Below are 513,688 nucleotides of genomic sequence, written 5' to 3'. Positions count from 1 at the left end.
AGTCGTGAGCTTGAGGGCCCGGGTCTGCCAAATGGAGAGAGACGGGAAAGCAAGGGCTGGGGGGGCAATGGGGAGGTGCACCAGAGCAGTTGCCCGGAGAGCAGGGCCAAGACCCCTCCCCAAGGGGGCAGGATGGCCCTGGGAGGGCAGCAGGCCAGGAGAGCACACGTGCGCCAAACCACCCTGCCTGCTTGGCCGGAAGCCCTTCGTGGGAGCTAGAGGGAGGCACAGCAGGCTGGACAGGAGGAAGAACTGCTAGAAGATGGGGGCTGTGTAGCTGTGGGAGCACAGTCAGCACATCGGCAACCTTGAAATATCCTGTGCCCTTCCTCCCCGCCCTCCCCGTCACCCCCCACCTCCCCACTGAAGCCCCATGAGGGCTCTGCACTGGGCTGTTTCACCCAGCGGATAGCGGGACAGGCACAGGATGGTGCTGGAAATGCCTTAGAGGGAAGCGGCTTCCAGGAACAGTGGGAATCCAAGTCCCTGGGACCAACACCAGGTGGCGCCACGTGCAATGGGCTCCAGCACTCCATGGCACCCTCCTAAACTGGAGCCTCTAGGCCTGAGTGGCCAGGTGGGTTTCCAGCCACTTTCACCACGCCAGACCCGCCTCACTCCTCCATGGGACCTATGACGGCTGGGGTCTAGGACCCCTACCCAAGGGGACAATGGGAGGGAGGAGTCTTATCCTGGCAGCCTCAGTGCTTCGATTGGCTCTTGGTGCCTGCCAGAGCCGCCCTCCTCTAGCCCACCGAGCGGAGCTGTACCCTGAGGCCTGCGAGTGGCAGGGGTGCTTTGATGACAAAGAGCTAAATGGCTTATCTTGAGGGCCCCTCCCTTGTGCTTCCTCCATGGGGGAAAAAAAAATCCCTGCACTCCCATGTTGGCTCCTCTGGTCCTGGACACCCTCAACTATCACATGGTTTTGTCATTTTGGGGTCCAGATCAGGGTGATGTGCTGCTGCTATGGCATTGGGCAAGGCAGGAGAGACAACCCTGAGCCGCTCCCGCTGCTGATAGGGACATCTCCATAAAAGTCACATGTGAGCACTCATCCTTGCTGACCGTCTTCTGATTCCTTTCTGAGGATGCCACTCAAAGTCAGGCTGAGATCCAGGGCTTCTCTGTCCTTTCTGGGCTTCACTGGGTCCACGGGGTCCTGCTCAGCATCTCTAGTGAGCCCACACCAGCAAGAACATATTTTTGGAAGCCCTACTGCTTACCAGGCACCATGCCAGGCTTCACCTGCATATTTAGCCCCATAGGGATGCTATGAGAGAGGTACAACAGTATACCCATTTTACAGCTGGGGAAACTGAGGCATGGGGAGTTTTTTTTTTAATTTGTTTGGTTTTGTTTATGGTTTCCTTTGCTGTGCAAAAGCTTTTAAGTTTAATCAGATCCCATTTGTTTATTTTTTGTTTTTATTTTCATTACTCTAGGAGGTGGATCAAAAACATCTTGCTGTGCTTTACGTCAGAGGGTGTTCTGATGTTTTCCTCTAAGAGTTTTATAGTATCCAGTCTTACATTTAGGTCTTTAATCCATTTTGAGTTTATTTTTGTGTATGGTGTTAGAGAATGTCCTAATTTCATTCTCTTACATTGTTTGTTTGGTTTTGTTTTTTAACATATCTTGTCCACAGTGGCACAAATAGAAAGGGGCAAAGCTCAGGGGCTGACACTCACAGAGGCTGACCCTGTTGTGCCCTTCTTCCCTCTGCACCTGAAGTTCCCCCTGCCCAGAGCACCCCCAATGTCTCCCACCCTCCAGATGTCAGTTGAGGGGCTCCCTCCCCCACCAGGAGGCTTCCTCTCATTCTTCTGCTGGGATCAGGCAATCTGCCCACCTGTTGTGTGGAAAACACCTGTTCAGACCTCTCCCCCCCCACCCAAGAGCAGGCACCCAGGTGGAGTGTGTCCCCACTGTACCCTAAGTGGTTCCAGCTTCCCTAAAACCTACACCCCCATACCCTGTCCACTCGGCTGTCTTACCTAAGTTCCCCTGGTTATAAACGACTCCTTCCTCCAGGTAACCAGCAAAACCCCCAGAATCCTTTGGTTGAAGGGAACAGCAATGGGAGAAGAAAGGAGAGACTTAAAATCTGGGGTAACTGAAAATGGAGTCTGCTTCCCCACCCTCCAGGCTTCAAACCGTGGTCCACAGGCACGGAGGGGGATGTTCTAGAAAGAACCTTCCTCCCCAGGAGCTAGTTTCAGGGTATCTCAGCAAGGATGCAGATGTTGGTGCTGCAGGGGGGCCTGTCGGCACAGAGCTGAGTGAGCCAGTGTGTGTGGCCAGGGGTGGCATGTGGGGCATCAGTTAAGGATCCATGAAGTCCTTTTCTTGAGCCCCTAAAGAATAATTAATGAGGGAATTCTATGGTGGTCCAGTGGTTAGGATTCCACGCTTTCACTGCCAAGGGCACGGGCTCAGTCACTAAGATCGAAAGCCAGGCCGTGTGGCCAAAAGAGAGAGAGAGAGAGAGAGAGAAAGAGAGAGAGAGAAAGAGAGAGAGAGAGAGAACATTTAATAACCTTGGAGGAGGCCGGCGCATAGGTACCCTGAGCTCAACGATTCAATTTGAGGAGACGTGGCTCAGGCATGCCCAGGCCCTGCTCCGCTAGATGTGTTGACTTATTCTCATAGTTAGGACTGTTAGGGGGGTAATGGAAAGGAGGGCCAAAAGGCGCTTGACGTACAGCGTGTGCTCCATACGTGGTGGCCAGTCAGGTACGGGTGGCGCGAGCTCCCACTCGCCCGGATGCTCCGGGCTCCTTCCTGATGGGCGCGCTGGTCTTCTCAAGCCGTGCTTGGGGAGCACCCACCCGAGGGGACTTAGGCGGAACGTCGAAAGTGGGGCGCGGAGATGGGGTTTGTGCGGTGGAGGGGAGGGGCCCCGTCCAGCACCCAGGACAGCGCCGGTCGGCTCCGCCCTGTGGTTCCTCCTCCCGGCCCGGCTAGGTGGGTCCAGCCCGCCATCCTCCTGCGGGTCGGCCCGGCAGTCCGCCGTGCTGGCCGTTGCCCGGCCAGCCGGTGGACGGAGGGCAGCCCCGAGCAGATGGGCGGGGGACGCCCAGCCAGTTTGCGGCAGCACCGGCCACGCGGCGAGGAGGCGGGCCCGGAGGGAGGAGATGGGCAGCAAAGAGCTGGCACCCAGGACTGCCCCGCCCCGCCCGTCACGTGAGCTCCGCCGGTCCTGTAGGTGGGAGCCCGGAGCTGGAGCCAGTGAAATGAAAATGAGCTCCGGGCGCTCCTGGGTTGCCTCGTTTTCTCTGGGCCTCAGTTTCCCCGTTCCAAACCGAGGACAGGGGAACCAGGTGGTCCCTAACTCGGTGAGGGCCGGAGAACTCTATGGAGCCACCGGGGCCCAGGTTCTGCCTGGCCAGTTTTCAGCCGTTAGAGCCGGAGCAAGCTGAGGTCTCTTTCCGGGCCTCAGTCTCCCCTTCCAGCCCCGCAGAACAACTGGTGGGCCGAGTGCCTCCCCAGAGTAGAAACCCGAGTGGTAGCTCCCTGAGGCCCGGGACTTGGGGGTCCTGCCGCCGCTGGGAAACCTGCCCAAGCCCAGGGCGGGGCTCAGAGGAGGCGCTGATCCCGAATGAGGGAAGAAGGGCGGCGCTGGACAAGAAGGGACAAGGGCCTGGCGCCACCCGCTCGCCTCCTGCCCCAGGGTCAGGGCAGCGAGGGCTCCGATGGCGCCCACACACACCCCTGCAGGTGCTCTGGGAGGAGGGCGCCCCGGGCTCGCAGCAGATGGGACTCGAAGGCCTGGAGCGGGAACCCCGGGGCCTCCGCCGTCTCCCCTTCCGCCCCAACCCCGCGCAGGAACAAAGGCGGAGGTGGGACCCATAGGCGGCCTGGCTCCGCGGGGCGGGACGGGGCGGAGCGGGCGCGCTGCCTCCTTAAAGCCGGGCTGCGGGCGTGGCGCGCGCTCCACTGGCGCCCGCTCCGGCCGCGCACCAGACCTCCTTGCGGGCCTCGGTCTGAGTTCGGTGTCTGGGCGGGCACAAGTCTGCCACGCGAGGGCCCGCAGCGGCGCCGCTTTCCCGCCGAGCATGGGGCTACCTCGGAGGGCAGGGGACCCGGCGGAGCTGCGCAAGGTAGGAGACGGGGCCTGGAGGCTGGGGGCAGAGCGACGGGGGCGGGGGCCTGGACGGCGACCCGCGTAACCGCGGCCTTCGCGCCCGCCTGCAGAGCCTGAAGCCACTGCTGGAGAAGCGCCGCCGCGCGCGCATCAACGAGAGCCTGAGCCAGCTCAAGGGCCTCATCCTGTCGCTGCTGGGCAGGGAGGTGAGTGCCGGGGCGCTCGGGGACAGGCCGGGCGCAGTGGGGCTGGGGGTAGGGGGCTCCCGGGGCGCGGGGCGAGGAGGCCGGGCGGGCGGAGATGCCCTTGCCGGAGAAGCCGACGAGGGGACAACGCGCGGCGCCCAGGGCTGAGCCCGGGTAGGACAGGCTCGGCGGAGATGACCCACCGCGGGCTACGGCAGGCCCGGCACCAGCTCCTGGGAGCGCGGTACTCACGGCAGCCTGCCGGAGCTCTGTCTTGTTTGTCCCTTTCTCTGTCCCTCTCCTTCGTGGCCGGGCGCAGAGCTCCCGCTTCTCGAAGCTGGAGAAAGCGGACATCCTGGAAATGACCGTGTGCTTCCTGCAGGAGCTGCCTGCGTCCTCCTGCCCGACGGCAGCGCCCAGTGAGTGACCCTGACCCGCCCCGGCCCGGCTCCGCGCCCCGCGCCCCTCACTCCACCCCGCGCCTCACGCCGCTCTCCGTCCGCAGCGCCCTCCGACAGCTACCGCGAGGGCTACCGAGCCTGCCTGGCGCGCCTGGCCTGCGTGCAACACACCCGCCGCGTCCTGGAGCCCGCCGTGAGCGCTCGCCTGCTGGAGCACTTGCGCCGGAGGGCGGCCAGCGCCACCCCCGACGGCGGGCGCGCGGGGGACTCCTGCGGCCCGCCCGCGCCCTCCCCACCGCCCGCGCCCTCGCCACCTGCGCCTCCTCGGGACCCAGGCCTCTGGCGGCCCTGGTAGTCCCCTGGCCGGTCCACGGGGCCCTGCTGACAGCGAGGGACCAGGAATGCTGGACAGACTGAGGAAGCTCTTGGTGGCGGCTTTCCTTCCCACCACGAGGGACCAGCCTGGTACCTACAGCCTGGCCAGACCCGGATGTTTGTGAGCTGTGTGGCAGAATGACCTCCATGGGGGCTCAGGAAATAAGAGGGCTGCTCTCAGCCCCAACTTGGGGTGTCTGGGCTAGAGGTGAAGGGGCGGCTGGCTTCAGGGAGAAGAAAAAGCCTCCCACCCCAGTTGGTGGAAGGGTTCCAGAGCTGGGCCAGCCACTGCTGCCTGGGCAGCCCACACACCTGCCCCAGCGCTGGCACCAGCCCAAGGGCTGGGCCAGGAGCTCACCTGAGCCAGGTGCAGCAAGCTGCTCTGACTAGTCACCACTCTCCCAGCCCTGCTTGAACCTGCCTTCTCTCCAGCTCAGCTTGGTAACCTCTGGGCACACAGCAGCAATGGCCTGATGGGCTCTGAAAGCTGGGGAGCCATGACCTCACTCCTGGGCTCCCTGCCTAAAGCTTCCAATTATAGGGACAGGATGCAGCCAGGGCTCTGTGTCCCTGGTGGTGGGGGCTTCCTTAGGTAGTCTCGGGAAGGATTTATTTCCCCAAAGCATTAAGTTAACACCTGTGTACCACACACCAGGCCAGGTGGTCTTGGGGTGTGAAGGGGTGGGACAAGAATGAGGAAGACTGCCACCTTGAAGGGCCCAGGTCCAGCACAGAGCTGGTGCCAGTGTGAGGTGAGCAGGTCCCATGTCCTGGAGCAGCAGAAATTCAAGGGGTGACACGGCAGGTCAAGGAACAGGAATCCGCCTTTCTCATTTTCTCTTTTGAACTGCTCTCTGCTACTGTCAGGACAGATAACTGGAAGCAACTTGTTCTTAAGACTCTTCTTTCTTCCCCATGGAAGCCAGAGAGCCTTCAAAGGTCCAGTGGTGGTGGTGGGGTGCTGTGGATCCCAGCAGTGGGTGCCCAGGAGAAGGCCGGAGCATCTGTGGCCCACTCTCAGTCGTGTTCCCAGCATCTTGTGGGGATTCGCTGAGCATTTGTGGGAGGTTGCGAGTCCTTCCCCCGGTCCCCGGTCCAACAGCCTGTGCACTAGGACCAGGGTACTAGGGGCAAGAAGATAGAGCTGATGGGGGAGGTGTCACTAAATTGAGCTATGCCACATAAACCCATGATGACCATGGCACTGATTCTGGTGGCAGGATGTGGGGAAGCAGTGGGCATTACTGAAGAAGTCAATGTGAAGACAGCACGGTGAGCCCCCAGCAAGGTGGGCTGTCCTACCACCTGTCTGGGCCCAGCTGGCTGGACTGTAAGCTCCTGCGGGGCAAGGCTGGGGCTGAGTGTACCGCTTTGTCCCCAAGGAGCTCGGCTCGTGGTGGGTCCTCAGTAAACATCGTGAGCCAACGAACGGGTGATGGGACGGGCCTACACTCTACTGAACCCCGACAGACTGGCTGTGGCCTCAACTCCTGTCCCCCAAGCCCTGATATCACTTTGGAAAGCTGCTGCACCAGAGCATGAGCTCCCCGGGACAAATGTGGGGAAGGGTGTGGAGAGTAGGGAGGGCAGTTCCTGGGAACGCAAGCCTGCTTTCCTGAGCTGCCAGGAGCGAGTGGAGCGGGGCACGTAGCCCACAAGCCCACGCTCGCCGCGAGAGTTCAAGTTTCCCCCTTGGGTCAAGGACTCCCATCCATCGGCACAAACTGGGCAGACTCCTTGTCCCTTTAAATAAGAACTTTCAGTATGGGTCGAAATTCGGTAAAAACTGACCAGCCAGAGGCCCCTCTCCTTTTGACCACTGCTTGCTTCTGAGCCCCATCTGGGTCCCCAACTCTATGACTCTCGTTGATCTGACCCCAATCAAGCCACAGTACAAGCAGTCAGGGATGGGGCGTGTAGGTAGGCCAGTGACACACAGGGTCAGGCATTCTGGGGATCTGAGCCGGAGGCCAGCCAGCCCTTGGCAAGGAGCTGAGACATGCCTGGGTGGGTGAGGTTCTGGGCCTGAGGCGAGAAGCCAGTTTCCCAGCAGGGACGTGCAAGGGCTGCCTAGAAGGTCTCAGCCGGTCCTCTGAGTTGGGCTTGTGAAATAGGGATGCCCACATCCCTCCCCTACAGGGCCCCTGCTGGCGCCTCCCCCTGGCAGCTCCCCAGGTATTCCCAGAGCCCCGTTTCATGGCCAAAGGTGAGCCGAGGGCAGAGCGGGCTGCTTCTGCGTGGGAGGGAAGCCGCCTCACTCAGGGGCATTTAATGATCCTTATAAAGGCTCACAGAGTGCCCAGTGTACAGCTCTTGCAATGTCCTCTCTGTTCTGGTTCCGTGACTGAGTCTAACTCTGTCTGGTTATCATGCTTGGTTAGAGGCAAGGCTCCCATGTCTCATAAACCAGTGGGTGAAATCGTCCAATGACCTAAGGACAGTCAGGGCACTGAGCCGTCGGGGAGGCTCAGGCTGGGGACAGGCCCCACCTGTCCCCGGCCACCAGTTAATCTGGAGAAGGCAGATCTCGTTTCCACGAGGATAAAGAGCAGGTTGCCAAGGACTCCTCCTCTAACAAACATTTACAAATTACTCTGCTTGGGATGAGTCTTCCACTGGTTTATCTGGAATAGGATCAGAATGAACATAGCCTGAGGGAACGTCTGGAAACATCTGTGGCTTTGAAGAATCCTTGCCACCGTGCTTTGGGGTGACCACTCTGGAGACAGCGGCGGCACGTCCCCATCATGTGCAGGCAGCCACCTCCTACTCGAAACATCAATAAGCAGCCATATTTACTTTTTATTTATTAAAAAAATTTTTTTTGGCCTTGCCGCAAGGCATGTGGGATCTTAGTTCCCCGACCAGGGATCGAACCCATGCCCCCTGCATTGGCAGTGCAGAGTCTTAACCACTGGACTGCCAGGGAAGACTCCATATTTAATTTTTCTTTTCTTTCTTTCTTTTTTTTTTTTTTTTTTTTTTTGCGGTACGCAGGCCTCTCAGTGTTGTGGCCTCTCCCGTCGCGGAGCACAGGCTCCGGATGCGCAGGCTCAGCGGCCATGGCTCACGGGCCCAGCTGCTCCGCGGCATGTGGGATCTTCCTGGACCAGGGCACGAACCCATGTCCCCTGCATCGGCAGGCGGACTCTCAACCACTGCGCCACCAGGGAAGCCCTAATTTTTTTTTAATTAAAAAAATTTTTTAATTAATTAATTTTTGGTTGTGTTGGGTCTTCTTTGTTGCTGCGCGTGGGCTTTCTCTAGTTGCAGTGAGTGGGGGATACTCTTCGTTGCGGTGCGTGGGCTTCTCACTGCAGTGGCTTCTCTTGTGGAGCACAGGCTCTAGGCGTGCTGGCTTCAGTAGTTGTGGCACACGGGCTTAGTTGCTCTGTGGCATGTGGGATCTTCCCGGAATGGGGCTCAAACCCGTGTGCCCTGCATTGGCAGGCAGATTCTTAAACACTGAGCCACCAGGGAAGTCCCCCATATTTACTTTTTAAAAACACACCAGGGTGGGACTTCTCTGGTGGTCCAGTGGTTAAGACTCTGCGGTTCCAATTCAGGGGGCGCCGGTTTGATCCCTGGTTGGGGAACGAAGATCCCACATGCCGTGCGGCACAGCCAAAAAATTAAAAATAAAGTGACGAGATTGTTAAAGCAATAATCGGTTATTTAAAACACACACACACCAGCTTGCTATAGCCGGTCCAGAGAACTAACCCACCCAATGGTGTTATTTCCCTTGGTTTTACTTTTTGCCTGGCCCCTTTCCCATGTGGGTTCATCTCTGGGGTGCTGGGTGCCTGTGCGCGTGTGTGCGTCCCTGTGCAGCCAGGTGGCCACGCTGCAGAGAGCTGCTCGGGCACTTGATGTTGGGGAGAAGGCAGCCACCCTCTGAGGGTTCCCAGTGAGGAACTGGTTTCACTCTGGGTTTTGAGAGGCCCTGGCAAAGCCCCAGCCACTTAAAGCAGCTATAATAAAACTCTGAATGGTTTCAGGAGCGTGAGAAGGGCGCTAGAGGGCACACCCTAGGTGCACACGTGGTGTCTTGTCACCAAAGGGCCATTGGGGAGCAGTAGGGAGCAAGGGCTGGTGGCTGGTCCCAGGACCGCGCTTTGTGAGCGAGGGGTTCCCGGGCCTGGGGGCTAAGGAAGGAGATTTCCAGCTGAACATGTGCCTGCCGCTGGTTCTGTTTGGAGGGAGGGCCCGAGAGTCGCCTCTCTTGGTGCTGGGTGAATTAAAAACCTCGGGGAGCACAGGACAAAGTTCTTAAAGAACAAAGAACCATTCTGGACCTCAGAAATCAGAGACAGATTCAGGTTTTATGGGGACTATATTTTGAGGCCCTCTGTAAGAAAACATGTAAAATTATGAGTGTAGATTTAGGTTGGAAGTGAATATTTATTCAGAAGGAAAAAATAAGTCACTTCAAACTAGTGGTGCCTGCAGGTTGATGTCCCATCCCTTTTGGTTTCTCCTTAAGCAATTTACCAACAGGCTTCCATAAACATGCTTCCCGGTGACAATCCTGGCCTCCCCCTGCTCCTAGAATTTTTTGTTTTTAATCCTGGACCCTCGGCAGTGAAAGCACAGAGTCCTAACCACTGGACTGCAAGGGAACTCCCTCCTAGAACATTCTACTACCTGTCCTTGAGTGTGGGCGATCCAAGCTTAAGCCTCATCAGCCTCATGGTAAATCCACCTCTACCCAGAACGGGCTGTGGGTCTCCTGCAATTACAATATCAAGACAAATCCTTCCATTTGCTTCCTCCACCCGTTTCAGGCTAAATATTACAAGGTATAGACTCACACAAACATTGACATCATTCACAGCAATTTTTTTGCACCACCTGGAAAGATTGTTAAATGCAGATTTCTGAGTCCTACCTCCAAGAGTTCTGATTCCCTGTGTTTGAGTCAACAGCCTCATACCTTTCATCTGTTGGGGGGTCAATCTGCTTGAACGGAAACTCCCTGGTAGTCCAGTGGTTAGGACTCGCCGCTTTCACTGCCGAGCGCATGGGGTTCAATCTCTGGTCGGTGAACTAAGATCCCATGGTGAGGTCAAAATATATATATATATATATATACTTAAGCAAAGAGGACACTCCTGAGTATGGGGGCAGCTGGGGGCTGGGCTGGGCGGGGGTGAGAATGGGAAGTTAGCATTCAGCTGGCTACAGAGTGTCCATTTTGCAGGATAAGAAGAGTTCTGGAGATGGAATGGTGGTCATGGTTGCACAGCACTGTGAATGTGCTTAATACCACTGAACTGCATGCATGAAAATTGTTGAGATGCTAAATTTTATGTGTATTTTACCACCCAACAGTAAACTAAAAGACACCTTATCTGGAATTGGGGCAGCTACTCAACTGGGTCCTCTGGGATCCATCTGGTTTCCCAGGAACCAGACTGGTCAAGTAAATGAAGCTGCAATGCATCCTTTAGGTCTTTTAAGTGTGGCATTAATTCTTGCCACTCTAGGAATCTACATTGTTTTGATTTACTAGCTTGGTTGGGGGCAGTTTGGAAGTTTGCACTTTTTTAAAAACAATGTGTTGGGCTTCCCTGGTGGCGCAGTGGTTGAGAGTCCGCCTGCCGATGCAGGGGACACGGGTTCGTGCCCCGGTCTGGGAGGATCCCGCATGCCGCGGAGCGGCTGGGCCCGTGAGCCATGGCCGCTGGGCCTGTGCGTCCGGAGCCTGTGCTCCGCAAGGGGAGAGGCCACAACAGTGAGAGGCCCGCATAACCAAAAAAAAAAAAACAAAAACAAAAAAAAACAATGTGTTAGTAATTTTTTAAAATTAATTAATTATTTATTTATTTTTGGCTGCGTTGGGTCTTCGCTGCTGTGCGCGGGCTTTCTCTAGTTGTGGCGAGTGGGGGCTACTCTTCCTTGCGGTGCGCGGAGTTCTCATTGTGGTGGCTTCTCTTGTTGTGGAGCATGGGCTCTAGGCGCGCGGGCTTCAGTAGTTGTGGCACGCAGGCTCAGTAGTTGTGGCTCGCGGGCTGTAGAGCGCAGGCTCAGTAGTTGTAGGGGATGGGCTTAGTTGCTCCACGGCATGTGGGATCTTCCCGGACCAGGGATCGAACCTGTGTCCCCTGAATTGGCAGGCGGATTCTCAACCTCTGTGCCACCAGGGAAGTCCCGGGACCTGGCTATTTAATCCGGAACCACTCAGTCTAGGAATTTAGTCCAGCAGGTGGTCAGAGCCAGGCTTTTTGTGTCCTGGATTTGTCTCCCAATCAGAGTTTGAGCTTTCTGAAGAACAGAATGGGGACTTCCCTGGTGGTCCAGTGGTTAAGACTCCATGCTCCCAATGCAGGGAACTAGATCCCGCATGCCGCAACTAAAGTTCCCACACGCTGCAACGAAGATTCCGAGTGCCACAATTAAGACCCAGTGCAGCCGAATAAATAAATAAATAAATATTAGAAAAAGAACAGAACAGAATGTCTCCAACTCTCCCAGTGACGTGCCCACCTATACAAGTAGGGCAGGGCCTCAGTAAATCCTCGTTCCATTGCACTGTCTGGGAAGGGTTGTTTAGAGAGAAAGAATGAGCAGGGAAGGTGAGCACAGAGAGGAAGAGAGGCCCTAACTTATTCGTGTGCTGGGCCTCTTACTTTCATTATCTCATTTAATCTTCCTAAAGGTCTGGAAGGTGAGTATTATTACACCCTTTTAACAGATAAGGAATTCACCTTGCCTAAAGCTCCAAAGCTGGCTGTTGCTCCTGGGTCCCATCATAAGAAATCCATCCATTTCAGGACCCATACTGCGAAGAGGTGGTGGTTAAATAGGCTTGGTGACCCTAGATGCTTGCACACTAGAAAATGAAACTTTTAGGGTAATAATCTTGAAATGATAGACATGATCCGGTCAGCTCCCTCTGTTCCTGGGACTTAGAGACATGTGGTGGGCCGCCTTGCTGGTCTGGTAATGCAGGAGTAACCAGGATGAGCTATTTAGTTCAGTATAAATGGGCGAGCTTGAGTTCCACGGGTTTTGATTTTTAAAAATCTGACTACAGAAGCAATCTATGTATATTGTAAAAAATTGGGAGAAAGTCAAGTCTCATACGGAGTAATGGCTCTCTGAAATTACAGCACATTGGGACTTCCCTGGTGGCGCAGCGGTTAAGAATCCCCCTGCAGGGCTTCCCTGGTGGCGCAGTGGTTGGGGGTCCGCCTGCCGGTGCAGGGGACGCGGGCTCGTGCCCCGGTCCGGGAGGATCCCACATGCCGCAGAGCGGCTGGGCCTGTGGGCTGTGGCCGCTGGGCCTGCACGTCCGGAGCCTGTGCTCCGCAACGGGGGGGTCCACAACAGTGAGAGGCCCGCATACCGCAAAAAAAGAAAAAATAAAAAAAAACAATCCCCCTGCCAACGTAGGGAAACCTGCTCCGGGAAGATCCCACATGCCACAGAGCAACTAAGCCCATGCGCCACAACTACTGAAGCCCGCATGCCTAGAGCCCGTGCTCCACAACAAAGAGAAGCCACCTTAATGAGAAGCCCGTGCACCGCAACGAAGAGTAGTTCCCGCTCGCCGCAACTGGAGAAAGCCCATGCGCAGCAAGGAAAACCCAACTCAGCCCCCAAATAAATAAATAAATTAATTAAGAAAATTACAGCACATAGATGTGACCACCTTTCCCCTCTTTTCTGGGTGGATTTTGTGACACCGACTTGGCCTGGACTCCACTGCTGGGCACAGGGTGTGCAACAGAACAGCGCAGCATCTTTACAGCTCCTCACTGCAGGACACGCACCCCAAGCAAACCCTCAGCACTCTCAGGGAGTCTTTTTGGAACAACCCAGAGGTGGTGTACAGCGGGCGGTGTAGACGGACCCCAGTTTCTGGCTTCTCTCCAGCGGCTGCGTGTTCCTGCAGCAGAGACACTCGCTGAGGCCTGAAGGTTCCTGGCTCCCCGTTTTGTGCACCCACGTGCCTCCCATCTCGGCCATGAATGCTCCTTTACGGGAAACCGCCCCCAATTTCCTCTCAGGGCTGATCTGAGAAGGCGAGTACCGGTCGCGGCCTCCCGAACAGCCGGGCGCGGGTAGGGGCAAGGCCGCATTCAAACACGCGCCACGCGGGGCGAGGCTGACCCTCGAGGTCGCCCAGCCCCGCACCGGCTCCGCCCAGCCGCCGCCGAACCTTCTGGAAGCGGCGCCCCACCAAGGCCCCGCCGCCGCCAGAACCGGACGCCTGGGGAGCCGGCGCCGGCCCGGGGGCGGGACGAGGGCGGGTGCGAAGGGCGGGGCTTCGCAGGAGGCTGCGTTCGATTCGCCGCCGGCGCACAGGCCCCGCCTCTCCGGCGCAATGGCTCCGCCTCTCCCCTCCCCCTCCACGGCACCGCCCGGGCTAATTCATTCAGCGCCGGGCCTGCCAGACACCTGCGCGCTCCCTCAGGCTCCCGCCGCCGCCGCCACCATGTCGGGCCCCGCCGCCGAGACCCCGTCCGCCATCCAGATCTGCCGGTAAGAGGGGCGCGCGGAGGGCGGGCGGCCAGGACTCCGAGTCGCCGCCCGGGCCTGGCCGACGCCCACCGGCCCCGCGCCTTCCCCTCCCCAGTCGCCGCCCCCGCCGGGCCGGTCGCCTCCGGACCCCGCCCGCCCGCCCGCCCTCCCGCCGCGGCCGGGATGCGCCTCGGCTGCCGCAGATCCGGCAGCTTCCCCGCGCGCCGCCGCGCCGGCCTCCGGCGCATCTGCGGGGCGGCGCCGAGGTCACGCAGGCCGTTTGCGCGAGGAAGCGGCGCAGCGCCCTTCCCCGGGCGGGGGTCGGAGCGCAGCCCCACCACGTCCCGCCCCGCCCGTTGCCCGAGCGCCCCGGAGCCCCAGCCCAGGTCCCAGTGAGCCCCCTAATTCCGGGTCGTTATCCGGGCGGTGTTTCAAAGCCAACCGGATCCCTCGACATGTGAGGCGCAGGTAACCCGCTCGCTGGGCGGCGGCCGGAGCCGGTTGAGCCCATCGGTGGGTGCCCGAGTGGGCGGGGGCTGCACATATGCGGTCCCTTCAGTGCCCTGCCACGGTTTTGGGCGGGAGGCCGCTGAAAACAGGAAGAATGGTAAATACCTTTCCCCTCTAACAGTTCACGGCTAAGAACAGAGGATGGTCCATTGAGCCCGGAAGCATCTCACACAAAGGGGGCAAGGGGTTGTTCTTGTCAGGGGACCATCCCTGCCTTCCGCCACCGGCACCGGTATATAGAGGGCCCCGAGGACGCCGGAGATCACGAGCCGGCTCATTTCCGACACATGGGGGAGGGCAGCCTCAAGGTTACTTTCCATTCCCTCGGAAAGGACGGAAGCAGGCATGGTGGCGTTGGAGCCTGAGCTAAGGAAGAGCAAGGAGGCTGGCAAGGCCGAACAGGCGCTGGGGCCTGCCACAGGGCCTGTGCCGCTTGATGCACTGTTGACAGTGACCCCGCCTTCCTGTTTGGGGGCCGGTGCCTCAGATTTGGAGACCGGGCGTCACACTGACCTTGGGTCCAAGCCAGGTTAGTTTCCTGTGGATGGTGACATCTCGGAATAGGCAAAGGCTCGGCAGACAGTGCTGGATCGTGGGGTGCCCTGAACCCACCCCCACTTCTGACTGAGTCAAAGTCCTTTCCTGACCTCAAGGTCAGTTTTGACTTTTCTAGGGAGAAGAAATCTTTGGGGAAGCCTTGCGCCATTGATTTGTTATTGGCTGTGTGGCCATCTTGGCGCCACCCACTTCAGGTTCTGAGGGCAAAAATAATAGAATATCGGGAGATATTGGGAGACAGATGGACCTGGAATCAGGTCCTTGGATCGGTCTCTGCCTCATATTGGCCGGGTGACCTTGAAGTTCGTGATTTGCTAAGGGCTCGTAGCATCTCTCATCTCGCTTGGTTTGCCCAGCACCCCTGGGAGGGAGGATAGCAGGGAGCCCACCACTCTTGCCAGGAAAGAGGAAGCTGAGGTCCCGGGAGACCCATTGCCTCTGTAAGGTCATCCGGCCACGAGAGCCCGGGGCTGGGGGCGGGGAAGCACAGCTCCTGATGGGTCTTCTGCCTCCAGACCCACTTTCTTTCCACTGCGTTCCCCACAAAAGAACATACTGGTTTCAAATCTACTCGTGGAAGGCTGGGCTTTTATTTACTTCATCAGGATGATGAATAGCCCATCTATGCATACTACCTTTTTAAAAACCAGCCTCTAACATAGTTAATAGGCTTTTGGATAGCCTGGACACTTCCACATGTATGCGCACACTTCTTCTTACCCACGGTGCTTGCTTGCCGGGCTGCCGCTCATATATTCACAATGGCATATTGTCTCTGACTGAGGACACGTGGGCAGGATACCTGGCTGAGGTGAGCCTCAGGTGGCCAACACAACTGCCCAAGGGAGTTGGAGGGGTTGTGATGAGGCCCGTGGTCACAGCGACTTGGCCCTGAGAAACCCCAGGACACTGGAGTGGATGTAGCAGGGTGGGGAGCCCTTTAAGGACATCTGAGCTGACACCCCATGTTGAAAGAGGAGCCTCCTGGCCTAGCGCAACCCAGCCCATGAATTTAACAAGCTTCACTGGATGCCTCCAAGGGGTGAAGTGCCCTGAGGGAGGGACAGGGACATGGAAAATTCAGTCCCCAGCTTAGCAGGTTCACAGTCTAGCAGGGAGAGGATGCCACACCCACCACCATCCTAGACGATTAAGAGGGTCCCATGCTCTCGGTTCAGAAGGAGGTGTTGAAGGGCTTGGGCCCTAAAGTCTGGGGAGGGCAGTGGTCAGAGCCAGCTCTCCAGTCCTAGGCCTGGGTGTGAATGTGGCCTCTGCCCCTTGGAAGCTGCCTAACTTTCTGTGACCCGTTTTATCATGGGTTGTTCTGAGTGCTAAAGAAAGTGTATCTAGAGCCTGGCAGAATGGCTGGCACTTGTAAGTAAACGGAAGCTCTTTTTGTCTGAAAAGTGGGACCCAGGCTCAGGAAGCCAAGGGCCTAGGTTCAAATGCCAGCTCTGCCTTCTGCAGATGTGGGCTTTAGGCCTCAGTATTCTTGTCTGTGAATCGGAGATAATAATATTGCCTGTTTCATGGTGGCTGTGAGGATTAAAACCTTTGGCACAGTGCTGGGCAGTTGAAAACAGAGTGGGGAGTTTACCCCTGAGAGCCCAGACTTTGGACAGCCAGACCACTGCGGTGTGCTGTACCCTCCTGTGCCCCCTGCAGTGGAAGCGTGGAGTCCTCACCGCTGGACTGCGGGGAATTCCCATGTCCCTCCTTCTTTTTATCGAGCCCTACAGATGCAGGCTCTGGACAGCATTTAAAGTCTCAGAAGAGCATTTTTCTTTTGGTTTATTCTGAATGATGTTAGTTCACATTTTGTTAGCAAATTGCTTTTTTCCTTGTTGGACTCAGAGTTCTAGAATGTCAGAATCAGAATGACCCTAGGAGCCCCCAGCCCAACTCCATTATTTTACCGATGGGGGAAAATGAGGCTCTCAGAGGGTAAAGACTTGGCCTAGGGTGGCCTCGGACCCTGACAGCCAAGGGAGCGAAGGCAGCTGGTGGGTTGTTCCCTGGCCGGTGTTCCATTGTCGTGCTTTTCCACTGCTCAGCGTGACTCACGTTCACATCTGGTTGTGAGGCTGGATCATGGCATCAGTGCGGGCCCCTAGTAGGAGCCCCTGGGTGCTGGTCGCGGTGAAGTTGAAGGACATGTCCCATACCAGGTTGGTGGAGAGTACAACGTCCACTAGAACTTTCTGCGGTGGTGGAGATGCTCCACGTCTGCGCTGTCCAGTACGCTCGGCACTAGCCGCCAGTGGCCAATGAGTGCCTGAAATGCAGTCAGACATGGAGAAACTGAATTTTTAATTGCATTCATTTAAATTTATTTAAATGTATACGGGCTGGCCTCCTGTGGTTGGTGGCTACTTCATGGGACAGTGCAATAAGTAGAGGAATTTAAAAACCAGGACTCCTGGTAGGCCTCTGAGGGGCAGGGTTTCCTAAGGGAAGCTTGGAAGCTTTCTGGGGACTGTAGGCAGCTCTCCCAACAACAGAGCTAAGGGAGGGGGACCTTGGCAGGTACGTGGCCTAGGGCAGATGCCCTGGAGTCCTTTGTAGGTAGATGTGTGAGGTCCGCAGAGTTTCCTTTCGCTTGCTCTGCTTGTAGGTGTAAATCCACTAGGAAGTGTCTTCAGCTCAGGGATTGCTTTGTTCACTGCTGTACCATGAATGCCCAGCAAAGTGCCTGGCATCTGGTAGATGTGCCAATAAAGATTAGTGGAATGGACTTGAATTTTTGTACAAGCACACTGTCGTTTTATTGCGTCTCACTTTATTGCACTTTGAATATATCGCTGTTTTTTTTTTTTTAACAAATTGAAGGTTTGTGGCAACTTTGTGTTGTCAGGTGATGGTTAGCATGTTTTGGCGATAAAGTTTTTTTAACTAAAAAATTTTTTTATTGACGTATAGTTGCTGTACAGTATTACATAAGTACAGTGATTCCCAATTTTTAAAGGTTATACTCCATTTATAGTTATTAGAAAATATTGGTTATATTCCTCATGTCATAGATATAAAATAAAGTGTTTTTTAAATTATTACACATTTGATAGCGTAAACATAACTTTTATATGCACTGGGAAGCCAGAATAGTCATGTGACTTGCTTTATCTTCAAGGTATGCCCGTTTGGAATTTTTTCTCTTTGGGGCTTTGTCTTTGGGTTTACAGGGAAGTCAGTGAAAACATAGAATCTGAGTTACAGAAACCGCACTTGGAGTTAGTATTCTGGTACATTCCATAATGCTGGCTCCCTTCCTGCGGGGATGCAGGAGCTGTGGGTGAAGATGCAGTCTTTGCAGCCCAGGGAGCCTGTGGTGGGCCAGGCTGTGCTCACCCACCATCCAGCCTCCCTGTCAGTGGGCCAGGTGGCATCGCCCTCGCCTTGGCACCACTGCTTCCCAGCTCCCTGGTTTCAGTCAGGCCAGGAGTTGCTTCCCCCTGTGGGTGGCGCTTCTCTGGGTGGGGCCCAGCCTGGGGTGACTATGCCCTGTGCCTCCCGGTCCACTTTCTTTCACTCTCGGGGGTATCCTGAGGAGGAGGGTAAATTATATGGTCACCCCGCCTGTGGGCTACCTACATCTGAATAACTGAGGAAGCTCATTATAAATACTGATTTGCTGCACGCAAGTTATGCTTCAGTAGAAAAGTCAACAACATGCAGATTTAAAAAAAAAGAAAATTATTTATTTATTTGGTTGCACTGGGTCTTAGTTGTGGATGGCAGGCTCCTTATTTGTGGCTCACGGGCTCCTTAGTTGCGGCAGGCGGGCTCCCCAGTTGTGGCACGCGAACTCTCAGAGGCAGCATGCATGTGGGATCTAGTTCCCTGACAAGGGATTGAACCCGGGTCCCCTGCACTGGGAGTGTGGAGTCCCATCCACTGAGCCACCAGGGAAGTCCCCAAAATGCAGATTTTAAAACATCTATGAGATACTTGCGGAAACGTGAATAGTCCCTTGACAGTTAGGGATACTAAGAAATTTCTGGTGGTTTTTTTGGCCCTGCCACGAGGCCTGCAGGACCCTAGTGATCTCAGAGAAGCAGCAGCAGTGAGTGGTGGCCTGAAGCGAGATCTTAGTTCCCCACCCAGGAATTGAACCTGGGCAGCCTGGATGAAACCCAGGAATCCTAGCCACTAGTTCAGCAGGGGCTAGAGTCTAGAAGCAAAGTTCCCCTGGCTCTTACCCCCACTGAAAAATGCATTTCTCAAGGAGGCAAAAAGTGTAAAAACAGGTACAAAGTTTGTCATTAGAGACACAACACAGCACGTGGGAGAGCTCACAGAGAAACAGTTTAGTTAAGACGGAAGCAGGGCAGAGATGCACAGCCGGGGAGAAAGGGCGTGGGCGTCCCCCCCAGTGAGGAGGAACAGTGAAGAGGTGGCCAAGTCATTTATATGGGGCAGTTCTTCCGGGTCTTTGTTTACCTTTGGCCAATTATCTGGTTTCTTTTTCCACACCTGACCTGCCCTAGGACCCTCCCCAGCCTGTGTGCACAACGTTTTTCCAAGATGGATTCCGGCCCAGAGGCCTATGGGGGGCCTTGGCATCACCTATTCTGGGTGACTTTTGACCCCCAAGGAGCCTTTCTGCACAGGTGCAATGTCTCCCTTGCCCCAGGGATGGGAAATATAATACCTCTTGATCTTTTCCTCAAGCAAGGTTTAGCCCCTCTCTGTTCCTGCCGTGACTGTTATCTTAAAGTGTCCACAGGAGACAAAGTCCAGCTATTTACCCTGTTTCTCTTGTTATTTCTATCTCGAAGGGCAGACTGGAGGCTGGTCATAAATATCTAACCTGGAGCCCACCTATCTCCTGTCTCAGGAAATGCAAACAGGAGGCTAGTTGTAAGTGTCCAACCTGAAGCCCACCTTTTCCTGCCCCAAGAAATGTGAACAGGAGGCCAGTTGTAAATGCCTAGCCTGGAGCCCATCTATCTCCTGCCTCACTAGTTCCCCGACCAGGGTTCTAGGTATCGAACCCGAGCCCCCTGCAGTGGAAGCGAGAAGTCCTAACCACTGGACTGCCAGGGAATTCCCCACCCCACCCCCCACTTTTTTTTAAGGTGAGGTAATTGTATTGTAGTTGTGCTTTTTTAAAAAAACAACCTTTACTGAGGTATAATGTATGTGCCATAAAATGCACCTTTTTTTTTTTTTTTTTTTTTTGCGTTACGCGAGCCTCTCACTGTTGTGGCCTCTCCCGTTGCGGAGCACAGGCCCCGGACGCGCAGGCTCAGCGGCCATGGCTCATGGGCCCAGCTGCTCCGCGACATGTGGGATCCTCCCGGACCGGGGCACGAACCCGCGTCCCCTGCATCAGCAGGCGGACCCTCAACCACTGCGCCACCAGGGAAGCCCAAATGCACCTATTTTTAATGTATGGTTCACTTTTGACAAATGTGTACACCTGTGTAATGATCACAGTTGTGACATAGAACTTTTCCATCACCTCAAAAAGTGCCTTCCTGGGGACTTCCCTGGGGGCACAGTGGTCAAGGATCCGCCTGCCAAAGTGGGAGACACGGGTTCGAGCCCTGGTCCGGGAAGATCCCACATGCCGCGGAGCAACTAAGCCCGTGCACCACAACTCCTGAGCCTGTGCTCTAGAGCCCTAGAGCCACAACTACTGAGCCCGCATGCCACATTACTGCAGCCCGAGCGCCTAGAGCCCGTGCTCCGCAATAAGAGAAGCCACTGTAATGAGAAGGCGATGCACCACAATGAAGAGTAACCCCCGCTCGCTGCAACTAGAGAAAGCCCATGCGCAGCAACCAAGACCCAACACAGCCAAAAATAAATAAATAAGTGATAAATTAATTAATTACATTTCTAAAAAAATAAAGTGCCTTCCTGCCCCTTTGCAGTTGGTTTCCTCCCAGCTCTGGCCCCTGGTAAACAGGTCTGCTTCCTATCACTGGTTTTGCCTTTTCTAGAATTTCTCATCAATGGAGTCATAGACTCAGCATGATGCTTGTGAGTTTCACGTGTGTGTGTGTGTGTGTGTGTGAGGTGTGTGTGTGTGTCGGTGATTCTTGCTGTTGTTGCCTAGTAGTCTTCATTATCTCTTTATTAGACAGTGAACATTTGAGTTCTTTCCAGCTTTGGGCAGTTATGAAAACAGTTCATAGTTGCAGATTTCAAAACATTTAGGATGTAGCTGAGGAAACTTGAATGCTTACTTGATACTTAGTGATATTAAGAGGAGCTCCTGGGCTTCCCTGGTGGCACAGTGGTTAAGAATCTGCCTGCCAATGCAGGGGGCACAGGTTCGAGCCGTGGTCTGGGAATATCCTACATGCCATGGAGCAACTAAACCCATGCACCACAGCTACTGAGCCTGCACTCCAGAGCCCACGAGCCACAACTGCTGAGCCCGCGTGCCACAACTACTGAATCCCGTGCGCCTAGAGCCCGTGCTCCACAACAAGAGAAGCCACCGCAATGAGAAGCCCATGCACCACAACAAAGAGTAGCCCCCGCTCACCACAACTAGAGAAAGCTGTGCACAGCAACGAAGACCCAACGCAGCCAAAAATAAATAAATTTATTTTTTAAAAAAATGTTAGTTTAAAAAAAAAGAAAAAGAGGAGCTCCTTTCTGCTTGCTAGATGGGATGCTGTCCGATTCACGAATTGTTGAATAAAGCCAATTAGAAAAAAGTTATATTAAGGAGTTCGTATTTTAGATGGGATAATTGTTTTGTGATTCTGTTTTTATTTTTATTTTTTGGCCGCACCACCTGGCTTGTGGGATCTTAGTTCCCTGACCAGGGATTGAACCCGGGGCCCCTGGCAGTGAGAGCACTGAGTCCTGACCACTGGACTGCCAGGGAATTCCTGTGGTTCTGTTTTCAAACGGAGTCTTTATCTTTCCGAGGGAATGCTGAGATATTTACGTGTCGTGATCTGAGCGCAGGTTGGAAAAGAATTTCCAGACACAAGGCAGAATGTAAGGAAGACAGAGTTTATTAAAGAGAAGTGTTGCTGCAAGAACAGCTGGCCGACTTCCTGGTAGCCAGGGAAAGTCGACAATGAGTATGGGTTGCTTGTCTGTTTTTATAGCCAGGGAACCTGCGAGTCATCTGCTGACTGGGCAGAGTATGTATACTTTCAGCGTGCCGAGCGGGAGGAAAACTGGGCAAATGTCTTTCCTTATATGGGATGGGAAAGGGACAGGGCATGCTGCTTGGGAGGGCTCTGGGACATGGCAGTGGTCCCATTGTGACAGAGTGATGGGAGTCCTGTAACTCTTTGTTCCGGCAATATTGGCCCTTTGAGTTTATCTTGTTCTTTGTCCTTGGAGCACACTACATTCCCCCCTCTCTTTATTTACAGGCCAATTCTTTGGCCCTATTGGATACCCTGCTCACGTCTACATACCTGCCTAGCTCCTTCTCAGGTGTTCGGGAACTCTTTTTGTAAGGAGAAGGGGGTGACAATCTCTCTGGCTACTTCCTGCTGGACAGGGGCATTGTGGGGCCCTGGGTCCCAATGCCCACTCTCTATCAGGGTATATTTACGGAGGGAGATGAGATCCTGCAGAATGATTAGGCAGCTTGTTCCAGAGTATTCCGTGTGCCAACTGGCTGGTACTCTTGTTGTAGCACCATCTGGAACTGAATCTTTTGAACCTGTCAGGAGATGAATTGAGATAATGTGTTAATAACGCAGGGGCCAAACAACAAAACAAAGGCTATCAGGATTAATGGTCCCAACAAGGGCAATAGCCATGTCCATATCTGGATCCCCATAGAGGAGAGGAGGTTCGAAAGCCAGCTTGGGGCCCTGTCCTGCTCTCTCTTTTAAATCTTCTATTAATTTGATGTTTTTCTTTAGAATCTGAAGGTCTTCTTCAACCTGGCCAGAGGTATTAATATAGAAGCAGCATGTCTCATTTAGCAGGGCACAGACACCCCCACCTCAGCTGTTATAACATTAAGGGCCCTCCTATTTTGTAAAATCCCCTCAGCCAGAGAGCCTAGGGCTGACTGCTGTTCCTCAGTGGCTGCTACTGTAGCCTTCCAAGGTTCCTGGACCATGATGGTGAGATGGACAACGCTCCTCTCTAAGGGGTATGCCTGCAAACCAGGAGAGCCCTCTAAAGATGCTACATATTATTCCAGGCTGATCAAGAACTGGGTTATCATAAGCATGTCCCCACCAAGCAGGGGTTCATTTTTGTCTCTCCAGGACAGGTCTTAAGGCCTCTTCGAGGAAGGACCCAAGGCTGGGAATGCCTCCTGAGGAAGCTAACTCCTTTGTGGTCATAATGGTCGTCTCTGGGACCACAGCAATAATTGTGCAGGAGCCCCTCCAAAGTGTGGGAAGATCCAGATAGACCCCGTTACCACATAGAAATGAAAATCCGGTGCCTCTCAAGGATACCCCTGCTGTGGGTCCCCAGAGCCAGGCCCTGAGCTTTTGGGAGTTTTCCTCTGGAAAGAGACTGGGGTCCCATGGCCTGGGGTTATGTTGGGAAGGCCAAACTCCGAGGAAATAATCATCTACACATAAAGGGGAGAATCCGGGCTCTGAGTGATGATGAGTGTGACGGGCGGATTGGCATAACAAATTTCTGAATATTCGCTGACTTATGTTATATTTTGGAGGAGAATCTTGCCGGGAGGTTAAACTAAGTAAATGTCTGGTGGTCACACCGATCCCCACATATTTAGTTCCCAGGACCGAGCTGTTTATGGGGATATGGTCTTCATTAATATATTTCTTAGTCACATTTTTCCTTGAATTTCCCCAACACAAAGCGAAATTACCTTCATGTACATCATATTTATTTTCCTCGGACCAGGGATCCCACTCCAGGCTAGTCTGATTAAAACTGAGGGTGTAGTTACAAAGAGAGTCATTTACCCGGCCCCAGATGGGTCCCCAACCATCCAGGTTTTGGAAACAGAGCTGTGCCTCGTCTGCCCAAGCTTGGGCTGATGCCCATATCCTGTTTTTCTCTTCATGAGTACAACAAGCGGTCAGGACTGCATGAATGTCTTGCCGGGTCAGGTCAGAGGCTATGGTGAGGGCCTGAAATTCCTTAGTAAAGGTGGTGGGATCCAGACTGAAGGAACCTAACTTGTTTTGAATTTGGGAAATGTCCGACATGGGAGAGGGAACATGGACTCTTAATAGTGCCCATGTCTCCATTTGCTACTTCCCTTAAGGGAAGCATATTAGAATCTGTTTCCTGGCGTTGGGCAGTCCTCGATCTTGTGCGGGGAGGGAAGAGGGGGCTTTCGCCCTGATAAGGGGGTGGTTGTTGGGAGCTGTGGGTTGAGGCGGGGGCAGGGGCTGAAGCAAAGGGAGTTGATGTGGTGGGGGACAGGAAAGGTCGAGTAGAGGGTCGCCTGGGAGATCTGCTGGAGAGGGAGGCAGAGGGGGTCGGGGGATAAGGTGGCAACAGAAGACACATGGCGGCACGAGTCCCTCGGCTCCGGATTCTAAGGGCCATAAAGCTCTGGACATAAGGAACCTCTGAGTCCTTTCCTTGTTTCTGGCAAAAGAGATCAAGTTGGAGGATCGTGTCATAATTTAGTGTGCCGTTAGGAGGCCACTGTTCTCGGTCCCCCAGTTTATACTGGGGCCAAGCCGTATTACAAAGGAAAATGAGCCACTTCTTTTTGAGATTCTCAGGGTCAAAATTTTCCAGTTCCTAAGGATACTGGGTGAGTCTGAGGGGTGAGTCTGAGGGAGGCTCCCGAGATGTGCCAGAACCCGTTCTTAGCCTGTGTGCCGTAGAACGGGGGTTCTGAGAGTCACCGGCTGACAGAGAGGCGTCCCCTTTGTCCCAGTGATCTCTCCGTGCGACTAAGGGACAAAATAGGCTGACCTTCCCAACAGTCGCGTCCGACCGTGAGAGGTGACCCCTGAGCGTTCGACTAAGGCACCTGGTGACTCGGGCAGGGCAAGAAAGAAAACAGAGAGATTCCCGGGACCCACCGGGTGACCCCCCACTTGGCGATGCCCTGAAACGTGAAAGGCACTCCGGGGACGGCTCGGAGGCAACACCTAGGCTCCTGTAAGTCAATCCGGACCGAGAAAAAGGTGAAAGTGTAACAGAGAAGACAGGCTGAGGAATCAGCCTCGTAGTCCTGCCGGGCAGGCGGCGGCCAAGGGGAGGGGGCTCAGTGTTCTGCTTGAACCAATATGTGCCTCACGGTGCACGGAAGATGTCTTGCTGGGGACAGACGCTCTAACAGCCTGGTCCATTCCATGACTCCCTTATCCTTTCACGGGAGTCTTCAAGCGGCAGGTGCCCTAATGGCTTTTAAATGCCTGACCCGTGCCCGCACGATACCAATCGGCCTAGTCCTCAGTCAGGAGGAAGACAGGGGGACCCTCACCCGTTCTGGGTGGCAGTTACTGGGGCGAAGTGAGCGTGGAGCCTTCGGAACACACCAGGGTGTGGCCCTGGCCAGAGTCCTCCGTTGCTTCCACGGCAACTTGCCTGTTCCCAGAGGGTCTCAAGAAATGAGGAGAGGGGCTTCCCTGGTGGCGCAGTGGTTGAGAGTCCACCTGCCGATGCGGGGGACACGGGTTCGTGCCCCGGGCCGGGAAGATCCCACATGCCGTGGAGCGGCTGGGCCCGTGAGCCATGGCCGCTGGGCCTGCGTGTCCGGAGCCTGTGCTCCGCAACGGGAGAGGCCACGACAGTGAGAGGCCCGTGTACTGCAAAAAAAAAAGAAATGAGGAGAGGAGGTGGGGAAAGAGATCCCCCAAGAGATATCCCCGTACGGGCCACCACAATGTCGTGGTCCGAGCGTGGGTTGGAAAAGAATTTCCAGACACAAGGCAGAATGTAAGGAAGACAGAGTTTATTAAAGAGAAGGGTTGCTGCAAGAACAGCTGGCCGACTTCCTGGTAGCCAGGGAGAGTCGACAATGAGTATGGGTTGCTTGTCTGTTTTTTTGTTTTTTTTTTTTACGATACGCGGGCCTCTCACTGTTGTGGCCTCTCCCGTTGCGGAGCACAGGCTCCAGACGCACAGGCTCAGCGGCCATGGCTCATGGGCCCAGCCGCTCCACGGCATGTGGGATCCTCCCGGACCGGGGCACGAACCCGTGTGCCCCGCACTGGCAGGTGGACTCCCAACCACTGCGCCGCCAGGGAAGCCCCGCTTGTCTGTTTTTATAGCCAGGGAACCTGCGAGTCATCTGCTGACTGGGCAGAGTATGTGTACTTTCAGCGTGCTGAGCAGGAGGAAAACTGGGCAAATGTTTTTCTTTATATGGGATGGGAAAGGGACAGGGCATGCTGCTTGGGAGGGCTCTGGGACATGGCAGTGGTCCCATTGTGACAGAGTGATGGGAGTCTTGTAACTCTTTGTTCCGACAATATTGGCCCTTTGAGCTTATCTTGTTCTTTGTCCTTAGAACATACCACCCTGACTCCAGTCGCTAGTTCCCCTCTCAAGGGCCGTGAAAGCTTCCAGTTTCCCTGGCCTCCCTCCAGGGTTGGTCTACACGGGGCCTGCAGGTGTAGTCACCTGGTTCCCATCATTCTGCGCTTTGCCTTTTTTCATCTAACAGTGCTTCTCCTAGACCGTTCCTCCCTCTTGCTTAGGGCTGTGCACTCTTGTGTTGTGTGGATATAAATTAATCTGAGTCCCTTATTGGTGGACATTTAGGACACGGCCAGTCTTTGCATGATAAACAGCTTTGCAGTGAGTAACCTTGAACACACGTGGTTTAATCATGTGTGCAAACATCTGTAGGGTGAATTCCTCTCAGTGGAATGGCTGGCTTAGAGCAGCCTGTGCATCTGGAGTTTGGACGGATAACGGTAACACCAGGTTGCCCTCCGGGAGGTTGTATCCACTCATGCTCCCCATTCATCGATGAGCCCCTAGGGACAGGTGGGCACAGGCAGGGCAGTGGGAAGGCCCGGGTGTGCCTGGCCAGCAGCGCTGGTCTGGGCAGGTGCAGCTTGGAGCCCTGCAGGACAGTGGGAGATCAGGCGAGGAAAGTTCCAGATCCCTGAGGGCTTCAAACGCCTCACTAGGAAGTTGAATCTTTTGTTTTTCTGGCCACCCCGCAGGGCATGCAGGATCTTAGTTCCCTGACCAGGGATCAAACCCACTCCCCCTGCGGTGGAAGCTGGGAGTCACTGGATCACCGGGGGAAGTCCCGGGAGTTGGATGTTGAATCTTTATTCCGTAGGAGGGTCCCTGGAGGGTCTGAGCAGGGGCGAACACTCCTGCTTAAGAAGAGGGACTCTTGGGGCAGTGGGGTGGGCGGTGGGTTAGGGCTGGGAGGCAAGAGGCAGACGAAGAAGCCCCCCCACCCCTGGTCCCCAAGTGACTCCCCGCATACCAGCCCTGCCTCGGTCTCCCCGAAGCTGCCCCGTCCCCCAGGACAAGTCCAGACGCTGTCCCCAGCCAGCCCCAGGCCCTCGTGACAAGCTCCTGGCTCCATCGTCCCGCTCCCCTCTTCACCCCCGTCTCCCCACAGGCTGCTGGCCAGCGTTGGGGGGTTGTCATCTGTTTCTGGACCCACCGAGCTCTCCCAGCGCAGGGGCCTTCCCCTGAGATGCGCCCTCTTCCTGGAACATCCCCTGCCCCCTGTCCCTGGCTCAGCCCTGCTCCCCCTCCGGGACTTGGCCCAGGTGTCACGTCCTCTGCGAAGTTTTCCCAGGCGTCCAGGTGAGGGGCTGCCCCTTCTGGGGGTGACTCCTTGACCCGGGTCTGTGCAGCTTCCTTTCGCGCTCCTGTCATCAGCTTTGTGTCTGCTCCGGAGGGGAGCGGAGTCCGGGTGGTGTCTACTTCGGTTAGCCATGTGCCCAGCCCTGGCCATCTCATCCTGTGCTCTGGGACAGGAGCAGCTGGAGTAGAAGGGGAGGGGCAGTGGGTGACATGGTGACATTCAGACGCCACTGCTGGGAGGGCGGGGGGCAGTGGAGGATGGTGAAGAGGATGAGTGGGGTGTGGTCCCGCTCACCAGAGGCGGTGTCTGTGCCACCAGCTGGACGAGAGGACGTGAGGGGTGGGAAGCTGGAAGGGCTCCCTGGGATGACCTTCCACTTTCCTCTGAAGTTTCTGGGGTCTGAGGAGCGAGGGAGTCGCAGGTTGGCATGGGCAGAGGGGCAGAGAGAGGTGGGAGGGAGAATGGGTCACACAGCGTCTCCCCCAGGACTGGGTCAGCCCGCCACCTGCTCTGCCGCCCGGCCCCCGCCCCCCGAGCCAGCCTGCGTGGGGTTGAAACATTTCGGTTGGGTGAGGCCAGTCAAATATCAGGAGATGTCACGTTAGACTCTGGATTGCCAGCTTCTCTTGAAAACCCAGAGCTTCGGCATCCTGGACTCAGACGCCTGCACGGCCGCAGCCGGCCAGCGTGCGCGCCCAGTACCGCCCTGTTGCGTCCCTGCTCAGACACCCGTGGGCAGCGCCGCGTGGCATCGTGCTTGGTCTGCTGGGCTGTCTTTTCTTCTTTTTTAATAGTGAAGCACTTTTCATACCCATGTCTTTACTAAAGTGGGAAAACAAAAGCTCCACAGAGGGGCCGCGTGTTCTCCTGGCGGCCCTCCTTCCTCCCAGTCCTGCCTGGAGGCGACACGCGTGAGAGGAGCTCTGGGCAAGGTGGGTTGAGGAGGACCCTGCCCAGCAGCTCCTGCGCCCTTTGGAGGGAGGGAGGGCAGGTGTGGGATCACAGCTCAGCACGCGGATGGAGGCCAGGAAGGAACCACGGTGAGGCCGTGGGGAAGGAGTCCTGATTTGGGGCCACAGGAAAGGGGTGAGTGAGCTGGGCTCTGGCCCCCCTGTGTCTGCAGGAACTGCAGGGCCGAGTCAGGGTCAGGTCCTGGGGGAAGGTTTGTGTCTGCGCTGCCTGTCTGGGTGGCCAGCCGGCCTGGAGGGTTAGGACGGTCCTTGGGGCAGGACCCAGGGTGACCAGGACGGGAGGGGGCTGGAGAGTATGCAGTCTGGAGCGTCTGGCATTTACTCCTAAGTGCCCAGGGACCCCGGGGGCATTGGGATGTTGATGGCGTGGGGTCCCCAGGGACCCCCAGTGTGGCAGGGTGGTGCAGGCGCCATCCCCTGTTCTCCTATTTCAGAGGCCACCTCCTTATCAGTCCCTCCCTCGTCAGGGCCCTGCCGGATGCAAGCACTTCCTCCTGCCCCCTGGGGCCCTCTTTCTGCACTTCTCCCCCTGGCCCTGCATCCCTCTGCACCAGCCTGGCGTGGGCAGCCCCACTTTACAGACCGGGAAAGGCAAGCCCACAGAAAGGAACCAGGCTCCGCCAGAGGCAGGCTCTGGTACTCCTGTGTCAAAACGTTTCGGTCCTCACCTGTCTGGAACCCCCATCCAGCCCTTACCCCACCTGGGCATCCACCAGGCACCGGTTCCCGCACGCAGAGATGCACTGTCTGGTCTTTACTAAGTTGAAAACAAATACAAAGGAAAGAGTCTGATACAGCCGTTTTGTTATTTGAATTGGCTACCTCTTCACTCAGGCTGAAAAAAAACCACAACTCTAGTATAAGCTCGGATTTTTTAAACTTAAAAAGTTTTAAAATTTTTAAATTATTTTATTTTTTCAGTTTTATGGATATATGATTGACATATAAAACTGTACAACATGGTGACTTGGCATATGTGTGTGTGGTGAAATGATCACCGCAGTAAGTTCAGTTAACACCCATCATCTCACATCGCTATAATTTCTTTTTCTCGTGATGAGAACTTTTGAGATCTGCTCTCTCAGTAACTTTCAAATATATGACTTTAACTTTGTTAACTTTGTTAACTTTAGTCACCATGCTGTACGTTACATCCCCGTGAGTTATTTTATAACTGGAAGTTTGTACCTTTTGACCCCCTTTTCCTGTTTTAACCCATCCCCCCAGAACCGCTCCGGTCTCTGGCAACCACCAGTCTATTCTCTGTATCTATGAGTTTGAGCTTTTTAGATTCCACGTATAAGTAAAATGATGGAGTTTTTGTCTTCTTCTGTCTGACTTATCTCATGGAGCTTAATTGCCTTCCAGGTCTATCCATGTTGTTGCAAATGGCAGGATTTCCTTCTTTTTTATGGCTGAATTACACACACACACACACACCCATGTCTGCTTCGTCCATTCATCCATCAGTGGACACTTAGGTTGTTTCATGTCTTGGCTACTGTAAATAACGCTACAGGGAACGTGGGGCTGCAGGTATCTCTAAAAGAGAGTGATTTCATTTCCTTCAGATTAATACCCAGAAGTGGGATTGCTGGATCAAATGATAGTTCTAGTCTTAATTGTTTGAGGAAGCTTCAGGCTGTTTGCCACAGCGGCTGCACCAGTTTACACTCCCATCAGCCGCGCACAAGGGTTCCCTTTTCTCCACATCCTTGTCGGCACTTGTTTCTGGTCTTTTCGATAATAGCCATTCTAACAGGTGTGACGTGAGATCTCATTGTGTTGGTTTTTTTTTTTTTAATGTTTTTATTTTTTGGCTGCACCACGCGGTGTATGGAATCTGAGTTGCCTGGCCAGGGATCGAACCCACGCGCCCTGCTTTGGAAGTGAGGAGTCTTAACCACTGGACCACCAGGGAAGTCCCCTCGTTGTGGTTTTGATTTACATTTCCCTGATGGTTAATGATGTTGAGTATCTTTTTATGTGCCTGTTTGGAAAAATGTCCATTCAGATCCTCTGCCCATTTTTTAATTGGGTTGTTTGTTTGTTTTGCTATTGTATGAGTTGTATGAGTTCTTTATGTATTTTGGATATTAATGTTTTCTCCCATCCCACAGGTTATCTTTTCATTTTGCTGATGGCTTCCTTTGCTGTGCAGAAGCTTTTTAGTTTGATGTAGTCTCACTTGTTTCTTTTTGCTTCTGTTGCCTTTGTTTTTGGTGTCAAATCTAAAAAAATTATCGCTAAGGCCTATGTTTTCTCCTAGGAGTTTTATGGTTTCGGGTCTTGTGTTCAAGTTTTTAATCTATTTTGAGTTGATTCAAAAATCTTTTTACATGAAAATTTGAGAAGCCAAGTGACGCTTCTTTCCTGCGCTCTGGGGGTTCCCCTGGTCACTGCTTGGTGACTGTCGTGGCTGCCCCTGAGCCAGTGATGAAGGCGAGAAGCAGGGGGCCTGAATGCCCGCACCCCAGGATGAAGGGGTGACATCTGGGGATGGGCGACAGGTACAGACAGCTGTCAGTCACCCCAGGATGTCGGTGCTCATTTGCTCCAGAAAACGGCAGCTACGGCGCTTTCTTGGAGCCTCCAGCCTTCCTGCGGTCAGTTGGCTGACACTTAGAGAAGAGGGAAGTGCTGGTGAATGTTTATGTCTGACCATGTGCCAGGCACAGCCGTGGAGCTTGTTATCTGCGTTGTCTCGAGTGATTCAGTCTTCCCCACCATCAAATGCGGTGCTGTTGTTCCTCTTTTACAGACAAGGAAGCGGAGAAGTGAGGGTTTGGGCAGCTTTGCTCAGGTCACCCAGCTAGTAAGAGTGGGAGCCAGGAACGATCTCTGAGTCTGCCTGAAAGGAGCCAGACCTGGAGGGCAGTGGAGCTCCGTGGCCCAGAGTGGGGGGTCCGGCCTTGGGGGCCACGCTAGCCAGTGGGTTGGAACAGGCTGGGTGGGCCCAGGGATGCTGGGCACCTAGGAACCGCACACTCGCTCATTGCCTGGTACCCGTCTCTGGGCCTGAGGCTGGTGCAGGCAGATTTCATCAGCCAGACTGGAGTTTGGGCAAGTGCCAGCCTCTCTGGGGTTGCCCAAGGTAGGAGCACTAGGCTGGCTTGTTGGGAGTCCGGGGATTTCACGGGGCTTCCCCACTGCCCACGGCAAGGACAGGGTTTTTCTTCTTGGGGAAATGGGGTGGCATTTCAGTCCTTCCTGACCTTGGGGAGCTCCCAGCTCTCGATCCCAGGGAATCGGGCCCCTCTGGCACCCTCTCAGAGCCCAGGGCCAGGTGGCGAGCGGGCATGCACCTGCTGATGGGTCTGGATGCTGCGACTTGTTTCCGGTTCTCAGAACATCTGTGGCCGCACGAGGCCAGCTCCCCTGGGACTCCTGATGGAGGGGGTGGTCCTGGGAATTTGTCCATTTTCCAAGGGGTCAGAGCCTGTGTCCTTGTGCTCACTCAGCTCTGCTGGTCGTTGACAGTCCTGGAAACCAGGAGGGGCAGGTGCGCTGGGCACCTCGCAGCCGGGTCGCCTTGCTGCCACGCTCACGGCCTTTGAGGAAAGCCCCCGCCACCCGCCCTTCCTGGTACCTGCCAGGCCGGGTACCTGCGGCCCTAGGGCAGGAAGGTGGAAACACGTGGAAACACGACCCTGCAGCCCCTTGTCTGGCTGTCAGATCAGCACCCACCCTGAGCAAACACGCGGGAAGTTCTTTTTCCTTCTCTGGGAGCCACCGGGCCCTTTGGAGGACCTCCTGCCCCTCCCCGGGGTTGCTGCTGTTCACGAGTGACGTCCTTCCCGAGGCTCACCCGGCTGCTTCTCCCCTCCCCCCAGGATCATGCGGCCAGATGACGCCAACGTGGCCGGCAACGTCCACGGAGGGACCATCCTGAAGATGATCGAGGAGGCAGGGGCCATCATCAGCACCCGGCACTGCAACAGCCAGAACGGGGTGAGCGTCCCATGGAAGAGCCCGGGCCCTGGGGGGCCTAGCGTCCCCTCTGGCGGTGCCGCACCCCTGTCTGCTCTCGGGTCAGGAAGGGAGTTAGGGTGGAGGCCAGGCCTGGAGCCTTCCCCGCCCCGGTCCCCGGGCCTCGGGGGTTTTGGGAAGCTCCGGCCCTGGACTGGGGACCCCTTGGGTTGGCAGTTGGTTTGGGGCTCAGTGAGGAGGGGTGGGGACCTCCAGAAACTCAGCTGAGAGCTGCCAGCTGACAGAGCCACCTTTCCAGCCCTCCCTCTGTGTTCAGGGGGAGTCGGCTTCCTGAGCTCCCGGGGGCCCAGGCCCCCCAGAGCCTGCACGGGTGGCAGTTAATCCTGGGTGTCACACCGCCTGGACCCGGACCCCTCCCCTGCTCCACTGACCCTGGGTCCACAGGCAAGTCTGGGCTCTCCCCTTGGTGGCTTCCGGGCTGCACAGGCCAGCGCAGACTCCTGTGATGGTGCCGGCTCTCCTCCCGCCACCCAGACGGGGCCAGGCTGGTGGCTTTAGGCTTCAGGGCAGCTGCGGGGCATTCAGCCCGTCGTCTCCTGCCCAGCCCCCAGCCCTGCGGGACCTGCCGCTCTCTCTGAAGCCCCCTCGGGTGCTGGGGGAAGGAGTCAGTCTTGTGCCCCAACTGCCAGCTCGGCACCAGGCAGGCACAGAAGCGACTCCACGGAAGCCTGAGGCCTTGGGCACCTGGGGGCCTCGGCTAGCCACTTGCTGTGTCATTGTCCTCCAGGCCCGGAGGCCGATTCCACGCCCGCGCAGACTGTGTGCGCGTGCGCGTGGGTGTGCAGCACTGCACGTGTGTATGTGTGTAGAATGAACCGAGCCGGGGTGAGTGTGTGTGGGTGGACGTGGGCCTGGGGGCCTCCGCCTGGGGAGGAGTGGGAGTGGGTTGGGCTGGGGGCCCTCCATGTGAGGAAGGGGCTCTCCCGCCTGCTGAGAGTTCTCCCTTGAAGTTCCGGGGGCAAACCCGGTCACCTTCAGAGAGCGCCCTCTGGTGGCTGTGAGAACAGGCCTGAGCCCGAGGGGCCGGGGCTGAGGTGGGGGCTGGGCCCCTGGTAGACCCTCCGAGAGGGAGACGGTGAGGGTCCCAGCCAGGCCTGGCAAGAGAGGCTGGACGCTGGGAAGGAAGAGCCCCAGGACTGGGGAGGGAGGGAGGCCAAGTGGGTGACAATGCCCTGGTAACCGCCAGGGTTCAGTGACCACCTAGGGTTTTGCAAAGCTCTGTAGCATTTAGCTTGTGTCGTCCTCACGACACCCCTTAGGGGTCGAGGTGGTTATTGTATTATCCCCACTGCACAGATGAGGAAGCTGAGGTCCAGAGAGCTTGGATACTTGCCCGAGGCCACATGGGGAAGCGGGTGGTTGGTCTGGGTCTTGAACCTGTGCTTTGAATCCCTGTTCATCCTCACTCCTTCCCCAGAGTGAGCCTGGGGTGCAGGTCTGACCTGTTGGCTGGGAGATGCCTCTGGGATGGTGGCCCCAAGATAGCGATCTGGAATCGCAGGCTCAGGAAGGGGGCGTGAGCCCCAGGCAGCTCCAGGGGGCTGAGGCTGGCCTCTGAATGGCTCTGCTGGGGCTCTGGGTGGGCCGGGGGCACTGCCATCCACATTCCCTTGGTGGTCTCATCCAGCCTGTGGCTTTAGTACCACGACACAGCCCCGAGGTCCTCTGTCCAGCTGGTGCCTCTTGGCTGGCTCCCTCTGGATGCTTAATCAGCCCTCGACCTGGATGGGCCCCAAAACACACTCGGGGCCCGCTCCCAGGCTGCTTCTCCCACGGCCTCCCTCTGCTCAGTTAATGACCTCTGGAGCCTCCGTTGACCCCCTCTTCCTCCCGCCTGTGGACCCTGGCATCCAGTCCTATCGGCTTCACCTTGTGGATAGTTCCAGGTCCGAACACTGCACACCAGCCCCACCGCCATCTGGGCCGCGCCACTGTCGCTTCCTGCCCAGATTGCCTAAACAGCTTCCTAGCAGGCCTCCCTGCCCCTGGTCTGCTCTCCAACAGCAGCCAGAGAAACCCGTCCTGTGTGAGGTCAGGGCACGGCTCCTACCCCTTGCCCTCGTCACGCCCCTGGGCCACACCAGCATTCCTGCCCCAGGGCCTTTGCACTGGCCCTTTCCCCTGCCTGGACCACTCTTCCCCCAGAGACCCATGTGGCTCCCCCTTCCTTCCCGTAAATTCGATCTCCACGTCCCCGACAACTGGCTCCCTCACTGCTCCCAGCTCTTGTCCACAGCACTGTCCCTCCTGGCACACAGCGTTTTGCTCATTTAGCTCTGGGCTGCTTCCCCCACTAGAATGTAAGCCCCACCAGGGCAAGGACTTTTGCCCGTCACTTCCCTGCTGGATTCCCTTAGCATCTAGGCCAAGGTCTGGAACGCAGTGGGCTCCCGTTAGCTGTGTGTCTGGAGTAGTTGTCTGCGGAGAGCTTCTGTTCAATGCACGCTTACGATGCACCAGTGGCCGCACTGCGTGCTTGACCTTCCTTACCTGGGGAATCTCCTTAACCCCACTTTGCAGGTGGGGAAGCGGAGGCCTAGAAAAGTCATGTGGCTCCCAAAGGTCACAGAGCTGCATCCTCTGAGTGGGCATCAGCCGAGAGGGCCTGGGTGGGTGAGGGGGCAGGTCCAGCTCAAATAACAAGAGCAGTAGGAGTTAACCCTTTCTGGACCTTGATCCCTACGTTTCTTTGAGAGCAGGGCAGCCCACCCCTCCTCTCCACACAGCGTCCGCTTGGATCCTGGCGGCAGTCACTGGTACCATTTATTATCTGTATTTTGCAGAGAGACCAGGTCAAGAGCTAGTACCAGAGCTGGGATTTGAGTCCAGGATGCAGACCTGTTTTCTCTGGCTCTACTTCTGAAGCTGCTGTCCCGGCTCAAAGCCCCGTGGCCCCTCAGGAGCCCAGGCCCGTGGTTTTCCAGGCATCTGTGCCCAATGGGCTAGTGCAACTCAGGCTGCCTTCGGGAGCATGGCAGAGGGTGCTTCTTGGGCTAGATGCTGATCAGGACGCTCACGGCTGCTTCCTGGGTCGGGGCGGCTCCTCCTAGTTTACGCCCCGAAGCAGGGACTTACGGGTGTGTCTGAGCCGCTGGGAGCCACAGACACCTACAGCTCGGAGACGCTCACACTGAATAAACATTTGTCATCCTGTGTTTTGAATTTCTGGGTCACACAGGTCTTTATGGAGTGCCTGGGGTGGCCCGCTAGGTCTCGGGAAATGGCAGCTCTCAGTCAAGTTGGAGCTGCCTGGGTCCCAGCCTGTGCCGTCCACACCCAGCTGGACATGGATTCAGCAGCAGCCTCCAGCTCCCCCGGGGTTGCCCTGCCCTCCCCTCTGCCTGGGGTGTCTGCACCCCACACCTTCTCCTGCCTGACACCTCAGCATCCAGGTCTCAGCCCCTCACCTGCAGCTGCCCCTCCCACATCGGCACCTGCACCCCACTTCCCACACCCCACACCTCACACTGCCCTCTTCGGAGCACCGGCCACGTGCTTATCTGTCATCCATCCCCCAACCAGACCCCAGGCCAGGGGCAGGCACCGAGTGCAGGGCCTGGCTCCATAGATGCCACCACAAGTGAAGGAATGCCTCTGTAGCTTTAAAAAGGCTGGGGTCCATCTAAGGCTCAGATGTTTAAAGGCACAAGAAATGAGCTGCATTTCCATTTAAAATATTAACGTATAGGAGTGTTACCTGTGTGCGGACATATCCACTCCGTAGTTTAGCCACCCTTCAACAAAGACAGCTGCTTTATTTCGTTTTGGGTCTTGCAGGCGGAGCTTGGATAGTTGCAGAAGTGGCCCTGAGGCTGGACCCGCATTCTTGCCCCCCTCCCTTCGCACTTGCCTTTCCAGCTTTCTGCCAGTGGGTGGCGCTGTAGCCACACAAATGTACTTGGGGTGACGCCCAGCAATTCCCTCGCGTTGTTTTAGCTTCAGGGGTGACACGTCTGTGTGGGGCGGGGGTGGGGGGACAGGGCCCCGGCAAGTCAGAGGGGGTCGCCACAAGCTGCGCTTGCCTGCTCAGCTCGTGCTCTGCTGCGTTGAGAGCTGATTCCAGGACATTTATAGGAACAGAAACCATCAGAGGACCCCCATGTGTCTGAGGATCTCGGGGGAAGGGGTGAAGATGGAGGTCCCCAGGCGTCCCTCCAAAGAGGCAGGTTCTGCGGGTTTGGGGCGGGTCAGGGAATTTGCATGTTTGCCAGGTGTCAGGTGAGTTCTCGCGCAGGTGGGAGAGCTGTGCGTTGGTGCCACAGGTGGTGGTCGGTGGCCGGTGGGAAGAGTGCAGACATGCCAGAGCTTGAACTGACTGTCACCTACAAGCTTAATATCTCCAACCCCTGCAGAAGGGGTGCTGTGAGGACCAGCTGGAAAAGTGAAGCCCAGCGCTGGCACAGCGCCGACAGGCCCTCGAGAGTGGGCCCACCTGCTCCCTGCTCCCCACCCAGCCCAGGGGTACCCATGCTGTCCAGTGTCCTAAAAACCCTGATTGGTTTCTGGTAGAAAGTCCAAAAAGTGCCGGGTGCTGTGTTTGGCAGTGAAGATCCACGGTCCTGTGGATAATTAGATAAGATTGTCTCTTGTGTCATTCGGTTAGCATGGATGAAAAGGAAGCTGAGTCCATAATATATGAAGAATTCATACAACTCGACAACAAAAAATAAACAACCCGATTAAAAAATGGGCAGAGGAACTGAATAGACATTTTTCGAAAGAAGACATACAGATGGTCAACAGGCACATGAAAAGATGCTCAGCATCACTAATCATCCGGGAAATGCAGATCAGAACCACAATGAGATATCCCCTCACACCTGCCAGAATGGCTGTTATCAGAAAGACAGCAGATAACCAGTGTTGGTGAAGATGTGGAGAAAAAGGGGTCCTCAGGCACTGTTGTGGGAATGTAAACTGGTGCGGCCACTGTGGAGACCAGCCTGGAGGTTTCTCAAAAACTAAAAATAAAGTTGCCATGTGATCCAGCTATTCCACTTCTGAGTATGTATCCAAAGAAAATGAAAACACTAATACGAAGTGGTATCTGCACCCCTGTGTTCATGGCAGCATTATTTACAGCAGCCAAGACATGGAACAACCTAAGGGTCCATTGATGGATGAGTGGATAAATAAATTATGGTATACACGCGTACACAAACACACAATGGAATGTTACTCAGAGGTTAAAAAAAAAAAAAGATGAAATCTTGCCATTTGTGACAACATCGGTGGTCCTTGAGGGAATGATGCTGTAAGTGAAATAAGTCAGATGGAGAAAAACAAATACCTGATGATTTTGTTCATAGGTAGAATATAAAAGACGAAAAAGAAACGAACAAACCGAAAACACATAGATAGAACAAGGCAGTGGTTAGCAGAGGGGAAGGGGTGGGTGGGGGAGTGGCCCAGGGGCAAAATGGGTAAAGGAATCGACTGTCCGGTGACGGATGGAAACTATACTTTTGGTGGTGAGCACGCTGTAGGGTATACAGTAGAAATATAATGTTACACAGGAAACTTACACAATGATATAAACCAATGTTACCTCAATAAAAACTAAAAGTAAAAAAAAAAAAAACCTGATGTTCAGTGCTGGTGCGGGAGTGCTGGGGCCACGTCAAGCACTCTGCCCTGCCGAGAAGCACTTTGGGAGCACGTACCGAAATGTTTGTCCCTTCCGCCCTGGAAACAATCCCCAAGACTGAAAACGACTTAACTAAAAGGACCCTCATCACAGGGTTATTTATAATAAGAGACAACTGAGGTTGATACAAATGTAACAACAGAAGAATGTTTTATTTGGCCGTTAAGAAACATCTTTGCGATGGAGTATCGTGAAGTGGCAGTCGTAGATAGTGTCAAGAAAAGAAATGAGGAAGCAAGTCCCTCACTTTCATAGAGTGTGAGCTCCCAGGTGGATCCCGCTGGACCCCACGTGCACGTGCTGCCTGGCTGCGTCCATCCAGTTACCAAGGGGTCCTGGGTGGCCGGGGACATATACCCTTTTGTTCCTTTTGAATTTTGAGTCATGAGAATGGGTTGCCTATTTGAAGGATAAATAACATTTAAAAAGAAGAACTGTGATTTCTAAGAGCTTGTCACAACATGGGCAGATTATTTTTCCTCCTGTTGAGTGAAAAAAGCAGATTGTGAAAGTGTATATTTAGTGCTTGAACAACTACGTAAGACTATATATGACAACTATACATGACTGTAAGTGACAACTATCTGTGACTAACACTGCAAAACAAGGAGCCAGACAGCCAAACAAGTGAACCAGTAAAACTCCTGTTCTTGGGGCAAAAAGCCTGGAAAGAAAGATCCCAAAATAGAAACCATGGTTATCTCTGGATTGGAGGAGGGATCTTCCCTCCTCTGCCTCCTTTTCTGTACTTCCCAAATTTTCTATAATAAGTATGTATGCCTTTTTTCACGTTTCATTATACAAGTAATACGTATCTTTTGTAGAAACGTCAGAAAAAAGAAACAGGCCGCTCGGAACCCCAGCACTCAGAATCGCCTGTATCAACCGCTTTGCCGTGTTGCCCTCGGGCAGTGCTTCATCTCCTGGTTTTGCATGTAGGAGTGTGTGGTGGCAATAACTTGCATTACTTTTAACAGTGGGGAAAAAACCAAGGGCCGTTTTGGGGCAGCGTGTCCAGGGTGGGGCCTCGTGGGAGGCTGACCCGCCTCTGGTCTTTGCAGGAGTGCTGCGTGGCCGCCCTGGCCCAGGTGGAGCGCACGGACTTCCTGTCGCCCATGTGCATCGGCGAGGTGGCCCACGTCAGCGCGGAGATCACCTACACCTCCAAGCATTCGGTGGAGGTCCAGGTCCACGTGATGTCCGAAAACATCCTCACAGGTAACTTCCTCTTGCTGAGCCCGCGAGCGGGGTTGGGAACAGCGGTGACGGCAGCAGTACGGCAGCAGCCGCAGCCCACGTCCGTTGAGGGCTGACCGCCCCTGGGTGGTCCGAACACTGTCTGTGGGTGACCTCCCTGCATTTCCACCTCCACCTGTGTGCAGGGACTTCTGCCGTCCTCGCTTCGTTCGCAGACCGGGAAACGGGGCCGCAGACGAGTTAGGCAACGAGCCCAGGGTACGGCCCCCCTGCCTTCCTGGGCAGGAAGGGGCCTGGCGGCCAGCGGGTCTGGGCAGAGGGTGGGAGCGGGCTGGGAGGGCACATGCCGCCCTCCGGCCCCCCTGCCGTCTCCCCAGCCCCCACCTCGCCCTTCCCTGCACGGTGGAGCTGCTGCCCCTGGAAGACGCTGCCCTGGCTTCTGCTGTGCTCCCCTGGGCCCCGCAAGCCAGGCCTAGGCTGGAGCTCCCTGGGCGAACCTTTGACTCTGCTTTGATCTGAATATTCTCTTCCTCAGAGTGGTAACCATGGAAACCCCTTCTCACCCTCCCACTGGGCACTGCAGGGGAGTGTGGCTTCGGTTCACAGTCGCTGCTTTTTATAACGGAGATGCTGATGAGGCAGGCAGGCCCCTCGGGCCCCTCACTGCCCACTGCCTCGTCCCAGGCCACCTGCTGTCCCACCCAGAGGAGACTCCGTGCTCGTTCTAGAGGAAGGAGCTGCCTGGGTCCTTGTGCCTCCTCCTGATGCCCTCTCCTCGGCCGTGGCTGCCTGCAGAGCGCTGTGCTCAGAGATCTTTAAGGGGCTCCAGGCTTCTCCGCGACACGGGCCAGGAGCTCAGTTATTCATTTGGAGCATTGCGGTGACCGCAGCAGGCCCAGCCACTGCACAGTGAACGATTTAGCCGAGCCACGGCCTGGGGTTGGGGGTGGGGAGTGGTCAGTGGGCTTGTGCCCCATGTCCTGCATCTGTGGCCTGAGCCCGGTCTTTGGCAGGCAGCTCCGGCATCGAAGGGGCCTTGGTTGCTGGTCTCGGGCTGTGGCACAGAAAGGGGTCCTCTGGCCCTGACTTCCCACATTGGGGCTGGCAGCCCACTGGGAGGAGGCCCAGTGCGGTGCGGGCCCCTCCCCCCCTCCGCCCTCCACGTGACCCAACCCTGCTCTCCTGGGCTGTGCTGGGGGTTGAGCCTCCCTGCTCCTGACACAAGAGGGGAAATGGCCGTGCTTTCCCGCTGGCTCACGACAGCCACGGACTCGGTCACTGATGAGTGAATGAACGAAGGAGTGGATGAGTCAGGAAGATGGGGGCCTCTGCGCTGCGGGGAAGCGGGCAGAGGGCCTTGTCTACAAGGACGTGCCCCGCCCACTTTCTGCGGGGTCCCCCCTCTGGGGGCAGGAGCGGGCAGGAGGCAGGCAGTGCTTGCCCAGAGCTGTGGTGGCGAGATGACAGCCCCCGCCCTGCAGTCAGGATGCTCTGCACCCGCCAGTGTCCCCAGCCGCCCTTACCCTGAAGGATGGACACGCAGAGCCTGAGCTGCCCCGAGAAAGAGAGAAGTGACTGAGGAGCATGGGCTTCCGGGACAGCGGGGCGGGCATTGTGCACGTGAGAGGGACCGAGCTCAGAGCAGGGGGGCGCCGCCCAGCACTGCCAAGCTTTTCGAGACGGGGGGGTGGGGCCCGAGGCCCCGGGAAGACCCCAGGGCCGATCACAGGATGGGGACGGTGAGACCTGGAGCCCTGGGGCTGTGCCTTCTCTACACGTCTCAGTCACCTTGCCTGCCTTGCCCTGGAGCCCCTGCTGAAGGGCCGGGCGCCCCCTCCCTTACTCTCACATCCGGGTGCCCCTCTCCGGGTCTCAGCACCATGTCTGTGCATCTCTCAAACTCTCTCCATCTTTCCATGTTTGGATCTGTGTGAGTCTCTTTTACTCTGGGACCCCGTGTCTCGAGGCCTTCCTGTCTTGATGCATCTCTGCCCGCGTGTCCACGAGGATGGGAGCCCTACGAGGGCAGGCCATGTGGCCGCCTGGTCCAGGGCAGTCCCAGCGCCCGGGGCAGGGCTGCCCAGCAGGTGCTCTGTGAACACGGGCCGGGTGGGCGGGTGGACTCGGACAGGTGGGGAGACCGGGCTGGGCGGACAAACAGGCGACCAGGCTGAACCCTGAAGCTGTTCGTGTGCCGTCTCCGTGTTTCGAGACCCCAGGGGGCAGGGCCCCCGTTCTGTGCATCCCCCTCGCTCGGGGCCTTGCCGCCTGTCATGAGGCAGCCGGGCGAGCATGCTCCCAGGCAGACAACCCGCAAACCTTTGCTCATTCATCTCCGGCAACTGTCAAAATATTAAGCTAACTGGGGCGTGATTGCTGCGAATCACTCCAGAAAATAGCTGGGAGCTCTCAAGATTTCAGAATAGATGTTTTTAGTGCTGCACTTGTCTTTTGATGGTTTTATTAAATGATAAAGTACAATTAGAGTGTTTTGCCTCATTTGCTCCACGGTGTTCATTTGGGTCTGGAGGAGGGCCACTTGGGGTTTCCATGGAAACCAGCTTGTCAGGCTGGCTCTAGCTGAGTCAAACAGGAAATCTTTATTCCCCAAAGCAGGTTGTCAGATTCACTCTCAGTCAAAGTGCAGTGAAGATATTTTTCCGTGTTATTTGCCTGTGGTCCTGGTGGTGCCGTGGAGCCCGGGCGGAGCGGCGGACATCCTGGCATGAGGAGCGGGCCTGGGCGCCAGGGGCCTCACCCTCTTTCTAATTGACCCGCCAGGGCTTGGCTTGGTCCTTGGGGCTACGTTTAAGGGGAGGAAATTGAAGCCCCAGGTTCGCCTTGGGAAGGCAGGTCAGAAGGAACTGGTGGGAAGTGAGTCACTGAGGGGGACTTTAGGGCGAGCCCCCCGCCCCCGGGCTGCTCCTTGCTTCTGCACTTCCTCTCTCTGTCCTGCAGTTCTCCTGTTCGCCGCTACATTGGGAATCGTCCATGTCGAAGAGGCAACTTTTAAAAGGCATCCTTTTTTTTTTTTTTTTTTTTTTGCGGTACACGGGCCTCTCACTGTTGTGGCCTCTCCCATTGCGGAGCACAGGCTCTGGACGTGCAGGCTCAGCGGCCATGGCTCACGGGCCCAGCCGCTCCGTGGTATGTGGGATCTTCCCGGACCCGGGCACAAACCCGTGTCCCCTGCATCGGCAGGCGGACTCTCAACCACTGTGCTACCAGGGAAGCCCTAAAAGGCATCCTCGCAAACACTTCTCTGAAATTACTGGGACCTGGGAGGTCTGGGTCTGTACTCAGAATGGCGTCGAGTTGCTGTGTGAGCCTAGGCAATCCCCTTGACCTCTCTGGGCTTCAAGCTCCTCCTGTACAAGTGAGGGTTGTGGACCAAGTGATCTCCAGGCTCTTCTGGCCCATGGTTTTCAGCCCAGACAGGCCTCCCGCCCTGACGGCACCACTCTGTCCTGAGGCTGGGCTCAGCGCCCCAAAGAAGGTTCTGTTTCCTGTCCTTCAGCCCAGAGCAGAAGCCAGCAGCCCACCGCCCTCTCTCAGCCCCCATATGGAAGCTTCTTCATTGGAGCGCTGAGTCACGAGCAGCAAAAGTGTCTGGTGTGATGCCTCCCACCTGGAAGGAGGTGGCCCTGGGGAAGGGAGGGGCCGCGGGGGGCTGGAGCTGTGATGAGCCGACCCCACGGCTGTGCTCTGGGCTGTGGCCCCGCTGTCTGGGTGGGCTCTGCCTCCACTGCCCCTCCGCCTCAGGCCCATGAGCTGCTTCCTGTCCAGCCGGAGCTCTTCTTGGTGGCCAGTCTGCCCCTCCCCACAGCCCTTCCCTCCCTCTCACTCCGGAGGCTCCCGGGAGGCCTGCCTGGAGTAGGTGCCCTCCAGGTGCGGGCCTTCCAAGTTAGAAAGTGCTAGAAAGCTGACAGGCCCAGGCCGCCCAGGCTTAGACCGCGTGACCTGCAGTCTTTCCAGCAGCCTCAGGGTGGGGGCAGCATGCTGGCATTGGGGGTCCCCAGGCTGGGGGCCACGCCTCTCCCCGGTCTGTGCCCACACGTGCACCTCGCGGCTGAAGAGGCTGTGGGGGTGGGGGCCAGAGGTGGCATCGGCCCTGCCTGCCCTGTGCCTGGCGCCCTGCCGGCTCCCAGCCATCACTCACGTGTTTGTCTTCTCTGAAGGTACCAAAAAGCTGACCAATAAGGCCACCCTGTGGTACGTGCCCCTGTCGCTGAAGAACGTGGACAAGGTCCTGGAGGTGCCTCCGGTGGTGGTAAGGAGGCCCCTCCCACTTCTCCCGGGTGGGCGGCAGGGGCCCGGGTCCTAGGAGAGCAGCATCGGGCGGGGCTGGGCCGCAGCAGGAGGCGCAATGGGAAGGGGCGTCCCTCCTGGGATCCTTCATGCTGGGAATGCCAGTGGGGGCTGGCCTGGGCCCCGCGGACACCCCTCCCGGAGGAGCCTGGCCCGGGGGAAGGCGGGTGACGGGGCTGTGCCGGGCGTCCAGTCCTGGGGGCACAGGCTGGGACGTCTCTGCTTCAGCCCCGCTCTCTCCCCCTGCCGCGTCTGCTTCCTGCCTTGGTTCCTCTCATTTTGGTTTTGCTGTGGACAGAGGCATCTCTGGGTGAAGAGACTTGGCCATGTTCACTCCGGGGGGCCCCGCTGCAGGCAGGCTCAGGGGGCAGACGTTTGGAGGGGGCACATTGGGCTGATAGAGGGATTTAGCTCCTTCCCTAACGGCACCCCACTCCTCCTCGTGTGGCTCCCCTGGCCCTGGATGTCCCGAGGACAGGCCTGGGCGGCTCCCCCGGAGGCCTGGTGCTCCGCTCTAACCCCTGTGAGGGAGGGCCGTCCTCAGAGGGCCGGGGCCTGGCTTAGCAGGGTCTGCCCTCAGGGAGCATTTTTCTGTGGTCGAGATGTCTGTAGAAGAAACTTTGAAGAATCATAAAACTGGGAACCAGACAGTTAGGAGCTGTATAGAGCAGTAAAAGGTCCCCAGCCTTTTTGGCACCAGGGACCGTTTTCGTGGTAGACAGTTTTTCCATGGAAGGGGGGGTGGATGGATGGCTCAGGCGATAATGCGAGTGATGGGGGCGGCAGATGAAGCTTCGCTCGCTCACCCGCCGCTCACCTCCTGCTGCGCGGCCTGGCTCCTAATGGGGGTTGGGGACCCCTGGAATAGAGCACACGGAGGAACGGTCCCTGTCCCCTGTCCCCTCCCCCCCACCGCAAGCCCTTCCCACCCCGTCTCCCCGCTGCGCAGCTTCCTGAGGGCCTGGGTCACTTGGGGCGATGGGGGGCTTGCTCCGTGTGCTGCTGCAGACGTCAGCCCAGGGGCGTTCCCTGCCCTCTCCCTGTGCCAGCTCACGTCTGACCTGGGACCCTGCCTGGCCTCCGTGGACGCAGTCCAGGCTCCGGCGGAGTGTTTCCTGGGGGGCGACCAGCTGCTGGGCTCCAGCTGCCGTTTAGTCTAGACTTTAAAAAAGCATCTTGGGAGCAGGAGCTCTCTCCATGTGGAGCAGGAAGTGTGCTTAGACCTTGGTCTGCATCGGGTTGGTGGTCCAGGGTTTGGTGCCCTGAGGGCAGGGCGGTAGTGCCAGGAGCACCAGGCCAGCATCGGTGCCGCCTGTCCCTCCACGTGTGAGGAGAGAGGGGCGCTCAGGGCCAGGGTGTGAGCCGGATGGTCCCCACGCTTCCCACCTGTTTGAGTTTCCTGGGGCCTGCTGTGGCAGTCTGGGGAGCTTACACAACAGAGGTCATTCTCTCCCACTTCTGAGGCCAGAAGTCCACAATCAAGGCATGGGCAGCGCTGGGCTCCCACTGGAGGCTCTGGGTGCGGGGGACTCCTTCCTGCCTCTTCCAGCTCCTGGGGGCTGCAGGCATTCCTTGGCTTGTGGCTGCATCACTCCAACGTCTGCTTCTCTTGTCATCTGGCTGTCTTCCCGTGTGTGTGTGTGTGTGTCTTTGTCTGTCTGTCTGTATGTGTGCGTGTGCACGTGTCTTAACTAATTACACCTGCACAGACCCTAGTTCTCAAAAAGGTCACATGCACAGGTCCCACGTGGACGGGAATTGTGACAGGACGCTGTTCAATCCAGAGCATTGGCCTTCAGTCCAGCCCACCTCTGTCTCTCTCTCTCTCTCTCTCTCTCTCTCCAGCTCTCTCTCCGTCTCTGTCTCTCTGTGTCCCCCCACCCCGCCCCCATTCTTCCTGGAGCTGCTCTCCTCTATGCTGCTGGCAAGATGGAAACTGCATCATTTTCAAGCAGCACTAACTGAGGGGTTTTCAAACCCAAGAAGCAGGCGTGAGTCTGAGGCGCAGTGACGGTTCCCTTTAGGGATTACAAGCGTGCTAACCCCTGCTTTCATCTTTTCCCACTAAGCACTTGGTGTTAAATTAGCCACATCGCATGTAAATACTCAGGCACATTATTTAACTGATTTAATTTTCAGATGCTACACAGTCTAGAAATTTCTAGCAGGCCATATCTCTGGTTTCAGCACCACATGGTGGATCTTAAGGGGTTGCTGCTGAAGGAAGATTCCTGGGCCAAACACATTAGCTTTTGTTCCCTTCTGGCTCCTCAGGGGCCCGTGTGCTGAGAGCCGGTGGGTTTTTAGCCGGTGGGGCGGAGTGGAGGTGGGTGGGCAGTGTCAGTCTCCGCTGTCCCTGCAGGGACGGGGCAGCTCTCTGCATCACCCCTCTCATCCCCTGCCCTCCCTCCCACCTCCTGGTGGAGACCCCGGTAGCTTTCCCATTCCCTTTGTTTAGCCGAGTTTGATAAGACATAAATATCCACTCTGCCCGTGGTAGAGGGGAGTGTCGGAAGCGTCCCACCGGGTGCAGAGAGAGCTCCAGATGGGAGAGGCCACACCGCTCCCAGCCGCAGCCGTTGCTAATGTTTATTTGCACTTTCTTCCCCCCACACATGCTAGGCCCACGTATAAGCCTTCAGGTGATTTCAACTGTTTTCGTTTCATCATTTCATTTGAAATGTTTCATTCTGCTCTTTGCATTGGCACGGCCCAGCTGAGTCCTCATGCGACGGTCCTGGAAAGCTCGGGTCTGGCTCCCGTGGGCGTTTATGCTCAGGCGCTGGTAGCTCGACCTTCAGACTTCCTTATGTCCTGCCAGCATCCCCCTGCCGACCCTTCACAGGTAGCGGTCATTTATTAAGAACACATATGTCTCTCTGTCTACGTGTGTATCTTACACACGTCTCACACATGCACATATATTACAGGCTGATCATACGTATATCTCACACGTACATGTACATAGATATCTCACACACAGAACATGCATCTCACACACACACACACACACACACCCACTGTCACACATACATGTGCGTGTGTGGACCGACCACATGTGTGCGTCTCCCCGGGGGAAGCCCACCTCCCCCCTGCAGTGTCACTCAGTGAGGACTTCGTCACTTTGCTCCACCTCTTCCCCCAGGGAACAGCGACCTCAGTGGCCCTGTGATGGAAAAAGAGACCCCTGCGGTGGCTGGGGACAGCTGTGGCCCCCGAGAGGCTGGGGGCCATTGGAGAGTGGACACTGGTTTTTATCGGTGTCTAAACATGAGCTTGAGTTAAAAGGCTCGCACTGACTGTTGCCTTGGATGTTTGAGCTGAGCTGGCTCCTGCTTCAAAACAGCTGAGTTTGATGAGTCCTTGGGGGTGAGAGTTGGGTGCCAGCCCATCATCAGGAGGTTCTCGTGATGTCCCCAGATTTAAAGCCAGCAGGAGGCATTTGTTTGTGAACAGGCTGCGTTTTCTTGGTCCTCGTCGCCCGTGTCAGGACCGGGGCCCTCATCGGTCCCTGTGTGACTGCAGAGGTCTGAGGAGTGTGCTGGACATGAGGATCTATTAGACTGGGGAGGTTGGCTCGTTTGTTAAAAATCTCTTAAAAAGGCATTTCTTGAGGACACGTAAGACATCCTTGAGTTTTACTAGAAAGGCACAGCACAAACTCTACTCTTAGAGGCATTGCTCTGTGTGGTGGGACGTGGGGGAACCATCTGTTTATGGAGGAAGAGGCTAATTGTCCACGGCGACTTGAATACTCACCATGCTTCGTTTCTTTTGAACAAACCGCTCAGCTCCTTTCACAGCCTCCTTTAGAGATGGGGTCGCAAGCCCAAGCTAATGGTAATTAAGCCATGGAATGTGTTCAGACCTGGGCAGTTTTGGAGGAGAGCCACGAGCAGGAAAAGCAGATGTTTAAAAGCGGCTTTTGGAAGAAGGTCTGAAGTTGCAGGGGGCAGAGAGGAGCACACGGGGCCCTGAGCCTGGCGGCTGTTCCGCAGGCTCAGCGGGAGATGCAGGCAGAGTGGATGGATGGGCGGCAGTCAGAGCCCATCAGAAGGGGAGCGGCCGGGCAGGGGTCAGCAGGGAGGGTGGGGCCGGTGAGGGCACCTGTGGACCCCGGGCCTGTCTGATGGATCCCAGGGTAGGGGGTGTTCCCTACACTGGGCCCCAGGACGGTGGGCACCAGAGGGCCCAGCATTCTCCATCGTGCCAACCTTGACTGTCACCTTTATTTTTAGCTTCTTGGGTCAGAACCCCCGTGATCCATTAGGAAAGCTTCAGGGGGGCTGTTTTAGCTTTGGCGGGTGTCAGCTGGCCAGGAGTCAGCAGAGTGAGGCTGCCCAGTGCCAGGGGCACACAGGGACCTCTTCCCTCCTCTCCCTGTTTGTGGGGGAGGGGGTGCAGCCTTCCTGGGGCTCCCTGACTCTGTAGTTCTATGTCCAGGAAAGAATCCCAGGAAGGAATGGGGTAGGTATAACATGGTAAGTGGCTGAGATTGTCAGTATGATTTCTTTTTTATATACATTTATTTATGTATTTATTTTTGGCTGCATTGGGTCTTTGTTGCTGCGCACAGGCTTTCTCTAGTTGCGGCGAGCGGGGGCTACTCTTTGTTGCGGTGCACGGGCTTCTCATTGCGGTGGTTTCTCTTGTTGCGAAGCACGGGCTCTAGGCGCGTGGGCTTTAGTAGTTGCAGTGCGCAGGCTCAGTAGTTGTGGCTCGCGGGCTCTAGAGCGCAGGCTCAGTAGTTGTGGTGCACGGGCTTAGTTGCTCCGTGGCATGTGGGATCTTCCCGGACCAGGGCTCGAACCCGTGTCCCCTGCATTGGCAGGCGGATTCTTAATGACTGCGCCACCAGGGAAGTCCCTGATACTGTTTTAATGGAGAAAAATTGGGAGCAAACTAAAGGCCCAGATATGATGGATCCATCACATAAATTATGGTAGGAGAATACAGTGAGAGGAGGAAATACCATGACTTTGAACTTCACATACAGCATGGCAGAACCTTTTATTTATGCACGGGCATGAAAATAGTTCTAGGGAGGACGTAACGCAAACATTTGACCCAGGCACTCTTGCAGGGGGAAGAATACATGATATTTTCCCCTTCTCTGTGTCTTCATTATTTATGTTAAACATATACTATCAGAGAAAGAATAGATAGTTCCAGTCACAGAAAGGCAGCGCACACAGCAGCCGAGTCTGGGGGCCGGACCTGACCCTCTCCCGTGCCCCCCGCAGTACTCCCGGCAGGGGCAGGAGGAGGAGGGCCGCAAGCGCTACGAGGCCCAGAAGCTGGAGCGCATGGAGACCACATGGCGGAACGGGGACATCATCCAGCCCGTCCTGAACCCAGGTAGGAGCTGGGGTGTGGGCTGGGGCCGAGGCGGCGCGGCCACTTCACGAGCGTCCTCTTCCTGGGCCGGTGCTTCCCCTGGCGCTGTCTCCTGAGACAGGCTCTGGGGTCCCGGGAGCGCTGTCCCCTTGGCCCTGCACCTTGCAAGCCCCTTCCCAGTCGCACAGCCGACCATGGGGATGGAGGGACAACCCCGCAGGCCTCGGTGCGTCTGCTCCCGTAGCGCGCTGACCTGGAGGGCCCCGTGGGGAGAGGCCCCACTGCCCAGGCAGAGGGACACACACCTGGCCACGGAGAATTTGTCCCCCAAGTTCGCCCAAGAGTGTGTTCTGGACAGGATTTCTGGCTCATAAAAAAGACAGAATGGCAGCAGCGTTTCCCACATTGTTGTTCCCTGGCCCGCCGCCCAGACGCGGCCTCAAGTTAGATGGACTCTGAGTGCCCGGCTGGCCGCAGGGGCTGCTGCCTTCCAGTCTTCATCCTTGTGCCTGTAAGTCCGGGCTGTTGGCTTTAACAGGACGCACCTCCACAGCCCAAGTAGGTGAGGGAAGGTTCCCGAGTCCCTGCCAGAACACCGTGCAGGGCTGGGCCTGGGGGCCTCGGGGCCTGGTGACGCCCATCACCCTCCTCTGCACACACAGTGACCACGTCTTACCGTGTGGAGAGTGGGCTGCACACCCTCAACCTCCCCATGTTAGCCGGGCTCCTGTGATGAGTGTCCACGTTCCATGCTGGGTCCCGGAGCGACTCCTCAGGGGCCCTGCACGTGGGTGCTGTGGCTCCTGATCTGTCCTGGACGGCCGTCCGAGCACTGGCCCCATGGCGTCCCTCTGCGGCTCCATGTGCCCTGGGCTCTGCCCCCTTTCCGCTAAGGAGGAGCGCGGTGAGCTCTAGCGCGGGGGCTGGAGAAGCTCTGCCTGCCCGCCCGCCTGCCTTCCTGGCTGCAGCCCACCTTTGGCATCAGGGTGGGTGTAGGGGGCCGGGACTGGTGAACACCTCGCAGGCGTGCAGACTAGGACAGGACTTTCTGGGTTTCGGATTCTGTCGTTTATCGGGGGTGCGCTTGACGCCTCTGGCAGTGTCTGTGCAGCTTGTGTAGGGCTCCCCTCATGCTCATCCTTCCTGAGTTGCACCCTCACCTGCCCACAGTGAAGGCCAGGGCACTGGAGGTTGGTGTCTTTACTGTTCTGCTTTTTTATTTATTTATTTTATTTATTTTTGGCTGCATTGCGTCTTCGCTGATGCACGCGGGCTTTCTCTAGTTGCGGCCAGCGGGGGCTTACTCTTTGTCGTGGTGTGCGGGCTTCTCACTATGGTGGCTTCTCTTGTTGCGGAGCACGGGCTCTAGGCATTGCAGGCTTCAGTAGTTGTGGCACGCGGGCTCAGTAGTTGTGGCTCACGGGCTTTAGAGCGCAGGCTCAGTAGTTGTGGCGCACGGGCTTAGTGGCTCCACGGCAGGTGGGATCTTCCCAGACCAGGGCTCAAACCCGTGTCCCCTGCATTGGCAGGTGGATTCTTTTTTTTTTTTTTTTGTGGTACGTGGTCCTCTCACTGTTGCGGCCTCTCCCATTGCAGAGCACAGGCTCCGGATGTGCAGGCTCAGCGGCCATGGCTCACGGGCCTAGCCGCTCCACGGCATGTAGGATCTTCCCAGACCGGGGCTTGAACCCGTGTCCCCTGCATCGGCAGGTGGACTCTCAACCACTGCGCCACCAGGGAAGCCTGGCAGGTGGATTCTTAACCACTGCGCCACCAGGGAAGTCCACTGTTCTGCATTTTCAACAAACACCAAAAAAAAAAAAAAAAAAGAAAGAAAGGAAGAAAAGAAAACCCATCGGTATAAATAGAATGTTGCTGTTTTGATGAAATCTGATAAAGTTGTATCTTTTAACAATAAAATGTAAAGACTGTAATCCACAGGCCTGCGGGCTCTTGTGATGACTCAAGTGTATCCAGGCCCTGGGACACATGCCACCATCAGGCAGCGACCTCAGGCCCAGCCTCTGCTTTCAGGAGGCAAGTCAGGCAAAGGCATGGAGGACTGCAGAGGGGCCGAGAGGTCTCGGGAAAGGCACAGACTCGGTGCCGGGCGTGTTCCTGGGAGAAAGGCTGGAGGGGGCCCAAAGGCTGCTCTCCTCACTCTGGAAGACAGGTCCCCACCCAGTCCCTGGGCCCTGTGACTGTGACCTTATTCGCAGAAGGGGCCTTTGCAGGTGGAATCAAGTTAAGGACCTCAAGGTGAGGTCGTCCTGTGTTACCCACACACATGGGGAAGGCCCCAAATCCAGCGAGCAGTGTACTCGTAAGAGACAGAAGAGTAGAGACGGTGTCAGCCCAAAAGCACCAAAGAGGGGAGCTCGGAAGAGGCTCTGACTGGCCTCTGGGGGCTGGACCCACCTGTCCTTGGGCGGTTACTGGCCAGCGCCGGTTGGAGGCCGGGGCCAAAGGCTCAGTCTTGAGCTCTGAGAGCCTTGAGGTTCGTCCTGGTTTTACTCCTTTGACTGACTGTCTGGGTAACTGAGATCACTCAGGGTTTTCAGTCAGTTCAAGTTCCTTCACTCATGAGATAATTTTCAGCTTGCCGTCCTCTGATTGTAAATCTGATCCATAATATTTTTCAGGATCTGTTATTCTCTAATGATATTAATGGAAAGTGGCATTCTAAATCTCAAGATTTCATGATAGATTTTTACAAGCTTTTAGTTTTTCCTTTTCTGGCCCTAATAAAAACGCATCTTTCTCAGCAATAGGGACTGGCTTTTAACCACTTCTTAAGGAAGTCGCATATCGATTCTCCGGTCTTTTTGAATACTGCAGTGTGCGCTTGTCACTGGGGTCTTCTCACACTCTCCCCCTTCCTGGGAGGACCCCCGCCCCGCCCTGATGAGGCAGGCTTGGCCCGAGAGTTACCACCGCCTGCGCCTGCAAGGCCCTCTGGACCTGCCGCTCCCTGTTACTTTTGAAACCAGAATCACATTTCAGCCTCTGTGGCTGTTGCCTAGCAATCCCCACGAGGGGCCGACCTCCTCTTTCAGGTGTCTTTTCAGAGAGTCTGGGAGTTCTTTAGAGGCCCAGTTTTTCTTATTGTTTTCTCCATCTGATGAGACAAAATACAATTAGCTTGAATTCTTCAACCCATGGCCATCAGTTGTCCAGCTTTAACTGTGTAGGGACTATTTGGCCACGTGACCCACCGTTCTTTCTGGCAGCTGTTGGGTTTATGACAAAATCAGCCCTGGGACTTCCCTGGTGGTCCAGTGGTAAAGAATCCGCCTTCCAATGCAGGGGACGCAGGTTTGATCCCCGGTCAGGGAACTAAGATCCGACATGCCACGGGGAAACTAAGCCCACGCGCCACAACTACTGAGCTCGCGCGCCTCAACTAGGGCCCGCGTCCCGTAAACTACAGAGCCCACGCGCTCTTGGACCCGCGTGCCGTTAACTAGAGAAGAGAAAACCCGCACGCCACAACTAGAGAGAAGCCCGCGCACCACAACGAAGAGCCCGCATGCCTCAACGAAGGTCCTGCGTGCTGCAACTAAGACCCGACGCAGCCAAAAGTAAATAAAATAAATAAATAAAAAATAAATCTGAAAAAACCAGCCCTGCCTGTTCCCCGGCCTTTGTGTCTGAAGCAGTGTTCACCTCTAAGTCCGGTCCCCGCTACCGGGACAGCCGGGGTCTTGGTGAGTCACACCCGCCCCTCATTCCTGCTAAGGCCCTGGACCCTGCCTCACTGAGGTCAGCCAGTGCCCGGCTACCCCCGCAGGCTGATCAGCCCTGAGCCTTCCCTAAGAGTGCTTGGTGCCCATTAGGGGCTTGCGCTGGGTGGGAGAGCCTTCTCCCCAGGGTCTGGCCAGGCCCCGTCACCCCGCTCCCAGCAGTACTTGACCTGGGGGATGGGGGAGGCAGGAGGAGGAATACAGGGTCTGGAGCCGGACCTCTGGGCTTGGATCCCAGCTCTGCGCCATGGGGACTTAGCCCTTCTGTGCCTCAGGTTCGTCGGCTGCAAGCACGGAAGAGGGAGTTCTGTGCTCGTCTCTGGCTGCCCTGGGGACCTAACTCAGGTTCTGGACCTCATTTTGAAATGGCAGGTTCAGAGATTAGGCACTGCATTAGTCAAGGTCATTGTAGCTGCTTACACTCTAAAATCCTAGCTCCTAACTCAGTAGAGGTTTATTTCCTGTAAACTCCTGATCGGGGGATCTCCTCCAGGAGGTGGGGACTCAGGATTCAGGCCCTTTGGTCTGGTAGCTCTGCACCTTTCATCAGGTAGCTCTCGGGGCACCTCCGGAGGGGAAAGAGCAGGGAGGCTCACCTCTCGGGGGTTTTGACGGCTTGGGCCTGGATGCAGCACTTCCACTCACTCTCCTGTGGCAGCAGAGCAGCCGTGCAGCGGAGGCGGGGAAACGTGGTCCAGCCGCACACGGGGGAGGGTGAGGAGAGGGGCTGCCTAGTCCTGCCTTCTGGTCACACGTGGTACACCTCACCCTCACGGACAGCGACCTGGAATCCTGTCCAGCCCCACCATCTGTTTGTTAAGGCAGCACTGGCAGCGATCACGGAGAACCCCCAGATGTCTGTGCCTCGACCTTGAACTTGGAAGATCCTCTTCACATTTCCCTGGAGCTCCCCTAAGGAGCAGGACGTGAAGAACGGGGGAAAGGCCACTGAGGACAGGAAGTGCCTGATCCAGGGGCTGCGAACCCACAGACACCGTCCCACCCCGCAGAGCCCCATGAGTTACAGGCCACACGGCCCAGGGAAGGAGGACCTGGGTGTTGGGTGTATTTTTTTTTTCCCACCAGAATGTTGGTGTTTTCTCTCGTTGAAAGCTCATCAGTGCCAGTTCCAAGAACACTAAATCATTAGGCACAGCTTAATTGATGTTTTAAACGTGACTGCAGAACAGTGGGGGGCATCTCTTGGACTAGGTTGTTATAGTCATTTCAAGTGGCTTGTCATTTGAATAAGTAGATAGTTGACATGACAAAGATTTTTGTATGCTACTTCCATTGTTTGAAATTAAAAAAAATTCTTTTGTCATTGTGCACACACAAACCTCTTAGCTGGTCAGAGCAGTTCCTGAGAGCAGCCAAACTTGAGGCTTTTCATTTCCATTCATGCTGTAAAATAGCTACTTTGATGTCTTTTATGAGTGGGACCCAAAGCAAAGAAAGCATAGTAGGGCACCCCGTGGCTTTCGGGGCCTTTTTATTCTTTGAAGAGAGAGGCCCAAGGGAGACAGTCCTTGGAGATCAGGGGTGTCGTGGGCTGGCAGCGCTGGCCTGGAGTGTTTCTCTGATGGCTGTGGTGGCAGAGGGACTTCGCTGGCATCCTCTGTGGCCCTTGGGCTGTGCCCCGCACCCCGTCTCCCCAGGCCATCTGAAGCCCCGAGGCCACAGTAGGCGTGGCCCTGGGTGCACCCTGACCGGCCGGGGCTGTTACCCGCACTTCCTGAGCACAAGGAGGGTTTCGGGTGCGTCTTCTCCCCTTGGAGTGAAGTTAGGAACCGGGCAGGGCAGAGCTCTGGACACCTTCTCAGGGCCTCCCTGCTCATCCCGCGCGGCGGGTCCGGCGACGTTACCCAAGGCCCAGCCTGGTCTTGGATGGTCCAGGCCATTCTGGACGCCCCGGGGCCTGGGAGGCAGCTGCGAGAGGAGGCATCTCCTCCCTCCGGTCGTCTGCACTGACTGAAGCCCCCGGGAATGCCAGGGGACCCTGGAGCTCCCCTCCCAGAGCCTTTGGGGTTGTCCGTGTCATCTGTTGGCTGGTTTTAGATAGCATCCTCGCACACCTGCTCCCGCGGGGCCCACATGCAGGTGGGTGGGCTGGATGGCCGAGTCCTCAGACTGGCCTCTTGGGACGGAGTTCTGCACTTGGCTGCTGACCTCCAGCTCCTGACGCCGTGACGTCCCCGGCTTGAGGGGTCACCCGAGGCAGGAGCTGGGACCTCCCGTGGTGGCTGGCGCCCACCTCTGCCAGTCACACTGAGCCAGGGAAGCAGGCCGGTCGCCAGAACCCCCGGAGGTTGGAACTGACTATGGATAATAATGAGAGACCCCTTCTCCCATCCCACCCCGCACCCCAGGCTGGAGCCACTTCATTGCTTCTGACACAGCCGAGGGCCCTTCCGGCTGGGAGCATCCCGAGATGCTTGAGTCCTTCCCGTAGGGACCTCTCAGAGCGGAAGACACTTCACACATGAGCTCAAAACTTGAGTCTAAATCTCTCTAAGCCGTGAGGTTTGAGAACAAATAGAAAATATCTTGAGTTTGGAAGTCAATCCTTAAGGCCCCAGCTCACTGGAACTCCAGTTCTTCCCGCTTCGTGACCCCTTCAGGCAACGCACAGTCTGAGAACCCACGTGGAGGAGCATCAGAGAAAGTCTCGGAGGCAACAGTCAACGCTTAAGAGACCCAGGCCCCGAGCTCTGGGTTGGCGCCCCTCCTGGCTCCTGAGCGGCGTTACTTCCTGCACAGACTTTTCTGTCTACCGCCAAATACAGGAAGGACCTTTCTTCACCTGCAGGGTGTCCCAGCCATTCGGGGGCCCGGCAGGCTGGCTTCCTCGGCAACTTGGTCTTGCTGGGGCAGGAAGGGGCCACCCTTTCTGAGCACCAGCTGTCCGGGCAGGAAACAAATGGGCGTCATCCCTCCCAGAAGGCTTTGGGAAGGTGGAAGCAGGCACAGCAGTGGGGTCTACTCAGAAGACCCTGCGTGGGTGTTGCCCACCCCGTTGGAAGGGTCTGTGTCGAGGGATAGTATCGATTTCTGGAGACGAGGCTTTATTGCATCTTTTTTTTGAAGTGCAGCCTCTTACAGATATTTCAGCAGCAGCAGTGCCGCGTGGGTGAGGGATGCCCCCAGAGACTTGCTCCTCTGGGAAGATGAACGGGGGACACTGGAGGAAAGGCCAGCACACCTTTCGGTGCTGTGTCTCCGGGGCCGGGTCGGGATGGAGGGCTGGCAGGAGTCCCAGGGTGAGGTCTAGGGATGCATGTCTATGGCATCTCTGTCCAGTTCCGTGTCTCCACCTACCGTTGTGTTTAATGAAGTCGAAATTTAAACTTTTGAGAAGTTGCATAATAAATTGCTAAAATATTGTCCGTGCCTGTTTACAAACTTGAGAATGAAAGTCAGATGGGTGACTGTCTCCTAACCGAGGGTCACACCAACCCTGGGGGCTTATAGGCAGGAGGTGTTCAGTGGCTGCTCGGGAGTCAGGGCAGGGCCTCGCTGGGGACACTGGTGTCCCCAGGGAGTAGCGTCGTGACCCACTAGCAGAGTGGCTAATTAATCCTCGAAAGCCTCCCCCCTCACGGGCTGGAGCGTGTTGAGACCACGGTTTTCCTTAGGGAAATCCTACCTAAGGTGATGACAGTGGGAAGCCTTCGGTGACCACGTGAGCATCAGGGCACTGTCGCCACTGTTGGGCCCTTTGGCCGTGGGAATCGATCGGTCCCGTGGCCTAATCTCTCTCCTTTGTGATTCCAGAGCCGAACACAGTCAGCTACAGCCAGTCCAGCTTGATCCACCTGGTGGGGCCTTCCGACTGCACCCTGCACGGCTTTGTGCACGGAGGTAAGGACCAGCGACTCTCGCTGTCCCCTTCCTACTCCTGGTTCCTTGTTGATCCCCCCAGGAGGCCATGCTGCCATCTGACCCAGTTTAGGCTCATGTGTTTAATGAAGTGTAAATTTAAACTTTTAAGAGGTTGCATAATAAATTGCTGAAATACTGTCGGCGCCTGTTTTCAAAATTGGGAATGAAAGTCTGATGGGTGACTGTTCTCAGGGAGGGTCACACGCAGCCCTGGGAGCTCATGGCCACGAGATGTTTAGTGGCTGCCCGTGGGTCAGGGAAGGGCCTATTGGGGGACAGTGAAGTCACCAGGGAGTGACAGTGTGACCTGCTAAGAAAGAGGGCTTAATTCAGTATGTTTTTGCCTCTGGCGTTTGCATGCATTTCTTTCTTTAATCAGATTCCACCTCAGACAATACAGGCCTTGAAGCTCCCAGCTTGGGAACCACGGCTGGAACACAAGAGGACTTAGCTCCAGGCTCACAGAGGGACACTTTTTACTTTAACAGTGTGTAATTATTTTTTTGTGTGATTTAGGGAAAATATAAGTAGCACATCAAACCCATAATTTAATGGAGATTATCATCTCAGATGAGATCAAAGTAAACTTTAAAAAACAAGTCGGTTTAAAGAAAAACATAAGGGGAAATGTTGTTAAGTGGTGTAGACGTTAGCAGAAGTTGTGTGGGTGGTGGAGTCTGGGCACCGCTCCTCTGGGGGTACCGAGCAATTCATCGTCCCCCAGGCATGACTTGCACTTGCACATGCTGTTCGTCTGCAGTCTTCATCTCCAGTGGCCTGGAATGCCAAATTCTCCTTTCTTCTCCACTCTTGAAAACTCCTATTGATCCTTCAAAACCCAGTTCCAGTGGTACCACTCTGTTAGGATTACATTGATATTTCTACCAGGGGATGCCTCAGGAGCAGGGCTCAGTCTTATTCTTTGTGTTGGCTCCAGGGTTTCACACAGAGCCAGAGAGGTGCTTTGCAGAAGCTTGTTCCGTGAACAAGAGGCACAGGTCAGGCTTGGGTTGAAAAGCTTGGGATGAAGGGCCCTGGACCTCTCAGAATCAGAGAATGGGCCCTGGTCTGAGATTTTTTTTTTTTTTTTCGGTACGCGGGCCTCTCACTGTTGTGGCCTCTCCCGTTGCGGAGCACAGGCTCCGGACATGCAGGCTCAGCGGCCATGGCTTACGGGCCCAGCCACTCCGCTGCATGTGGGATCTTCCCAGACCGGGGCATGAACCCGTGTCCCCTGCATCGGCAGGCGGACTCTCAACCACTGCGCCACCAGGGAAGCCCTATTTTATGTGATTTTCACACATGGCCTTCATCCTGAGGACTGGCTCCTGCCACTTAAAAACACACACACACATACAGATCTTGGCAACGCTGAACTGGTGAGAGATGTAGTAGGAAGGGTTGGAAATCACAGATGGAATCCAGGCCTCCTGTCAGGTGCTGGGTCTTCCCTCCTTTCCTGGCTGCAGGGACAGAGCCTCCGATAATTCATCGAGGGGATAGAAAAGACGCAGGGAGTGAGCAGAGGACGCTCGTTTTGCTGTGTGGGAAGGCGGGCTGGCTGCTTCTCCGTGGTTCTGGATTTCAGGGCCTCTGTGCAGAAGTGCTGGCCGGGCTTTTGGCTTCTGCCTTCTGAGTCCTGCGTGAATCGATGTGCAGTCCAGTCCTCTCTTTCTCCTCTTGGTAGTTCTGGGATCTCAGCCCAGAAAAGGCCGTTTCCCCTCTGCTCTCCCCTCCCCCATGGTCGGCTGAAAGGGGTGACCCAGCAGCTATCTGTGAGGGTGTTCAGGTTCTTGCCACAGTCAAGACCTTTTTATAAACTCACCCGCACACCCATTCTTGATAAAAACACTCGGAGTAGGAATTGATTTTACTTCCCGAACATGATAAAAGCCCTAGAGCGAGCATCTTACTCAGAGGGGAGCTCGGAGGACCGTCCCCCGAGGTCACAAGTAAAGGCAAGGGACCCTAGTTAACGTTGTTTGGGAGATTTTAGCCACTGCAGTAAAACAGGAGGAAAAAAATAAAGGCACAGGAAGTGGCAGAAAAGAAGTAAAGCTATCTGGCTTTGCAGATGGCGCAGTAACATACCTGGAGAACCCAAGAGATTCAGTGATAAAAGTAACTCAAAGAATTAAAAATTCAGTAAGGTAGCAGCATGTAAAATGAATAATAATAAAAAAAGGCTCGCCTGAAATAGAAAAACTGCTTTTCATTGTTTTTGTTTGCATGTCTGTTTGTTTTCTAAGGTGTGTTTTGTGTCAGTGAACTTTAACTTGGCTCGTGAAACATGACTTTTTCATAATTTGATGAAAAGGGGGCGTTGGTTCTGTGTCTGCGCCTTGGATCCATCTTCTTGAAGATGGCGTTCCCTCCTCCCGTGTTGGTTCCTGAGATGTCCTCTGCTCTGATTTCTTTCCTGGGGGCATCTCCTCGCCCGGCCCTCTGTCGGCTGTTTCCACGTGGGTTTCCCGGCCCGAGAGGGGGTGTTGCTGCCACAACTGGCCGGATGTGAAAGGAAGCGTGCTCCCCAAAGCCGGGACCGCTGTGCTTTGCCAAGACCCATCTGGCCGCGAGGGCCGGATCAGAGAGGGGAGGCCCCGGAGAAGGGGGCGCCCCAGCTCTGCCCGCGGCGTGCGTGGCTCTTAGCCTTGGGCCCTTGCTGCCTCGCGGCTCCCGGCTCCCTGCGCTCAGCCTGTGCCTTTCTTCCCCTCACGCGCCTCTTGCTCTCCGGCCTCGGCCTCGGTGTCTTTGTTCACCCTGGTCGTCCCACCTGGCGCCGTCCGCCTGCCCAGCCCAAGTCCCGCGCCCTCCTGGGGCTCCCTGAGCCCCGCCCTCCCAGGCAGCGGCGCGCCCTTCGCCCCCCGCCGCGCCTCGGCCTCTCTCGTCCTGCCCCCCGTGCTGGCTGTGGCTTTCTCAGGCGCCCGTCCCCTGGAGGTCCCCATGTCCCTTGCCTGTCTCCCATGGTGCTCTGCAGAGAAGGAGCTCGGTGAACGGCCACTGAGTGAATGAAAGAAGTCTTCTGGAAAGACGGTTTGAGTTGACGCTGCCCGGTGGCTGTGTCCTGAGCCATTGGCAGCTTTTCTCTGTCAGAATCACGGGCCATAAATCCAACTGGGCACGTGGCTCCCACGTCCTCAGACTGAGCTGCCAGGTTGGGCCCACTCATAGGACAGGCTCTGCCCCGTGCTTCACAGTGCCCTGTGGTGCGCACGCTCCTGCAGGGGACGCGTGTCTGTCTGCCTGACCCCCTCTCCCCACCCCCAGCACCGGCGCTTTCTGCTCGGCGCCCTGGGGTGTCTGCACTCCATCCCTCCTGTCCCCCGAGTCCAGTCCCTCTCGTGGTCCTCCCTGGAGCCTGCGCCAACCCGTGCCTCCTGTCAAGGTCACTTCTGACCTGCCGTTGCCAAAGCCGGTGGGCGGGTCTGGCCCTCACAGTTCAGCCGGCTGCCCTCCACCCTGCCACCTCCCTCCCAAGGCCCAGGATCCCCCTTCCCTGCTCTCCTCCGCCCGCTGCCACCCCTTCAGTCCCTGTGCCGTTCCGCCTTCCTTCCTGTCCTGCCCGGCATCAGGAACTCGGGGCCCCATCCTCACCCCTGCACTGCCCCCCCATCCCCGCCGGGACTCCTGTGCCTCACGCCAGCCTAGGCCAGCGGCTCCTGACTCTAGCTGCTTCTTCGGGACGGGCCTCTCCGGCTTGATGTCCGGTACAGAGCTCCACTGCTCCCCCTGTGGGAGTGGCCAGGCCACCCTTCTGCTTGTTGAGCCAGAAGCCCTGCGGTCCTCCGGGACTCGGTCTCTCTTCAAGACTCTGTCTCATCTGTCAGCCAGTCCTTCGGGCTCTACGTTCAAAACGTCAGAACCTGAGTTCTTGCCACCTCCACCATCGGCTCCGGGACATGCACGTCACCGTGCAAATGGCCTCACACCTGGTCCGAGTTCCGCGACCAGGAGCAGCCCATCAGCCTCCCTGGTCCACTCAGATCCAAAGGCAGCTCAAGCCGGGCCTGCTCGGCCCCCTCGCTGGCTCCCGTCTGACTCCAAGTAGAAGCCCAGCCTTCCGCTCAGGCCGCTTCTCCGCTCACAAGGCCTCCAGGACCCATCTCCCCACACGCCTCCCGCCCCACCGTGTCAGCTCCCGGGCTCTGCCCCTCAGGTTCCCGGGACGCGGTGACGGGGGGACACCTCCACCTGCTGGCCGTCCGCCTGCTCTTCCCTCTGCCGGGGTTGTGGTCCCCAAACAGCTGCGCAGATCCCTCTGTCTTCGGGTCTCTGGAGAAGAAGAGAGGGCTTTCCTGACCACCCCCTGTGAAACGGCCCCCACCCCGGCCTGCTCGCTCCCTGGGGCTGGACGGATCCCTTCCCTGCAGTGTAGACGGGCCACGTGCTGAGTGAAGGGACCAGAGAGAGTGAAGATGAGAGAGAGAGGACGGTCCCTGAGTGGGCAGGGGGCCCCAGAACTGACGGGGGCAACAGCAGGTCAGCCCCCCCAGCCCCCCAGAGCACGCGTGACGACGGCCCCTGACTTGGTGAGCGTCTGGCAGCCCCTCCCGTGTGCCAGCCCCGTGTGGGGCTCAGGGACGCAGCCACTGCCCCGCCCGAGACGTCCAGAGACAGAAGGGCTCCTGCAACACGTCCTGCACACGAGCGTCCAGCCGCCAAGGGGACACACACGGCTGCCCCAGGATCCCGAGGCCGGGGGACCTCGCGGGACCTGAAGGAAGAGAGGGAGGCAGAAGCGGCAGCCCCGGGGTGGCAGGGGGCACGCGGGCCGAGAGGAGCCCCTGCCAAGCCAAGGAGGTCTGGGAGGCGAGGCGAGGCGAGGCGTGCGACCCCTGCACAGACGCTCGTGTCTGCTCGGGTTTCGTGGGGCACTTATGGAAAAGCGGTCCTCTACACCTGGAGGGGGAACCGATTTCACGGAAAAACGCACAAGGAGGCACAGATGCTCCTCTCCAGCTCTGTGACCTCGTTTCGTTGGAGCCCCTGCTGCGTGCTGGAGTGGGTGTCAAACCTGTGGCCGGGGAGGAAGCAAGGAGGCCAGGAAGGCGTGTTTCCTCCTTTCGAGGAGCTTCTGGTCTCATGGGGTCAAGAGATGAGGGCGTGAAGGCTGGTGTGGGCCCCCGTTTCTTCGTCGTGAGGCTGAGTTGTGTTAGGCAATGGCCCCCGTTCCTTCCAGTTCTCACTTTCCAAGAATCCTTGTTTCTGAAAATACCGTTCTCTGCCGCGAAGGCTCCAGAGAGCAGCTTCCTGTCCATCTGGATGCAAGGGCGGGAGCTGGGGTCTGGTTACAGCCCTGAAGCCCCAGGCGCTGTGAGCTGCCCGTGAGCTTCCTGCCTCCCCGCTCAAAGGACCTGCTGACACCCATCCCGGAACTGGTTTGCTCCTGCCCGCACTGGTCCCCTGAGCAGCTGGGGACATGTGTGGCTCCCGGCCCCTCTTCTTCCTGAACTGCAAAGCATCTCGCTTGAGAAACCCAGTCAGCTCTACAGCCTGCGCACATCCTTCCCTACGAACGGACCGGTGCTTGGGGTTGTGGTGCCCCGTTAATCAGCTTTTGCTTCCCCTTTGGTTGCGATCATTAGGGGCACACACAGCAGTCGTCCCCTAACGGTGTCTGGAGCGTAATTCTTCAACGTCAGGAGCGTGAATTCTTCCGTGTTAGCCTCACCCCTGCCTGCAGCCTGGACTCCTGGGAGGAAACCAACGCCCTCCAGAGTGGTTGTGGGCCGTCAGAGGCGTGACCTTGCCTCGTGTGGACTCCGGCGAGGCCACCACGTCCCACTGGGAGGGGCTCGTGCGTAACCGCTGCCACCTTTCCCTGCTCTCCATGGCATTTGGGGCAGGAACACGTGTGCCCTACTTCCCCTGTTGCCTGTTCAAAACAGGGAAGGCATTGATTCTCAAACAGCAGTAAGCAAACTTAGTTGTGACCTTCTCCAGTTCCCTGACACAGAAGTAAGACGTGGCCTCGTGGCCGGGCAGCCCTTCCCCCCGGCTCCCTGGGCCTGGGCTGCCCCGGGGCCGGGGGAGCCGCATCCAGCTGTGCCCGAGGCCTCCGCCAGATGCCACCTTTGACATCTGTCATTAGAAACCAGTCGTCTTCACTCACTGTGCATTGATTTCCAAAAACCTTTATTAGCTACCTTAACTAATATTCCTCTGCCCTTGGTCCCGGTTCCCAGAGACCTGCAAGTACATTTGGAGCCTGAAGGAGAAGAAGCCAGGCAGGTCTCGGGAGGCTGTCGCTCAGCCGGCTCTTAGAATAACTCCCTGTAATTTGCAAACGGTGGGCTAGTGAAAATACGGTGGACTTACTATCGTTCTCTTAATATAGGAGGCCGGCACCCACACTCCTTCAGCTGGGATTAAATATAGAAATGGGGGCATCACGAATCGCCCCCCACAGCGCAGTTGGTGGCGCCGGGCTCTGAGCTGCCAGCGGCTGCTTTGGGTTTGCACCAGGCGTGAGACCCAGTCAGCCAGGCAGGCCCGGGAAAAGAAAATTCAGCCTCTATTTTTAAGCCAGTCAACGTGTTGTCAGTACTTTAAAAACAAAAACAAAAGCAAACCTGTAAGCAGTTAAGTGTTAGATTGCAAAATGTCTCTGGTACCCGATGTTTATCTGTATGTTAGTGGCCAAGCAAGTCTTACTTTTTTCCTTCCCATAATTCCTGAAATGAACGCAGTATCCAAGGGCAGCAAATCCTACAGTTTTGTTGTCATCTTTTTTTTTTTTTTTTTTCTGTTTGTGGGCCTCTCACTGTTGTGGCCTCTCCCGTTGCGGAGCACAGGCTCCGGACGCGCAGGCTCAGCAGCCATGGCTCACGGGCCCAGCCGCTCCGCGGCATGTGGGATCTTCCTGGACCGGGGCACGAACCCGTGTCCCCTGCATCAGCAGGTGGACTCTCAACCACTGCGCCACCAGGGAAGCCCTGTTGTCATCTTTTAAATGGCGAATCTCGGGTAGTGAGAGCAGCTCACGACAGACTAATTTGCCAGAGTTCTTTTCCCATCGTCAGCGGCACCTATCATATCTAAATGGGAAGGAATTGATGAGGTTTTTCAGTGGGAACCTGGAAAGAGGCATTTTTGAGAAAACTCGGATACTTGATATTTTTAATTAAAGTGTAGAAAAGTGAAGGGGAGAAGGTGACTCCCAGTGTCAAAGAGGGCTGGCGGCTCCCTCTGGCAGGACAGAGGGCCCAGCTGGGCAAAGTAAGAGGAAGAGCAGTTACCAACCAGGCAGTTGGGTTTCTGGTTGTTTTTGTTTTTAAGCAAAATTTACTTTTCTCAGTGGACACATTGATTGTAATGTGTTGTGTCTACAATCATAGATAAGGGTATCTTGTGATAACAGTCTTTCTTTACAAATGTCATAACGGGATGAGATTATGTGGATTTTATCGTCTGTTTTCTGCAAGGGCCGTTTTCTCTTAGCAACGGAGAACAAGAATGTCTCTCTCAGCCCAGACCCATGCAGCGATGGGTCCAGGGTTGTTCCTCACCGGGAAGAGGGAATAGGGCTTGTAATCAACATTTAATTATACAGGCAGACCTTGTTTTATTGCGCTTCACTTTATTGCGCTTCACAGATTTTTTTTTTTTTTTTAACAAATTGAAGGCTTGTGGCAACTCTGCATTGAGCAACTCTGTCCAGCACCCGTTTTCCAACAGCATTTGCTCCCTTCGTGTCTCCGTGTCACATTTTGGTAATTCTTGGAATATTTCAAATTTTTTCATTATTCTTCTATTTGTTAATGGTGATCCATGATCAGTGACTTTGGTTGCAACAGTTGCTGTTGCAAAAAGATTACAACTCACTGAAAGCCCAGATGATGGTTAGCATTTTTTAGCAATAAATTCTTTTTTATTTAAGGTATGTACATTGCTTTTTTAGACATAATGCTATTGCACACTTAATAGACAACAGCGTAGTATAAACATAACCTTTATATGCACTGGGAAACCAAAACAATTTGTTTGACCAACTCTATTTCTAAATTCCCTGTATTGCAGGGGTCCGGAACCGAGCTTGCAATGTCTCCAAGGTGCCTGTAATCTCGGTTTTACGAGATCAGTTCCTTTCCCTCTAAGTAGCCGCCAGAGTCCACTTTGCACACAGGACCCCAGAGGGCCCGGTTATGCTTCACGCTTCTCCGTCGCGTTTGTGAGAACAGACTCGGGGCCGCCAGGAGCCGCAGGCACAGGTTTCGGCTTCCAGTGCTGACCCCGTGCTACCTGCACGCCAAGCGGGGGGCTGGGAGCCCCGACTGTAGAAGGCCAAACACTTGAGTTCTGCACAAGTCTAAGTTTTTCCCCCAGAAAGGTTTTCCGTGTCGCGAGCCCTAAAATCTACCGTGCTGTCACTTCCCACTGAGCCCACCGTGGTCCCCGGGAGGTAGAGATAACGGAGGTGGGCGGAGATGGTCCAGGTGAGACCCGTCTGGAGCTCCTCTCCTTGTGGACCAGACCTCCTGTCCCTCGGTGCTGGGATTCCTCCTCAGCCTTGCCACCAGCTGCCCGTATATCACTGTCCCAGTACCTGGGATCAACCCCGATTTGGGGTATCATCTGATAGTAGACTCGTGTGGTGGGGTCACGTCTGCCCCCTGACCTGGGCACTGGGAGGCCGGGGCCTCCGTCCAGGAGCCGTCACTGTAACCACTTGTTTCCTATGGGTCTCAGCCAATCGCAGTTCTCTCCCTGGTCTCCCAGCTCAGATTTGTGCGCTGGCTCTTGGGGTCGGCAGGGGGCTGTCTCTTCAGGTGTGAGATGAATAGTGACTTTGTCATCAGACACGTCCCCTAGCAGCCCACCTGGCTTTTCCTGGCCTCACCTGGACTAACTGTGATTGTTACCCAAGTTTGGACCCTGTGACTCGCTATTGGAGCTGCTTCCCGGGGTCGATTCAGCGTTCCTTTGGTCCCTGATTCACTTACTCACTTGCAGCCCTTTCTGAGCGCTGTGTGTCAGGTTCTGAATTGGTCAGGACATGGGGACAATAAGGCATGTCCCCACCCTGTGCCAGCTTTCATGTCACGTGATGTGATGGTCTGGGGGTGCCACACTGGGCTGATGGGGCATCAGACAACAGGAGCTCAGCCAGCTGCTCACGTTCCCCCACCCCACCCCGTGTGCTCTGGGCTCAGAGCCCATCCTGGCTAGCACATGCTTTGGATCCTGCAGTATATTTAGTAACAGTGAAGTCCCTCGTGGAACCTCTACCTGCCTTTAAAAATTTTTTTTATTTTTTTATTTTTGGCTGCGTTGGGTCTTGGTTGCAGTGCGCGGGCTTCTCATTGCAGTGGCTTCTCTTGTTGCGGAGTACGGGCTCTAGGCGCGCGGGCTCAGTAGTTGTGGCTCACAGGCTCTAGAGCACAGGCTCAGCAGTTCTGGCACGCGGGCTCAGTAGTTGTGGCACACGGGCTTAGTTGCTCCGCGGCATGTGGGATCTTCCTGGACCGGCGATCGAACCCGGGTCTTCTGCGTTGCCAGGTGGATTCTTAACCACTGCGCCACCAGGGAAGTCCCTGCATTTTGGATAAATGGGGCAAAACGCTGGTTGAAGGAGCTGATTATTACTTGTTCCATTTAGTCTTCCTTTCTTAGCTTCTGCTTTTCAAGACCTACAAATAAGGGATTAATTGTAGGTACTTTCTGTGTTCTAAACATTAATCCCAATATAAATTCTTTCTTTCTGACCTCCAAGCCACCCCTCCCCAATGACACCGCCCGGTGACTTGGGAGCTCTGGATCCGGGACCCCCACCCTGCACACACGGATGTCGCTGCCACCGCCACCTCTCAGCAGGAACTTGACCTCTCTTCTCCACAGTCCTGTCTTAGTCTCAGTACCGTGGGATCTGGGTCGAGAGGCGGCGTGGCCTCTGGTGGCCTGTGGTCAGGGGCTGGTCCCTGCCTCTGCCCGAGGGCGTGAGCCACGGATACGTGCCTCTCTGTGCCTCTGCTTCCTGCTTTGTAAAACGGAGACAATAAGGGCCCCTCTCCCTCCGAGGCTGCTGTTCAGGGAGGGCCAGCACTCATTCATTCGTTTGTTCATTCATTTGTTCTTACACTCGGTATGTGCTAAGAGCCTACCATGGGGCCGGCCCCGGGGGGAATCAGTGAACAAGGACAGTGTCCTTCCAGCCCGAGGGGCTCTGAGCCACGCGCTGGAGCGTTGCCTGAGCCTGGCCTCCGTAAACGCCCGCTGTTTTTTGTCTAGTTCTCTGCTCCCACCACCATCCTGCACCAGACTCCAGTGTCACCTTTCTTTGTTTTTCTCTCGAAAAAAATCTCTGGCTATCTCTGTCTCACCTGTTCCCAGAAGGACGCTGATGTGGCTGAGTTCGCTGGTGTCTCCATCGAAAAACGGGACAGCCGCACGTAATACGCATTCCGTCATAAATTTCTAACATCCTCTGGTTAAAATGCTCGCAACCCCCCCTCCCCCATGACACACGCATGCAGGTTCTACCAGAATCCCCTCTGTCTCTTCATCCTTTTCTTTTTTGGGTACGCGGGCCTCTCACCACTGTGGCCTCTCCCGCTGCGGAGCACAGGCTCCGGACGCGCAGGCTCAGCGGCCATGGCTCACGGGCCCAGCCGCTCCGCGGCATGTGGGATCTTCCCGGACCGGGGCACGAACCTGTGTCTCCTGCATCGGCAGGCGGACTCTCAACCACTGCACCACCAGGGAAGGCCTCTTCATCCTTTTTGCGTTCAACTGTTTCAAGACTCTGGATCGGCCTTTTCTTAATGTAATAAATTATCGTCTTTGCAGCTGTGTTTCACGGCAAATGCAGCCGACCCCAGACACTGAATGAGCTTTGTTGGTCACTTATCGCACTTGGAGTAAGTCTACGGGAAACACCTTCTGAATTCAAGCCTCCAGCTCACACTGAGTCCTTTCGAGAGTGGGAGCACTTGTCCAGCTGCTCTAACGACGTGAATTTTATGAGGCAGGTCAGCCTAGGAGCACTCAGTCTGGGCTCTGTCACTCCCTCTAGGAAACAAACACACACGCACGTGCACACACACGCAGGCGTAAACACGCACACTGACCCACGGCCTCATCTGCAGGTGGTGTGTGTCGCCCTTGTCCAGCGTGTTTCCTGGTGTTCTGAGACATTTCCCTTGTCTTTCTCTTTCTGTTGATATTTACCCTCTAGACCACAGCTCTCTACCCAAAGCCCCGAATGAAACCAGGGTGGAGGTCAGCGGTGCTCACGAGCCCCTGAGTCTCTGAGCTGTAGCCGCTCAGCTCCTGTTCGCTCCGCACGGTCACCTGCGTGTCCCTGCTGCCACCTCTTCTAATTTGCAGATGCAGAGCCCAAAGCTCGGAGGATGATCTGCCCGCTCAGGGTCCCCAGCCAGGCGGGGGCAGGGGGCGCTCAGGCCCAGGCCGTCCCAGCTCTGAACCACCATGTGGGAGGGACAGTGCCCTCCCCCGCCAGGTGACCTGTATGCTGGCCTGTGTTTTCACCTCTTTGGAGCCCCAGGCCGGTGAGGGACTTGGCTGCTAAGCCAGCACTTGCCCCGCCTTCATCAAGGCCCCTCCCTCACTGTGGGTAGAAAGGCCAGGAAGGACTCGTACTGGGCTTAGGCATGGCTTCCCGGGTCCATTTCCAATATGACTTAACCCCCAGAGCCTCCTCGCAAAGCCAGGTGTTACCCCTTGTCTCAGACCTTGAGCGCCAAGCTGCTTGAAGCCCGGAGCCTCCCTGCCCTGCCAGCCGCCCAGGGTTAAAACCTGGCACCGGTGGTTCTGTTTTCTGCCAGAGAGCCTTTCCCCAGCCTCTCACGTGCACTCTCTTTAGAATTGGACCTTGTGTGACTTTGAGCCTCCGTTGAGCAGAATGACATGACGCAGTATCTTTGAAAACGCTTTGAGCGTGGCAGGTGCCAGCTATCTCTGCCCCATTGTCTCCATGCCTTATCGTCATCGTCAGGATCTTGCATGAGAAAAGTCATGGTAATAGAAGCATAATTTTAAAATCAACAACCCTAATGTTTTTTTAAAAAACTTTTTTATTATGGACATGCTCAAATATACACAAAGGTAGAGAGGAGAGTATACCAACGCCCCAGGTATGCCTCTCCCAGACAGAGGGCCCCTCCCTGCCTCCCACATTCCTTTTAACTAGTGTCTTCTGCTGTAGTGTCTGTACGAGGCCTCCGGTCCATTACAGACGGGGCTTCTGTCCTGTTTTTAGTTTATTGTATTTTGTTTCCCCTTCACAGTAAAGAGAGTTTTAATTAATCACCAATGTTTAAAAATTGGTAGATTCCTCATAAACTCGTAGGTTCCAGGCTTCTCTTGAAATATCGTTAGTCTGGTCGTGCTGCGCCCTTGTTCCTGGGGCTGAGGGACAGTAGGAGGCGCCGAGCAGCAGCTGTCTTGTAGAAGGGTCCCCGCCAGCTCTCCTCACTGTCAGCTGTCCGGCATCACCTGCCTGGCCCTGCAGGCACTGAAGTCCACGAGCCCCACCTGAAACATGACTCCCTGGGAGCCAGGGTTTTATGAGCTTGCCTCTCTCTGCATTTTTAGAAATCATTCTGTATCCTTGGGTGAATGTACGTAACTTATTTTTTTTGGCTGTGTTGGGTCTTCGTTGCTGCGCACGGGCTTTCTCTAGTTGCGGCGAGCGGGGGCTACTCTTCGTTGCAGTGCGCGGGCTTCTCATTGCAGTGGCTTTTCTTGTTGCAGAGCATGGGCTCTAGGCGCGCTGGCTTTTCCATAGTTGTGGCTCATGGGCTCTAGAGGGCAAGCTCAGTAGTTGTGGCTCACGAGCTTAGTTGCTCTGCGGCACATGGGATCTTCCCGGAACAGCGCTCGAACTCGTGTCCCCTGCATTAGCAGGCAGATTCTTTTTTTTTTTTTTAATGTTGAGGCTTCTTTTAATTTATTTATTTTTATTTTTGGCTGTGTTGGGTCTTCGTTTCTGTGCGAGGGCTTTCTCTAGTTGTGGCAAGCGGGGGCCACTCTTCATCACAGTGCGTGGGCCTCTCACTGTCGCGGCCTCTCTTGTTGCGGAGCGCAGGCTCAGTAGTTGTGGCTCACGGGCCCAGCTGCTCCACGGCACTTGGGATCTTCCCAGACCAGGGCTCAAACCTGTGTCCCCTGCATTAGCAGGCAGATTCTCAACCACTGCGCCACCAGGGAAGCCCTGCAGGTGGATTCTTAACCACTGCGTCACCAGGGAAGTCCCCATAAGTTTTAAGATTTCTGATAGTTATCAGGTAGATCAATATCATTTTGCTACTTTTATAGGTCAAAATGGTTGAATATTGGCCATTTCACGTAGTTTGACCTAATAAAAGATACGGTTTAAGGCTTTAAATATAAGATAAGAAGAATATGGTGTTGCCCTTGGTGGGGCAGGAACGGGGGGTGGGGGGTTAGCAGCAGGTATGCCGTCCTGACCCCGTCAATTAAGGGGGCGTCAATTAAGGGGGCGCGAGCAGAAGAAAACGTCTACGGCCTGAGGTTTTAGACACCTTGGCCTGACAGTGCTCTTTCAGTCAGCCCACTTGTCTAGTTTTGTGTGTTTTCTTATATAACAGCTTTATTGAGATGTAATTCACATGCTGTACAGCTCTCCCATTACAAGTCATTGATTTTTAGTCTATTCAGAGTTACACAACCGTCACCACGATCAATTTTAGAACATTTTCATCACCCCAAAGAGAAGCCTCATAACCACATTAGCAGCCATTCCCCACTTCTCCCAAATCCCCTATCCCTAGGCAACCATTCATCTACTTTCTGTATCTATGGATTTGCCTATTTTGGATATTTCATATGAGTGGAATCCTCCAATATGTGGTCTTTTGTGTCTGGCTTCTTGTTGTTAAGGTTCATCCATGTTGTAGCCTGTGTCAGTACTTTGTTTCTTTTTACTGCTAAATAATATTCCATTGTATGGCTATGCCACATTTTCCTTGTGCATTTATTGGTCGGTGCACAGTTGGGTTGCTTCCATTCTGGGGCTATTATGAGTAATGCTCTCATGGGATCAAAAACTCGTGTGCAAGTCTTTGCGTGAACGCATGTCTTTATTTCTCTCCGGTGCACACCTAGGAGTGGAATTGCTGGGTCACGTAGCAGCTCTGCGTTTAGCCTTTCGAGACCCTCCCAACTGTTTCCAAAGCGGCTGCACCATTTCCGTCCCCAGCAGCCATGTAGAGGGTTCCGATTTCTCCACATTCTCACCGGCGCTTGGCATCTGGCTTTCTGATTGCGGCCACCCTGGTGGAGAGTGTGACAAAGCTTTCCCGGCAGGGTAGGATGCCTGTAGAGGTTAGGAGAACAGTCATCACTTTGTCAGTGGCCTAGAACCTCAGCCACAGTCATCTTCCAAAGCTCTCAAGGAAGCCAGGTTTGCGGCCCTGCGGGTGGGAACGGGGGCATCGTTTCCCATAACCTGTTTCCAGGACGGGCAGTAGGCTCCCCTTCCCCACGTCTAACCTGCCGCCTGCCCTCCTCTGCAGGGGTCACCATGAAGCTCATGGACGAGGTGGCCGGGATCGTGGCCGCGCGTCACTGCAAGACCAACATAGTCACGGCTTCCGTGGACGCCATTAACTTTTACGACAAGATCCGAAAAGGTAAGAGAACTCCGCCGACAAAGAGGGGCGCTGCCTTGGCTGCTTGGGTCCCGTGTACAGTTAGCTTTTGGTTCACCCTGCCTGTCCCGGGCCCTGGCCTCTGCCCATCTGCCAGGATGCAGGAGCCAGAGCCTCGAGTCTGCCTTTGGTGATGCATCTGTGAAGTTACGGTTTGCCGGTTTGACTTTTCGGTCTGGTAAATTCTGTAACTCAGATGCGACTGGGGCCTTTATCCTGCTGAAGAGCCGCATAAACTCGTCCTCTTAAACTGCCCCAGGCACGGAGCCCTGCGAAGACCCTACGCGCACAGTTGCTGCGACCAATGCCACCAGATCCCGAGGCGGCACGTAACCTCTCTGGAGGGGGCGCAGGTCACCCGTGCCGTACGCAGTGGCAGGGGCAGAGGAGAGAAGCCTCCGGCCCTGTCCTCGGCCAGCCTGCCTGCACCCTGCAGGGCGGCGCTGGTGTTGGTGGTTTTCCCGACCCTGAGGTCCAGTCCCAGCCCCGCCCAGAAACAAGACGGTTCCCGTGCTTGTTTCACATTAATGCTCATCTGAAGAGGTACAGTGACTGTCCCCTCCTGGCACGTGGTGATTTCTGTCTGTCGTGTCTTCTGAGATGAGGCTGTGCGGCCCCGGAAAGCAGCCCTTCACCGTGGGGTCGGGGGTGTCCGGGCTGCGAGAGCCTGACTGGTTCTGAAGGAACCTCACCAGGAAGGCAGCCGTTGGAAAAGCTGAGTCAGACCCGTCCCCAGGCCGTGGCGGGGACAGAGGAGAAGGAAGGGAGGCTGACTCCTTGCCACCGGCCTTGAGGGGCACTGCTGAGCGGGGCAGTGCTGGGTCCAGAGCCACAGAGGCCTCCTCCGGGCTCCGAGGCCCTGGCCTGGTCCCAGCCTGGCTGTGCACTCTCTCCTGCAGACACGCCTGTCAGTTGAACGCCTGAGTGCTGGGGACAGAGCGTCCTGGGATCGGAAGGGTGAAGGGGTGCCTCCCCTTCCTGGCCTAACTGAGAGCACGTCAGTCTGACCCATGGTGGATTTGGTGTGCTTTTAGGGGAAGGGTGGTCTGCAGCGCTGCTTTCCTCTGCTTTGCAGAATCCCTTCCCAGCTAGTAGGCGATTGCCTCAGACACAGAGCACAGTGTCATTTTAGGATTTGCCCAGAACAAGTGGATCTTGTCTGTCTTGGCTGGTCCTCCCCGGGCCTTGGTGCTGTGTGTGGTGGTGGTGGTGGTGGTGTGGATGCTTGGGAAAGGAAGACTCCTGTCGTGTCACGATCCCTGGCCTCTCCTTTTCTGGAACTGCTCCCCGGGTAAATGACTGTGATCACAGCTCCACTGTTAAACACGACTTCAAAACCCACTGCGCAAAATGCGCTTACGTTCCACAGAGCTCACTTGTTCAGTGTCTTCCGGGTGCCCTTTGAGCACCGCCAGCTAAGAAACAAAGCGGGCCTCCCTCGAGAGCCCGCCAGACTTCTCAAGGTCAGCCCTGTTGGTGAAGGTGCTTTGCAGTTGAGGGAAGCTCCCAAAGAATGAAAGTCGACCTTCCTTCGTTAGAAAAAAGGAGCCCATGAAAGAGCCCTCACCTCCGACACTTCACCCTCAGTCCCTCGTGTGACCAGAATTACCTTTCAAAGAGGTAAAGGAGGGGCTGTGTTGGTTCGTTTTGAGCGGAGACAGTGAACCCCGGCTGGCGGAGAGCGCTTTTTCTAGGGGTACGTTGAAGGGCCTGGGGGACGTCAGGGCTACGTGGGTGCAGAGAGGACTTTGTTTCTAAAATGTGACTCGTTTTCCAAAGCACAGAAAGGGACCTCCATTTTCACTAGTTGTACTTTCTGGCGGAACATTCCACCGTGGATGGAGTGAGAGTGCGGGGCGGGCTGTGGGCTCACCGGCTACCGTCTATGGCACCAAACCCTCCGCAGGCCCCCCATGCGCCTCGTGCCGTCACAGCCTTGGCCTTGGGCCTGTGCGGCCTGGGGCCCCAGAGCTGGGCCTCCTGGCCTGGGGAGCCCCCCAGGGAGCAGAGAGATTGCTTCTGTTTTCTCAGGTCACATCTTGTTTTGTGTATAGAGGAATTTGGGCCAAACTGAAATAACAGTTATGGAGTCCCCTGGGGCCGGTGGACAGTGTCACACCTTATTTGTTGTTTTCCAAGGAGTGTCCCCACTCCTCCGCTCCTTGCCCTGTGCTGTGGCTCCAGCGAGGAGCCCGGCCGGGCACTGCCAGGCTGAGGTCTCTGTTCTGGCCGCCTCACACACCATGTCACATGCCATGTTCGATGCCAAGGGCCAGAGGCCCCTGTTCCCCCCCCCCCTCACGCTGTCCTCTCCTTTCTGGGGAAGCACAGGGCGAGGCCGGCTGCGCCTGGGGTGACCCCGTGGGCTCTGGATGCTTGGCACTGGGCATTGGAAGCGTGTCAGACACCTGGTGAAGGGGTGGGGATGACATTCCCGGTGGCTCTGCTTTGATCTTCTGATGCCAATCTGCTGAGACGGCTGTGAGCCCGCAGGGCTCTCCGGGGCACCGAGCTGGGCTGGTCCCTGGCCTCGTGGTTCTGCTCCAGCGGGAGGGGGCTGAGAGGTGAAGCCGCCTGGCTGCGCCCACTCCTGCTGGTGAGGACGCGGGGCAGTGAGAGTGTGTGTGGGTGTCCCCGGGCGGCACAGCCGTGACCACCACCTGGGGGCTCGAAGCACAGCAGTGTGTTCCCTGCCGGTTCTGAAGGCCAGGCGTCCGCGCCCTCCGGAGGCTCCGGGGAGGAGACCTCCTGCGTCCCTGGGCTGTGGCCCATCCTCCGTCTCCCTCCCGGGGCCGCAACCCGCCTCTCTTCTCTTCCTCTGTGACTTATGAGGATGCTTACGGAGGACCTCGGGCCCACCTGGGTGATCCAGGAGGCTCCCGTGTCAGGCCCTTAATGACACCTGCAGAGACGCTTATTCTGAATAAGGTCACATTCTCGGGTGCTGAATGGACTGATTTTGGGGGGGCCACCGTCAACTCACTACAGACGCTTTCTTTTCTTACAGTTTACTTCTTGTAGACACAAGCTCACTTTCTCTTCTGCACAACTGTAGGTGGGTAAAGTCTCTTCTGTGCCCCGAACCGCCCTTTCCCCGTCCCGTTGCCCACATGGATGTGGGTCCTGCGCTGGTGAGCGCCAGCCCAGAGCAGGAGCAGCTCTGAGGGGTCCAGAGGGAGGTGCCCCACTTCTGAGACAGGCAGTTGCACAGGGGGGCAGCCGTGGGACCTGACTCCAGAGAACAGCCCCCCTAGGGCAGAATTGAGAGGCCGTGTGCTCCCGGCATGGGGACACTGAAGAGGGACCAGTGGCTTTCCTCCAGGTGGCAGAAGAAGGAGCCGAGAAGCAAATGTGTAGTGATGACAGGAAAGCACAGTGGTGTGGACCAAAAGGGGTCACACTTCTTCTTCTGGGGGCATAGAATTAACTTGTCCCTAGGTCGAGGGTAAAACTTAGCACAAGGACTATTTTTTACGTCATGTTATTTTCATGGAAAAGGTGCCAGCAGGTGGTCCTGGGCACACGCAGGTGACTGAGCAGGTGGGCCCCCTGGGATGTGGCCATCGTGTAGCTGCTGTCCATGCCAGCGCCCGGCCTCATCGGGCAGTGCCCACCCGTCCTGTTGGGGAAATCCTTAAAGGTCACCCTGGTCACATCCCACCTCTCAGACACACACCTGGGGGTCCCCTCCTTTCCCCCACCCCACCACTCATGAGCAGCCTCCTCCTGGTCCTCCTGGGAGGGGTGCCCCCCACCCCCAAGGCTACTGTGACACAGTGGGGGAAAGCCCAGGAGTTGCTGTGCGTTGCCAGCCGCACATGCCGTCCGTATGAGTTTCCCATCATCACTGTTGTTTGAATTTTCACAAACCAGTGATTTAAAAACAACAAGCATTGTTTTATAGTTCCCAGGGTCAGGTGTCTCAAAGAGGTCCACAGCCTTCTGGAGGCTCTAGGGGAGGGTCTGTTTCCTTGCTCTTCCAGCTTTTAGCAGTGCCTGCATTCGTTGACTTGGGGCCCCGTCCTCCAGCCTCTGCTTCCGTCACCCCATCTCCTTCCCCTTGCTCTGACCTCCTGCCTCCTTCTTATAAGGACGCTTGAGGTGACAGGGGGCCTGCCCGGATAATCCGGGATCCTCTCCCCATCTCCAGGTCCTTAACTTAATCCCATGTGCAAAGTCCCTTTTGCCACGTGAAGTAAGGTATTCACAGGTCCCCTGGGTTAGGGCGTGGGCATCTTCGGGGGCCATTATTCTGATGACCATAGGTGGTGTCTTAGCAGATGTGGTATGACTTTATGACTTACCCATTTCAGCATATTTCATTAGGAAGACAGCTGGAATGGAGAGGAAGCCAGGCCCTTGGGTTGACCAGCTTCTTCAGGTCTAAGGCAGGAAATGCTTTGCTCTGTCTCCGTTCAGCCTCTGGTGAAACTACTCCCTCAGAAGGACAGTCCTTTGTATGCTTTCAGCCAAACGCCAGCCTGGCTGTGGCCTCACTTGTCACTCGGGTGGGGTATCTGTCAGGAAGCCATGCCTGCAGCTTAGCAGCCTGAAAACATAGCCCCATAAGGTTGGAAGATGACTTTGAATTTCAGCCACGAAGGGTGTGCGCTGAGAGGGGGGCCTACCGCACCCGCACTTACGACAGTGGGGGCAGCCCACAGGGGCGGGGACTGTGTCCTCTCACAGGGTGGCAGGTTTGCTCTTACCAATCAGATTCCTCTAGGACGCCGTCACTGCCGGCCTGGACCACGGCAGGCCCACCTCTCTTACACCCTTGCCCACCGCCCCCAGACCAGCCCATATCCACGGTCTTTAATGCTGGTGACCTGTCGTTCTGATCACGGCCTTGTTGGCTGCCCATGACACACCAGGTTCAGCCCAGCCCCTCTGCCGGCACTGGAAGTCCGCCAGGACTCGCCCCTCTTTCCGCCAGGGGCCAGCGGGTTCGGGGTCCTTGGCAGCTGTGCACAGAATCACACTCAAGCCGGGCAGTTGAGGTGAAGGAGGAGCGCTTTGTCCACGAGCCAGGATTGTGTGGGATCCCAGCATCACAGGCCCTGTGACCCATCAGAAGATGGGTAACGGTGTGAGGCCGCCTGCCTCACTGGTCCGCGGCCAGCAGTGTTCTGAGCACCCTGTGCTGGTGGGGGCGGGAAGGGGGGCCCCAGGTGCCCGCCTTATAATGGGGCTGCCAGCATCACTCAGGGCAAGCTGATGAAGCCCAAAGACCTGAACTTACTTCCACTTGCTCCATTTCTGAACTGTTTTTTAACTGAGATGCTAAAATGCTAAGAAAAGTTAAAAGGGGAAAATAGTTGCCTTTGATATAGTGGTTTTGGAGGCCTTGGGTAGGAAAACCTAAAGCTGACCTAATCCTCTTACGGGAGAGCTAATCTCCCCAGACTATCAGGGTGGGAAGGGAGGAGTCTCTAGAAGATGCTTTGGGTGTGTCATGTCAGAAATGCTGAAGTTAGGTCCCCACGGTGAGCTACAGCCACCCCCCACCTCTGCAGGAGACCCTCCAACACGAGCAGAAAGATAGACAAGATGAAAAGACAGAGGGCTATATACCAGATGCAGGAATAAGATAAAACCCCAGAAAAACAACTAAATGAAGTGGAGATAGGCAACCTTCCAGAAAAAGAATTCAGAATAATGATAGTGAAGATGATCCAGGACCTCAGAAAAAGAATGGAGGCAACGATCGAGAAGATGCAAGAAATGTTTAACAAAGACCTAGAAGAATTAAAGAACAAACAGAGATGAGCAATAAAATAACTGAAATGAAAACTACACTAGAAGGAATCAATAGCAGAATAACTGAGGTGGAAGAATGGATAAGTGACCTGAAAGACAGAATGGTGGAATTCACTGCTGCGGAACAGAATAAAGAAAAAAGAATGAAAAGAAATGAAGACAGTCTAAGAGACCTCTGGGACAACATTAAATGCAACAACATTCGCATTATAGGGGTCTCAGAAGGAGAAGAGAGAGGGAAAGGACCAGAGAAAATATTTGAAGGGATTATAGTTGAAAACTTCCCTAACATAAGAAAGGAAATAGCCACCCAAGTCCAGGGAACACAGCAAGTCCCATACAGGATAAACCCAAGGAGAAACACGCCCAGACACATAGTAATCAAATTGGCAAAAATTAAAGACAAAGAAAAATTACTGAAAGCAGCAAGGGAAAAATGACAAATAACATACAAGGGAACTCCCATAAGGTTAACAGCTGACTTCTCAGCAGAAACTCTACAAGCCATAAGGGAGTGGCATGATATACTTAAAGTGATGAAAGGGAAGAACCTAAAACCAAGATTACTCTACCCAGCAAGGATCTCATTCAGATTTGATGGAGAAATCAAAAGCTTTACAGACAAGCAAAAGCTAAGAGAATTCAGCACCACCAAACCAGCTCTACAACAAATGCTAAAGGAACTTCTCTAAGTGGGAACCACAAGAGAAGAAAAGGACCTACAAAAACAAACCTAGAACAATTAAGAAAATGGTCATAGGAACATACATATCGATAGTTACCTTAAACATGAATGGATTAAATGCTCCAACCAAAAGACACAGGCTTGCTGAATGGATACAAAAACAAGACCCATATATATGCTGTCTACAAGAGACCCACTTCAGACCTAGGGACACATACAGACTGAAAGTGAGGGGATGGAAAAAGATATTCCATGCAAATGGAAATCAAAAGAAAGCTGGAGTAGCTATACTCATAGCAGGTAAAATAGACTTTAAAATAAAGAATGTGACAAGAGACAAGGAAGAACACTACATAACGATCAAGGGATCAATCCAAGAAGAAGATATAACAATTATAAATATATATGCACCCAACATAGGAGCACCTCAATACATAAGGCAACTGCTAACAGCTATAAAGGAGGAAATCGACAGTAAAACAATAATAGTGGGGGACTTTAACACCTCACTTACACCAATGGGCAGATCATCCAAAATGAAAATAAATAAGGAAACACAAGCTTTAAATGGCACAACAGACCAGATAGATTTAATTGATATTTATAGGACATTCCATCCAAATACAGCAGATTACACTTTCTTCTCAAGTGCGCACGGAACATTCTCCAGGATAGATCACATCATGGGTCACAAATCAAGCCTCAGTAAATTTAAGAAAATTGAAATCATATCAAGCATCTTTTCTGACCACAACACTATGAGATTAGAAATGAATTACAGGGGAAAAAACGTAAGAATCACAAACACACGGAGGCTAAACAATACGTTACTGAATAACCAAGAGACCACTGAAGAAATCAAAGAGGAAATCAAAAAATACCTAGAGACAAATGACAATGAAAACACGACGATCCAAAACCTATGGGATGCAGCAAAAGCAGTTCTAACAGGGAAGTTTATAGCTATACAAGCCTACCTCAAGAAACAAGAAAAATCTCAAGTAAACAATCTAGCCTTATACTCAAAGGAACTAGAGAAAGAAAAACAAACAAAACCCAAAGTTAGCAGAAGGAAAGAAATAAAGATCAGAGCAGAAATAAATGAAATAGAAACAAAGAAAACAATAGCAAAGATCAATAAAACTAAAAGCTGTTCTTTGAGAAGATAAACAAAATTCATAAACCATTAGACTCATCAAGAAAAAGAGGGAGAGGACTCAAATCAATAATTTTAGAAATGAAAAAGGAGAAGTTACAACAGACACTGCAGAAATACAAAGCATCCTAAGAGACTACTACAAGCAACTCTATGCAAATAAAATGGACAACCTGGAAGAAATGGACAAATTCTTAGAAAGGTATAACCTTCCAAGACTGAACCAGGAAGAAACAGAAAATATAAACAGACCAATCACAAGTAATGAAATTGAAACTGTGATTAAAAATCTTCCAACAGGGGCTTCCCTGGTGGCACAGTGGTTGGGAGTCCGCCTGCCAATGTGGGGGACACGGGTTCGTGCCCCGGTCCGGGAGGATCCCACGTGCCGCGGAGCGGCTGGGCCTGTGGGCCGTGGCCACTGAGCCTGTGCTCCGTGGCGGGAGAGGCCACAACAGTGAGAGGCCCGCGTACCGCAAAAAAAAAAAAAAAAAATCTTCCAACAAACAAAAGTCCAGGACCGGATGGCTTCACAGGTGAATTCTATCAAACGTTTAGAGAAGAGCTAACACCCATCCTTCTCGAACTCTTGCAAAAAATTGCAGAGGAAGGAACACTCCCAAACTCATTCTATGAGGCCACCATCACCCTGATACCAAAACCAGACAAAGATACTACAAAAAAAGAAAATTACAGACCAATATCACTGATGAATATAGATGCAAAAATCCTCAACAAAATACTAGCAAACAGAATCCAACAACACATTAAAAGGATCATACACCACAATCAAGTGGGATTTATCCCAGGGATGCAAGGATTCTTCAATATACGCAAATCAATCAATGTGATACACCATATTAACAAACTGAAGAATAAAAACCATATGATCGTTTCAATAGATGCAGAAAAAGCTTTTGACAAAATTCAACACCCATTTATGATAAAAACTCTCCAGAAAGTGGGCATAGAGGGAACCTACCTCAACATAATAAAGGCCATATATGACAAACCCACAGCAAACATCATTCTTTTTTTTTTTTTTTTGTGGTACGCGGGCCTCTCACTGTTGTGGCCTCCCCCGTTGCGGAGCACAGGCTCCGGACGCGCAGGCTCAGCGGCCATGGCTCACGGGCCCAGCCGCTCCGCAGCATGTGGGATCTTCCCAGACCAGGGCACGAACCCACGTCCCCTGCATCGGCAGGCAGACTCTCAACCACTGCGCCACCAGGGAAGCCTGCAAACGTCATTCTTAATGGTGAAAAACTGAAAGCACTTCCTCTAAGATCAGGAACGAGACAAGGATGTTCACTCTCACCACTATTATTCAGCATAGTTTTGGAAGTCCTAGCCATGACAGTCAGAGAAGAAAAAGAAATAAAAGGAATACAAATTGGAAAAGAAGAAGTAAAACTGTCACTGTTTGTGGATGACATGATACTATACATAGAGAATCCTAAAAATACCACCAGAAAACTACTAGAGCTAATCAATGCATTTGGTAAAGTAGCAGGATACAAAATTAATGCACAGAAATCACTTGCATTCCTATACACTAATGATGAAAAATCTGAAAGAGAAATTATGGTAAACAAACATTTACCGTTGCAACAAAAAGAATAAAATACCTAGGAATAAACCTACCTAGGGAGACAAAAGACCTGTATGCAGAAAACTATAAGACACTGATGAAAGAAATTAAAGATGATGCCAACAGATGGAGAGATATACCATGTTCTTGGATTGGAAGAATCAACATGGTGAAAATGACTATACTCTCCAAAGCAATCTACAGATTCAGTGCAATCCATATCAAATTACCAATGGCATTTTTTACGGAACTAGAACAAATCATCTTAAAATTTGTATAGAGACGCAAAAGACCCCAAATAGCCAAAGCAGTCTTGAGGGAAAAAAACAGAGCTGGAGGAATCAGACTCCCTGACTTCAGACTATACTACAAAGCTACAGTAATCAAGACAATATGGTACTGGCACAAAAACAGAAATACAGATCAATGGAACAAGATAGAAAGTCCAGAGATAAACCCACACACCTATGGTCAACTACTCTGACAAAGGAGGCAAAGATATACAATGGAGAAAAGACAGTCTCTTCAATAAGTGGTGCTGGGAAAACTGGACAGCTACATGTAAAAGAATGAAATTAGAACACTCCCTAACACCATACACAAAAATAAACTCAAAATGGATTCGAGACCTAAATGTAAGACCGGACACTATAAAACTCTTAGAGGAAAACATAGGAAGAACACTCTTTGACATAAATCACAGCAAGATCTTTTTCGATCCACCTCCTAGAGTAATGGGAATAAAAACAAAAATAAACAAATGGGACCTAATGAAACTTCAAAGCTTTTGCACAGCAAAGGAAACCATAAACAAGACAAAAAGACAACCCTCAGAATGGGAGAAAATACTTGCAAATGAATCAACAGACAAAGGATTAATCTCCAAAATATATAAACAGCTCATGCAGCTCAATATTAAAGAAACAAACAACCCAATCCAAAAATGGGCAGAAGACCTAAATAGACATTTCTCTGAAGAAGACATACAGATGGCCAAGAAGCACATGAAAAGCTGCTGCATCACTAATTATTAGAGAAATGCAAATCAAAACTACAATGAGGTATCACCTCACACCAGTCAGAATGGCCATCATCAAAAAATCTACAAACAATAAATGCTGGAGAGGGTGTGGAGAAAAGGGAACCCTCTTGCACTGTTGGTGGGAATGTAAATTGATACAGCCACTATGGAGAACAGTATGGAGGTTCCTTAAAAAACTAAAAATAGAATTACCATATGATCCAGCAATCCCACTACTGGGCATATACCCAGAGAAAAGACACATGCACCCCAATGTTCATTGCAGCACTATTTACAATAGTCTTGGAAGCAACCGAAATGCCCATTGACAGACGAATGGATAAAGAATATGTGGTACATATATATAATGGAATATTACTCAGCCATAAAAAGGAACGAAATTGAGTCATTTGTTGAGACGTGGATGGATCTAGAGACTGTCATACAGAGTGAAGTAAGAAAGAGAAAAACAAATATCGTATATTAACGCATGTATGTGGAACCTAGAAAAATGGTACAGATGAACTGGTTTGCAGGGCAGAAGTTGAGACACAGATGTAGAGAACAAACGTATGGACACCAAGGGGGGAAAACCACGGTGGGGAGGGGATGGTGGTGTTCTGATTTGGGCGATTGGGATTGACATGTATACACTGATATGTATAAAATTGATGACTAATAAGAACCTTCAGGGGCTTCCCTGGTGGCGCAGTTGTTAGGAATCCGCCTGCCAATGCAGGGGACAAGGGTTCAAGCCCTGGTCTGGGAAGTTCCCACATGCCGCGGAGCAACGAAGCCTGTGCGCCACAACTACTGAGCCTGCACTCTAGAGCCCGCGAGCCACAGCTACGGATGCCCACGTGCCTAGAGCCCATGCTCTGCAACAAGAGAAGCCACCGCAATGAGAAGAGAAGCCACCGCAATGAGAAGCCCACTCACCGCAATGAAGAGTACCCCCCGCTCGCCACAACTAGAAAAAGCACGCATGCAGCAAGGAAGACCTAACGCAGCCAAAAATAAACAAATAAAATTAATTAATTTATTTTTAAAAAATTTTTAAAAAAAGAACCTGCAGTATAAAAAAACAAACAAACAAAAAACAACTAATACTAAACTTTCTTTGGGTTATTTGTATGGAAATATGTTAATATAAATGTTTCAGACATTACATGAAGTTTCTAAAAATCTTATATGTTCTGATATAATGTTTTAAGTCATAATTCTAGTTATTACTTTAAAATTTATATCTCAGAAATAACTAGAACAAAATTTTTTTAATAAATAAATAAATAAAAATTAAAAAAGAAATACCGAAGTTACTTTGCTGATTCCATGTTTTTCTTAAGGACATTCACTGCCCCAGCTCTCCGGAGCTGAAACGCTGAGCTGTTCTTAAAGTTTGCAACACTTGACAACGTGGCCTTGGGAAGAACAGTGTTTTATTATTCTGTTTTCTTTTCCAAATCCCTGTCCTCTTTCTGAAATCTGCCCTGGAAGAGGCCCCGGGTGCTGGGGGAGCCGGTGGGGCACCTGCCAGCCCTCCGGGGTTGTGCCCCTCCAGGCAGCTCGACCGTGATTTAGAAACAGAGACGAGCTCACAGCTCTGCTCACTGCAGGCGCTCCGTCTATTTAAGTTTAACTCTGGCAAACGTTGCTCACTTTCCAGTGCCAGACACTGTGCTCATAAAGTGCTTTTTATGATCACCCCTCACTTGGGGGTGTGAGACAAGAGCTCTTGTTATCCCCGTTTTTCCGATCTGGAAACTGCCGATGACGGGGTTTAGGAAACTGCCCCCGGCCGCAGGGCTGGTCCATGGTGGAGCCTGGCAGGGAGGCCGGACAGTCGGCTCCAGGGCCAGAGCTCTCAGCCCCAAGCCCTGGTGCCTTCCCACCACCGGCCGGGCTTGAACCACATGGCGTCCGCTGCGAGGGCCCGGGGGCGTCAGCCTCGGTGGGCGATGCTGATCAGCGCAGTGCCATCCATCTTAGACGCCCGCACTGGACCGCCAGAGCCGCCACCGTGCCCCCTCCCCAACCCCGCAGTTGTGTGTGAAACTCCTGCCTTCGTCAAGCAGCTTGAAACAGGGCTGAGGGTTCTCGCAGTCAGGGGCATCCAGTCCAAGGAAGGCCCGGCTCTGCTCGCGTCCCCCCCTCATCGGTCTCAGCCCAGGGGCCCCCTTTCCTGCTGCATTCGGACAGCCAGAGGCAGACAGTTCAGTCTCTGCTCCCAGCAGCTCTGTCCTCTGGTTATGTCAGATTTGCCTGCAGGATCCTCTCAATGCCAATGCCACCTCCCACAGCGGTCAGTAGCCACACGTGGCTGTTTCCATTATAATTCAAAGTAAATAAAATGAAAAGGGCTGTTCCTTGGTCAGCAGAGCTGCGTTCCTTCTGGAGGCTCTAGGAGAGAATCGTGTTTTGCCTTTTCCAGCTTCTAGAGGCAACGTGCATTCGCTGGCTTATGGCCCGTCCTCCATCCTCAAAGCAGGCAGCCTCTCCCTGACCCTGCGTCTGTTGCCACGGCTCCTGGCTCTCCCATCCTCTTTTGAGGACCACTGTGAGGACCTGCGGCCCACCTGGCGATCCAGGCTAAGCTCCCACCTCAGAATCCTTAACCGCATCACACCGGTGAGGTCCCTCTGCGTGTGAGGTAACAGTTTCACAGGTCCTGGGATTAGGATATGGACGTCTTTGGGGACCCTCCTTCCACCTGCCACAGTAAATTCCAGCTGACACAGAGAGGCAGGTCGGGCTCCAGCCCACTTCTGCGCTCTGCCTTTTCCCTGCCCTGTGTCTTACCCTGGGAGCCCTGTGGACAGGACGCTGGCAGAAAACTCGGAAGAACAAGGGGCCCCTCAGCTCTTGGGGTTTCAAGGCAGCATGAACAGAAGTGCCCCTCCCTCTGTCCCAAGCCTCCCAGCCGAGGACATGGCACCTCTGAGGTTCGGGGATTAGGGGTGAGCGTGGGGACAGCAGGCTCGTCCGTGCCCCTCGTAGAGCGTTTGCGCTGGAGCTGGGGCCCCCGTGAGCGCCGCTGAGTACCCGCCTCTCAGGCAGGCTCACGTGCTGGGGATGCTGAGCCGTGACCCAGGCCTTCTTCCCCTGTGGGCCGCCACGGATGTGGTCGCACCTCAGTGTCAGATCCGCACAACTGCTAATGTCCTGCGGACCCCGGGAGGAGGGGCAGGGGTTCGTTGCCGTGTTCTTCACCAGCGGAAGAGCTGGAACTCCCTCGCGGAGACAGTCGCCCATTTTATTCATTTAGGCAGCGTCAGAAGCAGCTTCTTGCCCGGTGTAAATGTGCCTGCTGCGGAAGCGGGAAAAGGAAGGGAGGGCTTTGTTTTAAATGTCACTGCTTATTATTACCTTGTTGGAACGATTCTTTTTTTCCTTTTAATATTTCCACTTTTAATTTATTAGGCTGATATTGACAAAGAAACCATAAGTGCTTTATTTATTTGTTTAATTAGTTCATTTTTGGCTGCATTGGGTCTTCATTGCTTCGCACAGGCCTTCTCTAGTTGCAGCCAGTGGGGGCTACTCTTCGTTGCGGTGCGTGGGCTTCTTCTCATTGCGGTGGCTTCTGTTGTGGAGCACAGGCTCTAGGCGTGTTGGCTTCAGTAGTTGTGGCATGCGGGCTCAGTAGTTGTGGCACGCAGGCTCAGTAGTTGTGGCTCGCGGGCTCTAGAGCGCAGGCTCAGTAGTTGTGGTGCACGGGTTTAGTTGCTCTGCGGCATGAAGGATCGTCCCGGACCAGGGCTCGGACCCGTGTCCCCTGCATTGGCAGGTGGATTCTTAACCACTGGGCCACCATGGAAACCCTGGAACGGTTCTTTTCACCCCCTGCAGACACAACAGGGAGTTCTGCGGGCACACTCTCCCTTTGGGTTTGAGACGCCTTTCCCCGGAGGGCTGTTGCAGAGGGCACTCAGAGCCCACCAGAAGTGACTGTCCTGGGCTTCTGTCCAGACAACCTAATATGCGGGAGTGACCTCCCCCGAGAGATGGCCACTCCTGCACCCATTGCAGATGAGGAAACTGAGGCACAGCATGTTCCTGGCTTGCCCCCTGCCCATGTTCAAACTCAGGCCTGTTGGACCCCAGAGCCTGAGGACCCCAAGGCTCCTCCCAGGGCACAGTAGCCTGAGGGAACTGGGGGCCCCAGGGGCTGCTTCGGGCTCAGAGAGGCTGCCTGTCGTGGAGACACTCATGGGGATTGTCTGGTTGTGTCAGGGCTAATCTGTCCCTGCTTCAGAGGCTCAGAGGAGAACTGGCTGGTCCCTTCCTGGCCTCCTTCCCTGGATCCGGAGTGGCCCCAACACCCCACCCCTGTCCAAGGTGGCACGTGGCGCCCAGTGCCACCAGGAGATGCTGTTTCTCCCCTTGAGCAGGTCACCCCACTCTTTTTTTTAATATATATATATGTATTTATTTATTTTTGGCTGCGATGGGTCTTCTTTGCTGCATGCGGGCTTTCTCTTGTTGCGGCGAGCGGGGGCTACTCTTCATTGAAGCGCGTGAGGCTCCTCCTTGCGGTGGCTTCTTGTTGCAGAGCACAGGCTCTAGGCACGCGGGCTTCAGTAGTTGTGGCATGTGGGCTCAGTAGTTGTGGCTCACGGGCTCTAGAGCGCAGGCTCAGTAGCTGTGGCTCACGGGCTTAGTGGCTCCGTGGCATGCGGGATCTTCCCGAACCAGGGCTTGAACCCGTGTCCCCTGCATTGGCAGGCGGATTCTTAACCACTGCACCACCAGGGAAGCCCCAGTCACCCCACTCTTAAATAAACTAGTCATCCCCTGGGCGGATTTGGATGTGTGACCTAGTGGAAAAGTCCCCAGGCAGCATCTCAGCACTTTGGACCACTCAGGGCGGAACGCATCTGACCACTGCCCCATGGAGCGCCCTTGAGCACGTGGCAGGTCGTGCCTGCTCTGGCAGTTTCTGAGACAAAGTGAGCAGCAACCAAGCTAGACTCGGGCTGGGGTCGTCCCCTGCTCAGATGGGCCCCCAGTATCCCCGGCTCTGACCTCTGTGCCTGGGGGAGGGTGGAAGGAGCCCGGCCTTGCTGGGCTGCTCAGGCTGAGGGTGGCCACGATGCTAGTTGAGGTGAAGTGTCTACAGAAGTGTCCCCATCCGGCTGGAGTCTGCAGTGGCCCGCTGTCCACACAGGGCTACGTGTTGGTTCAGGCGTGATGGGGCGCCCGCTCTCGTGGGGTTCCCCGGCTGGGAGGGAGGCAAACATCAGACAGGCCATCAAACGGGTTGGATACCCTGAAGGAGAGGAGCTCTGTTCTAGAAAGAGAGCGACTGGGGGCGCCCAAGCTGCCGCGAGAGGGTAGACTGGGCTGGGCAATGGGGCAGGGGCGGCGTGGGGTCTGTGGGGTGGAGGTGTCTGTTCCCACAAAGCTGGGACCCATTGCTGGCGACCCTCCACCACTGTGGACGGGCCGCTCTACACTCTTGGGTGCTGGGGGAGCCTAGTGAAGCTGCAGTGGGTGGTGGGAGCGGAGGAGGCAGGAGGTGAGGGATTTGGTGGGAGCCTTCCCAGCATCTGGGAGCTGACGAACCGTGGACATGGCTGGAGCTGCCCTGAGGTGCTTCGGACCACCCCATCCCCAGCGAATGGCCACAGACCCCAGAGTGCACTTTCTGAGCCGAGGGTCAGGGAAGGGGAGGCCCTCAGCAGCACGGGGGTCTCTCCTTGTCAGTTTCAAATTGGGTCCCAGCCCCTCAATGACCTAGTCCATCTTCCAACTTTCAAGCACCTTCCCGTGGTGGCCAGCCAGTGGTAAATAAAGCCTGTGGGCTGTGAGAATAAAGATGTCACCATCTCTGAGAGGTGAAGAGGCTGGTGTTTTGGCTATAATTGAAGTTTTCCCGACTTTTAAGAAGTGATCAGGGACTTCCCTGGTGGTCCAGTGGTTCAGAAACCACCTGCCAATGCAGGGGACAGAGGTTCAATCCCTGGTCTGGGAAGATCCCACCTGCTGTGTGGCAGCTAAGCCTGTGCGTCGCAACTGCTGAGTCCGCGTGCCACAACTACTGAAGCCGGCGCGCCTAGAGCCCGTGCTCTGCAACAAGAGAAGCCACCACGATGAGAAGCCCGCGCACCGCAACGAAGAGTAGCCCCTGCTCGCCGCAACTAGAGAAAGCCCGTGCGCAGCAACAAAGACCCAACGCAGCCAAAAAAATTTCAAAATTTAAAAAAGAAGTGATCACTGTGTCTCCTGCCATGAGTGACACTGAAGATGGCATCCTCTTGTGTCTAATGCTCATAATCAACTTCTTCGTTGTTTGAAATCACTTTTGATTAGAAGTTTCTTCGGATTTCTACCTGAAATGAGACGTGATTAGCCACATGGTTGGTGGGGGGGCTTGCACAGGAGACAAAGCAAGGGTGTGTTTCCATTTGTTCTTTGAACAAACGGTCACTGTTGCAATGCCCCGAATTCACTGCCCCCGCATCCCTGCCCCTTGGCCAGGGAGTTCTGGCGGGTTTCCTCTTGAGGGGCAGTCTTGTCCCTCCCTGCCTCTTGGCTCATGGGCCCCAAGTCTTCTCTCTGGTCGTGGGTGAGAGGGTGCTGGCTGGCACTGGGGGTGGCATGATGGGGACAGGCAGGGACGCCTGGAGACCCTCGGGGATGCCCACCTCCCCTTCCTGCTCCCCTGGAAGCGGCCCTTGTGGGCCGTATGGGGGCTGTTCCCAGGGTGGGCCCAGGCGCTTTGCATGCCACGGATAACCACTCCCGCTTCTGGCTGCCCACGTGCTCACCACCCTAACAGCCACCTGCTGCCCCAACTTGTCTGTCTTCCTGGTCTCTAAACATGTTTTGTGGGGGCCTGTCTCCATGGAGCTGGGACATTGGGGTTCCCGGGGTGTTAAAAGGTCCCTGCAGTCAGCACCAGTCAGACTTGGCCAGGGATTTCCTTGAGCCCAGCCCGGAACCAGGCTGCATTTGGGATGGTGGTCCTGACCACCTGTCAGTGGAAAGGATTAGTGCTGCATCAGGGTCCAAAACAGCACTGCTGGCGGTAATGACCGCACTGCATGCCTCCTGCCACCAGGCAGGAGCCTCGGCACCTGGCTCGTTTCATGTCAGCCCCATAGTTACCCCGTGAGGCAACTTGTTTCTGTTTATACGAGAAAAGCTGGGCTCCATGAGATGAAGTCGAGGGACGGGAGGCCGAGGCCAGTGGTAGTTGGGAGCCCGTGACCAGGAGGGTGGGGGCGGAAGGGATGCTCTAGGGTAGATATTCAGGACTCAGGGGCATGGGGAGTGCAGAGAGGTTGGGGCAGAGTGGAGGGAGAGCGGGACCCCCAGCACAGTGTTCCAGGAACGTGTGACTGTCTACAAGGGAAACTGCTGGTGTGGATGGTGGGGAGCACCTGGGGGCTCTGACCGTGGGCGGGGCCGCGGGGGTGTCGTCGGAGGGCAGATCCGCAGCTCAGAGGAGAGCGCTGGTCCAGTGGGCAAGACCGACGCGGAGGGCAGCCTGACGGGACAGACGCAGTCCCTCTGCACAGAGGGTAGGCAGACGTGGGCTGCAGTGCAGACAGTGGCTCCAGGGGGACTCAGGACCATGGTCAGCGTGGCAGCTTGGCCTGACGGTGCATGTGACGCTGCCCTCAGACCAGCACCGGGAACGCTGGAGCCAGGGAGCTGGGGGGTGGGGGGATGGGGCCGGGGAGGGTGGAGGAAGGTTCTTTAGTGGCGCTCAGAGCAACTTGGTGGGGCAGCCGTGTGGCTCCAGTGGGACAAGTAAGGCCAAAGCATGGACAGTGCAGATTTGTCCTTAATCTGCGGAGGGACCTGAGAGCAGGTTGGGGGCTGGCCCCCGAGGGGCAGGACTGACTGGAAGCATCCTTCCAGCAGACGCTGCCTCTCCCGGGGAATAGAGACCCACGCTTGGGTGGCCACCAAGACCCCTTCCGCTCTAAATGTTTCTGTAAGTGAAGGAAATGCCCTCACTAACTAGAAAGGTGAACGCTCAGGGGGCTCCGACGTGCTGTTGTTGTGATGTCCTGGCAGTGAGCGGGATGGTCTGTGCTGTCTAACCGACTGTCTTCCAGCACCCTCGGTACTGCGGATTTCTGCACCCTCCCTGCCCAGCCCGACCCGGCCGCCTGGCCGCCCTGGGTCGAGGCTTCCCTGACCCGCTGTCTGTGCTCCGCAGGCTGTGTCATCACCATCTCTGGGCGTGTGACCTTCACCAGCAATAAGTCCATGGAGATCGAGGTCTTGGTGGATTCCGACCCCGTGGTGGACAACTCCCAGAAGCGCTACCGGGCCGCCAGTGCCTTCTTCACCTATGTGTCCCTGAGCCAGGAGGGCAAGTCTCTGCCTGTGCCCCAGCTCGTGGTGAGTGGCCCCTCCGGCCCGTGCGTCCCTGGGGGCAGCTGCCCCTGCTGCTGGGCCGGCCCGGTCGGTGCTTGCTGGGCTCCCAGGAGAAACCGAGCTACATGAATCCATTCTGGGCAGCTGGGTCCACTCAGCTCCTGAGGGGCCGGCGACCTTAGCTGCGGGGCAGGTCAAACGTGAGGCCCCGTCCCTGCGGACTGTGGGGGAGGGACTGGGCAGACAAGGTGAGAGGCACCCCTTACGAGCTCCTTGCCGTGGGATAAGCACGCTGCCTTGCGGGTCCTGGCACCGTGTACAAGCGCTAGAGTTGGGGTGAGGACCCTCCCAGGGTGGGCTCTCGAGGAGGCCCTGGCCTGCGTGTTCTGCATCATGGGGCCAAGCCAGAGCCCTGCACCTCGGGGCTGGGCGTCTGGGCCTCGTGGCCTTTCCCTGCCCTGGCTCCCCAGCCAGGCTCTGCCCTGGGTGTGCAGAGAGCAGTGGCAGGTGGGCGGCCGCCACCGGGAGCAGGGCTGGGGGCTCTGGCCCACGCACGGATCCTGGCAGGTCTCAGCCCCCAGCAGAGTGTGCTTGGCTGCCGTCCTGGGCTCCACAACCCAAGAGGCTGCTATTGGAGCTGTGGCGGGCGGGGGCGAGGGGGGCACAGGTGAGTCAGTAGCATTTTCTTAATTTGGAAAAGAGAAGCTTGGATTCACTGAACAGGTAAGGGTTTCCCTCCCTCTCGCCCCCGGCCCCCTCCTCAGCTCTCGGCCCCCGCGGGCCCCCAGCGCTCAAGGCCACGATCCCCGGAGACTTCCAGGGCTCCCACCCCCTCACGCCCGCCCCACGCCAGACCCCCATCCACGGTCTGGCCTCGTCCCTGCCCTGCCTTTCTCCAAAGCACTGCGCCCCACCCCCCCGCCCCAGCTTTCGGGAGCTGCTCTTTTGCCGGTTGCCCCTCCCCCACTGGACTGAGCTTCCAGAACTGGAGCACATGTGCTCCTAGCGACTCACTGGGGCTGGAACAGTCTTGGCGCTTAGTGGGTGCGGTTGGGAAAATGCATGAATCCTGCTGTATGCAGGGCCTGAAGCCAATCCCAGGAGGAGAGACAGGCAGCGTGGACACTCGGGGGAGCCGGGGGAGCGCGCTGGGCCGGTGGCCTCCACCTGAAGTGGACGTAAAGTGGTGCCCGGGGAGTGGGCAGGAGCCCCCAGGAAGGCCAGTGGGGCAGGGGGCCGTGCTGGGCGGTCGTGGGAGTAATCCCAACACCTTGGCGCGTGCTAGCTGTCGGGGAACCCGGGAGTCGGGGAGCCCGAGGCAGCCAGCGTCAAGGTGGGGCACGGGGCGGGGCAGGGGGGCGAGGGGACCCAGCTCAGAGGCACTGGGCGACTGTGTTGGATGCAGGAATGAACAAGTGAACAAATGAACGATGCCTCCAGGTTCCCCTTGAGGCTGATGACAGCTTTATGAGCCTCACACATTCCTTACCTATGCCGGTCAGGGCAAGTGCCCCCGCCTGGAGGGCGGCCCTGTGCCCGCCGGTTCTGAGTCCTCTGCCTGCTTCTCTCGGCCACCCTCAGCCCAGCGAGGCTGAGGCACTTGGGGAAGGTCACACAGCCGGTCCGTGGGAGCCTGGGTGTAGAGAAAGCCTCCGTTCAGGCTGCTCCTGGTTTGTCTTGAGCCAGACCCTGTGTCCGTCACTAGGGGGCCTGGAGGAAGCCAGAACCCTGGGCGGTGGTTGAGGTGCGCGTGGTGGCTGAGGTGCAGGTGCTGAGCCGAGAAGCCTGGGGAGGGGCCGGGGGTTAGGGTCCCGAGCGACTGACGCTTGTGTGGAAGCGACTGGCAGGCGACTCAGGCCCCCCGCCAGCCTCCCAGGGCCCCTGCAGCGTCTGCTCCCACGCAGCTCCTGTGCCTCCTGGCAAAGAGCACGTACTGGAAGCCTCTGTAAGGATAAACATACTGCGCTTTGGAGCACTTCCTCATCCAGGCGGGCGCGAGGCCCCTGCTCGCTCGCCTGGCCTGCTGCGGAGTTGCTGACCCCCCAGCCCCGCTCCTCTCTGGGGCCTTGCAGGCCCACAGGGGCAGGGCCTAGGTTTGGTAGGGGAGCCGTCTGGCCTCGTCAAGGCCGCTGCCGTGGCCAGAGGAGCCTCGGCTGCCCGCTGGGCCCTTTCCTGTCCCTCCCCCATCCTCTGCGGGCCACCCCCCACTCGCTCTTTGCTGGCATTGGGTCCCCACCCTGGGGCTCCAGTAAGTCGGGGGGGGGCGTGGGGGGAGGCTGCACAGGGTAGGGTTGGTGAACCTGGCCTTAAAGGATGGGGGGCTCCACCGTGTGGAAGGAAAGAAAGGGGAGCCAGGGTGGGCACCGTCCTCAGGCAGGCTCTGCACCGTCACCTCTACACGTACGACCCCAGGCTGCTGGAGAAGGGTGGAGGGTCCGGCAGCCTCGGCCTCTCCCTCCCGAGACCCCAGCGCTGGAGCCCCCGGCCTCGCATCCCTCCTCCTCCCCACCTTCCACCACTGCCCCCACCAGGAGGGGCCCTGGGCCCGCCTCGTCGGAGCACGAGGACCAGGGTGCCCGTCCCGCCCTCCATCCTGATGGCTTAGCAGGATGGCTTCCACCCCGCCTCGGCCCCTAGGCTGATGCACGCGCGTCCCCACGACCTCTGTCCACAGGCCTGACCTCCTCCTGCCTTAACCTTCGCCACCACGTGTCTCTGGGTCTCAGACCCCTCCCTCTGGGGACCTTGCTGCTCCCTTGGCCCCCAGATGCGGGCTCGCCCTCGTTCTCCCCCAGACCCTTGTTCCATCTCTCTCCATATTGCCACAGGGACCCTGGGGGACACCTGTCGGCACAGCTGCCCACAGCACCTCCCTCCTGGATGCTGAATTCCCGCCCCACACAGGCAAGCCCTGGACCTCTGTCCTCCCCGCCTCCCCAGCCTCCAGGCTCCAGCAGGGTGGCCAGATCCAAGGACACTCTCCGTCTTTATCTCACTGGCCTCTCCCTGGCGTTGGCACATCTCACTGAGGGGGCCTCTGCTGAGTGTCCAGATGGCCACCCCATGGCCCCGAAACACGGGGCCCTGACAGATCCCAGCCTGCACGCTGCCCTCCTTGGGCGGTTGGGACCGGGCCCCGGGCCTCCGTGCTTTACTCTCCCACATGGGCTGCCATGGCTGCCTTTCTCCACAGGGTCTCAGCAGGCACTTCAAACGTAACGTTCCGAACTGAGCCGTTGTCCCCCAGCTGCCTCCCCACAAAACTCCCACTCCTCCTGGTGGATTCCCTCCCGGCGAGCCTGGGAACCGGGCCGGCCCCTCCCTCCCGCTCAGCCCCAAGCTGTACGCCCTTCCCCATTCCTGCTGCCCTCACCCTGACTCTGCGCTGCATCCCGGCAAGTTTTTCAGAACAGAATTGCGTTGGCCTCCTCTCCCACCTGAACTGCTCAGCAGCTCAGCGGCTCCTCGGTGCCCTCGGCACGGGGTCCAGCCAGGCCGGCCACCTCTGTTCCTCAAATCCCAAACTCAGTCCCGCCTCAGGGCCTTTGTACTTGCTGTTCCTCTGCCTGGACACCTTCCCTCAGATGGTCACGACAGCAGCTCCTTCCACCGTTTCTCAGCTATTTCCTCCTTTGATGACCTTCTCTCCCCTCTCTGGATAAAGCCTTACTCCCCACGCCCACCCCATCACCCAGAGACTCTTTGCCGTTGCCTGGAAACCGGCCTGGAGTTGGTGGGAGAGAGAGCAAAAGGAACTGAGAGGGCTGGGGGCCGAGCTGGCCTCTTGTAGCGGGAGAGGAGGGGCAGGGACACACCCGAGGCCCTCCAGCTGCTGGAGGGCAGGCCCGGCCCAGGACCAGCCTTCCGGCCGTCCGAGCCCTTTCCTCTACCGTCAGCCGAGGGAGAGTGGGGCCTGCGGGACACCCCAAATGGCCCTGAAACCAAGGATAGCCAAGGAGTCGGGACCATCTTCATTTTGAAAAGGCTCCCACAGAGTACATGCAGGTGGACAGGGTGTCCCGGCAAGGTCTGCATTCCGGCCGTAGCTGGCTGTAGTGTGTGCCCGCCCAGGAGCCCAGGAGCCCAGGAGCTGCCTCGGGCCTGATTGGAGCTCTCTATGGCTACCCGCTCCGCCCTGCCCGCACCCCAGAGCTCAGGCTGCTGGGGAGACCAGTGCCGCAGCCAGGGTGGAGGGGTAGCAGTCCGGGCTCAGGGAGGAGAGCCTCCGGCCCCGGGCTCCAGTCCACACGGAGAGCCCTTTGTGGAGGAGCCCGTGACCTTCCCAGAGCTGGGACGCTCTCATGGGGCCGGGCTGGTCTGTGAACCCTGGGGGCTGTCTGTGCCCCTTCCAGAAACCTAGGGACCTGGGGGTCGGGGGGTCGGTGCAGGAGGGGCTGCAGGGGGTTAGGGGAAAGTCACCTGCTTGAATGAAGGGGAAGGGAGGGTGACCGAATTCCCAGGTCTGAGGGGCCGGTGGTTGGCAGTGGCCACATCTTCCCGCTGGCCGGCTGCATGTCGATCCAGGCTATTGTTGCTAATTAAAGATGGGCTTTGATTCTTCACTGAGGTGTCCTGGGGCCCACCAATGCGGATAAAAATAGCCTCTGGGGGGTGGGGCAGACTCCCTAGCCTCCAGCCCAGCCTCTGCAGCGCTCACTTGGGAACCACCGACACCACGTTGTCTGCCTCTCAGCCCACGTGTGCCCGCGTCGGGGCTCAGCCCTCCCCACCCCGCTGTCAGCACTTATCCTCCTGTCTATTTTTAGCTCCCATCCCCAGGGCCCGGCTGACACTAAAGGCAGCGTGGCTGCTGGAGTTCTTCTTGATGAATATTTTAGGCCGGGGAGGGCCTACTGCACCGCGCCCGCCCGGCAGCTGCCGGCACTTGCAGGCTGCTTAGAGAGGCAAGCGCGGGACGCGGAACCAGCCAGGCCCAGGCCCTGCCTCCTTCTAAAGGCCTCCCTGTGACCGTGCCCTCTGACCTCGGGGGTGGCGGACAGACCCACACCACCTTCCAGCGCTGGAGAGGTGGTACGGAGGGACGTGGGGGAACGCCCCGAGGTGGCTCCCTGGGACCCGGCCCCAGACTGGCCCCAGCACCTCCCAGCACCTCCCATGGGCGACTTTCCAGCCCAGGTGTGGGAAGCCCTTTCAGTCTCCAGAAGCGTGAGAACCCGATGGACGGACCCCGTGTTGAAGCCAGAGCAAGCCCGTCCTGGGCACAAGGCCGGCCTCCGTTCTCTCTGGTTCATATGCGGGCGCTGCAGCCCCCGAGGCCCCAGGAGACTCGCGTGCGCGAGAGGTCACGCCCTCGACAAGGGAGAAGCCTGGGCTCCATCGCAAGCACGCAGGTGATGTGGGTTTTGAGCGAGCACGTTCACAGCTGCTTCTGTGGGTCACTTGGAACAGAAACGCTTTCCCCGGCGAGCCGAGCGGCACGGCCAGGGCACGTGGAGGCAGAGGGCGGAGCAGGGTCTTTCCGAAGCCGGTTTGCTTGGCTCCCAGAAAACCCAAACCACAGAGCGGCCTGTGGCACGGGGGTCTTGGCCGCTGCTTGTAGACCCTCGCCTCCCAGTCCACATGGACAGCTGGCGTGCAGAGGACAGGGGCCTGGACCCTGGGGCCTCCGTCGTCAGCCACTGAAGTGACAAGTCGGGATGAAAGCGGCGGCAGTGAGGAAATCAGGGAGGCAGCCGGCCTTCCCTCTCGCAGCCGGTGGAGCTCCGCCAAGAACGCGGCAAAACATGTGCTTCTGCGCCTCCTCAGCTGTGAGCGCTCCCCGCTGTACATCACCCCCGGACCTCGGGTCACCCTCGAGGGCCAGTCGCCACCAGGTTTCCTGAGCGCCCACTCCCTAGGGCCAGGTGCCCGCCGAGGCTATTCTCTGTCTCCTGGGAGGGAGCCAGCAGGGTGGATGCCCCCGGTGCCCACAGCAGCGATGGTCCCATGGGAGGCAGCTGAGCGTTCACGAGATGCCGACCCGCCTCCCCGGTGGGTGTCAGGGTGGGTTGTCCGAGCCCACAGACAGGCCACAGTGACAGTGATGGGCAGGGACTCGCCCAGAGTCCAGTGGCCGGCCCTGACGTGGAGTCGACCTGGAGCAGACCCTGAGCCCCTTGGCCATGGCAGCCCCTTCCTGTCTCTGAGCCTCCGTTTCCCCACTGGAGCCACCCCGGGCCGGCAGGTCCTCTGTGGTCTCGGCACCATCTCCGTGATCTAACCAGAGAGCTCCTTGCTACTTTGCACCGAAGGGGAAGCACGGGGCCAAGGCTTCTGGCAGTGGGCAGCTCCTCGATCCTAGGACCCAAGCCTGGAGGTGAAGGGGCCTGGAATGCTCCCAAGGGCCCGGTCCTTGAGATGAAGCATCAGCATCAGAGGCAGCCACCTCCCCCCAACCATGGCCAGGCCTGCTCTTTACAGCCTGATATGGTGAAAGGACCATACATCCCACCCCCAGGGAAGGGAAGAGGGCCCTCACATGAGGCTTGTTTTGGGCTGGGGACCCCAGGTGGCCCTACGGCTTGGGGAGACACCTCTGTCCCGGACATTGGGTGTGCTGGAATGATTTCTACTTGCTCCCTGATGTAAGAAACTCAGACGTACTGGAGCACAGCAGGACTGACTCGTCTGTTCCTGGAAGGGTCCGGGGAGCCACGTCAGTGAGGGAGGCTGTGCCCTTGCTGCCCGTCCACAGGAGCGAGTCGGGGACTAGAATATTCGTGAAGCTTCTTGACCCCATGTCCTCTCTCTCTCTCCCTTGGCTTTGGATGCTTAGCAGGGAGTCTGCCTTGTCATGGGAAAATGCCAGAATCCTGAAGCTGCTCCTGTCCCCTGAATGGGTGGTGTTTGGGAACTTGTAGTGGCCTGTGAGTCCCACCTGCCCCTGGAACCAGGGGTGTGCGTACCACAGGGGGCGTGGATGAGAGGGTGCCGCCCCCGCCAGCCTGGCTCTCACCTCCGTTCTGCCATAAGCCCAGACTCTTCCTCTGACCTTCTTAACCCGTCCAGTCTTCACGTCTCCTGAAGATCCTGTGTCCCTGACGGCTCTGGGCTGGCCTCTTAGTGGAACAGTAGTGCTCTGGAGAACACTCAATTCAAGTTCAACAGTCAGCTCTCCAGAAGAGGGCCCAATGCACCAATGACACACTTCTCCTCGTTAAAATGTTGGTAGGTTCTACCTCTGGAACATCAGCTTCTTGTTGCTTCAGTGCTGTGTCTCCAAATCCAGGAGACCCCAGCTGTTGTGATTTCTATAGAAGGTGAAAGCCCGAGGCAGGCTCTCAGGGGCACTGTTAGGCCTGACCCCGGATGGTGCCGGAAACACGGCTGCAGGAAGAGAGGCCCGTGGGCAGAGGGTGCAGCGGAAAGAGGAGAATCCCAGCTGGAGTCAGGACAGCCTTGATGCACTGCGGCCCCCCTGGAAGGTGACTTCCAAGCTGGGGAGAGGACTGTGAAGGTCACTGGGCCCAGGCAAGGGCCACGGCCACAGGACCTGAGAGGGTCTTTCAGGAGGGTGAGCTCACGCCTGGTGTATCCTGGGGTGGACCACAAGGCTGCCCCACCATGTGAGAACCGTGGCTTCTTGGCAGCCTTGTGCTTTCTCTGTGAGGTGGCGTGGAGTCCCCTGGCAAAGGCCTGCCAGGGACAGGGACACTTCTGAACCCCGTGCTCAAAGATGCAAAGAAGGGGCTTCCCTGGTGGCGCAGTGGTTGAGAGTCCGCCTGCCGATTCAGGGGACACGGGTTCGTGCCCCGGTCCGGGAAGATCCCACATGCCGCGGAGCGGCTAGGCCCGTGAGCCATGGCCGCTGAGCCTGCGCGTCAGGAGCCTGTGCTCCGCAATGGGAGAGGCCACAACAGTGAGAAGCCCGCGTACCACACACAAAAAAAAAGATGCAAGGAAGAAACAGACCCCGGAGCCCCGCAGTGGGAGGAAGAACGTAGAAGGATCTCCCCGCTCATGTGCATACCTAGAATCAGAGAACAGCATGCCGGCCCTGCCAGCAGGAGACGATGTGCTTCATCGGGGGCGGGAGGGGGTTGTCCACCCCAGGTGTGCCGGACGCCCCACCTTGTGCCTCTGTCACCAGCGCAGGCCCCTGCCGAGCCCCTGGGTGGTCTGAGCCTTCTGGAGTTGCTTGGGGACAGAGGTTGCCTGAATGTGTCCTTTGAGCAGACTCTTTGACACACAGTCACACTGATTTGGCCTTCTTGCTGCAGTCTTCGTTGGTTTGCTCGTTCACTCAGCAAATGCTTTCTGGGCCCCGCCGTGTCTCAGGCCCTGTGCTGGCCTCAGACAGACAGCAGGGAAGACGCCGACACGAGTGAGCACACGCAGGGCCAGAGGCTTGCAGTGAGGACGCTGCCCCTGGCCGGGGCCCAGCCCGTGGGAAGGGCTCAGAAAAAGGCGGTGAGGACCTTATGGCTGTCGTCTGGTGGGGACAGCCGTGTCCACACAGCTGGTACAGGGGCCAGTGCTGCGAGCAGGGCCTGTGTCCCCTCTCCCAGTGGAGACTGGTACCCGTCGCTGCCCTTTCCCAGGCAGCGCCCGAGCTCCCTGCCTCTTCCGTAGCCTCCTCTTGGCCCTTCCGCAGGGGAATTTCGTGACCGCACACGAGGGCAGTGATTTCAGGGGCTGAGCTGGTGCTGTGGGGTGAGGGGAGCCCCTGGCAGGGGTGCCTACAACTCCCCATGGTGGTCCCATCATTGGAGGCTCGGGGCTGCGTGTGCCGGCGGCGGCGGTGGTGAGACCCAGCCTGCGGCCGCTGGGAGCTAAACCCCCGGACAGCGGCTTCCCAGGTGCCCAGCCCAGCATCCCTGGGGTCGGGGTCTGCAGGTGGAGCTGCACTTGGGGGACACAGCTGCCTGCGGGGCTGGGGACTCCTGGACACCACCACGCACAGAGCCCCTCGCCACGCCACGCCGAAGGGTCCCAGTAGTTGGAGGATGTCTTAATTGCCTTCAGGATTGTCCCACGATCCCTCTTGTCTCCTGTTATGAGGACCGGAGAGGCTGTGCTGCATGGCTTCCTAATTAAGAAGGTCTGCGTCCCTCAGGCTCACAGGAAGTTGTTATATCACCACTGGGAACCCTCTTCGCACCAGACGTTCGTTAATTACAAAAAGGACAAGCTCTTGATTTTACTGAGGGTGGAACTTAGTCACTCACCCTCCCTGCCAAGTTCCAAATGTGTGTTCTGGAAGCACAGAAAATGCAAAATGGAAAACATTTGGTTTGCACTGACGGGAGCCCGGAAGACAGCGTTGGCAGGAAGCGCGGTGGGGGGAGAGGGGGAGAAGATGCACATCGGAGGCCCGGAGCCAGCGGGCCGGTGGGAGCCAGCGGGGTGCCCGGAGCACAGAGGGGCCGGCCCTGGGACCCTCCCCTCACCCCCACGTCCCTGGGGCTGTGTGACGTTCCAAAGGCCCGGCTGCCTTAAGGTGACCCCCGGGGCCATTCGCCCTCCTCCCAGGGCAGTGGCTCTGGGTCGGCAGACGGGAGCGCACTTGGCCTCTAAGGCCATTCGTGATGACAGTTCACGGGCGTGCATGTGCGCGCGCACACACACGCGGTGTGACGGCCGTGCACGGAGAGCGGCCCGCGCTGGCACTGCAGGAACGCTTTGCCACGTCACCTCCTTGAGAACCCCATTTTACAGGCGGGAGGACCTGGCCCTGGGGAGGTGGGCAGCGTCTCTTGAGGCCACACAGCAGGTCCCCGTGACCCTGTGGTCCTCACCACCCCTCCACTGTCCCTTCCACCAGGCAGGTAAACAGGGGTCACCATGCCTTGAGCGGCCTGTGGGCCCCTTTGCTGTCACCTCTCCTTTTTCATGCCCACAGGAGGCCTCCCAAGGCTGGAGCAAGGGTTGCCGAGAGCCACTTGCGGGGTGGGGGCGTCGTGAGCCCTCCTCCCTGCCAACAGCTTCAGGCACTTGAGGGGAAATGTGGTTTCCCATGGAGGAGCTTTGTCCTTCTCCCCGTCACCGCCAACCCCCATTAAAAACAGCAACAGCCAACAACTTATGTATTTATTTACTTTGCCGGATGGAGGGGGACGGGCTGCGAGGAGGTGAGGAGGCGGCCGCTGGGCCGTGGGCGGGGCTGCGTGCGGGGAGCCATCTGTCTCCTTCTGTCAGCTCCGTGCCCAGCAGGGAAGTGGTGGCCCCTCTTAGTCACTGGGCCAGGAGAGCTGTTTATCAGAGCTCGTGGCCCTGGGGAGGCCGAGTGTCCACCGGCCAGCAGGGCAGGGCGCCCACCTCCACAGAGAACAGAGGCTGCTCTGCTCACCTCTGGCTCTGTTTCCCCCTGGGGTGGCGGCCAGGGCCTGTCTTCATAAACGTGTGCCCTCGCTGGGCACCTTCCAGGGCAGGCCGGTGAGGAGGGCCGTCAGCATTTGGGGCGGCAGCACCGAATCCTCAGAGCCTGGAACGCGCAGCCCAGGCCGCCGTCCCCAGAGGCGAGAAGAGGGATGAGCCCTCGTCTGGCTCCTTCCCCCCAGGCCTGGCAAATGGCTTGGCCACGCTCTCCAGCTGGCCAGCTGCCTGTACATCCATCATCAGGCCGCGTGAGGTCTGTCCGAGGGCAGCTCCTGGCTGATGAGTTAGCTGCAGAATGTTGACCGTCAGAGACTCAGGGCAGCAGCTCTGAGGCCCAGTGCTGGGCGCAGGCCCCTCCCTCCACTGAGCAGAGCCTAGAATGTACCCTGTCTTGTACCTGCACCTTGGCCTCGGCCCCTCCTCAGGTCATGCTTTGAGAGAAGAAGCCAGAGCCTTTGGTGCACCCGTTCTGGACACGTGGTGGCCTGTTGGCTGCCGAGCGGGTGAGTAGCTGCAGTCGTCTGGGGTGACCCGGTAGAGGGCTGGGCTCGTCACAGCTGCACATCAGGGCCTGGTGGGACAAGGGGAGGCAGGCGAGGCGCCCACCCTGTGCGGGCATGACCCGGAAGTGGACACCCCGCCCGCTGCCCCAGAAGCGGCCCTGATGAGGACCCAACATGGTCCTCCCCTGGCTTCTAGATGCTCTGCGTCCCCAAGATGTTCACCCCTCACTCCCAGAGCTTATGACCTAGAGAGGGCTTTCCTCGTGAGTGTGCGGAGAGCATGGGGGTCGTGGCCCCAAATGTGATGGAAGGGCCGGCATTCTTGTTCGTGTTTGTGGAGATCCGGAGGACGCTCGGGCAGCCGCATGTGGCCCACTGGCACTCACAGGACCTGGCAGAAGGGGAAGGCGCAGCGCCGGTCTGCTGTTCGCCTCTAGTGCCCAGGCAGCTCCTCGGGGAGGCGCCTGGCTCCAAGGCTGGGACGGGAACGCATCCCTGCCCCGCCTTGTCCCCTCCCGGATGGAGAAGAGCCACGGGGGCTGGGCCGCTGCAGGCCCAGGGGGCTCCAGGCTCATTCTGGAGGGTCACCAGGGTGACACGGGAGGGCCACTGCGTGCCCTGCTGCCCACCGACAGGCCCGCCCCGAGAGCCCGTCAGCACAGGCTGGTCTGGAGGGCGGCGGCAGCGCAAACCGAGGCTCTGCCCCTTAGCGGCTGTCGCTTGGGCTGCTCGCTCAGCCTCTGCCCCGCGTCCTCATCGGTGGGAGGGGAGCGCGACAGCTCTGGACCCCTCCTGGGTTGTTACACAGACTCTCACGGGCTGGCTGGTGCCCGCACGCCTTCCCAGGAGCCCTCCCCAGGGCCGGCCCTCGAGACCCCCTTGCTCCACTCTCCTTTGCCTTTGGTCCCTGCCATTGTCACGTTCCTAGTGCTTTGTCGGCTACCTCTTTTCCCGTGTGTTGTCAGCCAGCGGGTCAGCTCCCCAAGGCAGGGCCCCGCAGGGGGTGGTCTGTGTGCTTGTGGGGAGTGCACGCATCCAGGCCCGGGCGCCGTGGCAGGGAAAGTGCCTGGTTTAATTCAGTGAGCATCACTCCCGCCCTGGTGCCCCTGCCTCATGTGCCCGGATTTGGGTAGGGCACCACCCCGCTGAGCCTTCCCTTTGACTTTCTGTAAACTAGGATGGCACCTGTACCTCTGGGGTGCTTTTCAGATAAAATTACACGCCGTACAGTTCCCCTGCTTAAAATGTACAATCTGGGCTTCCCTGGTGGCGCAGTCGTTAAGAATCCGCCTGCCAATGCAGGGGACACGGGTTTGAGCCCTGGTCCAGGAAGATCCCTCATGCCACGGAGCAACTAAGCCCGTGCGCCACAACTACTGAGCCTGCGCTCTAGAGCCCACGAGCCACAACTACTGAAGCCCTCACTCCTAGAGCCCATGCTCCGCAACAAGAGAAGCCACCACAATGAGAAGCCCACGTGCCGCAACGAGTGGCCCCCACTCACCACAACTAGAGAAGGCCCGCACGCAACAAAGAAGACCCAACGTGGCCAAAAATAAATACACAAATAAATTATTTAAAAAGAAAAAGCAAGAAAGAAATGCTTGCATTTCTTTAAAAAAAAAAAACCAAAAGACATAGCGCACCGCCAGTCTTCGTCCCTCCCCCAACCCCTGGCCACCACTAATCTGTGTTCTCTGTCGAGTTGCCTCTTCTGGACGTTTGTGTAACTGGGCTCACATGTGAGGTGGGCCTTTGTGCCCAGCTTCTTTCTCCCAGGGCTGTCGGCCAGCTCTGAGGGCGTGCCACAAGCTGACCTCAGGAGAGGGTGGGCAGCACTTCCCATTCGGCCACCCCCAAGATGGGAGTAAGGTTCCTTAGGAAAACGGGTCCCTGGCTAAATCATTGTGGGACAGCCCTGATTAAACACCGTTAAACAGGTTTATTTGACTTCAAGATTTTGACCTGTGTGCATCATTAGCTGGGAGAGGCTAATTAGCATTCAGGTTTCCAGCCCTGTTTGGCCACAGATCATCAAGAAGGCTTCATCCCCCTTTTGGAGCCGGGAGACAGAGACCTGGGATGCAGGAGGCCACAGAGCCCGCACTCCTGCCGCAAGTTGGCAGGCAGTGGTGTCAAAGCAAACGGAACAGTGGTGTGTGTCCTCGAGGGGAAGAACCCAAGTGCGCAGTGTGGGCGGTGCCGAGGGGTCCATGGCCAGGTGCCCGCAGAGGGTGGGCTGCTCCCCGGGCATCTCCCGGGCCCAGCAGCCCTTCCTCAGTCCCAGTGCCAGCTCCCCCCCACCCCAGGCCCTGGCCTCACGTGGGCCATCCTTGCCTGACAGATGGGACGCCAGCTCCTGAGCTCACGCCAGCAGCTCCACGGGGCCGTTTGCCACCCTCCCTGCTCCCTGGAGCCCCAAGAGCACTTGGCTGATGACCCTGGCACTTAGGGACCCAGTTCTCACCCGAATGCCTCATCTGCTGATTTCCAAGACCACTGACGGGCTGGAGAAACAGGAAGCCCATCTCGCGAGGCAGGCCCTGGCTCCGGGGGGCTCTGCAGAGGGCCTGATAGCCGCCCCCTCTTGGTCCTGCTGCCTTACCCAGGCCAAGCTCACACTCTCTTGCTTCTGAGAAATCGTTTTCTTTCTAATAAGCCCTTGCCTTCTTTCCCCTGCCCCCGAGATGGCAACTCCACCAGCTAGAAGGAGGGCCTGCTCCAGAGCCCCAGCAGAGAGGGGCGGGTTTTTAGAGCTGGCAGGAACCTTGGAACGTGGTCCAGACCCCCCACTGCCCTCCTCCAGCTCTCCTCTCAGCCAGCCCCACCGGGCCCCGACTCCCCGGTCCCCATCTCTGGGACCCCATAGGCACTGATGGGGTCGTCTGCGAGGCAGGCAGGAAGCCCGGCTACACCCCTCCTCCCACTAAGGAAGGCCTGTGCCTTCGGGCTGCAGGTGGATGGGAGCCACAGGTCTCCTCAGCCATGCCAAGCAAGTTCCATATAGGGGAGGGGGAGGAAAAAGCCCCCACTGTTCTAGCCTGGTGGCCTTGACCTTGCATTCTTGGCCGCTTTGGCTGTCCCCCATTTGGAAGAGGGATGGAGATGTGGAGGGGCCAGGGTCCTGCTACCCAAAGTGCTCTGTGGGCAGCAGCATCGCATCACCTGGACCCGTGTTGGAAACGGGTCTCAGGACTTCCCTGGTGGTGCAGTGATGAAGAATCCGCCTGCCAGTGCAGGGGACACAGGTTCGAGCCCTGGTCCGGGAAGATCCCACATGCCACAGAGCAACTAAGCCCGTGCGCCACAACTACGGAGCCTGCGCTCTAGAGCCTGCGAGCCACAACTACTGAGGCCACGTGCCACAACTGCTGAAGCCCATGTGCCTAGAGCCCGTGCTCTGCAACAAGAGAAGCCACCGCAATGAGAAGCCCGTGCACCACAAGCAAAAGTAGACCCTGCTCGCCACAACTAAGAGAAAGCCCACATGCAGCAACAAAGACCCAATGCAGCCAAAAATAAATAAATAAATTTATGAAAAAGAAAAAGAAAAAAAAGAAACAGGTCTCAGCCTCTGACCCCCAGACCCACCGGGTCAGAATCCACATTTACAAGATCCTCAAGCGATTCATGCATACGTGAACATTTGAGAGGCCCCCGATCTAGCACATTCTGCCTGGATGTGTGCAGAAACCTTGGGCTGGGCCCAGCAGGATGTGGACTTGTGTTCGTGGGGTGCCTTGGACAGCAGGGGCTGGAGGACTCGGGGGTCTTGCCGGCTTAGGACTGCCTGCTGAAACTGAGAACAGTTTATCTCCCTGTGCTGTTTCAAGTCAAACTGAGTAGCTTCAAATTTTATTTTTAAAAAGTCAGCCAGAGGTGAAAACAGAGCAGGCCTCCAATAAAGTGTCTTGGAGCTTCCCTGGTGGCGCAGTGGTTGAGAGTCCGCCTGCCGATGCAGGGGACACGGGTTTGTGCCCCGGTCCGAGAAGATCCCACATGCCGCGGAGCGGCTGGGCCCGTGAGCCATGGCTGCTGAGCCCGTGCATCCAGAGCCTGTGCCCCGCAACGGGAGAGGCCACAACAGTGAGAGGACCGTGTACCACCAAAAAATAATAATAATAAATAAATAAAGTGTCTTGGAAAAGCCACCATTTCCCACGTCTGCCCCGAGACTCTTCAGACAGGAACCGGAACCACTATGAGGACCACGATCCTAGTGCTTCAGGTACCCGAACGTTCTACTGGCTCTGAGCCGCAAGGTTTGCCAGTTTACACCTGGTGACATTTAGAGAACAATTGCTGAGAAGGCTGAAGGGGAGGAACTATGTGGTGTGACCTGACATTCCATCCTCTGCTGATCGTTCTCTCTCTTTTGCCAATACACCATTTGTCTGTAAAACCCTTGGGCCAAAAATAGCTGCTAGGGCTTGGTGTCACTGTGGATGAAGGGCAACTGCCCCATTTCTTTGGCTTTCAGACACCCTCAGAGTGTCTCAAGGCAGTGTCGTCCCAGAGGAATCGCACAGCCCTTTAAGCCCGAATCCCTGGCCCCAGACGGCGAGAGAGAACTGTGCGGTGGGACAGATGGGGCCTTGGGAAGTGACCCCCTGATGCTGCCGCAGTGGACCTCTCTGGCCAGGGCCACACCACTTAGCGGCCAGGCCAGGCCACTCTCAAGAGTGCGAGGGGGCACTGTTCGCCATCCTGCTGGGTCGGCAGGCACAAGCCAGGACTGTCCTGGGCAAAATCCAGCCCTTGGCCAAGTCCCACTGGTCACTCAGGTACCTAGCTTCTTAGGTTGCTCAGAGGAAGGAAGCAGCAGAGAAGAGGTGAGAAGGACACCCGGTGCCACTTCCTAGGCGTCTGTGCTGGCCAGGGCTCGCTGCCCACAATGTGGTCGCTCACTCCTGGTACAATAAAGCGGCCTTCTCAAGGTCACCCAGCCAGCACGGTGTTTGTCCCCACTTCCCTTCCGGGCAGAGACGGAGAGCCGCTGGCATTCCCTGGGAGTGGCGCAAACGTGGGGTCCCCCTCGTCCTTGCTCTGGCTCGTCTCTGCTTTAGGCCTCCCCTCCCGCATTTCATCATCAACTGCATTTTCAGCTGAAGTTCATTACCAAAGTGGCACTGGGCTCAGGATTCGGCCTGCTGTGGAAGGCGACATGGGGAGAGATGCTCGCTGTGGGCTGTCAGGAAGATGGGGCCTGGACCGGGTTCTCTGTGCCCTTGGGGAGGGGCGGGGCGGGGCGGGGCCCCGGCTACGCTGCAGTCACAGGTTCTCTAACCTGCCTGCTTCTCTGTGTGTGGTCCGCAGCCCGAGACTGAGGACGAGAAGAAGCGCTTTGAGGAAGGCAAAGGGCGGTACCTGCAGATGAAGGCAAAACGACAGGGTCAAGCGGAGCCTCAGCCCTAGACGTCCCCTCCTACCGCTGGGGCCTGGAGCAGACCCCAGCGTCTCATCATTTAGAAGTTACCCCTTGGCCAAAAACCCAGTTCACGTTGACAGCTGGTGTTGTGTGAAGTATTTGTCTCGCAGTGTTAACCTGTGTTAACCTCTCCTGGAAACCTATACACCAAAGCTTTATTTATATCATCCCAGTGTAAATGCTACACAGTATTGTCCCGACGCCCCAAGGCGTTCCCTGGAAACCCTGGGGAATACTGGGGCGCACGCTGTATGGTATGGAAAGAGCCCAGCATCACTAATAAAGCTGCTGTTTGGCTGGACCTTGGTCTGGGTGGTTGCTTGTCTTGGGCGGCTGCTCTCCCCGGGGTGTTGGGGGCTGTGGGCTCCCATGAGCGCCCCTCTTCCTCAGGGCCACCCTCCCGCCCCCCCCCCACCGGGTGCCTGTACCTGCACATACCCCAGAACCTTGGGCACAGCGGCGCCCATTTGTGTTTGCCCGACGGCTTGCTGGACAGAGAGAGAGCACCCCTTCCTTCCCACCCTCCAACCCCCTCCTGGGCCCTGGTTCCGTGTCCTGGCTCCGAGGCCCCAACCAGTGTCCCACTGGCCTTCCTGTCGATGGGGGCTGGGGTGCTTTTGTGAGGCAAGGAGCTGGGCAGAAAGAGCCAGGCTCAGCCAGACCAGACCACAGCTCAGCATGGGGCAGCCCTGCCCTGGGCCTGGCGCCTGCTCCCTGGAGGCAGCTGAGATACCTCGGAGCCCGAGGCAGGGATCCTGCTGGAGGGAGCCTCCCCAGCTGGTACCAGGGCCCCTGTGCCCGATGTGGGAACCCCCAGCCACTCGGGCAGGGGGATTATTGGGAAGGCTCGTGGGGTGGGGGTCCGAGGGGCAGTGTGTGTGTGTGTGTGTGTGTGCTCACGCGCGCGCGTGTGCACGTGTGTCGGCATCCCTGTCTCTGTGCCCGTGTGTGCGTGCATGTGAAGTATGAGGCTGTGTGTGTGCACCTGGTCCAGCAGCCTCAGGGCAGATACGCTGCCAAGGCCACTCCAGCCCCCCAGCCCCAGCCCCACCTGAGAAAGGCCCCTCCACCAAGCACTTGCGGTCACCATCGCCTAGGAGAACGCTCCTGACCCAGGCTGGTCCCCGAAGCCTGGGGATGAGAATGGCCACCAACAACTACGGCCTCACGCAGGGCTCCCTCGGGCCCCAACAGAGAGAACGTGGCTCCAGATGTGCAGAAACGCCCGCCAGGACCTCCAGAATCCGTCTCGGCCCCAGTCCTGGCTGACGGGGAGCAGGGGGAGGGAACAGACCACAGGAGGCCATGGCAGCCCCACCCTGCCCCCCGGCCCCCTGGAGACTGCCTCAGCCTCCCCAGCGCCACCCACACCCTGTGCCAACTTCCTGAAGGCTGTAGGCGGTGCCCTGGGCAGGGAGTGGTGCGGAGGCGAGCCAGCCCAGGCCGGCCAAAGCCTTGGTCTGAGAAACCGGCCCCAAAGTGCCTGGGCCCTGGGGTTCCCCACGGTGGCCATCGGAAGCTCATCTCCCACCTGCCCCCAGAGCCAGCTAAGCCAGGGCCAGGGGCACTAGTACAGGCGGCTGTGGTGAGCTGGGCTCGCTCGTGGAGGTGCACTTGGGGCCACAGGCGTGGGGCAGGCTGCCTTCTGCCAGCTGGGCGGCGGCCTGGCCCGTGCTCTGGATGGCTGGATTGCCTGTTTGCCTTAGAAATGCCACACTTGACTACCAGCTACCCTGTGTCAGCCTCCTACTGCTGATGCCCTATTTACAACCAGGGTCACATGGGCAGGGAGCTGCCCTGTCCACGGAGAGCTCATCAGGGGCCCTGACCACCCAGAAGCCACGCACAGGGAGCGCATGGCCCAGGACTCGCCATTCACCAGCTCTGCTTCATTGTGGAACCTTGCTATACAAACACTTCTACTTTTGTCTGAGACTGATCCTGGGGACTTCCCTGGCGGTCTAGTGGTTAAGACTCCACGCTTCCAATGCAGTGGGTGAGGGTTTGATCCCTGGTCGGGGAACTAAGATCCCACGTGCCGCGCAGCACGGCCAAAAAAAAAAAAAAAAACAAACACCTGATCCCAAGACTCACTCTGGGCCCTCTAAAAGCTGCTTCTAACTCCCCAGCTGTTTCTGGGGTGTGGAGGAGATGGTGTAGGTGGGCACAGAAGCCAGGCTATGGAGTGGTACAGGCAGCACTGGCTGCATTTGGTTGAGTCCAGTCCCGAGCAGATGCCCGCCTTCCTCCGGACACAGGGCTGGGCACTCGTGGATGCTCTCAGTTGCGGGGCAGGACAGTGCCCTGCGGGGCACCCCAGAGTGACTCCGGAGGCCTTTCGTCCGGGGTGTGTGTGGTCACTGGTTTTCTAGAAGAGGCAGGCGGGATCCTCTGACTGGATGGGAGGCCAGGATGCCAGAGGCCACTCTCTCTTGTGACTTGGGTCTCCAGAGAACCCCATCAGGGGGACTAATGGGTTTCCCCAGCTAGCCTAGAGGTGACAGCCTGTGCCCTGCTAGGAGTGCTACGTGGAGGGCAAGCTCCTGAGGGAGGGAAGAGAGAGGGCCAGGGGTGCCAGGTCGCAGGTCCTGGCCTCTCCCAGCTGCGTGGTCGTGGTCTCAGCTTCACAGAGAACACTTCGGAGCCCATTGGGGGAGGGACAACCACCCGGCAGGCAGCCCAGTGGTCCATTCACTCGCTTCCCGCGGTGGAACCCCCGCCCCACCAAGGCCCGAGGGTGAGTCTGAATCCTTAGCTGACCCAACCTCACCTCTTCCTGCCCTGGCTCCCCCCATAAACGACTCCCCAATTTCTAGAGGCCACAAGTCCTCAGGGTCCCCAAGTCCTCCTTACGCCCCGCCCCTATAGTTCACCTGAGATGTGACTTCCTTCAGGAAGGCCTCCCTGAGCCCCCCACCGCCGGCCCTAGGTCCCCACTGTCCATTCCTGCCCCAGGCCCCCTTGGCCTAGGTCTTCCCCAGGAGGCTCGCAGCCAGCGTCGGGAGTATGGACAGACCGGGAGTATGGACAGACCGGGAGTATGGACAGACCCGAGTCGGCAGCGAGAGGCCCAAGCGTGATCCAGGCGTCGCGGGAGGCGCCGCCCTCCCTAGGGGGCTTCGGCGCGGATGCGGAGGGCGCGCCCCCGCGGGTACGAGAGAAACGCGCGGCAGACACACAGACACACGCGGCGGGCCGCGCCTCCGAGGGGAGGGGGTGGGCGGTCCGAGGGGCGGTGTGGAGACGCCCGCGGAGGCCTGCGCCCTGCTCCGCACCCCGCCCCCGGCCGCCCGGGCGCAGCCAGCCGAGCGGCGGGATCGGAGCGCGGCGGCGGCGGCGGCGGCGGCGCGAAGGGAGGGAGAGAGGGAGGGAGAGAGGGAGGGAGGGAGAGAGGGAGGGAGGGAGGGAGGGGTGGCGAGGCCGAGACGAGAAGAGCGGAACGCGCAGGCCACGGGCGGCCGCCGCCAGGATGCCCCGGCCCGCTGGCCGCTCCGCCGCCGGCCACCCACGCGGTCCCCGGCGGCCCGCGCTCGGCCGGGGGGCGCGGGAGCCGCAGCCGGAGCCGGAGGCGGGAGCAGCGACCTGGAGCCCCGGGCGCCCGAATGCAGGGTGAGCGCCGCCGCCCTGGCCCGGGGGCGACCGGGCAGGGGACTTTGGGCGGGGAGGGGCTGTCCGTGGTCGGTCGGTCACGGGGTCTGTCCGATGGCCGCGAGCTCCGCTTAAGGCGCGCACCCCTCCCCCCAACTTGGGGACCTTCAGGGTAACTTCCCTGGGGTCCGCCCCTTCTTCTGAGCCTAGCAGCGCCGCCCCGGGGGGCTTGCTTTCAGGGGGCGGGGATGGCCGGTCTGTGGGTCTTGGGCCCACCCCTGCCCAGCGTAACTCGGGAGGCGTCCGGGACCGCAGTCCCGTCAGCGTTCGGCTCGCGGCCGACGCTCGGACGCGCCCTCGGGGCTGGGCAGAGCTGGGGGCCCCGCTGGGGCAGGACCGCGCGCCTGGCCGGGCGGGGGATCGGAGGACAGAGGAGCGGGGACCACGGGGGTGGGGAGCGGGCGTGGCGGAGATGTGGAGGCTACTCGCCGAGAGCTCCGCCCTGGGCGGCGGCCGAGCGGGGGCCCTGCGGGACTGATGGGTAGCAGCGCCGGCGGAGAGTAGCCTGGGGGCGGCAGCCTGAGCCCGGGAATCCTTTCAAGTTTTGGGTTCTCTTTGTTGCGCAATCGAGCCCGGGGGCCGTGCGGCCTCATTGGCCCGGGGCCGCGACGTCACGCCGGAGCCCCGCCCGCAGACCCTGCGAAGAGAGTCCGGTGGGTCCCAGGCCCGCCACACCTGCAGCCTGCACTGCGGTGTCTTGGGGTGGGGGTGGGGGCAGGGAGCGTCTCCGGGATCCAGGCGGAGGGGGAAGCCCAGTCCTGAAATGCTGCGGAGCCTGAGTGGGCTGCGGGAGAAACTTCCCAATAGGGGGCGGCAACCCTCCTGGAGTGTTGGGGTCTGGACCCTAGTGTCCCCTGCTCCCTGTGATTGAGAATGAACAGAAGGTGTCACCAGCCTGGAGGAAGGGGGTCTCCTTGTTTCCGCAGAGCCGGCCCCCTCTCACTCTGCATTTGGAGACCTTGCTCTCCACCCCACCCCGGTGACACTCCTCCCCCATCGCAGGACCACCACGCTCAGGAGTCCACAAAGCCATCCTCCATACGTCCTCCCTGTGCTGCACTGGGCTCTGAGCCTCAGTGTTCCCATCTGCATTGTGGGGACAGTAGAACCCATCTTGCAGGGGCAGGAGACCCAGAAAGACAACCTCAGCTCAAGGAACAAAAAAATGCCAAGTTTCCGAGCATTTTAATGTTTCAGACATCAGGATTTTGATGTCAGGCGAGTGGAGTTTGGATCCTGGCTTGGGAACCTAAGAGCTTGGTTACCTCTCCTTAACCATCTGTAAAATGGGAACGATGTCAGTCCTTCAGACAAGATCACTGGGGGTGCGAACTGAGGGGAGTGTGCCTGTTCGAAGGAGGATTGCCTCCTCCCTCTACTTGTAGGGCACATTCTCCTGCCCACAGACCTAGGGCCTTGCCCTGCAGTGAGACACTGCTTGGCTAGACTCAGGGAAGAACCGGCACCAGGAAGGGTTGTACCAGTGGCAGCCTGTGGCACCTTCCCTACCACTCTGCACCAGCAATCAACAGGTGGGCAGGGTGGGCTGGGCCGGGCGCAGGGTCACAGGAGTCAGACAGCCTGCTTGGGCTTCTGAGGGAAGGCCTCCCAATCTGACGGCCAAGGCGGCGCGATGCAAGTAGAAATAGATGGCAGGCCACCAGATGCCTGCCGAATCCGGTTTTCTATTTGATAATGTAAGCCTCTGGCCCACAGCAGCATGCAGACTCTGCCCACTCTGGACCCCTGGTAGGCTGCCAGACACCCCACCTGGCTGTGTGTAGCCCTGTGGCCTCATTACCCTCCAAGCTGGGCTGTCCCAGGTTCTGGCTGGGGTGACTGTGCGTCTGCCTGCAGGTCTGAGGCTCATGCACACCTCTGAGCTCAGTGTCTTGAAGAGACAGCATAGCTCAGTGAGCAGGGAGGTCTTTGGTACAGACATCTACGTGGCAAGCATTTATTGAGCACTTACTGTGTGCCTGGCTCCATTGTAAGCGCTTTCCCTGGCATCGCTTCCCGGCTACCCACACACTTCTCGAGGTAGATACCATCATGTCTACGTACAGATGAGAAAACTGAGGCCCAGCTGAGTCACGTGACTGGCTGGGGAGCTAAAGCTGGAGTCTAACAGCCCTTCACCCCACACCGAGTGGCCTCTGTATGCTGAAGTCAAGGAGGCTTGCTGGACACCAGAACGGCTGGTGGAGGGTTCAGCGGGGCCACCTCACCTCCCACTCGGGCTGGGGTGGGGAAGGGGAGGCAGCTTTGCGAGCAGAAGCCTAATGTTTGGGAAGGAAGTTCCCCGGCCCCAGAAGTCCCCCAGCCCCCACTAAAAGGCCCTTAGTGGGCACTGGTGTGGTCCAGATTAGACTCCTCCTGTGGGTCAGGGGTCTGGGCAGGCCCACCGCAGGGGCGCAGAGATGAATGAGACCCATCAGGACTCAAGAGATCCTTCGGTGTCCATGGGGCTCAGGCCGCACCCTGCACGAGACAAGCAGGGGAGCCTGGCAGCGGGCCGGGAGGTGTCACTTCCCCTGTCCTGAGCACCAGGGGCCTGCGATGGCCTGTCCACCCCAAGCTGGAAACAGTCCCTGAAGGATCACGTGGCTGGGTCTGGTTCAGTGGTGCCCATAAGTGTTGGGGGCAGCAAATTTGCAGCCAGTGAGATTACACAGGCTAGAGGGTGAGAAGGCCCAAGTGTAGGCAGAATGCACAGTAGACCTGCACTTAGCACTGCACTTGTCCCCCACTCCACCTGCTCCAGGCTGTGGCCAGAGGGGCCTGCTGTGGGGGGCCTCATATCAGAGGGGCCGGCCAGCGCTCTGCGCAGGGACGCGCCGAGCTGGGAAGGGGGCCTCACCGCCTGGCCCACTGGTAGGATGGGGCGGCTCCCCAACACGTGCCTCCTGCCCCGCGTCCTAGGTCCCTGGTTCCTGCCTATCCACAGGCTGTCCTTGGGGGCAGGTTCTGGTCCCTGGACCAGCTACAGTCCTATGCTGCCCACGGCAACGAGAGCAGTCACCGTGTGTGAGACCGGGCCGGCCCCAGGCGTTAGAGATGTGGTGCCTGTCCACCCCAGCCTCCCCCTGGAGGAAGAAGCCTCATCGTCCCCATCTCAGAGTAGGACGTGGATGCAGGGACTTTGCTTGGGTCACATGGCGAGTACGCTAGAGCTTAGTGTGCCCCCCAGCCCGGGGTACTGCCAGGGCCTGCCAGGTGTGCATGGCCAAGGAAGGCCTGCTGGGGGCTGAGCTGGGTAAAGCAGGCCACCCTTTCCCAAGGTGGGCACAAGAGTGGTCCCCAGAGCATCCCTTCCTCACAGGGGAGGTTCAGGAGGCTTATCCTCCAGGCATGTCCTCATTGGCCAAAGGAAGTGGGACCAACGAAAGTGAGGGCCCCCAACATGCACTGGGGGAGCCTCGCGTGGGCTGCGTGAGGATTTGGGGAGTTTGATGGTGAGAGGGCTGGTTCTGGGACAGGACCAGGTACACACGGCACAGCGCCCACCTGGGCCCGGCCTGGCGGCTTCCCTGAGGATGCAGGCGGCCTGGAAGGAAGCCTAGATGCCGCACCTTGACCAGGAGTAGGTGGAAGTGAGGGGATGTGCACTTATTGAGCACCCCTGTATACACCCCCTGGGAGCCAGGAGGTTCCATAGAGGGGAGAGGAGGGCGAAGCAGCCCCTCCCAAGCCAGGACCAGACAGGCAATGGAGCATGAGGGGACCCCCTCTATCTCGCACTCCCAAGAGCCCCAAGAGCTGCACTGCCGGAGCCCAAGGGAGAGTCACTGAGAGCTCTTTGGCTCCCCCCAAACCCACTGCAGATGCTCACGGTCCCTGGTGTCCCCAGGCCGCCGCGTGTGAGGGCTGCTGCTCTGAGCTGAGGCCTGGTTGGAGGAGGATGTCCCAGCCGCCGGCCAGCTCCCGTCTGCACCATGAGTGATGAGTGGCGGCTGCCTGGCAGCGCAGTGGGCTGGCTGGCCTGCGGAGGCCTCTCCCTGCTGGCCAACACGTGGGGCATCCTCAGCGTGGGGGCCAAGCAGAAGAAGTGGAAGCCCCTGGAGTTCCTGCTGTGCACGCTCGCGGCCACCCATATGCTCAACGTGGCCGTGCCCATCGCCACCTACGCCGTGGTGCAGCTGCGGCGCCAGCGCCCCGACTACGACTGGAACGAGGGCCTCTGCAAGGTCTTCGTCTCCACCTTCTACACGCTCACCCTGGCCACCTGCTTCTCCGTCACCTCCCTCTCCTACCACCGCATGTGGATGGTCCGCTGGCCCGTCAACTACCGGTGAGTTCCTGGGCGTGTGCCCGTGTGCACCTGAACACCTGGTGTCCTTGGAGAGGGGGACGTGGGTGCCTGAGCGTGCAGGTACCCTCGGTGTGGGGACAGGGTCCCTGTGCGGTGTGCCGCCCCCATGCTGTGCTGGGGTTGCAGGGGCGGGCGCGTGTAGGTGTGCGTGGGTGCGTACAGTGTCCGGTGCAGAAGGGCTCGGTGAGAAGGACACGTGACGATGTGCTGACTGCGGGGCTGGGGCAGTTGAGGACCCTCTGCCGGTCCCCAGGGACCTGTGGAGAGACCCTGTGAGTGACGCCAGGTCCCTCTGTCCTGCCCCCACCCCATGCCAGGCTAAGCAACGCCAAGAAGCAGGCGGTGCACACAGTCATGGGCATCTGGATGGTGTCCTTCATCCTGTCGGCGCTGCCTGCCGTCGGCTGGCATGACACGAGCGAGCGCTTCTACACCCACGGCTGCCACTTCATCGTGGCTGAGATTGGCCTGGGCTTCGGCGTCTGCTTCCTGCTGCTGGTGGGCGGCAGCATGGCCATGGGCATGGTCTGCACGGCCATCGCCCTCTTCCAGACGCTGGCAGTGCGGGTGGGGCGCCGGGCTGACCGCCACGCCTTCACCGTGCCCACCATCGTGGTGGAGGACGCGCAGGGCAAGCGCCGCTCCTCCATCGACGGCTCCGAGCCCGCCAGGACCTCGCTGCAGATCACCGGCCTGGTGGCCACCATCGTCGTCATATACGACTGCCTCATGGGCTTCCCTGTGCTGGTGGGTGAGCCTGGCGGGTGGTAGGAGCCTGGCGGGGGGACATGGGCTCTGGGACAGCCCTGGGGCTGGACGTGCTCCAGGCATTAGGTGGTTGAATCCTCACACCCGATCTTTTCAGGAGGCATCCTCATCATCCCCATTTTACAGAGGTGGAAACTGAACTTCAGAGAGGTCAAATGACCCACCTAGAGTCAGGGCATCCATGGTGGGATCTGAACCCATGTCAGGTGGCTGCAGAGACCAGGGTCTTTTGTCACACGGCAGGGGACTTTCCTGACCTGAGACCCATTTGATGCAGAGGGTATGGAAGGTGGGGTGACATGCCCCAGGCTTCCCGGTGGGTCCAGGTCCCAGGATGGACAGAGGGGGGATTTCGTGTAGCAGAGCTGGCTTTGATCCTGAATCGGGAGGCAGGGCAGGCCTTGAATGTGTGCTGGGGAGCTGGACTTGATCTCAGGAGCTGAGGAAGGTCAAGGTGAGGGCTGCTCTGAAGACCCTGCCAGCAAGGGTCCAAGGTCCACCGAGGCTGCCTGGGGTCCTGTCTGTGAGGCTATGCCCCAGGCCTAGACCAAGAATGATGTCTGGACTCAAAGACAAGCCCTCCCACTGATAGGGCTCCAGCCCTGCCCCTGAAGGCTATGGAGCTGGACAGGGAAGGGTCTAGGGGCAAGGACCACATGGAGGCTTCATCCTAGCAGCTGGGCAGGGAGTCATGGCAGGACCCAAGCTCCAGGTGACAGGTGGTGTGGCAGCCTCATAGTCAGGGGTGACCTTCTGGCCCACCCTCAGTGGGCCAGGTACGCCCCAGGTAGAGTCCTCCTGTGTGCAGTGGGGCCTGGTGTCCCCAGTCCCTTGCTGATAGACGGAAGATGCGTGTGTGAAACTGCAGAGCCAGACGGGAACGGCAGTGGAGGAAGGGCCCCCCAGCTTCTCTTCAGGGCTGTTTGTGGAACCCACTCCATGCTGCGGGCCTGGTACGGTGTCTGGAATCTTTACCTCACCCTGTGGGGTGTTCTTGGCCCATTTCACAGATGAGGAAACTAAGCCCCAGAGAGGTTTAGCATCTTTCTGAGGGTCACACAGCTCGCATGGAAGAACCAACATGATGTCTGCATCATGCCCACTTCTGCTCTGAAAGAGGAATAATTATGTCACTCAGTGGGGAATGAACTCTCCTGGGAGCAGAAGAATAAGGCGTCCCTAGGCAGTGACCCAAAGGCCACCTGGTTGGATCCTCTGACCCCCAGAAACTACTTTGATTCTAGACCTCTGGGGTCTGAGGTCTAGACCCTCAGAGTAGGGGCAGGGCCAAGGAAGCCACTAGCCATGGAGCAGCGGGGATGGTAGAAAGGTCCCTGAACTGGGAGACTTGAGACCTGGCTCTGAAAAAGGGGATGGTAATCCACGCCTCCTCCTCCTTGGGCAGTCACGGGTGAAATGAGGGAGGCCATGCCCAGTGCTACCCGGTGCACTGTGAAGGGCTCTGCACACACGGGGCTGTGACTGTGCATCTTGCACCAGCGGCTGTCGGTGGGCAGGGCCTTCTCCCCTCACACTCTGTCTCTTTCCTGCCCCAAACCCCAGAGCTTTGTCCGTCTCCTCCTCCCCCTCTATCTCCGCCTCCCCCTCCTCCGGCAGGTGGGCCATCAGACCTGCCCCACAGGTGGGAGAACTGAGGCCGGGAAGGGAAGCTGGGTGATGGGGGTCCTGCCGGGTGCCAGGCCCAGCCCTGTGCCCACAGGTGGTGAGCTTCAGCAGCCTGTGGGCTGACGCCTCGGCGCCCTGGATGGCACTGTGTGTGCTGTGGTGCTCAGTGACCCAGGCCCTGCTGCTGCCCGTATTCCTCTGGGCCTGCGACCGCTACCGCGCTGACCTCAAGGCTGTCTGGGAGAAGTGCGTGGCCCTCATGGCCGACGATGAGGACTCGGATGACGGTGAGGATGGTCTGAGAATGCCCCCCAGGGAGAGTGGCGCCTGGGTAAGGTCGCTGGGGGTCCCCGGGATAACAGCTGTCAGCGCCCCCATGTTCTACCCCAAAGGTTCTTAAACCCCTAAAGGAAGGACCCAAGCCTGGTGTCCCACGGGGCATTCCCCTGTATGGCTTGGCCGCCCCCAGGGTTCCAGTTAATCAGACATTCTGGTTAACAGAGTGGCTGTGGGCTCCAGCCTGAATGTGTTTCGTGGAGCTTCCAACCTTAGGGGTCCTGGTGAACTGCCCCCGGGGCTCCTGTAGACCAGTCCTGTCTCCCTGCCAGCAGTAATAATGTGACCCTGGGCTGAGCCCTTGCCACCTGCCAGGCAGTGTCAGCTCCTTGTGTCTATTTAGTTCTCACCCCCGTAGAGGAGGAAGCTGGCTCAGGGTCTGTGCCTTCCCCCGTCCCTCAACTAAAAGGTGGCAGAGTCAGGATCTGCATAGAGGACCCCGCCCTTCTCCTTTTCTGTTAACCAGCCCACCAGCCCTGCGTGTGTCTCTGGGGGTCCCTGGGACCCATTCCTGGATGCCCCCAAGTTTCCACGGCCCTAAGCTTCTGCCCCGCCCTGCAGAAACCAGCCTGGAAGGTGGCACCCCCCCAGACCTAGTGTTGGACCGCTCCCTGAACTACAGCTATGGGGGTGACTTTGTGGCCCTGGACAGGACGGCCAAGTATGAGCTCTCTGCCCTGGAGGGGGACCTGCCCCACTTCCACCCTCTGCGGCCCTTGCAGGAGGACAAGATGCAGTACCTGCAGGTAGGGACAGCCAGGGCTGGAGATGCAAATATGCCTCTCGAAGGCCTTTCCTCTCTGAGCCCATCTCACGCCTGCCACAGCTCCTGGGGCTGGCTTTCATCCTCCCAAGACGGGCTGGCCCCAGGTCACAGAGCCTGTGCAGGTGGACCCATGGGCGGCACCCCAGCCCCTGTGCCCAAGTTCGCTGGTGCTCTAGGAGGATGGTCCATTCGGTGCCTGTGTTGTTTCCTTGGGGCTCAGCACCCTACTCAAGGGGACTTCTCCCCAGCTGACCCAAGCTACAGATGACAACACTGAGGTTTGGAGAGATTGTCACTTGCCCCAAATCTCACAGCTCAAAACCAGGGTGCCCTGGACCAGGCCTGGTCCCTGACCTCAGGTGGCCCTGCCCGGTGAGGGGAGGCTAGGTCCCCCTTTTCCAGGAGGGCAGCCCGGGTTAACCCCTTGGTCCTGACAGGTCCCGCCCACGCGACGCTTCTCCCACGACGACACGGACTTGTGGGCCGCCGTTCCGCTGCCCACGTTCCTACCGCGCTGGGGCTCTGGCGAGGACCTGGCCGCCCTGGTGCTGCCCGGCGGGCCCGACCGGCGCCGCGGCGGCCTGCTGGCCGAGGACGCGCCCCCCTTCCGCCCGCGCCGTCGCTCGGCCGAGAGCCTGCTGTCGCTGCGCCCCCCGACCCTGGACGACGGCCCGCGCCTCGCCCCCGGCTCGCCCCCCGGCAGCCCGCGCCGCCGCGCCGGGCCCGGCGCCCGCTGCGCCTCGGCCTCGCTGCTGCCCGACGCCTTTGCGCTGACCGCCTTCGAGCGGGAGCCGCAGGCCCTGCGCCGCCAGCCCGCCTCGCCGGGACCCTTCCCCGTCCGCGCCCTTCCCCGCGACGGCGCCCAGCCCAGCGGGGACGCGGCGCCCCCTGGCGGCGGCGGCGCGCAACGGAGCCCCGGGCCGCGCCCGGCCGCACACGCGCATCCCAGGACCCTGCGGACCGGCCTGAGCGCGTCGTGGGACGAACCCGGGGGCCTGCGCGCGGCGGGCGGCGGCGGCAGCACCAGCAGCTTCTTGAGCTCGCCCTCGGAGTCGTCGGGCTACGTCACACTGCACTCGGACTCGATAGGTTCGGCGTCTTAGGGCCCGCCGGCGCCTCCCCAAGTCTCCAGGCGGGCCGGGCCACCCACGGGGCCAAAGCACCAAAGATGCCATCCTAACCCGGCCCAGGCTCGGGGCAGGCTACGCTGAGACCGCCGGCGGCGCCTGGACTTGCGCTAGCCCTGACTGGGCGGCGGCTGTGTGCCGCCCCGGAAGCGGCCATTGCCTGGAGGGGCAACGCCCACCCTGGACGACCACACTGGGCACGGACCAGCCTCTGGGCAGGGCATCTCTGGGCAGAGTGAGGCTGGGTCTTGGGAAAAGGCGGGCTCCGCACGGGGCAGCTGGCTACCGCCGGACGGAACAAAGCCCAGCCCTGCAGGAGCCACCAGACTGCACCCGGCTTCCCACTCTGCCCCGTAATTGTCACACCTCAGCAGGTGGGGTACAGAGGGTCTGTAAGCACAGGGGTCTTCAGAGCCCAAGCCAAGTTCTCTGAGCAGGGCTCCCTGCTGACTTGTTCTGCCTTGGTTTCCGCATCTGTGACGAGCAGGTGACCATGTTAGGTCTCAGGACTGTCTGGACAAGTCTCCTGGTCTGTGTGCCCCTGGCCGCCACTGAGGGGACAGAGAGTAAGAGTAGTGGAGGACCCTCCATGGGCCCTTGTAGGGCTCAGTTTTCAGGGGCCTGGCGTGGCCCCCAAGCCTGAGGCCTCCCACACTCAGTGCCCCTGGCCCCCTTGAGAACTCTCCGCAGCCGAGCTAAAGCACACCACTTTGGCACCATCACCGTTGGCACACACCCGCCTTGGCCGCTGTTAGCATCCCACCCTCATCACTGGGCCTCCATTGCCTATGCACATGTCAGCCACCTCTGTGACTCCCACCATGAAGGCCGTGGGTACGTGGTGGAGAAAACTGAAGCAAAGGGGGAGCGGGCTTCCTTATCCTGGTGCCCATCCCCCACCCGTGCAGGTCTGGCTAGGAAGGGATCTTGGCTTAGAGGCCTCGCAGCTTCTGGGTTCAAGGCCTGGTCCCTGGTAATAAGAGTCTTCCTCCACCCTGGGGCAGGGGTCTTCTTTTGCTCTCCATGCTGGGCAGACCTCTTGCAGGCCTGGGCTTGGCCCTGGGCCCTGGGGAGGGCCTGCTGGGTCTTGCATGGAGGAAGACCCTCGACTCAGGCTAAGGAGAAGCCCAGGCATAGCTGTGGACTTCGAGCTGGAGGGGCCGGGGTGAATGTAAAGGCTGTCTCATTCCATCCCCTGCCTCCATGCAGTGGCCCCTACATGTGAAGATCTGGAGGGGGTTCCAGGGCCCGCAAGGAGCTGGTCTACCCCTCTTCCCTCCTGCTCTGCAGCCTGGACTTGCAGCACTGCCTCTGCCCCTCAGGTGGCCAAGCCTGTCTCCTCACCCTCCAGACAGAGTCCCAGCTCCAGAGAGGCCTCTGGGAGCCGGGAGAACAGGGGGGACTTCGCAGCTGTCTCACCTTCAGAGGCCCCTTCAGTCTCTGGCTGTGGGGTAACTTGGTGGGGAGGAGCTGGCCACAGGTGAGGAAGGCAGGGGGCTCCGGTCCAGCCTCAGCCGTGGGAGGCCTGCCTCGCCGACGCTGCTGTGCCTTCAAGGACCAACATGTGATATGGGGGCAGAGGTAGCCAGTTAGCCACTGTTCCCCACCCGCCGCCGGCCGATTTGTCACCTTGGGTTTTTATGTCCAATTTGTGTATTTCATATTCAACGGCCGTACTTGCAGGGAGGCGTGGTCCCCTGAGGTCCCTCCAGTCCTGGTTTTTACAAAATTATTAAAGAGGAGGGAGGGGGCTTCCCTGGTGGCGCAGTGGTTGAGAGTCCGCCTGCCGATGCAGGGGACACGGGTTCGTGCCCCGGTCTGGGAAGATCCCACATGCCGTGGAGCGGCCAGGCCCGTGAGCCATGGCTGCTGAGCCTGCACGTCTGGAGCCTGTGCTCCGCAATGGGAGAGGCCACAACAGTGAGAGGCCCGCGTACTGCAAAAAAAAAAAAAAAAAAAAAAAAAAAAGAGGAGGGAGGATCCCCAGCAGAGGCCCCCGGAGCGTGGGGCTCCCTCTCTCACTTTGTCTAGCCTGCAGGCCCGTGTGCTGCTCTGATGAGCAGCTTGACCCTGGGTTCACTGTGGAGGGAGCTCTGTCTTCATACCACCACCCAGCCCAGAGCCAGGGATCCGTTTGTAGTTTTTTTGACAACTGAGCATTTATCTTCCGTACAGAATCTAATAAAAACTTCCTATGATTTGCACCAGGCAATCCGAGGCCGGTTTCATGGAAACACTTAGAACCTAACAGCGCCGCTGGCCAGCTGCCCCTAAACGTCTCTGCCTCTGGGTCCTGAATTCCTCTGCTAGTGCACCCTTCCTTTGGGTTGGACTTGCCCCTTCCTCTAGGCAAATCCAGCGGCCCCACCCAGCGAGTGAGTCAGACCTGGAACAGCATCAGGATGGAGTGGCCTGGTGGGCTCCAAAAGCCCTAATAAAGGGCGGAGATGACCTCTGAGTGCAGATGGCAGCCCCTGCCCGGGTTTGGCTTCAGGGACCGCTAACCCCAGTGAGGCTGATTCTGGAGGGCGAGAAAGGCAGAGCAGTTGGAGCCGTGCCTAGCGGAGGACCCGCCCACCAGCCTGGGTTGGAATTTGGAGGACGTGCCCTGGGTCCGCGATGTAAGATCGCCACCTGGTGGCCTGCAGGAGCCTGGTGCCCTGCAGAAGGATTAGTGTTGGGAAGTTGAGACCCGAGAGGCCGCCCCGGGACCACCACTGCAGGACCCCCGCCCCAGCACCGGAGAGCCCGCTGGGTGCGGTAGGGGAGCCGGGTCGCCCTCTCCCCGCGGTCTGACCAGGACGGGTTTAGCACACGGCAAGGCAGGGACAGCCCCAAATGAGAAACGTTTTATACAAAGTTGATGTTGGTAGTTCAAAAAGATTCACGTAAGTAGGCATCATGGGAGAAATTAGAACCTTCGTGGCCTCTTTATACCCATTTCAGAAGTTCGCACTGTCCTTATTTTGAATTTCAAGCTGGTGGGAGGAGGTGCTAGGATCTCTTCCTGGGCTCAGGGCAGGATCCCTGTCCTCCACCCCCGGGCTTCCCCTCGCGGGCCGGGAGCCCCGGGTTCGAGTCCGGGCACAGCAATGACCTCATTTTCGGACGAGTAAACCGTCGCACAGCACTCCCAGGGTTGTCAAGGGTGGTGGGCTCCCTGGAGGCCCCAGAGGTCCGGAGTCGGGGATTCTGCGGGGCCGGGGTCTTTTCCAAGTGGGGAGAAGTGAACTCTCCCTTGAGAGGAGCCGGGGTGTGCCCTAGCAGGCCCCAAGTTGGTGCGACAGTGCGCGGGGTCCCTACCAGAAGCCGCGCGGAGCCAAGCGTCGGGTGGCCGGGGCGGTAGGTGGAGCATCTTACAGGGCGGGGCCACAGCGCTGAGCGGGTGCGGGGCAGGGTCGCTAAGGAGGGGGCTTCCGAGAGGGCAGACTTAGGAGCGCGCGCCAGCGGGTGGGCCGCGCCGCGTGCGGAGGGGGTGGGGATCCCCGGAAGCCGAGTGGGTCCAGGATGGGGATGGGATGGGGGCCCCTTGCCGGTGGGGCGGGGCCTGGCGCGCTTTGTGCCGGTGGGAACCGGGCGTCCCTGGCCGGCTGAATGGGCAGGGGCGGGACAGCGATTTTCCTCGCTGCGAGGGGTCCGCTCTGTGCCGCTGCCGACGGCGACCTTCCCACCGCGGCGCGGCCGCGGGGCGGGGACGAGCTGCCCGCCAGGGGCCCTGGGAAAGGGGCGCAGCCCGGGACACCCACTCCCAGCCCCACTGGAAGGTGGGAGGAGGAGAAAGCGGGTCTGGCCTAAGTGGGTAGGGCTGGGGTGGGGAGTGGGTTATGCCTAGACGCGCAGAACCCGGTCCAATCGCAGCTTCGTGTATTTCCCCGAGTTCGAAAAGACGCGGCACCCTCTCGGCCACCCCGTCCCGGGACCAGAAGCGATGACCGGAGTCCCGGCCGTCCAAAACAGTCTCTGCGTCCCCAGGCCAGACGAGGGCCTCCGTGAGTCCGAGGAAGCACCTGATCCTCACCAGGGCCGCCACAAGCGCAGCCCCGGCCCCGGGCTCTCGGCGAAGCGGCGAGACGCCGAGTGCGGCGCGGGGATGCTGGTAGACTGACCGGGGAGACCTCCAGAGAAGAGGACCCGGGGTGGCGGGGACCGCGAGCCGCCGGCGGCCGGAGCAGGGGCCCAAACTGGGGGGGCTCCGGGGCCGCGCCGCTCGGGCGCCTCGGGGCCGGGACTGGCGCTGTCCATGGTGCTGCCACCCGCGCGCTCGTGCGCCAGGGGGCAGCGCAGGCCGTCGCCGCCCTCCTCTCCGCGCCGCAGAAGTTGGCTAACGCCCGGCAGACAGCCGCGGAAGCCCGACGGGTACTCGGCTCCGCTGGGGACCGGCCAGAGCCCTGGGGGGAGGTGAGCGGATGAGAGAAATGCGGAAAGGAGGGGAGAGGAGGAGGAAAGGAAAGATGGAGAGAGGAGAGAGCAAGGGAGGGGAGAAGTGCGGAGGGAGGGGAGTCAGCCCGAACCCGCTCCCCCCTTCCCGGGTCCAGACCTTCGCCCACCCGGATTGCAACTCCACAGCCAGCCGGGCTTTTGTTGCCTGCCCACTCACAGCAATATGGGGCCCCCTCCTCACTCAGCTGCCCACTGCCCTGAGCAGTTCTTCTCAGTCCATCCCTCTTTTATCTGGCCTTGTAGAATCCATGGCTCTGACCCCACAAGTTCCCCCGCCTCTTCGCCCGACCCCCCAAGCCATCCCGCTACCTTGCACCGAGTTCTGAAGGCTTTTCATGTATTTGACGCTCAGCTCCAGTATGTCTGCCTTCTCCAACTTGCGTTTCCGGATCTGGGGATCCGTGGAAAGGGCTCTTAGCACCGCAGCCTGGGCTGGAGCGGATGAGGCTGGTATCATCCCTTACCTCCACCGAGGCCCCTTTCTCACCTGGTGCGAGTAGTGTTTCTCTAGCAACGATCTGAGCTGCTCCAGCGACACATTAATGCGGGCCCGTCGCTTCTTCTCCATCAGCGGCTTGGAGATCTGGGGGTGAGCAGCAGTTAGAGGGCAGGGCCTTGGCCCTCTCGCCCTCTGCCTCACCCCTCACCCCCGCAGCCCTCAGGACCCCAGACCTTGCGGAAGTTGCCGGCGGGGCCGCCAGAGCTGCCCTGGGTCTCGGACTCAGTGCCCATGTTGTCGTAGCGGAGACCACTGGAGGCGGCACCGCCTTTATAGGGGCCCCTCGTTTACATGTCAATGAGGCGCTCCTGGACTTGTGGAACCCCCAGGGGGAGGGGATGAGAGAGGGACACACTGGGAAGTTCGCCACCTCCCTCCGCCTCTTCTCTTCCCTTAGTCCAGGCCTCACCTCCAGGACCCCTCCTCCCTCCTGAGGGACCACCTTTACCCTTTCTCAGTCCTTCCTTTTGTTTTGTTTTGCTTTTTTCTGGTCTGCGTTGGGTCTTCGTTGCTGCGCACGGGCTTTCTCTAGTTGTGGCGAGCGGGGGCTACTCTTCGTTGTGGCGCGCGGGCTTCTCATTGCGGTGGCTTCTCTTGTTGGGGAGCAGGGGCTCTAGGCACGCGGGCTTCAGTAGTTGCGGCACACAGGCTCAGTAGTTGTGGCTCGCAGGCCTAGTTGCTCCACGGCATGTGGGATCTTCCCGGACCAGGGACCAAACCCGTATCCCCTGCACTGGCGGGCGGATTCTTAACCACTGCGCCACCAGGGAGGTCCTCTCAGTATCTCCTTTATCCCTCTCATCCTCACCACTGCCTGAGTCTGGAATTCCTTCCCAAGCCCATCCCCTCCCGTCCCAGTCTCCCTAAGTTCTGGGCCTCACCACCAAACCCACTGGGGGAGGTCCACGGGCCCAGCTGGCTGCAAGACCCACTAATGACTATGACTGAGCACCGGCCCTCCTCGGGCCTGATGAAGATGCGGAGGCAGGGAGCACCCACCCGCCAGCGAGGCCTTTCTGCCGGCTTCACGCTCGGGCCGCGCTGGCAATGCCACATTATTCGCCCTAATGTCGGGACAATGCAGCAATTTTCTGCCTGTGGCCACTCAAAGCCAGGTGCAGACCAGGCCCGCGGGGGCCAAGCAGCAACATGTGTCCCATTAAAGCATGCAGCCCGCCCGCGGGGCCACAGCCAGCCTCCTCCTCCTTGGGGCCTCGGGACTGGGAGCGGTCCTGCGTTGGGGTTCAGTCTGGGCTCAGGGGCCCTCTGGCCCTGTTAGGACCCAACCCACACTCTTCAAACTGGGGGGCAAGCTGCAGGCAGCCTCAGGCCAGGGCAGTCAGAAAGGCCTCCCCCACCCCCAGTCCTGAGTTTGCAGGCTGGAAGACTCAGGCTCTGAGGACCTTTCCCTCACAGGGAAGGCCTAGGAGTTTATTCCCCCCACCCCTGCCCATTGGCCTTCTCTGGGTCCCAACAAATGGGAGGTGGTGGTGAAGACCCCTGAGCATCTGGGGAGAGCACCGTTCTGCACGTCTGGAGGTCCAGGATGTCAACCCTTTTCATTATTCAGGCTGTGGCTGAAGACCCAAGGAGCTCAGAGGAGGAGACACCTGCCCCCGGACCCGCCAGGCCCTGTAGCAGGACTCCGGTGCACTCCCTGCTTGGGCTTCAGGAGGCTGGGCTCCAGGAGCTGTGAGGGATGGGAAAACTGACGTCTGCGGGAGTCCCTGGGTTCAAACCTACACAGCTCCCTTTACTGAGTTCCCTTGGCCTCAGCGAACATGCGGCCCCTAGCGCTGCTTGTGGGGGCGCTGTGGAAGTCGCAAGGACCCAAAAGTTCGGCAGTGGAGCCCTGCTGCCGAAGACTGAACAAACTGGCCTTTGCGGGGTCCCAGTGGGAGGGGGAGGGGAAATTGCTGGGTCCTTGGTGGGCCCCAGCTCCATCTTCTTACCCATCCACCCCCGCTCGGCGTATTGATGGGCCCCCTGCCCGGCAGTGGCGTTCCCAGGCGCCAAGTAGCGTGGAGAATCGCTCCCCGCCCTCCTTTCAGGCAGAAGCGTCGGCTACAGCGGCTCCCAAGTGTTCTTTTGCCCCGGCCACTGGGCCCGCCGGCCAGATCCGGGCCGGGCCCGGCCCAGGGCGGGTGGCGGGGCCGCGGCGGGTCTGCGGGCGCTGGCACGCGCCGGGCGGCTTTGAAGCGCAGGGGCCGGCCAGCCCCGAGCGGCTTCCGCGGGTTCGCTCCAGCTTGGGGCGGTGGCGGCGCGGTACAAAGGCGCCGCGGGGCGGGCGGGCGGCGAGGCCGGGCACAAAGGGGGCAGCCGAGTGTTAAGGGCATTGTGCCGGCCCACAAAGCCGCGCCCCCGCCCGACACCTCGGGACCAAACCCCGGGCGCCCTGCGGCGCGCGGGCGTCCAGCTGCTGCACATCTGCAGGGAGGCTGGGCGCGCGCCTCGCTCGGGTGGTCCCCCTCATCCCCGCCCCGCTCTCGAGCCGCGCGGGCAGCCGGGCAATTTGTCCTCTAATTATGACCCCTCCCCATAAACCGCCGCCCGCGCCTTTCACCTCCGGAGTTATTAGCAAACCAATGGCCCTCGGCGCAGATCTCGCGGCCCACAGCAGGGAGCCGGGCCCGCCCTCTCTCCAGAGTTCGGGCCGCAATAAAGGGGCCCGCGAGACGCCCCCGCCTGCACCCTTGCCCCCGCAGCTCCTAGGGCCACCACCCCTCTAGAGTCCGTGCCCCGAGATCCCGGCCGCTCTGGGTGGGGCCGCTCACGTGGGTGGCTTAGTGTTTCTTAAGCAGTGGAAAATTGACCGCAAAATGCGCTAATTCGCAATGTTCTGCTTTGGCTGCGTCAGGCGAGGCCGGCCCGGGCGGCCCGCGAGGAATTCGGGCTGTCAAGCTCCGCCCCTGCCGGCTTAATGGGCCTCCGCCTCCGCTGCCCCCGACCCCCACCCCGGCACTGCCCGCTGCGCCCCCTCCCGCTCTGGCAGGTCCTCAGCTGGCGTCTCCCCACCTAGGCCGATCCCCTCCCCCACTCTCCGGGCTTGCCCGGGTCCTCGCTCGGCTCCCTCACCACAAACAGCCACCTTGGCGCGTTCGTCGCCTCCAGCTGGCCGAGGGTCGCGCGGGACTCAAGGCTGAAAGGGATCTCTGCAAATTCCATCTTACCTTTTACCCACCTTCAGAGACAGTTTCCTCGCCACCCTCGCCACCCTTTACCCCCAATTCGGCTCAGTCTTCTGGGCAGCCAATACCGCCACTAAGTTAAAGGCAGATTTTTGCATTTGGCAAGGTCATTGGAAAAGACCGGAGTCTCCACCGAGATCCTACTCGGAGACCTAGGCTAGGGACACCCAGGTCTGTTCGCAAGTTTTGCGTCTGGGCATCCTACACACCCTAGGCAGGCTGGGCTCCGAGGGCGCGTGCAGAGGCGGGAGAGGCGTTTTCCGACGTAGGGGGAGCGGCTGCGGGTTGACCTCGTCCTCTCTGAGAGCAAGCAGGACCAAGCGCTCTCGGGCTGCCGGCAAGGGCATGGACCAACTTAGAAACCCGGCTTATGCAAGCCGGGATGTAGGCCACCGACTCCCTTTCCATCTTTAGCCTCTGGGGTTCCCAGGGGGCTTGGAAAAGAGCACAAGTCCAGGCAGAGCGCTGGGGGGACACAGGCTGCCCTCTCTCTGCTCATTCAGGAAAAATTCTTTCTATAACTCAGGAGAGCTCTGGGGGCTTCCAGGGCTACTCAAAGCCCGTGGCTTCCTCAGGTTGGGGGATTCGAGGCCCAAAGTGACCTGTGCCTTTACCCTCTCTTCCTCCATTTGGTTTTCTTGACTTTGGCAAAAGAAAGAACATTACAGAACGATGCAGGCCCTGGATGGGAACCCCTGCCTTCCTGCAGCCCTCAGGCATTTAAAGCTACCCGAGCTGTTAGGTGCTGCGGAGGCCACTGCCTGTGCAGTGACTGGAGGGAGAAATGTGCATCCCCCTCCAGGATGCACTTCTAAATGGAATGAAGTGATTGCTCCATGTAATTAACTATCGGGACACAGCAAAAGCTCAGAAATGACTCAGCCAATTGTCTCCAGATGGGGTTGGAGAGGCTGCAATTGTTTAACTCTCTTTGGCCGGGTTAGGACTCCGAATAGCCCGGCAGCCAAGGGCCCTCCAGGGGACAAAGGCTGGGACTCCGGTGAGCGCATCAACACTGAACCGGGCTGGCCCAGCTCAGAGAGAGTGAATTCTGGGAGACCCTCATTGTCCCAGCCTTTTGTGCTTCTCCCCAGCTGGCTCTAATCTTTAAATATTTACCCGGCCCCTTTGTGCACATATGACTTATGCACGTTGGGCTGATGTGCTCATAAATTACGGGAGTCATTTACCAGACCGGGGGGGGGGGCGGTGCTTTCATGCCTGGAGTGGGGAATGGCCAGAGGAGGGGAAGAAAAAACAGCTTTTGGAGGATCAGAGCGAGCTGCAGCCACACTGGACTGGCCCCTCCTGGCCTCCACGTGGGAAGTGGATGGGGCAGAGGCCTGTGAGTGACAAGGAGTCCCAGGAGGTCACCCACCCTCCGGGAGGAGGGAGAGGCAGAGTTCCAGAGCTGTTTCCTACTTGGTGTCAGGCTCGGACAGGAGCCAGCCTTGCATCCTGGGAAGCTGGTGTGGGTGGAGGTGCTTGGTTAACACCCATCCTTGCCCCTTCTCCTGCTTGCTCTGCAGCATTCCCCCTTCCTACATTTCCTTTTTCTCCCGTAAAGCAACCCTGTTTGAGAAAAGGGAGCCTAATTTCACCTCAGCCTGCAGCTTAACTTGGAAAAGTCAACATGGTTCTGACGGCTTTTTAAAACAAGAGGGATCCCCACTTGGGCCCAGGATGGAAAGCCACCTCAGCTTCAGCTGGTGGGTGGATGGCTGGATTGGGGGGTGGGGAGGGGAGGCCCTAGAGAGGGAACTTCCTGCATGAGAAAGGGTTCCCTTTGTGCTTGCCTCACAGCTCCTAGAACAAAACACATTCAAATGCTTATTTAGAGGGGAAAAAATGGAAAGCAAGGCATCCCCAGGCTGACTGGTTTCTCTTTATTTTCTTATATTACTGTAGGTGTGCTGTTCCTCTAGCCTAGGGGATGACAAACTGGAGTGACACGGGAGAGCTGGGTGCAGAGTGGACATGTTTGATCAGATTGCTTTCCTCTCTGGTGGGAAAGCAGGTCTCTGTGTTTCTTTCTGTCTATATCTCTGTGAATTACTGTTTTTCTGTGTGCCTGTGTATCTCTCTGTGTGACTTTGTTGCTCTGGGTCTATACCAGTGGGTACATACATTTGCTTACTTGCCTTTCTCTTCCATCACTCCTCGGTGAACCCCCGGGCCCTGACAGATTCAGCAACTCTAGTGACTTCTAAAAATTCCCCTTCCCGCTGGTCTGGCCCTACCTGGAAGGGGACTGCCCCCCACCTTCTTTCTCCCTTCCCCAAGTTGGGACTGATGGAGATGTATGGTCTAAGAGGAACTGATGGGCAGAGAAGAGAGAGTTGGTCAAGCCTTCCAATCTGCATTACATGTTACTCTGTGTCCCCCAGAACAGGGACTGCTCCTGCCATAAGTCAGCGTGGAGAGCAGATACCAATGGCCAGAAAAGGAGCTTCCTGGGAGCAGCCCTCTGCCGCAGGACCAGCCTCACTCCCAGGAGTGAAGACGCAGTGAGCACCCTCTAGTGGCCCTGAGGTGTCCTGGAGATGCAGGAGAGGTCCTGAGTGGGGGAGACAGTAGAAACAGGGGACAGTGGCAGGACCCTGGCTCTCAGCCCCCAGTAACAGTCCAGGCTTCCTTCCCACATGGCGCTGCAACTGGGTGACGTTGGATTTTAAAACATTAAATCTCCTTTCAGGGCCTCCCTGGTGGCGCAAGTGGTTGAGAGTCCGCCTGCCGATGCAGGGGATACGGGTTCGTGCCCCGGTCTGGGAGGATCCCATGTGCCACGGAGCGGCTGGGCCCGTGGGCCATGGCCGCTGAGCCTGCGCGTCCGGAGCCTGTGCTCCGCAACGGGGGAGGCCACAACAGTGAGAGGCCCGCATACCGCAAAAAAAAAAAAAAAAAAAGAAAAAAAAAATCTCCTTTCAGTTCCCATCTACCGAGTTTAGCAAATGTCTTCTGAGCACATTTTAAACATGATTCTGGGTTTACAGAACATTAGTATGAGACCCGTGAACTCAGGATCCCTATTTTATAGGAAGTTGAGGCTCACAGAGTTGCTCTGCCCGAGCTCACAAAGCTGCTGAGGCAGGCTCTCTACCCTTCCCTGAACCCAGCTTTCCAGACACCAGGCCTCCTGCCTGGTCCTGCAAGGACACAGGAAGGTAGAGTGGCCAGGGACTCAGAGGCAGACTGGGCTGACTGCAGCTCACAGCCCACCTGCCCTTATGGCTCTCTGACCCACTACTCTGGGTTCCAGCCTCCCCCAGGGCCTGTCCCCTATCCCGCTTTAGGCTTGCTTCCTCCTGCCTCTGTGTCTGCAAAACTCGGTCCCCTCCCTCCTGTAGATGTCCTTGCTCTCATTTCCAGCCTCAGGCGGGCTGCCAGTACTGACTCTTCTGGGCAGACTCCTAACGCCCCCACCCATTGGCCTCTCCCTGGGGTCCCTCCCATTCCCTCTCTATCCCTACTTGGCTCCTGACCCACTCCCATCCCACCATAGTTTATTCTAGTCATTTGCTTACTTGCCTTTTCCCTCCATCAGGCCTTTGTGAGCGCCCGGAAGTGGAGGCATTTACCTTTTAAAAAATTAAGGAACAGGACTTCCCCAGTGCTCCAGTGGTTAAGACTAAGCCCTTCCACTGCAAGGGGCACGGGTTGGATAACCGGTCCGGGAAGTTCCAAAATGCCGCGCCGGTAAAGTAAGGAAAAATTCCTAAGTAATATAGATTGATTGTGGGCCATATGGAAAATACAAAAACATATAAAAAAGACAGTAAAAGTCTCCCAGAGTCCCTACCACCTGAAGATTATCGTTGTGAAGTAATTTTGCCTTCTATTCCAAACATTTTCCCAGGCTCACACATATGCTTTTCTTTTTCGCAAGTGAAGTCAGGTACACACTGTAAAGTTTTGCATGCTGCCTTATAAAAAACGTAATGTCTTGAGGATTTCCACCGTCGGCTAACATTCTCCCTCGACACGAACTGAAGTAGGCGGTCACCCCGCTGCGTGCATGCCCCAAGGGTAGTGTCCCCGCAGCCTGGGCGCCCAGCGGGCGCTCGGAGACCCTGCCAAGGGCGGGTGGTCTCTGCGCGCGGACCCCCCGGGGCGCGGTGTGGTGGAGGCGGATCGCCGGCTCGCGCCCTTATGCCCAGCACTGTCAGTTTCGCCGGGGACCGCGCAGGGCCCGTGAGCGGCGGGGGCGGGGGCTGGGTGCTTTAGGTTTCACGTGATTTCTCTGGACGGGGACATTCTGGAGTTTGGGGCCGACTCCTGGCAGACGCCGCCGGCAAGTTCTCGGCCCAGGACCCAGACTCCCCGCGGCCCCGCCCGCCAGCCGCAGCTCTGCTTGGGTCAGGGGGTCCCGGGGGGACGGCGGGGCGGGGCGGGGCGCTCCTGTCAAATTCGGGCCCCCGCCGCGCGGCGCGGCGGTATCGCGAGAGCTCGCGGGCGGCGCGCAGGTCTGGGCGGCTGCCCTTCCCGGCCGGCGTCGGCAGCGCAGTGCGCAGGCGCGGCGGGCGGGTTTCCCCAGGCTACCGTTGGGGCCGCCGCCCGCTGGTCCGCTGCCCTGCGCCATGGCGGGCTGCGCGGCGCGGGCTCCGCCGGGCTCCGAGGCGCGCCTCAGCCTCGCCACCTTCCTGCTGGGCGCCTCGGTGCTCTCGCTGCCGCTGCTCACGCGCGCCGGCCTGCAGGGCCGCACCGGGCTGGCGCTCTACGTGGCCGGACTCAACGCGCTGCTGCTGCTGCTCTACCGGCCGCCGCGCTACCAGGTGCGGGCCGGGCCGGGCCGAGGGCCGGGGCGGGGACCGGGGGCCGGGGGCCGGGCGGGCTGGGCGCGGCGCGTGGGCACCGTCCCACCGGGGTCGAGGTCCGGGTCTGGCGAGAGCGCGGCCCGCGAGAGGAGTTGCCTCCCCCGGCCGCGTCTTTTAGCAGCTGCGAGTTCAGGTGGCAGGAGGGCCCCCTCCCTGCCAGTCCCGGGGGGCGTGGGGCGCGGCCACCCGGCGGAGTGGGTGGGAAGTTGCAGTTGGTGCTGTTCAGCAGCTGCGGCAGATGCACGTGGGGTGGGGAGTGAGCGGGCCCACGAGTTCTTTTATGTAATTTAAGGTGTGGAGAACTACCTGCTGTCAAGTCTGAGGTCAGAGGCCCCCGCAGTTACGTGGAGGGGGCTGGGCGCAGAGTCCCGGCTGCCCCGACCAGATTCGCTGCATGGACTTGGGAGAATCCGGCCAATAAGCTTGGTTTAACGCAGTTTTCCCACAGCCCTGAGTGACAGTAACAATCATAATAGTAATGGTAGCTAAACCTTACTTACGAAGCACTTCGTCTTAAGTGCTTTACATGGGTAATCTTCACAGCAGTCCTCAGAGGTAGGTACTCTTGTCATCCCCATTGTGTAGATGGGGAAACCGAGGTCCAGAGAAATTAAGTAACTTGCCTAAGGCCACAGAGCCATAGAGGGGTGGGCTTGGGATTTGAACCCAGGCAGCCCTGCTTCACCCTGTTAACCTCTGAGCAAATCGGCTCCATGGACTTGCGGGTGGAAGTAGGATGTATGCTCTGTGAACAGCCAGGTGACTGATCCTCTTTTGGGTCCGTTTCAGATAGCCATCCGAGCCTGTTTCCTTGGCTTTGTGTTTGGCTGTGGAGTGCTGCTAAGTTTTAGCCAGTCTTCTTGGAATCACTTTGGCTGGTAAGAAGTGCTTTGGGAATGATAGTTTTGAGGTGAGGGTGGGCGGATCAGAGGGTCAGTAGTGATATTCCCGCATCCCTGGCTGGCTGAAGGCTAGTGAGGGCTCTAAGGGAATGAGGCCTCTAGCTTCCTAGATTCCCGCATCTTGAACCTTGAGAACTTGTGCCCGTTGGTTACTTCTGTCGCAGGTGGAAACAGGTCTCCCTGGCACCCTTCCCATAGGTGCTCTCATCTGCTGCACCTTCAGTAATGTGACCAGCCCTTCCCAGAAGAGGGTACTGGTCCTCAGTGACAGGAAGGGGCAAGGCTCTGGCTCGTCTTCACAGGCCTTTTCCGTCTCTAATTTCTATTAGGTCACATCTAGTGCCTCCCCCACGGCCAGTGTAGGATTTTTCCCTACACTATGATTTCAGTCCCTTGAGCCTTCTAGTCCCTGACCTGGATATGAACCAGTGGCTTCAAGGTAAAAAGCTTTATCTCCTATTATCAATACTCTGAGCCATCTAATCCTTCTTTGCTGGAATTATTTCAGTTTTTCGAATTTTTGTATTCGACATACATCACTACTTTATTTTGATACTTCTCTCTTTCATGTTTTACTGTGTGTAGTGTCATTTTAAAAAAGGCTGAAGGCCCATAGTGCCTTCCTAACCGATGTTTTTTGTTTTTTGTTTTTTTGTTGTTTTTTTTCCCTCCTGTGACATTCACAAACATAGTCCCTTTACAACCCCACTTTCTGCAAACCTCAGGGAATGATGCTACATGTGGGTGCCTGATGTCCCCTCTCAGACAGGTGACAGCAGACCCTCATCATCGAATTCAGGGACAGTTCAGACCAAATCTGTACTTGGACTTAAAGGCTAACTTGATTCCCTTGCCCCAGCTTACCTCTTGTTCTTTTTGTTTTCAACTAGGTATATGTGCTCCCTGTCATTGTTCCACTATTCTGAGTACTTAGTCACAGCAGTCAATAATCCCAAGAGTCTGTCCTTGGATTCCTTTCTCCTGAATCACAGTGTGGAGTACACAGTAGCAGCTCTTTCTTCTTGGATAGAGTTCACACTTGAAAATATCTTCTGGCCAGGTCAGTGTGCCCTACTTTCCCCTCTGCAGGGGAGATGGGTGGCTCCCACGTGGGCCTGAGGACAGTGACGTGAGTTCCCCTCTCAGGGCTAATCTCCCCGAGTGATCTTGCCCAGACCTCTGTCCTCACTAAGCTCTTTATAAAGGACAAGCTCCACTTGTGAATTCCGCTTCTGGATTTTGAACGGAGGATGTGTTGACCGCTTTAAGCCTTGCTTTAAGCCTTGCAGGACGTAATGTGTACCATTTAACGTGAAGTCCCAACCTCTGGTAGCTGTAATACCAGTTTTACAGTCAGAAGATTTGGATCTGTTCATTTTCTGTGACTTGAGAAATTTCTTGTAAAAATTTTATGAGCAAAAACTACTGCATCTGGAACCTACTCTGACACTGAACTTTCCACAGCAAGTTAAATGAAATGTATGTAGTTCCTAAGATTCAGTAAAGGGCCAAGGCGGGGAGATCCTGGATCCTTCTTGGCTTCACTTAGCTAGCTGTCTTTGTCCCCAGAGGAAGGATGGGAGCGTGTGGCGGGGTGTGTGTGTGTGTGTGTGTGTGTGTGGATGAGAGCCTGTCAGCTCTTTGCCATGACACTCTAACTGGGCTGTTGGCGTTTTAACATGAATGGGTGAACAGCACAACTTAGGGGAATGTGTTTTGTTTATAATTGAGTTTTAATGTGATGTCGATTGCCCACTAGCTTGTGTTCTAGTGCTCCTGTCTTTTGAAACATAGGTTAATTTTAAGCATGCAGAGGGGAACTCAGCAGTCCAGGGTCTTCACTCCCCGGTTGTCACCACCCCTCTCCTGCAGAGCTGAAGCAGATCACGTGGCTCAGCGCCACGGGGCTGCTGATGGTGGTCTTTGGAGAGTGTCTGCGGAAAGCGGCCATGTTTACAGCTGGTTCCAATTTCAACCACGTGGTGCAGAATGAAAAGTCAGAAACCCACACCCTGGTGACAAGTGGAGTATACGCTTGGTTCCGGCATCCTTCTTATGTTGGGTGGTTTTACTGGAGTATCGGAACCCAGGTATGGTATCAGATACGATACTGGTCTCCTTTAAAGTTTTTAAAAATATGTTTTAAACCAACATATAATTTAAATGTCATAAAATTCACCATTTCAAAGTGTATAATTCAGTAGATTTCAGTGTATTCACGAAGTTGTTGGTCTTTTAAATTTTTTTTCCATTGTCTTTTTTTTTTTTTTTTTTAAGTGTTGCGTTTAGTTTTCTTTATTTATTGGCCACACCATGCAGCTGGTGGGATCTTAGTTCCCTTAGCAGGGACTGAACCTGGACCCCCTGCAGTGGAAACATGGAGTCTTAACCACTGGACCACCAGGGAATTCCCTGTTGGTCCTTTTTAAATAGGTACACGTGTTCCCTGCCATGTTTCAAGGGATAGTTAAATAAAAGTCAAAAGAACTAATTTAGTCTTCAGCATTTTTTGCTATGTACTTAAAATCTGGGTGTCCTAAGCTTGTAAACTCTCGGCGATTCTAGGTGCCGTTACCCCCTCTGTCGTACCCCTTTTCTGCCTCTTTAACTTAGATCTGGAGCATCCCAGTGGGATGAGGACAGAGATGGGGCTCTGGGGAGGGCCCTCTGCCACTCAAGAGGCAGCTTAGCTGATTTTCATCAGAGGCTGCTGTGGATGAGCCCAGGGTCATGTGTCAGGTTTAACGTGAGCAATGCAGGTTTGCTCTGTCACAGGCTGCAGACCGAGCCTTGTTTCTTGAGCATTGTCTCTTGAATCTGTTTTCTTAGTCCTAGAAGGACTGGGCCAGAGAATGTGGATAGAGCTTAGAAAACTCATCACCTCTTCGGGAGCATCCAATCCGGGCCCCCAGGCATCCCATTGCAGTGCATGGTATGGGGGGGCACTCTGGTGACCCCCAGTGGTATAGTAGGTTACTGCACAGCATTTGTGTGAAAACTTGCAACTCTGAAACTTAAGACTGCCGCATTAACAATCACATTCCCAGGAACAGACTGACTGTAGTGAAATCCTGTAATTTGCCGTAAGTGCTCGTAAACCTCAGTGCTCTAGGACTGGAGAGCTTTTCATACTTCTTTGACTATAGATCTTTCTACACCATGACCCAGCACACACGTGTGTGTAACAACTGCACAAATCTTTCCTGAACAACACTCACCCTGACTGTGTACAAAACACTCTGTTTCCTATCTTGTTAGTGTTTGTAATGCCATTTCGGATGCACGGGATTGATCTCCTGGCTCCATGAAGGGTTGTGGCTTGAGACTGGGAAACCCCACTCTAGGGTCTGCTGGCGGTGGCGGCACAGGCTCTGGGGTCGCTGGTGGGCAGGTGGGGCCGGTCCGGCTCTTAACATCAACTGATTGGCCTCCGTTTCCTTGCGGGTTAAGCGGGGGCGGCAGCGCTACTCAAGAGGCTTGCTCTGGGCGTCGAATGGATTACTGGCTGGTGGTAAAGGGCTTGGCATGTGCTGGGACCACAGTAGGTGCTTAGTAAACAGTGGTGACAAGAAGTGAGGTCACCCATGTGGGGAAGACATACGTCCCGGGCGGGGGCCGGGGTTCCGTCGAGTGGGCAGGGGAGGATCCGTGGGCTCCCTGAGCTACACAGAGGAAGTGGGCTGAGGAGCTGCTTTCCTGGGCTTCCAAAGCCGGGCTGAGGCGGCATGCTTGAGGCCTTCGTGCTTTCTGAGCAGGGGAGTGATCTGATGGAAGAAGTGGTTTTGGGGGCTCAGCTGATAGCAGTGTATCGACGGCACGTACACAGGAAGGTTGCGGGGGCCAGAGGCAGGGGGCCAGGCAGCTGTGGGGTGGGAGGGAGCGTGCTAGGCAGGGGGCAGGCTGGGAGCCACGCGGGAAGGCAGTGGTGCTTGGAATGGGAATTCACGCGTCGGGGTGGAGGGAGGAGTTGCTGGCACCCCTGCCTGGGGGTTGAAATCCAAGAGGTTGCTCTTTCCTTCCAGTTTTCAGGTATCTCTCAGGTAAGAGGAACAACAGAAAAGCATACGAACGAGAGCTACAGTGATGGGTGTTTAGCCCTGTTGGGAAAGTGATGGTGTGGTTTCCGTTAATGGCGCCCTGGCTCGGGGTCTCAAAGACCCTAGTGATATTTCAGGAGTGTCTTGGGCCCTTGGCAGGAAGTCCTCTGTGGTCGTTGGAGAGCAGCACATGCCGCTAAAGTTCAAGGTTTCGGGTCACACTGACCCCAGTCCACTAACCCTGTGTCCCTTCGTCAGGTGGTGCTGTGTAACCCCATCTGCGGCGTGAGCTACGCTCTGACAGTGTGGCGCTTCTTCCGCGACCGGACAGAGGAGGAGGAGATCTCGCTGATTCACTTTTTTGGAGACGAGTACCTGGAGTATAAGAAGCGGGTGCCCACGGGCCTGCCTTTCATAAAGGGGGTCAAGGTGGAGCTATGATAGGCCCGGGCGGCCCAGGCCAGGCAGCGTGGGACGGAACCGCTTCCTGTCGGCCACTCTGCAGAACGGACTTTCTTAAATCATTTTGTATGTCACCGGTTACTCTTCTGGAATATCACTCAAGATCAAACGGTCAGAAGGCCTTAGGACCAAAGGACCCCCACTCCCACCTCCCCGCTGCCCCGGAGCAGCCTGTTCTCGGGCTGCATCAAGGTAGGACAGAGATTAAAGGTGGACAAGAAGCAAATAACAGCAGTACTTGGCAGTGTGCCCCTGACGTGCCTGGGGAGAGCCTAGGCCACACTCCATCCCCCACGAGGCCGGGGGTGTTAAGTTGTAACCAAGACCCCTGGGGAGAGGTGGGCTCACTCTTGATGCTGAGTGAGGCTCCTGCAGCAGGAGGGGTACGTGGGCACCAGTACTTATTAGTGTTAGAAACCCATTCAGAATCCTTACTTGGACCGAAACACACAAACAGCACAGCTTTAACCTCCCCGTTTCTGTCCTTAAGTGCATGAGCATCTCTACAGTTTTAAAGACACTTCCTTATAAGGCACTTTGGCTCTTCATATATCTCATCATGTTTACTCATCTGTTTTCAAAAACAGCAGTATGAACTCAGGGGACTCGCTTGGCGTGTGAGCCCCACATTTCGTTTGGCAGAAAGGCAGCACAGACACGTCCAGGTGACTCAGCTGATGCTTTGTGTTACCAGGGCTCCCCGGGCCAGGGACAGTGTGGGCCCCTGTGGCTTTCCTGGGTCCTGGCTGCTCCCAAAAGGGGGCTGTTACCAGTGACAGGCATGTCAAAGATGTGTCATTTCTCCTTTATCCAAAACAATGCTTCCTGGACACCTGCTCTGTGCAGGGCATTGTTAAACGCTGAGGAATACTGCTCTCCGTTTACTTGGGGTTTATTCTTATTCTATCGTAGCTTATATTTTTGTGTTTTGACTTAAGTCTGTTAACCGTTGATTTCTACGTTCTGTTCTCAAAATTCCACCGCCCCTAATGCCATTTCAAACTGTCTTTTCCAAAGGGGTTTGAGCATAAACAACTATGACATTCAAGCAAGCCAACTCATGAGAAAAATAGGGCAAATAATCCCAGCTGAGATTTAGTCAGTACTTTTGTTTTTCAAGTTCGGGAAGATTGGTTGGCTTTACGAGTCAAACATATAAGCTTTGAGACCCTTGTTGAATTCTGGACCAGAGAGCAACCTGCTCTCAGTGTGACTTCCTTCCATGCAGTCCTGCAGTGGCACCAACAGAGCGTGAATCAGGTGGCATCGGCCCCTGGCTGGAGCGCCGCCATGCCACGCCACGCCACGCCACGCCACGCCACGCCACGCGGTTTTCAAGGAGCCACTAAACCTTTCCGTGCCTAGACCTCCCCATCTGTAGGATGGGGTCAATACCACCTACCTCGCAGGGGTCTTGTGAAGACTTAGAAGAACAATGTCAAACGTTTTTAATACTTTGGTGACAGAGATGACATAAACGCAACGAATATTGCATGAGTTACACAAAAGTGGACACTTGATTCACTGTACCAGATACTGGAAATGTGTGTTCAAAACGTTTTACCAACTCAAAATATTAACTTATTTCTAGATTTCCTGGCCTAATTAGTTTTTTCATCCTTATATATACCAAAGAGGTTTACAGGTTCATCGGTGACAGGTGAGACATTTGCTGGTTCGAGGACCAGACAGATTCCAGCCTCGGCCTCCTGAGGTCTCGCAGGCAGAAAACCCAGGCAGCAGCCAGAGTCTCGTGGCAGATTCTTCTGGCGGGAACACTGCCCGGTGGGATATCAACGTGCACTCCCTGTGTTTGGGGACTTGAATCCGTGCTAAATTTGTTCCGCAGACCACTCCTAGTGAAATAAACTCCACTTAATAGGATTGCAAAACTGAGGAGGTCGTGTAGCTGGGGTTTTGGCGGCCACCCCCAGCTCCTTGAGGGAAAGTCCTTTCTTGCTGCATCTGGCAGGTTGGGACCCAGCTTTCATTACCACTGGGGGTCGTGAAGTCGTCTCTTTAGCAGATGGAGAGGAGCTAGTGAGGACCCTGGCTTTGCGGACAGTACGACCGGAGGTGTTGGCCTCTGACGGTCTGTCCTTCCTCCGCCTGCCTGCCAGGCCTGGAGCTCAGGAGGCAGGCCCTGGTGTCGGCAGGGAGATGCCTGGGCTGGACGGGACATTCTGCTCTGCCTGAAACAGCAGTTCCACAAGCAAGTGGTCACCCTGATTTGTAAGCCAGGGCGGAAGTCTGCAATTACTTGGGATCAAAGATGAACTACGTAGGGGCAAGATTTGGCAAGTGATTGACTTTCATCTGCACTGAGGTCTTCAGGCTATTTTTAACTATAAATTCAGCAGTGACAGCGCACAGGAAAAGAATCAGGTCAATGGGGTATAGGCTTCTTGGGTATTCCCAAAAGCTTATTTTGGGTAAAGGCCACATCACCGGTTCCCTCAAATTAAGAAACCGTCAGGAGATTTCTTTTTCCATTGCAGGTTTCAAAGCGGAGACTCTGAAATGGAAAATAGGCACTGCACAGAACAAAGCTATTTTGAAGCAGTGCAAAATGAAACATTTCACGAGGGTTTGCAGGCTGGGGCCGGGAATGGCAGTTTACGGAAACGAGGTTGTAGGCGAGCCTGGCAGAGGGCAGAAGGCAGCGCACCCCGCCAGCCCTTCGTTGTCGTAAACTGCATAAGCCTACAAAGTGAACTTTATTAATCCCTTCCACTTATTTAGCACTCTGGGTGATTAACGTGATGGGGAAACGTCGCTAAACCAACCGGTTGTGTTGACAGGTGGGGTTCCGTAGGGTCTCGACTGCAGCTCCGTTTGGTCGCAGCCCCTCTGTGACAGGAACAGTGAACCGTTGTCCCTTCGCTGCACTTTCTCACTGCCTTAGATAGCTGTGCTCTCCCTCTGTGTTTTGCTTCTGCAGTGACTTGGTGAGGCCAGGCGACCCCAGCCTGTCTGGCATGGTGGGAGAGGCTTGCTCCCTGTGCCCCACGGTGGAGGCCTGACGCCCTGTCTGGGCTCGGTCCCAAGCGCTTGCCCCTGCGGGACTGTCCCATAGCTTAAGCTAGGAGAGTAACCTAATGGGGTAATTACTCTTCTTTTTTACATGCAGAAATGTTTATTTAAATATTGGATTTTCTTTCACAGAAATTATTTCCAATTCTTAAATAAAACTGTACTTGATTTCACTATGAACAATAGTATATGTGGGATTCAGAAACTTTTTTTTTTTTTTAAATTTATTTGGCTGTGCCGGGTCTTAGTTGCAGCAAGCAGGATCTTTTAGTTGTGGCACGCGGGATCTAGTTCCTTGACCAGGTACCGAACCCGGGCCCCCTGCATTGGGAGTGCAGAGTCTTGACCACTGGACCACCAGGGAAGCCCCCAGAAACTCTTAAGGTCTTTTTGCTTCTGGCTAAGAAATGTCCAAAACCTACAGCGTAAAACCAGATGTGTTTTGCCTCCTCGATTCTGTTCTGAAGTCCTACCTCTAACCAGTTTGTAATGACAAGTTCCTCCAGCCCCCCAGGCTACCGTGGAGGTTTGTGATGCTTTGGGATGGGAACGTCGGTGCTCTTGACAGAGCAGGTGTGGAAGTGTTGGGTATTGATGTGGCGGATGGGTCAGTGTATTGACCTGCAGGCCTACCTGGCACGTAGAAGCCACTCGCTGTTTGAACCACTGAATCAAGCTGACGTTTGCTTAAAGCATGATTCTTTGGGCATCGTTTTGCCTCCAAAACTTTACATTTTAGGTCATGCAGGTTCATTTTCTTTTTTAAGCATTTTGTTTAAGTTCCGCTTGATAAAATGGGTACTGGGTAGGAGTGGAAAACCACTAGAGCGAAGTTGCTGGTGAATCGTGCTTTAATATCAATAGAAGGTGAACACAGCAGAGTGACAGCAGGCGGGGACAGCGGTGGGGAAGTCGTGACGGAGGCCATCTCCTGCCATGCAGGCCACCAGGTGCTACTGCATTGCTTTAGGCGCTCAGCCCTGGCCCTACGGTGAGAAAAGCTGGAACAAAGGGTTTTTCCCCCTCTGCTGAGTCAGCGCTCAGATTAGCAGTGGAACTTTCCAGTGGGGCTGTGCTTCAGGCGGAGCCGGATTCCTCTGTGGTAGGGCAGGTGCTGCAGTGGGCGAGTCTCATCACCCGAAGTTCAGACGGGTGCACACCCCACCCCAGCGGGTGCTCACGGGAGTAGCACACACACACCAGGGAGGGGCCGGGGGAGTGAGGGGCTTCGGGCTGGACGTTCACTCATGTAACATCTTCCACGCGGACGGGGATGCCGTCCCGAGTCACCCTGATGAGGACCAAGATTCGGGGCAACACGAAGTCTAGCTCAAGCCAGAGAACCTGAAATTGGGACCTGGCAGAGAGTGTCTGGGTTTTACTGCTGATACATGATTATTACACATTAAACAGAAAATCATGATGGGAAGCGCCTTTTCTTAAATATTCCAGCCTTGATGTGCATGCTGTAAAACGCCCGACCACCGGGAGCCGTCCCATGCTAAGCTGGGCGCTCTCTCCATGTGGGGACGTCACCCCCGTTTTTCGGTTTGGGTCTGTGAGAATCTTTATTTTTCAGTGGAGGCTCTTCTGCGAGGCTGCTCAGGGTCCGGCTGTTTCTCGGCTCTGAGGTCTTCTCTCTCCTCTCCGAGACACTCACTGGATCATTCCTAAAGAAACACTTAATGTGAGCTCCTCTCTGCTCCCCGCCTCACTGTGTCCCAGCGCTAAAATCCACCCAGGCAGAGGCTTTCAGAATGGCCAGCCTTCCAGGAAGGCACCAGCGGGTGATAGGACCTTAACTACATTATCTCCTAAAGGATTCTTTTTTTTTTTAAATAAATTTATTTATTTTTGGCTGCATTGGGTCTTCGTTGGCTTTCTCCAGTTGTGGAGAGCGGGGGCTGCTCTTCGTTGCGGTGCTCGGGCTTCTCATTGCGGTGGCTTCTCTTGTTGCAGAGCACGGGCTCTTGGCGTGCGGGCTCAGTAGTTGTGGCACATGGGCACGGGCTCGTGGCGTGCGGGCTCAGTAGTTGTGGCACATGGGCTTCAGGAGTTGTGGCTCGCGGGCTCTAGAGCGCAGGCTCAGTCGTTGTGGCGCACGGGCTTAGTTGCTCGGCGGCATGTGGGATCTTCCCGGACCAGGGTTCGAACCCGTGTCCCCTGCATTGGCAGGCGGATTCTTAACCACTCCGCCACCAGGGAAGCCCCTCCTAAATGATTCTTATTCACTTCTGATGGCTTTTAGTGGCCAAAACATCAGCAGTGCAGACCGCTTCAGTGGCTTGTGGTGACCCTGCCCTTTGACTTGACCTTCCCCGGAAGCATAGTGCCTGGCGGGGTAGGGCTGCTTTCTGCTCTGTCACCAACCCCGTGGTGGCTCTAGGTGCAGCAGACCTTTCCCCACCCCCAGGCCCTTTTAGCTCTGACTTTCTACAACTCCAGAGAAATACAAAAAGATCAGCCTGTGACAGTGACACATCTGTTATTGCACATTCTTTTCTCCCTCTGGCAGTTATTTCGGCAAACACTGTGGCTCCAGTGAGTAGCAATGCTCTCCCACAGGAAGAAGTAACCCTCGATCCCTTTTTCTCGAGTCACAGTGGTGTAGGAGCCTGCGCTCTCAAGGTGTGGGTTGGGCAGGCGGCAGCCGCGGCTGTCCCTAGTTATAAGCCTCACGTCATGTCTATCAAGGTCACATCTGTCATCTACGAGGTCATTTGAAGGCACCGCCCAGTTTAAGAACCCCTCTGACCCTGTATTTTACACACTGAGGCCCAGCTGAGGCTGTAGAGCTGGTCAGTGGCGAGTTGGGACCAAAAGAAAACCGGAGGTCAGTCTTTGTCGCCTGTATCTGTCTCTGAGATGAAATCGTTTGCCCGCTCAGGTTGGAAAGACTCACTTTACCTGGCCTGGGCCTCGCCGTTCACGCCATCATCGTGCGTGTTTTGTAGATGGTCTGACGGTTCATCCACAGGGGCCTGAAACCTGCGTCAGAGAAAGCAGTTCCCAGGAATCTGGATGCAGCAGAGCCAGCCCGCTGCGTGTGCTTAGGCTCACGGCACAAACACGAAACTTGAGCAAACACTTAGGGCCTCAAATATTTACCGAGGGCCAGGGCCACGGCAGTGGACGAGAGAGGCTGGGCCCTGCTCTCGTGGGAGGCCCGTTCTGCGGGGGGAGACACGCCAAGGGTGGGAAGGAGGCCCAGCGGGACGGATGATGGGGGGTGACAGGGAGACCTGCTTTCAATAGGGTTGTTTGGGAAGGCCTCCCTGCTGACGTGCAAGCTGAGACCTGGGTGATGAGGTCCATGGAACAAGACGAAGCAAGAACATTCCAGGCAGAGGCAGGGAAGTGGCAGCCAGTCTAGCTTCTGTGCGGGACTGAAAGGCCATTGTGCCTGGGGTGTGGGGAGGGGCCGACGTGGTCAGAGGTGGGCAGAGAGGGTCCCAAAAGGACTTTCAGGCTCCAGCATGATAGGCTTTAGAAAGACCACTGACTGTGGCATGCTGGAGGGACCAGGGTGCGGGGGTTGACAACGGCGGCTTGGATTGAGGGTCACAGTGAAGACAAAGCCGGTGGACCAAGACAGTTGAGTCAACAGGACTTGAGGATGGGCTGGCAATAGGGGTGAGGGAAAGAAAGGAATCCAAGTCTCCTGGGCTTTTAACTTGAGCACCTGGGTGACTGTGATGCCTTCACCGAGATGAAACAGGAGTAGCATGTTCGGTGGGGAGGAAACCAAGTTCGGGGCCATTGTGGGGTTTGAGGTGCCCTGAGACCACCAAGAGGAGACTCTCCCAGGAAGGGGCACTTGGAGATGAGTCTAGAGCTTGGGCACATCTGTGCTGGGGAGGGGGATTGGGGGTCATCTGCAATACCATGGGGTTTTAAAGCCAGGAGACTGGGTGAAGCCCCTTAAGGAGAGGGCGTAGGGTGAGAAGAATGCCTGGGACTGAGCCCTGGGGAAAACTGACATTTGGGCCTTGAGCCAAGGAGGCAGAGCCAAGCCAAAGAGACTAAGAAGGAACAGCTGGGGGACTTCCCTGGTGGCCCAGTGGTTATGGCTTTGCGCTCCCAATGCAGGGGGCCCGGGTTTGATCCCCGGTCAGGGAACTAGATCCCACATGCATCTTGCAACTAAGAGTTCGTATGCCACGACTAAGCAGCCGGCGAGCCGTAACTAAGACCTGGTGCAACCAAATAAATAAATAAAGATAAATTAAAATAAATAAAATTTTAAAAAAGGTTCTCTTTCCCTTTAAAAAAAACAGAAGAAGAAGGAACAGCCGGAGGGGCAGGAGGAAAACCAAACCAGGAGTGTGGGGCATCTCAGAAGCAAAAGAAGAGTGTGATGCAGGTGACAGACAGTCCAGGCTCACGAGTGCTGCTCCGAGGCCAAGGGATGTAGCCAGACAGGTTGCTGATGGTGGGAACAAGAGCAGATTTGGTGGGTGGGGTTGGTGTGAGTTGCCAGCAGCGGGAGGGCAGCTCCAGATACCTGGAAAGTGGTGCCGTGAAGAAGGCTAGAGGCAGCCTCCCTGCTTGCCCCAAACCTCCAGGAGCTGCGCTTCTGCCCGAGCTTTCCGTGTGCTGACACCAAGCATGGATGCCACTGCCCCACAGAGATGTGACTCTGCCGGGGTGTTGCCCCTTGCAGGCAGGCAGGCAGGAGCTCCCTACTTGAAGCCAGCTGCTCACCGAAGCAGAGCACACAGAGGGGAAAGGACGCCAATGGAAGGAGCACGGCTTAGAGCGGGCACACGGCGTGAACAGGCTGGGTAGGCGGCACCAGCATGTCACTTCCACCCGGAGGCCCCCCAGGATAATCCCAATCTCAACTGCTAACACCAGAGGTTAGTTCTGCCTGGTTTTGAGGTTTTATAAGTGGAATCACACAGCATCTGGAGTAAACTGCTTAGTGAAGTCAGCTTAGGATGACACTGTAACTAGTCCTGGCTGGACAGGGATTTGATCAAAATTGTGCAAAAGGCATGATGAGTGCAACCTCTCAGTGTGACATGTTAAAATAGTCACTTTAAAGGTGTCTTGGTTGTTCTGGATTAATACAGCGATTGCACACACACACACACTCTCTCTCTCTCTCTCTCTCTCTCTCTCTCTCTCTCTCTCTCTCTCTCTCTCTCTCTAATTTTCCTTCTTCCCCAAACTCATTAAAACTAGTAAAGGGACCAAAACAATGAGGGGGAGAAAGCCTCTCCAGGTTGACAGCAGGAAAGGATAACAGCAAAATTTTGGAACTGGAGAGCATGTAGACAACGGTCACCAATTCAGCAGACCCGAGCAGCGGAGGCCCGACCAGTTCCCCCCACAGAATCCTCAGGGGACCCAGGAACGGGCAGCCCGGATGCCTCTGCAAGTAGGAGGGTGGGACTGAAATAGGATGATGAAGGTCAAGATCCCTACCTCCGAACCGCTGCCCCCACCCCCAATACTGAAGGGTTAGGGTTAGTCTCTGGGAGGGTGCGACACACCGTGAGAACTACTGAAAGACAGAAAACCAGCTGTGCATACAGATACTCCCTTCCCCAGGAGGGAAACTGGGCAAAGATCTAAAACTGACCTTGGGGCATCAAAAGTAAGATAAAGCAAAACAAAAAACGCTGCCCACCCAGATCCCTTACCCCGAAGCACCGCCCATGTGCTCAGAGCTTCCAGCCTGCTCTCCACCCCCACTCCTAACATGAAGAGGTAATCAAAGATGTCCTGACAGCTGAGAAAAGCCTTTAACAGGGAAGGTAGAAACCTAAATAAACAAAAAGTAACTTGGAGGAAACAGACTTCAGGGAGAAGGAAAAAAACAAAAGCAAAAAAACATCTATCGCCCCCAAAGGGGTAAGATATTCTGTCCATGAAACAACAGAATGCTGTGTAACAAGAGCAGTCAGGGTACCGAAAACGCCTCTTTGGAAATGAAAAACATTTTAAAACATTTAAAAGAGCTCTTGGAAATTTTCTTCAAAAATGAAGAACTAAGTAGAAGAGCCAGAAGATAAGAGAGGAAATCTCCCAGAAAGTATAGCAAAAAGATGAAGAGGTGGAAAACAAGACTGAAAAGAGATGGTAAATCAGAGGGCCGGCCCCGGAAGGCCAATACCCAATAAGAATTCCAGAAAGAGAAAAAGTGGAGAAAATCAACTAACCAGTTCAAGAAGAAATATGCCCAAACAAGGACATGAATTTCCAGATTGAAAGGACCCACTGGTACCCAATGGATGGAACTAAACCCTCACCAATGTGAAATTTCAGAACACTGGGAGCAGAGAAGATTCCACAAGCTTCTGAAGAGAGAATAAGTGGGGACTTCCCCAGTGGTCCAGTGGGTAAGACGCTGTGCTCCCAATGCAGGGGGCCCAGGTTCGATCCCTGGTTGGGGAACTAGATCCCGCATGCATGCTGCAACTAAGAGTTCACATACTGCAACTAAGAAGTCCGCATGCCGCAACTAAAGATCCCGCATGCCGCAGCTAAAGATCCCACGTGCTACAACTAAGACCCAGCACAGCCGAAATAAATAAATGAATAAATATTAAAATAAATAAATAAATAAGGAGAATAAGTGGGTCACATTATAAGGATTAGGAATCAGAATGCCTTCAAACTTCTCAAAGACAACCTTGGAAGCTGGAAGACAATAGAGTGATGCCTTCGAAGGAGAATCATTTCCAATTTAGAATTTCCAACTAGAATTCAATACCCAGCAAAACTATCAGTCAAGTGCAAAGGCAGAATAAAGATATTGCAGCCTTACGCTGTTCAAAACATGTCCCTTCTCTGTACCCTTTCTCAAGGAGCTGCTTGGGGGATGGGCCCCACCAGACCATGAAAGAGGACACGTGTCATATGGGAATCAGGAGATCTCACTCTGGAGTGAGGCAAATGGAGTCCCCTGGAGGGTGGTGGAGGGAGAGGCTAGGTTGACCACGGTGTACCAGCCCTACAGGGCAACCACCGTGGGGCTCAGACTTGAGAGGCAGGCACATTGAGGACCTGCCACCAAAAATCCTCTGCCACTGTTAACACCTCCAGTGCCCAAGTATGGTGCTGAGAGCCTGGTCCAGGTTCCTATCTAAACTTGTCTTAACCATGTACTGGGGAAGTTCTCTTTTCTCTGTGTCCTGCTGTCTGGATCAGCTGAGGACCCTCATTACACCCCCAAGGTGTAAAGAGATGGGCAATTGTGTGCTTAAAAGCAGAAACTCAGAGCAGCCTGCTCATTCTGTGTTTTGGCAGATGTCCAGCACCTGGTCCTCCCAGATGCCCTGATTAAACCTTCATGACCTGGCCCACTGACTTTCCTGAAAGGGGCTCTTCCAGAGGTGTGGCACCTTTCCTACGCACATTCTGAAGCGTCTTGGTTCCCCCGGAATACTCCCTGGTCTCACCTGGGCTCTAGCCGCTCCTTCACCTTGGCAATGGAGCGGATGTAGGGCGTGATCTGCTTGGTGATGGTGGTCAGGTAGGCATTCTCCTGCTTCAGCTGGAGAAGGTCATGGAGCTGGGCTGTGGGGGACCAGGCCAGAGGGTTAGGTCTTGTTGGCTTCAAATTCTTACTCTCCAGCCTTGAACCATCTAAATAACCCAACTATTTCAGTGATTACCTCTAATTAAAGAGTGAGGTAAGACGCCTGAAGGCATCCTACTTACTGAACCCTGATCTCAGATATATCATTTGGGGGCCAGTTAGCAGCTGCGAGGCAAAATCAAGAGCTAGGGGGAAGAGCACGGGGGTTCGTATCTGGTTAGTGGGTAACTGGCTTCCTGCCCCTGAAAGCATGTGGGTCAGCTCCAGGACGGGGGTGCGCCCAGCAGCTGCCCGGGACCTTCATAAATCTCCTGCTCGTTAGCCACGCGCTGGTAGGATTCCTCCCAGATCTGAAAGAGAAAGTAAGTTGGACATCGCACGTGGCTGTGAGGTGGAATTTCCCTTGGCAGCATTTCTGTCCTCTAGCTACTCAGAGCCATGGGGCGCTCCCAGCCAGTTCACGTGGTTCCAGGCAGCAAAGGCCCAGGTTCCAGGGCCTGCCACACCAGGGCCTCCTGGGGCACCAGGCCAAGGTCCTCCTCCCCCTTCCCGTCTTGGGGTAGCCCATGTACATGCTGACAGGTGGGGCTGCAGGGGAGGGAGGTTCCTCAGGAAGGGCTACCTCCTGGAAGACTGCTCTCATGCCCTCCACGGAAGCATACTCCAAGGCGATCTGCGTGTCCATCTGCAGGGACTTGTGCAGGATATCACCCATGATCTCGGCCTTGATGAGCGAGTGGTGCTTGGTGAGGTCCCGGTGCAGCTCCTGTACCTGGTCCTTCAGGTTCTGCATCTCTGCCTGCAGGCGCTGCAGGGAGAGACTGCGTCAGTGCCTGTGTTTCCTGCAGGCTGGGTGCACTGCAGGAGCCTTGGTGGAGGGACGGCTTGCAGGCCAGGTGGCCAGGACTAGATTTGGCCACTGCACCTTGGCGAGAAGGGGTGGGGCCTTTCCCAGCTGGCAGGTCCCTGGCCCCCTCACCCGGTAGGAGTTCTCAAAGTGGCGGCAGTGTTCCGTGAAGGGAGAATCGTCGCCCTCTGCCAGCAGCACCTTGGTGCTGATGGACCGGTGCAGCGTGGGCTTTTGGACCGGTGACCCCAACATCTTTCCCACGGGGGAGGGGCAGCTGGGCCCCATCAGCACCTTGGGGCCCGAGCCCCCTGCTAGCCTGGGGAGAGAACTAGTGTGGATGTAGATGTGGGGGGTCCAGAGAGTCTTCCCTTCCCCCAGGCTCCCAGCGCGTTCTCAGCCCTCTCACCCCAGGCTGCACACCACAACCACGCAGGAGCTCTGAAAAAACCTGATGCAAGGCTGTGTACACCCAAGACCACTGACATCAGCAGGGTATTTTAAAAAATCCTGAGGGTGACGCCAGTATGCAGAAGAGTCCACCAGGATGTCCTCAGACAGTATGTTCACTCACACCCACTGGACCTTGCAAATTTGGCTTGATGTCCAGTATCCCTTGCCTGGGGCCCTGGAGCTCTTAGCAGACATATCCAGCTTAGGCATTTCTCCTAACTCCCCCGGGGGTCTCCAGCTCTCTAGACTGCCCCCCCCCACCGCGGAAGTCACACCCCCTGAGGCTTCTGGAGACCCAGGCCCCACCCTAAGCTACCCCTTCCTTTCAGGGCTTAGACACCCCAGTCCGGGTGCAGCGGCGGCGGTTGGGGGAGCCCCTGAGTCCCTCTGTCCACCCCTGGCCTGGCTCCACTCCAGGTCAGCCACGGGCTTCCGATCCAGGGCGGCCCCGACGGCTGTCTCCAGGCCGGGCGGACTCTCCCTCCCGCGTGGACGTCTTTGGAGCCCAGACGCGGCGCGGGGAGCTCGGCGATCTGGGAAGGGTGGCCCCCACCCCAACGGGGACCTTGTGCCCGTATCCCCTTCCCGGTCCCGGCGCCCCTGCGGCTCACGTGCTGGCACCGCCCCCGGCACCCGCCGCCCGGCGCGGTCCCAGCAGCAGCAGCGGCTCCAGGCAGCGCGCGAACTCGGCGCGGTGGTCGCTGGCGATCTGGGGGGCGGACGAGCTCGTGAGGCAGCTCCATACTCCGCGGGCCTCCGCCCCCGGCCCGGCCCACCCCGCGGCCCCGCCCACCTTGCTGCTCTGCGCGGGCCGTAGGCGATGAGGCCCCGTGACGATGCCCTGCAGCCTGTCCACCAGCTCCTGCGCTCAGGTGGGTGGGGGCGTGGGGGTGACAGGGAGGCGGGAGGACCCGAGGACGCGTCCGTCTTTAGGATTTCACCTGCCATCCGATCCTTCCACACCACCCCTGCCCCCAAATCCACAGGAAAGACTGGGGGGGTCTGGACTCCAGTAGACACTCTGCACTTTGGGGGAGGAGGCTTATGCTCCCTTCTAGGCTTTGCTGTCCTCTTATTTTTAATTTATTTTTTGGCCGCGCTTTGCGTGGCTTGCGGGATCTTAGTTCCCCGACCACCAGGGATTGAACGGGGTGGCGTCCTAACCGTTGGACCGCCAGGGAATTCCCTGCTGTCCTCTTAAAAGGGATTCAGCTAGCCCCTAAATGTTTTGTAGATGATGGTGTGGGAGAGGGGGCCACCCCAAAACCCCCTGGTCCAGCCTCCAGGTAACAGGCTGCCCAGCCCTGAGGTGGGGGGCTCTGGTGTGCAGGGTGGATTCCTGGTGGGGAGCGGGGGAGACACAGAAGCTGTGGGCACTCACATAGCCCAGGTCCAGGAACTCAGCCTTGTTGGCCAAGCTGAGGAAGGAAGAGCAGATGACCAGGTGGACCTGCGAGAGGGACACGGCTCAGTGCCTGGGCTGGGTGCCCGGCCCTGCGCCCCCAGCTCCCCTTACCTGCAGGGTGGGCAGCAGAGTAGCCAAATGGGAGAGTTGCTCCTTGAAGGCCTTGTCCTTCTCTTCATACTGGCTGGGGGAGGAGCAGGCAGCCTCATCTCCAAGGGGAGGGCTGCCCACCCCCACTTGGGGGCGGGCTCAGAACTGGGTGGTTCCATCTCCCCACCAGCTTTGTGCATCCTTCCTTGGCACCCCTTCCCTGAGCCCTGAGCTTTCCTCCTCACCGGTAGACACCTGATGTCTTGCTCTCCAGGGTGGGCCAGCGCCTGCCCAGGCTATGAGGTAGGTGTCTGGAGGTCAAGGGGCAGGGGATGGAGAGCACGCCACCACTCACCTCTGCACAGCCTGCAGCAGCAGCGCTTTCCTCTCTGCCAGTTTGTCCTGGGAGGGAAGGTCTGCTACTGACTGGGCAAGCTCGGCTCTGCCACCTCCCAGCCCTCTCCCAGTCCCCTGGGCCCCAGCCACACAGCTGCTTAGGCTGGCTCTCTCCAGCCCACCAGCCCTGCTGCCCGAGCCACCTCCTTCTTGCATCTCACTGCCTGAGAGCCCTGGTGCCCTCACCTTAAATGTCACCTCCTGGGGGAAGTCTTCCCTGACCCCCTCTCACCACCAGCGCCAGCCTGGGGCAGGCCCGTGCTCCACCTCTAGAACTCTCCTGGCAACCACGATTAAGTAACTTCTGAAAGTAGCTCAAGGCTTGCTGCCCTGCTACACTGGAAACTCCACAAGGGCCCCGGCGGGGGGAGGGGCCTGCCCTGTGTCCCGGGCACCGGTCATGGCTGATAAGGATGCTCAACCTGTGGCTGTCTAGTCCCCCCTACCCCTCACCTGCATGCTGCTGAAGAGGGCGTGGATGGCGGCCTCCTCATCCGCCGCGCTGCGTCGCACCTCGTCCACCATCGCCTGCAGCAGTGCGATGGCCTCCCGGGTGGCGGTCTGCAGGGCCTTCACCGCCTGGGGACAGGGCGGCCTCAGCCTTGTGGGCGTGCGTTCCCAACCCCCGCCCCGGCGCGCTGGGCACCCCGCGCTCACCAGCATCGCCTGCTGCAGCCGCTCGCAGCCTTGCATGTACGCCGACTCGAGGTCCACGCAGTGAGCCCGGCTCTCCCTACGGGGAGCCCGCTGATGAGCCCTGCTCCGGGCCACCCTCCAGCCCCCTCACCTCCCGCGCCCTCTACCCACCCCTGCATGTCCCGGAAGCAGCGGATGCACAGCAGCGACTTCTTGTCGGTGGAGAACATGATGTAGGGCTCGGCGTGCAGTGCTGCGGCGGTGGGCGGCGGTGAGGGCTCTGGCCGGTGCCCGCCCCCATCCCCGCCCAGCACTGGTCCCCATCCGGCACGCCGCACTCACTGCACTTCTGGAGCACGTCGCGGCTGCGCTGGCCCAAGGCCACGATGTCGTGGCGCGCGAACATGCGCGCCCGGTGCGTCTCATCACGGCAGCGCGCGCACAGCGGCTGACCGCACGTGTTGCAGAAGTACGTGGTCTCTGCGTCCTGCGGACAGAGCTCGGGCTCAACCCGCCCGTGAACTGGGCGCCTGATCCCGATCACAGCCCGCGAGGGAACTGCAGCCTCCTCACGTCATGGCTGTGCGTCTTGGCCCCAGCCTGGGGCAGGCGCGCGGTCACATGCAGCCCTTTCATGTAACCCCAACGCGCAGCGCTCTCATGTACCCAGTTTACAGACGAGAATATTGAGGCTCAGAGAGTAGGTAAGTAGGTCAGTAAGGGGCAGTTACCCAGGACGGTCTTGCGGAGGGGGTTACGTGGGGTTGTGGGGAGGGCAGGCACTGCATTTGCAAAACATTTCACCTGTAACAAAAACGTATGTGTACGCCTGTGTGTGTGTGAAGCCCCCCTTTGGCACCCTCAATAGTAGCCACATGGATGCCTAGGCCGGCCATCTGGAGTGGGAACTTGGCTGGGAGTGGAAAAGGAGTGAAGACCTGCAGGTGCCCTTCCCCAGGGCTGAGAGTCCAGGGCACTGACCCCAGCAATGGCTATGAAAGCACAGATCCCCAACTTCCTACGTTGGCACTCAAGGCCATTTCCTCCCCCACGCTCTCCCTACCTCCAGCCCCTCACCTCCTGCTGGTTATCGCTGTACTTCTGCGTGGCACATATTCTAGAACTCGCCCGCCCTCCCAGACCTTTTGCTCCTGCAGGGACATCCTCCTGGGATTCGGAATACCTGGTCCAGCCTCCACAGGCCAGAGAGAGTCTCGCGTGCCCTTCACAGTCCAGCCTGAAGCCTGGCCTCTGCTCCCTGGTCTTTCAGGATCACCCCTCCCCAGCGGCACTTCCCCTTGGGCTGTTGATAGCTGCTCACGGCTACCCAGATAGCAGCGGACCCCAGAGGGCTGGCCTAGGCCTGTGCCCTGGCATGCCCTTCCTGTTCCAGTTCACAACTGTGTTCTGAGTTGGGGACCAGTAAGCTCCCCCCAAATCGAAACAGCCTTAACCCCTGCAACTATCTTGGTGTTGGCCCAAGGCAGTTGTTTTGGACCTCAGTCTCCACACCAGTAAAATGGGGCCCACATTCTGGATACAGGGTGCCTTAGAGAGGCGCTGGAGAATGCCCTGATGGGTGATCCTCTGATGACATGGCGCACACTGCAAGCGTCAGGACAGTGCAACCTGGCACCCTCCGCTACCCACCCCACCCCCAGGCGCCCCTGCCTGCTTGCCGCACTCCTGGTCGCAGTTGGCACAGCGCACCACCTCCATACCATCCCCTGAGCTGTCCACCAGGAACTGCAACAGCCGATCCACCGGAGGCAGCCCGCTGGGGCCCTTCACCACCGTCTGGTGTCTGCGGAGAAGCTCCAGCCAAGATCCAGAGGCCCCTTCCCTAAGGCTCCCTACCCCCTTCCTACTCCAGACATTCCAGGCTGGAACTAAAAATAGGGCGGCGGGAGGTGGGATGCCTGCAGGCCTGATGTCTATAAATATCTCAGCCAGTGCTCTCTGACCCTGTCCCTTTCCAGTCCTAGGGGAATCTTGGGATGGGGTTGGCGACTCAGGGTGTCAAAGGCAGAAGGCTCCCCTCAACCCCCTCTCATGGCATTGGGCAAATTGAAGGCCACCCCGGGTAACTTGAGCCAACATAACCTGCTTGTGTTGACTGAAGACTTCAGGACCCCCAAGTGAGTTACTGGGAGTGTCCAAACGCTGAGCTGAGATCCCCTACTCCAGCAGCATTGAATCCGACAGCACGCGCACTCTAGCCCGCCCTTGCTCCCTGACTTTCTGTGGGAGGCCTTGGGCCATAACCCCAGGACTCAGTTACCCCATCTGTAAAATGGGCTGGAGCCTTCACGTTCTCTGGCAGAGAGGTGCAGGCTGCGGGCAGCTTCTCCCAGCCGTCTCCACAGGGAGTCAGAGCCTTGCCCTCCCAGCACCTAGGTCCCAGCCCAGCGGGGCCAGTCCCCCTTCTTCCGGGGCTCGAGGCACTCACTGGCACAGCGGGCAGGCGAGGCGGCCGTCGGCGGTGCGGCCGCGCAGGCAGCCGGCGCAGAAGTCGTGGAAGCAGTCCAGCAGGCAGGGGTGCTCGTACTGCGCGCGGCACAGCGGGCACACGAGCGGAGGGCCATTCGCCGCGTCCAGGGCGCCCGGGCCCTCCAGGGGCGCAAAGATAGCTCCCGACATCTTCGGGCACAGCGCAGGAGGGCGGCGGGGCGCCCGCGGCCCCTCTGCCCCGGAGCCGCCTCCCTCCTACCTGGCCCGCTGGACCACGCGCGGCGTCCAGCCGTCGTGGAGCGGGGAGCAGCGAGGGCCCGGGGCTGGGGGCTGGAGCGCCGAGCGCGGGGAGAACGGGCAGGAGGCGCGCGGAGGGGCCAGACAGACTCTGTGCGGCCGCCCTCCCCGCCTCTCCATGGCAGCCCTGGAAGGTCAGTCGGTGCCTCCTACCCAACGTCCAGCCTCCCCGGGCCTCCCCCTCCCCCCACCCCAGGAATTCCCCTCCCAGTGTCCTCTGAGTGACCCGCAGCCGACACCCCTTCCGCGCCAGGCGCCCCAGCCTCGCGCGCGGTGCCCCCGTCCACCTTCCCGAGGCTGGCGCCGGCCTCCTCGCGCCGAAAACTTGGATGGATCTCGGCGCTCGCCGCCACTGTGACCCAGGGCTCCGGTTACGGCCACGGCCGCGGCCACTGCTCCCCTCGCCCGGAGGAGGAGAGGCGGCAACGCGCGGCTGGAAAGAACTCTCCCGGGCAAGGGGTCGAGGCTCGGACTGGACCCCGCCCGCGGTGACAGAGCCTGGAGCCCGGAGACGCGGGAGCGCCGCGCGGAGCGGGGCCCGAGGACCGTGGCTGCGGGGTCCTCAGGGGGATACGGCCCCGCTGGCTAGGCCGGCTCTGTGCGGTCGGATTTGGGCCGGGACAGGAGTGGGTCCGCGCGGCCCCATTTCCTCGACGGGCAGTCGAGGGCGCCCGAGAGCAGCAGCCGCCCCTCCCTCCCGCAGACACTCCAGTTCTTGGGAGAGCACGTGAGAGGGCTTGGAAGCCCAGGGCTGCCTTTGGCAGGTTGGGTCTCTCGGCCAAGTTTCTGACCTCTCAGAGCCTCAGAGCTGGGATAGAACAGGGCAGCCGCCCGGTGATGAGGTGAGACTTCAGTGAAGTGAAACGCACATCCTAAGCTTCCAAAATAATTAAGGCCCCACACCCGTCATCAGCGAGTTCCCAAGGTAGGTTTGGGTGGGAGAGTGATAGAGGAAGCCCTGAGCCTTTCCAGCTGGGCCCCCTCTGCCCTTCTTAGCCTGGCAAGTGCTTGTTTCACCCAGTGTCATTTTCTCCAGCGTGTCCGCCTTCTCTGCACATGTCACCCTGAGCTCCGGGAAGGCGGCCCCTGTAGCCGTCCCTCTTGAAATCAGAGTCAGGCCCACAGCCTGACCCATAGAAGGTGCGCAATAAAATCTTACTAATCAGGGACTTCCCTGGTGCCACAGTGGTTAAGAATCTGTCTGCCAATGCAGGGCACATGGGTTCGATCCCTGGTCCAGGAAGATCCCACATGCCACAGAGCAACAAAGCCCGTGGGCCATAACTACTGAGCCTGCACTCTAGAGACCACGAGCCACAACTACTGAGCCCGCGAGCCACAACTACTGAGCCCGCGAACCACAGCAACTGAAGCCCGCGAGCCCTAGAGCCCACGCTCCGCAACAAGAGAAGCGACTGCAGTGAGAAGCCCGTGCACCACAATGAAGAGTAGCCCCCCACTCGTAGCAACTAGAGAAAGCCCGCATGCAGCAACAAAACCCAACGGAGCCAAAAGTAAAATAGATAAATTTTTTAAAAAGTTATAAAAAACAATCTTACTGGGCTTCCCTGGTGGCGCAGTGGTTGAGAGCCTGCCTGCCGATGCAGGGGACACAGGTTCGTGCCCCGGTCCGGGAAGATCCCACATGCCACGGAGCGGCTGGACCCGTGAGCCATGGCCACTGAGCCTGCGCGTCCGGAGCCTGTGCTCCGCAACGAGAGAGGCCACAACAGGGAGAGGACCATGTACCACACACACACACACACACACACACACACACACAAAAATCTTACTAACTAGAAAAAACTAGGAGATAATATTCCAGCTGATTTTTTTTAATTTTATTTATTTATTTATTTTTGGCTGCGTTGGGTCTTCGTTGCTGCATGCGGGCTTTCTCTAGTTGCGGCGAGCAGGGGCTTCTCTTCGTTGCAGTGCATGGGCTCCTCGTTGTGGTGGCTTCTCTTGTTGCGGAGCACGGGCTTTAGGCGCCCGGGCTTCAGTAGTTGTGGCACGCGGGCTCTAGAGTTCAGTAGTTGTGGCGCACGGGCTTAGTTGCTCCGCGGCATGTGGGATCTTCCTGGACCAGGGATCGAACCCGTATCCCCTGCACTGGCAGGCGGATTCTTAACCACTGCGCCGCCAGGGAAGCCTCCTCCAGTTGGGTTTTGAAGGATGAGTAGAAGTTTGCCGGGGGAGGAAAGGAAGTGAATTCTAGGCAGGAACTACCTATTCTTTTAAGGGTCCTCCCTAGCCCTGGTTCCATTTGTGCTTCAAGTCATAAAAACAGTGGTCAGTGTTTATGGGTCAAAATACTATTCAGAGCTCTTTTACTTGTATTATGTCATCTAATCCTGACAATGTTACTATTTGAGTAGTATTTACTGAGCATCTGCCATGCGCCATACACAAGAAGGGCACCTAACCCACCAGGCAAGGTTAACCAAGTAGACAAATAAACAAGTACAATAATGACAGATTGTGTTAAATGTTCTGAAGGAAAGAATCACGATGATGTGATGGAGGGCAGCTGGGAGGGGGTGGAGCTGAGGACACACTAGATAACCGTGGGCAGAGCCCCTGGAGGATGAGAAAAAATCAGACACAAGAAAAGCCAGGAAGAGTTCAAAGCTGAGGCGGGAGTTCTCTGGCGGTCCAGTGGTTAAGACTTCGTCTTCCAATGCAGGGGGTGAGGGTTTGATCCCTGGTCGGGGAGCTAAGATCCCACATGCCTCCAGGCTAAAAAACCAAAATACATAAAACAGAAGCAATATTGTAACAAATTTAATAAAGACTTTAAAAAAAATCTTAAAAAAAAAAAGAAAAGCAGAGCCAACAGCAAGTACAAGGTCCCAGAAGTTGGAATAAATTTAGGGGAAGGAAAGGAAGACCAATGTGGGTGGAGATGAAGGGACACAGGCTAGGGGGATGAGGCTGGGAATGGAGAGCGGGGGTAAGGGTGGAGAAGTGAGAGTGGTTTCACGGGGGTGAGGGTGGTCACCTTGACCCTCTGGTCTAGAGAAGTCAAGAGTTCAGGATGGAGGCTGCACACACAGACCTGGGGAGCTGTATTTAAGGATATGAGTCTGGGGCATGACAAAGGTCAAGTGCAGATGAAGAAGAGAGGAGCTCTGTGCCCTGGGGCTCTTCAAGTCTGCGGAGGAGGAGGGAGAAGCGAGGACACGGAGAAGGAGCAGCCAGTGAGGTGGGAGGAGAACCAGGAGAGCCCGAGATCCTGGGGGCCCAGGCAAGACGGGTCAGAAAGGAGGAGGGAGTGACCTGTGGTGTCAGATGCTACAGAAGCAGGAAGAGGAGGACCAGGACCCGCCCCCAGTGCTTAGCAGGGGGACATCACCAGTGACCTTGATGAGAGCTGTCCTAGTGGCTGGGGAGGCAGGGGACAAAAGCCTCACCAGAGTGGGTTCAACAGGAAATGGGAGGAGAGAAATTGCAGACAGCACACAGAGGAAACTTCCAAGAAAATTGGTTAAAGAGGTTGTCTTAGTTCAGGCTGCTGTAACAAAAATATCACAGGCTGGGCAGCTTAAACAACAGAAATTTCTCACAGTTCTGGAGGCTGGAAGCCTAAGAGCAGGTGCAAACAGCTCTGGCTCCTGGGGAGGGCCTTCTTCCTGGCTTGTTGTCGGCTGCTTTCTCCCTGTGGCTCACGTGGCAAGAGAGATCTCATGTGTCTTCTTTCCCTTAGAAAGGCACCAGTCCCATCATGGAGCCCCACCCTCACGATCGCTAATAAATCTAATTACTTCCCAAAGGACTCACCTCCAAATACCATCACTTTGGAGACTAAGGTTTGAACTATGAATATGGGGGGACACAAACATTCAGTCCATAGTAGAGAGGAGACAAAAGGGGTGGTAAATGACTGGGAATGTTGGGGGTTGAGAGATTGCTCTTTCTTTTTTAAGTTGGGGGATTTTATCTTTATTTTATTTTTTAATTTTTGGCTGCGTTGAGTCAACGTTGCTTGCGCGGGCTTTCTCTAGTTGCGGTGAGCGGGGGCTACTCTTTCTTGCGGTGCGCGGGCTTCTCATTGCGGTGTCTTCTCTTGTTGCGGAGCACGGGCTCTAGGGTTGTGGGCTTCAGTAGTTGCAGCACGCAGGCTCAGTAGTTGTGGCACACGGGCTTAGTTGCTCCACAGAATGTGGGATCTTCCCAGACCAGGGATCGAACCTGTGTCCCCTGCATTAGCAGGCAGATTCTTAACCACTGCGCTACCAAGTAAGTCCCAAGATGGGAGATGTTAAAGAATGGTTGAGTGCTGATGGAAAAAAATCCAGAAGAAGGGATACATTGATGATTTCACGGGGTGGGGGGCAAGGACTGTTGGAGTGACGTCCTCAAGTAGGCGGAAGTATGCCAGATGAATGCCCTGGTGTTGGGTTGACCTCAGATGGGGGCAAGGATGCTTCTTCCACAGTAACAGGAGGAAAGGCAGAGCTGGGTAAAACTGTTGCTGGAAGGGTAGATGTGGAGGCAGGTGTGTCTGAAAACTCTCTTTGGATTGCTTCTATGTTTTCAAAAAAAGAGCAATGGAAGTCATCAGCTGAGAGGGAGGTTTTGGGGCGAGGAGGTGGCATTCTGACCAGAGGTGGGAAAACAGTCACTTAGAAGATTGTTAGGCAGCCCCGAGGCTTGCTCAGAGTTAGGAGAGATGTCACTCGGGAGGAAGCACACTAAGGATTGTTAACTAGGTACCAAGACTTGACTCTAGAGGCTTCCCTGGTGGCGCAGTGGTTGAGAGTCCGCCTGCTGATGCAGGGGATGCGGGTTCGTGCCCCGGTCCGGGAAGATTCCACATGCCGTGGAGGGGCTGGGCCCGTGAGCCATGGCCGCTGAGCCTGCGTGTCCGGAGCCTGTGCTCCGCAACGGGAGAGGTCACAACAGTGAGAAGCCCGCGTACCGCAAAAAAAAAAAAAAAAAAAAAAAAGACGACTCTGCATTCCCAATGCAGAGGGCCTGGGTTCAATCCCTGATTGGGGAAGTAGATCCCACATGCATGCCACAACTAAGAAGTCCACATGCTGCAACTAAGAAGACTGCATGCCGCTTAGTTGCCCGTGTGCCACAACTACTGAGCCTGAGCTCCAGAGCCTGCGAGCCACAACTACTGAAGCCCGTGTGCCTAGAGCCCGTGCTCTGCAACAAGAGAAGCCACTGCAATGAGAAGCCTGTGCACCGCAACGAAGAGTAGCCCCCGCTCGCCGCAACTAGAGAAAGCCCGTGCCCAGCAACAAAGACCCAACGCGGCCAAATATAAATAAATGAAATAAATACATTTATTAAAAAAAAAAAAAAAAGGACAGCAGGGTGGGTTTGGAACTTGGTCATCTGGCAGAGTAGGCCTGAGGGTAAACCTAGACCAGACAGCATGGGGAGTTTCCTCCCCCACCACTGTGAGCCAGGATTGGGCTTCTGCTAGGTGAGTACAGGGCACACAGGGACTGGAGGGTGTGTGCAAGTGAGTGATTGTAACTGGTAAGGACACGACGCGGGGAGAGTGGGTAAAAGTGGTCCAGCCCACGGACTGTAGGTCTGGGCATGAAGACCTTTGCCACTCAACTTTGGACCGTACACCGGCAGCAGCAGCATCTCCTGGGAGCTTTGAGTAATGCAGAATCTCAGGCCACTGAAATCCATTGACTTGGAATCTGCATTTTTACGGGATTCCCAGGTGATTCCTGTCTATATGCAAGTTTGGGGAGCGCCGGCAGAAAAATGTTTGGAATTGGGAAACTAGAAGGCATGAAAGAAAGCTAGGAGGTGATGATCGGAGTGTGGGCGGCTTGAACTTGAGGTGGTGGAGAGTGTACCTGACTGCAGCAAAGAGGGCTAGCGCAGGTAGACATCCCCCCCCATCCCCCCACCCCCGGCACCAGCTTCCAGGCTGGGCGCTTTAAGTAGGAAGAAGCCAAGGGCTCTCGGGCATTAGGACCCCAAATTAGGCCTCACCTCCCCAAGTTAGTGAGTTCGACTCCCATCCCAGTAGCTGGTAATTTATTGAATTTCCTTATATATTTTTTCTTTCCAAGACTTTCAAAAGTAGAGCGAACCCCTTTATTTCTCTTTGGGCTAGTCTAGTATGGCTCCCCGCCCCGATCCTTCGCAATGGGACAGGCCAACCGGCCTCCCTCCCCCTACAATCCTCCGGACGGGTGAGAGGACAGGTTTTGCATTCAGGAAAAAGAAATCGCTCCCGGAGCGTACAGAACAGGGCGAGATGGTGGCGACCGTGGGGCGTGGCAGAGCGATTGGTACGGACTGAGCCCTGCGTACTCTGCGCGCTGCGGGCTCTTTGCGTCTGCGTAGTTCACCCAACTCCTTTTCTGCCTCCGCTGCGGCGATGGCGCCAGTGGTTAGTATGGCTCCGTGTGAGGCCTCGGCTCTGGGGACAGGCACGTGGGCCTCGCCGGCCCGGCCCCTGCCTGGCTCGCGGTGCACGGATCTCTGCAGCGTCCTGCCGGGGCCGGGCTAGCAGGCCGGCCGGAGCAGGCTGGGGCGGCCGCCGGGCCCCGCACGTTGTGGGCGGAGGAGGCCGCGGCCCGAGGCGTGAGAGGCAGACCCGGGGCTCTCGGAGGCCGCGGCTCGGGCTTGGGCCCCTGCCTGCGCGGCCAGCGGGGATCTGGGAGCCTGAGTCTGCGACTGCAGCCTGGGTCGGTCAGCGGCCCTGGGATCCCGGCCGGCGTGAGGCAGCCGAGGCCTGGGCCTGGTTACCTGGGCGGAAAGCGGGGAAGGAGGGGACCCGGCGCCTTCGGTGACCAGTGGAAAGGTCCACGGAAGGTGGCGTGGCCGGCCTGTTTTCAGAGGGAGGCCCGGGTTAGAGGAGCCTTTCGCGTCTGCGGAGGAAGTTAAATCTTCAGGGTGCAGCTCTACAGCTCCTTTTAGGTGTCGGGTGAGGGCCCAGTTCCATTCTGTCTCAGCCAGGCTGGGACTGGGCCCTCGCGCGGCGCCCTCGCGTCACTCTGGCTGCAGATCGTTCTTCTCCCAGGTTACTGGGAGGAAGTTTTCCTACCCTCCTCCTTTGCTGGGATGCCCTTGTGCACATTTTCGGCTCCTCCAGTTTTCTGCCTGGGTGGGCTTGTAAGGCTTCTAGGCATGTGTATGCTTTTGGTTTAAAACCATGGTGGGAGGTATGGAGACTATTGCCGGCAGGTCTTATGTTTGCTGATTGTATATTTCCGGGGCTAGATTTTTGAAGCAGCCCTTTTGATTGTTACTAGGAAGACATGTTGGGGGGGGGAAGTGACTTGTTGAAAGCTAAATGTATGAAAAATTGACCCAGTTAATACAGGTTTTAGGTGAAGTTTTTTGAGACATGAAGAGAGGTAAGATGGGTTCTTGGAAAGGTCTTTTTAGATTCTGAAAGGCTTTTTCAAGTGCAAGTGCGGGTAAGTAGGTTGTCCAAATGCTTTTCTTAACGGTGTTACACTTGTAGACGGAGAAGAATCATATAAGGTTTTTTCTGAGAGTGAAGAGGCTGGAACCTTGTAGTTAAACTAGTGGTTTGAAAGTGCTAGATTAAATCAGTCAAAAGGCCAGAAATTGTCACCAGTAACGTTATAATTAGAACCTAAGTTTTAGCTTTACCCTTGTCCCAGCTGGGGTTAGATGGGCTGCTAGGGTGTGTGGTTCTGGTCGCTGTTCTGAGAAGGTAGATGAGACAGGACGAAGGGAAAACGGCTAAACTGGATCAGGACCCGAGTCTGGAAAGTTAGGACACGAATTTATTGCAGGTTAAAATTGTTTTGGGTTTGCAAGACATGTGCATGCCTGTGTCTTAATCCTGGGAGAAAACGAATGAGTATTTCTTTAACTTTATTTTGGAAATTTTAGGGCAAATAAGAGGAAACGTTCATTTTATTGTAGTTCATAAGCTAACAGACCTTCATGCTCATAGAAACTGGGGAGGCTGGAAAGTGTACATGGGTCAGGAGTGCTAGAATAATTTCCCCTTCAAGAGGGCATGACCCCAGGTTGTAGAGCAGCATCTTGAGTATGATCCGGCCTCCACTCCTGGCGCCTTTGCAGGGGAGCACAGTTTCATGGTTTTTGTATTTGCATATACTTTTACGATTCTAGGAGTTTTGCTTTTGTTGAGTTTTTTTCTTTTTTTGGACTGGTTATGCCTTCATCTCTGTTATCATTTGTATACTTTTCTTAGAAAAAGCTTGTGGTGAAGGGGGGCAAAAAAAAGAAGCAGGTCCTGAAGTTTACTCTTGACTGTACCCATCCTGTAGAAGATGGAATCATGGATGCGGCCAATTTTGTAAGTTACACCCTTGGTGCCACCCTGGGCGGTAGTGAGCCCTTTGAGTTGTCGCTGAGAAGACCTCCTGGAGCATGTTTGCTGGCTGGCCCCGGCTACTCTGCTGTTCTGGCTCTACTCTTTGACCGTGGAGCTTTGTCTAGTTCTGTTTCTAACCCTTGCTTTCCTGTGTAGCAGTTGTGGGGAGTAAAGGAGATGCACTCCAGCACGTCAGTGCCAGAGAACTACCTCATCATCTTCAGTTTCCAAAAATGATTTTACTTAAAATTCACTAGGAAACAGGCAAACCTTTGCACTTGGGTGTGTTTAAGTGTAAGCTGTGGGCCCTGACCCTCAGGGCCAAGGGGGTGCCTGTGACCTGGGCCTGATGCTTGGCTCTGGGGCCTTGGACAGATGGCAGCATCTCCTTGAGTTTTCTATTTTATTAAGCATCAGAGCTTCAGTGTTTATGTGAAAATACCCTGTTTGCTGATTTGTAATTGGAGCTTGGTTTTTTTCAGGCCTTGCTCTGTACTGATTTTTTACCCTCATGTTGGCCCCATTCCCCAATATTCCTCTATTTCACATAAGTCTAGAAAAACTAACCTCATTGCCATATTTTTGACTCTGCAACTTGGTTTTGGCGTTTTACTGTTTTCCTCTCCAATAGCCAAGCTTGGGGGAATTCAGGCATATTGTGCAGAGCCCTAAATTGACATTTTCTCTTTAGTCTCCAGAAGGTCAACTATTGCAAGATAAATATTACAACAAGAATAATTTTCAAATAAAAAAATTAAAAGTTTGGCTTACAGCCACTACTTACAAAGCGTGGAATTCGGGTAACCTGTAGTTCACTGCCCTTTTGTAGATGCCTTTTGTGTCCTGTCCTGCAAGAAGTCCTTCACTTGACTCCTTAGTTCCTTCTCCAGCCAGTGACTTCTTGCTTTTCTCCGTGGCCTCTTGTGCCTGGTAACTTGTGGCTTCTTCCAGTTTGTGTCTGGGATGTTCCCTTCTCCCTCCTCCCTCTGCACTCATCTGTGTATGTGACTGTCTTCCTTCTAGACGCCTCCTGAGGATAGAAAACACGAGTCATTTATGAGTCTGAGATGCAAAGGTCAGGATTTCTGACCTAATCACCGCCCCCCCTTGCCAGTTAACATATTGTGTATTGGAGTTTTTAAATAGAGGACTGTAGGAGTTGGGAGCTGAAGGGACTTCATAGCATTGCAATAGCAAGAAAACCAAAAACGAGTCCTCCTGTTTGGTCAGAGACTCCTGAAACCCATGGAAGTGAATGACCCGCCCAGGCTTCCACGGGGGTTTGCCCAGAGTCCATCTCTGGAATCCTAGGCCACTGTCCTTTCTGCTGTTTGGTGATGGTGCACATGGCCCTTCAGCAGATCTGTAATTGTTTTGGTCACTGTATGTTTTTGTTCCTTCTGCTGGATTGAAGACCTGTTCTCTCTTATCACACATATAAAGATATGTCTTAGGTCCAGAAGTTGCTTGTCACTTTGGTTGCCTGTATCTTGTAAGTTTGGGCCTGGGTTTCCTAACTACTCTTTTCCCGTGACCCGGGAGTCAGCCTTCCATGGCGTAGAGGCACATTAAGCATGTGTGGAGCAGTCACGTATGTTCATGCTAGGATGTTTTCAGTTACATATGTAAACAGTTGAATAGTACCATCTTCTAATTGCTGTTGCTAGATTTCAGATCTTTTGCCAAAGATTTTCTTTTTTTTTTTTTTTTTTTTTGTGGTAGGCGGGCTTCTCACTGCTGTGGCCTCTCCCGTTGCGGAGCACAGACTCCGGATGCGCAGGCTCAGCGGCCATGGCGCACGGACCCAGCCGCTCCGCGGCATGTGGGATCTTCCCAAACCGGGGCACGAACCCGTGTCCCCTGCATCGGCAGGCGGACTCTCAACCACTGCGCCACCAGGGAAGCCCAGATTTTCTTTTTTTTTTTAAGATTGAACATTTAATGAACTATATTTGCTTAGAGTTAGGAGTAAAAAGAAAATGAGATGGGTGAACTGGTCAATTTGATGATTTCTACAGGAGCAGTTTCTTCAGGAAAGAATCAAAGTGAATGGAAAAGCTGGGAATCTCGGAGGAGGTGTTGTAACAATCGAAAGAAGCAAAAGCAAGATCACTGTAACTTCCGAGGTGCCTTTTTCCAAAAGGTATGGGAAAGAGATGAGCGTTTCTTGCCTGCATCCTAGCACTAAGATTCCCACCCCCACCTTGGCCAGGAATGTTACTCCACCTTGAGTAATCTGCTCTGTGGTTACCTCTGTTAACCTCTGGAGCAGTGTCCAGTGTAAGGAGGTGGTGAATGAATGGATGAATGTTACGGTCGTTAAAAGTATTCAACTCTTAGTAGTTTTTTACAATTTTGTTTTTCACAGGCTAAAGTATTTCAAGCAGTAAAGATGCTCGGACTTGCTTAGACTATGTTCTTAAAAGTGAAGATATTGCTTCCTTTGCCTCTAGATGACGTTGAAGAGCTTTCATTTTTAATTTCATGGTTGTTTGTGTCGTCGTCCCCCTCGCGCCTGTAAATGCTGCTGTAATTAGGTGAGGGATCTGAAATCTCAGTTTAGACTGAAGCCACTCTGTTAATTCCTGTGGGCCAGTTTTTTTAAGTTGGAGACATCAGTTCACTTGCCCTGCTATATTTATGTCTTTTGTTTTGAGAATGAGGTTAAAAACATGTTACAGGTCACTAAGGAATTGGACGTGTTTGTACCTAGCTCCTAGCCCAGAGCCTGGCGTATAATTCTTAGGAGCGTTTAATCAAACTGAATCAAACAGTGGGAAGTTTGAAGTGTTAGGACAAGTTGGTTATAGTTAAGCCTTTGCTTTTATTTTTATTTATTTATTTAAAGAATAGGGTTTAATTAATAAATCAATATTTATTGGCCATGCTGTGCCGCTTGCAGGATCTTAGTTCCCTGACCAGGGACTGAACCAGCACCTTTGGCAGTGAAAGCGCCGAGTCCTAACCACTGGACCGCCAGGGAATTCCCCTTTGCTTCCATTTTTAACTAAAACAGTCAAGAGATGACTTAAAAGCTAAGTGAACTACTCGTGTTCTGCCTGACTGCGTTATTTCATTTGTGCAGAAGGCAGTTTGATAGAGTGAGAGGTGGGGCCCCTGGAGGGCCTGCAGGGTGCGCTTAACACCCCCATGGGGCTTCTGCAGAGCTCGCAGGGAAGCGCTTTTAACCTGTCTTCCCTCAGCATTCCATTAGGAAAATACTCAGACCACCTAAACTTTTGAATTAACCACCTCACCTGAATACAATATAGTAGAAATAATAAATGGAAGAAAAAGAGTACTTTTTAGATGAAACTAACAAACTGATTTATTTTTATGTAGGGAAAAGTGGGTAGAATTGAACTGAGATCTTCACACCTTTGTGAAGATTGCTTTGTTGGCGTAAGTAAGACAGTTGAACAGTGTTCATTTCTTGGAGGTGTTGAGTTTGTTGATTTGTTAATATTTGGGTCCTGGCTAAAGTGCCACAGTTTGCCCGTGCATCTCATTTGGTCCTTGTACCAGTCTGAAGAGAGGCTAAGTATCATGAGTCCTGTTTTACAGAGGGCGCGTCTGAGGTCTGGAAAGGTGAATTTGCCCAGTGGTGGGTTTGCTGGGCGTTCTATTCCTCTTTATGGCTTTGGGAAGATGCCAGAATAGATAAACCTCAGGGCCTCATAAGCAGACAGCTGAGAGAAGAAACAGGATTGCAGGCTTTCTTTTGAGCACAAGAGGGAGGCATCGCTGCCTTTAGGTGAACAGAGTTTGCTGACAGCGCTATGCAGGGTTGGCTGCTGAGCTCGCTCAGGCTGAGGCAGCTGCTGGGTGGATGGACTAGAGAGGCCAAGTGCTCCCACTGCAGAGTCGCAGTCAGGGCGGTTGCCAAGGTGGGGGGCATTGGGAGATGAGCGTCACGCAGCAGGAGTGAGCGTGTGTGTGACTCGGCCCTCAGACCCGGTCCCAGTAACCCAGCAACCTCAGTGGCAGGTTTCAGTCAGTGAGGTGAAGTACTTGGAGCTCTTTGGAAATCCAGCGGTTTCTCAGTAAAAGGTACTGAGACTGTGTGCTTAATTGCCAAATTACTACCTTGATCTCTTTCCCTAGTGGTCGCTAAAAACCATTTTATAGGTGAGGGCTATTGCTTCATGGACAGCAGTCCCATCTTAATCTGTTCTCATTTTTATGTCCAGGTTAGATGAAATGTGATTGATGTTTATTCTCGTTAGAGCGTTGGCTGGGTATAATATTTGCCCGTCTTTGCCATTTTTGAACCATGGGAAAACACCTTGAATTCTTACGACTTTGAATGCAGGGGTTTCATAAAAGTTAACAGTGTTTCAGAATGTAAGAAGGCCTTATATCTGGTGCAGTTCTGAAGTGTTCTTTCTCTGCAGGTATTTGAAATATCTCACCAAAAAATATTTGAAGAAGAATAATCTCCGTGATTGGTTACGCGTAGTTGCTAACAGCAAAGAAAGTTACGAATTACGTTACTTCCAGATTAATCAAGATGAAGAAGAGGAGGAAGATGAGGATTGAAACTCAGTTATCTGGAGTATTTTGTATGAATTCTTAAATAAAATTTAGGAAACAAAATGGTGGCTTTCCTTGTATCTCTGCAGTGTGGATTGAACAGAAAATTGGAAATCATAGTAAAAGGGCTTCACTTGGGCTGCCACTCACTTGTAATTAAACTTTTTTTCTGCTTGAAAATTTCAGTTCTTTTGGTAGAAATACCAAAATGTATAAGTCTCCTTCAAGGGAACTGACTACTGTTTGACATTGAACAGGTGGATGAGGGCGTGGAGATGTGAGTTCAGTTAGTTACTATTCTACACAAAAAGGGGTGGGTCAGTTTCATCTGGTACTTTTCTCAAAGATGGAGGAATACAAATGTGGGAACTCCTGATTCACTGAAAGCAGATCCAGTGACTTGTTTCTGAGGTTCTGTTTTTGGGAAAGTGGCAGTGCCGATAAGACGCAGGCTTCTGGGGCACTTGTCTTTTCATTTTCTGATTACAAATTACTCTTGATGGACACAGTTACTATGTATGTTCATCCTTTTTCTTCCTGTAGAAATAAAATGTCCTTTTGCTTCGCATATTCTACTACACCCCGGGAAAGGGTCTGGAGAGCGACTGTAAAAGTCACAGGTGTTCAATTAAGGAAAGGTCTACAAAATACGAATTTGTAAATAATCATTGTTTCTACAAGTCTTTGCACCAGACTGTCACTTTGAACCCCACCAGGGGGAGCTGGAGATGAGGAATAGTGGACCTTCCAAAGGTGGGTGTCGGTGAGGTTCCCTGGGGTCTGGATCAGAATCCCAGAGTTCTGGAGTCTTACCACAGGGGCAGGTGTGGAAGAGAGGGGCCTGGGAGACAGCTCAGGGTGAAGAGAAGTGTTGAGATGCCCAGGGAGTAGTCCCTTTCACACCATTTAGGCCACAGCTGGGCTTAAAAGTCATTCTACAAACACGTTAAAAGCAGGGCCAAACTGAAAGGGCTTCCCACGATATTGGGGGTTCTGCTGTATGTGTAGAGGCTAGAGATCTGTGAAAGGTCATTGATGAGATCATAAAGATGTGATTGTTGCTGACAGAATATCAAGAGTGACTCTGAGAAGAGACCCTGATGCCTTATGGTGCCCTCTAAAATTTAAATTTTACAGGAATGTCTGCATTGTTTTAAGATTATGTTGTATCAAATTCATGTCTTTCAAGAGCTTGCCTAGGGTGCCTTTCCACACCTGAAATTCTTGTGATCTTGCTAGTTGCATAGCTGGAAATTAAATGTTTTGAGTCATACTTTGGCTCCAATTTAGCATTTGGTGTTCCTTGGGTTGAATTTAACATGTTGAGGCTTTGTAATTTCATTTGTGGTAAAGGCTCTAGCATTTTCTATTTCTATGCAAATTTCTTGAGGCAGAATTGTTTGCATGTTTCTCTGCCCTAGAGAAGGCATTGTTTCAAATTTAACTGAGGCATCAGTTGCTCTTTGGTGCTGTCCATTACCATGATTATTAACTTTGTTAGCAAGTTTGTGACTTGGGTTTGCAAATTTTACTTGTTTGTTGCATTGATGTTCCCTTGTAGTAATTCTTAGTTTGGTTGTAAAAAAATTAGCCCTGGGCTGAAATCAGCATATAAATTTCTTTTTTTTTAAACTATTCCCAGAATTTAAAACTTGTAATAAAATTGAAACTTTTTGGTTTTTCTATGCCTTTTGAACTCTTGTATTTTGACTTTTGATCACATTTTATATTAAAGTGGCTAACGCATGGCTACTATTATTGTACAAGGCTTTTTTTTTTTTTTTTAAAGGACTGGCATGTTAATCTGTTTAGCAACAATAAATTGGTTGTTTGTCCTCACTGATGAATTGCTATACCAACAATGACCTTGGACTTCATTAAGTTTGAGAAGAACATGTGTCTTTTATTCCCACTTTCTTCACCCTAGTTATGCCGCGGTGCCTCAGGTTCTGGAGTTGACTTATAACCGAACTCTCCATGTAGAATTTCTTCAGACCCAGAGCCGGAGTATAACTTTGCAAACACATGACTTTCTGATGGATACGTGATGTGAACTTGAATTACATGGCACCCGTTATCCCAGCTATGCCCGAGCCACAGTTTAGACCCATTTCACCTGCCTGATCAAGGCATAGGAAGAGACTGGGTCTTGGAGCGTTTCAAGCTGAGATTTAAGTGCATAAAGGTAGTGAAATAGGAACTTGGTGCAGCCTTGTTCTCAGCTGACTCCCAATCCAGCACGGCTTCACCCTTGGCTGGGTGACCACCATCTCATCTGAGGTTTAATTTTGTTGTTTTCCTTTCAAAAGCGCCCGCTACCCCCTTCTGTGGCTTTTTCAGTGGTGAAGGTGTGCTTTTCTGAGTAGGGTCATCCTCCTAGCATTTTGGGACGAGCCACGTGGTGAAATAGACCAGTGCTGGCTGGTAAGGGGTGCCTAGCACAGAGGTGTTCGGGGGGAAGGTGGGAGAGTTGGATCCCATCAAATATATTTTAAGACAATTGGTCAAAATTACAGAATGTTTTGGGGGTATTTAGGCCTCAGCCTTTTTAGGGGCCTCTTGGTTTCTTGGAAGGTGAGCAGGACCCCAGTAAGGTGATAATGGTCCCCTGGTCCATCACTGACACGCTCAGGGGAGCCTGGAAGCTTGCTCTCCTTCCTCTTGCTGCCTGGCCCTTCTGCTGACTTACCCCCAAACTTCACAAGCCTGTAAGCAGGGCCCTGTGCGGGCCCCTTCCTGGGAGGGGGGCACATCCCTAGGAGGTGGTTCCCTGACGAGACAACTACAGATTTGGCAGTACCAAGGGGACAGGCCTCTGCTTGGTAACCTTGGACAGACCCAATATATTTTTAAAAATAGTTTGATTTTTTAAATGAATTTTTATTGGAGTATAGTTTATTTACAATGTTGTGTTTCTGCTGTACAGCCAAGAGATTCAGTTATACCTATACATGTATCCACTTTTTTAGATTCTTTTCCCATATAGGTCATTACAGAGTATTGAGTAGAGTTCCCTGTGCTATACAGTAGGTTCTTATTAGTTATCTATTTTATATATAGTAGTGTGTCAATCCCAGTCTCCCAATTTATCCCCCCCTTCCCTCTTGGTAATCATAAGTTTGTGTTCTACATCTGTGACTTTATTTCTGTTTTGTAAAGTTCATTTGTACCATTTTTTTAGATTCCACATATAAGAGATATCATATGACATTTGTCTGTCTGACTGACTGACTTCCCTGAGTATGACAATCTCTAGGTCCGTCCTAAAATATTTTGATTTTATTTATTTACTTTTGGCTGTGTTGGGTCTTTGTCGCTGTGTGCAGGCTTTCTCTAGTTGCGTCGAACGGGAGCTACTCTTCGTTGCGGTGCGGGGGCTTCTCATTGTGGTGGCTTCTACTGTTGCAGAGCACAGGCTCTAGGCACGTGGGCTCAGTAGCTGTGGCTCGCGGGCCCTAGAGCGCAGGCTCCGTAGTTGTGGCGCACGGGCCTAGCCGCTCCGCGGCATGTGGGATCTTCCCGGACCGGGGCACAAACCCGTGTCCCCTGCATCGGCAGGCGGACTCTCAACCACTGCGCCACCAGGGAAGCCCTGGCAGGCAGATTCTTAACCATTGCGCCACCAGGGAAGCCCTAAAATATTTTGATTTTGAATTGTCACTGAGGTGTAATTACAAACTTTGTGATCAGCAAATCCGAGAATCTTGTCTCTTGAAACTGTTACCTTAATGACAGGCTTCCTCTTGGAACTGCGGAGTTTATCGAATTTTCACCTTTTGGGGCTTTTTTTTTTTTTTGCGGTACGCGGGCCTCTCACCGCGGCGGCCTCTCCCGTTGCGGAGCACAGGCCTCAGACGCGCAGGCCCAGCGGCCACGGCTCACGGGCCCAGCGCTCTGCGGCACGCGGGATTCTCCCGGGCCGGGGCATGAACCCGCGTCCCCTACATTGGCAGGCGGACTCCCAACCACTGCGCCACCCGGGAAGCCCTGAGGCTTGTTTTTAACAGCAGTCCTTTTTGGTCCATTGTTATTAAAATGCATATTTAATAGTTTAACAGTAATCAACACTCTCCTTTAAATACTACTAGAGATTTCTAGGCAAAAATCCATTTGTTTCTGCCCTTCCAGTTTCTGCTTTGCTTTGCTTTTGGTCATTAAGTAATGTTACCTAGCTGCAGCCATCGCAAGAACAAGGACGGGGAGAGGATTATGAGTGACGAACATCTCGACTCTAATTTGCCAAATTCAGCAGTTGGAACTGTTCTTCGTTGAATGATGTCTGACTTAACCTCACCTTGGGAACTGGATCCAAGGTTAATGGTGCGTGTGTGGTGGGCTCTCTGGTGATGGGAAATGCTGTAGGTCACAGTTTTCTGTGAAGTGGGACAGGGGACCTGTGGAAGTGTCCTGAACTCATTCCACCATGTGGGAGGGGTTGGGGGCAGGGCTGGGGACTGGGGTGGGCAGTTTGGTGGCGCTTAGGGTCTTTTTATGGTTAACATTCAGGAAGACAGGAGGTCTGGAAAGAGGAAGGCAACCTTGCCAGGGAAAATGCAGGCCTGCTAAAGCCTCAGTGGTTGAGGTTCCCTCAGCGACCTGCCCAGGAGGTGAAATACAGCTTCAGGCCAGGAGGAAGCTTTCTTTGTCCGCTTCCCTGCCGCCCTTGCCTTGGCCCTCGCAGGCCACGTGCTCGGGGCAGAATCAACACCTCTCCTAACGTGGTTTAAAAGTGATCCAGGAGATGGGATTCCCAGCGCCCTGCACTTTTTCTGGGAGGCTGGACAGATCTGTTCTCTCCCAGGCATGACTGAAGAGGAGCTTTAGTTTGGGGCTTGCTGGCAATTCACTAGGTCGGAAGGGCGAGGAGAAATGTGCTGCATATTTTTCCAGCTTTCCTCATGCCATCCATCACCTTCAGGTCACAGCTTGGACTCACTGTGGAGTGGGTTGTGGCCACCTCCCCAAGAGGTCTTGCACGAGGGGCCCTTGCCAAGCACCCACAACTCTCCTGGTTCCTCAAAGTCCCCAGGAAGGAAGAGCTCTCCTGGTGATGCCAGTGGTTCAGGTACTGGTGAAACAGATAGGTGAATGCCCACCTGGATGGAGCAGGTGCTCAGCCAATACCAGAGGGGTGGGTGCCAGAGAGGAAACCTCCTCCCGGCTGCTTTGGGCTTCCCAAGTCAGGTAGATCTTGAGGGTCCTTGGCATGACTGGGTCTCCAGTGGCTTTCCCCAAACGTGTCTGGCCCCAGGCAGTGAGGTGAGGGCGCCCTCCCTTTCCTGGCTCTTCTAGGGTTAGAAAGCCCGCCCCTGAAACTTTTGCGTTCTTAGAGTAGCTTTAAGACTTGCTGCAGCCAAGACTGGTGGTGCTTATTTAAAATTCTAGTCTTGCTCCCGAGGGCTTTGGCCTCCATCTTCACCTTTAACAACCGAGGGCTGGCGGCGCGGTTCCTTCCCACTCCGCGCGGGAGTTTTGGGCACAAAGAACGCAGAGCCCTCATCATCCCCGGGGGTCTGGGTGTGTTTAAAGCGGACCCCGCCTGGAGGGGCGTTTTGGAAGTGGGCACGTGTGCGGTGGGAGCGGGGCGCGATGGGGTGAGGGAGGAGCCAGCCTGTACAGATTTTTCTGGAGGAATCAGACCCACTGTCTCCAGAGCGGCCCTTCCCCAAGTGCGGAATGCATTTTTCTTCGAATCCTCTTTGGAAAGGGGATTAGAAGCGTGTTGCGGCCGGTCCGGGGCGACCAAGGTCTCGGCGCGTGTGAGCGGAGTACGGGAGCTCGCTGCCCGCTGCCCCGGGGACCCCGCCTCCGCGCCCTTGGGGACCCTGCCTGCGCGCCCTTGGGGACCCTTCCCGGGCGGGGGAGGCAGCGGCATTGGGCCCTGCCGGGGGTGCGCGGGCCGGCGTTTCCCCGCCTCCCACCGGGCCCGGCCTACCCGCGTTCCAGCTGCCAGCTCGGCCGTCGGGTCCCCGGGCGCGTGGTCGCCTCGACGGCTCCCCCTGCCGGAGCGCCCTGTCCCCACCCCGCACCCAGAGTCTCAGGACTAGTCCCCCCAACTTGTTCTTTGCTGTTAACTAGTCGCGCTGCCGGAACGATGGGATGGGGTTGCCACAGCAACCAGACTGGACGTCACAATCCGGGCATGTGTGCCGCCCCCCTGCCCCCCCTTTGCTGCCTGCCGCCGGCGCTACGGCCGCCACCTCGGCCGGCTGCGGGACTCAGGCTGCGGGGCGCAGTGGGCGGAGAAGCCCGGGCTTTGCGGGAGCGGAGCGAAGGCGGCCGAGAGGAAGGGGGTCGAGACGGGGGGGTGGAGGTTTGGGGGGGTGGGGGGGCAGGCGGCCGCCATCTTCTCGCCGAGGCCGCCTCGCCCGCGCGCGCCCGTCCGGCAGCGCACGGGTTAAGGCTGGCACCGCGCCCGGCGGGAGGGGGGGCGCCCACCTCCCCTCCCCCCCGCGCCGGGCATGCGGGGCCCGCTGGGCACCGAGGAGGAGCTGCCGCGGCTGTTCGCGGACGAGATGGAGAACGAGGACGAGATGTCAGGTGAGCGGGGCGCCGGCTGCGCCCGGGGCGGGCGGCGGGGGGCGAGGCGACCGGCGGGGCCCCGGGGCCGGACCTCGCGGGCGGCGCTGGCGGCGCGCGGGAAGGGGCGCCGGGCTGCGTTCCCGCCTTGCTGGCGCCGCGCGGCCAAGGGCGCGGGGCTGGGCGAGCGGCGGGGCGCGGCGCGCGGGCCGCCAAGGGCGGGTGCGATCGGGGCCACCCTGGCCGCGGCGCGGGCGGAGGACCGCCGGGGGCCTGCGCCGGTCGCCCGAAGCGGGGAGGGGGCGCGGCGCCGCGGGGGTCAGCCCGCGTGCCCTTGAAGGGGGCGGGAATCGCGCTCGGCTGCTGGTGCCGCGCACTCGGCGCTCTCGCCCCGCGCCGCGCACCCCTGGCATCGCGGGGACGGGCGGGGGCCGGCGGGACCAGATACCCGGACCCGGCCGATCTCGGCCCCAGGGTGGGCTGGGTGGGGCCCGGAGCGGGCGGAGGACAGGACGTGCTAGGGGAGAGGGCGAGCGCCCTGGCTGGGGCAGCTTCCCTCCGGGCCCACGAAAGCTCCGGGGTGAGGCGCGCGGGCTCGGACTCCCGCTCCCCTTCCCCGGCCGCCGGGTGCCGTGACTTGCCGCTCCCAAGCACTTTGCCCGGGCCGCCGGCGTCTTCCTGGCGCGCCCTAGCGCCGGCCGGCGCCTCCAGCCCGCGGTCGCCCGGCTAGTGGCGCTCCCAGCCTACCCTGCTTTGGCTCCGGGCCTGACTCGCAGGGCCACCGCCCCTGCCCTTGCCACCCCTCTCCAGAATTCAGCAGAAAGAGGGCTTGTGCGTCAGGGGTAGCCTTGCGCGATCATTCTTTACTTAACTGCTCACCGTTTGTTTGGGACGTTTCCCCTCCTGGCACAGCTGGGCAGGGCCTCACCCTGTCAACCAGCCTTCCTCCTTCCCTTGTGGGGGACTCTGTCACATCGCAGCTTCCCCGCACCGAGTCATGGCCCCTCCTGGGCTCCTGGGGGACTTGTGGGCGGTGCCGGAGCCCTCCCTGGCCCTGGAGTGGGCTGTCTGGCCCCAGGGGGGAGCATGTTCCACGGATTGGCACCTTAACTCCTGCGTGCAGGAGGTGAGAAGGGGAGCACCCAGGGGCGGCAGTTCGTCGCTGCTCTTCCTCTCCTAGTGAGGGGCTTCCCACCAGGTGGCCATGCCCGCGGGGGGGTCTCCTCCCCCCGCCCACTTGTATGCTTGCTTTAACAGGGTGACTGGGGCCTCACCCTGCCTTTCAGACAGGGCAGCCAAGTTTGCAAAGAGCCTGCTGGGGTGAGGGGAGTGGGGGTGAGGTGGCCACACATGGGTGGAGTGGCTCGGACAATAGTTGACTGTTACGTGCTGGGGTCCAGGGAATTAGGCCCATTTCCCGGAAGGGAACACAGAGGCCTAGCACAGGCACTGAAACCCATGGCTGTTTTCTACTCAGGAAGCAGGCTCCTTGGTGAGCTGGTCACTGGCTTCCTCAGTGAGTGGTGCTCGGGGCGTGGCCCTTTGTGGCACTGATGGGGCCAGTGGACAGCTGAACGTGCGTGAGCAGGCTTATTTCTGGGACTTCACCAACCCCCGGATGGGGTCCTCTGGCCCCCTTTCCCACACATTCTGGCTCTCCCTGGTTGTGTCAGGGCTCGGAGGCAGGGGAGGCAAGGAGGCCAGGGAAGGTGCCCCCAGCCTGGCGGGCACCCAGCTCACTCCACTTGGGCCTTGGTCCGAGTCGCCTGCTCACCACCTTTCCTCCCTCGTGCTTGCACCTGTCACTCCAGGGCAGGGCGTGGGGGGGTGGGCTTGGCCCCAGGGCCTCTAGGAAGGCCTCCAAAGTCCCGCAGAGCAGAGACTGCAGCCTGTCCTTCAGCGAGGCCAGGGGCTCCCACCTCCAGAGCATGTCCTGAGCCTTCCCGAGCTGCCAGCTCCTCTCTGTGGCCCTGGTCCAAGCCACTGTCCCCTCCGGCTGGTCACCTCTAGAGCCTCGTAACCAGTTCTCACCGACCACGCTCCGCTCAGCAGCCAGGGTCACCTTTGAAAACACAAAGCAGACCCGGACCCCCACGGCTTGGACTGACTGCAAAGTCCCTTTTCTATTCCACCCTCATCTCCACCCCGACCTCCATGTTCACACTCTGGCCTCCCTGATGCTTCTGGAACCCCCCAGGCTCCATCCTGCCCTGAGTGTTGGCCGTGACCCCTGCCAGGCCCAAGCTTTCCTCGGCTCACAACTGCCTCCTCCCTGCCGGTTAGGTCTCAGCTCCTGGCTCCAGCGTAGCCCCACCCCTGTCATTCTCAGGCCCATTTTAATGATTTATTTTCCTGGCAGTGCTTCCCTGGAATATTATCATCAGCTGACTTGTGTCCGTGGGCTCCCGCCTTGGGTGTGACTCCCATGACCACCCACTGTGCCCGGCACCTGGCACTGTGGGTGCTAGAGAGAGGGTTGTGGTCTCAGTGTCTGAGGGCTGGGGGTCCCTGGGTCACCCTGGCCTTTGGACGTGATGACACCCTCAGCCTAGGCCTCGTGTCTCTCCTGAAGTGCTGGCCGCCTGGCCCCCTACCCTCCACTGCGGCCTCTCTGCAGCCCTCAGCCTGAGCTCGTGGCCGAGGCCCACAGGGATGTAGGGCCAGCAGGTCCCCCAGGTGGCAGTTTGTGGTTGGGGGAGCCGGTGTGCCGGGAGCTGTCACACTAAGTTTTCAGTCTGCTGCAGCGGACTCAGTGCTTGTCAGGCCTACTGTCTTCACTCTGCCCGTCCGCCACCCTGGGGTTTTTGCAGGTAAAACTTTTGAGACTTCCTGCCTTGTCTCTTTGGCTGTATCCTTAATTCCCTCTTCCTGTTCTTATTCTCACTCACTCTTTCCCCATGTCTATCTCTTTGTCTGTCTGTCTCCAAGTCTGTCAGGCTGTCTTCCCCGAGTCCTTGCTTCTCTCTCTCTCTGTCTGGCTGTCTGGCTGTCCCTGTCTTTCCCTCTATTGTCCCCGTCGCCTCCCTCCTGGCCTCTCTTTCCTCCTTTTCCCCGTCAGTGCTCTGGGCCACCAGCCTCCTCCATCCTCACTGTTTCCGGGCCCCGGTCCCTTAGGGTAAAAGCTTCCCCTGTCCTCCGCCCCCACCTGCCTGCCTGCCCGCCCGTGGTGCTCAGGACTGACGTTTTGTTTGATGAGATGCCAGTGAGGTAGTGTCTGGGTTTTGTTAAATGTCATAAATGAATTATTAATCCTCTCTTGGGCAGGAGTACTGCCCCCCCAGCAATGTCAGTAGAGACCTGTGGTGTGGGGGGCACTTCAAGGACTGATGGGAACCTTGGTCTTGGTGACCCCTCCTTGGCCAGCCCTAGGGTGGCCCTGAGAACCTCTGGCCCAGCAGTGGCCAAACGAGAGACACCCCCCCACCTCCTCCCGCCATCCACTCCTTCAGCCCCGGCCATCCTAACCCTCCTGAGGCCCTGGGCCCCGCCTGCCACTGCCAAGCACTTAAACTGTATCTCACAGTTTCTAATTCATCACCCTGTGAGAAAGGCAGTCCTCAGCCTATTTATCTTTATTTATTTATTTATTTATTTATTTATGGCCGCGTCGCTCAGCCTGCGGGATCTTAGTTGCCTGACCAGGGATCGAACCTGCGCCCTCAGCTGTGAAAGCACGGAGTCCTGACCACTGGACTACCAGGGAATTCCCAGTACTCGGCCCATTTTAAAAATGAGGAAGTGGGCTCAGTGGAGAAGGGATTGGGGGCCACCCCGCCAGGAAGGGGTGGTGGTTCGAAGCCTGCGCTCCCCTGTCCCTCCTCCTGGCCACCAGGTGGTCTTGTTTCCTGCTTGGGGGAACGGAAGGAGACCCTCTCCACAGGCTTCAGAGAGGATGGTGGACGTTGAGCTGGGTCCCCATCGCTGACAGATTTGCTCACCTTTCCGGACTGGACTCGGGGGGACGAGCTGTTGATCCGGCTCCTGGCTCCGCCTCCCCAGATCCGTCAGCCACCCCGAATCAGACGACCTACCTCTTCCTGCCACCGTCAGAGGTTTTTCTTTTGCTCTGATCACCTTGTGTTTGCTAAGTTCCCTGTCCCCAGAGGACAGGGGCACGGGGTGGGCAGAGCATGGGGACTTGCGGTGGACTAGCCCTGACCCTCCCACCCTGAGGGACCACAGGTGATCTTTCAGACCGGGGCCGGCCTGAGTCACCTCAGTGTCCCCTGGGCATGCCTGAGCTTGGCACATGGGCTATGCTGTTTAAATGCTTGTGAAGTAAACGTGGGGAAGGTCTGAATTCTGGGAGGGTCCTATACCTGGAGGGAGGGGCAGGCGCGGGGACCACACCTGGTGGGTGGGAGCCACCTGCCGGAGCTCCATCCTGCCTCTACCACCTGCCGGCTGTGAGACTCAGAAGTGGGCAAGCGATGAGATCCTCGGAGCCTGTTTCCTTGTCTGCAGATGGGGGTGATAAGAGTACCGTCTCCCAGGGTTGCTGTGTGAAGTAGATGAATTCATATAAATGAACATATGCTACCTGCTTCGAGCTTGGTGCAGGTGGTAGGTCCTTCCGCCGTTAGAAGGTGTTTCGCTAAGAAGGGTCCACCCCCACTGCCTGGGCTGCAGCCTGCACAGCAGCCTGGGGGTCCCGCAGGGCTAAGCCAGAGCGTGTGCAGGGAGCTGGTGAGGGGCTGGGGGAAAGCAGCAGAAGGTGCAGGTGCCCCTCTTTGCTGTGCCCCCCTTGTCCCCCGTCTCATCTCTGAAGCAGTCTCCCCAGGCCCCGCCCCAGACCTGGGAGACAGATCAGGGCTAATGGGTCCTAATTATAGCCCATCTGGGGTCGATGGAGCCTCGGGCCCTGGAGGGGCAGGGCTGGTGCGCGAGGGCACGGCCGCCTGGCGGGAAGGGTTGGGGGGCAGCCGGGAGCTGGCAGACGAGGAGTCTTGAGGCCGCTCCCCCTCAGGACCCTCCCCCAGGGCGGGCGGGCTCCCGCCTTACTGGTGGCTGGGTACCCTGAGGAGGCACAGGGCTGGGCTCTGGGAGGGGCCGATGGGCACTGGGAAGGATTGCTTGGCTGTGACTCTCCAGGTCTGGTTTTAGAAGAAGCTCAGGGCCGGTTGCAGAAGAGGGAGGAGAGGGCAGGGCTGAGTGGGAATCATGGGGGTGTCGGGGAACAGCATCACAGGAGGTCAGCCCTGGGCGTCCTCAGGGCCACCAGAAGCCGTGCGGGGGAGGAAGACGGGGGTGGGCAGGGTGGGGTCCCCGTGGTCGTGTGCCAGCTCTGGAAGGGGCCTGGAGGAGGGATTTAACCAGACAGATGGCCCTGGGCCGTGAGGTCTTCTGGGAGTCGAGGAGGGGTCTGTCCAAGGGCAGAGGGCCTGAGGACTTCTCCTCCGAGCCCTGTCCTGGGCGTGGGTTAGGGCTAGAGGTGCCCCTACCTCCTTCCCAGGCAGGATGGGGCGCAGCCCACGGGAGATCCCAGGCTTCCTTCTAGAACCTCCCGCGGCCTCCTGTGCATCTATTGTGCTGCTGGCCGGTCCGTCTGTGACCGTGTGCAGGGCTGGCCTTCCCAGTCTGGGGACTGTCCTGCTGAGGGGACAGGGGACGTGGGGAGGTGGCAGGAGGCGGGAGAGAGAGGCCCCCTCCCGATTGCATCAGCTGAGCCCGTTACATAACTGAGCTGGGCACGGCCAGGGTGCGGGGGTGGCTCTCCCAGGCGGTCTCTTTGCAGCTCCAGGGGAGGTGGAGGCCGGTGGGAGAGTGGGCAGGCGTGGACGGGCATCTCATCGCCAGCCTGGCTCCCCGCCAGCCATGCCACTGTCCCCGAGAGCCCTCCACTCCAGGATGACTCTGGGGGTCCCTATGAATGTTTCCAACTGGCCCCGAAATCCTTGCCTCTCCCGTGCCAGGGCTCAGGGGACAGGACGGGCCTGGCTCCTGCTGCCCTAGCCTGGCTCCCCTCAAAGCCTGCCCACGTTCCCCTCGCTGCCCGCCCCGTGGACCGTAGCCCTGGCCAGGGCCACAGCAACTGTGCCCTCCACGTGGTCCTGTCCTCAGCACTGCCCCTGTCTGACTGTCAGGACCGCTGAGCTGGCTTCCCAGGGAAGGCCAGCACTCAGGCCACCCTCGTGTCACCTGCACGGCAGCTCCCTCACCTGCCTGGAGCTGGTCTCTCTCCGTGTCTGTGTTTGCCTGGCAGGATGGGGAGGGGACTGAGACTTGGGCATGCCCTGTCCCCGTGGACTCCTGGGGGGGCCGGACAAGACAGGGCTGGGACTTGCTTCCTGGGGGGCAGGGCCACAGGCCCCCTGGCAGTCCTGGAGGAGGGCCCTGGAGCAGAAGGGCGCTGAGACAGAGGGTGCAGCCCCCGCCTTCCCTGGGTAGGGGGGTGGTACGTGTGGGAACTGGCCCTCCAGGTGTGGGCGGGAGGGGCATTCACTGGGCCACCAGCGTCACTAGCGCCCTCTAGTTGCCCCCAGAGTGTGGTGATGGGCGCCTTCCCCCTCCCCTCTGGGGACTCTAGGGGGCAGGGTCCCAGGCCCTGGGGTGGGGACCCCTCTGGAGAATGAGCGGATGTTGGAGCGCCCAGGGTGTGTCGGCGTGTCCAACAGCCAGGATGGGTTTTTTTTTTTTTTTTAATCTTTTTGCGGTATGTGGGCCTCTCACTGTTGTGGCCTCTCCCGTTGCGGAGCACAGGCTCCGGACGCGCAGGCCCAGCGGCCATGGCTCACGGGCCCAGCCGCTCCGCGGCATATGGGATCCTCCCAGATCGGGGCACGAACCCGTATCCCCTGCATCGGCAGGCGGACTCTCAACCACTGCGCCACCAGGGAGGCCCCAGGATGGGGTTTTTTTTTTTTTTTTTTTTTTTTTTTTGCGGTATGCGGGCCTCTCACTGCCGTGGCCTCTCCCGTTGCGGAGCACAGGCTCCGGACGCGCAGGCTCAGCGGCCGTGGCTCACGGGCCCAGCCGCTCCGTGGCATGCGGGATCCTCCCGGACCGGGGCACGAACCCGTGTCCCCTGCATCGGCAGGCGGACTCTCAACCACTGCACCACCAGGGAAGCCCGCCAGGATGTTTTACTCCATAATTTTTAGACTTCCTGGGCGGGGTTGGGGGCCTATCATTTAAACCTGATTCAGTGAGGACACTCTGCCCATTTCCCATATGAAAGTCCCCTGCGTGGCCCTGGGACTTTCTGCCCTCCTAAGGGTCTCCCAGGGTGGCAGCCCCACAGTGGGGTCCCGCTCGAGGCAGACCCCAGACCGAGCGAGACTCCCTGTTGTGTCCCCCCACCCCGCACATGGGCAGTGAAGGGCGTGGGATGGGGGATAAGCTGCTGGTGTGGAGGCTGGCTGGCTTGTGGACCCCTTTTATGGACTCTTTGGAAGTTGCACCGGTGCCTTCTGGAAGCTTACTTCATCCCGGGCAGACAGATGCATAGCTCTAGTCTGGGTGGTTTGTTCTTGCGGTGTCTTTTTGCTGCCATTTGCCCCCAAGAGGGCCCTCCCGCTCTCCGCACCCCCAGCCCTGGGGCCCACGTCTGGTCCCAGGAACCCAGGGCTCGTGCCCTTTCTCACCCCTGACTTCCTGGGTGGGAGTTAGGCCCCAGCCACGGGCTCCCTTTGGGGGCAGCAAGAAGCATGTAGCCTGCAGCTTCTTCTAACATCCCCACGTGACACACCTGCCTGCTCCCCCCAGCCTTTCCAATGCGTGAAGAAATGAGGATTTAAGAAAGGCGGGCAGCGGGCTTCCCTGGTGGCACAGTGGTTGGGAGTCTGCCTGCCAATGCAGGGGACACGGGTTTGTGCCCCGGTCTGGGAGGATCCCACATGCCGCGGAGCGGCTGGGCCCGTGAGCCATGGCCACTGAGCCTGTGCGTCCGGAGCCTGTGCTCCGCAGCGGGAGAGGCCACAACAGTGAGAGGCCCGCGTACTGCAAAAAAAAAAAAAAAAAAGAAAGAAAGGCGGGTAGCTTCTAGAAAACCCACCTCTCTGTGGACCGTCACATCGTCCCGAGCGCCCAGCGGAGTGTGTTTGGCATCCTGCTGTGTGTGTCCGGGTACATGTGACGGGGAGTGGGCCTGGGCAGGTGCAGATGGGGACCAGGCAGGGGAGGCAGTGTGGTCCTCGAATCCCCATTAAGGGGAGCCCTGGCATCCTCCGTGCTGGTCTCTCCTCCAAGCTCCCGCGCACTTGCTCCAAGGCGCTAAGTGGTTCTAGGGTGATGTGACCTGTACGTCCCTGTCGTCCTGCACTCACAGGCTCTCTCCTGGCCACGCCGTGGCCCTCTGGAGGGCAGAGGTGGGCCTCGACCCCTCCCTGGGCCAGCTGGAGATGGCTTTGTGACTCCGTGGGGCTGCTTTCTCCCTGGGGAGCCATGTCCACAAGGCCTCTTACTTGGTCATTTGTTGTCTTTTTTTATTTTTTAAATCTATTTTATTTTATTTATTTATTTTTGGCTGCGTTGGGTCTTCGTTGCTGCGGCACAGGCTTTTCTCTAGTTGTGGTGAGCGGTGGCTACTCTTCATTGCGGTGCGTGGGCTTCTAATCACGGTGGCTTCTCTTGCTGTGGAGCATGGTCTCTAGGCACACAGGCTCAGTAGTTGTGGCTCACAGGCTCTAGAGCGCAGGCTCAGTAGTTGTGGCGCACGGGCTTAGTTGCTCCGCGGCATGTGGGATCTTCCCGGACCAGGGCTTGAACCTGTGTCCTCTGCCTTGGCAGGGGGGTTCTTAACCACTGTGCCACCAGGGAAGCTCTGGTCATTTGTTTTTGCTTCAGTTTCCCAAGCACTGTCATAGCAGGGTAAGTGGTTATTGTTCCATTTTACAGGTTGAGAGGAGGAGAGGCCCAGAAAGGTGGGGTGATGTGACACAGCCCAAGGGGCTGGGGTTCCACTCGGCGGGTCTGAGGGTGGCTTTGAGGGGTTGGGGCAGGGGAACTAGATGGAGAAGGCGGGGAGGGGTGGGGATGGGCTGGGGAGGGCAGGGTGGCTGTGATCCGGCACAGTTGGGTGGCAGAGGAACTGACTGTCCCAGCAGGCCCTGACTTTCACTCTGTGTCCCTGGGCGTCTCCCTGAAGGAAGCAGCGGAGTAACCCCCTCCCCCTTCTGATTCTTCCAGAAGAAGAAGATGGTGGCCTTGAAGCCTTCGATGACTTTTTCCCTGAGGAGCCCGTGAGCCTTCCCAAGAAGAAGAAGACCAAGAAGCTCAAGGAGAACAGGTCCAAAGGGAAGAGGAGGAAGAAAGAGGTGCGTGGAGCTGGGGCCGCGCGGGCGTCTTGGCTGCTCCTCCTGGGCCTGTGGAGGAAGGCCTGGGCTCCCAGGACCATCTGGCGGAGGGGTGCCTCCAGAGAGCCGAGCCTGAGTGAGAAACACCAAACCCAGTGTCTGGTGTGGGCAGTGTCCCCATGGACACCTGCCCCGAGATGTATCTCAAGTGTCCTGTCCTTTTTTTTTGGCCGCACAGCGTGGCTTGAGGGATCTTAGTTCCCTGACCAGGGATTGAACCCGGGCCACGACAGTGAGAGTACGGAGTCCTAACCATTGGACCACCAGGGAATTCCCAAGTGTACTTTTTTATTTTTGGCTGCGTTGGGTCTTCGTTGCTGCGCGCGAGCTTTCTCTAGCTGTGGCGAGCGAGGGCTACTCTTCATTGAGGTGTGCGGGCTTCTCACTGTGGTCGCTTCTCTTGTTGTGGAGCATGGGCTCTAGGCGCGCGGGCTTCAGTAGTTGTGGCACACGGGCTCAGTAGTTGTGGCTCGTGGGCTCTAGAGCGCAGGCTCAGTAGTTGTGGTGCACGGGCTTAGTGGCTCCGCGGCATGTGGGATCTTCCCGGACCAGGGCTCGAACCCGTGTCCCCTGAATTGGCAGGTGGGTTCTTAACCACTGAGCCACCAGGGAAGTCCCTACTGTCTTCTTTTTTATTTTTTTATTTTTTTTGCAGTACGCGGGCCTCTCACTGTTGTGGCCTCTCCCGTTGCGGAGCACAGGCTCCGGACGCGCAGACTCAGCAGCCATGGCTCACGGGCCCAGCCGCTCCGGGGCATGTGGGATCTTCCCGGACCGGGGCATGAACCTGTGTCCCCTGCATTGGCAGGCGGATTCTTAACCACTGAGCCACCAGGGAAGTCCCTACTGTCTTCTTAAACAGGGTGTTCTGGGGTGTTTATTCTTTTCTCCTTGGTGTCTATCTGGGCCGTGACAACACGGGGTCCCCGGCGCTCCCACCCCTTCACCGAAGGGCCCTTATTCCCGCTCGCATCTGTGTCCGCTGCCTCTGTGCTCTTGGTGGCGCCTTCTGCTACCCTCTCCGTATCTGCTTCCTGGCAGCCGTCTGTCCCTCTGGTTTGCTGCTTCCAACCTGTTGTGAGTTGGAATCCTGGCGAGCAAGATACAGATGGGAGAAGAGTAAGGAGACCCTGGAGAGGGATGGGTCTCCTGTGAGTAACTTGTGGGAGCATTTCTAGAATATGCCCCACGTGGACTCACTTCATCCTCAGCAGCAACCTTGGGAGTCGGGGCAGGGATGATTATCACCACCCGACAGAGGGGGAAACCGGGGCTGCCTGGTAGCCTAACGCCCTTGGCACTTGGAGGGGACGGTCACAGGGCAACATGGGGACTCCTGTCTCCCGCCTCGTGAGAGCTGCCACCTCTCCTCGGCGTCCCTCGATCCTCCCGGTGGCTTTATGGGCACCTTGCTTTACAGATGAGGCTCAGAGATGAACTTGCCAGGGGTCACAGCAACACAGCTGAGATCTGGCCCTGGGGACGTCCAGCTGCCCCCTGCCCCCCAGCCTGGTCCTCCCCTGGCCCGCCTGCTCCGAGGGGAAGTGCTGTCGGTCCTCTGGCCTCCTCGCCTCCCCTGCCCAGAGGAGACCCACCTGGCCCAGCCTCAGAGGGGAGGCGGTCGGGGGGTGTTACCACCCTCGGTGGCCCCGGGACAGAGTAGCAGTGTGTGTGTGGGGCCCTGCGGGGCTGTTCTGACGTGGCCTCAAAGGCCACTGTGGGCCTCTGGCTTGTCCCCTGCAAGGCTTTGTGCAGAGGGGGCCGTGGTATGACTTAACTCTGGAGGGTCCCCGAACAGGCTGCGGGGGCAGGAGGGAGGAGACCCCTGAGGACAAAGGGCCTGTGATGGTGGGCAGGCGATGGGTGGTGGAGTTTCTACCCCACATCTCCCCAGGCCACGGCCCACACCTGTCTGAGCCTTGCTTCTGTGTCTGTAGTAAGGGGAGCATCACCTATCCACACCCCCCTGCTTGTTTGGGGGCAAATCAGATATGGGCCAACAGGGCGTCTTCACACGAGAGGTGCCATGGGAGGGCCAGTGGCCCTCGGGGGCATCCAGGGTGTCAGCCTGCAAGCGTCTGGAGGGCAGGGCCTGTCCTGGGCGGTGCCCAGGGTCCCCATAGTGGTTGGCCCCGGGCTGGCCTGCCTGGAGCTCAGGGACTGGGGCAGGGAGGTGTCAGCCCCCCCCTCCAGCTGGAACCATGCAGGTACGTCCTGCCTGTGTTCTCTGGTGAGCTTGGGGTCAGCATTTCTCACCAGGTCTGCCCCCTGTTCGGCTCTCCTGGCTCCCGGGAAGGGCCTCCTTAGGACAGCTGCCCTGTGCAGGCTCCTGGCCACAGCTGCCCGGAGCCTCTCCCTGCCCGCGTGCGGCCACACCCGGCTGTTCCTCTCCTCTGGAGCGCATAGATGACCCTTTCTCCCCGCAGAGGGACCCTGAGCGTCCTCCGCGCCCAGCGCTGCCCCGTCCGATGCGGCCCTCAGCTTTGGCCTCGCTGCCTGGGCCCCTGGTGTCCTTCCAGGATTGACAGGTCTGTCCCCTCCCGGGACACCCCATCCCTAACCCCACGGCTGGGGTGGGCAGGTTGTGAGCTGCCGCCTCCTGTCCCCGTTATCCAGGAGGGGCAGTGGAGGCAGGAGAGGGGAAGCGGGGGGCCCGTGCCTGGAGGTTCCCCCCACACCCCCGAGGGAGGTGCTGTGGACCGGGTCCCCCTGCTGTGGGGAGGGGGCTCCGAATTCCCTGCTGCAGCTCCCCCCAGCCCCTCCCACACCCTGGCCCGCAGGTCTGTCTTTGTTGGGGGCGGAGGTTAGATGGCTCAGGGCCGGCGGGGCCCTGGGACGCAGGGGCCGACTTCCCGGTGGAAGCTCTGGAATCTTGCTCTGTTGCGGCCACCGCTGTTAGCCCTCAGACCCGATGCTCTGTGGATGCGGGGTGGAGGTAGATTCTAGGGTCCTGGGGCATCCCGCGCAAGCACCTTCTCCCCAGCTCCTCAGGGATTTCTCTCCCTCCCCCGAAGCTTCTTTCTTGGGAGCTGGGCGGGAGGCTCTGGTCTCTCACTGCTGTGGCCTGAGCGTGGCCTCTGTGCTGCATCCATCTCTTGCCGCCTCCTCCTGGGTCTCCCTTGCCCTCCTCCTCGCTCCTCTGCATTTCTTCTCCTCCCACCTCTTCTCCCCCCCCCCCACTTCCTCTCTCCTCCTCTCCTGCATTCCACTCTCCCTCCCCTCACTTCCTCTCCCTCTCTCCTTCCTCTCTCTACTGAGATGCAGTTCCTGGATCTCAAAGGAGATGGAGGCCAGGGTAGACTGGAGGGCCCCCGCAGAGGACCGGGCGGTGCCAGCCAGGACCCCAAGGTGGCCCTCGGGCCACTGCTGCCCCCTCCCCAGCATTGCTGAGAGCCTGGCTTGGCAGCTGCCAGATGTCAGCAGTCTGAGCGTGCTGCAGCCAGAGAGCAGGATCCTGGCCGCCATGTGCACGCTGCCCGCCCGCCCGCCTGCAGACAGACCCCCGTCCTCAGGATGTGGGGAGGGGAATGTCACCCCTTTTCTCCTTTTCATCTCCAACCAGGTGGCCCCAACACAAGGCGCTGGGTGGAGGGAGCAGGGGGCCTCCCCCGGTGGTGGAAGCCATGTAGCAGCAGGTTTTTTGGGGGTGGGGTGGAGGGACAGGCAGCAAGTCGTGAATTCTGATTTACATAAAATAACCGGGGCTTCGGCCGGAACCTGAGCATATGTAGATGAAGCTCCTTGTCAGACCCAGCGCAGGAGGGAGAAATGATTTCAACCTGTGCTGCAGCGGTTACCATGGCAACCAATTATTCAGTGCTAAATTATAACTGTTTATAACACTCGTGAATGGGAAGGCTCATATTTCATTCTTTCTTTTTCCCTCTCAGTCTTGAAGGACCCCAAATTGAGAATGGCCAACTCTCTGAGTCCTTCCTTTTGAGTTTAAATGCCTGCTTTTTAGAGAGATGCGGTGTGTGCTGAGTGCTGGGCGTAGAGCGAAGGGAGAGAGAAATGGGAGGCTTGGATCGAAAGACCTCTGCAGAGCTGGGGGAGGAAGGGTGGGCATAGACTGCCCACTCGGGGTCCCCCGGGCCAGCACGGGTGGCATGCTGTGCCTTCAGTGGGCCCGGGGCTCAGGGCAGAGACCCCTCGTCCCTACCCCTGCAGTTCCTCGCACACCCAGCCCGGGTGTAGGATTTAAGGCAGCTTTGCAGATGGATTCTGTTGGGACTCCAAGTTCCCTTAGATTCTTCTACCATCCAGGGCATCCCCTATAGTCATGCCTGGGGCTGCTGCAGCCCAGAGGACAGCATCAGGGTCACAGCCCCGTCTGGTCCTGATGTTCAGAGCCCACAGTGTGGCTCGGGGCTCAGGTTGGTTCAGGGCTTCATTAGGGCATTTTTGCTCTGTGCCTGTGTCTCCTGCCTGAACGTGGCTTGGCCCGCACTCTCCTCTGTAAGTTTCAAGATACCGAATGGTTCGTCTACCCCTGGTTCTCGGTCGTTCCTCCCCTTCTGGCCACTGGCTGACCTGCATCCCTCTAGGTCCTGCTGACGGGTCACTCCTCTTCGAGTTGTTTTCAGAGCCACTCGCTGCCCTTCCGCTTGCCCCTTTCTCTGCAAGGGAAGATTCTGGAACAACAAAACACAGGAAAAAGGAGGCCCTGGTCTAGATGTGTCCAAACAGCTGGATACAGAGAGACACTGCGGATGCAGACTGATTGTACCATCGGGAAACCCATCTCCAAAGACCTGTCCTGCACCCCGCCCTCCACCGGCCTCTCGGGTGGGCAGCGGGGCTTGGACGAGATCGGGGTGCAGGTGGGGGGAGAAGGCAGGGCAGAGAGGGGATCAGGGAATGGGCGGGGAGCCCGAGAATTGAGGAATCTGAGTCTTCTCTTTGGTCAGGCTTTCCCCAGTGCAGGTAGACAGGGCAGGGAGGGGTCTGCTCCTTCCCTGAAATGAGGGGCTTCCATCATTGTCACTCCCCGGTAGGCCGCTGGGGCGCTGACTGTCCTGCTATAGCTCCGGCTCATTCCTTGACAAGAAACTTTGCCCTCCTGTTCCCCCACTTAGCCCCGGAGTGGCTGCTGGACTCACACTCCTGGCAGTGCACAGCTTGGGGCCTTCTGCCAGACCTGCTCCCCCGCCACCAACCACTGTGCACACACCGACAGGACGCCTGCTGGAGGCGCCTTCCCTGCCTCCCTCCCTTCCTCCCTCCCTCCCTCCTGCTCCCTCTGGGCCCTGCGTTCAGAGCTGTGCTGGCCACTCCCCGCCTCTCCTGCACTTGGGATGTGGTGTGCAGGCTCCCCAGCAGATACTCAGGGCACCTCCCCCTCAGGTGCGGCCACAACAGCCCCTTCTGTTGGCGTCCTGTTGCCCGTCTGCACTGTAACTGTTGCCCAGCTGCAGGCACTGTCCATGCACTTGGCTTTAGTCCAGCCCTGATTTGCAGAAACCGGGGATGAGGCTGTTGTGTCCTTCGGTTTGTGGTCCTGGCTGCATCTTCAGCTTCTGAGCAGAGTTGGGGGCACCATGGGTATTTGGGACTCTCCTACTTCAAAATGCTTAAGGTCTTGTCCCTCTCACATGGTCTCCTTTGTTCCTCTTACCGCCCTGTATGGCATCCCCATTTCACAGATGGGGAGGCTGAGGTCAGGACGCTGCAGTGACTTGCCCAGTTCCTGACTAGCAAGGGTCAGAGCTCCGAGACGGTCTCCGTCCCGCAGCCTCCCCAGGGAGCCCCCGGACCCACCGTGGGTCCTCCTGTCTCTTCCCTGCTCTGGTGCGTGGGGTCCCCAGGGCAGCTGAGGGCCGGCCCCATGGCCCTCCCTCGGCGGGCCCCACAGCCTCTGTCCGCGGTGCTGAAGCTTGTGGCACTTTCCTCCTCCCGTCCTTACCTGTGCGGGGGTGTGGCTGGGATGGAGCCCGTCTCTCAGGTCTCTCGAAGGGTGCTCTTTCCAAGCTGGCCAGACGTTACATCCTCGGGGGAAATGGACATCCCTGTCTGACCCCTGCCTCCCCAGAGGACCGAGGCAGGGCTGGGAGCTGTGGCCATGAGCCCTGGGAACGGGATCGCGTGCAAGGCTGTCCTGCCCTGGGCAGGCTCTGGCGGCAGCCAGGACCGGCGCACTGCCCCCGGAGCCCGGTGTGGCCGACCGAGTCCGTATTCCGGGAAGGCCCAGAGGCCCTGCTGCCTGCCAGCCACCAGCCAGCACACGGACTCAGCAGCTTAGTGGGCATAAAAGGTTCGGGAGCCGGGAGCCGGCGTAGGGAGAGAGGGAGCCGAGCAGCAGAAGAGTCAGGAGGTGCAGGGACCCCACGGGTGGGTCCTTTCCCAGCTGTGTCTCAGGAAGAGCCTCCCTCCTGGGGAAAGACTCTCAGCTCCACAGTGCGGCTGGAAAGGGCAGAGCGGCCGGGGGGGCGGGGTAGCAAGACAGACCCACTGCCCTTGCTGCCCTCCTTCTCTGCATCTGCTCCCACCCCTCCCCCCTCCTTCCTCTCCCTCCTCCCCGCCTTTCTCCTCCCTCTCCACCTCCTCTTTTGCCTCCCTCCCTCATTGCTCCTTCCGGAGCTCACATCCTTCAGTTCTCCAGCTCTTTCTTCATCTCTTCCGTGCCTCTCTTTGCCGCCTCTAAACCGCCAGCATGAAGATACCAAGTGTCATCTTCCTTGGAGCATCCGTGCCTGGCCTCTCCCGCAGACCCAGGCCGGGAGGGGCCTAATCAGCCCGCTTGCCTCTTGAAAAGCCCCGAATACATAGCTTTCTCTGCTTTCTCCGCAGGGGCAGTGCCTTTCTGATGGGGATGCTCTGTCTGTAAACACCCTTATCTCCATATAAATGGGCCATTTTCTGCCTGTATGGACGGAAACTGAATGAAGGAAACCAAGCTTAAGAGCTGCCTAAATTACTTTGTCTCATATTGAGATGAAGCAGCCAGGGTTCGGGTGGTGGGGAAGGTGGGCTTGTGCCTTAGCAGCGTCCGGAGAGCGCACAGGCAGATGAGACTGGGATGTGCGCTCTGTGTTCATCACAGGTTTCACTTGACACACGCGACTCCATAGGATGCAAAGATAAACAGAGAGGACAGGAGCCGGGAGCCGGGGTGGAAGCTGGGGGAGCTTCTCCAGCGTGGACAGCACTTTGGCTTTTGGCTCTGGGCATCACATCCTCTCTACGAGCACCTGGGTCCAAGTGCCATCGCTGACACGCATTACAATCCCAAAGTCCATAGAAACCTGAAACAGGGCCGTCTAAGCGGGCTGCACTGAGCTTGCCTGGTGGGGGCGTGTGTCTTCACCCGAGGCCTCGACTCACCTGCATAGCACCATTTGTCACCAACCAGTCACTGGGGACAAGACCCTTACCCCGTGCTGGCCCAGGGCAGCCCCTCTGGGTGGGGTTTAGTGGTCTGGTGGGTGAGACTCTGCCAGGAGGCCGCTCTCAGGGCAGTGCTGCTGCCCGGGACTCTGCATTTTCTTTGGGCGCTTGTTGTCCTCACCGTCCCCCTTTCTCTTCCAGGGGAGCAATGATGAGCTGTCGGAAAATGAAGAGGATCTGGAAGAGAAGTCGGACAGTGAGGGCAGTGACTACTCCCCAAATAAAAAGAAGAAGAAAAAACTCAAGGACAAGAAGGAGAAAAAAGCCAAGCGAAAAAAGAAAGATGATGATGAGGACGACAACGATGATGGATGCCTCAAGGTAACCCTGAGGCCTGGCTGGGGGACACCTGCTTGGGCAGGCTGAGCCTCCCGCTGTGGGAGAAGGGCCAGAGCATCCTTTCCCACGAAGGGCCGTCGGGGCAGATGGGTCTGTGGGTGTGAGTGCACGCGCATGAAGGTTGGACACGACTTTGTGAGAAATACTGTAGCCACAAGTCTCGGAGACACATTAGGAATAACAGTGAATGACATTTAGGAGTTTGGCGAAGAAGTCGTGCGGCCTCTTGCTGATGTATTGTCCGCCGTCTTGCCCAACTTGAGCGGTCAGCTGTTTCTGACTCAAGTTTGGTGTCAGGAACCTCTTGGTCGGGGCAGTTTGGGAAAATAAAACAAACGGAGCTTTTGCTAAGAAGAAGTGGCTGGACAGCTCCGCTTATGGTGGAAGGGGGCCTTAGTTAGCACGTGTTCCGAAATTCATCCCAGGTGGGCACCCAGGAGAGTGTCCCAGGGAACGAGAGTCAGGGAAGCTATGGCGATGGGCCTGCAGCTCTCCCCTGGGGAGAAGCCTCTTCCCGGTGAATGTGGGGCATGAGGTGGCCCCTGGAATGTCAAGGCCGTTCCTTGCCGGGGCGGGGGGCGAGGGCGAGGGTAGGGCGGCAGACGGTCATCCGGGAACCTCCTGCTGCCTTCAATATATATATATATATATATATATTTTTTTTTTTTTTTTTATTTTTTTTTTTGCGGTACGCGGGCCTCTCACTGCTGTGGCCTCTCCCGTTGCGGAGCACAGGCTCCGGACGCGCAGGCTCAGCGGCCATGGCTCACGGGCCCAGCCGCTCCGCGGCACGTGGGATCTTCCCGGACCGGGGCACGAACCCGTGTCCCCTGCATCGGCAGGCGGACTCTCAACCACTGCGCCACCAGGGAAGTCCTGCCTTCCATCTTTGACGAGGCTCGGTTTGGGCTGGCCGTGGGTTTGAAGATAAGTGCTCCGTAAATGTTAGTGCAGTGGCTGCTGGGTGCGGCAGAGGTGGTGACTGTCTGCGACTGAAGCTGGGAAGTGGCGGCGGTGTCCCGACCCCCGCAGGGAGCTCGTTAGTTGGCAGGTGGGTTATGAGTCACCTGTGACTGATGAGAGCTGAGAAGCTGGCGGGTTTGGAAGGTGAACGTACAGGAGTGGTTCAGGGTCATCCTGCACTAATGTCATCGCTCGCTTGCTGCTCTGCTTCGTGGTGGGAACCTCCAGGGCTGGCTGTGTGTCAGGAGCAGGTTGGCCAAGGGAGGGGATCCCACGTGGGAGCACCTCTGAACTGCCACAGCGAACAGGAGGCCGGGAAGCGGGTCCCTTGGGGCCGAGGGAGGCCGTGTGTTCTGCCCGGGTGGCCTTCCCTTGCTGGAGCAGACGGCCCAACTCTGAGGGGCTTAGGCAGTAAAAGGGGTCTGTTGGATCAGCAGCCCTAAGAGTTGAGAGGCAAGGGGGCTTCCAGCTAGGGGGACCCAGTGGTGTCATCCAGGGCCCAGTTTCTTTGCCTTTGGAGAGTCAGCTTTGGGTTCAGGCCAGGCACCCTCGTGGCTGGGAATGTGTGTAGCAGCAGTGCAGGGCTTCGTGGGTACCCCCTGCCCCATCCAGCAGGAGGGAAAGCTGGCTTGTGTCCTAGCTGTCTGCACAGGAGACCCAGGGGTGTCCCTGCCTGGACTGGTTGAGTCACATGCCTGCCTGGACCGGTTGAGTCACATGCCCACCTGGATCAGTGACTGTGGCCTGGGATGGCGTGTGCTGATGGGTGGAATGGATCAGTGGGTGGGGCTGGCGCAGCTCAGGGCTGCCTGGAGCAAATGGGAAATCGAGGTAAGGGCCCTGTTCCAAGCACCTGTGCTAACTCCTTCCCTCCTATGACGTAGGTGCTGTTATCCCCATTTTACAGATGGGGAAGCTGAGGCATAGAGAGGTGAAGTAGCTTGTCCATCTCTCACTGCTGGTATGTGGCAGGATTGGAGCCTGCCTCTGTCCAGCAGGTTCCAATCTCATAGCCAGCACCACCGCCCACCGCTCCCTTCCCAGCCATCCGGGGTCTGCTTTGTGACCTGACACCTGGGCTGGCTGGCTGTGTGCCCTTGGGAACTCGTGCACCTCCCTGGGCTTCAGTGCCCCATCTGAAGAGTGAAGCAGGAGCCGAGGGACCCTCTCTGGGCTCTGCCCCGAGCTGGGCCACTGCCCTGACCAGGACGCACCTTCCTGGTCCCAGAACCCGCAGTGACCTGTCCTTTCACGAGGTCCAAGTGTGACTGTACTAGGTGATCTCCTGGGGTGGACACAGTGAGTCCTGTTGTTATTCCTGCCCTGGACATGCACACACACATGGCTTCCCCCCAGACCCCCGCATTAGCCCCCCAGGCGTGTGGCCCGCACCCCATCATGAGCTGGCATCTGGGCCATTCCCACTGATCAAGGGGCTGGCAGCCTGAGATGCTGTAGGATGTGTTCAGTGGTGGGTGAGAACTGCTCTTGTTAAGTTGCTGACATAATCCCCCTGCTTTTCCGAGGAACCCTGTGTGGGGCCCTGGTGGGAGTTGCAGGGTAAAAGGACCCCCACCTCTCATTCCACCTCTGGCCCATGTGTCCGTAGGAGCCCAAGTCCTCGGGGCAGCTCATGGCCGAGTGGGGCCTGGACGACGTGGACTACCTGTTCTCGGAGGCCGACTATCACACGCTGACCAACTACAAGGCCTTCAGCCAGTTCCTCAGGTGGGCCTCGGGGCCACCATGGCTGGGCATCCACGGAGACTGCCCTCGAGGCCTGCCTCCCCCGGGGGCACCAAGTGGGGCGGCCAGAGGGACAGGGCCCCGGGCTCCTGGGGTGGGCTTCCAGGCTGACATTGACCCTGGGCAGAGCTGGCAGTGGGGGCAGGATCCTTCCATCGCAACAGGTGGTCCTGCTTTCCCTCGCTGGTCCTACCCCCAGGGATGGCGACCCCAGTCATTCCCAGGGGTCTTAAGCCCCCGTGGCCACACTCAGCTCTAAAACAAATGGGACTGGACCCCCAGGGGCCTGCTGCAGGCCCCTGCCTCTGGCCCCTTGGGTCTTACAGGGTCTGAAAACCCAGTTAGAAGATCACCAGCCACATAAAGAGGGAATCAGGAGCCTTGCGGGTGGACTGCGGTCTCTGTCTTGGTCCTCTTCCCTGCCCTCCTTTCTGCCCAGTTTTCCCAGTTTGCTGCATATCCCAGGTGTGGGACTTGGGAGGAGAAGGGTGGGCCCTGCGGGGGGTCACGTGGGGGTCTCAGCCCCTCCATGGGGCTGTCCTCACCCTCCTGCCTCTCCCCCCACGCAGGCCACTGATCGCCAAGAAGAACCCGAAGATCCCCATGTCCAAAATGATGACCGTCCTGGGCGCCAAGTGGCGAGAGTTCAGCGCCAACAACCCCTTTAAGGGCAGCTCGGCGGCGGCAGCCGCAGCGGCAGTGGCCGCGGCCGTGGAGACGGTCGCCATCGCGCCTCCGCTGGCCATCAGCCCCCAGCAGGCACCCCAGCCTGTGCCCGTCCGCAAGGCCAAGACCAAGGAGGGCAAAGGTAAGGCTGCACCCAGTCCTGCTGGCAGAGGGCCCCCAGGCCCTACTGTCTGGGACAGCCGGGCCGGTCTCTATCAAGGACCCAGTGCCTTGGTTGACCTTGGACCCACCCACCCTTCCTCAGCTGTGTTGTGGCATCTCTCTTGGGGCTGGTGGCGAAGTGGAGGAGGAGGTGGGCTCAGAGCTTTGGGAGTTTTCCCAGGCGTGGAGGAGGGGACAGAGGTGTGGCCCGTGCTGCTGGGAGTTAGGGGGCTCTTGGGTTTGAGGCTGCACCATTCCCAGGGGGAAGGGGCCCCAAGGTGACCCGTGGATCGCTGTCTTCTGAGCACCCGGCCCTCGGAGTAAGGGATGTACATGGGCGTGGGCGTGGACAGGGCCGCCTTCCCAGGGAGGCCAGGAAGGACGTCCAGATACAAAATCAGACTCTGTGGTGGTGTCTGGGTGGGGAAGATAGGGACAGCAGAGGCTCTCTGCAACTTCAAGTTCTAGGGGAGGGACCTTTCTTCCCGGATGGAGGATTTATGGCCCCACTGGGAGTAGGGACATTGATCTCCCCGGGGCTCTGAGTGGTGGTGTCGCCTGCAGCTCACCTTCCTGGGTGCCCTGACCTGGGTTTTTTTTTTTTTTTTTGGCTGTGTTGGGTCTTTGTTGCTGCACGTGGACTTTCTCTCGTTGCGGCGAGCGGGGTCTACTCTACGTTGCAGTGTGCAGGCTTCTCATTGCAGTGGCTTCTCTTGTTGCGGAGCACGGGCTCTAGGCGCATGGGCTTCAGTAGTTGTGGCACGTGGGCTTGGTAGTTGTGGCTCGCGGGCTCTAGAGCGCAGGCTCAGGAGTTGTGGCGCACGGGCTTAGTGGCTCCATGGCATGTGGGATCCTCCTGGACCAGGGATTGAACCCGTGTCCCCTGCATTGGCAGGCAGATTCTTAACCACTGCACCACCAAGGAAGTCCCCTGACCTGGGTTTTGATGGGGGGCAGAGTGGGCGCTGGGGACCCCTTGTATTCTGCCCCAAGGAGCTTTGGTTTCTGGGGTAATGCCTCCCTTTAGCAGGTCCCACAGGGGGCCCCGGTGGGTGAGTGACACGGGCTTTAGAGACTGCTTCCGCTCAACTCCCCTGCTGTCTGCCCAGCCAGCCTTCTTTCTCATTTCCTCTCGGGCTCCAGCTGCTGAGCTATCGATTCCCTGAGCTGCCTATTCAGAGCCTGAAAAATTGAAATAGATTTTCCGTGGCACCACTGAGGTTACAGCTGGGCTCCCAGACCCAGCTCTCTGCGTGATGTGGGTGGAGGAGGGCCTGGGGCGAGGCCACCTGCCTTCAGGCCCCCACTTTCCCTGCTCGGCCTGGTGGGAGAGGCTGCTGGGGGGTCATTACTCCCCAGGTGACTAACTGTCCTATGACCAGTTCCATAAAAACAACCTCACTCCTGCTGGCCACCTGGGAGCCACCATTTCCTGGGGATGATTGGCAGAGGTGAGGGCGGTCTTGAGTGGTGCCGGTGTGGAGTATGGCAGACAGCCCGGAGGCTGGCAGCTGGGGAAAGGGCTTCCTGCACTAGCACATCCCTCCCAGGCCTAGGTATGGTCGGCAGGTGGGTGGGTGTGCCCTTAGTGGCCCTGCGGGCTGGTGGCTCCACTGGGGACAGCTCCTTTCTGGGGAGAGGGATGGGACAGGGCTGTTCCCAAGATGGCAGCACAGCGGCCAGGGCAGGGGCTGGGCCAGGGTTATTCTCTGGCTTCCTCCTCTACTGTGCAACTTTAGCAAGGACGTCATCTTTCTGAGCCTCAGTCTTCTCATCTGAGAAGGGGCAACGGCAGAAACCATCCTTTACTTAAAGCGGGTTCTCGAGGCCGAGTGAAAGCATGGCGGTGAGTGAGTGAGCCATGGCGGGCGCTGGTTATTCCGCCGGTGCTTTTCAGGGCCTGGAGTGAGGAAGAAGATCAAAGGCTCCAAGGATGTGAAGAAAAAAGGCAAAGGCAGAAAGGTGGCCGGGCTCAGGTTCCGCTTCGGAGGGGTTGGCAGCAAGAGGAAGAAAGGTTCCTCGGTGAGTGCGAGTGTGCGTGCTCGTGTGTGTGTGAGTGCGTGCGCACACGCATGTGTGAGTGCACGTGTGCGTGTGTGCGTGCTCGTGTGTGTGTGAGTGCGCGTACATGCGTGTGTGTGTAACATGCAAAGGTTGGGTGACGTGGAAAGCAGGGCTATCAGTTCATTCTCCTGAACCAGGCAGGGGGCAGGTCTTGTACACACCCTCCCCCTGCTCCCGCCCCGGACTCTCCCATTCTACATTCAGGCCTGCTGGGCCTGTTTCCCCACCTGACTGGTGAGGGGCTCAGCCTGGATCCTTCCAAGGCCCCCTGTAGCTTGGACTCTGGGTTGGTAGCTCTCCTGCCTACCTTGCTGAGCTGGGGGCTCAGTCCCGGCTCCTTCCGCCCCAGCTGCCTCTCCATCTGGGCAGCAGGCGGGAGAGTCCTGCGGGGCACCTGGATGCCCAGGTCTGCTGGGAGGGCAGGCCCCAGGAAGGCGGCATGTAGGCAGGATAGGGCTGGGCTGGAGCCCTGCCGCTCCCTTGCCCTCCCAGGGCCAGCTCTGTCACCAGGTTTGGAATGACCCTAAGTCCGTGTCTGAGCCTTTGAGCCCTCTTTCTCCGGGGGTGGAGGCATTCACCCACCTCCTGCCCCTACAGGGCACCTGTTTCCCTCACCTGACCCAGCCCTGCAGAGGGGCAGAGATGGAAGCCATCTCTTTGTCCCTTCTTAGGGGCAAGTGACAGGTCTCAAGTTTAGCTGCTGTGGAGGGGAGCGTGGAGCAGCAGGCATGGTCCAGCCCGGAGCTGGTGGTCCAGCTCAGCTTAGCTTTTGAGCACATACTAATGTGCCAGGCCCTGTGCTCCTCCACGGCGGGCCCTGCTCTGGAGCTGCTCGCAGTCTGGAAGGGTTTGGGCATGTGCGCTGGGAGAGAGCCAATGACAGGCAGATGGGACAGGTCGGACCTGGCACAAGGCTGTGCAACAGGTCTCATTAGGGAGAGATCTGGGAAGGCTCCTTGGGGGAGGTGTCCTTAGGGCTTCCCCTTGAGGGATGTGTCGGAGTTTGGCAGGGTGGAGGGCAGGGCCTGGGAGAGCTCTGGAGGTGGAAAGTGTGGGGAGGGTCTGAGGGCTGGAGAGCAGGGCTTGGGGAGGGTGGAAGGCCATCAGGCTGGACCGGTGGGCTGAGGGTTTTCTAGCTGGGTGGAGGGACGAGATGAACCAGAGACAGACAGCACTGTGCCTCTGGAGCCTCCACTGTGCCCTGCCCCCGCTCCCCCAGGCCTGCGGAGCCTGGAGATGAGCCCCCAGGGCTGGCTCCGGGCTCACAGGGCCCTCCCCTGCCCCCACAGAGCGAGGAGGAGGAGCGGGAGGGCTCGGACTTGGACAGCGCCAGCATCCACAGCGCCTCCGTTCGCTCTGACTGTTCTGCCCTGCTGGGGAGGAAGAGCAAGAGGAGGCGCCAGAAGAAGAGAAGTAAGAGTCCTGACTGCAGGGTTCCCATGGCCACCGCGGCGCATGTGGGCGTGCAGAGCCCCCTCGGGGAGCGGAGAAGGGCACCCTCAGCAGGCAGCTCCCCTGTGCTTCCTCAACCACCCTGGCCTCTGTGGTTAGGAGGCGGGGTCCCGTTGAAGTGAGTCTGCATACGTTAGGGACCCGTGATGGGAGCCACCCCAGGGCATTTGCACTGGCAGAGGGGGGCACAGGAGAAGGAGTTGCTTCTTAACCTCATCCACCCGCTGCCCATGTGCCCCCTCACCCCCATTCCCCTCCCCATCCTCGTTCCCTCCCTCCCTTGTCTGTATCCATCCAGCCCTTCATCTTTCCATGCGTTCACCCGTCTGTCTACTTTCCTTCCTCCTCCCTCCTCCCTTCCTGCTTTCCTTTTATCCATCTTCTATCCATCTCTTCACCCCTCCTGTTGACCCTGTCTGTCCATCCACCACCCAGCATCTATCGAGCGCCTACTATGCGCCAGGGCAGCCTGGCGTGGAGACTGTCTGTCCATCCACCACCCAACATCTGTCGAGCGCCTACTATGCGCCAGGGCAGCCTGGCGTGGAGACTGGCTGTGCCCTGGGAGTGGGAACAAGACCCTCCATGACTGCCTCTGCCTCCTCCGCAGTTGATGACGGTGATGGCTATGAGACGGACCACCAGGACTACTGTGAGGTGTGCCAGCAGGGTGGCGAGATCATCCTGTGCGACACCTGCCCGAGGGCCTACCACCTCGTCTGCCTGGACCCAGAGCTGGAGAAAGCTCCCGAGGGCAAGTGGAGCTGTCCCCACTGTGTAAGCCCTTGGCAGACGCGCCGGGGCGGGGATTTTGCCTGTGCCTGGCTTCCCGACTCCTGCACGATCTTCTGGGGCAGAACATGGGGGAGTGAGAGTGGGAGAGAGGGAGTCGCTCCCTGGTGGAGGTGGGGGGGTCCTGGTCCAGGGTGCCTCCACCTGGACTCCCCCCCTCCAGGAGAAGGAGGGGATCCAGTGGGAGCCGAAGGACGACGACGACGACGAGGAGGAGGGCGGCTGCGAGGAGGAGGAGGACGACCACATGGAGTTCTGCCGCGTGTGCAAGGACGGCGGCGAGCTGCTCTGCTGCGACGCCTGCCCCTCCTCCTACCACCTGCACTGCCTCAACCCGCCGCTTCCCGAGATCCCAAACGGTGAATGGCTCTGCCCGCGCTGTACTGTGAGTGTTACGCCGGCCCGCGCCGATCGCCCCGCCCCCGGCAAGGCCCCGCCCATCATGACCAGGCCCCTCCCCCGGCAAGGCTCTGCACACACAGGTGGCATCCACCGAGGGCCCGCCTCCCCCGGCCCCGGCCGCGCCCACCACGCCCATCGCCCATGCTGCTCCAGGCCTCACCTACGAAGGCCCCGCCTGGCTCTCCGCCTACCAAGGCCTCTACCCGCCCCTTCCCGTCCAGGACACGCCCCAGGAGTACCCCGCCCCCCCTTCCCCGCCGGGGCTCAGTCCCAAGCCCCCTCCCGTCCGCCCCGAGTCCCGCCTACCGCCTCACCCTGGCCTGCTGTGCTTCGCAATCCCCTTCACACTTTGCGATAACAGCCGCTATGAGAAGAGAAAAGCGGTGGTGATAATCCCACCATCGCCCACTATAGCCACCGTTTACTGGGCATCCCTCTAACGCTTACTGACTTTTCCAGTACCAGGCCTTTTGTTATTCCCATTTTTAGATGAGAAAACTGAGGCTCAGGGTGGTAAAGTGACTTGCCCAAGGCCACACAAGGCTGAACTGTCCACTCAGACTCAGCCTGGACCTGGCTCTTGTCCCAGGGCTGGGGGTGGCGAGAGGGTAGGAGGCCTCTGGGGCTGGGGCCTCAGTTTCTGCGGGGAGAGGAGAGCCCCCTCCCCCCCTCCCCCCTCCCCCCATTCACTGTAGGCGTTTGAAGGCCACCATGCTCCGAGTTGTCCCCAGCCCACCCCCAGTGCTGGGTCCCCCACCCTGTGTGTGGATCCTGGGCTGTGCCGTGCCAGCCCTCGGTTACCTGTGTGCATATGGGCTTCCGTTACGCATGTGTATGTGTGTGTGCACGCGTGTGTGTGCAGACCCGTATTGCCTCGTGCACGGCATGGGTGGTCTCCTGAGGGCAGAGTGGTGTCTTGGAGTCACCGTGGTGCTGTCTGACTTGGAGCAGTACAGCTTGTTGGAGGGAGCCTCGGGGTGGGGCCCTGCAGCTAAGCCCTGAACTTGGGGACCCTCCTCTGTCCGCAGTGTCCCCCGCTGAAGGGCAAAGTCCAGCGGATCCTGCATTGGAGGTGGACAGAGCCCCCAGCCCCCTTCATGGTGGGGCTGCCGGGGTCCGATGTAGAGCCTGGCGTTCCACCACCCAAGCCCCTAGAGGGCATCCCGGAGAGAGAGTTCTTTGTCAAGTGGGCTGGGCTCTCCTACTGGCACTGCTCCTGGGTGAAGGAGCTCCAGGTGAGGCACCTGGGCAGGTGCAGCTGTGCTCAGGACCTAAATGCCCTGGCCAGCTCCTTGAGTGAGGGGCATTGTTGGGAGTTGGGAAGGGGGAGGCGGAAGGTGAGGATTGTCCTGCTTGGGACCCAGGCTGGGGGTTGGGGGAGCTGGGTTGGGGGACATGGGGGCGTCACGGCCCATCTCCCTCCTGTAACCTCTGCCCCCTTCACGAGCAGCTGGAGCTCTACCACACGGTGATGTATCGCAACTACCAAAGAAAGAATGACATGGACGAGCCCCCGCCCTTTGACTACGGCTCTGGCGATGAGGATGGTAAGAGCGAGAAGAGGAAGAACAAGGACCCGCTGTACGCCAAGATGGAGGAGCGCTTCTACCGCTACGGCATCAAGCCCGAGTGGATGATGGTCCACCGCATCCTGAACCACAGGTGTGTGCTCGGCGGGTGGGGCCCTGAACCTTGCTGGAGGTGGGTGCCTGCAGGTCTGGGACACGCCGGCCCCTTCAGCCTGTTAAATGGGCTCAGGACCACGTGTGGGTGTGGGAGGGGAAGGGGCCCCGCTGTTGGCGATTTGACTGTCCAGGTGGAGGGGTCTTCATGCTCCTGGGTACATGGATGCACACGTGTTTACACTTGCATGTGCATGCATGTCACCCTCGTGGTAGGAGAGCAGTTCCTAAGTCATATGTCTAAAGGGGCAACTTGACGAACGGCCAGTGGAAGTTGTAGATGGGACCCTTGGGGGGTCGGGACCCTTGTGCTCCTGGGTGTCTGTGGACGTCGGTGCTTGATGCCTGCCGGAAGGTGCTGGGGACCAGGGTGGGCCTGAGCTGTGGGGTGACTACATGCTTGTTGCTCCTTTAAAACACGGCTGACGCCACCAAGTGCCATCTACCGAGAGGTAGGCGTTTTATTTCCGCCTTCGTGTTTATGGATGCCAGCACCGTTAAGTCACTTGCCCAGAGTCACACAGCCAAGAGGCACGGGTGCTGGGATTGGAACCCAGTGCTTTTCTGATTGCAGGACTTGCTTTCTTAGCCACTGTTCCAAACCCCAGTGCCCCTGCAACAGCTCTTCGTTGAGCAGTGTGAAATTGCCCAGGTGACAGTGGTCAGAGGCTGCAGAGGCCAGATGCAGAGACCAAGGCAGGGGGGCCCCGGACTGCAAGAGTTTGGCTTTGGTTTGGTGGGGAGGTGGGAGCTCTTGCTTATTCTTTTTTTGTTTTAAACTAATTAATTAATTATATTCAGTTTTGGCTGCATGGGTTCTTTGTTGTTGCGCGTGGGCTTTCTCTAGTTGCCGTGAGCGGTGACTCCTCTTCGTTGCAGTGTGTGGCCTCCCAGATGTCCCTCTGCCCTGCCAGTTCTCTTGTTGTGGAACACGGGCTCTAGGTGCGCGGGCTTCAGTAGTTGTGGCACATGGGCTCAGTAGTTGTGGCGCACGGGCTTAGTTGCTCCGTGGCATGTGGGATCTTCCCGGACCAGGGCTCGAACCTGTGTCTCCTGCGTTGGCAGGCGGATTCTTAACCACTACGCCACTAGGGAAGTCCCTCTTGCTCATTCTTGAGCTCAGGCGCTTGAGAACTGGTGGTGGCTGACAGGTGGGCTCAGGGTGCGGCCCACGGAGGTTCTGGCTCGGGGGGGACTTGGGATCCAGCAGACACAGGCGTCCCAAAGGCAGGAGTTGGGTAGAGCAGAGTTTAAGAACCTGATCCTGTCACTCGGATTTCAACCCTGGCTCCCATTTTCCGGGCTCTTTGCTTCTGTGTTTTTTTCATGTGAAATGGGATAATGAGAGTACCCACCCCACAGGGCTGCCGCGGGGGTTCAAGGAGTGTGCCAGCGCCTGCTAGCATGGCCGTCAGGAAGATGGGCCAGGGGAATTTGAAAAAGTACGCCCTTGATTATGAAATGCCTCCTCCTCCCATCCCCAGCCCTCACTGTGACCTGAGCCCCCCGGTTGAACTGATCCACAATTTTTTTACCTTTGTTAAATTGCATGTTCTAAACAAAAGTGGCAGGTTTTCTCCCTGCCTTCAAAGCGGGGTAGGTGAATTTCCTCCAAATGTATTACCTGAATGGAGTCTGAGTAATAACCAATCATTTATTGAAAAAAAAAAAAATCCATCGGTTTCCATGGTGACTGGGGATTGGTCTTTCTGTCCGTGGCCCCCAGGCTAGCTGTGGCACCCCGGGCCCTGCAGCACTGCCCTGGCTCGGTTGCCCAAGGTGCTTCGGTGGGGTGGGAGGCCCCAGGCCCCTCCCAGGAGCCATATTCAAGCTGCAGTGCAAGGTGCTTTTCTGCAGCAACCCCTCTGGGCTGCTGGCTGAGCCATCAGGTCCCTGTGTCCCCGGGGGTCTTTGGGAGAGAGCATCCCACCTGCAAGAATTACATTCGTCTCTACTTTGCAGGGATTGGCCCCAGACCGGGATGGGCACCCCTCCAGTCCTTGGGAGGTTTTTTCTTTTTTTTTTTGGCCACTCTGTGCGGCATGTGGGATCTTAGTTCCCCGACCAGGGATGGAACCCATGCCCCCTGCAGTGGAAGCTTGGAGTCTTAACCACTGTACCGCCAGGGAAGTCCCTCTTTGGGAGTTTTTTTTTTTTTTTTTTTTTTGCGGTACGCGGCCTCTCACTGCTGTGGCCTCTCCCGTTGTGGAGCACAGGCTCCGGACGCGCAGGCTCAGAGGCCATGGCTCACGGGCCCAGCCGCTCCGCGGCATGTGGGATCTTCCCGGACCAGGGCACGAACCCGTGTCCCCTGCCTCGGCAGGCAGACTCTCAACCACTGCGCCACCAGGGAAGCCCCCTCTTTGGGAGTTTTTAAGCGAGAAAACGAAGGTCTGTGGTCAGGGGAGAACCATCTGACTCAGAAATTGAGAATTCCGGGGGACTCCTCATGACTGAGTGGGATTCACGGCCACCGAGGATGGAGTGGACGCTGGTTCTGTGCTCCCCCGTTAGCGTGGCCTCCCAGATGTCCCTCCGCTCTGCCACTCAACCCGTGCCCTCCCCCTCCCTCTCACTAGCTGTGTGGCCTTGGCTAAGCTGCCTCACCTCTCTGGAGTCCCTGCCTGGTGCCGCCCTCCTGGCTGGGGCTCCCAGGGGACCACGGGGGTGAGAAGCTTTGCATCCTGTGAGGTGCCCTCCGTGGACTCTTGCCCGGGTGACCCGCCCTCCTCCATCTGTTTACCGTGTTGCAGCTTCGACAAAAAGGGGGATGTGCATTACCTGATCAAGTGGAAAGACCTGCCCTACGACCAGTGCACCTGGGAGATTGACGACATTGACATCCCCTACTACGACAACCTGAAGCAGGCCTACTGGGGCCACAGGTGGGCCATGGTGGGGCCCCTGGGCGGGGCCTCCCGCCCCCCACCGGCCTGAGCTCTGCTCTCATTGTCCCGTGCTCTTTCCCAGGGAATTGATGCTGGGGGAGGATGCCAGGCTGCCCAAGAGGCTGGTCAGGAAGGGCAAGAAGCTGAAGGACGACAAACAGGAGAAGCCCCCGGACTCGCCCGTCGTGGACGTGAGTGGGGAGGGGCCCCGGGGTGGGGTTGCCAGGGCCTCCCCGAGGCTTGGCTGTGGAGGAGGGTATGGTCTCTGGAGGTCTCTGGAGAACTCGTACTGCGGGTCTATGCACGGAGCCGCACCTGCGCAGGAGGGGGCTCTGCGGCTCAGTCAGGGACAAGGGTGACAGGACCCAGCCCTTCCCTGCAGGGGACGGCTCACACCCTGGGGTCTGGGTCCCCCAGCCTCATGCAGAGCAGCAGCTCCTGGGGGACAGAGCGATTTGAAGGATGGGTCACCAGTGCACAGACTGTGGAGCAGGTAGCCTCTACTCAGCGCAGCTCACGAAACTGCATTCCTTTAGTTGAGCTAATTCCAAGCACTTAAATAAAAAAGTGTGTTTCCGGGCTTCCCTGGTGGCACAGTGGTTGAGAGTCCGCCTGCCGATGCAGGGGACACGGGTTCATGCCCCGGTCCGGGAAGATCCCACATGCCGCGGAGCGGCTGGGCCCGTGAGCCATGGCCGCTGAGCCTGCGCGTCCGGAGCCTGTGCTCCGCAACGGAAGAGGCCACAACAGTGAGAGGTCCGCATACTGCAAAAAAAAAGAAAAAAAAGTGTGTTTCCTACTTCAGAACATAACTGCTGATTTGCTAATTACATACCATTCTTATCTGTTCAGGGGGAGGAGATCCACAACTTCCCCCGGAGCTTTGAGCCCATCGGGGAGCGGAAGGTTGACTATTATTCATTTAGCAAACTTCTCTGGGGTGTCTGCTAGCACCTGGCCCTGGGCTGGCTCTGGGGGAACAAGGCCCTGCCCCCTGTTTCACGAAGTGCTCACCTTCCAAGGGCCCGTGGCGGGTACACACAGAAGTGGGGGATCGGCTTGAGACTGTGGGATGCCAGGGAAAGGTGAATGGGTCTGATACATCAGGAGGACTTCAGCGGGGAGGTGGCCCCGAGCCGCAGGATAAAAGAGGTGATGTTTGGGATCAGGCACCCTGGGCATGCATCCAACAAATGTTGCCTAAGTGCTCACTGTGTCCTGGTCACTGTATGGGACTCAGAGGAACAGGTCACCAGTATGGGGACCACAAGCTGGGCTTAAAGTCAGAGAATCCAACACTTGGGACACTGCCCTGATAGGAGAAGTATAGGGTCGACCAGGGAGGACGTGGTGGGAACACCTAAGCCAGGCCAGGAGTCAGGGAGGACTTCCTGGAGGAAGAGGCATTCCAGCTGTGACCTGAAGGATGAATACGTTAGCGGGGATGAGAGGAGTGGGAAGAGTTTTCCAGTCATAAGGAACTGCGTGTGCAAAGGCCTGGGGGGTGGGCCCTGGTGGCCCAGGATCCAGGGTACATCTGAACCTCTGCCTCCTCGCAGCCCACGGTCAAGTTTGACAAGCAGCCGTGGTACATCGACTCCACGGGCGGCACACTGCACCCGTACCAGCTGGAGGGCCTTAACTGGCTGCGCTTTTCCTGGGCCCAGGGCACCGACACCATCCTGGCCGATGAGATGGGTCTGGGCAAGACAGTGCAGACCATCGTCTTCCTCTACTCTCTGTACAAGGAGGTTTGAGGCCCAGGCTGGGCGGCTGGGGAGGGGTAGCCGGTGCTGGCTGTGGGCCGGCAGCCTCAGCGCGTCCGTCTCCCTCCCCAGGGCCACTCCAAGGGGCCCTACCTGGTCAGTGCGCCCCTGTCCACCATCATCAACTGGGAACGTGAGTTTGAGATGTGGGCGCCCGACTTCTACGTGGTCACCTACACGGGGGACAAGGAGAGCCGCTCTGTGATCCGGGAGAATGAGTTTTCGTTTGAGGACAACGCCATTCGGAGTGGGAAGAAGGTGTTCCGGATGAAGGTGAGCATTCCTCACCCCGGGGACCCTGCACAGGGGCCCAGTCTGCCCTGGGGGCCGCAGGGGCCCTGCAGTCCATCTGGGGTCTCTTCTCTTGGGCCCTGGTGGAGGTAGTAGCTGGCACAGAGCTTCTCTTGAGGCAGTTACCTGCTGTATCCATGTCCTGGGGCAAAGAACCAGAAACAGGGTGGCGGTGGGGCTGAAAACGGCAACAGAATTTATCCTCTCACCGTTCTGGAGGCCAGGAGTCCGAGATCCAGCTGTCGGCGGGGTCCTGCTCCCCCTGAAGCTCTGGGGAAGGACCCTTCCGCGCCTCTTCCAGCATCTGGTGGCTGCAGGCGTTCCTTGGCTGTCCTTGGTTTGCAGCTGTATCACCTGGGTTTCTGCCTCTCTTGTCACGTCTCCCCCGTGTGTCTGTGTCTCCTCTTCTTATAAAGACACCCACCCTAATCCAGGATGACCTCATTTTAACTAATTACACCTGCAAAGACCCTAGCTCCAAAAAAGATCATATTCTGAGGTTTTGGGTGGACGTGGATCTTGAGGGGACACAATTCAACCCAGTCCACCAGCTGTGTGACCTCTGGCAAGTCACTTAACCTCTCTGTGCTTCAGAATCTTCTCAGCAAAACGGAGATAACAGACCCAGTCTAGAGTTGTGGAGGGTTGAATGAATAAGAATTAGGCAGGGCCGCTCAGACTTCCCTGTGCCCCCGGGTCAGCAGGGGCCTTGTTGAAGGGCAGGTTCTGGTCCAGCAGCTCTGGGGTGGGGCCTGACAGAGTCCCAGATGATGTGCATGCTTCTGGTTCTCAGGCTGCACTCTGAGAATCGAGGACACAAATCACTCAGTACTTCCTGCGCCTGGCACGCGGGGGCGCTCAGGCGGTCTTGGCGCTCTTACGCGCTACCTGCAGTGCTGGGGGCTGGCGGATCACCTCCAGCCTCCCCAGGGTTCCTCACCTCGGCTTTCTCCCTCCTCTGGGGATAGTCGTGGCCCCAGGAGATGCTCAGTAACTATTTGTGTGGGTTTGTTTTTTTTGGCTGCGCCCCACGGCTTGTGGGAATCTTAGTTCCCCGACCAGAGATGGAACCCCCGGGCTATGGCAGTGAAAGCGCTGAGTCCTAACTACTGAACCGCCAGGGAATTCTCAATAATTATTTGTTGAATGAGGGAATGACTCAGTGATTCCAGAGGGATGGGCCTGTGGGCCTGTCAGTCACAGAAACAACTTCTGAGCTCACCGTGGGGTCCTGCGATTGGCTGGGTGCTTTGCTGACTCAGCTTTTTAATTTATTTTATTTTTTAACATTGTGGGAAAATACACATAACTTAAAGTGTATCATCTTAAACATTTTTACAAGTACGGTTCGTGGACATCAAGTACATTTATACTGTTGTGCAGCCATCACCCCCATCTCCAGAGCGCCTCATCTTGTAAAACTGAAACTCTGTCCCCATGAAACACTAACTTCCACCACCCCCTGGCAGCCTCCTACTTTTGGTCTCTGAATTTGATTATTCTTGGTACTTCATGTAAGTGGAATCATGCAGTATTTGTCCTTTTGTGTCTGGCTCATTTCACTCAGCACGTTGTAGCATGTATCAGGAATTCTTTCCTTTTTAAGACTGGATAACGTTCCATCATGTGAATAGACCACCTTTTGTTTATCCATTCATCTGCTGTGGACACTTGAGTGTTTCTACCTTTTGGTTCTTGTGAATAATGCTATGGACATAGGTGTGCAGAAATATTCATTCAAGTCCCTGCTTTTACTTCTTCTGAGTCTATACCCAGAATTGGAATTGCTGGATTGCATGACAATTCTATGTGTAATTTTGTTTGTTTGTTTGTTTTTGCTTTTATATACATATATATATATTTTTTTTGCGGTACGCGGGCCTCTCACTGCTGTGGCCTCTCCCGTTGCGGAGCACAGGCCCCAGATGCGCAGGCTCAGCGGCCATGGCTCATGGGCCCAGCCACTCCGCGGCATGTGGGATCCTCCCGGACCGGGGCACGAACCCGTGTCCCCTGCATTGGCAGGCGGACTCTCAACCACTGCGCCACCAGGGAAGCCCTGCTTTTATATTATTTTAAAAAAATTTTATTGGAGTATAGTTGATTTACAATGTTGTCTTAGTTTCAGGTGTACAGCAAAGTGAATCAGTTATCCATATACACATATCCACTCTTTTTTAGATTCTTTCCCATATTGGTCATTCCAGAGTATTGAGTAGGGTTCCCTGCGCTATACAGTAGGTCTTTATTAATTATCTATTTTGTATATAGTAGTGTGTATCTGTCAATCCCAATCTCCCAATTCATCCCTCCCCGTTTTTCCCCATAACCATAAGTCTGTTTTCTACACCTGTGACTCTGTTTCTCTCTTGTAAAAAAGGTTCATTTGTACCATTTTTTTAGATTCCACACATAAGCGATATCATACAATATTTGTCTTTGTCTGACTTCACTCAATATGACAATTTCTAGGTCTATCCATGTTGCTGCAAATGGCATTGTTTCATTCTTTTTTATGGCTAATATTCCATGGTATGTATATACCACATCTTCTTCATCCATTCCTCTGTTGATGGAAGCTTACATTGTTTCCATGTCTTGGCTATTGTAAATAGTGCTGCAGTGAACATTGGGGTGCATGTATCTTTTCGAATTATGCTTTTCTTCAGATATATGCCCAGGAATGGGATTGCTGGATCATATGGTAGCTCTATTTTTAGTTTTTTTAAGGAATCTCCATACCATTCTCCATAATATGTGTAATTTTTTGAGGAACAGCCTTGCCCTTTTAATTCTCGTGGCATTCCTCCTATAGACAGACAGCATTGCTCCCTTTTTACAGGTGAGGAGACTGAGGCTTGGGGAGGTTAGTTACCTTGACCAAGGTCTAGCCCAAGAGAGCAGGGCCGGTGCACACCCAGGTGCCGCCTACAGGCTCCCCTCTGCCTCTCTCAGCCCTTGCCTGCCCTCCTGGGGAAGGTGCTCTGGGCCTCAGCTGACCCCTTTGCCCAGTGGCCTGTGTCTTCCTCTCAGTCCCAGGGCTCCCCAGGCTCTCTGGGGGTCCTGCCCACACTCCTCGTCGCCCCTTCGTCTCTGGAGACCTTGATCCGCTGCTCTCCCAGCTCTCCTCCCAAACGCCTCCCTTTCCTTCCAGAAAGAAGTGCAGATCAAATTCCACGTCCTGCTCACCTCCTACGAGCTCATCACCATCGACCAGGCCATCCTGGGCTCCATCGAGTGGGCCTGCCTCGTGGTGGATGAGGCCCACCGGCTCAAGAACAACCAGTCCAAGGTAGGAAGTGCTGACCACTGGCTCCGGTGCTCCCTGGATGGGCCGGCCACCTGGTGCCCCCTGACGGGCCCCCTGTCCCCCGCCCCAAGTTCTTTAGGGTCTTGAACAGCTACAAGATCGATTACAAGCTGCTGCTGACGGGGACCCCCCTTCAGAACAACCTGGAGGAGCTCTTCCACCTGCTCAATTTCCTGACTCCAGAGAGGTTCAAGTGAGTCAGGAGGGCCGGCCGGGGAGGTGGGGTGGGGGGCAGCCAGCGAAGAGGGCTCAGTGCCCGTCCCGGCTCTGGCGCTGCTCGCTGGACCTCGGTTTCCTCATCAGTAACGTGGGAGTGTTAGCTGTGCGCTGGGCCGTGCCGAGCCCCTGGGAAACATCTGCTGCTGTTAACCCTGCCATTTTTCCTCAGCTCTGCCCCTGAAGACCCCGGGGGTCCTCCTGGGCTCCTGTCCCTTCCCCACACCCCTGGCCCATTCCTGTCCCTCCACAAAGATTGAAATGACCACGTGGTGGGCAGCGATGGGAGGCAGAAGGCTGGGGTGGTGGTGGTGGAGACGGGGGTGAAGACAGAGCCCTGGCCGTCTTGTCTTCATCTGACCCCTCAGTTTCCTACTCAGGGGATTCAGGGTGGAGAATGCTGGTTCTGGAATCAGGAGATGTAGATTCGAGGGCAGGCTGGACTGTATAACCTTGGGCACCCATCAGCCTCAGTTTCCTTATCTGTGATATGGCTAAGAGTCCTAGAGACTGCATGTCCAGGACAGCTTGGAGGACAGGAAGGCATCCTGTGTGGCTGAGACAGCTGCAATGGGTGGGGGTGACACAGGCTTAGACAGAGACTGGAGGGACACCTAAGGCAGGGCCAGGGCTCCGTGGCCCACCAGCCAGCCTGCCCTGTGACAGGCCTGTCCTGTGACCCTCTGGCAGGTGGCCGGGGGCTCGGGGGCTGGCTGGCCTGCTCCTCCACCCCAATCCTGGTTCCCTTTGCAGAGGGCTTTGGCCTGCTCCAGGCTCTCATCCCAGCTTTTTCTTGCAGCAACCTGGAGGGCTTCCTGGAGGAGTTTGCTGACATCTCCAAGGAAGACCAGATCAAGAAGCTGCATGACCTGCTGGGGCCGCACATGCTAAGGCGGCTCAAGGCTGATGTATTCAAGAACATGCCGGCCAAGACCGAGCTGATCGTCCGCGTGGAACTGAGCCAGATGCAGAAGTGAGCAGCCTGCCCCGTGTCCCCTGGGCTTGTCTTCTAGATCAGAAGAGCCCGACCTGGCCTTCCTGGGCTGCTGCCCTGGGTGGGTGGGAGGGCCTTTCGGCCCCACCCAGGCCTCAATCACCTTTTGCACACACTTCCTTCTTGGGGCCTCTTAGATCTCAGTGACCAGGGTTGGGGCTGCCTGGGTCCTTGCACTGTCCCCCAGCAACTTGCTGGGCAGCGCCAGGCCTGTGGCTTCACCTCTCGGGGCTCCCCGTGGTCTTTCTGTAACTGGTACGAGGGCAGCAGCCCCCAGGCTCCCCGCAGAGCAGAGTGCCCTCTCGGAGGCTGGCGTGGCAGGTGTATCCAGCTTGCCTTTCCTCCTTCCTCCGGCAGGAAGTACTACAAGTTCATCCTCACGCGAAACTTCGAGGCGCTGAACTCCAAGGGGGGCGGGAACCAGGTGTCACTGCTCAACATCATGATGGACCTGAAGAAGTGCTGCAACCACCCTTACCTCTTCCCCGTGGCCGCTGTGGTAGGTCCCCGTGGCTGCCACTGTGGCCACCATGATAGGTGCCCCTGACCACCATGGTGAGTGCCTGGGGCTGCCGTGGAAGGGCCTGAGGCCGTGGTAGGTGCATGTGGCTGTGTTGTGGTGGGTTTTCTGTGGCCCTCGTGGCAAGCAGCTGTGGCCGCCACGGTGCCCCTGGCTGCTAGGGCAGGTGCTCAGGCCCTCAGCTGCCAATCCTCCCTGAGAATGAGGATTTGGAGGTGATATGGGTCCCCACTCGGCCAGAAGTATCTGCAAACCTACCTCTGTCCACTGCTCAGCCAGGCCCTCTCCTTCTCTGGACCCCTTCTCGTGACCGTAAAGTAATGGGGGGCATTGGGGCACCACAGAATCCCCTCCAGCCTCAGCGTCAGGGGACCCCAGGCCAGGATTCTGAGGGCTGACCTGGCAGTCGGAGAGGCCTGGGTGGGGCCCCCAGGTGATCTGATGTGCAGCCCTGGGTGAGAGCCTGGACCCCCCAGTCAGACCCCCGGCTCCAGTCCTGTGGTCTCAGGACAGTCAGTCAGTGATCCTCTTGGGGCCCCAGGTTTATCCTCTACGAAATGGGGACAATAACAGCAGCCCCCTGAAAGGGTGAGGACCAGACAGGAAGTCCACGTCAGTGCCCTCGGAGAGAGCTCGGCACAGCAGTGCTCACTGCGGTCACGGCTATTCTGGTTCTAATTTAAACGCTCCACGGTTTATACCTTCCCCCTCCCCCATCCCTGCCCCCAAACAAGAAGACCAATGCAGAGTTAGGCGTGGAGGCCGTGCTGTGGGTGACCTAGACTCAGCCAACCCCAGGCTGAACTCACCATGGTGGCCCAGCAGAGGCCTTTGGGCTAAGGTTCTGCACAGCCGCGGGGCCGGGTTGGCCTTGCCTGGATGTGCCCTGCAGTGACTGCAGAGGCCAGGCCCCATTCCTGCTGGGAAGGCCGGCTTGGCTCAAGACTGTCATCCTTCCGTCCACTGATGCCTGTGGTCTTGGTGGAGTGCCAGCAGGGGGAGATGGAGGGCAGGGCCGGCAAGTCTGAGCCCTGCCTGGGGAACGCGGCGCTGGGAGCATCTGTGTGACCTGCCCATACGCCCTACAGAACCTGGCCTGACCCGAGCTTGGGCTCGGTGCTCCACCCACTGTTGGGCCCTTGTCCACTCTCTGGGGCCTCTGGTGCAGAGTCAGAGAGGAGAGGGGAGCCCCCAATGCCCCACCTTCTGCTGTGTCCACAGGAGGCCCCTGTCCTGCCCAATGGCTCCTATGATGGCAGCTCTCTGGTCAAGTCTTCAGGGAAGCTCATGTTGCTGCAGAAGATGCTCAAGAAACTGCGGGACGAAGGGCACCGTGTACTTATCTTCTCCCAGGTGAGCTGCCCCCAGGTGGCTGCTGGCCTCCCTGCCTTCCCTAGCCCAACCCCACACCTGCAGAGGGCGTCCTGCCCCCACTAGCTGAGGGCACAACCTGCCAGCAGCCCTCAGGTCCCAATGCTATCCCCATGTGGGTTGTGTGTCAAAAGTTGCTCCTCTGGGCCCTGGTGTGATGCAGCCAAGGAGAGCTGGTTGGGCGCCAAGTTCAAGGTGCTCGGGGCATGTTGGTGGGGAGGACCACTGTCCATCCCACCAGCTGCTCCTCCTGGAGCTTCTGTCCAGGCTGGGATGACAGCCCTCTCCTCTCACCCGTGAAGCCCAGCTTCTCATGAAGGTGGGGCTCTGTGGTGGGGGCAGCTTGTGGGGGGTGGTGTGTCCCTCTTTCTAGCTTGATCCTGAAATTGCACTTGCAGCATCACTTTTTGGGGAGTCAGAGGCAAAGCTGTCCAGCCCCAGAGGTTTGCTTGTCTGTGCGCGTCCTTCATCCTTTTGCATCTGTCATACGTGCGGCTCTGTGCTAGGCATGGGGGTCCAGCTCTTGTCCTCAAGACCCTCATAGTCTAGTGTGGGAGATGGAGGTTAGAGACAGTTATCCAGCCCCAAGGTCATCTCTGTGCTAGGGGTCAGGGATGGCCCTAGGGGCCTGGTGTGAAAAATGTTCCATGGTGGTGTGACTGAGCCAGAGACTAGGATGTGGCTCCTCTGTGTGCAGCAGTCAACGTGTAACAGCTGCTCCTGCCTGCAAGCCCCTGATCCCACCCTGGGCCTGCAGCAGGCCGAGGAGTCTGGGGAAAGCTGACCAAGCCTGTGACTGTGGGCTGACCTGGAAACTGGATCCAGAATCCCCCAGCCCCCTGCCAACGTAAGACATGATTCTGGGCTGAGGCCCCAAGGGACCAAGTAGAGGGAACTGCACAACTTCTAGAAGTGTGCACAGAGAGAAAGTGACAGAGATGGAGCCCTGCCAGCCAAAGTAAGCCTGAAAACCCCAATTCCAAAGCTCATGAAAGCGTTCAATGAGACATTGAATGTGACATCCCACAAAAGAGTAAGCAGAATCCAAGGGGAAGGAATAATAGAATAGCCTGAAAAGAGTTCAGATAAACACATTTAGGGACCTCAAAGATACCAGAGTAACACTCATAAATCAAGAAGAAATCGATTAAGCACAAGCAGCAAGAAATAAGACTAACTGGATAGGAAAACGATCTGCATGAAATGGAAAACAAAACATTTCAACAGACTGGATAAACTCTCAACACTGTTGAAGAGAATGGTGATGAATGGGAACCTGGCATTGAGGGATTTCCCCAGAATGCAGCAGAGAGAGACAAAGATAAAACTGAGAAATTACACGGAGGATGCCTTGAGAGGCTCTGGTAATTACGTACTAGGAGTTGCAGAAGAAGAAATAGAGAAAATGGCAAAGAAGTCAGACTTAATGAGAATTTGCAGGCAGACATGGAGAAAGATGTGAGGTCTCAGGTCTGAAGTGCACTCTGGAGTACCGAGCAAGATAAATACAGTAAGTCCCCTACATATGAACGAGTTCCATTCTGAGAGCACGCATTCATTAAGTCCAATTTGTTCGTAAGTCCAACAAAGTTAGCTTAGGTATCCAACTAACACAGTCGGCTATATAGTACTGTACTGTAACAGGTTTATAAGACTTTTCACACAAATAACACATAAAAAACAAACAAGGGCTTCCCTGGTGGCGCAGTGGTTGAGAGTCCGCCTGCCGATGCAGGGGACACGGGTTCGTGCCTCGGTCCGGGAAGATCCCACATGCCGCGGAGCGGCTGGGCCCGTGAGCCATGGCCGCTGAGCCTGCGCGTCTGGGGCCTGTGCTCCGCAACGGGGAGAGGCCACAACAGTGAGAGGCCCGCGTACCGCAAAAAATAAAAAAATAAAAAAATAAAAAAAAAAAAACAAAAAATAAAGAAAACGTTTTTAATTACAGTATAGTACCTTGAAAAGTACAATAGTACCAGCTACGTCACCGCCGCTTTTACGCTTGCTTCCAGACATCCTGGGCTTGAAATAAAGATACTGTACTACTGTACTCTATACAGTACTGTACAGTAAAGTACACAAAAGCACAACCGCTTGTAGGGGATGCATGCGTATGACAATGTACGCCAGACACATGCACTAACTTACGTGATTGGACATGCGAATGCACGTTTGCATCTTTGAAGCTTCACAACTTGAAGGTTCGTATGTAGGGGACTTACTGTATAAATAAAGGAAGCCCTAGGCACATCATAGGGAAAATGCCACACTTCAGACCTAGTATCTACAAAGGAATGACAATCAGACTGTCCTCAGATTTCACATCAGCAACAATAGGTGGCAGAAGACAGCTGCAAAACCTTCAATACACTGTGGGAAAATGGTGACTGATAATTTTATATCCAGCCAAACTCTCTCTCAAGATTGATTATGGGAGGAATATGGGAGCTCAGAAGGGACTGCTTTTCTCTTCTCATAGGAAAGGGTAAAATCAGGGAAGACATCACAGAGGTGCTGTTTGAGTTTCCTAGGCGGTAAGGGGGTGGGAAGAGAGTTCAGGTAATTTGGGATGGTTGGAGAGTATGAAGGAAGCATTGGGAAATGAAGCCCAGATGGGGCTGGGCACCAAACCTGCAAGCCTGGAACACCAAGGTGAGGATTTGGGACTTTATCCTGTGAGGAGAGAGTTGGGAGGCGCGTGCTGAGAGCTGTGTCTTAGGCAGATGGCTGTGGGGCTGGTGTGGGGGATGGAGTGGCTGCTCAGGGGTTGAGGCTGGAGGCTGCATTCTTCAGAGAATGGCCCTGCATCAGGTCTGCCTGGGTCCCACCTGTCTCCCCACTCAGCAGGCTGCTCTGTGCTCCCCCACCTGTCATGGGGTCCCTGCTCTGCGGCAGTGCCTCAGGCATACCATGTCCCCTGCAGATGACCAAGATGCTGGACCTCCTGGAGGACTTCCTGGAGTATGAGGGCTACAAATATGAGCGGATTGATGGTGGCATCACCGGGGGCCTCCGGCAAGAGGCGATTGACAGATTCAACGGTACCCCCGCCCCACCCCACCCCGGGCCTTCACTGGGGGCCCCCGTCTGCCTCTCCTTCTACGCTAGGCTCTTAGCCAGACTGCTCAACTTATGGTCAGGGTAGCTGCTTCTCAAACGGCCGAAGAAAGCAAACCAGTCCTTAGGTCCTAATAGCTGGTAAAGGGATTCATTCTGTGGAACTTTCCAGGGGCCTGCTGGGGTGCAGGAAGCCGGTAGATAACACTTGCTCAGAGCTGAGAAACAGACGAGGAGGAAGGCAGAAGGGGAGGAAAATGTCTCTGTCACTAAATGAAGCCGGTGCTGAGGGTCTGGCCAGCACCTGTGGGCCTCTGGTATGGACGCCAGCTAAACCTCCAGTTATAGGCAGGGCCGGATGGGGCCTGTCCCCGGAGCACAGGCTGCGGGGAGGGCCAGAGCTGAGCAGCGCTCCCTTAGAGGAAGGACAGAGGGCAGGGCAGGGCCACACAGGCCCGAACTTCCAGCCTGCTCTCCTGCTTGCCTGGGAAGGAGAGGTGAGGGGGGCAGGCCAGGAGCTGGCTCTGGAGTGGAGGAAACCTCTGGAGGGGGAAGTGGTCCAGCGCCTCTTTAGTGGCAGGTTTGCAGCAAGTGCTGATGAGCTCTCTTTCCCTGGGGCTTGTGGCTGCTTCCCGCCTTCCACCCTCAGAACAGGGCTGGGGTCCCACGGCTCCAAAACCCAAAGCAGCGCTTCCTGTTGCCCACTCACGTCAGAGGTAAATCGAGTACAGTTTCAGCATCTAGATGCGGCCCCAGCGCACGTCTAAGTGGGAAGCATCAGGAGGATCGGGGACCTGTTTGCAGCTCGAGTGAATGCCGTGGTCAGTCCCAGGTCACTCAGTGGAGGTTCCCGATGGGCCTGAGAACCAGCTGTCCTGCCACAGCGGGCACTGACCAGAGCGTCGGCCTGGGCCCTGGAGCTGTGACCCTGAGTGTTCCTTGGCTGCTCTGACAGCATCACGGCCAGGGGAGCTGTGAGGGCGGGAAGGACCGAGTTCTCCAGGGCTCCCTGGGGCCTGGCCCTCAGGGGCTCTGCCCGTATTTGCTGGCTGTTTGCAGTTTCTTCTTTGCCCGCCTGGGCTTTGAAAATCGGTCCCTTCTCATTTTGGCTCCATCCTGTTGGCTCAGGGCTCAGAGCTGGGGCATCCAGGGGCTCAGATGGGCTGCTCTGTCCCCCGGCCCGGGCCCCCAGGCCTCCTCCGGCTTCCCTGAGCACAGCTCAGGCCATTGCTGCCTGTCACAGTTCCAGCCCTCCCTGCCCCGATCTCCCCTCCAGCTCTCCCGTCTGCCATCCACCTGTCCCCACCCCTACCCCTCTGGGTGTGCCCCTCACTCACCCCACTGGGCGCCCACCTCTCTTCCTCAGCGCCTGGGGCCCAGCAGTTCTGCTTCCTCCTCTCGACCCGGGCAGGTGGCCTGGGCATCAACCTGGCCACGGCAGACACAGTCATCATCTACGACTCAGACTGGAACCCGCACAATGACATCCAGGTGTGTGGCCCTGACACCAGAACCCTCTCAGAGGGCCCCTCGCTGACCCTGGCTCTGTGGGCTTTCCCTCCCTCCCCGCACAGACTGTCTCAGGGCTTTACCTCTCCCTGGACCCGCCTCGTGGAGTCCCAGCCCCAAGAGGGACCTGGGAGGTGAGCCCCTCCAGCTCCTTCATTGTACAAGAGGAAACAGCCCAGGGAGGGCAGGGGGTGTGTCCAAGAACACGCAGCGACCTGTGTGACCATGACCGCTGGTCTGTCCCATCAGTCTTAGGGTCAAGGCCGTGGAGTGGGGCAGGATGAGGGGACCCAGAGGGGGCCAGTTTGGGAGGAACAGGAAAATAGAGTTGAGGGGACAAGGCCTGTGGAGGTGGGGAGAGGAAGAGATGGAGGCGGGGGCCATGGGGCTGGTGAGGAAGGATGAGAGGGTTGGGGGGCAGGGGTTGTGGGAGTAGAGACACACTCTGCTGTCCATGGCCACCCGTCTCGGGGCAGGTCCGGGCACGCACACACTTTACACTCTTGGGGCGCACACGCAAACTTATGTCTCATGCACGTGTGTGCACCCGTGCACCGTCACCCACACAGATCTAATCACACCGGATCACGTCACATGGACACCTAATGCGCAAATCCCCAGGTATATCCTTGTATCACACCCTGTCCTCATAGGGTGGCTGTGCATCTCCAACAGGTGGGCTTACAGTCCCACTAGTGGTCACTCCCGGGGAGGTGCGGCCCCCATCTCGGCATGAGCACCATCAGAGCCCTGTGTGGCTTCATTACATCAAGCACACTGACCACACTGCCGCCCACACCCCTGCCTTGCACACCTGCAGTCACACCGAGTTCCATCTGCACAGGCACCCGGGCCCACAGGAGGCCACACAGGATGCGAGCACAGCTGTCCCGGTGCACACACATCTCCACGGGCAGTCAGGCAGCTGGTTCCATGCAAAGCGCGTTCATGAGCCCATGTGCATGCCTCCCCCCACCCTCTGGTACCTGAGCCTGAGCCCCCAGCTCTCGGTTGAGCTATGGGTACTAAGCTGCAGGTTGCCCCCAGGCCTTCAGCCGCGCCCACCGCATCGGGCAGAACAAGAAGGTGATGATCTACCGCTTTGTGACGCGGGCCTCGGTGGAGGAGCGTATCACGCAGGTGGCCAAGCGCAAGATGATGCTCACCCACCTGGTGGTGCGGCCCGGCCTGGGCTCCAAGTCCGGCTCCATGACCAAGCAGGAGCTGGACGACATCCTCAAGTTCGGCACCGAGGAGCTCTTCAAGGACGACGTGGAGGGTGGGTATCCCGGGTGCCGGGGCACGGCAGGGTGGTCCTGCTCGAGACACTCCCTTCCCGGGGCATCTCCAGTGTGCAGCCTTTCCCTCCTCCGCTCCCCGCTCCTGGCCAGGATGGGCAGGGCCAGGGTGGCATCTCTGGCTGCTGCCCCCCAGCTCTGCGGCCCCCCACCTCTGTCCTACAGGCATGATGTCTCAGGGCCAGAGGCCCGCCACGCCCATCCCTGATGTCCAGTCCTCCAAAGGGGGAGCCATGGCCGCCAGCGCAAAGAAAAAGCATGGCAGCACCCCTCCAGGTAGGGGCCGACCCAGCCCAGCCCCCAGACCCCTGTACCCTGGATGGCTGCTCCTGGAGAGGAAGGGGGCCCCCCAAACCCATTTTGTCAGGTTCCCCTGCCTGTGGACTGTAGCCGGGCGGGCAGTGGGCTGTTACCTTCTCTCATCACCGTGCTCCTCTGTTGCAGGCCCTGGAGGGGACTGGGAAGGGCCACTGTCTGGGATCTGTTCTGCTGGGGGTCCCCCCAACTCTGCACCCTGTCTGCCCCCAGGTGACAACAAGGACGTGGAGGACAGCAGTGTGATCCACTATGATGACGCAGCCATCTCCAAGCTGCTGGACCGCAACCAGGACGCCACGGACGACACGGAGCTGCAGAACATGAACGAATACCTGAGCTCCTTCAAGGTGGCGCAGTACGTGGTGCGCGAGGAGGACGGCGTGGTAAGCCCCGCCCCTCCTCGGCCCCGCCCTCATAGACCACGCCCCTCCCTTCCACGGCTCCACCCATCTGCGGCCGCGCCCCTACCGCAGCTTCTCCCTCTACTCTCGGAAACCGATTATCCCGAAGGCCGGCTCCCTGGTCTCTCCTGAGTGGGCCCTCCACCCTCCACGCGGACCCTGGGTGCTAATTATTCTTCCACGTGCCAGTTTTCCTTTTGAAACTGGGGGCCTCCTGAGGACAAGGGTGGGGCTTATTCTGTTCTATACCCCGGTGCCTGGCACAAGGCCAGGGAGTACTTGTGGAGCGAATGAATGAATGAATGAATGAATTACCGCGGCAGGAGCAGGAAGAGGAAGAACATATGGGGCTGGGGGTGATCAGGGAAGGCTTCCTGGAGTAGGCAGGCTTTCCAGTTCCTCCTTGAGCCCCTAGAGGGTGAGATGTGGTAGAGGCAGCGAGGCCCCCTAGGGGCAGAGACGCGCGCCGGCCCCGCCCTCACGGAGCCCACGGCACCTGCGTCCCCAGGAGGAGGTGGAGCGGGAGATAATCAAGCAGGAGGAGAACGTGGACCCCGACTACTGGGAGAAGCTGCTCCGGCACCACTACGAGCAGCAGCAGGAGGACCTGGCCCGCAACCTGGGCAAAGGCAAGCGCATCCGCAAGCAGGTCAACTACAACGACGCCTCCCAGGAGGACCAGGGTGCGTGCCCGGAGGGAGGGGAGGGCATCCCTGTGGCGGGAAGCCCTGGGGGCGGGGGAGGAGGAGCCGTGCGGAGTGGCCTGAGCCGGGAGGCGGTGGGGAGAGCTTCTCAGAGAGAGGGGGCTCCGGGGCAGGTGTGGGGTGTTGGGTGTTTGGGGGAACGCGATGGGTAGTGGTTCAGTGACTTCACGGCTAGTGGTGTGACTTTAAGGCAAGCCTCAGTTTCTCCGTCTGTAAAATAGGGACGAGGATGGTATGAGGCCTTAGAATGTAGGGCAGGGTTGTAGGGATTCTACGGGAGCTCACAGGAGGTACAGGAGGGCTGCTTTCGTTGTCAGTGTTCTCGGGCTGGGGTGTAGGGGTTTGGTGTGGCCCTGGGTGTGGGGGGCTCGGATGGGCTTCTGCCTGCACAGCTCACCCTGCACCCCTCTGCCTGACCCCCCACAGAGTGGCAGGACGAGCTCTCAGACAACCAGTCCGAATACTCCATTGGATCCGAGGACGAGGACGAGGACTTTGAAGAAAGGCCGGAAGGGCAGAGTGAGGCGCAGCGCCGGGCGGGGCCGCGCGGCGTGTCGGGAGCCGGTGGTCGGCGTGGGGCGCCCCGGGGGCCTCAGCACAAGCGTCCATCCCCCGGAGTGGGCCCTGAGGGGCCTGCTGTCCTGGGGCGAGCTGCTGGGTGGGTTGGGTCAGGACCCCGGGCCCGGCTGAGGGGTCGTGGCGGGCTGCTCCCCCAGGTGGACGGCGACAATCCAGGAGGCAGCTGAAGAGCGACAGGGACAAGCCCCTGCCCCCGCTTCTCGCCCGGGTCGGCGGCAACATTGAGGTGGGGCCTGCGTGCACCCCCTGCTCTCCCAGCTCCCCTTCCCCGGATTTCCCTCGTCCCCTTTCAGAGCAAAGAGATCCCCGCGCGGAGGAGGGGCGGGAGGGCTGGGGGGTCCCACTGGGTCAGTGCCAAGTAGAGGTGGGCCTGGGCTGTGCCCCTCTGGGTCCTGCCCCCGTGGGAGGCCCCTGCTCCTCCGTGCTTCTCCCTTCCCTGTGCTTTTCTCCCTCGTCTCTGAATTCCCCGCTCCCTCACCCTGATCTCCGCCGGCCCAGGTGCTGGGCTTCAACGCCCGACAGCGGAAGGCCTTTCTGAACGCCATCATGCGCTGGGGCATGCCCCCCCAGGACGCCTTCAACTCCCACTGGCTGGTGCGGGACCTTCGCGGGAAGAGTGAGAAGGAGTTTAGGTAAAGGGGCTGAGGTGGTGGCCCAGGGCGTGGCCGCCCGCCCTGGAGCGGGCAGGCTCCGGCTGGGCGGGCCAGCAGGATGGGTGGCGTTTCCGCCAGGTGAAGGGCATCTGGAGAGCTCGCTGCTGTCAGATGTTGGCGTGCCTGGGGTCCAGGCCCGGGCAGGGCTCATTTGCAGAGAACGCTGACCAGTTCCCTCTGCCAGAGCGGCTGGTGTTAACGGCAGCGCAAAGGATCTGGGTTATCCGGGGCGGGGCTGTCCCAGGAGGGTCCCCTGCCTGGGGGGCCTCTTCTGTCCTTCCCTGGGGCCTGACCCAGCCAGGCCTGGTTGGGAGGCAGGCGACGGGTGATGATTCCAGCCAGGAGGTCCCCCGGGGGTCCTGCCAGCCCTCTCAGAGGGTCCTGCCGCCCCCCACTCCCTGAGCCCCAGTCCCCCCCACCCCAGAGCCTATGTGTCCCTCTTCATGCGGCACCTGTGTGAGCCGGGGGCTGACGGCGCGGAGACCTTCGCAGACGGCGTGCCCCGCGAGGGCCTCTCCAGGCAGCACGTGCTCACGCGCATTGGGGTCATGTCACTAGTTAGGAAGAAGGTGGGTGAGTAGCCTTTGCTGGGCTTTTCCTGGCAGCCGACCACGGCCCAGGTGTGCCCCTGGGAGGTCAGCGGGCAGAGGGCAAGTGCCTGGCTGTCCAGGGTCTGAGTCAGGCTAGAGGCATGGACCCATGATGCCTCTCTGGGTGGAGAAGTCGGAGGGGGTGGGGACTGGAGGCCGGGTCGGCAGGTGGGCACGGGCTGGGGGTAGGGGCTGGCAGGGGGGTTTGCAGTCAGAAGGGCGTGCGGCTTGGCCAGCCTCGGGTGGAGGCGGCACCCCTGCCTCACCCCAAGCTTGGGATGCCCCGTCCCACGGGCCGCCCTGAGGCCCTCACTTCTGAGCTGCGACCACCTCCCTCCCCTCTTCCCTCCCACCTGCCCCAGGTTCAGGAGTTTGAGCACGTCAATGGGAAGTACAGCACCCCGGATTTGATCCCTGAGGGGCCTGAGGGCAAGAAGCCAGGCGAGGGCATCTCCTCGGATCCCAACACACCAGTGCCCGCCAGCCCTGCCCACCTTCTGCCTGCCCCGCTGGGCCTGCCAGGTCTGGGCTCTGTCGAGCAGGGGCGGGCACCTGGGTCACAGGAGGTGGCGAGACCCCACGTCCTCCCCACATCCCGCAAGGGCTGGCCTCCCTCCCGCCCAAAGCTTCTGGCTGCAGAAGTCTCACTCCCCTGAGAGATTTTCTTTTTAATGACAGCTTTGAGGTGTGGTTCACACACCCCCGTGTTCCATCTTTAGAACGTGTTATCCAGTCGTTCCTGGTAGATTCATAGGATTGTGCAACCGTTGCCCCTAATTCCAGAATGTTTTCATCACCCCAAAGAGAAACACATACTCATTAGCAGTGGCTCCACATTCCTCCTCCTCGTATCTTCCTCAGCAACCACTAATCTACTTTCCGTCTCTCTGGGTTTGCCTATTCTGGACATTTCACGTAAATGAAATTATACACTGTGGCCTTTTGTGCCCGGCTTCTTTCACTAGCATAATATTTTCCAGGTTCATCCATGTTGTAGGGTATCAGCACTTCATTCCTTTCTGTGGCCGAATCCTATTCCATTGTTTGGATCCACCACATTTTTTTTTTTTTTTTTGCGGTACGCGGGCCTCTCACTGTTGTGGCCCCTCCCGCTGCGGAGCGCAGGCTCCGGACGCGCAGGCTCAGCGGCCATGGCTCATGGGTCCAGCCGCTCCGCGGCATGTGGGATCTTCCTGGACCGGGGCACGAACCCGTGTTGCCTGCATTGGCAGGTGGACCCTCAACCACCGCGCCACCAGGGAAGCCCTGGATCCACCACATTTTGTGCATCTACTCATCAGCTGATGGATTTTGGGTTGTTTCTACCTTTTGGCTATTGTGGATAATATTGTGAGTAACATTGCTTTGAACTTTTGTGTTCAACTGAAAACAAGTGTCTTCATTTCTCTTGGGTGTATAGCTAGCAATGTGATCACCGGGTCACATGGTATAACATTTTGAGGAACTGCCAGACTTTTGCACAGTGACCACACCATTTTTCATTCCCACCAGCCACGTGTGAGGTTCCAGTTTCTCTACATCCTCACCAGCACTTATCTGACTTTTTGCTTACAGCCATCCTAGTGGGTGTGAAGGGGCGTTTCGTTGTGGTTTTTTTTTTTTTTTAATAAATTATTTATTTATTTATTTATTTTTGGCTGCCTTGGGTCTTCGTTGCTGCGCGCGGGCTTTCTCTAGTTGTGAAGAGCGGGGACTACTCTTTGTTGCGGTGTGCGGGCTTCCCATTGCGGTGACTTCTCTTGTTGCAGAGCACAGGCTCTAGATGCACGGGCTTCAATAGTTGTGGCACGTGGGCTCAGTAGTTGTGGCACGTGGGCTCAGTAGTTGTGGCGCACGGGCTTAGTGGCTCCGCGGCATGTGGGATCTTCCCGGACCAGGGCTCGAACCTGTGTCCCCTGCATTGGCAGGCACTACCACGGAAGTCCCTCGTTGTGGTTTTGATTTGCATCTCTCTTTTGATTTGCATCTTTGATGGCTGAAGATGTTGAGAATCTTTTCATGTGCTTCCGGGCCATTTGTGCGTCTTCTTTGGAGAAATGGCATTTCAGATCCTTTGTCCTTCTTTAATGGGTTATTTGCCTTTTTGGTGATTCGTATGTTTATCTGGGCAAAGCATCTTCTTCCCTCAGTCAGACCCCTCAGGCCAGGGGCGTCCTGCCTATCCCAGGTGACAGGTGCAGCCCCGAGAGGCTCAGCGCCTCTGAGGACATCCTGCTTCTGGGCACAAGTGCCCTCTAGTTTACTAGACACGCCTAGTTTACTTCCTGGCCCCGTGTGCCTGCGGGCAAGTCCCTTCCCCTGTGAGGTAGTGACCACCTCCCAGGGCTACTCAGAGCACGTGGGTCACTGGCCCTTTGCAGGATCAAGAACTGACTCAACGTGGGGGAGGCACGTGGCCAGTCAACCAGCCTGGAAGCCGGGACCACACCCAGCCGTCCTGGCTGCTAGTCTGCGCCTCCATTTACCTCTCTTCCTGGCTTCCAGATGGGAGGCCCCCCCTGCATGTAGCTCCGTCCTGTCGGCCCCTGGCTTTGGCCTCACTGGGCCCAGGGTCCTCCGAGGCTCCTCACGTTGCAGGCCTGGCCTGGGTGCTCTCGCTCACCTGGTTCACCTGTCCTTCTGGAGGTGCCGGGCCCAGGATCCTCTCTGACGCCCCATTTTCTGCCCTTCTCCCCCTCCCCGCCCCAGCTCACCTGTCTCACCCCGTCTCCCTTGATCTTTCAGACAAAATGGAAGCCCAGCTGGGCTACTTGGAAGAGAAGGAGCTGGGGGTGCAGAAGCCAAAGAAGCCCCCAGAAATCCAGGTATGGAAGATGCAGGTGTCTGGGCCCCTGTGGGATGGGGGTGGGTCTGGGGACCTTCTCAGGCCTTGCCCAGGCAGCTGTCACTCAGGCCCCCTGGTTCCAAGTACGAGCCTCTGTGTCTGGGGAGCAGGTTGCAAGCAAAAGCAGTGGGAGCCGGGAGAGTGCGTTCCGAGCCCAGCACCCCTTCCCTGCCTCCACTCCTGTTGAGGCTCCAGGCCCCGCAGCTCCCGAGTCTGTCCTCCCTAGGCCCTGCCAACTGCCCTGGACAGAGCGGAGGGTGAGGACAAGCACGAGAACTCGGATGGCAAGGAGAGGGCCCGCGAGGAGCGACTGGAGGAGATGGAGAAGGCCCAGCCCTCCCCAGAGCAGCTGCCGAAAGGTGCGGGCTTCCACCTTGAGGCAGTGTCAGGCCTGGGTCAGAGAAGAGCAGCCAGGCCGCTCTCTACCCCGTCTCTCCCTGGCCAGGTGGTGGGCTGTGCATTGCTCTGTCCTAGCACCATAGGTCCCAGGGTGAGGGGAGAGCCAGGGGCTCAGTTCTCTACATGTGGGCTTTAACTTTTCCTGCTGTACAGTTTGGGGGTTATTGGGCTACATCTTTTTCATTTTTTAAATAATTTTATTTATTTATTTTTGGCTACGTTGGGTCTTTGTTGCTGCGTGCGGGCTTTCTCCAGTTGCAACGAGCGGGGGCTGCTCTTCGTTGCGGTGCACGGGCTTCTCATTGCAGTGGCTTCTCTTGTTGTGGAGCATGGGCTCTAGGGTGCACGGTCTTCAATAGTTGTGGCTCGCGGGCTCTAGGGCACAGGCTCAGTAGTTGTGGCCCATGGGCTTTGTTGCTCGGCAGCATGTGGGATCTTCCCGGACCAGGGCTTGAACCCATGTCCCCTGCATTGGCAGGCGGATTCTTAACCACTGTGCCTCCAGGGAAGCCCGGGCTACATCTTTTTATTAATTATTTCTGAATCAGTGGCCTCGTGGTCTGAACACATGAGTCTGTATAATATTGTTTTTATATGATACTGTTGAAACCTGCTTTCTGGCTTAATGTGGTCAGATCTTGTAAATGCTTATGTGTGCTTGAAAAGAATGTTTGTCCTTTCATTGCTGGGTGTAAGGTTCTAAATATATGCATTAGATCATTATGCTGTTCAGATTTTTTAATATCCTTACTTATTTTTGGTTTGCTTTGATCAGTCACATCTGAGAGACTTGTGTTAAAATCTCTCACTGTGAGTGTGGGTTAGTCTCTGTCCTCGTAAGGCCAGGTTTTGTTTCGTATAGTTTGGGATTGGGTTGTTAGGTGCATATTGGTTCAGGTTTTTTATAATTTTCTGGTGAAGTGTTTCTGTTTATTATGTAATAACCTTCTTATCCCTCCTGATACTTTTTGCTTTAAGGTTCATTTAGGCTGATTTGGATTGAGCTTATTTTTGTTTAGTATACACTTGGTGTATTTTTTTTTTCTTTTCTTTTTGGCCATACTGTGCAGCATGCGGGATCTTAGTTCCCTGACCAGAGATTGAACCTGGGCCCCCTGCAGTGGAAGCGCAGAGTCCTAACCACTGGACCGCCAGGGAATTCCCATACTTGGTGTATTTTTTTCTATCCTTTTACTTAAAAGTATAAATAAAAACTTTATTGTGATATAATTCACATTCCATACAGTTCACCCATTTAAAGTATGTCATTCAGTAGTTTTTATATATTCACAGCATTGTAGAATCATCAGCACAATTAACTGTAGAACATTTTCATCATTCCAGAAAGAAACCCTATGCCCATTAGCCCATTTTCTCCTCCCCACAGCCTGTGGCAATCACTAATTTATTTTCTGTCTCTTTGGATTTGCCTGCTCTGGACATTTCATATAAATGGAATCATAAAATATATGCCTTTTTATGTGTGACTTCTTTCACTAAGCATAGTGTTTTCAAGGTTCATCAGTTTTGTACCATGTATTGGAACTTCATTCCTTTTTGCTGAATAACATTCTACTCTGTGGATAGACCATATTTTATTTTCCCATTCATCAGTTGATGGACTAACCCAACATCAGTTGGGTTATTTTGCCTTTTGGCTATTATGAATAATGCTGCTGTGAACATTTGTATATAGGTATTTGTGTGGACATAGATTTCAGTTCTCTTGGGTATATACATAGGAGTGGAATTGTTGGATCGTATGGTAACTCTAATATTTTGAGGAACTGCCAGATTGTTTGCTACAGTGGCTGCACCACTTTACATTCCCACCAGCAGTGTATAGTTTTCCAATTTCTCCACATCCTGGCCAACACTTGTTATTATCTCTCTTTTTGATTATAACCATCCTAGTGGGTGAAAAGTCATAGCTCAAGTGGTTTTGATTTGTATTTCCCTTCTGTGTAAAGATGTTGAGTATCTTTTCAAGTGTTATTAGCCTTTTGTACATTTTTGCTGGAGAAATGTCTTTTCAGATCCTTTTGTCCATTTTTTAATTGGGTTATTTGTCTTTTTATTATTGAGTTATGAGTTCTTTATAATACATGTTCCACATCAGATATGGTGGTTTGCAAGTATTTTCTTCCATTTCTTAATTTTTAATCTATCTGTATAATTAAGTTTTAGGTATATCTTTTGTAAACAGTATATGGTGGGATTTGTTGTTTTAAATCTAATCATAGAATCTCTACCTTTTAGCTGGCAAATTTAATCTTGTTACATTTATTGTAATAGCTAGGTATTTGGAGGAATTTCTACTCTTATTTTGTGCTTTATATCACCGTTGCCTTTTCTTCTTTTTTCTCCTGACATCTCTTGGATTGATCACATTTTCTTTCTATTTTCCCCCTTTCCCCTAGACTTCTTTGGAAGGTTTACAGTCAGTTCTATTTTGTACTCTTAAATTTTTAGCATGTCACCTCCTGAATACTATAAGGACTGTAGGCAACTTTAGCTCTGATGCACTCCCTTTTCATCTGCCATGTGCTGTTGCTTATTTCTAAAAGTTTTGTGTTTGCTTGTTTGTTCATTGTTGCTTTGTTCAGTGTCCTCCTTCCCAAAATACACCTTTCAATGGTGCTTTTAGCAAACTTCTGTGGATGGCAAATTCTCTCATTATGTGTTATTTTTCCTTTACATCTTACTGTATTTTTCTTGAATAATAGCAGAATTCGAGGTGGGATAGGGGTTTTCCCTCAGCACTTGAAGATGTTGTTTCTTTTGTATTCTGGCTTCCATTGTGCTGAGAAGGCTGCTCTCAGGGTAATTGCTGCTCCTTTGTAGGAAACCTGCCTTTTCTATCTTTCCTAACACGGAAAGACCATTTGTAAGATACTCTGTTTGTCTTTGGTCATGTGCAATTTCACAACAATGAAATTTTTGTTTATCCTGCTTATGACTGACTGTGATTCTGTGATTCTTTTTTTTTTTTTTTTTTTTTTTTTTACTGACTGTGATTCTTACAGCTGAGTGTTGTGTCTTCTATTGGTTATCGGCAGATTCTCAGTCACTCCCTCGCTGAATGTTATCTTTCCTCCCATTATGTTTATTTTCTCCTGGCATTCCTCTTACTCATCAATTCATTCCTTCACCCAACAAATACATAGTGAAGGCCTGCTGTGTGTTGGGGGCTGTCTTAGGCTCTGGGGACACAGACAGTGAACCAAAGCCAAAGCCTTCACATGGACTTTGTATTCTACTGGGGACCCAGGTGATCAGCAGTAAGCACAATTAGGTCTTGTTCAATAACAGACTCCAAATGCAATGAAGAAAAGAAAGCAGGTACAAGGTTTGTGAAAGGGGGAGGCAGACGTGTCTTTCACATCTTTTACTTTTTTGTTTCCTGTTTCTCTGCAAGGCTTTTTGAGTCATCCTCAGATCTAGCTTCAGTTCCTACTTTCTGTTATACAGCTATTCATTTGTATTATTTTCTATGGTTGCAAAACAAATGATTACAAATTTAGCAGCATGAAGCAATACCCGTGTATTGGCTCACAGTTGCATGGGTCAGAAGTCTGGGGTGGTGTGGCGGGTTCCCTGCCAAGGGACTTGCAAGACTGAAGTCAAGGCATTGGCTGAGCCGAGTTCTCATCTGAAGGCTTGGGGGAAAATCTGCTTCCAAGCTCATTCTTGCTGTTGGCCGACTTCAGCTCCTTGGGGTTGGAGGACTGAGGCCTCCTTTGCTGGCTCTCAGCTCAGGGGACATTCTTAGCACCTAGAAGCTGCCCACGTTGCTTGCCACGGGGCTCACTCCATCTTCAAGCCAGCAATGGTGCACCAGTCCCCTTCAGGCTTCAGATCTCTGACATCCTTTTCTGTGACCATTCAGAGAAAACTCTGCTTTTAAAGGGCTGGTGTGATGAGGTCAGGCCCACCTGGATAATCTCCCTCTTTTAAGATCACCTGTGCCTCATCGCGTGACCTTCTCAGGGGAGTAGAATCCATCACATTCACAGTCCTGACGACTATGTACAAGGCTTGCTCTCCAGGGCCAGGAATCTGCAAGGAGATGTCTAAAATGTTAGTGATTATGTATTTCATTTCTAGAAGTTTTATCTGGCTTTTTCTACTTCCTTTTTATTTTTTTTTTTTGATTTGTCTTTTCTTACGGATTCTCTTCCTTTTTTTTCTCTCTGTCTGGCTGTGGGTATTGTTTTCTGAGTTTCATTTGGGTGCATCTTCGTCAGAGATTGTTTTATCCATGAGAACCCATGTCATTCCTGGGTAGTAGGAAATGTCTCCCTTTCTATTTCCATGAAGCCCAGGGCCTAGTGGTCTCACTAGTGACTTGGCTGGTCTGGGACCAGTCTTTATGGCACAATTCAGATTCCACAGCCTGCATGCCTTTGTGTTGGGTTTGGACCCTCACTGGGGGCTTCCTGCCCCCTAGATTCCATGTGGGAGCCAGGCTTCCTCAGCTTGGCCATGAGCTGGCGGATGGAACTTTCCCTCTTTTGCAGAGAGCACAGCAGTTGGAGGGTGTTGGTTCATTGGTTTAATTCCAGTTCTCTGCATCTCTGGGGCTTGTGGCCTCATCCTTCCTGTCTGGTGTTGAGACACAGCTGGAGCCCCCCCAGGCCTCTTCCTGGTGTCCAGTCACCCTCTTCCCAGGCCCTCAGCATATGCTTCTCGAGCTTTGAGTTTCCATGCATTTATGGCACCTGGCAATTTCCTTTTCTTCTTGTGTGTGCACCCGTGTTTTTTTTTTTTTTTTTTTCTTCTGTATGCGGGCCTCTCACTGTTGCGGCCTCTCCCGTCGCGGAGCACAGGCTCCAGACGCGCAGGCTCAGCGGCCATGGCTCACAGGCCCAGCTGCTCTGCGGCATGTGGGATCCTCCCGAACCGGGGCACGAACCCGTGTCCCCTGCATCAGCAGGCGGACTCAACCACTGTGCCACCAGGGAAGCCCCCGTGTGTTTTTTTAATGTGATAGATATTGCCTGACATTTCTGGGTGTCTGTAAGAGGGGTTTTGTGTTAACGAAGGCCTGACATGTTGCCAGAACTTTGAGTCCTCTGGTTATCATTGTGGTAGGGAGGGTTCGGAGACGGTGCCTTGAGAAGTTTGGGGGGAGGGTGCTGCTGGGATGGGTGGGTGGGGTGAGGTCCCGCCCCCACCCTGCCTCCCCAGAGAACCCTCCCTGATGGCACCTGTTGGACTTCTGAGTAAGATGATGGAGAGGATTCCGTGCATGGCTAAAGCACTGTTGGGAAGCCACCAGCCTGGAGTCTCCTCTGCCCTTCCGGATCCCTCCCCACTCTGTGAACACACTTTGTCTTGCAGAAGAAGTGCTTGCTGAGAAGAAGGAGATTCTGGACAAGCTGGAGCTGAGCTTGATTCACAGCAGAGGCGATGGCAGTGATTTCAGGCCAGGTTTGGGGCTCTTGCATGTGCTCTGTCCTGTGTCCCTTGGTCTCTTGAGGGAACCATCTGGAGCCTCTTGGGTCTCTTGCAGCCTCCTGGGTACTGTCCCCTTGGCCCCAGGCCCTGATTAGAGCTGCTGGGTGGGAGCCTGGACTCGCCAGCCCCTCAGGGGACAGACCCTCCACCTCCTTTCTCCTGACCCCTCCTGTGGCCCCGGCCACCACCAGGAGGAAGGAGAGCTGGTCATAGAGTTTGGCCTAGCGCATTTGGGGTTCAGCTGGCAGCCTGTGTCCTTCTAAGTGCTGGAATGTTCTGGAACAGTCGTCCCCAGATCACAGTCCCAAGGCGGCACTGCCCTCCTTCAACATAAGCTGCATTTTCACAGTCCCCCGCATCCCCCCTGTCCCCAGGTGGTCCTGCCTTGGTGGAGGGACACTCAGGCTTGGAGCAGCCCTCCCTGCTCAGGATGGAGAGAGGGGGCTGCTGGCTTGTCTGTTTCAAATCCCTTTGGGCAGTGAGCCCCTTGCGGGTGGGGAGATGTGATTCCCGCTTGCCTTTGGGTCCCCAGTGCTTGGGGGAAAGAGGCCCCTGGGCAGTGCCTTTGGGACGGATAGATGAAGGTGGGTCTGTCCTCCCACAGATGACACCAAAGCCGAGGAGAAGGAGCCCATTGAAACACAGCAAAATGGTGACAAAGAGGAAGATGAGGAGGGGAAGAGGGAGGACAAGATCGGGAAGTTCAAGTTCATGTTCAACATTGCAGACGGGGGCTTCACAGGTACTGGGGTGGGGCCGTGGGCAGAGAGCTGTGCCTGTTTGTGTCGCAGGCTTCCTGATGGTGGGTCCCAGGAGTCTGGGCAGATGGTTATACTATACTAACGTGTGAATGGTTGACAAAAATCTGCAGCATAACCTTTCCTAGTAACACTGGAACACTGAACCTCTCGGGGTGGGGAGATGGCAGGTAGTGAGGGAGAGGCTTTCCTAGGCCCACCTCTGTGGGGGCTGGGGGGCACCTCATTCTGCTTCCCTTGGCTGGCTTCCCAGAGCTGCACACACTGTGGCAAAACGAGGAACGTGCTGCTGTGTCCTCGGGGAAAATCTACGACATCTGGCACCGGCGCCACGACTACTGGCTGCTGGCAGGCATCGTGACGTATCCTTGGCCAAGCCGGGCTGGGCAGGACTGTGGTCTGTTCACCTGTGGACCTCAGGGAGGGGTGTGGGGCTTGTGGGGTGAGGAGTCAGGGGCTGGTGCTCCTAACCAGGTGCCAGGGACCCTTTCCTGGTGACGATGACAGTGACCGTGATTGTAACGGTAGCTTGTCCCTTTTTTTTTTTTTTTTTTGCGGTACGCGGGCCTCTCAGTGCCGTGGCCTCTCCCGTTGCGGAGCACAGGCTCCGGACGCGCAGGCTCAGCGGCCATGGCTCACGGGCCCAGCCACTCTGCGGCATGTGGGATCCTCCTGGACCGGGGCACGAACCTGTGTCCCCTGCATCGGCAGGCAGACTCTCAACCACTGCGCCACCCGGGAAGCCCAGCTTGTCCCTTTATACTCAATATTCCATCCTCACAGCAGCCTTCCCAAAGGGTCACTACTACGATTCCCGTTACACAGAGGAGGAAACGGGTGCTCAGAGAGGCCAAGTGACTTGCTCAGGGACACACAGCCCTTCCATCTGACTCCACAACCAATGCTCCTAATTCCTACCTGATACAGACCTCACCTCCTCCCCCTGATGACACCTGAAGGGTGCTTCACCATTTAGGAAGGCTTTCATTCATTCATTCATTCTTCAATTCCATGTTTACTGATCACCTGTCTTGTGCCAGGCACGGAGGATGCAGCCATGAACACAACAGCCCCAAATCTCTGTCTACCCGGAGCTCACATCCTACTGGGGGGAGATGGCGAACGGCATAAGTTAGCAAGGTGTGGGGTTCAAGGAACATGATAAAGGGAGGATGGGCAAAGGGAGCTTTGTGGGTGGGGTTTGCCTGTAATGTGGGAAGGTCAGAGAAGGCGACATTGAGTACAGACCTCCCAGAGACAAGGAGAGGACCACACAGCTACCTGGGGGGAGCCACCCAGCAAAGCCGGCCTTCATGACGGCCTGGAGTGGTAACGAGAGGTGGAAAAGTTGTAGATCAGGGGTCGGCAGACCTTTCCTGGGAGGGGCCGGGGAGTGGATATTTCAGGCTTTGCAGAGGACTCCTCCAGTCTGCCATGGTAGCAGAAGTAGCCACAATACGTTAACCAACAAGTGTGGCCGTGTTCCAATAAAACTTTATTTACAAAAACAGGTTGTGGGCCGGATTTGGCCTGTGGACCCAGTCGTGGAGGTTAAGATGCTTGCAGCCAGCCTGCCTGGGTTTGAATCCTGACTCTACCCCTCACTGACTGTGGGACTTTGGGCAAGAAAACTGTGTTGTGTTTCTTTGTTCCCTCTGAAGGCTCCAGCGGAGGCCCCTTCCTTGCCTGTCCCCAGCTCCTGGTGGCGGCTGTCAGTCCTTGGCGTCCCTTGGCTTACAGCTGCACCATTCCAGTCTCTGCCTCTGTTGTCACCCACATGGCCTTCTTACCTGGGTGTCTCTCTCTGTCCAAATTTTCTCCTCTTACAAGGACATCAGTCACTGGATTAGCACCCACTCTCTCCCAGGATGACCCCTTCTTTTTTTTTTTTTTTTTTTTTTTTTTTTTGCGGTACGCGGGCCTCTCACTGTTGTGTGGCCTCTCCCGTTGCGGAGCACAGGCTCCGGACACACAGGCTCAGCAGCCATGGCTCGCGGGCCCAGCCGCTCTGCGGCATGTGGGATCCTTCCAGACCGGGGCACGAACCTGTGTCCCCTGCATCGGCAGGCAGACTCTCAACCACTGCGCCACCAGGGAAGCCCGGATGACCCCTTCTTAATCTGATTACACCTGGAAATAACCTATTTCCAAATAGGGTTACAGCCACAGGTGCTGGGGGTTAGGACTCGGATGTTTCCATCCTCTGGGTTTTGGGGATGAAGGAGTTTATCTGATGAAGTCTCGGTGCCATGTCTGGCCTCCTTGGGGCCCCTGTCGGTGTCCACTGATTGTCAAGTCACCCTCGTCCACGTGTTCATCTTGCAGCCAAGTTTAATGACTGTTTGGAGAGCACAAAGCCAGGGCGCCAAACCCCAGGCTGGTCTCCCGCCCCCCCACCCCATGGCCAGGTTTGCCCTTAACGGTGCCCCACCCAGGCACGGCTATGCCCGTTGGCAGGACATCCAGAACGACCCGAGATACATGATCCTCAACGAGCCCTTCAAGTCCGAGATCCATAAGGGCAACTACCTGGAGATGAAGAACAAGTTCCTGGCCCGCAGGTTCAAGGTCAGTCCTTGGCAGGGCCAGAGGCTGGGGGCGGGGTGCTGCGAGAGGGCAGGTTACATGAAGGTCTGGGGCAAAGAAATGAGCAAGCAGCAGCCCCCCCACCTCCCCCCGGTATATCTGGATGTGGGCCAGACTGTCCAGGAAAGGGAGTCATTTAGTCCGTCAACGAACAGGTGCTGGGTCCTTGCTCTGGGCCAGGCCTCACTGGGCGAGTGTCCCTGCCCTGGGTGGTGGGTGCAGAGAACTCAGCTTGGCACGGGCTCTAAGGGGTGGCCCAGAGGGTGGACCGCCGGGTGAGGGTGTGTGTCCTTCCCTGCTTTCCGCCAGAGCCTTGGCCTGCGGCGGTGGGTGCTGGTGCAGGGGGGCCAGGCCAGCGCTCAGTCCCTCCCCTCCCCCCGCCCCCTCAGCTGCTGGAGCAGGCGCTGGTCATCGAGGAGCAACTCCGGAGGGCCGCGTACCTCAACATGACCCAGGACCCCAACCACCCCGCCATGGCCCTCAATGCCCGCCTGGCCGAGGTGGAGTGCCTTGCCGAGAGTCACCAGCACCTGTCCAAGGAGTCCCTCGCCGGGAACAAGCCTGCCAATGCCGTCCTGCACAAGGGTGAGGGAGCCTGCTCCCTGGGGGGGGGCCCACCTGCCTTGCTCCTGCCCAGCGGCTCCTGCCCCCCAGGTGGGGGCATGGGGCTGGGGACAGGACATCAGAGGGGACAGGCTGTCATCCAGCCTCTGCTCTTACCTGTGGGGAAAGCGAGGCCTTTGCTTTTCTAGCCTTTTGCGGAAGCTCAGCGCCGTGCAGGCCCTGGATGGGGGGTAGGTGACATAGAAGACTCTTAAGTTGTACAAGCTCGTTTATCGAGCCTTGACAATATGTTTTTTTTTTATTTAATATTTTTTTAGTGAGAGGAGAGGACCTCTAGAGGAGAGGACCTTTTTAAAATTAAAAACATTTTTTTTTTATTGGAGTGTAGTTGGTTTACAGTGTTGTGTTAGTTTCAGGTGTACAGCAAAGTAAATCAGTTGTCCATATACATATGTCCACTCTCTTTTAGACCCTTTTTCCACACAGGTCATTACAGAGTATAGAGTAGAGTTCCCTGTGCTGTACAGTAGGTCCTTGTTAGTTTTCTGTGTTTTATGTAGTCGTGTGTGTGTCAGTCCCAGTCTCCCAACTTATGACAATACGCTTTAAATACGTTCTCTCTTTACTTCTTGTAATATCTTTAAGTGGTGAGGTTTCTCATCCCATTTTAAAGTCGGTGCTCGGGGAGGTGAAGTAGTTGCCCAAGGTGTCCCGGGATTCACGTCTTTGACCCTCGTGCTCCAAATCCTGAGGAAGTTCCCAGGCTGGTTAGAGGGAGGGGGTGAGCCAAGCTCACGTGAGGGTCTCTGGACTCTGAGGCCCCCGCTGCCTGGGAGAAGTTTCCTGAGGCTGCTCTGTCTTGGGAGCGGACCCTGTCCCCCACGGTGGCCAGCGCTGCAGGCCTCCCCGGGAGCCAGGAAGCTGGCTGAGGGCCCAGAGGGAAGCCCAGCGTTGGGTCGGGGTTCCTGGCTGTCACCTCTGCAGCCCTCGGGCTGGGAGAAGCTGTTGGGAAAACCGGGCTCTTGTCCAGCAGCCGGCGGGGCTCTGCTTGACTGGCTGGGAGGGCCGGGTGAAGGGCGCCCCCTGGTGTCCGCTGCGCGGGTGCACTAACAGCGACACAGCCTGGTAGCTAAGTGCCCGCCTGGGTGCCGCGCCCCGCGCCTTCCCTTCCCTCCCCAGTCCTGAACCAGCTGGAGGAGCTGCTGAGCGACATGAAGGCGGATGTGACGCGCCTGCCCTCCATGCTGTCCCGCATCCCCCCGGTGGCCGCCCGTCTCCAGATGTCAGAGCGCAGCATCCTGAGCCGCCTGACCAACCGAGCCGGGGACCCCACCATTCAGCAGGTCAGGGCCGGCCTGCGCCCCGGCCCCAGCCCCCCACGCACGTCCTGGGCGCCCTGGGTGGGGGCTCGGGCCGGCGCGGGACTTGGACCTTTAAACCTGAGTCCTTGCCTCCAGGGCGCTTTCGGCTCTTCCCAGATGTACAGCAACAACTTTGGGCCCAACTTCCGGGGCCCTGGACCGGGAGGGATTGTCAACTACAACCAGATGCCCCTGGGGCCCTATGTGACCGGTAGGTGCCCGTCTGCTTCCGGGCGGCATGGGCAGGGGCGCCCGCGGGGCCCCAGCCGGCCCCCCGCCTCCCCAGGCAAGCCGAGCTTTCCTCTCTTTGCCGCAGATATCTAGCCGTCCCCGAGATTTCCCTCTGCTGCCGGGCTCATTTCCAGTGGAGGTGAGGCTGCTCATGGGCGCTGCGCCGTCCCTTGTCCCTCCTTGGCTTGGCGAGTCAGGCCAGGCCAGTACAGGCCCTGGTCCCTGTGCTTCTTCACAGCCCTGGGGCCCGGGGGCCTCGCCCCTCCAGGCTCGGGGACTGTCTTGGGGCCTGTGTGTCTTCCTAGGCTTCCAGACGCTTCCCCCAGGAGCCTGGGGGGCAGCACACGGCAGGGTGGGTGCACGTGGGCGTGCTCCCCTGTGTACACACGTGTGTCTGTGCGCCGGTGTGTTGGTGTGCGTGCATGAGCCCGGCAGTGAGTCAGGGACCGTTGCCCCCAGCCTGGAACCCTGACTCCACTGTTGTGCCTGCGCTTTCCTGCCGGGTGGTGGACGCCCTGGGACGTCACCTCCCCCCAACCCCTGCCCAGGACCGGAAGGGTGGCTCAGCGTGTGTGCGGCTCAGTGTTACCAGCTGGGAGAGGGTTTTAGTCCTGAGAAACCACCAGTCTGCTGTGGCCTCCTCCGCCCCGCTGACAGTGCCCGCTAAGCTGTGTGTCCCATCAGAACCTCGGCTTTGGTGCGGAGGCTCGGGGGCGGGGCTGTTCCGGACAGGCTGCTCCTTGGGGGCCCCGCCGCCTCCACTCCCCGGTGTGGCTGTGGCCCGAGGCTGGGAGGTCTGGGCTGTGGGACCCCCTGCTGTCAGTTGGCCACAACAGGTCGTAGTGGGTGATCTAGGGTGTTGGGTGCCACCCCCGTGGGGACCCGAGCACCCAGCTATGTGACCTGTGATCTGCCTCTTGCAGCCGCGCCTGCCGGGCGCCCTGCCCGACCCCCGCAGGAGAGAAAAGCTGCCACCTTTCTAGAGCCACGCCACCCGAGGACAGAAAGGGAAATGGAGAAATGCCACCTCGTGGGGACAAGGCCGCCTGAGCCCAGAAGTGCCACCCAAGTGCTCCCACACCACCCGGGACGCACCCCTCGGCCACCTCTGCCAGGACGACTTCCTAGAAGAGATTTCATTTCTTTGTACATCTTTTGCACTTTCCTGTTGAAGACTTGAACAAGTTTGTCTTGATAAAAGTTGAGTGACGCGTGGAGAAGTCTGACTTGCAGCACGTATGTCTCTCTCTGCCGACGGGTTCCAGACCTGAAGGGAAGCTCCTGGGAGCCCAGAGGCCGCCCACAGACTTGGCCTGGCTGAGGAGGGTGAGGTGTCTGCCCCCATCCCCCCATCCCGTCTGCACCATGCTCCAGCCCCTTGCCCATGAGGCCCCCCGGTGCTAGGTGGGTCAGGACTGGGGAACTGGCCGGCCTGAGGGTAGAGACCTGGCTGACGCCCAGGTCAGGCCAGGCCGCTTCCTGTAAGGCTGGAGACCACCAAGTATGTGCTGTCTCCGTGGGACAGGTGTCTGTCCCTGGCCCAGCCTGTCTCACAGGCCCTGGACTCTGTCGTCACCAGCGCAGGGTCTGTGGCCCCTGCCCTGTGTGGCAGGTCACTTGTTCCCCGGAGGGAAGGGGAGGGCAGAGCCTGCAGGTGTTGGCCTGGGGGCTGCCGGAGCCTTTGTCTCAGGCCTCCATGGGAAGGGGCGTGCCCTCCCTCTGCCGGGGTGTGGCTAGCGTTCCAGCAGGGAGGGTCACAGCAGTGCTGAGGGGGGCCCAGGAGCCCCTGGTCCTGCCCTGTGTCCTGGGAGGCCCGTCAACCCCACCTCCAGGTACACTCCCCATGCGATCTCCTGGCCGCAGATGTGGAGAAACCAGGCCACACGCTGGAGCCTGGACTTATCCCCCCCTCTACTCTTGTCCCTGGAGAGGCCTTGATCTGGGCACTTGCCATCTGGGGTGGGCCACGACTGCCCTCGCTGTGTTCTCGGAAGGCTTGGGGAAAGCTTGGAGGCAGGGGACTGGCCCCAGTGACCTCTGCAGTCTTCCCAGCTGGAGCACCCCCAGCTTCCTGCCTTGTTTCCTGCCAGTAACGCCCCACTGTGGTGGTACGCTGTGATGGCCCCAGTTTGGAGGAAGGGAGGAACCGGCCAGGGCCTGGGCCTGTCTGTGTCTGACGTTCCCTCTGGCCCAGCCTGGAAGGGAATTCCGAGCCTTGAGCAGGGAGGGGCCTTCCTGGCGTGGAGCCCTGGGCGCAGAACCCTGTTTGAGAGAGAGACAAGCTGGGCCTGGGGGTGGAGGCACCAGGGAGGTTCTGTTCTGCTCCCTGGCCAGGACTGGGGCCAGGATTTGGGGGTGTCTTGGGGACACAGGGCCACTGGCCAGCCCTCCCAGAGCCCAGATGTCCTCAACTGTAAATGGTTCTCCCTGAACCCCTAGAGGGCTGGACCCCTAAGGCCCCTGCCATCTCCAGGCTGGCCAACCCTGGCATTGCTGGTGGGAGGAGTGGGGGGGGCACAGGTGTCCAGGACACATGTGAAGGCCTTCCAGGCCTCCCGGAAGGGTGGGGTCATTCCTGTCCCCTATGGTTTATCCAGTGCCATGTGTACACGCGTGGTCCTCTGACCCGTGCCCCCCTGCAGAGGTTCCGGCTCAGGCCACGGGCAGCGTGACCACCAGGAGCCCCCGCCACGGGGCCCTGTGACTCTGCCCTCTCAAGCAGGCAGCCATCCTGCCAGACTGGCTGGCCTGGTGGGGAACACAGTGGATGGGTCCTGAACGTCAGGTCAGGGGGCACATGGTAGAGGACGGGGGTCTGTGTTGTCCCCACTGCATCACTCCAAGGGCAGGTGGTCCTTCCCCTGCCAGCCCTTGATCCCCAGCAAGCTTCCCTCTGCCCTTCCGTTTCTGCTCCTTCCCAGGCCTCCGCCCTTTTCCTTTACCAACCACAGCCAGGCACCCACGGATGGCCTGGCCCCCGGCACTGCCTGGTCCAGGAAGGGCTCAGCTCTCCAAGACCAGCACCTGGGAGGCCTGGGAGGGGGTGCTGTGGACAGCTGGGGAGTGGGTTTCTGGCTGACTGGTTTTGGAGAGGAAAAAGGATCTTAAGAATGTTTTCTTCTTGGTTTATCAAGTTATCTCCTGCCGGAAGTTGTAGTGGTGGGGAGGGGGCGTCGGCCACCCACGGTCTTCGGCATCTTCAGGCTGGGTTTGGTTTTTGCCGCGGGCAGAAGGAGAGTGGTCATGTGCAAGCGGAAGCCAAAAGTGCCAGCCTGCATTTTTGTTTCCAGCCCCCTTATTATTTAGACCAGTGCTGAGTAGGCTTTCTGTTGAACCATCTTGGGGCCACAGTCTTGGAAGGCGTGGCCGGCCGGGCTCCTGGGTGACCAGGGGAGTTTGGGCTGGACTGACTGTGTCCGGGGGTCCCCTTGCACACGCCCACCACAGAAGCACATCCTGAGACGTCCTGTGCAAGGGGGCCCTCCCTGCAAGCCGCCTTCAGAAGCTCCTTTGTTTTCTGCAAGTGATGACCATGGTCCTGTTCTGCTGGTACCACGACTCGTGCAGCCACCTGCCCTCCTGCTGGTTGGGCGTCCCTTCCCAGGGTCCTCTGGGGACTCCCTGGCCCAGGTCAGGGGCTGGCTGAGTCTTGCCCCAGGGACACCTGTAGCCCTTGCTGCCAGGTGTTGGGTCCCAGGGATGCTGAGGGCCTGAGGGGATCGTGTAGAGGGTAGGCTCGGGGACTTCTGGAGTGTGCCCAGAGTGGGGTGGCAGGAAGGAGCTTGACTGGGAGGCGGGGGCTGAGGTCTTGGCCCAGCCACGGTCCAGGGTCCCCCCTCCGTACCTGCAGCTGTCCTGTGCCGACCACTATCTCTGTCGAGGAAGCTGGCTCCCGCCCCATTTTATATTTCTGGAAGTTTACAGTCGTGGTGCATCAGCCCAAAGTCATTGGCTTGTGTTTTGGGATTTTTTTCTTAGTTTTCAGATTTTTTTTAAACAAAGTATTTTTTTAGGTGCGATAACCCAGAAAGGGCCCGTTGGGTGTGTGTGTGTGTCCTGAACCCCTGATATTGAGCTGGGAGCCTGAGCCTCCCATGGCTCCTCTGTGCCTGGGGTTGAGGGGAGGGGTCCACCCCCCTGCCCGTGCATCGGTGAGTGGGAGGATAAGGGAGCAGACGCCTGCACCCAGGCCGGCATCTGGCCCAGCTGAGAGGGGCCAGCCCCTTGCCTGGTAGAGCCCCCAGCTGGCGGAGGGGCTGGGGCGCTGGGGCAAGTGGGGACGGTCCCAGCCAGGCAGCCGGAGCTGGAGGCTGAGCCCCTGTGTGTAGTCACCTGTCCGGTCCTCGGGAGGATGTGTAGGAGGCTCGACAAAGACTGTAACCGAGACCCGGTTCCCTTTACTTTGTACTCTGTGTATGTCTTGGTTTTCTGTGTTTTAATAAATCCTTTGGGAAAGGATTGGATCAAAGAGTGTTTTCCTAGCTTCTCACTGATCTAGGATGGGGGTGGCCGGGGAAGGATGTGAGGGGGATGTCACCTAAAGCAACCTCCCACCTGAGGAAACACAGCCCCATGAGGCTGAAAGGCTCGCTGGGAAGGGGGCGCCCCAAAAAGGGGTGTTCAGGGGTGGTGCCCGGCCCTCCCACCTGCCCCCTGAAACAGCACTGCTCAGAGGAGCACTGAGCCCCCAGAGACAGCCCACAGGCCTCCCTGGACCCTGACCTCTCTGTCCCCAGGCGGGTCCAGCAGCCTCTCACCAACTTCCATCCCTGAATCACGTGGGAGAGAAGGGGTCTTGGTGCCCAATATTTGTTGTCTTTTTTTTGCGGTACGCGGGCCTCTCAATGCTGTGGCCTCTCCCGTCGCGGAGCACAGGCTCTGGACACACAGGCTCAGTGGCCATGGCTCACGGGCCCAGCCGCTCCGCGGCATGTGGGATCTTCCCGGACCGGGGCACGAACCCGTGTCCCCTGCATCGGCAGGCCGACTCTCAACCACTGCGCCACCAGGGAAGCCCTCGGTGCCCAATCTTTGCCTCTCCCCCAGGGCCCCTTTCTCCCAACCTCTGCTCGGCTCCGGTTGGCTGGCCTCTGCAGGGGGCAGCCTCCTCCCCCTCCCACTGCCCTTGGCCCAGCCCTGACCCCCGAGGACCCCGCAAAGGAGGGGAGCAGACCCTGACGGGCGTGGGTTTTATTTTGTCCATAAATACGGCGCTGCGTCTCCACTGAGTGTCATTTGGAAGTGCATACGGCATCTCTGCCTGTGTAGGGGATGCAGTGAGCTGAGGAGCCACAGTCATTAAAATAAAGGCGGGGAGAGAAAAATAGCACATTATTTACATGACTGGAGAGAACAGAAGACAGAACAAGCCCCCCTCTCGTCCTCGGGACCTTGAATTTGCCGTAGATTCAGGGTGAAAAATGCTGGGGGCTCTGTGTGTCATTAGCAAGGAAGACTGGTCCTGCCCTGACCCAGACTGGGCCTTCATCCCGTGTGGGGCACTGCCAGGTGGACCCCTGGGGGCAAACTCTGCTTCAAGGGGAGGGTGAGAGGCTGGCTGGCAGCTGGGGTGCTTGGCGGGCTTCCCCTCAAGCAGGTGGGGTGCAGCTGGCTGGTCTGAAACCCATGCCGGGCGGGGCCCAGGCTGCCCCTCCAGGGCCTGCCTCGGCCCGGCTCTTTTGTTTCTAGGCTCTGACCACCCCTGGGCCCCACTCCACTGTTTCCCCACTCCAGCACTCCCCAAGTCGGGGGACCCTCCCTCAGGAAGCAGGGTGGCATCCCTCCACACCCACTTGCAGGGGGGATACAGAACCAGGCCGTGGACGGTGCCCCAGGGCCAGGAAGCTGCTTGGCTCTTTGCGCTGGGCATTTAGGCCTTGGTAGAGCTCAACCCTGGGGGCCCTTGTCTCCCTCCGTCTGGGAAACATGCAGCCAGTGGGCTCAGCCTTCCCAGGTGTGGCTCATGGGGTCGGGGGGGTGGGGCAGTCCCGACCTCGGCCCCGATTGCACACCCTGGTCCCTCTTCCAGCAGTGGGTGGGCAGGGTGACAGCTGTGTGGAGGGGGCCCAGCCATCTCGCCAATGAGCGGCCGGTAACGTGGCCCCTGAGCACGGCCAGCTGCTGGGACTGCCCGGCCCAGAGCACTTGGTCCCCGCCAGGATGGGCCTGGGATGAAAGCCGCCCCACTGCAGTGTCCTGTCCTCAGAGCCAGATCCCACTGTGTGATGGTGGGGAGTGGCTGGGGATTCTGCTGGGACAGGCTTGTCCCCTCCCCCACACCCACAGGCTGAAGCGTGCAGGGGACTTGGTGAAGAGGACCCCCAGGGGCCTGGTCTACAAAGAGGGAGAAGGTTCTAGACTCCAGGGCCAGCACAAAGGTCAGGAGTGGAGGAGGGTCCCCCCTCCCCCCACTTTTGTGGCTTTCTCAAAGCCAGTTTCCCAGGCCTCGGCTCAGCCAGGACTGGATGGCGGCCCCTCTGAGAGTAATGGCAGAGAGGGGCCTCTGGAGGGCAAAGCGGGATGGGCTGTGTCTGCCCAGGGGCACGAGGGCCCGTATTCGGTGGGCTGGGGCGTCTGCAGAGCCTGGCCCCCAACTCCCACCTGCCACGGCCAGCAAAGGCTGGGTGCCGCTCAGGACTATGGGGGCTGCGGGTCCTGGCGGCCGGCCCACCTCCCCGCCTCCATCCCTGCAGCCCCAGGCCCGGCTGCAAAGGGGCAGACACTTGTGAATGTCCCGCCCTCCCTCCCTGTCCCACATCTGTCCCGGGCTTGGGGGGAGGGGAGGCTGGTGTGGACAGGAATGACCGACCCCAGCCACCCCTCCGTCTTCGTGGGCTGTGTGGAGGTGTCCTGGGGGTGGCACTGCCGCCCTGGTTACAAGCTCTGAGCACCCAAGACACAGCACCTCACCCCACCTGGTCTGAGGCCTCGCAGGGGACACTGCTCCACGGGGAGGCTCCCGGGGTCTCTTCCTAGGCCGCGGGGGCTGCTGCTGGCTGGCCCCCAGGCCCCAGGCACGCAGCACAGAAAACCCCAGGGACTCTCCCTCGTTGAAAGGGTCCCAGCACGTTCTCTCTGCAGACCCCAAGGCCACCACCCTCGGGGCACAGCAGAGGCTGGCTACCTGGTGTGTGCTCAGCAGCCACAGTCCAGCTGAGCACGTATGACCTCGGGGCCTTCTGGGGCGAGGACAGAGGGGCGGAGGACTGGGCGCCTGGCAGGGAGGGAGGGCCCGGGGGGCCCTGGAGGGAGCCCTGGACTGGAGCCCAGGCACTGGGGCTCATCAACTGTTTGCGGGGAGGAAGCCGGCGGGGCGAGGAGCTTGAAATCAGAGCCCCCCAACTTTTTGTGGGTCCCAAACTGAAGGGCGAATCTCCCTGGATCTCTGCCCCTGGCAGCAAGGTGTGTGTGTGGGGGTCAAGGGGCGGCTCGGAAGGCCCCTCGGAGACACACTGGGGCGGGTGGTTGGGAGAAGGGGCTGGGGGAAGAATCCGAGGTCAGGCCCGAGGAAAGTACCTGGAGCCCTTGGCGAGAGGGGGAATGAGGGAGACCCCAGAGGGAGGCCTGCCCTGACCAGGGCCCCGCCGAGGGGCCACAGGAAGAGGCAGACCCGGCTTCCTCTTCCCTTCCCCAATGCCGGATGGGGTTCCCGGCAGAGGAGAGGCCAGCTCTGCCTGCCCCCAGGCCCCAGCTGGTCTTGGCCTGGCCCGGACTTGAGTCTCTGAGACGGCCCGTGGCTGGGCGAAAACATGGTGGTTTCTTGGAGGAGGAGCAGAGACGGCAGGCTTGGGCGGGACCGCACGAGTGCCTTCGAATCCCTGCCGACTCCCTGACGCGGACCCGACATCGGTCCTGCGAAGCAGCGGGTGGTGTGTGGCAGCGACTTCTGCGATCTTTTCCCGGTGACATCTTGGTGTGTTGTTTTGTTTTTGAAGCAAACCACACTCTTGACTTGGCTTCAAAATAGCTTAAGCGAGCTAACAGAGAGGCTAGGAGGGAAACGGAAACCGTCCAGGCAAACGGCCGGGGGCTTCTTAGGATCTGTAGTCCTTTTTGCTGTAGGGTTTATTGCCCAAAATGCTATCGATCTCGTGGATAATGGAAGACGACAGTTTTGGAAGGACCTGTGTGCAAAGATGGGAGCTATTCAGAATCTACCACCAAGACTGGCCTGGCCTGCAGGTGAGGTGGGGTGTAATGGAGCACGGCCCTATGGGGCCTTCCTGGAGCACAGCTCCACCCCTCCACCCCACAACGTCCTACGCCAGCCTGTTATCTGTAGAAGAACTTTAGCCCAAGAATAAATTTAATCGGAGAAGTGAGAAAATGCAAAAGCAAAGAAAAGCAGTCAAACGGGACAAAATAATAACGGTTTAGCCATTAAACAAAGTCAAGGACTTTTAGTCCCTCTGCAAGGGCTATAGGTCATATTCTGAGCCATGTCCTTTGAGCTGTTTTGCAGCTACTGAAACCCCCACCAGGTGTAAAAAGTAACCACATGATGACCAGACTGTAGCCATGAAATAAGCTGCTCCATCCTGCACAATTCCAAGAACTGGCCTCAGGGAAATGGGAACAAACTGACCTGGGAGTTGAAGATTAACTGTACTTAAAACAATCAGGTGGCCCTGCTCAGATGACCACATGACCAATTTCAAGATGACCGTCGGACCTAACTGTGCTGCTCTGTACATAGCCTCCTCCCTCTGCCCACAAAGCACCCCTGAAACTCCCCTTTAAAAGCTCTTGCCCCCTGATCGACACCGGGAAATTGGATCTTTGGGACGTGAGTCCAGCTTCTCCCAGGATCGCCAGCTTCCTCAATAAAGCTACCTTTCCTTTTACCCAACACTTGTCTCTCAGTATTGGATTTTTCTTTTTTTTGGCCACGCCATGCAGCTTGGGGGATCTTAGTTCCCCAGCCAGGGATAGAGCCCGTGCCCCCTGCAGTGGAAGGGCAGAGTCCTAACCGCTGGACCTCCAGGGAAGTCTCAGTACTTGGATTCTTGAGTGACGAGCAGCTGAACCTGAGTTCTGTAACAGGGAGACGTTCTTCCTGCCGCCCGCTGGCCCCAGACTGTCCTGCTCTCATTGCATGCGGCTCCTGAAGCAGATGGGGGCCATGCTGCTTCTGTATTCCAGAAGGTTTGGGGCAGAGGGAACCTGCCCTGGTCTAAGCTCTGCCCCTCAAATGGAAGGACAGCGACGGCATAAAATGCAGATTCCAGGACCAGAACACCTGATAATCCACACCCCCAAACTGCTTTTTCCGGCCGTCTTGACCTCAGTCAACAGCAACATCCCCCTTCCAGGTGACAAACCCCAGGGGCTGTCTGACCTGCTATCCCGCACCCTCACATCCAGTCTGTCAGCCAGTCCTGTTGGTCCATCTTCCAGAACATCCAGATGATCCAACCAGCTGTCCATCTGCACCACGGCCATCCCTTGCCCCAACACCGACATCACTTCCCAGCAATCTCCGTGCTTCCCTTCTCCCCAAACTCTTTCCTCCACTCAGCAGCCAAAGAGCGACAGGGAGCCTTTGAAAATCTAAGTTGGACCCTGCCCCTCCTCGGCTCCCACCTCACTGGACCATTGCCGAAGTCCTGAGAGGGCATGCAGTGGCCCGTGGGTCTGCCCCCACGCCGAGCTCATCTCCCGCCCCTGCCCCTTTGCTCTGGGCCCTCTGGCCTCATTGCTGTCCTGGGCTCGTGCCCACCCTGCACCTTCGCATCAGCCTGGAGCGTTCTTCCCCTGAGTATTTGCACTGCCCACTCCTCATCCTTCAAGCCTTTGCTCACAAGTCACTTTGTCAACAAGCCTACCCTCTAGCCCCCTTCAACCTGGGTCCACGGCTCCCCCCTCCCCGCCCCTGCTGGATACCCCCGACCTTGCTCCAGGTTTCTTTTTCCAGAGTCCTTATCACCCTCCGACACATATTCTAATCTTATTTCTCGCATTTAGTGTTTTCCGTCTGTTCCAGCTAGAAAGCCAGCTCTGCGAGAGCAAGGCTTTTTGGTGGTTCACTGCTGTAGCCCAGGTGCCTTGAACAGTGTCCGGTATGTAGTAGGTGCTCAATAAGTACGTGCTGGACAGATGACTGGCTGAGACCCTGAGCTCTGCCCAGGGCCTGCAAGGCTGGCGGCCCCCACTCACCTGTATTGCTCCAATATTCTCCATCAGCTGGTCTGCGCTGGAAGCGCCCAGGAGCACGGAGCTGACCCCCTCGTTCCTCAGGCACCAGGCTGGGGGGCAGCAAGACCAGAGGTGAGGGGGGCCCACCCACGGCAGGGCCCTCTCTGGTTCTGCCCTGACCCTGCCTAGGCCAGCCTCCTGGGCATGGGGCTGAGGGTGCCCAGGAGCGGCCTGGCAAACCAGGGGCTCAGCAGTGCTGGAGGAACCCTGGCACCAACTGCCGCCAGTGGAGAGATGGCCCAAGTGCTCAGGGACCCCCCCATCCTCTCCCCACGAATGTAGGAGCCCGTTACCCACAGCTGGCTGGTGGAGGGGGTGTGGCCCGAGCACTCAGGGACTCCTGACATCTCCCTGGGACACCGGTCTCCACCTTGCTCCCCAGCCTCTCACCTATGGCCAGCTGGGGGAGGGTGCAGCCCAGGCGCTCGGCGATGGCCTGCAGCTCCTTCAGCTTGGCCTGCTGGCGCCGGCCCTCCTCACTCAGGATCTTGTCCTTCAGCCACTGGTAGCCCTGGTTGTGGGGTGGAGGCACAGCACAGCCCACAGGTGAGGGCAGGTCACCTGGACCTCTGCGTGCATGGCACAAAATGTTGATTTGGGGCACGGCAGCACCCCCCGGCCCCGGCCTAACCATGTCCTGCTGTGGTCCAGACCTGGGCAGTTGGAAGGATGGGAACCGTTGCATCTGAAGCCTGTGGGCTGTCGGGGAGCTGAGGCCAGGCCCCTGAGCCTGGACAAGGAGGTGGATAAGCCGACCTTCCTATCTCCTGGGAGGCTGGGCGGCCCAGGAGGTGTGCCCACAGCAAAGTCAGGGAGCCCCCTGGGAGGCCTGCTGGGGGCTGGGCAGGGGTGGGTGGGGCAGGCCATCCTGCTCTTGAGTCTGGGGTTGGGGTCTCCAGTACTGGCTCGGCCCCGGCCTGGGCAGGCCTTTCTCTCCCTGCTCCTTGTCCCCCAACCCCTGCAGCCTGCAGACCCTCCTGAGTCCCCACTCCGAGGTGTGTGTGTGTGTGTGTGTGTGTGTGTGCGCGCGCCTGTATGTGGGCCGGGGGGACTTGTCCCGGGGGGCATCTCTGAGTGACACTGAAGAAACCCCACAGCTCTCAGCCCAGAGGTCTCAGGGATGGGCCAGAGAGAGTGTGCGGGGTGTCTACAGGGGGAAGAGGCATCCCAGGGGGCACACGCAGATCCAGAGCAGGTTGTGAGGGCTGAACCTGGGGGGAGGGCAGGAGGGCGGGGGAGTGAGGGGCTTCTTCACCTGGGGGATGTCCCACAGGTGGGTAGCCTTTCTAGACATGGGGTCAGGCCAGCTGGGGCTCCAAGTTCCCATGCTCCGAACCTTCCCTCAGACAGTGGCCCAGGGAAGCCCCGCCCAGCACCAACTTGTCTGCCCAAAGGCCCCACCCCTCCAAAATGCCTGTCCCCTCCCCCAGCCCGGCAGCTCCTTCACCTTCAGGGAGGCTCTCGAGTAGGGCGGGATGCCACCGTCGTACTTCCCGGACACGATGCCGCAGGCCAGAGGGGACCAGGTCATGGCGCCCACTCCTGGGAGAGGAAAGCCGGACGAGGTCAAACGCAGGGTCCCGAGGAGGGGAGGGGCGGGGCGAGGGGAAAGGGGCGGGGCAGGGCAGGGGCGAGGGGCGGGGCTAGGGGATCTGGGATGGGGTTGGGGCAGGGCTGGGGAGGAGGCGGAGCGAGGGAGAGGGTGGGGTGGGGCGGGGCCGGGAGGGGAGCCCACCTATCTTGTGGAAGAGCTCGGGAAGCTGCACCTCCACCTTTTCGCGCTGGAACATGTGGTACTCGGCCTGCTCGCAGATGGGCGGGATCAAGTTGAACTGCCGGGCAACGGAGTAGGCCTCCTGGGAAAAGCAAAGAGGGGCATGGAGGGTCCCTGCCGGTCAGCGGTTCTGGGGGGCCTCCGGGGCAGCAGGGAGAAGACACAAAGGCATCCCCAGGAACGGCTGTACCGCCTGCCCCTCCGCTCTCCTCTCAGCTTTCCTGGGAGCCTGTTAGGCCCCCCTCCACGCGTGGAGAAAAGTGAGTGGGTTGTGGGACCCCAAGGCTGAAGGGATTTGGGGGAAAGCACAACTCAGCAGTGAGGCTTGGGTTCTGGCACTTACTGGCCGGGTGTCCTTGGGTAAGGGGCTCACCCCCCGGTGCCTCAGTTTCCCCATTTGTCATGAGGGTCAAATGAGTCAACAGTGTTGGCAGCCCTCAGGACAGTGCCTGCCTGTTAGTGGTTTTATCATGATTGTCACTGTAGGGCCTGGACCCAGGATGATGGGAGGGCCAGAAAACACTAGGTCAGGAGGGGAAAGTGGCCGGCATCAGCCCATTTCTGGGACTTGGAGGTCAAGGCCTCCACTCTGCAGACAGGATGGGTGTGAGCTCCTGGGGAAGCCCGTCTGCCAGCCTGAGAGGCCCTTTCCCCTTTAGCTTGAGACTCAGCTTTCACATCTGTAAAGTGGGGATGAGAGCCTGACACCTCAGTGAGCTCTGTGCTGGGTCCAGGCAGCTTCAGAAAAATGCCAGATGATCATTAATGCTGCAAACTCCAAAGGCCGATTGATACCATGGGCTTCTAAAGTTGTCTGTAACTTGAAATGAAAATCCTGCTTAATTTTTTTTTTTTTGGATGAACCAGAAATCTGGGGCTCACTAGAGGAGAACCCCCCTAGCAGGGATGCCAGGACGTGGGAAATTCTGGTGGGTGGGGCATGGGAAAGGCTGAGGTTGGGAGGAGGCCTGGAGGCAGGGGTGAGGGGGCCAGCCTGAGAGCTAGTCCTGCGAAGACGCAGTCCCCAGGCCTCTGCCCTCCCCCCACCAACCAGCTGCCTGCCTCTGAGAAGCCACCCTGCCGACCCTTCTGGGATACCCCAGAAATATTATGAAACATCTGTCACCCTCAGCTACTGATGGCTCCCGTGGAGGGAAATGACAAGGAATGGGATGCCTTCCTGAAAGTGCAGGTGAGGAGGAAACATCATGGATTATGAGATGGAAGCCCAGGCTCTGAACTGCACGGCCTGAGCATCCATCTTGGCATGGGCTGTGTGACCTTGGGTGTGTTACTTAACCTCTCTGTGCCTCAATGTCCACATCTGAAAAACAGGATAACAGTAGCACTTACCTCATAGGGCATTGTGAGGATTAAATGGGAGTCAGTCCACATGAAGCCCTCAAATCTAACGGGATCTGGAATACCACAAGAGCTCAGCACGGTGGCTGGCACTGTCACTGCTGCTGAGCACTGGCTGAGCTCCAGGACCCCCGCTAAGAGCTTCACACCTGTTCTCTCAGATAATCCTCACAACAGACTCATGACGGGGTAGGTTGTTCTTGCAGTCTTGATCTACAGGTGGGGAAACTGAGGCTCAGAGAGGTGGAACCATCTGTCCGGGGCCACGCAGTGCTGGGATTCAAGCCCAGACCCCTGTCTGCAAGGCCTGCGGACATCACTGCCATATGTCACCTTACTCTCCCTCCCCATAGTACCCAGTTATCTGTGCATTAGGGACCAACGGCACTGAACCTGCTAGAGCCCCGGGGTCATCATCCACGGAGCTGGGGCCGGGAGCCCAGCTGGGGGACATGCACACACCGAGAGGTCACCGTACCATGATCTCCATGGAGCTCCAGCGCGATGTGCCCCAGTACATGGCCATCCCCTGGTTAATGACGTGGGTCATGGCACGCACCGTCTCTGTCACGAGAGAAGGGGAAACCACAGGTGGGGGGGTGCGGCCGGGGGCACGGGGCCTGGCCTGGGGACATTCTGCAAATACAGGCGGGCGCCAGGGGGAGGGGGAGGGTGTTGCCGGGACGGCTTGCAAGCAGTGTACTTCCCGGCTCCGGAGTTGGGGGCGGCCTGGGTTTTCTGGGACCACAGAAAAAAGGGAGCCGCTGTCCAAGAAGCTGGTCTCGAAAACAATATTCTCAAATAGTTAGAGGTCTTATGGAATCTTTGAAAAATGGCTTACGGATGGATTGAGACGTTTCTATGGCAGATTAGAGGGATGAAGGAAAGGTGAGGTCAACGAATGTGACTCTAGAATGGGGGGTGTCCTCTAGTCTGGGGAAGAATGGGGGACCCTGATCGCTCAGGAAGAACGAGATAAACGGATTCAGGTTATGATCAGATTGACAGGTGGCAGGAGGAAGTAACGTAATTTCTGCCCATTTCTAGTCTCCCACTTGGGGCGACTCCGGACTCTCACTGGCATATGGAGAATTGAACGGAGAGGTAATAATAACATCTGTCGAGAAAAAGGGCAGGATGTGGGGCCCTGGGTGGTCCCAGGGGTTGGGGGCTGCAGAGCGGAGCTCCCCTCGGGTCCAGAAGAGCCAGCAGTAGGCGTGGAAAGCCCCCTGTGGACCACGCCCCGACTTTCACACCAGCCCGGTATCCAGCAAGGGACCCTCTCCCCATCTACACTGGGAGAGATTCTTCCTTGGACTCAAAAAAGTGTTTTGAGAAATAAAAATCCGCCAGTTAGCGTCGCCCCCGAGGCTGTTTTGGCCCCGGGGGGATATTGTGGTTTTTAACATTGAACTCGACCTCAAATTTTACAATTTTAAATGGCTCTTAGCTTTGCGGGATGACGGCTACCCCATCAGATTCCTCTCAGGTCCCATACAATGCTTGCAAGTTCGACTGCCCAAGGCAGCCTCGGAAGTTCAGCTGAAGTACAAGTGTTTCTAAAAACAAATACCCCTTGAAAGTCCCCATCTCTCCCCGAGTGGCCACTGACATGGGGCAGCTGAGGTCCCTGAAGATGGTGGGGGTGGAGGGAAGGATGGAAGGAAGGAGAATGCAGGTCGGTTCCGAGAGCTCCACCTTGGAATGGCCCAGGGCCACCGGAACCTTCTCTGGCAGAGAGCGGCACCTCTGCTTTGGGGTGTCCCTTCCCATCCACCCTGGGTCCCTGAGTGCCCCTTTGGCCGAGGTCCCCTCTTTCAGTAGAAAGCTAAGGTAGCTGGGGCTTCTGGGGTGGTGGCCTCCGTGGGCTTGCCGAGGACCTCTGAAAAAATCACACCTTGATTTCCACGCCTGGAGGCCAAGCCCTGTCCTCTCCTTCCTTCCGAGGTCAGGGACTGGGCTCTTCCCCACGCATCCCAGGGAGGGGGTCTGGCGGGGAAGCGCCCCCCTCGGGCTCTCAGCAGGCCACCACTATTCGATGTGGAGGGCGGCGCTTGGTTGGAAGGTTGAGGGTCCCGGGAAGGAACCTGCCCACATCCGAACCCTGCGTCTGGGCTCCCGGCCCGGCCGTCCTTCTTGGGTTCTTTAGAAACACTCTTGGGGAGGACCTGTGACCATGCAGTGTGACTGCCCGATTCTTTTCAGCCAAGGCTCAGGCCCACATGCCAGAGAGAGGGAAGCAGAGGGCACCCCCGTTCGCTAGCCTGGCTTCTCTGAGCACGGCTCTCTCCTAACGCCCCTTCCGTGCAGAGAGGGGAGTCCAGCGGGAGCCTGGGGGCCAGGGAGCCTGTGCACGCCTGTCGCTGGCCTGAGAGGGAAGGGGTCCTGGGCGGTGGCAGGCTGGCCATGGAGCCCATGCACAGGAGCATGGCCCTGTGCTTCTGCCCAGGCTTGGTGTCAGTGACACCAGAAACAGGGACAATTAGGGACAGCTGTCCACCTCACTATTTAATGCTGTTTTACAGAAGCAGGAGGACCAAATCCTTCCAGCTGCTGCCAAAACCCATGGTGTCTCCTGCTGCATCTCAAATAATACATGGGAGGGGTCAGGTGGCAGTGCCAGTTGGCAGGTGGGAGCCCTCTCATTGTGGACCACAGCCCAGTTCCCAGGGGTACCAAGGCCTGCCCATCGTGGGTGGGGTGGGGACCCAGGGTCCTTTGGCTTAGGGGTGGGCAGGGACCACTGCATGGCCAGAGGCTGCCCCGGGTCTCAGAGTTTCCCCAGCTCATGTAGGTATTTTTCAAGGAGGAAAACAACTGCATTTCAATGGTGAGCTCTGGCTGCATGGCATGGGGTGAGAGTGACAGGTGGCCCAGCCCGCCCAGGGGACTGGAGCACTGCATGCCACTGGGGGCAGGGCAGCTGGTTGCTGGTGCCCTCACTTTTGGTTGAGGTGGGAGCTTAGCAAACGTGGAGAAGATAAAACCTGCTGGGGGCCAAGGTTCTGGGGTCCCCGATGTGTTTGCTCCTGTGGGAACCTGGTCTCCCCAGCCCTCTCCCAGACCATCTGGGGTCAAGGTTTCTGATGCGGATCACAGCAACCCCCAAGTCAAGAGGAGGCTCCGCGGATGACGGATCATGGCAATGCAGGGCGGTGCGAGGAGGGGGACGCATGCACAGGAGTAGGGGAGGAATGAGGTGATAGCGTGGACCAGGGGGACGGCGGGGCTCTGCGCCGCTTTGCTTTTCTTCACTTGCAGGGTGTTCCCATAAGGCACTTATTTCTCCTTTGTGCATTTTATGGAGAAGTTTAGTCATGGGGGCGGGGGAAGAGAGTCATGTAAATCAAAGCACTGTCTCATAAAATGCAGCTCAGACACAGAGGTCAGTTGTCGGGCTGAGGGTACTGTGTACCTTCTATGATGAATGTCCTTGACTTGGAGGAACTAAATGGATCCCCTGGTGATAAAAGAAAGATGGAAAGAGACCAGAGTTCACAGCTGTGGGAACGCTGAGGGGCACAGTCTGACAAAGGGCACGGGGACGGAGGCTCAAATCACTTTTCGCAGAATGCTCGTTTGGATAAGAAACCAACCACACACACGCACACACACACACACACGTATATATACACACGCACAGGTGCATGGTATATATACAAACAAATGAAGAGAAAGTAACTTGAACATAACTGAATTTTCCAAGTCCCTGAAGCAGCAAAGCACAAATGAGAAGATGCCCGAAGCAGAAAGTTGGAGGAGATAGCGGGGGCTGAGATGGCAGGAGTCAAAGAATAAACAAGCGCCTGAGAAACCAAAACCGCTTTTCAAAGCACTGCATGTCTTTTTTTTCTCCTCTGAGTAACAGTTCATTCCCCAGAGCAAAAGTCCCCTAAACCCTCCCAGTAGAATGTGGACCATGATTGAAAGAACGGAAAAGAAGGCAGCCCTTGCGAAGAGTCATCATCCTGTGACTTTAGCTAACACTGCACACAGCTCAAAGCCAGGATGGGCGCGGACCCAGAGCAAGGATGGGACTCAGCCCGGAGGTGCTGGGGTGCACGTGAGGGGTCGAGCAGAGGCTGAGCTCAGGCCCGCCGCCCCCCCCGCCCCTCCCCACACGGGGAAGGCCCCACCCTCCAGACCCCCAGGCCTGGGTGCCCAGCGGGCCCTGCAGTGATGCCTTCAGAGCCTCAGGTGCAGAGCTTTCTGCTCTTTTTGGAACCGTGACTCCCGGGCAGTCAGCGCTTCCGGGGAGAGCGTACCTTCCATGGGCGTGTTGGGGTCTGGGCGGTTGGCAAACACCACGTCCACATACTCCAACTGCAGCCGCTCCAGGGAGGCTTTCAGACCTGGGGGAAGGAGCGGGGAAGGACTGTTACCATCTTCACAGACATTCCTGGGCCCTCGTGCGTGCATGCGTCTCAGGGAGCAACAGATGAAAGGGACGAGGCCCCTGGCACCGGGAGCTGTGGACGGCAGGGCGCACCTGTGGGCACGGGCCACCTAGGTGGAGAACAGCCATGAGAGAAGAGGGGCACACCCCAAAGGGGGTGGGGTGGAGTCCACAGGCCCAATGTCCTGTGACTGCACAGAGGGGGCCCCTCCTAGAGTGGCCCGGGTGGACCTGGGAGAGCCAGGCCACCTGACACGGAGGACAGCTGCGTCGATCCTCTATGGCACCAAAGGCCAGTGGGGCCCGAAACGCATGAGTACTTCTCAGCGGCTCAGAACAGAGCTGCAGAGCAGAAGTGCCGGGCTGGGGGACGGGGAAGGGCGGGCAGCAAGGCCTCCTCATCATTTGATTGTCAATGGAGTGACTGTGTTACCTTGACGACAGTGAACGTGGGGAGAAGAGGCACGGAGATAATACCAGTCAGGATAAGTGAGACATCCTGGCACCTCCACCCCAGTGCCCCCGAGTGCTGAGGCCCAGTTGTGTCTGACACGCACCCTCACCTGGGTCCTTCCCAGTTCCACTAACCCCAGATGTGGGCATTCTTACCATGCCCATTTTACAGATGCTGCCACAGAGGCCTGGGGAAGTGATGTCCCTTGCTCAGGGTCACCCAGTGGGCACAGGGCCTGGCCTAGATTGAAACCCAGGCCTGTCTGTGTCTTCTCAGGGACAACACTGCCTACCCCAGGGCAGCACAGGCCCTGCCCACCCATACCCTTGTCCCCTCCCTCACGACACGGAGGGCCCACCCCATGCGAGCCTGGGTGCATCGGTGGGGGAGGGGCACTGTGCTTTCTTCACTTTCGCATCCACGGGAAGATGCCGTGGGTTTAGGGGGCCGTGTGGAGCCAGGGCCCCCCTCACCTTCTATTATGTGCTTCCTGGAAAGGCCCCTCTCCGTCTCGGCTCTGAAAAACAGGCGACAGCATGTGTGATATTGCAGGCGGTTTTGGGGAAAATGTTCATGGCGCAAAAGTAGGTCAGCTCATGCCACTTGTAGCCTGATTCCACTTTGGGGATAAAACCGCGAGGCTATGCGGATTTTCTTGTGGAGATGACCTGGCAGAGCTGGGCTGCCTGCCCGCCACCCTGGGGAGGTGGGGCTCAGCAGGGGATGGAGGCTTCTGCTTTTCAATTTGCCCTTCTGTCTGGCTTGGATTGTTTTCTTTTTTGGCTTGGATTTTTAAAAAATTAAAAATGAATCCCATTTCTAATTCCTATGAAGCCCATTTTGTCCAGCCCCAGGGAGAATATGGGGCCAGATCCCTGGAGGATGGCAGGAGTGGTCTGTGGCCCAGGGAAGGTGGAGTGATTGGGACAGTTCATGAATTTTCTATGTTTTCCAGAAATTTTTAGGATGTTACCTTTGTAATCAGAAACAAGCCAACCCACAAAAGTAAAAATAAAAATGAAACAAGGTTCGAGTCCAAGGCAACTCAGACAAAGCTGCTTTTCTGGAACGTGACGTCCCTCAAGAGGGATGGCACGAGCCAGGCCAGATGGCTGCACAAACGCCAGCCCGCCCCCTGCTTCCGGCACCAGGAGACAGGAGACTGTGCTGCCTACGTGCTGTCCTCCAGGGGGTTCCTGAGGTCCAGGACAGACCCCGTGCAGCCTCTGTTTCCCCAGGATAACTACCCCCTCCCCACCCCCAGGGGCCTCCTAAATCAGGGGTCTCTGCAGACCTGGCCCCCGGCCAGGGGCATGGTCTGCCCGTGGCACCTACTTTCCTCCCCAGAAGATCTTGGTGGTGATGACGAGGCTGGATCGTCTGCGGAACGAGAGAAGGAGGGGTGTTACTGGGCGTGATCCCTTGGGGTCCTCCCTCCCCCCACCTTCCCCACTGTCTTCAGCTCTTACACAGGGGTCCTAAACCCTTCCCATCCTGGAGCATAGGGCGTGAAATGGGGCGCCTCTCTGCCATTTGATGTTTGGGGTGTGCCGACCCCTGGGGGCCTGAGGCTCCCCATTGAGCCGGGAGACAACCCACAGATGTAACTAACCTGTGGGTGCAACTCAGTAACCAAGGAACTGGGGCTGGGCAGTGGGGGGCTGGAGGGAGGCGGAGTGTAGTGCGATGGAGCCGGGAGCCCAGAGGAGGGGGGACGCTCGGGAGAGGGGGGGACACGGCTCAGGGAATAGAAGGCGGCGGCTGCTCCCTGGGGACCTCCAAGGAGGTCCATGTAGGGGCTGGCGGGTGGATGGAGGGCTCTGGTGAGAACGGAGCGAGGCAAGGGACCACGCCGTCTGGTTCTTCCTCTACTGGCTGAGACTGTTTCAGAAAGGCTGTGTGGGGGGCAGCCTTGGGGAGCGGCCTGTGGGCCACTGAGGTGGGGCGGGGGGCGGTTAGGGTGGGGCTGACCCTAGAGGCAGGCAGGTGATGTTCCTGGTGGTTCGGGCTTCAGTGGCTGAAAGCCAGAGGAAAGGGTAGAGAGTCAGGTCTCCGGCTGCACATCCACAAGAGGCAGCGCTGATACCTTTGTGACTTTGCCTGGAGGGACAGGTGGGCGGGGTCATGACGGCCCCTCCTGGCCACAGTTGACCTTGACCATTCCCATAGGAGAGTGACAGTGTCCCCTGCGGTCGTGCTTTCTTCTAGTTGGGGGTGTAGGGGGAGGACTGCTCAGGAAACAGCTCCTGAGAGCCAGGAGCTCCACAGACGCCAGTGTCGCCTGCGGGGGAATGACCTAACCGGAATCTATCTCCTTGTGAGTCCAACTAAGACGTTGTCAGGGCCCTCGCTAACAGGCGCAGTTTCCTTTTAACTGCAAAGTGAGCAGGGATACATTTTGGTATCAATTAGAGCTGAGGAGAAACAACATGGGTGGGGCAGGAGGAGGGGTGTCAGTCAGCCAGGCCCCAGAGGTTGGGGGAGACTCTGAGTTCGTGCACTAGGGGAGGGGAGGGGGAGGGGAGGAGGAGGGGAGGGGGAGGGGAGGGGAGGGAGGGAGGGAGGGAGGGGGAGGGGAGGGAGGGGAGGGAGGGGAGGGGGAGGGGGGGAGGGGAGGGAGGGGGAGGGGAGGGGAGGGGAGGGGAGGGGAGGGGAGGGGAGGGGGAGGGGAGGGGAGAGGCCCAGCTTTCTAACTGCTTCTGACTTTGCTGAAAATAAAGACACACAGGCCACAGGGACCCCAAAATGCAGTCAAGTGCTCAGCCTGGCCTGACTCCAGGAGGGCAGGCAGGAACTCTGCTTGACACCAGACACAAGGCTCCTGACCGGCTTTCCGGGGGAGGGGGGAGCTCCCCCCTCACCGCGGTGCAAGCCCTGGCTCCCCGGGGTGGCTACCCACAGTGTGAATGCTCGCACCCCCTGCAGGAAGCATGGGGCTGCCTCTATTCTGGGACGTTCTCACCTTCCCAGCAAGAAAAATTCTGGAACCGCCAGGCCTTAGAAAGCCTGGCTGGTGGCACAAGGGTGATGAGGCCAACCCTGGGTGCTCCACCGGAAAACAGGAAGGAACGGCCACCGGATCCTCGCCCGGGTGGCCTGCCCATCCCACCCAGGACCCCAGGGTCCTCTTCCCTCCCACCAGCCTTCTCCAGCCTCTTCCCTGTGCGCGTGCGCCCTGGGGATGGAGCACAGAGAGCAGGGTAATTACCTCCATCCCTTCTTCTTGATGATGTTTCCTAACACCACTTCAGCCCTGCCCAAAAGACGGAGACATGGGGACTTCATTACAGCGTAACAGAAACACCAAACCTCGCCCCACCTTGACAATCAGCCACAGGGTCCCCTCTGTGAAAATGCCACTGGGGCCTGGAGCCGGGCTGTTAATGCCCGTTGGCTCGGGAAGCTCATTCCAGAGCGAGGAGAGTGCCTGGGAGCAGCTGGGTTTCTCCCCCGTGGAGGTGGCCGAGGGCGTGTGCCCCTTGACCCAGCAATGGCATCTCCCGCTCCCGTGGAGAAGGAAGGAGCAGTGTCCTGCTTGGCAAGACCAGCAGCAGACCGCTGCCCTGGCCCGTTGGAAATTCACCGGGGAAAACACTCGGCAACGTTACATGGGTGAAGTTTCTAGACACGTATGTCTTTTAAAAGGTAAATTATTCACCAAGGGCATCCTCTGTTTGCAGAGACAATCAACATGTACTCAGGGCTGAATTTCCAGTTGAGTGCGTGTGTGTGTGTGTGTGTGTGTGTGTGTGTGTGTGTGTCCCTCTTGTTTCTTGCTTCTGAACAATAGAGAGACAGATGCCATGCTGACCGCTGTCTGTTTTGCTTGGCGTCCCTCCGGACCCTGAACCAAACTCAGGCCAGCCAGGGTCATGCGTGGACCGTTCCAGCCTCGCTTGGCATTGCAGCACTGGATTAACTTTTAAGAACTTTCTGCTTGTGGCGAAATGTTTCTGAGCAAAAAACAACAGACGGAGAACCATCCATACCCAGCGCTACATTCCAATTATAACAGCGCCTGAGTCATCCACTCAGAAATAACGGGCTCTAATTTGTGAGCTGTTTAGCATACATTCGGAATGTTCTTCGTTTGCGGTCAAGATGCACAGAAAGTCACTCAGCCCTGGGTCTCTTCCTTTTATTCCTGGGTCCCTTGTTGGTGGCACAAAAGGTCAGGAAAGCAGGAAGAGAGGGGAGCAGGCAGTGGTCCTGGGGCTGCAGGAGCTGTAGGCAACGACTCACCCGAAGCCTGTTGCTTTCGGCTGTGAATTCTCCTGGCCATGAATTTGGTTAAGCCTCTGCCCAGCGGGGGCACAGAAATCCTGCAGCTCCCCGGGAAGCGCCCGAAGCATGAGAAGCAGGGGCACTCAGTAAGACAGACGCTTGGCGCTCTGGTTAGCAAGAGGGACTCAGTGTGCTGGCCCCGGCACGCCAGCCCCGGCTGTCCAGTTAAGCTGGGGGAAGTGAAGACAGTGACGCAGACAGTGTGGCTGCCGTGAAAGGGGGGTGCTGGGCTTGGACACAGGGCCATCTGGAGCTGCCTTCCTCACGCTCTCCTGGGCAGCAAAACGGAGGCAGGCGCAGGGCCAGGGAACAGGCTGGGGTGCTCGGGATGGGGGGGATGCCTCTGGGCTTGGCATCTGCATCGGGCTTTTCCACCTCTGACCCTTCGGCTTAGCTCATCTGTCTGGAAAGCATTTCACTCTGATGGAAAGCAGCTGCCGGTTTGGAGGGGTGGGGAGGGAGCTGTGGCATCAGCAGGACAGAGGGCTGCTGACAGGGTCTGGAGGAGATTTGGGGGTCCCAGTGGAGGCCCTCGGGGCCGTCAGGTCATCAGACCAGGAGTTGAGCAAAGTCCCAGCTGGGGTCCTGATTCTCGGTACCCTAGGTCCCATCGCGAGCTGCAGGTAATAACCCAGAGCCTGCGAGGCAGGTGCTGGCCCTGCGGCCACGGTGCACGGGCGGTGGGCCAGGCTGAGCAGCCCAGCTGATGGGAACTTGGCTCGCCCCAGGCAGCAGGGGGCCAGAGGGAGGACAAAGAGAGAGCCAACAAATGATTTCACAAACAAACGCTGACTTTTGGAAACCCGATGCAGGAGAGTGGATGATTTGATTACAGCCAGTCTTTAAAACTGAAGCCAGCCGCCTTGGCTGAAGAGGGCTTTTACATAATTGAGCAGGAAAATTCACTGCCAAGATGGGAAGAGCAGCTCCCTGCAGAGCTCAGCTCAGCAGACCCTGCTCTCCCCAGCTCCTGAGACGCCCTGCAGCCCTAATTGCACCATTAAGATGTGAAAATATCAGGCATGTGGGGCTGCCTGCACTTCGCGGGCGCGGCAGGAGAGCCCCCTGGACTACAGCTTAATCACGGCTCTCGCCCAGCGCAGCATCTTTGGCACCAGAAGGGCTGTGGTCATCTTGCTGCTTGAACACACGGGAGTTTAGCAAGTGACCAAATGTTCTGTGTGATTCTGGCCCCGTGAAAACACCACCTCCCCACGCCGTTTACGGTTTAGAAAAGCAGGCAGAGTGGGAGGTGCAAACCCTCTGGGGAGCAAGAGCCCCAGGAGCAACAGAAGCCCCGGCTCCTCCCGGGGAAGCTGGGGTTGGCCCGCGTTGCTTTTTCCCGTGAGAAAAGGCACGTACTTGCCCGCTGCGTAGACTTCCGCGGTATCGAAGAGGTTGATGCCATTGTCGTAGGCCAAGGTCATTAGCTGCTCTGCCATCTGAAACGAGAAAACCGGGGCTGCTCACAGGCGGCACCATCTTGCCAGCCCAGGGGGAGAGCCCGGAGGCTCCAGAGCACAACCTCGTGGCCTGGGAAGACCCCCCCGGGTGCCCAGGCGGCCCTGGCCCCGCCGCAGGACAGGCCTGGAAGCAGCTCAGTCACAAACCCATAGAGAAGGAAGAAGACAGAATGAATGCAGAGGCAGCCTCTGGATTGTGAATTTCTTGTGAGCAGGGACCCCACCTATTAGGTTCTCTCAGGGCTTAGCACCTGTGCTGAGCTGAAGCGTGTCCCCCCCAAATTCATGTCCACCCAGAACCTCAGAATGTGACTTTATATGGCAATGGGGTTTTTGCAGATGTCATTAGTTAAGATGAGGTCATACTGCATTAGGGTGAGTCCTACATCCAACATGAGTGGTGTCCTTATAAGAATAGACACAGACACACAGGGAAGAGGCCATGTGAAGATGGAGGCAAAGGTTAGGTAATGAGCCTGCAATTCAAGGACTGCCAAGGACTGCCAGCCAGCAGCAGAGCTGGGAGACAGGAACAGAACTCCTTCAGAGCCCTGGAGGCAGCGCAGCCCTGCGGACACCTTGATTTTGGACTTCTGGCCTCCAGAACTGCGACAGAATAAACTGTTGTTTTACGCCCCCCAGTCTTTGCTCCGGCCGTCCTGGGAAACTAACACAGCCCACAACAGGAGCGTGATAAATCTTGGCAGAATAAATCCTCTTCAAAAGCTATGGCTAGAATGTGCCTGCGATGCTGTATCCCTCTGAATTCTCCCCAGCAACGGCATGAGGGTGAAATTACTGTTTGCAGATGGAGAAACTGCCATCCCCAGCTAGCCCTCTGGCCTTGGCCCTGCTTCTCCAGTGCCTTGCAGACTGGGGTGGATGAATGGCAACTGATGGGCAGTCGGGGTGAGGATCCGAGGCAGCCTGCCTGCCACTGACAGCCTCCTCCAAGATGCAGTGGACAATGAACTCTGCTGGCCCGCTGGACAGTGCAGGCATCCGTCTGAGCAGGGGTCACAGATGCAAACTCCCCCACCAGCCACTTCTCGAAGCTCAGCTCAGAGCCCCAAGCCTCCCTCCCAGTGGCTAGCCCAGGGTGCGGTGAATAATACTTTACACTCAAAAACTGCACGACAGAAAGCCAGCCAGCCAGGTGCAGCTTCTAGGAGCTTCTCCCAATACCAAACGCAGAAGCCCCACCGGCCAGGCAGGTGAGGAGAGGGAGGCTGGCACCTGGTGAGGGTTAGTGGGGTGGGAGGGGGCTCAAACACTGCCAGGCGTGACCAAATCCTTTTATTTTTCAAGAGAAGCCAGAAATCCAGGATATCGGGGAGCGGGGTAAGTTCCGATTTTCAAATGTTGGCGATGAACCCCAAAGGTTTCAGATGATGAGCCAAAGCTAACCCCCATCAGTCAGCTGCTGTCTTCTGACTAGGAAAGCTCACTGGTGGCGGAGTTTTCTGGATCCACCTGCAGGGCGGGCTGGTTCCTCTCCTCCTTTCTCTGCCTCAAGTGTAACAACGTAGCCAAAGCACCCCTGCATCCTCCTCGGGGTCCTCCCTCCCTCCTCCTCCTCCTTTCTTTGCCTCCAGAGCTCCAGGCACGCCAGGCTCCTTCCCTGGTTATCCCGCCTTCATCCTTACTTTTCCGGGATGTGTCCCACCAGGCCGCCGGAGCTCTGCCCAGGAGAGGACCATGTGCTGGGCCCCGCAGGTTACACAGACGGTTTAGGTGTGCACGCTGTCTCCTGGGAGGGTTCTGAGCGAGGTGACGCAGGGCCAGGGCTTTTATTTTCATATTTCAGACACACACATATTTTCTTATGTCCCCATGGTGCTCACAGGGAGGGTACCACACTGTAGGTATTCTTTTGCATTTTGCTTTTTTCACTTCCAATACGTCCTGGAAATAGACCCATAGCAGTTCGTGGAGATCTTCTTCATTCCTTTAAACATTTTTTTTTTAAAAATCAGGGTAAAATATACATAAAATTTACCATTTCAACCTTTTTATTTATTTATTTATTTTTTGCTGTGCCACACAGCATCTTAGTTCCCCGACCAGGGATGGGACACGTGCCCCCTGCAGTGGAAGCGCCCAGCCTCAATCGCTGGACTGCCAGGGAAGTCGTCTCACCATTTTTAAGTGTACACTTCAATGGCATTAAGTCGATTCCCACTGCTGTGCAACCGTCCCCGCCGTCCGTCTCCAGAACTTTCTCATCGTCCCCAACTGAAAGTCCGTCCCCATTAAACACTGACTCCCCATCCCCTCCCCCCAGCCCCTGGCCCCCACCCTCCTACTTTCACCCTCTATGGTTTTGACTCTAAGTACCTCACATGGGTGGAATCATACAGTCTTTTTCCTCTCTGACTGGCTTACTTATTTCACTTAGATGCCCTCAAGCTTCATCTGTGGTGTAATGTGGAAGAATTTACGGGGCTTACGGGGCTGGGTTTTGAAGGGTGGTTAGGAGTTTGTCAGGCAGGCAGGAGGAGGGCAGGTGGAGCAGGGGGCGTTGCGGGCAGTAGGGCTGGTGTGTGCCGAGGAGCACAGCCTGCTGTACCTGATGCACCTGTGGTCTTGCCCGTCCTGTGCTCAGGTCAAACACCTGGCCACCCTCCACTTGGCTTTCTCTCAATCCAGCATCAAAACCTTTAGCCAGTCCTATCAGCTCCCGCTTGCAAATGGTCTGGAATCTGACCGCTCCTGCCTACCTCCATCCGGGCCCATCTGGTCCAAACTGGAGCAGCCCTCGGCTGAGTTTTTGCCGTAGCCCCATAACTCTCTCGGCCTCTGTCTGTGTCCTTGCCACCCCTGCTAGGCAAACTGTGGTCTACAGACCAACAGCGTCAGCATCAGAGATGCAGAATCCCAGGCTCCGCCCCAGACCTGCCTCATCAGAATCTGCATTTCCAGCAGATCTTCAGGGATTCGTGCACATGTTACAGTCTGAGAAGCACCTCCACCGGCCATACGCAGTGCAGCCAGCCAGACTGAGCCTAGTAAGACCTAAGTCAGGGCAACCTTCCTCTTTGCTAAAATCCTCCAGTGGCTTCCATGCCACGAAGGGTCAAAGCCAAAGTCCCCACCAGATCTGCTCCCTCACCTCTGACCCCATCTCTTGACACCCCTCCCCCCATGGCCTCACGCAGGTGGGCACACACCTGTCCCCTTGGGCTGGAACGCTCTTTCTCTGGATCACCAAGTGGCTCACTCCCTCACCCCCGCCTTCCTGGATCGTCCTAGGTAAACCTGGAGGCAACACTCCAGTCCTTCTTCCTCTGTTTTCCTAATCTCTGTGGTTGGCTAAATAGTGGTTCCCCAAAGATATCAGGTCCCTGGAACCTGTGAATGTTACCTTAGGTAGAAAAAGGGACTTTGGAGATTTGATTAAATTAAAGGAGATTCTCCTGGATGAGCTAAGTGGGCCCTAAATGCCACCACAGGTGTCCTTACAAGAGGGAGGTGGTGGGAGATTTGACACTGACAGGGGACAGGGATGTGACCACAGAGGCAGAGGCTGGGGTGATGCAGCCACAAGCTGAGGACTGCAGGCAGCCCCCAGACACTGGAGGAGGCAGGAAGGATCCTCCCCTGGAGCCTCCACCGGAAGTGCGGCCCTGCTGACACCTGAATTTCAGCCCAGTGATACTGATTTTGGACATACTGGCCTCGAGAACCGTGAGAGAATAAACGTCTGTTGTTCTAAAGCACACAGCGGGTGGTAATTTGTTATAACAGCCACGGGAAAGGAATGCGCTCTCCATCGTACGTTTAACCCTCGGAGATAAGATGTGCTTATGATCTGTGATCTGTCCCCCTCTCCAGACAGAGAGCAGCCCGAGGGCAGGGACCTGGAGCTCGGCAGGTGCCCAGCCAGCATGAGCTGAATGGAGGGAGAAAGAAAGACGTGAACACAATCCTAAGTACACCCAGGACAGTGCCTGGGTGACTGTGGACAGAAAGAGAATTGGGGAATCCGGGAATTTTCAGGGCTGATTTCTGATTTTTGGACTGCTATGATTTGGTTGTAATTCCTCTTCCAGGTTTTTCTATGTGACTATATGCTTTTTCCCTGCAACACTGCGACTCTGACATACACACGGCTGCGACTCTGACATACACACGGCTGCGACTCTGACATACACACGGCTGCGACTCTGACACACACACGGCTGTCTCTGCTGTCTTCCGTGCCCTCTCATCACGGTTCTGTCCCCTTGTCAGTCATCAAAACATGACTTCTAAAGACTTCTGCTCTGTGGGTGCATCCTGCATTATGTAATGGAGCTTCCATTTGGTGACTTTTCAGTTATTTCCAATGTCAAGAGTCCCAGAGGCTGGAGGCAGAAGGAACCTCAGAGGACATGTGGGCCACCTCCTGTCACCCCCACCCAGGGGACAGGGAGGCCATCCGGCCCCCGCACGGTTCCCCAGAGCTGAGAGCTGGCTGTAGGCTCTGAGGCACGGAGCCCAGGTAGGATCCCTCTTCATCCCTCTCCAGGTGTGGCCTTGGGCACCTGCTCAGTCTTGAGGCTCTGCTTCCACGGAATGGATAATAAAACACCTACCTCCTTGGGTTGACAGAGGATTGAGAGCCATGATGAATGTAAAGTTTAGCTACTCTTCTTATTAAATTCTTATTGCCCAGGCTGCTGGGAACATGCGCCCTCGGGGGAGTTTTCCACCTGAGCAGCTGTGTGAGGTCACAGAAAGGGCACTGAACTAGAGTTTGGAAACCTGATCTGTCCAGGGCCGCTCTGGTACTTGGCCACGTGATCTGAGGTTTACTAACACCGTCTGCTCCCCGTGACCCTGACCAGCCCACAGAAGCCTCCCTCCCTGGGATGAAAACCCACAGATATTTGCAAATGCTGCTGTGACCCCATAGGACCGGGGATGGCAACCCTTTTCTGTAAAGGGCCAGAGGGTAAATATTTTAGGCCTTGCGGATGGTCTCTGTGGCAACTACTCCACTCTGCCCTCACAGCATGAAAGCAGCCACAGACCATATGTAAACGAACTGGCATGGCTGCCTGCCAAGAAAAGTTTATTTACAAAAGCAGGCTGTGGAATTCATAGAGGCAGAGAGTGGATGAGAGGTTACCTGGGGCTGGGGGGTTATTGCTTAATGGGTACCGAGTTTCTGTTTGGGGTGATGGAAAATGCTGGAAATAGACTGTGGTGATGGTTGCACAGCAAAGTTAATGTACTTAATGCCGCTGAACTGTATATTTAAAAAATGGTTAACATGGTACATTTTACGTTATGCTTATTTTAACCACAAGAAAAGGGCCACAAGAAAAGTGGTTAAAATGGCAAATTTTACATTTCATATATTTAAGAAGAAAGAAAAAACAAAAACAAAACAAAACAAAAAAACAGGCTGGGGACCAGATTCGGCCCCCAGGCCATCACTTACTGACATTTCCTGCGTCTTGCTGGGGAACGCCACTTTGCCATGGTAAACCCACCAGTTCCTTGATTCTGTGTCTCTCTGGCATCTGCGTGGCATCTTGCACACAGGAGGTAACTCTCAAAACAGGACTCTGTGTCTGGATTCTGTGGCGCGCCAAATGCCTTCCTTTGGACATGAAGTCCGCAAGGAACACAGTGCCCCAGGTGGGGTCACCCAGCCAGAGCGGGGTCCCAGCCTGTGCCGCTCTGGGCTTGGGCAGCATACAGGTTTCTCTGCAGCCCAGGAGGGTCCTTGCTTCCTGTGGCGCCAACCCCGCTGGTGCAGACCAGGCAGCCAGCTAAAGAATACAATCCAGGCATTCTTCCTCTCAACTGTGGAGAGGTGGGCCCCTCGGACTTGATGCGTTGATTGCTGGGGACACCAGCTGTAGGGTTTAATAGGAACATTCCGCTGGTTCTTTCACTCAATCACTTTCACCTGCCAGGACCTTTTAGACCCCTGAATCTGTCATGTACTGTATCCGCCGTCCTCCCAGCTTTGTGTCATCTGGAAACGACTTCCATTGTCTTCATACATGTCACCATGTCCCTGATGGAGCCACGGTGGAGGCCGGAGCCAGCTGTGGCTGCCGTTGGAGCATTAATCAATACTCCTTGGGTGTAATGGATCTGTTGGTGAAAAAGTCACCTAATTGGACGGTTACCATCCGGCCACTTCTCTATATCTTTCCCACAAAGACAATGCACACAGCATAGCTAATGCCATTAGGAAATGAAGTCACAGCCTCCACAGAATTCTTCCACATCGAAAGGGTAACAGACGAATTAGACACCACTTATTTGGGGTGGACCACGTGGGCTCCGGGGCTCCAACCTTCTAAGTGCTTGGAACCAACCTGGTGGCTGAAGGTGAAACAATTCCCAGCACCTTAAAAACTCCTGACGTTACCTGAGATAGGCCCCAGAACCTTAAAGCCAGGGCAAATAGTTCTACAACAGCTACTGTCATAAAAGCAAAAGGAACAAGAATGCAAATTAAATGCATCTAGATTTCGATGGAAGCCAAGCTTTCCCTTTGAAAAATAACTATCACAGTTACAAGGTCTCAAGTGAACACACTGATTCATTTTTTTTTTTTTTTTTTTGCGGTACATGGGCCTCTCACTGTTGTGGCCTCTCCCGTTGCGGAGCACAGGCTCCGGACGCGCAGGCTCAGCGGCCATGGCTCACGGGCCCAGCCGCTCCGCGGCATGTGGGATCCCCCCAGACCGGGGCACGAACCCGCGTCCCCTGCATCGGCAGGCGGACTCCCAACCACTGCGCCACCAGGGAAGCCCACTTATTCCTTTTTAAATGCCATCTTTCCAATAGGAAGTAGAGCAGACGTGAAGACAGCTTCTTGTGCAGAGGTTCGGAGCTCTCTGAGCAAAACCGCTGTTCCCACTTCCACAATATTCACTCCCTGCCCAGAAGTGCACACCAGCCTGGGAACAGTGTCTTCTCCAGGACAGACGCTGGCTGCACTGAATCCCAGTTGTGGAGAGAGAAGCCCCAGCAAGTACATCCCATGGCAGTGCGTCCCATTAACGATGGCTATGGGGCATGCGCGGTTAGGAGCTTGGTCAAACGTTCAGCTACTCCGTCTTTGGTTTGCAGCAAAATTTCCAGGATCTGCATTCTAAATGACCTCAACAGATATTTATTGATGTTTCAAATTCATGTGGGCATCCTCTGTAGGAGTGGCAAAGAACTGCATCGGGCTTGATGATTTGGAAAATGTGCTCTCCCTGAATTCCTCTGGCTAACCGTGGGATAGGTGAGGAATCTGATTCCTGGGACTTTAAGGAACTTGCTGAAGCCCCAGTGCACCCAGCTGCTGGGTGTTGGCGCCACTACGGCGCTCACCCTTCCTGTTATCCCCCAGGGCACCCTGGAGAAACAGTAAGAGGGGAGCCAAGGCGGCTGCCCTGAGCACTGACTACCTGGTGCATTTCGCATACTTTACCACGTGCCTGGGCATGGGCGGCCCTCCCCGGGGCCTGGGGGAACGAGGGAGCCCCATCTTACCTCGTCGGTGATCTGGCCTCCGAAGGTCACCCATGTTCCTGATAGGAGAGACACAGGCTCAAGTCAGAGAATGGCCCCGGGCAGCCCAGTTCTCCCCAGGGTGCTTGGACCTCGGGCTGCAAGGCGCAGTGGGGCAACCACAGGCCGCCACACTGCTCTGCGGGAGCGTGTGCTTGGCATGCGTGGACACCTGGCCTTTGGGGCATGTCTCCCTCTCTTGGAGCCAAGGAACCAAGGGGACAGTAAGTGCCCAGAGCAGGCAGCTGACTGCAGGGCTTTGACATGCTCGTTGGCGCTCAAGCCGCTGCAGCTCCTATTCCAGGGACGTGCCGTGGGCAGTCCCTGAAGATGTGCAGGGCTGACAGCCATGCCCTCGCGCTTGCTGGGCGGTGTGTGCGCGCGTGTGTGTACGTGTGCACCGTGGAGGTGGAGAGACAGCGTGTTCTGGGAACAGAGCTCATATCTGGCAAAAGAAGAAAAAGGGCAAAATCTGCCCCTCGCGAGGGACTCTGTCACGTAAGGAAGGAAGATGCTGGTTCCCCGGGGGCAGGGTGCTTCCCTGATTTTCTGCTGCTGGGCAGTGGGCTGTGTGTGCAGAGGGTCTGGGTACTCGCCTCACGTCCCCTGCTAAGGCTGCATCTCTGTCCTCCTCCCTCTCCTAGGCCCCTCCCCAACTGCCTCTTGGTTACCATGGCAACCGAGCCTCTTCCCTCCCCCCATCCTGGCTCTGGGTGCAGCTCCCTCCCCCACCCCCAGCCTCCCTGCCACCCCCGTTTCCTTGCGCACCACTGGACCACGAGGACCCCACACTCACCGAGCCCCAGGCAGGAGACCCGGAGGCCCGACTTGCCCAGGTTCCTGGAAAACAAACGTGGCGTGAGTTCTCAGCAGTCAGGGCAGAACCCATTGTTTCTACTGTCCAGCCTCCCGAACTGCCCACCCACCTCTTCTGAGGCTCTGAAGGCAAGGGGTCCTTTGGAGAGAGGCCTGCTGCTCGCCCACCCTGGGGGTAAAGGGCCAACCAGGGCAGAGCCACGTTGCTGGGACAGGCCACGCTGTGACCACGGCAGGGCCCCGGGAGCCACCTCGGGGAGAAAACATGGACTGGACCCCATCTTAATTCATGGGCTGAAAGAAGATTGGTTCAGGCCTTGTGGCCCCGGATGCAGGGTGTCCTCTTGTAAGAAGCTTCTCTTTCCATTTCTTTAGTGTCACGTCTGTGGTTTTGTGTATCTTTATTCCCTCTCTGAGGAGGGGAGGAGAAGTTAGTCCCACATCACCTGGGCCACACAGCCCTGGGCCCTGTCTCTCTGCAGGAGGAAGTGGGGGGAGATGAGAGCCCTGTTGAAGGGCACTGGTGCCCAGAGCAGGCCTGAGCCCCAGCCAGGGCTGCTCAGGAGGGCGAGAGCCAAGATCCCCTGGCAGCACACGTCCTGATCAGACCCAGTGGCCACAGCTGCACAGACTGTCCAGGGCTCCATCACAGGCCCCCTGAGGCGCCTGCCAGATGGGGCACATCCTGGGGTCCACGTGGGTGAGCTGCAGGCTGTCATTAATGTCCTTAGGAGGTCATGGAGGGCAGCAGTGCCCTGCTGAGGACTGGGAGACCGGTCTGTCCTAGCCCGTCCATCCTGCACAGGCTGCCTGGGAGCCTGCAGGGCAGCGACAGGCCGGGTGTCACTGATCTCCCGACAGCTCTGTCGGGCAGGTGCTTCCCTTTTCCTGATATTCCCATTTTACAGAAGAGCACACTGAACCTGCGATTTCACCCAGGCTCTGAGAACATGCTCCCCGCCACAGAGGCATGCTCCCGCAGCCCCGGCCCTTTACGGGAGCTGCCCAGATGGTGAGGTTGACACGTGGCAGAGCGGGAGTCCACTTCCCTCATGAGATCCCACTGCTGGCATCCCGGTCCTGGGACCAGCCTGGGGTGCAATACTCTTCTAGGCAGTGGGAAGCCAGAGAGCTGTGAGAGATGCAGTGGGTAAACCCCAGCCTCCTTCCCTAGGGCCGTCCGGCATTTCTAACTTCAGTGGATGCTGTGTCCTGTTTTTCTACCCTATGTGGCCCCTGGCAAGCAGGTGTGGGGCTGAGCGGGACCAGCCCTTCTCTGACATGGGCCCACTATGGCCTTCTGCAGCCTGGGTTTCCCTGGTTACAAGATCCCGGGACCCTGCCCACATTACAGGTGGTCGTTGGTTGGGGGTGGATAGAATAAACTTGTAAGCGGTTTGATAACAGTTTGTCACCAAATTTAAAGTAGTTCTAAATTGCCCAGCTTTCTTGTTAAATTTCCCATTAAAACCAGCCCAGCCATCGGCCCACTGTTCCTACAGGGAATGCTGGGATTTTTCCCTGAGGACATAATCACAGCTGGTTTCTTTACTGGGGAGGGGAGCAGATCGGCAGTGGCTACAAGCAGAGGCTCTGAAGCTGGAGTTCAAATTCTGCTTCGACCTTGCTGGCTGTATGCCTGCCCCTGGGCATGTCGTGTAACTGCCTGATGCCTCGGTGGGCTCATCTGTAGAATGGGCTCGAGAGGCTGCCTCTCAGGGGGTGGCCATGGTGGTGAAATGGGATAACACATGTGCCTGGGGCACAGGGTCACAGCGAGCACAGAACGGGGGACAGCAGCCTTTTCCTTAAACGAGAAACAACAGCAGACAAATCCAACAGGCTTTAAATGGTAACGTGTTAAAAAGGGAACTGAAGTTTCCCCTTGTTTTTTTTCCCCCTATAAATCAGTGAAATACTCTACTAGTGCCCTCAGCATTGCTTGCATATTCCGACCCAGAGAGACTTGGTTTGTGACCCTAGAAAGAGGCACGATTGGTAACTATGTGAGGTGATGGATGTTAACTAAACTGATTGTGGTGATTGTTTCAGGATAGGTAAATGTATCAACCCATTATGCTGTACCTTAAACTTAAACAATGTTATGGGTCAATTATATCTCAAAAATAAAAAACGGGGAAAAAATACTTAGAACAATCTTGATTTACCTTCAGATTTGCTACGAGAGATTTCAAATACAATATGCATGAAATTCAAGGGCTGAGTAGTCAAACACATCCTTCAAAAGTTTTCTTATAAAGTTTAAATCATGCTTGGATTGATGTCGTTTGCTAAGCAGAGAGTAAACTTGTGTATTCTTGTGTTTACGGAAATTGGAATTCAAAAGGAATTAAAAAAGAAAGAAAGAAAAGCACAATGGCATCACCAATAGACCCTGCATCAGGCCAGCTCCATGTAGCAGATAAGGTAAATTTTCTCACACTGGCTAGAAAATGCTTGTGATGAGAAATTAGAATGTTGCTTATGAGCCGTCTGGTAATGGAGCAAAAAGGGCTAAAAGTTGTAATCAGTGGTCTTAACAATTGTGGGGTCACAGACCCCTTTGAGACGTTCCTTGCCTGGAAATGCTCACAGACACAAAAACCTTCAGAACCTTGTTTGCAATGCCCAGGCATTCAGAGGCCTGGGTGCGTGGTCTAGATAAATCCGGTGCTGGAAGGGAGGCTGAGCCCCTGCCTCTGCAAAACCACCTCCTGTGCGAGACGGTGGGGGAGCAATTTCCTGGCAAGGCTCTGTTGCAGGTCAAGTTCTAGGCATGTCCTCCTGCCACTGCTCTTTATCACTGTGGAACCGAGTGCTGGCATGTGCCGCGTGTTCAGGGGATGGGCGGCTTTAGCAGCAGACAGGTGAGGACACAGGACAGCAGGCTGAGCCCACCTGTGTCTGTGCCTGAAGAGAGGTGACACCCCTTGCCCACCAGAAGGGGCTCCGAGTTTCCTCGGACAGACGTAGGGTGTTTGGCGATGCAGCTGACGCTCCACCCACCGCCCACAGGAATAATTTAGCAAAACTAGGACACCAAGCGACGCTGCAATTACCCCGCGCAAGTTGTTTCCCTGTTAAAATGATGGTATTAGCTCTGCCATCCGCTGCCAGGCCTCGGGAGAAGGAACCAGAAGGGACAGGGTATCTCAGGGCTAGGAGCTTTAGAAATACGGCAGCTCAGTGGGGGTGGGGAGAGCTCAGCAGATCGCAGCCTCGGGTGGACCAGGGCTGGTGACACGCCGCCACTTGAAACTTTCAACACGCGAAGATCGTTTCCTACAGCTTTTCCTCTCTTAAGTAAAACCTGACATCATGATAAAATAGTTGGCTAAATCTCTCAACCCCAATAACGTTAGTCTTGATTAATTTGCCTCATGTCCCTCCTGGGGTCTGGAAAAATGGCTAATGAGGACTCAGGGATTTAACCTTTGCTGGAGGAAGACAGTTGACGCCCATCACGCGGCCCCCCGACACGCTGCACCCCTAAACACTGCACCTCAGATGCCGGGCAATTACAAATCCTGTAAAAATAGCTGTTCAGGGCCTTTAACTTCAGCCGTCTGGGTGGACGACAAAAATATGATCAGGTGATGGAAAGCAACTGGGTCTTGATGAGCTGCCTTAATGGACAGGGTTGCCCTTGATGGACAGGGTTGCCAGAGCATTTTCTGGTTGGTTGTCACCCTGTGGGGGATTATCTGTTTTCAGCCCCCAGGCTCCAGGCTCCCTAAGGACAGGCCTGGACTTCCGGGTCTTTGCTATCAGATTGTAGCTGGCAGCTGCAGGGTCCCAGGGGTGCTTGTTGGTGTAACGTGGGGCTGAGAAGTCCAGGCCCTGGGGCCAGACCCTCCGGATCAAATGCTGGTCCCTCTCCTTGCTCACGGGGCTTGGTGTACCCCTTCCCCCGCACTGAGCACCCCTGGCAAGAGTGTGGCACCCTGGTGCAGGCCACACACTTTCAGCGTCACTGTGAAGGGCTAGCTTCTGAAGGAGGTGGTCAGAATTGGGGAGATCTGGATCAGGTCCCCTGCAGCTCCTACCTGCATGCATCCTGGCTGTGGCCCTGGGATAGTCATTATGGAGCAACTCCATGAGACAGCTACCCAAAGGCAGGCACCTCATGCTCAGCGAGGGGATCCAGTGGTTTGGATTCTGGCTCCCATTTCAGCTGATATGAGACTACAAATCCTACAGGGAAATGAAGCCACCTTCCCCCTGCCGCTGCCAAGAAAAGCTCCCCAGGCCCTGCCATGTGTAAGGACAGGCGGGGGTCCCCCAGTGTGGAGGAGCTGGGGCTGGGATCTGAACCCACTTCCTCAGACTGCAAACCCTCTGGCCCAACGACCACCTCCCTTTACTGCCTGTCTTGCCCTCCCAGCCTCCACGTGTGCCACACGCACACACAGGTGCACACACACAGACGCACACACAGAGGTGCACACACACACAGGTGCACATACACAGACGCACACACGGAGACGCACACACGGAGATGCACACACACAGACGCACACACACAGATGCACACACGGAGATGCACACACACACAGGTGCACACACAGATGCACAAACGGAGATGCGCACACACACAGGTGCATACACACAGACGCACACACGGAGATACACACACACAGGTGCACATACGGAGACGCACACACGGAGACGCACACACACACATGCACACACGGAGATGCGCACACACACAGGTGCACACACAGACGCACACATGGAGATGTGTACTCACACACAGGTGCACACACGGAGATGCGCACACACACAGGTGCACACACGGAGACGCACATACAGAGATGCGCACACACACAGACGCACAGAGAGCTGCGCACACACAGACGCACACACCGAGAGATGCGCACACACAGAGACGCACACACAGAGAGATGTGCACACACAGACGCACACACAGAGAGATGCACACACCCAAAGACGCACACACAGAGAGATGTGCACACAAAGACACACACACACAGATGCGCACACAGATGCACACACGGAGAGATGCACACACACAGACCAGACACACACAGACGCACACATGGAGAGATGCACACACACAGATGCACACACAGACACACGGAGAGATGCGCACACACAGACACACACACAGATACGCACACAGAGACACACACATGGAGAGATGCGCACACACAGACGCACACACGGAGAGATGCGCACACACAGATGCACAGACGCACACACCGAGAGCTGCGCACACACGTATGCACACACGGAGAGATGCGCAGACGCACACACGGAGAGATGTGCACACACAGATGCACACACAGAGAGATGCGCACACACAGACACACACATGGAGAGATGCGCACACACAGATGCACACACAGAGAGATGCGCACACACAGATGCACACGGAGAGATGCGCACACACAGATGCACGCACAGACGCACACAGAGATGCGCACACACAGATGCACAGAGATGCGCACACACAGATGCACACACGGAGAGATGTGCACAGACGCACACACAGAGACGCACACATGGAGAGATGTGCACACACAGGCACACACACCGATGCGCACACACAGACGCACACACGGAGAGGTGCACACTCACAGGTGCACTCACAGATGCACACACACAGACGCACACAGTAATCTTAAGCCCTCAGGCTCCTTGACATATCTAATCCTCAGTGGATCTTAGGAGCTTGGGAGGGAAATCATGTCGATAGCCACATTTTCCATTTACAGAGTGCTTCGTATTTTTGGAAATGGTCTCACTTGTACTAACTCCTTTGATATCCTAGGACTGACTTAAAAGCCCCAGTGGATAACACGAATCTAAACTAAAAAATAGATTCTGTTTACTCCTAGCCTTTGATTCCCACTGAACAAAAGATATAAACCGCCAGAGCTTCTAGAAGAGAGAATTCTGCTCTGGACTGTCCTCACTGAATTTAGAGAATGGGAACAAAAACCTTGTACCCCAGAGGCCCATAAAAGAACGTCAAATGTCCCCCAAGGACCAGGGAAGGAAAGGATACGGGTGGAGACGCAGAAGGACCCAGTTATTCCAGAATTCGTCTCAAGGACGCCTGGGACTTATGACACGGCTCCTTCACATGAGGTCCAACTTCTGGGCATTGGTTTTGTTTTAAGCCACACTGCTCAGTTGTTAAAGATCCATTCTCTCGGGCTTCCCTGGTGGCGCAGTGGTTGAGAGTCCGCCTGCTGATGCAGGGTGTGCGGGTTCGTGCCCCGGTCTGGGAGGATCCCACATGCCGCGGAGCGGCTGGGCCCGTGAGCCGTGGCCGCTGAGCCTGCGCGTCTGGAGCCTGTGCTCCGCAACGGGAGAGGCCACAACAGTGAGAGGCCCGCGTATCGAAAAAAAAAAAAAAAAAAAAAAAAAAAGATCCATTATCTCAATACTTTTCAAGTTGGCACCAACACCAGCTAGAAACCCAGACATTCTCCTCAAACACAACCAGACTCTTCTGAGGCTGGCCTGTGTGATTTGAGTCACTGAGAGCAAGAGTTGGGAACCAGGGACCTAACAGCTTTTCCAGCTCAGGCAGACCGTTTGTTGTAAGAACCCCCCTTTCCCTAGGAATACCATTCTCGAAGTGCTAAAGGGTCTAAGTGAAGAGAAACTCGTGAGTGGGAAAGGCTAGACCTCTAGCCTGGTGACCCACAACCCTGCCCTCGCAGACCCTTGGTACAAAGCCAGCCCTCCTTTTCCACGTGGGTACATCCACCGGCCACCCGAGCAAGGCCCTGGATGGAGCAAGGGGGGCATGCAAGGAACAGCAGGAAGGCCCCTGCCCTCTGACACTGGTGCTTTGCACGCTCTCTATGTACTAGTCACGGCGAGCGTACCCAGAGTAGGTGGAGACTGGCCAAAGCAGAGGGACACACAGCAGCCTGGACTGAGCCCTTAGCAGGGAACTCCGGCTGCGGCTCTGTGCCCTGTGGAGCATTAGCCCTGCCTGTAGAGGAGCCCAGGCCTGGGGTCGGGCTCAGTTGTGGGGGGAAGATTTAATTCCATCACATGGTTTACCCAGTATCCCTGACTATTAAACTGAGGTTTGTCAAGGTGGCTTAGCTGCAAAGGCATCAGACCACCCACGGGGCATCTTTGGGGCCTGTGTGCCCAGGGGGAGGGCAGGGGTCTGTGGCCGGTGCCCCGGGGTTCCCAGAAAGAGGAAGCTTTACCTGGCATCCAATATCGGGGGGGCTCAGCTATAGTGACCCCTCCCAAGAACGGAAACAAACGAGCAGAAGGAAAGAAAGGCATCGTCATCCCCTGCAGTCGGGAAGAAACGGGCGCCTGACCCTGAGCCTTGATTTTATTTCTCCCCCCATCTGCAAAGCTCCCCCAGACGGGGGTGGGAGGGCAGCCCCCGCCCCCGCCCCGCACAGCCGCCCCGCGCCGCGTACCTATACTTCATCCCGGGGTGCATCACGCTGGCCTCGCCTGTGCTCAGGAGGCTCTGCACCGACAGCTGTCCCAGGCTCCGGGCCACCATGGCCACGGTGCGGAAATGGCTGCGGGTACCCAGGCTGGGGCTGCTGGCTGCCGGCCGGCCCAGACGCTCCTCGGGGCCCCGGCCCTTGAGGCCATGCTCCGAGCAAACGAAGGACACCTGCATGTTTCCGCCGCTCAGCTCCTGGCCACGTCCCTCCTCCTTCCGGGCTCCGAGGTCACCTGCCCCTGGAAGCCCTGCTCCGCCTGGGACAAGACTTTATCCCAGAAGGTGAAGAAGCCACCAGGCGTTGCTTCAGGAGTGCAGATGTGTGACGCAGAAAAGCCTGTGCGCTCTCCGGGGGAAGGGGGTGAAATTTCCAGAAATGTGCTAGAAAAGACCTGATCAGATAGAACTCAGAAATCGAGGGGCGGGGAGGATGCCACTGCCTCTCCCTTCTCTGCGGGTCCTTCCTCTGCCCCGCCCTGGTCTGGCTCTGTCCGCCGGAGCCCCCAGCCCAGCTGTGTTAGGCAGGGCTGGGCTGCCAGTAACTCACGACCAATGAGCGGCACCGCTGTCCCCTGACAGCAGGAGGAGGAGGGAGGGCGCCTCCCATCAGGGTGGCAGCCCAGGGGTTCGGGGAGCAGCTGCTTCTCCAGGCTTCCCGAGTCTCTTGGAGGGAGCCTGGCGTCCACCCCTGGCTCTGCGCACTGTGGCTCTTGGGACTCCCACCCAGTTAACGGGGTGACGGGCGAGAGGCATGGGAGGTGCAGGAGGTGATTCGTTATTAATGAAGCGGATGCACAAGCCGCCCCGATCGCCCTGGATGATCCCCGGGAGGTCGGCGCCGGTGCTCCAGGCTAACAGCTGCTCAGCCAGGACTGGACGAGGCAGGCATGCAGCCAGGTGGACAGCTGAGCGTGCAGGCAGCTGGCCTGGCCAGCTCTGTCCCCTGGTGGCTCTCACCCAGGAAAGTGGGGGTGCCACCAGGGTTGAGCACAAGAAGTCAGATCACCAGAAATCTGGAGGAGAGAGGACCATTCTGTCTAGACGGTAATGACGCAGGTGACGTTAGGAAAGAAGCCCGGGGTCAAGGGACCAGAGACCTGAGAAGCTCCAGCACCTCGCACAGCACTTAGCTCTCGGCACACGCTCAATAAATACTTCTGGAGTGAATGAATGAATGAATGAATTGATGAATGAAGATCCCCCTGCTTTACCCCATCCTCTTTTCCCACACTCATGGGATCAGGATGAAGACAGACCAAAGCTCACGGGTTTCCTGAAACCCAGAGAGATGCCCCCGTTGGCAGCAAGGGCTGGCTTTGCCTTCTGACCCTGAGCATGCCACTCTCACTCTGCAGGGTGGCCCTGGCCAAAGCTGCCTTTTGGATCTCATCTTGCCCTGCGGGAAGGGCTGAGAAGGCGTGGTGGGTGGAAGGCAGGTGGTCAGGGGTCTAGCTCAGGTTCTGCTGCTAATTCGCTGTGTGATCCCAGGCGGGTGTCCTGCTTTCTCTGGGTCCCTGGGTATCCACGGACAGAATAATGTGGCTGGCCTGAGGACCACGCTGTCCCTCCCAGCTTGGCTCGGCAGGAACCTTCCACGCCTGCTGGCTGTCCAGCCTGTGCTCTGACGGGACCCAGAGAGGGATCCACCCGGAGATGCTCACAGTAGATGGGGGCTGAACTTGCTCTCAGCTCCGGCCCTGCCTTTTGGACACAGAAGTTAAGAAGAAAACCTTGTTCCAGTCCCAGCCTCCCTGCTCCTGAGCTGGGCAGCCTCGGGCAAGTGACCCCCTGTCTGAGCCTCAGTGCCCTTGTGTCCAACGCAAGTCACACAGGCATGGCCAGATCACGCCTGCAAAGCACTCACACAGGGGTCTGGTCCTTGGGAAGCACTCCCATGGTGCCTCGGCAGAAGGGAGTGGCTTTCTGGCCGTGGAGTCAGGATAGACCCCTGTGTGAGACCCTCCTCCATCCCACCCGTAAGAATACCCCTTCTGTCCTCCCCGTGGCCTGACTCGGCAGCAGGAACCACCCCTGAGGTGGGGACCTGGACCTGGGGATAGAGGCCTGGGGAGGGCAGAGCTGGTGCCTTTGCCCAGGGGGCCCCGGCAGGTCACAGACGCTACCTGTGGAGGCCAGTGGGGCCCCTCAGGACCCACAGGCCGGCTCTGCCTTCCTCTTCCACCTGCCCATAAAAGCCTCGGGGCCTGGATGGCCTGGGTCCCTGAGCTCAGGGTAGGGTGGGGCCCTCCCTGAGCCCCTTGGGTGGGTGGGGGGATGGGAAGGAGGAAGGACAGCCTGCGGTGCTGGCCCTTCCACCTGCTGGAACCTTGCACTTGAAGACAACAGGTCCTGGCCCTCAGGAAGCCCACAGGCCTGCCAACGAGGCTGCAGGTGGCAAAGACTCTGCCTTTCGCTCCTCCCCAGGCTCGTGGAGCCCATGTCCACGGCAGGGATGCTCAACACCTGACCAGGATGCTAGAGGAGCTTGTTGTAAATGCAGATTCCTGGGCCCCAGCCACAACTACTGAATCGGTCCCTCCGGGGCTGGGCCTGGGAAGCTGTGTTTTTGTTTGTTTGTTTTGCGGTATGCGGGCCTCTCACTGCCGTGGTCTTTCCCGTTGCAGAGCACAGGCTCCGGACGCGCAGGCTCAGCAGCCATGGCTCACGGGCCCAGCCGCTTCGCGGCATGTGGGATCCTCCCGGACCGGGGCACGAACCCGTGTCCCCTGCATTGGCAGGCGGACTCTCAACCACTGCGCCACCAGGGAAGCCCGGAAGCTGTGTTTTCATCAGGAGCTTTGAGTGGTGCTGTGCGCTGGCTGGGCGGACGTGGAAATCCCCTACTCCGTTCCACCTTCTACTGTTCCCTGTGCTCTGGCAAACCGTCAGATCCTACCAGGGCTAGCATCTTACTATTCCTCCCGGGCTGCTCTTAACCAGATGGTGCGCTTTACGCTTTGAGAGAGATCCACAGAGACTTAGTCACCACAGTGTGTAAAAGGTCACCCGCCTCGCTCCCCAGTCCAGCAATTCCACTCCTAGGTATGTACCCAGAGAACTAAAAACATACGCCCACACAAAAACGTGAACACATGATGTCCACAGCAGCATTACTCATCACAGCCCCAAAGTGGAAGCAACCCAAATGTCCATCAACTGACGAATGGCTAAAAAAAATGTGGTCTATAGCCGCACCGTAGACTGGTACTCAGCCATACCAAGGAATGAAGTGCTGATACATTCTACAACACACATGACCCTTGCAAACATCATGCTGAGAGAAAGAAACCAGTCACAAGAGGTCACATATTGTATGATTCCATTCATATGAAATGTTCAGAACAGGCAAATCCATAGAGACAGAAAGTAGATTAGTGGTTGCTGGGGGCTGGGGGGAGTGGGGAATCAGGAAACGATATCTAATGTGGGTGCAGGATGTCTTTTTGGGGTGATGAAAATGTTCTAAAATGGGTGACTTTTGGACAACTGTTTGTACTAAAACCATTAAATTGGATGCTTTAAATGGGTGTATGGTATGTGAATTATATCTCAATAAAACTTACCAAAGGGCTTCCCTGGTGGCACAGTGGTTGAGAATCTGCCTGCTAATGCAGGGGACACAGGTTCGAGCCCTGGTCTGGGAAGATCCCACATGCCGCGGAGCAACTAGGCCCGTGAGCCACAACTGCTGAGCCTGCGCGTCTGGAGCCTGTGCTCCGCCAACAAGAGAGGCCGCGATAGTGAGAGGCCCGCGCACCGCGGCGATGAAGAGCGGCCCCGCTTGCCGCAACTAGAGAAAGCCCTCGCACAGAAACGAAGACCCAACACAGCCAAAAATAAATAAATAAATTAAGAAAAAAAAAAAGAGTAAATCCTATTAAAAAAAAAAAAACTTACCAAAATAAAAAAAGTCAACGACCTCAAAAGTCTCTGGGCCTTTGCTCTTGCTGTTCCCTGCGGGAGTGCCCTTCCCGTTTCTCTGCCTTTGAAATCCTTGTCGACCTCTCTGGCATCAGCTGAGATAGTACATGCAGTGTGAAGCAGTCCCCCACCCCTCGCAAGCACCCGTAACCTTTCCTTCCTCCCAGTGTCGCCGACCTCAGCCTCCCCAGCGATACCAGGGGCCTGGGAGCCACAGCAGGAAGCAGCCCACCCAGACCGCGGCAGCAGTCAAGGCTTCACTCTTGCAGGACCTCCTGGGCCTGGCCTGGTGGTAGAGTCCCCAGCCCCGACTCCATCCCACTATAACGTGTTGTGGGGATGATGGGAATGGACATTTGACCTCAGAACCCGCCCAGGGAATCCAGGACAAAGGTGTCTCTGGGTCCAGCAGAGAACTGCCAAGAGGGGAAGTCGGGTAGGTGGGTTTTCACAGCTGGCCAGAGTCTATAATTTTTCATGTGCCCCAGACAGGGGTCACAACTCATAATATCTTAGAAAATCACAAGAATTAGACAAGAATGGAAAGCTGAAAGCTTAAGACCTTGACCTGAACTTGCCACAATTAAATGTCACCCCCAAAGGGTCTCTCCTTTCAAACACGTTTAGGTGGAGAAGTGAGTCCCAGACACGGGCGGGTCGACTTGAAATGGGCTTTGGGCAGAAACATCGAGTGTGGATGGTTGATTTTGATCCACAGCAGATTCTGGGTTCTTTTTCTGCCTCTCCAGTACCTGCTATTGTTAAAACAAAGCAGCTGGTTCCTGCTGTGATTAATCAGAGGGGCAGCCACCCCAATTAAAAGCTCTGCCGTGTCCATACAGTACCACCAAAGAGAGCTTCTCGGGACAGAAGCTTCCTGTGTGGTGCCTGGCATCCACCCCCAACCTGTCCCAGTGAGGGATGGGGAGATAAGAAAGCTGGGGCCCAGCCAGATCCTTCCCCCAAGACAGTGACAGGTTCACAGTAGGAGGGGACAGGACCCTCCCTGCACAGAATGAGGCCCGTGGAAGCCTCAAGGCCTGGAGTAGAAGTTTCAGAGATGCCTTTTAAATTTTTTGGGGGGCCGTGGCCCTCGATTGGACCAGGTGGGCCCTCAGCAGTGAAAGTGGGGAGTCCTAACCACTGGACCACCATGGAATTCCCTAAAGATGGCTTTTAAAAGCACGGACTGCAGCAGCAACTCAGGAATGAGGACGAGCCTCGGTTGTGCCCTGCAGAGGCCTGGGTGCCTCCCCTGTATCAGTAAGGATGCCCCAACTGTGCTGTGTCCTGATTTGTACGCAACAGTGACTTCCTGCCCAAGGCAGGGGCAGCTGCTGAAGAGTTGGGGGCCACCCTGACGGAGCAGTGGGATGGGAGGTCCTTGGCCCCTGAGGTTTCTGAGAGCAAAGGGTGGCAGACCGGTGGCCTTCCTGGAGGAGGTGTCCTCTGGTACGTGAGAGCGGAAGCCCCCTTGGGGGCTCAGTGCTGTGGCTGTGCTTCCTTTGGGAACTCACGCCCCAGTCACGCCCAGCGTTACCCGCCCTAAAAGGCAGGAAGGTGGGTCAGCCGTGAATTGGCCCCTCTTGCTTCTTAGTTGCTGCCGTGTACTAAGTGGCTGTACCCAGGCCAGAGTAAGTGCTTCTGGCACCTTTTCTCTTTTCATCCTTAGAAGCACCTTGGAGGCGTAACAACGACGACAACGGCCACAGCGCTAACACTTAACACGGTGCCTGCTGCGCCCCAGCCATCGCGCCGAGCACTCTGTGAGCAGCTCACTAAGTTCCCACCACGACCTTCAGCTGAGCCCTGCGATGCTCCCGTTCACTGGACGACGCCGAGGCACAGAGAGGTCAAGGAAGGGAGACGAACGCTGGGCCCGTCCTCATTTCACAGCGGAGGCTCCTGCTCTCAGACCCCCAGATTAAAGGGTGAGGGTGGGGACGCTGCCTGGCACCATCTGGGGGTCTGACTGAGCTGTGCTGACCCCCGCCTTTCCAGGTGGACAGCAGAGAGCCAATCAGCCAGGGTTCCTGTCCTTGCCCAATCAGAGGAGCCTCTTGGGGGCGGATCCCCCAAATCCCTGGGCAGGGCCTGAGGATCGGCGTTGCTAACAGGTGACCCCCATTCCCCCTGCCAGGCGGGCTTGGGAGACACTGAGTTGTGCTGTGCGGTGGTTACAAAGCCACGCACCAGCGGTTGTGTTAGGATCGCTCAGCCCTTCCCGTCCCCGACACAGGGGAGGGAGAGGCTGTGATGTCCCTGTAAATAAAGGCAGGGGAGCTGGTGCAGGAGGCCCAGGACCTGCAGAGGGATGGGTGGCTGGCTCCAGGCCTGGGACTGCCGCCGGACCCCAGCACGGTGGCCACTGCCAGCAGAAGCAGACCCAGTATGAATGCAGGCCATGGGTGGCTGACACCACGGTCCCGGGCCGGCCCTCCACGGGGGCCCACGAGGGACCCCCGATCTTTGCACGGCAGCTCGTCCCGAGTGCCTGGCTTGTCTCGCCACCTCCCTCCCCACTCCCTTCCCATCTGCTTGATGTCCACACACAGCAGGAACTGCATCTCCAGGTGCTATTGTTTCCTCCCGTGAGATTCCAAGACTGGCGTTTCTCTCCCACCAGGAGCCAGGCCAGGAGCCCTAAGTTCCGTCACTATCTCATTTAGTCCGCAGGGCGCTTCTGTGAGGAAGTAACTATAGTCTCTGCTTTCCAGATGGGGACACTGAGACACGGAGAGGCCAGGTGACTTGTCCAAGTTCATACAGGTACCGGCAGGGGAGCCAGGATTCCCCTCAGGACGCTCAGTGATGTCCCTGCAGGCTCAGGAGTTGAGTCAGCCCTTGGGTCCCGCCGTGGGTTGAAATGTGACCCCAAAGAGACAAGTTCAAGTCCTAACTCCCGGCACCTGTGAGTGTGACCTTATTTGGAAATGGGATCTTTGTAGATATTATTACGTAAAGGTTGAGGTCCTGCTGGATTGGGGGTGAGCCCTGAATTCAATGACTGCTGTATTTATAAGGAGACGGAGATTTGGAGACAGACAGAGATGCACAGAGGGAAAACAGTCATGTGAAGATGGAGGCAGAGATTGGGGTGATGTGTCTACAGGCAAAGAAAGCCAAGGAGGCACGGATGTAGAAAGCAAACTTACGGTTGCCGGGGGGAAAAGGAGGGGGGAGGGATAAACTGGGAGATTGGGATTGATATATACACACTACTGTATACAAAATAGATAATTAATAGAGACCTACTCTATAGCACAGGGAACTCTACTCAGTACTCTATAACGACCTATGTGGGAAAGAATCTAAAAAAGAGTGGATACGTGTAGATGTATAACTGAGTCACTTTGCTGTACCCCTGAAACTAACACAACATTGTGAATCAACTATACTCCAGTGAAAAAGAAAAAAGAAAAAGAAAGCCAAGGAAGGATGTTTCCCTACACCCTTCAGAGACAGTGTGACCCTGCTGACCCCAGGTCCAGACTTCTGGGTTCCGGACCATGGGAGAATAGACAGGTGTTGTTCTGAGCACTGTGTTGTGTGCTGTGTTACGGCAGCCCCAGGACACTGATACGGGACTGTCTCAAGGCGGACCGGCCCCCCGCTTGGCCGCCTGGACTTCTCCACCCACCGTCCCTCTCTGGACTCTGTTCTTCCTCCTTTTCCCACCCATTCTTTAAGACACACCTGGGTTCCCAGCTCTTCCAGGAAGTCTTCCCTGACTGAGCTCCTATGAATAAATGAGCAACTGGAGAGTCTGTTCGATGAACTTGACCACAAATCAAATACTGCCTCTGATTCCTGTAAGAGGCTCCTGGTAAGAGGCTACGATCTAGAGGCAAAAACCACAGGCACGCAGGACGCCCCGCCCTGACAGAAGCTCAGGGCCAAGGCTCATTGCCCGGGGCTCCCCGCCCTCCGGGCTGCATCAGAGAGTCTCAGATGCAGCTTCCAGTCCTGCTGCCAAGGAAGCAGGCAGCAGGAAGGAGATATATTTTACAGGGGAATATTCTGAAAAGTGGGTTAAGACCAAGACCACATAACGCCACCCAGGCAATACTTACAGAGGCTCAAAATGTTCTAGGTGCTGGGAACAAACAGAGGCTGTGCTCTCAGTGGGGTGCAGATGGGCAAAACCAAGGTAAGAGACACAGGACAGTGGGTTTGAGGATGACTCACTGGGCATTTATTTAGACTGGGTGGTGCGGAAAGTCTCTTTGAGGCCAAAGATGTGATGATGGGAGGAAACCAGTCCTGTGAAAATCTGGAGGACACACCTTCCAGGGGAGGGAACGGAATGTGCAAGGACCCTGAGGATGCAATGGGCTTGCATGTTTGAGATATGGAAGGAAGGAAGGAAGGAAGGAGCCCCCTGAGCAGGAGGGAGGGTGTACAAGCCGAAATCAGAGACAGCACGGGCCGCGCAGGGCATGGTGGGGACTTCGGGTTCATTCCCGATGCCGTGGGTAGCAGACAAGGAACACACCTGAACCAGGCCCGGTGTCCAACGGGCACTGCCTGGGCCCAGGTCACAGCCTCTGGCTGGCCTGTGGCCACAGCTGCTGCCCTGTCTCAGGCCACATCTCCAGACCCGCCATCACTACAGTCAGGTGGACCTGGGGAAGGTGAGCTTACACAGGGACTGTGTAGACTTAAAAATTCAGTGCATTTTTTTTTTTTTTAAACAGCAAGAGATGAGGACCGTTAAAAAAAAAAAATGGGAAAAGTTAACAAGAAAGCCTTTTCCCCCAGCTGCAGGCTCAGGTCGGCTGATACGGTGTCTGGGCCCATGGTACGGTTGTCGCCTTGCTCCACGGAGCAGCACTTATTTGGAGGCTTTATCTTTTTTATATTAATATTTAAGACCAGGTTTAGCTGAGTCCCAGCCCAGCTGCTGCCGGGAACATTAACCGCGGAACGGCATCTATCTGGGATCTTTAATAACTCTTGGTCGTGGTTTCCGAGGCCCTCTTCCCAGTTAACCAAAACCCCTGGATGCAGCAAGATGAAATCCACCAGATAAAGGGCGGGCCCTACGGGGGCGACATCTGGCCCATCAAATGCTAAAGGCTCAGGTGGTTTTCTTGTCAACTCTCCTCCTTGAGAAGCAAGTTTCCCCAGGGTGTTTCAGCCCCACAGTGAGTCCAGCATGTTTCAGATGGGACACAGACCTTTTCCTTGGGGTGTCAGGCAAATAAGAGATTCGTCCCAGTACTCATACCCCCCGGCTGTGTTCGGGTCCTAGGACTGCCATGACAAAGTTCCACGAACTGGGGGGGCTTCAAGCAACAGAACCTGGTTCTCTCACAGCTCCGGGAGCCAGAAGGCTGAAATCTGGGTGTGGGCAGGGCTGCACTCTCTCTGAAGCCTCCAGGGGAGCATCCAGCCTGGCCTCCGCCCGCTTCTGGTGGCCGTGGTCCCTTGGCTTGTGGCCGCGTCCCTCCCACTGCTGCCTCCACCACCAAAGGGCCTCTTCCCTGTGCGTCTTCACTGGGCCTTCTTATTAGGACCCCAGGAGCTGGATTTAGGGCCCACCCTATTCCGCTGTGAGCTCATCTTACTAATTACATCTGCACAGAGTCTATTTCCAAATAGCCTCACATTCTATGGCTCTGGGTAGATGAAATTTTGGGGGACAAAATTCACCCCAGTGCCCCCTCCATTACAGACGGTATCCACACCCGAGGGAGGTGAGGTCTCCCAGGGACGGGGGACGGGCTCCGGCCCCCGCCCACCTGCCTCACCTCCACTGCTCTTGCCTTCCTCGCTCTGGCCCTGGGCTTTCTCTCCTCACATGTGTCCCTGTCCCCTTGGACTGGAAATTTCTTCTCCATGTCTTCAAGTAGTCCTCCTTTCAGACGGCTGGGGTCTCAGCTGCCCCTGGTCCCCCTGACTCTCTTAGGCATGTACTTGCTTTTTCTCTGCCGTCCCCAGCAGGATGTAATGTCCAACAGGGTGGGGAGGGACCTTGTCTGTCCTGTTCATGCAGCATCTGGCAAGCCTGTTGCCTGGAGCCAAGTAGATCGATCTTCAGTAAACATTTGTTGAATTAATGAAAAGTATCAATGACTTGCCAAAAAAAGAAAAAATGCAGGGACTTCCCTGGTGGTCCAGTGGTTAAGAATCTGCCTTCCAGTGCAAGGGGTGCAGGTTTGATCCCTGGTCGGGGAGCTCAGATCCCACACGCCTCAGGGCCAAAGAAATCAAAACATAAATCAGAAGCAATATTGTAACAAATTCAATAAAGACTTAAAAAAATGGTCCACATCAAAAAAAATCTTTAAAAAAAAAAGGAGAAAGAAAAAGAAAAAATGCAGACCCTCATCTCCTTCTTGAGAAATTTCCATCAGAATCAGGAGGTTCTCGAGGCCAAACCAGCTGACCCTTTGTCCTTCCTTTACATCTGGATTTATAATGCAAAGCCTTAAGAATTCTGCCATCTAATGGACTCAGGGCAGAAGTGCTTTATATCTTTAAATGACAACCTCATGCTAAAGATCCAAACACTTGTCCACAGGAGAAAATGTTACAGCAACAGGGCTGGTCTCTGTTCTTCTCTCCAGAGAACAGCCAGATAACCCCTGGGGCCTGCGTTAGATGGAAACCAAATCAAATATAGGACACCCACTTAAATATGGACTTGAGATAAACAACGAATAACTTCTGCTATTATGTCCCGATGATGGCATAAACTGGTTGTTTATTTGAAATTCAAGTTTAACTGGGTGTTCTATATTTTTATTTGCTAAATCTGGCAACTGTACATAGACTAGGTGGGTGGGTGGGGTCCCTCTGGCCAACTGGCTCTGGCCAGGACTTGTCCCTGGGAGGCACAGGAATAAAGCCTCATATATGTAACTTATCAACTCAAATGCCAGCTATCTGGGGCTCTCTGGCCACTTTCTGAGGCTTTCAGAGGAGAAAGCGGGCAGGTCAGAGCACTGTCCCAGCTGCTGATTTCAGTGACAAGCGAGCTAAACAGAACGTCTTTCTGAGGTTCAGAAGCAACCCTCCAGGCCTGCATCCAAGAACACAGGGACACCTAATCCACAGCCTTTGCTAATCACAGTTATAAGCGTAGTTGCAGCAACCAATTCAGAGGCCACTTCCCATGAGGACAGCCCAATTTAAGCACATCTTGGTCCCCAGGACCTCGCACGGGTTTCTGGTGCTGGGATGGATTTGTAGGTAGAGACGATGAATTGAGGGATTTCCCCTAATTTGTGTTTAGTCACCAACCCCTGATAATTAATGTGTCCCAATAACACGGCAAGAAGACAAATGACATAGTATGTTTACCCCTGCTGCAAAGTTTTTTCGAGAAACCATACTCTTTTCCCATGGAGGATACACCAAACGCAGCAGTGCTGATCTCTGAAGGAGAGGACTATGCAGGCTCTCATTGTCCTCTTTTATACGTTCCTACGTGGTCGGCATTCTTTTTTTTTTTTTTTTTTTTTTTTTTTTGTGGTACGCGGGCCTCTCGCTGTTGTGGCCTCTCCGGACGCGCAGGCTCAGCGGCCATGGCTCACGGGCCCAGCCGCTCCACGGCATGTGGGATCTTCCCGGACCGGGGCACGAACCCGTGTCCCCTGCATCGGCAGGCGGACTCTCAACCACTGCGCCACCAGGGAAGCCCCATTCTTTTCTTTTTGGCTGCGCCGCACAGCATGTGGGATCTTAGTTCCCCGAACTGGGATGAAACCTGTGTCCCCTGCAGCAGTGGAAGTGCGGAGTCTTAACCACTGGACCGCCAGGGAAGTCCCACGGTCGGCATTCTTAAACCCCAAGGAGTTTGCCCCGATTGACAGTGACCGCCATTACCCCGTTTCCTGGGCTGCATCCCTCTCGCAGCCCCGGCCTCGGCCCCTCCTCGGCCGGGGGACCTCCTCCTGTCCCCGCCCAGCCCAGCCCTTACCGGTACTTCATGCCGGTGCGCCGGGCGGTGCAGCTGTCCAGGGAGAGGCCGTGCATGCGCAGGAAGCTCTCCATGTTCCTGGCCTGGGCTGCTGCCCGCACCTCCCGCAGCTGCTGCAGCTCCAGCGTGCTGGCCTGGCGGACGGGCTGCAGGGCCCAGTCCGAGTGGCACCTGCCGATCACACTCCTGAGGCTCTCGCTGTACGTCATGGACAACATGGTCCCACCCGGCCCAGGAGCTGCCGCTGTCCGGATGGGAAACGCCGAGTGGTCATGGGTTAGAGAGCGTCCCGCCATCCCCGGTGCCCAGGCTGGACGCTGGCCCTGGGGCTGGGGCAGGGGCTGCGGCAGGGACACGGCCTCCAGACAGAGCGGCCACCAAGGGGTCTTAGCGCCTGGGGACAGGGCCGGGCCCCGGAATGTAAACCCCTCTTGGCTGCACTGGCCGGGAACTCTGGCTGAGCCACCCTCTCTGCCCCTGCCCCCATGAGACAAGCACAGGCGAAGCTGCATTCCAGGTGGGAGATCCCCCAAAAATGCTCCAAATGCGAAGGGGGCAGGAGCATGCAGAGAGCCCGGCCCCCACAGTGGAAGACTTCACGGCACCCCCTGGAGGGGTTCCCAGGGTAAAACCAGGTACAGGGCCGTCCCGGGATGCAGCAGAAGCACACCTGTCGCTGAAGCAAACTCCAGTGTGATTTTGCCAGGGGGCATCGCGCCCCCAGGAAGGCCCTATTTGTTGGTTCACAGCCTGGTAAAGGGAAACGTTCTCCACATGTGCATTCTCTGCTTGTAGAAAGCACCGCTGCACCAGCACAGTTCTTGGGGCTCCATGCTCAAATTAATTACGTCACAATTCACGAGTTTTTGCAACAGAAACACTGAGCGGATGCATTTAAGGAGGGAGCGAAGCGGGGGAGGGAACAGGTTTGGAAACTGCAAAGCTTAAATGTTAAGAAGCATTCCTAAACCGTCATCTGAAAGGATGATTACACTTGGAAACTAAAAACATGAATGTCCATCAATGGGAAATCGGTTATGTAAATGATGGCTCATCCATAGAATGGAAACGTGTGCGGCCACGTGAGGTGTCTCCACGTGGACTGATAGGCGATGCGTCCCAGGAGACAGCGTCAAGAAAGGAGAGGAGAGGGGAACACGTGTGTGCGCAGAATGCTGCCCTTGTGTCAATTCACGCACATACGTGAGTAGCTCAGTGAAGGGCCGGCATCACAGCTGTGCGTCCACATCCCGCAGTGGCTTTGACTGGGCAACGCGGACACGGCCGCAGGGGGCAGGGCTGTTCTACAATCCACGGACTCCCCCCAGCCCACCCCCCGCAGCTGACCACGGGCTTCTGCCCCGGCCCAGATGCCTGCACCGTGGCCCCAGAATTGTCACCGTCACCGAGGTGAGATGCGTCTTTTCAGCTGGGTCGGCTGGACCCTGGAGCCCAGCCCGAGAACTGGAGGAACCAGCACTGTCCCCACCTCTGGCCTAAGGTAAAACAAGTTCCATTCTCCCTGGGAAGGGCTGGGCAGGCTGCCCTGGGGGCTGAGGCAGCTTCAGAGTCCCTAGGGCGGAGCGGGCGTTGGGGTCGCCTGGGCTGGGCCTTCCTCAGGTGAGCTCTCCATCCCCAGTCCATATCCCCCTTTCTCCACGGCAGGTATCGTCACCTGACGACGAGCTTCTGTCCTCCCTAGTCATCTTGTTTGGTGCATCTGACCCCCCTGAAGGTCAGGTCCAGGAGGGCAGGGACTTTTCCATCTACTTTCACTGCTGCACCCTCAGCTCCCGAAGTAGTAACTGGGTGTTTCCCTGGCCGTGCCGCCAGCACCTGGAGGGGCTGGGCTGGCCCCCTGACTCAGGCCAAGGCTCTCTGCAGGCTGCCTTCTCCTGGGCCAGGACTTGCATCACCACAGCTCAGACCCACAGGGGGGCCCAGAACCTCTAGCATCCCCCAAGGGTTTGGACTAAGGTCTCTGAGGGATGCTTTTGCAGGACACGAAAATACCCAGCTTCCAGGAGAATCATTCTGGGGCAGCAGAGGGGGCCCAGGCTCGGTGGGGGTGGGTGGGTTTGACCTTGGACGTGGCACCGTGGACGCCCACAGGTAGCAACACCAGCTCCCTCCCTCCCTCCTCCCCTCCAAGTGCACGCTGCCCACTACCCGTCAGGCAGCTGCTTCAAAGGCATCTGTGTGGCCTGCGTGGGGCAAAAGCAGGCCAGTCCTGGCTTCCCTGGGGGTCCATGATCAGAGAGAACAGCCGGGCAAGCAGCAGTTACAGGCGTGCTTCCCGAAGAGCAGGACCCACCTCAGATGGGACCGTTCCCAGCCAGGCCCAGCCAGGCTGAGATCAATAGCCATTAGAGCTTTCAAGACATTACCCGCAAAAAGCAATCCTGGTCTGATCTGGCTCTGGAAGTCTAGCCCTGGCCCCAGAGCTGCAATGACAGTGTGGCTGAGTGCCCTGCTTCTGGACAGGGGCAGCCCTGTCCAGTGGGTGTGTCACCCACTCGGTGCGACCCAGGCAGGCACCTGGACCGCTCCAAGCCTCAGTCTCCACGTCTGTGAAGTGGGATGAGCAGAGGCCTACTGTGCAGGCTGCCTCAGGCTGCACGGGACCGGCCTGGAAAACTGGACAAGGGCTGGCCTCGCTGTGGGAGCATGCCACGTGTGGGAGGTGGCCACCAACAACGAGGTGTGGACCGTGGCACCAGTTACGATAAGTGGTGTGAGGACAAAATACACAAAACGGAGTGGAGGGGACATGGGTGGGCAGGCGGGGGTCTCTCCAGAGGTCACACGTGAACATGGGCTTGAGTGGTTCGAGGGAGCCATGTAGGGTGAAATGTGGATGCTAGCCACCGCCCCTGCTCTGGCGGAGACACACATCCCTAATGAGATGGGTGCAGTGGGTGTGGCCAGGACTTGGAGGGCGCCTCTCTGTGGGGCTGGGGTCCCTCCTGCCTGGGATCTCTCCTCATCTCGAGTTATAGCGGCCTTGGGAGGGGCCCCTGGGTGGGGCAGGGCCACCAGCCGCATGGAGGGAGCCCAGAGTCTCCTGCTGGATGTGAGGGTCCTGGTGGCGCAGGGCAGGCTTGGGCCAGGGGACTCGTGGGAGGAGAGGTGGGCCGTGGGCGAGCACGGTGGCCCCTGACCTGGGGTGGAGGGTGAGGACCTGGCGCCCACAAGGGGGTCTGTGACCAGAGGGCTGAGCACAGCGAGGAAGTGGGCTGGGAAGCGTTCGTCCTCCTAAGGTCCTCGAGGGTGGGGGAGGGAGGAAGGACACAGAGGGACTCGGACGGTCACCAATGCTGTCCAGCGGGAGAGGACAGCGTAATAAGCCGGCTTCTTCCGCAGGCAAGCAGGGCTGGGTCCCTGGATGAGGGGTCCCTCGAAGACTCCCCTTGTTGGGGCTCCTGCCTTGGCCACCTGGCTTCTCAGTGACCCCGACCTCTCGCTCCTCCTCTTTGCCATCCTGCCCCCCCATCTCAGGAAAAATCAGCCCTCTTTAATAGCCATCACTAATTACAGAGCCTACAGGGTCCCCCCCACCCACCGTGCTGGGGCCTGCCTTTTGCAAATCTATTCCTGTGGACGGGGGTCTGGGGAATTCACGTGAATGAACTGTGTGACATGGAAAAATGGAAACAGACATTAACCTCATTAAATCCATGGGAATCGCAACCTTGCTGAAGAGCCTCCCACCTGGAATTCCTGAACCGAGGTCTGTTTACTGAAAGCCACCAAAGCTCGAGACATGGGATCCGGAAAGTCACTTTGAAACGGCGACATGTGTCTCGACGCCGGAGAAACCGGCCTCAGTTCCTAAAGCGGGAGCGCGGAGGGCAGCGGAGCGCGGCTCGAAAATGCACAGCATCGCGTCAGGGCAAAAACAAAATTATTTTTGCTCGAGAACCATCAGCAAACCAAGGCCCAAAGAAGCAGCCCCCGGCTCTCTCAGGCTTGTGTTTCGAAACAGACCTTTCAGACAGCACCCAGCCTCCTGCTGCCATTCTCGGGGGGAAACTTGAAAATGCTGGATCTTAGTGGGGAACCCGACAGGGTACCAGCTGCAGCCCAGGTCTCCCCGGACGGGAGAGCGGCAGGGCTGGGAAGCAAGCAGGCTCAAGCGGCAGACACCCACCCTCCTCCCTCCCGTGGTTACCTAGGGCTGGCTTCTTTTTTTTTGAGGTTTTCCACTTTGAAAACACATAGAGGGTCTAATTTCTGATCAGCCAAATGCATCCCCAAAAGCTGTCCCTGTCATTTCTGTTCCCGGGATGCTTGTTCCCCAGCAGCATCCCCCCCCAACAAGAAGGCAGCTGCCACTTGCCTCCTGGAGCTGAAGGGGTGAAGGGACCACTCACCTGCCTCGCTGGCGTCTGCTGGTTAATAGGGACACAGTCTAGTTTATTAGGGCTCACGAGACGTTTAAGGAGCTGGTGCAGCAGCTCTTTCATTAGGGAGTGTCACTGCAGAACGTCAGAAGCCATTGGTGAATAAGTCCCACAACGGTCAGGTTTGGAGGCAGTGAGTCCATTAGTCCTATTAGGGCGTCTGCATCTCCGTGAAAGAGGCTGAATTATTCACGAGCGTGCCTCTTCCCCTAAAAGCCTGGGAAGTGCGGTTCCGCGGTGCAGCCCAGCAAGGCAGCCTCCTGCGTGCTGGCTGGGAGGGGGCACCGGCTGGGGTCCTGCCATCCCCTCGGGCGCACATCCTCTGCCTCGAGACCTGACCCTGGGAGCCGCAGGTGGAGAGGCGCAGGCTGTGCTTTCCGGTATTTGAGGACGGGACCCAGGCTTGCGGCTGCCGTCCCACCTTGTTCTTAACTGTCTGCAAGCAGGGGAGCCCGGGGCCCCACGGCACGTGACCACCGCCCACAGCGAAGGGGTTGACGTCTGGCAAGACGCACCCTCAGCACACGCAGACGGATGCCCCACATCCCCTCCACCGGGACGTGCCCCAGATTGTACGTCCTATACTGCCAGGACCTATAAATGGCTGGAAGGTTCCTGCAGTTTGCTATTTGGACACCACACTGCTTCTCTCTCCAGGTGGGGGCATGGAGACCCTTCCTCACAGCCCAGACCTGAGGTTTGGAAAATGCTTTGAGGCTGAGCCCTGGGGTGATGTTATGCTGAGCCCCCGTTCCGGGTTCACGACAGCAGGGGCCCTTCGTGTCATACTAGGGTCCCCCCAAAGTCTCAGCATGACACTATCCTCTAGCTGAGAAATCGTGCCGGTGCCTGTGGGATTCTGGATGGAGGCTGAGCTGATTACCCCATGACAAACCTGCTAACGGGGATGGCTCCAAGGGGTGGGGGATCACTTCACCAGATCCGGAGTAGAAAGAAATGGGAGGCCGGGGGAGGACATGGAACCGGAGGTAACTGGTAGTGGGTGATGATCTGGAAAGGCCTTCGTGATGGACTTGGGATGGTTTTTCTTTTCTTTTTAAAAAAAATTATTTATTTTGGCTGCACCATGCACCTTGTGGGGTCTTAGTCCCCTGACCAGGGATCGAACCTACGCCTCCTGATGTGGAAGCACAGAGTCCTAACCACTGGACCACCAGGGAATTCCCTGGGATGGTTTTTCTTAAAGGCTGAAGCCCACTGTCAGGTTCCATGTCACGTGTCACCCACTGGCTGGAAGTGGCCGTAGTGGGCCTCCTTGCTGGGTGGCGGTCATCAGCCTGACATGCTTGGAATGAGGCTCATCTCCTTCCCCTGGGGCACCGTTCCCCTCTTGTCACGTTGTCCCTCTCAGCGCCTGCACCTCAGACACCAAGCCCCATGGACGTGGCTCCTGGTACCCTTCACTCTCTCTTCCTGTGGCTCCTGTGGCTCAGCCCTTCTCCATCTCCCCTGGCTCCTCATCCAGCCTCTCCATCCCCCATCTCACTTCCTGCTACCCGGCTTCCTTCCTGCAGCAGAGCCCTGCCCCCTGCCCTGCTCTAACACCTTCGATGGCTCCCCAGTGCCCACCGAATGCAGTCCAGGCTCCTCTGTTTGGCATTCCTGGCCCTCTCTCCTCAGACCCCCAGCTGCCTCTACAGTCTGGCCTCTGTTTACTCTCCATCCTGTCCTGTCCCTGATGGCCCAGATGGTGTGACCGCTACTTCCTGTTCTCAGGGCGCCTCTCCAAGCTGTGCTCAGGCTGTTGCATCTACTGGAATGTTCTTCCTGGTGTCTGTTGAATTCTGTCCAGTCTTCAAGGTCCAGCCCAAAGGCTCTATGAAGCCTTCCCTGACTCTCAGCTGGCTGTGACCCCTCCCTCCTCGGAACACCACCAACTCTCTGGACTCTCCCATGACCCACTATTTTTTTTTAAATTTATTTTATTTTTGGCTGCACTGGGTCTCCATTGCTGCACGCAGGCTTTCTCTAGTTTCAGAGAGCGGGGGCTACTCTTTGCTGCGGTGCGTGGGCTTCTCATTGTTGTGGCTTCTCTTGTTGCAGAGCACGGGCTCTAGGCGTGTGGGCTTCAGTAGTTGTGGCACATGGGCTCAGCAGTTGTGGCTCGTGGGCTCTAGAGCGCAGGCTCAGTAGCTGTGGCACACGGTCTTCGTTGCTCCGCGGCATGTGGGATCTTCCTGGACCAGGGCTCGAACCCATGTCCCCTGCATTGGCAGGCGGATTCTTAACCACTGCACAACCAGGGACGCTCCCCATGACCCACTTTGCCTCCTAGATACTGTTAAAATGATTTGGGTTCGGAGTAGATTGCACTACCATGGCCGATCCTTTCCCCCTCTCTGTGTCACGTGACCATGATTCCTCCCATGGGTCGGGGGGGAGTATATTTTCCCCTTGACATTGGGCTTGGTCATGAGCATGCTTTGGCCAAAAGAATGAGCAGAAGTGACTGTACCAATTCTAGCCGTCGGCCTTCTGAGACAGTTGTGTTTCCGCTGTTTTCTCTGGCACTTGTGCCATGAGAAGAGGCCTGGGATGGGCCCTGGTTAGGAAGGACGGAGGGATGGTGAACACCGGCGTCCAGCCTGCAGCTCAGACACCAACCCAGCTAAGCCCAGCCTAGACGAACTGACTCCAGTCAACCCACAGACATATGAGCAAGGAATCAACGCTTATTGTTGCTGCCCCTGCGACTTGGGGTAGTTTGCTATGCGGCCTCCTGTGTAAAAGCTGACAGGTACAGGGTCTTCCCTCCCTTACCCGTCTGTGAGCTGCTCGAGGGCAGGGCCCTGGACACATTTGCCCTGTTGGAGGAGGGGGTGCCACCCTGCTGGCTGACTTAAATAAGCATCCAACAGCTGTGTCAGTACCTGGGTGACAAGGACCCCCCACTGGGAGTGGCACCCAGTTTGCTGAACACAGACCCCACCCCCTTAGAGGTCATCACCAGAGGCCCCACAAAAGATGCCGAGTGTCTGTGGGAAGTAACCACGCTGGAGCCCCAAAGGGCAGGACAGCCAGAGCCTGTGGTATTGAACGTTGAGCTGAGAGGCTGGGGGTGGGTGGTCTTCAGATCTGGAGATTCAATTCTCCAGCAGGGCCTGTCCATGGGGCAAGAAGACCTCACGGGGACCGGATGCTCAGCCAGAGGGTTCGCAGAGGGTAGACCACAGGGTGGATCCACGGGGTCCGGGGGGCCAGCAAGGGGCGTGGAGCACCCTTTCACTTCAACTCGACTTACTTGGCACCTCTTACGGGACCAGCCCTTTCAGCCGGCTGGCCTGTTTCAGGGATTTTTCTGCCTGCATGTCTCAGCTCACTCCTTTCCTTCCAGGAGTGAGGCGGGTCCAGGACCTCTGAGGATGTGGCTCAAGTGCATGTTTGGTTTCAAGGATTCAGTTTGAATCCTTGGGGACGGATGGCACACATTCATTCTGGCATATTATGTCATACATATATACATACACACACACATACATACATATATACACATACATACACATATACATACGTATATGATGATAAACACTTCATTCATTAAGAGCATTTGCAAGCTCAGACCTAACTATTTCAAGCAAGACCTTATCTAGCAAAATTTCCAGTAGAATCAAAGATTCACTCGTCCCTTTAGAGCTCTCGGTAAGGGGAGAGACCTCATGGGAGGCACTGAAGCAATGGCAAAATTAGCCTGAGGACCCAGGCCCACGGTCATATTCAGAGGTGCCAAGGCTGTGGGAAGGAAAAAGCCACATGGAAATCCAGCGCCGACCCCAGCACCCACTGCCCGAGCGAGGTCCCTGGTGCATCGGCGATAACGGCCCCACAGCTCTGTTACCGCTGCGGGTGCACATGCCGGGGACCCAGTTCTGGACGGAGAGACCTCCCAGGCTTGGAGGCCAAGACACACAACAGACACCAGGGCCCTGCCCCCACGAGCCATTCCGAGTGTCCAGCCCCAAAGCTGGCGCAGCTGCCCTGAGGGTTCCGTAAGCCTGGCACGTTCTCGATGGAGGAAAACGTCAAAGTAAATTCCCAGAGTTAGAGATTTTCAAGAACATGCGTGTCCTAACCCTACAGGTTAGGAAGAGGCTGCACAGAGGGAGGAAGGGACCCGCCTAGGGGGCTTTTGCTGATGGACGTGCATCAGGCTGGACCTCTGGACGCCGTGTCCCTCTGGTGACAGACTCTCCCCCAGTGGACACATTGTGCTGATTTCCAACAGGAAATGCATCAGAAAGACGCCAGCGCATCCATCCCGACCCTGGCCTGGGTCCTATCGCAGCCGCACAACCCCAGAGACCTCCACAGGCTACAGATCAGCTCAAGTTCAAGGAAAAGCGGAGAACACTGGGCCGGATGCATCGTTTTTCACTCTGATCACCTAAGAAGCACAAAGCTGGGACGACAGGAAAGCGCTCGATCCGCTGTCTGAGGGGTGAGGTTTGAAAGGCAATCTGGTGAGAGCTCAGCTCAAATCAAAGCAAATTCTAGAGGATGAGCCCACACAGCAAGCCCGACTTCACATCTTTCATCACTATGCCGTGTCGTGGCACCGAGAAGAGGACCAGAGCCTGGATCTTATGGGGGAGTTTTCATGCCCGAGAAATCACCAGCACACCCGGCCTGGACGGCACGGCTCTCCCACCCACTGCCCTGCTTGCCGGTTGTAGGGAAAACGGAGGGCTCGTTACCTGTAAAACTGGAGCTGTCTTTTGGGGCTCCCATACCGAGTACTGCGGACAGCAATGGAGGAGAGAGAAGGAAACAGGGAGAGAAGAGAGAGAAGCCACGGTTGGCATCAACCACGCACAGGGAGGTGCCAGCCCGGGAAGCATCTCTGACGCCCGGCAGCCCCAGCCCCACCCCGCCCTCTCGGGGCTGTCGGAGGATGTGCCCGGGTACCAAGTCTCGGTGGCAGCGCCACCCAGTGGCACAGGGAGGTGGAGGCCCGTTTGTTTGGATGCCGGGCTCCTCTGTGCCTGGCCTCGGTTTGGGTTTCTTTTTTTTCTGGCCACCCCGCGCGCATGTGTGCGCCGCTTGTGGCATCTTAGCTCCCCTGCCAGGGATTGAAACCGCACCCCCTGCAGTGGAAGGGCTGAGTCTTAACCACTGGACCGCCAGGGAAGTCCCTCTGTTTGGGTTTTCATGAAACACGCTTTTTCAGACCAACGGTGGAAAACCTTCAAACCCAGGAATGCCCATCACCCAACACAACGGGAAGTCTGCACGTGACCATGGAGTTCTTTTTAGGACCTGGATGCAGGAGGGACACCCCCATTCCCTGTGGTTTCCATGGACGCGCGCTGTGGCTCAGGCCCTCACAGTTATCCGAAGGTCCAGTGAAAAGGACCGGCGGGCCCCAGGGTTCCACTTGCGCCCCGTCCTCCGTGACAATGATGCCAGAGGCTCCCACCCCGCGCCTTCCCCATGCCCTCCCTGTGGTTCAACCTGGGCTATTTTCCAAACAGAAAGACCCAGGGCTGGATCTGAAAGTGGGCTCCACAAAGAGGTCAAGGGGGCCCGGCAAGCACCCGGCTGCCTACACCCTCCGCAGGCTCCACTCAGGCCTGTAAGGCTTGGAGCCTTGCTCAGGGTGTCAGGGGAGCTGGTGGGACCACAGGGGCTACAGGACCTGCAGTGTGTGTGGGATGAGAGAGATGGAAACCAGGAAGGGCCTCTGTTACCTCCCACAGAATATTTCAGAAGAGTCAGGGACAAGGCAGGAGTCTAATCCTGGCTCCATCCCACCTGGAAAACCTTGGTTTTTTTCTTTCCCATTTTGGTCTTAAAAGTCTCCTTTCCTTGGAGAAAATGCTGGCTTGCGTGCGCCTGACAGCCCCGTGGGCTCACTCGGCCCCTCCCTCTGGGCCAAGGGGAGGAGACTGGCCTGCGGACCTCCTCAGAGGCAGCGCTGAGCCTGGGAGGGCCTGGTGGGGTGGCACGGGGGCGTCACCTGTAGATCATGCCCGGGGAGCCGGTCTGCCGCAGGGAGAGCCGAGCTGGGGACCCCGTGGTCGATTCCGGATACATGGAGCCGGCGTCACTCGTCCGGACCCACTCCCTTCTTCAAGGAGGGAAGATCCTGGAGGGAGAGCAAAGAAGGAGGGGAGGCGGTTAAAAAAAGACCAATCAGTGGCCAGGATGCTCTGTGATCCCGAAGGCCTGGTTCCTTGAGCATCTGCATGTCCCTCATCAGACAGACACACAGGCCCACGGGGGCTCGGGTGAGGCTGATGGTCGGGTCCGTGACTGTGAAGGATTTCTGCTCCTTCTTTCCAAGCCCCCACTCCGCCCCTCCCTGACTGCTTTTCTGAGGTTCTGGGAGCACTTTCTCGTTGCCCAAACTATGCAGAAATGGTGGTTGCAGAGGGAATCTGTGGACTTGGGAATCTGGGCTGTCTTCCCCAGGCCAGGAAGTGGTACCACGGTCACCCAGGGTCATCCTGGATGCCTCACCTCCCTGACCCCTGACTCCTGCCCTGAGGCACCCCCGGGCAAGTGAGGGACACGGACGGGAAACCAGGACCACAGAGGGGAGGGTGCACAGAGGGCCAGGCCTTGTCCACCAGGAGCAGAGCCGTCCCCAAGGCCAGTCCATGTGCTGGTCCAGAGGCCCCGGGGAAGGCAGGGTGCGTGATGTCCTCCCACAGGCTAATGGGATGGGGAACAGGCAGCCAAGGGCAGGCCAGGATGCACGTGCCCTTTACTGGGGGTGCGGCCCACCCCCACCCCTCACCCTCCTCTCTGGCTTTCCCTGGGCCCAGCTGCTGTGTGGTGACACCTCAACCCCCAGCTCGGGCACTTAGGAATGTTTAATGTCCAGAATTCCGAATCACACACTTAATCTGCCTGAGTCCCCAGGTGATGCCGTGTTGCTTGTCCAGGGAACACACTTTGAGGACCCTTGGCCTAAAGCCGAGCTCCTGGACTAGAAGTCGGCAAACTACTGCCAGCAGGCCAAAATTTTCTGTAAATAAGGTTTTATTGGAGGTTTTACCTCCATGCCCATTGGTTTATGAATTGCCCATTTGTGCTACTATGATGGGGTGGGTCCTTGCAATGGAGACCGTCTGGCCTGCAAAGCCTAAAATATTTACTACCCGTCCCTTTAAAGGAAAAGTCGGCCGACCCCTGTTCTAGGCCATTCTCTCCCCCACTCTCCAAGATGACACGACCCAGCACCTCTCTCCTGAAATCACGAACACTTCCTTTCCCGTGTTACCCATAGCTCTTGACTTGATGCTTCCTATTTCACTAGCATCAGACCCATCCCCTAGCATCAGCACAAGGAACATTCTGCTTCCCTCCCGTTGCTACCCGGGTGACCTGGCCACGCCCATGGCACCCACACCCTCTGCCTCGCCCCCATTCAAGGGCATCCTGCAACAGGACTCTTGCCCACCAGTCCTTCCTTCTTTATGGAGCAGAACCATCTGCACACAATCAATGACTACTTCCTCTATCTTGGGACATCCCTGGTGGTCCAGTGGTTAAGACTCCACACTTCCACTGCAGGGGCACAGTTTCGATCCCTGGTCAGGGAACTAAGATCCTTCATGCCACGCGGTGCGGCCAAAAACCCCCCAAAAAACGACTTCTCCAGATGGAAGGAAAGTAGGAGAAGGAGAAGGACGTGCGCTCACTCCCTCTTGGGAGAGCACCATCATCACAACTAACTGCTGAACAGTCATTGACAAGAAGACACTGGAACTCACTGAAAAAGATACCCCACGTCCAAAGACAAAGGAGAAGCCACAGTAAGATGGTAGGAGGGGTGCAATCACGATAAAATCAAATCTTATAACCGCTGGGTGGGTGATTCACAAACTGGAGAACACTTATACCACAGAAGTCCACCCACTGGAGTGAAGGTTCTGAGCCCCACGTCAGGCTTCCCGACCTGGGGGTCCGGCAACGGAGGAGGAATTCCTAGAGAATCAGACTTTGAAGGCTAGCGGGATTTGACTGCAGGACTTCGACAGGACTGGGGGAAACAGAGACTCCACTCTTGGAGGGCACACACAAAGTAGTGTGCACATGGGGACCCAGGGAAAGGAGCAGTGACCCCATAGGAGGCTGAAGCAGACCTACCAGCTCGTGTTGGAGGGTCTCCTGCAGAGGCGGGGGATGGCTGTGGCTCACTGTGGGGACAAGGACACTGGCAGCAGAAGTTCTGGGAAGGACTCCTTGGCATGAGCCCTCCCAAGGTCTGCCATTAGCCCCAACAAAGAGACTGCAGACTCCAGGGCTGGGTCGCCTCAGGCCAAACAACCAACAGGGAGGGAACTCAGCCCCACCCATCAACAGTCAAGTGGATTAAAGTTTTACTGAGCTCTGCCCACCAGAGCAACAGTCAGCTCTAGCCACCACCAGTCCCTCCCATCAAGAAGCTTGCACAAGCCTCTTAGGTAGCCTCATCCACCAGAGGGCAGACAGCAGAAGCAAGAAGAACTACAACCCTGCAGCCTGCAGAACGAAAACCACAATCAGAGAAAGACAGACCAAATGAAAAGGCAGAGGACTCTGTACCAGATGAAGGAACAAGATAAAACCCCAGAAAAACAATTAAATGAAGTGGAGATAGGCAACCTTCCAGAAAAAGAATTCACAATAATGATAGGGAAGATGATCCAGGACCTTGGAAAAAGAATGGAGGCAAAGATAGAGAAGATGCAAGAAATGTTTAACAAAGACCTAGAAGAATTAAAGAACAACAAACACCTAAAAAATTAAAGAACAAACAAACAGGAATGAACAATACAATAACGGAAATGAAAAATACACTAGAAGGAATCAATAGTAGAATAACTGAGGCAGAAGAACGGATAAGTGACCTGGAAGACAGAATGATGGAATTCACTGCCGGAGAACAGAATAAAGAAAAAAGAATGAAAATAAATGAAGACAGCCTAAGAGACCTCTGGGACAACATTAAATGCACCAACATTTACATTACAGGGGTCCCATAAGGAGAAGAGAGAGAGAAAGGAACTGAGAAAATATTTGAAGAGATTATAGTCGAAAACTTCCTTAACATGGGAAAGGAAATAGCTGCCCAAGTCCAGGAAGTGCAGAGAGTCCCAGGCAGGATAAACCTAAGGAGAAACATGGGGAGACATAGTAATCAAACTGACAAAAATTAAAGACAAAGAAAAATTATTAAAAGCAACAAGGGAAAAACGACAAAACATACAAGGGAACTCAGGTTAACAACTGATTTCTCAGCAGAAACTCTGCAAGCCAGAAGGGAGTGGCATGATATATTTAAAGTGATGAAAGGGGAGAAACTACAACCAAGAATACTCTACCCAGCAAGGATCTCATTCATATTTGACAGAGAAATTAAAAGTTTTACAGACAAGCAAAAGCTAAGAAAATTCAGCACCACCAAACCAGCTTTACAACAAATGCTTAAGGAACTTCTTTAAGTGGGAAACACAAGAGAAGAAAAGGACCAACAAAAACAAACCCAAAACAATTAAGATAATGGTAATAGGAACATACATATTGATAATTACCTTAAATGTAAATGAATTAAATGCTCCAACCAAAAGACATAGACTGGCTGAATGGATACAAAAACAAGACCCATACATATGCTGTCTACAAGAGACCCACTTCAGACCTAGGGACACATACAGACTAAAAGTGAGGGGATGGAAAAAGATATTCCATGCAAATGGAAATCAAAAGAAAACTGGAGGGGCTTCCCTGGTGTTGTAATGGTTAAGAATCCGCCTGGAATGCAGGGGACATGGGTTCAATCCCTGGTCCGGGAAGATCCCACATGCCGTGGAGCAGCTAAGCCTGTGTGCCACAACTACTGAGCCTGTGCTCTAGAGCCCGCGAGCCACAACTACTGAGCCTGCGTGCCACAGCTACTGAAGCCTGCACATATAGAGCCTGCACTGCACAAGAGAAGCCACTGCAACGAGAAGCCCACGCACTGCAATGAAGAGTAGCCCCCACTCGCTGCAACTAGAGAAAGTCCACACGCAGCAACAAAGACCCAATGCAGCCAAAAATAAATAAATAAATAAATAAATTTATTAAAAAAAAAAAAAGAAAGCTGGAGTAGCAATTCTCATATCAGACAAAATAGACTTTAAAATAAAGACTATTACAAAAAACCAAGAAGGACACTACATAATGATAAAGGGATCAATCCAAGAAGAAGATATAACAATTGTAAATATTTATGCACCCAACATAGGAGCACCTCAATACTTAAGGCAAATGCTAACAGCCATAAAAGGGGAAATCGACAGTAACATAAACATAGTAGGGGACTTTAACACCTCACTTTCACCAATGGACAGATTGTCCAAAATGAAAATAAATAAGGAAACACAAGCTATAAATGACACATTAAACAAGATGGACTTAATTGATATTTATAGGACATTCCATCTAAAAACAACAGAATACACTTTCTTCTCAAGTATTCATGGAACATTCTCCAGTATAGACCATATCTTGGGTCACAAATCAAGCCTTGGTAAATATAAGAAAATTGAAATTGTATCAAGTATCTTTTCTGACCACAATGCTATGAGACTAGATATCAATTACAGGAAAAAAAATGTAAAAAAATACAAATGGATGGAGGCTAGACAATACGCTACTAAATAACCAAGAGATCACTGAAGAAATCAAAGAGAAAATCAAAAAATACCTAGAAACAAATGACAATCAAAACACGAAGACCCAAAACCTGTGGGATGCAGCAAAAGCAGTTCAAGAGGGAAGTTTATAGCAATACAATCCTACCTCAAGGAACAAGAAAAATCTCAAAAAAACAACCTAAACTTACACCTAAAGCAATTAGGGAAAGAAGAACAAAAAACCCCCAAAGTTGGCAGAAGGAAAGAAATCATAAAGATCAGATCAGAAATAAATGAAAAAGAAATGAAGGAAACAATAGCAAAGATCAATAAAAGTAAAAGCTGGTTCTTTGAGAAGATAAACAAAATTGATAAGCCATTAGCCAGACTCATCAAGAAAAATGGGAGAAGACTCAAATCAACAGAATTAGAAATGAAAAAGGAGAAGTAACAACTGACACTACAGAAATACAAAAGATCATGAGAGATTACTACAAGAAACCCTATGCCAATAAAATGGACAACCTGGAAGAAATGCACAAATTCTTAGAAAAACATAACCTTCCAAGACTGAACCACGAAATATTAGAAAATATAAACAGACCAATCACAAGTAATGAAATTGAAACTGTGATTAAAAATCTTCCAACAAACAAAAGCCCAGGATCAGATGGCTTCACAGGAGAATTCTGTCAAACATTTAGAGAAGAGCTAACACCCATCCTTTGCAAACTCTTCCAAAATATAGCAGAGGGAGGAACACTCCTAAACTCATTCTACGAGGCCACCATCACCCTGATACCAAAACCAGACAAAGATGTCACAAAAAAAGAAAACTACAGGCCAATATCTCTGATGAATATAGATGCAAAACTCCTCAACAAAATACTAGCAAACAGAATCCAACAGCACATTAAAAGGATCATACACCGTGATCAACTGGGGTTTATCCCAGGAATGCAAGGATTGTTCAATATATGCAAATCAATGAATGTGATACACCATATTAAGAAATTGAAGGATTAAATACCATATGATAATCTCAATAGATGCAGAAAAAGCTTTTGACAAACTTCAACACCCATTTATGATTAAAAACTCTCCAGAAATTAGGCATAGAGGGAACCTACCTCAACATAATAAAGCCCATATATGACAAACCCACAGCCAACGTCATTCTCAATGGTGAAAAACTGAAACCATTTCTTCTAAGATCAGGAACAAGACAAGGTTGGCCACCCTCACCACTATTATTCAACATAGTTTTGGAAGTTTCAGCCACAGCAGTCAGAGAAGAAAAAGAAATAAAAGGAATCCAAATTGGAAAAGAGGAAGTAAAACTGTCACTGTTTGCAGATGACATGATACTATACATAGAAAATCCTAAAGGTGCCACCAGAAAACTACTAGAGCTAATCAGTGAATTTGGTAGAGTAGCAGGATACAAAATTAATGCACAGAAATCTCTTGCATTCCTATACACTAACAATGAAAGGTCAGAAGGTAAATTAAGGAAACAATCCCATTCACCATTGCAACAAAAAGAATAAAATACCTAGGAATAAACCTACCTAGGGAGGTAAAAGACCTGTACTCAGAAAACTATAAGACACTGATGAAAGAAATTAAAGATGACATAAACAGATGGAGAGAGATACCATGCTCTTGGATTGGAAGAATCAATATTGTGAAAATGACTATACAACCCAAAGCAGTCTACAGGTTCAATGCAATCCCTATCAAATTATCAATGGCATTTTTTACAGAACTAGGACAAAAAATCATATAATTTGTATGGAGACACAAAAGACACCGATTAGCCAAAGCAATCTTGAAAAAAAAAAAACAAAAAACGGAGCTGGAGGAATCAGACTCCCTGACTTCAGACTATACTACAAAGTTACAGTAATCAAGACAGTATGGTACTGGCACAAAAACAGAACTATAGATCAATGGAACAGGATAGAAAGCCCAGAGATAAACACATGCACCTATGGTCAACTTATCTATGACAATGGAGGCATGGATATACAATGGAGAAAAGACAGTCTCTTCAATAAGTGATGCTGGGAAAACGGGACAGCTACATGTAAAAGAATGAAATTAGAACACTCCCTAACACTATACACAAAAATAAACCCAAAATGGGTTAAAGACCTAAATGTAAGACCGGGCACTATTAAACTCTTAGAGGAAAACATAGGAAGAACACCCTTTGACACAAATTGCAGCAAGATCTTTTTTGACCCACCTCCTAGAGTAATGGAAATAAAAACAAAAATAAACAAATGGGACCTAATGAAACTTAAAAGCTTTTGCACAGCAAAGGAAACTATAAACAAGACAAAAAGACAACCTTCAGAATGGGAGAAAATATTTGCAAGCGAATCAACAGACAAACAATTAATCTCCAAAACAGATAAAGAACTCATGCAGCTCAATATCAAAAAAACAAACAACCCAATCAGAAAATGGGCAGAAGACCTAAATAGATTTCTCCAAAGAAGACATACAGATGGCCAAGAGGCACATGAAAAGCTGCTCAACATCACTAATTACTAGAGAAATGCAAATCAAAATTACAATGAGGTATCACCTCACACCAGTTAGCTGGGCATCATCATAAAGTTACAAACAATAAATGCTGGAGAGGGTGTGGAGAAAAGAGAACCCTCTTGCACCGTTGGTGGGAAGGTAAATTGATAGAGCCATTAAGGAGAACAATATGGAGGTTCCTTAAAAAAATAAAAATAGAATTACTATATGACCCAGCAATCCCACTACTGGACATATACCCAGAGAAAACCATAATTCAGAAAGACACATGCACCCTAATGTTCATTGCAGCACTATTTACAATAGCCAGGTCATGGAAGCAACCTAAATGCCCATCGACAGACAAAATGATAGAGAAGATGTGGTACACATAGACAATGGAATATTACTCAGCCATAAAAAGGAACGAAATTGGGTCACTTGTAGAGACGTGGATGGACCTAGAGACTGTCATACAGAGTGAAGTAAGTCAGAGAGAGAAAAACAAATATCGTATATTAATGCATATATGTAGAATCTAGAAAAATGGTACAGATGAACTGGTTTGCAAGGCAGAAATAGAGACACAGATGTAGAGGACAAACGTATGGACAGCAAGGGGGTAAGTCAGGGGGGATGAATTGGGAGATTGGGATTGACATATGTACACTAATATGCATAAAATAGATTACTAAAGAAAAAAAACCAAACTACTTCTGCAGTTTTCAAAAACAACAAGCATAGTTTCTTGGACCCACTTCCTTCCCCACTCTTTTCCTATTTCTCTCTCTCCTTCACAGGAAATGTCCTCTTGTCTGTAATTCCCCTCCCTTCTGCCCTCATGCCTCTGAGGAAGCTACCATTGCCAAGGTCGCTGTGACCTCCCTGCTGCTAAGCCTGATAGCGCCCATCCTACGGGGTGGATGGCGGGGCCGCACCATCCTCCTGGCTCCGGGACCCCACGCTGCCCGCTGTCCTGCTGCCTACCCAGCTGCTCCTTCTCGGGCTCCCGGGCTGCGTCTGGTCCTCTCTCTCGTCTCCAGCTCTGGTTTCTGCCCAGGCTCAGGTCTTGAATCTCTTTTCTTTTCTGTCTACACGCGGTTCCTCAGATTGCCCCCAGTCTTCTGGCTCTGACCTCCATTGCTACGCTGCAGACCCCACGATCGTATCTCCAGCCCCCATCTCTCCCCTGGACCGCATTGGGTGTATCCAACTGTCTACTAGGCATCTCTACAAGGATGTGAAACAAGCGCCTTGGGTTCATGCGTCTAACATGAAGCTCCTGGCCACGCTGTCAACTATAAATTGGCACTTGCCATGGGCACTTGCCATCTACCTCTACAAGGATTAAATCATGTGCTGCTGCAGTTGCAGACTTTCAACATCTCCTGAAAGGAATTCAGCGTGGAGAGCAGAAATGAGGCCCTTGGTGCTCTGAGAAAAACTGGCAGAACAGGGCTTCAGATAGATACTTTCAGGAGAAGATTTAATGAGCTTAATTTTTGTATTTCCTCATATCTAGAAAAACAATAAAATCCTTCATGGTGACGATTATTCCTCGTGACTAGCAGAAACCTTCTGGAAAAAAATAAGTGCTTGATTGCATGGACTCCCCCTTTGCCAGAATCACACACATACTGACCTTCCCCTGACCTGTTTGATGCAGTTTCTCAGAGCTCTCTGAAATGCCGTCTCCCGGGCCACAGTCCTCATGTTGCCTCAAATAAAACTTAACTCTCACTCTCACGTTGTGCATTTTTTTAAGTCGCCAACTCCCACTCCAGCCCTGTTCTTCCACGGCCACCCCGTCATGAGGCCATCTTCAGAAGCCACCAGAGTCCCACGCTTCTTTTTTTTTTTTTTGCGGTACGCGGGCCTCTTACTGCTGTGGCCTCTCCCGTCGTGGAGCACAGGCTCCGGACGCGCAGGCTCAGCGGCCATGGCTCACGGGTCCAGCCGCTCCGCGGCATGTGGGATCTTCCCAGACCGGGGCACGAACCCGTGTCCCCTGCATCGGCAGGCAGACCCTCAATCACTGCGCCACCAGGGAAGCCCAAGTCCCACGCTTCTTGCGGTGACCTCCGCCTCCTCCTCCCTGGCCCGGCTGCCACCTTCCCTCTCGTAGTCCCCACGACAGCTTTCTGACAGGTCTCCTGGCTTCCACCTTGACCAGGAGCCAGAGCGAACCTTCTGGAACATAAATCAGATCCTGTTGTTACTTTGCTCAAACTTTCAAATGGTTTCCCATTCTACCCAGAGTGAAAGCCCAGATCTCAACAGCGGCCTCAGCCCGGCCCCGCCTGAGCCACGAGCTCTCTGACCTCATCCCCGCCCCCCGCCCCCCCCCGCTCACTCCCAGACGCGGGCTCTGTGGGGTCCCGTGAACCCAACAGACACTCCAGCCTCAGGGCTTTTGCACGTGCCCTTCCTTCTGCCTGAGCTCTCTGACCCCTGACCTGCCGGAGGGACCCCTGACCTTCACCTCCTAATACAAAGGTCACATGCTCAGACCCGTCTTCCCTACACCCCCCTGGTCCCTCCCCGGCGCGTGTCACCTTCTCACACCTTGTATTTCACCTACTGTTTCATTTATGACCCCAAGATGCCAGCTCCAGGGATGCAGGGAGCTTTGTCGGCTGTGTTCACAGCTATGCCTGGCACACCTGTGGTGGGGGAGGACCTGGGGACTCGCCTTGCACGAGGTGGCAGGGGTGGGGACAGGGCAGCCTTCCTGAGGGTGCAATGCCCGCTCTGTCCAGCGGGGGTGTTCACGGCAGCTACAGGTGCCACTGGCCACACTTTGGGAGGCATCTCCAGGGAGGTCACCTGTCCCACTCCTCACCCTAGCCCGGACTCTGGAAGCTCAGGTCCTTCAGGGTCAGCGGTCAGCTCCTCCGCCCACAGCCGGGCACTGGCCACGCTCTGATGCCCACTTCACGCGGAAAAGAACTGCAGGCCACGAGCAGTGCTTCTGTCTCATTCCTCCTGGGGGGTTGGCACCTTTGCCACCTCACGGGGGGGAAGAGGATTGGTGAGGTTTCCCCAAGCCCCCTGCTGAGCATTCAGGACACAGTCCAGGGGCACAGCCAACGTAGCTGCCACTGTCCAATCAGGAGACACTGCATCTGCCTGGCAGCCAATCCCCAAGGAGCTGACGTCCCAGTGGGGATGCTGTGACTCCCAGGCTGCGCTGGGCTCCTGCACCGCTGGGGGAGGAAGGCAGGCACAGCTGCCCGCCCCACCTCCACCCGAGACTGTTCAGAAGCCATTTGGCAACATGCCAGGCTCGAGAGGGATGAGGGACGAGGGACGGGAGGGGCGGCTGAGAGGGTGTGGCTCGGGGTCCAAGCTGGGAGTCCGAAGGCTGGGTCCCTCCCGTCTCCTGCACGCCCAGCTGGTCTGCGTGTGACCTGGAGCAAACCATCCCGGTTTATACTTGGAGACATAAGCATGGAGGGCTCACAGAGGCCCGTTCATAGTTTCTTATGGGAGCAAAGAGAAGACACGCTCTGAGCCTGAGAGGAAAGATGTTGAGTCAATCCCAGCTCTCACCCTTTGCAGGCTGAGCTGAGTGATGACAGGGGACCTAAAAGGCTCCACTGTGGACACTGTCTTCTCTCCAACTTATTATTTTGAAAACTTTCAAACTTTCAAACATCAGAAAAATTGTAAAAAACCAGAATAGCAACAAACACCTATAGACCATCCATCCTACTCACTGATAGTCTGCATTTGCCTCATTTGCTTGCATTGCCTCTCCTCCCCTCCCCTCTCTCGCCTTCACCTCTTCCCCCTCCCTCTCGCACACACTTTTTTTCGAAACATTTGACAGTTGCGATCTCATGCACTTCACCCCTCAATACTGCAGCAAGCATTTTCTGAGAATAAGAACTCTACCTTACATAACTACGATACCATGATCATATCTAAGGCAATTAATTCAATACCACCTGATATATAGCCTATATTAAAAATTTCTGCCTTCCTCAAAAAACAAGAAAAGCCTCAAATAAACAATCCAGGCTACCTCCTAAAAGAATTAGAAAAAGAAGAACAGGGATTTCCCTGGAGGTGCTGTGGTTAAGACTCTGCACTCCCAATGCAGGGGGCCCGGATTTGATCCCTGATCAGGGAACTAGATCCCACATGCATGTCGCAACTAAGAGTTCGCATGCCGCAAGTAAGGAGCCCATGAGCCGCAACTTAGGAGCCCGCCTGCCGCAAGTAAGACCCGACGCAACCAAATAAATAAATAAATAAATTTAAAAAAGAAAGAAAGAAAAAGAAGAACAAACAAAACCTAAAGTCAGCAGAAGGAAGGAAATAATAAAGATCAGAGAAGAAATAAAATAGAGATTAAAATTTTCCCATTGATTCTAAAAAGATAGTCTATCTATAGTTTAAAAAAATCCAGAATCCATTCTAAAAATAGATTCTATAGCTTAAAAAAACCCACCAGAATCCACTCAAGGTTCACCTAATCCAGCACCCCTCAACTAATCTAATCCAGCACCCCTCAACTAATCTCCTAATCCAGCACCCCACCCCCCTACCATTTTTTCATTTTTGTTTTTCATGGCATTGGGGTTTTTTTGAAAAGCTCAGGCCATTAGTCCTGCAGACTGTCCCACATTTTGCATTTGTCTGATTGCAGCCTGATGATTAGATCTGGCTAAACCTTTCTGGCAAGGTGTGTCCTTCTGGTGCATCCAAGCAGGATGCACATGCGTTTTTGTCCATGACGGGCAAAGCCAGGGCCTGCCACTTGGTTAAGGCAGCTTCCGCCTGGCATGGAGTACTAATTCCTTCATAATTAACCAGGAACTGCAGGGAGGGCTCTTTGAGGCTGTGTGAGAATCCAGTTCCCCTGCAACCTCTCACTGTGTTTTCTCCACTTTAGTTTTCCCAGAAAGGTCACTATGCAGCCTGTTAGGGCTCCAAATGCAGAGGACGCGAGAGGGCAGGAGGCCGAGTTTAAATGGGAAGAAAATGCAAAAGCAGATTCCTGGAGTCTTAGGCTGTCATCAGAGCTGCAGCCCTGGCCAGGCCCTGATGCTCAGACTCTCAGGGACTGACCAAAGGCCCCACGGGGCCTCTATGTGAGTCTGGGGCCTGGGATTGGCCCTGAGACTCGGGCTGGCGGTCTTCTGGAAAAGTGGACCCATGACATGATTTTAAACATGGACAAGCACATTTATACACACAGAGGGAAAGCCCCAGAATAAACCAGATGGACCGTGCAAAATGTCCAGGGTCACAGCAGACCACAGTGAGGCGCCCTTGACCAGGATACACGAGCTCGCTCTCTAAGCCTCAGTCTTCTCATCTGCAAAATGGGGGCCTGGCCTACATGAGCCTCAATTTCTCTGTTGGAGCTAAGAATAAATGATTATATTATTCTGGGGGCTAATGTGCCTGGGGGTGTCCAATTCGGAGCTGCAAGTGGCGCTCTCTCTCTCTCCGTCTCTCTCTTTCTCCCTCTTTCTCTGATCCCTTCAGCCTCAGCATTAAAGACGGAATCTGTAGCCTCTCAGAGTTGATGAGAGCTACCTGCATGAGATGGGAAGAATTCAGTGCATTCAGGCGAGAGAAGACAAGGAATTCACAGCTTAGCCAAGAAACCACAAAGAAAAGTCAGACCGAGCCCACGAGTCCAGGGACACACAATAATAGGAGATGTTTTCTGAGTGAGCCTGCTTGGGGGACCACCTGTTCTGGTTCCTCAGATGTCCTGGTTGATGAGCTGGCATCTGATTTGCATAGAAGGAGGGTATGAGGGTCTAGGAGATTGAATCATCGGTCCCCATTCCTGGCTCCTTCCGGATCCATGTCCTTTGCTGAGTGACTCTGCCACCTCCCCCCAACATGCACGCATGCATACAACACCCACCCCCACCTCCACACACACACACACACACACACTCTTGGGCCAATGCGGAGCGAGCAGAATGATGATATGCCAGCTCCAGCCATGGGAGACTTGCCCCGGAGCCCCTGCCATCATCATTTGGATGAACCTGCTCCAGACACCACTCGCCGCTGGTCCAAAGAGGCCGAGCTCACACGCAAGAGCCACCCGGCCTGGACCGGGCATCACCCATCGACCTGCGACGTGGAACCAGCAGACCCACGAATGCAGACAGACGAACCTCTCTGTGGCCTGCCACCAGGACTGTTACACAGAAGGTGAATGGAGTTTTAACTTTAGCACGGCTGGGAGCCGTTCTGCTGTGTTTTAATATTCAGGGTCACTCTCGTTACATTAAATTATAACTCCAGTGGGAGGCTGGGAGCTACTTCCCGTTACTGGAAAAGGAGGCCACAGCTATCTCTTTACCGTAGATCCTGGAGCACAAAACTTGGGTGATGGGAACCTTCATGTAGTGAGAGTTCTTCATGCGAAGCTAGCCCTTTGAGCTCTGGAGAGGGTAACTGTTTCTAAATCGAAACCTTGCTGAGTCGACACCCGTTCCCATCTTCTTCTGGGGCTTGGTGGATGACACATTTCCCCCTCTTTGGGTGACCCAGGAAACCACTCCAGGTGGTGGGGAGGGAGGTGAGGTCCAGCTGGGGTTCAGATCTAGCCCTCGGTTTGCATCGTAACTCTGCCATTTATTGGTGTCTGACCTTGGGCAAATCTCCCAACCTTCTGAAGTGTCAGTTTCCCCACCTGTGAAATGGGAGGGTAACAGGAGTCACGGAGGAGCTGATGTGCTACCAGGTGGGGGTGTGTGGTGACGGCCACGGAGGCTAGAATCCGCTCGTGCCCAGCGCTGGAGGAGGGAAGGTGCTGCCCGAGGCCTGGGAGTGCTTCTCGGAAAGTCCGTGATCACAACTCCTTCCTGAACGTTTGCACCGCGGGCCAAAGGCAGGTGAGGTCACTCTTGCACAGAGGCATCTGCCCCAGAGGCAGCCTGCTCCCAGGCAGAGGTCCTGCCTTCCAGAAAATCACTTTTCAGGGTCCTCAGACTCACTGCAACCTCTCCTTTTCCCATGCTGCCTCTCTCCCCTGCTCTCAGAATTCTTCTCATCTTTTCCAGTTTCCCAGAAAAAGGCTCATCGCTTACGGAGGTGACCAGCCATGCACAGGTATGACTCGCTGTCATGGGGGGCCCTCTGGGGCTGCACCCTGATTCTGGATCATCCTGGAAGCTCAAAGCTTCCAGAATGCTTGGCCCTAGATCGCTGAGGTCTTAAGAACAATGAGACTGTAGGAGTTGTCTACGGCCACCTGACAAGGGTTGGCAGCTTACAACAACAGATAGTACTCACACAGTTTTGGAGTCAGGAATCCGGGACTGTCTTGGCTGGGTGGTCCGGCTCAGGGTCTCTCCTGAGGCTGTGGGTAGGATGTCAGCTGAGGCCACCATCTCATCTGAATGCTCCTTGTTTTTGCTTATTGCTGCACCGTGCGTCTTGTGGGATCTTAGTTCCCCAACCAGGGATTGAACTCAGGACCTGGGCAGTGAGAGCGTGGAGTACTAACCACTGGACTGCCAGGGAAGTCCCCTGAAGGCTCCTCTTCTTAGATGTCTCCTGCACAAAGCTGTGGGCCGTGGGCCTCAGTTCTGTACTCCTTGGATCTCTCAGGCCAAGGCAGTTTACTTCCCGCAGAGCAAGGGATGGAGAGAGAGAAGCTGCCGTGTCTTTCTTGACTGAGGCTCAGGAGATTTGTTTATTGGTCACAAAGACCAACCCTAATACGATGGAGTGGGTGAGGACCAGGAGGCGGGGCCACTGGAGACCATCTTGAAGGTCACTGCTGTGACACCAGGTATGGACTGTTCCTCACCTTTACTCCGTCCCCTTTTGCCCTGAGACCACAGGGACGTCGGCTCCTCCAGGGCAGGGGCTTTGCCTCTTCTGCTCACTGATGTGTCCCAGCAGCGCCAGGCACATGGCCGATGCCCCACGAGCTCTGAGGGACCAGGGAGGAGAGGCTTACAGCACTTGGGTGTGACAGGCGTGTGACAGGCGTGTGAAGGGCGTTGGGTGATCTCCCAGGAAGCTTCAGGAATCAGGGCTAAGACTTAAGCTGCTGCTTCTCAAACTGATGTTACTTTGCATGTTGCTTCTCCAACCCCGTAAATCCCTTCTACCAAAGCCCTGAGGTATGGCTCTGACTGTGACACAGCATGAAACCACTGCCCTTTATGGGCCCAAAGCCTGCGGGAGCCACAGGGTGCCTCATGAAGAGACAGGAAGAGGTGTAACTGCTCAAAACCACACATATCCGGAAGGGCGCTTGTGTAACACCCCCTTCCGCTCTCTCCCAGAGGCCAGGAGCTCCGAGACAGGAGCCAACTCTTCTGCTGTGAGCAAGACGGGTGGCAAAGAGTGAGAGTTGCTGAGCCTGAGTGCACTCGGGGTGTCCGTTCTGCCTGTGGAGTCATCTTGGAGGACAAACAGAGACGCCCAATTGCCAGAAGGGGCTGGAGGTCAACAGCCACACCCCCAAACAGCACCATCCAGATCTCGCTCAGATTCAGATGGAGCTGGGGTTGGGGAGAACGGTGCAATCGTTACTGGGGGCTGGGGGTCACGGCCAGGACCCCCCCCACCCCGCTCTTGGCCAGTGAGAATCTCAGTCTCTCCTCTAGACTCCTGAGGCCTGAGCCGGGGGGACAAGTGGCATGGGGACCCCTCCCCAACCCAACACTAAAAAGCACAGGACTCACATGGTCAGACCACGGAGGAAACATTTGGACCAGCCACAGAGCCCACGGCAAGACTGCCCGACAGGGCGTCTGTTCACGTGTCTAATTGATGCCGCATTAAGAATTCCTTATAAAGATCACAGACTGGAAGTTTCAATCTTTTCAAAGCAACCTTCAAGCACCTGTTCCCCGATTACGAACGAGTCAACCAACACAGAGCCAGGGCTGGACTGTTGCAGGGAGAGTCCCTGCTCAAATCGAATTGATTCCACAGAAAAAAAAAATCAAATCCCAACTCTCCCAAAGCAATGGTGGAAGGCCTTTCCCCTGGTACAGCCCACCGAGATCCTCACCATGGCTCAGGCGCCTACTGGCTGGGCGCCTTCCGATCGAGCGGCAGCCTCGCTGTGGCTCCTGGTTACGTCAGGGCTGCGCACAGTGATGGTGGTGGGGGGAGGGGTGGCCTGCTGGGGTCAGCAGCCGAAGGCCCCCAGTCGTGGGGACAGCCACCTCCCCTCCCTGAGAGGAATGGAGGCTTGGCTCACGGGGTGGAGGGGCCTCATCTCCTGGCCACGTCTCCCCCATCTCCATCCGCATCCCGGTGACCACAGGTGGAAGGGTGTGGTCACCGAAGTCTGGCCAGAGGGGCCTCCGTGCTCTACAGACCACGTGAGCTGCAGCGGGTCAGGGGAAGACGCAGGAAACAGAAGCCCGCACGTGCTCCGGAATCTCCGTAACCTTCCCCGGAGGCCCAGGCCACAGGCCTCCCTGCGGTCATTCATTCAGCAAACGTTAGAGCTCTCCTGTCCCAGCCCGGGAAGCTCACAGCCTCCTCCCTGTCTGCCGCCCTGGTCTCCCGCGGTGACCACAGCCTGCACCAGTATCCTGCTGGGGCCCAGAGTGGAGAGGACAGCAAGGTCGGGGAGGAAAGCTGCAAGAAGCTGGGCTTTTCCGGGCCGGGAGGGAGCCCCTTAGGCATCAGGGAGCCTGCCCCTCCCCACCCCACCCACGTGGTGACCATGGGCCGCCCTTCCCGGACAGACCTGCAGGGTGGGGAAGGGATTCAAGGGGTCCTCGGCCACCCTCCCCCTCGCATGCGGGATCTTAGTTCCCCAACCAAGGATCGAACATGCACCTCCCCTCATCCCCCATTGGAAGCGCGGAGTCTTAACTACTGGACCGCCAGGGAAGTCCTTGTTCTGTTTTTAAGGCAGGGACCCTTACTCCTTCCGCCTGTGAAACGCCTTTGCACTCAGAGATGGGAACCCAGGCTGGGAGCTCCCAGGAGACAGCGGACGGGCAGGAGCCTCTCTAAGAGCCTGCTGGGGCCCCTTGGCAGCTGTGCCCTCACCCCCCAGGCTGGACAGAGGTGGCCCTGCCGCACTCTTGATCTCCGGGCAGCTCCTTGCCCCAGGGATGAAAGCAGAAGCCAGCAGCCCCGGAGGCAGAGCCGTGTCAGGCGCCTCCTCTGGGTGCCACCCGCTGCGCCCCCCTCACCCGCCACCTGGCAGTCACTGGGTCACGGGAGGCCTGCTGGTCCCCTTCAGGGAGGACGCCTGCAGCCTCTGTGCCAGCCAGCCACGTGGGCTCGGCCTGGGTCCAGCAGGGCGTCTACAGGGGTGGCTGCAGCCAGTCCTGCGGGGGCACAGGGCCTAGGGGGCTGCTGGCCTGATGAACCCTGGACGTCAGGGGAGCACCCAAACCCTGCAGAGGGAGCCGGGGTCCCATCCCCTCAAGCACAAAACCCATCCTGGGAAGCAGGGTCCCCGAAACACCCTGGGTACCTGCTCCTGGGTCAGAACAGCCAGAGACAAGACCATCCTGGTGTGTACGAGGTGGAAGGCGAACACCGCAGGACCACGGGGCCGACCAGGAAGCCGGCGGCAGCGAGTGACAATGCGGAGGATGCTCAGCAAGCCAGGGCCCCGGCGAGACGGGGTGTGGCCTCTGGTTCTAGGCGTGCCCCGAGGAGGGCCCCAGACACCCCGACCTTCCTGACAGTGCAGCAGCTGCCCTGGGCAGGCAGGGTGGGGGGGGCCCTTTCTGGGGGAGGGGGAGGGGGAGGGTACAGACACACAGCTACCAGCTAGTTCTGGGGATGTTACAGTTCCTGCTCATTGGCGCCAGCTTTGTGCCCGGGCTGGGCTACGCACCTTTTACCCACGTCCCCTCATTTGATTGTCCCCCCAGTCCTGGGGGGGGTTACTGCTGCTCCCCCCACTCCATCGATGATGACCCTGAGAGTCAGAGGTCAGGCCCATGGATAGGATGTGAACCCAGGGCTGGGCCGATTCCAGAGCTGTGCTCTGCTAGGATGCCCCGCAACTGGACGGTGAGCCCAGAGCAGGGCTCTGTCCCTCACTCATGTCCCATCCCCGGTCCCGCCACCGCGCCAGGACACAGCAGGTGCAAGCGGATGACGTAGTGGTGGTGGGGCCCGGGAGGACGGGTGAGGGGGGACTTCCCTCTGTGGGGAGGAGATGGGACACGGTTCCAGGGAGTGGGGTGGGCACGTGGCTCTGAGGCTACAGTGGGAGTAGCCGCCGTGGGTCCCCGGCGGGGTTGACACACATGGGACGGTGGGGAAAAGAAAGAGGAGAGAGAAGGGAGAAGTCAGCAGTTTGGGGCACTCTGGATCATCTCATGCCTGACTGAAGACAGCAGCTGTCGGGGGGTGAGCAGGAGGGGGGCGGAGAGCAAAGGGACAACGGGAAAAAGAGAGGCCCTGGGGGGGGGTCGGGAGGAGAGTCCCCACGGCTGACCCCCCGCACATAGCCCTTGCTGTTTTTAACCCTCTTAGATGAGGGCACTCTTATACATGGGAATCAAGGCCCGTGAATACTAAATGCTACCCAAGGCCACGGGCCCATCAGTGGCAGCGCTGGAGCGGGAACCAGGTACGTCTGGCTCCAGATTGGGACTCTTCCCTCCACCTGCCCTGGAGCCCCCTCGGGCCTGACTCTGGACAGGTACCCTCTGCCGCCCACCAGCACGGAGGAGACCCTGTGGGTCCACAAGGCACACTTAACTCACTGCTCTTACACATCTCCAGGCAGCAGGTAGAAGTTGGACATTTCAAATTATCGCCTGTAACCTCGCGAGCCGCTTGGCAGTGTTGGATAGTGTTGGCCGTGAGTCAGGTCTCAAACCGCCGCTTCACTCCTGGCCCCTAAGAGTAAATCATATTTCTTCAAGTATCTCCCAACGCTTTTTCAAGAAGTTCCTTTGGACCGGGAGGGCAGGCAACCACTAAGTGCTGGGCTGTGAAGTTAGGGATACTTCATTTGGACCAGGGGCAGCTCCTCTTCTGCATGGACGCATCTGAGCCATAGATTTAAGCTGGATCAATAGACATGACAGAGCTGCTGAGTGGCCCAACTGCCGCCCACATGCCCCATTTCCTGAATCATCTTCCAGCTAGTGTGGCCTGGGACACGGTCTATCAGCAGAGTCCTGGGGTGGGGGGAGGGGCATCCAGGGAATTTTGCTTTCCTTGTGGAAAGGGACAGAATCTTCTGGAATGTTCTTCATGGAGGAGTCTGTCTCCATTTTCAGCAGAAGGAGTGATGCGGGTGGAGGTCTCTCAGGCTGGATCGGGGGCAGGAGGTGGTACCTCAGTGGCCTGTGTGGGGTAACCTGCAGCAAGTAGCCTTGTACTGTCCCCCCAGCTCGACCACAGAACACGATTGTGTGCCAGGACGGTCTTGAGACCCCCTAAAGTTACCGCCTGGTAAGTGCCGACCTCATAGGGATTCTAGCTGTTTCCACAACTTACGGAGGAAGTTCTGAACAGATCTGCCTCAAGGTAACTCACATTCCTTTGGGCCGGGACCTGTCCCCGTAGGCGGAGGGGCTGGGTTCTTAAATCCTAGACACTCCCAGTGTGCGGAGCAGAGAGCGGGCTCCAGAGACACACGGCTCCCTCTGCAAAACACCCCCGTGGGGAACTCTAAGCAAGTGAGGCCTCTGGGGATGACCGAAGGAATGAAACATGTCCTTTCTTATGTTGATTTTTTTTTTTTTTTTGCGGTACGCACGCGGGCCTCTCACTGCTGTGGCCTCTCCCGTTGCGGAGCACAGGCTCCGGACGCGCAGGCTCAGTGGCCATGGCTCACAGGCCCAGCCGCACCGCGGCATGTGGGATCTTCCCAGACCGGGGCACGAACCCATGTCCCCTGCATCGGCAGGCGGACTCTCAACCACTGCGCCACCAGGGAAGCCCTTTCATGTTGATTTTAAATTAGCATCCATGTAACTTCTACCCACAGGCCCAGCAACTAAGGATGGTTTTCACGTTTTTTAAGTGGTTGGAAGAAAAACAAAAGAATATTTCATGGGACGTAAAAATTATAAAAAATTCAAATTTCAGCGTCATCAATATTCCGCTTCATTGGTACAGAGCCATGCTCATGTACTGTTGGGCCTCCATAACAAAACACCACAGATGGGGTGGTGGTGGGGACTTCAATAACAGACATTTTTCTCAAAGTTCTAGAGGGTGGCAGTCCGAGATCCAGGTGCTGGCAGATTCAGTGTCTGTGAGCACTCTCTTCCTGGCTTGAGGATGGCCACCTTCTCCGTGTCCTCACAGGCAGAGAACGAGCTTGCTCTTGTCTCTTCCTCTTCTTATAAAGGCACCAACCCATCACGGGACCCCCACCCTCAGGACCTCATCAAAACCCAGTCACCTCCCCAAAGCAAACGGCATCCCACTGGGAGTCAGGGCTTTAACATACGCATTTTGGGGGACACAAACATTCGGGCCAGAACACTTATCCATGTATCGGCCATGACTGCTTTCACGCCACGTGGCAGCACAGAGGAGCTGGGACAGAGGCTGCGCTGCCTGAAAGGCTAAAACAATTCTTCTCTGACCCTTTGTAGAAAAGGTGTGTGGATCCCTGTTCTAGGAGTTACCTCGGCCTCTAGCAGGCTACACCTCCCTCCTGGAGCAACAGGGGCTTCAGGCACCCTCTGCACACAGCCTTTGGAGCCACAGACCTCTGCTGCTGGACCCCGCCTCTGCCCCCAGGAGCCCACACCTGTTTCCTGGGCCCAAGTCTCGGTGGTTACCTTTCTTCGAGTGGTGGCTCAGTTAAGTGAGGTCACTGCACGAAGCACCCTGCCTGGGCCCCGTGCGCACTCTTGGTCCCTGTCATTCTGTTCATCTCCTGCATTCCGGTGTAGCTTGCGTGGTTTGGTGACTTTCAAGCCAACCCTGGGATTCTGTTGAGAGTTTTCAGCATATGAGATCACAACCTCCTCTCCGGGGACTGGACAGTAATCCAGTTTAATAACTGACAGCCAGAAGCAGACCCACTTCAAAGGCAGCGTGATTTGTACCATTTTGCAGCCCCGTTCAAAACCTCGCTTGGGGAGGGGCGGCAAATGCAGGAGTTGTATTTGTCAACGCCGGTGCCTGGAGGGGCCACACGTCACATTCCGGGGGGATTCACCATTGGTGGGCGCTCAGCTCCGCGTCCTGCAGTGCCCACCTCGGTCACGTCATGGGTGAGGGGTCTCCGGAACCTTCGTAGAAATGCAAACCTTCATGGTTGAAAAGCTCCTTGTGTTTTTTTTCCCCTGGGGGACACCTCCCGGGTGACAGGTTATGCAAATTTTCCAAGTGTTCCAGACAGGCCACATGCAAAAGCCTAAGTCGTGGCTCCATGGTCTGTCCAAAGGATCCTCTCTCTCCCAGGGGCGTGGAGGTTTGAAAGGGCTCCACAGTGACTCATGGAAGCTGAGTGGCCCTGAGGACATCACAGGAAAGGGGACCCCCAAGAGGTGCTTCTCTACGCTGCCCAGTGGGGTCCCACCTGCTCCTCCTTCTCAGATGTCTGGGGAACAGAGAAGGGAGGATGGCCCGCAGGTGGGGCCCGGGGGTTTCCTGTGGCTGTTAACCTGCGGGGGTGGGGTGGGTCTGAGGTTAATCACGTGACTCAAACGTGCCTGCCCCAAAGATGCTACCTGCACAAGAGAAAGCCAGTTACTGCAGGATCTTATTATTATTTTAAAAAAATCTCTAAAGCCCTGCATCAACATCAGCAAACCCAAACACCACCAAACAACCCCCCCTATCACTGGTAGACGTCTTTTGATGGATAGGATACCTCCCTAGGACGCTGGAGCACCTGATGAAAGATATCTCTGGTGGGGACCGCAAACCTCTGGTGGGTGCAGCCAAGGGACGGGGGTGGATATTTGGGCTTTGTGAGTCTCTGCCATGTGAAAACAGCCAGAGACAATTTGTGAATGAAAGGGTGTGGCTGTGTTCCAACAAAACTCTGTTGACCAAAACAGGTCGTGGGCTGGATTTGGCCCTGAGGCCACAGTTTGCAGAGCTTTGATCTCTGACATTAAAAAAAGGTGACATCCACTGAAATGAAGACAGAAGTGTGGATCCTTACGATGTCCACAGCACTCACAACTCTGCTCTGTCCTTTTGCGGGGACACTCTGGTCAGGAAGGGGACACCCTCAGGTCCAAGATAACTCCCATGCTGCCTGCTGGCTGAGCCCCTGACCCCGTTGCTCAGCGGGGGTGCTGGGGAGGGAGAAGGCACGGAGGTCCCATGTGCCCTGTCCTCACTAACCTGCTAGCAATTCTGACTTATCATCGGACCGCAGGCCTGATTAATCTGTTCCTAGTACACGCATAAAGCCGCCCTCCCGGCCGCTTGCTGGGGACAGCTGGCCATGGGCGCAGGCTGCCTGCCGCCTCTGACGCCAGACTATTTTTGGTTACTCTTCTGTCTCATTTATTTTTGATGTGAGTTGCTCATACAGACTGTATGTTCTCTTTCTTGCTCCTGCACTGAGATGAAACAAGCACAGTATTTTTAACCCAGCTCGTGGTACCTCAGCGCCGCACCTGGAAAGCGCCGTCCAAGGTGGGCTGCCTGCCCTCTTGCTCCGGCCCACAGCCTTGCCTCACCCTCCTGGACACGGTGACCCATGAGTCCTGGGGAGACACTGGGCCTTCAGGGTCCTGCAACGACACTGGGCTTTCAATGGCTGGGGGTCCAGGACATCTGAGTGCCCTCTGAGTGGCAGGGAGGGGCGAGGCACCAGACACCCAACTGAGTAGCATCCCTGGGTGGGGACCAGTCCAAGCTGCTGGTGACTGAGTGCAGAGGTGTGATGCGCTGGGATAAAGGCTTTCACGTGCACTCACTCACTTAGCTTTCACCCCACACCCCGTGAGGTTGGTACTGCTTATTACCAACCACTGGTGATGGCTGGGGAAACGGAGGCTCAGAGCGGTTCTGTCGGCCTGGCCATGACCACCCCCCCCCCCGCCCCGCAGCCCTGAGAGTCCCTTCTCTGAACCACAGCCCTGCGCTGCCACGGGCAGAGAGGGAGCAACCAAAGGCCTCCTCCCGACAGGGGTGAGACAACCGTGCTCTCCAGGATGAGAGTGGCTGGGATGGGGGCGGGGCAAAGGCAGGGGGGGCGTCTCCTTAGGAGACCAGCAACGATGCAGGTGCGAGCCGGGGAGGCCTGGGCCAGGGTGGGCTGGCAGCTGCTGGAGCCGGGAGGTGGAGACCAAAGGCCGGCTGGCGGGTAGATGTGGGGTGCTGGGGGAAGACAGGGGAGCAGGGTGACCCCCCCAGCTCCAGACATGGGGGAATTGGTGGGTGCAGCAGGTTGGGGGAGCCTGGAGCCTGGTGGTGGCTGCGTCCAGTCTGAGGGGCCTGTGGGACACCCACGTGGGGGGCTGGGGTCTTCCTCTGTGCTCCTCCCCTCTCTCCTCCCACAAAGCCTTGGCAGGTGCCATCCCTCTGCCCAGGACGCTCTTCCTTTGTGTCCCCGCTCAGATGTCACTTCTCCAGAGAGGTCATTCTGGAAAGCCCTCTCCAATGTCCTGTCCATCACAGCAGCACATGCATTTCCTGCAGAGCTTGTACCCCAACCTGCGGTGACTCCACCCGGCTGCCCCCCTGACCAGACGGTGAGCTCAGAGGGCAGCCACTGGGTTGGTCTTGTTCCCTGCGGAATCCCTTGTGCCGAGACGGGGCGATTGCTGAACGCATGCAGGCAGGTCACGCCTGCTCTGCATGGCTTGCGTTCTCCTTCTTCCTGCAGCTCAGCACCTCCTCCATGGGGTTTCACGGTGGGAGAGTGCAGTTCGCAGAGGCCCAGGTCAGGATCTCAGGCTATCACTGGACTGACAGTCTCTACCAAATCTGGAGTCCCCGACCAGGATGATCCCTGGTTCACAACGCAAGGACAGAGCCAGGCCTCTCAAGGGCACATGTGCACGGGCACAGAGCACACGTACATGCATGTGTGAACATGCACATACGCTCACACGCCACCTTTACCATCTCCATGACCTTCACCTCCATGACCTTCACCTTCATCACTTCTACCACCTCTAGCACCTCCACAACCTCCACTTCTATCTTGCCCTCCACCTGCACCCCAGGCTGGCTCTTCTTCCCCCAAGCACTGCTGCTTTGGAGTCTTCCCCCCTGAACGACCCTCTGAGCTTCAGTTCTCACCTCCATGCCCACGAGCCCCATGGCTGCACCGTCAGCACCCCCGGCCTGAGCCCCAGGTTCAGACTCTGTTGGCCCCATGCACATAGCTGTCCCTGGAACACTCCCTCTCTTGCCCATCTCCACTGCCAGCCTCGGGTCGACCACCTGTCACCAGAGTCCCATTCCTCTTTCTCCACCGCAGATCCATCAGGCCCTGCCTTTACTGGCTGTCCAGGGCCTTCAGCCTCAGGCCCAGTACCCGGGCTTGGTCTGCAGGACCATTCACAGCCAAGCCTGACTACTTTTTTTTTTTTTTTTGTGGTACGCAGGCCTCTCACTGTTGTGGCCTCTCCCATTGCGGAGCACAGGCTCCGGACGCGCAGGCTCAGCGGTCATGGCTCACGGGCCCAGCTGCTCCGCAGCACGTGGGATCTTCCCAGACGGGGGCACGAACCCGTGTCCCCTGCATCGGCAGGCGGACTCTCAACCACTGCGCCACCAGGGAAGCCCTGGTTTAAATCTTTGACACTCGAATGCCAGCCCATCCTCTGGGCACCCTCATCCCCAATAAACGCCCCCTTGCCTAAATCCAACTGGGGCACATATGGGACTGATGTCCCCCACCCCACCCCGGCTTTTCTACCTCTTTTATTCACCGGAGCAGGGACGACGAAGGACTCGTTAATTTGCCCTCAGAACGTGAATAACCCTGGACCAGGCATTCCACCTGTGTACAGGGGGATGGGGATGATCGGAGGGGGAGGGGCAGGCAAAACACCCTCCAATTCCCAGAAAACAAGCCGGTGGCTCATTCTGGAATCCCCAAGACAGGGATTTTCAAAGTCTGTGTGTCCTGGTCACACCTGAGATAGTTCTCGAATCTAATATTTATCTACTTATTTTTCCAGTTATCTTTGAATTATGACAAGTAATGCTGGCTTTCCCTTAATTGCAGGAATGGCAAGTTTCATTTCAAAATAAGCTTATTTAAGAAAAAAGTTTAACCAGCTGAAAGAGAAATGCAAACCCTGAAACAGGTCTGGCTGTGTGCACATATGACTCAGAGCATCAGATGAAAGGCCAAGGACTGGAGTGTGGAAATACTTGCCAAAGACAGAGAGACAGACAGACAGAGATAGAGAGACAGAGGCGCACCTGAGTGCAGGAGGTAGAGTGCTTCCTGAAACCCACGGCCTCAGAGTCTCATCCCCAGAAATCCCACGAGAAGGCATGTAGACTCCACTGCGGAGCCACAGGGCAAAAGTGAGTTCCAGGTGGTCATGCAGTTCTTTCTTTTCTTTAAAACTAATTTTCCTCCCCTTTCGTGAAAGCACGTCAGAGTTCCTCCAGTTGCAGGAAGCTTATCAAGAGAATCTAGGGAGAGACCAGAGCCCCGGCAGGATGGAGCATTCCAGGCCAGCCCCGGAGAGCAGCTCTGATGAGGGTCTGCGTGGGGGGACGTGCCTCGGAAAGGGGGTGTGTGTATGCACGCACACACACACACAGCCCACAGGTGTGCATACACGCACGCACACGCACGCACGCACACACAGGCCCACTCTACCCATCGGCCAAGCAGCCCGAGGTCTGCGGCCACTCATGTTCCCCAGGAGATGCAGGGGAAGGCCTCTCCTCCCTCAGGCCGGAAGCTGCGGTCCCGTGTGTGCGAGGACTTGCAAGCTCACGGCCCGCGTCCCAGGTCATCACAGGCCAGCCCCGGGGACCCTCCCGCTGCTCCGAAAAGCAGACGCTCCACAGAGCAGGTGAAGATGAAGGACCCAGGATCCCCCCCGGGTAGGGGGGTGGTGGCTACAAGGACTTGAGAGCCATCTGGGCGACCCAAACGTGCACCCAGAGCACATCTCAAACGCGACTCAGAGAGTGTGTCCCACACCTTTGGGGGAGGCAGAGGGGTTGGGCCCGCCCCTACCTCCCCTGGGATGAAGCACACCCAGGGGTGCTTTTGCTCTCCTCCCTCTGGGGCCTGGCTGTGCCCACTTCCTGCCTCAGTGGATGCTCCCAGAGCCATGGGCGGGGCTGTCTCCCTGGGAGGAGCCGGGCCCCCATCAAGGCAACAGGCATCTCCTCACCCCGCGCCCCAGGCCTGAATGCCCCCACGTGCACCAGCCCCTCTGTGGAGGCTGGGGGTCAGGGGGCCACACACAGCGCGAGAACTGGCTGGGGGTGTGCTGTGGGACAGCGCCGCGTCACCCACGCTCCACCGCCCCGGCTCTCTTTTCACACCGCGAGCGTTTCTCGCCTGTTCTGGTATCTGGACCTTGTCCTTCAGAGGGGAGAGGTTCTTAAACATAAACAACAGCAGAACCAGGGCTTCCTTGGTGGCGCGGTGGTTGAGAGTCCGCCTGCTGATGCGGGGGACGCGGGTTCGTGCCCCGGTCCGGGAGGATCCCACGTGCCATGGAGCGGCTGGGCCCGTGAGCCATGGCCGCTGAGCCTGCGCGTCCGGAGCCTGTGCTCCGCAACGGGAGAGGCCACAACAGTGACAGGCCTGTGTACCGAAAAACAAAAACAAAAAAACCAAACAAACAAAAAGAACAGCAGAACCAGAGCGACCTGTCCCCAGCGCTGACCACTGTCAGGGGGACAAGGGGGGGCTTCCTGCTGCAGGATGGGGACTCGGCTGACTTGCCCGTGCGGGCCTTTCCCTTACGAAACCCAAGCCCTGTCCTTCACGCCGAATAGAAGACAAGCTTTAGGTCTTAATGGCCCACCTCCAGGATTCCCTCCCCACTGGCGCCGGTGAGGGGGTCCGGGTGAGGCAGCGGCTCCTGGCCCCCCCACACTCACCAGCTCCCTGCGGGGCGGTCGTGCAATCCCAGAGGACTCCAGGCAGCACCCACGGGTCGCACTGAGTCCAGGATACCCTGCGGTCAGCATGCCTGCGGCATCTCCAGCCCCTCGGCCGCGGCTGCAGTGCCGCGAGTACCTGGCTGGGGCGTCAGAGGTAGAACCTCTGCACCCGCCTCGGAGCGGGATAACCAATGAGCCGGGGGACTGCGGGACGGGGAGGGGAGGGGGAGGTCCGAGCACGCGCTTCCCCTCCCCCTTAAGTGGGCCTGGTTTTCCCCACTCCTTGGGGGGCATCCACAGTAACAGGGACAGAGAAGTGCCGCATCTCCTATCAGAGCCGGACCGAGGTCTTTCGAACTGAGTCACGGTGGGAAGAAAACACAGAGTTTGGGGGGCAGGGGGCGGGGAGGAGGAAGCACCCCTTGCCAGCGATTAGGGCTGTGACCCCTGTGATGATTCAAAGCCTGACTCAGCAGCTGACACAGGAGGGGGCAGGGACGGCCCAGCTCTCGGCAGGTGGCAGATGCAGGGGGCAGCTCCAAGCTGCTTCCTTTGGCCCGGGCAGGGGGCTGGGTTTTAACCGCTTACCCCCCAGGCTGGGAGCAGGAGGGAGAGGCCGGCACCCTGGTGTCCCTCAGACAGGCAGCCTCAGAGTCGGTCTCTCTAGTCCCAGTGGACACGTTGGCGCCCTCTTGTACCACCAAGCAGTCCCTGGACACTCGGCCCTCCCCCAGGGCTGGTGGGGTCTCTTCCTCTCTGGAGCCTTGGACAACCCACACCCTGAGGGGCCCTCCAAGCAGGGTGCCAGGCAGGGAGGACCTGGGGAGCCATGGGTGTTCCCATCTTGCCCGCTGCTACAATTTTCTGCAGTAACACTGGGGGGCTGGTGGTGGGCCATGGGCACGGGGGCCACCTACTTCTGGCCAGCCCCGTGCAGGGGCCTCTGGTCACTGTGTCCAGCCAGGCCCCTCCCCTGTAGATGGCACAGTGCCTGGCACAGCACAAGGCTGACTGTCTGCAGCTGATCCCCCAAACACTGCGTGATCGCACACACGGTGATGCTGGACCCCTGGGCTTTATGGGGATTTCAGCGGTGACCCTTAGAAGAAGTTGAGGGACAGACCTTGGTGCCATCTGCAGAGGGAATCAAGAGGCTGAGAAGGATGCTCTCCAGGCAGCGTGTCTGAGGGATACTGGGCCCCTAAAGGCTGTAGCACAAACCCATCCCTCCCCGCGGGAGGTACAGGCTGGCATCCTGAAAACGGGGTCCTATCTGAGCACCTCCCATCTGCCCTCGATGGGACACGCTGCCCTGTCTCACCTGCTCGCCTTGTCACCCACAGGTGAGCTCCATGAAGCCTCCCCAGGCTGCTGGGCCCACCACTGAGGCCAGGAAGGGGGCTCTGCCCTCTAAGTACGCTGGCAGGTATGGCCAGGGTGACCCCGTACTGGATCCCACTCCTCATTGCGGGCCCCGGCTCCGGGTGTAACTGCTGGCTTTCCAGAGAGGGGATCCAACTCGACCCAGCTCGACTCCAGGTCCCCATACTCCCACTCTTACCCCTTAGCCAGTAACACCCAACATGCAGTCCCTGCCAAGGGGGAAGAATCAGCAGACCAGAAAGAAAGCCATAGGAGCTTCTGGAGGGGGCCCTGGGGGTGGTGGTGGGGGATCAATGGCAGAAACCTGCTGTGGTGGCTCAAATTGTGTCCCTCGCCCCCCAAATATATGTCATAGTCCCGATGCCTGGTATTGGTGAACGGGACCTTCCGAGGCAAAAGGGTCTTTGCAGATGTAATTAAGGTCAGGTCATCCTGGATTCGGGTGGACCCTACATCCAATGACAGGTTTCCCTAAAAGAGGAGAAGACACAGATGCAGGGAAGGAGGCATAGTGATGGAGGCAGAGATTGGAGTGATGTGTCTCCCTTTGCTGGGGGCGGGGCCTGTGTCCCCAGCCCTGGTTCAGTTCCATACCTTGAGGGGAGGGGCAGTTTGCAGGGAAATTTCTGCAGCCTTCCTTGCATTAGCATTTGTGAACAGGCTCCTGGGGCCCTCCCAGCTCTCCAGGGGACTGTAAGAATAAATAACAAATGATTTCAAAGAGGATTACGCTGCTGGCACCACATGACAGAGGCATGAAAGATTAATATCTTGCCCATGCAGCACTACGCTAGCAATTGGAAAGCCAGCTTTACTCCACCTCATCCATTAAAGGCTCTGCTGAATTAAGAGATGCAAAAGAAAGCCATCAGGCACTGTGCCTTTGCAATCGTATAATTAACAGGAAAAAAAAATGCGTTTTTAAATGAAAATACTCAGTGCAGGTGAGGTGGCAAAGAAGCTACTCCAGTGAGACGCTGCTGCTTCGGGGATGTGTGGCCCACTCTTTTGGGAAAGTAATTGGGCAATAAAGATCCATAGCTTGGGATCCAGAACTGCTACTTATATAAATGTAACCTAACCGTCCAAGAGAGGAAATAAACTTAGATGCACACCCGTGCGCAAGACAGCATTACTGGGAATAGTGAAACGAAGCTAAATCCCGAAGGAGATCATGTTTCAGTGAATTTCGGGGAAAACAATAGGCTATAACTCGGTCACTCGCAGTGACATCTCCCTGTTTGGGAAAGTGCTCCGGCAGTGATGTGAGTGGGGGAAGAGGGGAGCCCCACAATTCTGCAGGCGGGAGGGGAAAGCATACAGGAGAGTGGGGAGGGGTCCCGCCTCCCAAGCGCACTCTTTCTGCCTCAGACTCAGCGACCCCCTTCTGGTGGGAGGGTCTGCGAACACGAGGCAGGGAAACAAAGAATCCAGTGGGGCTCTGCCAGCACTGAGCTGAGGGCTGGGCTGGACCTTTCTGCGGTTTCCTCTTACCAGGAATCCTGGCGACCCCAGCCCAGGGGTGAGGCCAAGTGTGAGCATCCATCCCATTAACAAGGCGATATGGGGGCTTCCCCGGTGGCGCAGTGGTTGAGAGTCCGCCTGCCGATGCAGGGGACGCGGGTTCGTGCCCCGGTCCGGGAAGATCCCACGTGCCACGGAGCGGCTAGGCCCGTGAGCCATGGCCGCTGAGCCTGCGCGGCCGGAGCCTGTGCTCCGCAACGGGAGAGGCCACGACAGTGAGAGGTCCGCGTACCGCAAAAACAAACAAACAAACAAACAAACAAAAAACCAAGGCGATACGGGGCCCAGGGTCCTCTGCTGGCTGTGTGACCTGAGGTCAAGCATGGAAGCTGTTCTCACCCATGAAGCACCTACTCCTGGGGTGGCTGGAGGGTTAAGAGTAAATGCTTGTAGGGTTTAAGCAAGAGCCTGACAGAGCAGATCCCAGACAAATGGCGGCTGCTGATACAAATAATGATAGGACAGCAATTATCCTGCCCCTCCTCATCCCCGCCACCAACATCACCATGGTCATCGTCACTGTTGTCCCACCACCAGCATCACCACCATCACCATCACCATCACCATGACCACCAGCATCATATGAACGGCCCGCCTCCTTCCTGCAGTGGGGCAAAGGCTTTCAGCCGTCCAGCCTCCTTCCTGGAGGTCCCCAGCTCCCATGGAAACCTGCTCACGGGACCACGGCCTTCTCTGCCTGCCGCTTGGGACCACTCAATCTGGATGCCCCGGGACGGCTTCTGCAGTTAGAAGGAATTAACTTCGCATAACGCAGTGGCTCTCCTATAAACACATGAATGTGGCTGCTGGGCACTGAGCATGCAGTCTGTTCGGGCAGGCTGCCGGGCTGCAGGACACGGCCCATCTGTCCAGGTGCCCGGTGGCTGGGAGCCTGTGGCTGCCAGCCTACGATGCCAGCCCCCGCACCGGAGCCGCCGCAGCACACAGGCTCTGAGCACCCGGCTTTGTCTCGCCCTCAGCTGCGGGGGTGCCTCCTCGCTGACTGCCATCTTTGGCTGGGTGCCAGGCCCCAGAGGCCACGGCTGCTCTTCCCCCCTGGGGCATTGCCTGTTGTTCAGGGTGTGGCAGGATTGTGCCCTGGGGATAAGATACTTTGCGGAGAATCCATCAGTGGGGTGGCCAGCCTGGGGGAGATGGAATAAGGGAGCCCACGGCGGGGACGGCCACTGCCTGCTTCCAGGGAGCCCAGGCTTGGTCCCACGGCTTCAGCTCAAGGATCCAAAGCTCACCAGATAGCTCCTCCAAGCAGGGCCTCTGAAGGTTCCTGGGGTGGACGAGGGGGCAGAACGGGAGGCGGGAGACCTGTCCTGCCTGCGGGCAGCACCAGGGCCAGTGCTAGGACTTCACTCCTGGAGCGAAGCCTCACAAAGAACGGAGGAGCGGAGGACCGTCAGGACTGTAACATCACCCCTCCGCAGCTCCGAGCCCTTGACATCAATGCTGTGAGGGGACGGGAGGCAAGGGCAGCCGTCCGATGCTTGTGATGCGCCACCTCAAAGGACCATGGGCTCTTGGAAGTTGCGGAAATCAGCCTGGCTCAGGCTAGTGTTCCTCGGGCCTAAAGGGAGGGTGACAGGCCTAGTGGTCCTGCCTCTGGACCAGCAATATTCACCCACATGTACAGGGAAATGAGCATCCCTCAGAGGACCAAGCATGGGCCTTCTGGCTTAGGAAGCGAGGAGGCCTGGGTTGGGGGATGCGGGAGCACCCCGAAAATGGTCTGATGTACGGAGGCGGTCCCAGGGAGGATTTGGCACAAGATTTGGTTCTTGCTCAGGGGTTTCCCTTCTCTGATCATCCCGAGTCAGGTGGCAGCCACTCGTCTGTAGGCCAGGGTCCCCCATCCCTTCGCAGCTCTGCAGAGGGCGGCTCCAGCTTGTGGGGGTGGGTGGGCCTTACACGAGCTGTTTCCTGCCCTGTTCTGCCTTCTGGGAGAGTCCACCGTTCCTGATCGTTGCTGAGATCCTGCCCAAGGGCTGACCTGGGGGTACAGAGGTGACGGGACAGGCACACCCCATCCTCATGGGGCACACGCTCTAGGAGGGACCGGATATCAGTAGCAAAGACCATCCTGGAGTGTTGCTCAGAGACACCTACAGGATGCTGGTGAGGGCTGCTCAGGGGGTGAGCACAGGCTGGCAGTCAGAGAGCTGCACGGTGGCCCCCAGCTGCCAACAAGTATGATTGCTCCCTGAGCCTCCGTTTCCCTCTCCTTAAAACAAACAGGCTGGACCACATGCGTCAAAGAGTAAGAAGCCTGAAGGCACTTTCCCAAGCACTGCTGGCTGGAGGAGCCCAGGGGCCCCAGCCCCACAGTAATAAATGAAATAAAGCCCCATAATACTTCAAATGCCCGCTGGCTTGGGGGCTGCTTTAGAGACCAGGGGTTCTGCCTGAACCTGGGAGCAAGTGCCCTCTCGTCCCCTCAAGGGATTGGGGAAGGGTCCCCCTGAGCTGTGCCCTCTCCCCCTGAACGGGGGCCCTCTTTGTTTTCAGAGCTTTGGGGCTGTACCCGCCGCCGCCTCGCCTGCTGCTCGCCAAGGCTGCTACCCAGGGGCCCACGTGGCTGTACCATGGGTCCCCACCAGGGCCTCTGCACCCATGCAGCCCAGCAGGTGGCTGGGAGCCTCCAACAGTTCCCCACGGTTACCATGGTTACCAGGCTGCGGGAGGGTGGGGGGAAAGCCTGTCCTCCACTTCCCTCCCAGTGGTGCCCCGGTGGGCTTGGTCAGAACCTTCCAGCCCTGGGTGAGGCAGGGAGTGAGGGCCCAGCTGGGCACACAGGCTTCGTGTGTGTTTTGGGGGGAGCTGTGGTAATCATGGTAGCTGGAGCAGCTCAGGGCTCCCGAGGGAACCACGGGCACGGGACAGGGCTGGGGGCCTGGTCAGCTTCTTTCCCCCCATTCTGGATGCATGACCCAGCTTAGCCCCACAGATGAGCCTCGTCTGTCCCTCTGCTCTTGCCAAGGACATGGGTTGCCTGGAATAGGGATTGTAAATTCCAACAAAACATCGTCCCCTTTCTGCATGGACGCAGGTGCTCTGACTCCCAGCAGCAGGGGACGCCTCCCCGTTTACACCCTCCTGTGTCCTGGTCAGGATACATCTTTCTTCTAAAGATGAGCAGCCCCTAAGATCTTTCCTCACTTAGCCCGGCATCCCTCTCCTGAGTTCCCCCCGACACCCCAGGCCAGCTCTCACCTTCTGGCACAGCCCTTCCTGCCCAGAAGACCGCCCTGTCCTTTCTCCCTCTGTCACCCAACACAGAGCCACACCGGCTCCAGCCCCGCTTCCTTCCTTCCTGACCACGTGGGATGCACACTGCCCCGTCCTGCCTGCTGGGCCTGCAGACACTTCCGTTGTGGCCCGAGTGGCGCCTCCATGGGCTGGAGCCCGTGTCTGCTCCCCCACCGACTGTGGGCCCTGAGGGCAGCGGCCTCGTCTACCCCCCTGCTTCTCGGGTCAGTGAAGGAAGGGGTGACGTGAAGCATGGCCGCAGCTGCACAAAGCCAGAGCAGAGCAGGGTCGCTCCTACAATCAACCACCGTCCCTCGAGTTGCGACATCGGGCCCAGGGTGGCCAATGAGTCTCATCTGAACAGGCTCTTTATTTAGGACGTGGGTCCACATTTACCCATAGGAGCTGTCCCACGAGCCGTCAGAGGCCTTTCCCAAACCCATCCTTCGGGATGAAGAGGGAGTGTGGTAGCATCCCCAGTAGCATCCCTGGAGCCTCTGATGTGTCCTGGGCAGGACATGGGCGGGTACAAGCAGGGAGGTGTCCCCAGCGCCTGTGCCCCTACAGAAAGGGAGCAATGTTTTTGTTGGGCTTTGCAATCCCTATTCCGGGCATCGCATGATCTTGGCAAGAGCAAAGGGACAGAGATGGCTCCGGGCAGCCTAAGCTGGGTGACAGAAATCCTTCTCCTCAGTGAGAGTCAAAGGCAACGCTCCCCGGGGGGTGAGGGAGCCACTGAGCAGAGGTGGGGGCTCATGAGAGGGGGAGGGGAGATGCCACAGGTTCAGTCCCAAGTGACAGGCTGGCTCCTGGGAGGGATGCCCACTTCCGTCACACGGGGCAGGTGCTCAGAGAGTCAGCATCCTGACCAAACCTCACTCCAGGAGCGCTGGGGCACACTAACACCAGCATCTCCCCACCCCCGGCGGGATTAAAGCTGGATTCGGGATTCGAAGCTGACAAAAGCGTAGCAGGTCGCCCAGTAGAACAAGGGCTTCCTATGTTCCAGTGTTGAAGAAGCCCCCGGAAGGCTTGCTCAGCAGAGCTTCCAATGATCAAGGCGTGTTACCTTGGGTGCTGCTTTACGAAGTGGAAATGGGAAAGTTTATGACAAACTGGGGAGTGTTTCTCAAAGCGTGGACTTGGAACCCCGGGCCAGTGGCTGCTGAGCTGCACCAGGACCCACAGGGGTTGTTTTCAGGCACTGCCCCGTGACCCCGATGTGTGCCCCAGGGCTCAGGACTCCCTGGCACCACCGCGGCCACCGCAACCTCCGCATTCTTATCCTCTGCAGTTGCATCATATGCAGAGCCATCCATGAAGCTGGAAGGATGAGCCCCGCAGTTCACAGGTGACCCCAGAAATGTCCCCATTAGGGCAGGACACAGAATCACGCACCATGGAGATTGAGGATGCGCGGTTAAGCAGAAAAGTGACTTTTCTTCCCACCGACCTGTTAACCCCGTGAGCGTGCCCCCTCTCGCCTCCCTTCCTTCTTTCACTGTCACAGTTCTCAAGAGACATTTAGGCAGCAGAATGCAAAGGTCAGGAGGGCGGGCGTTGGCACCCAACAGCCAGGGTTCAGATCTTGACTCCTTGTTAGTGCTCTGTGACCTGAGGATAGTCACCTCGGCTTTCAGTGCCTGTTTCTGCACCAGTAAAATGCGGACAATGGCAGCTCCTTGAATTGAAGGAGTGGACACAGAACAGGGCAAAGACGCGGCACATGCACCTGTTATGGGAGGACAGCTCTGTCGCCTCCCCTCTTGGCAGAGACTGTGGCCCCAGCAGCGTGGGGCCCGCCTGATGTAGCGGACACCTGCCCCCACCTTCTACCTCCTGCAGCGGACACGTGCCCCCATCTTCTGCCTCCCTCTCTGACTGGGCTCCAGGATAACCCAGGGTTTCCTCCTGTCTTGATCTTCCCCTTCCCTCTCAAATCCTGCACTCACGGCCACTCCCTGGGCTCCGTCTTCTGCCCCCTTTACTCTTGGCCTCACCTCCTGGGTGACCGTGTCTACTGCCGAAGCTGTGACTGGTGGGGGGTTGGCAATCACCTCTGGTTTGAGCCCCATTTGAACCCATGGCTGTCCCTCTCGATGCCCACAGCCATGACTGGCCGAGGCAAAGACCTTGGACCCAACGAGGCAGGGTCAGCAGGATGTAGCCCGAGCAGACCCAGCGATGAAAAGGGGACCCGGGGCTCCCCTTACTGCCCGCATCCCATTGCCACCCGGCTCCACAGCAGCTCTGCTGTGATGCTCTCCTGCCTACTCATTCTATTCATCTGCTTGAGACATATTTACGGGGTCCCACTCTGTGCGCAATGCTGGCCCTACAGCAGCACACAACACAGGTAACCGTCTCTCTTTAGGATGACACGCGATCTCCCCTGCCATCACACATGGTCCTCACCCCACACTGCAGACACATCTGCCTCCTTCATGCCGGTGTGGACATGTCACTGCTGGCTCCAAAACCCCCAGGGGTCTGACGGCTGGTCTCCCAGATCCCAGTTCCTGCTCCCCATCGACGACTCCCATATTCATGTCCCACCTGTGCTCCCCCTGGGCCTCGGCCACTGTCCAACCCCCTGGTCCTCCCTCCGGGGCCTGGCCCATGCAGGGCTCTCTCCAGGCCAGTCCTTTCCCAGTTTTGCTATCACAACCCTGCCTTCTTTCAGGGTCTGGGTCAAATATCAACCCCACCTGCCCCGCATCTCTCTTCTATCAGCAGAGGCTTCTCTGATGGTTCCTGGTCTGTGGTTAGGTTAGGTGGGTCTTGCTCACCCTTGGCCTTTCAAATGTCTGCTGCAGAGGGTTTTCCCAGTCGGCGGTATTTATGGGTTTAAATACCTTGTGGTTTAAATACCTTTATAGGTTTAAATTCCTTGTGCTAGTTATTTCTGAGTCTCCTCCATCCAGAAGGGGCAGGTAGGACTGTGTTTCCACAGAGACCCTGCCACCACAGAGCGCTCGGGAAGGCAAGGTTCCCAGGCAGATTTCTAGCTCCTTCTGCCCCCCTGGGCTGTATTTGACAGCTTGTGGACATCAGGTTGCAGTTCACTCTGAGAGATCGTAAAGCTGCTGAAGGATGGAAAATGAAAACATGCTGTGCTGCAGAGGGTGGGCGTGCCTGGGGTGGGGCTCTGCAGCCCCCACGGGCTACTGTACAGGGGGGTAGGCGGGCAGACGGATGCCCCGCAGGCTTGCGCACCCGGCCCTCCAGGAGGCCTGGGGTTGGGAGGACAGGGCAAGCCGTGTCCCTCCACTCACTGGGAGGCCATGATCTGCAGAGACAGCAACAGGCTCCCCGCCTCCTTCCTCCACGAAAGCCACCAGCTGGGTTCTCCCAGGCTGTTCCCCGGGAGCACCCAGCCCCTCTGAGGAGCCCCACGTGGGCTCATGAAATGACTCAGAAGGGGACCTGAGTCACTTTGCTTGAGCTTTCCCGGGAGCCACCTGGGCTCCAGGCAGAGTAAAGGTTTGTGCTCAGTCTATGACTGGACACAGAGGCTGGGAAGCTGATGGAGAGCCCGCCCTGGGCCAGGGACTGTCCGTATGCCTCTACTTGCCTCATTTTACCAACGCCGAAAAAGGGAGACCCAAGCACAGGGCCAAGCGGCTGGGAGAGTAAGAACCGGACATTCAGAGAGCTAGTTCTCCACTGGGGGCCGTGGGCCAAGACCCCAGACAGAGGGCCCTGCGGACAAGACCCAGTGTCTGCGGGACCCAAGGAGTCGCTCGCTTACTGGGGAAACTAGCCCGACGAGGAACGGTTTGCTGGTTTGTTTTGAACTCAGTGCAGGGATCTGAGAAGGAGACACATACACTTGGCTTTCAACCGTTGAGTTGGATGATGAATCTCAGCCACTCAGCAGCTGGGGCTCAAGTTCAAGATCACGTTAGGTGGGGAAAACCCCCTAAGAGGGCTCAAGACCCTGGTGGAGAAAAGTTCCCTACCGGGCCTGCAGCACAGGTGTGAAGCTGAGGGAGACATCCCCAGCCCATCTCCGCTTTTCCGCCTTTCCCAGTCCTATTTAATCTGGACCCTGTGTGGCATTAAGACAGTCAGTTCTGCATGAGCCTGTGTGCTGTGGCTAGAGGGAAGAGAGGTTGACTGCAACGAGGAAGTTCAAGGCAGGCAGGTGCCAGGGATGTGGGTGAAATAGGATGAGGGACACATACAAGCCCGTGGACACCGGGTCTCCAGGGCTAACCACCTGGTCACTTGGTGGGGTAGGGGGTGACCTCCTGAGACCCAGTCCTCTGTGCTATGAGTTAGAAAGTGTGCGGGTGCAGGGCACACTTCAGCTCAGGGGGCCGGGCCCAGAGTGCATCCCTCAGTGTAGAGGGAGAGGAAGGCTAGCCCCGTTTTAGCCCCGCGGGATGTGGCAAAGGGTAAGAAGACCCAACAGCTGCTCAAGTCCACTCGGGCAGGGAGACTCATGTTCTCGCCAAGCCCAGGCCGGATTGAAAGCTTGAAGAGCCCCCTCCCCCCACCCAGTGACCCGATGACCTGTCGGGTCATGTCCCCACCTGCCCCCTTGTGTGTTTTCTCCTGGGGAGGCCCTGTCCCTTTTTCTCCTCTGTGCTGGCTGAGCCAAGGACCACATTTTCTCCGAGTCACCCCAAAGAAAGGGGGGACATGCTGTGGGTGGAGGGCTGAGCATGCTGGGCTTCCCATCATGAGAAAGGCAACTTCCATGTCCCTTGGGAGCTGGGATTGAACCTGACCCTCCTGCACATTGGAGGAGACGCATCTCCGGGGGGTAAGGATTTCCGGCACTTGCTGATGGGCTGGAGGGGGCCTGGCGCAGTGGGAACAGAATCCAGGAGGCCGGGTCCATCTCACCACCGCTCTGTGCCTGTTTCCCATCCAGGCTAGGCAGCCTCCCTCGCAGGGCTGTTCAGGGTTATTTACAAGGACCCGCAGCGAAGCAAGGTCAAGGCACAGAGTCCTTTCTTCCCTTTCGTCTCACCCGGCGGCTCGGCCCTTGCCATCTCTTTGATGACATCTTTGGAACCACAGGGCCCTGGCTCTGGGGAGCTGCCAGGCCGGGCAGGACGCTGTCACCGAGAACTCTCTGTGGTCGTAGCATCTCCCACCCGACAGCCCCAGTGACTCAGCCGCACCCGGGGTGCCGTTTCCTCCACGTGTATCAGCACCATCTCACAAGTGCGTCCTGAAGGGTGGCTAGAGCTGGTGGTTGGCGTGTCCACGGGGTGCTGGTTTCCTCCAAGGGCAGAACCAAGGAAGTGACCTGGCTCAGACTGGTGGGAGGCACGGGGCCTGAGGCGGCTCACCTCTGAGTGACCTTGGAGAAGTCTCTCACTTTGCCAAGGCTTCCGTTGCGTCCTCCAAAGGGGAAGATGCCCAACCCCTTGTAGCTCTAGCGTGCTCGCCTCTAGGAGGCAGGAGCCCCTGGCGGCGGAAAGGGGAGAGGAGGGGTCTCTGGCCCTGGACACCTTCAGAGACGGTCCTCCCCGAATGCTGCCTGCACTGCCTCTGCTCTGCCTATCATTCAGGGACTCCAGGAAACGCCTCTGGCTCTGGGACCTTGGGTGAAGCGAAGGTCATGGAGAAGTGAAGGTCAAGGACTAGATACACAGAGTCCTGGGAAGCCACACACGTTCGTTCCCCTGGGTTCCAGCAGTGGAGGAGGCCTTCCTTCGCCACATGCGTGCTGCCCAGTTGCCACGGACCCATCACCGACAAACAGGAAAGTCGAGAGGAGGCCCCCCTCCCTTACCGGAAACTGTCAAACCAAAACTTGTGCCAGTCACTTCCTCCTGAATCATTTGGGGCTTAGAAGATCATTGAAAAAGGAAAGAAAGCCAGCCCCATGGTGTGAAGCGTCTCAATCGGCCCCACCCCAGAGCTTGCTCACCCCTCCATCCCCCAGAGCCTCGGCCTGTGACCCTCACCAGACGAGCAGCAGTGTCCGTCTTGCCACACCTCCTGTGTGCAACTGCTTTCACGCCCATTCATTCCCGTCCAGGCGCCACGTCCAGACCCAAAAGGTTTGAGCACGAGACCCAGTTTTGCACTGTTCGTGACCCTCCCTCCCCCTGTGCCCTGGTTCAGTCCCCACACTGTCTGTCCACTGGCACAGCACAAAGAGGCACAAGGAACAGGACCTCGGTTTTGTAGGGGAGCCTCCAGCAGGCTGCTTTCGAGGTAGGAATGGGGAAACTAGCCTGAACACCCTCCATGTCATTGAGGCCGGGTGTGGCCTTGGAGAGCGTTCCTGATGGACAGGACCCAGGGAGCCAATGCCCTCTGGGCCCCCGTTGTGATAGCACAGGGGAAGGACCCCAAGAACCACACACAAGCCTGGGGTCTGCAGGTAGATGCAAACGCCAACCAACAATCAGGAGGGCAGGTGCAACTCTCCACACTCAGGTCCCCAAACCCTGCAACGTGGGGCCTGAATGCGGTTTTGTTTGCAGAGCAGGAGCTTGCTCTTGGCATTGGAAGGCGTTTGTGAGGGGGAGGAGAAGTTGCAGAGAAAGAAGAAATCCTGAAACGACAGGCAGTGGGACAGCTGTGGCCTGAACTTGGTGTCCTTGCTCCTCGGATGTGGAAGTATTAATTTCCATAAATGCTAACAGCTCATTTCCCCAAGAGCTATTACTTATGTCATCTCCCCTTGGATGCATTTCAACACAGGGCAGACAAGTGAAAGAGAAGAAAGGGCAGCCCCCACTGGTGAGTTCCCATTCCCCAACCCTGTCCCCACCAGGCAGCTCAGAACTGTTCCCTAAGGTGGCCCCTCTAACTGCAGGGTCAAGACCCCCCTGCCTACGGCCCCACAACCAGGTCCCTGTCATGCCAGGAGGCAAAGAAAGTTACCAACCCCAAAAATGCTGAATCACAAAGTAAGCTGAGTAGGAAAGTGGGGGTGGGGTGGGAAGGGAGCCGGTGGCTAGGGAGGAAGGCAGGCAAGGGTGCTAAGGGGCTTCTCACCTGGAGCCCCCCAGGCCGCTCTAGACAAAGCGTAGACCCTAAAGGAGCCCCCAGACAAATGCCAGGAGGAGCAGAGACAGGGTAGGCTGCCTGGGTGGGAGGGTGGGAAGGTGGGCAGGTACAGGACTGCTACTGCAGCAGGAAGCGGTGCAGCAGCTGGGTCTCTGCGTCCTGCGTCCTGCAGGAGCAGGTAGGGGAGGTGGGGAGCGAAGAGAAGCTGAAGAGGGGGCAGGGGTATAGGGACCGGGGTGGGGTGGGGTGTGCAGGCAGCCAGATGAACTGGTGCAGGAGGGGAATGCCAAGGTCCTGGGGAGCAAGGCAAGGTGCAGAGAGGGCGCCCACGGGGAGAGATGTAGCAATTGGGAGCAGAATGTGTGGGAAGATGGGGCCAGGGACCTGGAAGGAAAGGCAGGATGAGCCTTCAGGAGCAACAAGGAGAGAGATGGGGAGGACCGGGACCAGGAGCGCTCCGATGGGGCTGCGCTGAAAGGGGGATGGGGGAGGGGGAGGCGAGGCTGCGAGAAAAGGAGGGGGCAGAGACGGGACGAGGGGAAGGATGAAGTTTGGGGCAGGGGTCGGGGATGGGAGCTAAAAGGTCGGGCGGGTTGGCAGATAGGGCAGGCAAGGGAGGACAGGATGGGGGAAGGGAGATGACAGAGAAGGAGGCAAGCCGGCTGGAGAGGAGGTGAGGACGGAGGCGGGCGCGGGGACGCGCTGGGGGAAAGGAGATGGAGAGTCAGCGCGGGCCTCGCGGGTGCCCGCCGCCGCTTTCACGGCGCACGGCCGTGTACTGCGCGGACGGCCGGGGTCTCCCCCTGCACTCACCTGGGGGCTCCAGCTCCGGATCCTCTGCCCCGCTCCGGATCTTCCTTCCCGCCCTGTCCCTGCGACTTTAGCGCCCCCGAATCCCACTAGCTCCACCAGGTTCCGCCCGCAGCATCTTCACCTCGTGGGACGCCCGGGGCCACGCCTCTGCCAGCTTCTCATTGGCTGGTCTTCACGCCAGTCACATTCCTATTGGCAGATGGATCGCCGACCATGCAAATCAGAACGGGCCCGCCGCCGCGCCTATTGGCTGGCGCTCCCGGAGCGGAGCCCCTGGACTTGGGCTCTGATTGGTCCCACGGTGCTGCTGACGCGAAGGTCGGGGTGCGGGTTCTTTCCCTTCCGAGGCTCCTCGGGCGGGTGGTAGCGGGTCGGGTCCCCCTCGGCCGGTCCTCGGACCGCAAGGCCTGCGGCTCCGGTGGGCACCGGCCGCCCGCCGGGCCTCTGGATCCATCCGAGGGGCACATCCTCGAAAGCTTGGGGCTCGACGCCCCGGGGCGGGTGTGGCAGCTGCAGGCCCGTCTCCTAGGTAACACTGCCCGCCGCGGGCGGAACCACGTTGTCTGGCTCCGCGGGGGAGGTTGGACGCGGCCCAGAGGCGCGGGGGCCGCCGAGTGGGTCAGGGCCTCGGGCCCGGGGTGGGGGTGCTCCGTGCATCTTTCTCCGGGGCCCGGTACCTGCGGGGCGCGGCGGCCGGGCGGGCGCGGGGCTGTGCTCGCGTCGGTCGCACCTCCTTCCCCACGCTGTGACACTTGGTGCGGCCGGAGCCGCAGGCTTGGGGCTTCTTGGGGCTCAACCTCAGTACTCTGTCCCTAGACCCTGCGCCCCCTTGCAGCCCTCCAGATTAAGGCGAGCGCGGTGCCGCCGGCCTGGGCTGTGCTGAGACCGCGACGTTGGCCCTCCCCTTTTCCCCGTCGGACCCCTGCCGGGGACCCCTGCTTTGCCTGTCCCCACTGGGTGCCTGTCCCCCGCTGGCCCTGCCGACCCGTCCCAGCGCCGCCGCCCAGTGGAGATCTGGAGACTCCCTGACCCTCGCAGGAGGCCCTGCCTTGATAGCCCTGCCTGCCTGCGGCCTCCCCTGGAGCTGCTCCCACCTTCCCCTCCGCTGTCCAGCCCACCGACCTCCTGACCGCTTCCGAGCACCCCACCTCGGCCCTTCTCGAGACCCCAGTGCTGGGTCTCCTGCTCGCTTCTTCAGACTCAGAGGCACCACCTTTGCATCTCTCTTCCATGCCTGTCTCCCTAGAAGACAGATGCCTTCTCAGTGTTGCACTGTGTCACTTGGGTTGAAGCATACGAAGGAAGTCTGGCCTCCCAAGCTTGTGTAGTTGGAAAAGGTGTCCTTTAGATGATTGTGGATAGTCGCCCCCAGTTCCCGCCCAGGTCTTCATCACAGCTCACTACACCCTTCGGTCCTCTGATTTTCAGAGGTCACAGCCACCTCCTTTGTGTGCTAACTTGCATCCTGTCTTTCTTCCTCTCTCCAGATACATTCCTCGAGGGCAGGACGGTTTCTCCAGGGCCTGGCACGTGGTAGGTACTCAAAGACTATTCCTTGAATGAGGAATTCCAGGCAGTGCTTAAGTAGACCTCTACTTATTCTCAAAAAAGCTCCCCAAAGCTTTCAGGTCTCAGGCATTCCAGATTTTGTTCACTTTTGGGAGGGAAGCTTCCCTGTGACCCGGGTTCCTGCTCCTCCCTTGCCTTGGTGAACCACTGCTTGTGAGACATCAACCCAGCCTAGCACTTCAGCGCCCGGATTCCCTCCTCTTCTCTACCCTCCCTCCCCCGCCAAAGAAAGGAGTCTGGATCAGGCTTGTCTTCTGTGTGCTGCTCCCACTTGCCCTCTTGTTTTTAAAATTTTTAAATTTTTATTTTATTATTTTTTTTAATACAGCAGGTTCTTATTAGTCTATTACATATATATTAGTGTGTATACATCAATCCCAATCTCCCAGTTCATCCCATCATCCCCCCACCCTGCCCCTGCTTTCCCTTCTTGGTGTCCATACGTTTGTTCTCTACATCTGTGTCTCTATTTCTGCCCTGCAAACTGGTTCATCTGTACCATTTTTCTAGGTTCCACATATATGCATTAATGTATGATATTTGTTTTTCTCTTTCTGCCTTACTTCACTCTGTATGACAGTCTCTAGGTCCATCCACGTCTCTACAAGTGACCCAATTTCGTTCCTTTTCATGGCTGAGTAATATTCCATTGTCTATGTGTACCACATCTTCTCTATCATTTCGTCTGTTAATGGGCATTTAGGTTGCTTCCATGACCTGGCTATTGTAAATAGTGCTGCAATGAACATTGGGGTGCATGTGTCTTTTTGAATTATGGTTTTCTCTGGGTATATGCCCAGTAGTGGGATTACTGGGTCATGTGGTAGTTCTATTTTTATTTTTTTAAGGAACCTCCATACTGTTCTCCATAGTGGCTGTTTCAGTTTACATTCCCACCAGCAGTGCAAGAGGGTTGCCTTTTCTTCACACCCTCTCCAGCATTTGTTGTTTGTAGATTTTCTGATGATGCCCATTCTAACTGATGTGAGGTGATACCTCATTGTAGTTTTGATTTGCATTTCTCTAATAATTAGTGACGTTGAGCAGCTTTTCATGTGCCTCTTGGCCATCTGTATGTCTTCTTTGGAAAAATGTCTATTTAGGTCTTCTGCCCATTTTTTGATTGGGTTGTTTGTTTTTTTAATATTGAGCTGCATGAGTTCTTTATCTGTTTTGGAGATTAATTGTTTGTCTGTTGATTTGTTTGCAAATATTTTCTCCCATTCTGAGGGTTGTCTTTTCATCTTGTTTATTGTTTCCTTTGCTGTGCAAAAGCTTTTAAGTTTCATGAGGTCCCATTTGTTCATTTTTGTTTTTATTTCCATTACTCTAGGAGGCGGGTCAAAAAGATCTTGCTGCAATTTATGTCAGAGGGTGTCCTTCCTATGTTTTCCTCTAAGAATTTTATAGTGTCTGGTCTTACATTTAGGTCTTTAATCCATTTTGAGTTTATTTTTGTGTATGGTGTTAGGGAGTGTTCTAATTTCATTCTTTTACATGTAGCTGTCCCATTTTCCCAGCATCATTTATTGAAGAGACTGTCTTTTCTCCATTGTATATCCTTGCCTCTGTTGTCATAGATTAGTTGAGCATAGGTGCGTGAGTTTCTCTCTGGGCTTTCTATCCAGTTCCATTGATATGTATTTCTGTTTTTGTGCCAGTACCATATTGTCTTCATTACTGTAGCTTTGTAGTATAGTCTGAAGTCAGGGAGTCTGATTCCTCCAGCTCCATGTTTTTTCCCTCAAGATTGCTTTGGCTATTTGGGGTCTTCTGTGTCTCCATACAAATTTTAAGATTTTTTTTCTAGCTCTGTAAAAAATGCCATTGGTAATTTGATAGGGATTGCACTGACTCTGTAGATAGCTTTGGGTAGTATAGTCATTTTCACAGTATTGATTCTTCCAATCCAAGAACATGGTATATCTCTCCATCTGTTTGTGTCATCTTTGATTTCTTTCATCACTGTTTTATAGTTTTCTGAGTACAGATCTTTTACCTCCCTAGGTAGGTTTATTCCTAGGTATTTTATTCTTTTTGTTGCAATGGTGAATGGGATTGTTTCCTTAATTTCTCTTTCTGATCTTTCATTGTTAGTGTAAGGGATTCAAGAGACTTCTGTGCATTAATATTGTATCCTGCAGCTTTACCAAATTCCTTGATTGGCTCTAGTAGTTTTCTGGTGGCACCTTTAGGATTATCTATGTATAGTGTCATGTCATTTGCAAACAGTGACAGTTTTACTTCTTCTTTTCCAATTTGTATTCCTTTCATTTCTTTTTCTTCTCTGATTGCCATGACTAGGACTTCCAATATTATGTTGAATAATAGTGACGAGAGTGGACATCCTTTTCTTGTTCCTGATCTTAGATAAATGCTTTCAGTTTGTCACCATTGAGAGTGATGTTTGCTATGGGTTTGTCATATATGGCCTTTATTATGTTGAGGTAGTTTCCCTCTATGCCCACTTCCTGGAGAGTTTTTATCATAAATGGGTGTTGAATTTTGTCAAAAGCTTTTTCCGCATCTTTTGAGATGATCAAATGGTTTTTATTCTTCAATTTGTTAATATGGTGTATCACATTGATTGATTTGCATATATTGAAGAATCCTTGCATCCCTGGGATAAATCCCACTTGATCATGGTGTATGATCCTTTTAATGTGCTGTTGGATTCTGTTTGCTAGTATTTTGTTTGGAATTTTTGCATCTATATTCATCAGTGATATTGGTCTGTAATTTTCTTTTTTTGTAGTATCCTTGTCTGGTTTTGGTATCAGGGTGATGGTGGCCTTGTAGAATGAGTTTGGGAGTGTTCCTTCTTCTGCGATTTTTTGGAAGAGTTTGAGAAGGGTAGGTGTTAACTCTTCTGTAAATGTTTGATAGAATTCACCTGTGAAGCCATCTGGTCCTGGACTTTTGTTTGCTGGAAGATTTTTAATCACAGTTTCAATTTTATTACTTGTGATTGGTCTGTTCATATTTTCTATTTCTACTTGGTTCAGTCTTGGAAGGTTGTACCTTTCTAAGAATTTGTCAGTTTCTTCCAGGTTGTCCATTTTATTGGCATAGAGTTGCTTGTACTAGTCTCTTATGATGCTCTGTATTTCTTTGGTGTCTGTTGTAACTTCTTTTTCATTTCTAATTTTATTGATTTGAGTCCTCTTCCTCTTTTTCTTGATGAGTCTGGCTAAAGGTTTATCAATTTTGTTTATCTTCTCAAAGAACCAGGTGTTAGTTTTATTGATCTTTGCTATTGTTTTCTTTGTTTCTATTTCATTTATTTCTGCTCTGATCTTTATGATTTCTTTCCTTCTACTAACTTTGGGTTTTGTTTTTTCTTTCTCTAGTTCTTTTAGGTGTAAGGTTAGATTGTTTGAGATTTTTTTCTTGTTTCCTGAGGTAGGATTGTATTGCTATAAGCTTCCCTCTTAGAACTGCTTTTGCTGCATCTCACAGTTGTGTTTTCGTTGTCATTTATCTCCAGGTATTTTTTGATTTTCTCTTTGATTTCTTCAGTGATCTCTTCGTTATTTAGTAGTGTATTGTTTAGCCTCCATGTGTTTGTTACTGTTTTTTTCCTGTAATTGAGTTCTAATCTCATAGTGTTGTGGTTGCAAAAGATGCTTGATACAATTGCAATTTTCTTAAATTATCTGAGGCTTGATTTGTGACCCAAGATGTGATTTATTCTGGAGAATGTTCTGTGTGCACTTGAGAAGAAAGTGTAATCTGCTTTTTTCGGATGGCATGTCCTATAAATATAACTCAAGTCTATTTGGTCTATTGTGTCATTTAAATCTTGTGTTTCCTTATTAATTTTCTGTGTGGATGATCTGTCCATTGGTGTAAGTGAGGTGTTAAAGTCCCCCACTATTATTGTGTTACCATCAATTTCCTCTTTTATAGCTGTTAGCATTTGCCTTATGTATTGAGGTGCTCCTATGTTGGGTGCATATATATTTATAATTGTTATATCTTCTTCTTGTATTGATCCCTTGATCATTACATAGTGTCCTTCCTTGTCTCTTATAACATACTGTATTTTAAAGTCTATTTTATCTGATATGAATATTGCTACTCCAGCTTTCTTTTGATTTCCATTTGCATGGAATATCTTTATCCATCCCCTCACTTTCAATGTGTATCTGTCCCTAGGTCTGAAGTGTGTCTTTTATAGACAGCATATATACGGGTCTTGTTTTTGTATCCATTCAGTGAGCCTTTGTCTTTTTGTTGGAGCATTTAATCCATTGACATTTAAGGTAATTATCTATATGTATGTTCCTATGACCATTTTCTTAATTGTTTTGGGTTTGTTTTTGTAGGTCCTTTTCTTCTCTTGTGTTTCCCACTTAGAGAAGTTCCTTTAGTATTTGTTGTAGAGGTGGTTTGGTGGTGCTGAATTCTCTTAGCTTTTGCTTGTCTGAAAAGCTTTTGATTGCTCTGTCCAATCTGAGTGAGATCTTGCTGGGTAGAGTAATCTTGGTTGTAGGTTCTTCCCTTTCATTGCTTTAAGTATACCATGCCACTCCCTTCTGGCTTGTAGAGTTTCTGCTGAGAAATCAGCTGTTAACCTTACGGGAGTTCCCTTGTATGTTATGTATAGTTTTTCCCTTGTTGCTTTCAATAATTTTTCTTTGTCTTTAATTTTTGTCAGTTTGGTTACTATGTGTCTCGGCATGTTTCTCCTTGGGTTTATCCTGCCTGGGACTCTCTGTGCTTCCTTGACTCGGGCGGCTATTTCCTTTCCTATGTTAAGGAAGTTTCCGAGTATAATCTCTTCAAATATTTTCTCAGTTCCTTTCTCTCTCTCTTCTCCTTCTGGGACCCCTGTAATGCAAATGTTGGTGCATTTAATGTTGTCCCAGAGGTCTCTTAGTCTGTCTTCATTTCTTTTCATTCTTTTTTCTTTATTCTGTTCTGCAGCAGTGAATTCCACCATTCTGTCTTCCAGGTCACTTATCAGTTCTTCTGCCTCATTTATTCTGCTATTGATTCCTTCTAGTGTATTTTTCATTTCAGTTATTGTATTGTTCCTCTCTGTTTGTTTGTTCTTTTTTTTTTGCTGTACGCGGGCCTCTCAATGTTGTGGCCTCTCCCGTTGCGGAGCACAGGCTCTGGACGCGCAGGCTCAGCGACCATGGCTCACGGGCCCAGCTGCTCCGCGGCATGTGGGATCCTCCCGGACTGGGGCACGATCCCGTGTCCCCTGCATCGGCAGGTGGACTCTCAACCACTGCGCCACCAGGGAAGCCCTGTTTGTTTGTTCTTTAATTCTTCTAGGTCTTTGTTAAACATTTCTTGCATCTTCTCGATCTTTGCCTCCATTCTTTTTCTGAGGTCCTGGATCATCTTCACTATCATTATTCTGAATTCTTTTTCTGGAAGGTTGCCTGTCTCCACTTCATTTAATTGTTTTTCTGGGGTTTTATCTTGTTCCTTCATCTGGTACGTAGCCCTCTGCCTTTTCATCTTGTCTGTCTTTCTGTGAATGTGTTTTTTGTTCCACAGGCTCCAGAATTGTAGTTCTTCTTGCTTCTACTGTCTGCCCTCTGGTGGATGAGGCCATCTAAGAGGCTTGTGCAAGCTTCCTGATGGGAGGGACTGGTGGTGGCTAGAGCTGGGTGTTGCTCTGGTGGGCAGAGCTCAGTAAAACTTTAATCTGCTTGTCTGCTGATGGGTGGGGCTGGGTTCCCTCCTTGTTGGTTGTTTGGCTTGAGGCAACCCAGCACTGGAGGCTACAGGCTCTTTGGTGGGGCTGATGGCGGACTCTGGGAGGTCTCAGGCCAAGGAGTACTTCCCAGAACTGCTTCCAGTGTCCTTGTCCTCACGGTGAGACACAGCCACCCTCTGCCTTGGCAGGAGACCCTCCAACACTAGCATGTAGGTCTGGTTCAGTCTCCTATGGGGTCACTGCTCCTTTCCCTGGGTCCCCATGTGCACACTACTTTGTGTGTGCCCTCCAAGAGTGGACTCTCTGTTTCCCCTAGTCCTGTCAAAGTCCTTCAGTCAAGTCCTGCTAGCCTTCGAAGTCTGATTCTCTAGGAATTCCTCCTCCCATTGCCGGACCCCCAGGTCGGGAAGCCCGACGTGGGGCTCAGAACCTTCACTCCAGTGGGTGGACTTCTGTGGTATAAGTGTTCTCCAGTTTGTGAATCGCCCACCCAGCAGTTACGGGATTTGATTTTATTGTGATTGTGCTCCTCCTACCGTCTCATTGTGGCTTCTCCTTTGTCTTTGTTTGTGGGGTATCTTTTTTGGTGAGTTCCAGTGTCTTCCTGTCGATGATTGTCCAGCAGTTAGCTGTGATGATGGTGCTCTCACAAGAGGGAGTGAGCGCACGTCCTACGCCACCATCTTGATCCAATCTCCACCCCCTTGTTTTTGTCCCCCTGGATATTTAGATCCTTGAAGACAGGGCGTTTGACAGTCTGCCTCATGGTGTGTGTACTGGGACAGAACAAATGCTTGGTGAGTATTTGTTGACTGGGCCTGCAGAAGCAAAGACCTCAAGGGAACTTTACAGCCGCTCCTTTTGTGGATGCGAAAGAGACACGTGGAGGGCAAAAGACTTTCCAGAAGTCTGAGAGGAGAGGGAGGTCAGCCCGGTCCTGGACCAGGGCCTCTCTTTGCCCTCGGGGCCTCTGCTTCTTTGCCTCCCCTGGCCTTGGTGGGCAGAGGGCCGGTGTGGCTATAATGTCTTCGATGTGAGTGTGACTGGCTGTTTAACCTCTGAGCCTCACTTTCCACATCTATAAGATGGGGACAGTAATGGTACTTACCTTATGGAGATGCTGGAATAATGAATATGAAGATGTTTGTGAGTGCCTGGCTCATGATAAGGATTCAATAAAAGCTGGTGCATTTTCTTTATTACCCCTCTGGAGAGCCCACTGTACCCTTCTCTTGGACTCAAAGCATGGGACCCTCCCAGTTTTTCCTTTTTTGTGCATCGAGCCCCAAAGGCCCCTCTGCCCTTCCTCCGCAGCCTTCTTAATTCCTCCACAGCATAACTTAATGATTTACTGAATCACTAAAAAAGTTTTCACCGAGGGCCTAGTCCTGACCTCATGGAGCTCAGTCCTGCAGGGCGACCGGGACCACGTAGCCTGGTGGAGCCTGGTGGAGCGGGGTGCCTTCTGTGACAGGGTCCTGTGTGGGAGATGGAGGTGCTCTCCTGGGGGCTCCTGTTCTGACTTCTCAAGGAAGAGGAGGAATCACCCCGGGGTGTGCGCCTGATGGGCTGGGGGGTGGCACGGGCGTGGTGTCCGGGAGGAACTGAAGCAAGGGCAGCGTGGAGTGGACAGGGGTGAGGGCTGGGTGAGAGCCGTTCTGGGTGGGGGGCTGGGGGAACGCAAGAGCTCTGTGTGTCCCAGAGCCCCTGGGACCGTCTGGACTCCCACCCCCAGGAGCCTGTGTCTCAGGAGTCAGCTCCCTTCCGTCACCCCCTCGGAATGTTGCTACCTGCTTGCACCTGCCCGTCTCAGTTCTTTGACTTTGGGTGGCCTGCCTTTCTGAGTAGCTGACTCTTGTGCCGGTGCATCTCCTGCTGGTGCTGCCTGGGGCATCCTGTTGTGCGTCCCCTGCCCGGGCGACCGTAGTGGGAGGGCTCCGCAGCAGCTCCCCGCCAAGTGTGGTGCTGGGTCCCACTTCCCTCAGGGAAGTGCGGGGAGGTACTGGCTCAGGAATCCGGGGCACGGGAGCAAAGTCTGGAGCGCCCTGCAAAGGAGGCTGCGTCCTGGGCTCGGGAAACACTGCGGGGCAGGGTGTGGGGCTGCTGGGGCCCCTTCCAGAGGGTACCTCCCGCGTGTGCTTTGCTTGTGCTCCCGAGGTAGGAAGGCTTCCCTGTAGATATGCACTCACTTTCTAAGAATAAACCTCCCAATTTTATAAGTAATGTCAAGGAGAAAAGCACATTTTCCTGAAAAACAAATGTTTGGGAGTCAAGTTTACTGAAACTTAAATTTCAGGGTTGAATTTGATGAGTCCTGATGGACAGCCTGGTACCAAGGCCACAGGACAGCAGGTTCCCTTCTGCAAGCAGTGGGCCAGTGAGCAGATCAGTACAGGACAGGTGACAAGTGCTCAGAGGCCTGCTGGGTGTTGGTCAGACCTCTTCTGCTTACAGGTCATGGACACCTGTATGCATTCCCGTGGCTTCTGTAACGAATTACCACAAACTGGGGGACTGAAAACAATTTATCTTCTTTCAGTTCTGAAGGTTAGAAGTCCGAAATCAGTCTCACTGGGATAAAGTCAAGGTGCGGGCAGGGCTGTGATCCTTCTGGAGGCTCTAGGGAGAATCGGTTTCCTTGCTTTCTCCAGCTTCTAGAGGCGCCTGCATTCCTCGGCTTGCGGTCCCTCCCTTCGTCTTCACATCTCTCCCGCTTCTGCCCCGCCTGGCCTTTTCTCTGACCCGCCTGCCTCTCTCTCATCAGGACCCTTGTGACGATATCAGGCCCACCTGCGTAATCCGGGTACTCTCCTCATCTCATGGTCTTTAACCTGATCACACCCACAAAGTCCCTTTTGCCACGTGAAGTCCAATATTCATAGGTTCTGAGGATTAGGATGGGGACATCTTTGGGGGTCATTATTCAGCTGCCACAGGCCTCCACAGGCCTTTACGGCTCCTGTAACTCAGCTCTGGTTGGGGTGGGGCTGCCTTCCATCAGGCTCTCTCCACCTGGAGGTCTGGGTCCTGCCGGCAGGGCTGTCCTCGCCACCCTCCATCTCCACCAGCCTCCCCTGGGCTGGCCTCTTACCTTAGGCTCTCCCTGGGGTGGCAGGATGGCCCCTGGGGCTCCAGGCTGGCCTGGGCAGCTCCTGGCCTGGGGGAGAGACAGCCTGTCCAGAGGGCGGCGTGGCTGGAGTCCCAGGGAAGACACACCCAGTGTGCGTCATGGGTTCATTTCTGAGACCGTCGCTGAAGCCCTCTGGCCGGAACTGGGGAGGGTCCACAAAACAAAACAAGGGGTATTGAGTAGACAAATATAACCTACAAAGGAAAAAACCCCAAACTAACCAAAGTACGTGCCTTCCTGTTCATACGATAACAGTCTGGATCTGGAGGCTGAGGGGTGTGCCCGCCCGAGGGGGTGCCGGGTGGGAGTGGCATTCCAGTGGGGGGGCTGGGCCTCACCCTGAGGCCCACAGGGTGTGGGAGAGCATCTCGGGGGCCCGTCACATCCATGCCTCCCAGACCCCCTGCATTCCCAGCACAGCCTGTGAGCGTGGAGGGTGGGCCGGCTGCCCGAAGCCTCGAACTTTGGCTCCCTGTAGACCAGCCCTTTTCCAGCTTTTGAGTGTCAGATCCCTTTATGCTTTAAAAAATGATTGAGGACTCCAAATAACTTTAAAACTTGAGTGATGTCTACAAATATTTATTATTGAGAAGTATCTACAGTGTTATTAATTCATTTAAAAACAGTAGACCTGTTACATGTTACCATAAAGATTTTTTTTTTTTTTTTTTTTGCGGTACGCGGGCCTCTCACTGTTGTGGCCTCTCCCGTTGCGGAGCACAGGCTCCGGACGCGCAGGCTCAGCGGCCATGGCTCACGGGCCCAGCCGCTCCGCGGCACGTGGGATCTTCCCGGACCGGGGCACGAGCCCGTGTCCCTTGCATCGGCAGGCGGACTCTCAACCACTGCGCCACCAGGGAAGCACAAGATGTATTTTTTTAATGAAAGCCAATTGTGTTTTCTGAAACAAAAACATTAGCAAGAACTGTGGTGTTGTTTTGCTTGTTTGCGAATTCCTTTAACATCCGGCTGACACACTGGTGAGGACTGCTTGGTCTGGTACAGGCTTCTCTGTTGTGATGGGTCATTTCGGCTGAAGTATTTGAAGGAAATCCAGCCTCACCCAGATAAGGGAGGAGGCCCTTAGAGAACTCTGGATATTCTGCTTTGGTGCTGTACCCAAATCCACCAGTGGTTGTTTCTTGAGGGTTTCTTGCGTGTGGAGTTTGACACCCTGTTCGTGAACTTTCATAGTGTTAGGTTAAAACCCTCTGGTCTGCCTCGCACTTTGGGTGGATCTTTCATTCATGCAGAATTTTATATCATCATGCTTGTTCACTCGGAAAATACTGCTTCTGAGTTAGGTAGATCTTCCAGATATTGACACATCTAATCACACAATTTCAAAAGATCACTTTCGTTACCGGCACTACCCATCTCGTCAGGAAAGTCTTTAAAGAAGTATGCAGCTGTCAGGCTCACAGTGGAGGGTACAGATTTCCCCAATTCTGAATTTTGCCTGAAAGCTCAATTCTTTTGACAAGTTTTCCTTGAAGTGACAGGTTCATTTTGTTCACGTTTGAGAGATTGTCTACAAAGCACCCAAGTCTGAAAAACCATGGTTTGTCTCTGAGCCGTTCTTTTAGTAAGAATGGTGTTGCTGAGTGAAAGAAGGAGCCAGTTCAGCTCGCAGCCCAGCGATCACGCCCGGCTTACCCTGGGGTGACCACTGTCTTTCATCTGGCAGCAGAAATGCTTTTCGTGTTTTTCCCATTTCATCACAGAATGTTAAAAGCACGCATCCTCAAGGGTCCAGACGTCATAAAATCCATAGTTTTCACAGCTTCCCCAAGGACATTCTTAGGTGAAGCTGTTGTACTTCGTGCTGTGAGAGGTGAAGAGCACAGGGTGGCTCGTGGGGTGTGGTGCCGTTTGCCTCGGGGCGTAACGCAGCTTCACCCACCATTGCCTCGGCGCCACCGGCGCCAATGCCAACCCAGTAAAAGAGGCACGTGGCATCTGGAGGTTATGAAAATAGCTTTGACCCTGTGGAGCCCTTGACCACCTTGGGCAACCTCAGGGCTTTGGGAACCACATTCAGAAAACTGCTGTCTTAGAAGATCAAACCCCATGCCTTCTTGCTTGCCATTTTAGCATACAGAATACGGCCTCTGTTCAAGGCCAAGAGCTTACGATTCTGTGTCAGCTGAAGATAGTCTCTCGAGAAGGTTCAGATCCCTGTCTGCTGGACGGCAGGTAACATCCTTACTGAGCCAGGTTGCCAAGACACCCAGAGCACTCAAAACCTGTCCCCACCTGGCTTCACCAGCACGACTGCATGTGGCTTAGCTGTCTCGGGTGCCGGACTTCAGGGTCCCCTTGAGTCAGGGCTCTCGTGATGACGTCTGGACCCATTGGCCTTGCTCTTGCTCTGCCTGCCCTTTTTTTTTTTTTTTTTTTTTTTGCGGTACGCGGGCCTCTCACTGCTGTGGCCTTTCCCATCGTGGAGCACAGGCTCTGGACGCGTAGGCTCAGCGGCCATGGCTCACGGGCCCAGCTGCTCCGCGGCATGTGGGATCCTCCTGGACCGGGGCACGAACCTGTGTCCCCTGCATCAGCAGGCGGACCCTCAACCACTGCGCCACCAGGGAAGCCCTGCCTGCCTTTTTTGTATGTGTCTCAAGGTAGCTGCTCCTGTGGTGCCTTGGGCAGCTTCAGGCTGATGACCTCTCTGCTCCGAAGGCCACAGAAAAGAGTGTTTCCTTCTCCTAACAGAACCAGCAGAAGCTCTGAGATCACATCTCGTTGGCTCTGAGTGGATCATGTGCCCCAAGCCGCTCTAAGACAGCCCTGGTTCCCGAGGCCTGGTGCCCTTGTGCAGGGCTCGACCTCCACAGCTGGACAAAGCACGTGCCGGTCCCTAAACCAGCCACTGAGGCCGGGATAGGTGTGCTCTGGTTGGCCAGGGGAAGGTGGCGTGGGCGCCAGTCTGCTGCACTGGGGGGCTAGAGGGTGGGATGGCAGAGTGGGGGTTGCAGGGGTGGTGGTTTCCCTGGGGTTCCCGGGAGGTAGGAAACTTTCAGAACTGCTCTAAGAACTGTGGCCCTCATAACTCTTTTCTTTGTTTGAACATGAATGCCGCAGGTAGTCCTAGAGGCCCCCCAGTGACCCTCAGACCGGCAGAATGCATGACTGGCACAGGATCTTTGACCAAAACCTGCTGGTCCCTCCCCACACGCAGAGAGCACGCCAGCCTCTAAAGGAATCGATGGCATTTCAGTGTGTCCTGAAGTGCCTTGATGGCCCGCTAATTAAGCAGGTAAAGAAATTGGTTCTTTACTGTCAAACGCACGCTGTCACTGCTCTCACCTGAGATGGTATTGATTTTCACATGTTTGAGTCTTGCACTGTACCCATCACCCCGGGCGTTGGCAGTACTCGGAGGTAAAGTGGTCCATCAGCAAAGAGGATTTGTGATTCAGCGACTCGGTCAGCAATTTTGACCCTGGCTAGAGGCTTCTTTTTGCCTATAGTGGAGCAATCTAAAAACCCAGGTAATTCAATTTCCTGGGTTATTTCCTGGCCAGGTTGTTTGCAAGAGGTGGCCTTGTGCATGGCTCAGCATGGCCTGGTTTCGGCCTGGCAGTTAGAATAGCAGGGGCGGAGCTCCGGGCATCCTGGGAGATGTGCCTGGGAGGTACCACTGCCTTTGCACATTCAGGCCCTTGCTCTGTGGCTCTGCGTCCACCTGTGCCCTCCAGCTGCCAGGGAACCTGCTGGAGAAGCTGGCGCTTCTGTGCCTCCTCAGACCACCCACAGGATTGGATGGTCCTAGGGAGGCCCAGTGTCCTGGGGGGGCGCACAGGAAGGATCCAGCCCTGCCAGTGTGAGCATGTGGCTTGGCAAGACTGTATCTTCTTCCTCTGCAGCTGGCAGGGTCATTCTCCAGGCACTCAAAGCTGTCGGAGCGCTGGGTCTATTATTAAATCACTCACATCCATCCTGCATCATCACTTCAAACCCTTTGATTGAGCACCTGCTGTGTGCTTGCCACTGTGTTAGATACTGTGGCGATTACTGCTCTTACTGCTTTACTTCTTAGCGCTTTACTTGTATTAGTTCACTTCATCCTCATGACAACCCCAAGATGTAGGTAGCATCATTACCCCTGTCTTACAGAAGAGGAGGCAACCCGAGAGAGGTGACCTTGGTTGCCCAGGGTGACACAGCTCCAGCCGGCCAGCTGGGACTCCAACCTAGGGAGACCGGCTCCAGCAGTCCTGGCCTTCCAGGAGCTCACAAGATAGTGGACAGCAGTTTCCTCTTTCTTAGGAATTTTGCAAAGGAGATTTTATTTATTTTCCCATTTTACTTTATTAATTCATTTTAATTTGTTTTTGAAAAGGTAATTCCCATAGTTCAAAATTCATAAGGGTGCACAGGGAATGTGTATTGTCCCATGAAGTCCCCAAGGCACCCAGTGTCCCACCCTAGATACAGCCAGTGTTAACCTGTTTTCTGTACAACTTTCTGGAAATTCTAAGCAAATACAACAAATAAATACAGTTGTATGTATTTTTCCTTTTTTTACATAAATGATAGCTTATATTCTGTTCTATATCTTAAAAAATATTCTTAACAATATGTGTTATAGGTTGTTCATGTCATTCCATGAAGAATTTCTGACTCTTTCTTAAGACAGCATAGCTTTTCCTGTGTGGATGACCGTCATCCATTCATTAGGCCCTTGCTGATGACCGGTTGGACTCCCTCCAGGGGTTTGCTTTTACAGACATTGCTACAATGCGTAACTTCATTGACATCATTTAAAAAAAATGCACACATATGTCTGTGGAATGATTCCTACAAGTGGTTTCATGATCTCAAGTCACACATTAGAAGTTTTCATTTAAAACCCAAGTATAGGCTTCCCTGGTGGCGCAGTGGTTGAGAGTCCGCCTGCCGATGCAGGGGACGCGGGTTCGTGCCCTGGTCCGGGAAGATCCCACGTGCCGCGGAGCGGCTGGGCCCGTGAGCTGTGGCCGCTGGGCCTGCGCATCCGGAGCCTGTGCTCCGCGGCGGGAGAGGCCGCAGCGGTGAGAGGCCCGCGTACCGCAAAAAAAAAAAAAAACCCAATTATAAGTTGTTTATAAAAAATCACACTGTAAACCTAAAGTGTGTGTCTTCGAACCATATGTATGAAAGGAAAAGGATGGAAAAAAGGCTGTGTAAACACGAAGCATAAGAAAGCTTTGCGGCTATACTAATATCAGACAAAGTAGAGTTCAAGGCGAAGCATATTTCTAGAGATGAAGGGACATTTCATAGTGATGATGGTAATCAGGAAGACGCGACAGTCCTAAATGTGTATGCACCTCTGTCGGGAGCCCCCAGAGGCACCCCCCAGGTTCGGTGATGCACTAGCAGGAGGACTTGACATGACTCGGCACATAGTCATCCTCAAAGGAAAGATTTATTTCAGTGAAAAATTACCGAGTAAGATCAGCCAAGGGAAAGGCATATGGGGGAAACGGGTGTGAGCTTCCAGGGTCGTCTGCCGTGGGAATCCCACAGGACACACTTCATTCCCTCAGCAACAGGCTGTGACAACACCTGTGAAATGCTGCCAACCAAGGAAGCTCGTTAGAGACTCAGTGCCCACAGCCTCTAAAAAACCTCAGGGCTCCTTGGGAACTGGTCGTGTAGACACCCTCTGCCTAGCGCGTACCAAGATTCCAGAGTCCCAGAAGGAAAGCAGGTGTTCAGCATAAATCACTCTGTACAAGCAGTTTAGGTACCAGGAGCCATTCTTATTCGTTAGGATGATGGGGAGCCCCACGTTCTCAGACTCTAGCCAAGGGCCGGGCTTGTAAGCCAGCCTTTCAAAGTATAACTGGCCTGCTATGATAACTTTTTTGTGCCCGGCACCCAATAACACGGCTTCCAAATCCATGAAGCAGAATTTGTAGAACTAAAGGGAACTACATTTAGGTTCACTTTCATAATTGGAGACTTTTCACTCTCTCTCAATAATTGATAGAACAAATAGACCGCCCTCCCCCCGCAAAATCATAAGGATTTGGAAGATCTGAACACCACCACCAACCACCTTGACCGAATTGTCACCTCTAAAACACTACACACCTAACAAATAAAATACACATTCTTCTCAAGTGCATGTGGAACATTTACGGAGATAGATAATATGCTTGGTCATAAAAATAAGTCTCAAGAAATCTAAAAGAATTGAAATTACAAAGAATATGTTCACTGACTAATATGTTATTGAATTAGAAATCAATAACAATGAGATACCTAGAAAATCCCCAAATGGTAGAAAATTAAACAGCATACTGCTAACTAACCCTTGGGTCAAAGAAGAATTCAGAGAGAGGGCTTCCCTGGTGGCACAGTGGTTAGGAATCCGCCTGCCAATGCAGGGGACACAGGTTCGAGCCCTGGTCCAGGAAAATCCCACATGCCGCAGAGCAGCTAAGCCCACGCGTCACAACTACTGAAGCCTGTGTGCCTAGAGCCCGTGCTCTGCAACAAGAGAAGCCACCGCAGTGAGATGCCCATGCACTGCAACTAAGAGTAGCCCCCGCTGCCGCAACTAGAGAAAGCCCGCGCAGCAACGAAGGCCCAATGCAGCCAAAAAATAAAATAAAATAATAAAATAAATAAATTTGTAGAAAAAAAGAATTCAGAGAGAAATTAGAAAATAATTTGAACTGAATAATGTAAGAATATATCAAAATTTGTGGGATGCAGTTAATGCAGTCCTTTGAGGGAAACTTATAGCTTTATATGACTACTTTAGAAAAGAAGAAAGGTACAGGCATACCTCATTTTATCGTGCTTTACTTCACTGTGCTTTGAGGATATTGTATTTTTTACAAATTGAAGGTTTGTGACAGCCCTGCATGGAGCAAGTCTATCAGTGCCATTTTTCCGCATTTGCTCGCTTCATGTCTCTGTGTCCCATTTTGGTAATTCTTGCAATATTTCAGACTTTTTCATTATTATATGTGTTATGGTGATCTATCATCAGTGATCTTTGATATTACTACTATGACTCACTGAAGGCTCAGATGATAGTCGGTATTTTTTAGCAATAAATTGTTTTAAAATTAAGGTATGTACATTGTGTTTTAGACATAATGCTATTGTACACTTAATAGATTACAGTATAGTGTAAACATAATTTTATACGCACTGGGAAACCAAAAACTTCATGTGACTCCCTTTATTATGATATTCGCTTTATTGCCGTCGTCTGGAACTGAACCCTCAATGTCTCCGAGGTCTGCCTGTATAAAAATCAACAACCCCTGCTTCCTCCCTAAGAATCTAGATAAAAGGAACAAATTAAAACCAAAGAAAATAAAAGAAGGAAGTAATGAATTTCTGGGCAGAAACCAATAAAGGGCAAATAATAGAGAAAATCAGCAAAGCTAGAAGTTGGTTCTTTGAAAAGATTAATAATACTGATAAACCCCCGGCAACACTGGTCACGAGAAGAGAGAAAAAACAGATTACTAATATTAGGAAAGAAAGAAGGAGCATCACTACATATTCTACGGACATTAAAAAGATAATCAAGGGATATTATGAATAACTTGTGTCAATGAATATAACTTAGATGAAATGGACAAATTTCTTGAAAAGCACAACTTACCAAAAGTGACACCAGAATAGGGCTTCCCTGGTGGCGCAGTGGTTGAGAGTCCGCCTGCCGATGCAGGGGACACGGGTTCGTGCCCCGATCCCGGAAGATCCCACATGCCGCGGAGCGGCTGGGCCCGCGAGCCATGGCCGCGGAGCCTGTGTGTCCGGAGCCTGTGCTCCGCAACGGGAGAGGCCACAGCAGTGAGAGGCCCGCGTACAGCAAAAAAAAAAAAAAAAAAAAAAAAAAAAAAAAAAAAAGTGACACCAGAATAGAAAATCTAAATAGTCCTATATTTATTAAAGAAATTGAATTCATAATTAAAAAGCTTCCAGACTTAGATGACTTCATTCTTGAATTTAATAAAATATTAAAGGAACAAATAATACCAATTCTAGAACAACTCTTTCAGAAAGTAGAGGAGGAGGGGATGCTTCCCAGGTGCTTTTTTGAAGCCATCATAACGCTGATACCTAAACCAGGCAAGGATGTGGCAAGAAAAGTACAGATCCATATCTCTCATGAATGTTAGCACAAAAATCCTTAATATATTAGGGCATCAGATCCAGCAATATATAAACATGATGGGGTTTATTGCAGGAATACAAAGTTGGTTTTACATACAAAAATCAGCCACTAACATTTAAAAGATCAAGTAGGGAACATGTTAAAAGTTCAATTTGGATCATCTTACAAATTTGTGCAATTTTAGTTAATTTGAGAATTGATAGCTTTAGATGGTAGCAGACTTCCCTGTGAAAGGTGTTGGCTGAAAATATTACATGCTTATTTTGAACTCAAGTCACTTTATTAGTCATTTTGGTATGTCTTTCTTACTATTCATTTACCTTTTTGGTTTAGTTTAATTTTACGGTGAACGTTGATTACTTTTGTTCGGGATGGCTATTTCAATTCAATTTGGCATTTATTGTGTGTTTGGAACTGTGCGGGGGACACAGGGCTGACCACCCCACACTCTGTCTTCATGGAGCTCTCAGTCCAGTGTGGGGAGACGGACCTAGAAACTTAGACCTGAGTAGAATTGGGTACAGAGTCGCAGAGGGGTGGAGGAGGGGTTAGGATGTGGAGTTCTGGAAGGAGCCCAAGTCTGCAGGGGAGGTCTGGGAGTCCCCAGGTCCTGGCTGGTGATCTCCCCTCCCTGAGAGAGTGATGAGGAGGTGGAGGGGGCCGATGGTGGTGCCCTGGGTGGTACCAGCAGTGAGGGGAGGCTAGGCCCCCTGGGCAGGTGTGCACCCTGAGCACCCCTCTGTGCACGGTCAAGTCCCCAGCCCCAGGGATGGAGCTGGAGGAGGATATTCCAGGCTCTCGTCCTCCTGGAGCTGACATTTAGGTTGGGGTGACCGACCACCAGCATGTAAATGGACAGCTGATGGACATAGGAAACAGAAAGTAGGGTTGGAGGACAGGGACCTGGATGGTGGGGGTCAGGGAAGGCCTCCCTGGTCAGGGCCTGATGGAAGCAAGGGAGCGATCACAGCAGAGGGGGCAGCGGGGAGGGAGGGGGTGTGGGGCGGTGCTGAGAGAGTGGGGAGATGGGAGAGGGCCTGGGCTTGGGACCCCCCCAGACCTGCTGAATCCTCCCCACCTTCACACACGACACCACCTCTCTCCCAGCTGCTCTGGACGGCGGACGAGCCGTCATCTTTCACTAGGGGCTGGGACTCCCCTGCCAGACCCGGGAGGCCTGCGCAGACAGGCGGCTGGCCGCCAGCCTCTCCTTCCTGCCTCTCTGCCCCTCGCATCCCGAATCCGGCCATCGCCAGGGTCGCTGGGCAGTTCCTTCACAGACGTCCCGAACGTGCCCACTCCTCGTCCCACCCGCGGTCCCCCTGGCGCCCCCCACCCCCGCCTGCCTGGGTGATGGCAGCAGCCTTCTCACGCCCCCTCCCCACATTCCCATCCCCACGTGGAGCTGGAGGGATTTCCTTTTTCCAGCGTTATTGACATATAATTGACAAATAAAATTGTAGGATACTTGAAACGTACAGCGTGACTGACGATTGGGCGTCCATGTAGGTTGTGGAAGGATTCCGCCAACAAATTAACACACCCGTCACCTCACACTGGACTGATTTTCATAGAATATCGAATCAGATGGTGTCACTTCTGCTCAGGCTCTTTCCCTGGCTTCTCCTCCAATTTGGAGTAGAAACCCGGCTTCAAATCACGCTCTGTGAGACCTTCTCCACGCCCCTTACGCAGTTCTGTTTTAAAACACACCTGGGATTTTGTTTTTATTTTGTTTTATTCTGGTGGGACCAGCAGAGCAGGAAACGATTGCCACTGAAAGATGGTTTCGTCCTCGTGGTTCCCCAGAGGAGGGGCCGCACCACACCCTGCAGGGCCACACGGGGAAGCAGCTGGGTCGGTTGGGAGGCAGTGGGATGAGGGGAGAGCCTGGGCAAGAGCCTGTATAGCGGTTTTTGTGGGAAGGGATGGGCGAGGCCGGGTCATCAGATGCACACGCTTAGGACTGGCCAGTCGGAGTAATTTCAGTGGCTGCCGGGGTGGCGGGGCTGCACCTGGTTGCCTGGTTCTGGCCCGGGATGATTAGGGTGGGAGGATATTGTCACCTGGAGTGTGAGCCAGGTAGAGGGCGGGTGGGGGTATGGACTGGAAGGCAGGTCATTTACTGTCACTAGGAATTAGCTGGCCCTGGGCGGGGCAGTCTCTCCCCACGAGGGAGGCCCCAGCGGTCAGAGCACTAAGCACACAGGAAGTGAGAAAAATTAGTTAGTGTCGTTACCTGTGGTCAGGGTGCTTTCTTGCTGGTCCCTGAGCACCCAGCTCTCTTGGCCCAGAGCCGCCTGCTGCCTGGCTCACTCTCCGCAGGCCCACTCCTGGTTCCCACCCCCTTAGTTCTCAGTTCAGGCGTCATCTTTCAGAGCCCCTGCCCTGGCCGTCCTCCCCTCACCCACTTTCATTGTCCTTCACGTGAGCTCCAAGGATGGAGATTTTGTCAGTTTTGTTCCTTATTGTGTCCCTAGTGCCTAGAACAGTGATACACAGAATAGATGCTTAAATAATGTTTACCAAATGATCACATGAGAGGAAAACAGAACTCCAGGCCCCGGGGCAGACAGTAAGAGCTGCACCCTTGCCAGCTGCACCAGTCACAAAAGCACTAAAGGCCCAGACAGAACCTCACTGCGGTAGGTGGTGCCGCTCTGGGGAAAGGGCTGGTCTTCATAGTGTCTGGTGCCTTGTCTGTATTTGTGGCCATGACTTCTCAGTTCTCAAAGATCTGCTTTTCTTTTGCTCATACCCCAGCGCCACCCCAAATAATTCTGGCAAGTTGAGTTTTTAGTTTGTGGTTGTATCAGGATGTAAAGGGTAAAACAAAACACAGAAAACCATGCAAAATAGCTTAAGCTTGAGGTAATTTGTTAGCTCACATAAAGACAAACCCATAGTTAGTATAAGCTTCAGGTGTGGCTTGATCCAGAATCTCACGTGGTGTCATATGGACTTGTTCTTTCTTGGCTCCACATGGCATCATGTGTGTCTGTCTCTGCAGCTCTGGCCTCTTGTGTCTCGTTGCTTCTGGGTGAGTCTCCAGCCTGTGTCTGGGCCCAGGGACTCCAGCCTCTGGTTGGCCAGGGGAGGGCCATGTACTTGGACTCATAACCTCACCAGGACCACGGGCCGTGGGAGAGAGGTAGTTCCCCGAAAGGAACTGAGACCTAAACTGGGGGATGGCTGCTGAGTGGCCCAGGTCTCCGTGGATGGTCTGTCAGCATTGTTGGGAGGCTCGTGACCTTGAGGACCCTTCAGGGCTGTCCCTCTGTCTCCTAGGGTGTGCTGGAGGTGCTGTCAGAGGTGGGCTGCCACCTGCGAGTGTCCCTCTTTGACGTGACCTACCGACACTTCTTCGGGAGGACGTGGAAGAGCTCGGCGAGGCCCCTGGAGCCGCTCTGCAGGCAGCCACGCAGGATCGTCTTCAGTGAGGTGGGCGGGGTGGCAGGCGCGTGTGCGGGGTGGGCGTGCAGGGTACAGCGGACCTGGGCGTGCCGCCAGTGCGTCCCAGACCCCAGGAACGCCCCTGAGCAGCAGGCCCAGCCCTCGCAAATCTCATCCTGGCAGCCGGCCCCTATTTCCAGACAGAATCTTGGGTGGAAGCCACACGCCCTGAGCGGTTCATCTGGGAGTGGGGGGGACACACGAGGGGGTTTGGTCACCTTCACGGAACCTTGCAGCTTTTGGAACAAAGTTAGGAAATTATCGATCTCATCTGACTCCCCTACTTTTCCTCTCCCCTTCTTTTTCTTTCATTTTCGTTTCTTTTTTTGTTTTTTTAATTTTTATTTATTTATTTATTTATTTTTTGCGGTACATGGGCCTCTCACTGTTGTGGCCTCTCCCGTTGCGGAGCACAGGCTCCGGACGCACAGGCTCAGCGGCCACGGCTCACAGGCCCAGCCGCTCCGCGGCATGTGGGATCCTCCCGGACCGGGGCACGAACCCGTGTCCCCTGCATCGGCAGGTGGACTCTCAACCACTGCGCCACCAGGGAAGTCCTCTTTTGTTTTTTTTAAATGAGCAACTTGAGACCTAGCAGTAAAGTGACTTACCCAGGTAGAAGGTAGCAGAGCCCGGAGCCCCTGCCTCTGCCTGCAGACGGGGTGCTTGCGTTGGCATCAGTTGGTGACATGATTTTGCCCACGTAGCTGTGTCTGGCCGCCCCGCAGATAGGGTTTTCCATCTTCGTTCAGCTGCACCAAATTCACAAACATCCCTCCATCGCCTGCTGTCTGCTGGCCATTGTGCCAGGAGCCGGGGCGATGATGCTGGGTGGACGGGCCCGGCATGGTTCTCACCCTGGACAACTTGCAGTCTGCTGGGACGACACACCCAGGCAGGCGACAGAGCAGGTGCAGGTGTGATAGGTTCTCGGAGGAGACCGACAGCTGCTGCCCCGAAGACGAAGGGAGGTGTGCTGCAGGCAGTGGTGAAGGGGGACCCCTGCGAGCTGGGCCCCAGGATGAGGAGGGAACCAGCCCCGGGACGAGTGGGGCGGCAGGTGCCGCAAGCAGGGCAGGCCCTGCACGTGCCCAGGGGTGGGGGAGGGAGGTGTGGGGAGGCGGCCGAGGGTGGGCTTGGCGGGCTGGCTGGGCAGGGCCTTCCTAGGGACACTGGGCTCTTCCTCAAGAGTGGGAGGCGTCCCAGAGGTCTTCTTCCCGGCTGCTGCTTCAAGCTGAACCTGCAGGCAGCGGGGTCCTGCAGGGGGCGGTCACAGGTATCAGGAGGGTCGGTGCCGTGTTGGCTTTATCCTTCCCGTGTGTACAGAGTCAGGGAAGCCCAGTAAGTGACAGTACAGTGAATAATGGAGGTGGTGGCGGTGACCATGGCCATCCTGGGGGAGGTCACCGTCCGTAACCAGACCAAGCAAGCCGCCCTTTTCTGTGGGGGGTCGGTCCTGGCCCAGTCGTGAGGCCGCCGGGTCGCGACTCTACCCTTGGCGGTTGCCCAGAGTCTGGATGCCGTGTCTCGGCGTGGATTGATCCTGACTGGTCCCCTTACTGAACGTGCCGGAGAGGGTGACGCCGCCCCCGGAGGGCAGGAAAATTAGATAAGGCCGTGGGTACGTGTGTCCTGCGGCCCAGGACCGCGGCTGGTGTCCAGGCTGCCAGCCAGAAGGCCTGTGAGGTGCCCCTTAGAGTCTGGCCAGAGAGAAAGACCACGTGTTGTAAACCAGGGAGTGGCGGTGGGCGGCTGCTTAGGGTGCCGTCCCAGCTCAGGCAGTGAGTCGCCTTCACGCCTCTGACTTGGGACAGTCAAGGCCCGGGCAGGAGCGCGGTGTCCCCGATGTTGCTGGGAGCCTTCCAGGGCCGGGCTGTTTGGATTCTCTTTCTCGGGTGGACAGTCAGGCCCCGGGAAGCCCGGTGTGGTGATAGTTATTACAGTGACACAGGGTCCTCTCCTGGGGAGTCTCCACGGGAGAGGCTGGCTCCCAGCACCTTGGTGTGGTTTCGTCCCCGCCATCCGCCTCTGGAGGTCAGTAGATCATCTCTCCGCCTTGAAGAGCAATCCGGCAGGTCAAAGGCCGTGAGCGACACCCGCCTTGACTGCAGGGGTTGTTCTCGGGCCTTGTTTTCACCCCGGGCGTCGGAGGGCCCCTGCAGGCTCCGTTTGGAAGCACTGCCGTGTCAAGGGGATGGTTATGCTCCGAAATCAGCACGGCAGCACTTTGCCGCCACTGGGGTCCCGAGGTGAGCCCTCCCTCCGTGGCTTTCCCCTTGGCTTTCCCCGTGGCAGCGGCTGTCACAGCCTTGACAGGCCACGCCCGGAGGGCCTGCCCTGTCCCGCCACCAGCTCGCTGACTGTGAGCCCTGCAGAGTGGAGGTCGTGTTGCAAGGAAGCCTTCAGAGCTGCCGCTCCCCCTTCTGGACTCGTCCAGGGTTTAGCCTCCGTGCCCGAGTGGGCTTCTCGTGTGTCCCTGTGTCCTGGGAGCCGTGGGTCTCAGGCCTTTTCAGCTCACAGTTCAGGTCTGAGCTGAGCTGTGGGAGCCGAGTGCCGCTCCGTCGTTTGTGTTCTGCTGAGGGGGGCATGGAGACGGGGCCGTGTGTTAGGGAGGACCACAGCCCTCAAGGTTTCTGGAAGAATCTGCACCCTTCAGCCTTAGTTACTGAAGTGGAGATCGCAGCAAGGCTGGTGTGGGTGAACTGAGCTTTTCTGGTTGGGAGCTGGTGTCAGAACCACGGAGTTGCTCAGGGAAGAGCTGGGCTCCAGCTGCTGTGCCCAAGGCGAGCAGCAGGGGCCAGTGGTGCCCCAGGAACACCCATCCTCATGAGCCACTCGGCAGCATCCTCCTTGTCCAGCGCTTTCCTCCCATCCTTGACGTTCAGAGTTCAGTTAACTAAAGAGAATCCCCCTCCGCCGTGTGTGCATGTGTGTGTACCTGCGTGCATACGTGTATGTACGTGTTTACATGAAATGTGGAGCGTTCCCAAGGTAGCCTAGATAAGCAGGAGGGAGTGGTTTTGTGGTCTCATCATCTGAGCAAAGCTCTGCGTCCATACCTATGGGAATAGAGAGAAACACAATTTGGCCTTTTTAGAGGTGATTCTGAAATTTGGTGATGATCTTCTTCTGATTTTACTAATTGCCTGGGTTTTTCTGGTTCTACCGATCGGCCGTGGCTTGGGGGTGATATGACGGGAGGTCGCCAGCTGCCAGTAGCAGGGGATCATCTTTGAAATCGGCCTGGCTGTCCGGCCTACACGTGGATTCCTGAATCAACCGTGTGGGCTCTGGGTTTTGATTGAATTGTCACTGTAATATGCAGCCCTGAAAGAAGATGTTATTTTATTACTTTGCAAACCATGTCCTGAGGAAAGACTTGGGAAAAAAGAAGTCCTTCCTTGAGCCCGAGCTGGGTGTTTCTTTCTGTGAGTGATGAATTCCTCATGCTGTGCTCAGATCCCCTCTTGTCCCAGCCTCTTGGCTCTGTCTGGTGGAGCCCAGGGTACCAGCTCCGGGCCTCTCAGCTCTGACTCAGAATTAGGTGCTGTCCTTCGAGACCGTCCTCGGTGGAGAGGAATTGCCCTTCACTTGTGCTGAGATGGATGATCATTCATTCAACCTCTCAAAAGACATCTTTTTTTTTTTTTTTTTTTTTTGTGTGTGTGGTACGTGGGCCTCTCACTGTTGTGGCCTCTCCCGTTGCGGAGCACAGGCTCCAGACGCACAGGCTCAGCGGCCATGGCTCACGGGCCCAGCCACTCCGTGGCATGTGGGATCTTCCCGGACCGGGGCACGAACCCATGTCCCCTGCATCGGCAGGCGGACTCTCAACCACTGCGCCACCAGGGAAGCCCTCAAAATCTTTAAAAAAATAATATCTTTAAAAAATAATCCGGGAGGCCAAAGTACCGTGCAGCTCCTACACTTTCTTTCTGAGATGGACATAATTCTCCCTTAGGTTCTTTCCTTAACTAACCATGCTCAGCCTTTCAGTGACAGGCTCATTTCTCCTCCTTTATTTATTGTATGCGAGTGACTGGCAGGAATCCTAGTGGTTCTTCACAGGCAGCTGGAACCCAGACCAGGAGATCGTTCCCCTGAGCTCATCTCAGCCCGAGGTGTGGCTGAAGTCACAGGTGGGTCCCTGGCCTCCGAGAGACACAGGTAATCGGGCTGCTTCCTCGTCCCATCGCCAACTGGGAGCAACCAGCTGCTGAACTGCTTGTTCGTCAGGGGAATGAGAGTGAGGTGACTCCCTTTAAAAGTGGAGGCTGTCCATAAAAAAGAGTGAAATCGTGCCATTTGCAGCAACATGGATGGACCTGGAGATGATCATTCTAAACGAAGTAAGTCAGACAGAGAAAGACAAATACCATATGATATCACTTATATGTGGAATCCTAAATATGACACAAATGAACTTATCTACGAACCAGAAACAGACTCACAGACACAGAGAACACACCTGTGGTTGCCAAGGGGGAGATGTGGGGGAGGGAAGCATTGGGAGGTTGCGGTTGGTAGGTGCAAACTATTTATATAGAATGGATAAACAGCAGGTCCTAATGTGTAGCACAGGGAACTATATTCAATACCCTGTGATGAACCATAATGGCAAAGAATATAAAAAGAATGTGTATATATGTATAACTGAATCACTTCGCTGTACAGCAGAAATGAACACAACATTGTAAATCAACTCTACTTCAATAAAATTAAAAAAAAAAAAAGTGGAGGCTGTCAGGGAACGTCAACGTGTCCAAACGAAAGTCTGGGAGTCTCTGCCGTGCCTTGGTTAATCTCCGGGTTTTTGAACATGCCTTAGCCTCTCCTTACACCTCTCACATGTTCCAGGAGCTGCTCCTGATGTAAACAATCTGCAAAGCAGGAATCCAGTATCACTCCCGGGCACCGTCTCTACGGAGAGAGCCTGGCCTCAGCCATGTCACCCGAGGAGGGCTTCTCTCCTCTCCAGCTCAACAGAAGCCAGTCCCGGGGACACCAAGCCAGGGATGGACGGTGGTAGGAAGGGGATAGAAATGAGTGAATGAATAGAAGGGCAAAGGATACCTCTCCATGATGTTTCCAGCAGTGGGATTTAGTTGTACTGTATGGTGATTTAGCTGTCTACCATGTGGGGACAGTAGAAAGCTTTGAAATTGTCAGCTTATGCTGTTGTGTGTTCATCACAGTCTCCCGGTGGTATTTTTGCTTCGGGTTGTAACTGGGTTTTTCTGTTTCTGAATAAGCCAAGCCATCATTCTCCAGGTGGGAGCAGGACAGGCCTTGGCCTCGGGGGTGGGATCTGATGTAAGGTGGACAAGGGCTGTGTCCTGCTCCGTCACTTACTCCTGTGGGGTCTTAGGCCAGTTGTTGAAACTCCTGACTCTGAATTCATCGTCCGTTCGCGAGGGACACCAGCGCCCATTTCCTAAGCGTCTGGAGTGTAAATAGTAGGTTCTTCCCAGACAGGCGCCCAGGGAGCAGTAGGTGTTCACTCAGCAAACACTGGCTGGGGGTCCGCTATGTGCCAGGCTCTGCTACATTAGGAGTTGGATGTGCCCGGATGGATGAGATGGTGTGTGTGTTCATTTTGGCCATGGTGGGGTTTGCTTTGTCCCTGTAGATCGGGGCTTGTCAACCCTGGCTCTGTGGACACTTTGAGCCAGATAGTTCTCTTGGCGGGGGTCTGTCTCCAGGGCTGTGTCCCTTTCTGTGCATAATGGTGGACCCCACCCCGGATGAGCGGAAGCTTCTGACTTTGGAAATAGAGATTTTGCATCTTCCCAGATGCTTGGCAACTTTGCTTGGCGAGTTCACTGTACTTAGCGCCCTCAGTCTTGTGGTGGCTTGTGTGCAGGAAACTGCTCTGAGCCTCAAGTGGAAGGTTGAGCTGGCAGATGTTGGCTGCAGGAAGGATTTGTGATATATTTACCTTCCTGAAGACATCCTATTAAAGGTTTATTAAAAAAAAATGGTTTGGAAGGCACTAGTTTAATTTCTGATCCTCTCTCCTGTGGCCTTGACCTCAGCCTGGGACCGAAGAGCACGTGTCACTTAGGGCAGATCAAGCGGAGGTGTGGCCGGGGGCGCAAGGCTGCAACCTCTCCATGGAGGCACGTCATCTGAGGCCCAATCGTGTGGGTGAAAATGGAATCTGGGACCCGAGGCAAAGTGGTGTCCGTGTGTCTGAAGATGAGGGCATTAAGACAGGAGCATTTCTGTGATTTATTAATCTGTTTCTCCTGTCAGGGAGGCCCCTTGTCGAGGGTGGGTGAGTGAGATGTGATGAGGGGGAGAGCCAGAGCCCCACTCTGCCATCTCCCACGGCTTCTCTCACAGGTAATTGGGTGGGCTTGACTCCAGCTTTTAATCGGGCAGTGGCAGCCGATGCATCTGCGAGCGTCCTGCGCGGCCTTCTTGAGGCGCCCTGACACTGGAGGGCTTGTTTGCAGTGCTGCTTGGCTGCGGTTGAGATGTCTGGCCAAGCCTACGGGGCTGGGGGTGGTGGAGTGCCTCGGTTCCAGGTGACTTGGCCCTCCTGGGGACCCCCCCCCGCCCCGCCCCCCCACACGGGCTGAAGCTGCAGAGTTGTGTGGTTCATCCCAGGAGGCTTTTGCTTCCACCAACCTGCCGAGCTGGTCGGCCCTGGGCAGGGTGTGCATTTTCTACCTGCCTAATCTAGCCTTTACCTTTGAACTTTGAACTTCTTGAGCGCTGGATCGCGTTTTCCAGGTTCCTTAGAAATTCTTTAGCACGCGCTGTGCCCACACTAGAGGGGCAGGCAATAAATGATGTTTGGAAAAGCATCCGTGCTTAACCAGCAGTAATGATGGGATGAGACCCTCAGACCTCGTGTCGCCTTGTGATCCACGGAGCTTCCAAGGCCGACCCTCCTGGTGAAAGTGGAGTCTCTGGAGACAGACCAGGGGGCGCCGTGGTCGGTTTGGTCTCTGAATAATCGTTTTCAGTGGTAAAGGAAAGGGAGAGGCAACAGCCATGAATCCACATGTGGGACGTCCCAAAAGCAGCTGGTCCACCGCCTCCAGGCAGAGAGAGGATTTCAAGGTGACCTCTAAGCTGGCGGCTTATTGCTGCTTTGCATCAGAGCTGACAGTGCTCGTTTCACTGCCAAGAGGAAAAGTGGGTAGTGTTCATACGACTGACATGCACAGGTGTACATATGAGAGGTGAGATAATGACAAACTTGACTTTACAGCAGGCCTTTCTAAAACAGTTCTTGAGTCTTGGAAACGGACACATAATTCTCTCTTGGTCCAACCACCTGTCAGCTGTAAGTGGTCACTATTTCATCATTTTGCAATAAAAGATAATAGAATAACGATTTATATCTCATGGCTGATGTTTTAATGTGTCTCTCTGTTATCCTGGGCTGACAGTCTGTGATTACAGTAAACGTTTCCTCGGTGACACCATGGTAATGACGCGTTAATGGGAGATTGTTCCAAGTTTAAGTCACGTTGCCACGGCCTGGCCCGGCCCACTGTTGTTGTTGGGCTTCGCCCCAACAAGGACGCTGGGTTCCGGGGACCACTCAGGTCCAGAGCCTCAGGTCAGCGCTGACCTGGGCTCCTGGGATGCTTGTTGCCCATAGATTCGCAAAACCAGTTCGTGCCTCCATTTCTGTCTTCTGTGTCTACGACGTTTGTTAGCTGAGAGCAGCTGCTTTGGATTTCAGGAGATCGGAAAACAGCAGCGGAGGGAAGGTGCTTCCATTCCCACTTGGGAGGGTGCATCTCAGCGATGGGAGCTGGATGTGACCCGCCCGTGTCCCCCCTCCCCGTGGTGAGAGTGAGGGCTGCCGTCTGTACCTTAGAGGATGGAGAGGCTGCAAGTGGGAAGACTTTTAGGAGCAATTTGAGTATCATCTACTTGGCTTGGGTCCACAACTCCTATAATAAAGAATCCCACCGTGGGACCTCCCTGGTGGCACAGTGGTTAAGAATCCACCTGCCAATTCAGGGGACACGGGTTCGAGCCGTGGTCCAGGAAGATCCCACGTGCCGCGGAGCAACTAAGCTCGTGCGCCACAGCTATGGAGCCTGTGCACCACAACTACTGAGCCTGCGCACAACAACTATTGAGCCCACGTGCCACAGCTACTGAAGCCTACAAACCTAGAGCCCGTGTTCCGCAACAAGAGAAGCCACCGCAATGAGAAGCCTGTGCACCGCAACAAAGAGTAGCCCCCGCTCACCGCAACTAGAGGAAAGCCTGTGCGCAGCAACGAAGACCCAACGCAGCAAAAAAAAAAAAAAGAAATCCCGCAGCAATATTCATCGTAAAAATGTTAGTTGGGCTCCAAACTGAGGATCCTGCTTAGTTTAAACAAAATTCCTTCAGGTGCAGCCTCATGGTATTTCCACACGAAACAGGGATTATTAGAGTCAATCCTAGCAAGTTGTGATTGAAGTTTGACAGCGGTGTTGGATGAAACGGTTCAGCGGGTGCGTGGGTGCGGGGGGCTACTTACGTCTTTGGGCTCGTGGGCCTCCTGGGTGATGGGCGTGGGGCGCGAGGCTGCCCCAGCCCCTTTCTGCTCCAGAGCCTCTGGGTCTGTTGGCATTTTCTGTGGATGGAAAGGTCCCAGAGGAGAAGCAAATAGTTTGATGTCCCAGGTGCTGGGTACCCTGGAAGGAGGGGCTGTGAGGGGGTCGCTCGCTGGGCCCCTTCTTTTCTCTGGCACCTGGAAGGGATGCAGCTCCCCATGTGGCGTGTTTGTGGCGTTGACGTGACGACGGTAGCGGGGTGAGGACGGGGCGAACCCGCATTCCTCCGTGCTGCTTCTCTGCAGCTCGTGAGCGTTCAGTCTGTCTCTGGCTTCTCTTTTGCAGCCCTTCTATTTTCACACGTCTTTGAACCACCCTAATATCGTGGCCGTGGTGGAAGTGGTGACTGAAGGCAGGAGACGGGACGGGACCCTCCAGACTTTGTCCTGTGGGTTTGGAATCCTTCGGATCTTCAGCAACAACCCGGAATCTCCTACCTCTGCCCCCCAGGACAAACGGTATCTGCCTCATTTTCCCCGTCGCTGGGGTTTCCAGCGTCTTTCTGTGGTGATTTAGCGGCTCATTATTTGTCCAGGCTAGAAAGCTTTGAATTTGTCAGCATGTGTGTGTTCATCACAGTCTCCCGGGGGTATTTTTGCTTCGGGTTGTAACTGGGTTTGCTGTTTCTGAATAAGGCAAGACATCATTCTCCAGGCGGCAACAGGACAGACCTTGGCCTCGGGGGTGGGATCTGATGTAAGGTGGACAAGGGCCGTGTCCTGCTCCATCACTTACTCCTGTGGGGTCTTAGGCCGGTTGTTGAAACTCTTTGAATTCATCTTCAGTGCAGCGCCCATCTCCTAAGGGTCCGGAGTGTAAACAGTAGGTTCTTCCCAGACAGGCGCCCAGGGAGCAGTAGGTGTTCACTCAGCAAACACTGGCTGGGGGTCCGCTATGTGCCAGGCTCTGTGACATTAGGAGCTGGATGTACCCGGATGGATGAGATGGTGTGTGGTCATTTCGGCTGCGGCGGGGTTTGTGTTGTCCCTGTAGATCGGGGCTTGTCAACCCTGGCTCCACAGACACTCTGGGCTGCCCCGTGCAGTGTACGAGGTCTTGTAGCACCCCTGGCCTCTGCCCACTAGATGCCAGGCAGCCCCCTCCCCGCCCAGCTGTGATAGCCAAAAGTATCTCCAGACTTTACCAGGCATCCCGACGGGGGCAAAATCATCCCGGGTTGAGAACCACCACTCCAGACACACAAACGTGGAAACCCCTTGAACGTTGTTTTCTTGGGACATCTCCAAGCGTGACCAACTCCCCAGGCATTGTTTTCTAGCACTGAGGTTCTCAGGCTGCACTCGGGCCGTGCTGTGTGTGTGCTGGACATGCTTGGCCATGAGTGCTGAGGGCTCGCGGACCTGATGCTGTCCTCAGCCATGTGTTTCCCACGGAGGGTTGAGAAAGCTCCTGGGGGTGTGGTGCTGGGGTCCCCAAGGCCTTCCTTTCGAGAAGCATAGCTGACATCCCATGAGTAAACGCAAGATGCTGACCTGCATCCCACGGGTCTTGTTTTGCAGGTTGAGACTGTATCACGGCAGCCCCCGAGCCCTCCTGCACCCGCTCCTCCAGGACCCCATAGAACGTAAGAGACGAGGCCTGGCCAGGCCTGCCCCTGCCGTCCTCAGCAGCACCCGTTCGTCATATGACTTCCCTGAGTGTTAGAACCTCATCAGCTTAGCTGAGATGTTAATAGATTTGGGGAACGTGTAACACTGGGCTTGGAGTTCGGACATAATTTGAAGATCTGAGACACACGGGCCTATAAGGATGGTGTAGCTGTGTGAAGACGACCCCATGGGGGCCACCTGGTGGGAGGGCTGTTGGCCTCCTTGCCCCTGGGGTAGCAGCTTTGCCCCCACGTGAAGTGGTTGCTGTCCGTCATTGCCCACCGGCTGTCCCAGGAAGCCTTTGACTGCGAAGTCCGTGGGTCATCTCCAACACAGCGAGGTGTCCAGCGGTGCCTAACGAGAGTGACATCCTGCAGGGGCACCTGCCATGCATGGGCCCCGCGCGGAGCGGCCGGCCTTACGGCAGAGTGGGCTTCCTGCCCTGCCTCTGTGGCTTCTCCCTCCGAGCCGTCAGGGTACCTGTGGGAGGGACCACCGGCCCCCTGGCTGCCGGCCGCGCGGAGGGTGGATGGAAGGGCGTGCGGTGAAGCGGGGGGATGGGCTAACAGGCTGTTTCAGGGGCCTGTGTGGGCTCTGCTGGCCCTCGGGAAGTGTGGAGGGGGGCCAAGCGGTGGGGGTGGGTCTGTTTGGCCGGGGGGGATGACTTTCTGTCTCTTTGCGACATTGCCCAGATTCCACGATGGGCACCCAGCCTGTGTGAAAAACCCAAGCCTACCCCCCCCCATCCACTCCCTCTGAATTTGGTGAAAATCTAACAATAGAGGAACAATTGGTCAGAAACTTGGTTTTGTTGATAAAGACTGGCTTTTAGCTTATTTCCCAATTGAATTTAATCATTAACCTTCCAGCGTTTTCTCTCCTGAAGTATCCTTAGACTCAGCACCTTTCGAACAGCAGACACAGCCCCCAGGTTTGTTCCAGGCCCACGGATCTGGGCGCTGGTGGAGGGGGTGGGAGCTGCGGCCGTGTGAGGGGGCCCTGGGGAGGGACCGCCCCAGGCTGTCAGCTCATCTTCTCAGGGGCATTTCTGAAAGTGTGGGGCTGTTTTTCTTGGATGGGTAATGCAGTCACGTGACCCAGCATTCAAAGTATTGACTAGTATGAAAAGGTTCAGGTCTCCTTCCGCCTCTGCTCAGCCCTTCACCTGCACCACAGGTGACCTTCCTCTCTGGGATCCTGTGGGTCCTTCTAGGTCCTCTGATGACACACAAGCAAACGTGCAGTTCCCTGTTCTGTTTTTGCCCCCGTTTACTTGTCCCAGACCTTTCTCTTTTCCCTTAATGATTTATCTTGGAGGATGTTTCAGATCAGTACCTAGAAAGCGTGCTCATTCTTTTTACAGCCATGTGGTATTTCATTGAATTGCTGTTTGTGATTGACCCAACCCACCACAAATGGACCCTTGGGGCAGTTCTGTAAGAACAGAGGGTTGAAGGCTTTGCTGCAGTGGACATCTGCCCTTTTGCAAGTGTGCACGTGAATCTGTAGGATGAACTTTCAGAAGTGGGATTGCTGGTCTGAGGGCCTGAGCATTCACAGTTTTGTGTTATTTCCCCTCTTTGCCCTCCATAGAGGTTGTACCAGCGTGCCCACCAGCCAGCCATGTAGCAGAGTGCCTTTCAGGGTATTTAACATTTTAAAGTAAGCACATCCCATGTTTGGAGTGGTTAGATATTAAAAATCTGGTTTTCGATAATATAGTTTTGTTTTTCTAACGAACGTAGTAGGTCATATTTAGTTCTCCAGGACACTTTCCCTCTTCCCACTTCCCCTAGCACGTTATCCGAACCTTCCTCGGGGTTCGGATCCTGTTCTCCTGTGTGTTATGGATGTCGGCATGCTTGTGTCTTAGTCACCCCAGAAGAATGGTCCCTCCTTGAGGACAGGACTCTGTCTTGGAGGCCACAGGCCACCCAGGGCCTAGTCCTGCTGCTTTGTGGGTCTTGACGGATGCAAGGCTGAGACTGAAAGGGATGCAGGCCTTTGGTCAGAGGACCTTCTAGGCTTCCTCTGATTATGGGAGCAAGCGATGCCTGACTTCACTGCTCGTGGGGAAGAGGTGAGCGGAGAGATTTTGTTGTGTCGGATCAAAACCAAGTATCTCTTTCGTTGCAGTTTTACCAGTGAGAGTTATTTAAGGATTGAAGGATTGCTTCTGTTTTGCTCTTTGGCTGAGCAAACAGAGCAATTCCCTTGTCTCCCTAGAAAAATACTTTTCCTGTTTGTTGAGTTCTTTTCCAAGATGCTCAGTGTATTGGTCGGTTTGACCGAAGGCGCCTTGGTTCGGGCTGTCACAGGAGGTGTTTTCTCCCTCAGAAAACAAGCACATGACCCTCATTGAGAACTGCAGCCTGCAGTACACGCTGAAGCCACACCCGCTCCTGGAGCCCGTGTTCCACCTTCTTCCCGAGAACCTTCTGGTGTCTGGTCTGCAGCAGATCCCTGGTCTCCTTCCAGCTCATGGAGAATCGGGTAAGGGCTCCTCTGTTTCTGTCCACTTGGTGAGTCTCTGTTAGTTCATGGTCAGACCTGGCAGGGATTGGGGTGAGGGCTGGCTGGGCCCCCCAGCAAACAGCCTGGTGGTGGGGGGAGGGGGAGGAGGAGGGGGGAGGGGGAGGGGGAGGAGGAGGGGGAGGGGGAGGGGGAGGGGGAGGAGGAGGGGGAGGGGGAGGAGGAAGGGGAGGAGGGGGAGGAAGGGGGAGGGGGAGGGCAGCAGTGTCGTCTCGTTCGCAGCCCCTTCCTGAACACACCTCACATCCCTCAGGTCATCTCTGCCTTCTCTCCTCGAGAAATGCTTTCATAAGACAAATAGCCCATGTCTGTGTGACTGTGGCCAGAAAAACCAGTGTTGCTAGAGCCCACCCTTACTGGGCCACCATATCAGTGGCTTAATTATTTTCCGTTTTTAATGGCGGTAAAATAGACATAACGTAAAATGTACTGTTTTAACCATTGTCAAGTGTGCAGTTCAGGGGCATTAGGTACATGCACACTGTGTGTAACCATCCTCCCCGCCCACCCGCAGAGCCTTTTCACCGTCCCAGACTGAAACTCTGTCCCGCTGGACACTGACTCCCCATCCCCTCCCCAGCCCTGCCCCCCCCCCCCATTCTGCTCTCTGTCTCTGTGCGTTGACTCCTCTAGGGACCTCCTAGGAGTGGAATCCTACAGCATCGGTCCTGTTGTGACTGGCTCATTTCACTGGGCACAATGTCCCCAAGGTTCCTCCCTGTCGTTCTGTGTGTCGGAATTTCCTTGCTTTTCAAGGCTGAATGGTGCCCCGCTGTGTGGATGGAGCACGTTTTGTTTATCCTTTTACCTGTGCATGGACACTTGGGCTGTTCTACCTTTCAACTTGTGAGTGAAGCTGCTCGATTACTTTGGAACTGAAATTCACAGGACAGGCTCAGGGTTGTGTCTGGGTGGGTTTTAGAAGTTGCTTCTCCTGGTGGGTGTGGGTCAGCCCTTCACAGCCACGCGTCATGGTGAGGTCCTCTCAGGTCCTGCTGACAGGCCTCCCTCCTTGGTCTCCTGCTCCTTCTGAGTACTCTTGGGGGCTTTTTGCCTGGCCGTCTGGGAGAATCCAGGAGGAGGGACCGCACCAGCCTCCCCGCCTGGGGCTGCTGGAACCTCTGGTCTCGGTGGGCTGGCTGCAGCTCCCATCCCGGTGGGGCAGGATGTGGCTCTGGGTGTGAGTGGCTGGGGAGGAGAGCTGGGAGGTGCTGAGTGTTTGGCTCAGAACAGAGACACTCAGGACCCGAAGAGACGGCTCAGCTCCAGGAGGGAGAGTGTTTGTCTCAGTGATGATGTCCCTGCGTGTGGCTGGGTGCTGTGGTCCGGGCTGGGGTGCAGGCCTTGTTATCTGAGTTCATGAACTCCTGGGACGGGTGCTCAGTGATCGTTACCATCACGAGGTCACTGTTTCTCCAGCATCTCAGAGAAGAGACGATGATACATGAGAAATGACCAGTTAACCATGAAAACAGGAGCACGTCCTGGGCGGGGGGGTGGAGGGGGTCCCAGGTTTGGATCTGCCGTGGGTCGCCGAGCTCTAACCCTCCTGAAGCCCCCCATAGGCAGCCATGTTGCCCTCTGTGATGCACCTGTGTTCACCCAAGAGGGAGGGAGGAGAAGTTAAGAGTTACAGGCAGGCAGGGCCTCCCTGGTGGCGCAGTGGTTAAGAGTCCGCCTGCCGATGCAGGGGATACGGGTTCATGCCCCGGTCTGGGAGGATCCCATATGCCGCGGAGCGGCTGGGCCCGTGAGCCATGGCCGCTGGGCCTGCGCATCCGGAGCCTGTGCTCCTCAACGGGAGAGGCCACAACAGTGAGAGGCCCGCATACAGCAAAAAAAAGAAAAAAAAAAAGAGTTACAGGCAGGCAGAGGGAGAACCTTCTTCCTGGTCATGCTGTTGGGATTGGGAGGGTAGAATCTGCATCCGGCTCTGAGCCCCCTCCCGCTGGTCAGGGGGGCTCTGTCGGCACCGCTGTGACTACGCGGGTATTAGGCACCTATGTGCCCGCCTGCGGGGAGCTCAGCTTCTGTGAGTCTTTCTGACCTGGGATTCTGGGAATTTAAACAGAATGTTCTTGAGGCCTGAGGTGTATCCATCACCAGTGGGTGTCAGTAGAACTGCAGATAAAACATGAAAATACGGAAGCGGAGCTCGGACCTGCTTCTGTGTTCCCTCCTGGGAGGCGAAGGAGAAGCTCAGATGCCCAGATAGGCCCCGCGTTTGTTCTCAGCATCTCAGGTCGGACCGTGGGAGTCAAGGGCCGCGTTACAGAGAGGAGTTCTGGATCCAAGGAGCGTGAGTTCAGCTCCTGATCCTGAGGTTTGTGTTTTCGGAAGAGCTGAGCCCCGCTGGCCTCTGGTTTGCCTCCCTGGAATGGAGCGGCTGGCACTGGGCATTCTTAATAGATGCAGGTGGTGCCTGTAAGTGGCAAAGATGAAGGACAGGTTATGTTGTTGTTGTTTAAAAACAAATGGCCGGGATCGGTCTGGCGGGCGGGCAGGAGCTGCCGTCACCCGTGCAGGAGCCGTGCTTGCTCCTCGGGGGAGGGGCCGAGGGCAGCCTCCCCTCTGTCCCCGAGACCGTCTGGGAGCAGAGACCCTGTTGCTCAGCCCTTTCTGACAGCGGTTATTGTCTCCGTTATCAGTTCTGCCCAGGATCTTACGGGCTTTTGTGACTCACTCTTTGAAGAAGGGTTTCTTTGCTGGATACTGTTTTATGGCCGTGGAGCTGCCTCCGTGCTGGGAATCGGGGATCGCTTGTCTAATCTGCAGAGGGTTTGGTTTTATTTGGAGGCCGTGCTGGGACTCGGATATTTGTTCCTTTGTAAAATGCCACAATACAGGAGGAGTGGGTTGTTTTCCACTGAAATGTGGATGAGGTCACTGCAGGTTCACACGCGGTTTTAGTTAAGTGGGACAGCCTTGCAGCAGCTGCAGGAGGTCTGGCTGGCAGGGGTGGTGAGGGGCGCCCCAGGCACCGTGCTGGGCAGCCAGTGCAGGGGGCTCACGGCTGTCAATCACCCCTTGTCCCCCTGCCTGGCCTGGCTCACTGCCGCTGCTCCCCGGGATCCCATCTGCCCTCCCTCCTGTATGTCAAGCATCTCCGTGCCAGCTCTGTGCCGTGCGGGACAGTCCCGGGGCCAGCCCGCCCTGCCTGACCCACCAGCCCGCTGACTCCAGCCCCGGCTTCGTCGTCTGTTAAACCCGAGCTCGGCAGCGCTGTCCGCAGAACCGACTTGCCCGTCTGCCCCGTGGCGGCCTCCCCTGGTTGGTGTGTCCCCGGGCCCGCTCTCTACTTACCTGCCTGAGGTGGTTCCCCAGCCCCGACCTGCCGGTGCTGCATCTTAACAAACAACATCAAGGTCCCGGGTGAGGCCCCGCACCCCAAGCCTGAGCACCTTGTGTAGCGGTGGGGTTCTGCCCCCGGGCTTCCCAGGCTGTGCTGACGGCCTGCCCTCCCCAAGTCTGGGAGCATGGCTTCTAGATTCCCGGATAGTGACCGCGGTCCCCTGCGGAGAGGGAGTGAGGGGGACAGGGCTTCCCGCTGCCGCTGAGAGCCGGGGCTGGTGCTCCTGCAGCCTAGACTCCGGTCCTTTGCGCCCTCTTAGGCCAGGGACAGGTTCAAGTGACAGAATTAATCTTTATTCAGTGAATTCGGTAAGACTAAAAGTTTTCCCTTCCAATCTCACTCCCAGAGAAAACCACTGCTCATAGCTCGGTGTATGCCTTTTATATACGAATTGAGTCATTGACTCATTCACTTATTTGTTGATGACTCAACACGTATTTGTAGAGTAGATCCTATGCGTGGCAGGCCCCATGCTGGGGCTGAGGGTGCAGCCCTGTATTCCCAGTGGAGCATCAGGGCACCTTTCCCAGATGAAGGTAAGTGAGGGCCAACCTCGCAGTCTAACCACGGTCCTCACGGGCAGTGGGAGGTGTTTCAGAGCCGGTGTGGACCGGCTCAAGCTCACTTCCACTCCTGCCTAAGTCGCTCCTAAATCCCGCTTGCATTCCGTTGCCTCTGTCGCAGTGTTCTCTCTGTCTTGTGAGGTGCATTCTGGCGAACGAAATACCCTCGGCAGGAGAGCCTTGTCCCCGGGAGGCTGGGGTCCGCGGGCGGGGGGATGTCGTTAGGGCCTAGTGGGGAGCTCCTTGGGCATCTCGGGTGTTTCCAAGCGCTTCCCTGAAGGGTGTCGCTAGGGAGGGGTTCTAGCGGTCCCCATTTTCCCTGCAATGCATTCAGGGGAGTCTCAGAAGAAGATGGATCATTGTGCAGTAGGGTTTGTCTTCCCACGGGAGCAGTGCTGTTGCTGGGAGTTGCAGCCCTGTCCAGAGACTTGGCAACAGAGCGGTGAAAGCTTGACCCAGTTACAGAGCATGAGGGTCGGCCGTCCCCACCACCAGGAGGTCAGCTCTGCTGAGGCCCCTTGCGTCTGTCCTGGCTGCTGACGCTGGTCGGTTGAGTGACTGAATGACAGTGTCAGATGGCAAAGCTGTGCTTTGTGGGCGCTGCTGGAATGTTGGGGAAGAGCCCCGAGGCTGGCGGTGGTGCGCCAACTCTGCTTCTGGCCCCGTGTGATGGCTCCAAGCCTCTGCTGTGGCCGGTCTCCTCTGTAAAATGGGGACATTATGAGGACCTGCCCAGAGAGGGACCCAGGGAGGGTCCAGCGAGCGTGAGCTGCTGTTCTTCGGTCAGGCAAGTTCTGCCTTGAGTTGAGCCAGAAGGCTCCTCCGACGTGGCCACCCTGTGGCTGCCGCAGGACGTCTGGGAGGTTGGATCTGTCTCCTGTGGGAGGGCCCTTCAGGGCTGTTCTTTCTTCAGTCGTGGCTTCTGGAAGCTGGCAGAGCGGGTCCCTGGCCAAGCCAGGATTGGAACTGGGCGCCTTGCGTTGGAAAGGCATTGGTTCTGGGTTTTCCTTCTGTTCCTGTGGCAGCCTGCAGACGGGGGTCTGGCTGGTGGCTGTTCTCTCTGTTCCAGTGCTTGTTGACTGTGGAGTGACCTCTGGCTTGGTGGCCACGCAGACCCTCTGCGGGAGCAGCCTCCGGGGGAGGGCACTCATTTCCCACTCCCGCTTCTCTGGAAGCAGGACTTGACGTGGGGGGAAGATGAGCAGGTAACATGTCGGGGTGTCCCTTTGGGGTTGGGCGATTTTGCTGCTCAGCACGGGACGGCTGGGGAGAGGGTGCCGGGTGTAGACCGTGTGTCCTTCCCTGTGTGTTCAGTGGGCGCCCCCAGGCTGCTCTCTGCCCCAGAGATGAGAGAATGGGGTGTCCACGGGGTCCCGGCTCCCTGGGCTGAGTGATGGAAGCCCAGGTCGGGGGCAGGGTGAGAGGGTCCCGGCAGCGTCAAGGCCGAGAGTGTGTGTGTGGGTCCTGAGTGTGGGGTGGGGGGAGGTAAGGGGGTCTCACCAGGAGTACAGGGATCTCAGGGGCCGCGGCCACCTCCCTCTGGGGGAGGGGCGTGGCCGCCTTACCTGGACCTCCCCCCACCCCCCGCCGGTGACTGCCCACAGAGCCCTGGACCACTTGAGTCTGAACCCCTGTTTTGGCCAAGAGTTTAACTGCGATCAAGAGGAGGGGGATTGTTTGGTAACCAGCAAACGAGCCTGTCCGTGCTTTAAAGCAGTGAGCAGGGTCATGCAGCTCAGGGTCACGGAAAAAGGCAGCGGTCTTGTGTTATAAATGCTGAAATCACTGGAGGAGGATTGCAGACACATGAATTAACTTGCAGAATGCAAATAATATGGAGTCTGCAAAACTAAGGGGGTGACAAGCGTCCTTCACGCGTCCCTCCCACTTCCCCTCTGCTCCGTCTCTGCACACTCACCTCCTGCTCTGGGTCCTGCCAGCATCGCTCCCTGAAATCCTGCAGGGACAATCTGTACCGCTTCCTGTCAGCGGAGGCCCCGGGTTCCCGCGCCTTGCTGCAGGGGGTGGACCCTTCGCCCTGCCCTGCCCCCCCCCGCCCCCAACGGAGGCTCCCAGTTCAGGATGTGCTTTGGACACTCGCTTGACCATTTCATGAAAGGTTGCAGTTTATATATTTCTGCACTTAAAAAATATCGTGGTAAAATAGACGTGTCATAAAATGTACTCTTTTAACTGTTTTTTTTTTTTTGTTTTTCTTGCGCGGTACGCGGGCCTCTCACTGTGGTGGCCTCTCCCGTTGCGGAGCACAGGCTCCGGACGCGCAGGCTCAGCAGCCATGGCTCACGGGCCCAGCCGCTCCGTGGCATGTGGGATCCTCCCGGACCGGGGCATGAACCCGTGTCCCCTGCATCGGCAGGCGGACTCTCAGCCACTGCTCCACCAGGGAAGCCCTCTTTTAACTGTTCTTCAACGTGCAGTTCAGTAGCGTTAAGAACGTTCATATCGGGCCTCCCTGGTGGCGCAAGTGGTTGAGAGTCTGCCTGCCGATGCAGGGGATACGGGTTCGTGCCCCGGTCTGGGAGGATCCCATATGCCGCGGAGCGGCTGGGCCCGTGAGCCATGGCCGCTGAGCCTGCGCGTCCGGAGCCTGCGCGTCCGGAGCCTGTGCTCCGCAACGGGGGAGGCCACAACAGTGAGAGGCCCGCATACAGCAAAAAAAAAAAAAAAAAAAAAAAAAAGAACGTTCATATCCTTGAGCAGCCCCCACCTCTCCAGGACGCTTTCCTCGTGCAGAACAAGACTCTGCAGCCGTGAAGCACTAACTCCCCATCCCCCGCCCCCCAGCCCCTGGCAGCCTCCATTCTCCTTTCCATCTCAGAATCTGACTAATTTAACTACCTCATATAAATGGAATTATCCATCTTTCTGTGACTGGCTTATCTCACGCAGCATAATGTCTACAACGCTCATGCATGTTGTAACATATGCCAGAATTTCCTTCCTTTTTTAAGGTTGAACCATATTCTGTTGTGTGGATGGGGACCTCATTTTGTATGTCGGTCCATCTGTGGATGGATACTGAGTTGTTTCCACTTTTTGGCTACTGTGAATAATGACACCTGCACTTTTAATTCGGTCTGATTCATCAACTGACCTGCTTTAAACAATTAAAAAATGATGAAAGGAACACATAAACTTTCTCAGAAGTATCAGTCAAACCTAGCACGTATTTGTGATAGGGAAGGTACAGAAAGCCACAAAGAGGGAAATAAAATAATCTGTGATTACTGTCTACAGATATACATGCATAGCCCACCATCAAAAAGTCTATAAAGGGCTTCCCTGGTGGCGCAGTGGTTGGGAGTCCGCCTGCTGATGCAGGGGACACGGGTTTGTGCCCCATCTGGGAGGGTCCCACATGCCGCAGAGCGGCTGGGCCCGTGAGCCATGGCCGCTGGGCCTGGGCGTCCGGAGCCTGTGCTCCACAGCGGGAGAGGCCACAAGAGTGAGGGGCCCGCGTACCGCAAAAAAAAAAAAAAAAAAAAAAAAATGTCTATAAATAATAAATGCTGGAGAGGGTGTGGAGAAAAGGGAACCATCCTACACTGTTGGTGGGAATGTAAATTGATACAGCCATTGTGGAGGACAGTATGGAGGTTCCTTAAAAAACTAAAAATACAGTTACTGTATGATCCTGCAATCCTACTACTGGACATGTATCCAGAAAAGATGGAAACTCTATTTCGAAAAGATACATGCACCCCAATGTTCATAGCAGCACTATTTACAATAGCCAAGACATGGAAGCAACCTAAATGTTCATTGACAGGGGAGTGGATAAAGAAGATGTGGCACATATATACAATGGAATATTACTCAGCCATAGAAAAGAATGAAATAATGTCATGTGCAGCAACATGGACGGACCTAGAGATTATTATACTAAGTGAAGTCAGAGAAAGACAAATATCATATGATATCACTTATCTGTGGAATCTGAAAAAATATACAAAGGAACTTATTTGCAAAACAGAAATGGACTCACAGACTTCGAAAACGAACTTATGGTTACCAAAGGGCAAAGCGGGGGAGGGATACATTGGGAATTTGGGATTGACGTATACACAATACTATATATAAAATAAACAACAAGGACCTACTATATAGCACAGGGAACTATATTCAATATCTTGTAATTATCTATAATGGAAAAGAATCTGAAAAAGAATATATCTATATCTCTCTATATCTCTCTATATATCTATATATATCTGAGTCACTTTGCTGTACACCTGAAACATTATATATCAATCATACTACAATAAAAAAAAAAAGAAAAACAAGAACAGAGCAACTACTCCAAAAAAATGATCTACATGTGGGGCTTCCCTGGTGGCGCAGTGGTTGAGAGTCCGCCTGCCGATGCAGGGGTCACAGGTTCGTGCCCCGGTCCGGGAAGATCCCACATGTCGCAGAGCGGCTGGGCCCGTGAGCCATGGCCACTGAGCCTGCGTGTCCGGAGCCTGTGCTCCGCAATGGGAGAGGCCACAACAGTGAGAGGCCCGCGTACCGCAAAAAAAAAAAATAAAAAAAATGATATACATGTATACATGTAAATGCGTATATTTTAAATAAAATTGTCATCAAATGGGCTAATAATACACAGTTTTATATGTTGTTTTTTTCACCTACAATATCATGATTACTTTTTGATTATTAAATAATCTTAGAGAATATGATTTTTTTCTCATTTTATCTGAATGAACCATAGATTATTTAAATTCTCCTATTATTGAACATCTGGTGGTTTCTTATTTTTGACTGTTATAAATAATGTTCTAATGAGTATTCCTGCAAATAAAGCTTGCTTCCATCTTTTTTTTTTTTTTTTTGTGGTACACGGGCCTCTCGCTGTTGTGGCCTCTCCCGTTGTGGAGCACAGGTTCCGGACGCGCAAGCTCAGCGGCCATGGCTCACGGGCCCAGCCGCTCCGTGGCATGTGGGATCTTCCCGGACTGGGACATGAACCCGTGTCCCCTGCATTGGCAGGCGGACTCTCTACCACTGTGCCACCAGGGATTGCTTCCATCTTTGATATATTGCTAAATAGATTCAAAAGTGGCATTACTGGGGCAGAAGGTGGATATGGACATTTTTAAGGCTGTTGACACACACAAAGTTAGAGAAAATTGCCTCTTAGCTGTACTGATTTATAACCTTTCAGCAAGGTAGAATGTTCCTTTCACCACAGTTTCATCAGCATTGAGTCTTTTTTTTTTAACATCTTTATTGCAGTATAATTGCTTTACAATGTTGTGTTAGTTTCTGCTGTATAGCAAAGTGAATCAGCTATATGCATACGTATGTCCCCATATCCCCTCCCACTTGCATCTCCCTTCCACCCTCCCTATCCCACCCCTCTAGGTAGTCACAAAGCACGGAGCTGATCTCCCTGTGCTATGCAGCTGCTTCCCACTAGCTAGCTCTTTTACATTTGGTAGTGTATATATGTCCATGCCACTCTCTCACTTCGTCCCAGCTTATCCTTCCCCCTCCCTGTGTCCTCAAGTCCATTCTCTACGTCTGTGTCTTTTTTCCTGTCCTGCCCCTAGGTTCACTAGAACCATTTTTTTTTTTTAGATTCCATATATATGTGTTAGCATACAGTATTTGTTTTTCTCTTTCTGACTTACTTCCCTCTGTATGACAGACTCTAGGTCCATCCACCTCACTACAAATAACTCAATTTTGTTTCTTTTTATGGCTGAGTAATATTCCATTGTATATATGTGCCACATCTTCTTTATCCATTCATCTGTCAGTGGACACTGAGGTTGCTTCCACGCCCTGGCTATTGTAAATAGTGCTGCAATGAACATTGTGGTACATGACTCTTTTTGAATTATGGTTTTCTCAGGGTATATGCCCAGTAGTGGGATTGCTGGGTCGTATGGTAGTTCTATTTTTAGTTTTTTAAGGAACCTCCATACTGTTCTCCCTAGTGGCTGTATCAATTTACATTCCCACCAACAGTGCAAGAGGGTTCCCTTTTCTCCACACCCTCTGCAGCATTTACTGTTTGTAGATTTTTTGATGATGGCCATTCTGATGGGTGTGAGGTGATACCTCATTGTAGTTTTGATTTGCATTTCTCTAATGATTAGTGATGTTGAGCATCTTTTCATTTGTTTGTTGGCAATCTGCATATCTTCTTTGGAGAAATGTCTGTTTAGGTCTTCTGCCCATTTTTGGATTGGGTTGTTTTTTTGATATTGAACTGCATGAGCTGCTTGTAAATTTTGGAGATTAATCCTTTGTCAGTTGCTTCATTTGCAAATATTTTCTCCCATTCTGAGGGTTGTCTTTTGGTCTTGTTTATGGTTTCCTTGGCTGTGCAAAAGCTTTTAAGTTTCATTAGGTCCCATTTGTTTATTTTTGTTTTTATTTCCATTTCTCTAGGAGGTGGGTCAAAAAGGATCTTGCTGTGATTTATGTCATAGAGTGTTCTGCCTATGTTTTCCTCTAAAAGTTTTATAGTGTCTGGCCTTACATTTAGGTCTTTAATCCATTTTGAGTTTATTTTTTTGTATGGTGTTAGGGAGTGTTCTAATTTCATTCTTTTACATGTAGCTGTCCCGTTTTCCCAGCACCACTTATTGATGAAGCTGTCTTTTCTCCATTGTATACTCTTGCCTCTTTTATCAAAGATAAGGTGACCATATGTGCGTGGGTTTATCTTTAGGCTTTCTGTCCTGTTCCATTGATCTATATTTCTGTTTCTGTGCCAGTACCACACTGTCTTGACTACTGTAGCTTTGTAATATAGTATGAAGTGCAGGAGCCTGATTACTCCAGCTCCAGTTTTCTTTCTCAAGATTGCTTTGGCTATTTGGGGTCTTTTGTGTTTCTATACAAATTGTGAAATTTTTTGTTCTAGTTCTGTGAAAAATGCCGTTGGTAGTTTGATAGGGATTGCATTGCATCTCTAGATTGCTTTGGGTAGTATAGTCATTTTCACAATGTTGATTTTTCCAATCTAAGAACATGGTATATCTCTCCATCTGTTTGTATCATCTTTAAATTCTTTCAACAGTGTCTTATAGTTTTTTGCATACAGGTCTTTTGTCTCCTTAGGTAAGTTTATTCCTAGGTATTTTATTCTTTTTGTTGCAATGGTAAATGGGAGTGTTTCCTTAATTTCTCTTTCAGATTTTTCTTCATTAGTGTATAGGAATACAAGAGATTTCTGTGCATTAATTTTGTATCCTGCTACTCTATCAGATTCATTGATTAGCTCTAGTAGTTTTCTGGTGGTACCTTTAGGATTTTCTATGTATAGTATCATGTCATCTGCAAACAGTGACAGTTTTACTTCTTTTCCGATTTGGATTCCATTTATTTCTTTTTTTCCTCTGTCTGCTATGGCTAAAACTTCCAAAACTATGTTGAATAATAGTGGTGAGGGTGAGCAACCTTGTCTTGTTCCTGATCTTAGAGGAAATGGTTTCAGTTTTTCACCATTGTAAACCATGTTGGCTGTGGGTTTGTCATATATGGACTTTATTATGTTGAGGTAGGTTCCCTCTATGCCTACTTTCTGGAGTTTTTAACCATAAATCGGTGTTGAATTTTGTCAAAAGCTTTTTCTGCAAATATTGAGATTATCATATGGTTTTTATCCTTCAATATGTTAATATGGTGTATCACATTCATTGATTTGTATATATTGAACAATCCTTGCATCCCTGGGGTAAACCCCACTTGACCGTGGTGTATGATCCTTTAATGTGCTGTTGGATTCTGTTTGCTAGTATTTTGTTGAGGAGTTTTGCATCTATATTCATCAGAGATATTGGCCTGTAGTTTTCTTTTTTTGTGACATCTTTGTCTGGATTTGGTATCAGGGTGATGGTGGCCTCGTAGAATGAGTTTGGGAGTGTTCCTCCCTCTGCTGTATTTTGGAAGAGTTTGCAAAGGATGGGTGTTAGCTCTTCTCTAAATGTTTGATAGAATTCTCCTGTGAAGCCATCTGTTCCTGGGCTTTTGTTTGTTGGAAGATTTTTAATCACAGTTTCAATTTCATTACTTGTGATTGGCCTGTTTATATTTTCTAATATTTCGTGGTTCAGTCTTGGAAGGTTATGTTTTTCTAAGAATTTGTCCATTTCTTCCAGGTTGTCCATTTTATTGGCATATAGTTGCTTGTAGTAATCTCTCATGATCCTTTGTATTTCTTCAGTTTCAGTTGTTACTTCTCCTTTTTCATTTCTAATTCTGTTGATTTGAGTCTTCTCCCTTTTTTTCTTGATGAGTCTGGCTAATGGCTTATCAATTTTGTTTATCTTCTCAAAGAACCAGCTTTTACTTTTATTGATCTTTGCTATTGTTTCCTTCATTTCTTTTTCATTTATTTCTGATCTGATCTTTATGATTTCTTTCCTTTTGCTAACTTTGGGGTTTTTCTGTTCTTCTTTCCTTAATTGTTTTAGGTGTAAGGTTAGGTTGTTTATTTGAGATTTTTCTTGTTTCCTGAGGTAGGATTGTATTGCTATAAACTTCCCTCTTGAACTGCTTTTGCTGCATCCCACAGGTTTTGGGTCTTCGTGTTTTCATTGACATTTGTTTCTAGGTATTTTTTGATTTTCTCTTTGATGTCTTCAGTGATCTCTTGGTTATTTAGTAGTGTATTGTTTAGCCTCCATGTGTTTGTATTTTTTACATTTTTTTCTCTGTGATTGATACCTAGTCTCATAGCATTGTGGTCAGAAAAGATACTTGATACAATTTCAATTTTCTTAAATTTACCAAGGCTTGATTTGTGACCCAAGATATGGTGTATCCTGGAGCATGTTCCATGAGCAATTGAGAAGAAAGTGTATTCTGTTGTTTTTGGATGGAATGTCCTATAAATATCAATTAAGTCCATCTTGTTTAATGTGTCATTTAAAGCTAGTGTTTTCTTATTTATTTTCATTTTGGATGATCTGTCCATTGGTGAAAGTGGGTTGTTAAAGTCCCCTACTATGATTGTGTTACTGTCGATTTCCTCTTTTATAGCTGTTAGCATTTGGCTTATGTATTGATGTGCTCCTATGTTGGGTGCATAAATATTTACAATTGTTACATCTTTTTCTTGGATTGATCCCTTGATCATTATGTAGTGTCCTTCTTTGTCTCTTTTAATAGTCTTTATTTATTTATTTATTTTTGTGGTATGCGGGCCTCTCACTGTTGTGGCCTCTCCTGTTGCAGAGCACAGGCTCTGGACACACAGGCCCAGCGGCCATGGCTCACGGGCCCAGCCGCTCCGCGGCATGTGGGATCTTCCTGGACCGGGGCACGAACCCATGTCTCCTGCATCAGCAGGCGGACTCTCAACCACTGCGCCACCAGGGAAGCCCAATAGTCTTTATTTTAAAGTCTATTTTGTCTTATATGAGACTTGCTACTCCAGCTTTCTTTTGGTTTCCATTCACATGGAATATCTTTTTCTATCCCCTCACTTTCAGTCTGTATGTGTCCCTAGGTCTGAAGTGGGTCTCTTGTAGATAACATATGTATGGATCTTGTTTTTGTATCCATTCAGCCAGTCTGTGTCTTTTGGTTGGAGCATTTAATCCATTTACATTTAAGGTAATTATCAATATGTATGTTCCTATTACCATTATCTTAATTGGTTTGGGCTTGTTTTTGTTGGTCCTTTTCTTCTTTTGTGTTTCCCACTTAGAGAAGTTCCTTTAGCATTTGTTGTAGAGCTGCTTTGGTGGTGCTGAATTCTCTTAGCTTTTGCTTGTCTGTAAAGCTTTTGATTTCTTTGTCGAATCTGAATGAGATCCTAGCTAGTTAGAGTATTCTTGTTTTTAGGTTCTTTCCTTTCATCACTTTAAATATATCATGCCACTCCCTTCTGGCTTGCAGAGTTTCTGCTGAGAAATCAGCTGTTAACCTTATGGGAGTTCCCTTGTATGTTATTTGTTGTTTTTCTCTTGTTGCTTTTAATAATTTTTCTTTGTCTTTAATTTTTGTCAGTTTGATTACTGTGTGTCTTAGTGTGTTTCTCTCGGTATATCCTGTATGGTACTCTCTGTGCTTCCTGGACTTGATTGACTAGTTTCTTTCCCATGTGTTTCTCTCGGTATATCCTGTATGGTACTCTCTGTGCTTCCTGGACTTGATTGACTAGTTTCTTTCCCATGTTAGGGAAGTTTTCCATTATAATCTCTTGAAATATTTTCTGAGACCCTTTCTTTTTCTCTTCTTCTTTTGGGACCCCTATAATTGGAATGTTGATCCATTTAATGTTGTCACAGAAGTCTCTGAGACTGTCCTCAATTCTTTTCATTCTTTTTTCTTTATTCTGCTCTGTGGCAGTAATTTGCACCACTTTATCTTCCCGCTGACGTATCCATTCTTCTGTCTCAGTTAATCTGCTCTTGATTCCTTCTAGAGTATTTTTAATTTCAGTTATTGTGTTGTTCATCACTGTTTGCCTGCTCTTTAATTCTTCTAGATCCTTGTTAAATGTTTCATGTATTTTCTCCATTCTGTTTCTGAGATTTTGGATCACCTTTACTATCACTGCTCTGAATTCTTTTTCAGGTAGGTTGCCTATTTCATCTTCATTTATTTGGTTGTGTAGGTTTTAACTTTGCTCCTTCGTCTGTAACATATTTTTTTTGTCCTTTCTTTTTTTTTTTCTTTTTTGATGGTTGGGCTGTATTCCTGTCTTACTGGTTGTTTGGCCTGAGATGTCCAGCACTGGAGTTTGCAGGCAGTTGAATAGAGCCGGGTCTTGGTGCTGAGATGAGGACCTCCGTGAGGCCTCACTCCAACTGATATTCCCTGGGGTTTGATGTTCTGTGTTAGTCCAGTGGTTTGGACTCGTAGCTCCCACTACAGGAGCTCAGGCCTGACCTCCGGCCTGGGAACCAAGACTCCGCAAGCTTCATGGCATGGTAAAAAAAAAAAAAAGAAAGAAAGAAAGAAAAAAAGGAGCAGTACAATATCAAAGAATAAAATACAAAATAAAGTTAGAAAGATAAAAAATATATTAGGAAAAATAAAACTGTAATTGAAACAACCGGTCACTGGGGGTTCCTCCTGTCCCCTAGGTGTCTGTGGTCCCCCACCCGTGCCTGGGAGGTGCCCTAGTTGTGAGGAGATGTGAATTTGCATCCTCCTAGTACGGCACCTTGACTCCACCGCTCAGCATTGAGTCTTACGTCAATTTTTTTTAAAGTTTAGAATTGGCTTTCAAAATCGAAGACCTTGCATGTAAATATTTAAATAATCATAAAAATTTAGGAAGAGACAGACAGGACCAAAACCAGAAAGATGACACTGATGGGGACGTAAGGGGCAGACCCCTGGGGGTGTGTTTGCTGGGGAGCAACTGGCTTTGCCTTCTTCCTCCTATGTCACCTTTGCTCCAGAGCCCATGGAGAATCCTCTCCAAATGGACGTGATGCTCCCCTTTCGTGGCTGCGGCCGGGTTTCCATGTACCTGCTTGGTGCGGGTGCTGGGCTGGATGCAGGGGCCGCACCGTCCCCTTCTGTCCTCGCGGAGCTCATGGTCCAGGGGTGCCTCTTGATCGGGGTGGCACTTCCCTCATGGTGCCAGCCCAGCCTGAGTTTCTGCTCGTTGCTGTGCCATGCTCACGCCTATGCCTGCATGTTTCCACATGGTTCAGGGTAAACCTAGTGAAACGAGAAATGACGTAGTGGGCTGTGCCCTTGCTGGATAGGAAGTCATGATAAAGGGAAGCCGAGTTCAGGGGACAGATGTCACCCTGCCTCAGGCTGTCTGTGTGCCCTGGATGGCCGGATTAGGGGATTTGTTCCTGGAGATGGTTTGGGGAAGAATTTGGACTGAAAATGAAATTTGCGCTTGTTTGATCTGTTTGGTGTCTGGGCTTGGACTGAGGTGGGCTCTGGCTGTGAGTCCTCTCTGAGCGATGCCCATGCCGCCTTCTCTCTGCTTGGCCTGCAGCCTGGACCCCCCGTGGGTGAGAGGACCCTCCGGTGGTTTTGTTTCTGCGGGTCATCCCTCTGAGCCTCTCGTTGTGCAGGGGACACCCTCCGGAAGCCTCGCCTTCAGAAATCTCTCACGTGGTACCTGGACGATTTGTTCTTCACGATGTATCCCTCCCTGGAGAAGTTTGAGGAGGAGCTTCTGGAACTTGTGATCAGCGATCATTACCGGGAGGTACAGTCGTGGGTCGGGGAAGTTAGTCTGAACAGTGCAGGTGGAAACGGCAGGCGGAGCTGGGGAGCTCCGGGCCTCTCAAGCCCCCAGGTGGGTGGTCCAGCCCCTGGTGACACCTGTGGTCCTGTCTTTCGTCTCTTTGTGGCTGAAGAGGGACACTAGCCCATTGTCTTTATTTTTAAAAATGTTTTTAAAATTTTTATTCTTTGGCTGGGTCACGTGGCATGCGGGGTGTGGGATCTTAGTTCCCCGACCAGGGATCGAACTCAGGCCCCCTGCATTGGAAGAGCAGAGTCTTAACCACTGGACCACCAGGGGTGTCCCACTAGTCCATTGTCTTAACTTTGATATTGATGAGGGTGCTGTTATCCTGAGACATTAATTAGCATTCACTTCGATGTAACTTAATTAGTCCTCATTTAAAAGTAAATTAAATCACCAAATGAGCATAGGAAAACCTGTAAAATAATCCACATTTACAAGGGACATTTTGAGGATATTTCCCAGGAGACGACTAGGGATCTCAACCACTTTGCCCCATCGAATCAGTTTACTGTGAGCGGTGCTCCCCCTAACGCTGCTCGGTTTGGCCTGTGTGACGCCGTCCTGCAGACTCCGCACCGTGATGCCTCGTCCCCACTGTGGGCCTTTGAACACATGGCCCACTTTCCTGCATGTTCTTCGTCTGGATCCGTGCACGACCCCTCTCAGGTTTCGTGTCTCAGTGCAGACCTGTTGCCCTGAGGGGCCGCCCTGCCCGAGCTGCAGGCAGGGTCCCCCTTCCTCCCCGCCAGGCGCGCTGTCTGGTGCGTCACCCTGCTTCGTTTCTCTGGGTGCTTGGCCCTCTCGGAGAGCACCTGGTTTCCTTACTGTTTACGGGTGGATTGTCGGTCTCTCTCTGGAGTATTTGCACCAGGAGGACAGGGACTTGGTTTGCTTTACCACTGCACCTGATGTGCCTGAAACAGTCGGCACATAGTAGGTCTTTAACATGTATTTGTGAGAATGAATGATGCAGTCAGTGGGTGCCCATCCTCGTCGTCTGTGAAGTTAGCAAATTATTGACACACACACACACACGAATGTGTGTACACGCACGAATAAGGTGGTCTTTTCTTTTGCTCTCTACCCGTTCTTGAAAATGTTGTTCCACGTAATGTAGTCTCATGTGAAACAGAAACACGAAGCAGAGGAGAGGACTGAAATAGCATCATACATTTTCTTGGCTTAGTTCCTGCTGTTTTCTTATTGCTCAGAAAAGATTGTCTGAGGGTAGAAAGATGTTTAAGAGCATCACTGTTGCATTTTATATGTTCCCATAAAGATCACTTTATTATGTGTTTTTACTCTCTTTGTATTTTTGTTCTCATCCAACCGGCAGATACTCCGTTATCACCTTCGTTTTATTTTCATTACTCAGAGACTAATGGGCTGAATTTACGTCTGTTCAGCATGATTAATGGGCAATGAAGAAAACTCGAAAATTCAGGGATCATTTTGCAACAATCACATAATTTAATAAACAATAATAGCCTGGAGGAATACCCTTGCTCATTTGTTAGGGCGCCTGTACGTTTTGTTTGTTAAGATGAAAACACTTTAATATCCAGGGATCACTTTGGGGCAGACTTACTGCCTAAATATGCCCACTCTTCCTGCGGCCCTGTCCGTCCCAAGTCTCAGGTGTCTGAGCTGGGGGAGGGCAGAGGTGTTGAAGCTCGCTGTGTTCAGCCTCGGTCAGCGCCTGCCCTTGACTCCGGGACCTCTCACTTCTTGGAGCCCACTTGGAGCTCACTTCCTCTCACTGTTGGAGGTGCTAGGGCCCCTGGTTGTTGGTTTGCTGCGTCTTGAGAATTGTAGCTCAACCCTGGAAACCCGGAGCGAGAGTTAGCTGATTCAGGCATCTAAGGGATGTATTGCTCTACAAGATGATGCTACGTAAGAAGTCCCCAGAATACCTAGAAAACTCCCTAAGGCCAGTCTGCTCTGATTGGATGGTGCTTCACTAAGCTCCATCTGGGCTGGAATGTCTGAAACCTCTGTTCTAGTTTCTTCTGTCTGCTGGGGCTCTCTGCTGGGAGCTTTTCTGGCGAGCTCCCTCCCCCCCCCCGCACCGACCTTATTCTGTGCCATGTGTGCTTTTCCCAGGCGGGCAGCCTGCTGGACAGCGGTGCCCTGGAGATCTTGGAGCGGCGCCTGTGCGTGGGCGTGCACAACGGGCTGGGCTTCGTGCAGAGGCCACAGGTGGTGGTGCTGGTGCCTGAGCTGGAGGTGGCCTTGACGCGCTCTGCCAGCTTCAGCCGGAAAGTTGGCGCCTCTTCGAAGGCCAGGTATTTCCCCCGGGGTCCCAGGTCGCGGCCCGCGTGGCGTTAGGAGGTGCGGGTGGGCACCTGACCAGGGATCGGAGTGAAAGGCAGTTGTTCTTACACGCGAGGTGTGCGCTCACCCACCTGGGTTCCTCCCCGGTGCCTTTGATCCCTCTTGCTTAGTCGTCCCCATCAGGAGCAGACCTCAGTGTTGTGAGGTTGGAAAGATCCTGGTTTTTGTGCCCCGCCGGGTTTTGGAGTTAGCATTACAGATGCTTCCAGCTGTGGAGCCCTGGCATGCTTTCCTCCAGATGCGCCCTGTGCTTCCTTTCTCACATGACACAGAACCAGAGGGCAGTAAGTTCTGCCGCTCTGTTCAGTCCTGTGCTTCTCAAATCACAATCAGAGACATCGCCTAGGGGTTCCATATGTGAAGCTGGATGGAAGCTGGCCTTGGAGGGGGCACCTCTCTGGAGACCTTCCATCCTCCTGATACCAGTGCTGGCCGTTTGGGAAAGTGTTGATTGCGGCACCTAAGAAAGGCTCAGGTTTGGGAAATTACCTTGATGGCCAAACACTCAGAAGAGCTCAGTGCCGTTGCTTGCGGGACTCACTGTACCAGACTGTAGCAGCAGCGCCCGGTACCACGGCGCCCGAGCTGATGGTGGGGTGGGGTGGCGTGCCGGGCAGCAGGAGCACTGCCTGACACGCCCCCTCTGTGTGTTCTCCGCCCAGATCTGGAAACCACACTCTGGTCTTGAGAAGCCGCCTCCAGCTCCCTGAGATGGTCTGTCACCCCGCGTTCACCATCGTCTTTCAGCTGGAGTACGTGTTTAGCAGCCCTTCGGGAGCGGACGGCAACGTAAGAACCATCAGCTTGTTTCGTGAGCCGCCTGGCGTTGGGCTCCGTGCGTGCAGAATAAGCATAGTCACCATTAATTTTTCTTCCGTTAAAAGCAGTGTAATTATTATTAACAATATGGAAAACAAGTGTGGAATATGATTCTAGAAAACCCTTGTTCCAAGTGATAGCTTTTTTCTAATCATTTCCCATCTTTACGGTAATAGTACATACATTCTGCTGGCAAATGGTATAAACAGTTCCATAGGCATCATGCATCATAATATCATTAATTCATAATTATTGAATCAATAATTATTTTGAAAAAATGAGACCATTTTAATGCCTTTTTCAAATGATACTAAGTGTAGTAAAGCTTGAATCTGCACAAGAAATGGATGTTTTCTTAGAGTGGACTTTGTATGTGCCCACATCAGAACCAAGAGTAAGAATTTATAGGATTCAGTTGGAAGAAATGTAACAAAGAGGCATCATTTACATTGTTGATGCAGATTTTTTGGAAAACCCAAGTCATGCTATTCTTAAGATTCAAATTTTTGTTTGAAAAAGCAAATATCAATTTAACAAGTAAATTAAAAATAAAAAAAGGCCAACAAGACACCTTCTGTGGTGGTCAGTCTGCCTGCATCACCGTGCAGCTGAGGCAAGAGCAGGGGGCTGAGAGCCGTCTTGGGGGGCCTTTGGAAGGAGAATGGGGTGTCAGTGCAGCTGCTGTGTTAGTTCCTGATCTCCTCTGGTAGCAGTGAACTGACCTCTCTGATGTCCGTACCTCGTCATGTAATTCAGAGTCCTAAACAGGTGAACAGACCCAGAGGCAGGTATTCTGAGTATAGCCGAATGAATGATGCCCGTTGTTCTCACAAAGCTCTTGTTCCCAGCTCTGCTTTTCTTTCTTTGTTACCAGAAATTTCAGCTAAAATGCAACTGTATGCAGATATGCTTGTCTGCCCGGGGCAGGCACTGCGGGCCTGGGGTGGAGCTTTACCAGGAGGGAGGGGCTTCTGGGGCTTCCCCATCCTGGGGGGAAGTTGGCCAGCTCAGGTGCAGCATCCCTCGTGCTGCCACGGGGCGTGGGCAGGGGGTCGGTACAGAGGGAGCCCCTGAGGAGCAGAGAGCCTGGCTCTCCACTCATTTACATTTCGATTGTGTCCCCTCGAGAACGTTAATTACAGTTCGCTTGTGATTATAAAGCCTGTGTCCTGAAACCTTTATGTCTTACCCGACACTTGATTGTTATTTTTTAACTCTTCACTGAAATGCTTACCCGCTGACAGGTGGATCCGCCACGCGCTGTTGCTTGTGGAGCTCTTGGAATGTGGCTTGAAATAGCTCATCAGTTCTTTTTGATGTGGAGGTTTATCTTAACATGGAATATTGGATTCCGTTTTACTGTCATCAAGTGTACTTTCTTCAGTGTAATCTGGAGAGGAAATGTTCCTGTGTCTGAAATGATTTTCCGCACAAATTACTTGCTGCATGGAACAGTGAGGATGGGTTAGCATTCCAGGGGTGAAAGCCGAATCAGGCACTCCCACCACAACCAGACTTAGATGCACAGGAGAAAACAAGCCTGATGCTGTCGACATGGGCTCTCGCTCCTTCCCCGAGGAGTGTCCCAGGAGGGGACGCGGCCCACAGGGCCTCTTGCAAGGTCAGGGCTCGGCCTTGGAGGGACGGGTCGCAGCTGGCATGCTCCTGCTTCCCTTTGTAGTCCATTATGGAGCGTGTCTTCGGGTGCATTCAGCCTTCAAATTCCTTTCTCCCTTTTCTTTCCTTTTAAAAAACTCTATATGATGGACATGCCAAGTGTAAACAAAAGCAGACCGGATAGTAAAATAAGCCCTAAGGAGCTTCAGCGTTTATCCACTTTGTGGACGGTCTTGTTTTGTGCATACCCTCTTGCACAGCCCGTTTTGGTTCATTTTGAAGCAAATTCCAGTCATAATTGCATCTGTTTTGATTATTGTAAACATTTCGGCATGTACATTCTTTTCTTTAAGACCTTTCTAATTATAGAGAATTTCAAATATAAAGATAGAAGCGTACGATAAACCCAATGAATGTACCCATCGCCAGCCTCAGAAGTTATCAGCTCCTGGCCGGCCTTGTCTCTGCCTTTCTTTCCTGTCCCCATTCCTCCCAGATTATTTTAGAGCAAATCCTAGACCCCGTGTCATTTCCTCTATGGACAGTGCAGTAGATCTTTCCAAAAGATGGGGGTAAAACTTCCCTGCAATACCATCGTCACACCTCAAAAACTAAAACAAAGTTCTCGGTGTCATCAGTCACCCAGCCTGCCTGGGTGTATGTTTTAAGTATTTTCCTTAATCAGAAATAGACCTTTGTGAGACTGTTCACTTTCAGGTGTTTATCTAGATCAGCAAGAGGCCATCTGGGCTAATAGTGCCTCCAGTTTATACCCAGTCACCTGAGTCTCAGAGGATTTTTTTGGCCCTGAATATTTTGGTAGTCATTAGACACAAACTAAAAAAAGTTTTGAGAAGACACACCCCTTGTTTGTAATCTGTTAGCCAGAACGACTAAAGCCTTTGTGATTTGTCTTTGGATTAACTGTTCTTCTGATCCGGACAACGTATCTTCTAGAAACTTGAGTCCATGGGGACAGTGCACCCACAGCAGATGGTCTGTTTGGAAATGCCACGAGCTTTGCAAGTGTGGCCTCCAGAAATGTTTGCTGTTTGAATAAAGCTGATAAAGCAGACTGCCTAGAACATAAGAGTGACTTGGAAAGAAGGTAGCTGTAAAAATAACCAGACCCAGTGTCCTTTGCTGCGTTTTTATGTCAGAATAAGTGCACATCGCCACGGGGCTACGAGGGGTCAAACGAGCTCTTTTCTGGGGAGTAACATAGCAAAATAACCCTCTCCCACATCTCTGGGAGGTAAAACTCTAATTTATTTATATATTTGCTAGTATTCTTTGAACAAAACAAGTTCATATAACAGAGATTTGAGTGCTTAACATAGGTATCATGCCTGGATTTACTCTGAAAATTACATAAATTTAAACTTTCTAGAACTTGGAAATACTGATGTCTTGAGGGTTCTCTGGAGAGCTTTCAAAATAACCCCGCCTTGGACCCTGGAGCCAGGTCCGTGTGCTGATTGAGTCACCTTGCAGCTGTATGCACATTGTAGCCATACATCTCCCTGTGCTGCAGCTTGAGGCTGTCACCATCAGAGTTACCCCCGAGCGGGCAGGACCTGCTGAGTTTCCAACTGTCTGCTTAGGTGGAGGTTGCTAAAGAAGAGGGAATTGGTGCAGAGTCTTCTATTTTGTCCTGAATGTTGGGTTTCCCTTATGGTTTTAGGAAAGATAGCAACTCACTTAAAAAAAATTTTTTTTAATTTGTCTTTTTTAAAAAAAATATTTTTTCATTGAGGAGAAATTCAGATACCCTAATATGATTTTTAAAGTGTCCAATTCAGTGGTATTCTGACTTACTTTTTTTTTTTAAATGCCTTTTTTTCTTGTGGGAAAATACACATAAAATTTACCATCTTAACCATTTTAAAGTGTACAGTCAGTGGTATTAAGTACATTCACATTGTTGTACAACCATCACCACCATCCATCCCCATAACTCTTTTCATCTTGTAAAACTGAAGCTCTGTGCCCATTAAACAAACTCCCCATTCTCCCCTCCTGCTAGCCCCTGGGAACCATGATTCTACTTTCTGTCTTTATGATTTTGACTATTCTAAGTACCACATGTAAGTAGAATCATACAATATTTGTCCTTTTGTGACTGACTTATTTCACTTAGTATAAGTCTTCAAGGTTCATCCATGTTGTAGCATACTGTAGAATTTCCTTCCTTCTTAAGGCTGAAGAATATTCCATTGCATGGATAGGCCGCACTTGGGTTGCTTCCATGTTTTGGCTATTGAGAACAATGCTACTGTGACCATGGGTGTACAAGTATCTCTTTGAGACCTGCCTTCAATACTTTTTGTGTATATACCCAAAAGTGGAATTACTGGATCATATGGTAATTCTATTTTTAACTTTTGAGGAGGCACCATTCTGTTGTCTACAGTGGCTACACCATTTTACATTCCCACCAACAGTCCACGTCTTTGCCAATGCTCATTGCTTTCTATTTTTTGGATAGGAGCCATCATAATGGGTGTGAAGTAGTATCTCATTGTACTTTTGATTTACATTTACCTAGCGATTAGTGATGTTGACCATCTTTTCATATGCTTGTTGGCCATTTGTGTGTCTTATCTGGAGAAATGTCTAGGTTTTTTGCCAGTTTTTTATTGGGTTGTGGAGTTTTCTGTATATTTTGCATATCAATCCTTTATCAGATATACGATTTGCAAATATTTTCTCCCATTCTGGGGTTTGTTTCCCTTTTTACTCTGTTGATATTCATTTCACTTCCAGCCTGTATGTGTCTTTGGTTCTCAGGTGGGTCTCTTATAGACAATGTATAGTTGGATCATGTGTTTTTATCCATTCTGCCAGTCTCTGTCTTTTGATTGGAGAGTTTAATCCATTTACATTTAAAGTAATTTCTGATAAGGAAGGACTTACTTCTGTCATTGTGTTATTTATTTCTATGTGCTTTACAGTTTTTTTTTTTTTTTGGGTCCCTGCATTACTGTTTTCTTTTGCATTTGGTTGATTTTCTTTGAAGTGGAATGTTTAAAGTCCTTTCTCATTTCCTTTTATGTATATTCTATAGCTCAGTTCTTTGTGGTTATGGGGACTACATTTAGCATCCAGAAGTTATAACACTAATTTGAATTTGTACCACCTTAATTTCCATAACGTACAAAAACTCTGTTCATTTGTAGCACCATCTCCCACCCTTTCGGTTGTTGATGCCACAGTATTACATCTTTATACACTGTGTGCCCAAAACATAAAATAATAATGCTTTTCAATGTGTTGTTCTCTTAAATTATGTAGAAAACAAGATATGGAGTTACAAACCAAAGTTGTAGTAGCTTTTACACTAATAATTTGTTTTTTTCCTTTATATGTATTAGTGTTTTAAATCATGTAGACAACAAAAAGAGCAGTAACAAGCCACTGTTTCAATAATATTAGCTTTTATAATTGTCCATATATTTACCTTCATTGAGATCTTTTTTTTTCCCGTATGGCTTTGAGTTCCTGTCTAGTGTCCTTCGATTTCACCCTGCAGGACTCCCTTGAGCATTTCTTGAACTCCTTCAGCTTTTGTTTCTCGAGGTATGTCTTAATTTCTCCCTCACTTTTGAAGGAGAGTGTTGCCAGGTATAGGACTCTTGGTTGACAGTTTTGTTTTCCTTTTAGCACTTTGGTATCGCTGGCTCACTGCCTCTGGCCTCAAGTTTCTGATGAGAAATGTGCTGATAATCTTATTGAGGATCCCTTGTATGTGACAGTTTGCTCCTCTCCTTGCTTTCCATTTTTGCTCTTTGTCTCTTGAAAGTTTGATTACAGTGTATCTCAGTGTGGATCTCTTCAGGTCCATTGAGCTTCTTGGATGTTTATATTCATGTCTTTCATCAAATTTGGGAGGTTTTCAGCCATTATTTCTTCAGATACTCTCTCTGTCCCTTTCTCTCGCTTGTCTCCTGGGACTCCCATGATGTGTGTATTGGTCCAGTTGATAGTGTCCCATAGGTCCCTTAAGTTCTTTCTGCTTTTTTTTCAATTTTTTTTCTTTTTCAGACTCATAATTACCATTGTTCTATCTTCAAGTTCATTGATTCTTTCTTCTGCGTGTTCAAATCTGCCTTTGAATCCCTCCAGTGAATTTTTCATTTTTGGTTATTGTGATTTTCAGCTCCAGAATTTCTTTTTAGGTTTTCTGTCTCTTTATTGATATTTCCATTTTGTTCATACAGAGTTTTCGTGATTTTCTCCACATCTTCCTTTAGTTCTTTGAGCATCTTTAAGAGAGTAGTTTTAAGGCCTTTGTCTAGTATATCTACCATTAGGTCGTTTTCAGGGACAGTTTCTGTTGATTTATTTTTTCCTTTGAATGGGCCATACTTTTCTTTGTGTGCCTTGTGCTTTTGTTTTTGTTGTTGAACACTGGGCACTTGGGTCTAATAATGTGGCAGCTCTGGAAATCAGATCTGCCCATACCCCAGGGTTCGCTGTTTTTTATTATTATCCTTTTTTTTTTTTTTTGGATTGCTGTGGGCTTTCTGTGTGCTGAGGATCATCCAGAGGTATAAACTTAAGTTCTTAGGTCTTTTCTGAGCCTGTGCCTTTCCCTGGGCATACATGGTCACTTTCTAATTTTCCACATACATGCAGCTGTTTTTGAATGTCTGAGTCTTTAATGTCTGGCTCCCAAAAGAGGAAAAAGAAAAATGAAGGTGGAAAAGGCTCTGAGCCTTCAAATCCTCTGCAGCTGGAGGGAAGGTACAACAACACTGGTGCATTCCCCTTTCCTGTACCTCTGTGATCAGAAGCAGCAATCAGAGCATAGACGGGTGGGTTAGGGAGGGTGAGAGAGAGATGTAAGAGGGAGGGGATATGGCATATATGTATACACATAGCTGATTCACTTCGTTATACAGCAGAAACTAACACACCATAACTAAACCAATTATACTGCAATAAAGATGTTAAAAAAAAAAATCAGAGCATGGATACCCAATCTTTAGAGGAGGGGGTCTTTTTTCCCACCCTGGTTCCCACAAGCTGTGCACAGGCTATCCCAGGAACATGGGCACAGCTGCCTGCCCCCTGGCTGGGGTGGGGGTGGGGAGCTGCTGCTGGGCTAAGAGCTGAATATGCCTCCAGTTGACCACAACTTACTGTCCAGTTCTTCCCCTGGTGGTTTCAAGCCTTCAGTAGTCTCCCGAGTTCCAAAATAATTACACCAGACAGTTCTGCCAGAGCAGGTGTTGTCCAGTGGGGAGAGATTCCTGGTGTCTCCTGCTCCTCCTTCTTTGCAGGATCCTCTCCTGACTGACCTTTTGAAGTAAGTTTCTCTTTGTCTGCACCACTTCTTCGGTTTAGCACAATTCTACCCAGTCCCAAATCTCATAAATGACGGGTTGTCATCGTGGTTTGGTTTTGCCCCAGGAGTTTAAGGTGTGCTGCATCTAATATCTCTGACTTTAGTGCATCGTTCGGTATTTCTCACCAAAGGTGGAACAACTCCCCTTTAATTCAGTGATGGGAGCCCGGTAACGCTGCCTTGGGCGGGGCTGCCTCTCATTTCCCCACTGGTGGTGTTTCCTTGGAGACAATGAGGAAACGGCTTCCACTCCAGGCCCAAGTGAGGTGCTGGGATGGCAGCCCTGCCTTGCTTGTGTGTGGTTCCTTCTGCTCTGTTGACTTACAGGTCTCTGGTTAAACATGAAGCTGGTGTTCCTCTTTTATTTCTTCTGGAGATAAGACTGATGATAGTAGGCTGTCACGGGTGAAAGTGCTCCTGTAATTGTCCCCTCCTTCTAACACCTCATAACACTTGTCAGGTTTTCACTTTGGGAACCAGCTGAAGGTTTCTTGCTCAAGTCAGTTCCTCACACGGCTTCAGGAAATGATCTGGAGGAATCCCCCATTCATTATTAATTTGGTGATTGCTCAGGATATTGGTATGCAATGCACAGAAGCTTCCATGTTCTGCGGCATCCTTCCTTTTCTCTTGCAGCACCCCACCCGTAACCTCTGCTTTCCTGCTCAGGCAGTGTGCTTAGTTGGGGGGCGTGGCGCATCTTACATCCTGTAGAATCAGAAAAAGGCCGATGCCTCCCACTCCTGGGAGCGAGGCAGGTGGAGTCATTCTGGGTGCAGGTGACGAAGAGCCTGTATAACTGCTGGACTTCTTTGGTGCAAAGGCACGTCTCTGTAGGCGTGTGAGTTGAGACTCTTATGGTTACTAGAAACAGAAACTCCATTCAGTCCAGCTTAAGCAACAGAAAGCGACTCTCCTGGTAGATCTGGCAAGTCGAGGAAGGGTCTGGCCTCAGGCACTTCAGGGGCCCACGTGATTGTTCTGTTTTTGAAGTAAAGCTTACCTTTGGTGACCTGTACAGGTCTACGCTCACTTCTGTGAGTTCTGACGGCTGTTACCTGTGTCTCCCCCACCGCTCCCAACGTGCAGAACCTCTCTACTCTTCCAGAAGTCCGCTCCTGTCCCTCCCAGGTAGTTCCCACCCCCTGTCGGCAATTGCTGGCTTGGTTTTTATCTGTAGAAACTTCATGAATTTTCTGTGACTGCTTACCAAATTACCACACATTTGATAGGGTAAAACAATGGATATGTATTCTCTCATAGTTCTGGAGGCCAGAAGTCTGGAGTCAGGATCACTGGGCTGGAAACAAGGTGTGGGCAGGGCTGTGCTCCCTCTGGAGGCCACAGGGGGTGCTCCTCCCTGCCTCTTCCAGCTTCGGGGGCTGCTGGCAGTCCTTGGCTGTGGCCCCATCCCTCCACTCTTGCAGGCCTGCATCTTCACGTCTCTGCTGCTCCACGTTGGCATGGCCCGCTCCTCGGTGTGTGTCTCAAACCCCGCTTCGCCTCCCTCTAATAAGGACACGCGTGACTGCATTTAGGGCCAGTCAGGTAGTCCAGGATGATCTTTCCTTCCCAAGATCTTCAACTTGATCCTGTCTGAAAAGATCCCTTGACCTTACAAAGTAATATTTACGAGTTCTGGGGATTAGGGCCTGATATCTTTGGGGGCCATTATTCAGCCCACTACAACCACAGATGGGTTTTGCCTATTTTTGAACTTCATCTAAATGGAATAATGTAGAATATGCTTTATGTGTCTGGATTTCTCCCATCCAGCATAATGGTTTGGACATGCATTCACGTGGTTCATTCATTTTTTATTTTAAATTTTAAAATTTACTTATTTATTTATTTTTGGCCGCGTTGGGTCTTCGTTGCTGCGTGCGGGCTTTCTCTAGTTGCGACAAGCGGGGGCTACACTTCGTTGCGGTGCGTGGGCTTCTCATTGCGGTGGCTTCTCTTGTTGCAGAGCACGGGCTCCAGGCACGCGTGCCTCAGTAGTCGAGGTACGTGGGCTGAGTAGTTGTGGCTCGTGGGCTCTAGAGCGCAGGCTCAGTAGTTGTGGCGCACGGGCTTAGTTGCTCTGCGGCATGTGGGATCTTCCTGGACCAGGGCTCGAACCCGTGTCCCCTGCGTTGGCAGGCGGATTCTTAACGACTGTGCCACCAGGGAAGTCCCGGTTCATTCATTTTTATGGCTGAGTTTTCTGTCCTGTGAATTTGTTTCTTCATTTTTCGCTTGGTGGGCTTTTCTACTTTATGAATGGAGCTGCCCGAAACATTCTTGGGCAAGTCTTTTTATGGACGTATATTTTCATTTCGGAGCACAGTGGCTGGGTCACAGACAGATGTGCGCTTTCCTTTTAAGCAGTGCCAGCTTTTCCAGGTGGTCGTACCAGCGCTGTCTGAGAGCTTGGTGCCTCTGCATGCACACCAGCATTGGATTCCGCTTGTCATTTTAATTTTAGGCACTTTAGGGGTTGTGACTGTGGCTTTGCTTTGCATTTCCGTGGCGACCAGTGATACTGTGTACTTGTTTGTGTGTTTGTTGGCCGTTCCTAATCTGCCTTTGTCAAGTGGTCATTCCATTGTTTTGGGTTGTTTGCCTTTTTTATTGCGTGGATGGGAGTTTCTTTTATATATTTTGGATAAGTTCTTTGTCAGATACATAGATTGTGAATATTTTTTTAGTCTGTGGCTTGCCTTTTCATTTTCTTCACACTGTTTTTTTTTAAAGGCATAGTAGGACTTTATTTTGTTCTGTCAAAACCTTTTTATTTTATTTCTGTAAAGACTTACAGACAAGTTGCAGAAATACAAAAAATACTGGTTTAGTCTTGGTCCAGTTTCACTGATTACATTTGCCCCATTTGCTTTATTTGCACTTGCTTGCTCATGTTTCCTCCCTCCTTCCCTGTGTGTGTGTGTGTGTGCGCACGCATGTGTGCATGTATGTAGACTCACACACGTTATTTTCTCTGAACCACTTGAGAGTAAACTGCAGACATCATGCTCCTGACCCCTAAATGCCTCCGTGCCTCCTCAAGATTGAGGGTGTCCCCTGTGTAAGCACAGTGCCGGGGTCAACCTCAGTTCACTTAGCATCCACTCCACGCCCCCATCTCCCATCCACCTTTCGGTTCTGCCCATCTGTCCAGCCGTGTCCTTTGCAGTGTTTCTCTCAGTACAGGACCCAGTGCAGGATCACACGGCTCTGTGGTCTCCTTCAACCTGGATCAGCTCCACAGCCTTTCTTTGTCTTTTTAAGACTTTATTTTTTATGCAATATTCTCCCTCCTTTAAAAAATGTCCTAGAGAGGAAGTTCCTTATTTTGGATTTGCTGATGTCCCCTCCTGGTGGAGTCGGGTTGTGCACCCTGCTGGACACTGTGAGGCGTGTCCCCAGGGTCTCATGGCCACAGGTGCATGTGCGTGGTGTCCATCTGAACCGCACTGGCCTTGTTCACTTGGGTCGTTGGTTGGGTGTTGTGTGATGTCTCCACTGTGGAGTTACTGTTTTTCTCCTTGCAACTAATAAGCAGACCGTGGGGAGCCTCTTTAAGCTGTGCAGATACCTGCTCCTTGTCTGAATGTCCCCCTAGGTTGGCATCCATCACTGCCTCTCTCAGAAGCATGATTACCAACACCAGCCTTTCCCCCACATGCCTTTCTACTGTCCAGAACCCTCCCTTCTCCCCCGCGGATGGATTGATTGATTGATTCGGCCATTGAGTCCATATTGGTATGGACTTCTGGATCCCTGTTTTTAAAATGACCACCCCTAATTATTTTTGGTGTTCAGATTGTTCCATACTTAGCCAGAGTCCCTTCAGGCTGTGTCCCTGTGACATCCCCCATCATGTTTTGTTTTTTGAGCGTTTTCTGGCTTTCTGGCAGAAGATGCTTCAGGCTTATCTTGCCTCTTCCCTGTTCCAGCTCTGGAATCAGCCATTTATGTGGGGAGCTGTGGTTTACCACCTCTTCCTTTTTCTAAAACGCTTTTTGTTTTGGGAAAGCTTTAGATTTACAGAAAAACAGCGAAGATAGTGCAGAGAGATCCCATATACCCATTCCCAGTTTCCCCTATTATTAACGTCATTAGGATGGTACATTTGTCACACCTAATGAACCAGCATTGATGCATTGTTACTAACCTAAGTCCATACTTTAGGTGAGTCGAATTTCCTTACCTAATGTCCTTTTCTGCTCCAGGACCCCATCCAGGAGGCCACATGACATTTAGTCATCATGTCTCCTCAGGCTCTTCTGGACTGTGACGGTTTCTCAGACTTTCCTTGGTTTTGATGAGCCCTGGCTCTTTTTAAAGGCAAAAGTGTTAGAATCCAGGTCTGGGTGCTGGGATTGTCTTTGTTTCTAAGCCCGCTCAGTGGACAGAGCTAGGACGGTTTACATATGGAAACACACATGCACATATATGCGCACACACAGGTATGCATGCACACACGTACTTAAATAGACGCACACACATGTACACACATCCGTGTGCATGCACACGGCTTAGCAGTTGAGCTGTTGCTGAGCCCCATCCACCTGGCGGGGGGCCCCAGGCTTCACCTTCCATGTTTGCACCTCTCCTTCCGCAGAGAAGCCTGACTCCCAGTGCCGTCTGCATGGCAACTCGCTTGCTCAATCCTAGGATGCACCTAAAGTAATGTCAGAGTAGCTTCACCCAGACTGCTGTCAGAAACAAACCTACCAGGCAGAGTTCAGGGCTCCTTAGCAGCCGAGACCCAGGGGAGCAGCCAGTGTTGTCCTGGGTCCCTTGGCTTGGCCCCTTCTGTGTGTTCACGCTGTTCATCTGATGCAGTCGGGTCCTTCTGTTTCTCTTTGCTTTCAGTTTTATAGTTATTTCCCCTGCCCGTCCTTACTGAGTTAGTTTTTTTTTTTTAAGATGTTGGGGGTAGGAGTTTATTAATTAATTAATTTATTTTTGCTGTGTTGGGTCTTTGTTTCTGTGCGAGGGCTTTCTCTAGTTGTGGCAAGCGGGGACCACTTTTCATCATGGTGCGCGGGCCTCTCACTATCGCGGCCTCTCTTGTTGTGGAGCACAGGTTCCAGACGCGCAGGCTCAGTAGTTCTGGCTCACGGGCCCAGTTGCCCCGCGGCATGTGGGATCCTCCGAGACCAGGTCTCGAACCCGTGTCCCCTGCGTTAGCAGACAGATTCTCAACCACTGCGGCACGAGGGAAGCCCCGAGTTAGTTTTATTTTTTGAATATAAAGAACACAAATACAGTTTTGAAAGTCAAAGTTCTACCAAAAGGTGGTCCGAGAAGAGTCTCCTGGTGGGAGCCAGCTCTGTTGCTCGGGGCCCCTCCTTCCTGGGCTGCTTTGTGCGAATATCACAGATGTGTGGGCGTTGACTCAGCTCCCCTTTACACACAGGGGTTGGGGGGAGCAGACCTGTGCGTGGGCCTTGCGGCTCCTTGCGTCTTCTCCCCGGCCCAGCTCACCCTGGCAGTCCCACCCGGCAGTCCTGCCTCCCCGCTTCTTTTTCCAGCTGCACTTGCTCCATTGTTCTCTGCAGTTTATTTGCCCGATTATCTATATTTGGATATTCAGATAGTTTCCAGTATTTTGCAGCTGTAAGTGATGCTGAAATGAATGGTCTTGTGCGTGTGCACTTTTGTATTGTAGGAGGGGCACCTTCAGGGTGAGTTCCTAGAAGTGGGTTTGCTGGATTGGAGGTTAAATGTATATATTGTTAGCTGTTGTCCAGTTTCTCCAGAGGGTTTGCACGCTGTTCTGTTCTCACTGGCAGTGTACTGGGGGACCTGTCTCCCCACTGGCTCACCAATAGTTGCATCGTCAAGCTTTTGAGTTCTGCTAATCTGATGGGCAAGAAATGGTATCACAGTATAGTTGAATTTGCATTTCTCTGATTATAAATGAAGTTGAACATGTTTTCATATGTGTGTGAGTTGTCTATTCATGTCTTTTGCCCATTTTTCTGTAGTGCTCTTGCACCTTGTCATCAAATGTTAAGAGCTCTTTGTATGTTAAGGATACTTCCTCGCTTTATCTGAGACATATATTGCAGATATTTTCTCCCAGTTTTGTCATTTGTCTTCTTATCCCCCTCGTCCCTGATTTTTTCGGGCCACGTGTCTTAGTCTGCTCAGGCTGCTGTAACAAAATGCCATATATTGGGTGGCTTAAACAACAGACATGTATTTCCCGCAGTTCTGGAGGCTGGAGGTCCAAGATCAAGGCGCCTGCAGATCTGGTTCCTGGTGAGGCCTCTCTTCCTGGTTTGTGGACACCACCCTCTAGCTGTGTGCTCACGTGGCCTTTCAGTGGTGTTATGTGTGTGGAGGGAGAGGGGGAGCTCTCTCTTTCCCTTCTTATAAGGGCACTAATCCCACCATGGGGGCCCCACTGTCATGACCTCATCTAAACCTAAGTACCTCCCAAAGGCCCACCTCCAGATCCCATCACTTTGGAATTAGGGCTTCAATGTATGAATTTTTGGGAACACAAACATTCAGTCCATAACATCATGTAAACTTCAAAATTTTTTGATGCAGTCAAATGTACAAGTCTTTTTTTTCATTTTATCTGGATTTTGAGTCGTAGTTAAAAAGCCTTTCCCTACTCCTATAGAAGAATTTATCCGTGTTTTCTCCTAGTACGTGTATAGTTTCAATTTTTAGGTTTAGATCTCGTTTGTGGTGTGAGGAATGAATCTAATTTTATCTTTTTCCAGTGGCCATCCAGTTGTCCCGATGCTACTTATTAAAAAGTCCTTCTGTGCTGCAGTGATTTAAGATGCCTCTTAGTTATACGCTAGATCTCCGTTTATACTTGCATCTGCTTCTAGACCTTTATTCTGCCTGTGGCTGCTCTGTTTCTGTGCTGGGACCACGGCATCACGGCCCCTGGGCTGCTGGGTCTCTCGGTGGTGGGTGCGGCTTGCAGCCCCTCCCCTTCCTGGCTCTTACTGCTCTTCCCACGTTTGCTTTTCCCGAGGAACTTCAGCATCAACAGGTCTAGCTCCATAAAGAGAGCTCGTTGGCATTTTTATTGAGATTGCATTAAATTTATTAATTTGCGATGTCCTAACCAGGAAGCAGGGAGGTCTTTCTGTTGGTCCACTTCTGTTTTTGTGTCTTTTGGGAGTGATTTTTTTTGGTACGCGGGCCTCTCACTGTTGTGGCCTCTCCCGTTGCGGAGCACAGGCTCCAGACGCGCAGGCTCAGCGGCCATGGCTCACGGGCCCAGCCGCTCCGTGGCATGTGGGATCCTCCCGGACCGGGGCACAAACCCGCGTCCCCTGCATTGGCAGGTGGACTCTCAACCACTGCGCCACCAGGGAAGCCCTGGGAGTGATTTTAAATATAGGTTTACAATGTAGATTTTAAACAGTTGAACAGTTCTTACTAAGTTTATTCACAGATATTTAATTTTTGTATGGCTCTTGTAAGTGGGATTTTCTCTTTCATGTGTTCTGGATCTTCCTTTTTTGTGGACAGTCATTAAACAGTTTTTTTTTTTTTTTTTACCAGCACTTTATATAGCTTTTGTCATGTACCTCACTGTTTTTTAAATTACACTGTATTTTGACGTCATTACAGATTCACATGCTGTTGTAAGAAATAAGCAGAGAGATCCCATGTCCTCTTTACCACTTGTCCCCAGTGGTAATGCTGCTTCTTGGTTTCAAGTCCAGCTGGCCGACTTTTTCTTTCAGGTCTTGCATCCTCCACACGGCCTCAGCCTGGCTGGCATGGAGGCTGTTCCCTTCCGTCCCTCTCCCCTGCGTTCCCTCTCCTGCCCTGCGTGTTTCTCTGTTGCCCGCTTCTCTCCCGCTGTGCTCAGGATGTCATGGTGCCCTGGGGGTTGGGGTAGGGGTGGCAGCAGACAGCTTCAGGCTTACTTCTTCCCCGAGTGGTGACTCCGAACGCAAGCGAGCCTCCTTCTCCTGAGACCCCACTAGGAACCCCTCATAGAAAGGCTAGGGCTGGCCTCAGTGCATCCCTTCCCTGCAGTAGCCGTTATTCCAGGCCGTGGAGTTCCCTGTTGACCTGCACTGCGGTCACGGCCCCGTGGAACAGAGGTGCCCGCAGGAAGGGATGCCAGGCTACCAAGCCTGAGCCCCAAGGTCAAGGGCTCTGTAGGACCCAGTGGGAGATGCGAGGAGGGAAGTGGACCCCGGCAAGGGACTGGTTCTCCAGAGGACGCAGATACAAAGTCCCTGGAGTGCCCATGCTCTGGCTGCTGGGTCGCAGACTCCAAAGGACAAGAGGCTGCACGCCTGTCCACCTCACCAGCCACGGCCCCAAACTCAGGACGGATTCCCTATTGCTTCTTTCAGCTCTTGTTGAGTTGATATCTTTTTTGCAAAGAGGACCAGAGTGTTATGAGCCCTTTAGCCAGTATGAAGAGTCATTCTAGGTTTCCAGCTTTCTTAAAACCATACCCCTGTTGTTTTTCATTGCTCATGTGTATGTTTAAAAATAATTACTGTGCTCTGTAGAATGAAATGAAAATATTGCCTGCCAAACGATTACTGTGCTTTTAAATGACTCTGCAGACACTGTGTCGTATACGGGCAGCTTAAACGACTTTAATTATATGTCGTTAGGTTTCCTTTTCCACCCTGAATGTGGATGAAGGAAATCAGTCTGCAGCAGCTGCCACGTTCTCTGTACGTCTGAGTTGGAAAAGCTTTTGGCGTATAATCGATCCATTTCTGGAAGGAATGACCTCGGGCTGATGGTGTGTGGTTTGTGAGCCTTCGCTTGGCCCGGTGGTCCTGGGTGCCTCGTGCTCCTTGGCAGGAAGGAGGGGCGAGATTCCGGCTCTGGACGCCTGTTTCTCTCCTAACTCTTCCCCTTGGGTGCGTTTCAGGCTCTCGGGCCTTGCGAGGTTCACCTCAGTGGCCAGGCACCCAGTGTCCTCTCAGGAGGATGTGGGAAACAAGTCATCTTAACCTTGTGCGTTGCCTGTGGCCCAGCTCTGAGACCTCAGAGCCGCCGGCTGCCAATGTGGACTGGCCCGGCTCGTAGGTGGGTGCGTGCTCCCTGGTCTGTGCCGCTGGGGTGGGCCTTGGCCCTCCCTCCGTGGTCAGCATTCGCGGACAGTGCAGAGGGCCACGTGGGCCGGTGCACGTGAGGGACACCCCAGAACAGACCTGTGCCTGGCCCAGGCCGGGCTGCTTTCTGCCCCGTTCCTCCGTCTGTCCCGTGCTTCCTAAATCTCTCTCTGTGACTCTCGGTCACCACAGCCTCTGTGATGTGTGTGCTGTCGGGGACATTTGGACACGTTCTGACACAACGGTTTGCTTTTCTCATTTGTGCTCACCAGGGGCCCCAGCGTGGCTGCCCCCATCCAGGGTCTGGCCTTCGGGCCCAACTCTGTCTCGGGAGGTGGCCTCAGGGCCAGGGGACCTCCCCCCACCCCATGGGTTCCCTGTCACCTCTGCAGTGTGTTTCTGGGCCTTGGGCTGTGGTGACCAGAGTTAGCAGGGAGGGGGCCCAGTGGGTGACAGGGGGCCCCGGCAGGAGGAATTAGGTCTCACTGAAGATCTAAAGGAAAATCAACCTCGTGAAATAACCTGAAGTTTTACCTGCCTCGAAGGGATTTCTGAGTTGGTCTGAGGACAGAGGCCGAGGGGATTCCTCCTGGGGCGACCTGAACACATTGCCACAAACTACTTGGCTTAAAACAACAGACGTTTATTCTCTCTCAGTCAGTTCTGGATCCAGAATCTGCTGGGCCACAGTCGAGGCGTCGGGAGGGCCTTGTTCCTTCTGGAGGCTCGGGGGAGGATCCTTCCTGCCTCTTCTAGGTTTTGTTCCTGGGCTGTTAAAACAAAGTGTGGGAAGTGGATGTTTGTGTAACTGACAGCTGCCTTCCACAGAAGAGTGCTGTGCAGACTGAGGACGAGGAAATCCAAAGGTGTGTGAAACCGGAAGCTGGGGATCAGTCACCGCGTTTGAAAGGTTAAGCCAGAAGGGGTTGCGCAATTAGCATGAAAATGGGGGCACGTTTTTTATTTTCATTTGGATCGTGTAATAAATTTATGAATTTTTGGGGAGACGGCTGTTTGCAAACGTAGTCTAGGTAGTATTGAATCCTTATAGTTTTTTTAGTGGCCAGTTTTGCTAATACATTTATAATTTATTTTTAAAAAGCAATAGACTTATATCAGCTTTTCCCTGGTACACTGTAGTTGTTCAGTACCGTTTTATCCTGTCAGTGGCTAACGGGCTGGGAAGGGCAGACCGCCGTCTTTGTATTTGACGGACACTGAAAGTTACGGCACAGAATCAGACTCTTAAGATTCTTAACTCAGCTGATTCTTTGCTTGTACTTCCAGGATGTGCGTTTTTTTTTTTTTTTCCTCATTGAGTTGACAGGGACCCAAACCCTTGCTCATGTGGTGGTATGAAGTATCCCACCCATGGTCTGAAGTATGGCTCCAGTAAAGGGTCAGAATAAGCTGAAGTGGGTGGTGTGAGGTCCAGTTACGAGGGGGCCTCAGGAAAGAGAGATTAATTCACAACCAGACACTGATTCTGGATGTTCCCCGACATGGATATAAAGGATATAACGGGATGGGATAGCATCTGGAACAGTCTGGGAAGACTGACTTGGATGAAATGCACACTTCCTGTTCTGTATTGGGGTCCCCTCGTGCACACACTCTGCTGTGGTTTGACCCAGTTGGCCATCAAGCCGCCTGTGCTGGATTCCAGCCACAGTCCTTTTGTGTGTGTGTGTGACGATCTGCCCTTTACCTGAGTGCAGTCAAGTCCTGGCTGTGACAGTGGCACACAGCTCACCGTGTCCAGCCACATGAGCAGGGTCCGTGGGGAGCCCCGGGCACACCGCTGGAGCCTTCCCTGCCTCCGTGGCCCCAGACACAGCTCGGGTCAGAGGGTCCCTGTTGGCATCGCCTTTCCGTTGGGACCATGGTCTGCACCATCACACGCAGGCTTGGGCTTCCATTCCTTCTGAGTGTCTGAGGCCCCCTCCTTGAAGGCTGTCAGCCTCCCTGTGACCACGGCCTGAGTTTGGGGGCGGCTGGGTTCATGCGTGCAGCAGCCGGTGGTCAAGAGGGACGGAGGGCCATCGGCTCCCTCGGCGCCCGGTGACGCTGAGGAACCACGCGGGCCTTTGCGCTTGTCCTCCCAGGAAGGGAGATGCTGTGGCCACGTTGCATTTTACACCTGCCGCCTTTGGGTGGCTTCTCCGCAGCATTACCACTGAGGCTGGGAATTGTGGGGCAGAGGTGGGCGTGGCTGCTGCCCCAAGTCCTGGCTGTCAGTCTGACTGTGGTTAGTGCCGCTGGGCTCTTGGGGTTCCCGGGCTCCGGTCTCACCTGGTGTCGCCAAGCGCCCCGTGTCCTCTGGCGGCGAAATGGCCTTCCTGGGGGAGCCGACATGCCAGGGAACCTGCAGAATCTGCCATTCAGGGCCTGGGGCAGAGCCGTTGTTTCTGAAGCTGCCATAATGGGGTGGATCACAAGTCTTGTTACCCAGCCGAGCAGGAATTTCAGGACCCGACCACGGCCTACTCCGAGTTCCGCTTTATTCTTGCTGCTTTTTTTTTTTTTTTGGACCATTTTTAAAGTCTTTATTGAATTTTGCTACAATATTGCTTCTGTTTTATGTTTTGGTTTTTGGGCCATGCGCCATGTGGGATCTTAGCTCCCCGACCAGGGATCGAACCTGCACCCCCTGCATTGGAAGGTGAAGTCTTAACCACATGACCGCCAGGAAGTCCCTCTCGCTGCTTTTTGAATAAGCGGATGAAAGTGGTTTCTTTAAAACACTACTGAATCAAGCCCTGAAGCCGTATTTGTGAAAATGGCTTTGTTTGAACGTGGAGGCTAATTCTGAGGTGTCCTAGGGTCCTCTTCCCTTGCATCTGGCCAATGATAGAGACAGTGAAAGAAGGAACAGCATGTAACATTCAGCCTGACTGATTTCCTAATTACACATAAGTTACATAGACAGAACATACCATTAGGAGCTGAAACTTTGGGGGAGAAACTGTGTGCTAATAACGCTAAATTGAATATCCATGTGTATTCTTTTTTTTAAATTAATTTTTATTGGAGTACAGTTGCTTTACAATGTTGTGTTAGTTTCTACTGTACAGCAAAGTGAATCAGCTATATGTGTACATATATCCCTTCTTTTCTGGATTTCCTTCCCATTTGGGTCACCACAGAGCATTGAGTAGAGTTCCCTGTGCTATACATTAGGTTCTCATTAGTTATCTATTTTATTTTTTTATTATTTACTTTTCATTTTATTTATTTATTTATTTTTGGCTACATTGGGTCTTCATTGCTGTGCGCGGGCTTTCTCTAGTTGCGGCGAGTGGGAGCTACTCTTCATTGCGGAGCACGGGCTCTAGGCTCGTGGGCTTCAGTAGTTGTGGTGCGCGGGCTCAGTAGTTGTGGCCCACAAGCTCTAGAGTGCAGGCTCAGTAGTTGTGGCACACGGGCTTAGTTGCTCCGTGGCATGTGAGATCTTCCCGGACCAGGGCTCGAACCCGTGTCCCCTGCTTTGGCAGGTGGATTCTTAACCACTGCACCACCAGGGAAATCCCTTAGTTATCTATTTTATACATAGTAGTGTGTATTTGTCAATCCCAATCTCCCAATATCCACGTGTTTTCTTCATCATTTTACAAAGTGTCTCATCACTAACACAAAGTGCCATTCCTGGTGTTTTATTCATGGATTTGGGTAGATATTGGTAAGGCACAGAGTGTTTGAAAACCTGCAGGAAGATCCTACAGGAAGAGGAGGAGTCATAAAGATGGTGTTGGTCTTCAAGAGGGTCCTGGTTAGGGGGGTGGGGTCCCAGAACCAGAGTCTGGCTTCCCTGCTCTCTTTGAGCCACTGATGTGATGCCGTGTCCTCCTCCTGTGGTGGTTTTTTCTTTTGTGATGACCCCCTGCCTTGCTACACTGCTCTCTAGTGAAATTTTACCAGGAAAGCACTGTTGATTTCCCCCACCCAAGTGGGCTTGGTAATGACTCATGACCAATGTGCTTTGTTTCCATTCCAGGCAGCTTCGGTCACCTCCTTGTCGAACCTGGCGTGTATGCACATGGTGCGCTGGGCTGTCTGGAACCCCGTGCTGGAAGCCAGCTCCGGGCGGGTGACGTTACCTCTACAGGGTGGGATCCAGCCCAACCCTTCGCATTGTCTGGTCTATAAGGTACCCCCAGCCAGCATGAGCTCCGAAGAGGTAAATTGTTAGAGGCTCCGTAAGTATGATTATTTTCTACGAGCTTCTAGCAAGTTCATGCATTTTCAAAATCAGAAGCTGACAAATATGTTTGCTGATGTTTCATGAGCACTGTTTTTTTCACGTCATGGCTGTGCCCTTAAAAATTAAGTGTGGTTTCTGAGTCATAGTCGGCTGTGAACTCACTGAAGCCAGTTTTATCTGGGGTCTTATAATGTCCCCGGTCATGTATCAGTCTTTCAAGGTGACCTGTGGGGCCTGTGACTCTTATTTGTGTACATGGTGCCATGAGATCCACTTCTGTGCTTTTTAAAAAGCCCTCTTTTTTTTTAAAATTTATTTTTTATTGAAGTATAGTTGAATTACAATGTTGTGTTAATTACTGCTGTACAGCAAAGTGACCCAGTTAACATATATATATGTACATTTTTTCATATTCTTTCCCATTATGGTTTATCACAGGATATTGAATATAGTTCCCTGTGCTATACAGTAGGACCTTGTTGTTTATCCATTCTGAATGCACCAGTTTGCATCTGCTAATCCCAAACTTCCCCCCCCAACCCCCTCCCCCTTGGCAACCACCAGTCTATTTTCTATGTCCCTGATTCTGTTTCTGTTTCATAGACAGGTTCATTTGCGTCATATTTTGGATTCCACATATAAGTGATATTGTACGGTATTTGTCTTTCTCTTTCTGACTTACGTCGCTCAGTATGATAATCTCTAGGTCCCTCCATGTTGCTGTAAAAGGCATTATTTTGTTCTTTTCTATGGCTGAGTAGTATTCCATTGTATATATGTACCACATCTTCTTTATCCATTCATCTGTCCATGGACAGTTTGCTTCCCTGTCTTGGCTTTGTGAATAGTGCTTCTGTGAGCATTGGGATGGATGTATCTTTTTGAATTAGAGTTTTCTCCAGATATATGCCCAGGAGTGGGATTGCTGGATCCTGTGGTAATTTTATTTTTAGTTTTCTGAGGAACCTCTCTACTGTTTTCCACAGTGGCTGCACCAACTTACATTCCCACCAACAGTGTAGGAGGGTTCCCTTAATAAAAAGGCCCTCTTGAATCGTTTGGTGCACTGGGGGCTGTGTCTCGTGTGCACAAGGCTGGGATGGGAGCCGGGCGGTGGGCACTGCCCTGGCTGGTCTTTGTGGCTTGTCACTCACACCCACTGGACCTCAACTCTCTCCAGCTGTGTCTGGAGGGGAGGGACCACAGCAGGACTTAAAAAAAAATCTATTTTGAAATGAAGCTTTCTCTGATCCCCAGTATAGAAAGCAAATAAAAGTGGGACAGGGCCAGTGGAAGCGTGTGTGTGTGTGGGTCTTATCCCCTGGCCTCCACTGGCCTGTTGGCAGCCTTGCGGGGTGGGGAGCAGAGACCTGGGGGCCACAGACACCGTGTGACACCACTGCTCTGGCTGATGTCCCAAGTCCTTCCTGACACTGCTAATGGGTTGTGACAGCGTTTTTGCCTGGGTGTGTTGTTTGATTCTTCTGCTGACGTTCCTGAAATATACCCATCCTGTCTCAGCAGCACAAACAGGAGGCTTTTAGGACTCAATTGTCTAATTTTTCTTAGGTAAAGGACCAGACCTGTTATTTCAGTATGTCATCCGTGTGCTGAGTCTAGTGACAAACATTATTTTCTGTGTTATTATTTATGGTTAGGATTATGCTTTGGGAACCTATTCTGAATAAGGGAGCAGCTGATTGTGCAGCTTTCCTTATTATAAGCAATGTCCCTCATTATGGGGCCACATTTTGCTTCATTCCCACATGGTCTGGTTTGAGCCCTTATTATAAAATTGCCATTAGAAATCCTGAAGCCATTGCCATTTTCTCATTCTCATTCTCTCTCTCTCTCTGTGTATGTATGTATGTAAATAAATCCTTATTCTGTTTAATTTTAGCCTTGTCATGCCACTACATTTCCTTTGCTTTTTTTTAAGTGTGTAAACTATATTGGAGCATAAGTGTTGTGAAGGTTTGACTATCTTAAGGACACAAATATATTAAATACCATCATTTTTCATGAGGAATGTCACTTCTCATCAGGGTTTCTCAACCTCAGCGCTATTAGCGTTTGGGGCCAGGTAATTCTTTGCTGTGGGTCTGTCCCGGGCACTGGAAGGTGTTGAGCAGCATCCCTGGCCTCTTCCCACTAGATGCCAGTAGCATCCCCCCAGTGATGACAGCCTGAATGTCTGCAGACATGGCTGAATGTGTTCCTCTGGGGGCAAAATCGCCCCCAGTTGAGGACCACTACTCTAAACAGATAGAATTAGCTAAACTAGTGAACTACCCCTGGTCACAAACTTGATTCGCTCTCCTGCTCTCTAGAAGCGCTACTCTGCTTCTGCCTGCGTTTCTCATCTCATGGAGCAGTGCCAGCAGCTACCCAGTCACAGGGGTGGGAACCTAGGTAAGCCTGGTCTCTGCCTGTGCACCCGTCAGATCTTCATCTTGTTTGTTCATTCAGTGACTTTTTATTGAACACCTGTATCTGCTCCAGGAAAACTATCTCTAATCCCATGGAACTTACAGTTGAGTAGGAGTGGCAGATGCTAAAGAAGAAAAATACATGCTAGGGGCTTCCCTGGTGGCGCAGTGGTTGAGAGTCCGCCTGCTGATGCAGGGGACACGGGTTCATGCCCCGGTCCGGGAAGATCCCACATGCCGTGGAGCGGCTGGGCCCGTGAGCCTTGGCTGCTGAGCCTGCACGTCTGGAGCCTGTGCTCCGCAACGGGAGAGGCCACAACAGTGAGAGGCCCGTGTATCGCAAAAAAAAAACCAAAAACCAAAAAACAAAAAAAAAACATGCTATACACATCCTATAATTTTTTACTAAGTAAATTTTGCGGTTTATGTGATTATGATTATTTGCTGTGAAGGTAAGTAGTGTGTTATGATTATGTTTTCCTTCTTAAACAACTCCTGTATTCTTTCCTTGAGCAAATAATTGTCTTTAAAAAAATTAATATCTCCAGAGGCAGCCGCTTTCAACTCTTAGCTGTGACATATGGTATTTACTTTGTTTTCTAAATATTATGCTTCTACTGTTATTTCTTAGTATATCAATTTTGGAAATTGTATATTGTCTTACAGTAATGATAGATGGGAAGTTTAGCTCTTTTATACACTCCTGCACTTAAAAAACAACCCCACTCTGTCCTCCCACTGCTTGGCCTTGCATTCAGGTACTGTTACCAGAGGTGTGCAGCACAGTGGGGTCTGGCCAGAGGATTGGAAGGGGAGCCCCAGGAAACTGGAAAGAACTAGGGGGATCTGGAGAAGGGAGGAGCTTGGAAAGTACCCCATAAAGTTGTTTAAGAAATGCTGAGCTAACCCCCCCAGCTTCACGTGCCTGAATCTGACCCTACACAGCATATCGCAGACTTTGAGAACTGGACTGTGGATGGAGTTGCCCACTGGGTGGACCCCAGGCAGGAGAGGCCTGAGTATCACTGCACAGGCTTTGAAAATGGAACTGGTGTTGAAACCACCACCCACAGGAGGCTTGTTGGAAACTGGGGCTTGAACCCAACTGGGTGGATTCCTGACTAAACAAAAATATCAACATTCTCCATAGGATTTAAACGAGACTCAGAATCTTATAATATGATATTCAGAATGTCCATGATACAATCTAAACTTAATTGACAAAGAACGAGGAAAATCTCAACTCGTAAGGGAAAGACATTCAACAGACAGCAATCAATACTGAGGTGACACAAATGTTGGCATTATCAGGCAGAGCCTTTAAAGCAGGCATTGTAAAAGTGCTCCAGTAAATCGGAGCGAACACTTTTGAAACAAAGGCAAAGGCAGAAAGTCTCAGCAAAGAGATGGAAGATAAAGAAGCAGCAAATGGAAATTTTAGAACTGAAAAATAAAATTGCCAAAGTAAAGTATTCGCTAGGTGGACTCAATAGCAGAATGGGGATGACCGAAGAAACAGTCAGTGAACTTGAAGGTAAATCAATAGAATTTATCCAGTTTGAACCACAGAGAGAAAAGTGACTGGAAGACAGTGGACGAAGCCTCAGGGACGTGTGGGGCAGGACCACAAAGGCTAACACCTGTGTCATCAGAGTCCCAGTAGAAGAGAAAGGGTTCTATGCAGAAAAAACATTTGAAGACACAGTGACTGCAAACTCCTCTAATTTGGCAAAAGACTTAAACCTACAGATTGAAGAGGTTCAGTGAACCCAGAGATAAATGCAAAGAAATCCACAACCAGACACATCATAATCAAACTGCTAAAAAATAAAGACAAAGTCTTGAAAACAGCCATAGAAAAATGATGCATTACTTACACAGAGACAATAATTTGAATATCTGTAGGTTCCTTAGCAGAAATCATGGGGGCCAGAAGGAAATGGAGCAACATTTTAAAAGCAGTAACAGAAAGACACCAGAACTCAGAATTCTATTCCAGCAAAAGTCCTGCAGGAATGAAGGTGAGATAAAGACATTCTCAGATGAACTAAAACTAAGAGAATTCATTGGCAGGAGACATGCTCTAAGAGAATTGCTAAAGGAATTTCTTCAGACAGAAGAGAAATGATACCAGATGAAAACTTGGTACATCAGGAATGAAGGAAGAGCATCAAAAATGATAACTATAACATAGTATTCTCCTCCTTTTGAGTTCTTTAAAATATGTTTGATGGTTGAAGCAAAAAGTATAGCAGTGTCTGATAGGATTTTTAAAGTATGTAGGTATAATAGGTAAGACAGCTATAATACAAAGGGGGCGGGTAAAGAGACCTGTAGGGTGATAAGCTTTCTACATTCCACTTGCGGTAATAAAATATAGATTTTGAGTAGATTGTGAAAAGTTAAATATTTACACTGTAAACCCTAGAGCAGTCACTAAAAATAGGATACAAAGAGACAGTGAGAAACCCAATAGATAGATAAAATGGAATAATTCAAAATAAGGCAAGGAAGGGGAAACAGGAATGAAAAACAGAGGGAACAAATCATAATAAAATGATAGTTCTGAATCCAGACACACCAATAATTACATGACATATAAATAGTCTGAACACACCAACTCCAAGACAGAAGTTGTCAGGTGGCATAAAAACTCAAGGTCCAACTGTATGCTGTTTACCAGGAACTCAGTTCAAATACAATGATGTGGTAGGTCAAAAGTAAGAGGATGGAAAACCATTCTGTGCAAACACTATTCAAAAGATAACTGGAGTAGCTATATTAATACCAGACAAAGTAGACTTTGGAGCAAAAGAAATTGCTAGAAATTAAGAGGGATATCACATATGATAAAAGAGTCAATTCACCAAGAAGACATACAATACTAAAAGTGTATGCATCTAACACAGAGCTTCAAAATGCAAAAAACTAATAGCGCAGAAAGAAGAAATAGACAAATTGACAGTTGTAGTTGGATATTTCAACACTCCTCTTGGAGTAAACTATAAATATGTAGATAGAGAATCACCAACATATAAAACTGAACAATATCATTAAGCATCTGGATCTAAATGACCTTTATGGAATGCTCCACTCAACAACAGCAGGATACACATTCTTTTCAAGTGCACATGGAACATTCACCAAGATAGACCATATCCTGGATCATAAAACAAGCTTTAATTTTAAAAGAACTGAAATTACACAAGGTATATTCTAGAATTAAACTAGAAACCAATAACAAAGATAACATAAAAAATTAGAAACACTTGGAAATTCATACACTTCTAAATAATCTATGTCAGAGAGGAAGCCTCAAGAAAATATAGGAGATATTTTGAACTGAACAAAAATGAAAGTACAACATATCAGAATTCATAGGGTGCAGCTAAAGCGTGCTTACATGGAAATTTATAGCGTTAAGTGCTTATATAACAACAGAGAAAAGTCTCAAGTCAATAATCTAATATTCCACTTTTAGAAACTAGAAAAAGAAGAAGAAAATAAACCTAAAGCAAGGCAGAAGAAAGTCAATAATAAAGATAAGAGCAGAAACTAATAAAACTGAAAACAGAAAAACAATAGAGGAAAAACTAGAGAAAGCCAGTGAAATCAAAAACTGATTCTTTGAAAAGCTCAATAAAATTGACAAACCTTTAATAAGACTGAAAGAGTAAAGAAAAGAGAGGACACAAATTACTAATAATAGGAATGAAAGAAGGGATACCACTACAGACCACACAGGTATAAAAAGGATATTAGGGGAATACTATGAACAACTCTATGCCCATAAGCTTGAAAATTTAGATGAGATGGATCAGTTTGTCTTAAACAACAAACTATCAAAGATGAACTAGATAATCTGAGTAGTCCTATAACTTTATAGAAAATGAGTTCATGGTTAAAATACTTTTGAAAAAGAACTATCCAGGCCTATTCACTGTAAATTGTCCTAAACAATTTTTCCTTTAAGGAAAAATAACACTGATTTTATACATTCTCTTCCAGAAAGTAGGATAGATAGGAGCAATTCCCAGTTCATGTAACAAGGCCTGCATTACTCTGATATCAAAACTAGAAAAAGGCAGTACAGGAAAAGAAAACTATGGATACATAAGCCTCATGAACTTAGATGCAAAATACTCAACAAAATATTAGCAAATTGGATCCAACAATATGGAAAAAGAACAATACACCATGACCAAGTTGGGGGTTATCTCAGGAATGCAAGGCTATTTTCTATTTGAAAGTCAAAAATATGTAATTCATCATAGTCACAGCCTAAAGAAGGAAAAACGTATGATCATAACAATTGATGCAGAAGAAGCATTTGACAAAATTCAACGTCCATTTATGACAAAAACTGAGCAAACAGGAATAAAGAGGAACTTCCTCATCTTGATAAGAGTATCTACAAAAATCCTTTAGTTAGCATCACACTTAATGGTGAAAGATTGACTTCTTTTCCCTGTAGGTCAGGAGCAAGTGAAGGATGCCCATACATAGTATTCAACATCTTATTCAACATTGTACTGGAAGTTCTAGCCAGTGCAATAAAGCAAGAAAACAAAATTTAAAAGCCATACAGATTGGAAAGGAAGGAACAAATCTTATTTGCAGACAACATGATTTTCTGTGTGGAAAATCTCAAGGGACTTACCAAAAGCTCCTAGAATAAACAAGTTTAGGGAGATTGCAGGATACAACAGGAGGTCAAGATAGAAAAATCAATCACATGTCTTTACACTAACAACAGTTGGAAAGCAAAATCTAAAAAACAGCATTATTTACAAAAGCTGAGTCAAAGAAGACCTAAATAAATGGAGAGACATCTTTATGGATTGGAAGACTGTTTCCACATAGTAAAGATATAAATTCTCCCCAAATTGACCTATAGGTCTAATGCAATTTTCAATCAAAATCCTTACATGATTTTTTTGTATATATAGACAAGCTGATTCTAAAGTTTATACAGAAAAGCAAAGGAATTAGAAAGGGTCAAAAGAATTTTGAAAAGAACGATAAAGTTGGAGGATTCATACTACACAATTTCAAGACTTTCATTAAAGCTACAGTAATTACGATAAAGTGCTGTTGGTAAAGGCATTGACCCATAGATGAATGGAATAGAGTCCAGAAGCAAGTCACAGTTTAGCAGTTTCCTGTAAAATTAAATATACACATACCATATGACCCAGCAATCCTACTCGTAGAGAAGTGAACCTTATGGGAATGAAAACTTATGTCACACAGAAATACGTATACCAGTGTTCCTGGCAGCTCTATTTATAACCACTCAAGCTGGAAACAGCCCGAATGTTCCTAAATGGGTGAATGGATAAGTACACTGGGGTGCATCGTACAATAGAAAACTCCTCGGCAACAAAAAGGAATGGGCTGTGGGTACACACTACGGCCCGGGAGAGTCTCATCAGTATCGCAGGGAGTGAAAGAAGCCAGTCTCAAAGGTTGTATAGCATGTGATCCCATTTATATGACAGAAGAGAGGGGTAGATTGCGGGGTTGGGTGTTGGCAGGATGGTGTACAAGGAGGCAGTGAGGGAATGTTTTGGGTGGTGGGGCTGTTCTGTACCCTGGCTGTGGTGGTGGTTACATGTGTTAAAACTCAAAGAACTATACACCAAAAGGGAAACAGTCAACATAACATAGGTTAATTTAAAAATGCATTCGAAACTGGAGCAGCAATGTTGTGATTTCTGCTTGGGTGAGGGAGTTCTTGTGATGGTGGTCTCCTGGGGCTCTGATTCCCATTGATCATCTTAGGGCCGGGCGAATGGTTCCTGGTTGAGCTGTTCTGACCGAAGGGTGCTGATGAAGGGAGCGTGGCCGTCACCGCTCTTGTTGTGGTCGATCGTAGGTGAAGCAGGTGGAGTCGGGGACAGTCCAGTTCCAGTACTCACTGAGCCCTGAAGGACACCCGGACACGCCCGTGGAGCACGCCATTCGCCCCAAGGCAGAGCAGCGGCCTTCCAGGAAGCCACCCACCTCCCCTTCAGGTAAGTGTGTGTAGAGAGCTGAGTCTTCCAGCTCACGGCACAGCTCCATCTGTGCCCAGTACAGCAACGTTTATCAGATACTTACTGCAGATTGCTTTAATTTGAATCAGTTGGTTGAGTTTTTGCTGAATACAGAGGTGTAGAACTGGGCAGTGATGAAGCGTGGCCCAGCACTTTGGGCTTCAGCCACGAGTCAGCTCTGTTGCTTGCAGCTCCCTGACCGAGGGCCTGGGAAGGTCTGTTGGTGACCCTTAAAGGGACACATCATGTGGGTGCCCTGCAGATACAGGGCTCAAGAATCAGAGGCTGTCTGAAAGCCAAGGACTGCCAGCTTTACTTTGCACTTTAATGTAGCCATGAGTTTGCTGTTTTTAAAAAGTGCTTTCTACTCCCTTGGAGCACAGTCTGAGGGTGGGGAGGCCATGACCTCAGGGCATGGCTTTAAGAAAGGGATCGAGGGCTGTCAGCAGAGTGATGCCCTTCCTGTGGGTGGTGGCGTCCCCACGTGTGACCACGGCTGTCAGCTTTGCATTGGCTACACCACACCTTCTGCTGAGGCCGGTACCTTGTGTTCAGGGCCTCTTAGTTTATTCCCAAGGACAGGCAGCTAGTGTCCTGGTGGGGAATCCCACCTGTGGCGGGAAGAGGAGGAGTTTAGGAGGAGAGTTGAAAGAGCATTGAGCCCTTGGCTCTCGGCTTCTAGGGGTCTCGCTGGCTGAAAGAATGTTCTAGATCATGGCCAGTTAGGCTCTTAGAAAGTCAGAAAGGTAGGGAATGAACAAAAGTGTAAGCTGTAGAGGGGAGCTTAGTGTCCATCCATCCTCCAACCAGATGGATTTCCTCTGATGGACACTGCTGGGTGTCCATGGAGGGCTGGGCAGTATCTCTTGGCCAGCAGGTTCTGGGTGCTGGTGCAAAGGCACCAGTGAGTCTGTCATTTGGGAGTAGTTTTTTATGAGTTGAGATTCTAGTTTTTGGAAACTGGTCTTGTTGAATTTACTGGTTTATTTTTAAAATATTTATTTGGTTGCACTGGGTCTTAGGTGCAGCAGGCAGGCTCCTTAGTTGCAGCTCTCGGGCTCCTTAGTTGTGGCGTGAGAACTCTTAGTTGCGGCATGCATGTGGGATCTAGTTCCCTGACCAGGGATCGATCCCAGGCCCCCTGCATTGGGAGCATGGAGTCTTAACCAGTGGACCACCAGGGAAGTAAGTCCCAGTCTTGCTGAATTTAATCTTACAGTTGGTGGAAGCAGCACACTTGTTTCTCTGGCCTAGAACTTGATGTACTGGCCTCCATCTTTGTGACCTTCCAGGATTTTCCGAGATATTTAAAAATATTCAGGTACCAAACCTTAATAGTTGATTGCTTCGGGACAAAGCACATTATTAAGTATTTTCCTTCCTCCCCGAAAGGCAGTACATTTGATGGTTTTAATTGTTTTGTTCTTTCTAGTTTTGAATATTGTGCTTATCAGACTGTTCTCAGGATTGCTGTTCACCACCAGTGCGTACATTCATAATCACATCTTATATAAATGGTACTGGAGTGTACAGCACCACTTATACTTGAGGAATTGCCAGAATATCTGCTAGAATCCCTTGCAGTGGTGGGTGGTAGGCATGTGTTTTCCATCAGAGTCAGTTTAGAATAAATTTCCAATTTTATTTGATAAAGTTGAATGCATGGAAAGCATAGAATATATAGTTAAAAATATTAAAGAGTCAAATTTATTCCTAACCTGTTCCCTTCTTTAAATCTACTATCTTCCCTTCTTTGACATATGTTCGTAGTTACATTCTAAAAATAAAACAAGTACCAACCTCTAAGAAATGTAAGGATGAAAGATAGTATCCCAGATTATAAAAATATGTATATTTTGTGATTAGGTATACATATGACTACTCTGGTTTTTGATTAAGTAACTCAAAAGGACAGTAGTGACATGTAATAAACCCAGTTTAAAGTAATAAATACAGTTTACCCTGGTCCTTAGAAGTGTCTGAATAGATCATTTTCTTAGAGAAGAAACCCATACAGCTATCGTTAAGGGAAGGGTATAATTACCTTTTCTGGAAAGGAAATTTCCGATGTTGAATTTTGATGTAGTCATGGCACTGGAAACAGCATCTAGTCTATTCTAATTGTCACCCAGGACGGGATGACCCTGTTGGCTTCTCCGGCCTGACCTACTGTCAGTGTGGCTGTGGACTTTGGGTTTGCTCCCCCAGCTGCCCTGTCTGTGCTCATGGGGCCTTAGAGGAGATTTAAAGCCTAGTCTGCCGCTGCCTCTGTTTCCCAGAATTGTCCTTTAACTGATGTTTTGCTTGGGGTTCACGGAACTTCTTGGATCTCTGGGTTCTTTAAATCACAGTTGGAACAGTTTTGATCATTCCTTCTTCTGGCCTCCTCTCTCTTCTCCCTTGGGGCCCCCAATTACGCATGTATCAGGCAGCGAGCCTCACTTCTATTTGTGGTCTTGTCTCTCTGTGTCCCGTCCTAGATCATTCCTATTGCTGCACCTTCAGGTTCACTCATCTTTTCTTCTGCAGTGTCTGATCTGCCATGAATCCCATCCAGTGTCGTTTTCATCACAGATACTGTAGTTTTCATCTCCAGAAGTTCTCTCAGGGTCTTTTTTTGTCTTCCATGTTCAGTGTTTCCTGTTGCTTCTTGAACATGGGAAATACCTGTACAACCACTGACAAGCTTATGCTTTAGTCTTCCTCTCCAAAGAAGGCAGAGGTAGGTAGACCTCTTAGACCTGCCCAGCAGTTAATGTTCCAGTATTTTATCCTATTTGAAATGACCCAGATAGTGACCCAGATAGTGAGTGAATTCTCATTTTAACTTGGTTTAGTTTCAAGTTACCCAAATCTGGAGATAATGTTACAGAGTTTGTCCCTACTTTAATATCTTTGTTTGCCAATTCTAATACCTTGGTCAGTTCTGGATTACTTTTGATTGATTGATTTTTGTCCTAATTTGGGTTGCATTTTCCTGCTTCTTTATATTCATAATTTTTTTTTTTTTTACTGGATTCCAGGTATTGTGAGTTTTCTCATTTTGGGGACTGAATATTTTTGTAGTTGATAAATACTCTTGAGCTTTGGAAACGGTTTGGTCATTTTGGGTCTTGCCCTTAAGATTTGTTAGATGGGACCAGATCAGCATTTAGTTTAGGGCTAATTATTCCTCACTAGGTGACAAGACCCCTTTTGTTACTCTGCCTGATGTCCCTGAATTATGAGGTTTACCAGTCTGTGAGAACGGCTTCTTTCTGGCCTCGGGTGAGCCCTGGGTACTGGTCCTTCTAATTTTTTGGGTGGTTCTTTGCCCATCCTTGGGTAGTTTCCTCATCAGTGATCTACTAAATCCTAGAGGGACCCTCTAAGTGGCTGGAACTCCTTCTCTGTGCACCCTTCCTGTCTGTGTTCAGCCCTGCAAACTCCAGCTTCCTTGGTCTCCTTGGACTCTCAGCTTGGTCTTCAGATCAGGGCCCCACTGTGCACTGTCTGGGTTCCCCTCCCTGCACTGCAGTCTGCAGAATCACTCAACACTGTGACGTGAGGACAATTGGAGGGTTTACTTCTTTTGTTTCCAGTTCCTCAGGATCCTTTCCTGCCTGAATTCCAGTGACTTAAAGACTTGTTTTATATATTCTGTTAAAAAATTTTTGTTTCAGATGTGAGGGAAAATCTGGTCAGAAGTAGCAGGCTTTGCCTGCTGTTAATGGCTTCTAGGCTACTGAAATCATCCACCCCAGGGCTGATCGTCCAGTGGTTTTGAAAGTTTTCCTGGCTGCTCTGTGCTGCGTGTGATTCACTAAACATGTCGTCGTTTCATGACTTTGAGTCTTGGCTCATGCCCTGTGCCTAGAAAGCATCTCCCTTGTGTACTGTGTTTATTTTCTTTTAAGATATATTCTTTTTGTTAAATTAAAAAATTACATATTCAAGAATAGCCAAGGCAGTTTTGAAGAAGAGAGGCTTCCCCTTTCTTGACTTGCAAGCTTAACAGCAAAATTATAGTAACTAGCACAGTATGACGTTGGTACAGACATAGATCGACAGATAACAAGACAAAGTAAAAAGCGTGATGTGTGACAAATTACAGATAAGGAGCATGTTACTTTCCTACTGTTATAACAAATTATCATAAGCTTAGTTGCTTAAAATAGCATGAAGTTAGTATCATCCGGTTCTGGAGATCAGCAGTCCAAAGGTGTCACAGGCTGAAGTTGAGGTCTCTGGGCTGTGCCCCTGCGGAGGCCGTGGGAGAGGATCTGCCTCATCGCCTTTGCTGGCTCCCAGGGCCCAGCGGCACCTTTGGCCCCGTCCTCCATCTTCAGAGGCAGATTCAGAATAGCATTTGCACGTCTCTCTTGGACCCTGATTAATCATTCCTGCTTCTCTTTCACTCATAAGGACTGTTGTGGTTACACTGGGCCCCCTCCACCATCCAGGACAATCTCCGTGTCTCCAGGCCAGCTGATTAGCAACCTTAATTCCATCTGCCACCTTGGTTCCCTTGGTGGCGTTAATGCAGCGTATTCACAGGTTGTGGGGATTAGGATGTGGGCACTTGGTGGGGCGGTGGGCAGCATTATTCTGTCTGCCGCAAGAGTAAGGGCGGACCAGTCAGTTAACAGCGCTGGACTGGCTGTCCAGGTGGAAAATGGAAAATCAGATCCCAATTTCATGTTGTGTATACAAATTCTGGATGGATTACAAAACAGAACTGTAGAAATTTTAGAATCAGAAGATTAGAAAGAAGAAAGATGATAGAAAGAGCTGTTCTGAATCAATAAGGAGTGGTCCATAACAGGACAGAAAAATGGGCAAAGGGATGTGAGGAGAGAATTCACAGAGGAGAAACCAGAACAACCAATCAGCATATGCAAAAGTGCTCAGTTTCACTAGCAATCAGAGAAATGCAAATTAAAATGAGAAATCACTTCATGCCCCTTGTGTTGGAAAAACGTGGCCGGCTAATAGCATGTAGGTTGAGGAGGATTTGGGAAGCGAGGAATTCCCACCACCCAGGGAGGAATGCAGGATGTACGACCGCTTTGAAGAGCAATTTTGTAGTGTTTAGTTAATACCCTACAGCTGGGAAATGCCATTTCCAGACGCCCACTGCAGAGAGGAACTAGTTCTTATGACACGGGGCCTGTGTTTAGTGGCTGAAGCGTGGGAACGACCTGCCTGCACCTCAGTCGGGGGATGGCTGAACGAGCTGATTTATTTGGACCATGGGTGCTATACAGCAGTGAAAATGCCAAGATAGGGCTCTGCATAAAATGGATGGATTAAAGCCCTACATATGAAAAACAAAACTTGAGGAGTCTTAGAAAAAAATTTGGAGAATATTTTTATGACCTTGAGGTTAGGAAGGCTTCCTTAAACAAGATAGACAAAGCAAACCAAAAAGAGAAGACTGAGAAACGTGATAATGTTAACATGTAAAGCTTTTCTATGAGAGAAGACTCCATAAACAAAGTTAAAAGACAAGCCTCAGGACTGGGCTTCCCTGGTGGCGCAGTGGTTAAGAATCTGCCTGCCAATGCAGGGGACACGGGTCCGAGCCCTGGTCCGGGAAGATCCCACATGCCACGGAGCAACTAAGCCCGTGCGCCACAACTACTGAGCCTGCGCTCTAGAGTCCACGAGCCACAACTCCTGAGCCCACGCGCCACAACTACCGAAGCCCGCATGACTAGAGCCCGTGCTCCACAACAAGAGAAGCCACCGCAATGAGAAGCCCGCGCACCGCAACGAAGAGTAGCCTCCGCTCGCCTCAGCTAGAGAAAAGCCCGCGCTGCAGCAATGAAGACCCAACGTAGCCATAAATAAATAAAAATTTACATATATAAAAAAGACAAACAGCAGACTAAAAGATACTTGCAATACATAAAACCGTTAAAAAGTAATGGAAAGAATGAGGAGGTTAGAAGGAAGACAGATGATAGAAAGAGCTCCTCCTGATCAGTAAGAAGGAGGTAAACGACCGACAAGAAAAACGGGCAAAGGCCCTCAGAGGTCGTGGAGAGGGTTAGGTGAAAAGAGGTTTGTCAGGGTGCGCAGGCTGCCGGCTCGGGGCCAAGCCTTCACGGTTGCTGTCAGCTGCATTGAGCTTGTCGTCCTGCTGGCTGGCAGCACCGGTGGGCAGTGGCCACATGTTCATACTCCCTTTCAATCACTGCCCAACTAAATACAGATCCCCAATCTCACTGGAAACAGGGCGACCACCAGGTCAGGAGCAAATGCAGTGTCTGCACACAGAGCTACTGTTGACCCCAAAGTCCTTGATGGGCACAAACCAGTGCCCGTGTGGCCATCTAGGGAAGTGGGTTCCCGCCGGGCCGGAAAGCTTAGTGTTGGCCCTGCTTCTACCGTTTTATCTTAGCTTCTGGAAGAAAGTAAGGGAGCATTTATTCGGATAGGTTTGCTCAGCGTGCCCTCCCCTTACCCATTCAGCAAACCCTATTGACAGTCTCTGAAGTGCCAGGTACATTTTAAAAAGAGACAGTAAGTGAAAAAACCACCAAATATTTAGGTAGCAGAAAGAATGGTGTCCCACTCTGGTGTGGGGTGTTGACAGCAGGGAAGCTGTGCCTATGTGAAAAGGGAGTGTATGGGAATTCCCTGTCCTATCTGCTCAAAGTTGCTGTGAATATAAAACTGCTCTAAAGATAAAGTCCATTAAAGAATAAGACAGAGAATAATATGTGGGGAACTTAGTTATGCCTGTCTTGATTTGATTAACCTGTGTTCAGGATTTATGTTTCTGTTTCCCTATTTGAGGTTCATCTGTGGCAGAGGTCTGCAGACTCTAAGGCCAGATAGGAAATACTTTAGGCTTTGTGGGCCAGATGACCTCTGCCACGGCTACTCATCTCTGCTGGTGTTCAGTGAAAGCCATCGAGGATGTGTAAATGAACAAGTATGGATGTGTTCCAATAAAAATTTATTTATAAGTGCAGATCGTGCGCCAAACTTGACCAGTGGGCCATACTTTGCAGATCCTTTTTTTTTTCCTTTTTCTTTTTCTTTTTGTTTAATGTGTAATAGTCTTTATTGAAACATACCCAAACAGTAGCCAGAGTAATCTCTATTTTTTAATTTTTATTTTATTAAGTCCTTTGAAAATGTAATATATTTAAATGTTCAAAAAATGTTAAAGTGGGAAATAGTAAATAGATGACCCAATTTTCTAATGGGTTGCTGGTCTTTACCAGTTGATAGAAGCTCTTGTTATGTTAAACGAGCCCTTTGTGATAAGGTTGCAAATTTATTTTCTCAATTTGTCTTTTTTCTCTTGACTTTTCTTGTAGTGGTTTTGCCAGGAGTTTACAAAAATTTTCATAGTCATCTTCTTTTTTTAAAAAAATAAATTTATTTATTTATTTTTGGCTGCGTTGGGTCTTTGTTGCTGCGCGCGGGCTTTCTCTAGTTGTGGTGAGCGGGGGCTACTCTTGGTTGCAGTGCACTTCTCGTTGTGGTGGCTTCTCTTGTTATTGTAGTGCACGGGCTCTAGGCATGTGGGCTTCAGTAGTTGTGGCATGAGGGCTCAGTAGTTGTGGCTCACGGGCTCTAGAGTGCAGGCTCAGTTGTTGTGGCCCACAGGCTTAGTTGCTTCATGGCATGTGGGATCTTCCCGGACCAGGGATCGAACCTGTGTCCCCTGCATTGGCAGGCGGATTCTTAACCACTGTGCCACCAGGGAAGCCCCTCATAGTCATCTTTTTTCAGTCTTCTCTTTTAAAGCGTTAAGAGATCATATTTTAGGTAGAAAGGTCTTCCACATTCCATGGTTATAAATAATTCTCTCAAGTTTTTTTCCTAGTAATTTTAGAGCTTCCTTCTTATATATACATTTAAATCATTGATCCATTTGGAATTTATTCTTGTATAAAATATTAGTTTACATCCAATTTATATTTTTCTAGATGGCTATCCAGTTACCGCAATGCTGTTTAATTCTTAATGTTTTCCCCATTGATTTAAGACACCACTCTTATTATTTATTGAATTATTACTTGCATTTGTTTATATTAGTGGGTTCTATTTTTTTTTTTTTCTTTTTGCGGTATGTGGGCCTCTCACTGTTGTGGCCTCTCCCGTTGCGGAGCACAGGCTCCGGATGCGCAGGCCCAGCGGCCATGGCTCACGGGCCCAGCCGCTCCGCGGCATATGGGATCCTCCCAGACCGGGGCACGAACCCGTATCCCCTGCATTGGCAGGCGGACTCTCAACCACTTGCGCCACCAGGGAGGCCCCGGGTTCTATTTTTTAAAAACATTTTATTGGAGTATAGTTGATTTACAGATTTACAATATTGAGTTAGTTTTGGGTGTACAGCAAAGTGAATCAGTTATACATATACATATATCCACTTTTTTTTTTTAGATTCTTTTCCTATATAGGCCATTACAGAGTATTGAGTAGAGTTCCTTGTACTCTCCAGCAGGTTCTTATTAGTTATCTATTTTATATATAGATCCTTTCTTTTTTGTTGTCTTTATCAAGTTTTGGTATTATGAGCATGCTAGGTGTGTAAAATGAGTGTTTACTTGGGGTTCTCTAGAGAAGCAGATATACATACAGTATGGGAAGAGATATATGATGAGAAATTGGATCACACAATTACGGGGGCTGAGAAGTCCTGTGATCTACTGTCTGCAAGCTGGAACCCAGGAAAGCGGGTGGTGTAATTCAGGCTGAGTCCAAAAGTCTGAGAGCCAGGGCAGCCGGTGGCGTGGATTTCATCTGGGTCTGAAGGCCTGAGAACAGGGGGCCAAGGGCAGGAGACCGATGACCCAGCTCTGCGGTCAGGCAGGAGAGGTCAAGTTCTTCCTTCATCCTCCTTTTTGTTTTATACAGACCCTCAATGGATTCAACGAGGCCTCCATCCCCCGCCCCCCCCCCCCAACAGCGGGAAGGGCAAACTTCTTTAAAACTGAGTCACCCCTTCAAATTCGAATTTCATGCGGAAACACCCGCACAGACACACCCAGAATAATGTTTAACCAAACATCTGGGCGCCCTGTGATCCAGTCAGGTGGGCACTTAAAATTTTAAGCTTTTTCTGTGTTTGCTACCTTTTCCTGTGCTTTAAAATAGTTTAAACAGAAGGCAGGACCTGTTTCTTGAAGGTCTGATAAAACTTACCTATAAAACCATCAGGAACTTGGTGCCCTTTGAAGGGATGTTTTGACAACCACTTAAATTTCTGTTTATGGTTATTGATCTATTTAGGTTTTCCATCTCATCTTGTGTTACCTTTTGGGATACATATTCTCCAGAAAAATGGTCAATTTCATTTAGTTTACAAAGATGTTGGGCTAAAATTGTATCTAATTTAAAGCTTCTAATTTGTATCATTAAATAGCAAAAATTCAACCAAGTAAATTTTAAAGCTCTAACTGGCTTTATTGAACAATTCATGAATCAGGTAGCATCCTATCTACCAAGTAGAAAGGCACTTGGAGGAGCTGAACAAAAAGGAAGACGTTTATAGGCAGAAGGGGGAGGGGGTGAGGAAGGAGGGGGCTACCTCACCTTCCTCTGGGGGATGGAAGGGGTCCACGTGGCTGTTACCTCATTGGTGCCAACCAGAAAATTCCAAACTGGCCAGTTAAGACCACTTTCCTGGGGAATATTGAAACTGCAGTTAGGTTAGGTACTAAGCCATGGTTCGGTGACACTGGATTAGCACAAGTGACAAGTGACATGTGACTCCATTCTGGGCTGGTTGTTTCTTTTTGAAAGTATCTGTGATTAGGTTCCCTTTCTCATTCCTGATATTTTGGTGAATTTCTCCCTTTCTTGGTCAGGCTTATCCAAGGTTTCTTCACTTCATCATTCTCTTCAAAGAACTAGCTATTGGTTTTACTTATTGGTTCTCCTGTTCTTTGTTTTTGTTTCTAACTGTATCTTTAATTTTAATTAACTTAATGAAAATTTAATTGTATATGCTTTTATCAAGTCCATCCTCTTAATTTTTAAAAAGTTTAAAAAAAGTTGAATGCTTAGCATTTTTTCCATTTATCTGTTTAGGAATAATATCACTTAAGGTTCTGCAGTTTTCTTCTAGGTGCAGCGTGTACTCTCATACGTTTTGATCTTTAGTGTTCTTACTTCCTCAATTGTTGGGTTCAATTTCTGTTTGCTTCTACCTAGAATATAGAAGCGTTTTAACGTATCCCCACGTTAAAAAATACACTAAACTCTTCTTGCCCTTTCACATGGGCCCTTGCCCTCATCCTTAAAGCCCGGCTCAGATGTCTCTTCCCTGCAGAGCCTCCTTTCTGCATCTCCTGGCCTTTGTAGCTACTGCTCTTTATTTTATTTTATTTATTATTTATTTGGAAAAAGGAGTTTTATTTTTTAAATTTAACAACTGATTGTGTGGTTTTTTTTTTTAACATCTTTATTGGAGTATAATTGCTTTACAGTGGTGTGTTAGTTTCTGCTTTATAACGAAGTGAATCAGTTATACATATACATATGTTCCCATATCTCTTCCCTCTTGTGTCTCCCTCCCTCCCACACTCCCTATCCCACCCCTCTAGGTGGTCACAAAGCACCGAGCTGATCTCCCTGTGCTATGCGGCTGCTTCCCACTAGCTATCTATTTTACATTTGGTAGTGTATATATGTCCATACCACTCTCTCACTTTGTCCCAGCTTACCCTTCCCCCTCCCCATATCCTCAAGTCCATTCTCTAGTAGGTCTGCGTCTTTATTCCCGTCTTACTCCTTGATTCTTCGTGACCTTTTTTTTTTTTCTTTCAGATTCCATATATATGTGTTAGCGTACGGTATTTGTTTTTCTCTTTCTGACTTAGTTCACTCTGTATGACAGACTGCTCTTTACTTTATATCGTCTGTTGTCTGTTTCTTGCTTCTCATTACTGCTTTTGGGGTGTATCAGCCAGGTTTGCCCTGGTAACAGATAATTCCTGAATCTCACTGGTTTAAAACAGAAAGCTTTGTTTCCTGCTCTCAGTCCACGTCCGTGTGGGCTGGTGGCGGCTCTGCTCATTGTGGTCACACATGGCAGTTGTCACCTGAGTATCTCCGGCCGCCCCCCACAGCACAAAGAAAGGCCCAGAAATGACCCGCCTCCCTCCTCCCAGCTCAGGGGCTAGAGCTGGCGTGTGGCCCCACCCAGTCTCAGGGGCTGCGCAGCGTCCCAGCGAGGCCCCGGAAGGTGAAGAGGTGCCGATCCCTGGTGTGGGTATTTGTTTGGCATTAGAGACGATCATAGGAGCATCTCACCAGCGGGGACCCTGCTGATCCATCTTTCTGGTGCCCAGAGCATTCAGCACGTGTGGGTAGAGAAATGGGTCACTCAGGACTCTTCCATGATAGAAACTCAACTCAAAGTAGTTGAAATGGAGAGGGAACTGATTGGCTCACGTGATGGAAGGCCCTGACGTGAGGCCTGGCTGCGCCCTGGCCCTTGAGTGATGTGGTGAAGACCTGGTGTGTCTATCTGTCTGTCTGTCTGTCTCCCACACCTCTGTCTGCTCACCCTCCAGCTGTCCGTGGTGGCTTCCTTCCAGGCAGGGTTTCCCTACATGGTGGCTCTGGGAGCTGCTCAGTTATCCTCGGACTTAGGAATCCCAGCAGGAAGAACTTCTTTTGCTCAGTTGTCCAGTCAGAGTCCTGAGATGGAGCCCCGCCCTCTGCCGGGTCACCTGCTGTACCCTGAATGACTGGGATGGGGGTGACCCAGGTGCATCCTGGGTCACACACCCTCTCTTGTGTGGGGTTGGGCCAGCCCCCCTGACCACAGGGGGTAAGGGCTGGGAGGGTGATTCCCCAAAGGGAAACCATCAGTGCTGCCCTCGGGAGAGAGGGTGGATTCTGGATGCACCTGATGGATCGAGGGCCTGATCTCCTGTCCCAGGTCTTTCCCTGCACTCAGCTGTTTCTACCGCGTAGTTGCATCCCAGCTTTGACCATCTTTTCCTGCATTTCTTGATCTTTGAATGAGTGGAGATTGATAGTTACTGCCAGTGGGACCCGGCCTGTCTTCCAGAAGCCCACCATCTCCACCCCCAGAGAGTCTGCTGGGCACAGAGCAGGGCACTGTGTGGGCTCCAGGGAGCACTGTGGAGGTTCAGGGGGTGTGGGGACCCCACAGGGAGGGCTCCCCCACAAGGCCTCTTGCTTTGGGCTCGAGATGACCCTGTCGCCCGCTGAGCCTAGCCTCTTTCTGGGTGACTGGGTGGAGGGTGTTACTCTCCCTTGTGTGGGGCTCACCGAGCCCCAGCGTGACTTCCTAAGGTTCAGAGCTGCCGGGTGCAGAGAACCCTTTGAGTTCTCTACCAGAAGGGTTATTGCTGCGTCCTTGGCAGACAGGAGAGGATGCTTCAGCTGCTGGAGGACTCAGGGACTGAGCTCTGGTGCAGACGTGTGGTAGCAGCGTCATCTGGTTTTCAGCTCCCGTTCGGGGACCCGCAGATCTGCGTGGATGGAACCTGGTTCCATCTGGTTTATTTAATTTGGATTTATCACCGCATTCATGTCGCATTTACGTGATCGCCTTCACCCCGGGTTCCAAGCATTTGAAAACGTTGCCTCCCAAGACCTAATGTAAGAGACTTAAATACCGGCTGATGTTTAACTTATGATGGAAACTTTTCCTGCTTCAATATTTTACCAACTTATACGGTTCCTTTGGAAATCTTAATGATATGCAGCTGTCACTTTAAGTGAGGTGCTCTGGCTTTCTGTTATGAATTATCCTTTTTATTTTTTCTGCAAAATTACCAGGGAGCAAAGGTCCATTCATCGCCCTCCGCAAGGGGGTGTGTGCGGGGCCGCTAGAGGGCCCTCTGTCTCCAGGTTTTGGAACCCGGTGTTTCCCTGACCCATATTTTGCTTTTGAATGTTCTGGTGGCATCAGAATTTTGGTGTGTCTGCTTAATAGATATAAAAACAGCCGGGTAGAAGGGGCCATTGAAAATACATAACCCTGGTGTTTCCCAGAGCACACTGAGTTGGACGCTTGACGTGGTTGTGACCTCGTGTGCGGGCGACACGCTCGAGAGCGTCCTCACTGACAGGCAGCTCGCCTGCCCCGACTCGTGTCATCCAGGACATCACGCAGCAGTGGAGAGAGTGAAAGGTGTCGACTGAGCAGGGGATGGAAGTTAGCGGCCGGGAACCTAACACACCTGAGCAGCATCTGCCGGAGAGCCTGAGTGAGTGGTTCAGAGCCAGGGCTTCCAGGAGGGAGATCACGCTTCTGAGCCTGGTCTCTGAAGGTGACCCCGGCCTGGGGCTCTGGGCACGTCTCATACTTCCTACTCCTCTTGGGCCTGATTCGCCGAGACAGGGCGCCTCTGGATTCCTTCAGCACAAGAGACCCAAACCCACTCCATCGACAAGCACCCTTTACCTCTTCCTAGATTTTGCTCACTTCCTCCATTCCTGTGATCAAAGTCTTCAAGAGAATGACTTTTTAAGCCCAAATAATTAGGAATAACGGCCTTTCAAATGGGTCGGCCTTGTGAATTCTTAGTGTCTGGAGTACCACTGAATGCTGAGTCATCCTTTATTTTCAAGGTCTGACGGGGGAAAGCTGTTTTTCACAATCTTTATTTAAATCACAGAAATTGTGTCTTTGGCTGTGACGACCCCTTCCTTCCCCCTGCCCTGGGGCAAGCTGTTGGGCCCCATCCTGGAACATCCCCACAGCCCCGCCTTCCTGGTCCGAGGCCTGGCCCCTCCCTGCCTGGCCCTGAGCTGCCAGGGTTGCTAAGCAACAGCCTCCTCTCCCTTCAGTTAAGCACAGGCAGGTCTGTCTGCAGGGCAGCCTTTTCCACCACGAATCCGGCTCATCAGGCCCTGCCGGCTGATTCTCTTTTCCTCCGCCCCCCCACCCCTAGAATGCGCAGCTACGTTCAAGCAAAAGCGTTCTCTGGAGGGCAGCTTGCACTGTGGGGTAAAGGGCTTGAATGCTGCCTTTCATGCAGGGCCAGCTCCTGGTTGGTGTTCATGCATGGGGACCCCACCAGGCTTCCCAGGGAGGACAGTGGAGAGACCTCTGCCCTCTCCAGCCTGGAGGAGGTCACCAAGCCTGCTGCCTGAGCTCTCTCGTGCCTGTGTACTTACTTTCTGTCTTTCTGTGATGCTCGCGCACTCGACTTGTCAGAAATGCTGTCTGAGAAGTGCTGACCTGAAAAGTAGCCCCTCTTGCCCTGGAGCGTGGAGTGGGCTTCAGGTCCTCGTGGCCTGCACACCTCCCCACTCCCCCCAGGCTGAATGCAGAGAAGCGTGGGATGCAGGTGTGTGACCTGGCAGGATGCGGACAGCCCAGGTTTGGGGCAGATCGCAAGCCCCCTCCTGGCCTTTAGTCAAATGTAGGGCATTTGGGCTTCTAGAAGCTGAACTGAAGAGTGGACTGAACACTTGAGCTTCTGTCGACAGCGCTTTTCAGCAAGTGGAGGCTGATCGGGGAGCAATAGGGTGTCGGGGAAATTCATCTTCAGACGGGGGCGCAGCGGCCGCAGCTGCAGACGTGTCTGTCTCAAGCACTCGGTGTGGCCCTGTCTGCGTCTGTCTGTGTCGCGGTTGGCTCGGGTGGCATGGCAACCGCTGACTCAGTCCCTTCCGAGGCTGAGGTGTCCCTGAGCTGCAGAGAGCGCCTGGCAAAGCCGTTGTCTTAGTCTCTGCGTTCTTCTTTTAACCACCAGGTGATTTACCTGAAGCCAGAGCCCCGCGGCGCCACGGCCAGACGTGGATGTTATTCCCAGTGGGGTGACAGGAGGGCCCCATCTGGGGAGCCATCAGCATCCCCTGCCGCGGGACCTCATCCTCTGCGACGGGCCACCTGGTGCCATCGGTTCAGCCAGGAGCGTCGTCAGGCTCCAACAGGGACACAAAGACATACCTGATAATGATCAGTAAACTAGAATTTAAGTTATTTTAAATTCCACGGGCAGTACAGGAAAACACGCTTACTCACACGTCTAAAGGGTGGGGCTCCAGCCCCTCACTCTTCCTACCATTCCACGCATTTCAATGAATTTACCTACAGACCTTCATCCACGTGTCATTTTCTTTCTTTTCCTTTAACAGAGGTGGGATTCCCTTACGCGGGTTGCTTGGTAACTTGCTTCCCGCTCTGTAACTTGTCTTGGCAAGGTCCCACGTCAGGACCCGCCCGTCGACCTCCCCCTTTTTAATTGCTTCCGGGCTCCACACCCAGATGGACCAGCTTTAATTCAGGGCTTCCATTTTCAGGAACACGTGGGCCATTCTCCTGGTTTGCCGTTTTCAGCGGTGCTGCAGCAGAGGTTTTTGTGCACACGTCCTTGTGCGCGCTGCAGATGTCACCACGCACGCGGCCTTTTCACACACGTGAGGGCCCGCCGCATGGTTTGGTCTTGTCGGCCCCGGCAGCTCACAGCCTGGTTGTGCTCAGTGGTGGAAGGCAGGCTTCCCAGTCAGACCTCCACGCCTCCGTCGTGGCTTTTGGGAGACTTGGAGGAATGACAGTGGACGCCTCTGGAGGACACTGTGTTGTCCGGGCAAGACCGTTAGATTGTGTAGTTTGCGAAGCGACTTAATCAGCGACCGCCGCATGGAACATTAGAACAGAAAGGTTTGAAACCAAGTTAGTTTGTGGTTTTGGTGTATTTTCTCACAGCCCATGCCTCGCTGGGGTGTGTGGGTTTGGGCCCTGGGATCCCCAGCAGGCACTGCTTTCATCTGCTGCAAAGCCTTTTTTGTGCGCTTGGTTGTCTAGGAGGTTAAGATTGTATAAGTCAGGATGTAAAGAATCACCTCAAAAACACCACGCAGTACCCAGCTTAGATGAACTGGGGAAATAACGAGCGTGTGAGGAGTTTAACGGGCTTGGAGGGTGTAACGTTCCACAAGGTTCAGATCTTCCTCAACTAGAGGACACGCGGCCCGGCTCCCAAGCGCCAGGCTTCTCCGAGCAGAGGAAAACGGAGCCATTTCCTCCTGCAGGTTTTTCCTCGCTGCCAAAATCAACCCGTGTAGTTTTCAGTCTCCTTTTAGGGTGGGACAAAGGAGAACCCGGCGTGCTGCTCTTCTGTGTCATCTTCTAGACCATTCCGGGGGGCGGGGTGGTGGTGGTGACGAGTGGCTGCACGGAGCCCTGCTGTCTGGGGAGAGGCACGTGGCTTCAAGGACAGTGGGGCCCTGGCAGAATCCTGGTCTGCGTTTTGCTTCTCGTGAGATGACGTCTTTCCTGGGAAGCTAAGCTAACTCCCTCCAAAGGGAGCTCGTTTCAGGAACCGGAGGCTCCCTGGACTAGAGGGCGCCGAGTTCTTTGGAATCACGTTAACTTGGCTTTGAGAAAGGAGCTGGGCTGGCGAGGGGCTGGAGAGCCTGTAGCTCAGCTCAGGGGGGACCAGCGGAGTTGGGGGCCTCCCTCCACGCTGCACCCCGCTTTCCCCGCCCCCTGTTCCTCATCAGCTAGATCTCTTCTCCTGGGGTGAGCCTGCAGTGCCTTCTCCAGGTGGATTCCGAGGTGGCTGGAAGGGGCTTTGGGGGCATGTCGGCCCCAGGGCACAGCAGGGCCGGCTAGGGGGTTGCTTCCCACGTGCGGTTCCTGCCTGGTGGCTGAAGCTGCACTGTGTTGGGATTCAGGGCTGCCAGGGGAGCCGGGTGTCCTCCCTTCAGACTGCACAGCATCCAGAGTCATGGCCCTCGTGTGCGCTGGCCGGTTGGTAGGTGCTAGGTGCCGCCCGCGCCTGCCCCATGCCATGTGCCCTGGGGCTTGGGGGCCACGGGCTCAGGTGAGCTGCTCATGGGCGGCACCCGGTCTGGGGCTCAGACGTGGCTATGTGGGGACTTGGGCAGCAGAGACCACCGGGGAGGGAGGGCGGGCCAAGTGCGGGCAGTCAGGGCCACACGCGGGTGACAGGAGCAGGGCTAGTTACCTGGGGGTGGGGCACGATTTCTCAGGGCCCAGGACGTCCTGAAGTCCAGCTGGCGGTGGCATCCACATGCAGCGGTCAGAGTCGGGTCACTGTGAAGGGGACCGAGGTGCATTAGGAAGGTGCGGTCCTCAGGGAGACCAGACATGTCACCTCGGACAGGTGCCCGGTCCCACCTGGGCCTTCGGGGGAGCGGAGGGGGCCCTGTCAGGTTGGGCCCCGGTCAGCGGGCAGCCCCACCATTGACTGGAGGCGGTGATGTTGGCGGCGGACGGCGGAAGCGCGCGTGTGTGGGCTGATGGGGAGGTGATGGGTGGCCCCAGACGCCGGAGCACAGTGCTCAGAGTCTGGGGGTTTCAGGGACTAGAGTGATGCCTGGACTCCGAGACAGGAGTGCAGGGCCTGGGATGGGGGTGGAAGCAGCACAGGCAGACTCCAGCCCGGTCCTGCCCCGGGCCACCGTGCGGTGACCGTGCTTGGCGGGTGGGGGAGACAGCGCCGTGGGGGTGGTTGCTCCCTCCGCAGTCGGGCACCTCAGGCGCTGCAGGAACCAGCCTCGCATCACCCAGGGCAGGGGCGCCCTCGGCCCCTCGCTCCAGGGACCCCGTGGAGGACCGACCTCGACTATTCCCGGTACGAACACGCCCGCACTCACACCCCTAGAGTGAGCGGGCCTCAGGGGACGGGCTGTGAGTGATGGGAGAGCCGGAGCTCCCAGCCGTGCGTGCGTCTGTTTAGAAGTTTCTTATGTAACAGAACAGCAAGTGGGCCCCAGCCAGGGAAGCACCGGCCCAGGCAGACATCAGAACCTGGCCCCACGAAGGCAGGGGAGGGTGAGCAGGGGAAAGGGCCGGTGAGCCTTGAGGTGTGTGTACGAGAGCCTCAGGTGTCTGACAGCCTCACATCTCCCTGAGCGCACACGGAGTGAGCCTCATGAGCAGGGAGAAGGAGGCCGAGGAAGTGGGCAGCGAGCTCGAGCTCCATCCTGCAGGCGGTGACTGGGGACGGCGCCCCGGGTCTGCTCGCCAAGCACTGGGGCTGCCCAGTGGCCGCTGCCCAGCTCCGAGCACCGGTTACCGCCAAGGGGAGACTCGCGCCAGGCCTGCCTGAGCCGGGCTCCGGTGCCCTTGCCCCACCCAGGCTGATGGCCCCTCCCCGGCCCCTGTGCTTCCTCCCAGGCCTGCCAGCACCACCGCCCCGGGGGCTCACCACCCTGCAGGACTCGCCAGCGGGACCAGGGGTAAGTCCAGGCCCGAGAGGCCTGTTTCGGAATTCCACAGTCAAGTATTTAAAGGTTCTGGGTGCGGGAAAGTCCCCTTTGCATCTTTAAGAACAGTTGATGTCCTGTTTACTTGTGTGGGCTGGGAAGTGTCCCCCAGGGGTCGGGGTGCAGGTATCCTCAGCCGCCCTCCTGCCTGTCTCCGCGGCGGATCCCTGGTGCCCTGCTCCCGGCGCCGGCTGTGAGGGCCGTGGCTTCTGCTGGTTGTTAACGATCCTCCAGTTGCCGTGGAAGGCCTGTGTCCGCACTCGAGCTGATGCGTTCTCCCGCAATTATGTCTGACGGCTGGGAACCTTTCAGGACTGAATGGCCTTTTTTCCTCTTCTGAGACACGGAGGAGCGCTCTTTGCCGCCTCCTCTCCTGACCCTCTGCTAGGAGAGGGCGCCGGTGAGGCTGTGGCTTCCCCAGGCAGCAGCCGGGCAGGTGCGCCGAGCAGCTGGTGCTGGAGGGGCAGGGCGGCGACGACAGAGGCCAGCACGTCGGCGGGCCTGTCGGAGAGCAGACGTCTCCTCCGGTGCTAGGAGCTGCGGCCGCCCCTCAGGGATCCTGAGCCAGTTGTGGGTCTGCCCGTGGCTCGGGGCTGGCTCCGGCCAGCGTGGTTTTTGAATGAGGTCAGAGTTGGCTTGTCTTCCTGATGACCTTGTCTGCCAACATCACCCTGGACGTTGACTTTCTGGAAAAGTTGAATGATTCGGTATCCAGGGCTGTCCCCAGGATGTGGCTTCAATGTGGACCGTGCAGCTGGGAAACTGGACCAGAAGTGAATGTGGTGTTTGCCCGAAGACACGTGTTTGGGGACAGCCTCCCGGGCCCTGCTGGCCTGTCCCAGCATTTTCCCTCCAGCGGTTGGCATGGTGCCCCTAAGTGCTGAGGGGCCACAGGGCAGCACCTCCAGCCCCAGAGGCAGGAGGCGCTCACGGCAGCTTGTGGGCTCTGAAGGGAAGCTGAGCAGACCCTAAATTCTTCTCTGCCCCTAAGATGCTGCCCGGATCCCCCAGTGCCCCTCGCCCATTTCTTCAACACCTCATCATGGGTTGGGTCCTTCTCTGTACCAGCACCAGCCCCCTCCGCCCCACCGGGCCAGCTGTCACTGCTGATGACAGACGTCTCATTTGTTAACGTGTACATCATAAATAGAGACCAGGATTTGAGAGACGGGTCTTCAGTAGAGCAAGGGCCCCCCACCTCTTCACACCGGCCTTTTAGAGCAACGTTCGTTTTCCTCACGTTAGTCACGTTTACCTGACCCTGTGCCGGGTACCTTGCCAAGCCCTTTCTCACAGTAGGCCTGGGATCTAGGTACTGTTAGCACCCCCATTTTACAGGTGAGGAGACTGAGGCAAGACCAGGTTAGTTACGCGACTTGCCCACGTCACGTGGCAGTGAAGTGGTGGAGTGGGGCTTCCAGGGCCCACGTCAGCTGCCACCATGGCCACTGCTTTAACGGGCGGGTGCATGTCGTAGGAACACAGGTGGTTAGAATCAGAAGGGGTCTTGGAGAAGTTCAGTCCAGGGGTGGACGTGAAACCCAGAGAGGTTCAGAGACAAGCCGGCCCTGCAGCCCGAGTGTCAGAGAACCCACCCGGCTTCCCTGGCCATTTCCCCTTCTCCACTTGCTTTTCCTTGTTAATAATATTTTTATTCACATATTACGATGTGGGAGAAACCATAGAATTGCCCCTCTCGGTAGTTAGAAAAGAAGCAATTAGACGTGATGCTGGGTTCCAGGAGATTCCAGACCTCACTGCTCCCTGTGGCCGCATCAGAGTCCTTCCTTCCTTCCCAGGGGCCTGTGCCAGCGGGGGGTGGGAGGGACTTTGTGAAGTTACTGGGGTGCATTTTGTCGTCTTACCCAAGCTTTCTTCCCTTCAGCTGTCGCTTTCCCAGCTGGCGGCTTCCCCACAGTACCCAGCTCAGCACCGCTCGGCCGAAGCCTCCTCAAAGCCACCGGGGAGCCCTGTGCTCTCCCTGGCCCCGGGGGTAAGTAGCCTGCCCCTCCTCCCGCCTGCCTCCTTCCAGGGAATGGCTCCGAACTCCTGACTTCTGTGGAAGTCTCTGACTTTGTGAGCTGCCCTGGTCCTTGGTGAGGTGACCGAGACCTTCCTGGGTTCTCTGTGATGCAGGCACTGGGATGGGGGCTGGACATCACCTCCTTCCAGCTTTAAATATTTGCCACCATCCGTCTTGGTGACCAAGGGTATTTGGTCTGGGAGCTTTTCCTGCCACAGGGCTTGATTTAGGCTTTGCTCTACCTGAGAAGACAAAGTAAAAGCGCCCTTAGATCTCTGAACATGAGAGGAAAGGGAAGGTTTTGCTGGAGATGTAAATAGAGGTCAATCCAAGTTGCCAGCTCCCCCTCCAGGACGCTCGCCCTGCGGCTGGAGGAGAGTTTGTGGAGCCCACCGTCCCCAATCCCAGTGGAGCTAATGGGCTAAAATAGGCCTGTTTCCTTCTACTGAACTTGGGGGACTCATGTAGAGTTTGCTGGTTCACCTGCAAACTTCAGTCTTGCCTTGGAAGTCTGTTGAGAAAAAATGTTTCATTTAATTACTTCCTTGAAAACCCTCATGGTGAAATGCCTGATTCTAAAATATACCTGGGCTCGTGTCATTATGAAGAGCCTTCATCTCTTCTGTTACCGGTGCCTGAGGCCCGTGTTCCTTGCCTCTGGTCACGTGGGGCTCCTTCTAAATGAAACGGGAAGCTTGGGAAGCCAGTTGGAGAGAGAACGTCCCAGACCCCGTCAAGCTCTTCCTTTAGACAGAGGTGGGCGGTGAAAGCCTAGAGCATTCGGTGACGTGGGAACAGGGAAGCATTTACACAAGCTCGGGGGCTCCGTCCCAGTCTCCCAGGCGTTATTGGAGATGGTTTCATCTTTCTGTTCCGTAGACATGGTTTTGATGTTAATTTGCCTTCTCAGGCATCAGATGTCTCCTGTGCTACTGAGCTGTTCAAAAAATTATGATTCCTGGGCCTCCCTGGTGGCGCAGTGGTTAAGAGTCCGCCTGCCGATGCAGGGGATACGGGTTCGTGCCCCGGTCTGGGAGGATCCCATATGCCGCGGAGCGGCTGGGCCCGTGAGCCATGGCCGCTGAGCCTGCGCGTCCGGAGCCTGTGCTCCGCAACGGGAGAGGCCACAACAGTGAGAGGCCCGCATACCGCAAAAAAAAAAAAAAAAAAAAAAAAAAAAAAAATTATGATTCCTTCCTCGTTGCTTTTCGACTCACATAAAATACAGGATGCCCAGGTGAATTTGAATTTCAGATAAACAATACTTTCCAGTATAAGTGTGCCCTGGATATTGCGTGGGATATTCTTATACTAAAATTATTCATCGCTTACCTGAAATTCCAGTGCAGCTGAGCCTCCTGTGTTTTCATTTGCAATGTGACAGAGGCAGTTCACCCATGAGCCCCAAGTCTAAGCATCCTTGGTTACGGGTTGGGATCCTCGTTGGCCTCACCTGGGGCCCCACTGTGTTGGGCAGGAGTTCCCCTTGGAGGGCAGGATCTCCCACCTGGAAGCTGACCTGAGCCAAACGGCCTTGGTCCCGGGCACGTCCACTGCTGAGCAGTTGCAGGAGCTGCCTTTCACACCTGTGCACGCCCCGATCATCGTGGGAGCCTGGACCAGGAGGTGAGGGGCAGGTGTGGGAGGGCCCAGAGCAGGTGCTGTGTGCTCAAGACCCTTCGACCCCCTGAACGGTAGGCTTTCCTGGAGAGCTGGCTTTCCGGGTCCTGCCTCTTGGCTGGCCCTTTCCTGGAGGCTGGCTCAGGAGGCCTTCTGTTCCAGCTCTGGAGGGAAGCCGTCACGAGCCTCCCTAGCGCTGCTGCGGTCTGCCGGCTTTCCCGAGATTCTGGACGCCCATAAACAACCAGCCGAGGCCGTGGATCCTACAGATCCCGTGAAGTTCAACCCTCAGAAGGAAGAATCAGACTGTCTGCAAAGCAACGAGATAGTGCTACAGTTTCTTGCCTTTAGCAGGTAAACTCTTGAATATTTGCTCTGTTGCTCTTTTCCTGGCTTTTGCATTTCTTGCGTTGAGGAAGGACTTCTGTGTGTCTCTGGTGGAATACTACGCAGGTCTTAACGGGACTGCGGAATGCCCTCTGTCTTTATTTTCGTTTGGCTGGGACCCACCCACTACCATTTCCAGATGCTGTAAAACCTGCTTTGACCGACCTCCTATGGTCCTCAGTTACAGCGTGGACGGAGTGTCGCCCTGTCCTTGGGTACTGGTGTAGCCCCGAGATCTGGGCTCTCCAGCCACGCCTGAAGTGGGGGGATGCCCGGCGGGCTCCCCGAGGTCACAGTAGGGCTGCTGGTGTGGATGAAGGAGGCGGCCTCTCACCTGCTGTCTCCCTGCGAGTGTGTGACGAAAGCCCGGGTTCTCCCCCCGGACCCTTGGTTAACTCGGAGCTGTCGTTGGATCCAGGGTGTCCCAGGACGACCAGGCAGCGCCGTGGCCACAGACTGTGTATTTCACCTTCCAGTTCTACCGCTTCCCCCCCGAGACGACGCCGCGGCTGCAGCTGGTGGAGCTGGACGAGGCCGGGAAGAGCAGCTCGGCCTCCCTGCCCCACCTCCTCGTGCCGATTCACAGGGACGGCTCCTTTGATGCGGGTGAGCGCTGGGCACCGGAAAACGCGAAATCCAGGGCCAAGCTTTGTCTGCGAATTTTATTATTTAGAAAATGTTGAACAGTGAAAAACTTCACACACGTTCACCGTTTGAGAGAACAGCGCAATAAATCAGTGCCCCTGCCACTCACCTCTGACCGTTATCAGTGACATCCCTGCCCAGGTCTCTCCCCAAACCAGGGCTATTTGATGCAAATTCCAGACGTTATATAATTTCATCTATAGGTATTTTCTTATGTAGATCTAAAAACGTAGAGTCTTTTTTAAAAAACAGAAACTCAATAATATTACCCCATCTAAAATTAATGCCGACTTCATATTATAACTTAATATCGAGCCAATGTTAACATTTCCCCAGTAACTTCATAAAAATTTTTAATAGTTTGTTCAAATCAGGATCTCAGTAAGGTCTGTACGTTGGGATGGTGTGACTCTCCAGTCTCTTTCTACCTATAGCCGTCCTCACCACCCTGTCTCTGTTTTTTCGCTTTAATTTATTTGTTGAAGTCGCCACGTTGCTGGTCCCCTAGAGCCTCCCAGTGCCTGCACTTTGGTTTTGCGGCCCCAGTGGTGACATCTACGGTGTTCCTCTATCCACTCTTGCCTGTAAATTGGAGTTAGATCTAGATGCGTGAGCAGATGCATGCTTTTGGTTTGGGGCAAGGGGTCTGTACTGCTGGTGGTGTGTCCCCATCTCTGCAGCAGCACGAGGCCTGGGTTGCTTCTTATGCTCCATCAGTGACCATCAGGACTGTTGCTTATGGATTGATCACTTCATTCAACGCTACGCAGTGGGGATGTTTTACTCCTAGAATACTTCTTCGTTTGTCAGCCAGAATGCTTCCTTAAAACGAAGCTTCTCCTCATCAACTCTTTGGTTGCCTTGAGGTGCGATTCATATAGAGAAGGCAGAATAATGCTTGATGTTCTTCTCTTTTGTTTGCTAATTTTTAAAATAGTGAGACAGTTCCCAGCATCCTTCAAGGGTGGGGCCGATGGCTTTTTTTTCTGATACCATTATCGACTGATGGATTTAAACTGCAGTGGACTGAACATACCAAATATGTTGTTGTTTTTGGTGTCCAGTTGTCCTGTCTTTGGCCAGTCACACGGCTCGTAAGGGACATACCTGGGGTCTGAACCACTGCTGCCTGTTGAGTAGAACTGAACAGGTGGAAAAAGACATGTTAAAATATTAAATGAAATTAGTTTAACAACATTAACATCAGACAAAAGTGACAAAAGGCAAAGGCATGGCATTGCTGGGGATCAACAAGCCTATTAAATAATAATTAAGGGAATAATTCACTAGGAAAAAATGATTCTGAATCCATGAACTTCTAAAAACCACAGCTTCCAAAGATAAAGGACAAATTGATGGACTTTATAAGGAGAAACTGACAAACCTACAATCATAGGAGGTTTTGACACACTTTTGTCAGTAAATTGATTGATCAAGCAGAAAAAAATTAATGAGAATATTATAAAATACAATTTAAAGAGATGATCTTATAGAACCTGTACAACCAATTTAGAGAATATGTGTTATTTTCAAGTATCCTTTGAAACTTATAAAAACTGATTATTCATATATGTGTGTATATATCTTAGGCCACCAAGCAGGTATTGCCATATACCAAGAGACTCTAATCTAATTTTATAGCATTCTTTGACCATAATGCCTCAAGGTCAGAAATCATTCACTGCCCTCCCCCTGGAAGGCTCCAAACTGCTGGCTTTTTTTGAATTTTAAAACGTATTTCTAATTTTTCCCTAGGTAAATGAAGAAATCAATGTAGAAATGGCTACCTAAAACTGAATGACAAAATAATATTGCATATCAAAACTAATAAGTAAAATGGCCTCAGCCATAAAAAGGAACGAAATTGGGTCATTTGTAGAGATGTGGATGGACCTAGAGACTGTCATACAGGGTGATGTAAGTCAGAAAGAGAAAAACAAATATCGTATATCAACACATATGTGTGGACTCTAGAAAAATGGTACAGATGATCTTATGTGCAAAGCAGAAATAGAGACACAGACATAGAGAACAAACGTATGGATACCAAGGGGGAAGGAGGGGGTGGGTTGAATTGGGAGATCGGGATTGACATGTATACATTATTGATACTATGTATAAAATAGATAACTAATGAGAACCTACTGTATAGCACAGGAAACTCTGCTCAATGCTCTGTGGTGACCTAAATGGGAAGGAAATCCGAAAAAGAGGGGATATATGTATACATATAGCTGATTCACTTTGCTGTACAGTAGAAACTAACTCAACATTGTAAAGCAACTATACTCCAATAAAAATTAACTTAAAAAAAAGCTAATAAGTAAAATGGTAATTACAGGGAAATTTGCAGCTTTAAATGCTTATATTGTTGGTAAAGAAGAAAGTATCTTTTAACGTGCTGATCTAATTGTTCAGCTCAAGAAGTTTGGTGAAAAAAAACCAGAGCAAACCCAATAAAAGTAGAAGGGAAGAAATTAGAAAATGAGCATAAATGCTTAGAAAACAAAGAAATAGTGGAAAGGGTCAGCCAGATTGTTGGGTGCGAGAAGTCACGGGTGCAGCAGGTGATGCTCCGTTCCCTTGTCCAAGGTCAGAATCAGTGTGGAGAGTCAGAGCCGTTGTGGGAATGGGGTTCGCCCGAGAGCCCGTGGTGCTCGCCGGGCCCCCATGAAGTGAGCGGCAGGCCGAGGTCGGGCTGGGCAGCCACCGTCCACCTTGAACCTGGGGCAGAGCTGCCGCCCCCCGCTTGCCTGTGGAGCCTGGCCTCCTCTCTTCCTGTGGACAAATCTGAAAAGAAGAGACGGGGAAGGGGTGAGAAGCTTGGGTTCTGCTTCTTCCCCCAAATCCACCAGCCGATGAGCTGCCCTTGCCCTGGGAGGAGGGTGTGCTGGGCAGAGGGCGGCACGGGCCATCCCTCTGCACGGAGGTGGGGCTGGGGACGATGTGTTCCTGCAACCTTCCTGCGTTTTGTTCTCTCAGCTCACGTAACCATTGAGTTTATGGCCAGCGGGGCTGTGGCCCTCCTTGGGGGAGGGGACCAGTCACCACTGGGGAGGTTTCCCAGCCTTCCTGGGACCACTGCTCCCAAACCCACCACCTTTCCTCTGCCAGGACGAGCAGTGGATAGTTTAGCCTATGTCCCCAGAAGGCTCTGAAATGGATCAGAATAATGCATGGATTTCAGGGCCCCTCCGCACCCATTGCTGACCATTCATTCCCTATTCTGTTTCCCGTGCTAAATGCAATCCAGTCACTTGATTGAGTGGAGCTCATCGGAGGTTCTGCATGAGGTTAAATGATAGTGTTAATTCAATAAAAAAGGCCAAACACTTAGAGATGCTCCTGATTTGACTGTAAACCCCTTTCCATTATGAATTGCCCAGAGAGAAATTAGTCCAAAAATTAAATTTCCCTGCAAGTGGAAGTCCAAAGAAATTAAACTGCAGAATCAAATTTTCTTGTCATGGTGAATTAAAATTCAAAGTCCACAAAGGCTTTGCAATTTCTTACACAGCTGAGTCTTGGCCAAAGACGCCTCTGACTGAGCAGATCTGGGCTTCCTTTGGCAGCCCAGACTTGGGGGTTCTCTCCAGATGGACCGGGTTCCTCAAGACCTCAGAAGGTTGAGCTGGCACAGCACCGAGTCTTTCATGGGCCTCACTTAAGATGTTTTGTTTTGTTGTTTAAATATAACATGCATACAACAAAGTGCACCATTCCATGAATTTTTTTTAAATAAATATATTTATTTTTGGCTGAGCTGGGTCTTTGCTGCTGCGTGTGGGCTTTTCTTTTTAGCTGTGACAAGCAGGGGCTACTCTTTGTTGTGGTGCATGGACTTCTGATTGCGGTGGCTTCTCCTGTTGTGGAGCACGGGCTCTAGGTGCGTGGGCTTCAGTAGTTGTGGCACGTGGGCTCAGTAGTTGTGGCTTGTGGCTCAGTAGTTGTGACTTATGGGCTCAGTAGTTGTGGCTCACGGGCTCTAGAGTACAGGCTCAGTAGTTGTGGCTTGTGGGCTCAGTAGTTGTGGCTTGCGGCTCAGTAGTTGTGGCTTGTGGGCTGAGTAGTTGTGGCTCACAGGCTCTAGAGCAGGGGCTCAGTAGTTGTGGTGCACAAGCTCAGTAGTTGTGGCTCATGGGCTCAGTAGTTGTGGCTCGTGGGCTCAGTAGTTGTGGCTTGTGGCTCAGTAGTTGTGGCTTGCAGGCTCAGTAGTTGTGGCTCACAGGCTCTAGAGCAGGGGCTCAGTAGTTGTGGTGCACAAGCTCAGTAGTTGTGGCTCGTGGGCTCATTAGTTGTGGCGCATGGGCTTAGCTGCTCCATGGCATGGGGGATCTTCCCAGACCGGGGCTTGAACCCGTGTCCCCTGCATTGGCAGGTGGATTCTCAACCACTGTGCCCCCAGGGAAGTCCCGTGAATTTTTAAGGATGGTTAGACCTTATTTGTTAGAGCAGTTCTAGATTTACAGAGAAACTGAGCTGATAGCCCAGAGCCCCGTACACTCCCACCCCCCCGTCTCCTCCATTAGCAACTTCTTACCTTCACAATGAGCCGATATTGATACAGTGTTATTAACTGAAGCTCAGAGTTTACATTAAGGTTTACTGTCCCCACGTTGTACATTATATGGATCTTGACAAATGTGTAATATCCTATATCCACTGTTACAGTATCACCCAGAGTAATTTCACTGCCCTAAAAATCCCCTGTGCTCCACCCTGCCAGCTACTGATCTTTTTACTGTCTCCGTAGTTTTGCCTTTGCCAAGATGTCATATAGTTGAAATTATACAGGGTATGCTTTTCAGATGGCTTCTTTCGCTGAGTAATATGCATTTAAGGTTCCTCCATGGCTTTGCGTGGCTTGATAGCACATTTATTTTTGGCACCGAATGATACTCTGGGCGTACCTCAGTTTATTTATCCATTCAGCTGCCAAAGGGCATCTTGGTTGCTTCCAGTTTGTTGTTCGGGATTTTGTGTGGACATACATTTTCAACTAATTTGGGTAAATACCTAGGAGCCCAATTGCTGGATCGTATAGTGAAAGTAGGTTAAGTTTTGAGAGAAACTGCCCAACTGTCTTCCAAAGTGGCTGCACCATCTTGCACTCCCATCAGCAGTGAATGAGAGTTCCTGCTGCTCCACATTCTTGCCAACATTTGATGCTGTCTGTGTCCTGGATTTGGGCCATCCAAGTAGGTGTGTAGTGGTAGCTCATTGTTTTAATTTACAGTTCCCTAATGACAGTTGATGTAGTGTGTCTTTCCATCTGCTTACTTATTATCTGTATATCTTCTTTGGTGAGATGTTTGTTCGGATCTTTAGCCCATTTTTAAATTGCATTGTTTGTTTTCATATTTGTTGTGTTTTAAGAGTTCTTTGTATATTTTGGATACAAATCCTTTATCATATATGTGTTTTGCAACTGTTTTCTCCCAGCTTGTGGCTTATCGTTTTCATTCTCTTAATGGTGTCTTTCTCAGAGCAGAGGTTTTAAATTTTAATGACATCCAGCTTATCAATTATTTCTTTTATGAATCGTGCTTTTGGTGTTGTAGCTAAAAAGTCATCACCAAATCTGAAAGGTCACCTAGCTTTTTTCCTATGTTATCTTCTAGGAGTTTGATAGTTTTGCATTTTACATTACAAAAATTAACATTTTAAGTTAATTTTTGTAAAAGGTGTAATTTTTACAAAGTGAACACATCTGTGTAACTACCACCCAATTCGGATGGGGCTGTAGAACATTACACAGCAACCCCCCACCCCAGTTTTTGACCTCCCCAAGGGTAACTGCTCTTCTGAATTCTATCACTCTGCATCAGTTTTACCTGTTTTTTGAACTTAAACGGATCATATTGTCCATACCATTTTGAATCTAACTTCTTTCACTCAACCTCGTGTCTGGGAGATTCCTCCATGTTGCTGTATGTAGCAGTAGTTTGTCCGTGATCTTGGCTGTATAGAAACCCGTTGTCCGAATATTCCACCATGTTTACCCATTCTGCTGGTCACAGGGCTTTGAATCATTTCCAGGTTTTGGCTCTTTTGAATAATGCTGCTCTGAACATATTTAAAACATTGTAAAATGATCAGCCCAACAAGTCTAGGTAGCATCCATCATTGAACATAATTATAAAATTCTGTTTTTCTTGTGACGAGAACTTTTACGATCTACTCTCTTAGCACCTTTCAAATACGCAACACGGTGTTATGAACGGTCGTCACCGTGCTGTGCATCACATCCCCCATGACTTACTTATTTTATAACTGGATGTTTGTACCTTTTGGCCCCCTTCACACATTTTGCCCACCCCCTGCCCCACCTCTTGCAACTACCAGTCTGCTTTCTGTATTTAACGAGCCTGATTCTTTTTTTAAAGATTTCACGTATAAGTGAAATCATATGGTATTTGTCTTTCTCTGACCCATCCGTGTCGTCACAGATGTCAAGATTACCGTCTTTTTAATGGCTGAGTAATGTTTTTTTTTTTTTTTTGCGGTATGCGGGCCTCTCACTGTTGTGGCCTCTCCCATTGTGGAGCACAGGCTCCGGACACGCAGGCTCAGCGGCCATGGCACACGGGCCTAGCCGCTCCGCGGCATGTGGGATCTTCCCGGACCGGGGCATGAACCCGTGTCCCCTGCATCGGCAGGCTGACTCTCAACCACTGCGCCACCAGGGAAGCCCCTGAGTAATGTTTTGTATATATACATACTGCATTTTCTTTATCTGTTCATCCATAGGTGGACACTTAGGTAGCTTCCACATCTTGGCTATTATAAATAATGCTGCAATGAACATGGCAGGGGCGGGGTGCAGATTTCTTTTCGAGTTAGCATTTTTGTTTTCTTTGGTTAAATACCCAGGAGTGGGATTGCTGGACCATGTGGTAACCCTATTTTTAAGTGTTTTGAGGAACCTCCAAAAAAGGTTTGGAGGAGGCTTTCATAGTGGCTGCACCACTTTACATTCCCAGCAACAGTGGACGAGGGTTCCCTTTTCTCCACGCCATCACCAGTACCGGCTCTCTCTTGCCTTTTTAATAATATACTATCATTCTTTTGGGGCATGTGTGTGTGTATGCATCTGCGTTGGTCTGTTCCTGGGACTGAAGTTGCTGGGTCCCCGGGCAGCACAGGTCTAGCTTTGGTGCATTCCTTCTCCAGTGCTGTGCCAGCTTACACACCCACTGGAGTAGACGGAAAGTCTGAACTGCCTGTGTCCTTGCTGATTGTGTAATGTGTGTGGCTTTGTTTGTTTCTTTCACGTGACCTCCTGGTGGGCATGTACCGGCATCTCCTGGCTGACCGATGACCTTCCACACTCTGTGGCCTTCGGCAGATCCTCTTTTGAAGGCTTTGCCCATTTTTTATTGTGTTGTCTGTTTTTCAGTTTGTAGGTGTTACGCATATATCCTGATCCCAGTCCTTCTTCAGATGTTATAAATATCTCCTCCCACTCTGTGCCTTGCCTTTGTCTCTGTTAATGGTATCTTTTGGTTAACAGTAGTTTTCCATGAAAATTACGTCCAATTTATCTGTCTTTTCCTTAATGGGCAGATTTCCTAAGCTACACACAAAATGAGTTTGCCTCCACAAAGTCTTGAAGATATCCTCCTATGTTACCTTCTAGAAGCCTTTTTTCCCTTTTTATATTCAGATCTAGAATTCATCTGGAATTGATTTTGTGTATCCTGTGAGGTAGGGACTGAGGTTTGTGACCTTCATAAAGAATGCAGAGAATAAATAGGACATAGAAGATTTTAAAAGCATTGGCTCCACACCCACCAAGCTTACGAAGTGAGTCATTTCTCAGCCTGGAATGCTTATTTTAAGCAAAATGTTGTTCCCAGAATCCAAAGTTTGGTTTTGCCAAAGATGATAGCAGCGACTCAGGGGGGCATGAGGGCGGAGAGAAAAAGCCCTGGTCTCAGCTCTGCCACACGATTGCTCTTTGCTGGTGGGTGGACCCACTTATGGAAAGTGGCAGTTGAGACGTTGTTGTCTTCTGGCAAAGTCTGGACGTTTACAGTCTTGGCAGCCCTGACCACCAGTTCTCGTGGAGGGTCACCGCTTCCCCTCCAGGTCTGCATCCTGGTGCCCAGAGTCCATGATGTGGCTCCCACACGCCCTTGTGGGCAGCCCTCAGCAGGCTCATGCCAAACGGCTGCCACATCTGGTCCAGCGGGAGAAACCGCAGCTTCTGGAACCTGCGGCCCGTGGGCCTGGTGGCTGCCTCTGCCACACTAGTCACTGTTCTACATTGTGAGTAGAATTTCTTTTGTTTCCCCTTTTTCTTCAAGAGCGGGATGTGCCTCTGGACTCCCCTCACTGACTACTGTCCCCCGCTCCTTTCAGGAAGCTTCCCCCAAGTTTGTGGCCGTTTCATCTGCTTGTGTTGGTCCCCGTCCTTCTACACCACATGCACGGGGCCGCCTTTCCTTGTTATTTCCCTTGCTTTCTTGCCTGTTTTTTTCTAACATGTTGTTTTTCTAACAGGCGTCTCTTGGTGTCTTTGTCTAGCGGGGTCTTCCCTAGTGTGAGAGCTGTAGTCTGGGTCAGCCAAGAGCATCCATTGTCCTAAAGAACTCTCGTCCATCTTCCCGCCCCTGAGTTATCCCAGCCAAGGGGGCATCTCCCACCAGACCAGCGTCTAGGTCTGGACCCTCTAGTACAGCCTTGATCGCCTCTTCCTTACTGGATCTTGTCTTTCCTGTGCCTTCTCCAGGTGCCCTAATTCCGTGTCCCCAGCTACAGAAGTTGTGTTGGTGCATTTGGGAATACCTGCTTCATCTCTTTGTTCATCTTTCCCCCCACCTCAGAATCATTTGAATGTAAAATGCAGGCGTGGTGACACTTTACCTCTAAATATAGCAGCATACATTACTTAAAAATAAGGACATCTGGGACTTCCCTGGTGGCGCAGTGGTTGAGAATCCGCCTGCCAATGCAGGGGACATGGGTCCGAGCCCTGGCCCGGGAAGATCCCACAAGCCGCGGAGCCACTAAACCTGTGCACCACAACTACTGAGCCTGCACTCTAGAGCCCGCGAGCCACAGCTACTGAGCCCGCGTGTCACAACTACTGAAGCCTGTGCACCTAGAGCCCGTGCTCCGCAACAAGAGAAGCCACCGCAATGAGAAGCCCGCGCACCTCAACAAAGAGTAGCCCCCGCTCGCCGCAACTAGAGAAAAGCCTGTGCGCGGCAACGAGAACCCAACGCGGCCAAAAATAAAATATAAATAAATAAATAAATTTATAAAAAAATAAGGACGTCCTTTTCTATACACACAATTCTATTATCATACTTACGATTATAAGAATTTCATAGTCAAGTTTTCCCATTTCCCCTCATATGTCCATTATAGCTGTTTTTTGCTCTGACATCCAGTCCAAGCCCATGTATTATCTGTAATCATGGGTTCAGTCTCTTTTCATTGAGCCTTGTCCCCTGCATTCTTTGTCCAGTGTTGGTGCCTGTTTGAAGAGACTGAGCGAGTTGTAGAATGTCCCACGTTCCGTGTGTCTGATTGTTTCCTCACCTGGTTGTCTACCTCGTTCACCTTCAGTAGTTCTCGTCCACTGGGGGAAGGGCTGAGGGCTCAGTCTCATCCTGGATTTGGTGTGAACTCTTCATTGTTGAGGCCACGTGCTGCCTGTGCATCCCATCGGAGGCGCCGAGGTCAGGCCGTGTCACCGTGCGGGTGCCCCGTGTGAGCACTTGGTAGGGGCACCTGCCCCAGGTGTCTCCAGTGGGAAGAGGTAGGCGCTTCCCCCTTTGCACTTGGAAGACTTCTTGGGGCTGTTCTTGGGCTTCATGTGAATATCCGACCCCTACAGCCCTTCACCTACTGTCCTAACATCCTTGGCTGTGCTTTGCCTGGATCAGCTATTTAAATGGAGCTTTCAAAATGGTAATTCTTCTAATGCTATCATTTGGTCTCCCTTTATGAGCTGGCATTCTTCTATAAAAAGAGACTTTCTCTCATCAACCAGGAGTGAACTACATATATGTTCTCCAAAAAAGGCAGAACAAATGTTAAATACTTTCCCTTTAATTTCTAATTTTCAGAGTCAGAACTTACTGTAAGAGTTACTCTAACAGTGACAGTTCAGGCTTTGCATATCCTAGCTCTTTGTTTCGTCTTTGGCCAGCTGTAGCCCTTCGGGTTGGCCTGAGTCTGTTGACACGCTCTGGTTGGACTTTGGGCAGGTCCTCCCTTTCTGGAGCAAAGGTGTCCAGGCTCGCCTTGTGCGTTTTCTGCCTCAGATCCGGTCACCCGTTTCTCCCGGGAGCCTGGCCCCCCCACTGGGAGTGCTTTCTAAAGATCACGATCCGGGCACTTTTGATCCGGGTCTCAGCTGCTTCTAGGCCTTTCCCTGGGCAGAGCTGGGGCATGTATATTAAAACATGAGTTCACTTTGATATTTCTAATTTAAATTTAGAGGTTTTTCCCTAAAATATTTGTATCTCTTTCCTCTTAAACCGAAAATCGTGCTTCCTGATAATATATTTACTTATTTACTTTCCCTTATAATTTACACAATGTATTTTCAAAATTATACCGCTGGTTTGGATACTAACGATACATGGCTGACAAAAGTTCGGGTTTCTTTGTGTTCTTCTGGTCTTGGGCTGTGTCCCACTGAGGATGTAGAGTGAGTGATGTAGAGTGAGTGTGGCCCAAAGCCCTTGTGTTCATTCTTTTCTCTATGGAGTTATGGTGCCTATTTGATGTTCAATCGAATTTGTTGGTTTCAGTTTGTTTTCAGTTTCCTATTTGCTTTCTTTCCTTTTTGACTGGAATATTTACGTGGCCCCAAACATAAAACCATAGTTGAATGAGCACTCAAGGCTCCCTTCAACCCTACCCCCTCTAGACAGTCCCCACCTGCTCACCGGCCTGGGGGTGACCAGGTTTCTAGTTTCTGGCTTAAGCAACTATTTATGTTTTTATCTTTTGTTTTTTCTTATTCAGTAGGTGGCATACCAAATACACTTTTTCACTGTGCCATTTTCAGTTAACTTTCCATCCTGAGTTCCACTCCATGTGGAAACCGTCTGCATTGTTTTTACAGCTACATTGTCCTACATTGGGTGCATGTTCTGTGGTTTATTTAACCATCATCCTACTGATGGAGGTTTGGGTCTTTCCAGGGTTCTGCTATTTCAGATAATGCAGCAATGAGTAACCTTGTGTTTCTTATGTTTTCTGTGTATGGAGGTATGTTTTAGGGCAGATTGCTGGCAGTGGGATTATAGGATAAATGCCTTCAGTGGTGTTGATAGACAGCACCACCTCCTCTCTGTTAGCCTGAGATCTTTTGGTTGTTACATTCTGATTGATGTGAGATAGATCTTAGTGAAGTTCTAATGTGCATTTCTCTTGTAATGAGTGAAGTTGAGCATCTTTTGTCTTTGTCTGCAAACTTCTATTCATATCTTTTTCCATTTCTCTATCAGATTTTTCATCTATTTTGTCCTCTGTTTTGGGAACTGTATTAGGAAGATTAGCTGTTGCCTGTGATATACATTGCAAATATGCTTCCTATTTTGTCATTTGTCTTTTTGCTTTGCTTATGATGTGTTTTGCTATGTAAAGGTGTTACTTTCGTGTAGTCTAATTGTCAGTCTTTTATTGCTTCTAGATTCTTGAGTCATAGATGCAAAGGCTTTCTCCTCCCCTAGCTCAGCAAGAGATTCATGCATGGTTTCTTCTAGGATTTACAGGTTTCATTTTTTACATTTAGATTTCTGATCTCTATGCAGTTTATCCTGCTGTGTGATGGCAGATATGGATTAGTTTTATCTTTTTCCAAATGTCTATCCAGTTGACCCAGTACTATTTATTAAAACATTTGTCTTTTTCCCCAGTGACTTGAGAGCCACCCTTATCATATAGCAAACTCTTTTTTATTACTTGGGTGTAATTCTGGATTTTCTTGCTTCTTCCATTAGACTAGAGGTTGGCAAACAGATTTCTGTTAAGAGCCAGATCATAAATATTTTAGACTTTCTGGGTTTACATATGATCTCTGTGTAATCATTTTCTTTTTCTTTTTTTTTTTTTTTGCGGTACGCGGTCCTCTCACTGCTGTGGCCTCTCCCATTGCGGAGCACAGGCTCCGGACGCGCAGGCTCAGCGGCCATGGCTCATGGGCCCAGCCGCTCCGCGGTATGTGGGATCTTCCCGGACCGGGGCACGAACCCGTGTCCCCTGCATTGGCAGGCGGACTCTCAACCACTGCGCCACCAGGGAAGCCCCCCCTCCCATGGTCTTCGTGCTGCTGGTCCCTGCCCCTCCATCCTGGAGGGTGCTTCTGTCAGCGCTCCAGCTGTGGTGGGAGCCAGGGCCCCCCCGGTCCTTGCTCCGTATCTCCTGGGCCCACCGGGGCCCCTCCCCCTGCGCTCCTCAGCACCCCGAGCTGGGTCCCGTCCTGACCTGCTTCACTGCTCCTGCAGACCGCACTGTCCTGGCCTTGAGGACAGCGGAGAGGGCGCTGTGTGAGCACCCACGGGGCGAGGGCCTCAGCCTGACCGGGGCCGCTTGGGCTGCCGAGCAAACATCCGCCTTCCTCCCTGGGGTTAGCGTTCTGCTCAGTGGGGCCACGTAAATACTGTTATGTTATTGACGGAAAGGGCAGAAATGTTGTTCTCAGTGTGTTTCCCCTGCGTTGCTGTCCCTGCACTTTAACTAATGGTGACTTCAATGACATCTTTGCCAATTTAGGATGAATGGTGATGCCACTTCGCAAAGGTGAAGGTGGGGGCCGCAGTCCAGCTCCTGTCTCGTGGTGATCAGCCTGGCACCAGGAGTGACCTTGGAGAGGCCTGTGCTTCTGTGGGGCTCCTGGGTGTGTTGGGGGCGGGAGGCGTCGGGGTGGCCTAGGCACCGTGTGCTGAGCTCCGTCTCAGTTTGAGCTCTCTATGTGCCTGTGTGTGAATACCCCGGTTTCTAAAAAATTTTATTGGAGTGGAGTTGATTTACAATGTTGTGTTCATTGTTGCTGTATGGCAAAGTGATTCAGTTATACATATATACATTCTTTTTCATATTCTTTTCCATTACAGTTTGTCACAGGGTACTGACTATGGTTCCCTGTGCTATACACTAGGACCTTGTTGTTTATCCATTCTATATATAATAGATTGCACCTGCTAACCCCAAACTCCCACTCCATCCCTCTCCCACCCTTCTCCCCCTTGACAACCACAAAGTCTGTTCTCTGTGTCTGTGAGTCTGTTTCTGTTTTGAAGATAAGTTCATTGGTGTCATATTTTAGATTCCACATATGAGGGTTAATATATGATATTTGTCTTTCTCTATCTGACTTACTTCACTTCGTATGATCATCTCTAGGTCCATCCATGTTGCTGCAAATAGTATTATTCATTCTCTTTTTATGGCTGAGTAGTATTCCACTGTGTATATGTACCACATCTTCTTTATCTGGTGACCACCCGGTTTTGACAGAAGATGTAGACGGCATTTCTCCCTAAATCCTGTGCGCCCCGAGTCATACTCCGTGGCCGGCCCCGTCGGGGCATCTGTCCTTATCCAGCATAGACTATTTCACTAGGACTTGGTAAAAAACGTCAGCCTTATTTGGGGAGGAGCTTATTGTATACACTGGAAAGAAATGCTGTCTTCTGAACACCACTCTTCATGTTGTTAATTTGGATATTTTATGATGTTTTGATTAATGTATTTATTAAGCTGTAACTCTGACAGAAGCAGAAATGAGTCATCATGACCAGAGCAGAAACTCCTCCAAGTGTAAAGATGATAAATGATTCCAATTACTTCTGGGCACATCTGGGGCCTCTTTGCACAGGGTCTCCGGGCTTTCAGCTGAAGTACCTGGTGGACCCTGGATTCCTGAGACCCGGGGAGCAGCGCTGGTTCGCCCGCTACCTGGCCATGCAGACCCTGCAGATCGACATCTGGGACGGAGACTCCCTGCTTCTCGTCGGATCCGCCGCCGTTCAGATGAAGGTAGCATTTCCCCATGGTCCTTTCTGTGAGGTCTGTCGCCCAGCAGTGTGGGCCATCACCCAGCGCTGGGCATTGTCCAGGGGCCTGGCTTCTTGGTTCACAAATTCAAAACACTGCCGAGTCCTCTCCTTCCCCAAAAGGAAAGGATGCTCGCAGAGTCTAAACTCGATCATGCTAGGTTGCATCCGCCCAGTCATCAGTTCCTCCTGTGAACCGACCCACCAGGTGACGTCACCTCTGCACCCTTGACGGTGAGGATGGATGTTCCCTGAGAGCAGCTCGGGATCGGCCTTGTTCCCCAGGAGCCTGGCCGACCCATCAGAGGTGCGCCCTCAGGGCAGAGGACAGGATGCATGAATGATAGGGTGGGAAAAGTTTCCTGATGCCTGTTCTCAGTTCCATGAATGGTGCTTCTCTCATTCTAACTAGAATCAGAAGCTAATTCGTTTTCTAACTGTGCTTCCCATTCTCCGCATATTCTAAAGCTGAAGTCCATGCATTAATTCAATTTTCTTCCCAGGGTTTCTCCCCAAACCTTCCCTTTCGTGCGACCAGGACCCCAGAGAGTCAACGTAGGGTCACATGGCGGCCTCTGGGCCAGGCACTGGGCCACATCCACTTGCCAACATGCTGTCCCGAGAGTTTTCCTCCCTGCCTTGAGGTGGATGGGGGAGAGGATACAGCACCATCGCTGCACCTCTGGAATCTCTCTGACCTTCATTCACTTTTCCTTCATCCCACACAGCTATTTCCCTCTGGACTCCAGCCACGGGCCCCCTTGGTTTCCCTTCCTGAGCCTTGCACGGCTGGTCACTGAGGCCTGCAGATCTGGTCCCATCTCCCCTTGCTCCTCAGCATCCCGGCCCGCCAGGGATCTCGTGGCTCCTGTACCGCAGTGGCCCCACCTCCGTGCTCCCCATCCTCTGGGCACCGCCTGCTCCTCCGTCCCTCCCTTCCTCTGGCGGCTGACCCGGGCTGTAACTGTCCCATCCACCGGGGCTTAGGGCCCTTCCCTGAGGGGCTGAGGCCCTCAGGACAGTGGAAGGAGCCGGGGGCCCGTGTGCAAAGAGTTACGGGGCGGGGTCACAGCTGGTGAGGACTCAGCAGGTGTCGGCTGATGTCCTCATTCCTCAGGCCTCCCAGGGTCGTCATGGATATTGCCCGTCTGTCTCCTACACTGGCCAGTGATGTCATGGAGGGTGGGAATGGGATGGCCACTGACCCCTCCCCAGCACAGTCCTAGGCCACCGTGGGTAGGGCATGGCTGAGAATGGATGAATAGAAGGAGGGAGGGAGGGGTGAGGTGAAAGGCAGGAGGGGCGGGGCGGGGTGAGGCTAGGGGAGGGAGGGGTGGGGCGGGGCGAGGCGGGGTGAGGGGAGGGAGGGGGGGCGAGGCGAGGCGAGGGGAGGGTTGCGAGTGAAGCGAATGGAGGGGTTATTCGATCTCATCCTCCACGAAGAGCCCCTTCAACACATGCTGTCAGGTTTACTGACACAGAATTGGTTTAAATAAAATGGAATTTTACTTTCTAAAAATAAGCAAGTCTTGGGCTTCCCTGGTGGCGCAGTGGTTGAGAGTCCGCCTGCCGATGCAGGGGACACGGGTTCGTGCCCCGGTCCGGGAAGATCCCACATACCGCGGAGGGGCTGGGCCCGTGAGCCGTGGCCGCTGAGCCTGCGCGTCCGGAGCCTGTGCTCCGCAACGGGAGAGGCCACAACAGTGAGAGGCCCGCGTACCGCAAAAAAAAAAAAAAAGCAAGTCTTCACTTTAACATCTATGTAGCAAAGATGGAAAATTTGTGTAAGTCCAGGTCCTGAGCTGTCAAGGTGCTTACGTGGCCTCCTGTGGATATTTCCTGCGTTTCCAGACGTATCACAGCTCGTCGCACTGTCCCCCGTTGTTGGACATTTCAGCGCCTTGCCCTGGTGGAAACACCGCAGGGAACGTCTTTGAGTCACGTTGGCTCACCCCTCCAGCTCCTTTCCTGGGCGGTGACACAGCACCAGCGTCGTTGGGGTCTCGTGGTGTTGCTGCCGGTGCCTGGTTGCCCCCCCGCTCTGCTGCGGTGTCCTCAGCCTGGCCCTGGCACTGCTGCCCTGATCCCCGTGTCCAGCAATGAAGCCGAAGCCCTGGGTCGTGCTGGGACCAGGCTTTCAGCCCAGGTCTGACCCCATCATCTTCTCCCCAAATGAGAACGCCCCAGAGCCGCGTTTCCGAGTCACGGGTGCGCAAATGTGGAGCCTCGGGCAGGGGGCCCAGGGGCCCGGCACGGCGCTCTTCCCGGAAGATGACCAAGGCGCCTGCTTTCCCACCCTTTACAGGGTGGGGGAAAAAAAAACCTCTGCAGTTTCCTAGGTGAGAAGCGATACCCTGTTTTTATTGGCATCACTGCTCCTGGGGCATCCGGGCGTCGCTTCTTGCCTTGACTGGCCACCCTCTGGAGGGGTCTTCACCCCGTCTGGCTGCCGAGGCTACTGGCCCGTGAACGTGTTGGCGTTATGTGGACAAGAGCTGCTGAGCAAGCAGGGTCTCCAGAGCTGGAAGCCCCAGACCCACTCAGCAGGGATCTGGTCTGGGCGTGTCGCCCCAGGGACAGGCAGAGGACAAGTGCTGGAGGGACAGGGCCAGAATTCCAGAAGCAGGACCTGAACCTGGCCCCGCGCTTCCATTTACGTGTGACAGTGAAGAGGCCTGGTGACGTGCCCAGGCCTCCCGGGAGAAGGGGCCCAGCCCTCCCTCCCGGCCGGCCCCGCTCGCTCTTGGGCTCAGGAGAGTTCTGAAGGGTTAAACTTGATTAGCAGAGGAGAGTGGGGTCGGAAAGGACCCTCTTGACCCAGCTCTGTCCGCCCCGCGGCCCCTCCTCGGACCTGCTCCCGCCTTTCTGCCACACTGAAGCCCCCTGTGTCCCGCCGGGGCCTGGCGTGCCCCGCCCCTGCCTGGAGGCACATCTTCGTCCTAAGGGGCCCAGTGGCGGCTCCTCGGGGCTCCTGCCGACGCGGAGCTGGGCTTCCTCAGCATCCCCCCTTGTTCTGTGCCGTGTTCTCATCTTCTCCATGTGGAGGGGGCTCCACGCAGGTGGCTGCCAGGCCCACTTGTGCATCCCTGGGGTTTGCTCAGTGGGTGAACCGGGATGCACTTTGTTAATAAGGATTTGGGGGAAAGACCCGACAGCAGGGACTTGGGTTTTCAGAAGCAGATAGCCCCTGCCTCGGCCACCCTCTGACCAGTCCTTTCTCCTCCGCAGCACCTCCTCCGCCAAGGGCGCCCAGCCGTTCAGGTCTCACATGAGCTTGAGGTCGTGGCGACAGAGCACGAACAGGGCACCATGGTGGTGAGTGGAGACGTGACCAGGTTTGGCTGCGTCAAGCCCATCAACGTCCACACGGTGGTGAAGGGCCGGCTGCACCTGACCTTGGCCAACGTGGGTAAGAGTCCCTGGCAGCTTTGCTCTTGTTCCTGGGTGGCTACTCTTCTTCCCATTTGGGGCATGAGCCCCCTCAGGACACTGGTCACATCGTGGGCATCAGCACTCAGTTGGAATTCAGAAGAGCTCTCATTAGCTTGACTACTAAGTATGCCCTTGACTGCTGAGCAACTGTCCTTGACCACCGAGCATCTGTCCTTGACCACTGAGCATCTGTCCTTGACCACCGAGCATCTGCCCTTGACCACCGAGCATCTGTCCTTGACCACCGAGCATCTGTCCTTGACCAATGAGCCTGCCCTTGTCCACTGAGTGCCTGCCCATGACCACTGAGCATCTGTTCTTGACCACTGAGCCTTCCCCTGACCACTGAGCCTTCCCTGGCACCAGTTGTCTGGCGTTCCTGATTTCTGGTCGGGGTTTGGTATTATTAGCTGTCTCCGTCTTGCCCACGTTTTATTTCTGGTACTACCCATGGGGCATCGCTGTGACGATCCTCAAATAAGATGATTGGTTTCGGGAGAGAGTTTCCTCTGGAGTTTCAGCTCATAGCCCTGCCTCCTTGTGGAGGAGAGGAGAGAACTGTTCCTAAACTTCCGCACCACACAGCTTGGGAACAGAGAGGCAGAGGGACGTGCTTGTTCAGAGCAGAGCACCTTGGCCTTACGTCAGGTGGTGTCCCGAGAGCCGCTCGTCAGAGACGCCGAGGAAAGCCCCAGCCCTCCTTCCATGTGGGCAGGGGGCTGGGGCTGGGTGTGGCTGGCATGGTCCTGCCTGGACATTCTGGGGGCTCCACTGAGAACCCTGATGGGACAGGGGACGTTAGGCCGGGCATGCCTGCCTGTGCCCGCCTCAGGGCAGGGGCCAATGTGAGCCCTTGTGGGGCTAGTGACAAGCCCACTCCATCCCCCTCGAGGGGACTGAGGAAGGACTGAAAGCGGGACAACACCAAGCCATCTGAGGTTTCTGGACTCAAACCTCTCTGTCGTTTTATTGGGGAATTTTCCATTCCTTACAACCCAGCCTGATTTTAGACCTTGAGCCCCATGGGCCATTTCCACCTGTGCCGACAGCGTGGGTCAGGTGGGGCTGGGATGGAACAGCAGGCGTGAGCGCGGAGCTCATTAAGCCAGGTTTGAGGCTCCTGCTCCCTCGTTCACAAACGTAGGATCCCAGACAGCCTGGAAAACAGACAATATGGAAACGGCAAAACTCAATTAGGTTCTGGAGAAATAAATGAGCTGTGTGTGAGAAGCAGACATTATTCAAAAGCTCCTACGACGGAGGGGAGTTGCTAGAAGCATTCTGCTTCCAAGATTGTGTGGGTTATTTTTATTTTTAATTCACCAGCCCACAAATGTGCAGTGACTCCAGGTTTTAAAATCTTATCTTCAGAAGAAAGATTAGCTCCATTATGCGTTATCTTAAATTGTCATTTTCATACGTTGCCTGCAAGAGAGAGATAAGCTCGTGGGAAGGGGTCTGAGATACCCGGCCAGGGAGGCTGTGAGGCAGAGGACGGATGCCGCGCGCAGCACACTTGTTCGACGCGGCCGCACTGTGCTTTCCCCTGTACATTCTGCAGTTCTTGAACAAAAAAAAAGTGTCGTGGCTTTTGTTTCATTTTAAAACTGGTTGTTCTGCAGCGAGTGGCAGGCGTGGGCCAGCAGGTGGGGTGACGCTGTGCCGGCCTTCAGGGTGACAGAGGCGGGGTCGGCGCCTGCCCAGATGGGGCCCCGCCTCTGCACTCACAGCCGCGGTCAAGTGTGAGGCCGCGGATCCAGGCATGTCACCCACGCCCAGGTCTCCTGTGACTCTTTCCGTGGGAGGGGGCCGTCCTCGTGCTTGGCGGCTTCTCGGCTCAGGCGAGCTTTTTGACGCTGTCTTTTTGCCAGCCTCTTCTGAGGCTTTACGGGGTCATGCATCATTTAGAGATCCCAAGAGCCCCTTTCCTTTCTTTGACCCCGTGATCCTGGCTGTGCGTGTGACCACGGCTCCCCTGGGAGCTCCGCTGCCACTGTATCTGCAGGTCTCCCGTGGGGCCTCCCTGGGGAGGGCAGGCTGCCCTGACCCCCGGCTCACGGTCAGGTACCGGGGCTCTCAGGGTGTCTCCCCCGAGGCGTGTTTGGGCGCAGACGTTTGCAGAAGGGCACAAAGGCCTTCTTGGCACAGCACAACACTCGAGGGCCTGACAGGAGAGTCTGCGACCATCCCAGAGACCGGGGCCAGGCCCCCCGGAGACCTGCCCTGAGCGTCTCGAGCCCCGACTCGTGGTGGGAAAGCAGACTGCTGCTCAGACGGAGGAGAGTGTGGGCCTGGAGAGCAGGGAGCTCGAAGGAAACGGGCCTCTGCCCACCCGCCGTTTCTCTGCTGCAAAACCAACTCCACCCTGAGAGTGCAAAGTGGGGTGTGGGCGGGGATCCGGGCGAGTGTCATCGACTCTGTGCTGGTATTTATGTCTCGTGCGGGGCGGGGGGTGTTTTTCATTCAGGTCACTTGTGTGAACGGAGAGTGGGGAGTCCCAGCTCACTGCCACCTTCCAGGTCACGGGTCATCTCGAATGATGGAGCCAGCGGCTTCCCGGGAGGTGGCCTTCTCACGCCCGGAGCTCCCAGACGTGAGTGGAGAGACCGAGGGGCCTACGGGCGGAGGCTGGGGGTTGTGCTCGGGGCGGTGGGCGGGCGGTGCGGCAGAGCGAGAGGCGGAGGGCTGCGTGTGCGTGCGTGCGTGTACGTGTGTGCGTGTGCAGGAGCACACGCGTGCGCCTGTGTCGTGGGGCCCTGCCCTCTGGATCTGCGGGCCCGAGCCGTGGGTCCGCCTCTGGCTCAGTGACCTGCAGGCCACGTCGAGTCACCGCCATCGTCAGCCCAGCGCTCTCTAAGCTGGGCCCTGGGGAAGCCACCGGTGTTACTTGGTGGAGATTACAGTCCTAGGAGTGGCGTTTGTTTTCGGGTAGCTGCTCCTCTCCAGGAGAAGGGGACAGGAGGAAAAGGTCGGGATGAACGTAGGCTGTTTTTTAAAAACTAATTTGAAACTCCCCATGTTGGGGAGAAGAGAAGCTCGGGAGATAAAGACCTGGGCTTGTGAAAATATCGCATAACACGGAAGTTTTTCCGTCCCCTTTCAAATGACCCCCCAGACCTGAATGTAAAATACTTGTCATTGGAATGAAAAGTGGGAGGTGCCCTTTGAGGAGCAGCCCCCAGGGGTTGCAGGTCATTTCACGTGGATCGGAAACTGCCATGAGCGTCTTGTGTTGATGGCCCTTGACTTTGTTGGTCTTGAACCTGTGCCCTGGGTGGGAATTCCAGAGCTGCGGGGGGCAGGACTGGGAGGCCTTTGGTGCCATCTTGGAAGGTCTCCAGAATCCCACGAGTCCCCTGAAACTCCAGTGCAAACTTTATGGGTCCTCGTATGTTTTCCCCGGGAGAGGGGCCCGGGTACATTCAGATGCTCAAAGGGGTCCATGCTGCGTGAGCCCGGCAGGCTGAGAGTCTGTTCCGGACCAGCTTCCTCATTTTAATGCTGAAAAAACTGAGACACAGAGGTCAGGTGACATGGCCGGTTGTGTGGTTAAGGGTCGTGAACTTGGACTAGAATCTGGATTTCCTGCTTTGGGGCCAGTGCCTGCCCATCCCCAGCTGGTCCCTTTGGCCACCAAGAGAATGGATGGAGAGCTGGCTCCATGGAGCAGGGAGTGCCTCCCCTCCCCTCCCTCCCCGCCAGGGACAGGTACGAGAGGATTTGTGAAACCCACAGCCCGGGGCCCGGCAGGTTGGGGTCTCCTCTGGGCAGCGCAGGGACTTGTGACAGTGAGGGTTTGTTGAGGGATCCCGAGCCTCTGGAGTTATCAGTCTTCCAATCCCTATTTTGGTCAAAACCAGAGGGCCGGGCCCAGAAGCCATGTCTCCACCCCCCGGACAAGGTTCTGGAAGCAGGAAGTTGTCCCACACGGTCCCATCACCCCCACGGTCGGGGTGATACAGTCTGAACACACAAGCCAGTTGATCACTCCCCAGCCTTGTTCGTCTCCCACCCTGGCCCCTCCACTCGGGACTGGGGGCCTCGGGCTGCTTGACCTCGATCCAGGTTGGAGCTCCCGTTCCCATGGAGCTGGACCCCAGACACACGAAAAGTGCTCTTTTGGGGTGGCCACTTGAGACGTCTGCACCATCTCATGGCACCCGAAGAACCTGGAAGTAGCGCTTGTTTACGTGTGATGGAAGAAGAGGTGGCAAGTGAGGGGAAGCTGCTTCACCACCACGTGGAGCCCGTCAGCAGGAGGCAGAGATACTCGAGGACGGGAAGTGGGGTCCAGTCGGCGGAGTTCAGGCTCGCAGTCACTTCCCGTGGTTCTGGGGGTGCCTGAAGGAAGGACATGATGCTAAGTTGGGGTGCTCCCTCTCACCTGCCGCCTGTGCTGGGTTTACTGATTGCCCGGGAATCTCATGTGTCAGCTGGTGACGTGGTATGTGCCACGTGTGCATGTCAGTGGCACAGCCAGTGATGGGAGGGAGAAAATAGCTCTCCTGCCTGCCGGGGCCTGGCCTATCACGGCTTCTGTTTGTCGGCTACACAGCTTTCCTGGTGGGTCTACGCTTCGAGTAGAGTCCCCGAAGGAGATGGTGCTCTGGGGGCCCAGCCAGCCAGAGGCAGCCGGGTGCAGAGAGGAGAAGCTCTGGGCTCCACCCACCCCGGCTGGCCCGGGGCCTCAGGGCACAACTCATTGGAGCCCCCGATTCCTGATCTGAGCTCGGGCCTCCTGAAAACCCGCACCCAGGGTGGGTTTGAGGACCTGACAGGACAGCGTGCCTGAGAGCCTGGACGGTGTGCTGGGCATCGGGGGTGCTCGCTGGGGGGGCTGGAGGTGAGCAGGGGCGCGGTCCTGGGCAAGGGTGTCTGGAGAATCCTGAGAGCCTGAGCTTGTGCAACGCTGACCTTTTCCCTAGCAGACCCCCTAGTGGGCACTAATACATTTGTATCTAAGCACCGAGACAGAATCCCTTCTATGTGAGAGGCTGGTAAGGGAGGGATGCTGTGGAGGGCAGGGTGCGTCATTTCCACCTTTACCAGCCTCTGAGGGTTTATGAAAAGCTTGAGGCTTGGGCTCTAGAGGGCGTGGAGCCGTGGCTGCTTAGAGAACGTAAACTCTGACCTTTAACCTCTGGCCCTCTCTTTGAACCTTCCAGCAGTGAAAAATGTGGTCCAAGCGCAGAAGCTGGCCGACGTGGACAGTGAGCTGGCCGCCCTGCTCTTCACGCCCCCGTGGCAGGGGACCCGGCGGGCCCAGGGCGCCGGCCGTGAGGGGGACGCCGTGCGCAGGCGCAAGTTGGAGCGCATGAGGGTGGTGCGCCTGCGGGAGCGCGGAGCGGAGCCTGGGCGCTGCGGGCTGGGCGCGCTGGTGAGGCTCGGCACCCCCCCACTCCCGCCCCGTCCTCCTCGGGAACACGGCGGGAGCAGCCCTGTCCCCGACCTTCCCCTTGCCCGCATGGTTACAGAACATGAGACCCGACCTCTCAGCCACCGAGGGAAGTTTTCAGGCCAGAATTACCGGCGCGCTTTGGATAAAAGCTGACTCCTGGGCTCCCCTCCATTGGTTGGGGGGAGTGTCCTCGGAGCCTAGGCTTTTAAGAAAGCTCCGACGGGGATTCTGAGGGCTCCCCAGGTTTGCGGAGCAGAACCATGACAACGTCTACATCACGGGTGGTCAGAGGGATCGATCTTGCCAGAAGAATTCCCGCCTTAGACTAAACATCTAAATAAGACCCTAAGAAATGGGAGTTTACAGGAGAAGGAAGCCACCGGGGCCTTAGGATCCTTTACACTGAGGCAGGTGGGTGTCTGAACAGACGCTGTCCTTCTCAGGGGCCAGGCCTGTGCCCATGGCCTGACAGACACAGGCAGTGGCCGGCCTTCCCCTGGGGCTCACAGAGGTGGGCAAGGACCCACCCTCAGGGGGGCCGTGGAGGGAGGGAGACGGAAATAAACCAACAAGCAAAAGACCATTCAGTCCAGTTGGTGGGGGGAGGAGAGAGCACAGTGGGAGGGGCCCAGACAGCCGGCTGGACCAGCGGGTCCCCGGCAGAGGGCGGCAGAGTCTTGCTGGCCGAGGAGCAGCGCTGTGGCTGTGAGGACGCCTTGAGGGGAGGCCGGCCGTGGGCTGGGCTTGGGGCAGGCCTCCTCCCCGGCCACGGTGCACCCAGGCTGCTCCCTCCTGTGGAGCCTCTGAGGCTCCGCCAGCTGTCACCCGGGGGGCACACAAGTGGTTCCCGCATCCGGGTGGTTGGGCCCCGCACACGGCAAGTCCTCAGTCCGACAGCTGCCGGTGTTGTTGTTAGCATCATTGTTATTATGATTAATTTGGCTGGTTTCCTCTTATTTGATATGTTCTTTTAAATTTATTTATTTTTGGCTGCGTTGGGTCTTCGTTGCTGCGCGCACGCTTTCTCTAGTTGCGGCGAGCAGGGGCTACTCTTTGTTGCGGTGCGTGGGCTTCTCATTGCGGTGGCTTCTCGTTGCAGAGCACGGGCTCTAGGCATGCGAGCTTCAGTAATTGCGGCACATGGGCTCAGTAGTTGTGGCTCGCGGGCTCTAGAGCTCAGGCTCAGTAGTTGCGGCGCACGGGCCTAGTGGCTCCACGGCATGTGGGATCTTCCCATACCAGGGATCGAACCCGTGTCCCCTGCATTGGCGGGCGGATTCTTAACCATTGCCTCACCAGGGAAGCCCCGATATGTTCTAATAGAGAAATCAACAGCTCAGAACCCTCATTTTGAATACAGCCATGAGTTTGGAAGTAATTGGATTTCCAAATACAAGGAAATTTTCCACTAAATTGTAATGATTTCCTGGGTTCGTAGCCCTGGAGAATATTGAGGTGAAAGTAACTTGATGCATCAGATATGCGGTAGTCTCTCTCCCTTCCAGAGCTTTCTCAGCCTTCTTTGAAGAAGGGATGGGAGTTCTATGAAATCAGTGGGTCCTTGGGAAGAGGGTCGACAGGAGCCGTGTCCCGGCTGGCCCTGCACACACATGATGAGCGTGTGGAACCGTGTGTGACTTCTTGTGTTGGGGGGAGGCCGAGGGCAGCTGGGATGCAGCTTTCTCTCCCTGATGGTCAGATTCGAAGGAGGCTGAGGGTCTCGGGGCTTCCTGGGGGAGGTGGTGAGCCTGGGGCCAGGAGCACAGAGTGTGGGGCTGACACTTGCTTTGGCATCCCTGCGGTGCCCTGGGACAGTCACAGCCTCCTTGTGAGGGTCACTTGGCTTAACCTGTGTGCAGTGCTCAGGACGGTGGCTGCCCTAGCGACAGTGGTCAGTCCCTGCGTCCTCTCTCCTCTGCGTACCCTCTACAGGGACACCCTAGGAGCTCCGGGATTGCCCCTCACGCTAGCAAATTGGTGATACTAGTCCCACGTTCTGTGTTGTCAAAACATGCCAAGCGCCACGGAAGGGAGGACTTTACTTTCCAGAAATGCCAGCACGTGGCCCACGGGTCTCCCTGCCCATCCTTGGACCTGTCACGGGACCACAGTGCAAATTGCTGCCTCTTGGGGTCTGAGCGGTCCAATACGTGTCATCACCTTTGCCTGCATGGGTTTCGAATTAAGAAAGAAGACAGGTCTATGGCATAAAGAGACCAAAACATCAGCTCTGGTGGCTCTAGTCATTGGTAAAGCTGTTGCTGGAGGATTGGCTCGCGTCTGTCCGAGGCTGGGCCTGCAGCTAACGGCAGCCTCACGCAGTCTGGGTCATGCCAGGTGCCCCCACAGGTGGATCCTTCTTTCCAGCCTTTCCACCTGGCCAGGGGCCATGTGGGCACCTGATGCCCTGGGGCCACACTGTCTCGGCCTGTGGCTTTTACCCACCAGGCCTATGGAAAACCAGAGAGTGGCCGTCACGGTGCCCGCCGGGTGGTCAGTCTGACGGGCCAGTCCTGTGCCCACCTCCATGTGGCCTGTCCCCTAGAGCCCTCGTCCCAGGGCCTCTAACTGGTGGGCAGTACAGGTTGTGTCCCTGGCAGGTCAGAACAACCCGCTGTCTCAAGTCGAGGTTGAAAAGCCGAGCTCTGTCTGTTTCTCACCCTAAATTACATCTGGCCGTGCAGCCCAGCCCAGCCTGGTAGAGGCTCCATCCCGTCGAGAAGCTCTGATCATATAATGCCCACCTAGGGAGGCCTCAGGTGTCAACATGACCACCCTCCCATTTTTAAATCCCCAGGGAGAAACTAAAGGCTCAGCTTCAATTCCCCTGCTGGGGAAAGGCCAACATTTTGGATATTGGAAAGTCAGTCTCCCAAACAATTTAAGTGAGAGGTCAGATTTGGTCCTCACCTTCTGAGTTAGAGTCCGAAGGCCTTCAGATGCCTGGGCCTCCTTTGTTTTGGAGGCCCTCAGCACCCAGCTACCTCCCTAGCACGTGGGCATGCCTTCTAGGTCTTGGACTTGCAAAGCAGCCTCTGACGGGCCTCATTTTTACTGCAAGGCACCCGAGAAAGATAAGCCTGTCCCCAGCCTCTAGAACACATCTGGGGTGGCCAAGCCCATTGAAATATAAGGCATTGGAAGAAGGAGATGGATGAAGGACCCACGCTGAGCCCACCAAGGCAGCGTGCCTGGGTCTGGACCCTGGCCCAGCTTGCGGTCAGTCAGGCCCGGCCACAGCCCCTCCTGGGGACTCTGCTCGCAGACAGGACTCCCGCTGTCACACCAGAGGCCTGGCCGGTGAGCCGGTCACCCGGCTTAGTTTGGGGACCATTCTTTCCTCTTCTATTGGTAGCTTCTGCTCTTAATTCCCACTGTGCCCAGGTGGGTGGTTGGAGTCTCGGGGGCATGCGGGCAGAGCCTGCCTTCCATGGGTACATCACCTGTGGGCAGAGGGAAGCCGGGGTGCTGCAGACGGGCAGCCCCATTCCCTGTCCCCCGGAGCTGTAGGTGGCCAGTCCCAACTGACCCCGTGTCGGTGGTGGTGGGATGGTGATTCCAAGGAGATGTGGTGTTTGGGGCGGGTGGGGAAGGGGTCAGAGGACAGCCCCCAAGCAGCAGGGCGCCCCGGGACTGTGGCCCCGCTTCGGCCCCTGTATCCACAGGCCCAGCAGAGCATCCGTGCCCGGCATGCTCGGGACCTGCAGCTCATCGCCGCCTACCGGGAGCGCACCAAGGCCGAGAGCATCGCCAGCGCGCTGAGCATGGCCGTCACCACGCGGCACACCATCCGTGCCATGCTGGGCACTGCCGAGTTCTTCGAATTTGCTCTCAGGAACCCCGACAACACGCAGCACACCGTGACCATCGCGATCGACAGCGCTGAGCTCAGGTGGGAGGGCAGGGCGCCCCCTCGGGCCCCCAGCCCCGCCCGAAAGCCAAGCTGGTTTCGCCCTCGCGGGTCCTGGGGCCGACCGGGAAGGACCCTGTGCCCAGCACCGTCTCCCCTCCCTCCAGCCTCATCCTGGACGGTCGGGAGTGGCGGTACTTCAAAGACCTGGTCGGCCTGCACACGCCCCTGGAAGAGGACATGTTCCACCCGCGGGGCAGCCCGGCCCCCCAGCTCTTCCTGCGCCCCCGGGAGACGGTCCACATCCCCTTCAAGTTCCAGACCTTCTCTGCGGGTCCGCGGGCCTCGGCGCAGGTGGGGAGGGCCATTCTTCCCGTGCCGAGGGGGCTGGCTGGGCACCGGGGAAGCCCATTTGCCAAGTAACGTGGGAGATGGGGGCCTCCTCCCGGGCGGTGGGAGGGTTAGCCTTCGGCCGTCCCCCGCCCCATCTGCCCCTCCACACGTCCTGGCACCTACGCTGTGCCCAGCAGCCCCGTGGTTCACCTGGGCTCAGGAAAGGCTGGACCACCTCCTCTTCATTCTCTTTGCTAAATTGGTAAAAGAGCCTTTCTTAAACCTCAGAAGAGCTAGTGTTTTCTAAACTCCCCAGTTACTGCTGTTTGCCCGCTTCTCACGTAGCGTTTGCTCCCCGACGTGAACCACAGAGACTCCGGGGTTTCACGTCAGGGTGTGAGCAAGCGCGTGCTCTGGTAGGGCGGACGTGGCGTGCGCGTTTCTTCCTGACTTTGTGAGGTCAGCTCTGTAGGGCAGTGGTCGTCACTGAGACGGGCACGAGAGGCTCACAGCTTTCAGTGCAGGCTCTTTGGATGCACTTTTGGGGCAAGAGGTCATCAGGACCGTGATGAAGGTACCAGACCTCTGGCTTTGGGTGGAGCTGGGTTACGGGACCTGACCCCCACCCCTCACAGCTCACACGGCCTCCGCTTCCTCTTTGGGGCTGTGGGCCGGTTAATAACAGCAGCCGCCTGGGGTCCACTCTGAGTGTAAACGACACCCCGGAGCCCTGGGCCCAGGGCGGCAGCCGTTCCTACAGGTAGAGGCCCCACTGGTAGGAAGAAGTGCCTGTCACCCTGGGCCTCCGTCTCATGACCCGGGGGATCCCTGGTTTCTCGCAGGCCTCTGCTGAGCTGAGACTCGAGAAGGACACGGACGCTGGGTCACCTCGTAAGTCCAGCACGATGCCCACCAGACACGCCAAGGTAGGGGGGGCAGACCGCCCATCTGATGTTCCGAGGTCTTGCAGTGCCGGCCAGGGGTCTTGTGATAGGACCAGGTGAAGCGCGTCATGGGTTCTGCTGTTTGTTACTTCTGGTAAATAGGACTCAGTCCCATTGCCACCTCAGGGGCGGCTTGTTTGCAGGGCACACTTTTCAACCCCCTGCCTGCTGATGGGATGTCCTTAGGGGAGGTTGGGACACTGTCGTTTTGTAGGAATTTCTGAAGTTTTCTTGTTGTTTGTTTGTTTGTTTGGTAGACAGATGCCTTTTGTAGGAGGTTGAAAGTAAAAACAGAAACACTTTTACCCTCCGCCCGCCCCCCGGGACAGATTTCAGTGCAGTCGTAGACTGAGGGCCTGGCAGCCCTGTGTCCACAGCCCCATCCTCGGGGGAGATTTGCTGTGTTTTATTTAAATGTGGAGCCGCAGCTTGGCCTTTGTCTAAGGGATATGTCGGCTCTTTATTTAGGGCTATAACTTAAATCAGAGAGGCTAATACGTTTTTCCTTACATGAGTTTGGAGTTTTGAAACAAATCCCAGATATCTTATTCAGCGTGTATCTCTAACAGATAAGGACTTAAAAAAAAAAAAAAAAAAAAAAAACCCCGGCTACATGACATCACTGCCCCCAAATTAGTAACAAATCCTCAGGACGGCCCGATGTCCAGTCCATGCTGGTCACTCATCTTATCACGGTCGGTTTGTGGGAGTTGGGGCCTGCTGTCCTCGATGCTCTCTGTCTGTGGAGACGCTGGGCGTGGGCCGGCCTCTGTGGGCCAACCATGGCTTCACGTGCAGAGGCCACGGCGGGTGGCTGTTCATGGTGGCCGACGTGTCCGCTAAGGATCCACTGCCCACATCCGTTATCCCACCAGGTGGAAAACGGTGAAATCCTCTCACTGTTCTTGTACTTACTCGCTGTGACTCTTCTATAAACAAGAGCTTTCCCCCATCAGCCATTTGGTTACCCTGGATATATTGATATTTAATACCAGAAGGTCAGGCTAAATGTTGGGTGCTTTCCCTTTATTTATCAATTGTAAAAATAATGAGTTGTGCCCTGGGAACATCCAAAGGTGGTCAGTTTTTTGGGGGTCTTATTATGAACTCGTGGTTTTATATTTGCTGTGTGGCAGGCACTGGGCTGTAAAACTGTCCTCTCTCTGGCCACGGCCATACCTTTCAAGCCAGCGCCTGTGCCTTTTTTTGTTAAACGACTCTTTATTTTGAAATGTTCTCAAACTTAGACAAAAGTTATAAGAATAGTGCAAAGAGTTCTCATGAATTATTTACCCAGATTTCCCAGTTGTTGACATTTTACATTTGCCTTATCATTCTGTGTCTATATTTATCCTTACTTTTTTCTGAACAATTTGAGAATAAGTTATGGACAAACTGCCCCATTGTTCCATGAAACTTAGAGCTCCTATGTCCTGAAAATAAGGACACTCTGTTCCATAACCACAGTAGAACCGGGGAAATCAGGAAATTGGCACTGATGAAATCTCATCACAGACCCCGCCTGCACTTTACCAAATATCCCAGCACTGGATCCCTCGCCCACCCAGGGTCCCACGGTGCGTCTGGTGGTCCCGGCCTCGGTACTTTTGACGTGCACAGGTCATTTCTGCTCCCTGCCGCTTAGTCTGGGTGTGTCTGGTGTTTGCCCGTCGGTGGTTTCAGGCCGTGCATTCAGGGCAGGAAAAGCACAGACGTTTTGCTGTGTTCTTCTCAGAACCTCTTACTGGGAGGGTCACAATGTTGATTTGCTCTATTACCAGTGATGTTAATTTAACTCTCTTATTTGGTTAAGATGGTGTCTGCCAGGCTCCTTCAATGTAAAATTAATTAAGAAGTATCTTATAGTTGATAATTAGAAAGTAATGGGTAAGTATTTTGTCGGGAGATATTCAGGCTCTGTAAATATCCTGCTCCCCAGTCAACTTCTGCTGCTCGTTTTAATATCCGCTGATGCTTCTTTTTTTTTTTCTAAACTGAAGTATAGCTGATTTACAATGTCGTGCCAGTCTCTGCTGTACAGCAAAGTGACCCAGTTACACACAGAGACATTCTTTTTAAACTTTCTTCGCTGACGATTCTTGCAGGATGGCTGCCCATTGGTGACTTTCAGGTTTCATCACTCCTTTCATGGTCTACGTGAGGCAGCGCTTGGCCTTCATCCGTTCATTCCTGAAAGTTGTTTGTCACCATTATGGACCGTGAATTCCTGTTTCATTCAGTGGGTTGTAATTTGTTCCTGTCTTTCTTTGTTTTGCTGCTCACATTGTCCCTGGTCCACCGGTGGCTTCGGCTTCAAGCTGGCGCCTCTGTCCTTTTGACATGTCCCTGTCATTCTTGGAGCACTTCCTTCGTGCCTGGCACACAAGACGTTCCAGAGTCAGCTTACATTTTCCTGCTCCATTTCTGGAATCAGCCGTTTATCTAAGGCTTCTTTTAGTGGCGAATGGTGTTTAGAAACTAAAGTCTGGGTGCTGAGCGTGCTCATTACGCCTGGGGTGCCCTTGCTTCCGGTGCTTCTGAGCAGAGAGAGCTCTGGAGTGTATGTCTGTGTCTGTGTCTATGTGTGTCTATGTGCACGACCGCTAAATAAATGGTCGGTCATTGTGGAGTTGAAGTCCCAGCGTAGCGGCGAAATTCCGGCAGGAGTGTCAGGGCACAGCTGCCGGGGATGAGGGTGCAGTGGTGGGGCTCGCCTCCCAGCAGATGTGGGAAGAGACGTGCAGGGCAGTGGCTTTCAGGTGATGCTCCAAGAAGGCAGAACCAACACTGTGGGTCGCTTAAAGACCCAAAGAGGGGAGAATGGTGGAGAAAAACGGGGGACAGTGATCACGAGTTCAGGAGGGGCTCCCTGGGGCGGACGGGCAGGGTGCTGAGGGCGCAGAGAGTGAGCAGCGTGTACCGCGTGCCTGTTCCAAGCCCACGTGGCCTCGTGGGTGGCTGCCCAGTTATAATTTGTCCGGTTACACATCTAAAAGATTTCTTAATAAAACTCACCAAAGTGGAAGAGTGTCCTTTCCCACGTGGAAGGTTTGTCTGGGGGCCCGAGCTTGGCGCCGACCGATGTGGGAAGGTTGCTCCGCCTTGGGGTTGGCCGTGTGCCGCCCTCTGTCCTGGGCCCCGAGAGCTCACTGGGCTGTCCGAGTCCTGGAATAAAGACACCGGCTCCACCGTGTTCCCCATTAGGACCTGTATTGGACAAATAAATTTTTTTAGTAAGTCACTTTTGTTTTTTAAAGGAAGTTTGTATTTCTGGCCCTTTGGGTTTAGGCACAGCCCCCTTTTACCGTCTGGGGGACGTGCTCCGCTCCCACCCACGAGGAACTGGTGAGGTTAGTGTCCAGATCCTTGTAGAACAACTTCCCAGCCTGCAGGCAGCGGGTGTGTCAGCGGGGGAGTCGGGGCTGCGGACCTTTCTCGCTGGTCTTCTTGGCACGTCCCTCCCCTCCGGGAAGTGGCAGGAGTGGCATCTGTGCGTGGTCTGAGCATGTGGACCCTGTGCTGGGCCCATCCTCGCGGGTGGGCACCTGTGGCTGCAGACCCCGTGCATCTGACCACGCCTGTCCTTCCCACTTCGTGGGCCTGAGCGGACCCCATGGGGCCCCCATCCCTGTCCGTCCAGGGAGGCGCCGTGCACGCAGCTGCCCACAAGCCCTCGTGCGGGTCCTGATGCCGTGCCACCTGCTCTCCCGGCAGGTTCTGTTCCGCTCAGGCAACGGCACACCTCTCGCCGTGCTCTGCCTGACCGTGGAGCTGCAGCCCCACGTGGTGGACCAGGTCTTCCGCTTCTACCACCCGGAGCTCACCTTCCTGAAGAAGGCCATCCGCCTGCTGCCCTGGCACACGCTTCCAGGCAGGTCCTGCTGCCCCCACGGCTGATATTTGGCAGGTTCAACAGGTGGAAAAGGCTTCTCCCCAAGGGCAACACGTGGTGTCCTTACGTCATCCTGCGATGCTCTGTAACAACACAGGGCACAGCTGTAAATTCTGCCACTTGCCTCAGTCATTTGATCGTTTGACATGGTGACCTTCTCACCTCCTCTGAGATGACAGGCGCCCTTGGCAGGCGGATTCCATTCTGAAATCCACAGCCCTGGGAAGGTTGCCCGGCCTCGGGTGTCAGGCTCTGCTCTGCCCTCAGTCCTGGGCCTGGAGAGCTCTCCGGCCTCCCCTCCACCTGCTGATTCATTTCCAGCTGGTGCCTTTAGAACAGATCCGAGCCTTTTACGTCTGGCACTGGCTCCATGGCACCCCCGCTTCCTTTTGGTTAGTCTCTTGGGGTGAGTCCCCGGGGAGGCGGCTCGGAACGGAAGGGCCAGTGTCCACGCAGGCGGCAGTGTCCATCCCGCGGGCAGGTTTCATTGAACCCCTGTGATGGCCCAGGCTTTCGGGAAAAGACATTTGTTGTGGTATATTCCACTCCAGGTGCTCCCGTGGGGATGCCTGGTGAGAACCCCCCGGTCTACGTACGCTGTAGTGACCCGAATGTCATTTGCGAGACCCAGAACATGGTGAGTTCTGTAGCGCCCTCCCGGGAAAATCCTTCCCCGCCAGGTCCCGCCCACTACCTGCACCCCTGCTCTGCAGCCTCTTCATTTGAGGTTTTTGCTTAAGTGGTTTCTTTCTAAGATGCTGAAGGGCTACTTTGACGTCCTCGTGAGAGCTTTAGGAATGAGTTTTCATTTTTTCTGCTAGCAGATCACTTCCTTGATTATCTGAATTTAAATTAAAAAAAAAAAGACATGAGGCAAACTGAATAAAGTGAGTGGTGATTAAGGCACTTATTAATTGCCTTTGTGTAAGGATAATGGCCATAATCCTATTATGATTGGTTAGGAAACTGGGTAAAATCTCCTGCAGAATATAATTATTAAACTCAATATGAAATCAAGAAGTTAATGATTTTTCTCTTTTGTAGTGACAAAAACAGTGAATTCTGATGAGTACAGAAAATGAAAAACGTGTTAGGGGGAGGGGGCCTGGTTCACACCTGCGTTTGCTTCCTGCGGACTTGGGGGGCTGGGGTCAGAGCAGACAGGCAGTAGTGTGGCCGTGATGTGCCCGCCCCCCCCCCCCCCCCGTCTGGCAGGGCCCCGGGGAGCCACGAGATGTGTTCCTGAAGGTGGCCAGTGGTCCCAGCCCGGAGATCAAAGACTTCTTTGTCACCATTTACGCGTGAGTACGTGGGCCCTGGTGGTCTGGAGCTGGGAGAAGGCGGTGAGGAGGCAGGCTGGGGACTGCTGGTGGCCCTGGAAGTGGGCCAGCCCTGGCTGCCTCTAAACTTGTGACGGCGGTGGGGGCCATCAGGCCTTTGGCCACATGAAGTGCGGTTCTCAGACTGGCCGGGGCCTTGAAAGGGCGCCTCTGCTCAGAGCGGCACCACAGCCTAAGGGACACGTCGGGAGCCCAGCCGGGAGAGAAACTTGAGGCTGCTTCTGCCTCAGCACAGTGCCAGGACGGCCCAGGCAGCCCTTGTCCCTGGGGTCCCCTCTCTGAGTCCGAGGGAATGCAGGCAGCGGTCCCGCCCAGGCCCCCCAAGGGGAGGTGGAAGGTGGTATCATTTCCTTTGATGCCCGAGGACTGGGTGAAATGACCCCAGTCCCTTTACCTTTTCCTCTAAGTTGTATCTCCCAGCCCTTGAGACCCTGTAAAACCGGTGCAGGCTGGAGGGTTTGGTGCAGCCTGCCTGGGAACGGGCGGGGGTCTCCTCTGCTGAGTGCCCACCCGGCTGAGGGGCAGCAGCAGGCCTGCACCTGCTGTGTGGTGGCCACAGACTGTTGTCCTGACGGCCCGTGGGCAGGTGATGCTGAGCCTCATTTACAACCAAGGGTCAGTGTCCTTGGGCACCAGGCAGCTAATGCGGGCCCCAGGCTCAGGCCCACGTGACCTCCAAGCCCACGTTCTCATCCATGCTGTGCTGCCCATGGACTTTGCTCCAGGCCTGGTTTGGAATTAAGCTGGCCTAGGTGCACGTCTGCAGAAGCCCCGCCTGAGAGCTTCCACCTCGGAGGGAAGGTGGCTGAGGGGGTGACGGCGGCTGGACCCCAGCCCGCCCTCCTGGCCGCCTTTTCAGCCTCCTCCGGGCTCCTCCCCCACGGTTGGTGTACTGCCCTCGCCTGACCGTGAGTGGCTTCTGCCCGCTCAGGGACCGCTGGCTGGCGACGCCCGTCCAGACCTGGCAGGTCCACCTCCACTCCCTGCAGCGCGTGGACGTCTCCTGCGTCACAGGCCAGCGGACCCGCCTGGCCCTTGTCCTTCGGGGGATGCAGACAGTTAGGAAAGTGAAGGCTTTCAGCTCCCACCCCCAGGAGCTGACGGTATGGCCTTCGGCGGGGGTGCGTGGGGTTGGCTGTTGGGTTTTGCGGGTGTCCCCTGGCCCCTCCCCACCCTTGCCCACCCCGGGGAGGGGGTGGGCGCTGGGCTGCGGCCTGGTGGTCGGTCCTGAAGACTTTGATAGAGTCTTCATTCAGATCCCCTTTATGAGATGTGCCGTCGTGGGATGAGAGACACGTAAGCCCTGAAGGAGGATTTGTAGGATTGTTGGGAGGGAAATGTTAACAGTTACTCCGGAATCACTGCAGCTGCAACCGTACGTCTGGATCACGAGGGTGACGCGGACGCCCTGCCAGCAGGCCGGGGCTCAGAGCTGGGGCCGGCTAAGCCCTGTCTCTCCTGAGGCCACCCTGACACTGAGGGGGTCGCGCTGTGTGGGAGGGGACTCGCCCTGCACAGGTGGGGACACAGGCTGTGACCCGCGGGCGTGGGTGCTGGTGGTGAGGTCCGGTCTGGCCTCAGGTCGGGCCTTCTTACCTCTGATCCCACGGAGGCCAGGGGACCTCCCGCCCAGCGCAGGGGTTCCCCTGGGACCCTCTCAGCCTCTGGGCTGCACTCCCAGGAAACCCCTCGTCTGCATGACTCGAGGGGCGGCCTCCCGACCTGCTTCTCCTCTGTTGTTCCTGAAGACGGACCCCAAAGGCGTCTTCGTGCTGACCCCTCACGGGGTGCAGGACCTGCACGTGGGCGTGAGGCCCCGCAGGGCGGGCAGCCGCTTCGTGCACCTCAACCTGGTCGATGTGGATGCCCACCAGCTGGTGGCCTCGTGGCTCGTGTGCCTCTCCTGCCGCCCACCCCTCATCTCCAAGGTCTGACGTGAGACGCGCGTGGGCCACGCGGTTCGGGTGGTGTGTCCTGCAACCTGGCCTGCCCAGATCCAGGGCGGCGTTTCCTCCTCCCGGGCCCTCTGGCTGGGGGCCTGGGGAGTGGGTGTTTCCTCCTGTACCGTGAGCCCCTCGACCAGGAACTCGGGGGGGCTTGTCTGCCGTATTTATTCAGCGTCTGGGGCCCAGGAGCGCAGGGCGGGCTTGGGAAGAGGTGGCTGGAGAAGGAGCCCGGGGCCAACTCCTGCCCCCCCCACAGGCCTTTGAGATCACACTGCCTGCCGGGGGCGGGAAGGGTGCCAACAAGCGCATCACCTACACCAACCCCTACCCCTCCCCGAGGGCCTACTGCCTGCACAGCGACCACCCACGCCTGCTGCAGTTCAAGGAGAACGCCTTCCAGGTGTGGGGCTGCACAGGGCGGGGGGCCGGGACCCTGTCGGGGCGTCAGCAAGTCCTGGGGGAGAACGGCCTGTGGCCCGAGTGAGGCGCTTGCGGCCCCCAGGGGCACCCTCTGCTGAACTCTGCCCGGGCCTCTGACCCAGCACCCTGGCCCCAGCGGGGCAGCCCTGGGGGCGGCCTTCCCTGCAGTTTTGCAACAGTTTTATCCAGACTGCCTGGCGAGTTAGGCCTTTATCTCCTGTGACTCTTTCAGGGAAAGTGAGCAGCGGTGGGCGGACCCGGGTCTGTCCCTCGCTGGAGGGTGTAGTGACGTGTCTCCCTGGGGCTTTGGGAGGAGCAGCCGTGAGGGCTTTGACAGTAACGCTGGGAAACTTGGTTCAGAGCATGAGCGTTTGTTCCGGGGCCTGTGAGCCTGGGGGATGTGTGTTTGCCTGCGTGGAAGCGGCTGGAAGACAGAGAGAGAGAGGGGTCGGCAGGGTGGGCGCTAGGACGGCGATGCTTCTTCCCAGGTCGGGGGAGGTGAGACCTACACCATCGGCCTGCGGTTTGCGTCCCGTCAGAAGGCCGGGGAGGAGGAGATTCTGATTTACATCAATGACCACGAAGACAAAAACGAGGAGACGTTTTGCGTGAAGGTCATCTACCAATAAAGGAGCGGCGGGGGCCGTCCTGCTGCTGTTCGGGGTCAGGCTCCTGTCCCGGAGCTCGGCACCATGGACTTGGCCGAGGCGGGGGGTCGCCGTGCCCCAGGCCGTTTGCGGTGCTCCCACCCAGTCAGGCTGCTGCCAGTACCAACTGCGTAGCAGCCCCACGGGAGTCCTGACCGTGAACGTGCGCACCCGGTGTACCCGGGGCCCGTTTCTCTCTGCGGCACACGGGGGATTGTCACCGTCTGTGACGTTAGGATTTACTGTCAGCAAAATGTATTTTCTGAATCATTTAAAATGATAAAATTATGTTTTTAAACTGAGTTTTATACAAACACTGTATTATTTGCCATGTAATGTTTTTTATGCTGGTATTATTTCACATCTTTTAAAAAAGTTGTACGAAATACTAAATTTTTACACGTTTTCTCTTTGGGCAGTTTTCTTGAGCGTTTTCTGCTGTTTTCACCACTGTCAGAGTTTTCTGTCTGCAGCATAAGCTGCAGGGACATAAGCCGAGGGACAGTCAGGTGGCCCATGGTTTGTGGCCTCTGGGAGAGTCTGCTTAGTCCTGACCCGAGGGGAGGGCAGCTCTGACCTCTGCTTCTGTTGTCACCTCTCCTGCTTTGATTCTGGTCCCCCTGCCTCCCTTTGTAAGGCCGCCGTGATGACATTGGACTTATCTGGATGATCCAGGACAACCATCTGGATGATCCAGGACAACCGTTCCGTCTCAAGATCCTTAACTCCATCCCCTTTACCAGGGATCAGGTCAGGCCGGCGGGGAGGGGGCATTGTACCGCCCACCCCCATCCTGTTGGCCAGAACCTAGTCACTTGGCCACACCCAGCTCCGAGGGGTCTCAGAAACGTTGTCTTTCTTCCAGGCGGTCGTGTGTCCAGGTGACTTTGGGGGATGGTATCCCTAGCGGGGGGAGGGGGGGAAGGTTTAGCAGGGCAGCCAGTCACCTTTGCCCCAGCGCTGCTGGTGGGGATGGTGAGAAGTGGCTGGACGGGGAGCATCCCAGGGATGGAATCGGCAGGGTAGGTGACGGATTAGGGCTTAGAAACAGAAACTTTACCCCGGGGCCCATCTGTCTGTTGTGCGGATGTCCCTGTTGTCTTTTCAAGGGCGGCCTCTGCGTTTTGCACGCCGGCCGAGAGCGCACAGCAATATCTCAGCTCATCCACGCCCCGGGCCACTCTGGGCCCAGGCCCCGTCACCAGGGACCAGGCCCTGGCGGGGAGTGTGTTTTAGGAAGGAAGGCAGTTCTGGAGCCTAGTTGCTTGCTGTCCTGGGGGCACGCGGTGTGGCGGGGAGGTGGGCAGGGGATGCTTCACTTTCATCTCCTCCCACTTCCAGATGCTTCCAAGAGCCGGGAAATCTAGGGGCCGCTGCTCTTCCCAGAGGCAGATCTGCTGGGAGCGCACTTCACCCACACACAGAGGTGGGACCTCAGCAGCTTCCTTACCCCACGTCTAGTCTACAAGGCAGACACTGCAGTGGGGGCCATTCAGGCCTTTCTTTTTTTTTTTTTTCTTTTTTTTTTCTTTTTGCAGTATGCGGGCCTCTCACTGTTGTGGCCTCTCCCGTTGCGGAGCACAGGCTCCGGATGCGCAGGCCCAGAGGCCATGGCTCACGGGCCCAGCCGCTCCGCGGCATGTGGGATCTTCCCAGACCGGGGCACGAACCCGTATCCCCTGCATCGGCAGGCGGACTCTCAACCGCTGCGCCACCAGGGAGGCCCCATTCAGGCCTTTCTGTAGCTCAGGCCACCGTCCCTAGCAAGCTGTGCCGAGGGGCCGGCAGCAGCCCTGCCCTGGCTGGAGGTGGGGTCAGGGGTGCCCCTCCCCACTGTGCCCGGGGGGCCTGCAAGCTGCAGGTGCAGGAGCTGGGGGTGGCGGGGCGCTCGAGGAAGCAGCGGCCGGCCTTGGCGCGAGAGAGGCCATCAGCCAGGGATGCCCGTTCTCTGGCCCTCACTCCCTCGTTAGTTCATTCTTTCAACCATCCGACCTTGGCTGTGGGCACTCCTCCGGGCTCTATTTGTGCAGGAGGTGCAGACACTGTGGTGCCCTGAGACGGACACCTTCCCTGCCCCAGGTCAGGAGCTGACTTCCTAGGGGAGCTCAGACGATAAAAAGTGGGTACAACATAGATGGTTGGCCGGGTGGTGATAAAGTCTGTAAGGGGAAAAGCAGGAGCAGGGCGTGGAGCGGGTTGATATCAGAAGGAGGGGACTGAGCGGGTGGCGGGTGAGAAGGGAACGGGAAGGGGTGTAGGGGCCGGGGCAGGTCTCGGGCTTGTGGGCTGCAGGCTGATTCTTGGGTGATGCAGGGGTGACGGGGCTGGGGTGGACAGGTGCCTCGCCTCAGGACCAGCAGCGGGGGCCACATTAGTGACCCGCCTTCCCCAGTGGCCACCGCGTCAGCGCCATGGGGGCTGGTGAAGCTGGTCTCAGCTGGGTCGGGGGGCGTGGGGGGGTGTCCATGCTTTTTTAAGTCAGAAAAGCAGGTTCTCTACACACAGAGGGTCTTTCCCTTTGCCCTTTTTCCCATCCCCTCCTCCAAATGCCCTCCCCCCGGGGACTGTGGCCTTCTGGTCACTCTGGCATGCACACCCCTCTCTTCTTGGGCGCCGGTGAGGATTTGAAGCCCCTCCTGGGAGTGAGAATCGGGCACAAGATGGGGGCTTGTGCTTGTCAAAATTTATGCCATTCTGAGCGTTTTTTTCTTCCCTTTCTTTTTCCTTTTTTTTTCTTTTCTCACAAAAAAGAGAGATTTAAAAAATTATATTTATTTATTATTTATTTATCTTGTCTGCACGGGTCTCAGTTGTGGCACACGGGCTCTTAGTTGCAACGTGTGGGATCTAGTTCACTGACCAGGGATGGAACCTGGGCCCCCTGCACTGGGAGCACAGAGTCTTACCCACTGGACCCCCAGGGAAGTCCTGAGAGATTTCTTTTGCGATAAATTTTCAGTGTTAAGTAAAAGCCATGGCTGTGATCCGCCATCTTGGGGCTCTTCTGCTGGGGCCCAAAGCCCAGCTCAAGTTCACTGTGCCCTCTGGGTTGCAAAACACGGGCCTTCCTCCTTCTTTTATGAACCTGAGGTGTCCTGCCCCGACGCCCTAGACGTGGACTAGTATTTTCATCTAACTTCTGACTTCCTGGTGGTCAGTTCCCTGGTCCAGCTGGCATGTGCAGAAGCGCCAGGTGATTTACACGAGAAAGCAGGGGCCCAGCCCCCTCCTCGGGTGGATCTGCCGTAAGGGCTGGGAGCCGCTGCTTCTCCTGCACAAAGACGCACCATCTTTCAAAGGGAACCTTATCATTTCCATCAAGGGCATTTTTTAGCGTTAGTATTTTATTTCTTCCCTCCTGCCCCTCCTCCTCCCACCCCGGCCAAAAGCTGCTTTTAACTAAATGGAGTCAAATGAAAGCCAGATTAGCTGCTTTGCTTTGCTCATGTCTGATAATGATTTAATGCTATGTTTTTCTCTAATTAGAAATAAATTAAGGCACCTTTTAAAATTGTTGCCTCAGGTTCGAAGAGATTGGGGAAAACAACCGTTCTGTTTCCTTAGCAACCTTTCTTCCTCCCAGTGGAGAAGGTTGGGGTGTATGCAGCTCTAACCCCCAACAATCTGGACGTAGTGGTTTTAGTTTTATTTTCAGGGATGTGTGCTGAGACCTTTACAAAGAAAGAGCAGGAGAGGAGGGGAGGGAGGGAAACAGCCAGTGGCCTCGAGAAGTCGTTCAAGTGCATCCGTGTCTGGTGTGACTTGAGCACCGTGGGGTCTCCCTGGTCCCGTGTGGGACGCTGCCCTTGAGTCTGGGGGACAGACAATGAATCCAGAGGCCCTTCCTGCTGGTGGAGGGGGCGGAGCTCCACATACAGTCAAAACCTTGTCACTGGGACACGTCTGCTGGCGTGCCACCTGGGCCCCCATGGCTCTCCTGATGCCACAGCAAAGCCAGGGCTGAGCTGGTCGGGGGGGCTGTGCAGGGCCAAAGGAGCCTGTCGGGGACGCGGCCCCCCTTGGGGCAGCCAGCCATGTGTCATCGGCGTCACCACACTGCTCCCTGCCTGTCCAAGGCTGTTCGGGAGGCCCTGGATGCCACGTGCAAGTCAGAGAGTGATCTAGTGTCCCCACGAAATCCATGTCCACCCAGAACCTCAGAATGCGACCTTATTTGGGAACAAGGCCTTTGCAGATGTCCTTACGGTAAGGATCGAGATGGAGTCATATTGGGACCATTAGGGTGGTCCCTAAATCCAGTGAGTGTCCTTTAGGAGACAGAAGAGGACACCCAGAGAAGGTCATACAATGGTGGAGGCGAAGACTGGGGTGATGTGTCTGCTGGTCGAGGACCACCAAGGATTGCTGGGAGTCACCAGCACCTATAGGACAGGGGCCTGGGACCTGTCCTCGCTCAGAGCCGCCAGAAGGACCTCTGGCCTCCAGAGCTGCGGGAGAATATTCTTCTGTTGGATGAGGCCACCTGGTCACTTGTGACGGCAGCCCCAGGGGTCTTAAATATCCACGTAACCAGCGAATCAAGATTTCTGGTCCTTGGGAGGGAGGGCCAGGTATAAATCTAAAGTGTGACCTGTAGACAGGGCGACCTTTGCTGTGTGTGGCCGTCCCCCGGGCAGAGGTGCCTTCCTGCAGCAGCGGGGCCGCTCGGAGGAACCGCGTCAGCCTCGAGTGTCTGTCATCTCGGTTGTCAGATCCCGAATTGATCTGTGAATCAAGGCTCTAAAGATACATTTCATCGCAAGAATTCAACCTTGAAATAATCACACACCAAAGTGATGAGTCCGTCTCCAAGAGGCAAAGTCACCAAGACGAGTGTTCTAACGACACTTAAGGGAAAGGAACAGGCAGAACGGCCCCCTTGCCCCCCCAAAAGCTGATGTGCCTGAGGCTCAGACGGGACACCCAGGTCGGAATGGGTGTGAGGCCGGTGGGAAGGGCTGAGGTCACCAAGGCCCAGCGAGGGCCCCGGGCTGCAGGCGACTCTGTCCTTCTAGATCTCTCCCTCTGCTGCTCTTCGGCTTCTCGCGGCCTCCAGCCTTCAGTGGGTGAGACAGAGGCGGGAATCCTGCAGAGGCCGCGGGCCCTGAACTCTCTCTCGGCTCCGTCCGCCCTCTCCCTCACCTTGGCTGGGCAGTAGGTATGGTCAGAACTTGGGTCCAGAAGGGCCTGAATCCTGGCTCAGCCATGACCTGCTGCTGTGGCCGCTCGGGGGTGACTTCTTCTCCTGTGTGAGGTGGGGTCCTCAGTCTCTGTGTGAAGTAGGGTCCTCAATGTCCTGTGTGAGGTGGGGTCTAGGAGCTCTTACCACTTAGAATCTTGTTAGGATCTGGATTTCATGCAGGGGAGGAGCTCAGGTCTAGTGTGATGGCCTCAGGACTGTTCCCAAGCATCGTCCCCATCCCACCAGGCGGCTCTGAGTGCAGTGCCCCCCTTGGGAGCCGTTTTTCCTTCCACCCTGGTTGCAGGCCTGGCTGGGTGACATGCTTTGGCTGTGGCCTGGGGGCGCAGGTTCTGTGGCTATGTCCCAGAAGGGGCTGCTCTCTCCCTGGGCCCCAGGCTTCGTTGCAGGGAGGGGAGGAGAGGAGGATGGCTCCTCTCGCAGCTGGCGGCCTCCTAGTAGCCTGTTACATTTTGTTCAAATGTTTTTTAGGGCTTCCCTGGTGGCGCAGTGGTTGAGAGTCCGCCTGCCGATGCAGGGGACACGGGTTCGTGCCCCGGTCCGGGAAGATCTCACATGCCGCGGTAGCGGCTAGGTCTGTGAGCCATGGCTGCTGAGCCTGCGCATCCGCAGCCTGTGATACAACAGTGAGAGGCCCACGTACCACAAAAAAAAAAAAAAAAAAAAGTTTTTTAGAAGTATGGATTTGAAATGTTTGGTCCTTTTTAAACCAAATATAAACTTTGATCCTTTCTTCCACTTTCCCGGTTAGTGTTGGACTCCAACTCTGGCAGTTGAATGGCGCGGCTCAGAAATGTGATCCCATGAGTCTCTGGAGATACCAGTGCTCCTTTCTGGGTGCCCTGTGCACTCTCTCAGGACCCTCAGATTCCAGATTCCAGATCATCCCTTCATACACATCCAGGCCAAAGAAAGTGAAGGCGGATTCTTGTGTGTGTAGTTGTCATCGTCCGTGTCTCCCTGAGCTGCACAGCGCTGGGCAGGGCTCGTGGCTTTTCTAGGAGGTCATGAGGGCAGAAGACACACCATGGGGATGACTGACCCACACCCTGACCTCGCAGCTCACTGGCCTATGTGGCCCCAGTCATTGCTGCCTCCCGACCTGGGTTAGTCACCTGTCCCAACAAGCACCACAGATGGGGCGTAAACAACAGAAATCAGTTCTCTCCAGAAGGCTGGGAGGCCAAGATCAAGGTTTCGGCCAGTGGGTTTCTCCTGAGGCCTCTCCCCTTGTCTTGTGAATGTCTTCTCCCTGCGTCTTCCCACCGTCTGCCTTTGTATTTTTCTATGGCATGATTTTCTCTTCTTGTAAGGACATGAGTCCTGTTGGATTAGGACCCACCCTTATGGCCTCACTTTACTTAACCACCTCTAAGACCGCATCTCCAAATACAGTCACACTTGGAGGTCCTGAGGGTTAGGACCTCCACAGATGAATTTGGGGGATGTGATTCAGCCCCTGACACAGACCTCTGGCTGCCACCCTCATGCTTACCCCCCTGCCGCCTCTGCATCTTGTCCCCTTCCCTTGCCTCCTGTTCTCACAGCCCCTTCCTCTCATTACCGCCATACCCTGAAGCCCTGAGACCGCTGGTCATCACAACCGCTGGGCGGAGGCCCCCTCTGTCGGGCCCCCAGGCAGCGGAACAGGGAGACAGGCTCTCAGCCATGGGCTGAGTCTCTCCTATGATCTGTGGCCCTAACTCTCAAATAGGCCTCAGGCAAATGGCCCTACCACACCTTTCTGGTCTGTCTCTCAGAGTCAGAGGGTGGAGGCTGGGTGGTCTGAGAAGACAGGACCTTGCCTCATCCTTCATGCCTCATCCTTCATGGAGGAAAGAGGAGCCACCAGACCAGAGCCTTCCTGTGGTCCCACCGTGATCTGTGACCCGGCCGTGCCCGAGGCGGCCCCCATCTTGCCTGCCCTGACAGAGGACCAGGTGTCCTGCCCCCACGGGGGCCCGAATCCCACCCCTCTGACTCCTGAGGGCCTCACTCCTGCCCGTCTGTCTGTTCTGGAACACTCCGCGTGCGGTCATTCTCGGTCACCCATCGTAAACAGAAAAGCCATTTCTTTCTCCGTTCTCCCCTCTCGCTGCCACCCGCTCTGTTCCTCTGGATGGGAAATCTTGCAGCGCTGTCTGTGGCCAGTGTCTGAAGCCTGCCCCCGTCCCCCCGCCATCATCCTCTCTCCTGCTGCACGGAGACCTCGCTTTCAAGTTTACCTGTGGCCCCTGTGAAGCCAGGTCCATGGTCACCGTCTGTCCTCTTTGCTCTGGCTGCCTGGCACCGCGGCTCCCCTGCCTGGTCTCCTGGAGTTGGGGGGGGCACATTCTCCTGCTTTTCCTCCAGCCTCTGCCTCCTCCTCAGCCCGGCCTTTGACTGCCACCTGTCCTCAGCCCCTCTGTCCTGGTGGCTGCCTCCTGTCCCATGATTCTGAACAGCACGGCCACGTCTCTCACCCCTCACACCCATATTGTGGCCCTGACACTTTCCAGCACCACCTCGGGCTGCTGTCTGGGTGGTTCCCAAACCTGCTGCTCCTCTGTAGATGGTTCTCCCAAACTCTGCTCGCTTGGGGTGGCCGCCGTTTCCTGCCAGAACTTCCACTCACCTAGAGGTGCCGTACATTCAAGGCCATTCCCCTGTGATGGGAATCTAGGTGTTCCCAATTTTCCTATCATAAAATGCTGCCATCGATAAGCTTGTACGTGTACTTTCATGTTCTCCTGTGAATGTTCTGTAGGATTGATCCTACTGTTGGATTTACTAGGTCCCCTAAAAAGTGAAACCTCTTTTTATTTATTTTATTTTTTCTAAAGGATTAGAAATCACAACATTGATTATTTAATTATTTATTTGGCCGTGCCGGGTTGTAGTTGCCACATGCGGGATCTTCATTGCGGCGTGCGGGACCTTTTGGTTCCAGCACGCGGAATCTTTAGTTGCGACCTGTGGGATCTACTACCCTGACCAGGGACTGAACCCAGGCCCCCTGCACTGGGAGCGCAGAGTCTGAGCCACTGGACCACTAGCATTAAATAATAGTAATGTTCCCAGCAAAGAACAAACCTGCATTCGACCATGGGTCGAAGACTGTTTGTGGGCTATTTGGAAAACATTACATAATGTTTTCCTTAATTAGAATCAGTTACGAGACCCTAGTAAAGAAATAAGTCCAAACATGAGATTCTAAGACCTCACACTGTGAAAACATCTTTTCACTTTTAAAGTTAAATATGTACTTTGTAAAACTATTCAAACAATACCAAAGAGTATAAAATAAAAATTTAAACATTCTCTCTCCCCCCCACAGCTTCCAGTAACACTTCCCAGAGGAAACTACTATTTCTCTTGGATCCTTCTAGAATATGTTTATGCATTTTAGTGCATAAATAGGTGTACTTTTATTGGCACATGGGATAACATTCTTTTTGCTCACTTACTTCTGTATCCTGGCGATCTTTTCCAAATGTAACATACAGATCTTGCTGAGTCCTTTGTATTGACTTCTTGCTAATGTCTTGCCATACATGTTAATAGTTTTTCTTTTAAAATATACATTCAGAAGAGTATCGACAACTTAAATATGGTTTAAAGAATAAAGCTACAGTGAATACTCATGAAACCACCACATAGAGAAATGGTATCTTTAAAAAAATTTTTCATTTTAAAACTCTAGGCTGGGGGCTTCCCTAGTGGCGCAGTGGTTGAGGATCCTCCTGCCGATGCAGGGGACACGGGTTCGTGCCCCGGTCCTGGAAGATCCCACATGCCGCGGTGCGGCTGGGCCCGTGAGCCATGGCCGCTGAGCCTGCACGTCCGGAGCCTGTGCTCCACAATGGGAGAGGCCACAACAGTGAGAGGCCCGCGTACCGCAAAAAAAAAAAACAAACAAAAAAAACCTCTAGGCTGGTCTCAAGAACACAACTGCCTTTTGTGTATTGATCTATAATTGGCGACATGGCTAAACTCGTTTATTAATTTTAATACTTTGGCTGTAGGGTTATGTTAGGGTGGCGTGTGAATACTCATATCATCTGTGAGCATGACAGCCTTCTTTCTCCCTGTCCAATCCTTATCTCTTTTTTATTTCTCTTCCTTGTCCTAATGCACTGGACGAGGCTTTCTAGAAAAATATTCCATAGGAATGGGTGTAGTGCACATCCTTGTTTTGTTCCTGATTTTAAAGAAGGTGCTGTCAGTGTGTCACCATCAACATGAACTTGTGTAACCACAGTGCCCTGTCTGAGGGACACCCTGTAGAACCAGGGTTCCATGGAGGTAACTTTGGAAACCGCTTCTCTGCAGGGTTTTGGAGTCGAGGAGTCTGGATTTTATCTCTTACCGGTGATGGAGGCGGGCTCATACTTCTGTACTAGATTGCCCTGTTAAAGTTCCGATGTAACTTCATGAGTTCTGATCGACCACTTCTCACAGTAATGGGATTCTTGGCCCTGGGCACAGCTCCCACCATGGCCAACTTCACCAGGAAGCACCCTCGCTTGGGAATGTCACTGGGTCTCACTGGTCCCAGCCATGTGTGGACAGTGGGGTTAATCCCCCTAGAGCATTAGCTATGCTCAGTTCCCCTCTCACACCATGAACAAAAAAAAGGGCTCTAGCATCTTTTTTTAAAAAAATAAATTTATTTATTTATTTATTTATGGCTGCGTTGGGTCTTTGTTGCTGCGCGCGGGCTTTCTCTAGTTGTGGCGAGCGGGGGCTACCCTTTGTTGCGGTGCGTGGGCTTCTCATCGTGGTGGCTTCTTTTGTTGCAGAGCATGGGCTCTAGGCACGCAGGCTTCAGTAACTGTGGCACGTGGGCTCAGTACTTGTGGCTCGCGGGCTCTAGAGCGCAGGCTCAGTAGTTGTGGCGCAAGGGCTTAGTTGCTCCACGGCATGTGGGATCTTCCCGGACCAGGGCTCGAGCCCGTGTCCCCTGCAATGGCAGGCGGATTATTAACCACTGCACCACCAGGGAAGCTCAGGCCTCTAGCACCCTGAGGGGTATTGGCCTCAGGTGGATCAGCCCAGCTGGAGGCAGATGGCCCCACTCAACATGCCAAGATGGGCATTGAGAAAATAGGCTTTCTGAGTCTTGTAGCCCAGACCTCAGGGCCTTTGCAGGAAGGAAGCACAAAGTAAATACGTGAAGAGGGGTTTGCTGACCTGCTAAGCTGGTCTCTGCAGAGGGTCTGGGAAAGCATGATTCACCTCTTATGACCCTTCGTGCTGTGCATCCCATGCGTGGAGTGATAATGGAAATGACCCAAGAGGCCCACAGGGAAGCAGCAGCATCACGCCCTCGGTCATGCTGTATCCTGCTGTCAGGAACCCCAGGATGAGCCCCTGGGGAATGCTCCCAAACCCCGTCCTTTCTGAGACTGTGAGCTACTTATTGAGGCTCTCACCAAAGGAGAGATTGGCTTGGGTCAACGATTTAAATAAACACCAGGGTTGTTTTTTTTTTTGTTTAGATTCCATATATATGTGTTAGCATATGGTGTTTGTTTTTCTCTTTCTGACTTAACTTCACTCTGTATGACAGACTCTAGGTCCATCTACCTCACTACAAATAACTCGATTTCGTTTCTTTTTATGGCTGAGTAATATTCCATTGTATATATGTGCCACATCTTCTTTATCCATTCTTCCGATGATGGACACTTAGGTTGTTTCCAGCTCCGGGCTATTTTGAATAGAGCTGCAATGAACATTTTGGTACATGTCTCTTTTTGAATTATGGTTTTCTCAGGGTATATGCCCAGTAGTGGGATTGCTGGGTCATATGCTAGTTCTATTTTTAGTTTTTTAAGGAACCACCATACTGTTCTCCATAGTGGCTGTACCAATTCACATTCCCACCAGCAGTGCAAGAGTGTTCCCTTTTCTCCACACCCTCTCCAGCATTTGTTGTTGTTAGATTTTTTGATGATGGCCATTCTGACCAGTGTGAGATGATATCTCATTGTAGTTTTGATTTGCATTTCTCTAATGATTAATGATGTTGAGCATTCTTTCATGTGTTTGTTGGCCATCTGTATGTCTTCTTTGGAGTACTGTCTATTTAGGTCTTCTGCCCATTTTTGGATTGGGTTGTTTGTTTTTTTTTGATATTGAGCTGCGTGAGCTGCTTGTAAATTTTGGAGATTAATCCTTTGTCAGTTGCATCATTTGCAAATATTTTCTCCCATTCTGAGGGTTGTCTTTTCATCTTGTTTATGGTTTCCTTTGCTGTGCAAAAGGAGGTTTATTTTTTTAATGAAAATTTGTTTAATAGTGAAGAGAGTAAGTATGGAGTGCTCTGAGTTACTGGATCCCGATGCGTGTGTATTTGCATCAAACCTTTTGCAGGCTGATCTCGAGCCCTCTGGTGCTCCTGGGACTCATTTCTGTGCAGCGGGACCTCCCAGCTCTCAGACTGGTGGGAGGTGGTGCGTCCAGTTGGGGAAGGGGAGGGGTCCACGGAGAGAGAGATGTCAGGCTGCTTCCACTGTGGTCAGCGGGTTCCCCTGGGCCCAGGAGAACACGCCTGGTGAGCGTCCACCAAGGTTGAGGAGGCTGGGTCACTCCCTTTCCCACTCCATCCATACCCAGCTGCTCTCAGAGATCTGGTCAGTCTCGTGCAGTCCAGGAGGAAGGCTGGATGGCGAGCTGAGGGTGTTTGCAGCGCGCCGCTGGCAGGGACTGAACGGGGATGGGCAGAGGGTCTGCCAGGGTGGTCATGTTTCCTTTTTAACTTACAGCTGGGCTGCAGGAGGGCCAGGAGCCTGAATAGCCAAGTGTGGGCGGAAGATTCCAGAGCGTTGGCTGGGCCCCTATTGGCTCCCGCTCAGCCTGCAGGTCCCTGTGCTAATAGTGCCATACCTGGGGCTCCAGCGGTAGAGCTGGGACTAACCTCCCCTGAACAACAGGCATGAGAAAGTGCCTCCAAACCGCCGAGGGGCTGGAAGGTGCTGGCAGCCCTGAGCTGGGTGCAGGGTGGGCGTGCTGCCGGGGGGCACTGCCCGACTGGCTGTTTCCCCGACAGCCCAACTCCTTTTCAAGCACATCGAGCCGTTAAACCAGAGACGAGCTTCACAGGGCTGGTGAATCTTAGCTCTGCGCAGCGAGGAGACTCACATCCATCTCCAAGATGCTGGTGGCCAGGCACCCAGGGCCTGGCTTGTCGTAGGTGCTCAATTAGTGTTCCTCCAAGGCACGACTCCAGACGAAGCCTTCCGGCTTCTGGCTGTTATCTTTGGTGGTGGATGTGCCTGCCTGGAAGCTGCTTTTGTTTGATTTCCTTTGTTGTGCTTCCTCACGGACCCTGCGCCCTCCCGCCCCCATCTTTGCGTTTCATTTACCAAGTGATCCTCAAAGGGCAGAACCAAGAGACTCAAACACCGGCTCACGGGCTTCCCTTGAGGCAGCTGGGCTGCGGGGGGAGCCCATGAGCTTGACGCTTCTAACCAGGGTCTTGCATTTAATCAAAACTCAACCTGATATACTCAGTTATATATGTGTGTGTGTGTAACTGAATCACTATGCTGTATACCTGAAACTAACATGATACTGTAAATCAACTATACTTCAATTTTTATTAAAAAAAAAACTCAACCTGATAGAGAATGGACTTGAGGACACGGGGAGGGGGAAGGGTAAGCTGGGACAAAGTGAGAGAGTGGCATGGACATATATACACTACCAAACGTAAAATAGATAGCTAGTGGGAAGCAGCCGCATAGCACAGGGAGATCAGCTCGGTGCTTTGTGACCACCTAGAGGGGTGGGATAAGGAGGGTGGGAGGGAGGGAGATGCAAGAGGGAAGAGATATGGGGACATATGTATACGTATAACTGATTCACTTTGTTATAAAGCAGAAACTGATGCACCATTGGAAAGCAATTATACTCTAATAAAGATGTTAAAAAACAAACAAACAAACAAAACTCAACCTGAGCACCACCCCCAGCCCAACGCTGCCTTCAAGGGCTTTATCTTTCCCTTGGGGGCAGGAGCTGGGCACCAATGGCTGTGGGCAGAGCAGAAGACAGCCTCCATCCTGATGTCCTGCCCCTGGAGAAGTGACTACTGGATTAAACATCTGAGCTGGGAAAGTGGTTTGGATCCTGAGACAAGGGATGATGCACAGACCGGGGAGCTGGTCCATGGACAGCCCCCTAGGGATGGGCCACGGGGAGGCAGGGGCTAGGGCAGCTCTCTCTGGAAACGAGGCCAGGAATTACTGGGCAGCATAGTGGTGAGGCTTACTGTATTTAAAAAAAAAAAAAAAAAAAAAAAATATATATATATATATATATATATATATATATATATATGTAATAGTTCGTATCTGCTAATCTCAAACTCCTAACACCCCTCCCTCATCTTCCCTTTTGGTAACCACAAGTTTGTTTTCTGTCTGTGAATCTGTTTTTGTTTTGTAAATAAGTTCATTTATACTATTTTTTAGATTCCACATATAAGTGATATCATATGATATTTGTCTTTCTCTGTCTGATTTACTTCACTTAGTATGATGATCTCTAGGTCCATTCATGTTGCTGCAAATGGCATTATTTCATTCTTTTTTATGGCTAAGTAATATTCCATTGTATATATATATCACATCTTTTTTTTTATTAGTTTCTGCTTTATAACAAAGTGAATCAGTTATACATATACATCTGTTCCCATATCCCTTCCCTCTTGCATCTCCCTCCCTCCCACCCTCCCTATCCCACCCCTCAAGGCGGTCACAAAACACTGAGCTGATCTCCCTGTGCTGTGCGGCTGCTTCCCACTAGCTATCTACCTTACGTTTGGTAGTGTATATATGTCCATGCCTCTCTCTCGCTTTGTCACAGCTTAACCTTCCCCCTCCTCATATCCTCAAGTCCATTCTCAAGTAGGTCTGTGTCTTTATTCCTGTTTTACCCCTAGGTTCTTTATGACATTTTTTTCTTAAATTCCATATATATGTGTTAGCATATGGTATTTGTCTTTCTCTTTCTGACTTACTTCACTCTGTATGACAGACTCTAGGTCTATCCACCTCATTACAAATAGCTCAATTTGTTTCTTTTTATGGCTGAGTAATATTCCATTGTATATATGTGCCACATCTTCTTTATCCATTCATCTGTCAGTGGACACTTAGGTTGCTTCCATGTCTTGGCTATTGTGAATAGTGCTGCTACGAACGTTGGGGTGCAGGTGCCATTCTGAATTAGAGTTTTCTCTGGATATATGCCCAGGAGTGGGATTGCTGGATCATATGGTAACTCTAGAGACCTACTGTTTATTGAGCTTCTGCTCTGTGCCAGGTGTGGCCCCAGGCACCTTTCAGAAGACATTTCATTCAGTTTCCTCAGCTACTGTGTAAGTGAGATGCTGTGATGCTCACTTTACAGATGAAGAACCAAGCTCATCAAGGTTAAGACGTGTGCCCGGGTCACACAGCCAGGAGGTGATAAGCTGGGAATCAGCCCAGGCGCTTGCCGTGACCCCGAGTTGCCTCCTGATTTGCCTGGCCTCAGCCCCTTTCCAGCCGCAGCTCGAGGGGCAACTTTCACAGCAGATGCACAACCTGCACAGCTGGACGTGGCCGCCCTGATCTGGAAGCCCCGCCTCCTGGTTTCCAGCCCCAGGAAGCCGTACAATTGTAGGCAATGCCTTCTTTCTTTCCGTCGCTGAGGGCAAGGCTGGTGTTCAGCATTCAAAGTCGGAAGGTCAAGGTCTTTCTGGCCTCGGGCCCCTTGGGCCAGTTCTGATGGCTCAGGGTTGGACGGGCTTTTCCTTGGTCCGGCCTCCTGCCAGCTGGAAACCTGGGTCTGAATTCCACCCGAATGTGGCTTGCCTAGAAATCCCTCTTCCTTGCATGGCCACCTTCTGAGGGGGGCCGGGGAGAGATAGACAGGCAGGGACCCCTCCACCGGCTTTGCCCAGGAGTGGGGGAGCATCCCCATAGGTGTGCCGACAGCTCCCTGCCCCAGGGATGCCTTCACAGGGTCCCCTGGGTCCTTGGTGACCTTGTGACATCTTCCTGCTGTCCGGGCTGCTGGACCCCAGAGAGCAGCTCGGCCTGGACGCCCGGGACACGGGGCTGCTGGGCGCCTCCGTCCTTGCTCCGGGATGTCCATGCTGCTACTCTGCCCCATGCACCCTTGGGACAGCCTCCTCTCCTCTCCTGGTCTGGCTACTTCACGTTTGGAGCGCTAGGCAAAACCAAACCCCGCAAGCTCCTGGCCTCGACGCTCATAAGAGCTGACGGCTGACGGCAGCACCCGCCTGCCCTCTGCAGCCTCTTTCTGGGATGCGTGCCAGGCCTGGGCCTGGGAGAGCCCCACGAACACTCCGCTCGATGGGCCGGGCAGCGGAGCCCCAGAGGCGCGGTGTGACTTGCTGCCGGCAGCAGAGCTAGAACCCGGGTCACCCATCGCCACATCCTGGGTCCTTCCCCGTCACTAGGTTGCAGTGGAGTGCGTGGTGTGGGTCAGCTGGATGGAGTGGGGTCCAGTGGGGAGGGGAGGGAGGGGCCCCGTTGTTGCCAGGAGACAAGCAAGGCACCCCCAGCTCAGCTCCAACCTGCCGCCCCGTGTCTCTGCTTCTCATCCCGCCGCCGGGACGGGGCCCTGCTGGGTCAGCCTGGCCTCCTCTACCTGCCCCTGAGCCTCGTCCAGGGTGTCTTTGATATTCACTGGGTCTGGATGCAGCAGTGCCAGGCTGGTCTCGTCACGGGGGTAGGGGGAGCCTGCTCCAGCCCAGCCTCCTTGGCCCCCGCTCCTGGACTGGGCTCTCCGCTCTCTGTTCCACTCGGTCATGCACAGAGGCATCCTCGTCGGTCCTCGGCCCAGCCCATCCACCTGGGCACCAGCCTGCCCTCTTCCCCTCCCCCGCATTACCCCCCATCCCTCTGCCTCTCTCTGCGAGGGGCTCTTGGGCTGTGTCTCTATCTCTCCCGCCCCCAGTGCGATGTGTCTCTGCTGCTCTCGCCTGGCCTGTCTCTGCCCTGGCCACCCCCAAACCCCGGCAGCCCCAGCCTCACCCCTTGCCGAGGTTGGAGCCACTTTCCGGTCTGAGTCAGGCTGCGAGGTGCTGGGCATGGGGACGGATGGCCCCACCGTTGACCCTGTAAGAGAAGGTGCTGTGAGAACCAGAAATAGAAAACTGGGGCCTCGGGGCTCCGACCGGGGCCTGACCGCTGCCCCCCAGCCCGGGCAGACCCTGGTCACTGCGTCTCTGTGGAGCTGGGTGCTGGGGCCCAGGAGAGAGCTGACTGGCCATTCTCCCCACGTCCTGCGTCCTGCGCTGCCCTGCTGAGCTCCTCCTGTCTCGTGCTGGCTGGCACGCTCGGTCATTTCCTGAACAAGAGGAGACGGTGGGCCTCTGCTGTCTTCTTTGACACTTACTGGGGGTCTTGGAGGGAGGTGGTGCCAGCTTGAAGCCCCTGACTCCCTCCCAATAACTCCAAGCCTACGTAACTGCCACTGTCTGGACTTGTGGCTCGGGGTACCCAGACAGGATCTGTGGGGGGCCCTGACTCCTCTCTCTCTTTAGGGTCAGGACAGGTCTGTGAGTCAGGTCTCAGGAAAGATGCTCAGGCCTGGGTCTGGGTGACCTGCTCCCTGCTGCCCCTGCTGTCCCCATGGCCAGTGTGCACAGCAGGCTCCCGGGAGGCAGATTGAAAGGTCCAGGGTGGAGAGGGGAGGGAGACCCTGGCCCCTGCAGTCGAACGTCCAGTGTCCTGCCTCCCCACCCCCGCCCAGGGGACTGGCCAAACCCTCCGAGCCTCAGCCTCCCTGTCCATCAGCCTTGACAAGCGCTTCACGATGTAAGCGGCATTGTCTTCGTCACTAAGCGGTTCTATCCCTTCAGTGCCCGTCACTCACCAGTGGGGTGACCTTGGCATGCTCTTCACCTCTCTGAGCCTCGACTTTCTCACCTGTAGGTTGGGACAACAGCGTCGCTGCCTCAGGGATGCTATAGGATTAAGGAGATCCCATGTCAGGCGTTTGGTGCCCTGCCCTGCAGGAGAGGGGGAGAGGATGGGGGGACAGGGGTTGTTTCCAGAAGGTGGCAGGTTGGAGGGCTGCCAAGCAGGAGGAGGGGGACATGTGTCCCTGCGACAGGATGCAGGCTCCTCTTCCCTCCTGGGAGCCTGGGATGCAGAGGCCACACCCTGAATGGCAGAGTGGAGTGCTTGGTCCCTGATGCCATGGGTGGCCAGGCCACTCTGGACCATAGCCTGCTGCATTGTGTGTGGTCCTCCCGGACCCTGGGGCTGGCAGGTGAGGGTGCTGAGGCCCCGAGGTTGGGTGGCTTGTCCAAGGTCATGAGAGAGAAAGGGGGTGTCTGAACCTGTCAGGTGGACCCCGCAGCCCATCTTATGGAGCCCCACGGATGGCGCCTTTTCCTGGAGGAATAGAGGGAGAGGCCTCCGTGTGTCCCGCTGGCTCTTCCCCAAAGCCACTGGGAGCCCCGGCCAGGGTCCTGCTGTGGACGGCTTTGAAGAGGCTGGTTAGTGCCGGGTGAGCTCCGATCCGTCACCCGAAATGTCCTGTTGCGACAGGAAGCTGGGAAGACAGAGACAAAAATCAGTGAGGGTGTGGAAGCAGACACTGCTGGAAACAATTTATTTCTGGAAGCAGCATGACCTGGAAGAGATCTGAAGTTGGTGGCCTGAGGGAGGCCTGGGCCAGGCGGAAGACAGGAGCAGACCCCAGAACCTCTCCCTGACCCCTCGGGGTCCCCACAGGGCCTGGGCTTCAGCTGTGACAGCCCGTCCTTGGGCTGGGCGGCTGCCGCGGCAGGTGCTCTAGGCTGAGGCCTCCGGGAAGAGATGGAGGTGAGACTGAGGATGATGGGAGAGGTGGGGGTGGGAGGATGATGGGACGTGGGAGGATGATGGGACATTGTCTCAGCGCCCATCCATCTCCCTGGGTACCCAGCCCTGCAGGCCAGCGAGTGAATATCTGTGGCCCTTCTGGAATGCTGTGTCAGATGGCTGATTGGTCGGTTTGTTCCTTCCTTCATTCAACAGCTGTGTCTCAGGGACGGCCGACGTGCCACCTTCCATTCATCCATCCCAGAGACATCCGTATCCCTGGAATGCAGCCAGGTCACCACTCCTCAATTACAGACACCGAGGCCAGGGTGCTGACGTTGGTGAGCCCTGGCTTGCCTGGCTGTCAGGCAGAGCTGGCCCTGGTCTGCTGTGGGGAGGGGGAAGTGGCCCCCAGGTACAGATGATCAGCGGTCGCCCCCTTGGGCGAGAAGGACAACGTGCTTCTCCAGCTCCCGCCTTGTGTGTTGGCAGGAGCCTCTCACTGCTCTTCCTCCCTGTGCCCCTAAAGCCCTCCCTAGGCTTGGGGAGATTTATGCCCTGAAGGGAGCAATGCCACTGCTCTTTATGGCATATTAAGCTGACAAATGGGCACCCCTATCAGAGTCCATGCTGGGTGCCTCCTTGTTGCTTCAGTTGGTTGGAAAGTGACAGGTAATATTTTTGAAATGAATCCTGTAAAGACTACAGTATATCAAGGGCCCTACACAGGGCTATTAAAGTAGACTAACTGAATAATTTTCCTAGGATAATAATATTTCTTAAGGGTTATGGATGAGCCCTGGTCTTTCCTTAGCTACCATGAACCAGAAATGTCCGAGGGTGGATTCATGTCACTGTTTAAAGCTGCAGAGACAATTAGGCTTGCATGAGATGCACGGATCAGAGTTAGATTGACAGCTCCGGAGTCATGTGAAATGAAATATGATTGGAAACTGTGATTTCCAAGCACTTGCTCACCGATATAATTAAGATACCCCGTGCATAACAGCTAAGGAAGTGGCATATGCCCAGGACCACGATCTTGGGAGCCTGGCAAAGATTTGTTCCCCTGAGTCTTTGGATTTGTCAGCTTGCACAGGGAGTCTGGCTTTGTCAGGGGCTGCCCCACTACAGACTTCTGGGTGTCCTGGGTGGGATTCTGATTACTTTTCTGCAGTGTGTGGGGCTGGAGTTGGGAGAAGATGCCTGGGAAGGGTGCTGCCCTCTGATTCCTATGGCCCTTTCCAGGTAGAAGGAGGAGCTGAGCGGGGTCCCCAGCACCTGCAGGAGGTGTTAACTAGCTGGGGGTGGGGTGACTTCTGGGCCCCATTCTTTGAGGATGTGCCCCCAGCCTAGGAGACAGGAACAGCCCCATCTCTCCCAAGACTAGGGATTGAAACCCAGGTTGGCGAGAGGCTGAAGCACCACCAGGGTCTTGGCCTCTGAGAGCCTAGGGTTCCAAGGCCCACTCTGTGCAGGGAAAAAGTCAACCAGCCATTTTCAAGCCCAGGCTGGGTGTATGACGGTGGTGATGGCGGTGGGTGGAGACACTTCTTCCCCACCCCAGACAGCCTAGCGGGCTAATGACCAGGCAGTCACATGGGGCCCTGTGCTCAGGAGGGCTCCACACTTGGTTTGATGCTCTGCCGTTGCTGTCTTGAAATGCTTAACAATTTTTCAACAAGGTGCCCTGTGTTTTCATTTGGCTGGGGGCCCTGAAAACTATGTAGCTGGTCCTGTTTCCCACTCCTCTGGGGTGGGGGTAGGGGTAGGGCTGGAGATCCCACAGGGAGGTGTCGAGAACCCCTGCTGGAGAGTTTGGGAGGAGACCTGGGCCTGGGAAGCTCAGCCTGTCCCCACTGCCCTCTGTCTTGGGGACTTGCCAGCCCGCTGTGGGCCTGTGCTCTGGTCTGCATGCCTCTACCTGTGAAAGGTAGGCGATTCTACCCATGTCTGGGGAGAGTGTTAGGGAACTGGTGTTGCCCTCACCTAAGCCATAGACTGTGAACTCACCTTCATCAGTAGAAACCTGACATTTGTTTCCATCAGCCTGGTGGTCCCTTTACCTCAGTTGGTTCAGAGATGGTGAGAAGAAGAGGGGTGTATTAGGCAGCTTCACGCTACAGCAATGCTGTAAAACAAACATCCCCCAAACACAGTGGCTTACAACAGCAATGTTTCTTTTTTGCTCACGATTCTGTGGTCACAGTGGTGGATCTGCTTCAGGTTGAAGGTCAGGGTCAGTTTGGCTCCAGGAGAACCTCATTCTGGGACCAGGGCCTCCCAGGGGTGGTTCTCAAGGATGGCAGACACACAGAGGGCAAGTCAGCCCTCCAAGAACATTTGCTAGCTCAGATCGCGCCACACCTGCTCACATTCTGCTGGTCAAAGCCAGCCCCACACCAAGTCCACTGTGCCTGGGGCCAGCTGTGTGCTCTGCGGGCTGACTGGGGGACACAGGGCAGAGGGCATGGGGTGGAGCCCTGCTTTGGGGCAGGGTGGAGTTCCAACAGTCATCCAACACACCACTGGGGTCTTGTGTGTCGAGCCCCTCAGGCCCCAACGTGAGAGTCAAGACTGCTTTTCTAGAATGTTCTAGAAAGGTCTTTGAACCCCAAGGCCAGGTAAGTAGTGAAGGAACTCTTGGACGACGCAGCTGTGTGGGGCTGCTGATGCAGCCGGGCTTTGAGAACTCCTGCCATGGGTGGGGTCTTTGGTGGGGACAATGTGGTCTGCAACGCTGGTTTTGGCAGGGGCTGCTCCAGGGAAGCTTCTGGTGACCCCGAGGATGCTCTGTGCTTGCAGCTGAGGGAACAGAGGCAGATGCACCCCTGCTCCGTGTTGCTCAATAGCAGTGGATGAAATGTGCCCATGACGTGGAGCTGAGACGCTCGAGGTGAGCACGGGGCCGTGGGAACCTGAGCAGGGACAGGGTGGGCAGGGGTCTCCCGAGAGGGGAAAAACCTGCGCTTAGCTAAACCCTTACGGGGTGAGAATGGGTGGGAGATGGGCAGGAAAGGGCGATCCAGGCAGGGCCAGGGTGAGATACCACCTTCACCCAAGATGTGTGGGGACACTGGGTGAGGCCCTAGGGAACCCCATGGTGAGGAAACCACGGGCCCTGCCCACCCCTGGGAGCTCACCATCCATCACAGCTGCGCGCTGGCAGGTGGGCGTGTCCTGGGCGGGGGAGGGGTGGCACCCAGGGAGCTGGAGGCCCCGGGCCCTTGGGGCAGAGTGTAAGGACCCCCAGGCCACAGACTCCAGGGAGGGCCTCGAGGGTGGGGCAAGGAATGTGGTTTCTCTGGCGGGGGCTGAGTTGCCCCCTGAGTCCAGGTACTGGGGGCTTGTTACCTGTGTGGGCGGGAGGACAGCCTGTCCCTGCACCCTTCTGCTTCCTGCGGGAGTTGAGGCCAGCTTCACAGACAGTTAAGGCCCTCGCCGCGTTCAGCCTGGGAGAGATACATAAAGCGCTAATGTGACCGCTTTAATTAGAGAGGCCTTTCTTTCATAAATACATATGTCAGCTAATGAGCAACGGCGTGGAGGCTGGAGTTACTGCCGCTGCCGGCCATGAATCTTTGTGTACAGGAAGGAAGCCAGGTGGCTCTCCCATGAAGGACATCTTCCCGTCAGCAATTCCACCTCCAAAGGGGATCCGGGGGCCAGAGGAGCCATGAGTTCCAGGGGGACGCAGGTTCTAGCTGGGCCCTGTCCCTGATGTCCTGTGCAACCTAGAGTGATTGCATTCAAGTCGAGCTGGTGTGGAAAGAGGCCCGTGTCAGGCGGAGGGGACCCAGTCCTTGGCCCCCAGGGGCTCCTGAGATTTCTAGGAGGCTCCGATTCTACAGACTGAGCTTTCTGAGCCATTCCTGGAGGTTTGGGGCGAGGCCCTCCTTGGGTCTCAGTCAAGGGGCGGCTTTGCAGCGAGATGCCTTATAACATGTGCCCTTAGAGCACTGTCTGAATTGTCCAAAGGGGTCCTGGCTGGGGGCTCCCTCTAGCCACGGCCCTGGAGTGAAATTCAGTGAGAAGATTGTCAGGAAGTGGCCCTGGATTCCTGGAGCAACCCCACCTCCCCAGGCCCAGGCTGGACCCACAGACACATAGCACCTGCGGAATCTGGGGACCAGGCTGCTTGACTCGGGGAAGATGGGGTCTCTGATTTGTGCCGGCCTGGAAGGAGGTGGTGTGGTCTTCATTCTGCTCAGACTGCCTGATGAAGTTGTCCCAGTAATGGGCCCATATCACTCCCTGCTTGTTGCTTGCTTGTCTTATTTTTCTCATATGATTTCCTCCACATCAGGAGGAAAATTGGATTCTGGTGGCGATCAAATGAATTCACAGCTAGGGTATCCACCCTCTCCCCTCCCCAGGGTGGGCAGGATGGGAGAGTCGGCTGGGCTCCCCCAGCTGGAGCTGCCCCTGTGGGCTGTCTGTCCCCAGTGCCTCTGCCCAGCACTCGGACCCCCTGATTTATGTCCCCCTGGGAGTGCCCAGCCCGGCCACCCAGCGTCCATCTCCTGTCCGCAGAGGGCTGGATGGTGCACTGAGGCACATTAGCAGCTCAGACTGAATAAAATATTGTGCTTGCCTCTGAAGAGAATTTTTCTAATTTTATCTTTATTGCTCTAAGACAAGCTCAGCTCATGGAAATTATAAACCCCTTCTGCTTCCTCCTTTGCCTCCCCCTCTGCTTCCCAGCCACCTTCTTGTGAGACCACTTAGGATGCCATGTGGGCCCCATCCTGGTCTCTGCTCAAATAATTTGCATTTTGGAAGTTGATGAGTAAGCCTGGTAACAAGGCTGAGGGGCTCCTTGTGGGTCATTCTTGGGTGAGAAGTTTCAGCCCCTAATGGGTAACTTTTGGATTACATAGGTCAATAAAAATTTTTTAAAAAATCAGAGAATCCCTGGGTATCATTTAGAATTGCCAACTTTTTATTTGCCAAGTAAGAAGAATTCCTTCTGAACTACCTCTGGTACCATAATTTCATAAAAGGAAGAACATTCAAAACCTCAAACTGAGGAAGGGCACAGTCCAGAATAAGGAACAACCCCCTAACTGGACACAGTAATTGGGACGGAGAGCTGCTCTCTCTCTGTGGCTCCCATCCCTGTGCCAGGCGAGTGGCTGTAACGAAATATCACAGACAGGGGCTTATAAACTGCAGACATTTATTTCTCACAGTTCTGGAGGCTGGAAGTATGAGATCAAGGTGCTGGCAGATTCAGTGTCTGGTGAGCCCAGCTTCCTGGTTCATAGATGGCTGTCTTCTCACAGTGTCCTCATGTGGCAGAAGGGGGCAGGAGCTCTCTGGGGTCCCTTGTATAACGGCACTAATCCCATTCATGAGGGCTCCACCCCCATGACCTAATCACCCCCAAAGTCCCCACCTCCAAATACCATCACATTGGGGGTTAGCATTTCAACATATGGATTTTGGCCGAACATAAACAGTCTATAGCATTCCCACTTCTTGGAGGGCTGATGGATGCCTCGCCAGTGATGGCCCTTGGGGCTCCACCCAGGATAGGGGGATCCCGTGCCCCTAAGCCTGTGCCCAGTGGTTTGGGCAGGCAGCTCCTGGGAGGTGCTAGGAGGGAGGAGGGGGTGGAAGCTGCGATGAGGCTGGGCCAGGGGTCCAGGGCATTCCTGCTCCAGCTTGGCAGTCAGGGCTGTGGCAAAGCCGCCTCCAGGCTGTGCCGCCCTGGCATGGCTCTCACCCCTTCCCATAGTGTCCGATTGGCGCTGGTGTGGTCAAAGCCCGAGGGAGCGTCTTCTGATGCCAGTGGGCAGGAGGGAGTTTGTGTGGGGAAAACAGAGCCGCCCATCCCCAGTTCAGGAAGCTGGTTGATTTTCTGTGTGGTTTTAGCCCTGGTGCAGGGAAGGTGGAGGGCCAGACTCAGCTTTCTGGTTCCCAGGAGGGCTGCAGCCCCGGGGGAAAAGTGAGACATCAAACAAAGCTCAAAGAGCCGTCTTGCTTCCCCCTGGGCCAAGCTCTCAGCGGGTGTGTGTGCTTGAAACCCCGCTTTCACGAAAGCAGCACCCGAGGAACTCACAGCAGCAACGGGCCTGGGTAATGCTGCGTTGTTGGGACTGCCCTTGCTGCCTGGAGGAGAGGGAGGAGGGTGGGTGGAGGTTCCCTACTGAGCGACGGAGGAGGGGGTGGGACAGACCCTTCGAGAAAGGGGTCTTAACCGGAGGAGTCTCACAACACGCCGGGGTCTCCGGAGCCTTAAAGGGTTTGTGCAAACCAGAGGGAGAGCTCTGAATCCTGCATGGCACATGGGAGGATGCCCTGGTCCCTACAGTAAGGCCAGGCTTTGCTTTTTTGCATTTTTGGGGGGGAGTTGGAGGGCAGGAAGCAAAAGGCATGTTGGGGCTGAAATAAGCTCCAGGAAGGAGGTGTTGGAGCTGATTGGAGGAGCACTGGTGGCAGTGGGCTCATTTATAGGGCTGCTGGAGGGGGGAGGAGACCCCACGCTGGGGGAGACTCAGGGACCCAGGGGTCAGGGTGGTGACCAGCTCTGTATCTTTTTCTCTCATTGGCTCTGCTTCTCATTTCCTGGTCAAGGTCAGAGCCTGACCCAGCCCTGTCCTGAGGGCGGAGGGGAGGAAGGGTGTGCTACAGGACAGGAGTGGTGACGGGTCTGGGAGAAGGAGAGAGTGTTGCAGGACTAGGGGTGGACCTGACCCTGCTGAGCTCGGACCTGGGGCTCCCAGCTCCCTGAGGCTCAGGCCACTTAACTCTGACAGTGACAGCCAGGGAGCCTGAGTGAACATCGTGCCCAGGGCATCAAGGGCACGGGGGTTTGCCAGTGCCTTCGGGGCAGGGCTGACAGCCTCAGATGCTCCCACAGCCTGGAGGCAGCCCCAGGCTGGAGAGGGAGCTGCGTGTCTGGGACACAGTGGGGGCACCCAGGGCAGCATGACCTGCCAGGCTGCCTTTCCATGGCTGTGCGCCCGCCTCCCTCCCCGGGGAGCTCCGTCACCGTGGAAACCCTCTTGGCCCCTCTTTGTCAGGACTCCTGCATCTGTCTTTTTGAGTGACATCTTCCAGACGTCAGGTGATTCCCAGCTAGCTGATGTCCCCTGCTGTCCTCCTCTGAACTCTCCTGCATCACCCCGGCCAGCGTCCCTTTACAGCCCCCGCACGGCGGGGCCCCTGGGTTTCTGAGAAGACATGGTGGCGCAGAGGCGCTCCCTGCCCCCGTGAGGAATCACGGACAGTTCCTGAGGCCTTTGCACCCACAGGTGGCCAGGTGTTGGCTGCTGCAGCCGGGGTCCAGCGTGCGCCTGTCATCTGCTCTGGGATCTGCCCTTTCCCGGGGCATGCCTGCACCTTCTGGAGGCCATGTTCCCAGGGTGACTGTTCGCTTCATCCACTGAGTGAGGTCTGAATGTGTCCTCTGTGCCAGGCGCTGCTCCAGGCACTGGGCATAGGGGACTTCGCAGACAAGAGACCCTCTCCTAATGGAGCCAGTGACGACCGTGTGCTCCCAGCCTCCGTGGCCCCCCTACTCTGATGCCCAGCCCCATCACTGCGAGCCTGCAGCCTGAGATGCTGCTTTATGATGCCCATGCCAAGTGGGACTCAGGGCTGGGCGGATTGGGACAAAGTGAACTGCTGGATGAAGGTGGGAAGGAGCTTCTACACTTGGGGATTTCCAAGCAAACTTTTGGCTTGGCGTGACTTCACACACTTTTTCTTCCTGAAGATTTCGTTAAAAAATTATTCAGTGACACTTGCTAAAGAATGGTAGGCAGACTTCATTCAAGGGGGGCAGAGGCATGACATAGGTGTAGGGACCTGCAATGGGGTTTTGCAGCAGGAGAGAGACTGGGCTTAACTCTGAGTACAAAATGGACAAGTGGGCATTTGTAGCCAAGGAGCAAGGTGGACGGAAAATCACCAAGAGGAAACATCAGGAGTAAGGGGGACCCTGGCTGAAGGCAGGCCAGGTGGTCAGACATCATCTGGGTGATGGAGACCCGACCAGATATGGCAGATAGGGATTCTGGCTAAGCTGACTTAGCAGGATTCTTGCTAAAACTGGACAAGGCAGAGAGGAACCCAAAATTCCAGACCTGGTTGAAATGGTCTCAGAGGAGCCTGTGGAGTTTGGTCAAGGAGAGAATCTTTGTCAGGTTAGCAAAATGGTCATTGTCTAGGGGTTTCAGTTTAGACCTTCCTGTCCTTTGTACCTGGGGTGACTGAGGCCACTCCCCTATCACTGTCTGGCTGTGCACTTGGGGTATGGTGAGGGGACACCCCTTCCCTCTCCTCCCATCCCAGCTGTTGGGTTCTGGGGGGTCTGGCTGGGGTTATGGGCAGAGTCTGTGACTTTGGGAAAAAAAAAGCAAGTCTGATTGGCTCATTCAGACATCACCCGCGATTCACCGAGGCAGGGGCAGGAGCTGAGAGGCGGAGGAACACGGCTGGGCTGCCGTCCGGGGCTCTGGTTTTCACTGGCTCCGTGTCCATGCGGGATGGAGGGTTTGGGGGAGGGTGGGTAACGGGGACGGAGGGGGCTGTTCTGAGCTGGGCACGCTGGGTGGCGGCCCGGCCGCGTCTGGGCTCAGAAATGGCCCTCGTTGTGCCCAGGTCCTCTCTCCTGCAGACAGTGGCTGAGTCAGGGAGGGCGGAGGCCCAGGACGAAGCTCTCAAACCTCAGGTCCACCCCGCTGCCACCCTGCAGAACGCTCCCGGCGACAGTGGCAGAAAGCATCTGAGACTGAATTTGCAGCCCTGCCATTCCGAATCCTCAGGGGTGCCTGCCCCAGACGCCATTCCCTGGAATTTAGGGAATGAGCGAGGTTCCCGGCGGACTGTGGGAGGCTACTGATGTCCAAAGTGTGGGACAGCGGCGGCCCTGCCTTGTGCTGGGCTCGGACACTGTGGCGCTTCCTCGTCCAGGTAAGCGTGCGCTGGCAGTCGGGGTGAGAGACCATCAATGCCTCCTACACAAATGCTGAGTAGCCACTGTCGTCTCAGCTTCTTTTTGGAGTTGTGACAGGTCACTCGGGCACACAGAGCCCTTGCAAGCACATCCTGCAGAATAGTTCATCCTGAGCCATGAGTCCCGGCCCAGAGGATGTCCTGCAGGGACCGTGCCCCTGGGGTTCCAATCAGGAAGTCAGAGAAATGAGGGTGGCCCATAATAAGAAGTGAGGGTGTGGGTGTGGGGAGCCCAGACGCTCACTCACTCATTCATTTATTCATTCATTCATCCAGCAGGTCCCTCGGGTGTCTACTGTGTGCCTTGAAGACCCACAATATACTGTTGAGGTGGATGGGCTGTGTGCTGGTCTGGGTTCCAGCACCGGGGAGAGTTGAATTCAGTTCAACGTTGGTTGCTCCAGAAGCAGCCCTGAGCAGTACCGAGTGTCACACCAGGTGAGGATTAAGGTCTTCTTTTAGGGAGGCACACTCGGTTTGGGGGTTCTTGGCAGCCCACCTGGAGGGAGCTGTCCACAGGTCAGGGGCATCAAGCTGCCTTTGCTAACGTGGCCACGGCAACACGTGGAAGCTATCTTACTACCTGATTCCCCGGCACCAAATGGGTGCAACAGTTCAGTTCAACTCCGACACTGTGTGCCTGTGGCCTCAGCACAGACCCCCCAGCTTAGGTGCTCAGCCCCCCAGACTGCCCCCCTTCAGACGCCAGTCACAAGTCTCAGGCCACCTGTACTTCTGATCAACCACCTGTAATTAGGGGGAGGGTCCCACGACTCCCTCCTCAGGTTGGATAATTTGCCAGAAGAGCTCACAAACCTCTGGAAAGTGCTGTACATATGTGGCTTACCAGTTCGTTCTAAAGGGTTACAGCTCAGGAACAGACAAAGGGAAGAGATGCACAGGGCAGGGTGGGGTGGGAGGCACAGGGTTTCCATGCTCTCCCCAGGCCACCACCTCCCCAGCACCTCCCAGGGTTCACCAACCTGGAAGCCTCATCATTGAGGGTTTCTATGGAGATTTCGTTACAAGAGGCGTGGTTGATTAAATCATTGGCCCCTGGTCATTGAACTCAATCCCCAGCCCCTCCCCATCCCCAGAGGTCAGGGGGTGGGGCTGAATGTTCCCTTTTATCCCGTGGTTGGCTCCCCTGGCCACCAGCGCCCATCCTGAAGCTGCTGGGTGTCCACCAAGAGTCCCCTCTGTAGCATAAAGTCAGGGAGGATTGAACAGGGCTGGTAACACATAACAAAGGACGCTCCCATTGCTCAGGAAGTTCCATATTAGACCACACCCTGTCAAGGTGGTCCTCCTGCTGTCCAGTGAGTCAGGACCCCCGGTGTGGGCCCGAGCTGGGAATCCCCGCTGTGCCCGAGTTGTGGCCTTCCTCTCTGGTGGGACTGCCGGCTTTCCGTTCACATCTGTGTCGGGGCTGTGGGTGGGCAGAGCTGGGCGAGGCCCCCAGGGGACCCCAGACAGCCTCCTCGGGGTGGAGCCCCATCACTCAGTGTGGCCCTGTTGGACGTTTCTGTGTGCCAGGTCCTGTGCTGGGTGCCACTTTCCTGTCACCACTGCCTCCACGAGGACCAGGATTTCGTCGTCATGTAGGGGATGGCGGTGGTTTAGATACATGCCCTCTCAAAGCTGGTTCATCCAGGGCTCTTCCCTGGAAGCATGTGTGTCAGACTAGCTCAGTCCTGACAGGTGCTCTGATCCCCTCGGGGGACCCTGGGGTCATCAGGAATGACCTCAGTGGACAATCTGAAGGCCAAGGTGGGAAGATGTTAAAATCTTCCTTCTCACCAAGTGGCGGCTGCCATCCAGGCACCCCCAGTGAAGCTTGCCCTGTGCCTGTGTGACCAGGCTGGCACTGGAGCGTCAGGCAATGTCCCCTATTCTTTTTACTATCATCACCCTCAGGCCGGGTCTGTCTGCCCGGCTTCTCTGTTGGGCCCTTGGTGCCCTTGTTATCACCAGCCTCAGCATTGCAGCTCCAACCTAACAGCTGGGAAGGAGGACGGACATGATTGTTAGGCTCCCTCGTGGCCCTGAGACCCACTCTGGAAGGCTCTATCAGGTCTGTGGTTCCCGACGCAGAGCCAACTTGTTGGGGCCGAGCCCCTGTTCAAAGTGCGGGTCTTGGTGGAGGCAGAGGGCGGATTTCCTAGCTGACAGCTGATGGTGGCACTGTTGGTGCACACCGGGCACCTAGGCAGCCAGCTTGGCAGCCTCGGGGGCCAGGAAGGAAGGGGTGGTGGGAGGGGAGCCCAGTGGGTGGGTGGCAGGCCCTCTCCTGGTGGGCAGACACTCCTGCGGGTTTCCTGGCCCAGGTCCACTGCTGAGTCTCGTTGAGGTCCCCGGCCTTCCTCAGTGGCAGGGAGGGTGGTGGCTGGACAGTGGACCATGGAGGGCCTGGTGATCAGGAGGCGGCAGGGTTGGAGCAGTTGGACAGGCCCAACCGAGGGGGCCTGCAGCTCCGCCTCTGTCCACCTCCAGCCTCCAGGCTCATGGGGCCTGAGCAGCTTCTCTTCAGACTTGGAGTCCTTCTTCTGCTGGCTTCCTGTCACCCTGGGGACACCTCTCCATAGCTGGGGAGGGCGTCTGCAAGGGCTGCCTATGGTGGCTAAGGCAACTGGTGAACTCAGCAGCCAGGGTCTGACTGTTGGCCCAGCCCAGGCCTGGGTGGTCCGAGTCTGACCACCATTGCTCCTCCTTGAGACAGCACCTGCGGTTGGCAGAAGAGGCTCTGTCCTAGGGCTGGCCTACCTCCTACCAGGGCCTTCCTGGGGCCCCAGTGGACCCCTCAGCCTCCCCAGGAAGCAGGGCTGGGTGATTTGCTGGCTGCATGCCTGACATCCTTCCAGACGTCTGACGTACACCAGGAATTTTTCTAAGTTGACAGGAACTGAACAGATATGAATGGAAGCCCTCCCATGGCCCAGTGCTGTGTTGGCACTCACCTCGTTATGGAGAGGGTCTCCTTCCTGCCCAGGGCTCTGAGGCTGGGTGACTAACTCCTCACTAGGAGCTAGGAGGTGGAGCTTGGGCCTGTGCACGGATGCAGGATGGTGACCTCGGACCAGTGGCTCTTTCTTTCTAGGCCTCGGTCTGCTCATTTGGGAAATGGGAGAATTGAATGAGGTTCAGTTCCTTTTCACCCTGGTGTTGGGAGAGGTTCCTTTCAGCCCTGGGTTTGGCCTTCTGTTCTGCTTGTTGAGTTACCGTTGCTTGGCCTTCTGCTCTATATTTCCTCTAACTCCTACTGGTCATCTTGGCCTAAGAGTCCCTCCCTGTCCTGGGAACTCTGTCTCTTTCCCTGCTTCATCACCGTTCATCATCATTATTACCATCATTAGCATCACCATTATAAACACCATCACCATCTTCATCATCATCATCGTCACCATCATCAGCATCATCATCATCACCATCACCAACATCTTTACCATCATGATAACCATCATCACCATTATCATTAGCATCACTATTGTCAGTCATCACCATCACCATCAGCAGCATCAGCAGCATCAGCATCACCATCGGCATCATCATTATCACCACCACCACCATCACCATCATCATCAGCATGGCCATCACCATCTTCATTCCAGCCTCAGGGCCCATTTGGTGGTTAAAGACTCAGGTTTTGGAATCAGCCTTTCCTGGTTTTGTTTCTGGCTCTGCCATTTGTAAACTTGGCCTAAAGCAGACCTAACTCCCCTCACTTTACCCTCTTATAAACTGGGGCTGATGCCAAGGATCAGAGGAGGCAATAGATGTCAAGTACTTAGTACAGGAGTGGACACTTAGTGACAGTTCATTCCTCTTGTTAAAACGATCCTCAACAGCCCCGTGAGGATGGACATGGTGGCTCATGGAGGTTGAGGCACTGGCCCCAGACACATAGCCATTACACACTGGAGCTGGTGTCAGAATTCAGACTCATCAGCCTCCAAAGCCATGCTTGTCACCATAGAGCTTGTCACCCTTCTCTCAGGGACTGCTGCTCTGAGTGTTTCAGACAGATATCCCTATATCTCTGCCTTGAAGCCTCATGCCTTGAAAAGGCAGAGGTGCTCTGATGGGAGAGAGGGCCACTGAGTTTCTCTGGGACAGCCTGGCTTGGTGGAAAGTGTGTGGATGGCTTGTTCTGGGGGCAGTGATGGGGCTGGTAAGAGAGATGGAAAAACAAGGGGCAACATTTCTCCTTCCCTCTTCCACCCTGTTCTCATTCACCTACGCGAGATGGGACAGGTCAGGAGGATATGCACTCTCCTATTTCAGGCCACTATCACTTGGCTCCATTTCCATGGGAATCAGAAAGAAAAATCTGTAGCAACAGACACCTGGTCCTCAAGATTTGAAGAACTCAGAGATGTGTATCATTTTGGGGGGTCAAGACTTCTTTGGAATGATGAAAGCTATGGTGGCCAGCCTCCAAGTTGGCCTTCTGATATTTAAGCCCTTGGGTGGTCCCCTCTCACACTGAAGAGAGCCAATCTGCATAGATAATAGGACATTGTAGAAGTGACAGAGTGTGGCCTCTGAGATTAGGTCATAAAAGTCACTCCGACTTCTGCCCTGCTCTCTCTTGCATCCCTTGCTCTGGGAGAAGCCAGTTGCTATGCTGTGAGGACACTCAAGCAGTCCTATGGAGAAGTCCATATGGCATGAAACTACATCTCACTGGCCAAAAGCCAGGGAGGAATGGAGGCCTCCTGCTAACAGCAACCTTGAATGAGCATCCTTGGAAAGGTCCTCAGTTCCAGGCAAGCCTTCAGATGACTGCAGCCCCAGCTGACAGCTTGACTGCAATCCCACAAGGATTCTGAGTCAGGACCACCCAGTTAAGCCACCCCCGGATTCTTGACCCACAGAAACTGTGAGATAAATGGTTTTAGCTGTTAAATTTGGATAATTGGTTATGTAGCAATAGATAACTAATACACATGGGCTCCCATCCTAGAAACACGCTTCGACCCACTTTTTCAAACACTTCCAGGACATTCAAGGAGCTTCTGATATCCAGGAAGATCGGGTTAAAACTCTGCTCTGATTGCAGCCCCTCTAGGCATGGAAGCAGACACTGAGGCCCAGGGCTTCCTCACCTCATGGTGGCTGGGTTCTAAGGCTGAGTTCCCAGAAGGACCAAACAATGGGTCCTGGCTATTTCAGTCACTCAGGAAGCCCGTGAAGCACATGGCTTCAATGACACACAGTGATGAATGGTTTAAACATCCCTGGAGCAGCCCCACCTGGGTATTTGCTGGATGGGCTGGAGTAGAGGTAATAAATCTTTTCATCTCTTCTGAACAAAACGTTTTGAGCTTGAAGAGTCTCAAGCCACTGTCATCATCAGCAAAGTGGGACTGACACCACGGCCACCATGACCACCTGTCCTCCCAGCCGTTGCCTTCACCATCAACATCCCCAGCATGGCCACACTCGTGACATCACTGCCACCATCATCATCACCTCCACCACCATCCTTGCCCACCACCACCGCCATATTGCTACCACCCACTGCAGTCATCACCCCCGCATCACCAGCACTCTGACCACCCACCACAGCCCTGGCACCTAGCCCTAAGCACGCCATGTCATCACCACGGCCACTGCCACCCTCTGTAGACAGGATTTCTCTGAGCTTCAAACGGCACAAAAGTTCTCAGTGATCGACAAAAGGTGACATTACTCAGCAGTTATGGGTTTTATGATAAAGGAAGCACATTGAAGAGGATGGGCTGGATGAGCGCATGGGCGTGGTTGTGTGCTCGGCCACGCCCACTCCGGCGAAGAGAGGCTGAGATGGAGGCCCGCCTCCCAGCAGGCCAAGAAGGGCATCTTGGCCTGGAAGGATGAGGCACTTTCTCCTTCCTGCTGGGGAACAGGGAGCCCATCTGCAACTTCTATTTAATGCCGTTTTAACAGCTGAGCGGGCTCTGCGGTGTTCACTTCAAGCAGCTGAACACTGTAGAGTTATTAGGTCTTGTAAACAATGGAGTGTCTTCTCCACAGCTGCTTAAAGGGCTGGGACCAGCACGGAGGCGAGCTTGGCCGTGGGGTGCCGCAGAGGGCCAGCCGTGCTCCCGGCGGCCTCCAGCCTGGCTTGTGCTTTGGGATTCTTGTTCTGCCCTCACGGCCCCGCCCCTGCTTCACAGAACCTGATGATCTGGCTTCCTGCAGGGCCAACTGAAGGGGTGCTGGTCCGGTGCAGCCAGAGAGGGGCACATCTGATGTCTTGCTTGTCGGGCATCTAGTCTCCCTCTATTTTTTGTTTAGTGGGGATTATGTCTTCCTCCTCTCTCTGTCTGTTCTGGGTCTTGTGGACTGGACACCCCCTCCCTGCCACATGATCTTGTTCTGGGAATGGCACCCAGACCTAGCCACTGGGAACTTTCCTTTGGGCTCTCCAAAGGCATTGGATGCCTGACCCAAGTTGACTCAAGAAGCTTCAACCCTGGGACTTTTGCTAGAATTGTTTGGAAAGAGGAAATCTTGTTCCGATCTTGAAGCTGGGGGACATAGGCTCACAGCGTCACCAAAAGTCAGCCTGCTGGGAACGAAGCCAGTGTGAGGAGGGTAGAGTTGAAGGACAGAGAGAGAAACCAAGTCCCGATGACATTGTTGGAGTCGTCTCAGCATGTCCTGGAGTTGTCACTTACATGAGCAAAGAATGTCCCCTGGTTGGCTGAGCAAGTTTGAGTTGTGTTTCTATCTAACTGAGAAGGTCCTTAATTCAGCCAGGATCCCTTGTCTGAAGAAAATCTCATCTGAAGAAGAGCCCCTATGCCCTTTGTGTTCTGAAGGAGGTCAGAATAGCTTCTGTCATGCACCATGAATGCTGGTATTTTCCTTCCATCAGTTCCCTGGGACTTGGGCTCCTGTCCAGCTTTGGTGACTCCCTGGGCAGGACCATAGTGGGAGGTGACAGTGTCTCAGAGTAGAGTGAGGTCCTAAGGCACCTGTGGTTGGTGCTAGGGGTGGAGTGGGGGTGAGAGTGGGGAAGACCACTTTAGTTGCTTCCCAATTTAACCTCTGATCTGGCTTGTGCATCTGACATCCAAAGAACACATGGCTCAAGGACTCAAAGATTTCTTTTTGTAAAAACACTGTGTGTGTGTGTGTGTGTGTGTGTGTCTTTAAGCTGATGAGTTACCACTGAA

At 54.8% G+C, this 513,688-nt stretch overlaps 10 protein-coding genes across 16 annotated transcripts; 7 read left to right on the top strand and 3 right to left on the bottom strand.

The window, feature by feature from the left end:
• The first annotated feature begins 4,058 nt into the window (after positions 1-4,058).
• HES2 (hes family bHLH transcription factor 2) lies at positions 4,059-5,028 on the top strand. The gene is made up of 4 exons (XM_060079542.1): positions 4,059-4,103; positions 4,198-4,293; positions 4,592-4,691; positions 4,778-5,028. Exons 1-4 carry the CDS (start codon positions 4,059-4,061, stop codon positions 5,026-5,028), a joined length of 492 nt encoding a protein of 163 aa, XP_059935525.1.
• Positions 5,029-13,380: 8,352 nt separating this feature from the next.
• ACOT7 (acyl-CoA thioesterase 7) lies at positions 13,381-106,014 on the top strand. Its single transcript, XM_060079530.1, has 9 exons — positions 13,381-13,538; positions 32,051-32,168; positions 38,916-39,072; positions 43,230-43,321; positions 48,603-48,717; positions 56,214-56,300; positions 70,817-70,933; positions 89,338-89,522; positions 105,635-106,014. Exons 1-9 carry the CDS (start codon positions 13,381-13,383, stop codon positions 105,731-105,733), a joined length of 1,128 nt encoding a protein of 375 aa, XP_059935513.1. The 3' UTR covers positions 105,734-106,014.
• Positions 106,015-113,292: 7,278 nt separating this feature from the next.
• On the top strand, positions 113,293-118,305 carry GPR153 (G protein-coupled receptor 153). The gene is made up of 5 exons (XM_060079516.1): positions 113,293-113,685; positions 114,024-114,453; positions 116,195-116,387; positions 116,998-117,182; positions 117,640-118,305. The coding sequence occupies exons 1-5, from the start codon at positions 113,330-113,332 to the stop codon at positions 118,303-118,305; spliced, it is 1,830 nt and encodes a 609-aa protein (XP_059935499.1). The 5' UTR covers positions 113,293-113,329.
• Positions 118,306-122,343: 4,038 nt separating this feature from the next.
• HES3 (hes family bHLH transcription factor 3) lies at positions 122,344-123,337 on the bottom strand. The gene is made up of 3 exons (XM_060079503.1): positions 123,257-123,337; positions 123,079-123,160; positions 122,344-122,717 (listed from the first exon to the last, which is right to left on the bottom strand). The coding sequence occupies exons 1-3, from the start codon at positions 123,335-123,337 to the stop codon at positions 122,344-122,346; spliced, it is 537 nt and encodes a 178-aa protein (XP_059935486.1).
• Positions 123,338-130,978: 7,641 nt separating this feature from the next.
• Positions 130,979-138,263, top strand: ICMT (isoprenylcysteine carboxyl methyltransferase). The gene is made up of 5 exons (XM_060088879.1): positions 130,979-131,228; positions 132,060-132,148; positions 133,063-133,232; positions 134,045-134,262; positions 136,468-138,263. The coding sequence occupies exons 1-5, from the start codon at positions 131,034-131,036 to the stop codon at positions 136,648-136,650; spliced, it is 855 nt and encodes a 284-aa protein (XP_059944862.1). The 5' UTR covers positions 130,979-131,033; the 3' UTR covers positions 136,651-138,263.
• An 880-nt stretch (positions 138,264-139,143) lies between these two features.
• On the bottom strand, positions 139,144-153,720 carry RNF207 (ring finger protein 207). The gene is made up of 17 exons (XM_060088878.1): positions 153,530-153,720; positions 152,752-152,884; positions 151,423-151,567; positions 151,252-151,333; positions 151,102-151,177; positions 150,898-151,023; positions 150,404-150,450; positions 150,070-150,142; positions 149,935-150,003; positions 149,347-149,415; positions 149,165-149,262; positions 148,233-148,419; positions 147,876-148,061; positions 147,552-147,603; positions 147,114-147,231; positions 142,612-142,692; positions 139,144-139,186 (listed from the first exon to the last, which is right to left on the bottom strand). Exons 1-17 carry the CDS (start codon positions 153,718-153,720, stop codon positions 139,144-139,146), a joined length of 1,776 nt encoding a protein of 591 aa, XP_059944861.1.
• A 6,378-nt stretch (positions 153,721-160,098) lies between these two features.
• Positions 160,099-166,726, top strand: RPL22 (ribosomal protein L22). Of its 2 annotated transcripts, none has more exons than XM_060088876.1 (4): positions 160,099-160,201; positions 162,008-162,112; positions 164,149-164,273; positions 166,525-166,726. In XM_060088876.1, exons 1-4 carry the CDS (start codon positions 160,190-160,192, stop codon positions 166,667-166,669), a joined length of 387 nt encoding a protein of 128 aa, XP_059944859.1. In that variant the 5' UTR covers positions 160,099-160,189; the 3' UTR covers positions 166,670-166,726. The 2 variants fall into 2 exon arrangements, with proteins under 2 accessions (XP_059944859.1, XP_059944860.1); XM_060088877.1 differs by lacking the exon at positions 160,099-160,201 and adding an exon at positions 160,555-160,626.
• A 6,360-nt stretch (positions 166,727-173,086) lies between these two features.
• CHD5 (chromodomain helicase DNA binding protein 5) lies at positions 173,087-239,201 on the top strand. Of its 2 annotated transcripts, XM_060088873.1 has the most exons (42): positions 173,087-173,203; positions 182,309-182,436; positions 190,003-190,182; positions 192,773-192,891; positions 193,479-193,717; positions 195,635-195,759; positions 197,091-197,214; positions 197,864-198,030; positions 198,209-198,430; positions 199,476-199,682; positions 199,898-200,109; positions 202,883-203,014; positions 203,100-203,208; positions 204,577-204,768; positions 204,856-205,056; positions 208,229-208,366; positions 208,456-208,577; positions 209,400-209,573; positions 209,952-210,093; positions 211,336-211,467; positions 214,409-214,526; positions 215,909-216,033; positions 217,099-217,330; positions 217,515-217,625; positions 217,878-218,050; positions 218,577-218,751; positions 219,199-219,291; positions 219,489-219,577; positions 219,850-219,983; positions 220,429-220,573; positions 220,957-221,116; positions 223,340-223,419; positions 223,666-223,798; positions 229,182-229,271; positions 229,903-230,040; positions 230,310-230,418; positions 232,492-232,624; positions 233,032-233,227; positions 234,386-234,549; positions 234,664-234,778; positions 234,884-234,937; positions 235,722-235,762. In XM_060088873.1, the coding sequence occupies exons 1-41, from the start codon at positions 173,125-173,127 to the stop codon at positions 234,889-234,891; spliced, it is 5,865 nt and encodes a 1,954-aa protein (XP_059944856.1). In that variant the 5' UTR covers positions 173,087-173,124; the 3' UTR covers positions 234,892-234,937; positions 235,722-235,762. The 2 variants fall into 2 exon arrangements, with proteins under 2 accessions (XP_059944856.1, XP_059944857.1); XM_060088874.1 differs by lacking the exon at positions 234,664-234,778 and having other exon boundaries at positions 235,722-239,201.
• A 772-nt stretch (positions 239,202-239,973) lies between these two features.
• Positions 239,974-337,953, bottom strand: KCNAB2 (potassium voltage-gated channel subfamily A regulatory beta subunit 2). Of its 3 annotated transcripts, XM_060088872.1 has the most exons (17): positions 296,735-296,823; positions 295,473-295,514; positions 286,358-286,601; positions 267,031-267,074; positions 266,217-266,254; positions 258,625-258,704; positions 256,187-256,231; positions 254,314-254,358; positions 253,452-253,495; positions 252,394-252,480; positions 251,544-251,588; positions 248,607-248,692; positions 246,728-246,848; positions 246,440-246,534; positions 245,383-245,503; positions 244,954-245,042; positions 239,974-242,921 (listed from the first exon to the last, which is right to left on the bottom strand). In XM_060088872.1, the coding sequence occupies exons 2-17, from the start codon at positions 295,504-295,506 to the stop codon at positions 242,832-242,834; spliced, it is 1,308 nt and encodes a 435-aa protein (XP_059944855.1). In that variant the 5' UTR covers positions 295,507-295,514; positions 296,735-296,823; the 3' UTR covers positions 239,974-242,831. The 3 variants fall into 3 exon arrangements, with proteins under 3 accessions (XP_059944855.1, XP_059944853.1, XP_059944854.1); XM_060088870.1 differs by lacking the exons at positions 251,544-251,588; positions 286,358-286,601 and adding an exon at positions 337,833-337,953 and having other exon boundaries at positions 296,735-296,863; XM_060088871.1 differs by lacking the exons at positions 251,544-251,588; positions 286,358-286,601; positions 295,473-295,514 and adding an exon at positions 337,833-337,953 and having other exon boundaries at positions 296,735-296,863.
• Positions 337,954-338,166: 213 nt separating this feature from the next.
• Positions 338,167-479,903, top strand: NPHP4 (nephrocystin 4). Of its 3 annotated transcripts, none has more exons than XM_060088869.1 (34): positions 338,167-338,361; positions 339,320-339,365; positions 345,809-345,875; positions 350,303-350,404; positions 350,924-351,095; positions 351,293-351,467; positions 359,631-359,783; positions 368,654-368,826; positions 369,889-369,953; positions 372,316-372,471; positions 388,455-388,591; positions 390,740-390,921; positions 391,633-391,759; positions 411,804-411,986; positions 420,318-420,456; positions 438,563-438,624; positions 440,537-440,644; positions 442,152-442,300; positions 442,457-442,648; positions 443,100-443,287; positions 457,170-457,330; positions 460,576-460,756; positions 463,247-463,372; positions 465,948-466,156; positions 469,843-470,069; positions 470,195-470,381; positions 471,203-471,286; positions 475,019-475,175; positions 475,748-475,833; positions 476,412-476,497; positions 477,468-477,639; positions 478,285-478,464; positions 478,739-478,882; positions 479,391-479,903. In XM_060088869.1, the coding sequence occupies exons 6-34, from the start codon at positions 351,333-351,335 to the stop codon at positions 479,529-479,531; spliced, it is 4,290 nt and encodes a 1,429-aa protein (XP_059944852.1). In that variant the 5' UTR covers positions 338,167-338,361; positions 339,320-339,365; positions 345,809-345,875; positions 350,303-350,404; positions 350,924-351,095; positions 351,293-351,332; the 3' UTR covers positions 479,532-479,903. The 3 variants fall into 3 exon arrangements, with proteins under 3 accessions (XP_059944852.1, XP_059944851.1, XP_059944850.1); XM_060088868.1 differs by having other exon boundaries at positions 465,945-466,156; XM_060088867.1 differs by having other exon boundaries at positions 465,945-466,156; positions 477,396-477,639.
• The last annotated feature ends 33,785 nt before the right edge of the window (positions 479,904-513,688 follow it).

This window comes from Mesoplodon densirostris, chromosome 2, assembly GCF_025265405.1.
Source record: "Mesoplodon densirostris isolate mMesDen1 chromosome 2, mMesDen1 primary haplotype, whole genome shotgun sequence".
Lineage (NCBI taxonomy): Eukaryota > Metazoa > Chordata > Mammalia > Artiodactyla > Ziphiidae > Mesoplodon > Mesoplodon densirostris.
The sequence above is the reverse complement of the archived record's forward strand: the minus strand, read 5'-3'. Positions and strand labels throughout refer to the sequence as shown.

Coding starts and splice junctions, on each gene's coding strand:
- GPR153 (XM_060079516.1), top strand. CDS start 113,330: ATGAGTGATGAGTGGCGGCTGCCTGGCAGCGCAGTGGGCTGGCTGGCC. Junction 113,686..114,023: donor CGCTGGCCCGTCAACTACCG/GTGAGTTCCTGG, acceptor ACCCCATGCCAG/GCTAAGCAACGCCAAGAAGC. Junction 116,388..116,997: donor CGATGAGGACTCGGATGACG/GTGAGGATGGTC, acceptor CCCGCCCTGCAG/AAACCAGCCTGGAAGGTGGC.
- KCNAB2 (XM_060088872.1), bottom strand. CDS start 295,506: ATGGGAGCCCCAAAAGACAGCTCCAGTTTTACAG. Junction 254,359..256,186: donor ATCAAGAAGAAGGGATGGAG/GTAATTACCCTG, acceptor CTCGTTCCGCAG/ACGATCCAGCCTCGTCATCA. Junction 248,693..251,543: donor AAGGACATTCATCATAGAAG/GTACACAGTACC, acceptor CTCTCGTGACAG/AGACGGTGCGTGCCATGACC.
- RNF207 (XM_060088878.1), bottom strand. CDS start 153,720: ATGTCGGGAGCTATCTTTGCGCCCCTGGAGGGCCCGGGCGCCCTGGAC. Junction 151,334..151,422: donor CGACGTGCTCCAGAAGTGCA/GTGAGTGCGGCG, acceptor CCACCGCCGCAG/CACTGCACGCCGAGCCCTAC. Junction 147,604..147,875: donor TGAGAGCAGTCTTCCAGGAG/GTAGCCCTTCCT, acceptor TTTCTCTTTCAG/ATCTGGGAGGAATCCTACCA.
- RPL22 (XM_060088876.1), top strand. Junction 162,113..164,148: donor TCATGGATGCGGCCAATTTT/GTAAGTTACACC, acceptor TGATTTCTACAG/GAGCAGTTTCTTCAGGAAAG. Junction 164,274..166,524: donor GAGGTGCCTTTTTCCAAAAG/GTATGGGAAAGA, acceptor CTTTCTCTGCAG/GTATTTGAAATATCTCACCA.
- HES2 (XM_060079542.1), top strand. CDS start 4,059: ATGGGGCTACCTCGGAGGGCAGGGGACCCGGCGGAGCTGCGCAAG. Junction 4,104..4,197: donor ACCCGGCGGAGCTGCGCAAG/GTAGGAGACGGG, acceptor GCCCGCCTGCAG/AGCCTGAAGCCACTGCTGGA. Junction 4,294..4,591: donor TGTCGCTGCTGGGCAGGGAG/GTGAGTGCCGGG, acceptor GGCCGGGCGCAG/AGCTCCCGCTTCTCGAAGCT.
- ICMT (XM_060088879.1), top strand. CDS start 131,034: ATGGCGGGCTGCGCGGCGCGGGCTCCGCCGGGCTCCGAGGCGCGCCTC. Junction 131,229..132,059: donor ACCGGCCGCCGCGCTACCAG/GTGCGGGCCGGG, acceptor GGTCCGTTTCAG/ATAGCCATCCGAGCCTGTTT. Junction 134,263..136,467: donor ACTGGAGTATCGGAACCCAG/GTATGGTATCAG, acceptor TCCCTTCGTCAG/GTGGTGCTGTGTAACCCCAT.
- HES3 (XM_060079503.1), bottom strand. CDS start 123,337: ATGGAGAAGAAGCGACGGGCCCGCATTAATGTGTCGCTGGAGCAGCTC. Junction 123,161..123,256: donor AGAAACACTACTCGCACCAG/GTGAGAAAGGGG, acceptor ACGGATCCCCAG/ATCCGGAAACGCAAGTTGGA. Junction 122,718..123,078: donor CCTTCAGAACTCGGTGCAAG/GTAGCGGGATGG, acceptor ACCTCCCCCCAG/GGCTCTGGCCGGTCCCCAGC.
- NPHP4 (XM_060088867.1), top strand. CDS start 351,333: ATGCATGACTGGCACAGGATCTTTGACCAAAACCTGCTGGTCCCTCCC. Junction 470,382..471,202: donor GTCCGCGGGCCTCGGCGCAG/GTGGGGAGGGCC, acceptor GGTTTCTCGCAG/GCCTCTGCTGAGCTGAGACT. Junction 478,883..479,390: donor TCAAGGAGAACGCCTTCCAG/GTGTGGGGCTGC, acceptor GCTTCTTCCCAG/GTCGGGGGAGGTGAGACCTA.
- CHD5 (XM_060088873.1), top strand. CDS start 173,125: ATGCGGGGCCCGCTGGGCACCGAGGAGGAGCTGCCGCGGCTGTTCGCG. Junction 198,431..199,475: donor GGCTCTGCCCGCGCTGTACT/GTGAGTGTTACG, acceptor CTCTGTCCGCAG/TGTCCCCCGCTGAAGGGCAA. Junction 223,799..229,181: donor CCCAGAGCAGCTGCCGAAAG/GTGCGGGCTTCC, acceptor TTTGTCTTGCAG/AAGAAGTGCTTGCTGAGAAG.
- ACOT7 (XM_060079530.1), top strand. CDS start 13,381: ATGGCTCCGCCTCTCCCCTCCCCCTCCACGGCACCGCCCGGGCTAATT. Junction 32,169..38,915: donor ACTGCAACAGCCAGAACGGG/GTGAGCGTCCCA, acceptor TGGTCTTTGCAG/GAGTGCTGCGTGGCCGCCCT. Junction 39,073..43,229: donor GTCCGAAAACATCCTCACAG/GTAACTTCCTCT, acceptor TCTTCTCTGAAG/GTACCAAAAAGCTGACCAAT.